Source organism: Geotrypetes seraphini, chromosome 10 (assembly GCF_902459505.1).
Source record: "Geotrypetes seraphini chromosome 10, aGeoSer1.1, whole genome shotgun sequence".
NCBI classification, from domain to species: domain Eukaryota; kingdom Metazoa; phylum Chordata; class Amphibia; order Gymnophiona; family Dermophiidae; genus Geotrypetes; species Geotrypetes seraphini.
In genome coordinates, this window is record NC_047093.1 from 101,383,808 (window position 1) to 101,871,394 (window position 487,587).

At 44.3% G+C, this 487,587-nt stretch overlaps 1 protein-coding gene across 2 annotated transcripts; it reads right to left on the reverse strand.

Moving 5' to 3' along the window:
• Positions 1-73,859: 73,859 nt before the first annotated feature.
• EXD3 (exonuclease 3'-5' domain containing 3) lies at positions 73,860-485,514 on the reverse strand. Of its 2 annotated transcripts, XR_004540939.1 has the most exons (19): positions 485,322-485,514; positions 460,338-460,437; positions 426,823-426,887; positions 403,381-403,551; positions 391,398-391,538; positions 362,509-362,673; positions 316,756-316,809; positions 312,210-312,349; positions 282,296-282,396; positions 272,409-272,482; positions 233,255-233,293; positions 200,270-200,436; positions 170,092-170,224; positions 146,729-146,942; positions 123,388-123,497; positions 98,086-98,287; positions 96,826-96,968; positions 82,032-82,160; positions 73,860-74,219 (listed from the first exon to the last, which is right to left on the reverse strand). XR_004540939.1 is itself a non-coding variant. In XM_033961769.1 (18 exons), the coding sequence occupies exons 2-18, from the start codon at positions 460,405-460,407 to the stop codon at positions 74,193-74,195; spliced, it is 2,016 nt and encodes a 671-aa protein (XP_033817660.1). In that variant the 5' UTR covers positions 460,408-460,437; positions 485,322-485,513; the 3' UTR covers positions 73,860-74,192. The 2 variants fall into 2 exon arrangements, 1 of the variants encoding a protein (XP_033817660.1); XM_033961769.1 differs by lacking the exon at positions 82,032-82,160 and having other exon boundaries at positions 485,322-485,513.
• Positions 485,515-487,587: the final 2,073 nt, after the last annotated feature.

Sequence of the window (487,587 nt, forward strand, 5' to 3'; positions counted from 1 at the left end):
ATTTCTAATCCCCAAATGCATTACTCTGCACTTCTTTGCATTGAATTTTAGTTGCCAGATAATAGACCATTTCTCTAACTTTTTCAGATCCTTTTTCATGTTTTCCACTCCCTCCTCAGTGTCTACTCTGTTACAAATCTTGGTATCATCTACAAAAAAGCAAACTTTTCCTTCTAACCCTTCAGCAATGTCGCTTACAAACATATTGAACAGGATTGGCCCCTGCACCAATCCCTGAGGGACTCCACTACTCACCTTTCCCTCCTCTGAGCGAATTTCATTCATCACCGCTCTCTGGCATCTGTCCGTCAACCAGTTTCTAATCTAGTTCACCACTTTGGGTCCAAGCTTCATCCCGTCAAGTTTGTTCAAGAGCCTTCTATGAGGAACTGTGTCATAGGCTTTGCTGAAATCCAAGTAAATTACATCTAGCATATGCCCTTGATCCAATTCTCCAGTCACCCAATCAAAAAATTCAATCAGATTCGTTTGGCACAATTTACCTTTAGTAAAACCATGTTGCCTCAGATCCTGTAACCCATTGGATTCTAGGAATTTCACTATCCTTTCTTTCAGCAACGCTTCCATTATTTTTCCAATAACCAAAATGAGGCTTACCAGCCTGTAGTGTCCCACTTCATCTCTGTGATCACTTTTTGTGAATAGGGACCACATCCGCTCTTCTCCAGTCCCCAGGAACCACTCCCATCTCCAAAGATTTGTTGAACAAGTCTTTAATAGGACTCTCCAGAACCTCTCTGAGCTCCCTCAATATCCTGAGATGGATCCCATCCGGTCCCATCGCTTTGTCCACCTTCAATTTTTCAAGTTGTTCATAAACACTTTCTTCCTTGTATAGCACATTATCTACTCCATTCTCATGTGTAACTTTGCCAGACAATCTCAGTCCTTCTCCAGGATCTTCTTCTTTGAGCACAGAACAGAAGTATTTGTTTAACATGTTTGCTTTTTCTTCATCACTCTCCACATATTGATACATATCATCTTTTAGTCTCACAATTCTATTTTTCATCTTCTTCCTGGAAAAAAAATTTGTCTCCCTTTTTTACATTCCTAGCCATTTGATCTTCCGCTTGCACTTTCACCAGACGTATCTCTCTCTTGGCTTCTTTCAGTTTCACCCAGTAGTCCCTTTCTCTACTCCTCTTCTTGGGTATTTTTATATTTCACGAACACCAGCTCTTTTGCCTTTATTTTCTCTGCATTAAGTTTAGAGAACCATTTTGGTTTCATTTATCTCTTGTTTATATTTATTTTCCTCACATAAAGGTCAGTAGCCATTTTTATTGCTTCTTTCAGCTTAGACCACTGTTTTTCCACTTCCCTTATGTCATGGGTGTCAAACTCAATCACATAAGGGGCCAAAATCTTAAAAAAAGGCTAAGTCACGGACTGAATTTTTAATTAAGATACTTAGGGGTCCTTTTATTAAGGTACACTAACCGATTTAGCACGTGCTAAATGCGCACCTTAATAAAAGGACCCCTAAGTGACTAAGGCTTAGTCTTAGCAGAAATATAGGGTTACAACGTCTCCAACCCCACACTGGCTCTGTGGTGTAAACAAAATAAATATTGTAATCACAAAACAGAAAATAAAATTATTTTTTCTACCTTTTGTTGGTCCCAGGCTCTGGTTGACTTCTGATAACTTGCTTGCCAGAGTCTCCTGCCCATTTGTCGTTTACTTCTTCCTCCGTGCTAACCATCCATCTTCCATCTCTGTCATCCCCTTCTGTTTCCCTTCCCTCCTCTGGAGGTCTGGCATCTTTCCTTTTTTTCGTGTCCACATTTGCAGCTGCAGCAAGGACCCCACAATCGCCAGATCTACCATCTGTCCGTTTCTCAACTACTCTTTCATCTAGTATCTCTCCCTCCTTACCCACCACCCCAAGGTCCACCATCTCTCTATTTCTCTTCCCCATTACCCTCCTATCCAGTATCTCTATTCCCCCTCCACACCATCCCTTGTATCTAACTTCTCTCTCTTTCTGTTCCTTCCCTCCCTCCCATTGCCCACCATCTCTTTCCCTCTCCTCTGTTTTATTTCTTCCCCACTCCATCCCAATCTCCCTCCAAGCAAACATATTTCCTTTCTTTTTAGCCTCTCTTTTTATCTCTCCCTTCCTTTGTTCAGCATTTCTGATCTTGCCCTTCTCCATTCCCCTTTCCTCCCTGCTTTCCCCTCCCACATGTCCAGTATCCACTCTGTGTCCTTACTCCCTCTCTCCATGCTTATGATCTCCCTTTGTCATTCTTCACCCACTCCTGATCTAGCATTTTCTTGGTCCAGTATCCAGTAACCCCATTTGTGTCCCTAAATGTTTGTATCCTTATTCTCCCTTCACTTCTCCTCAGTCCGGCACATGCACGTCTGGACCTCTCCTTCTCTCCCTCTCGGTACTTCTACACCAGGGCCCGCCCCCCCTCCCAAAGGTCTGCATGTTTTCCCTCCTCTTCCCAGTCTCACCTTCATATTTGGCCTACTGTTCCCTCCCTCCATCCCGGCTTCCTGGTCTCCTCTGGCCAGCTGGCAGTGGCTGCTCTTCACCTGGTCTCCCCTTCAGAGCAGCTTGCTAAGGATCGCTGGCATGCTTTAACGAACCTCACAGGCCTCTGTTGACCTCGGTAGCACGTTCCCTCTGATGCGATCCCGCCCCTTCTCTGACATACGGGATCACGTCAGAGGGAACGTGCTACCGAGGTTCGCTACAGCCAGCCAGCGATCCTCAGCAGGCTGCTTTGAATAGGAGATCAGACGAAGGCAGACGCGAGTGAAGAGCAGCAGTGGCAGCAGTTCCTGCCAGCAGGCCAGATTGAGTATAAAGTTGAAAATGTCTGGTGGGCCAATTTTTAACTTACTGCGGGCCAGATTTGGCCTATGGGCCAGAGTTTGACATGTCTGCCTTATGTTATCCCATCCTAACAGGTACGCTCCCATTTTACTGAAGTCCGTACGTTTGAAATCTAGGACTTTGAGTTTTGTGCAGTCACCCTCCACTTTAGCTGTTATATCAAACCAAACCATTTGATGATCACTATTTACCAGGCGGGCACCCACTTGAACATTAGAGATACTCTCCCCATTTCTGAGGACCAGATCTAGTATTGCTTTTTCCCTCGTGAGTTTCGTCACCATTTGTCTGAGCAGAGACTCTTGAAAAGCATCCACAATCTCACTACTTCTTTCTGATTCCGCATACGGAACATTCCAGTCCTCATCTGACAGACTGAAGTCACCCAACAGCAGCACCTCCTCTTTCTTTCCAAACTTTTGGATATCCGCAATCAGATCTTTATCAATTTGATGCAATTGAGTCAGAGGTCTGTAGATTACACCCACATAGATAGAAGTTTCATTTTCTCTTTTCAAATCGAACCATATTGCTTTTTCCTCTCCCCAGGTCCCCTACATTTCAGTCGTTTGGATATCAATCTTTACATAGAGAGCTACTCCTCCACCTCTTTGACCATCTCTGTCCTTCCTAAAAAGATTATATCTTGGTATGTTTGCATCCCATTCATGGGAGTCACTGAACCATATCTCTGTGATAGCAACAATAATCCAGGTCTGCCTCTAATATCAGGGCTTGCAGATCATGAACTTTGTTGAGGTAACCTCAATGTTTTCTCATGAGGAGAAAACCTTAGTGTTTTCCCGCATTATCTTGTGAGGAAAACCTCAATGTTTTCTCGTATTTTTTCATGAGGAGAAAACCTTAACGTTGCACAGATAAGAATGCAATGGAGAAAACCAAAATGAGGAGAAATAAAATTGCTGTACAAAAGGGAGAAAGAAAATCCAATGTAGTCTGCAGTAAACAACAGCAAGCAGAAAACAACGAACAGTCTGCAGATAATGTACAAGATGCAGGCGTTGTTTATTAATAAATGCAGTAACATATACAATCTTATAGCCAACCAAGGGACCCGACACGGTCCATGTTTCGAATAACACGCTTTCCTCAGGGGTCCATGGTGGTTAAGGTATAAAGCAAACTGCATAAAAGATAACAAACACATGCTTTATACCTTAACCACCATGGACCCCTGAGAAAGGCGTGTTATCTGAAACACGGACCGTGTCGGGTCCCTTGGTTGGCTATAAGCTTGTATATGTTACTGCATTTATTAATAAACAACGCTTGCATCTTGTACATTATCTGCAGCCTGTTCGTTGTTTTCTGTAAAATAAAATTGCTGGACAGAAGCATAATACCAACATAAACTCAGAATAAAATCTGTGTGGAAGAAAAGCATACCACAATATTTCCTACAGAAATATAGAAACATAATGGCAGAAAAAGTCAAACAGACCAACTACTCTGCTCCTCTGCAGAACCCCTTAACTCTTCTTCTCTTAGTAAAAACAAGAAGTAAAATAACTCTGTAAGACCATTAAGAAATGGTTATAGCATAAGATCATATGAGGTCATCAATTTAGTAAAGATTTAAAATGATTTCAATAGTGAATCAAAATTACAGGCTTTCAGGAGCACCATGGAGGAGTTCCGAGTCTTACGTGACTGTATTATGGTAGCAGGAATGAATATATTATCGGTAAAAGAGTAAGAGAGGTAAAAAGGCAGTGACCTAAAAATAGTCTAGAGGTCACAAAATGTTAGACAAAATCCCAGCATACTACAGAGAAATATAACAAGTAGAACCGTAATGCACTGAATGAAGATCAATATAAAACCAAAGGACCTGTGATAAAGGTACGGCTTGATTTCAGTATTGGAACAATACCCAATAGTACTATGAGATGCTATTAAAACTTGCATATGCTAAATTGCACCCAAGCATAACCTGTTTTTCTGGCTAGAAATTGAAAAGGAAACTGAAAGATATAAATGTGACCTGTATAGAATGCAGAGCAGAAACAGGTATAGAATTATAATCTTATCTATTAGAACTTTGGTAGTGCGCACTAATGTTTGAACATATAATCCTGTAACTTTAGACCATGTACTAAAACCTTTAGCCCAGAGACTCTGTTTAAGATAAACTAGAGTAAAATAAAATAAAAATCTTAAAAAGGATGTAGTGGAAAGATACTTTAAAGTAATTATATGAGCCTTCTGGAAAATACTGTATGAACATTGATGGTACAGTGGAAGGCGTGTTTCAGTAAAAAACCTGGTTGATTCTGTTTATAAGATAAAGCAGAGAACCATTCTGCTTCAATGGATAAAATAGAGAAAGAGAATGTTCATTGATAGTGCATAAGCACAAAAGTAAACAATGCCTGACTTTTTTGTATTTTCACATGGTAAGGAAACTAACTTAACAGGCTCTACACCCATGTTAGATTCCACTTGTCGTTGCATGTTTATATCCAGAGAACAGGAAAAAGATCACCTTACAGGCTCTACACCCATGGTGGATTCCAGAAGTAGTATGGAAAGGCAGTTGCAATGTGAATCGATGCAGATTAATCCTGGTATCTAACTTAACAGTTAGATTCCTCTACTAGGTCTGTGTGTGATTGAGACCACAAAACAGGAAAAAGACCACCTTACAGGCACTACTTCCATGGTGGATTCATGTCACAGTAACCCAATGAAAATCATCGATGTCGATGCAGGTTGTTTTGGACCCATACTGATGCTCCTAGATAAGCAGCTATGCCATCTATGACAAAACATCAATTTATTTTCTTATTCACTGCTTCATGACGACGTTTAGATGAAGAACATTGATGATTCGAGAACAAACTTCGATGCATCGATGTAGGGTTTTTGGAGACATAGATTGATCTTTCAATGATGCTCCGATGTTCTGAAGATGAACATCGATGATGATGAAGAACTGAGGCTGAGATGGAACCAATGTCTTCGGTACCCCTCCGATGAAATACTCCCTCAAACAGCAATTAATGCTCTGTCAAAAGTAAGTAGGTCATAGTCGATGAAAATGATGCGGAGGAATGCACATAAAGTCATTGATCCTGGAACCAATATCCTACAGAGGTTGTCGAGGGGTAGAAGACTTCAAAGAGGATGCACGTCCAAAATTTGCACTGAAGGAGATACTGGTGTTGAAGTGGAGTTATTGCTCGATGATGTATTCCAGGTACAATTGATGTAGATGGTGCAGCACTGAAGAAAAACTGCTAAACTGTTAAATGCAAGGTGTTTAGGCCATAAAATGCCAGTTATTGATTAATCAGTTATTTATCCAGCTTGGATAACATATAAAAGGGAGCAAGTAAAAGTTAAACTTTGGAGATCTTTTCTGTGTGGACGTCCAAGGGTGATTGGCCTGTTGAAGCTCTCTATCTTTGACTGCAACTTGGATCTCTCCAGTCACTGGCAGAGATGATGTGTACCTCTGCTTCAATAGTATGTATATTTGCTTTATGTTTAACTTGTGTATATGCACATAAACTGGAAATTGGTACGACGAGTGAGGTGATAAAATTTTCAGACGATACGAAGTTATTCAGAGCAGTGAAGACACAGAAGGATTGCGAGGACCTGTAACGTGACATAAACAAGCTCGAGAAATGGGCCATGACATGGCAAATGAGGTTTAACGTGGATAAGTGTATGGTGATGCATGTCGGTAACAAAATCTTATACACGAATACAGGATGTCCGGTGCAGTACTCGGAAAGACCCACCAGGAAAGATTGGAGAACTTGGAAGTACTGGTCGACAAGTTGATGAAGCCATCCGTGCAATGTGCGGTGGCAGCGAAAAGGGCGAACAGAATGCTAGGAATGATTAAGAAGGGGATCATGAATAGATCGGAGAAGGTTATCATGCCGCTATACTGGGCCATGGTACGCCCCCACCTGGAATACTGCATCCAGCACTGGCCGCCGTACATGAAGAAGGACACAGTACTACTCGGAAGGGTCCAGAGAAGAGCGACTAAAATGGTTAAGGGGCTGGAGGAGTTGCCACACAGTGAGAGATTAGAGAAACTGGGCCTCTTTTCCCTTGAAAAGGAGAGACTGAGAGACAGTGGCGTACCAAGGGGGGGTGATCTGTCCCTGGTGCACGCCCCAAGGGGGTGCAAAGCTGGCCACCCACCAGGGAATAGGCTGCCGCCAGGGAAAGGCTTCCACTGCCGTCATCGGGAACAAGCCGGCCAAATTCTCCCTTCTTTTCTTCCCTGCAGGGCCGACCAACTCTCACCGCCCGACGTCAATTCTGACGTCGGAGAGGATGTTCTGGGCCAGCCAATCGCTGCCTGGCTGGCCCGGAACATAAGAACATAAGAAGTTGCCTCCACTGGGTCAGACCGAGGTCCATCTCGCCCAGCGGTCCGCTCCCGCGGCGGCCCATCAGGTCTGCGACCTGTGAAGTGGTTTCTGACCACTTTTATAACCTACCTCAAGTTCTATCTGTACCCCTCTCCATCCTCTCCAACTTTAGAATTGACGTCGGGCAGCAAAGAGTTGGTCGGCCCTGCGGGGAAGAGAAGCAGGGTGAACTCGGAGGCGGCCTGTTCCCGATGGCGGCAGTGGCAGCCTATTCCCCAGCGGCGGTGGCAGCATTTTACCATTGGCGGTGGCATAGGGGAGGGGAAGGAGAAAGAAAGAAACGGGGGGGGGAGGGGACAGGGAGCCAGAAAGAAAGGGGGCAGGGTGAAACAAAGAAAAAGAAAAAATGGGGCACAGAGAGAGAGAGAGAGAGAGAAAGACACAGAGAGAAAGAAAGAGGGCATGGAGAGAGAAAGAAATAAGGGAGCAGGGTGAAACAAAGAAAGAAATGTGGCATGAAGAGAGAGAGAGAAAGACAGACATACAGAAAGAAAAATGGGGCATGGAGAGAGAAAGAAAGAAGGGGGCAGGATGAAAGAAAGAAAAAAGTTGGGGGAGGGAATGAGGTCTGGAGGAGAGGAAGCATACAGGGGGCTGAAAGAAGAGAAGAAATATTGGATGCACAGTCAGAAGAATAAAGTGCAACCAGAGACTGATGAAATTACCAAACAAAGGTAGGAAAAATGATTTTATTTTCACTGAAGGCGTCGGCACAATGCGCGACGGCCTCAAGGAAAGCAAACCAAATGCTGGGTATCATTAAGAAGGGTATCACTGCCAGGACGAAGGAAGTCATCATGCCACTGTATCGTGCAATGGTGCGCCCGCATCTGGAGTACTGTGTCCAGTACTGGTCGCCGTACCTCAAGAAGGACATGGCAGTACTTGAGGGAGTCCAGAGAAGAGCGACTAAACTGATAAAGGGTATGGAAAACTTCTCATATGCGGACAGGCTGAAAAAGCTGGGGCTATTCTCCCTGGAAAAGCGGAGACATGATAGAAACCTTCAAAATCCTGAAGGGCATAGAAAAGGTAGACAGGGACAGATTCTTCACACTGTGGGGAACCACAAGTACAAGGGGGCACTCGGAGAAATTAAAAGGGGGCAGGTTTAAAACAAACGCTAGGAAGTTCTTTTTTACCCAGAGGGTGGTGGACACGTGGAACGCGCTTCCGGAGACCGTGATAGGACAAAGCACTTTACAGGGCTTCAAAGAAGGTTTGGATAGGTTCCTAGACAATAAGGGGATCGAGGGGTACAGATAGGAGTTGAGGTAGGTTATAGGAATAGTCAGGGACCACAGCACAGGTGATAGACCTGGAGGGCTGCTGCGGGAGCGGACCGCTGGGCAGGATGGACCTCTGGTCTGACCTGGCGGAGGCAAATTCTTATGTTCTTATGTTCTTAGTGATCAAAATGTGTCCGTTTTGAGAATTTATATATGCTGTCTATATTTTGCACTATGGCCCCCTTTTACTAAACCGCAATAGCGTTTTTTAGCGCAGGGAGCCTATGAGCGTTGAGAGCAGCGTGGGGCATTCAGCGCAGCTCCCTGCGCTAAAAACTGCTATCGCGGTTTAGTAAAAAGGGAGGGGGTATATTTGTCTATTTTTGTATAGTTGTTACTGAGGTGACATTGCATAAAGTCATCTGCCTTGACCTCTTTGAAAATCCACGGAATATAAATGATAATTAACATTTTCTCTGCATACAGTGTGCTTTGTTTTCTTAAAATTTTATTGTTTGTAGATCATTTTGACTTGGCCACGAAGGTAAGGGGGAGGGAGGGAGGGAGGGAGAGGAGCTGCTGAAAGACATCTAGTAATCCTTGCAGGCTTGACTGTGCAGGGAATTATTTTTGTAAAATCATGTTTTGTTATGTGACTGGCATTATTTAGACTTTAATTTCTATGAATGAATAGAATGAAAATGATATAAAATTACTTGCTTGTTTTTATGTGCGTGCGCTGAAGGAAAGTGGAGAGAGAGTGGGCTGAAGACGCTGAAGGGAAATGGGGAAGAGAGAGTGGGGAGAAGACGCTGATTTATAAATTGACAATTTTACAGAATATTGTTTCTTTTTATACTTTAATATAATAAGTTCAATATAAAACAATTCAAGGCTTGTGTGGATGGAATCAGGTGGTTTGCGGCGATGGGGACCGAACTATCGGGGATTAGTCCAATAAAATGGTATTTTCTTATTACTGCATTTTTATGCATATAATGCGCGCGCTATACATGATTTTACAAACCGCGCAATAACCATCCGTGAGCGCGTTATACAATTTTTTTTACATTGCTGATACCATATTCGGCGACACCTATACGGCAGAGATGGCATTTGTCGCCCCAATAATGCCGCCCCTGCTGTATGGGTAATGTTAAATGCCGCCCTACTTTTAGTGAAGAAAATTGTTCTCGTTCGGTTTCGAATAAAGTTTAGAACATTCAACAACAACTTGCAAACAAGGTTACAGCTAGTTAAATATAGAAACATATAGACAATAATTTTACCATTCAATCCTCGTTCACATAATGGTGAACAGCGGGCCAAATTCACAAAGAATCCTACGAATTTTCCTCAGAAATTTTTTAAAATGTCCAAAGTTAAAAATTTAAGAAATTCTATTAGAATTATATGAAAAATCTTAAGTTTTGACTAAAGTCTATCCTGGGGAGAGTCAATTTGAGTTCTACCAGGTGAATAGGGGTCTTACATTCATGGAGTCGGACGACCGACCAAACCAATAGAGGAATTAAAGACCCAGGATGAATAGAAAGACCCGTCAACTATAGCCCACGGAGGTAAAAGGTATAGGGAATAATTGTAATAGGGAGTCTTAGCTGCAAACTGGCGCATCTAGGTTTACTGCACCCCAGTGTCGCCGACGCACGGATCGCAACAGCATCGACTGTATCATCTACGAGGACCGCTTGTTATTAGAATACGTTTGGTGATTTTTTTGTACAGGTTACAAAGTCACTTTTAAAGGATATTTTCACAGCAATGACTGTTTTCACCTTTACCCCAGTGACATTAGTAGAAATAAAACATTGCTGTACGCCAAAAGTATTCTGATAACAAGCGGTCATCATAAACGATGTTATAATATACAGTTCTGGGGTGCAGTAAACCTACATATGCCAGTTTGCAGAAAAGACACCCTATTACATTTATTCCTTTAGCCCTTAGTTCTGTAGGCTGAAGTCGACCGGTCTTTCCATTCATCCCAGGTCTTTGTTAATCCTTCTACTGGTTTGGTCAGTGGGCCGACTTTATGAATATAAGCGCCCCTATTCACCCGGTCAAACTCAAATTGTCCCGCTATGATAGAGTTGAGACTAAGCTTTTCAATTCAGAAGTTTTTATTTGGCAGATTTTAATATTTAATCAGTGGTCCAGCGGGTTACTTATAGAACATTCTAATCCCCTTCACACAAATGGGGTGGCGGGAGGAGTTTCTAGTTCAATGAGGAGCATGTGCGGTATACGTGTGGGCACACTATAAGGAAATTTTTTTACATAAATGCTTTGTTCCCGCGCGCTATACACATGGGCGCATTATACACGTATCTGCGTTATATGCGTAAAAATATGGTATTTGTTTTATTTTTCATTATTTGTTTTATTTATTTTTCATTATTTGTTTTATTTCTCATTATTTGTTTTATTTTTATTTGTTAATTTGTAAAGTGGTGATTGTTATGGATCAGTTTTTTTCAAATTTACATCTACTGTCTTTATATTTTGCACAGTATTAGAGGACATGTATTACTGTTTTTATGGTGTTGTAGTGTTGCATTGTATGCAGAGTCTGGTTTCTTGGCGGTTCAGTTTAACTTTTGTCTACATATTTCTATTTTTAGTTTATGATTATTCCATATTGGGCGAGGGTGTATCTGTCTGTGTGTATGAAAGGGACATGGCTTTCTGATAACATCGACTGTACATGATCAATTGACTGTACAGGATCTGGCTTATTTAGTTTTACAATGTATGTATTGGTGTTCTAGTGCTCACTGCAGTGTTTAAGATGCTGCCTTTTCGTAGGTACACTCTTGTTGTGCGATATGTGAATTGTTACTAAAAATCATATTTTTCATATAGATGGGGGGGGTGTCAAAAAATGATGGGCCCCGGGTGTCACATATGCTAGGTACGCCACTGCTGAGAGGACATGATCAAGATAATGAAGGGAATAGACTTAGTAGACAAAGACAGATTGTTCACCCTCTCCAAGGTAGGAAGAACGAGAGGGCACTCTCTAAAGTTAAAAGGGGATAGATTCCATACAAACGTAAGGAAGTTCTTCTTCACCTAGAGAGTGGTGGAAAACTGGAACGCTCTTCCGGAGGGGAAAACACCCTCCAGGGATTCAAGACAAAGTTAGACAAGTTCCTGCTGAACCAGAACGTACACAGGTAAGGCTAAACTCAGTTAGGGCACTGGTCTTTGACCTAAGGGCCGCTTGCTCTCTCTATAATACTGTGTGTTGTATTATTTGGAAGACAGATATCCAAAAGAACACCATAAAGCAAAACATTTGGTACCAGGAGTGGGGTATCTTTTGTCCAGTTGCAAACATAATGTTTTATAGATGCAGGAGTGTAACATCAGGAATTCCTTTAGTTTCTCAGAGCATACCGGGGTGGATCAACCATACCAGATGCTAGCGCATGAATGGTCTTGTTGTCCAAGATTGTGTGAATCCGGGGATGGAAATTTAGGGGATACCGAGCCACAGTCTTACTGGACTGTTTGCAGAAAGTCCCAGTAGAAACAACAGAAACAAATTGTAAATTTACAAGCAAGCCTTGGTACAGCTCAAGTGTAAGTAAAATTCTTAAATGGTAAATTAGAACATTAACAACAGCATACAAAAAAGGCAGTGATAACAACTGCTAGATATAAAAATAAAAAGAGAAAGGGAAAAATAAATTGGAAAAAGGTACAAGCTGCAGTTACTAGTGAAAATTGGGATCCCGAATATTAGGATACTTCTGGGACCGATTAGTCAGATGATAGTCCCCCAACTAAGACATACTTGAAAATTGATCCAATTGCTAGATGAAAAATGAACCATAAACAGGATGAGGGCGGGACGACCACAATTGTATGTAGAAGAAACAATAGAAGATTTTACTCAAAAGGAGGCGACAGATATTTTATATAAAGTGGGTAGTTCGGTTATATGATCAAGGGGCAGGAGGAATTAATTTAGACCCAATAGATGCTCATAAATTTGTTACATTGAGCAGGGAGTTACAGGTGCAGGATGCATTCAGGAATTTGGTACTACCTAACGGTATGGAAATGGTTACTCTCTTAGCCTTAGGGGATGCCCTACGACAAAAATATGCTTCACCATGAAAGTGGCCAGATGATGATAAACCTTGAAGGATTGTGTGCAGAACCTTAAGGAGGAAGGGAAGAAATATGCTATAACTATGAGAATGGCTGGGCAATTAGTGGAAATGATAATCCCTGTCCCTATGAGAAGTAAGATCATAGTAACATAGTAGATGATGGCAGATACAGAACCAAATGGTCCATACAGTCTGCCCTGATTCAATTTAAAAAAATGTTTCTTCTTCTATTTCTGGGCAAGAATCCAAAGCTCTGCCCGGTACTGTGCTTAGGTTCCAACTACTGAAGTCCGACAAAGCTCACTCCAGCCCATCTAGACCATCCCAGCCATTAAAGCCCTCCCCAGCCTATCCTCAACCAAATGACCATATACAGACACAGATCGTGCAAGTCTGCCCGTGTCAATGGCTTTGTTGAAATCTAAGTAAATGACATTTAGCATATATCCTTGATCCAGTTCTCTGGTCACCCAATCAAAAAATTCAATCAGGTTTGTTTAGCATGATTTACCTTTAGTAAAGCCATGTTGCCTCGTATCCTGTAGCCCATTAGATTCATATCTCTCCTCCATCAAGCAGACTGGCTACCCATTACACATCGTCTTACTTACAAAATAATCCTTCTTATTTTTAAAACAAAAAACACCAGCCAGCTTTCATTGATAAATTTCTAATTCCATATGCCTCTAACAGAACCTTACGATCTAGCAACCAAAATCTACTCACAATTCATTCAATATGGGAACTTTTTAATGATACTACTCATAAATCCATCTTTTCAGTTACTGATCCCTCTCTGGTGAATGCACTTCCTACTAGTGCTGCCCGATTCAGGAAAAAAAATTTAGATTCAATTCAGCCTATTGAATCGATTTTTTGATTCGATTTTCCTGCCCAATTGGATGTTTTTTCAAACATCCTGGTGGGTTTACTATATAGACTCTTCACTCCCCTTTGTCCTCTCCTACCCACACTGGTGCTGTGGTATAAACAAAAAAGACTTTTCCTCTCTATGTTAAATTCTAGCTCACGTTCGCGGTCTAACACCAACTCTGGCATTTCAAATCTGACATATTGTAATCACAAAATAGAAAATAAAATTATTTTTTCTATCTTTTGTTTGGTCATTATTCAAATCATGTTGGTCCCAGGTTCTGGTTGTCTTCTGATAGATCGCTTGCCAGGGTCTCCTTCTTTCTTCTTTCTCTGTGCTAACCATCCATCTTCCATCTCTTTCCTCCCCTTCCCATCCCTCTCCCGGAGGTCTGGCATCTTTCCTTTTTTTCATCTCCATCACCGCAGCTGCAGCGATGAACCCCACCATCCCCAGATCCACCATCTCTCCTTTTTTCAACTACCCTTTCATCTAGCATCTCTCCCTCCTTCCCTACCACCCCAGGGTCTATGAGTTCTCCCATTCTCTTCCCATCTACCCTCCTTACCAGTATCTCTATCCCCTCTCCACACCATCCCTTGTGTCAAACTTCTCTCCCTTTCAGTTCCTTCCCTCCCTAAATCCCATCTCTCTCCCTCTCCTGTTTTTAGACCCATTATTTCTTCCTCCCCAGTCCTACATATGCACATCTCTTTAACCCCCCCCGTGTACTTCTACACCAGGGCCCCCTCCCCTGAAGGTCTGTCTCCCCTGAAGGCCTGCACCCCCTTTTAAGGCTTGTACCCCCTGAAGGCCTGTCCCTCTTGAAGGCCTGCACCCTCCCAAAGGCCTGCCTGTTTCCCCCTGGTCTTACTTTTACTTAAATAGTGCAGCGGAGCAGCCTGCAGAGAGGAACGCTGATAATAGCGACAGAAAGAAAGAAAGGGGGACAGGGAGAGAGAGAGAGAGAAAAAGAAAGACAAAGAAAGAAAGGGGGCAGGGAGAGAGAGAGAGAAAAAGAAAGACAAAGAAAGAAAGGGGGCAGGGAGGGAGAGAGAGAGAGATAAAGACAGAAAAGGGGCAGGGAGAGAGAAAGACAGACAGAAAGAAAGGGGAGGGGCAAGGAGAGAGGAAGAAAAAGTTGGACTTATAGAGGAACAGAGAGAGATGTTGGTTGGGGAATGGAATGAGGTCGAGGAGAGGAAGCAGGCAGGAGGCAGAAAGAAGGGAAGAAATATTGGATATACAGTCAGAAGGAAGTGCAACAAAGGTAGTAAAAATGATTTTATTTTCAATTTAGTGATCAAAATGCTGTCTATATTTTGTACTATGGCCCCCCTTTTACTAAACTGTGATAGCAGTTTTTAGCACAGGGAGCCTATGAGAGTCAGGAGCAGTGCGGGGCATTCAGCGTAGCTCCCTGCGCTAAAAATTGCTATCGCAGTTTAGTAAAAGGGGGGGGGGGGGGTATATTTGACTTTTTGTATAGTTGCTACTGAGGTGACATTGCATATTTTAAAGTCATCTGCCTTGACCTCTGAAAAAAACTCCAAATATAAATGATAATTAACATTTTCTCTATGTACAGTGTGCTTTGTGTTTTTTAAAATTTTATTGTTGGTAGATCATTTTGACTTGGTCATTTTAAAAATAGGTCGCAAGCCAAAAAAATGTGGGCACTCCTGACTTAGGCAATCAAACGCTTCTCTCGAAGCGAGTCCCACCCTAACGTAATCCCCTTTCCCTTACATCTCCCATTATTTTTATGTCTATCTCGATGCATTTACTAACTCCTCCCCCCCCCATTTACCCTCTCGTCTCATGTACATTAATGTGTAATTGATCCCCTTTTTCTTTTGTTTTTTTAAATCATAGCAATGATATTATTTTATCTCATTTGTGACTCTTTATTTTTTAAAAAATTTAAATTTATATTTCATTATTAACCGTTTAGATATCTGTTTGATAAACGGTATATAAAAAATAAAGAAAACTTGAAACTATCCTTTCTTTCAGCAACACTTCAATTATTTTTCCAGCTGAAGTGAGGCTTACCGGCCTGTAGTTTCCCGCTTCATCTCTGTGACCACTTTTGTGAATAGGACCCACATCTGCTCTTCTCCAATCCCCAGGAACCACTCCTGTCTCCAGAGATTTGTTGTACAAGTCTTTAATAGGACCCGTCAGAACCTCTCTGAGCTCCCTCATTATCCTGGGATGGATCCCGAACGTCCCATCGCTTTGTCCACCTTCAGTTTTTCAAGTTGTTCATAAACACATTCCTCCGTGAACGGCACAGAATATACTTCATTTTCTTGTGTAACTTTGCCAGACAATCAGGGCCGCCATCAGAAATTTCTGGGCCCCTTACTGAGCAATTCTATTGGGCCCCCCATGCACCCCTTCCCCCCCTCCGATCCCCCCTTCTTCCATGGGCCGAATACACAAATACTTTTCTCTGTCGCCGCACTCTTTGACCAAAAGATTTGTAAGCCTGCAACCACGTCAAGGTAGACTCTTTCAGCAGGGCCCTAACCTAAACTAAACTAATCTATACCTATCTATTCTAAACTAACATATGTCTAATACTGAACTAATAACAAACTAACAAACATCTGCATAATAAATAACTAATAAATAATAGTGCTAGTAGCTATAATTCACTTTTGAATGTAAAATCTCAGTTAAGGATTTCTTTTGACCTTTGTAGGCCAGAAGTAGATCACAATTGCACAATATTTTTTGTAACAAGTATTAAATGTGTTTTTATAAATACTGTAAGCTTAATAAATATATCAGAAAAAACTACACATCTGAGCACATATCTGAACATACACATCTGTATGATCCCATCCTCCTCTGCTTGCCTATAGCTGCATCATGCATGTTAAAAATGTACGATATGTGCACCTTCCTTCCTTCCCATCCATCCTCCTCAGCCTGTCCTTACACATCCACAGCTGCATGTTAATGATGATGTATATGTTATGATGATAAATAAGTGCATATGAGCCCATCATTAACATGCAGCTATGGATGAATATAAAAAAGAAACAATATTCTGTACAACTGTCAATTTATAAATCAGCGTCTTCTCCCCATTCTCTCTTCCCCATTTCCCTTCAGCGTCCTCAGCCCACTCTCTCTCCACTTTCCTTCAGCACACGCACATAAAAACAAGCAGGTAATTTATATCATTTTCATTCTATTCATTCATAGAAATTAAAGTCTAAATAATGCCAGTCACGTAACAAAACATGATTTTACAAAAATAATTCCTTGCACAGTCAAGCCTTCAAGGATTACTAGATGTCTTTCAGCAGTTCCCCTCCCTCCCTCCCCCTTACCTTTGTGGCCAAGTCAAAATGATCTACCAACAATAAAATTTTAAAAACACAAAGCACGCTGTATGCAGAGAAAATGTTAATTATCATTTATATTCCGCGGGTTTTCAAAGAGGTCAAGGCAGATGACTTTATGCAATGTCACCTCAGTAACAACTATATAAAAATAGACAAATATTCCCCTCCCTTTTTACTAAAACGCGATAGCGGTTTTTAGCGCAGGGAGCTGCGCTGAATGCCCCACGCTGCTCTCAACGCTCATAGGCTCCCTGCGCTAAAAAACGCTATTGCGGTTTAGTAAAAGGGAGCCATAGTGCAAAATATAGACAGCATATATAAATTCTCAAAGCAGACACATTTTGATCACTAAATTGAAAATAAAACCATTTTTCCTACCTTTGGTAATTTCATCAGTCTCTGGTTGCACTTTATTCTTCTGACTGTGCATCCAGTATTTCTTCCCTTCTTTCAGCCTCCTGTATGCTTCCTCTCCTCCAGACCTCATTCCCTCCCCAAACTTTTTCTTTGTTTCACCCTGCCCCTTCTTTCTTTTTCTCTCTCTCCATACCCCCTTTCTTTCTGTATGTCTGTTTTTCTCTCTCTCACCCTGCCTTCTTTCTCTCTCAACACCCTCTTTCGTTCTGTATGTCTGTCTTTCTCTCTCTCTCTTTCCATGCCCCATTTTTCTTTGTTTCACCCTGCCCCCTTTCTTTCTTTCTGGCTTCCTGTCCCCCCCTTTCTTTCTTTCTTTCTCCCTGCCCTCCCCTATGCCACCACCATTGGGAAAATGCTGCCACCGCCACTGGGGAATAGGCTGCCACTGCCGCCATTGGGAACAGGCCAGCGCCGAGTTTGCCCTGCTTCTCTTCCCCGCGGGGCCGACCAACTCTCGCCACCCGACGTCAATTCTAACGTCGGAGAGGACGTTCTAGGCCAGCCAGGCAGCGATTGGCTGGCCCAGAACGTCCTCTCCGACGTCAGAATTGACTCGAGTGGCGAGAGTTGGCCAGCCCCACAGGGAAAAGCAGGGAGAACTTGGCGCCGGCCTGTTCCCGATGGCGGCGGTGGCACTCAAGTGGCTAAAGAGCCGCAGTTTGCCGGCCTAGGGAGAACACTGGAGGGTGGCCAGATGTGCACCCCCTTGGGACGTAAACCAGGGGGGGCGGACCCCCCCACCCTAGTATGCCACTATCTGTACCTCACTCCCTCCCTATGACCAAAAATTCTTTCTTCTATTCTTCTATGTACACAACCATCTCTTTCCCTCCCTTCCTCTCTCCCAAGTTCATGCCTTCTGTGTCCAAAAATGCATTCCCTCCCCCACCTCAGCATCTCTTTCCCTCCCTTCTTCTCTCCCAAGTCCATGCCTTCTGTGTCCAAAAACCCATTCCCTCCCCCACCTCAGCATCTCTTTCCCTCCCTTCCTCTCTCCCAAGTCCATGCCTTCTGTGTCCAAAAACCCATTCCCTCCCCACCTCAGCATCTCTTTCCCTCCCTTCCTCTCTCCCAAGTCCATGCCTTCTGTGTCCAAAAACCCATTCCCTCCCCCACCTCAGCATCTCTTTCCCTCCCTTCTTCTCTCCCAAGTCCATGCCTTCTGTGTCCAAAAACTCATTCCCTCCCCCACCTCAGCATCTCTTTCCCTCCCTTCCTCTCTCCCAAGTCCATGCCTTCTGTGTCCAAAAACCCATTCCCTCCCCCACCTCAGCATCTCTTTCACTCCCTTCCTCTCTCCCAAGTCCATGCCTTCTGTGTCCAAAAATCCATTCCCTCCACCACCTCAGCATCTCTTTCCCTCCCTTCCTCTCTCCCAAGTCCATGCCTTCTGTGTCCAAAAACCCATTCCCTCTCCCACCTCAGCATCTCTTTCCCTCCCTTCCTCTCTCCCAAGTTCATGCCTTCTGTGTCCAAAAATGCCTTCCCTCCCCCACCTCAGCATCTCTTTCCCTCCCTTCTTCTCTCCCAAGTCCATGCCTTCTGTGTCCAAAAATGCATTCCCTCCCCCACCTCAGCAACTCTTTCCCTCCCTTCCTCTCTCCCAAGTCCATGCCTTCTGTGTCCAAAAACCCATTCCCTCCCCACCTCAGCATCTCTTTCACTCCCTTCCTCTCTCCCAAGTCCATGCCTTCTGTGTCCAAAAACCCATTCCCTCCCCCACCTCAGCATCTCTTTCCCTCCCTTCCTCTCTCCCAAGTCCATGCCTTCTGTGTCCAAAAACCCATTCCCTCCCCACCTCAGCATCTTTTTCCCTCCCTTCCTCTCTCCCAAGTCCATGCCTTCTGTGTCCAAAAAACCATTCTCTCCCCCACCTCAGCATCTCTTTCCCTCCCTTCCTCTCTCCCAAGTTCATGCCTTGTGTCCAAAAAGCACTCCCTCCCCCCTTTTGTGTTCAGCGTTTGCCTCCCAGCCCATCTTTGCAACTTTCTCAGCAAAACGAAGCTCAAGCCGCGAGGCTTGTCTTCAGTTTCCTGCCTGCCCTGCCGCGCACAAATAGCCGACCGGAAGTATTCTACGACGTCAGCGCTGACGTCGGAGGGCAGGCTTTGCTTAAGCCCTCCCTCCGACGTCAGCGCTGACATCGGGGAACACTTGCGATCGGCTATATGTGAGCGGCAGGGCAGGCAGGAACAGAAGACGAGCCTCGCCGCTCAAGATGTATTGAATTCCGCGGGTCCCCCGTCCAGCTCTCTCCTGTCCACGTGGGGCGGACCGCCCCTCCCCCTAGACTGTGGCCTAGGATCCTGGGGGAGCCCGGGCCCCCTGTCAGCTCCGGGCCCCTGAATGCAGGACTGGTGGTACTGCCCTGATGGCGGCCCTGCAGACAATCTCAGTCCTTCTCCGGGATTTTCTTCCATGAACACAGAACAGAAGTATTTGTTTAGCACGTTTGCTTTTTCCTCATCATTCTCCACATATCGGTTCCCAGCATCTTTTAGTTTAGCAATTCCATTTTTCATCTTTCACCAATATATATTGTCATAGGCACCTTCAAAGCAATGGGCTCTGAGCTATCTGTGACAGGAATTTGGCTTCTGTGGGCCTACTGTGAGCTGCACAGGGATTTTTTGGAGACCAGAGACACAACACTGCACAACCAGAGATTTTTCAAAACTTTATTCATAAGAAACAAAAACCAAAATGTTCAGCTTGGCTACAACAAAAGCAGTTTGTGCAACAAGAAAAAAAACAAGCAAAAACAAGATTCAGAAGTGTCAGAATGTTCCACACCGTGTGAGTGCCTCAGCAGGCACAGAAAAGGAAAAAAACCTTCAAACAGTCTTTCAGGATTGTTAATACTTGTGCTGTCCTGCACAACTTCAGTTTCCAGCACTTAGGGCTAGATTCACTATGCAAACTGATCGTGTACCACTCAGTTTGCGCTCACTTTCCTACTACGGCTCAATTCACTAACCTTCCTCCAGACTCCATCCGCACCCGATCCGATCTGCACATGCAAATGAGTAAAAAGGCATGTAAATTTCTTAAGACATCGATTCTTGAAACCATTTCGTCCAATCTGACTGGCCTTTTTTGTTCCAAAAAGTTTCAACTGCTGAGGACCAGTTGCTTTACATCCTCGCCGACTATTCCTGTCTAGCAACTGCTGCGTGCATGTTAAGAACCCCATTAAAAATAATTATCTATCCTGCAAAAATTCCAAAATATATCTAAACTTTAAATATATGTAAACGTTCATGTACATAAACGTTAGAAATATTTTTTTTATTTTTTTGGAATGCGCATAGCGAGCGCGGGAGTGAATCTCATATTTGTAATGCACAAGGTGAGAAAATTGTGGATTTTTTTTTGTAAATCTTTATTGACATTTCAAACTTTATAATGTATACAATTGAAGAATCAGAAAAAACTGTATCACATTATTACATTAACCTCTTGCTCTCCTTGCAGATTGGACACTTCATATATCAATGCCAAATTAAAAAAAAAAATCAAAAATAACTTTTACGGGGCAGCTATCCCTCCCCCCTTCCTTCCAGCTAGATTGTCCTCCCTCTTTCTTATTTTCAGATTTTTTTTTGCCACCTCTTGTACCTTCCGCCCCTTTGTTGTCAGTCTTATGTCTTGTTACTTCCCCCCCTCACTGAATTATGTGATAGGTTTTTTAAAATTCCCTTTTTAATATCTGTTTTTAAATGTATTTTATTGACTGTAAACCATCTAGATATGTTTTGATGAACGGCATATCAAGAAATTAATAAACTTGAAACTTGGAAATATTGGTAAATTGGTATATTTGTATGGAGTAATTAGTATATTGGTATATTTGTATGGGGTAATTGTAGCTGCCATTGTTTTGACCCTTATGGTCAATTTACATGATAGAGATCTAAATACAGTTTGCACCCAAGTAATTCAGCTGGGAGAGTGGGATGCCCATATTATGCATAGGACAGTAGAAAGGGAGTCTAGACCTGAAAGGAAAATAGATAATAACTGCATATCCTGATGAGATATGTTTTTAGCATTATTTAAAGATGAGGTGCTTCAAAATGAAATTGAAGGAATCACTACACAGGAAATGTGGAAATTGTAAAAAAAAACAGGATTTGGCTAGGAAAGAAGGGGTCAGGACTCCCTGCAAAAATATTTCAGAGATTCGTGAAAGGCAGGTCCGCCATCTTTCCTCCCTGCCCTGCCGACCTGACCACCGGAAACAACTTCGGGGCCTTTGGCTCCACACCCAAGGACTGCTCAGCTGTTCTTCAGCCCTTTAAAAAGGGCCATCGAGGGAGTTATAGCCCTTTCTTCAGCCGGCAGGGCAAAGAGGAAGGGAACTGCCATCTTCCTTCCCTACCCCACCGACCCAACTGCCAGAAACAACTTGGGACCTTTGGCTCTACCAAAACAAAGGTTCTTGAAGATAGAAAGTGAGGTAAGTAGAACAACTCCAAACGATACAGGATCCTCACTCAGCAGGATAGACAATCCAAAAAAGTAAAAATCAATAAAAGACAAACCAACTTGTGTCAATCTTCATATTTCTTTATTCAAACATTCTTGCTCCAATGCTATAATGCCCATGAAGATTGACACAAGTTGGTTTGTCTTTTATTGATTTTTACCTTTTTGGATTGTCTATCCTGCTGAGTGAGGATCCTGTATTGTTTGGACCTTTGGCTCTACCCCCAAGGACTGCTTAGCTGTTCTTCAGCCCTTTAAAATGGGCCATCGAGGGAGCTACAGCCCTTTCTTCAGCCGGCAGGGCAAAGAAGAAGGGAACCACCATCTTCCCAATTAGAACTGGACAGATACTGGACGACTGGAATATAGTGAATGTCACGCCGATTTTCAAAAAAGGATGAAGAGGAGAACCGGGCAACTACAGACCTGTGAGTCTTACGTCTGTCCCTGGAAAGATGGTTGAAGCACTGATTAAAGATAACATAGTCCGGCACTTGGATATACACGACCTGATGAGAGTCAGTCAACATGGTTTCAGGAAAGGGAAATCATGTTTGACGAATTTACTTCAAGTTTTTGAGACCGTGAACAAATTGATAGTGGAGAACCGGTGGATTTCCAGAAAGCGTTCGACAAGGTTCCACATGAAAGACTTCTCAGGAAACTACAAAGCCATGGAATAGAGGAGGATATACAAAGATGGATAGGCAAATGGCTGGAGAACAGAAAGCAGAGAGTGGGCATAAATGGGAATTTCTCAGACTGGGAGAAAGTGACTAGTGGTGTACCCCAGGGCTCGGTACTTGGGCCAATCTTATTTAATATTTTCATCAATGACCTGCAGGAAGGAACATCCAGTGAGATCATCAAGTTTGCAGACGACACAAAGCTATGCTGGGCAATCAGATCGCAGAAGGATAGCGAGGAACTCCAGAGCGATTTGTGTCAGAGAAATGGGCGGAGAAATGGCATTTAGGCAGAAAGTAATGCATTTAGACAGAAAAAACAAAGAACATGAGTATAGAATGTCAGGAGCAACTCTGGGTAAAAGCGAACAAGAAAAGGACCTGGGTGTACTGATAGATAGGACCCTGAAACCGTTGGCACAATGTACGGCGGCAGCAAAGAAAGCAAATAGAATGTTAGGCATGATAAAGAAGGGAATCACGAGTAGATCGGAGAGGGTTATAATGCCACTTTATAGATCAATGGTCAGACCACACTTGGAATACTGTGTCCAACATTGGTCTCCCAACTTAAAGAAGGATATAAAACTGCTGGAGAGAGTGCAGAGACGAGCAACGAAGCTAGTAAAAGGTATGGAGAAACTGGAATATGAGGAACGACTTAAGAGACTGGGATTGTTCTCCCTTGAGAAAAGGAGACTGTGAGGGGATATGATCGAGACCTTCAAAATACTGAAAGGAATCGCCAAAATAGAGCAGGGAAAAAAATTATTTAAAATGTCCAATTTGACACAAACAAGAGGACACGGAATGAAGCTAAAGGGGGACAAGTCCAGGACAAATATCAGGAAGTTCTGCTTCACACAAAGAGTGGTTGACACCTGGAATGCTCTCCCGGAGGAGGTTATAGCGGAATTGATCATCCTAGGATTTAAAAGCAAACTAGATGCACATCTCCTTACGAGAGGCATAGAGGGATAAGGGTGACTAAAAATTACGCCAGATGTACACCTGGCTGGGCCTCCGCGTGTGCGAATCGCCGGACTTGATAGACCGAAGGTCTGATCCGGAGATGGCGCTTCTTATGTTCCCTTCCTGCCCCGCTGACCCGATTGCTGAAAACAACTTTTTACGGTGATAAAATTATCAGACCCAATAATAAAAGCAGTACTTAGTTTAACATCTTCTAATAATGATTCATCTATACATCCTTCCTCTCCAGTAGCAGATGATTTAGCTAATTTTTTTTAATGAAAAGGTTTCTGCAGTAAGAAACTCTTTTCCATCATTAGTTTCTTACAATTCTCTAGTGACCAGTGACACTAATCTTAACCCAGTAGACAGAACCTGGACAGTCTTTGAGTATGTTTCTGAGGCTCAGGTTTCAAAATTGTGTCACAAATTAAGATCTTGTAAATGTGTCTTGGATCCATTTCCTTCATACCTATATGAGAAAATTCCTAGTCAGAATATTTCATCTCTTACCAGACTTATAAATTCTGCCTTACTATCAGATCTATTTTCTGTAGAGATGGGTCACATTGCTCTGACCCCATTACTGAAAAAAAGCTGATTTAGACCCATCTTCACCGTCTAGTTATCGACCTATAGCGACCTGACCAAAATGTTAGAGTCTATCATATCTGCTCAGCTTTCATCATACTTAGAAAGATTTTTCATTCTTTTACCTTGCCAATATGGTTTCAGACTCAATTTCAGTACCGAATCTCTATTGGTCTCATTAATTTCAAAGGCTCAGCAACTACATTAACATAATAAGTTTGCAATTCTATTACAATTTGATCTGTCTGCGGCCTTTGACATCGTTCACCACGATTACAATTTGAGATCTATCTGCGGCCTTTGACATCGTTCACCATCGATTCTACAGTCTTAGACTAGTTCTTGAAATTCTTACGATCTTGCTCATATATAGTTAATATGAATGGCACCATGTCATCTTCTTGGAAACCGTCATGCGGAGTCCCACAGGGATCATCTCTGTCTCCTAATCTTTTCAACATCTATATGTCTACTTTGAAACTTTTCCATTTGTCTCCCTTTGACACATTATATACATATGCAGATGACATCTTTGTCCTTCTTGAGATATATTTGAATCTCACTAACCTCGTTGAGAATATAATAGCATGTATAATAAAACTCCAATCTTGGACCCTTATTGTACAAATGAAGCTGAATGAGTCCAAAACAAAACTACTTTGGCTTGGCCCAAAATTAGATCAGCTACCTTCGTTCATTTCATTGCCTTCTGGATCTTCACTGCAGATTGAATTCTCAAGTAATGTTTTGGGTGTCATTATAGACTCAACACTTTTTAATATTTTATGTATGTAACTTTTTGTAAACCGTTTTGGAAGAAAACAGTATAGAAATTTAAAAAATAAATAAATAAATTTAATGACCATCTTAATTTTCTGGTAAAAAAAAATAATGTATTTTTAGTCTCCATATGCTGAGGGAAATGAGATCCTTTTTCCACCACCCACATTTTGCTGTCCTTGTACAATCAATCATTCTTTCGAGGTTGGACTATTGTAACTTGGTCTATCTAAGTCTAACCAAGAAAAGTCTTCAAAGACTTCAGCAGATCCAAAATACTGTGACTAGGTTAATCTTTGCAAAAAGCAAATTTGATCATTTTTCCCCGCTTTTGTTAAAACTTCACTGGCTCCCAGTAATCTCTAGGGTTTACTTTAAATGTGCCTGCCTAACATTTAAGATCTTGCTTGGCATTCTTCCTCCTTTAATTCCTCTATCTTGGAATTCTGCGAGACCTGATATTCCCAGATCTATCCAAAAGCTTAAATTATCTTTCCCCTCGTTAAAAGGCATTATCTATATTGGAAAATTAGGGAAATCTCTTTACTTTAAAATTACTGAGCTTTGGAATAATTTTCCTGTCCAGTTGTGTAATTTGGGCTCTTTCCAATTATTTTGAAAACATCTGAAAACTTGGCTATTTTCAAAAATGTAAATTTCGCTGCTCTCTTTATAATCACTAATTCTTATACAGTGAAACCTTGGTTTGCAAGCATAATTCATTCCAGAAGCATGCTTGTAAACCAAAGTGCTTGTATATCAAAGCACATTTCCCCATAGAAGACAATGGAAACGTGGGTGATTCGTTCCACATCCTAAAAAAGACCCCCCTCTCCCGAGGTCATTGGCATGCTTCCACACCACCACACATCCCAAAAAGACTCCCCCTACCCCCGAGCTCACTGGCGTGCTTCTACCCCGCCCCCGGAAACTGGCTTTGCCCACCCCACCCCCGAGATCCAGCAACGCCCCCCTGCGAACCGGCATCGGCCACCCACCTGCCCAAACCCTTACCATGATCAGGCACCGGCACGCAGCACCAACCCACAGTACGTGCTAGTGCCCAAAGAGCTTGCTGCCTGCTGCTGATTCTGCTGGGCCTTGAGTATCTGCGCATGCTCAAGGCCTTCTGACTCCCGCTCTCTCCAAGATTCTAATGAGATTCTCGGTGTCTCCGAGAATCTCATTAGAATCTCGGAGAGAGTGGGATCCAGAAGGCCTTGAGCATAGGCAGATGCTCAAAGCCCAGCAGAATCAGTGGCAGGCTCTTTGGGCACTGGCATGTCCTGTGGGTTGGTGCCCGATTGTGGTAAGGGTTTGGGTGGGGGGGGGTGGGGCGATGCCGGTTCTGGGGGGCGATGCCTCACATATCAAGTCTGTTTCATGTATGTTAATCTGAATTTGTCCAGTATTTTAAATATTTGACAAATTATTGTTTTTATTTACTTATTTTAATTGCTTCCCTATAATCTTTTATAATGTACACCGTCTAGACATGTATTTTGATAGACGGTATATCAAAAATAAAGAAACTTGAAACTTAAACTTGAAACACTCGGTTTGCGAGGCAAGATTTGCGAGAGTGTTTTGCTCGTCTTGCAAAACACTCGCAAACCGAGATTTGACCTTATTTTCCTTTGTTTAAAATTTTTGTAAACTGTGCCCAGCTCTATCTTCATAGAGAAGATGCAGAATATAAGCTTAAGATTTGGTTTAATTTAGTTAGAGGACCTCAGTAGACACTTCTCGCTTGCACCCTGATCTCAGTGATTTATTAGAGACTCGTGAAAAGCAGGTCCAGCAAGAGAGGACCTCAGTAGACTCCTCTCACTTGTACCCTGATCTCAGTGATTTGTTACAAGAGCATTCTAAAATACAATAGGAAATTAGCCAAGTCCCGGTATCTACATATAGAAAAGATGAATGCCCGCATGTTAATATGGAAATTTATTGGAAAAAAATGTTCAAAAGGTAAAGGCACTTATAGATACAGGGGCGGAGGCCTCATTAATTTATGGCAACCCAAATGTATTCAAAGGGAAAAGGTTCATCATTACAGGGATAGGGGAAAAGGAGATACCTGCAATACAAACCAAAATACCTCTTATAATTGGGAATTTACCTGTACAGAAATATCACATTTTGGTAGTCCCAGTTAAGGAATACATAATTGGAGTAGATATATTGAAGGGGCGTACATTCAATCTGCCCGAGGGAAGGTATTCCTTTGCAGTCCAAGCTATCAGTTGTAATAAAGTAACAGTAGGCAAATTGAACCAACCTCCTATTAAATTACCTCCTTGCACTAAGGTTGTGCACTTAAAGCAATATCGCATTCCAGGAGGATAGAAAGAAATACAGGACACCATACAAGACTATGTAGATACTGGAGTACTGAGGACCATTTCCACACAGTGGAACAGTCCAGTATGGCCAGTATAAAAGACCAATGAGTCTTGGAGAATGACTATAGATTACAGGGAGATTACTAAGTTTACACTACCTGACTGTTGCCATACCAGATACTATTACATTGATAGAACACATACAGAAGCATAGTGGGACTTGGTATGCTGTAATTGACTTAGCTAATGCGTTTTTTACTATTCGAATTGCGGAAGAGAATCAGGAGCAATTTGCATTTACATGGATGGGGAGATAATATACATTCACTCATCTCCCTCAGGAATATGTGCATAGCCCCACCTTGTGTCACAAACTTGTAGCTGAACATGTAGATGCTTTTACAACCTCTCCAGATGTCAAAATCTTACATTATATTGATGATATCATGATTCAGGGGCAGACACGAGAATAGGTAGACCAATACCTGCAAAAATTGATTTGCCATATAAAACAATATGGATGGGAAATCAATCCAGAGAAAATACAGACTCCAGGCCAAACAGTTAAATTTTTAGGAATTCAGTGGCAATGAAGGACATCGAGAGATCCTTCCAAAAGCTAAAGATAAAATTATGGCACCTGTATCCAATATATAAATAACAATACTAGTTCTTCAAACGCTCATTCCTCAAATATGCTTCTACATGTGTTCACCGAAGTTCCTCAGATTACTATACTTGCACTGTATATTCGGCAAATTTTGTGTGGTGATTCTCCTCACCGGAACTTCGGTGAACACATGCAGAAGCATATTTGAGGAATGAGCGTTTGAAGAACTAGTATTATTCCCTATACCAACCACTAAAACTGAGGCTCAAAAATTAATTGGACTGTTTGTTTTTTGGCGCAATCATATTCCCCATATGAGCCAAATCCTAGCTCCTTTGTATAAAGTGACTAGGAAAAAGTACTAGTTTGAATGGTTAGATGAGCAGCAGAAAGCATTACCATACAAACTGCTTTGGATTTATGGTCCCTGCAGAAAGGGCCTATTGAATTACATGTCACAGTGAATGACAGGTATGCCAACTGGAGTTTATGGCAGAAGCAACAAAGTAAGCGGGTATCCCTTGAGTTTTGGTGTCGTGTGCTGCCATATTCTTGCACGCGATACACCCCCTTTGAGAAACAACAGTTAGCATGTTATTGGGCTTTAGTGGGTACTGAATAAATGACTTTGAGGCATGAAGTGTTACGCCCTCAGATTCCAATTATGCAATGGATTCATAGTGCACCTAAAACACATAAGATAAGTCACACCCAAGAATCTAGCATTATCAAATGGAAATGGTATATTCAAAACCGAGCTAAACCTGGCCTGGGTGGAACTGCTATGCTACATGAAAAGGTGGTTGAGGTTCTTCCCGAACTCCTCCTTTCACAACATCATAATCCAATCCAGTGAAGCGGGGAAAACCGTTTTCAGAATTGTCATCAGATTTGCGTGCTTGGTTTACAAATGGTACAGCTGAATATGTAGGGTCTACCCGCATGTGGAAAGCTATAGTTTATAATCCCATCACAAAGCAAATTCTACAAACCAGTGGTAAAGGGAAAAGTAGTCAATATGCTGTCTACCAAGCCCTAAAAGCTCAGTTTCCAGGCTCCTGTCACCTGTATACGGACTCATGGTCTGTGGCGAATGGATTAACCACATAGATGACTACATGGCAGCACAAGGCAAATTCACTCCAAAGATGTATGGGGTAAGGAGTTGTGGCAAGAAATATATAATTTGGTTCAAAACAACTGCTACTGAAAACATGTCAAACCTTACACAGATTACTAATAATATTTCTGAAGGAGATGTTTGTTATAATCCCCCCTCTTACACTAAGGTGCCTTAGCCGTTTTAGTGTGCGCTAAACGCTAACGTGTCCATAGAATATAATGGACGCATTAGCGTTGAGCGTGCACTAAAACAGCTAGCATGCCTTAGTAAAAGGACCCCAATATGACATGTAACTCAAGCTTAATAGGAAAATGCAATGAATTAAAGTTGAGAAAACAAGTTGCTGGAAACAATACTGCAATGCTATGTAACCATAAGTCAAATGTTTGTAAAGACGTTTCAAATGTTATGAAATGTAATGTCACTGTTATCTCACTGTAATCATGCTAAACTCCCCAAAGGGTGGTGGTTCTCTCGTGGGAATATTGCATACACATATATTCCTGCAAATATTACTGGTGGGCCATGTGCTCTGACACGATTGAATTTAATGATGCTTCCATTGCTTCTCACGAAAAGAGCACGTGGGAAGAGGGAGGCAAGTTTACTCCTTCCTGCAGATTGTAATTATGATGTAAATTTGTTATCACAATCAGAGATAGTGGCCCTAGGGGTTAGCCTTGTGGGTGTTATTGCATTGTCTGTACATTCAGCCTGGCAGTTAAGCTAGTTTTAAACATCCAAAAAACAAAATCCCTGCTTATTCCATGGAAAAAAGATATACATTTGAACACTCCATTTTCTCTTGATAATATCAACTTAGAGTGTGTGACTTCCATAAAAATCTTAGGCGTTAACATTGATAACAAACTTTCTTTCCACGATCAGATAAGCAATATAGTCAAACTGTGCTTTTATAAACTACGCCTGATTTGTTCAATTTCAAAATTTCTTGAGCACAAATCGATCAATATACTAATTCACTCTTTGGTTATGGCCAAACTTGACTATTGCAACTCCTTACTAATCAATATTACACAAAAAGAGAAAAGATGCCTTCAAATCATACAAAACACAGCGGTCAAACTCATTCACAATGGTAAAAAATACGATCATGTCACTCCCCTACTGATTAAATCCCATTGGCTCCCAATTAGCCATTGTATTACTTTTAAAATATTACTTTTAACTTTCAAAACCTTAATTTTCAAAGAACCACAATTTATCAACCGATTGCTTATTCCTCATAACACTTGTTGTTCTCTTCATTCAACGACCCAAAAATTCCTTACAGTCCCTTCACTAAAAATCATTGGCACTAGAAGGCACGATATGTTCTCTGTAATGGCTCCCCAATTGTGGAATGCCCTACCCCATTACATCAGAGAAGAAAAAGACCTCAGTCAATTTAAGAAACTTTTAAAAAGCCGTCTTTTTAAAGACGCGTTTAATCTTTAACCTCCTTCTTTAGATACAAATATTAGGGCTTGGATTTTTTTACCCCTTCCCATTGTCTCATCCCTTATTTTCTCTCTCTCCTTAAGCCATGAAAATAACTTTACCCCTTTATCCTCACGTTCCATGTACGTCTAAAAATTGTTAGTCCCAAGACTTGTGTTTGTTGTTTATTTATTGTAACCCGCTTTTATTAAGTTGTTAATCGTTTAGTAAATCAAATAAGCGATCCATCAAATATAAATAAAAACCTGACACCTTAAATAAATTAGTTTTTTTGATGGCCAAGAGTATTAATAGTACACTAGTGAAGCATTAACTGAGTTATTGTTAGATGTACGAGGAACAGAAAAGGCAGTTTTACAAGATAAGAGCAGCTATTGATTATCTACTTCTATTACATAATCTTGGATGGCACAAATTTGAAGGGGTGTGCTTTAATCTAAGTGATCATTCTCAAAGTATTAACAAAAATATTAATCATTTGAATGATTTGGTGAATCATATTACATAGGATAAAAATCAAGGGTAATGGCATTGGATTTTCAATTGGCTTACAAATTGGCAAACTATTAGATATGTGCTTGGAATTATTCTAATCATAATAAGTTGCCTGATTGCTCTCTGTTGTATACAGTGTGTCTCTTCACCCTTAGCTATCTTCCGTAATTTATGTCTACCTGAACTGGAGCTTATGCCGATAGGTTGCGATTGTTACAGATGATGATAAAACTCTGTATTACAGGGTAAAATGTATTGCAAGAAGCAAGAAGCCATTTTTTTGTGCAGCCTGAGTTAGGAAATCAAAACTTTTGTGCTGGATTACATCATTAATACACTTCCCCCTCCGTATTTGCGGTTTTAGCAATCACGGTTTTGATTATTTGCAGTTTTTAACTTGCTGACTCCTCCCCCCAAATTTATGTCAGCTAGAGAAATAGCTGATTCAAAGCTTTTACAAAGAAAATCGCAGATTCCCAGCACTTTCTTCACCAGGTTTTACCTTTCCTTCAGGAATAGGCCAGGTTTCCCACCATGTTATTCCCGGTTTCACCATATTCATGATGGTTTTTAGTAGAAAACAGCGAATAACATGAAAAAGTTATTCACGGTTTTTCTGTATTCATGGGCCTGTTAATCCCCTATCACAGTGAATGGGCCATTTAGAACATTAAAAGATCGTAAAAGTAGGAAAAAGCCTGTTTCCAAACAAATTACAGGAACTGTAATTATATTTCAAGAAATATAATTGCAATCAGACAGGTGGACAGTGACAGTCCACCTTTGTATGTAACCAAGAGTGAAGTAATTATGTAAGCTGTTTTTATTAGCAAAAGTTTTAAGTGTTGTTTTGTGGTGATAAAAGTACCTCATTATGAATTATAAGCTGCTCCTAAAAGCAGAGTTTGAATGATAATGTATATTTATGAGTTTTGAACTTAATTATAAGCCATTCTGAAGAGCAAAGTTTTGAGTTAATTCAGAACACACATACAATATTTATTCTATATGTGCAATTATCTCACTTAATGACCTAGGGGACAGGGATGACATTACCTATCCTGAAGAGCAAAGTTTTTGTAACTAATTCACTGAATTACTTGACATTTGTAGGAATAATGCTGTCTTTGGTTCACCCTGGAAGCTGGCCAGTTCTTGAGTGTTCAAACACGAGTGTTTAGGCCATAAAATGCCAGTTATTAATCATAATTATCCGGCTTGGGTAAAGTATAAAAGGGAGCAAGTGACAGTCAAACTTGGGAGGTCTTTTCTGTGCGGATGTCAAAGGGGTGATTGGCCCGTTGAAGCTATCTTCAACTGCAACTTGGATCTTTCCTGTCACTGGCATAAATGATGCGTACCTCTGCTTCAACAGTGATGTATATTTACTTTATGTTTAACTTGTGTATATGCGCATGAACTGCTTGTTAGAATGATGCATAATATTGTGTGTTGTATTACCTGGAATACAGATATCCAAAAGAACACCACAAAACATAACAGATAGGCAGTAATATCCTATTATATATTAAGAACTGGTTGAAAGACAGAAAACAGAGAGTAGGTTTAAATGATACATATTCTCAATGGAGAAGGGTAAATAGTGGGGTTCCCTGGGGGTCTGGGCTGGGATTGCTGCTTTTTAACATACTTATCAGTGATCTAGAGATGGAAATAACTAGTGAGATAATTAAATTTGCTGATGACACAAAGTTGTTCAAAGTTGTTAAATTGCAAGAGGAACTTGTGAAACTGGAACACTGGGTGTCAAAATGGCAGATGACATTTAATGTAAGCAAGTGCAAAGTGATGCATGCGGGAAAGAGGAGCCTGAACTATAACTACGTGATGCTGGGTTCTATGTTAGGAGTCACTGCCCAAGAAAAGGATCTAGGTGTCATTGTTGAGGATACGTTGAAAGCCTCAGCTCAATGTGCGGAGGCGGCAGCACCTAAGTAAGCAAATAAAATGTTAGGAATTATCAGGAAAGGAATAGAAAACAAAGATGAAAATGTTATAATGCCATAAGGTATAAAAAAGAACCACACTAGTTACCGCATATAATATATTCTTTATTTATAAATTTTAACATTTGACACTCAATACAAGTCAAAATGAAGAAAAAATACAATGTAAGGTAAAGATAATATTCCAAATTATTACAATGTATCTCCTTAATACAAAGTATGGTTAGTCCACTATAAGTCTGGGATGGGAGCTGCGTATATCTGAAATTAGATTAAAGAAAATAGATATAAGAAACTAAAGAAGAGGCTTGATTGCCATTGAACATTACCTTTCTGAGCTACCTTAAGGACAGTAAAACTCAAGTACTAGATTTCGATTGCTCTTTAGCCAAAATAAACTTAGACAACTGTTGTGGTTCATAAAAAACATATCTATTTAACATTTATATCAATGACCTTGAAGACGGAATATCCAGTGAGATCATTAAGTTTGCAGACGACACAAAGCTATGCCGGACAATCAGAACGCAGAAAGATAGCGAAGAACTCCAGAGCGACTTGTATCAGTTAGAGAAATGGGCAGAGCAATGGCAGATGAAGTTCAACGTGGAGAAATGCAAAGTAATGCATTTAGGCAGTAACTAAAGAAACAAAGTAAGAATAAGGAACACGAGTATAGAATGTCAGGAGCAACTCTGGGTAAGAGCGAACAAGAAAGGGACCTGGGTGTACTGATAGATAGGACCCTGAAGCCGTCGGCACAATGCGCGGCAGCGGCAAAGAAAGCAAACAGAATGTTAGGAATGATAAAGAAAGGAATCATGAGCAGATCGGAGAAAGTCATAATGCCGCTTTATAGAGCAATGGTCAGACCACACTTGGAATACTGTGTCCAACATTGGTCTCCCAAACTAAAGAGGGATATAAAACTGCTGGAGAGGGTGCAGAGACGAGCAACGAAGCTAATAAGAGGTATGGAGAACTTGGAATATGAGGAACGACTCAAGAAACTAGGACTGTTCTCCCTTGAGAAGAGGAGGCTGCGAGGGGACATGATAGAGACGTTCAAAATACTGAAAGACATCGATAAAATAGAGCAGAAAAACAAATTATTTACACTGTCCAACGTGACACGGACAAGAGGACATGGTTTAAAGCTAAGGGGGGACAAGTCCAGGACAAATGTCAGGAGGTTCTGCTTTACGCAGCGAGTGGTGAACGCCTGGAATGCTCTTCCACAGGAGGTTATTAAGGAATCCACTGTGCTAGGATTCAAAGGCAAATTAGATGCACATCTCCTTATGAGAGGCATAGAGGGATATGGGTGGTAAAACTACATCAGGTGTATACCTGACTGGGCCTCCGCGTGTGCGGATCGCCGGACTCGATGGACCATGGGTCTGATCCGGAGATGGCAGTTCTTATGTTCTTATGTTCTTAAAACACACTTGCAGGGATATCTTAAAACAAAGGTTGCCCCTATCTGTACAGCCTGAGGTCTCAAAATAAGAAACTGTTTCCTTCTCCTCTGAGTAGGACGAGAGACATCTGGATACATTCTTATAATATTAGTCAAAAAAGGAACATCTTTAAATTTGAAAAACGTCTTCAGCATCCATTCCCTATCAGAATCAATAGTGAACTGTACCATTAATGTCGCAGGAACCTGGGCTTCAGTTTCCGACCTCTCGAGGAAATTAGTTATATCTAAACTGTCAGCAGACAAATTCTGCTGTTCAGGATTTTGAGGCTTAGCTCTCATAGGAAGGTAATATATTTTAGACAGAGGTGGATACGAAGCCTCAGGAACTTTCAAAATTTCACTTAAGTATCTTTTAAACATTGTTAAGGCATCTACAGAGTAAACTGTAAGGTAATGAACCTGGGTAAGAGAAACCCGCGCAGAACTTACGTACTAAATGGTGAGACCTTGGTCAGGACCACGACGGAACGTAATCTAGGGGTGATCATTAGTGATGACATGAAAGCTGCCAATCAGGTGGAGAAGGCTTACTCCAGGGCAAGTCAAATGATGGGTTGTATCCGTAGAGGTTTTGTCAGCAAGAGACCTGAAGTCATGATGCCGCTATACAGGTCCATGGTGAGGCCTCATTTGGAGTATTGTGTTCAATTCTGGAGACCACACTACCGGAAGGATGTGCTGAGAATTGAGTCGGTTCAGCGAATGGCCACTAGAATGGTCTTGGGGCTCAAGGAACTCACGTATGAAGAAAGACTGAATAAATTGCAGCTGTACTCACTTGAGGAACGAAGAGAGAGGGGAGACATGATTGAAACGTTTAAGTACATCACGGGCCGTATCGAGTCGGAAGATGATATCTTCTGCCTCATGGGACCCTCAACCACCAGAGGGCATCCGCTGAAAATCAGGAGAGGGAAGTTTCATAGCGATTCCAGAAAGTACTTCTTCATCGAAAGAGTGGTGGATCATTGGAACAAACTCCCACTGCAGGTGATTGAGGCCAGCAGCGTGTCAGATTTTAAGAGAAAATGGGATATTCACATGGGATCTCTAAAGGAGTGAAATCAGGGGGTGAGTATTTGGAATGGGCAGACTTGGTGGGCTATAGCCCTTTTCTGATGTCATTTTCTATGTTTCTATCCAGAGATTACATCTCCTGATAGAATTTTCCATCACTTCTTGTTTAAAGTGCAAATTGGCATTGTCCTTAGTCCAAGTTAGAGCTTATGCTTCCAAAGTCTTTATCTTGGTCTCAAAATCACTTGATTTATTCTTCAAACATGTTACTTTATTTTTTAGTTCCAAGCTTTCTGAAAGCACATTAGTGCATTGAGTGGAAAGTTGCTGGATTTGATTTCCCAGTGAAATTTGCATACTTGAAATAGCATCCCATATTGATTCCATAGTGAAAACCTCAGAGCTCACTGTAGCCCTTAAGGTACCTGGAACTGCCTCAGTGAGCAGTGAAAGTTCCTGAGCTTGTTGTGTTCTCTCCACCAACTGCTGCGATGGTAGAAGCACCTCCTGCCCCCTTTTGGAGTCGGTCCTCCCACTCCGTGGAACCAGCAGGCACATCCACAAATGATTCCCCCATTGCACCAGGACAAGTGGGCGGGATTCGCTCATCTGGAGAAAGAGTAGCGCCCTCGAAGGAGTAGTCACGCACCTCAGCTTGCATGACCTCTCCAGACGTGGTTACCTCCTGTCCTTGAGTTCGTAGGCTGCGATCCACGAAGGCGTCCATTGGGCCCATCTGTAACACTGCTGCATCCGGGAAAACCCGGACCTTTGATTTTCTCTTTACCATCCGGTAAACAGGAAAAATCTTCAACAAAGTCTCGGCGGTGTCTCCGCAGAAGTATCAAGCCGCCATCTTGAATAAACTCTGCCCTGCTCTCCCAATCCGCATGTGTTTTAACAACTTTGAACAGTTTACTGTCATCTGCAAATTTAATCACCTCACTCATCGTTCGAATTTCCAGATCATTTATAAATAAGTTAAATAGCAGCAGTCTCAGTGCAGACCCCTGCGGCACACCACTGTTTACTCTCCTCCACTGAGAAAAATGACCATTTAACCCTACCCTGTTTTCTAACTGATAACTAATTCCTAATCCACAACTGAACTTTGCCACCTATCCCATGACTTTTTACCGTATTTTTCGCTCCATAAGATGCACTTTTTCCACCAAAAAGTGGGTGAAAATGTTGGTGCGTCTTATGCAGTGAAGATAACTTTTTTAAACACTTCCACCTACCCCATTATACCCCGCTGATCCCTGCTGCTGCTCCCTGCTTGCCTCTACTGTTCCCTGCTTGCCGCTGCTGTGCTGCAACTCCAGGAAGGTAAGGTAAGGGCCAGCATGCAGTGATTGCATGCACTGGCCCACAAGCCTTCCCCCGACGCCAGGACATTGGAGAGGTCCAAGTCAGCCGATTGGCTGGCCCGGACCTTCTCTCCAATGTCCTGACATCGGGGGAAGGCTTGTGGGCCGGCAGTGTGCAATCGCTGCATGCTGGCCCTTCCCTTACCTTCCTGGAGTTTCAGTGAACGGCAGCAGACCAGGGACAGAGGAAAAGGAATCGGCGGCGGGTAGGCAGGTTTCTGAGCGGCAGAGAGGGAGGGAGGCAGGCAGGCTTCAGTGCGGGCAGGCAGTTCTCATCTGCTGTGCATTGATTTGAAAATTCTAGGTTCTATATCTTCCTATATATACTTTGCCTAAAATGGAAAAACCAAGCATTGTGAATGGAGTTGGGAAATTCTTTTGCAGAGGCTCATATGGCTGCTATTCAAAGTCAGAAGTGACAATCGGAGGTTTCAGGGAGATAATGGGCTTTGTAGCTTACAACACAAAGTCCTGAATAATGTTTTTTAAACATTCTAGAGATTTGCATGACATGAGGTCATAAGAACATAAGAATAGCTGTACTGAGTCAGACCAATGGTCCATCAAGCCCAGTAGCCAATTCTCATGGTGGCCAGTCCATGTCTCAGTACCTGGTCAAAACCCAAGCTAGTGATGGGATTCAACTTCTATCATTAGGACCAATAGGAGCATGTATTGAGAATAGTTGAATGAATATAGTGGGAATGGTGTTGAATCAATGATCCATGATCCAATACAAACTCTCACTGAGCTTGTGAATATTGGTGACTGTTGTGAAAAGCAGCACTTGCTCTGAGTTAACATCTGAATTCTTAACAAGGAAAGTCTCCCCAGTGAGAGCTTTATGTATTCTGGAGGAATAACCAATTCAGTCAAGGTTGATGTTCTGGTCTTTTTGCACTTGTTTGACAGTTTGCTTTAAAGATACTGTCTTTGGCAGGTACAGTTTTGTGACTGGGCCCATCATTGTAAATGTGAATTGAATAATTTGGGCAGACTTGTCATTATTGTTTACTGCAGCTTGTTTTGTGGTGGCCTTCACACAGGCAATGTCAGTTTGGTGTGCAGCAGCAGTGTGCATCTGCTGATTGGCTGGCCCAGACCTTCTCTGATTGGCCACCATGAGAACGGGCTACTGAACTTAATGGACCATTGGTCTGACCCAGTAAGGCTATTCTTATGTTCTTAATACAAAAGGGACAATTGTTGGGCCTGAGTGAAGAAAGAAATATTGGATGCACAGTCAGAAGGACGTGCAACCAGAGACTCATGAAATCACCAGACAAAGGTAGGAAAAATGATTTTATTTTCAATTTAGTGATCAAAATTTGTCTGCTGTCTATATTTTGCAGTATATTTGTCTATTTTTCTATAGTTGTTACTGAGGTGACATTGCAGATTTTAAAGTCATCTGCCTTGACATCTTTGAAACCCCCCGAATATAAATGATAATTAACATTTTCTGTGCGTGTCAGGGAAGGGGGCTGGGTTCAGAGGCACAATTTTGTTCAGAATATTTTTTCTTGGTTTTTTCTCCTCTAAATCTAGAGTGCATCTTATGGTCAGGTGCGTCTTATAGAGCAAAAAATATGGTAATTTTCTCATGAGGAACTTTATCAAAAGCTTTCTGAAAATCTAGATATACTATTTTTTAAATTCAGTTTTCTATACAGTTCTCCCAGGGGAGCCCAGAACGGTTTACATTAATTTATTCAGGTACTTAAGCATTTTTTCCCTACATTTTTTCCCTACATCAACCGGCTCACCTTTATCCACATGTTTATTCACACCTTCAAAGAAGTCAAGCAAATTGGTGAGACAAGATCTCCTTCAGCTAAACCCATGCTGACTCTGGCTCATTAAATCATGTTTGTCTATGTTCCACAATTTTATTTTTTATAATTGTTTCCCAAAAGAACTGAGAATCTAATGTTACACAAAAAAATAAATAACGAATACAAATAACTTAAAGAGTAAACTTATACAAATTAACCTAATGAAGGACCTCATACACCTGGGACATTACTCCAATTTTTTCATGTCCTTTCTGGGGTGGTGTATTTATCATTGGTCCTATTCACACTATTCAGTTTACTTGTTGGGCTGAATTTTTTGGTATGATGTGAAAAATTAAAAGAAATAGAAGCACGTCTTGGTTTCATCACAGGCCGTGCTAGTTCTTCACTATATCCAATCCACATCACTTCATAAGATTAAAAAATAAATTGTTACTCCTTATATACACCTATTTTGTATGAACATGTGGGATATTATACAAAATAGGCGTATATAAGGAGTAGGAATTTATTTTTTAATTTTATGACAGTCAACACTTACTCCCTCTTCTACCAAGGCGCGCTAGCCGATTTAGGGTGTACTAAATGCTAACGCGTCCATAGAATATAATGGATGTGTTAGCATTTAGAACGCACTAAATCAGCTAGCACGCCTTAGTAAAAACGCCCCTTAGAGTATAATAATCTATGGAGCAATAAGCTCTATGGAAAGTTAAGAATTGGTTTGTATGAAGCAGAGATATGTTCACACCTTATGGAAATTGTTACAAATAAATAAATAGAAGTAATGTGGATTGGATATAGTGAAGAAGTAGCATGGCCCATGATGAAACCAAAGCGTGAAATGGTTGAGTAACCATTGGGCTAAAGTTAAGTGCTTCTATTTCTTTGAATTTTTCACATCATACCAAAAAATTCGGCCCAAGTAAATTGGATAATGTGAATAGGTCCAATGATGAATACACCATCCTAGGAAGGGCATGAAAAAATCAGAGTAATGTCCCGGGAATAAAAGGTCCTTAATTAGGTTAATTTGTATAAGTTTATAATTGTTTCCACCATTTTGTCTGGCACTGAAATCAAGCTTACCAGTCTGTAATTTCCTGGTAACATTGGCCACCCTCTAATTTTCAGTTACTACAGACGATTTTAGCAACAGGTTACAGATCACTAACAGCAGGTCAGCAATTTCATCTTTATGTTCTTTTAGTACCCTGGGTTGTAAACCATCCGGTCCAGGTGATTTATCACTTTTTAACTTGCCAATTTAGCTTAGTACATCTTCCAAATTCACCAATATTTCTTTCAATTCCTCCGCATCATCACCCTTGAATACCATTTTCGGTTCAGGTAACATAGAAACATAGAAATAGACGGCAGATAAGGGCCACGACCCATCTAGTCTGCCCACCCTAATGACCCTCCTCTACCTTTGCCTAGTGAATAGAGCCCACTGTCGATCCCATTTGGCCTTAAAATCAGACACGCTGCTGGCCTCAATCACCTGCAGTGGAAGACTATTCCAACGATCAACCACCCTTTCAGTGAAAAAGAATTTCCTGGTGTCACCTCGTAGTTTCCCGCCTCTGATTTTCCACGGATGCCCTCTTGTTGCTGTGGGTCCCTTGAAAAAGAAGATATCTTCTTCCGCTTCGATGCGGCCCGTGAGATACTTGAACGTCTAAATCATGTCCCCCCTCTCTCTGCGCTCCTCGAGCGAGTATAGCTGCAGTTTGTCTAACCATTCTTCATACGGGAGATCGTCCCGAGACCATCCGGGTGGCCATTCTCTGAACCGACTCCAATCTCAGCACATCTTTGCGATAATGTGGCCTCCAGAATTGCACACAGTATTCCAGGTGGGGCCTCACCATGGATCTATACAATGGCATGACGACTTCTGGCTTCCGGCTGACGAAACCCCTGCGTATGCAACCTAGGATCTGTCTTGCCTTGGATGAGGCCTGCTCTACCTGACTGGCAGCCTTCATGTCCTCACTGACGATCACCCCCAAGTCCCGTTCTGCTACCGTTCTTGTTAGGATCTCACCATTAAGGGTATAAGTCTTGTATGGATTATGGTTGCCTAGGTGCATGACTTTGCATTTTTTGGCATTGAAGCTAAGTTGCCAGGTCCTAGACCAGAGTTCCAGTAGGAGTAGGTCGTGCATCATGTTGTCAGGCATTGAATTTTCATCCGTTGTGCATTTGCCCACTACATTATTTAGTTTGGCGTCATCGGCGAATAATGCTATTTTACCTCGAAGCCCTTCTGCCAAGTCTCTTATAAAGATGTTGAATAGGGTCGTTCCCAAGACCGAGCCCTGTGGCACTCCACTGATCACCTCCGTCATTTCTGAGGGGGTGCCGTTCACCACTACCCTTTGAAGCCTACCACCAAGCCAGTTCCTAACCCATTTCGTCAATGTGTCACCTAATCCTATAGAACTCATCTTGCTCAGCAACCTGCGGTGTGGTACGCTATCGAATGCTTTGCTAAAGTCCAGGTACACGATGTCCAGGGACTCCCCAACATCCAGCTTCCCCGTCACCCAGTCAAAGAAGCTGATCAGGTTGGATTGGCATGATCTCCCCTTAGTAAATCCATGTTGACGGGGGTCCCGTAGATTTTTCTCATCCAGGATCTTATCCAATTGGCGTTTGATCAGAGTTTCCATAAGTTTGCTCACTATTGATGTTAGACTCACTGGACTGTAGTTTGCTGTCTCCATCTTTGAGCCTTTCTTGTGGAGTGGAATGATGTTAGCCGTCCTCCAGTCCAACGGGACGCTTCCTGTACTAAGGGAGAGGTTGAAGAGTGCCGACAGGTAGATCTCTTACATCTTCTTCCGTAAAGACCAAAGCGAAGAATTCAATCTCCCCGCTATGGTGGGGAGGGATGGGAAAGGGGAGGGGATAAGAATTTATGTAATGTACCAATTGATTGTTTATAAGTGATGTATTTATTGTTACTGTGAATGAAAATGTTTAACACTTAATGTAATTTTGAAAATGAATAAAGATTAAAAAATAAAAACAAAAAACAATCTCCCCGCTATGGCCTTATCCTCCCTGAGCATCCCTTTTGCTCCATGATCATACAACGGTTCCACAGATTCCCTCACAGATTTTCTGTTTCTGATGTACCTAAAAAATTTTTTATGAGTTCTTGCCTCTTTTGCAAGATTCTCTTCATATTCTTTCTTGGCTGTCTTTATCAATGCTTTGCATCTAACTTGCCTGTGCTTGTGTCTCTTCTTATTTTCTTCATTCGAATCCTTTTTCCATTCTGTAAATGATTTATTTATTTTTTTTGCCTTTAATAGCCTCTTTCATTTCACCTTTTAAAAACGTCGGCTCTCGCTTCTTCTTCTTTCCACCTTTTCTGATACGTGGAATATATCTGGTCTGGACTTCCATGATGGTATTTTTAAATAACATCCATGCCTGGTTTACAGTCCTAACCTTTACAACTGATCCTTTTAGCTTCTTTTTGACCATTTCCTCATTTTATCATAGTCACCCTTTCGAAAATTAAATGCCACTACAGTAGATTTCTTTTGCGATATCACTCCCGGCATCAGCTCATATTTGATCATGTTATGATCAGTGTTTCCCAGTGGACCCAACACAGTTAACTCCTGTACTATGCCTTGCATTTCACTAAGGACCAAATCTAAAATAGCTTCCCCTCTTGTTGGTTCCTAGACCAGTGGATCTATGAAGCAGTCATTTTTGACATCTTGGAATTTTATCTCCCTAGCACTTCCTGATGTAATATTTAAACATGGCGCTAGAAAAGGTTCAAAGAAGAGCAACCAAGATGATAAAGGGGATGGAACTCCTCTCATATCAGGAAAGACTAAAATGGTTAAGGCTCTTCAGCTTGGAAAAGAGACAGCTGAGGGGAGATATGATTGACATCTACAAAATCCTGAGTGGAGTAGAATGGGTACAATTGGATCGATTTTTCACTCCGTCAAAAATTATAAAGACTAGGGGACACTTGATGAAGTTACAGGGAAATACTTTTAAAACCAATAACAGGAATTTTTTTCACTCAGAGAATAGTTAAGCTCTGGAATGCATTGCCAGAGGTTGTGGTAAGAGTGGATAGTGTAGCTGGTTTTAAGAAAGGTTTGGTCAAGTCCCTGGATGAAAAGTCCATAGTCTATTATTGACAAAGACAGGGGGAAGCCACTGCTTGCCCTTTATTGGTAGTATGGAAATTGCTACTCCTTGGGTTTTGGCCAGGTATTAGTGACCTAGATTGGCCACCTTGAGAACAGGCTACTGAGCTTGATGGACCATTGGTCTGACCCAGTAAGGCTATTATTATGTTCTTATACTGTTGCTCAATTCTCCATCTTTCCTAATCTCTGAAAACATTTCTTCATCTACATAAGAACATAAGCAGTGCCTCCGCCGGGTCAGACCATAGGTCCATCCTGCCCGGCAGTCCGCTCCCGCGGCGGCCCAAACAGGTCACGACCTGTCTGAATCACCAGAAGGGGCTCCCTTGCCACCTTGGTTTCTCCTTTGAAGTCCTATCTTCCCATCGAAGTCCTAACCCTCTGGTCTTGCGCATGCACTACCTGGTTGGGTTTCTATACTTATTACCTGGTTAGCTTTCTATACTTGTGTTACATCCCAGCTCCTCCCTCAGTATCCCACGATCCCTTTATCCCTCAGGAATTCGTCCAATCCCTGTTTGAATCCCTGTACCGTACTCTGCCTGATCACTTCCTCCGGTAGCGCATTCCAAGTGTCCACGACCCTTTGCGTGAAAAAAAACTTCCTTGCATTTGTTTTGAACCTATCTCCCTTCAGTTTCTCCGAATGCCCCCTCGTACCTGTTGTCCCCTTCAGCCTGAAGAATCTGTCCCTATCCACCCTCTCTATGCCCCTCATGATCTTGAAGGTCTCTATCATATCTCCCCTGAGCCTCCTTTTTTCCAGAGAGAAGAGCCCCAGCCTATCCAACCTCTCAGCGTATGGGCAGTGTTCCAGCCCTCTTACCAGTTTCGTTGCTCTCCTTTGGACTCTCTCAAGTACTGCCATGTCCTTCTTCCTGTCTGCTCATTTTGTCCCGTGAATAGTAGTATAACTCTACCTTTATATTCTTTTCCTTCACACATGGAATTTCTATCCAGAATGTTTATTTTATTTGATTCAATTCCCTCTTTAACATATAGCACAACCCCGCCCCCTGCCTTCTAATTTGATCTACTCTATCCTTGTAATATAATTTGTACCCAGGTAACCCATTGATTTTTCTCCTTCCACCAGGTCTCTGAGATGCCTATTATATCTATCTCATCATTCAGTGCTATATACTCTAACTGTCCTATTTTAGTTTTTAGTCTTCTAGCATTTGTATAGAGTTTCAAATGGTATTTTTTCCTTGCAACTACAGGCTGCTGGCTTTCTTTCACCATTATTGGAACCTCTCTACTGGGACTCCCTAATTATCTTGTTTCAGTAGTATCCTCCAAGGATACCTCACACCGAAACATCTGCTCCTGAGCAACTGTATGCTTTCCCTCCACCTCTCAGTTTAATAGCTGCTCTCTCTCCTTTTTAAATATTATCACTACAACTTGAATAGTGTGTGTAGTTCTGGGCCGCCATATCTCAAAAAAGATATAGCGGAATTAGAAAAGGGCAACGAAAATTATAAAAGGTTTGGGATGACTTCCCTATAAGGAGAGTTTAAAGCGACTAGGGCTTTTCAGCTTAGAGACGAGATGGCTTAGGGGTGATGTGATAGAGATCTATAAAATACTGAGTGGAGTGGCAAGGGTAGATGTGAATTGCTTGCTCTCTCTTTCCAAAAATACTAGGACTAGGGGACATGTGATGAAGCTACTAAGTAGTAGATTTAAAACAAACTGGAGAAAATATTTCTTCACACAATGTGTAATTAAACTCTGGAATTCATTGACGGAGAATGTAGTGAAATCAGATAGCTTAGCGGGATTTTTAAAAAGGCTTGGATAATTTCCTAAAAGAGAAGTCCATAGGCCATTAATGAGATAACTTGGAGAAATCCACTTCTTATTCTATGAAGAAGTAGTATAAAATTTGTTTTACTACTTGGGATCTAGGTTGGCTACTGTTAGAAATAGTATACTGGGCTTGATGGACCTTTGGTCTGACCCAGTATAGCAATTCTTATATTCTTACTGTGGCTGAGCACTGATTACCGATCATGCTGATAGCATAGCTGGCATAGGAACTTACATAGTAACATAGTAAATGATGACAGATAAAAACTTGATGGTCCATCCAGTCTGCCCTGTAATCACAATTTCATGATTAAATTAAAATGTCTTTTTTGTTTATTTCTGGGCTACAGAACTTAGAATTGTACCCATTACTGACCTTAGTTTCCAACTACTGGAGCTCACTCCGGCCTATCCAAACCATGGGCTAGTTTCACTAAAGTCAGTGATCATCGCTAAACCTGTTTTCATAGCTTTAGCAACAATCGCTATTACTGATCTGATGCACAAAACGGCTCACCGTGTGTTTTTCCCCTTGATTACCCATTTTCCGATCTGGCCATGCAAATTAGCTAAAACTCTATGCAAAGTAGCCAAGCGATTGATGCACTAAAATCACTTAGCTATGCAAAAACAAACAAACAAACCAGGTGTTTTAGCTATTGGAAAAAATGACTGGTCTAGACCTGTTCCAATACAGGCTGCACTATTATTTTGGGCTTTATTGTAGGCTTTATTGGCTTTATTGAGAGAAATGAACTTTGAACCAAAATGCAGCATAATGGAAAGGATTGCTTAACCCATGTGACAGTGAGGACTGAACAGTATCAGAATTCTCATTGGGTTTAAACCTGATATTCTTTTGGGGTTTTTTCTTATTATTGGAGGAGAGTGACAAATAAAGTCTAACCACTATTTTGAACTGAATCCCAAAAATTCCATGGTTTTTTTTTCACCAATCAAATCAAATGCGCCCAAAATCTTGCCTGTGGTCCGAGCCGGGTCTTTCGCTAGCCGAGGGCCTGGCCCGGCCACAATATCTACCTTCAAACTATGCATCATCACATTTAAGCACCATTTTGTAGAATAGCACATAACTGGACTACTAACATATACATGTATATGTGCCAGAATTCAGGTCATTTACACATGCTCTTGGTGCCCAAATGTTGGTACACTCTTTATGGGATTATCCTTTTAATGGCTTGAGAGCAGTATTCTGCCAGACTTGTTTGTCGAGGTCAATTGCTTTGAAAAATTTTTCTTCTTGTGATTAGATGCTGTTTCAGGTAGCATATTAGCCCTTTACATCAATGATAAATGTTTTCTTTTATGACACATGAACGCGATGCACCTTGAATCTGAGTGATGGTACCTGATCTCATAGGCAGCGGAACGCTTTTTTGTTTGGAGGGGCCCAAAAGCTCCACCCTAGGCCCCACCCCAGACCTGCCCAAGCTTCTCCCCAGACCTCACCCCCATAATAATAGTTCTAATTGTAAACACCATTTCTTCCATTCATTTTTCATATACACACACAATATAATCTTATTAATAATACAAAATGGTAACCACAAAATTAAAATACACAAAATGCACTTTTTCCCCTCTCCTCCATCTCCATGTGCAACGTCTTCCTCTCTCTCACTGTCCACCATCTCTCTCATTCCCTCCCTTGCTGCAAAGGATGTAGGGAAAGAGAGAGAGGGATCCAGGGTGCCTCTCTCCCACCCCTTCTACTACCACATCCAAGATTTCTCCTTCTCTTATCCCCCGGACTGGGTGCAGCATCTTTTGCCCCTGCACCAGCCCCATGTCCAACATTTCTGCTTCTATCACCCTTCTTCAGCTCCATGCCACATCTCTTCCTCCATTCCCTCCACCACCATGTCCAACATTCCGCCCTCTTGCATCCATTTCTATCTGTTCCACTGTTTCCTCTCCACCACCACATCCAACATTTCTTCCTCTTATCTCTACCTCACTCCTCTCTCATCACCATGTCCAATAATTCTCCTCTTTCTTCCTTTCCCCATGTACACCATCTCTTTCCCTCTCACTCACACCCATGCTTAACAATTCTCCCTTTCTATTCCCTCCCCCACCTCAGCATCTTTCTCCCATTCTTCCATCCTATGTCCCAAGTTCATGCCCCCTCCCTCCCTTCCTTCTGTGTCCCAAGTTAGTGCTCCCTCCCTCCTTTCCAGCCTTTGTCCCAAGTTTGTGCCCCTTCTCTCGCTTCTGTGTCCTAACACATCCCCTCTCTCCATTCTGTGTCCTAAATTCATGCCCCCTCCCTCATGTCCCAAGTTCACGCTCCCACTCCCTCCCCCCCAGCCATGTCATCTCTTCCTTCTCTGCTTTCCCTGAGTTGTCCATCTCTCCCTCCCCCTTCTGTCCCCTCCCCTGAATCTTTCCTTTTCCCCAACTTGCCCCTCCACCAAATCTCTCTCTCCCTCTCCCCATTTTGCCCCCTCCACATCCATTTCTCCCTTTCCCCTTCTGCCTTCCCTCATGTCCATCTCACTCTCATACTCTGTCCTTCTCCGAATCCATCTTATTGTCCCTCTTCTGCCCCCTCTCCCTGTCCTCCTCCTACCCCCTCTGCCATCCCCAAATCCATCTCTCCCTGTCCCTCACACATGACATCATTCCATCCCTCCCTCCCTTACTCCATTCCTCACATCTCTCCCTCCTTCCCTCATCTGAGTCCAATATCTCTCCCTTCCCCGTCTTCTACACCTAGCTACTGGCTAGCATGCAGGCTGGTCACACTCTGCCGCACCCCTGCCGGCATCTACTTCTCTTCCCTCTTCCCTCCCGCCATCGTGTCTACATTTAACTTCTTAGAAAAGCGCTGTGCCGCTGGCACCGATGTCTTCTCTCCACTGCGGCCTGCCTGTCTGATAACTTCCTATTTCCACTAGGGTTGGCTGCAGTGGAGAGAAGATGCCGGTCCAGCAGCAGGGCGGTGCAGCACTTTTCTAAGAAGTTAAATGTAGACACATGGTGGGCGGGCGAGCAGGCGGGAGGGGGGGGGGAAGGAGTAGATGCAGGTGAAGGGGCGCGACATAGCATGCCAACCAGCACGCAAGCTGGCCAGTAGCAAGATGCCGCTTCTAGCCTCACAAGAAGGAGGGTTTTCCCCCACACAGGATCTCTGATTTTACATGGGCTGGGTAAGGTCTCATTATTATCATCATCATAATTTGTATATTTAGCTTGCACCAGATATAGGAAATACTCAGAGATACATAAGGTCGTGCCTACCTTTTGATGCTTACAGTCTAGTGATGACAGACAGCAAGGATACAAAATGAAAAACAAACAGGAGACCGAGTTCAAAGCTCAGTGTGAGCCCATATTAGGAAAAAGCATAATAAGGTCAATTATATACAATTCATAAAGGAAGAAGGGACACTTTAACTGAATAATACCGTAAAGAATCACCAGTATACTTAATTGGTGAATCAGAACAAAAGTAAATCTTTGCTCTTATAAAACTAATGGAGGGAAAGAAATGAGTATGTAAAGAATGGGTAGAGGGAGGGAGGGCCTCCTTCATGTAGACGTACGATCAGCACAGAAGTCTGAAAAGTTGCTGGTCATGAGAGCACAAGCTCGAAAGAGAGGTTTATTAAGATCCTTTCCCAATAAAAGTGGCAGGGCTCTGTGAAAAGGCATTCCAGACAGGAAGCAAAAGGAAAACCCTCTCTACCCACCCCACTCCCCTCTTTCTGTCCAGTTTCTCATGCTCCCTGTGGTCTGAGGAACTCCGGACTCAATACTAATGAACTAACCTCAGAGACAGCTGAAGCCTGTCCCCAGGATCACCTACTGTTAAGCACTGGTATAGTCCCATTAATACTGTCCTCTCTCACCCGGCCCTAACTCATTTTGTACTTCCACTACCATTCTTTTCATCCTCATATTATCACTGAATAGCTGACCCCCTCTTCCCATCCCCTCCCTTCCTACAACAGCCTTTCAGTGCTGGTCTGCTGGAATGTGGCCTCCCTCTGATCTCTGGGGAATACAGGCCTCTCTGGTCTCTTCTGGGCTTCCAGGGAAACATGCAGAAGTAATGCTCTCCCACTGAGGTCATGGGTTGACTCTGTGGCTTGGTGGGAAAATTATACCATGTTACAAAAAAGAAAAGAAAAGCATCAAAATGTATTACCCTGGCAGCTTTGAGGATGTGTTTCTGTGGCGAAAGGGCAGGGCACTGCTCTCCTGACATCAATCAGTGTTAAAAAAGAGGAGGTGGAGAGAAGTGTATAAAGGGAAATACACTGTCATGAATAGGTAGAACAAAGCATATATCTTCATTAAGACCAAGGACCTTTCTCCATCTACTTCAGTTCCAAAAGCATAACTTTCTCTTGCCTGTCTGCTTCCAAAAACAAATTAAAAAAAAAACAAAACATTTCTCAGGCACTCACTGAAAAAAGAAGGGAAATGTGAACAGATTCAATCACTTCTTCCTTTTTCTCCTTCCTTTGTAGTCAAGAAGGTTTAACCGTTAAATTCTACATGTACATTGCCTCATCTCTGATTAAATTAAGTCTCTCTCATTAAGGATCTCTCAGTGGAAGGAGGTCAAGGAAAAAACTGTGCAAGTTGACTATATTTATATGTTCAAGAGGTATGTTATCTATCTGATGTGCAAAACTCTAATATACCGTAGTTCCCAACACTCCTTGTATCAGGCTCAGATTAAGGTGCTAGAGGAGGTCACAAGCAGTGGCATAGTAAGAGGTTTACCCTGGGCACCAGAATATGTCCTCCTCTCTGCCCCCCCCCCCCAGCTCCTTCCCATTCCTACCCCTGCCGAGCACATATCTTAACTCCCCCCTCCCCCACCCACTGTACCTCTAGCTCTTCGCCAGCGTGAACAGCAAATCACACCAGCATCAGCTCTCCTTCTGATGTCACTTCTGAGTCCAGCGCATAGGAAGTGACATCAGAAGGAGAGCCGACACAGACGTGGGCAGCAAGTTGGCAATGCTGTTCACATTGGGAAAGTTAAAAAGGTACAGTGGAAAGGAAGGGGCAGGGGGACGGGGTAGGAGTGGGGGAGGGTGAAGAAGGGTGGGAGCAGGGTGCCACCGTCCCTGGTGCCTCTTACCCTTGCTATGCCACTGGTCATAAGGGCTGAAGGCGGAGTGAGCCAGCTGAGTCCTATCATAACGAAGGAACCTGCTCAGTGCACAGCAACCTGTGTAAAGGCCCAGGCCTTAGCACGCGAGAGCAATCACAATCTGACTCAGAAGAGTCACAAGATGCAGGGAAAGCACGTTCCTCTGCAGCAGAGTTCAGCTCACCTGAGAGAAGCAAGTCTAAGGTGAAGCACATCATTACAGTGATCCACATGCATGTACTGTTACTGGCTCTCGCTCCAGAAAAGTGCACTGAGGGAAAAGCTTCATTTCAAGCACAGACTCTGGCGCCATACAGGAAATGGGCTCAAGTAAAGACTGAGCAGCCATGCCCAACCAATACACTGGGCCTGATTCTGCAAATGGGCATCCCAATTGTAGGCAGCAGTAGGTATCCTACTGCTATCTGGCAGCCAATCAGGACACACTTTTTTTTTTTTTTTTAAACCTCCCCGAAGCAGGGGATGCATTTGTCATGGGTCTAGGGAGATGCATAGGGACACTTAAGCTCGCCCAAGGCCTTGGGTGAGTTTAAGCGTCCCTATGCATCTCCCTAGAGCCATAACAGATGCCTGAAATGTAGGCCTGCAAAATACTGGCCTACATTTCATCTGAAAAGTAGACATGGCCGGCTGAGCTGATTGTGGAAAGGGAATCCCCGACAAGCTGCGGCTTAGGGGAGTCCTGCTGGCTCAGCTGATTGGGGGGAATACCCCTGCTGCAATCAGCTGAGGTGATAGAGGACCCCATGACACCTACATCCACGTGGCAGGTGGGATGCCACTCCCTCCTGCCTGATACCCCCCAACACAGATGCCCCACCCCCAAGAACAGGAGGGATGCTCACTTCCTTCTGTCGCTGGCTCAAAACAGATGCGCCCTCCCCCCCCCCCCCAAGATCAGCAGGTTGTATGCCAACTCCCTCCTGCCACTGGACCCCCAATACAGATGCCCCCCCCTGAGTTTGACTGGAGAGATGCCCACTCCCTCCTGCTAGTCTTGCAACACAGACCCTCCCAAGATCGGCAGGAGGGATGCCCACTTCTTCCTGCCACCATCCCAACATCCCACCCTGAACCCCCAAACACCCCATCCCAACATCCCCCTGAAACCCCAACACCCCACCCTTATACCCCCAATACCCCATACTCCCCGTACCTCTAGAAGTAAGGCTGGCCAGAGGGATGTCTACTCCCTCTGGCTGGCAGGCCCCCTCTTCAAAGTGACAGACTTTTCCCTTCCAGGTGCATCCTGGGATGGACTGGGGAGGGCCTAAGGCTCTGATTATCCAAGATCCCTAAGGTACCTCCCATAGGCAACTGGGCCAATCAGGGTCTTAGACCTCGTTCCAGGTGCATCCTGGGATACCTTGGGAGTGGCCTGACTTTAATTGGCCCAGATATGAAAGGCCGCTCCCATGGGGTTTCAGGGAGGATATCTGGGTAGAGTGTAGGGTGTTTGGGGGACCAGTGGCAGGAGAGTTTGGGCATCCCTCCTGCCGATCTTGGGAGGGAGCATCTGTATTGAGGGGCCAGCAATAGGAGGGAGTGTGTAGCGGGGATCCTCTGCCACTGCAGCTGATCGTGGCAAGAATCATATACATATACAATATCCTGCCGGTTCAGCTGATCGGGAATTTCCTTGCTGATGGCAAGGGTCCCTTCGACAAAGATTAGGCAGGCACAATTCTGTAACCGGCGCTGGTGACAAGGGCGCTGGTTAGAGAATCGAGGGGTAAGGCATCTGTTCTTTAAGACAGACACAATTCTGTATAGGATATTGGTATGCAGTTCTCAGCTGCTTCAACAATGTGCTGTTTTCTGGGCCTGATATAATCAATAGCTTACTAGGAGTCCTGGTTCACTTCAGGAAAGAACTGGTCACCTTAACAGCAGACATCCAGCAAATGTTCTATTGCTTTCTGCTGTATCTAGACTACAGAAACTATTTGAGATTCCTATGATATTGGAACCATGACCTTAATCAAGAGATTGTGAAATATAGAATGTAAGTTCATGTCTTTGGCAATAGTGCATCACCTGAAGTGGCAACATATGGTCTTAGAAGAACAGCCCAAAGAAAGAAAGAATATGGCATAGATGCCAGATACTTCACTGAAAAAGACTTTTAAATAGAAGATGGCTTGAAATCCTGGCTTGAAATTCTTGCCTACAGTCGGAGAGGCAATTGATCTGCCAATAAGAGCACAGTGTTCGCAATGGCTAATCTCAGACTTCACAAAATTGCTTCTAACAGTCCAGAAGTAATGGCAGCATTTCCTGTGGAGGGTCATGTCATGGATTTAAAAGATCTAGATCTCTGAGTAGACACCCGGCTGCTTCAGAGAAGCCTTGGTCTGCATTGGGACCTAAAGAGAGACATTTTTACATTTCAAGTGTCCACCCAAGAAAAAAGCATACACATTCAGAGGTGTCTTATTGACAGTCAACAGATTGTATGATCCATTGGGGTTCGTGGCTCCAATAAACCTTTAAGGGAGATCCCTACTAAGAAAGTTTTCTCAAAGTACTAATGAGTGGGATGTTCTATTGTCATGAGAAATGCAACAAGAATGGGAAAAATAGAACGATTACCTGAAGACTCTTGAACAATTGAATATCCCATGCACTTATGTTCCTCAAAGCACTCAGTATTACCTGCCACAGAGAAATCTGCATCTTCTCAGATGCTTCAGAAAATGCCAAAGCAGAAATAGTCTACTTGAAAGCTGCAGATGTAGATGGATTAACCCAAGTGGGATTCATTTTGACAAAGCCAAGTTATCGCCTCAACCTAATCATATCATTCCATGCTTGGAACTGTGTGGAGCAGTACTAGCTGTAGAAACAGCAGAAATGATACTGAAAGAACTTGACATTCAAATAAATGTAGTCTACTTCTACACTGACAGTAAAGTCATCCTGGGATACATCTACAACCAAACCAATGGAAACTACTTGGTTAACAGAACCAGAATTTCTCCTGAAACCTGGTCATATATCTTCATCTTTGGAGAACTCTTTTGAGCTCATAATCCCTAACTCTGATACAGAGAACAGTCCAGATGTGATCAGTCTTGCCACCAACATTGTGCCTTCAACAATGAAGGATCAGACACTCATCAACAAAGTACCACCAAAGAGGCAGAGCTTCAGATCACTAAGAGCAACTTGGCACCACCTGGGAACCTGAACATCAGACTTCTACAGAAAACATAGTTCTTCAGCAGAGCCATCACTAATCCAATGATCTACACACATCAAAGAGAAATGAGACAAGGATGTTGTGAACCATTGTCCACTCCAAAGACTCAGAGACTTTCTCTTTTCTCTCTTTTATGTTGTTTGTCTGTCTTTTCAGTCTCTCGTTTCAGCTCCTGTGAGACTGCAAGAGAGAGTTTGTCTGTAAATTAGAGACATCAAGACATGCCAGAAGGCATCAAGTTTCAAGTTCCAACCACTTATGGACTTTGAATGGACTATGTGGTATTATTGTGTAGAAATAGTAGTATCTACAGATACCAGGCAGGAAGTGTTCTGACCCCATGAGAGTAGATTGCTTAAGAAATGTAAACAATGTGCACTGCTGTGGGCACAATAAGCTGGAGACTCCCTGCTTCCAGTCTGGACTACTGTTGCCAGTGGGTTATAATCCCCCCTGCTCCCTGTGTGCACCGCTGTTGCCAGTGGGCTGAATCCCCCTGTTCCCAGTGTGAATTGATGCAGCTCAGAGGTCTGAAGCCCCCTTCTCCTGCTTCTTCTTATGTGTGTAGAGAAAAGCAGGCTCCATTGTTAGCTAGCACATGGCTTAGAGAACATTGTTGTCACATCAGGTTTATACCTTTGTATCTACCAGTATAATTATAGCTTAGTTGAATAAGTTGGAGTACAGTATTAACCAGCAAAGAGAGTCTGTGCTAAACACTCCCAACTTGCCCTGATTACAGGAGGTGCTGGTTAAAGTGTGGATTCTATGATAGAGGAAATCCTTAAGATCATCTGAACTGTAAGTTTATTTATTTTTATTTTTTTTAAGTTTTACTAAAGAAATTTACTTTAGGAATAACAGAGTCCAGCCTGGTAATATTATAGATTACAGGTCCAATGAGTTTATCTATCTGAGATTCTCTGGAATAAGCCTCAGCACACTCATGCTTAGTTGTTGGTAGCTCAAAGTTGTTGTAGCCAACTGTCGAGCTTGGTAGAATGGAGTTCTGGACCTCTTTGGAGGAGGCCTTCAATTGGGGATGCTTGGAGATCCCCACTAGCTATACTAGCTATACAGGAAGGGTCAGGACTGGTGTTCAATATGCTAGGGCCCAGGTCAGAAAATAAAGGAGGGTTCCCCTCCCCAATCCCCTTTCCTCCCTGCCTTCCTTCCAATTTCCCTACTTGCTGTTACTATCATACCAACAGACCCTCACCAAATGCAGAAAAAGGGATCTTATTACAAAGCCAATTAGTGATTCTCCAGCTGCAAATGAATTGCATGGGCTTCAGTTCATTGCTGTTAGAAAATCGCTATCATGGCTTTGTAAAAGGGGCCTAAAAATATTTGTACAAAACTTGAAATAGGATCCCTAGAAGTTAAACTTAGCAAGTACTGCAACATTGGAGACATAAAACAGAAATCTTTCTTTGTTGTCTGGACAAGGGTGGGGCTTCAGGACCACCAGACACATCTACAAGAAAGAAGATTACCAAGGTAAAAACCTAATCTTTTTTTTTTTAATTTATCAATTTTAAACATTATCATTTTATACAAATAATAAGAAAAGAGACAAAGAAAAACCAAAATTTTACAGAAATTGAAGGATATTCCTTACAACATTATCCTTTTTACCTCTCCTAGTCCACATAATGGGAGAATATTCCTGAAATTAACTTAAAAATACAATAAAATATAATCATGATCTAATCTAATCTAAGATCTAATTTTATGGTGCAAAATACTACTAAACTCTATTTATAATTAATTCAAATGGGAACTAATTATTAGTTTCACGAAGCTGTAAAAACTGTTCCAACTGCATAGAGTCCCAGAATACATATTCACATTCCTTAAATTTCACTAAGCATTTACATGGAAATTTTTAAAGTAAAATGTGGTTCCCAGAGCCAACACGCTTGATTTCAAGTTTAGAAATGTTTTCCTTCTCTATTGTGTTGCCTGGGCCACATCAGGAAATATTAATACATTATCACATTTACACCCTAAATGGTGAGATCCTAGCAAGGACTGTAGCAGAACGTGACTTGGGGATGATAATTAGCGAAGACATGAAGACTGCCAATCAAGTGGAGATAGCTTCATCCGGGGCTAGACTAATCATGGGCTGTATCTGTAGAAGTTTTGTCAGCCGTAAGACCGAGGTCATAATGCCGTTGTACAGATCCATGGTGAGACCCCATCTGGAATACTGTGTACAATTCTGGAGACCGCATTATCAAAAAGATGTGCGGAGAGTTCAGCGAATGGCCACCAGGATGGTCTCGGGACTCAGGGATCTCCCGTATGAGGAACGACTGGGTAAGTTGCAGCTGTACTCACTCGAGGAACGCAGATAGAGGGGAGACATGATCAAGACGTTCAAATATGTCACAGGTCGTATCAAGGTGGAAGAGGATCTCTTTTTCCTTAAAGGACCTACGACAACAAGAGGGCATCTGTTGAAAATCAGGGGAGGGAAATTTCATGGCGACACCAGAAAATATTTCTTCACCGAAAGGGTGGTTGATCGCTGGAATAATCTTCTACAACAGGTAATTGAGGCCAGAAGCGTGCCAGATTTTAAGAAAAGATGGGATTGGCATGTGGGATCTCTTCGTGGAGGTAGTTAGGGGGTGGGCCATTAGTGTGGGCAGACTAGATGGGCCATGGCCCTTTTCTGCCGTCATGTTCTATGTTTCTATGTATCTCCACAAAACTTTGCTAGCTTATTTTGAAAATAAGCTTTCATAATTAAGGATTTGTCTAACTCTCTTGCACAAGTCACTAACAGGGTAGACCTAGTTTGGATTATATCCTGTGAATCTTCAAGGAAACCAGTTAAATCAAATTCTATCTGTTCCAAATGGTCTACACCTAATTCTGCAGGAACTTTCTTTTTCTGTGGAATATAATATAGGTTCGTTAAGGGCAAAGTATCTGCTTCTGTCAGCCCCAAAACTTCTTTAAAATATTTCCGAATCAAAATTTCTGGGGTCAACAAATGAGTTTTTGGAAAGTTGACTAGACGTAGATTTTTTGCCCGTAAAATATTTTCCATTTTCTCAAATCTAGTATAAGTAATATGTGAATATTTAAGGACTGAAGACGATAAGGCTTGTAATGTTGATATCTGGGACTCTGTTGTCAGAGTTCTTTTCTCAATAATTTTCAAGTTTGAATCAATATTTTCCAGCTTATTAACTACTTCCTTTGAAAATTTTACATTTTGTGCTACCACTGACGTTAATAACCCCTCTACTCTAGTATTAATTAACCACAAGTAAGTCTTTAAGGGAAACTTCCTGTTGCTTATTCTGGATTCCCAAAGCAACTAAAGCCTCCTCCTGAAAGGTGATGGCCTTAGGTAACTCCTCATAAATTAATGAGGAAGATACCAATTGCTCCAAAGAAACTACGGGATGAGAATTGGAACCATTCTTGGGATCCAAACCAACAGTTATGTTAGGTGGTGGAGGAGGAGTTCTTTCTAGGGGGCTGAGCGATGCCCCCGATAGTGAGTCAGCGCCCCGAATACTTCCAGTAGCATTGGTAGACACGAGGTGTCTGTCTATGGGGCCGGCCATTACTGGTGTTGATACTTTTGCCTTCCCTTTTCTTTTCCCCATTAGATTTTAAATAATTATTTCCATACATACAGTTCTGACAGTCCCTTGTGTCTCCCAGTGTCTCCAAGGGGCTTGGCGTGCCGATAACATACAATTTATGCCGATGACATACAATACTGATACCAGTTATTTCTTTTACGACTGAAATAAAAAACCAGATCACTTTTATCCTAAATCAGATTGAACAATGGACTATTGAAATTAGGTTGAAATTAAACACTGAAAAAACCAGATTTTTCTTGGCTAGTCCCAATGATAAAATTATGGATAAAACACTTTATTTAAGAGGACAAGAATATCCAATAGTCTTGTCTCTTAAAATTTAAGGAGTTATATTTGACCGCCATTTAACCCTGGGGGAACATACTGATATGCTTGTTAAGAAATGTTTATTTGCACTATGTAAATTGCGTTCCATTAAAAAATACTTTGACCTGATATTTGACTTTTTTTCCTCATAGCCATGCCAAACAGAATAGCATCATAGGATAATGCAACATGGTTTATAATAGACAATTTACTTGAGTCCAAATTGAATTCCAAAATAATCTTATACAGGGACAATGGTAAATTAAATGATCAAGTGTCCCCGCTTCCAGATTACAATGCCAGCATTTATTAGACTTAGAGCTATCTAACTTTTGTAAACGAACAGGGGTCCAAAACGCTCTATGCAACAAAAAGAACCAAGTTTGCCTCATAGATGCTGATACTGTACATATCATTCTCCAAGACCAAATTCATGGCCATTGTCAAGTCAAATATCAGCACATAACAAACTATTATTAATCTTGACTGGGGTTGCTATTCAGCATATCACCAATAACTGGAAAAATTATACTAATCTTAATTATACATTTTGGTGGAATTCGGTATGCCATATTTTTAAGATGGAAAGAGCAATTGCAATACAGAAAGGGAACTATAATTTTATAAAGATCTGGGGGCCATTGGAACGATATTGTAAGGAGTAAACATCATTTTCCTTGGATGAATATATGTACACATTGGGGAGTGGGAGGGAGATTTTCTGGAAATTTCACTATATTATGTGTTTATATTATATTTATGATATAATTGATTATAATATTTGAAAGAAGGTGGGTGGGACGGGATATAATTTTTATGTTTGTAGAATTATATGAGAATTACACGTGTTATTGTTGTTACTAATGATATATTCCTGTACGCTTGCTGTAAGTTTTCAAAATGAATAAAGAATATTAAAAAAAAATACTTTGACCCTACTTCTTTTAGATTATTAGTTCAAGCATTAATTTTATCTATTCTTGACTACTGCAATATAATCTATTTGGGAGCTTATAAAACTGTCTTAAGAAGATTAAGGCTAATCTAAAATACAGCGGTCCATTTAATTTTCAGATTTAAAAAAACAAGAACATGTCAGTCCTTATTACCATCAGCTGCACTGGTTGCCAATGGATGCAAGAGTACTTTTCAAATTTGCTTGTATTTGCTATAAGATGTTATTTGGATTAGCTCCATTATATCTCTTCTCTCATTTTGAATTGTACTGTTCGACTAGGTCTACTTGGCGAACTGGTCTATTCACTTTTCCTAATCCCAAAAACTGCTGCTATAAAAAGTATTTTGATCGATCCTTGGCTTATCAAGCAGGTAAAGTTCAAGTATGGTTGGACAATTTGATTCAACAATCTGCATTTTATTGCACCTTTAGAAAACTGGTTAAGACCTATTTGTTTAAAAAAAATTTGTTACTTGATTGATGACTATCATAGTTTCATACTGTATTTTCCATTATTGAAATATTATACTGCTATTCTGTGTGCTTTGTATCATCACTGGAATGTCCAGTCCTTTTTATTCTGTGAACCACCTAGAACTTTTTGGATGTTGGCGGTATAGAAAAATAAAGTTGTTATTATTATTAAAGGGATTCGTTCCTCGCATTTTAATATTTCTCAAGGAACTCACCAAGGTTGTCCTTTATCCCCATTACTTTTTACTGTGTGACGTTCACATCACAGGTCTATCCATTATGGGTAGAGAATTGAAAGTTCTGGCTTTTGCAGATGATCTCATGGTCATATTAACTAACCCGGAGCGCTCTTTATCACGTCTGCTTGATGCTTTAGCCGAATTCGGTTTTCATTTGGGTTTTCAGTTAAATTTTCAGAATTAGATGGTTCTTCCTTTTCATTCAGCATTACCATCTCAAAGGAATGGTACTTTTCCTTTAACCTAGGCACCTGGTAAGGTAGTATATCTTGGAATAATTATCCCGCAAGATCTTGCTCAGCTTCATGATGTAAATATACAACCTTTGCTGGATAAGACTAAGTCACGTTTTTTATTGTGGCGTCATTTTCCAATTTCATTGATGGGTCGTATTGCTCTTTGTAATATGATTATATTGCCTCAATGGTTGTATATTTACCAGATGCTCCCTCTTGTTTTTTATTGAAGAATTGAGATACAATTGAATAAATTTATTCAAGGATTTCTTTGGCAAGGGAGTCGTCTCATCTCCCCTCGAGTACGGTAGCTCTATCAATAAATAAGGGTGGTCTTGGTTTGCTATCTATACGTCAATTTGTGGAGTCTTGTCATATAAGACATATACATGGTTGGTTTCTTTCTACATCTCATTTTTCTTGGACTCCGGAGAACTTTGTTTTTGGAAGCCTTATCACTTTAGTTATCTTTTGCATTCCTCTAGATTAGAATCTGCTATCCTGAGGAACCCTTGTTACTTTTTGCTGGCCCCTTTAAGAATTACTTGGCATCAAATTTGTGACAGATTGTCAATTAATTTTCAAATTACTCCCTTGCTACCTATAAGTGATAATGGATCATTTCAGCCTGGTATGTCATCAGCTGGTTTTAGAGCAGAAAAGAGGGAGACTCTTACTTGTATCAGATTCTTAGAGATGATGGTACTCTGCCAACTTGTTCTCAGCTGCGTACTATCTCATATGGATATTTTTTCATATCTTTAATTACGATTTTATGTATCCTCACTGAATTCTAAATTTTTATGTTCCACAATTTTTGATACTCTATCAGAGGTACTTTGGTTAGAAGCTCATTTGATAGATAGTAACTTTAAAATATTTTATACATTTAGGACTCCTTTTACAAAGGTGCATTAAGGCCCTAATGCACGGAATAGCGCGTGCTAAAATGCCACGCGAGCTAGCTGCTACCGCCTCCTTTTAAGCAGGCATAGTTTCTTGGCTAGCGCGTGCTATTCCGGTGCGTGTGCTAAAAACACTAGCGCACCTTTGTAAAAGGAGCCCTTAATGTTGGAATGTTCTTCTTTCATGGATTATGATAAAGTGGCCTCTGCTTGGAATATTGAATTACAAATAAATTTGCAAGGTACTCATATTAAACGTTTTTTGCAATTATTACATGGTTTATTACCTTTAATTTCATTTTGTGAGATGGGGTACAAATTTGTCGCTTATATATAGCACTTTGAAGAGTCTATAGAGCAACTATATCTGTGGGCTCTTGTTCGAAGTGTAATCATCCAAAAGCAACATTATCCCATATGTTTTGGGAGTGTCCTTTGGTTCACAGTTTTTGGTCAGAGTTTTTTTCCAAAGTCAGCAATATGTGGCAGGTACCATGGCATTTTAATAGTTATAACCTATTTGGGATTTTTGATATTCAACGCCCAATACCTTTACAAAAAGAATTATTCTTATAGGTTTAAAAACTATTCTTTCCCAAATACATCCCGGCCTAGATGTTTACTACCTATTCCTTGTACCTCTTTCTCTTTCTTCCCCTCTACAGATTTCTACCTCTCCTTCCACTCCCAAACTTGGACTTCTAAATGTGTGCTCCATTAAAAACAAACATCTAGTACATGATCTTATTCTGCAACACCAATTCCATATTCTTTGCCTCACTGAAATTTGGTTATCTGAAGCTTGTCCAAATAACTTTATTTTCAAATCTTTTTATCGTAAATATAAAACTGGCAGAGGTGTTGCTGTAATTTACCATTCTTCCCTCTCACTCAACTTTGAAACATCCACCTCTGCCTACTCATTCGCTGAGATCCTTCAATTCACTCTCTCTAATCTCTACCCTCTCCATTTTCAACTATGGTACTTACCACCCCCTATTACCAGAGACCTACTGTAAGCCTTCCAATCTATTATCTTTGATTTTTGTATCTCTCATAAAAATCCTGTTATGTTAGGCGACTTCAATCTTCACTTTGATGCCCCAAATAATCCTCTTACCTCTGATTTTCTCTCGCTCACTTCCAACATCCTACTAACACCTCTAATTCACACTCCCACACACTCTGCCGGTCATAATATTGACATGATCTTTGCCCAAAAATCGCTCTCTTCTAAATTTCTACACCTAAAAACACTCCCTCTTTCTTGGACTGATCATTTTCTAATTAGCATTTATTTACCACATTGCACCCATGACTTTCAATCAACTCCTCAAACCTATAATACTCGCGACTACAGTAAAATCACCTCTAGTGGCATTACTTCTACATTAGATCTTCAAATAGATGAATTCTCTCAGCTTACTTTAGAAGAAAAATCCAAAATCTGGTCCTCCAAAACCCAACTAATGTTAGACTCGCTAGCCCCTAGCTATTCTTGGACAACATCCTCATCTTCCTCCAAAAAAAGAAAAAAAAAAATGGTACACTCATGACTTACCTTTAATTCGTCTTCAATTACACTCAACAGAATGTTTATGGAGAAAGAAATAGTCATCCTCCAAACTAAGAAAATACATAGAACTAGCTACTTTCTATAAAAAAAAATTTACAAACAGCAAAGAAAGAATTTCATACCAAACGTATTGTACTTACCAAGAACTCATCTGCCTTATACTCCAATGTTCGATCTCTTTCTCCTTATGCCAGAAGACACTCCATCAAGCAAAATTGCCCCTCGGCTCAAGCTCTTGCTGAACACTTTGAAGACATACTTAAATCTGTTCATACAAAACTCAATTGCCCCCCTCATCCCCGACCATAATTTCACACACCCCTGACTTTTCTCTCCTGTTTAGCTCTTTAACAGACTTCCAACTGCCCACAATTGACAAACTTAAAAAAATAACACACAGTCTTAATATGCCAAACAATTCTCTTGAAAACTTACCTCCCACTGTCCTTAAAAAACACTTCTCAATCTAGTAGACATGATCAAGAACAGCCTATCTTCAGGCCTAATACCTTCTTCATGGAAATACGCCCTTGTCTATCTAAAACTCAAACAACTAAATATCCCAGAAAATCAAATTACTAATTATCGTCCTATTGCCAACCTGCCTCTTGGTGAAAATAACCGAGAAACTGGTTTTTAACCAGCTATCCAACTTTGCTGAAAAAAATAGCGCTTTTCATCCTTACCAAATAGGGTTTCATAAAAACCATACTACTGAACTTTCTCTCATCGGCCTAACTACCTCAATTCTCTATTTCAAAGATCACCGTAAATCCTCAATTCTAATTTCTCTAGATCTTACATCCACTTTTGATACCATTGATCATCCCCTTCTTCTCAATCGACTAGAAACCCTCATGATATCAGGCATTTCCCTACAATGGTTCCGCTCTTATCTGAATGATCGACACTACAGTTTTAGTTTCAACAACTCCATTTCCTCCTCAATCGTCCAAACCTATGGGGTCCCCAGGGCTCGATTCTTGCGCCCCTACTCTTTAATGTTTTCATGACCCCTCTACTTACTCGTAATCAATCTATAGGCTTTACAGTCTTCACTTATGCCGATGACATTCAACTACTTCATCCACTAAACTCCACATCCCCCAAAGAAATTTGTGATATTAACTTCAAACTCGATCAAATTAACTCTTGGTTCCAACAAAATTAATTTGCACTTAACATTTCCAAAACTACAAGCGTCCTCTTTCCAACCTCCACAGATGAACATCTTTGTACCCCCATTAGCATTGCTTCCTCTCCCATGCAAATGGACAGTAAATTTAAACTTCTTAGCATTATCATGGATAAAGATCTTACATTCTACAAATCAGTGCTGTTAACACAAAAATGCTTTCATAAGTTATGACTAATCTGTTCTATCTCCTCTCTTCTTGACCCCCCTTCAATCAACTTACTGATTCACTCACTCATCATCTCGACCCTAGACTATTGTAATGTCCTCAACTAAAGAATAATCCAGAAGGAAACCCGTCGCCTCCTACTAATATAAAACACTGCTGTTAAACTTCTCTACCACGCAAAAAAATACGATCATGTTACTCCCCTTCTCCGCAAAGCTCATTGGCTGCCCATCACTCACTTTTCTACTTATATTACTTCTTGCTTTCAAAATAAAAAAAAACGCATCAACCAGCCTTCACTGATACACTTTTAATTCCATATGCATCTTGCAGAACCCTTCTATCTAGCAATCAAAACCTGCTCACTATTCCTCCAATAAGAGAACTCTTTTATGATACCACAAGCAAATCTATCTTCTCTGTCACAGCTCCCACACTGTGGAATGCTATTCCCACTGATCTTTGTCTAGAAAACTCTTTAGATAAATTCAAATCCAAACTTAAAACATTCCTCTTTACCTTATAAATACTATTTCCTTTGAAATTCGATTATCCTTTACAGAAATCCTAAGACAACCAAAACGCTTTTTTTTTAGAAGCGACCTCCCCAGCCTAATTGTATCTCCTCCCATTTCCCTCTTTTATTTTTATTTTCATCTCGATGTATTTATTACTTTGTCCTTCCCATCCTTTCCTAATGTATCATGAACGTTCATGCGTAAATGTTTCCCCTTTTTTAAGCTTAGACAAGTTTTTATTCTTTTTTTTAACTTTTACTACATATTATTGTAAACTGTTTAGATACCTGTATGTTAAACGGGATATCAAAAATAAAGAAATTTGATACAATCTGCAGGCCCGACTTATGGTCAATGGAGAGCTCATATGTTACATCTTGTATGTATGGAGGCTATGTCTGTTTCTGATTGGGAAATGAAGAGGGAAAACTATTTCTCATAATTTGGCAACCTTTTTTTAAATACATTGATACCTGCTGCTAAAAGTCGTGTTTTATTGAGTAGATTTAAATTTTATTTATTTAGTTTACATTTATTTTATTATTTTTTATGCAGTCTTGGGAAGGGGAATGGGGGGGTTTGGGAGAGGGAAATTAGTTGAATAGTTTTTCATCTAATATAATAAAACGCTAGGCCGCGCATGCGCCGGTTTTCCGTGAGCTGTAGCGACACATAGGAAGTGCGCATGCGTGCCTTACGCTCTGTCCTGCTCCCTGTTGAAAAACGCGTCTCCCTTACAATAACTTTGCCGTCGCCGCCTCTCCGCACTCTCTCTCTTCCTCGCGCACCACTGCCTCTCCGCTCTCTCTCTTCCTCCCCCCCCCAGAGACGGATGTCGACCACGGCGGCCCGAGTTGGATGTCGGCTGCGGCAGCCCGAGTCAGATGTCGGCCGCGGCGGCTGCTGGTGGCTGTAGGCCGCGGCAGCCAAACCCGAAAAAAAATAACATAAGTAGGGCATGCAGTTCAGAAGAAAAATACTGCACAGGGAAGTGGGGTGGGAGGGAAATGCTGCAACACACGGAAATGGAGGACAGAAAAGGGGTTGATGGACAGGGGAAGAGGTGCTGATGAACAGGGAGGGGGGGGCAGAAAAATAAAGACAGGCCTACTGCTGGACAGGGGGAGCAGGAAGGAGGTGATGATGGACAGGGGGAGGTAAAACAAAGGGAGAAGGGCTTCTGCTGGATAAGGTGAGCTGTGACACAGGGCAGGTAAAAGGAAGGGAGAATGGACAGGGGGAGCAGACAAGGGGTGGTAGTGGACAGCCAAGGGGGAAAAAAAAAAGACAGAAACCCGGAAAGCATTTTAACATAAGTAGGGCATGGAGTTCAGGAGGAAGGTATGGGGGGGAGGAAAATACTGCACAGGGACACACACATATATATATTCTAGCGCCCGTTAATGTAAAGGACTATAAGACTAGTTTATTATAATTGTATTTGAAATATAGGGCTTCTTAAGGTGCGTTAGGGCCTTAATGCGCGCTAAATTGCCGCACATGCTAGCCGCTACTGCCTCCTTTTAAGCGGGCGGTAATTTTTCAGCTAGTGCGAGCTAATCTTGTACGTGCGCTAAAACACTAGTGCTCCTTAGTAAAAGGAGCCCATAGTTTATTTCATTACTCTATGAATTGTTTACTTTTGTATTTATATTTGTTATACATGATTGTACTCACTCATTATATATTGTACACTGTATTATTTTATTTATTTAATAAAAATGATTTATACTAACATACAATAGACGGTCCCTGCTAAGAAGAGCTTACAATCTAATTTAGACAGGACATTTTGGGGTTGGGGAGATTATGGTAGAGGAAATGATACAGTAGGTATAGGTATCTGATAGCAGTGAGTTGAAGTTCTGGATTTTAGGGGTTCCGAGGCCTTGGAGGGCTGAATAGGGGCTGAGCCCAAAGATCCCACCCCTTCCTATTGTGCTCCAAGGCACATGGTATATGGAAGCTCTTTAACTGGGAAATCTGCATAAAAATGTAGGATTTGGAGCTAGATTGGTCTGAGAAATGAGGTGATCTCTGGGCAAAATGAATGGTTTTGAGGCAGAAAAAAGGAAGTTTAAAAAAGATTGCTAAAAATCCAAGATGGCCACCACCAGAAAATTCACACCAAAAATGAGCTGTTAAAGCCAAATCAAAAAATAGCAATTTTAGAGAAGGGGGAACCTAATCCTAATCTCAGAAACCCTTAAAAATGACCTCATAAGGGTCCCTTACATCCATTCTCAACACGGATGCAATCACAACCTTGATTCACTCTTTAGTTATCTCCCATCTTGACTATTGCAATTCCCTTTACAATGGAATTCTCCAAAAAGAACTCGGACGTTTACAATTAATCCAAAACATGGCAATAAAACTTATATATGTTAGGGAAATATGATGTCACCCCTCTTCTGAAAGAAGCGCACTGGCTGCCCATCACACACCGTGTTACTTACAAAACCATCATGTTGACATTAAAAATCAAACTCTGCCATCAACCTTCCTTCCTCGATAAGCTCCTCATTCCATTGCGCCCTACAAAGACGCTTAGATCAGCAGATCAGAATTTACTCTCCATTCCTTCTATAAAGGATTTTTTCTATACAAGGAAATCGAATTTTGCAGTAGTAGCCCCAACTCAATGGAACGCCCTACCATCTCATCTCTGCCATTAAAAACTAATCGATAAATTTAAGATTAACTTAAAAACTTTCCTATTTCAAGATGTTTTCAACTGCTCTTGAATTACCTCTTTCTCATTCAACCAACCACTTTTAAGAAGCGATCCCATCCTCGTGTTTTACTCCTTTCCCTCCGTTTCCTTTCAACTCTTTTTTTTCTTCTCCTCTCTTCTTCCTAATAATGTAACTTTACCCCTCCCCTTCCTCCTTATCCTCACTCTCAAGTTTGTCCTGTCTATGTCCTTAATGTACACCCCCCTTTCTTCCTCAAAAAAATTTTTTTTACTTTTATAAGCTTAATCTTTTATCTTAATTTTAACATTTTATTGTAAACAAGCTAGATACCTGTTGATGGGGGGGGGGGGGAGCGGGAGAGAAACTACTCAGCCAGCTCCCTGATATCCAGGGGGTTTTTACTCATGGGTCTCATAGCCTGCGTTCAAGCCTCTGAAGAATCAGCAGGCAAGCAGCTCCAAGGGGAACAAATTCAGTCGAGAACTTGTGGCACGCAAGCAGGCTGGCTCCATAGTTACTCCAAAAAGATTGGCCTGGAAGCAACAGTCCACCCATGTGGGACTGTGTCCATTCTTTGGCGGAGTAATCTAAAGGGGACCTCCGAGCACCGAAGCCACAAAGATACTACCCCCAAAAAAGGAAAAATACCAGAAAATAACTAAAAGCAGAGCAGATCAGAACACACCTTCTGAGTTCACTGGCAGAAGGAAAAACTGAAGAGGGAGCTGTTCTCCACTGCAGAAGGGGAGGAGTTCAAGATCTTAAAGTGATATCCTTCTGCAGATTCACAGCTAATGGGAATCAACAGCTAATGGATGGACTCCTGTGTATATGTAACAGAAGGCTCATTTTATACATGTGTTTGAGAATGGAAATGAGATATCCAGGTCAGGATGTGCTCAGCTCCCCCTGTAGTTTGCAAAAGGCTTTGCTCAATACTGGTATGTGCCAATTTTGCAACATACACATGTATTTGCCTACACCTATATGTTAAATGATGGATTTTAGGGGAACCAATTAAAGAAACTTTCTGATGTGATGGTAGACACCATAGACATTTGCACAATTGTCCCCTTAATCAGTGGTGAGACCCCTGGTCCTAACAAACATGTAGCTGGCACATGTGCATTACTCTGAACTGGTGTAAATGCAGACACATTTTGAAATAAGAAGTATGTGAATAATTTATCAGCCCACCCAAACCATCTCTGAAACAGATCTTCCTGAAATCTCTGCATCCCAACCATCCACATGCAAAAAGAGCAGCTTTTTATAATTGTCATATATGCATGTAGCTGCTATTTCCACATGTAGATGCTTCTGTAGCCCAATGGTTAGAGCCACTTTTTGTGATCTTGGGCAATCATTTATCATCATTCAGCTCAGATATAAATGTAAGCTGTAAGACCTCTGGGGACAGAGAAATGTCTACTTTACCTGAGTACAACTCACTAGTAGCAAGAGCCAAAAGAGGAATGAGTGAAATTCCTAAAATTTCTTTCTAAATTTGAACAAAATGATGTGGTAGCCATGTTAGCCTACTTTTAAAAGTAATATATAGAAATAAAACAAAATATTCCTGGTGGAATTCAGCACAATGCATAATTTGAGCAGAATTACCTATTTCTGCGCAGAATTGGCACTCACTCAGTCTCTGCAGCCTGAATTGCTGCCAGCAACATCTTCAGGCAGCCTGAACAGGCTCTGCAGGCTTCCTTCTGCCACGTTTCCAACCTCAATGATGTAACTTCCTCTTTCTTCAGACAGGACATTGGTAGAGAGAAACCTGAAGAGCTGGTGGCAGGATGCCAGTGGAATTGGTGTTGCTGATCATGGTGGAGAGAGGATAGGAAATACTGTCTGGGGAGGGATGGAATGATAAATGCTGGATCAGGGGAAATAGGGGAGAGAGAGCCCTGTTCACTGAGATAGTGAAAGAACAGATGTTAGATGCTGTCCCTAAAAGTTTAAGATCTTGGATCAAGAGACAGAATTGCAGAACTCTATGACAGGTCCTAGAAGTAGTGGATGCTTACCCAGCCAGCCAGGAACCCTCAGGGGAAGGCTCAGGCCCGGTGCAAGGACCCTTACCTAGGCAGAACCCAGGGAATCCGAGCAAGGGGTGATCTAGGAAACCTGCACTAAAGGTTCCTCATTACCTCTCTCCCCGACCTAATACCCAAGGAGGTGAAAGGAAATGTTATAAATGTGGGAAGGCAGGACAAACCCAGAGGTTTTGCAGGACCATAAACTTGTCCAGTAAGGAAACCGGGGATGGGGCTAGTATGACAGGTATAAGCGTCCCAGTGGGAGGTCTAAAGGCAGCGTTCACCACTCCAGTCTCGGTGAGAGGACAAGAGACAGTGGCATTGATCGACACAGGGGCCGATCAGTCTATGATGGCTGTTCAGTTCTGAGAAAAGTGTTCCAAGGAGAGAAAGAGCCCTTCAATGTCGGGAGGGTGGTAATTAAATGCATCAATGGTGGTAGTGTGCACTATTCCCTCAGGCCGATCACTATCCTACACCAAGACAGAGTGTACTGGGTGTCTGTTGCCCTGGACCCAGGGGCCCCTTATGACCTGATTCTGGGGCAAGATTGGCCGGGGTTGGAGGAGTATCTGGATGCCAAACAAGGATTTGATAACACCTGGTCTCAGGGATTATCCATGTTGGAACCTGAGGCAGAGTTGGGTAGGGTGTTTCCCTTTAAGAAAGGGGTAGGGCAAAAGCCTACACAGAGTTAGGCGAGAGCCTCAAGGGCTCAGAAAAGAAGGCAACAGCAACAAAAGTCTCAATCCCTTAGGGGGGCTGTTCAGAGGAAAGAGTTTCCAGGGCTACCTCAGGAGATAGTGAGTACTTTTCCCACATTCCTAAGTGAACATCGAGCTGACCCTTCTTTGCAGGAGCTATGGCGCCAGACTACTGGACTTCAGTCCGGGCAAATAGGTCTTAGAATTAAGAGGGCTCCTTTATAGGGAGAGTGAGGCCCCAGAGGACACAGGGGAAAAAGGGGAACAACTAATGGTTCTGAAGGGGTTTTGGAAGACCATATTACAAACGGCCCATGTCTCTCTGCTAGCTGGGCATAAGGGGGCTCAAGCCACACAAATCCAGGTGCTGCGCAGGTTTTTTGGCCCGGCCTAAGACAAAAGGTGGAGGAGTTCTGTAAGTCCTGAACCACTTGCCAGCGGTTAACCTTAACCAAACCGGCACGTGCACCTCTCATTCCCATCCCGATAGTAGAGGAACCGCTTAAAAGGCTGGCTATGAATATTATAGGCCCTTTAGAGAGAACTCCAAGGGGATAAATTTCATTTTTGTAGTAATGGATATGGACACCATATTCCCATGGGCTTTTCCCTTACAGAAGGCATCCTCCAAGGCTCTCATGAAGGAGATGTGATTATTTTGTAGCATAGGCTTTCCCAGAGAGGTACTGTCCGATCAGGGAAGCAATTTCCTATCCAGAGATAATAATAATAATAATAATAACTTTATTCTTATATACCGCCAACAATCTTGCGACTTCTAGGCGGTTTACAATAAAAGAAACTGTGAATACAATCAAGTGAAGCTTTACGAACAGCTGATTAAAGAGTATAGCAGTGTATATTTCGTACAACGAATTAGAGAATATAGCAGTGTATATCTGATGACATTAATGATGTTAACGTCAGTTTGTGTGTTGCAAGGCCAGGAAGTGCCAAGTTGTTTACACAGAAGTAGAAATATTCCGTAAGTTCATAGAGTGTTCATATTTAGCGAATAGGGGTTGGGGTTAACAGTTTGCACGTTCAGGTATGTGGTGATGTTACGAGGGGGGTTGATGTTCCGGTTTGTTACCTAGGTATTTCAGGAATAGGTAAGTTTTTAGGTGTTTCCTGGAAGGGTTCTGGAAGGATCTGGGGGTGAGGCATATTAGAACTTCCGCCTACCATCTCCAGGCAAATGGGATGGTGGAACGCTTTAATCAAACCTTAAAACATATGCTGAAAAAAGGGTTAGAAGGAAATATGAAGGACTGGGACCTTTTTATCTCCTTTGTCGTATTTGTGGCTTGAGAAAGGGTGCAAGATTCCTTGGTGGTCAGTCCTTTTGAGATGTTGTATGGGCGGGCTCCCAGGGGTCTCTTGGATGTGGTTAAGGAGGGTTGGGACCCACTTGAAGAGACAGACACAGACGTGATATCCTATCTGGCCCGCCTGAGACAAAATTTAGTTCAGGTTTCCAAAGTAGGTAAAGAAAACCTTGAATGAGCCCAGAAGAAACAAAAAGTTTATTACGATGGAAAGGCGAAGGAACGCCAGTTCATGATTGAGGATAGGGTCCTGATTCTCGTACCCTCAGACCCCAAGTTTTTGGCACATTGGAAGGGCCCAGCCACAGTAGTAGAAAGAATAGGCCCTGTTGACTATAGAGTTCAAGATGAGAAAGGGCGTATACAAACCTATCATGTGAATCTACTGAAACCCTGGAAAGATAGAGAAGCCTTGGCTCTCGTGGCCCAGAGGTGCCAGGAGGATGATTTCGGGCCCCAGGTGGCTGACTGGGGTCAAGCAGAAAGGGTAAATATAGGGGTGGAGCTGTCAGCATCACAGACTCAACAGGTACAGGCCCTTATAAAGAAATTTTCGGATGTGTTCTCACCTATCCCGAGGCGCACTAGAGGGGTAACACATGACATTATAACCTCCCAGGCAAGATAGTCAGGGTTTGTCCTTATTGCCTGTCTGAGAAAAAGAGGCTGGTCAATGAATTGGTATAAGAGATGTTAGCACTAGGTGTCATTGAGCTCTCATAGAGTCCCTGGCGTAGCCCAATTGTTATTGTTCCGAAGGCTGATGGGTCCCCGCGCTTTTGCATTGACTTCAGGCAGGTGAACGAGGTCTCCCAGTTTGATGCGTTCCCAATGGCTCGGATGGATGAATTGCTGGATCAGCTGGGTCAGGCCCAGTACCTTACCACCATTGATCTCACCAAGGGGTATTGGCAGATTCCCCTGAGAGCCAATGCAAAGCCTAAGACCGCCTTTAGTACTCCCTATGGTTTGTATCAGTTTACCCGCATGCCGTTCGGACTGCATGAGGCAGCTGTTACATGTCAAAGAGCAGTAAATGAGGTCCTAAGGGGGCATCATGCCTACGCAGAAGTGTACCTTGACGATATTGTCATATATTCTCCATCCTGGGTGCAACACTTGTAGCAGGTTACAGCAGTGCTAGAGTCAATTAGGAAGACTGGGTTTACTGTAAACCCGAAGAAGTGTTTCCTGGGCCAGCGGGAAGTGAAATGCCTGGGGTATACCGTGGGTAGGGGCCAAATTAGACCCCTAGTGGACAAGGTCCAGTGTATCCAGGACTATCCATAACCGACCTCTAAGAAACAGTTGCAGGGGTTTCTGGGCCTTATGGGATATTATAGGAGGTTCATCCCAAATTTTGCCACTAGGGCTACCCCACTGACTAATATGTTGAAAAAGGATGTCCCAGACAGTTTGCAATGGGAGTCGGGGAGTGTGGATGCCTTCCGGGATCTGAAGGAGAGTCTTTATAGGCAGCTGGTCCTGTCAGCCATTGATTTCAACAAACCTTTAATCCTTCAGAAAGACGCTTCCGGGTGCCATTATCAGTCAAGAGAAGCAGGGCATGGAACACCCAATTCTATATTTAAGCAGGAAGTTATACCCTAATGAAAGAAATTATGCAGTAGTGGAGTTGGAATGTTTAGCTGCTAAATGGGCTATGCAAACAGAGCACTATCTGTTTACTGATCATGCCATCCTAAAATGGTTGGGTACCATGAGGAATAATAATGCACATCTTACCTGCTGGTACTTAGCATTACAAACTTTCAGATTTACAGTAGTTCACCACCCGGGTAGGTTGAAAACCAATGTGGACATACTCTCCCGTATTCCAGAAAATACTGTAGAGTTTCATGCTTATCAGGATAAGCGTTCTTTTAGTGAGGGGGTATGTGACCAGTCAGGCTCCGTGCCTGCCAAGGTCCCTGTGGGTGCTGGAAGGAAAGGGGACAGGAAACCCCAAAAAAAGGGGTGCCCCGGGCCCGGCCCCACCACTATTTAGACCTTCCTGAGCAGGCTAGCAACACAGAGCCGGAGATTAGGAAAACTTTACTCAGGCCTTCACATGAACATAGCAGAGCTAGTACCCTGGAGGGGGAAGCCAGACCTGAGAGTAGGCAGAGTGACTATTATCCAGGTCACCACTGGGGGAGCCAAAGAGAGGATCAGCTAGGTACTGACTCAGATAGAACAGGGCGTGTCTTCCCTCTTGAAAAGCCAGCAGTCCTGAACAAGCTGTTAGGAAGGTTAGGGAGAAGGCTGAGCTCTCCCTAGAGGAACCTCCTGGCTCAAGTGAGGGTAATGCCTGTGCTCCCATGGAAGTGGATGGAGTAGAAGCCACTTCAGAGGTACTTTCAACTGACCAGGAAATGTCAATGGAATTGCAAGCTGAACTAGCTTCTGAGAATTTTTGCAACACTCCTGAAGCAATGGAAGTAGGAGTGGCAAACAGCTCCCAGTCTCATTAATGGATTTCCTGGACCGTTTTGGTTTATTCTCATTTTGGTATCTATGCACTATTCTGTAAAGCTGTGAGTGTTCCATTATTGGGGATAAGTTTGCATTCATCTGGGTAGGAATTTTGAAAAGCTGTTAGTGTATTTTGGCAAGCAAACTTGAGACACTCCTCTTTGCTCAGCCCTTCTCCATTTTAGACTGGAGGCTTTTTGTGTTTTGTGCTATGAATGTTTGAATGATCAAATATATTCTCCAGAAACTGAATCTTGTTCTCTGAATTATACTTACCTGAATTCTGCTAGGAGCAGACTTTGGAATAGCCTTTGATGGAGAGCAGCTCTGTGAAGAAGCAAAACACAGGGAGAACAGTTCACATCAGGAGGGGAAATCCTGAATGCTTCCAGAGTTTCTTTCAGGCCATTTTTGTTGTATGCATTTTCTGGTATGTTGGAAATTTGAGCCATTCTGAACTTTAACTTGACTAGTAAATTTTCTTTTGTTACCATCATTGAACTTTGTTGATGGTTTTTGTCTAGTTCCTGTAAGCCCTGGAGGGTGACTTCATTCAGTCACACACCAGTGCAATTTTGGTCTATGGCCACTGGAGGCACTGCAGAGTCCCATCCTAAGGCTTGAGGCAAGAGCAGAAGACTTGGAGGAACTGAGGGAGACAGAGAAGTACATAGAGGAGACCTACAGATATGGGATGTTGTAGAGAAGTCCTACCTCCAGTCTGGTAGCCCCTGTGCTATCTTGGAAGAGAGAGGTCTCCTAGAAGGAGAGCATCACCTTGGTGAAGTAGGAAAAAATCCTGTAGCTAGGACAGGCCCACATCCTCGCACTGAGGATGAGTCTCCAGAGGCTTCTGCTCAGGATGGAAGGGTTAGGTTAGCTGTTGTAGTTGGAGATTTGATCATTAGGCATGTAGATTTCTGGATGGTGGGCATGAGGATCGCCTGGTCACTTGCCTGCCGGTGCAAATGTGGCGGACCTCATGCGTCACTTAGATAGGATTTTAGATGCTGGGGAGAAGCCAGCTGGCTTGGTACATGTAGGTATCAATGGCATAGGAAAATGTGGGAGGGAAGTTCTGGAAGCCAAATTTAGGCTGTTAGGTAGAAAGCTGAAATCCAGATCCTCCAGAGTAGCATTTTCAGAAATGCTCTCAGTTCCACGCGCAGGATCCAAAAGGCAGGTAGAGCTCTGAAGTCTCAATGAATGGTTGAGACGATGGTATAGGAATGAGAGATTTAGATTTGTTAGGAACTAGGCAACCTTCTGGGAAAGGGGGAGGTTGTTCTGAAAGGATGAACTCCACCATAACCAGAATGGAACCAGGCTGCTGGTGCTAGAGATAGAGCAGCTTTTAAACTGAGATGCGGGGGAAAGCTGACCAGTTGCCCAGGAGTAGATGGTTTGATGTGATTTATTTATTTATTTTGATTTCTATTCTATCCTCCCTTGAGCTCAGAACGGGTTACAAAAGCATGTACACAGTAAATTATAATAGACACAAAACAGTCAGTTATATTAGACATTCAAGGTACATTATAGTTTATGGACATTCATGTGCATTACAGTCAGTTATATTAGACATTAAAACTATAAGGACATTCAGTTATATGAACATATCAGTCAGTTATGTTAAACATTCAAGGTATATTACAGTTATATGGACATTCATGTGCATTACATAGGACAGCCATGGTAGTGCAGGACAAGACAGGAGTAGAGAGGTGTTCATAGCAGTCACAGGGGGTGTCCTTGAAGGATACTATTAAAACAGGATATTTAGGGAGTCCCAGTAGAGATGTTTCAATAATGGTGAAAGAAAGCCAAGAGGGTTTACGAGGAAGGCGGAGTAAAAGACTCAGATTTTCCCTGTCTTCTCAGCAGCCTGTAGTTACAAGAAAAAAACAACACAATTTGAAGTGTCTGTACACAAATGCTAGAAGCCTAAAAAATAAATAGGAGAATTAAGAGTATATTGCACTGAATGATGAGATAGATATAAATAAGCATCTCAGAGACCTGGTGGAAGGAGGACAATCAATGGGACACTATTTCTAGGATACAAATTATATCGCAAGGATAGAGTAGATCAAATTGGAGGGGGGGGTTGTGTATATGCTAAAGAGGGAATTGAATTAAATGAAATAAACATTCTGCATGACAAATAGTAGTGTGGAATCCATATGGATAGAAATTTCATGTGTGAAGGGAAGGAATATAAAGGTAGGGTTATACTACTGTCCCCAGGACAAAATGAGCAGTCAGATGAAGAAATGTTTTCAGAGATTAGGAAAACTAGAGAATTGGGCAATCCTCTATAATAAAATCCTAAGCGCGCATGCGCACTTAGGATGGCGTGTTCCCTGACAGAGGTACCAGTTCTATGGCACTAAGTTGGAGAAAGGCTCTTAGTGAAGGAGAGTCTTCTGATGGGAGTTGAAATAGGACTCTCTTGGAGGATGGTTTGGGAGTCTTTTCTGTAAATGAAGGGCATAGCCCTGACTCACCACCTGAAGGACTCAGTGATAAGAATATAAGAATTGCCGCTGCTGGGTCAGACTAGTAGTCCATCTTGCCCAGCAGTTCGCTCACGCGGCGGCTCTTAGGTCAAAGAACAGTGCTCTAAATGAGTCCAGCCTCACCTGTGTATGTTCCAGTTTAGCAGGAACTTGTCCAACTTTGTCTTGAATCCCTGGAGGGTGTTTTTCCCCTATAACAACCTCTGGAAGAGTGTTCCAGTTGTCTACCACTCTCTGGGTGAAGAAGAACTTACTTACGTTTGTACGGAATCTATCCCCTTTCAGCTTTAGGCAGTGCCCTCTTGTTCTCCCTACCTTGGAGAGGGTGAACAATCTGTCTTTATCTACTAAGTCTATTCCCTTCAGTATCGTAAATGTTTCGATCATGTCCCCTCTCAGTTTCCTCTTTTCAAGGGAGAAGAGGCCCAGTTTCTCTAGTCTTTCACTATACGGCAACTCCTCCAGCCTTTTAACCATTTTAGTCGTTCTTCTCTGGACCCTTTCGAGTAGTACCGTGTCCTTCTTCGGTAAATACAGATGCAAAAAAATGTGTTCAGTTTGTTGGCGATTACTTTGTCCTCCTTTAGCACTCCCTTTATTCCATGGTCATTCAATGGTCCCACCGCTTCCTTCGCGGGTCGTTTCCCCTTCGGGACGAATTCCACTTTCGAACACAGAGTGTACTAAGACAAATTGACAAGTTGAAAAGTGATAAATCACCTAGACTGGATGGTATACATCCCGGGATACTAAAAGAACTCAAACCTAAAATTGCTGTCCTGCTGTTAGAGATCTGTAACCTGCCGCTAAAATAGTCTGTAGTACCTGAAAATTGGAGGGTGGCCAATGTTACGCCAATTTTTAAAAAGGATTCCAGGGAAGATCTGGGAAATTACAGATCAGTAAGCCTGACTTCGGTGCCAGGCAAAATGGTGGAAACCAATTCTAAAAGAATAAAATTGTGGAATACTTAGACATTGAATTGGAAGCCAAGGACAGGCCTCAGCGACAAGATGAAAGTATACGAGGGATACATGAGGGCAGGATGTCAAGAGATCAGCCAAGGGTATATTGTTCGAGAAAGTCACTTTATTGATGGATATGCCACAAAGGCTCAATAGACTCGACACTGACAGTGTTTCGGCGTCTGTGACTTTATCAAGAGTCAGGCTTGAATAAAGCACAGTGATACGTGCACTTGAGGAGACGCGCTGTGGAGATGTCAATGAAAGAAAAACTGAAAACTAGTGTCCTGAGCTTTGTATCAGACACTAGTTTTCTCATGAATATTCCAGCTGCCTTGAGTATGGAAGCCATCCAAGGTGGGCTCCACAACCGAGCATGGAAGTATCCATTGCTAATATTTTTTAATATGGAGGAGTATGGAATAAAGATTGGTCAGTGATAACCACTATTGAGGGGACTGAAAACGATCTGAGGTCACTCGTATCTTTAGAAAAGTGCTCTGGTGGTTTGAGACCATTGGGTTGAGAGTGTTCACTAAGGTTCCCTGATACGAAGATGGGCAAATGGAGTCACTGTGGATGCCATGTTGCCCAGAAGACGCAGCACTTGATGTGCAGTTATGCATTGGACACTGGAGACTTTCTTGCAGATCTGTATTAAGAGTGTGGAGCCTCTGTTGTGGTAGAAATGCATGAGCTTGAGTTGTGTCCACAAGTGTTCCAATGAACTCCAGAATTTGTGTGAATTGTAAATGAGATTTCTCATCTGAGAAGTTCCAGGAGATGTATTGTTAAATTCATGACCAGATGAGTTACTTGAGGTGCTCAGGCCTTGATCAACCAGTCTAGATAAAGAAATATGTGAGAGCTGCATGAGCGGACGGTTGTAATTTGTGATTACTCTGAGTGCTGATGCCAGACTTAATAACTTTCCTCGCCCCTTATTTCCCTTCCGTATCATGTATGTATATGTGTATGTGCTTCCCTCCTTTTAGCTTAGCCAAGCTTTTATTTTAAATTTTTATATTCTATTTTATTGCTAACCATTTAGATACTTGTATGATAAACGGTATATCAAAAATAAAGAAAACTTGGAAACCTGTTTCCATTTGAAACCAAAGATATTTACTGTGGGCTGGGTGGATGGAAATGCATATATAAGCTTCTTTGAGATCTAAAAAGCAAAGCCATCCATTATTTTCCAACAATGGTAATAGTAGATAAACCATTCAAAATTTCTCTTTCACCAAGTATTTGTTTGGAGCATGGAAGTCTAGAATTGGATGGTGTCCTCCAGTCTTTTTAGGTATGAGGAAATACTTTGAGTAGAACCCTCAGCCCCTCTCCTGCAGAGGTACCAGTTCTATGGCACTAAGTTGGAGAAAGGCTCTTAGTGAAAGAGAGTCTTCTGATGGGAGTTGAAATAGGACTCTCTTGGAGGATGGATTGGGAGTCTTTTCTGTAAATGAAGGGCATAGCCCTGACTCACCACCTGAAGGACTCAGTGATAAGAATATAAGAATTGCCGCTGATGGGTCAGACCAGTAGTCCATCTTGCCCAGCAGTCCGCTCACGCGGCGGCCCTTAGGTCAAAGAACAGTGCTCTAAATGAGTCCAGCCTCATCTGTGTATGTTCCAGTTTAGCAGGAACTTGTCCAATTTTGTCTTGAATCCCTGGAGGGTGTTTTTCCCCTATAACAACCTCTGGAAGAGTGTTCCAGTTGTCTACCACTCTCTGGGTGAAGAAGAACTTACTTACGTTTGTACGGAATCTATCCCCTTTCAGCTTTAGGCAGTGCCCTCTTGTTCTCCCTACCTTGGAGAGGGTGAACAATCTGTCTTTATCTACTAAGTCTATTCCCTTCAGTATCGTAAATGTTTCGATCATGTCCCCTCTCAGTCTCCTCTTTTCAAGGGAGAAGAGGCCCAGTTTCTCTAGTCTCTCACTGTACGGCAACTCCTCCAGCCTTTTAACCATTTTAGTCGTTCTTCTCTGGACCCTTTCGAGCAGTACCGTGTCCTTCTTCGGTAAATACAGATGCAAAAAAATGTGTTCAATTTGTTGGCGATTGCTTTGTCCTCCTTTAGCACTCCCTTTATTCCATGGTCATTCAATGGTCCCACCGCTTCCTTCGCGGGTCATTTCCCCTTAATATATCGAAAGAACAGCTTGAAGTTATTTGCCTCCTTGGCTATTTTTTCCTCATAGTCTCTTTTGGTCCCTTTTACCGCCTTATGACACCTGTGTTGATGTTATTTGTGTTTATTCCAGTTCTCATTCGTCTTTGACCTTTTCCATTCCTTAAACGAAGTTTTCCCGTCTCTGATCGCTTCCTTCACCTCTACAGTGAGCCATGCTGGTTCTTTGTTCTTTTTCCTCTTGGATCCCTTGTTGATAAACGGTATATATAGATTTTGTGCCTCGGTGACTGTGTCCTTAAAAAGAGACCAAGCTTGCTCTAGTATTTTTACAGTGCTTATCCTCTTCTTAATCTTCTTCCCCACAAAGAGTCTCATCCCTTCGTAATTCCCTTTTCAGAAGTTCAGCGCCGTGGCTGTTGTTCTGGATCGATGTTTCGACCCTGCGTCCAGATCCAAGCGGATCATATTGTGATCGCTGTTTCCCAGCGTCCCTTCTACATCTACATCTTGTGCCAGTCCTCACAGTCCATTTAGAATTAAGTCCAGAATTGCCTTTCCTCTTGTATTTTCCTTGTTAGGTTGTTCCAGGAAGCAATCGCCTACAGCATCCAGGAACTTGGTCTCCCTAGCGTAGCCAGATGTGCCTAGGTTCCAGTCTATCCCCGGATAGTTGAAGTCACCCATGATAACTGCATTGTCTCCCTTGCAGTTGCATTTAATCTCATCCGTCATTTCTCCATCAATTTCTTCGGACTTCCCTGGGAGTCGGTAGTAGATGCCGATCTTCGTTTCCAGACCATTTGTTCCCAAAATTTTGATCCATAGAGACTCTAACTTATCCGTCAGTTGTGGTGTGTTCTCTCTAGTAGATTCATTCCGTCTTTACGTATATGGCTATGCCTCCACCTTTTCGAGCCACTCTGTCTGTGCGGTATAATTTGTATCCTGGTAGCACAGTGTCCCAGACGTTTTCCTCAGTCCACCATGTTTCCATGATGCTGTTAATGTCAACGTTATCTTTTTGTGCCATAGCTTCTAATTCACCTACCTTATTCCTTTGGCTCCTTGTGTTCGTGTACATACACTTGAGTTTGCGGCCTGTTCCTTTCTTGCATTTCCTTCCCCCTTGTGTTCCTTTCGATCTGTCTTGCCTGTGATCCGGTGAGTCTTTCCCTCTATTTTCCTGCATGGTATCCACCCGGTATACCGGTTCCCGAACCATCAACTCTCTCTCTCGGTCAACTGTCGGCTTTCCCCTTCTTCCTAGTTTAAAAACTTCTCAACTTCTCTCTTGATGTTGCTTGCAAGTAGCCTCATTCCGTCTCTGCTGAGGTGGAGTCCGTCCTTTCTGAATAGCTTGCTCTTCCCCTAGAACATCGTCCAGTTGCGCACAAAGTGGAATCCTTCTTCCTCACACCACCGCCGCATCCACATGCTGACTGGTTGCAGCTCCATCTGCCGCTTCTCGTCGGCCCTGGGTACCGGCAGGATCTCCGAGAATGCTATCCTCTGCGTTCGGGTCTTCAGCTTCCTTCCTAGCATCCAGAACTGGTCCTTTACTACTTCCCTGTTGTGGTTCCTGTTGCTCACGTTGTTCATCCCCACATGGATCACCACTGTCGTATCTTCTTCTTCCACACTGTCGATGATCCTGTTGATGCGACTCACTATGTCTTCTACCTTGGCTTCCAGTTGGCAGGTCACCAGCCGATCCAGTCTTCCTCCCGCTATGTGGCTGTCAACTTGTCTGATGATGGAGTCTCCCACGACGATTGCTTTCCTCTCTATCTTCTCCTGATTCTCCAGCCACAGGTCCATGTCCCTGGTATATGTCCATCTCTCCAGCCGTAGGTCCGTTCTCGCTGATGTGCCACCCATTTCTTCATAGTGGTTGTCCGTCGGGTGGGCCACACTCTCTGTATGTGTATCTCAGCAGTTCCACTGTTGCTGGTGATTTTCCACGGCCTCCCTGTATGCCTTCTCTATGAACCTCTCCAGCTCTTGGACTTCTTCCTCGATGGTGTCCTCTGTCTTGATGCTCTCTGCATCTCTGTCTTCCTCCTCCACTGCTTGAAGTGCCTTCAGTTCCAGTACTCTGCCCTCCAGGAGTCTGACTTGTTTCTTCAGGCTCTCCAGCTCTCCGCATTGAGCGCATACGTAAGACCGCCTCCCAGAGGGGAGGTAGTCATACATATGGAAGTTAGTGCCGAAAACTGGGTAGCTCAACATCCTGCTTCTGTCTGCTGCTTCCATTGCTACTTGTTTGCCGGACTACTGTGGATGTCTTATGTGTCTACTGTGGCTGTCCTCTGCGCCTGCTGCGTACTCTGCGTCTGCCTGGCTGTGTGTCCTCTATACCTGCTGTGTCTGCCTGGCTGTGTGTCCTCTGCACCTACTGTGTCCTCTGTGTCTGCCTGGTTGTGTCTCCTCTGCGCCTGATGTGTCCTGTGTCAGCCTGGTTGTGTGTCCTCTGTATCTGCTGTGTCTGCCTGGTTGTGTGTCCTCTGTAGTTGCTATGTCTGCCTGGTTGTGTGTCCTCTGTAGTTGCTATGTCTGCCTGGTTGTGTGTCCTCTGTAGCTGCTGTGTCTGCCTGGTTGTGTGTCCTCTGTAGCTGCTGTGTCTGCCTGGTTGTGTGTCCTCTGTAGCTGCTGTGTCCGCCTGGTTATGTGTCTTCTGTAGCTGCTGTGTCCGCCTGGTTGTGTGTCTTCTTTGTAGCTGCTGTGTCCGCCTGGTTGTGAGTCGTCTTTGTAGCTGCTGTGTCCGCCTGGTTGTGTGTCCTCTGCGCCTGCTGTGGTCTCCTCCTGCTCTCCTTTAGTGGTGGCTCATCCCTTCTCAAGGCCCTTTGTAAAGGCGGTCTCGCTAAAGTGAGTGCCTTAAACACTCACCTTTGCACGCCGAACGGCTGAGCGCTGTTGGCCCCTCCCCTTTTAAGGGGTAGCTTTGGTGGTCGACGTCGGGGGTGGGCAGAGCTAACTTTCATCAATTTCCCTCTTAGTCTCCTGCCTCTACTTATCTCTCCTGTGCTTTTCTCCCGTTTAGCTTCTCACTCCCTCTCCCTCTACATCTGTTGTTTATTAAGGACCATTGATGAGAATAGTGGATGAGTTGACCCCCTATGGAGAGAGTCTATGGTGAAGGTTGGAAAATTCTGACAATGTTCTCTAGGCTGTGACTGTGATTTTTGTTGCCTTTGCTGTCTGGGTTGCACCTCTGATTTGAAAAGCGAGTGAATGTGGAAGTCTGGTTATACTTTTGTTTGGTAAAATAAGTAGAACATTTGGAAGTAGTAGAATATCTCCTTGGAGCTTGAGACTGTGCTGTGCTGGAAGAAGACAAGGTAGTCATGCAATCAGTATATCTCTTAAATTCTGTCTCCAAAAAGATCATCTCCTACATAGGGTATGTTGGACAGATGTTCTTGTATGTTGGTGTCAAGGACTGATATTCTTAGCCATGTCTGTCTACTCATGGCAATAGAGATTGCCGAGGTACAATATCAAAGACACTGAAGGTGGAAACTACCATGCACTTTCTGGTCTCTTTGAGATCCTTGGTCAGGTATTGGTAATCATTGAGATGTTCAGATGGAATGTATTGATCAAAGGATGACATTTTCTGGATGAGTGATTTTAAATAAAATGTCATGTAAAAATTGTAATTAAGAATTCCATTAGTCAGCACTGAGCCTTGAAAGACTGTTTGGTGTCATCTGCGAATTTTATGACTTTGCACTTCGTCCCTGTTTCTAGATAATTTATAAATACATTGAACAGCAGTGGTCCGAGTACTGACCCCTGTGGAACACCACTCGTGACCCTCCTCCAGTCAGAGTAGTGGCCCTTTACTCCTACCCTTTGCTTATATAGAGAGATCACACTGAGGGTTGTGCTATCTATATCCATTACTGTATATGGGAGTTTTTTGTACCTGTGATGTGTTTGCCCCTTCTGATTTGAATATCAGTAGTCGGTAGCCAGTGGTGGTTGGCTATTATTGCCTTTCACTTATTCTGTGCAACACTGATGTTCTTCTTCTCCCTTAGTGATTTGAAGTCTTTTTGTTCGCTTTACCTTTGAATGGTTTTTTGTGTGCCACCATCACAACCACCTTCAGCTGGTCGAATAGCTGCTGGAACTCCAGTACTATGGGATAAAGTCTGGACATGACCTTCAGGGACCCCTCCGGCATCTTCCATTGTTCTGTAACCAGTTCAGTAATATCCGGATGAGCAGGAAAAAAGGAGATCTGAATGTTAGAGCTACTCATGACCATGCACTGGGAAGTGGAGGTTGGAGCCTCCAGCTTCGGTTCTTTAATAGCATCAGCAATAATATGGTGGACAGAGACCAACTTAAAAAGGTGGCGGATCTGAGGCCTCTTGACTTGCGGATCCAAACAGTGAGCCAGAGTCATCCAGGACTGAATAAGAGTCCTGAGACAAAACCAGCATGGAGTCTGACCTCCATTCCGGCCAGCCTGGCTCTGAAAAGTCATTGGAGCCAAGGCCCTGCCTTCTGAAATGAGAAGCATACACCAGAGAGAACACTCCACGGGTCAATGGAAGCGCACCTGCAGGTTGCATTGACCTTATCAGAAGGCTCTCCACATCAGATTTACAAATTCTGTGGAGAAGACTTATGCAGGGGAAGCAAATGAAGCCTGCAGAACATCCATCTGGACTTGCGTGTGTTCCATGGACTCCACATGTCTCCATTACGCGTCACCGCAAGATATGGTATCTGGACAAGACTTTTTACCCATTTATCGGACCCACAGTAGTAGTAGAGAATGACACAGGAATACATTTTTCCCTGTCCCCGCAAGAACTCAATTTCCCCATCCCGTCACTGCGAGGTTTGTCGCTGTCCTTGTTCCTGCTCCATTTCTGTAAGCTCTGCCTTAACCGCACAAGCCTCAAACATTTATGATTTTAAAGAGTTTGAGGCTTGTGCAGATGAGGATGAAGCTTGTAGGAACAGGGCAGGGACAGTAATAGAACTTACAGGGACGGGATGGGAAAATGAGTTCCTGCAGGGACAGGGAAAAAATTTATCCCTGTGTCATTCTCTACACAGTAGTTCACCAGCCCTGGAGGACATGAATGGGGCTACAAACGAAGCTCCCACCCTTCCCTTGCGCGGCAGCATGTGGTACATAGATGCTCCTCTGCCAAACTGGAACAAATTTTACAAGTAACGGTGTCCTCACATGATGATGAATCCATCCCAATCAATTAAAATAAAAATTAAGGGGGTTTGAGGCAGCTAGGGGCTTTTGAAAAAAGGTTTGATTGAAATCCAAGATGGTTGCTGCCAGAAAAACCGCACCAAAAATGGCTCATGGAGACTTAACTGAAAGTTCAAAAACTGAAAAAGGGGTTTTGGAGATGGAAGACCTAAATCCTAACCTCAAAAATCCTTAAATTTAAGATTTTCAGACCCACCCTGATTTTCCCCATAGGAAATAATGGGGCTGTATTCACAGTTCTGTAGAGGTGTCTGCCTGTCAGCTATTTCAGTGCAGCTGGAGAGAAGGAAAGAACTTTATGCATCAGATGCTTCCAAATCCAATTCCAAAGCAATAAATCTTCAGGCTGCCAGTCGGACTGATCCTAACTGAGACTTCCACCCTCAAGGAACCTTGCAGTGTGATGGGGGTGAGCAAACTTGCAGACAGTGCCCTGATACCCCGAGGGTTCTTACATAGGGTGCCTACAGCCTGCACTCAAGCCTCTGAGAAACTCAGAAGGCGAGCTGGCTCCCAAGGGAACGGACTCTGAACCCTGAAGATTCACAGCAGACTGGCTCCACAGGTCCACCCAAAGGCTTTCCTTAGAGAGCTGCAGTCCAGCTTAGCGGAATCCGTGTTCTTTCCCAAGCAGAGGATCCCAAAATGAGGTCTCAAAGCTCCAAAGCCTCAGAAAAACGAACTTAAGGTCGACCCCCCCCCCAAAAAAAAAAGGTTGACCCCCAACTCCCCCCAAATAAAAAACACCTAAGCAGAGCAGATCAGAACACATCTGCACAGTTTGCTTGCAGAAGAAAAACTGGAAGGGGATACTGTGCTTCACCTCTTTGTGGGAAGTGCTCAAAGCTGTTAAGTATTCACACTTTTGCAAGTCCAGTTCGCAGGAACAGATTGATCACCATACGTACAGACCCTTGAGTGGATGCAACAGAAAAAGAGATTATGTCTTATCTTGATACAACCAATGAACAACTGACAACCAATAGAAGCATCAAAGGAGCTCAAGTAGTACCCCTGTAGATGCTAAAACATACTATACAGCATTCTTTAGGGCCCAAAGGGCTGACTGACAAGATACAAGAATAAATAGAATGAAACAGTAGGCACACCTACTGAAAAGGATATTATCAGATAAGACAATCTCTTTTTCTAGTGCAATAGGTGTCTCATTCTGGACAAGCAGGACATACAAAAGCAGTCCCTGAAATCTAAGGTGGGCTGACTGCGCCAGCCCATAATACTGAGGAGACAAAGACAGAATTCTCTCTTGCTGCAATGTCCTTCCTGTAAAAACTTTGCAAATGTGGGTAGAGTGTACCAGGTCTCAGCTTTACAAATCTCTGCTGGAGAGTCTGCCCTAGCTCTGATCACAATGAAGCTACACTTATGGTCAAATGCACTTTAACAGAAAGAGAGGACTGTTTCCCAAAGAATATGTAAGCTGATGAAAAGATTGTACGGATTCATCTTGAAATCATGGCCTTGGAAGTGAGCCCTGAAACAAGAGAACCCTGCTACTTGGACAAAAAGTATAGTAAGGAACGATCCTGACGAGGTGAGTCGAAACTCCGATTCTAAGTCCAAAGTAAGTGCCCCCATTGCAAACAATTCTCTAGGAGTCGCACTACCCCAGGTGGGAAACTCCCCACAGAGACTTAGAAATCACAGGGTATGGAGGGCTATGTATGTTAATGCACACAGTTTAGGCAATAAGATTCTAGAATTAGAGACCGAAATAATGAATGCCTAAAGCTGACTAAAATGAAAGGGAGTTGTGAAGAGCAATTGGCATTTCAATTAAATATTGAAAGCATCTTTAAAAAGAAAACTCTTGAGTTGGCTTTTGAATTTATCAAGATTTTTCTCCTCCCTCAAATAAAGTGGGAGAGAATTCCATGTTTGTGGTGCTGTGACAGAGAAGATATATTGTCTTCGGGTATTTATGATTTTAAGAGTGGGAATGACCAATAAAAGTTGTTGATTGGATCGTAAAGTTTTTTGAGAGGAGTATGGAATTAAGACTTTATAAATAAAAGATGGAGTTTTGGATAATAACGATTTAAAGGTGAGTAAAGATAACTTATATAATATTCGGTGTGCAACTGGGAGCCAATGTGCTTTTTGTAGTAAAGGGGTTACATGATCAAACTTTTTGGCCCCCATAATTAATTTGATAGATCATACAAAATACATCTATCAAATTAATTATGGGGGCCAAAAAGTTTGATCATGTAACCCCTTTACTACAAAAAGCACATTGGCTCCCAGTTGCACACCGAATATTATATAAGTTATCTTTACTCACCTTTAAATCGTTATTATCCAAAACTCCATCTTTTATTTATAAAGTCTTAATTCCATACTCCTCTCAAAAAACTTTACGATCCAATCAACAACTTTTATTGGTCATTCCCACTCTTAAAATCATAAATACCCGAAGACAATATATCTTCTCTGTCACAGCACCACAAACATGGAATTCTCTCCCACTTTATTTGAGGGAGGAGAAAAATCTTGATAAATTCAAAAGCCAACTCAAGAGTTTTCTTTTTAAAGATGCTTTCAATATTTAATTGAAATGCCAATTGCTCTTCACAACTCCCTTTCATTTTAGTCAGCTATATATACATATATACTATTTCATAAAATTATATTGTTTTCCCTATCCTTTTGTGTTTTTACCCTTATCGGTCCCTCCTTTCCTATTATAAATTGTATTTCTTCCCCCTCTATCCCAATGTTTCCTGTTCAAATTTGTATAGTTTTTTTAATATGATTTTTATATTTTTATTATATTATTGTTAATATTTTATCATGTATTTTCTGTAAATGTAAATTGATTAGTAATTATGATAGGCGATTAATCAAATAATGAATAAACTTGAAACTTGAATGCCGACCTTGACGTGGTGGCAATATCCGAAACATGGTTCACAGACTCTCATGGGTGGGATATGGCTATACTGGGATACAACTTATTTCGTCAGGACAGAGAGGGAAAGTCAGGGGGAGGGGTGGCACTATACATTAAAGAAGACATCAAAACTACCAGAATCACAGATGTCAAGTACACCGGGGAATCCCTCTGGGTGAACCTGGCCAGAGGCAGGGAAAAATGCCTGTATCTTGGTGTAGTATATAGACCTCCAAGACAACTGGAAGACAAAGACTCCGAATTAATTGAAGACATAGAGAATATCACTCTACAGGGAGACGCTGTTCTGCTAGGGGACTTCAACATGCCTGATGCAGATTGGAACTCATACTCAGCAACAACCAGCAGCAGCAGGAGACTGTTAACATCCATAAAGGGAGCACGACTCAAACAAATGGTATTGGAACCCACTAGGGCCCAGGCGATCCTGGAACTGGTACTCACCAAAGGGGATAGCATCTCGAAGGTCTCGGTAGGAGATATGCTAGTCTCCAGCGAACACAACATGGTGTGGTTCTACCTCAGGAAAGGTTTCCCTAGATCAAACACGAAAACAAAAGTACTCAACTTCCGAGGCACTGACTTCGAACGCATGGAAGAGATTGTCCACCGGACACTGCAGAACCAAGCTACGACCGATGATGTGGAAGCTATGTGGTCATCCCTGAAATCTACCATACATGAAGCGACAAGCCTCTACATTAAATCAGTACACAAACGATGGAGAAACAACAAACCCCAATGGTACTCCGCAGAAATCTCGCACCTCGTCAAGGAGAAGAAAAAAACATTTATTTCCTACAAACGAACGGAGACTAGGGAAGCTAAACTAGAACATAGGGCGAGGTCTGCAGCGGTCAAAACGGCAGTCAGGGAGGCCAAACTTCGAGTGGAAGAGACTCTGGCAAAGATCATGAAGAAAGGGGACAAATCCTTCTTCAGGTATATTAATAATAGGAAAAAGAACACAGACGGGATAGTACGCCTTAGAAAACCAGATGGGAACTGCGCAGAATCAGATTCCGATAAAGCAGAACTACTGAATGAATACTTCTGCTCGGTCTTCACCTGCGAGGCACCGGGGCACGGTCCGCAGTTGCAGGCAAGCCCAGCGTGGAAGACCCGTTTCAGAATTTCGAGTTCACACCTGGCGACGTCTACTACGAACTGGCAAGACTCAAGGTGAACAAAGCCATGGGACCGGACAATCTACACCCCAGGGTGCTCAGTGAGCTGCGTGATGTCCTGGCAGAACCGCTATCAGGACTCTTCAATCTCTCCCTAAGTTCGGGGAGTCCCCATAGACTGGAAAACAGCTATATCTTGGCATCCCAAGTCCTCTAAATTTTCTTCACACTTCTACCTCTAACCCTCTGTTGTAGTTCCTTCCTATTTCTCCTACTGTAAACCGCGTCGAGCTCTACGAACATGGAGATGATGCGGTATACAAACCTAAGGATTAGATTAGATTAGCTAACGTCGTTCCACTGCACAGAAAGGGTTGCAGGGCAGAGGCTGCAAACTACAGATCAGTGAGTCTCACATAAATAGTATGCAAACTCATGGAAACACTAATCAAAAGTAAATTAGACGCAATCTTGGATGAGGAGAATCTACGGGATCCCAGTCAACACGGATTTACCAAGGGTAGGTCCTGCCAATCCAATCTCATCAGCTTCTTTGACTGGGTAACAAAACAGCTAGACTTGGGAGAATCCGTGGACGTCATATACCTAGACTTCAGCAAAGCTTTCGATAGTGTCCCGCATCACAGGCTATTGAGCAAGATGAAATCAATTGGGCTGGGAGAAACACTAACTACATGGGTCAATGACTGGCTGAGTGGCAGACTTCAGAGGGTGGTAGTTAACGGTACCCTCTCTAAAACATCGGAGGTGACCAGTGGAGTACCGCAGGGCTCAGTCTTGGGCCCGCTCCTTTTCAACATATTCATAGGGGACCTAACTCAGGGGCTTCAAGGTAAGATAACGTTATTCGCTGACGCCGCCAAACTATGCAATATAGTGAGAGACGGCAATTCACCCGATAGTATGACACAGGACCTACATTTGTTGGAGCTTTGGTCCTCGACCTGGCAGCTAGGTTTCAACGCTAAGAAATGCAAGATCATGCACCTCGGCAGCAGAAATCCGTGTAGAACTTACACCTTCAATGGTGAGACCTTAGCTAGAACTTCAACAGAACGAGACTTGATCATCAGCGCAGACATGAAAACTGCTGATCATGTGGAGAAGGCTTCATCTAAGGCAAGACAGTTGTTAGGTTGCATCTGCAGGAGTTTCGTCAGCCGGAAGCCTGAAGTCATAATGCCATTATACAGAACCATGGTGAGACCTCATTTGGAATAATGTGTGCAATTCTGGAGGCCACACTACTGAAAAGATGTGCTGAGAGTAGAGTCGGTGCAACGGATGGCCACCAGGATGGTCTCAGGGCTCAAGGATCTATTGTACGAGGAAAGGCTGAAAAATTTGCGGCTGTACTCACTCGAGGAACGTAGGGAGAGAGGAGACATGATCGAGACGTTTAAGTATATTACCGGCCGTATTGAGATGGAAGAAGAGATTCTCTTTCTCAAAGGAGCCTCAGCCACAAGAGGGCATCCGCTCAAACTCAGGGGCGGGAAATTTCATGGCGACACCAGGAAATATTTCTTCACCGAGAGAGTGGTTGATCCTTGGAACAAGCTCCTGGTGCAGGTGATCGAGGCAAACAGCGTGCAAGAATTTAAGAGCAAATGGGATGCCCATGTGGGATCCCTTAGAGGGTTAAGCCAAGGGAACCTGTCACCAGGAGTGGGATCCCGAGGATAGTAGACTTGGAGGTGGGTCAGTAGAATGGGCAGACTTGATGGGCTATGGCCCTTATCTGCCGTCATCTTCTATGTTTCTATGTTTCTAAAGGGAAGCCAGGATGAGGTCGTTAAGGGCAGCTTACAGAAAAGCCAACACCACTGAACTCGGAGCTGAAAACGGCTGCACTCACTTAGGCACACCAAAGCTGAAAAGTTTTCCACACTTTAGTGTAGGCAGTAACTGTAGTCGACTTCATTTATCTGAGAAATGTGTCAATTACCACTTCTGAATATCCTTTGCGCTCTAGCACTTCGCGTTAAATAGCCATGCCATAAGAGCAAAGCAATCCGGATCCTCTATGCATACTGGACCTTGTGAAATGCGGTCTGGGAGCACCTGCAACCAGAGGCTTGTTTGAGGACACATCACATCTGCGTACTATATTATATTGTATTGAGATTTACATATGTATGATTTTTTCTTTAAATATCAATTATTAAAATCATAAACGATAAAGGAGCTGCAAAATTATCCTCATCATCGGTATCCTCTGCGAACAGGTCTCCCATTTCCCGAACAGCGGCAGACTAAGAAGCATTGTGGCCTGAGAGGCTATGCCTTGATGAGGCAAGCCTGATGCTCAGTGGGACTGCACAGGAGGAGCACAGCTATTCTGAAAGGCTTTCCACATAAAATTCATAAATTCTAAGAAAGCCATACCAGGGAGCAAGGAGTCACCCTGTGATGATACTACTTTGCATTTCTTGAGCTACAGGGCATCCATGTCCTTTCGCATGGAATGGTTACTATTTTCAGGCCCTGAAAACAGAAAAGACTACCCTTTTGTAAGCTGAGCATGCAGAGGAGAGGTTAAGCTGGCCACTCCCACCTCTCTGATTCATGTGGTGTGGCATGTGGCGCAAGGACACTCCTGAGGCGTTGAATGTGTGCAATCCTGGCATGAATTTGGAGTATAAGAGCCCAAGGACGCCATCCCAACCAGTTTTGAGGCTAAAAATTGAGTTTTGGAAGTAAAGGGAACTTGAGAAAAAAGATTGCTAAAAATTCAAGATGGCCACCATCAAGATTTTCACACCTAAAAATGCTAAAATAACTGACTTACTAAAGTCAAAAATCAGCGAATTTAAGATTTTTGAGGAGGGGGAACATAAGGGAACATGCAGAAACCCTCAAAAACCTGATTTTCAGACCTCCCCTGATTCACCTCAGAGGCTGTAACAGCCTTAAGTCACTGTGACCTGTGCTGGTAATGTGCTGCAGCCTGCCTCAGCTCTTTACAAAAGCTGGAAAGGAGAAGAATCACTGCCTCATGCTAAAAAAAAACTCCTCTTCAATGCTGATCTTTGGGTTGCCAGCCAGACAAGGTGTCTGACCGCACCCTCATCTCCGCAGACTAATGAATGCGTTACCAGAAGGGAGAGGTGAAAAATGCTGCTGGCCCCCTATGAGACAGTGCTGTCTGTGAGAAGGAAAGCGGGGACAGCCCTGAGTTCTAAAATACTTGTGCAGGTTAGCTAACAGGTCCCGCCAGGGATTGACCTGTCTGCTTCTTCCCTACTACTACTATTTAACACTTCTATAGCACTGAAGGGCGTACACAACACTGTACATCTGATATTAAATAGACCCTACTCAGAAGAGCTCACAATCTAACTTGGACAGACAAGAGTTGGGGATGCAAAACCCAAGGAGGAGAGTTAGGGGTTGAAAGCAGTCTCAAAGAGGTGAGCTTGTAACTTGGACTTGAACACTGCCAGAGATGGGGCCCACCGTAGGGATTCAGGCAGTTTGTTCCAAGCTTACGCTGCAAGACAGAAAGGACGGAGTATGGAGTTGGCAGAGGAAGATAAGGACACAAATAGGAGGAACTTCCCAGTTGAGTGGAGTTCATGGGATGGAACATAGGGGGGATAGAAGTGAAGAGAGATGAGGGGCAGCTAAGTGAATGTATTTGTAGGACAGTAAGTGGAGCATGAATTGTATTTGGAAAGGAATGGGAAGCCAATTAAGTGATTTTAGGAGAGGGTTAATACGAATATAGCAGGTCTCACGGAATATGAGTCATGCAAGTGAATTCTGGATAGATTAAAAGGGAGAAAGGGCAGAGCAGAAGACCTGAGTTGCAGTAATCTAAGAATGAGATAATGTAATGTAATGTAATTTATTTCTTATATACCGCTACATCCGTTAGGTTCTAAGCGGTTTACAGAAAATATACATTAAGATTAGAAATAAGAAAGGTACTTGGAAAATTGGAAAAAGATAATGAGGGTGTGGACAAAGGCTTTAGTAGTGTGCTCAGAGAGGAAAGGTCAGATTTGGGTAATATTATAGAGGAAAAAGCAGCAAGTTTTAGTGATCTGTTGTATCAGATGGAGAATAAGAGAGAGGAGTCAAAGACGACCCCAAGATTGCGAGCAGACAAGTCAGGTAGGATGAAAGTGCTGACCACAGAGACAGAAAAAGGGGGAAGCGGGGAGGTGGGTTTAGGTGAGAAGATGAGCAGATTCATATTAGCCATATTCAGTATTAGATGGTGGAGAGACATCCAGGCAGCAATGTAGGAGAGAGAATGGGAGTGAGATTGGGTAGATTGAGAATGAGAAGCAGAAAGTGAATTGGAGCCATAAGGAGAGGAATAGATAAAGGAAACAGAAATATACAAGAAAATTAGATTAAGTGCATCAACTGAAACTTAGTTCTTAATATCCTTGAAGCTTACTGCTTTCCCCTTGCCTATTGTTTTTCCCCTTACTCGTCTTATTTATTATCATTAACTTGTATTTCTTTCCCCATTTTTTCCTTTTGTATCATATGTTTTGTCAAGTCAGTTGTATTTATTTGGTTTGTTTCCCCTTGATACCTGTAATTTACTATTTTACTGCTTTATACATCGCTTAGAATTTTGAATAAGCGATTAATAAAATCCATAATAAACTTTAAGTGAGATAGTGAGAATAGGGAGGTGCACGAAGGAGTACATATTCCTTGTTCACACTGCTTCATTGTGCGAAGTGCCGCCCAAAGAGAGCTTAAATAGGTAGAAAAGTTAGTGAGGTCACCTGAATGCTTGCTTTGGGGGGGCTACAGTCAGTCAGCCAGAGGCAGTGCAGGAGGGGCTACCAGCAGGCAACAAGAGAGATAGGGGTTGGAAAGGTAAGTTTCAGTCACCCCTAAGCGCTTGCTTGAATGAACATGTGGATAAAAGTAAACCGGCTGATATTGTATATTTGGATTTTCAAAAGACATTTGATAAAGTACATCATGAAAGACTTCTGAGGAAATTAGAAAGTTATGGGATAGGAGATAATCTCCTATTGTGGATTAAGAATTGGTTCAAAGACAGAAAAGAGAAAGTAGGTTTAAATGGTCAATATTCTTATTAGAGAGTTGTTTTAACATATTTATCAATGATCTAGAGATGGGAATAACTAGTGAGATCATGGAAGATTAGGTTTCAACCTACGATAATCTTCTTTCTGTTAGTTCGTGGAAGACTCCATATGCTAGGTGTTCAATCCCAAACCGAAGTCCAGGTATTGCAGGAATTCACATCTTTTCAGAACACATGGTGCACACCCCCTAGTGGTAAAATCAGTTCAGTCCCAAAGCCAAACAAATACCTGTAAAATCCAGGACAAAGGGGATATAGGGGAGAGTCCCCATCAATACAAGTAAGTCACGAGCTGGTATGCTCTGCAAAATATCAACAAGTAATAAATAGGCACAAAGGCAACTCAGAAAAAAAACATTGATGAACAATGTAGAAGTAACCTGCTGTGTGCAAAGAGTACCCCAAGAAAGAGCCTTCGGCAATGTACACACTCACAGAAAACTCCCCACAGGATTCAGCAACTGGCCAGACAACCTTCAATCCTGTAAGGAGAATAACCGAGGCAGAAAGAAGCAGGCTATTCCAAACCACTGAGTATATACAGATAAGGCGGGTCGTATGAAATCCTCCAGGATCTAACAGAAAGAAGATCATCATTGGTAGAAACCTAATCTTCCATTCTGTTATGTCCCTTCTGGATTTCATACGCTAGGTAACATACCAAAACCATGGAAGCTAAGGAGTGACAGAAGAGCCAGCCCATAAAACCGAGGTCCTGAAAAATGGCAGCACAATGTGCCGCCACATCCATTCGGTAAAACTGGGTAAAAGTATGAAGAGAGGACCAAGAGCTGCCCTGCAAATTTCAGCAGGATGAATTGCACAAGATACCTCCCACGATGCCGCCACCCTTCCTGTCAAGAGTGCTGGAAGTGAAATCGGTGATATAAGTCGCAGAAATGGCCATTCGAAACCATCAAGCGATCGAGGACTTGGATGCTAACTCACCGTGGTGAGGCACAGCAGTGAGAACAAAAAAGTGATCAGACAGCCCAGAACTCAGTTATCTTTTCCAAATAAAGGAACAAGATCTTCCAGACATCTAATTTGCGGAAGATCTGATTTTCATGCTCCGAACCTGTCAAATGAAATGCAGGCAATCTAACCTCCTGATGAACTCAGAAAGCCAAGCCCATCGTCAACAAGAAGGAATGTACAGTATGGAAAACACCCATGTCTATCACATATACTGAGACAACAGTGACCAGAAAAAAATGTTGTGAATGTCAGATCATAGTGGTTCAAAGGAAGCCTCATTAAGGCCTTATAAAACAATGTTAAGAGACCATGAAGAGAAAAGGAGACACAAGGGAGGACGCAGATGAAGCGTCCCTCTCATACACCTGGTCAGATCTGAAAGAGTAGTAAGCAAACTAGCTCCTCTGTGCACCCGAAAACACGCAAAGTCTGCAACCTGAACTTTCAGGGAGGCCACTGCCAGACTTCTGTCTAAATCCTCCTAAAGGAAAATCAGGACTACTTAACTGGGAGCCTGCTCAGGCTCCACCTAATTCCTAGCACCCCCTTGTCAGAAAAGCCTACCAGGCTTTGGCAGAAGAAGCCAAAGTAAAGGATACTTTGAGCGCAAAAGAGTGCAAATAACTGTTCACCATCAAGGCTGAGCGCTCAACAGCCATGTTGTAAGACTAAAATGCCACAGGTTCTCCAAGGACACTGGTCCCTGACTGAGAAGATATAAATAAAAAGGGAACGGAGCCTCTCATCCCACTAAAGACATACGAGAATCGCATACCGCAGATGGCAAGGCCCAACCAGAGCCACTAAAGACACCAGGCTGGAATGTGTCACTTGTCTAGAAGATGACTTGACCTATCAGAGGCCATGGGGGGAACATCATACAGGAACACGTGAGCTATCCAGGGCCAAACCAATACATCCAACCCTAGCTTCCATGCTGTTCATTAACTGAAAAGGGGCCCAGCCTTTAATATCTCTGCCGAAGCCAACAAGATCCTCCGGGGCAACCCCCGGCTCTTGTAAGAGCAGACAAAGGTGAGGAACCAGGCTCCTGAAATCAGGAAATGTCGGCCGAGTAAGACTGCTGGAACAGTGGCAGCTCCAGCCCCATGGATTTGCATGGCAATTTCATCTTCCTACATTGCCTGCAGTAAACAGCCCCCTATCTCAATTGCAGCACATTCAACTAGAAGTGTAGCAGCTATATGAGCAGTCAGGGCTGTTTCATCTGATGAAATTTGTAGAGCAGCTACTTAGTACATTCTCCATACCTTTACGAGGTTCTAGAGTGGATGTGGCAGTATGAGAAGATGCCGCTCTTAGGTCCTCAGTACTACGGGCATCTGTCCCTCCCTCATCTGTCCCTCCCTAAATGTCTGGCACTGCTTTGGTACATCAATTATAGTACAGAATCCTACGTCTTTGCTACAGAATGAAAGATTATGTTCTTACCTTGCTAATCTTTTTTCTGATAGAAGACATAGGATTCTGTATGGCCCACCCTGTGCAGGTTTTTGATTCGCCCGATTCCTGCCTTAGATGTTGCCGGTGTCCGTCTAGGGACCTCTTCTCCTGTATCTAAGATTTAACAGAGACAGAAACAGGAGGGCTCCTTTGGGGTTCTTATGGCTCCTACTAATTGTACTTAGCAGGTTTGTTCCTAGCTATTCATGTGCGTACTTTATTATTCTATGTTAAATTGTTAATTGTTATTAATCATTGTTATCATATCATACGTTACAAAGTAGAAAAGAATATGGTTTGTTGCCGGGAAAGTTCCCCGTGCTCCTCCTCTTTTCTTCTGTTTCAGTGGAGTTCGATTATTTTGGTATTAACTGAAGAGAGAGCTGTTCTCCAGTGCTAAAGGGGAGTTGGAAGTTTTGAGTGACACCCTTCTGCAAAGTTTGTGACTAAGGAGAAGAAACAGTTATAGTATAGAATCCTATGTCTTCTATAAGAAAGAAGATTAACAAGCAAGGAACCTAATCTTTCACTTGTGTGCCTGCTGTTTTATCTCTATACTAGCTTTATAGCCCGTTACATTAACGGGTGCTAGAATATATGTGTGTCTGTCTTTATTTCTTTCTCTCTCTGTCTCCTTAGCCGCTTTTTCCTGTCCATTCTCCCTTATTTTTACCTCCCCTGTGTCCACCACCACCCCTTCACTGCTCCCCTTATCCAGCAGCAGCCCTTCTCCCTTTGTTTTACCTCCCCCCTGTCCATCAGCACCTCTTCTTGCTCCCCCTGTCCAGCAGTAAGCCTCCCTTCATTTTCCCCCCGTGTCTATCATCACCTCTTCCTGCTCCCTCTGTCCAGCAGTAGGCCTCCATTCATTTCCCCCCCCTGTCCATCAGCACCTCTTCCTGCTCCCCATGTCCAGCAGTAGGCTTCCCTTCATTCCCCCCCGTGTCCATCAGCACCTCTTCCTGCTCCCCCTGTCCAACAATAGGCCTCCATTCCTTTCCCCTCCGTCCATCTTCACCTCTTCCTGCTCCCTCTGTCTAGCAGTAGGCCTCCCTTCATTTACCCCCCCTGTCCATCAGCACCTCTTCCTGCTCCCCCTGTCCAGCAGTAGGCCTCCCTTCATTTCCCCCCCTGTCCATCAGCACCTTTTCCTGCTCCCCCTGTCCAGCAGTAGGCCTCCCTTCATTTTTCCCCCCCTGTCCATCAGCACCTCTTCCTGTTCCCCCTGTCAAGCAATAAGCCTCCCTTCCTTTCCCCCCCTGTCCATCATCACCTCTTCCTGCTCCCTCTGTCCAGCAATAGGCCTCCCTTCATTCCCCCCCTATCCATCAGCACCCCTTCCTGCTCCCCCTGTCCACGGGTGTTAGTACAGGGCCGGTGTCTACCATTCTCCCCAGAGTCCTTGCACCCCACCCTTCCCTTCCCACAGACCTGACTACCTACCCAGCGATTCAAACAGCGTGTGCACCAGTCTTCACACACTGCTTCGGGTCCTTCTACTGCCCTGATTTACTCTGGCACGTCCCTGATGACATCATCAGAGACGCGGCAGAGCAAATCAGGGAAGTAGAAGGGCCCGAAGCAGCGTGTGAAGACTGGTGCACTCGCTGCTTGAATCGCCAAGGTAGTCGGGTCCGCGGGAAGGGGGGTGAGCAGAAAAGGACTCGGACTCCTGTGGTCTGTCACGGAGGGTGGCCAGGCTCCATTTCAGCCGCAGGGAAGGCTCACTGCCCCAGCTCCTTACCCGTCCGCAGCCCGGGCCAGGTCTCCCGTGCTTTCTCAGCGGCCCGGCTCACTCAGTTTTTTTTTTGTTTACCTGGCCACTCCGCTTCCTGCATTCGCTGCTCTCCGTCAGTAACGTAATAAGCGCGCATGCGCACTTGTCTTGCCACATCCCGACAGAAAAGGGATCAGGGAACACACGAGGCAAGTGCGCATGCGCGGCTAGCATTTTATTATTTAAAATAGTTTGATATGTAATACTGCAATATTCGGAAATTTGCACAGACCTTTTTTGCAGCTGAAGGCTTCTCTTGTTTAGTCTGGAGCTGTTTTCCTGCCCAGCAATCTTTTAGGTTTAGTGTTAGACCAAACCATGTAGGATCTTCACACAGTGCTTCAAATACCTCCAGCAAGCAGTAGGCATCACAAGCTATGAAAAGAAAAGGACATATAGTGCTAATAATGGTGGCTCCAAGATTAGCTGCCTCTTTTACAAAGCTGCACGGCAACGGCCCCAAAGCCCTTTAAATCTCAGGTGATTGAGGCCAACAGCGTGTCAGATTTTAAGAGAAAATGGGATATTCATGTGGGATCTATAGGGGAGTAAGAATCAGGGAGTGGGTCATTGGTATGGGCAGACTTGATGGGCTATGGCCCTTTTCTGCCGTCAATTTCTATGTTTCTATAGCCGCTAGCGCAGCTTTGTAAAAGAGGCCATAAGTTTACATTAACAATTCTGATTCTAAAGGAAAGAAGGCTGAATACCAAATCAGGCTTTTCATATGCAATATTTATCGTGTTTGTTTAGCAATAATCACTTAGGGGTCAATGAACTTACTATTCATTCCAGACTAAACTCCCCTCAGGAATTTTAGTTATTTCATTTTTAAAGAGAAAATCACTGCAAAAAGTGAACATCATCTTATTTTAGAGAGGTTTCTTTCAGTTCTGGCCTCATTAGCCCCAAAACAACTCTGCTTTCTGAATTTGCTATTCACTTTGAGGGTAATTTTATAAGTGACTTGAGCATGTAAAATATGGATTTATAAAAGCACACATATTATATAATTGACTAGGGGTATGTGAGCACATAGATAAGTACTCTGAATTTATATAAGCGATTTCTGGTACAGACCCTTATAACAAATATAGGGTAACAGAGTATTAGAATGTAAGGGAGAGAGTAAAGGAAGTAGAGATAAAGCAAGATTATGGATATCATAACCTTGTGCTCAGTCTCTACCTTCATACAGATAATGAGAAATGACAGGGGATTCCAATAGATCGGATATAAAGGGTGAAGTCTACAAATAATAATCTCATCAGGAAAATCATTAAGTACTTTACACATGTAATTCTTCTACTAAGAGTCAGATCCAACAAGTAAAAAAAAATCTATTGCACTATCCCAGCTCAGGACACCAGTTCTTTTTGTCCTCCTGTGATTCCATCCTTTTATTCTGGAAAACCTACAGAATCCAGACAAAAATCATAGTCTGTCTGATGCCTCTGTTCAGAATATAGGCTACACTGACATATTCTCTGACCTGCATACACCAGTTGTTCCTCCTTCAGTGGTCGCTTCTCCCAGTTTGACAGTTGTTGTGTCTTATCCAAAGGTTTTCCAAGCACATGATATACCAGTAGACTGAGTCCTTTTTCAGGCTGCCTCACAACTCTCTCCTCTTCCTCTGGCAGGGCATCAACTTTCCTGCTGCCTTTAGTCCAGCTAACCTTACACTTCTGGAGCTAAAAAGGTTAAAACCAATGGAGAAAATAGGTGTTATGTTTCATGCTGGGTTTCTTTTTCTTTTAAAGTATGCATATTTGAAATTTTATATTGTTGAACTGCAACCACTTTAACAAATATTTGAAACATACAATAACATGAAACTAAACACTACTTATTCCACTTTCTGACCTCAATAGAAAGCATCTATTTTGACTTACCTCTTTGACTTACCTTACCTTACCAACCAAACTTCTCTGTTTTATGTTTTTCACCAAAATAACAATGTAAATGCAGTAAAAAAAAAAAATAAAAAAAAGCAGCATAGAAAATAACAACAAATATAGACAATACTTATATTTAATAATGCTATCATACAAATATTAGTAATGATAACAAAAACTGGCCTTTTTTTAGTTCAATCTTTATTAAGTTTTAACATCTTACAAAGAAATGCAACACTAATATATTATAAACATATGTAAACATGTACCAAGAAATTTTAACAGTCATGTCATGTCATAGCCATCCCTCCCTCCCTAACCCAAACCCTCACCCTACCCCCACCCTTCCCATCTTCCCATTTGTCTGGCAGGTCAATCATATGATCACACATACTGCTTAACAAAACCTAAGGGGCCCCAAACATCTTTAAATGAGGCCATATTCCCAAAATTGTGAAGTCTTTCCAGTTCTTAACTATTGATTGTATTGCCACTCCAGACAGTATCAAGAACAGCTTATTTTTATTAGCTGTCAGTATGGTCCCTGAAGTAGCACGTGTTCCACCTATTGCTACGCTATATGAAAAAGGTATTTCCAATATATTCTGTATTTTATTCCACAGAATGAAGTCCAGAAAGAGGTTTCTTAAATAGAAGTGAGAATTGGAGCGTATACCAGCTTGAAGCCTCATGACTTTGAATCCCCACAACATAGCACATATTAAGCAAACTTGGTTATTCCTTCAAAGTGTGAAGCAATGGAAAGCCAGCCTTAATATCATGTTGAAACTGTAGCCATTCAAAACATTGAGAATGGCAAGGCAAAGTTCTATTGTAATGTCTGAAAAGACACCAAATTTCCTTGAGTCATCACATCTTGCAAGGTTCTAACTCCTGCTTGCATCCAGATTTTCCAAAGGATCATAGAATCATTGATGGTAATTGCAGGGTATTTGTATAGAGTTTTTAAATAGAGTAATAAGCAAATCATCCAAAAACAACAAAGCTTCCCATGTAGACTTAAAAATTCCATTGTTTATATAGAACTCATATACTTATCAAAAGATTAAGATGGAGCGGTGACATTAAAGCAGATTCTAAATGTAACCAATCAGGTATCTGTTCATATAATTCCGGTAATATCCAATTCATTCCTTGTCTTAAAATATAGGTGTGTTGATATAATTTAAAATTAGGCAAATTGATTCCCCCCAGCTCTTTGACCTGTAACTTTGCCAGCGCAATTCTAGGTGTTTTCCCCAGCCATATAAATTTAGTGAGTAATCTATTAATCTGTTTATAATATTTTTCAGAAAAGAAGATTGGTAACATACTCATATAATATTGTATGACTGGAGCTATCATCATTTTCATCATTTGGATTTTGCCCACCAGGAAAGATACAAGGGGCTCCACTTTTCACACAATTCTTTAATTTTGGAAAGAAGACTTTCCTCATTAGTTGACATATGATCACCTACCGTATTTTCACGTAGATAACGCGCACCCATGTAAAACGCGCACACGGGTATAGCGCGCGGGAAACTGAAATATATGTAAAAAAAAATTTTGGTATACCGCGCATGCTGCCCGACTCTCCCGTCACCGCCCGACTCTCCTTTCGCCCGCCCCGACTCTCCTCTGGCCACCCCGACTCTCCTTTTGCCTGCCCCGACTCTCCTCTCCCCCTTGAAGTCCTGTCCCCACCCTGAAAGCCTGATGCGCCCCTCCGACGTCCGATTCACCCCCCCCCGCAGGACCGCTCGCACCCCCACCCCGAAGGACCGCTCGCACGCACTCCCACCCGCACCCGCACCCCCACCCCCACCCTGAAGGACCGCTCGCACCCCCACAGCCTCCCGACCCCCCCCCATCATGTAGAAGCTCCTACCGGTGTCCTGCTGCTTCCTCTTGGCGGTCCCAGCCCTTCTGTGAGCCCTGCGCCTGCGCTGCTTCTTCCGGCGGTCCCGCCCTTTCTCTGACGTCAAGCCCTCTTGCCCCGCCGACTCCCCGACACGATCGGGGCAAGAGGGAGCTCAAGCCCTCTTGCCCCCCCGACACGATCTGGGCAAAAGGGAGAACCAAGCCCTCTTGCCCCGCCGACTCCCCAACTCCCCGACAATATCGGGCCAGGAGGGAGCCCAAGCCCTCCTGGCTCTGGTGACCTCCCCCCGCTAGTTGTTCGGGCCAGGAGGGAGTCCAAACCCTCCTGGCCACGGCAACCCCCTACCCCCACCCCGCACTACATTACGAGCAGGAGGGATCCCAGGCCCTCCTGCCCTTGACGCAAACCCCCCTCCCCCCCAATGACCGCCCCCCCCAAGAACCTCCGACTGCCTCCCCAGCCGACCCACGCCCCCCTGGCAGACCCCCACAACACCCCCACCCCCCTTCCCCGTACCTTTGTGTAGTTGGCCGGACAGACGGGAGCCAAACCCGCCTGTCTGGCAGGCAGCCAACGACGGAATGAGGCCGGATTGGCCCATCCATCCTAAAGCTCCGCCTACTGGTGGGGCCTAAGATGCCTGGGCCAATCAGAATAGGCCTGGGAGCCTTAGGTCCCTCCTGGGGGCGGTGCCTTGGGCACATGGTCGGGTTGGGCCATATATTGTGCATATTCTGGTATTAGCCACCCTAATACCAGAATATGCACATTATTGATGTATATTCTGGTATTAGGGTGGCTATATGTTTTGATCATATATATAAATCCTGCACCCATACAAAACCACTGCATTACTTTATACATAAATGACCATTCCACCCTGTCAAACGCCTTCTCTGCATCCAAGGACACAGAGAAGGCCGGTTCATCCATTGTCTCAGTCAAGGACATAAGTTATAACACCAGGCGGGTGTTATTAGAAGAGTGCCTTCTGGACACAAAGCCCTTTTGATGCATTCCTATTATTTTTGGTAATACTTTAGCTAAATGAAGTATCAACACTTTGGTCAATAGTTTACCATCTATGTTTAATAATGAGATGCCTTAGGCCTATAATTGGCCACTAACATTGGGTCCTTCCCTGGTTTAGGGAGAACCACCATGAGTACGTCGGCCATTGTACCTGAAATGTACCCTGTTGAAAACACAGATTTATAAAGATGTAATAATTTTGGCAACAAATTGTCTTGAATGGCTTTAAGAAATTCCACCGTATATCCATCATTTCCGGGTGATTTCCCATTTTGCAAAGACCCCAGTGCTGCCTTAAGTTCTGTTAGCGTTATGGGAGCTTCCAAAAATTGTGCTGCTTGTTCAGATAACTTTGGCCTTTCTAACTTATCCAAAAATCCTTCCTCTTGTGAAGAATCATATTCTGAGAAATATAAATTTTGATAAAATTGTGAAAACTGGTCCATAATATCCTTCTGATTAACCATTATTGTATCATTATTATTATCTTTAATAATTGATATCCTTTCCCTGTTTCTTTTAGTTTTAAGATGATTAGCCAGTATCTTCCCAGCTTTATTGGTTCCTGCATACTATATAGGGTTACTTACAAAGAGATCTTTGCGCGCTCTATGGCTTAAAGCAGTGTTACATTTAAATTTTAGCCTTATAAGTCTATTTACCACCCTCACATCCCATTTTGCAACCAATTGTGCTTCTAAATTTGCTATCTCCTTTTCCAAAGTTCCCAATTCAGCTAAAGATATTCTATTTTTATATGTCAAGTAAGCTATAATACGACCCCTAATAGTTGCTTTAAATGCATCCCATATTATTTCACGTTCATAGTGCTTGAATGAATGCTTAAAAACTCCTGCAGCGCTGTGGGATCTGTTTCATTGCTCTGTTTTGAAAGTCCATATTGAGCTCCTGTTTGTTTAAGCTAAGGACACATAGATAAAAATTGCTTCCTTACCCAAGCTGTTTGCTTAGCAAAGTCTGAGACCACTGAGATCTTGGCCCCTTGCCATTTAAGATTCCTTTGATTTTTTGCTGCCATTATGATCTCAAGGCCTTTCCGGAAACTTAATTCTTTGAAAATTAATGGATGAGGTCCGGACTCCTGAGTCATAACCCTGTTAGGTATTCTATGTGCCCTTTCAATCTCAAAGGGAAATTTAAATTGCAGGTTTAATAAGCAGGGTATAAGTTCCTCAGAGCCTTCAGCTCTCTCTGGGAGGCCCAAGATCCGCACATTGTTATGACAGTTCCTATTATTAGTGTGAGAAATGAAAATACTATTTTCTAATGGTGTTAATTATTGCAGAATAATACAGAGGGGTATGTGTGTGAATACTTAAATTATATAACACTTGCATATAATCAGGTATAGTCAAATAACTACAGAGAAACTATAAAGATATTACTTATATATATATATATATATTTCTAATAAGGCAGGGGTCATTAAAGAGGTAATATTACAAAGAAAATATTAATAAAGTGGTAATGGAAAACTAAATGAAATACTGGTACACTCCCAGAAAGAGTTTATCAAACACCATGTGCACATACAAATAACAAGTATTACTGACTCAAAGGATGGAGAGGGGGGCAATCCTGAGACATTGAATACAATGCCTACAGTCAAATGAACATTGTATCGAGGTATCAGCATTTACCAAAACGACTATTGTTTAAAAAGATGATTTAAGCATGTCATGTAAGGGGTGAGTATGTGAAAGGAGAGAACAGTGCCCAAATATGGGCAGTTCTAAATATGGCCAGGGTCTGAAGAATAAGGGGTGGAAAAACAGGAAATAGGTGGGAAGGATTTGTGAACTGTACTGCTCTACCCAATGAGCAGACAGGCAGGAGGGGCTAACTAAAGATTGTACAGACTATATATTCAATGAATGTACTATACCAGGTGTGTCCATCTTGCCAATTTCTGTGCAGAGGGTACCCATTTTGGGCCCAAAAGGTAAATAAATTATATTGCTTACTTTACTCAAAGTCTCTCAGTCTTACTCATCATGTGGGCAGTGCCTTTTCTCACATTAGCGTTCTCTAAATCTTTTTTAATCTGCACAAGTGTTTTGTGATCAGCTTGGCAGCATTGTAATCCATTTTCCACAGCTAAAACACGCTGCTCAAGATATTCTGTCTTGTTGTTACAAATTAACGTATTTTTCACTCCATAAGACGCACCTGACCATAAGACAAACCACAGATTTAGAGGAGGAAAACAAGAAAAAAAATATTCTGAACCAAATTGTGCCTCCCTCACTGCTTGCCAGGCTCTGCACCCAACCCCACACTCAGGCTCTATACCCTGTCCCCCTTTCCCTGCCAGGCTCTGCACCCTGCCCCCCATTCTCTGCTCCCAGCCAGGCTCTACCCTGTCCCACTGCCCTGAAATGTAACTTGCCCTCACCTCTGGTGGGCTAGTGGTAGGCTGGGATAGGAGGGATCTGTCCCAGCCGACTAACAAATTTTTCCTCCCCCCCCCTCTCGGTACCTTTTTAAAACATACACACACACATCCCGTACCCGCCCTTCCTTTAAAAACATGCCCCTGCCCCGCAGTATCCTTTTTTTTTTTGAAATGCAAGATATCAGAGATGTTTATTTCCAAAAGCTAACATTTAAATTAATAAATGCAAAATAAAATACTTTTTTCTACCTTTGTTATTTGAACACGTTTTGTTATTTTTGGTAATTTACTTTGACTCCATATGTCTCTTTTCTGGTTTTATCTGTTTCTTCTGTTTGTGCAGGGTCTCCTTTCCCTCTGACATTTCTTCTATTCCCAGGTCCACCATCCTTGTTCCTTCTGCACCCCTATTTGCCCTACCCAGCATTTTCCTTCTCTGTCCCTATCTTACCACCTTGTCTCTGACTGCCCTTTTTCCAGCATTGTCCCTCAGTGTCCTAATCTCTTCCTTTTTCCAGCATTGCCTCTATGTTCCACTGTTTCTATTCTCTCCCTGTCTCCCCATTGACAGACTCCATCCCTGACCCTGCGATCCCTCCTCGCCCAGCATCTCTGTTCTTATCTCTCCCCATGTTCAGCTTCTCCCATCTCTTCCCTTCTTCTAAAGATCCCCTCCCCATCTTATCTCACCCTCAAGGCCACATATCTTCTCGGCCTGCCACCCCCCCCCCCCCCCCCCGATGCTGGCATCTTTTCCTCTTTCCCTCCTCCAATGCAGTCCCTTTCTTTCCTCTCCACCTGCTCTTCCCCATCCCCATGTTCCTCCTTACTACTCTGGCAGCAGCGATTGCATGCAATCTTCCCCGCAGTACCTTTTAAAATGCTCCTTAAGCCCCGCTTTCTGAATGGCTGCAGTCAGTTCTCACGAGTCCCGCGAGAACTGATGCAGCCATTCAGAAAGTGGAGTGGGCCCAGGCAGCAGCGCAGAAAGCACGCTCCTGCCAGCCCATACACTGCTGGACTACCAGGCTTAAGGGGCATTTTGGGTACTGCGGGGAAAATTGCATGCAATCACTGCTGCCAGAGTAGTAAGGAGGAACATGGTGATGGGGAAGAGCAGGCGGAGAGGAAAGAAAGGGACTGCATTGGAGAAGGGAAAGAGGGGAAAAGATGACAGTATCGGGGGGAGGGGGCAGGCCGAGAAGATATGTGGCCTTGAGGTGAGGTGAGATGGGGGGAGGGGATCTTTAGAAGAAGAGACAGAGAAGCTGAACATAGGGAGAGATAAGAACATAGAAGAGAGATACTGGACGAGGAGAGATCGCAGGGTCATGGATGGCGACTGTCAATGGTAGACAGGGAGAGAGTAGGAACAAATGGAACATAGATGAAATGCTGATATTACCAATCTCAATAAGCTGAATTGTTTCTATCAAGTCCAGGCTGATAAATAAAGCAAAGTGAGGAAATTATAATCCTCTGTTGTGTGTTGACAAGGTTCTCCAGTTGATGTATGGATTTCATATTTGGGAATCGATGATACTTGATCATACTTTAGTGCTGTCAACTGAAGACATTAAGCAAATAAAGTTGATTTTAAAAAGAACCATCTCCATGAGACCTCTGCAACTATTCTTTAATTTTATGGCACTGGGAACCAGAAAATGCTCCCAATTCTTTGTGCTGTAAAGTTTTCCTATTGGCGCAGTATAATATTTTGTATTGCTGGAGGCAGAAAGAGCCCCACAGAATCATAGCCTGAGGAACGAGATATATCCTTTGATAAAACTGGAACATTTGGATGCTAAATGTGGTTCTACTTGCACCATAGGACAAGTCCACCAAATGTGATAGAAAGTTTCCCTTTCCCATAATTTTTTCAGCATAAATCACTACCTGCTTTATAGATCCGAATGAGGTGCACTGAGGTATACTGTAGCACCATCTATAAAAATTTATTTTCATTTAATCAGACTGCTAGCTACTGATAGTTTAAAAAGGTATTGAAATTTTACATTATTTGGTAGTCTCATAGTTGTGTGCAGCATTGGCTAGAAAAGCAAACAGAATGTTAGGAATAATTAGGAAAGGAATGGAAAACAAAAATGAGAATATAATACCTATGTATCACACCACGGTGTGATTGCACCTTGAATACTGTGTGCAATTCTGATCACCACATCTCAAAAAAGATATAGCGGAATTAGAAAAGGTACAGAGAAGGGTGACAAAAATAAAAAAGGGGATAGGACGAGGAAAGGGCAAAGTGGCTAGTGCTCTTCAGCTTGAAAAAGAGATGGTTCATAGGAGATATGATAGAGGTCTATAAAATACTGAGTAAAGTGGAACAGATATATGTAAATCACTTATTTACTCTTTTCAAAAATACTAGGACTAGGGACCATGCAATTAAGTTACTAGGTAATAAATTTAAAACAAGTTGTAGAAAATATTTCTTCACTAAATTTGTAATTAAACTATGTAATTTGTTGCCAGAAAATGTGGTAAAAGCAGTTAGCATAGTAGAGTTTAACAAAAGGTTTGGCTTATTTCCTAATACAAAAGTCCATAAGCAATTAAGATGGATTTGGGAAAATCTACTGCTTATTTCTAAAGATAAGCAGCATGAAATCTATTCTGCTCTTTTGGGATCTTGCCAGATAAGATCATATGAATTGCCATACTGGGACAGATTGAAGGTCCATCAAACTCAGCATTCTGTTTCCAACAGTGACCAACCCAGGTCCCATGTACCTAGCAAGATTCCCAACAAGTAAAACAAATTCTAAGCTGCTTATCCTATGAATAAGCAGTAGATTTCTCCAAGACATTTCAATAATGGCCTCTTTTAGGAAATTATCCAAAACCTTTTTTAAACCCTGCTAAGCTAATTTCACCATATTCTCCAACAATGAATTCCAGAGTTTAATTACACATTGTGTGAAGAAATATTTTCTCCAGTCTGTTTTAAATCTACTACTTCATCGCATGCCCCCAGTCCCAGTATTTTTGGAAAGTGTAAACAAGCGAATCACATCTACCTTTTCCACTCCACTTTATAGACCTCTATCATATCACCCCTGAGCCATATCCTCAGCTTTTCCTCAAAGGGAAGTCATCCTATCTTTTATAATTTTTATTGCCCTTCTCTGTAGTTTTTCTAATTCTGCTACATCTTTTTTGAGATACAGCGACCAGAATTGTACATAGTATTCGAGGTGCAGCTGTACCATAGAGCAATACAAAGGCATTATAACATTTTCATCTTTGTTTTGCATTCCTTTCCTGATAATTCCTAACATTCTATTTGCTTTCTTAGCCGACGCCGCACATTGAGCTGAAGGTTTCAACGTATCCTCGACGATGACACTTAGGGCTCCTTTTACAAAGGTGCGTTAGGGGTTTAACGTGTGGAATAGCGCGCACTAAATTGCTGCATGTACTAGCCGCTACTGCCTCCACCTCCTTTTGAGCAGGCGGTAGATTTTTGGCTAGTGCGCACTAATCCGGTGCACACGATAAAACCACTAGCGCACCTTTGTAAAAGGAGCCCTTAGATTCTTTTACTGCGCAGTGACGCCTAACGTGAAACCCTGCATCTCGTAGCTGTAGTTTGGCTTCCTCTTTCCCACAAGCATCGCTTTGTACTTGCTCACATTAAACGTCATCTGCCATTCTGATGCCCAGTCTCCCAAGATCCTCTTGCAATTTTTCACAATCTTGCAATTTAACAACTTTGTGTCATCAGAAAATGTAATTATCTCACTAGTTATCTCTAGATCAGTGATTCCCAACCCTGTCCTGGAGGAACACCAGGCCAATCGGGTTTTCAGGCTAGCCCTAATGAATATGCATGAGAGAGATTTGCATATGATGGAAGTGATAGGCATGCAAATTTGCTTCATGCATATTCATTAGGGCTAGCCTGAAAACCCAATTGGCCTGGTGTTCCTCCAGGACAGGGTTGGGAACCACTGCTCTAGATCATTGATAAATATGTTAAAAAGCAGCAGTCCCAGCACAGACCCCTGGGGAACCCCACTATTTACCCTTTTTCATTGAGAATATTGACCATTTAAACCTACTCTGTTTTCTTTCAACCAGTTTTTAATCCATAATAAGACTTTACCTCCTTTCCTATGACTTCCTAATTTCCTCAGAGATAGTTTGTTTTTCCTTTTTAAAAAAATATTATTGAACTTAATATGGGGAAAATGAATTGAGCCATTCTATTTGGTTTAAAAATTTATAGGTTAGTTTATTAATAATCAAAATTTAGATTATATATTCTTAATTGGTAATCTAATTTTATGAATTTTATTGAGATAATTGATATAATTTACTTGATTATAGGGCCTTGGTGTTAGAAGAATTCTATGTCAATTTCATTATTAGGTAATCTTTGTAACTTCATTAGATCTTAGGGGGAAAAAATTTGTGTGTTGCCTGTTTTATGCAATATATTTCATTCAGGAAATTTGCTTAGCAGGCTTAATTTGGAAGCTTGATAGGTTATATTAATACTAGATGTTTTAACCGTTATATTAACGGGTGCTAGAGATTCCTCTTCTTCCTGCCCTTGTTCCCTCTGTTAGGCGGTGATTTTTTTTTCCCACTCAATTTGAATTCAAGATGGAGGATTGTACCGGAAGCCGTTGCCGAGATCACCGCTAAAGCTATGGAAGAGCCTCCGCTCGCCTCTGTATAAAGTCCTTTTTTTTTTCATTGTAAGCTTCTTCCTCACCCTCCCTTTCCCCTTTCCTGTCCCATCTTTCGCTTTTTCAACCTCTTTGCATTTCCCTTTGCATGGTCTCCCTCGTGCTGTGATCATGATTCATCCGCTCCTTCTCCTGTGTGGGCCACCGGAGCAGAGAGGACGGGGCGGAGGGGGCTGCTTCCTGGGGCCGGCGGAGAAAAGCTAGGTGGCTGGAGGAGCAGCAGCAGCCGCTGCCAATTGCAGCCTCCTTGTAAGCTGGTTGCAAGCTCGGGCGCTAGAGAGACATGCAGGGATTTGTGAGGTTGCAACTGGAGAGGAGCGAGATGTAATGCTTCCTCACGCTGTCCCGCCTTCACCTACCAGGATTTGCTTTTTTTTTCTTTTAGTTTTCTTCGCCAATCCTTTTGTTCGTGCATTGTGGATGGCATGGTTTGGAGACGGTGTCTTCAGTGAGTGAGGGGGAGCCACGTCGGGCGTGAAGTGTAAGGGAGCCGGCAAGACTGCAGGGACTGTTGTATGCACGTATGTGCGCATGCGCACTCCTGCCGGCCATGGACCTACAGATCACAGATCACGCAGGTAATAGTGCGCATGTGCGCATACAACGGTCCCTGTGGTTTTATTATAGTAGATTGTGATTTAGTTATGAAATACAGTGTTCATCTGACTTCTTATATTGTAGTCTTCATGAATTAAAATTAACCATTTGTTTATTTTATGCTTTTTATACTTATTAATTGTAGCCATCTTGATTTAAGCGTTCATTAATTTTTATTATTATATTAAGTATCTTTATTTACAGTTAATTCAGGATATAGAATATTGTTTCTTTTCTGCTTTTAAGAGGAAACATTATTATTATTATTATTATTAGGTTCTTATATCCCGCCATACCCAAAGAGTTCTAGGCGGTTTACATTCGTTACATTAGGATCCGGTCTGAACCCGGATTTACAAAATTTTTATCGGAATTGCAGGTAGCGCGGAAGGAGGCACAGGTTTATCGTAGTTGGGTTAGAGGATAAAATGGAGGGAGTGGGAAACCAGAAGAGGGGGGGGGAGAGGGAGGTGGGGGTGGGGGGGGGTTGGAGTGTATGCGGGGAGTAAGGACTAAGGGTCTTGTTCGCGGAAGAGGTGTGTTTTGAGAAGTTTTCTGAAGTCTAGGTAGGTCGGGGCCTCTAGCATCATTTGGGCTAGCCAAGGGTTCAGCTTGGCCGCCTGGAAGGCGAAGGTTTTGTCGATGAATCTTTTGAGCTGGCATGATTTTATGGAGGGGAAGGTAAACAACTGGATTCTGCGGGATTTCTTGTTGGTGCAATACATATTGAAATGTGGGGAGAGGTATTTTGGTGAGAGACCAAATACTGTCTTGTAACAGATGCAGGCGAACTTGAAGAGGACTCGGGATTCGAAGGGTAGCCAGTGCAGTTGGTGGTAGAAGGGGGTGATGTGTTCCCATTTGTTCAGGCCGAAAATGAGGCGGACAGCTGTGTTTTGAATCAGTTTTAGTCTTCTGGTGATTTTCTTTGTGGAGCTTAGGTAAATGATATTGCAATAATCCAGTATGCTGAGGATAGAGGATTGAACTAATAGTCGAAATGCAGTGTCATCGAAATATTTCTTTATGGTACGGAGTTTCCAGAGTGCTGAAAGGCCTTTCTTGACGATGAGGTCGGTGTGGTTTTCTAGGGATAGATGTTTGTCAAGCGTGACTCCTAGTATTTTTAATGTTTGTTCGAGTGGGAAAACCAATCCTTTCACCTGGATTGTGGTGTCTTTGATTTTGTCTTTGGGGGTGGCTAGAAAGAATTTTGTTTTGTCTGGGTTGAGCTTTAGTTTGAAGGAGAGCATCCAGAGTTCTATCTGGCTGAGTATGCTAGTTATGTAGTTGAGAAGATCCTGGGATAGACTGGTTAGAGGGATGACAATTGTGATGTCATCTGCATAGATGAAGAATTTGAGCTTAAGTTTGTGAAGGAGGTTACTGAGGGAGGCGAGGTAGATATTGAACAGGGTGGGGGATAAGGGGGAGCCTTGTGGTACACCGCAGGAGTTCACCCAGCTGTAGGAGAAGTTGTCATTTTTGTGTACCCTGTAGGATCTGTTTCATAGGAACCCTTGGAACCAGCTGAGTACCCGGTCTGAGATTCCAATGTGGGCCAGGCATTCCAGGAGAATAGTGTGGTCAACTAGGTCAAACGCACTGCTTAGATCAAATTGTAAGATCAGGGCGCTGGAGCCCCAACTGAAGAGTATGTGCAGGTGGTCTAGTAAGGAGGCGATGATGGTCTCTGTGCTGTGGTCCGTGCGGAAGCCCGATTGATTGTCGCTTAGGATATTGAATTTTTCCAGTTATGCGGAGAGTTCTGCTTTTACTGCCCCTTCCGCGATTTTGGTGAATAGTGGTATGTTAGCTATTGGTCTGTAATTGGAAGGTGCGTTGGAAGAGTCCTTTATGCTTTTTATGATTGGGGTTATTAAGATATGTCCTTGTTCTGGAGGGAAGTTTCCTGCGGATAGTAGGGAGTTGACCCATAGTAGCATGTTTGCTTTGAAGTAGATCGGAGCCGTTTTCATCACATTTGGGGGGCAAGTATCTAGTTTGCAGAAGGATTTGGTGTATTTGTTATAATATTTGTTGAAGGTTTTCCAGTCGATTGTGGTAAATTGGTTCCAGTTTAGGTCGGATCTAGACCCTTGGTCTGGTTTAGCTATGTCGATGTCAGGGAGGATGGGAAAGAGCTCCAGTGGGTTGGTCTTGGTGGGTAGTGCTGATCTTAGTTTTAGGATCTTGGAGTTGAAGAAATCCGCTAGGGTGTTGGCGGTTAGTGTTGAGTCTTCCTGGTTGTTAGTGAGTGTTTCAATGTTGAAAAGGTTATTGACGAGTTTGAAGAGGTTGCTGCTGTTGGATGTGATGTTTCCAATTAAGTGGGAGCTTAAGATTACTAGTCTATATGGGCGCTCCCAAGCAATCATATTGTTTATTGGGTGGGGTGGAGGGAAGGATAAAGGGGGGATATTTTTTGGGGTACTGGATGTGTAAGGTTTTCGTGTCACAGTCATATATTAATGATTTTTTGGTTTATATTTTATGGGTCCTTTTTATTAAAATTATATAAAGGATTTAAAACTGTTTTCGCTAAATGTTAATGGGATTCAATAACCAATTAAGAGGAAAAATACCCTTAATTTCTTACAGCAGCAGGAGGTGGATATATATTTTATACAGGAAACACTTATCTGTGGGCAAATCAGCCAAGTTGGAAGGGGGAGGGGTGGGTCAAGCACAGTTTTTTCGCTGCTGCAGTGGGAAAGAAGGCTGGGGTGGCTATCCTAGTAAATAGAAAATATCAGCAGATAAGAAAAAAAAAATCAAGAGTAATATTCTAAACTCAATAATACAAAAAACAATATATTACTCGCTAGAGATGGGCTATACTCCCTTGATAAACATTTCATACAAAAAAATGGAGAAAAAGCCTCAAAACTTTTCATAAACATCAGCAGTCAACTATCAATAATGATTTAATGTTTGAATCTGCTTAATTTCATATCATTGGCAAAAAGCTCCACAGAAATGTATTTATCAAAAGGGTACAACACCCATCACTGTGCACAGGAAAACCAAAAAGTTTTACTTAGCTGGGAACCATTGTCTGAAATTGCCGTCACTGAAAATGTCTGGCCAGACTTTGATGGAAACAGCACGGTGACTGCAAAATGAAACATCCAGAAACCATGCCCAGATCCAACAAGTGCCTTGTTTTGCCTCTCAAAGGCTTCCTCAGGGAATGTAAATCTGCTGAAAACTCTGCTCCTCTTCCTCAACAGATCCCATGGGAAGGTGGATTCAGGTGCACATGAGCTTAGGAAAACATTCTGATGCTTTTTAATATTTATGCCCCTAATTTAAACCATTTTCCTTATGAGATGGCAGGGATGTCACTAGTGAAAACTAGAAGAAGTCAGAAATTGCTTTGATAAATAATATACGAACTGACTTCGCATTCAACACAAACCTGTCTATGAAGTGTAATCAATATGTTTTAAGTTGCTCAGAAATGTGAAACTCAACAAGGGGGGAACGCACCCCCCTAGAATGGGAACAGAGTTTACCTCCCAGTCATTGCAACTGTTTCTGTAAAGATCACACTTCAAGCCAGGATGTTAGTTAATAAAGATTGTTACAGTCCTTGAAATGATATAAAGTATAGGATTTTCTTCTTTCTTCTTATACTTGTTTTATACTTGTCAGAACATCACTTATGCATGATTAATAGAATCATAACTTAGCTCAATGAGGGGTTTGGGGTCCCGACGCGGCCCCATTTCGTGTCCTTCGTCAGGAGACCCACTCACGATTGCTGGAAAACTGGCTGCAGTCTTTTAAACTTCAGTTATGTTAAAGTTAGTGATATGACAACATTTCAAAACTGAAAAGCTCTCACACCACAAAGTGTATTCAAACTGGGCAGTTTGAATACACTTTGTGGTGTGAGAGCTTTTCAATTTTGAAATGTTGTCGTATCACTAACTTTAACATAACTGAAGTTTAAAAGACTACAGCCAGTTTTCCAGCAATCGTGAGTGGGTCTCCTGACGAAGGACACGAAACGGGGCCACGTCGGGACCCCAAACCCCTCATTGAGCTAAGTTATGATTCTATTAATCATGCATAAGTGATGCTCTGACAAGTATAAAACAAGTATAAGAAGAAAGGAGAAAATCCTATACTTTATATCATTTCAAAGACTGTAACAATCTTTATTAACTAACATCCTGGCTTGAAGTGTGATCTTTACAGAAACAGTTGCAATGACTGGGAGGTAAACTCTGTTCCCATTCTAGGGGGGTGCGTTCCCCCCTTGTTGAGTTTCACATTTCTGAGCAACTTAAAACATATTGATTACACTTCATAGACAGGTTTGTGTTGAATCCTAATTTAAACCAGGCTGAATTTTTCAAAACTCTTCAACAGTTGGTTTTGCCACTGGCTTTTTCTAATCTAATAGTAGCTGGGGACTTTAATGCTGTTATGGACCCATTGTTGGACAAAAAACCCAGTAAGCTAAAAAAAAAAAATCAATGTGCTTAGATAATTTAGTACAGTCCTGTGGCTTGAAAGATATATGGCGGATTCTCCATTTTAATGCTCGGGAATTTTCTTTCTGCTCTCATGTACATAAATCATTTTTAAGGATAGATTACATTTTTGTTTCAGATCAATTAACTCAGCAGGTTACAAAAGCCAACATAGACCCAATTATTTTATCAGATCATGCTGGAGTTTGGATTGAATTTAAATTTGCTGAACAAGATGGTGATAGACCTGTTTGGAGATTTAATAATACATTGCTTACAGATTCAAACTTTCTTGAGGAATTTCAGTTAAAAATGAATGAATATTTTCAATTCAAAGCCTCAGAGGAAATCTCTTTAGATACATTATGGAATGCTTTCAAAGCTACAATGAGAGGGCAAATCATTTCTTATTCTGCACATATAAGGAAACAACTTAAAATGGAATTTTCTGATTTGGAACAAAATATTAAGGATTTAGTCACAATTGGCTTTAAAATGGGATCAAATTACTTTACAGACCCTCTTAAAAGCTAAATATAAATACAATGAGATTTCCTCTCAAATGGTCAAGAAAGATTTATTTCTCAACAGGCTCTGTATTATGGAAACTCAAATAAAGTGGGAAGATTATTGGCTAATTACCTCAAAGCAAAAAAAAAAGTAAACATTGTGGCTATCACAGATGAGAAGGGTGAAACTCATTCTCAAATTGGAAATATTTTAAAACAATTTTTGAACTTCTATAAAGCTTTATATTCTTTTGATCTTTATTCAAATAAAGAACTTGAATGTTTAGAATTTTTAAAGTTAATTAAGGGGCCAAAAATTCCCAAGCATATAAAAGGAAATCTTGAAGTACTTTATCGTTGAAAGAACTTCAGGCAGCGTTGAAGTCCCTTAGAGTTGGATCCGCTCCAGTGATGGGTTCACTGTGGAGTTTTACAAATCATTCCAAATTACATTATTACCTCATCTTTTAAATTTATATCAGGAACTAACTAAAGGTTGCATTTCAGGTACTATGGCAGAATCTTTAATTATTGTTTTGCCAAAGCCAAATAAAGATCCCATCTTGGTTTCAAATTACAGGCCTAGTTCTTTGATTAATGTAGATGGAAATCTTCTGGCTAAGTTATTGGCTTTACGCTTGGCCAAGGCTCTCTCTTATATTATCGGTATGCATCAAATGGGAGATACAGGGTAATCTTTATGCAGGTCGGGAATATAAAGTCTCTGCTTATGCGGATGATATTTTGCTTCATTTGAGGAATCCTGAATCTACCATCCCGCATTTACTAGATTTGATTGACAGATTTGGAAAATTTTTTGGATATAAAATAAAATGGAGTAATTCAGAAGTTCTTCCGCTAAATGTACACTGTCCAAAAGAATTATTTGACTCATTCCCTTTTCTTTGGAAGGAAGAGGGTATAAAATATTTAGGTATTTGGATTCAAAAAACGTTGGAAGACACGATGAGAGTAAATGAAAAATCCTTATTGCTAAAGGTCTCAGAAATGTGTGAGCAATGGAACCCATTATGTCTGTCTTGGTGGGAGAGAGTCCAAATGGTCAAGATGATGATTTTGCCTTTGGTTTGCTACCAAATGGGTATGTTGCCAGTTTATTTTCAGGGGTCCTTTTATAAGAAATTTAATAGTATTCTCACCAAATTTATTTGGCTGGGTAAAATTGTTCATATTGCTTTAGTATCTTTACAAAAAACAATTGTGGCGGGTGGGGTAAATTTCCCAAACTTTTATAAGTACCATCAGGCCTATATACTGTGTCAGGGTATGTATTGGATCCTTCCTGAGCTCATGGAATATCTTCATGATTGGCTTTACTTAGAATGGCAGCTTATGTCCCCATTATGGTTGTTTCATGTGTTGAGTATGAAGTTGCCCAGATATGGTAAGGACAATAGTATTTTATTTGACACCTGGAAAACATTGAAATTTATTAACAACTTAACAGATATCCCAGTAAAAAAATCCACGTGTCAATCTTTAAGGCTAAACTCCAAGATTCAAATTGGCAAGTCTAAGATCTGGAAGCATTGGATGCAGGCAGGTATACGTACACTAGATGATGTTTTATCAAATGGAAAAATGCTTGATTTTTCACGACTGCAACCATCATTCGGAATTTCAAAGTCTCATGGTTGCAGTTCAAGCAGGCCATTCAGAAGGGGTTCCCCGATTGGTGTAATTAAAAAAATCAATATAGCTTGCTGGTCCTATGCTTCCAGACAGATTTCCTAGGGCATCAGGCTGCCCAGTGGTATAAATTAATATCTGGCTACATGAATAAGAAACTAAAAACAAGCATAAGAACATAAGAAATGCCTCCGCTGGGTCAGACCCGAGGTCCATCGCGCCCAGCAGTCCGCTCACGCGGCGGCCCAACAGGTCCAGGACCTGTGCAGTAAATTTCTATCTATACCCCTCTATCCCCTTTCCCAGCAGGAATTTGTCCAAACCTTTCTTAAACCCCAGTACTGTACTCTGCCCTATAACTTCCTCTGGAATTGTATTCCAGGTGTCCACCACACGTTGTGTAAAGAAGAACTTCCTAGCATTAGTTTTGAATTTGCCTCCTTTCAACTTTTCCGAATGCCCTCTTGTTTTTTTATTTTCTGAAAGTTTGAAAAATCTGTCCCTCTCTACTCTCTCTATGCCCTTCATGATCTTGTAAGTCTCTATCATATCCCCTCTTAATCTTCTCTTTTCTAGGGAAAAGAGTCCCAGTTTTTCCAATTTCTCAGCATATGAAAGGCTTTCCATCCTCTTAATCAGTCGTGTTGCTCTCCTCTGAACTCTCTCGAGCAATGCCATATCCTTTTTAAGGTACGGTGACCAATACTGGACGCAGTACTCAAGATGTGGACGCACCATTGCCCGATACAGCGGCAGGATAACTTCTTTCGTTCTGGTTGTAATACCTTTCTTGATTATACCTAGCATTCTATTCGCTCTCTTAGCGGCAGCTGCGCACTGTGCTGTCGGCTTCATTGTCATGTCCACCATCACCCCCAAGTCCCTTTCTTGTGCACTCTCATTCAAAAACTTCCCTCCCATCACATAATTATACCTCGAGTTTTTGCTTCCCACATGCAATACTTTACACTTCCCAACATTGAATTTCATCTGCCATCTCTCTGCCCATTCCCCTAGTTTGTCCAAGTCTCTTTGCAATTCTTCGCAGTCCTCCTTTGTCCGAGCTCTACTAAATAGTTTGGTGTCGTCCGCAAATTTTATTATCTCACACTTCGTCCTTGTTTCTAGATCATTTATGAATATGTTAAAAAGCAGTGGCCTTCGGGATATTTGGCGCATTGAGATTAAACAGCAGATTTCTGCACCTCAATGGCCACGAATTTGGACTTGGAGGATGAGACGTACAGCGTCAGCGTCTATGAGACAAACATGGTTTTTTTTTGTTACATAGAAATTTTTGGACCCCTGTTCATTTACAAAAGTTGGACTGTTCTAAGTCTAATAGATTCTGGCACTGTCATCTTGATATAGGGACACTGGATCATTTACTATTCTATTGTCCTTTGATACTCAACTTATGGAGATCTATTTGGGGACATATTAATCTGATTATGGAGACTGTGGTTCCGTTATCTTAGGATACGGTAATTTGTGGAACTTTATTATCCTCTAAGCCTGCAATTGATAGGTATAAAAATAGACTTGGGTATTATGACTGGGATAGCCATTCAAATTATCACAAAAAATTGGAAAAATTTTGATTGTTTGAACTTTACTTTTTGGTGACATTCATTATGTATGTGTTATAGAATGGAGAAAATGATTTCTGACCAAAAGGGTTAACACTAAGACATTTCAGCTAACTTTGGATCCGTTAACTAATTTTAATAATGATAATTGAATGGTTTATTAATATATTACTAGGTATAACTTACACATCCAGGGTGGGGGATGGGAGGGAGGGGGGATATATCAGGTATTTAAGATACTATATTGAGGTGGTTTTAAGAAAGGAATGTATGTATTATATGTTTTTCTTGAGTTTGTGGAACTGAGTGGGAAGGTGGGAGAAAATGTTTTTTCAAGTATTAATGGAAAGATGCAAGTGTTATTTACTGAATTATTTCTGTATTAATTTCATGCACTGTTGTTAGATTGGAAAATTAATAAAGATTTTTTTAAAAAAAGAAGTCTTTCATGAGGTACTTTATCAAATGCCTTTTGAAAATCGAAGTAAACAATATCAATATGATCATGATCATTCAACCCTTCAAAGAAATGCAGTAGGGCCTGACAGACATCTTAGCTTCACATTTCAGCCCAGCGAGGTAATGGGGAAGGGAATCCCAATTGTTTCTCCTCACTACAACGGACCATACTGCCACTGAAGTTTCACCCTCCCAGCAGCCTGCACTGCTTTCTTCGGCCCATTAAAGGGTGCGGTGGACATCCTGGCTCCACAATTCAGCCCAACAAGGTGACAAGGAAGGAGGCCTGATTGTTCCCATCACAGCACTGGGTTATGCTGCTGCCGAAGCTCCACCCTCCCAGCAGCCTACACTGTGTTCTTTGGCCCGTTAATGGGCTGCCCAGTCGGCGGGCCACACCAAAGTCCATGGGGAACTCCCCGCCACTGGTGGAAGAAACCCCCCTGGTAGAATGACCCTCTGGTCAAAGACCAGAACCCTAACCGAGACTAGCCCTAACAGTGCACGTTCTTGTTCAGCAAGAACTTGTCTAACTTTGTCTTGAATCCCTGGAAGGTGTTTTACCCTATAACAACCTCTGGAAGAGCGTTCCAGCTTTCTACCACTCTCTGGGTGAAGAAGAACTTCCTTATGTTTGTACGGAATCTATCCCCTTTCAACTTTAGAGAGTGCCCTCTTGTTCTCCCTACCTTGGAAAGGGTGAACAACCTGTCCTTATCTACTAAGTCTATCCCCTTCAGTACCTTGAATGTTTCGATCATGTCCCCTCCCAATCTCTGTTTGAGGGAGAAGAGGCCCAGTTTTTCTAATCTTTCACTGTACAGCAGCTCCTCCAACCCCTTAACCATCGTAGTCCCTCTTCTCTGGACCCTTTCGAGTTGTACCATGTCTTTCTTCATGTACGGCGACCAGTGCTGGACACAGTACTCCAGGTGAGGGCGCACCATGGCCCGGTACAGCGGCATGATAACCTTCTCTGATCTGTTCATGATCCCCTTCTTTATCATTCCTAGCATTCTGTTTGCCCTTTTTGCTGCCGCCGCACATTGCATGGACGGCTTTATCGACTTGTCGATCAGAACTCCCAAGTCCCTTTCCTGGGAGGTCTCTCCAAGTATCACCCCGGACATCCTGTATTCGTGCATGAGTTCTTTGTTACCGATATGCATCACTTTACACTTATTCACGTTGAACCTCATCTGCCACGTCGATGTCCATTCCTCGAGCCTGATTATGTCACGTTGCAGATCTTCGCAATCCCCCTGCGTCTTCACTACTCTGAATAACTTCGTATCGTCCGCAAATTTAATCACCTCGCTCGTCGTACCTATGTCCAGATCGTTTATAAAGATGTTAAAGAGCACGGGTCCAAGCACCGGGCCCTGCGGCACCCCACTGGTGACACTCTTCCAGTCCGTGTATTGTCCCCACTCTCTGTTTTCTATGCTCCAGCCAGTTTTTAATCCACGTGAGTATTTCACCCTTGATTCCATGGCTCGCAATTTTCCGAAGTAGTCGTTCATGCGGAACCTTGTCGGACGCAGCTGCGCATCCGACAGCCATCCACCGCAAACAAAGCATGAAATCAATTCATCCTAACCTGGGAAGGCCATCTATGAAGTTTGGAACAGAAACAAAGCTCCTAACTATAAAAAATATAGATTTATTCAAATTGGGAAATTCCAAGATGGCCACTGGCCACTGGGTGCCAATTTTGCAGTAAAATCACCCGGGAAAGGAACAGGAATCCATAGAAAACAGCAATTTTAGGATTTTTTTTTTGGGAGGGGGGAGGGGAGTAGGGCATGCAGGGAAACCACCTCAAAGCCCCTTTTTAAGATCCCTCAAAATCACCAAAACAGGCTGCACACTGCTACTCACTGTTCCATTGCGCTGCATGGAATAAAATTCAGGCAATGCTGTAGAAGCATGTAAGGAGATCAAATGCCTCAGGAAGCTATAAAGCTGGATTTCAAGTCTTCTGACTGCCCATCGGCCCGTGACCTCCACCACCCTCAGATATGTCACACAACCCCATTGCGAAGGCATGCGGAATTGTTCAGCCTGTGCTACACCCACTAGCAGATGAACCTGGGTGAGCTGGCTCCTGATCCCGGAGCCCGATCTGTCCTGCAGGCTGTCCAGGGGGCTTACTGCTATGCAGGGAACCCCCCCAGAAGCAGGTATTCTCCAACCTTCTGCGATCTCCCGCTGCAAGGATGTCCCTGCAGGGAACCTCCATAGTACGATGGCCGACCCGCGAGGGAAATACCAAAAACATTACTGAAACTATCTAAAGAAAACATGAGCAGAAGAAATAAGCTCCTACAGGCTTGACATGTAGAAAACAAGATTGGATTCTACTGGGCATGCTCCAGGATATGCTAGCAGAGGGGAGGGTTATGGCTTTAATCATCTGAAGCTTTCTACAGTGCCTGGCAGTCAGAGATGCATAAATGCATAAAACCCACTGGTCCCAGAATAAAGTGGGATTATACAAGAAAATGGTATTAGGCATTATAAGGTGCCTTTGTAGGCAGGATAACAGTGGCCTGTTTAGAGGCACCCTTAGGCACCTCTGTTTTTTTTTATTTTTTAATCGGCACGGCCAATTAGTGCACTGATTAAACCAATTAAGTTAGGTGGTGGTAGGGCGCTACCGCCCTCTAATTTAGGGCGCCATTTTTAGAAGGTTACGGAAATGTGTGAGCAATGGAATCCTTTACATCTTTCTTGGTGGGGGAGAGTCCAAACTATTAAGATGATGATCTTGCCTGTGGTTTGTTACCAGATGGGTATGTTACCGGTATATTTTCAAGGGTCCTTTTATAAAAAATTAAATAGCATTCTGTTAAAATTTATTTGGCTGGGTAAAACTCCTAGAGTGGCTTTGGTATCTTTACAAAGATCAATTTCAGAGGGAGGGGTAAATTTTTCAAATTTTTATAGGTACCATCAAGCCTATATTTTGCGCCATGGTATGTACTGAATCCTCCCAGAACTCTTAGGAAAACTCCCAGACTGATTATGGATAGAATGGCAACTCATGTCTCCATTGCGTCTGTGCCATGTGCTCAGTATCAAAATGCCTAGTTACAGTAAGGACAACAGAATACTAGCCGATACATGGAAAACTTTACGGTATGTAAGCAATTTAACAACTATTCCAATTTACAAATCTATAAGTCAATCTATATGGATAAACTCCAAGATTCAAATTGGCGGAGAAAGGCTAGTCTGGAAGCATTGGATGATAGCAGGAATACGTATATTGGATGATGTTATTTCTAATGGTGCTATGCTTGAATTTTCACAGTTGCAGCATAAGTTTGGACTTAATAAATCAGAAAATTTTAGATGGTTGCAACTGAAGCATGCCATTCAGGCGGGGTTCCCTGATTGGAAAAACCTTAATAATCATTATAGTATGGAGTTTCTTTGTTTTCAGACAGACTTCTTGGGTTACCAATCCGCCCAGTGGTATAAAATATTAAGTGGATTTACTAAAAAGAAATTAAAAACTGGTTTAAGAGATATTTGGAGCATTGAGATTAAGCATGAAATTACTGCATCTCAATGGCCACGAATTTGGTCTTGGAGGATGAAATGTACGGTGTCTGCATCTATGAGACAAACTTGGTTTTTTCTGTTACATAGAGCGTTATGGACCCCTGTTAGGTTGCAAAAATTAGATAGTTCTTTGTCTAATAGATGCTGGCATTGTCATCTAGAAGTAGGAACTTTAGATCATTTATTGTTTCATTGCCCATATATTATGAATTTTTGGAAATCAATTTGGGACCAAATTAATAATTTATTAGATAACCCAGTAGCATTATCTTATGATACTGTGATATTTGGTATGGAAATGAGAGCAAAAAGTCAGATTTCTGCTAACAACAATAAATTATTACTAATAATGACTGGGGTTGCCATTCAGCAAATTACATATAATTGGAAGGATTGGAGGAGATTAAATTATAACTTTTGGTGGAATTCTTTATGCCATATCTATAAAATGGAAAGATTTATTGCTTTACAAAGAGGATACTTTAAGAAATTTCAGGATGTGTGGAAACCATTAACAAAATATTGTAAGGATTAAGTAAAATTATTTCCCTTTTAATTATCAGTTCAGGATATAGGGAGGGGGGTATTTTTATTATTACATATATTATATAATAATGGAAGATATGGATGGGAGGGATGGGAAAGGGGAAGGGATAAAAATTTATATAATGTACCAATGATTGTTTATAAGTGATATATTTATTGTTACTGTGAATGAATATATTTTACACTTAATGTAATTTTGAAAATGAATAAAGAATATTAAAAAAAAAGAATTGGGCCCTTAATGCTGACATTTCAAATTTGCATAGCACATCATTAATACTGCCAACGGAGTACCATAACGCTCCTCATGATCACACATGTTCATTTTGCAAGATTTACATTTCTCAGGTATCTGACAGTGTGGATAATTTATTTACTTGTATGTCTCAGCTGCACTCTTGCTATACTTATACTTCTATCCTGACTCTAAAATGGTCACTCTGCATTCTGTTTTGAATGGATATCAAATGCATTAACCATGTGATTAAATGCAAAAAAAAATAAATAATAATTCTCTACCTTAAAACACCTCCAAACTAGTGCTGCCTGATTCAGGAAAAAAAATTTTTTGATTCGATTCAGCCTATTGAATCGATTTTTCAATTCGATTTTCCTGTATCAGAAGTAATTTCAGCACTTATATCTTCAACCTCCATGATGATGGACTCAACTGAAACTCAGTTGGAGTTGTAGGCTTATGCTGATTGAACAATATAAGTAACTAAAACTGGAAAACAATAAGGATTAAGAAGAGAGAACTTCAGAACTGATTAAGCATTTCTTATTGGATCATGAATATAAGGAACAACTGGCTTGGTCAAGTCTACGGATTACAACTAAAGGAGATATTGGGACTTTAAATGACTCATCAAGTTAAGTGAACTTTATTGGGTCTGAATGGCTTCAATACTTATCATTAAGAGCCTTGAAGATTGATTGAAGAAACTCTATTTAAAAGCTTTACACAGTACCTGTAGCTTTTCCCAGCCTATGATTTTGTCATTAGTAGCACTCTGAACTTTGTATTACTTGTTATTATAGATTTTAAATGTAGATGAAATAAATTTTGTTAGTTTTTAGGATATGAATTGAATTAAAGAAATTAATAAATTAAACATTTAATTAATTTTATGTTTTGGTATTCTTGGTATAGCAACCAATTGTTCCACACCAATGCAAGAAGCAAACAAAAGATTTGTGTATGTGAGACACCGTTGCACATCTGATAGATTCTTTTAAACCATTTTATCCCAAGAGTATATTTTATGGGTAGCTTACAAAAGGACTCCCGAGGAAGGTATTAGTTGCCAAAACATGGACAGAGTTGGGGTCCTTTCTGCCCATACAATACTACTTTTGGGTTTGTTTACATTGACTGCTGAAAAAAACTTATAGTCATCCAGTAATCTTTTATTTGAACCTTTATACACAATATTCTCACCTGTTTATGAACATTAAGGAGGTCCACCAGCCCTTGCACCTTCTTGTCAAGATCTTGTAGTGCAGGATGGGTAAAAGCTAAGCTGTACAGGTCTCCTGCCATCCCATAACCTACATGGAAAGAAATAAAATCATAACTTCAAAACCAGGCAACATGACATCAAGGATCTCTGAGTATAGAAGAACAAAAATTAGTCATACCTAACGTGACCATACGTCCCGTTTTGAACGGGACTATCCTGTCTTTAGGCAGCCTGTCCCATTGTCCCCAAGCACAGTTTCAGGATGCCGAAATGTCCCGTTTTTGAACAACCCACTGCAATGTTCTCCCTAGCACAGGGGTGCCTAAAATGTCGGAGGCAACACAAATTGATCGCCTGGGAACAACGCCGACGCAGGAACAGATCAGGTGTGTGCAACTGCACAAGCCCCCCCTCCTCTTGACGTCGGAGAAGAAGTTCCTGGGCCCAGAAGTTCCTGGGTCCAGAACTTCCTCTCCGACGTCAGAATTTACGTCTGGGGAGGGGGAGGCTTGTGCAGACATTGTACGCACCTGGCCTATTGTTGCGGCACCTTGGAGAGATCAGTGGCGACTTGGGGGGGGCAGGGAAAGAGAAAGAAAGAGGGGGGGCAGGGAGAGAAAAAGAAAGACAGAAAGGGGGGGGGGCAGGGAGAGAAAAAGAAAGAAAGAAAGAAAAGATGCACAGTCAGAAGGAACTGCAACCAGAGACTCACCAGACAACAAAGGTAGGAAAACTGATTTTATTTTCAATTTAGTGATCAAAATGTGTTTGTTTTGAGAATTATATCTGCTGTCTATATTTTGCACTATATTTGTCTATTTTTCTATAGTTGTTACGGAGGTGACATTGCATATTTTAAATATATAGTGTCAGAGGGGGTACAGTCAGACCTCCCCTAAATAACTTCTATATAAAGATAAGTTCTGTATGAACCTTTCCGGCCCTCAGAAGCGCCACCAAGTGTTCAATAACTTTCATAATACTTGGCTTTATGCACCCAATCGTCACCGGGTCGTTTCTACACCAATGCTTTTTAGTAAATTTGTTATAAAGATAGTACTTAGCTTGGGTGGTGGACCAAGAGGGATGAAATCGCCAACATGTTTCACCCTTGGGGGGTTTCCTCAGGGCAGTGATCCCTCAATTACATCATAATTTCATGATGCGGCCACCCAAAATGTGACACTATATATTATTGATGCTTCTATTTAGATTAACTATATCAAGCCACGTGCCAATTCATTGCATATTTTAAAGCCATCTGTCTTGACTTCTTTGAAAAAAACCCGAATATAAATGATAATTAACATTTTCTCTGCATACAGAGTGCTTTGTGTTTTTTAAAAAAAATTATGGTTACCATATGAATTAATAAGATATTGCGTGTACATGAAAAATGAAGGGAAGAAATTGGAGGCAGAGATGGGGCGGAGCTAAGGCAGGATTGAGGGCGGGACTGAAAATTAGTAGATGTCCCGTTTTGAGGAAAAAAATAAATGGTCACGTTACTCATACCCTAATGTGTATGAGGTGGCCATAGAAAGTCCTCTTACCACCATGGATTCACTAGAGGCAGGTCTTATCAGACAAATCTGATCAATTTCTTTGACTGGGTGACCAGAGAATTGGATAGAGGGAAAGCACAGTTACTTACCGTAACAGGTGTTATCCAGGGACAGCAGGCAGATAGTCTCACTAATGGGTGACGTCACCGATGGAGCTCTGGTACGGACCACTTCAAAAGTGCATCACCACTTTAAGGTCTTAGAAAGTTCACAATAGCCCGCACCGCGCATGTACGAGTGCCTTCCTGCCTGACGGAGGTGTGTGATTCCTTCAGTTAAGATAAGCCAGCTAAGAAGCTAACCTGGGGAAGTTGGTGGGTTGTGAGAATATCTTCCTGCTGTCGCTAGATAACACCTGTTACGGTAAGTAACTGTGCTTTATCCCAGGACAAGCAGGCAGTATATTCTCACTAATGGGTGACCTGCAAGCTGACAATACTGGGAAGGTGGGATAGTTGGCCTTAAGAAAATAAATTTTGTAAAACAGATTGGCCGAAGTGCCCATCCCATCTGGAGAAGGACTCCAGACAATAGTGAGAAGTAAATGTATGAACTGAGGACCAGGTGGTAGCTTTACAGATTTACTCAATGGGAATAGATCTTAGGAAAGCCACAGAAGCTTCCATAGCTCTAATTTTGGGCTGTGACACGAGTCTCCAGTGCCAGTCCAGTCTGAGCAAAACAAAATGAGATACAGGCAGCCAGCCAGTTGGAAATCGTTCTCTTGGAAATAGGATGCCCCAACTTGTTTGGATCAAATTAGATGAAGAGTTGGGGAGAAGTATGATGAGTCTTTGTCCTGTCGATGTAGTAGGCTAAAGCATGTTTACAGTCTAGAGCAGTGGTCTCAAACTCAAACCCTTAGTGGGGCCACATTTTGGATTTGTAGGTACTTGGAGGGCCGCAGAAAAAATAGTTAATGTCTTAATAAAGAAATGACAACTTTGCATGAGGTAATATTCTTTATAGTTTGTAAATCTTTCCTTTAACAGTTAAAGGAAAGATTTATCAACTATAAAGAGTTTTACCTTATGCAAAATTGTCATTAACTATTTTTTCTGCGGCCCTCCAAGTACCCTATTTTTTCTGCAGCCCTCACATTTAAAGTTTAATATCTTTCCTTTCTCAAAACTGACACATTTCAATCACTATATTGAAAATAAAATCATTTTCCCTACCTTTGTTGGCTGGCGACTTTATTTTTCTGTGCTTTTAACTATGTTTCCAGAGCCTTCTTGTCCTTTGACTGTTTTTCTCTCCGTCTTCACTTGCATCCATCTTTGGCATTAACTTAATATTCAATTTTTCTGCTTTCTTTTCAAAATCTACGTTTCCATGTCTTACCTTCTCTTCTATCTCTCTCTTCTTCCGTCCCTATTTTCATGGTCTGACATCTCTTTCTTTCCTTTCTCTCCTTCCCTCCTTCCTTCCTTTCCCCTGGTCTGGCATCTGTCTCCTTCCCTTCACCAACTTTTTATTTCTTTCACCCTGCCCCCCTTCTTTTTCTCTCTCTCCGTGCCCCCTTTCTTTCTTTTTTTCTTTCTCTATGCCTGCCCTTTCTTTCTGTCTTTCTCTCCCCATGCCCCTTTCTGTCTGTGTCCCGTCTCCCTTCTTTCTTTCTGTCTCCCTGTCCCCCCCTTTCTTTATTTCTCCCTGCCCTCCCCCAAGCCACCACCATTGGGGAACAGGCCGCCACCGCTGTAATAGGGGAACAGGCCAGCGCCGAGGTCTTAGCTCTCCCTGCTTATCTTCCCCAGCGCGAGGCCGACCAATTCTCACCACCTGACGTAAATTCTGTCATCTGAGAGGAAGTTCCGGGCCAGCCAGGCAGCAATTGGCTGGGCCGGAACTTCCTCTCTGACGTTAGAATTGACGTCGGGTGGCGAGAATTGGTCGGCCCCGCGCTGGGGAAGATAAGCAGGGAGAGCTAAGACCTCAGCGCTGGCCTGTTCCCCAATTGCGGTGGCTTAGGGGAGGGCAGTGAGAAGGGAAGGGAAGCATATTGAGGACCCCTGCTTTAGGCGAGCCATGAGCCATTTGCCAACATTCCCTCCAGAGAGATGCAAGTCCAATTACAGCAGTTGCGGTCTGTACGCGATTGTCCTCTCCACAATCGGAAAACTTGTGAAGTGGAAAGGACAGACCGTGGGCTGCAAAATAGTCCCTGGAGGGCCGCATGCAGCCCACAGGCCGCGAGTTTCAGACCGCTGGTCTAGAATATGCAAAGCAGTTTCGCCAGTGTGAGAATGAGGCTTGGGAAAAAAACTGGTAGAACAATTGACTGATTGAGATGAAAGTCAGTAACTACTTTAGGAAGAAACTTTGGGTGAGGGCACAGGACCACTTTATCATGGTGAAAAACTGTAAACGGTGGATCTGCGACCAAGGCTGGTAACTCTCTAACCCTTCTGGCAGAAGTTAGTGAGATGAGAAAGACCACTTTCCAGGTAAAGAACTTAAGATGAGCTGTAGCCAATGGTTCAAATGGAGGCTTCATCAATCTGGAAAGAACTACATTAAGGTCCCACTACATTAAGGTGGCTTAACATTAAGGTGGCTTAACATTGAAAAGACCCTTCATGAATATGGAAACCAAAGGATGAGCTGTAAGAGATTTTCCCTCAACTGGCATGTGAAAAGCTGTGATATTGCTAAGATGAACTCTGATGGATGTAGATTTGAGGCCAGAGTCAGACAGATGCAACAAATAATCCAACACCAAGTCCACTGACAAGGAAGTGGGATCATGATGATGTAGCAGATACCAGGAAGAAAACCTAGTCTACTTTTGTTGATAACATTGCTGAGTGGCTGGTTTTCTGGAGGCATCGATTATGTTGCGGACAGGCTGAGAAAGATGCAATGCAATTGGGTTCAGCCCGAGAAAAACCAAGCTGTCAAGTGTAAGGATTGCAGATTGGGATGTAGAAGCAATCCCTGATTCTGAGTAAGCAAAGTAGAAAAGAATGGTAAAGGAATTGGCTCCCTGGTGCTGAATTGAAGTAGAAGGGAGAACCAATATGTCTGGGCTACCGAGCAGCTATGAGTATCATGGTGGCTGATTCTTGTTTGAGTTTGTAAAGAGTTTTCAACATGAGAGGAGTTAGAGAGAATGCATACAGGAAGAGGCCCGACCAATCCAGGAGAAAGGCATCGGCTTCCAGACGGTGAGGTGAGTAAAGTCTGGAGCAAAACTGGGGCAACTTGTGATTGTGGGGAGCCGCACACAAGTCCACTTGAGGAGTGCCCCATTGAGCAAAGATTGGATGAAGAGCTGAAGAGTTGAGAGTCCATTTGTGAGGTCGGAGAATTCTGCTGAGGTTGTCTGCTAGGGAATTCTTCTCCCCTTGAATGTAAACAGCCTTCAAGAAAAGGTTGTGAGCAGTTGCCCAAGTCCAAATCTTTAGGGCTTCCTGAAATAACAAGAGAGAGCCCGTGCCTCCTTGCTTGTTGATGTAGTACATCGCTACTTCATTGTCCATGCGAAGGAGGACCTCAGGGCATAGACGATATTGAAAAGCCTTGAGGGCATAATACATCACCCTGAGTTAGAGGAGACCAGAGACCCTGGGTCTGAAGATCGTCCAGGTTTGCCCCCCAAGCACACGGAGACACATCCGTCTTTAGTACCTGATGATGGGGAGGGGGGGGGGGGGCTAAAGGAAAGAGGAGACCTCTGAAGAGATTGGAAGATGTCAACCACCACTGAAGCGACTGCAGAAGAGATGAGGTTACAGAAATATGCTGTGATAGTCAAGACCATTGGGAAGCAAGAGCCTGAGACCATTGGGAAGCAAGAGCCCATTGAGGTGTACATAGATGTAGTCTTGCCAAGGGTGTCACATGGACCGTGGAAGCCATGTGACCTAGAAGTACCATCATTTGCCTCACCAAGATAGTCTGGATTTGGAACATATGTTGACAAAGATGATTAAGAGTGTCCATCCGATCTGGAGGAAGAAAAGCCCTCATTAGAGTTGTATTTAGGATCGATCCTATGAATTGCAGATGAGTCGGAAGTAGATGGGATTTTGGAAAGTTGATTTCGAATCCCAAAACTTAAAGGAAGGAACGGTCTGCGTTGTGTGGAGTGTCACTTCCTGAGACGAGACGGCTTTGATCAACCAGTCGTCCAGGTAAGAAAAGACTTGCAGACCGTGTGATCGAAGATATGCAGCCATTACAATCAGACACTTGGTGAAGACCCTGGGGGACGATGCGAGGCTGAAAGGAAGGACTTTGTACTGGTAATGGCGCTGATTGATTTGAAAGCGTAGATATTTCCAGGAAGCCAGATGAATTGATATTTGAGTGTAGGCTTCCTTGAGATCTAGAGAGCATAGCCAGTTGTTTGATCTAGAAAAGGATAAAGAAGAGAAAGGGAGAGAATACGGAATTTTTCCTTGACAAGAAATTTGTTGAGAGCTCTGAGTTTCAGAATGGGTCATAGTCCTCCCATCTTCTTGGGAACTAAGAAGTAACGGGAGTAGAATCCCTGCCCCTGCTGAGAGAGCGGGAAGGCAGCGAAAGACAAAAAAACTTCAACAACCATTAAAGACACGACTTCTTAGCTCTGCGAAGACTAAGAAACTGAAGGGACTGTGCACCTCCGTCGGGCGGGAAGGCACTCAAGCATGCGCGGTGCGGGCTATCGCAAACTTTCTAAGACCTTAAAGTGGCAATGCACTTTTGAAGTGGTTCGTACTGGGGCTCCGTCAGTGACGTCACCCATTTGTAAGAATACGCTGCCTGCTTGTCCTGGGATAATGTGCTAGATGCGGTGTATTTAGATTTTAGTAAAGCCTTTGACAATGTTCCACACAGATGTCTAATAAATAAACTGAGTGCCCTCAGGATAGGCCCCAAAGTGACAGGTTGGATAAGGAACTGGTTGAGTGGGAAGTGACAGAGGGTAGTGGTCAATGAAGATCGCTCTGAGGAAAGAGATGCTGCCAATGGTGTGCCTCAGGGTTTTAAGGCCCATATAGATTCTCAGGTTAAGAGATATTTTATTGTCTTCTGGAAACTGCGTACTATTAGGAAATATTTTGATTTTATATCATTTAAAATCCTGGTTTAATCTTCAATCCTTTCAATATTGGATTATTGTAATGTTATTTATCTGGGATCATATAAAATAACTACTAACTGACTAAAAATCATACAAAATACAGCTATTCGTTTGATTTTTAATCTGAAAAAACACGATCATATCAGTATATATTATTAAATGCTTCATTTGCTACCGTTTGAGGCTAGAGGGTTATTTAAATTTGGATGCATTTGTTTTAAAGTTTTATTTGGCTTAGCACCGGCTTACCTTGTTTCTCATTTTAGTTGTTTTATTTTTAAGAAAAATATTCATAGATCTGGTTGGTTTTATTTTCCTTCAGCAAATGCATGCCGTTACAAATCATTTTTTGATAGGACCTTAGCATTCCAAGCAGGATTAATGAATTCATGTTTGAATCGTCTCATTTCTCCATTTCTTACTATCAGTTTCGAAAAGATCTTAAAACCCACTTATTTAAACAATATAATATACATTACCGATTTTCATATTATCATGTAGTTATAATGTACTTTTAATCTTTTTATTTATTCTTATTTTAGTTTATATTGTGGGTTTTTTTTTTTGTTTTTTTATTCATTAGTTTTAATGCTTGTATTAGTTACTTAGAATTTTATTGTCAAATATATTTTATTGAGCTCAACAAAAAGAAGTACAAAGGCACAGGGAAATACAGAAAGCAAGCTTGCTTTTTGTTAGTATGAACACCACAATATTCAACTTCCACCACTCGCACAACCCCATAGTCCCCCTGGAAGCCCCAACGGGGATACAGGGAAAAAAAACTGATCAAAGAAACCACCAAACAACATAGTGAGCACAAGATAAACACAAACTACAACTCCCCCAACCCACCCATATCCCCAGTCCTCCTTCAAGCCCAGCCCAAAATATCCAATCAGGAAAATAAACCCAATATATGGAAAGCAAACAACAGGTGTAGTGATTAGTCCAAAGCAACAGATCAACAGTTCAGGAGGCGGCTACATGCCACCGGAGTCATAGTGTTCCAAAAGGGCTCCCAGGTACGTTGGAAAGTACATTCAAGTAGTGAAGAAAAATCCTGTACATCTCGACGTTCCCACATCAGAAGGGTAATCAGGCGACAGCGCCAGAGTGAATAGTCAGGACCCTCCACCTCCAGCCATTTGAGCAAAATACATTTGAGGGCTATCACTACAGTCCACTGGAGCAATGCAGCAGTCCCCGGATTTCGAGGGGAAAAATGAAGGTAAACACCAAAAAGAAACAAGGGGGAATGTTGAATAATAACATTCCAAATACTTTCAACAAAAAGAAAAATAGCCTTCAAAAGGACTGGAAGACTGGACAGGTCCAGAAAATGTGTCCCAAACCAGCTTCAGGAGCATCACAGCGGGGACAGGCAGCAGATGCTCTGAACCCCAAAAGATGAGCCCTTTTAGGAGAGATATACAAGCATAAAACCAATTTATACTGTTGTTCCTATAAGGTAGTATATTTCCGAAATGCAGGCAATTTGTGTACAGCACAGAGAACATCATCAGGCAATACTACAGAAAGATCACGAGCCCAAGTGTCTCTCAATCGGACATGGTCAAGCAGGGAGGACTCATCCTTCAAGTGTCTATGATGAAATTTAAGAGGAACAGAAAGCTGTGATCCAATGGTGAAAGAAGCTGTCAAATGACAGGGTGACAAAGAGGCAATATAATGATGAAGTTGCATATAAGCAAAGCCATCAGTTCTAGGGAGATCAAATTCTTAACGTAATGTATCAAAAGATTTAAACTTCCCATCATCTTCTACCAATTGAAACAGATAATGAATCTCCCCTGCTTCCCAATGAACAAAACTGCCCCAACCCATTAAAGCGTAAGGGCAAGAAGGGAGAAATAGTAGAACTGAGAGAGTGAAATTTACAAACCCATTACCAAGCCTTCCGCAAAGGGTGATGTAAAACCGTAAGAGGAAGGAGCTCAGGCTCAGCCGAAGGCACTGAATGAAAATAGGCACTAAAGTGTGTCTTGGCAAAGCAAGAGAGCTCCAAAGAAGTATTAGTGAAATGGTCAGTACCCCGAAAAAAATCATTAATGTGGCGCATACCACAACCAACCGTCAAATGGCGAAGATTCAGCAAGCCTAAATCCCCTTATACCAAGGGGAAGCCGCCAAGCGATAAGGCAAATGAGCATGCTTACCCGCCCAAAGAAATCTCTGAATGAGATGCTCCAATCACTTCTCATCTTTAGAAGTCAAATAAAGTGGGAGGACCTGAAAAACATACAACAACACGGAACAATAAGCATATTGTATAAACTCACTCTGCCCAGAAGCGATAACGGAAGTCCCTTCCATAACAGCAAGCGAGTGACAAGAGCCTGAAACAACGGCGAGACGAGAGAGGTCGAGCAGAATAAGGACCCCCAAGTATTTCACCTCAGACTCCGCCCAACAGAGGGGAAACGGAGCTCTCCACATCATGCGAACCTCAGGGCAAGAGGGAAGAGTGACCAACTTGTCTAAATTAAGTGAAAGGCCAGAGTAAAAAACATATTCGGAGAGTAGATCCAACGCATTGGGCAAAGAAACCTCCCGGCGAGTAAGAATTAGAAACATATCATCAGCGAAAGCCAGAGTCTTCAAGTCCACCCCCGCTATACGGAGGCCCCGGACATCCTCGAAAAGGCGTAAAGTACAAAGCAAAGGTTCCAAATAAAGGAGAAAAAGTAAAGGAGAAAGAGGGCAGCCTTGTCTAGTGCCCCTGAAAATAGGAAAAGAATCGGTGTGGGTGCCATTAACCAACAAGGATGCCCGAGGATTAATATATAAGGAACGAATGGCTCGAAGAACCCCTGGAGCCCAACAAACTCAAAGGTACGAAACAAAAAAGACCAATGCACACTATCAAAGGCTTTGGAAGCATCTAAACTAAAAAATAAGGCAGGGATCTGGTGATGCTGACAATGGGCAAGCGCAAGAAGAACCTTCTGCACATTGTAAACTGATTGGCGGCCATGAACAAAACTGACTTGGTCTTCATGGATTACAGTAGAGAGATGAGGGGCCAAACGGTCTACTAGCATACGAGAAAGAAGCTTAAGATCAACGTTAATCAGGGAGATCGGGCAATATGATCCCGGATCATCTGCCCCCTTACCCAGTTTTAACAGCAGTGTGATAAGCGCCTCATTAGCATAATGGGGAAAGAATCCACGGTCAACAGCAGTATTAAAATAAGCCAACAAAGGACCACACAGCTGATGGGAGAGAAGTTTATAGAACTCGCCAGAAAAGCCATCCGGTCCCGTGGCTTTCCCAGTGCGTAAGGTCTTAATGGCAGACTGTAATTCACTCACCTGGAACGGGTGATTAAGAGCCGTCACCACATCCTCAGAGAGGCACGGCATCCCAGACGAGTGAAGATAATCATCCAAAAGCTCCTGGGAGGCATCATCCGGAGCAGCATAAAAGTGCTCAAAAAAGTCAAAAAGTACCGCCAACACCTCAGTGGTGCGAGATACCCTCCCCCCCCGGAATCTTAAGTGTCAAAATCGGCTGCCTACAAGTCTTAGCATCGACCAGGTGCGCCAGCAAGCGCCCTAGCTTGCTGCCAAACCTCTGGAAGCGATGTTTATAAGCTGCCCACCGCTGATAGCGAGAGTGAAGTAGAGAGTTGACATAAATAGCGCTCTCTAGTTGATTCCGAAGGAGCAGTGGAGAAAGCCTTCTTAGCAGCTCGTAAAGCCCGCTCCAAGGTGAGAATACCATGGTGAATATGTTTATTTCGAGCACACAGAAAGGAAATCAGGTGACCCCGAAGCACCGACTTGGCTGCTTCCCAGAACAAGACCGGATCATCCCGATGTTGTGCATTATTAGTCACATAATCATCCCACTGAGCCTGGAGAAAACATTGAAACTTAACATCATGCTCAAGATAAAAGGGGATGCAACAAGAAGGAGAGCAAAGGTACGCCGCATCCAAGTGAATATCGAGCCAGATCGGGGTATGGTCAGAAATACTAAGTGGACCAATCTCCGCCAGTACAACTGAGGAAAACAAAACCGGAGACACAAAAATATAGTCGATCCTAGACCAGGTATTAAGGGCATGAGAGAGATGAGTAAAGTCCCGGACCTCCAGGTGTAAGAGACACCAAGGATCCACCACGGACATAGTATCACAAAAATTAGCAAGAAGGCGTCCTTTAGCTCTTAATGGTGTAACAACTGGGCTTGACTTATCGCAGTCCGGGTCATAAACCAAATTGAAATCTCCTACCAAGAGGAGAGGATCACCAGAATAGTGGGAATGTAAGCGAACCAACTGTTGCAAAAAAGAAGATTCAGACGAATTCGGACCATAAACAACCAACAACAAATAGCACCGGTCCCCCAAAGTAAGAAGACGAAGGTAACACCCATCTAAGGACCTTTCTAAAACCTGTACGCCAAGCGGCGAAGACTTACAGACCAGCACCGCAATACCTTCATGTCGCTCTGACGAGGATGCAAAATAAACTTCCCCCACCCAAGACCTACGCAACTTGAGATGTTCAGCATCCGTCAGACGGGTTTCCTGCAGACAAGCAATGCCTGAATGATTCCGTTGTAAAGCAGTCAAAATTTCGGAGCGCTTAATCGGCGAAGTGATGCCCCCTACGTTCCAAGAAGTAAGTCTAAAAGGGGTACTTATCTACAAGGAAAGGAAGGAAAAAGCAGAGAACAAAGAAAAGAGAACCCCAGGAGCCCAACCTCCCTCAGGGCTACAAGTAGCTAAACATACACACTGTTGTGACTTACAATGAAGGAATACAAGAATCCAGCAAACCACACCCAAAAATGACTGAAGGAGGACTGTCCCACCCCCCCAACCCAAACCCATCCCAACTTCCCTCCCCCCAAAACTACTCCCCCACCAACCATTCCTGCGAAACTCATTCCACCCCACCGTAACAGACTGGAACGACAAAGTCATGTTGAGATGTAACAGGGCCCCCAGACCCCCCCTCCAACCCCACACAGAAACCCAAACAAAATCCCAGACTAGACACCACCAACAGACCCCCACACCCTCACACTAAAGTACCAGGCCCACAGCATGCACACACACCCCACTCCAACCTCAAAGAACCAGGGTAAAAAGATGACCCCCAAGAGAATCTTAAAAAAATTAGCAATCAGGGGGGCATACAAAAGGAACCCCAGGATCTATAACTCCCAGTGCAGAACCAAAACCCATGAAGCATAGTAGAAGCTAAGCTCCCAAGAGCTCCCCAAAAACAGACTGACTCTCATCATCAAAAACTCAATCAAGCTAGACACCCACCCCCACAAACAAGCAACCATCAAGAACAGCACCCCATTCATACAAGCACAAACACACAAAATCCCATACACACAATGGTCCCCTCCAGAACATTTAGCCAAAAAAGGCCGTAGGATACCAAAAGGAAAAATGTATATGTCCAAAAGGGGGAACAGAGGCTCCCCCAAGGCCACAATAGGCTCGGGCCTCCGATCAAAGCAACCTTAAGAAGTCTCCAAAAATCCAGGAACAAATCGCCACTCCACCAGCAAACTCACGATGGTGATGAGGGTCCAGGCTCAAAAGGCAAGGCATCCAAGTAAGCCTGGGCTGCTTCCACGGTGTCGTACATCTTCCACCTGGTGCCCGTCCAGATCTTCAAGGTCGCTGGGTAAAGCAGCATAAAATGTCACTTGCGATCATAGAGTGACTAACACACTCCGGAAAAGTGCCGCTGACGTTCCTGTAGGGCTGGAGAATAATCCTGAAAGAGGCGGATTGGGTCCCCATGGTAGCAGGTAGTGTTCTTTTTTAATTTATATTGCCGCATCAATTTGGCCTTATGGGCATAGTTATGGACCTTAAAGATGACCACTCGAGCACGGGTGCGGTCCTCAGTTCTCCTATCTATGCAATGTGCGCGCTCGCCCCATGCCCGTCAGCAGCGGAAACTCTGCTTTTAGCCAAGACTCAAGGGCGGACAGGAGCTGTGAATCAGGGTCAGTTTGAGGTAGGCCTACAAGCCTAAGGTTATCCCTCTGGGAGCGGTTCTCAAGATCTTCAATTTTATCAGCTTGTCGTTGCACTTGCTCCCGGAGGGAAAGCAGATCCGCCGCAGAAGAGGTGTGCGTGTCTTCGACCATGGTCACCCGCGCGTCTGGTCATCTCTGTTAGAAGGGTCTCCAAGGCCAACAGCTGCCCAGACAGGTGATCAAAACGGGATTCAAGGGCCTGAACCACCGATGCCGAAAGCGCTTCAATATGTGCCTCAGAGAAGGGAAGCACTGGGCCGGATTCAACCGCCGCCATCTTTGGGTCCGGTTCTGCAACTTCGGGTCCTTTTCTTTCTCTTTCCACGTCGCTCTCCCACTCATAGTCGGGCTTAGGTGGTGCGCAAACCTGTCCATACACTGGTCCCCCCCTTGATGGTCAAATACCAGATACTTTAAGAGGCTAGAAGAGGAGGGAAGGGACTCGGGGCCCCGAAGCTCGAAACAGACACGTCTCGCTCCGCTCAGCACATCACGTGACCTCAAAGTTAAAAAAAAGTTAGAATTTTATTATGTATGATGTTATTATTATATTGTATGCTGAGTACCTATTGTGTAAACCGCTATGAACTGCTGGTTAGGTGGTATATAAAAATAAATTATTATTAGGTTCTTGGCCCTGTTTTTTAAAAACATTTTTATAAGCAATATTGCTGAAGGGCTGTTGGGTAATATTTGCCTCTTTGTAGATGATACTAAAATCTGCAAGAGAGGAGGCACCACAGATGGTGTGAATAACATGAAGAAAGACCTTGCAAAAACCTGAGGGAATGGTACACTTTAGGGGGTGAAGAACTTATGTACACGAAAGAAGAATTGGACTTGGGTGTGATTTTATATGATGATCTTGAGGTGGCTAAACAGGTTGAAAAGATGACGGCAAAAACTAGAATGATGTTAGGGTGCATAGGGAGAAGTATGGCCAGTAGGAAAAAGGAGGTATTTATACCCCTGTATAAGACTCTGGTGAGACCTCATTTAGAATATTGTGTGCAATTCTGGAGACCGCACCTTCAAAAAGATACAAAAACGATAGAGTTGACACAGAAATGGTGCATTGTCTTTGTCATAAGACGTATGAGGACAGACTTAAAGATTTCAATATGTATACTTTGGAGGAAAGGCGGGAGAGGGGAAATATGATAGACATGTTTAAATACCTATGTGGCGTAAATGCGCATGAGTCGAGTCTCTTTCATTTGAAAGGAAGCTTTGAAATGAGAGGACATAGGATGAAGCTAAGAGGTGATAGGCTCAGGAGTAATCTAAGGAAATAAAAAAGGGTGGTAGATGCGTGGAACAATTTCCAGAAAGAGGTGGTGGAGACAAGACTATGTCTGAATTCAAGAAAGCATGGGATAGGCAAGTGGGATCTCTTAGAGGGAGGAAGAGATAATGGTTACTGAAGATGGGCAGACTGGATAGGCCATTTAGCATTTATCTGCCATCATGTTTCTATGTTCTATGTTCACCACTGCATTAATGATTCAGTCTTCTCTAAGCGTCAGTATCTCTGTCAGTCCTACGAATAACTGAAGGAGCAGCTAGCCCTAGAGGACTGAGTGAGACATAGCTCTCTCATCCCTTCTTCTGTGTTTTGATTGAGCAGCTAACCACTGGAGGGCTTAAGGCATGATAACTCCTTAATCCCCTAGTGGTTGCTGTCCCCCTTTACTATCCCCTGAAAGTGAAACCAGAAGGGAGCATGTGAAGCCAGTTCTATAACAGCTTGCTATAATTTAGGTGCCAAATTTCTGCAGGCTCCAAGCCTATACTATAAAACAGATATATGCTTAGGACAGCACAGTTACTTACCGTAACTGGTATTATCCAGGAACAGCAGGCAGATATTCTCACATGTGGGTGACGTAATCCACAGAGCCCCGGTACGGACAGCTTTAAAAGTGCATCACCACTTTAAGAACTTAAGAAAGTTTGCGAACTGCCCATACCACGCATGCGCGAGTGCTTTCCCACCTGACACAGGCTCGTGGCTCCTCAGTTCCGTAAGCAAGCTAAGAAGCCAACCAGGAGAGCTGGGTGGGTTGTGAGAATATCTGGCTGCTGTCATTGGATAGTACCTGTTACAATTAGTAACTGTACTTTATCCCAAGACAAGCAGGCAGCATATTCTCACATGCGAGACTCCTTAGCTTACTAGAATGGGATGGAGGGAGTGTTGGCCATTAAGAAAATAAATTTTGCAATACTGCTTGGCCGAAGTGACCATCCCATCTGGAAAAAGATTCCAGACAGTAGTGAGATGTGAATGTATGAACTGAGGACTAAGAAGCAGCTTTACAGATCTCATCAATAGGAGTGGAAAGTAAAAAAACTGAAGCTGCCATAGCTCAGACTTTGTGAGCTGTGCCGCTATTTCACAGTTGCAGCCCAGCCTGAGCATAATTAAAGGCTATACAAGTCTATACAAGTAGGTAGAAATAGTTCTCTTATATACAGGATGTCTCAACTTGTTAGAATCAAAGGAGATGAAAAGTTGAGGAGATGTTCTATGTGGTTGAGTATGCTGTAAGTAATAAGTTAAAGCTCGTTTACAATCCAAAGTATGAAGAGCTGTTTCTACAGGATGAGAATGAAACTTAGAAAAAAAAACACTGGAAGCACAATGGATTGATTGAGATGGAATTCAGTGACCACTGCTGGAAGGAACTTCGGATGGATGTGAAGCACTACCTTGTCATGGTGGAACACTGGAAAAGGCGTTTGAAGTTCACTTACTCTGCAAGCAGAGGTAAGGGATATGAGAAAAACTACTTTCGAGAGAGGTATTTAAGATGAACTGAAGACAATGGTTCACAGGGAGGCTTCATAAGTCTAGAGGACACAAATTTGAAAACCCAAACCACGGGAGGTGGTTTGACGTTGAAAAGTCCTTTCATGAATCTGGACATAAGAGGATGAGAAGTTTACTATCGACTGGGTTGAAAAAAAGCATTGATAGCACTGAGATGAGCCCTAATCGAAATGGTCTTGAGTTCTTAATTGGATAAATGTAGAAGATAATTCAATACCGAAGAGATAGAAGTGTAGTTAGCATCATGATGATGAAGAGAACACAAGATGGAAAACCGTGTCCATTTCCGCTAGTAACCCTGCTGCGTGGACGGTTTTCTTGACGCTTCTAAGATAAGGCTGACAAGATGAGAAAGATGAACTTTATTCCATGTCAGCCCGAGAGGGACCAAGCTGTCAGGTGTAAAGACTGAAGATTGGGATGCAGAAAAGATCCGTAATCCTGTGGTAGAAGAGATGGAAAAACCAGGTTCCTTGATACTAAACTGAAGTAGAAGGGAGAACCATGGTTGCCTGGGCCACAAAGGAGCTATCAGAATCAAGGTGGCTGATTTCCAATTGAGCTTGACAAGTGTGTTGAGGGATTAGAGGGAACGCATAAAGAAATTTGTGTGTCCAAACCAGAAGAAAAACATCCACTTCCAGACGTGGGGAGAGTACTGCCTGGATTAAAATTGGGGCAACTTGTGATTTGGGGGGGGGAAGGACAGAAACAGGTGTATCTGAGGAGTCTTTGAAAAAGATAATATGTGATGCAGAACTGCAGAGTTGAGCATCCACTTGTGTGGCTGAAGAAACCTGCTGAGTCTTTCTGCAAGAGAATTCTGTGCCTCTTGAATGTATACCGTGAGCAACCACCCAGTTCCAAGTTTTCTGGACCTCTTGATAAAGAAGGAGAGAACCTGTGACTCCATGCTTGTTTATGTAATATATGGCAACCTGATTGTCTGTGCGGATTAGGAGGACACGGTTGGTCACCATGTGCTGAAATGCTTTGAGTGTATTGAAGATCAATCTGAGTTCCAAGAGATTGATATGGTAAGCTGGTCCTGGGTGGACTAGTGACCTTGAGTGCAAAGACTGTTCCGATGAGCCCCAAAGCATAGATGGTCGAGTCTATGCTCAGAAGCTTCTGATGGAACATAAAAAGATGGGACTGTAATGTGTTGAGACAGGCGGTCGAGAGGTTGAGATCACTGAGATGCGAGAGACTATTCAGGCGTCCTGAGATGAAGTCTCGCAAATGGAATAACATGTATTGTGGAAGCCATGCGACCCAGGAGAACCATCAGTTCGCTGGCCGAGATTGATGAAAAATGAAAAGTCTGATTCCAAAGCTGAATCAAATTTTTTTGCCTTAGCCGAGAGAGAAATGCTCTGAAATAAATGGTGGCTAGCAGAGCTCCTATAAAGTTGAAGTTGGGATTTGGGAAAAATGATTTTGAACCCAAACTGATGAAAGAGAATTAGAACATAAGATTTGCTGCTGCTGGGTCAGACCAGTGATCCATCGTGCCCAGCAGTCCGCTCATGCGGCGGCTCTTAGGTCAAAAACCAGTGCCCTATTTGAGTCTAGCCTTACTTGCTTATGTTCTGTTCCAGTAGAAACTTATCCAACCTTGTTTTGAATCCCTGAAGGGTGCTTTCCCCTATAACAGCCTCTGGAAGAGTGTTCCAGGTTTCTACCACTGAGTGAAGAACTTCCTTACGCTTGTACAGAATCGTTTCCCTTCTAACTTTAGCGAGTGCCCTCTCGTTCTCTTCATCTTGGAGAGGGTGAACAATCTCTCTTTCTCTACTAAGTCAATTCCCTTCAATATCTTGAATGTTTCGATCATGTCCCTTCTCAGTCTTCTCTTTTCAAGAGAGAAGAGGCCCAGTTTCTCTAGCCTCTCGTTGTATGGCAACTCCCCCAGTCCCTTAACCATTTATGTCGCTCTTCTCTGGACCCATTATGAGTAGTACTATGTCCTTTTTCATGTACGGCGACCAGTGTTGAATGCAGTATTCTAGGTGGGGGCGTACCATGGCCTGGTATAACGGCATGATAACCTTTTCAAATCTGTTTGTGATCCCCTTCTTAATCATTCCTAGCAATCTATTCACCCTTTTCGCTGCCGCCATCACACATTGCGTGGATGGTTTCAGTGACTTGTCTACAAGTACTCCCAAGTCTCTTTCCTGGGGGCTCTCTCCGAGTCACTGCCATAACCTATTGCGAGGCTGCCATAACCTATTGTGAGGTTGCCATAACCTATTGCGAGGCTGGATCCGTGATCAGCCAATTGTCCAGACAGGGAAATACCTGAGCCTACAACAGTGCTTCTACTACAAGCAGGTACTTAATGAATACTCTGGAAGAGGATGCAAGGCCAAAGAGCAGGTCTCTGTATTGATAATGGTGCTGCGCTATCTGAAATCAGGAATTTCCTGAAGGTGGAATGCACTGGAATACGAGTATAACCTTCTTTCAGATTTAGACAGCACAGACAGTCATTGCGATCTAAGAGGGAATATAAAGTTGCAAGGAACAACATATGAAACTTCCTCCACCAGAAACTTATTCAGGCCTGTGAGATCTAAAATTGGACACAGACTTCCCGTCTCCTTTGAGATTAGAAAACAAAATGGGAGTAAAATATCCGATTCCCCTACAGAGGTGTAACCTTCTCTAATGCTTTGAGAAGAAAAGATGGCTGCTGAGAGTTGAAAAAAGACTCCCTTGGAGGCATAGTGATGAAGTGAAAAGAGCATCCTAATTGAATTTTTTTTTAAAGGATGTAGTGGCCTCCTCCCCCTCAGGTACTCCCAAACATCTATGTGTGTGGCGCGGTGGTTGGAGCTACAGCCTCAGTACCCTGGGGTTGTGGGTTTAAACCCTGCGCTGCTCCTTGTGACCCTGGGCAAGTCACTCAGTCCTCCATAGCCCCAGGTACGTTAAATAGATTGTGAGCCTACCAGGACAGATAGGGAAAATGCTGGAGTACCTGATTGCAAAACCGCTTAGATAACCTTCATAGGCGGTATATAAACACCTAATAAACTTGAAACGTGAAAAAGGAGATGGAGTAAAAAGTGTTGCGGCGAATGCTCATTAAGGAACAGGGGTAGGGAAAAAAATTAGAAAGTAATTGGATGCCTTCTAGAAGGTACTGGATAAATGATTGAACAGTAGAAAACATCATTCAAAAAAAAAAAAACAACAACTTGATAGTCCCATCATCTCTTTTTATAATTGAATTGAAGCAACAGGAAAAGAGCCACCTTACAGGCTCTATACCCCATGGTGGAATCCTGAAGTAGCCTCAACTTGATTGATGCATGCCATATGGAGGAATCTAACTTTACAGACTCTACACCCATGTTAGATTCCTCCGTAGAGCATGGATAAGCAGATTCAGCCTAAAACATTCTAGGTAGGGCAAAAGATTGAACAATATGATTAAATTCCATAAGAATTGCCGCTGCTGGGTCAGACCAGTGGTCCATCCTGCCCAGCAGTCCACTGACGCAGTGGCCCCCATAGTAACATAGTAGATGACGGCAGATAAAGACCCGAATGGTCCATCCAGTCTGCCCAACCTGATTCAATTTAAAAATTTTTTTTTTTTTTTTTTTTTCTTCTTAGCTATTTCTGGGCGAGAATCCAAAGCTTTACCCGGTACTGTGCTTGGGTTCCAACTGCCGAAATCTCTGTTAAGACTTACTCCCAGGTCAAAGACCCAGGTCAAAGACCAGTGCTCTAAATGAGTCCAGCCTTCCCTGTGTACGTCCCAGTTTAGCAGGAACTTGCCCAACTTAGTCTTGAAACCGTGGAGGGTGTTTTTCCCTACAACAGACTCCGGAAAAGCTTTCCAGCTCTCCACCACTCTCTGGGAGAAGAAGAACTTCCTTAAGTTTGTACGGAATCTATCCCCTTTCAACTTTAGAGAGTGCCCTCTCGTTCTCCCTACCTTGGAGAGTGTAAACAGTTTGTCTTTTTCTACTAAGTCTATTCCCTTCAGTATTTTGAATGTTTCGATCATGTCTCCTCTCAGTCTCCTCTTTTCAAGGGTGAAGAGGCCCAGTTTCTCCATTCTCTCACTGTACGGCAACTCCTCCAGCCCCTTAACCATTTTAGTCGCTCTTCTCTGGACCCTTTCGAGTATTACCATGTCTTTCTTCATGTACGGTGACCAGTGCTGGATGCAGTACTCCAGGTGAGGGCGCACCATGGCCCGGTACAGCGGCATGATAACCTTCTCCGATCTGTTCATAATCTCCTTCTTTATCATTCCTAGCATTCTGTTTGCCCTTTTTGTCGCTGCAGCTCATTGTGCAGACGGCTTCATCGACTTATCGATCAGAACTCCCAAGTCTCTTTCTTGGGAGGTCTCTCCAAGTACCGCCCCGGACATCCTGTATTCATGCATGAGATTTTTGTTACCGACATGCATCACTTTGCACTTATACACGTTGAACCTCATTTTCCATGTCGATGCCCATTTCTCGAGCTTGATTATGTCACTTTGTAGATCTTAGCAATCCCCATGTGTCTTCACTATTCTGAATAACTTTGTATTGTCTGCAAATTTAATCACCTCACTCATCGTTCCAATGTCCAGATCGTTTATAAAGATGTTGAAGAGCACAGGTCCAAGCACCGAACCCTGTGGCACCCCGCTGGTGACACTCTTCCAGTCCGAGTATTGTCCATTTACCCCCACTCTCTGTTTCCTATGCTCCAGCCAGTTTTTAATCCACATGAGTATTTCACCCTCTATTCATCCAACAAAAGAAGACAATTTCAGAACGATGCTCCACATAGCAGGAGAAATAGAAATTTCAATTTTGTACTCTGTTCACCAAACATGGAACTTTGGTACAAGTGAAATCCAAATGTACCTATAGTGCATTGTTTACGCCCTGGTGGCATTGAAGCATAGGGAAATTTTTTTTATTTAGTCAACTCTACCCCCAGTGACTGATGTTTTATATACAGAGTTAAATTTTCTGGAAGTCCCTGTAATTGTGAGGGGTGTTTCCAAGTTCTTATGAAGAGTCTCTTTGAGAAGTTCTTTAGGAGGATGATCATAATCTAAGGCCTCAAAGTATTCAGCCCTTTAAGCAGAATTAACTTCTAGCTTGACTAGTAGCTTCCTGCCCAACTACCTAATAAAAGTAGCTAGTAAAAGAAAGCCTTTTTGTAGTGGATGTAGCTGTTGATGGAGACTTGTCCAAAGGAGTATCATAAGCCTCCATTGTAGACTCAGACAAGTGCTCAGCTAAATCAGACTAAGTCAGAGTCATATGAAGGCCTTGGGGAAGAAATGCATCGAGAAGATCGATGCTTACTCTGAGACCGGTACCGATCCGATGAAGAGGAAGAGGTATGATGCAAAGCTGTTTTTCTCTTCAAAGAACATGAGGAAGCGATGATTCCTTTTCTTAGCATGTGAAGAGGAATGATGCTTATTGGATTGGGAACGTCGAGATGAAGAGGAGGAAGACAATGTCTTGATGAACTGTATTGCTGCCTCGATGAAGAAACTGGACTGACAGTGAAATGATCGATACCTGGGTGTGGAAGGTCGATGTCGCTCCGGAGAATCAGTTGCACTACCATAGGACCTAATAGCCGTGTGCTTAGGCTGGGTCAATACTGAGTCGATGCTGGGGTAAGCAATTTAATGCATCACCCAAATCCCTTCAGAATAGCGCATCAAGTTGTTTTCAGAAGAAAAGCACTGGTACCCTTGACATGTCTGCCAGTACCATCGGTGCCCTGGTTTACCCTGAAGAGGGTAACCTCAATGAGGATGCACACCTCGAGGCAGAAGCAAGCTAGAAAAGTGGTCATCATTGCTTGGTCGGCATCAAGAGACTTGATGCAAGAGTGACCTGTGACACCGGTTGGGAAGCTGGCGGCTTCTGAGTTGGCTTACCAGATGGAGCGATGTATTCCGACGCCGGTGTCGATGTCTTTGACGACGAAGGTTGCAAGGTCTGATCGGCATCCATGCCGGAACTAAACAATTTTTCCTGTTGAAAATTCTGGCTGTTTATCAAATGTTTCAGCAGGATAGAACACTGGGCACAGGATTCCACCCAGTACCAACATAAGTACCAACATAAGAACATAAGAATAGCCAAACTGGGTCAGATCAATGGCCCATCAAGCCCAGTAGCCCGTTCTCACGGTGGCCAATCCAGGTCACTAGTACCTGGCTAAAACCCAAGGTGTAGCAATATTCCATGCTACTGATACAGAGCAAGCAGTGGCTTCCCCCGTGTCTTTCTCAATAACAGACTATGCACTTTTCCTCCATGAACTTGTCCAAACCTTTCTTAAAACCAGCTACACTATCTTCTCTTACCACATCCTCTGGCAATATATTCCAGAGCTTAACTATTCTCTGAGTGAAAAAATTTTTCCTCCAATTGGTTTTAAAAAGTATTTTCCTGTAACTTCATCAAGTGTCCCCTAGTCTTTGTAATTTTTGACGGAGTGAAAAATCGATCCACTTGTACCCATTCTACTCCACTCAGGATTTTGTAGACTTCAATCATATCTCCTCTCAGCCATCTCTTTTCCAAGCTGAAGTGCCCTAACCATTTTAGTCTTTCCTCATATGAGAGGAGTTCCATCCCCTTTACCATCTTGGTCGCTCTTCTTTGAAGGTCGGTGAGAGAAATTAGCCTTTGGCACCTGCAGCACTTTTTTGAAGCCCATTAATGGTTTGGAATGGATGGAAAGACCACGTCAGCTAAATCGAACTCAATGGCAGAGGGAAAAATGAAAGCTTCGGAGAACAAAGCCCCTGAGGAAAAAAGAGAAGAAAAAAGTCCCTCCCTTTCTTTTTTTTTAATAAACAAACATAAGTTGAAATTTGGAAAAAGAGAAAAAAAACACATGAGCGGGAAGGCAAATTGGCAAAAAACTGAACAACGTTCAGAAACAACTTCTTAGCTCAGTGGAAAACTAAGAACTGAGGAAACGAGAAGCCTGCGTCTGGTGGGAAAGCACTTGTGCATGATCGGTGCGTGGCTCCGTGGATGACATATGTGAAAATATGCTGCCTGCTTGTCCTGGGATAACTACATTTATGCCAGTTCTTTTGTTGGCATAAATAAATGCATCTAAATATGTCATTCATGCTTATACGAACTTACAATATTGTGTAAGCCCATATAAATGTAAGTTGCTTGAACACGCTCAAGTCTCCTGCTCACGACATTCCCAATTCCAAATCTGCTGTGGGAAGAGTGGTCTGCGATTTGAACTTGGTGCCACTGGGGCAAGAGCAATATGGGATGCTCCTGCCCTGAAGAAGCCACCAGACCAGCAGGGTCTTTAAAAGTTAGGCCTGGGGAGGAGGGTGAGAGGCTGGCTTGGAGGGGTGGAAGTCTTGTAGCAGTGATTGTGGTGGTGGGAGTGAGTCATGTCTTCAATTCTGATCAAAAATGCTTAGGCATTTTCAGTCAGAACACAAACTGAAATTCAGGTTAGGTTCAATGTCAAATCTAAAAACCAACAAATTCGGTTAGCCTCTTCACTGGATTATGTAGATCCATATTTCCCATTCTCCTTTCTTATGTCAGACTACTTCATCTCAGGCTTTACTCAAGCTGCTGCACCATTAAGGACCAACACAATCAATAGACAAGATGGATAGATGCATAATAATGACATTAAATATTATGGTCAAAGCTGAAAACAAACAAATTAAAATTGATGGTCCAACATGATGGCTGATCACAGAAAATCCCTCAGTGCTACTTTTATTATAACACACAGGAAAGTAAGTGACTCCATCATGGTCTTTTTACCTAATTTAGTGATGCCTGGATCACAAAAGACTGTCTGAATGAAGTTGGTCACAAGGACTTCTTCCTCATCCATTGTTACTTCCTTTAGACATTTCAGCAGGTCCAGAAGAAAGACATGCTCCTTCACGGCTATTTGCAATAAGGACACCCGTGGCCTCCCCACTGTGCCAAAGGAAGGTCGCCATTCCATGTCCAGACCCACCACCTGGCCAGGCTGAGATAAAAAAAGCAAGAATAAGTCAGGTACCTAACTCCAAAGCAAACGGTCCCTGTGTAACAATGAGATTTTCCACTTATTAAGCTAGGCTGCTCTGTTTGAGAAGTCACATTAAATCAGATTAGTGACAAAAAATTAACTTTTATTAAGTGATTATTAAATGATGCTTCCTTGCAAAACACATCAACCAAATATAGGCTTTAACAAAGAAAGTAGCAATAGAGGTCAATGTTTAACAGTAAGATAACTGCATAAATTAAATTGATATTTTGTTGCATGATAGGGGGAGAAAAGTACCTCCTGGGGTGAAGAATAGTATCCTTCTGAAACCTTTATGGCACTTCTGGCATGAATTTTTTTGTTTATGAAGGTGTAATCTAGGTTGTAGTGTTTTCTTCCTGTAGTAGGCAATCCCAATTTCTGCGTGGGCTAGATAATGATGTATTTGACAGATGGGAGTCACAAGGGATAACACTACTTCAAGTTTCAAGTTTAATAGTTTCTTTGATTTGTTCGCATAATCCAATTTCAATGCGATTTACATCAGTTAAAAATAAAATAAAATAATAAAATCCAAATACATGACATACCCTGCTAATTGACAATAAAACATTAGGAGGGGAGGTAGCTTAATTACAATAATAAAAAAAATAAAGTCAGAAATAAAATTGGGTATAGGTTTAGGACACATGGGTTGGGAAACAAATACCCACATATTTCTATGACCTTCTCATCCTAACCTACAGTATAATAAGACTGGTCTATTAAAAAGCGTCTTTAAATAGCCAACTCTTTAGGAGACTTTTAAATTTGTTCAATAGTTTTTCTTCTCTTAGGTTAAGTGGGAGTAAGTTCCAGATTTGGGGAGCTGAAACAGAAAAAATCATGTCTCTCCTAGAGTATATAACTTTTAAAGAAGGAACTGTTAGTAGGGCTTTGTCTTCTGATCTTAAAGATTTTAAGGGGGTGTATGGTAATAAATATCTTTCTAAGAATGCCGGAGCTTTATTTGTGAGTATTTTATGAGTAAGTAGTGCTTCTACATGTACTCCAGGAAGATGGTATAATTATATCATTTGAGAAGTTGCAGCAGATTACATGTAGACATTGGGATTTTTTTGTCTACCGACAGCATCTCCTTCTTAGATCCAGAGGGGTTATCTGATTGTGTTTGTGATAGGATGGACAAGATACTGGAAGGAGATGCTACAGGCTTAGTCTCGATCTTGTAGTTTCACAAGGCTCTTAGCAATTGTTTGCCTGATGGCCCCATACTTGGGTCCTGGTGTGGTGAATTAGGTGATCCTCTGAGGGAATTTATGATGATTAATCTTAACAGATTCCAGGTATAGTGTCTTGTGCAGAGTTATAAGAGTGTCAATATCGTGTACTACATAGGGCATATTTTTTCCCAAATACAAGCTCATAGGACAGGCTGTGCTTCCACCCCAGAATGTTTAAGCGTCATCTATGATACTCATGCTTTCTAGCACTGTACTATGATTCAAAGGTTTTGGATCAAATTTAATAAGTATCTATGGAATTTATTAAGTAGAAAGCTTGTCTCTTTTAAACCCCAGCAAGATTACTTTATTCCCTTATTGCCAACTGGCTAGTCCTTCCACACCCCTCCCCCCCACTTCTAGAGCCTACTAGGAGCCCACCAGCACCCAGCCTTCTTTTTCATGGTCCTTAAACTGTGGAATGCCCTACCCCAACCCATCTGGAGCCTCTTAACTTACTCTGGATTTAAGAAGATCCTAGAAACTTAATTTTTCGAGCAAATTTTCAACCAACTCTCTATATGAGTGATTCTTCAGGTACCTGTGCCTGGAGCAGAGCACTACTCTCTGAATGAATTTATTTATTTAAAATTATTAATAACCCGCTTATCTACAAATCTAGATGGGGAATACACACATACAAAATCATTCTACACAACAAACAAATGAAATACAACAAAAAACAAAATTAAAAGTACCTGCACATCCATTAAACTATGACATAACTTATTACCCCCCCCCCCCCCCAGTATTAACCCTCAGCCTGAAATGCATAAAAGAACTACATATCCTCAAACTATTGCATGACTTGTGCCAGTTTAACCCATTTTCTGAATTGCCAAAACATAATCAAGTGACGCAACGACAGGGGTAGGGAATGCCACCTTGAACAGACAACATAGCTTTGCGGTTCCCTGTGAGCTTCACAGCTGCCAATGATGGAATTTCCAATGTCAAACTATCTGATGACCGTAACTCATGTGAGGACAATGCCATTGAAAAAGAGAACGAACAACTGATGGACAATTGTATTGAAGCACCGTAAACACCGTAAACACACAGAACTTTAAATTCCACCTGCATACCAATAGGCAGCCGGTGAAGTGCACGAAGTATCGGCGTAATGTGATCAAATTTTGAGGCATGAATGATAAGGCATGCAGCAGCATTTTGTGCCATCTGCAATGCATGCTAAACACATTTAGGTAAACCTAGATAAATGGAGTTACAATAATCAAGCAGCAGTGTCATCATTGACGTGATAACTGTACGAAAGTTATCATCTGACAGATAATCACGCAACCTCCGCAATAAACGTAGCTTGAAAAACACGCTGAAAGTCACTGCCTTAATTTGGACCTTAAAAGACAGTGGAATCAATCACAACTCCCAAATACCTGCATTGCCTTTGCATTGGAATGACCTCGCCAGCAAGGGAGATCTCGGAAGGCCAATGTATAGCACTTCGGTTTTTACAACATTTAACTTTAAATGGTGTTGCATCATCCAATCCTGAATAACAGGAAAACAGTCATTCAGGAATGATAAAGCTCCATCCTGAGATTTTCCAACAGGAATAACAGGTTTCATCTTTACGCTGATGATATTCAATTTAACACCCAACATCCGCAATACCTTACATCAGGGGTGCCCACACTTTCTTGGCTTACGAGCTACTTTTAAAATGACCAAGTCAAAATGATCTACCAACAATAAAATTAAAAAAATACAAAGCACACTGTACGCAGAGAAAATGTTAATTATCATTTATATTCGGGGGGGGGGGGATTCAAAGAGGTCAAGGCAGAAGACTTTAAAATATGCAATGTCACCTCAGTAACAACTATACAAAAATAGATAAATATATCCTGTCCCCTTTCATTAAACCACAATAGTGGTTTATCACACAGGGAGCTGAATGCCCCGCGCAGTTCCCGATGGTCATAGGCTCCCTGTGCTAAAAACTGCTATCATGGTTTAGTAAAAGGGGGCCATAGTACAAAATATAGACAGCAGATATAAATTTGGACACATTTTGATCACTAAATTTAAAATAAAATCATTTTTCCTACCTTTGCTGTCTGGTGATTTCATGAATCTCTGATTGCACTTCCTTCTTCTGACTGTAAATCCAATATTTATTTATTTCTGCCTCCTGCATGCTTCCTCTCTTCCAGACTTCATTCCATTCCCCAATCAACATCTCTCTCTGTCCCTCCATAAGTCCAACTTTTTCTTCCTCTCTCCCTGCCCCCTTCCCTTTCTTTCTTTTTCTCCTTGCTCCCCCCCTTTCTTTCTATCTTTCTTTCGCTCTCCCTGCCCCCTCCCCTTCTTTTTTTATTTTATTTTAACAAGTTTTATTGAATTTTCACAATGGCAAATACAGCACAAAACAATACAACCAATATACCAGATAGCCAAATCCCCACCCCAAAACATAAACAGTTATACTGGTACTCTTCAGTATAAGGCAATACTATCCAACCCAAAATTTCCCCCCTCCCTCGCTTTCTTTTTCTCTCTCCCTGCCCCCCTTTCTTTCTTTCTTTTTGTTGATCTTTCTCTCTCCCTGCCCCCCCTTCACCTCTGCCAATTTCTCCCTGCTTCTCTGATGCCAGGCCAGACACGTACAAGCACCGGGCCCAATTCTGATGTCAGAGAGGAAGTTCCAGGACAGCCTTAGCTGGCTTGAGACCAAGGGTCGAGTGCTAATCAACACCTTGTAACAGAAAAGGGAGTGGAAGAGCGTCACCAGTGGGGTGCCGCAGGGCTCGGTGCTTGGACCCGTCCTCTTTAACATTTTTATAAATGATCTGGACATAGGTACGACGAGCGAGGTGATTAAATTTTCGGATGATACAAAGTTATTCAGAGAAGTAAAGACGTAGGGGGATTGCGAAGATCTGCAACGTGACATAATCAAGCTCGAGGAATGGGCATCGACATGGCAGATGAGGTTCAACGTGGATAAGTGTAAAGTGATGCATGTCGGTAACAAAAATCTCATGCACGAATACAGGATGTCCAGGGCAGTACTTGGAGAGACCTCCCAGGAAAGGGACTTGGGAGTTCTGATCGACAAGTCGATGAAGCCTTCCACACAATGTCCGGCGGCAGCAAAAAGGGCAAACAGAATGCTAGGAATAATAAAGAAGGGGATCGCGAACAGATCAGAGAAGGTTATCATGCCGCTGTACCGGGCCATGGAACGCCCTCACCTGGAGTACTGCGTCCAGCATTGGTCGCCGTACATGAAGGACACGGTACTACTCGAAAGGGTCCAGAGAAGAGCGACTAAGATGGTTAAGGGGCTGGAAGAGCTGCCATACAGCGTAAGATTAGAGAAACTGGGCCTCTTCTCCCTTGAACAGAGGAGATTGAGAGGGGACATGATTGAAAAATTCAAGGTACTGAAGGGGATAGACTTAGTAGATAAGGACAGGTTGTTCACCCTCTCCAAGGTAGGGAGAACAAGACAGCACTCTCTAAAGTTGAAAAGGGATAAATTCCGTACAAACGTAAGGAAGTTCTTCTTCACCCAGAGAGTGGTAGAAAGCTGGAACGCTCTTCCAGAGGCTGTTATAGGCAAAAACACCCTCCAAGGATTCAAGACAAAGTTAGACAAGTTTCTGCTGAACAAGAACGTGCGCTGGTAGGGCTAGTCTCAGTTAGGGTGCTGGTCTTAGACCAGAGGGCCGCCGCGTGAGTGGACTGCTGGGCATGATGGACCACTGTCCGACTCAGCAGTGGCAATTCTTATGTTCTTATGCTTGGTTGGAAGGAGAGAGGAAAAAACAAAAGGAATTGACCCCAAAATATCCACAAAGAAGAAAATCCAGAGAAAACCAAAAAAACTCTGTGGAGTGACGATGTTCCCAAATGGACTTTATTTGAAAGTATCAAAGTTCCAAAGGTACACTAAAATCATCCACATAAAATAATTCCATCCACATAAAAGTAAAACATCCACATAAGAGCCTTAAAGGACCTAGTCCGCTAGGGATATAAGACCCAACACGGTCCGCATTTTGACAAAAAGTCTTCTTCAGGGGTCCCTGGGGGTCCTATAAAGGTGAGTACGTGGGAAACAATTGTGTGGTGAAAATTAAAAATTTTATTGCTAGTATTTAAAACTCTATCCACAAATGAACCTTCATTTATAAATCGGATGCTTATCCCACATAATTTATCTCGTTCTCTTCGTTCTTTAGCACAAGGGTTACTGGCAGTCCCTTCTCTAAAAGTGGTAGGTACCAGATGTAATGACATGTTTTCAATTGTGGCCCCCCAGACTTGGAACTCTTTGCCACAATACATAAAAAATGAAAAGGATCTGTCTTTTTAAAAATAAATTAAAAACTTTCCTTTTTAAAGATGCTTTTAATCTTTAATAGAAATACTTTTTTACTGTAGTTAAGTTATCCCTCCCTATGTCTTTTCCTTGAATGTTCCCTTTTTTCTTCTCAAAACATCTATTATGTAACTTTTTCCCTTTTATCATTATGTGTCTTTGTGTTGTCTGTGTATGAGCCTGTTTTTACTTAGTACTTGATATTATTAATATGTTTTTTAAAATTATTATGTTTGTCTTAAAATGTTTATGTGTTTGTCAGCTCATGAGTCTGTTTTTAACTCGTACATGATATTAGTAATTTGTTTTATAATACTTATGTATCTTATTGTAAATCGCTTAGTAAATTATGGATAAGCGATTCATCAAATGAATAAATAAACATAAACATGAGATCTATGTGCATGCACTGCTTTCAAATATCTAATTAAGCTGAAAGAACTTATCAAACAGCCTTAATTTACTTCATTCAATAAGTTTTTCATCAATATTCACTGGTCCTCAGCGGGCCACCACACACTCAAAAACTTTCATAGTGAATGGCTTTATGCTCCCACTCGTCATGGAACCAGCCCGATTTTATATTAAATTTGGCTTACATTAATAACGGTGATATATAAATATTTAAAGTACTTAGCTAAGTACTTTAAATATTTATATATCACCGTTATTAATGTAAGCCAAATTTAATATAAAATCGGGCTGGTTCCATGACGAGTGGGAGCATAAAGCCATTCACTATGAAAGTTTTTGAGTGTGTGGTGGCCCGCTGAGGACCAGTGAATATTGATGAAAAACTTATTGAATGAAGTAAATTAAGGCTGTTTGATAAGTTCTTTCAGCTTAATTAGATATTTGTCTACATCTTCATTTGGAAAGTGGATTATTTGAGTGCTGGAGTACACATGCACTGCTTTCAATGCATATTCAATGCAAGGAGGGACTTTGGGGACCCCTACTTTAGAAGAAACAGATACCTGGAGCATGGAAACTGCAGAGTGTGGGGGTGGGGCTGATACAGAGGTTAAGGAGCTGAACTAGAAGCTACCATACTTTCATTAAGGCTTGTTGATAAAGAAGAATAGTTTTGTGATTGTTTCATCTTCTGCTGGAATTGACTGTTAAGACTGATTAAGTCCCAGATATTGTTTTGATCTGTGTTTTCTTTTGCCTGTATGAAACCTGTAAGGTAGCCAGTTTATTTTTACTGGTGACTTCAGTGGTTGGAGACCCTAGAGTTCAGGTTCCTTTATGGGAGGTGAAATCCCAAGCTTGGGGAAGTTCAGGTTCCTTTATGGGAGGTGAAATCCTAAGCTTGGGGAAGAGTTTTATTCCTTGTTTTCCCCCAAGCACTGGCAGTTAAACACTGGGCACAGAAGCTGAGCTTCAAGCAATTTATGTTTTTTTGTTTTGGGAATGTTTATGACTTACCTGGTTTACATTATATAGCAAAGCCAGAAGCAGCAGAAGGAAAACATGGACAATTACATTTATATTTTTATGATTTTATTGTGAAGAGAGATAAAAAATAATTTTTCAGAACATCTATATCCACAGTCTTTTTTGTTTTTCTCATTGGATTGATTTTACTGTGGCTTGTTGGGGCTTCTTTTTTCTTTTGTTGTGTTCTTGTTTTTGCACCATTATTGAAATCTTGTGCTGAACTGTTTATACAAATAAAGCACATTTTTCTTTTCACTTTAAACCTGTGTGGTTTACTGCGTTTTCCTCCACACCACACTCCAAGCCTTGCCTTACCGCTCGGCCAAGGCCTGTGTGCTCCAGGCAAGGTCCTGGGCCACACCCGGTCACAATGTACAACAAGACCGCTGACAGGGCGGATCCCTGAGGAACCCCCATAGGGCGAAAAGGCTCAATCTGACCTTTTCTCATTTGCCTCAACACAGAAAGAATGGTTTTCCAAAAACGACTTAAACCACTGTATCACCTTCCCTAAAATTCCATCGCCCGTAATCTTGCTAATAAGATTTGGTGATTAATGGTGTCAAAAGCCACAGACATGTTTAAGAACACCATGAAATATGACATCCCATAATACAGCCCACGCCGAATGGTGTTGAGCATAGAAAGAAAAGCTCAGTGGAGTGTATCAGTCGAAATCCAAACTGATGATCATCCAAAATATCATACTTGTCCAGAAAAACTTGCAACCACTACAACACAACTTTTTCGAGAACCTTAGCCAAAAAAATCTAAAGATGAAATAGGCCGAAAATTTTCCAGCTCTGTCCCAGACATATGAGACTTCGGTAGAGGACAAACTATAGCCTTCTTTAATATAGGGGGAACACACCCCTCATCTAACAATTTCAAGACAACAGAAGAAATCGAAGGGGAGATTGCATCTAGCATCGAAACTAAAACACCAGGAGGACACGGATCCAAAGAGCATGCAGTCCTGCTTAACCCCTGTACAATCACTTTTATCTCTGGCTCAGGCATGACATCGAATTCCATCCACCTCTCAACACAATGTGCCTCAATCGCCGGTAAAAAATTCCCCAAAAATGACAAAAAATCATGACTGTTAAATGCACGTTCAAAGTTCCCAGACGGAGCAGCTGTAAGTCGGTTGACTACCTGAAACAATTCCTTAGAGGAATTCCTAGCCCTCTCTAGTTTACAAATGTAATGTTTTTTTGGCATTCAACCACAAGAGAAGCACCATCCTTACTTTCAGTTCTAGTCTACGTAACTCCTGCTTTGAATTTCGTAAGGTGTCATTGAATCATGGCATAGACTGATTATATCATGTCTTAATCTCCTTCATAGGGGCAATCTCATCGAGACTGGCTGACAAAGAGCTATACTACCCTTCAACAAAGTTAGTAACATCGAATTGTAACATCAAATGTGACTTATCTGCATTCTATCCTATTCAGATATTGTAGCTCCTTTCTGTTTTCCCTAGATTGTACACCACTTTGACTCTTGGAATTGTTGTATATAGCGAGCAGTGAAATAAATCCACAAGGATATTGTTTAATTATTCCCAGCATTATGGGGTCTTAGGGAAAGAGGCTAAGTTGTTCATCAGTAAAAAATATATTGTAGGGAAAAATGTATTTTAATTCACTGGATGCAAGATAATCCCCCCTCCTTTTGACATTGGTGGAATAAATTACACATATCAATGTTATAGGAATCAAGAGATGCTTGACACTCCTCTAACAAAAAGCATTTTCACTTATTTGGGATAGTTATCTTTACTCTTTATCATTCAGGGCATGTAGTTGAGTTCTGAATAGATTTCAAAATATAAAGGGGTTTTTGAGTACAATAGAGGTGAGTGGTGAATATGATTTGTTGGGTTTGATATGGAACAATGAAGGGGGTCATAAGAACAGATTCTTGATCATCCAGTATTTATTAGTAATTGCCTTTATGTGGTACATATGATGTTTGAAGGCAGGGGTTTGGGGAGGAGGATGGAGGGAGATGATATGGGGAACAGATTTGCTGATGTAGCAACATAATTCTTTATTTGTGTGATGCCACAAACAGATAAACCATCCATTTGGTTCCTGAGTATCACACATAATCTTCCGTCTTCTATAAGATTAAGTTCAGGTGACTTTTTGAGTAATATATTTTATTGATTTTCAAAAAGAACCAAACAATTACAGAACACCACAGTGTACAAAGCAATGAAATGGGTACCAACTTTCTTGTCACAGATCTCTCTACCATTAAGGATATGCTCTGTCAAACTACTGCAGGTGCTAACTTGTGAAGGATTGCCCAATTCCAAAGCTTCAGAGCTTCCTGATAAAGAGGGAGAGATCCTGTTCCTCCCTGCTTGTTGACATAGTACATGGCAACTTGGTTGTCTGTTCGAATGAGAACTACCTGGTCGTGAAGGTTTTGAAAAGCTTTGAGGGGATTGAAAATCGCTCTGAGTTCCAACAGATTGATGCGACACTGACAATCTGTGCTGGACCAATGGCCTTGAGTATGAAGACCATTGAGATGAGTCCCCCAAGCGTAGGTTGACGAATCTGTGGTGAGAATCTTCTGATGGGGGGACGTGTGAAAAAGCAAACCTCTGGAAAGATTGGAAGTAAGCATCCACCAGCGGAGAGACTGTCTCAACGAAGGAGTCACTGTAATGTGTTGACAGAGTGGGTCTAAAGCTTGCTACCACTGAGATGCTAGGGTCCACTGAGGAATTCTGAGGTGAAGTCTGGCAAAAGGAGTCACGTGAACCGTAGAGGCCATGTGACCGAGAAGAACCATCATTTTGTCTTGCAGAGATTGACGTGAGGGAAGACACTCGCTGACAAAGGTGAATGAGAGCATAGTGATGTGGTTGAGGCAGGAATGCTCTGAGTTTAACAGTGTCTAGTATGGCTCCAATATACTGTAGAGTTTGGGAGGGACGTAACTGGGACTTTGGGAAAATTGATTTTGAACCCGACTTTGGAGAAACACTATAGTCCGTTGGGTCACTACAATAGCCTCCTGTTGAAACGATGCTTTGATGAGCCAGTTATCCAGATATGGAAAGACTTGACCCTGCATCCACAAAGCTGCAGCCACCACCACCAAGCATTTTGTGAAAACCCTTGGAGATGAGGGGAGGCTGAAAGGAAGGACTCGGTACTGAAGATGAAGATACCCCACCCAAAATCTTAGGAACCTGCGAGAGGCTGGATGGATTGGAATATGAGTATAAGCCTCTTTGAGATCTAGGGAGCATAACCAATCCCCTTGATCCATCAGGGGGTAGAGTATTGGAAGAGAGAGAATGCGAAAACTTTTCTTTGACAAGAAATTTGTTGAGAGCTCTAAGGTCCAGGATAGGTCGGAAATCCCCCGTCTTCTTTGTAAAAAGAGAAAGCCACGGTGCGAGAAGGCATCTCAAAAATCAGCAGAGCTGAGAAACAGGTGCTTCTGGCTCCGAAGAAAACTGAGAACTGAGGTACCTCACAGGAGACGCACGACCTATGTTCGGCAGGAAGGCACTCACGCATGCACGGTGCAGCACTCACAAACTCTTTGAAAGTTCTACAAGCAAGTCTGCTTGCGAGGCTGTTCGCTACAAGGCTCCGTGGATGATGTCACCCACATGTTGAGAATATGCTGCCTGCTTGTCCTGGGATAATTCCTTTTACAAATCCTCTGCTAGCTCTCAGGCTAAACCTCAGGTCAGGCAATCTGACACAGCAAGAGGTGGAGCTGAAAGGCAGAATGTGTTCAGAGCACAACTGAAGGGTTCACAGCAGGATAAATAAAACCCAGCTGAGAACTCAGGAAAACAATCAGGAACCTTGAGGGAAGTACGAACCTCACAGAGCAGGGAGGGAGAGGCTAGAAGCTCAGCCTCACTGCCTTTAACTGGCAAACCTTCTGTCTCGAAGCACAGCCATGCTAACAGAACTTTTCTTCCCAGGCAGAAGCTAGCTGGGAGTGAGGAGAGGGCTCTCTTAGCAGAGCTGGCCAAACGCTGCTCAAGAGGATAGTATGCACACTGCTTCACAGATTGAGAAGTCTCTTATGGAGGTAGAGGGAGATGTCTCTGAGAGGAATGGAATGGAGTGCAGCCCAGAAGCCATGGATTATATGTCTGAATGTAGTATGAGTCAGTAAGGTACCGTGTGTGTGAGGGAGGGGGGGAAGGAAATGTATGCTTGTTGTTTATCATTTATTGAACTTGATAAACCTCCTTAGTTGCAGAATTCAAAGCGGTTTACAATAAAATATAATCAAAACAAAAAAATGAAAAGGAACGCCATTAAAGAAGGAAAGTACATAAAGCCATTCACGGCCTATCACTGCAAAGATGTGTTCTTTACTAATTACAGAGTTAACAGAAAGCAAAATTCAAACAGAATTCAAAGAGATAAGTTTTCAAAAGAATTTTGAACCAAGGATATTACATTACATTACGGACTTCTATTCCGCCTATACCTTGCAGTTCAAGGCGGATTACAAAAGAGCTAACTGGACATTTCCAGTGAAGTTACAACAGTTTTGGGGGTTTTTTTTGGGGTTACAAGGGAGGAGAGGTAGCTGGATTAATTCCGGAAGAACTTGCAAATTGGATATGAAATTGACTGTACATTACTGTGTGATATAACAAATAGATTACAGTTAGAGTACAAATAAGATTACGTTACATTTCAGGGATCTGAATACTTGGCTGGTGTTTTGGGGAGGAAGAGATTATTTAAGTGGAGGTTTTGGGGGAGAATTTATCTAGGAGGAGGGAGAAGGGTTATGATGGTTCCAAATGTAAACTAGGTGGTAAAGAGTTCCATAGAGCTGGTGCTATTGCAAAGAATGCTGAATTTCTAGTTCTTTCCCATTTTGTTTTTGAGGGGTGTGGAATTACTAATCTATTATCCCATAAAGATCAGAGAACCCTTGATGGGGAATATGGGATGATTAGAGATGCTAAATAATTGGGGATACCTGAGTGTAAGATTTTATACGTCAAAGTTAATATTTTAAACTGTATCTGCAAATAGACCGGTAGCCATTGTAACTGTTTTAGCAAGGGAGTTATATGATCATATTTCTGCACATTATTGAAAACTTTCACTGCTGTATTTTGTAATGTCTGCTGATGGTCTAAAGTACTGTGAAGAAACAGTTTTGTCCTTATGAAGGCGTGTTAAATAGATGAATGGATGATGTGTGAATATGAGGTTTGGTTAGTAGTAGAAATAAAGCCAGAACATTTGGGAGGGAATTTTAGACCATTAAATCAAAGGGTGGATTTTGTTCACTCTCCAGAGTGTAGGACAGGTCAGTGGGGAATCTGTTATTCAAGGAGTCAAGTGAGAAAAGCTTCCTGAATAAACACATTGCTAAACACAGTAGTAGTGCCAAGCCTAGAAGGAGGGGGCTAGAGCAGACGTGTCAAACTCTGGCCTGTGGAGTCATATAATTTGGTCTGCAAGACAATTACCAACTTACGATAAAGCTGGTCAGCCAGAAGTCATCAGATAAAGATTTGCGCATCAGATAAAGATTTGTGGCCGCCACTGCCATACTGTGCGATGCTGTTCTCCCTGCATTTAATCCTCGTGGCAATCACAATCTCTATCATCCTGTGCATTGCCTTCTCATTGGCTGCCTCCCACTGCTCCACCTCCAGATCATGGGTACATAGAGTACAGCTGCCTTTTAGGAGTCCTTCCTATTGGCTTAGAAGTCTTAGATCCCACCCACAAGCAGGGCATGCTTGCCTCGCTACTCAGGGACGTTGGCTATGGCGGATTACAGCGTTGGCAACAAGAAAAGAGGTTAAGGTGCTCCAAAACTATGATGAATACTATAATAATGGTCCCCATTCCTGCTATGGTATTCAAAAATGTTTTATTCACGTTGATGTTCGTAGCTGCCTGGTCCTCCCTGCTGCTGGTTCTCCCGCCTGCTTGCACTCACCCAGCTGCCTAAACTTAATCTTCCTAGCAGGCGTTTGATTAATTTCATTTTTTAAATCCCCATTGCAATGCTGTATATTTGGGAAAGGACTTCGAAATGAGGTTTTTGTTTGATTGGGTTCCATTTATATGCTGTATGGTGGGGTAGGGACTTGCAAATAAGTTTTTTTTAACCCCCATTATTATTTATAATTTCTGTAGCACTGAAATGCGTACACAGCGCTCTACTGCTGCTGCCTGGATTTCACATATATTTATGGTAATTTTTTAAAATATAAATGTTGGCCCACGACTTTGTCCATGTTTTTAATTTTGGCAAGGGGTAACCCTAAACTTCTCTTCATAGAAGTCTTAGTAAGACAAAGGGGTGCTTTTATTATGGGGCGCATTTAGCGCATGCAAAATCGGTTAGCATACCCTAATTAAAGGACCCCTAAGTATCTTAATTAAAAATTTGTCCCTCAACTTGGCCTATGTTTTAGATTTCAGCCCCTTATGCGATTGAGTTTGACACCCCTGGGCTAGAGCAAGGAGGTCACCAGGGCCAGCCAAGGTCCTGAGAAGCTCCTGGTTATAGGTTCTTAAAACCAGAAAGCTGTAGAGATTGAACAAAGAAGGGCAGCTGGACTGTGGAAAAGAAAGCTTATTTAAAAAGGGAAACATTTTTGGTTTTATTTTTCCTTTTTGGACTAATGAAAGAATTTGCTATAAAAGTGAACTGTGTTTGAATTCAGTACATTTTCAAATCGGTGTGAGCCGGTCTGGCTGCAACCAGAACCAGTGCAATTTGAACTGGACAATAAAGTCTGGAACTGGGAACTGTTGGTGGATAATTTTGTTTTTTTCTCCTCTGTTGTCATTTCAGAGTGGTCCTCCAGGGAGTGCTGGTCCATTTGCCTGGCGGAAACCAGGTTGCAGGCACTAGGCATACCCCAGCCCCGTTACAGGAGGCTTTCGATACAGTTGCTTTGGGCATAAATGCTGCTTCAGCAGCATCCTTTGTCACATGCGCCTGTCTGTCTCAGCTGCACACCCTGGAGAGTGAGGCTGTTGATCCTCCTCCTCAACTCCTTTTGGCTGGGGGTGATTATGCTGCAGACGCTTTATATGATCTTATGCAGGTTCTGGCTAAAGTGTTGACATACTCCATTTCTTCTCACAGGATGCTCTGGGCTGGTGATTCCCACTTCTAAGGCTACTTTGGCTTGACTTCCCATAAAGGGGCAATTATTGTTTGGCAAAGATCTGGACTAATGCTGCCCGATTCAGGAAAAAAGTTTCAATTCAATTCAGCCTAATGAATCAATTTTTCGATTCAATTGGGTTTTCCTGCCAATTGGGTGGGGTTTTTTTGTTGTTTTTTCAAACATCCTGGTGGATTTATTTTATAGCCTCTTTACCCTCTCCTACCCACACTGGCGCTGTGGTGTAAACAAAATAAACAAAACAGACTTTTCCTCTCTGTTAAATCCTAGCTCATGTTCGTGGTCTAACACCAGCTCTGGCAAAATACACATTTCAAATCTGACATATTGTAATCACAAAACAGAAAACAAAGTTATTTTTTCTACCTTTTGTTGTCTAGTCATTATTGAAATCATGTTGGTCCCAGGCTCTGGCTGTCTTCTGATAACTCGCTTGCCAGGGTCTCCTTTCTTCTTTCTCTGTGCTAACTTGGCAGTGTTACACCCAGAAATGGACTAGATTTTCTACTTAGTGTACTACTCATCACAAGGAGCCACAATCTACCTCCTTTTCTTCAGTTTTGTATTACCTGCTGCACTTACCTCACTCTTGCCTCAAATCCACATCTATTAGAGTCCACCTAAGTGCCATTGTTGCTTTTCATTAGCCTATTGAAGGGAAACCCCTTTCTGCTCATCCTGTGGTTTCCAGATTTATGAAAGATTTATGTCAACCCACCTCTCAAGCCGCCTCCGGTGGTTTAGGATCTCAATCTTGTTCTTACTCACTTGATGAAGCTTCCATTCGAACCAACAGATTCAGCTCATCTTAAATATCTCACTTGGAAAGTGCTGTTTCTCATTGCACTCACCTCTGCTAGGTGAGTCAGTGAGCTCCAACCTCTAGTGGCAGACCCACCTTTCACAGTTTTCCATCATGACAAGGTGGTCCTTCGTACTCATCCAAAATTCTTACCTAAAGTGGTTTCAGAATTTCATCTCAATCAATCCATTGTCCTTCCAGTGTTTTTTCCAAAGCTTCATTCTCATCCTGGAGAAATAGCGCTTCATACTCTGGACTGTAAGTGTGCTTTAGCTTTCTACTTGCAACACACTCAACCTCACAGAACGGCTCCTCAACTTTTCATCTCCTTCAATCCAAACAAGTTGGGGCATCCTGTTTCCAAGCAAACCATCTCCAACTGGATGGCTGCTTGCATCTCTTTCTGCTATGCTCAGGCTGGTCTCCCTCTGCAAGGTCGAGTCACGGGCCATAAAGTTAGAGCTTTCCTCAGATCAACTCCTAGTGAGGAAATCTGCAAGGCTGCCACTTGGTCCTTGGTTCATACATTTACCTCTCATTATTGTCTGGATACTTTCTCCAGATGGGACAGCCATTTTGGCCAGTCAGTTTTACATTTATTCTCCTAAAATTGCCAACTCTCCCACCATCCCATTCTGGTTAGTTTGGAGGTCACTCACATGTTGAGAATATGTTGCCTGCTTGTCCTGGGATAAAGCACAGTTACTTACCGTAACAGTTGTTATCCAGGGACAGCAGGCAGATATTCTCACAACCCACCCACCTCCCCTGGTTGGCTTCTTAGCTAGCTAACTGAACTGAGGTACCTCACAGGAGATGCACGACCTACGTTTGGCGGGAAGGCACTCGCGCATGTGCAGTACAGCACTCGCAAATTCTTTTTTTTTTTTAAAATTCTTTATTCATTTTTAAACTTTCAACAAGCAAGTTATAATACAATCATATCCACTTTAATATCACTTTTTAATCATACATTTATTAAATCATAATTTATCCCTCCCTCCCTCCAATATATCAGTATAGTTTCAGATAATTTGAAATTGAACCCTTCCATCCCCCACCCTATACTTCAATTAATAAAAGGAGAAGCTATAAATATATTAACTATAATCAATCTTTACAATAATTTGTTAATGGCTCCCATTTTTTATACCGTCCCTGCTGAATAGCTAATATTTTTTCCATTTAAAAAAATATGGCACAATGAATTCCACCAGAAATTATAACTTAATCTATCATAATTTTTCCAGTTTTTAGTAATTTGTTGAATGGCAACTCCTGTCATAATAAGTAATAATTTATTGCTTTTAGAGGATATTTGACTCTTTTTCCTCATTGATGTACCAAATAATATCGTGTCATATGAAAGCGCTAGTGGATTTTCAAGTAAATTATTAATTTGACTCCAAATAGATTTCCAAAAATTATGTATTAGAGGACAAAAAAAACAATAAATGATCCAATGTACCAGCTTCAAGATGACAGTGCCAACATCTATTAGACTTAGAGCAATCTAATTTTTGTAAACACACCGGGGTCCAGAATGCTCTATGTAACAGAAAATACCAAGTTTGTCTCATAGATGCTGACACTGTACACCTCATCCTCCAAGACCAAATTCGTGGCCATTGAGATGCAGTAATTTGATGCTTAATCTCAATGCTCCAAATATCTCGAAGACCATTGTTTGTTTTTTGTATTTATAAATCCAGATATTAATTTGTACCACTGGGCAGCCTGGTGTCCCAAGAAGTCCACCTGAAAACATAAGAAAGGCAAGCTGTACTTATCACTAAGATTTTTCCATTCAGGGAACCTTGCCTGAATGGCTTGCTTCATTTGCAACCATTTATAATTTTGTGATTTATTAAGATCATATTTCCGTTGCAATTGTGAAAAGTCAAGCAACTTACCATTAGAAATAACATCATCTAAAGTACGTATACCTGCCTTCATCCAATATTTCCAGATGACCTTATATCCGCCAATTTTAATCTTGGAGTTTAGCCATATGGTCTGATATGTTGATTTGAGTAATGAAATAGGTATTAAATCATTAACATATCTTATTGTTTTCCAAGTATCAACTAATATACTATGATCCTTATATAGTCTAGGCATTCTGATACTGATGACATGACTTAGTCTCATTGGAAACATGAGTTGCCATTCTAACGTCAACCAGTCTGGAAATTCTTTCATGAGCTCAGGGAGGATCCAGTACATACCTTAGCGCATAATATAGGCTTGATGGTACCTATAAAAGTTTGGAAAATTTACCCCACCCTCCACAATTGGCTTTTGTAAAGTTACCATAGCAATTCTTGCAGATTTTCCAAGCCAAATACATTTTGTTAGAATACTATTTAATTTCTTATAAAAGGACCCCTGAAAATATATAGGTAACATACTCATTTGATAGCAAACTACAGGCAAAATCATCATTTTAACAGTCTAAACTCTCCCCCACCAAGATAGATGCGTTGGGTTCCATTGTTCACACATCTCAGTGACCTTTTTCAATAAAATTTTTTAATTTACCTTCATCGTTTCTTCTATTGTATTTCGAATCCAAATTCCTAAATATTTAATGCCTTCATATTTCCATATAAAGAAAAACAAATCAAATAATCCTTTTTGACAATTAATATTTAATGGAAGAATCTCAGATTTATCCCAAATTATTTTATACCCTGATATTTTCCCAAATTTATTTATCAACTCCAATAAGTGTGGAATGGTAGATTCTGGATTTATCAAATGAAGCAAAATATCATCCGCATAAGCAGAAACTTTATATTCCCGAACTGAATATGGAATATCCTGAATCTCCCTTGATTGTTGTATTGCTAACAATAGGGGTTCCAATACAATATCAAACAATAAAGGAGACAATGGACACCCTTGTCTAACTCCCCTTCTTAGAACAACACTCTCCAAAAAATTGTTCTTAATATACAATTTAGCAGAGGGGGAACTATACAAGGTTTGAATCATTCGTATAAATCCTGAACCAATTCCAAACCATTTCATGGATTGATACATAAAGGTCCATTCCACACGATCAAAAGCCTCACAAATTCTTTGAAAGTTCTACAAGCAAGTCTGCTTGCGAGGCTGTCTGCTACGGGGCTCCGTGGATGATGTCACTCACATGTTGAGAATATCTGCCTGCTGCCCCTGGATAACAACTGTTATGATAAGTAACTGTGCTTTATAGGGAACTAGAACAGTCATTCTGTTCTTCTCTGCCATCCCCTCCCTGTTTTGCCCTGCCTGTCTGATCTTAGCACTGGGAACAGAGTTAATGGGCAAGTTACTTGGCTTAGAAATAGGCACATTTTCTTTAGTGGCAGGATTTAAAGCAGGCTTTGAAGCAGTGACAGAGGCTTTACCATCACACTCTGGAGAACCACATCCATTCAGCAGTCCTGCATATCTTTATGCATCATACCACCTTCACTGGGAAGAGAGGTGCATTTAGTCATCAGTGCAACCAAAGAATCCACCCAAGGCTGACCCAGAAGCTTCTGGCACTCCTGTGCCAGAGGGTACAATCGAGACATGGCCCTCGCTTTCTGGAGAGTCATATTGCTCTAAAATTAAAATGCTTATATCAGGGTGCCGGGGAAAGGTGGAAGACTACAAGCACACACCACAAAGCCGGGGAGAAGTGGACGGAGCCAGCTGAGTGACCAAATTAAACTCCTGCAAAGACCAGTAATAAGATTTGGCAAAGCTGCAAACTTAAACAAGTGCAGATCCAAGGCATCATCCCCAGGTTCTAAAGCTCCAGAGGGCTCTGAAGAACCAGAATACAGACCTTGGTCCTCTGTCCCAGGGAGCACTGTGCCAGAGAATAAAGGGTCAGCGAGTTGGTCATCATCATAAGGATCACCCAGATCAGGATCAGGCAGCATGGGAACAGCAGCCAACTGAGAAGATGCGCCCATAGAAGCAACGTTGCCGACAGAAGTATCTGAGGCAGAGCGGGACTGTGCAGGGGGAGAACACCTGCTGTGAAATTCATTCCACAAATATTTATTAAAGTCTGAGAAGACCTCTGGCTCCTGGGGAACAGAGTCACCCTTAGATAACTTAATATTGTGTTTCTTAGGCTGTTGAAAGTCTTCCACCTTGTGCACGGAACTATCAGCCATGCCGAGCCCCAAAAACAAAGAGGGCTGCCCCACTGGGTTAGCCGAGTGTTTAGTCACCTGCTTAATAAGGGGAGAGGGTAAATTTTATGCAGCTGCCACTTCCGGCTGCGCTGCACAGCAAGTGGTGCTAGGACACTCCTGAGGCACAAGAAGAGCACAATCCTAGCAAGAATTCATACTAGGAGAGCCCAAGGATTCCATCCCAACAAAGTTAAAGGCACAAAATGTAGTTTTGAAGAAGCAGGGAGCCTGTGAAAAAAAAGATCACTAAAAATCCAAGATGGCCACTGCTAAGAAATTCACTCCAAAATTGTGATATTTTTCATAGTCGGCAAGCTTTAAAAACAGTGATTTTAGGATTTTTCAGATGGGGGACCACAGAGGGATATGCAGAAATCTTCAAAACTTGAAAATTCAGACCCCCCCCCCCCCAAAAAAAAAAAAAAAAAAAATCCACCTCACAGACTTGCCTTTACTCACTGTGACCTGTGCTGGGAATGTGCTGCAGGCTGCTTCAGCTCTCTTACAGTAGCTGGAATCAAAGAATCACTGCCTCATGCTGGGAATGCATCAATGCTGTCTTTGGGCAGTCAGTCAAACTCCGCACCTGACTGTACTTCTACCCTCACAGACCAACAGATATGCTCAATAACGGGCAGAGGCAAGAAATGCAGCTGGCACCCTGTGAGACACCGTCGAGCCTCCTAGGTATACCTAACAGCCTGTGCTCAAACCTTAATTCGGCAGGAGAGAAAGCAGAGATGGCCCCAAGCTCCTTAGAAATGGAAATGGTAGGTAGTTTTAGATATTTGGGAATAATAATTGATGGTTGTTTGAATTTTGAGAAACAGGTTTCATCAGTGGTGGCAAGAGGATTTGGAGCTTTGAGGCAACTTAGATCCATTAGAAATTTCTTAGATGAAGATTCTTTACATACTCTGATACATGCTTTTGTGCTGTCAAAATTGGATTATGGCAACCTAGTACAGTAAAACCTTGGATTGCAAGTAACTTGGTTTGCAAGTGTTTTGCAAGACAAGCAAAACATCTGATTAAATTTTAACCAGACATACAAGCAATGTCTTGCAATACAATTACATACAGTATTCATATCATCAGAACTGAGCTGATGGTTCTTCTCTCTCTGACACTGCAGAGTGTAATGACTGTTCTAAATGAGCAAGGTCTTGCAATTCAAGTATGTATAGTATTTTGTATTAGTTTTTGGGTTGTAGAACGAATCATCTGAGTTTCCATTATTTCCTATGGGGAAATTCGCTTTGATATATGAGTGTTTTGGATTACAAGCATGCTTCTGGAACGAATTATGCTTGCAAACTAATGTTTTATTGTATATGCAGGGTTAGTGTTGGCACAATTAAAGAGGTTGCAGACATTACAGAATACAGCAATTTGTTTAGGTAAAGCTAGGATAAGGGATCATGTAACACCATTATATATAAGATTTATTGGTTACCTATAAAATTTAGAATTAAATTTAAGATTCTGATGTTAGCGCATAAAGCTTTGTTTGAACTACAACCTCTATATCTTTCTTCTTTGGTGATGTTCTATGCCCTATGGCGATTACTAAGATTAAATAGAGTAGCTTTACCTCATATCTAAAGCACATTTGGCATCTACTAGAAGTTGTGCTTTTTTCTATCTAATATCGGTTTTGTGGAATAGCTTGCCATTAGAATTAAGTAAAGAAGAATTTTTGGTAAGGTTTAAGAGGAGTTTAAAATCACATTATTTTAGGTTAGCCTTCTCTTTAGACTCGACGGTCTGAATTTGTAGGTATTGTCTGCATGTGAACTTTCATTATGTCTGAATAATCTTTTCTATTTTAATGGAATTCTTTTATTACTATATATATATATATATAGTAATAAATAGTAATATATATATATTTTTTTCACTCACTTTGTTCTTATTTGTAGTTTAAGCAGTATAGTAAGAATTTTAATAAACAAACAGATGCAGGCAGGCTGACAGGTACCCACTGGGATTGGCCTGTCAGCTGCAGATCGAAGTCTTTGTGTTCTCCACACAGGATGAGCGGATGATAAAACAATAAAAAGGAGCGAGTAGAACAAGTACTTCCCTGCTGGCACGCGTGCAAAATGAAAAACTGAAGGTGCAGCCAGAGCACAGTGAAGTAGAGCAGTCACAGAAAAAAATCTGGAGTGGATTCCTTCTGCATATGGCACTCGGCCATTGGGACACAGTCCACTTGTCTAGAATGTCACATCTATTGCACTGGAAGAAGCATTTCTTCTATCTCTCTTCCCTTCCACACCCATCACTGCTCCCTATATCTCTCTTTCCTGTGGTCTGGCATCTCTGTCTTCCCCCTTCCCCCCCTCTCTCCTAAGATATGACATCTTACTCCTCTCCTTCTCACAGCCTGGCATCTCTTTCCTCTCCCATGGTCTGACATCTCTCTCCTTCCCTTCCCATGGTCTAACATCTATCTCCATCCCTTCCCCCTGTCTGATATCTCTCTCCTTTCTTTCCCACAGTCTGGTATATCTCTTTACCTGCCTTCCCTGCCCTGGTATCATCTCTCTCCTTCCCCTTCCAGTGGTCTGACATCTCTCTCTCTCCCTCCTTCCATCATAATTTTCTGAAATCTCCCTTCCATGCAGCATCTGCCCTTTTCATTGAACCTCTGCCCTCTTTCTCAATCCCTTTAATCCACTGTCCTCCCTCTGCCCCTTCCATCCATGCTCTGGAATCTCTTTCTTCTCCTTTCCTTCCTTCCCACCCTACCCCATGGTCTGACATCTGTCTCCTTCCCTTCTCTCCCCCATGCCCTAACATCTCTCCCTCCCCCTCCATGCTTTGGTATCTTCTCTCTTTCCTTTCATCTTGGTCAGGCATCTATTTCCTTCCCTACAACCATGCCCTGGCATCTCTCTCATCTCTTTCTCTTCCATCTCTCCCTCCCCCTCCTTGCTCTGGCATCTTCTCTCCTTCCTTTCCCTCCCTCCTTTTTTTCCCTTTGATATGGCACCATCCCTTCATGCCCTGGCATATCTCCCTCTCTCTCCATGGTTTGGCTTCTCCTTTCTGTCCTTCCTTTCCCTTCCTCTACTCTCCCTTTCCTGGTCTTCCTTCTCCCTCCCTCTCCCGTCAGATGCAGAAATTCTCACCCCCTCTGCTCCCCTCCCTGGTTGGCAGTGCACTGTTCACAACTTGCTGCTCGTCAGTTTCAGGCCTTCCTCTATGCCAGGTCGTGCCTTAACAGAAAATGGAATTAGGTGGGACCCAGCAGAGAAGAAGGCCCAAAGCCAAGAGCAGCAAATTGTGAATGATGCTGCTGCCAGAAGTTCATGACACTGGCCCTCTCTCTTATGGGCTGTACCTGGGTTGGACTGCCTCCTACCCCCTTGGTACATCACTGTGGAAAGGTGAGGGAAAGGGAGGGCGGTGGACAGAAGAAGAGATGCCCGGTAGAGAATGACACGGTGACAAAATTCATCACCGTCCCCGTCCCCGCGGATAACTGCGGGAAATAATCCCATGTCATTTTCTAGTGTCTATTTCAACCTCATTCCTTCTACACCAGCATTCTTCAAAGCAAAGCTTGTGGGTCAGTGGTTGTGGCCATTCATACTCTGATTCTTCCCTCCTCCTTAAAGAATGACATGAAGATGGTTTCCCGTGGTTATCCGTGGGGACGGGAACGGTGATGAATTTTATCACCGTGTCATTATCTAATGCCCGGTACCCACACCAGACCTGGTCACGTGAGGTCCCAAAAATATTAGGGGTGCTTGGGCACACACAGAGCTGGCGAAAGGCCATGCATGCTCAGAACCTTATACTTCATGTAGTTCTGAGCTCTGAGATAGCTGCTTTATCCCAGTCATTAATGCACAGATGATCAGGTCAGATATCTTTCTGCATGTACATCATTGACCTTACCTTCAGGACCTCTTCTTTGCATAATCCCATCTCCTCCCAACTTTGTAGGAAATGAACTTTCTCTCGAGGAAGAGGGAACTGGTAATAACTCTTCTTTTCCTCTTGGAAATCAGAATGATCATAACCTTCCAGCCTGAAATATTAAACATTAACAGATTCCAGCAATCTTTACACCCACAACCTTGATTTCCTTCAATAATCCATAACCAACACATTTGTTTTATTGCTTGGAGAATTTTTTCAGGACAAGTTAGGGACAATGGTAGAACTGTGTATGGGAGTCTCAGTACTGGACTAGTAGGGGGTGATGCTAGATGTCACCGAGATGCACTGGCAGAGCTTTATGTGGTTATCTCAGTACTAGACTAGCAGTAGATGCTGCAGGTTATCACTAAATTGCACTAGTAGAGCTGTGTGAGGGAGTCTCAGTATTGGACTAGCAGGGGATGCCACTGAGCTATGCTGGCAGAGCACTTTTTGAGGTGTCAGTACTAAAATAGCATGAGTGCTGCAGGATGTCACTGTGCTGCACTGATAGAGAGTTTTGTTTGAGAGTGTCAGTATTGGAATAGCACAGGAATGCTTCAGGTCTCTTATTTTAGAAAAACAAATTCTCTGCATCTAAAGTACAATAATTCAAATCTAATTTGCTACTACAAAATCTGGCTAGTATTAAGAACCTGCACATCATCTTTTTTCAGATACAAAAATTATTTGCATTTGTTTATATTAGGGCTGCAGATTTAATGCATTCAAATTTTAATGCCAGCTATAATATTTAATAGTGATTAACATGGCAGGTTGGCTCTTTCAGACCCAGAAAAGGGAAGTTAAATCAAGCTGATATAATTGCCTGCTTCCACCTTCCCCATTAAGTGTTTGGTCTGTCTGCAGCTTTTCACCACCCCTGAGCCACCCAGCACGGAGGACTCACCACAACAGCCTCGTGGCAGGAGTGGGTCCCTGCTGTCCAATGACAGAAGGCAGTGGCTAGCAGGCATGTAATCGCTTCTCTGCTTACCAATTAGCAGCTGCAATACTGGTGAGGTGTTTGTGTGCTGCTGACAGGAACGCTCAAGGTGGACCAAGGAGAGTTGATAGTGAAGCAGCCATGCCCCTGCTCACAGAGCATCCTCACCCTTTTCTTCCGCTGAGATGCCAGTATGCACTATCGGGCAGCTCCTTCGCAGGCTCTTTGCACATCCTGCTATCCCCTATCAACACTCAGCAGCCCTGTGTTGCCACGTGGAGGTCATGTTGTAGGTGAGGCTTGGACGGGGAAGGGGAAAGTGGGTTGAGGAAGGAACAGCAGGAGAGAGGAGATTAATTAATCAAGGGGGGGGAAATGAAAAAAATTATGGAGCGTATGGAGGGAGCTGAGGAAAGGTTTTTTGGGTTTTTTTTTTAAACTATGGGGAAGAGAGAGCGCAGATGTAGATAGAAGAGGGGGGAACGAGAGTGTAGAGAAAGAGAAGGTAGATATTTTTAGACGATAGAGAAAGGGAGGGCAGATGCCGTTGGATATTAGAGGTATAGGTAACTTTTTTTCCCCCAGGGAATGGAATAATGAAGGGAAATGGTGCCTACAGAAGGGAAGTGGGTAGAAGATAGGGAGAGATTTTGGATTGGGGTGGGACATAGGGAGGGGGCAGATATAAGCTGCTAGCAGGCATCTTTTAATCATGTGATTAATTGTAATAAATAAATAAATAAATCTTCCTGCAACCCTAATTTATACATTATATTACAGTTTTAATCTACAATGTAGAGATTTGGCAGAGTGGAAGAGTAGTCGAATGGATAGTGCAGTGGACTGAGAACCAGGGGAATGGAGCTTGATTCTCCTTAGGGAAGTTAGTTAATCCTCTCACTGCCCCAGGTATACAACAAATTAGATTGCAAGCTCACTAAGGACAGAGAAAGTACTGTATAAAATATGTAAACTACTTTGATTGTACATCAAATATATGACTCAGAGAATATAAAACACCTGTGAAATAAATTAAGAAACTGAGCAATGAAACTACACATTTTGTTCCAAGGAGAAAAAAGTGATTTTCTGTCTATCATGACAGAGTTTAAGTTGACCATACATGGGTTAAAAAGTTATACCCTTAAAACATTGAAACTGAGGCAAATGGTCTTTTATACCTAGTACTTTGTTGCCTATATGGCTAATCCAAGTCACAAGAACCTCTTCTCATTAATTTCTTCACATTTATTTTCTCTTTTATTGCTGCTTTTGTTTTTCTTTTACCAGATAGTTTCATCCAACTTCTTTTGAACTCCAGCTTAATTGGAACCAGAGTCAAGTTCTGGCACTAAAACCTTTGGGGTATATATTCAGAGCTATTTAAACAACTAGAATAGGTTCCTGGCTGTTTAAATAGCTTGGGCAAAGTTAATTGGTAATATTCAATGACACTTAACTGGATAGTTCCTCTCAACATCCCCTCTAACTGCCCATGCCCTGAAACCAGCTAGTTTGTGGACGGTCCAGGGGCAGAGGATAGAGCCAATTAGTACAGATTTTCAGTCTACTAATTGGCTGAGCAACTATATAAAGTTAGGATAGAAAAAAGCCTGCCCTAACTTTATGTGGAGAGTTAACCAGGCTTTTCTTTCACTTTTGATAGCAGTCCTCACCCTGTGTGTCAGCCCAGAAGAAGAATTTCTTGCCTCCAATTCAAAAATTTTGATTATTTTATATTACAACGTTGTTCTCCACATGACTCTCTATATGTGATACATCAGACCCCTGAGGAATGAGTGTTTCTCCGAAACACAGACCATGTTGGGTCTGTACTCCATGTATATGAGAGCCATTTTTATGGATTACAATTTTGTATAGACTTTCAAAAAAGATTCCTGCGCCTTGTACATTCCGCTCTGCAGTTTTTTCCTTGCTTTTGGGTGTTAACCAGGCACTAGTCTGAATATCGGTCAGGGCCCAATTACCACTACTACTATTATTTCTATAGCGCTACCAGACATATGTGAAACTATACAGAGTCACAAAGAATACAGTTCCTGCTAGAAAAAGTTTACAATCTAAACCAGGGGTGTCCAATCTGTGGCCCGAGGGCTGCATGCGTCCCCATGAAGTATTTTATGTGGCTCCGGTCGAGGGCGATGCAGTATTTTCCTCTGCTGCCCCCGGGTGTTTATCGTCTTGCCGGCTCCCTCTGTCTTGCTGCAGCGTTTGCACGGCCCCAGAAAATTTTTTTCAGCCAATGCGATCCATGGAAGCCAAAAGGTTGGACACCCCTGATCTAAACAGATAAGACAGACAAATAGGATGTCATGGATACAGTTATATATCAAAAAGGTGGTTTTCAATCTGCTTTTAAAGCACAGTTACTTACCGTAACAGTTGTTATCCGGGGACAGCAGGCAGATATTCCCACACATGGGTGACGTCACCGACGGAGCCCCGCAGCGGACAGCCTCGAAAGCAAACTTGCTTGAAGATCTCGAACTTTCGAGTGCTGCACCGCGCCTGCGCGCGTGCCTTCCCGCCCGAACTAGGGGGCGCATCTCCTGAGAGGATCCTCAGTTCAGATACCTAGCCAAGAAGCCAACCAGGGGAGGTGGGAGGGTTGTGGGAATATCTGCCTGCTGTCCCCGGATAACAACTGTTACGGTAAGTAACTGTGCTTTATCCCAGGACAAGCAGGCAGCATATTCCCACACATGGGTGACCTCCAAGCTAAGTAAAAGGGGATGGAGGGAGTTGGCAATTTACGAAAAAAGATTTTGCAAAACAGATTGGCCAAATTGGCCATCCCTCCTGGATAAAGTATCCAGACAATAATGAGAGGTGAAAGTATGAACCGAGGACCAAGTGGCAGCCTTGCAGATTTCCTCAATAGGAGTTGATCGGAGGAAAGCTACAGATGCCGCCATGGCTCTAACTTTATGGCCCGTCACTCGACCTTGAAGAGGAAGACCAGCCTGAACATAACAAAAAGAAATACACGCAGCCATCCAGTTGGAGATGGTACGCTTCGATATAGGACGACCCAACCTGTTTGGATCAAAGGATATGAAAAGTTGAGGAGATGTTCTGTGAAGTTGAGTGCGTTGCAGGTAGAAAGCCAAAGCACGTTTACAGTCCAAGGTATGAAGAGCCGCCTCTCCTGGGTGAGAATGAGGCTTTGGAAAAAATACAGGTAGAACAATAGACTGATTGATGTGAAATTCTGAAACGACTTTAGGCAAGAATTTAGGATGAGTACGTAGAACAACCTTGTCATGGTGAAAAACTGTGAAAGGTGGATCAGCTACTAGCGCTTGTAACTCACTGACACGACGAGCAGAAGTGAGAGCGATGAGGAACACAGCTTTCCAAGTGAGATACTTAAGATGAGCTTTGTCAAGTGGTTCAAAAGGAGGTTTCATAAGTTGAGCTAAAACAACGTTGAGATCCCAAACCACAGGAGGTGGTTTACGAGGAGGATGGATATTGAGAAGGCCTTTCATAAAACGAGAAATCATAGGATGTGCAGAAAGGGATATTCCATCCAAAGGCTGATGAAAAGCAGCAATAGCACTAAGGTGGACTCGGATAGATGTAGTCTGAAGTCCAGATTGTGATAAATGAAGTAAATAGTCCAGAACTGATGTCAATGAAGCAGCTCTGGGTGGTAGATTATGTGTAGAACACCAAGCAGAGAATCTTGTCCACTTTTGACCATAACATTGTCTAGTGGATGGTTTTCTGGAAGCAAGTAAAATCTCTTGAACAGACGGAGAGAATTGAGAAAAGTCTGTTAAAGAGAAAGGTACCAAGCTGTCAAATGTAGAGACTGTAGATTGGGATGAAGCAAAGCTCCTTGATTCTGCGTGAGAAGAGAAGGAAAAATTGGTAGAAGTAGAGGCTCCCTGGTGCTGAGTTGAAGTAGAAGGGAGAACCAAGGTTGCCTGGGCCACCGAGGAGCTATCAGAATCATGGTGGCATGGTCTGATTTCAACTTGACCAGAGTCTTGAGAATTAGAGGAAACGGAGGAAAAGCATAAAGGAACTGATTCCTCCAGTCCAGGAGAAACGCATCCGCTTCGAGACGTTGAGGAGTGTAGATGCGGGAGCAAAATTGAGGCAGTTTGAAGTTGAGAGGTGACGCAAACAGGTCTATCTGCGGAGTACCCCAACGGGCAAAGATTTGGCGAAGAGTAGGAGAATTGAGTGTCCATTCGTGAGGTTGTAGAAGACGACTCAATTTGTCCGCCAAATAGTTGTGTTGACCTTGAATGTAAACTGCTCTGAGGAAGATGTTGCGGGGAATCGCCCACTGCCACAATTTCAGAGCCTCTTGACAAAGGGAATGAGATCCTGTCCCTCCCTGTTTGTTTACATAATACATGGCTACTTGATTGTCCGTACGTACTAGAATCACCATGTCGTGAAGTAGATGTTGAAAAGCTTTGAGAGCATAGAATATCGCTCTGAGTTCCAACAGATTTATAGAACACCTCCGGTCTGCTTGGGTCCAGAGCCCCTGAGTGCAAAGACCGTCCACATGGGCTCCCCATGCGTACATTGACGAGTCGGTTGTGAGGACCTTTTGATGAGGAAAAGGGTAAAACAGTAAACCTTTTGAAAGATTCAAAGAGAGCATCCACCAACGGAGAGACTTCTTTAAAGAAGGAGTGATGGAAATCAGTCGAGTTGGTGGATCCACTGATTGTTGCCATTGCGATGCCAGTGTCCATTGAGGAATGCGAAGATGAAGCCTGGCAAAAGGAACTACATGAACTGTAGAGGCCATGTGACCGAGTAGAATCATCATTTTTCTTGCTGGAACAGTGGGAAGTTGGAAAAATTGTTGAGAAATTTGAATGAGTGCATCCTGACGTGGTTGTGGAAGGTATGCTCTCAGATTGATAGTGTCCAGAGTTGCTCCTATGAACTGGAGAGACTGAGAAGGAGTCAGCTGAGATTTGGGAAAATTGATGTGAAATCCCAGACTTTGTAGAAAAAGAATAGTCTGTTGGGTCGCTACAATAACCCCTGTAAGAGAGGGAGCTTTGATGAGCCAGTCGTCTAGGTATGGAAATACTTGGAGACCCTGGTTGCGAAGAGCTGCAGCTACCACCACAAGGCATTTTGTGAAAACCCTGGGGGAAGAAGCCAGTCCGAAGGGGAGAACTCTGTATTGAAGATGAAGATTTCCCACTTGGAATCTGAGGTACTTGCGAAATGTTGGATGAATAGGGATATGAGTATAGGCCTCTTTGAGATCGAGGGAGCACATCCAATCCCCTTGATCCATCAAAGAATACAGAGTTGGCAGAGTGAGCATTCGAAATTTCTCTTTGACTAGAAATTTGTTGAGAGCTCTGAGATCCAAAATCGGTCGCAAATCCCCCGTCTTTTTGGGAACTAGAAAATAACGGGAGTAGAATCCCGAGTTCCTTTGAGATAGAGGGACTTCCTCTACTGCTCGAAGAGAAAGAAGAGCTCGAGCTTCTTGGAGAAGAAGAGGAAGATGCGACTGGTTTGAAAGACACTCTCTTGGATGGCGATCTGGAGGCACCTGAAGGAGTCGAAGAGAGTATCCCTCTCGTATGATGGTAAGGACCCAGAGATCTGATGTTATGAGCTCCCATTGGTGATAAAATGTGGACAGGCGACCCCCTATGGGGAGGGGAGAATTTGGAAATAGAGAAATTTGAATGCTCAAGTTGAGATTGTCAAAAAGACTGAGCAGGCTTAGTGTTAGCAGGAGTCTGAGATTTTTGTTGTCGTTGTTGAGGAGGAGGACGACGAGCAGGAGGTCTAGAAAAAGCAGGAGTTGTTTTCAGTGGATAGCGACGTGGAGTTTGTTTGAAACCTCTAGTTGGTGTAGGTTTAGGTTTTGGACGGATGAGGGAAGCAAAAGAGCGCTCATGTTCTGAAAGACGCTTTGTAGCTGCCTCAATAGAGTCATCGAATAATTCATTCCCTTGACAAGGAAGATTAGCCAATCTATCCTGAAGGTTAGGATCCATGTCCACTATCCTCAACCATGCTAATCTACGCATGGCTACTGCAAATGCTGAGACTCTAGACGAGAGTTCAAAGGCATCATAGGAGGCTTGTAGCATGAAAAGTCTCAATTGAGAAAGAGTCTTAAGGATATTTTTAAATTCTGAAAGACGATTGGTAGAGATGTCCGGGTAAAAGGAAGACAAAATCTTTAAAAAGTGATTAAAATAGGACGTAAAAATGTAATTATAATTCAAAACTCTGTTTGCCATCATAGAATTTTGGTATAAACGTCGCCCAAATTTATCCATGGTGCGGCCTTCCCTACCAGGAGGGACTGAAGCATAAATTTTGGAGGGATGTGCTTTCTTCAATGATGACTCTACTACCAGAGATTGATGAGAGAGTTGAGACTTTTCATAACCTTTAGATGGAACCGTCCTGTAACGAGATTCCAATTTAGATGGGATGGCAGTGATAGAATAAGGAGTCTCCATATTGCGAGTGAAGGTCTGCTGGAGAACAGGAGTCATAGGCAATCTGAGTGACTCTTTAGGAGGATGGGGAAGCTCCATGTCCGCCAAGTACTCAGGAGTATATTTAGAGTCTGAATGAAGGTCCAGCTTGAGGGCCTGGCCCATATCAAAGATAAATTTGGCAAAAGAAACTGATTTTGGGTCAGATGATTCTTCAGGAGAGCCACTGCGAGATTTGTGTTGTACTGAGTAGGATGGAGAATCCTCTCTAGAGTATGTGGAAATGTCTGATTCCATACGCACAGTGGGAGAAGAAGCTGTACTGTGAAGTGGAGTAATAGAATGTTTCCTCTTCAGACCCCTGGATGGAGAAGTACCCGGTGTACGAGGCACAGACTGAGTCGAGGTATGTGGAGAACTGTCCCGACGGACTGGCTTCGATGGGGTTCTGGATCGAGAAGGGCTTCGAGTGGAGGCTCGATGTCGAGAACCCTGCTTCGTCTTCGAAGAACGAGACAAAGAAGCCTCGGTATCCAACGTCGAAGATTCCCTCCGAAGCTTGGAGGCCCCATGTCTCGAATGTTTCGACCGATGCTTCGGAGGAGGTGAGCCCGGAGACGACTCCGATGAAGAAATGTTTTTCGGTGTCCGGGATCGGCTTCGAGAGACTGGAAGCTCCGGTTGAGTCACAGGCTGGTCAACTCGAGGCAAGGTCGAGGACGGGACCAGTTGAGCCACTAAAGAAGTAATTTGAGTGGTGAGGATAGATTTTAACATGTCCTCCAGCATCGGCACCGAGACAGAAGGTTCTGACCTCGTATGTGCAGCAGTACGCTCCGAAGAGGGCGACCTCGAAGGTGAGTATTCCCTTATCTTGGAGGTACGCTTTGAAAGTGGTCGCGCCGAGGACTCTGGTGGCTTCTTGGATACGGCACCTGAAAGAGAACTCGGAGACTTACCCCCCGTAGAAGGCTTCGTGGAAGACGTCGTCTTCAAAGTCAACGAAGGAGAAGAGGTCGAGGCCTTCGAGACCGAAACTCCAGCCGGAGTCTGGGTCGAGGCCTTCGAGACCACAGGCGTCGAAGTCGTCGGAGTCGAGGCCTTCGAGACCGGTGCAGCCGCCACGGTCGAGGCCGGCTCCGAAGATTGCTCCATACCAAAAAGTTGGAAAAATTGAGCACAACGCCGCCGAAAAGCTCGTGGAGTGAGGGTAAAGCAGCGATGACAATCTTCTGGGGAATGAGAGGAACCCAGGCACTGTAAACAACGGCAGTGGGGATCGGTGACCGAAATCACCCGATTACACTGTCGACAGCGTTTAAACCCGGTAAGAGGCCGGGACATGGAAAAAATAAAGTCCGTGTCGAACGAAGGAGCCTAGGCCTAGGCCCAAAGCTCGACGGCCGAACTGAAAGGAAAAAAGAATAACTTTTTTTTTTTTTTTTTTTATAAGTAAAAAGAAAATAAGAAGAATAAATGAACACAGCGACCGACTTAAAATTAAAGAAACAGCCGCGGTGATGAGAAGGCAATGCTGCAGAGAAAGAAAACGTGTCTTCTTGTCTCCGCGGAAATAAACGAACTGAGGATCCTCTCAGGAGATGCGCCCCCTAGTTCGGGCGGGAAGGCACGCGCGCAGGCGCGGTGCAGCACTCGAAAGTTCGAGATCTTCAAGCAAGTTTGCTTTCGAGGCTGTCCGCTGCGGGGCTCCGTCGGTGACGTCACCCATGTGTGGGAATATGCTGCCTGCTTGTCCTGGGATAAACAACGTTAAAGGAAGGGGCTTGGTGGACAAACTCAGGTAATTTATTCCAGGCATAGGGGGCAGTTAGATGAAAGGAACAAAGTCTGAAAGGAACACAGTACCGGGTAAAGCTTTGGATTCTCGCCCAGAAATAGCTAAGAAGAAAAAAAAAAATTTAAATTGAATCAGGTTGGGCAGACTGGATGGACCATTCGGGTCTTTATCTGCCGTCATCTACTATGTTACTATGGAATTGGCAGTGGAGGAGAAGGGTACAGCTAAGAGTAGCTTATCTGAGGAATGGAGTTCTCTGGTTTGGTATAGAGAACAGAGGCGAGATATTGAGGGGCAGCAGAATGAACACACTTATAGGTCAACAAAAGGAGCTTGAACTGTATGCGAAGGCGGATAGTGAGCCAGTGAAGTGATTTAAGGAGAGGGGTGACATGACTATAATGAGGCTGGTAGAAGATGAATCGTACAGCAGAGTTTTGCACAGATTGCAAGGGGGAGAGGCGGCACTGCAAGAGACCAGTTAGAAGTAGATTGAAGTAATCCGGCCTGAAGTACTGCCCATCTCCTCCCTCCCTCAAAACCGCCTACTCCCAGATTATCCAAACTCCTCCTTCTGTTCTCCCTTCCTAATCTCATTGCATCCTCCTTTGAAGTACAACGTACTTGTATAATGATGGAGTTTTCCATCAGTGGTATTTGCCCAAGATCATAAGGAAAATTAGTGGGATCTGAATCCTGGTTTCCTTGGTTCTCAAACTGTTAATTTAACCTTAGATTCAAGGACACATCTTCAAGTAAATCCTTGAAATCTGCAAAACAGATCTAAATAGTTGGGAGGATATGACATTGGATAGGGTAAGATGGAGACAACTTGGCCACCCAAAATTTGGAAATTAAGCACAAAAGAAAATGAATCTGAAAAGCAAGGCCAACTCCTAAAATTCATCAACTAAAAGCTTCACCTGCTTCATCTGTACAGTAGTATCAATTGTAGGTCAAGTACCGATTGTATATCACATAACTGACATAAATAAACTCAGCCCAAGGAAGTTACTGTAAATTAATATAATCACTACTGATGGGAAACATTATCATTACACTTTCCCATCACATGTTTCTATGTATTCCATCCACATAAGAATATGACATCCAGTTTATAGTTTATTATACTGTACTTGATATACTGCCTTTAAGAACAAACTCATTCAGCAGTTTACATAATAAAAACAATGGAAAGGAACTATATAAAAACCAAATTCCACCTATAAAAGTTTCAGTATGTTTATTCAATGTGTGTATTCTTTGCTTTCACAGTTTTCATCATTCATCTCTATCTATTCCATTTCATCCTCTAAAGCAAGCCAAAAGTGAAAAGAGACTTCTTACCTTGCTAATATCTTTTCTAGTAGATAGGTGTATCATTCTGGATGGACAGGTTATATCCCAGTGCCCACAAGCCGTGTAGAAGAAATCCACTCTGTTTTTTTTAATCCCTCCTATTTCATAGTAACATAGTAGATGAAGGCATATAAAAGACCTGAATGGTCCAGCTAGTCTGCCCAACCTGATTCAATTTAAAAATTTGTTATTTTTTTCTTCTCCTTAGCTATTTCTGGGAAAGGATCTAAAGCTCTGCCCAGTACTGTTCTTAGGTTCCAACTACTGAAGTCTCCATCAAAGCTCACTCCAGTCCATTTACACCCTCCCAGCCATTGAAGCCCTCCTCAGCCCATCCTCCCCCAAACGGCCATATACAGACACAGACCATGCAAGTCTGCCCAGTACTGGCCTTAGTTCTTCAATATTTACTATTATTTTCTGATTCTAGATCCTCTGTGTTCATCCCACACTTTTTTGAACTCCGTCACTGTTTTCCTCTCTACCACCTCGCTCGGGAGCGCATTCCAGGCATCCACCACCCTCTCCGTAAAGAAGAATTTCCTTACATTGCTCTTGAGTTTCCCATCCCTCAACCTCAAATTATGGCCTCTGGTTTTACCATTTTCCTTTCTCTGGAAAATATTTTGTTCTTTGTTAATACCTCTGCTGTCCCCTACAGTTAATTCTAAAGCAGGCCACATCCTCTTCTAGAAACAGATGTAAAGTAGAAGTACGGGGAAACTCCCCGAAGAACAAGTCTGTTCTGCTCTGAAATTATAACAAACCTTGTTGATTAATGAACAATCAAAACAGTGCAACAAGCATGTCAAACAGAAACATTGATGGGGCTCAAATACGCCAAAGTGACCTAGTACTAGTTTAAGTTCTATACCCTTAAGGTCTGACTGACATCCAACTGTCAGGTTTGCATACGAACACTCTGAAAGGCAGATTCTCAAAACTAAAAATCTGCCTTTAACATGCTCGCTAAACCTGTTCCAATTAGTTTAGGGTGCATGTTTTTTAGCGGCAGATTATTAAAACAGCTTACCGAGGTCTCTTCCAAGTTTTCTAACAGTCTTCAATACTGTCATAAAATGTAGTACAATGAGGTCATTAATATTAAAGTGATCACTCCAAATGATTCTCTATAATCGCTGAGTGATTCTCTAACCTCGTTGTGCCACATTTGCAGCCAAAATTTATTGACAGGTCTGAACTGTCATTGCCTTACTTTCTGATCAGTGCCTGAGCGCTGAATGGCTCGTGCACTAACAGGAAAGTAAGGTTTGACAGCTCAGACCCCCCCCCAATCCAAATTTAAAAAAAAAAAATAACTGAAGATCGGCAGTAATGAGCCCACACTCTCCTGCTATGTCACAAAATCGTTTGACACTGCTACCCCCCCCCCCCCCAAATTAAAATAATAATTTTAAAGCCCAAAAAACAAATTGAAGTTCGGCAGGAGAAATGCCCACTCCCTCCCACTACCATGCAACGCCCCCTGACAACCCCCCAGCATTGGGAGTGATGCCTACTCCCAATGCTGACACCCCCAGCAGCGGGAGAGATGCCCACTCCCTCCTGTCACTGTCAAGCGACCCCCCCCCCTCCTCCCCAGCAGCAGGCGAGATGCCTACTTCCTCCCACTGCCAAGTAATGCACCCCCGACACCCCCCACCCTGTGCCTCTGACGACCCCAGCCCCCTCCCTCTTACCTTACTTATGATGGCTGGCCTGCCTCTTCAAAATTGCGGGCCTTCCCCTCTCTGGTGCATCCTGGGATGCACCAGGGAGGGGCCTGAGGCTCTGATTGGCCCAGGTTGTTTAAGGCCCCTCAAAAGCCATGTTGTAAGAGCAAAGTGATCCAGATCCTCCATGCAGACTGGACCCTGAGAGAGGTGGTCTGGAAGAGCCCAAAAATGAAGGGCGCAACCCAGGTGAGGATGTATCAGATCTACATACCACGGTCTACGAGGCCAGTCTGGAGCCACCAGAATGACTCTTCACTGATGAGCCGCAATCTGTCAGCCCAGCCTTAGCTGTCAGCATTTTCTGGTGGCTTTACCAATGTCAGCAAAGGTCTATGGGAGATCATATTATTCATATCTACTCTTGGGGGATGTCAGTGCAGATGGGCTAGCAGCCTCAGAATAAAGTAACAAAAGACTTTGATACAATCCTGAGGTGCGAAGAGGTGTTAATGTCTGTGCTTAAGATAATCTAACTACTGACTCTATTAGTTTTTTTAGATCTTCATTAAAGTCAACCAACATACATAGCAATAGGAAGATCTCATACAGACTTATCTTAATGCTTTATAACTCACAGACCTCAGTGATACCGTCTGTATGCCGCTAAAACTTTTAGATCACACAGAAAATTGGTATCCCTAATCGTCATTGGTCTCATAGTTATTTTGCTATAAATTTTTTGATATTTCAATAGATATATTAGAGTAGTATACTCATCTTATACTACGCGGCTGGGGGTAAGCACTCCGACGTAGTCCTACGTTTCGCCCATAAGGGCTGTATCAAGGAAATCCCCCTTAGTTCAAACAGTTCATGCTTCCCGCGCTATAGATTTGATCCTGATTCAAATCTATAGCGCGGGGAGCATGAGCTGTTTGAACTAAGAGGGATTTCCTTGATACAGCCCTTATGGGCGAAACGTAGGACTACGTCGGAGTGCTTACCCCCAGCCGCGTAGTATAAGATGAGTATACTACTCTAATATATCTATTGAAATATCGAAAAATTTATAGCAAAATAACTATGAGACCAATGACGATTAGGGATACCAATTTTCTGTATGATCTAAAAGTTTAGCGGCATACAGACGGTATCACTGAGGTCTGTGAGTTATAAAGCATTAAGATAAGTCTGTATGAGATCTTCCTATTGCTATGTATGTTGGTGTGCTTAAGATATACAGTAAGCCCAGGTGCATGGTCTAACACAGATAGTTAGGGTTAATCAGAAACCATTGTCAGAGTGATACTGGAAATTACATTTAACTCCAGTCTGTGAGGGACAGCTTCTCCCTCTTTTCTTCTCCAGTCTCTCACACCCCACTCACCTTATTCACCATTGTTTCAAATAGTTTACAAAATATAGGGGTACTGAACTTAAATAGATTCTATTTTTAGAACAGGTCTCAAACTTATAAATATGAGATGAATTTCTCTCGTTCTGGAACCTGAAGCCTGGACCATCACCCTCCCCCCCCCACCTCTCTCTCTTTCTTTGTCCTCACAGCACCTATTCAGGAAGCTGTCTTTTCTCTCTCTTCACAAGAGCACAGAAGTAGTCTTTGTATTTGTAAAGCTTATTTCTATTTCTTTCTATACAATTGTAATGCTTGATGTATCTTTATAAATCTTGCTTTTCTATAATATAAAGCCTATTTCTGCACATTTTATTCTTTATGTAATCACTTCTGGCTGTGCTTCTGCCTGTGTTATTTGATTTTACTTCCTACTGAATCTTCAACGAGGGTATTGAACCCAGGGCCTGGGGGATTGTAATGCCGCCAGAATATATCATTGGAGCTTATTTGCTTCAACATTACCTCTCCAAAACCTTACATTTTGGGGGCTAAACCTTACACCAGGAGTGCCCACACTTTATGGGCTTGAAAGCTACTTTTGTAATGACTAAGTCAAAATGATCTACCAACAATAAAATTTTTTAAAAACACAAAGCACACTGAAAGGCAGAGAAAATGTTAATTATTCATATTCCGGGTTTTTTGAAAGAGGTCACGGCAGATAACTCTATGCAATGTCACCTCAGTAACAAAATACAAAAATAGACAAATACACCCCTCCCTTTTTACTAAACCACAATAGTAGGTTTTAGCACAGGGAATTACGCTGAATGCCTTGCGCTGCTCTCAATGCTCATAGGCTCCCTGCGCTAAAAAACAATATTGCGGTTTAGTAAAAGGGAGCCATAGTGCAAAATATAGACAGCAGATATAAATTCTCAAAACAGACACATTTTGATCACTAAATTGAAAATAAAATCATTTTTCCTACCTTTGCTGTTTGGTGATTTCATGAGTCTCTGGTTGCACTTTCTTCTTCTGACTGTGCATCCAATCTTTCTTCCTTTCTTTCAGCCTCCTGTATATTTCCTCTCCTCCAGACCCCATTCTCTCCCCAACTTTTTCTTTCTGTCTCCCTGTTCCCCCTTCTTTCTGTCTCCCTGTCTGCCCCCTTTCTTTCTTTCTCCGTGTCCTCCCCCAAGCCACTCGGTTTGCTGCCACCGCCATCGGGGAACAGCCCCCAAGCCACCGCCGTCCCAAGCTTTCCCTGCAGAAGCGTCACGCAGACCAGCACTCCGCTCCCTGACGTCAATTCTGACGTAGGAGAGGAAGTTCCGGGCCAACAAGGCATTTCTCCTCATTCCATCCAGCCTGAGCCCCATCTCTCCTTGATCCAGCATTTCCCTTCTGTGTCTGTCAGAATTACCATTCCACCTATTTTCCAGCATCACCCTTCTTTGTGTCCATCTCACCTATATCCCTATCTCACCACTTTTTCAGAATCTTCATTTGTCTCTGTCCTTGTCTTTACCCCATGTTCACCATTTGCCCTTTCAATGTCTTTATCTCCCCCCCCCCCACACTTTTTCAGCATTACTTCTATGTCTCTATTTCACCTCCTCTTCATGTCCCCTCTGTATCTCTATCCTTATTCAGTAGGTCCTGCTTACCCTTTCTCTTCTTTATGTCACTATCTCCATTTTCAGCTTTCCCCCTTTTTCCTTTGTTACTGCACCCGGTAGCCAGAATCTTTCCACACTCCCTCCACTCCGGCCCAGCCCAGTATGAAATATTTCCTTTTGTTTCCCTCCCCTCTCTCTTTCTCTCTCTCTTCTCCTCCTTCACCCACGAGTCCTGTATCTGGCCCTGTCCCTTCTACCTGCACCTGGCAACACCCCCCTGCTCCGTGGCTCTCTTCAGCAACTCGTCCGCAGCGGTGATCAAGACAAGCTGCCGACATCGAGGCCTTCCCTCTACGAGTCCCGCCTTTGTGGAAAAAGGAAGTTGAAACAAGCGGGCTCGCAGAGGGTAGGCCCCAACGTCAGAAGCTTGTGTCAATCGCTGCTGCTGAGTTGCCAAAGAGAGCCGCGGAGCAGGGGATGTGGCCGGAAGCAGGTAGAAGGGAGAGGGAGATAGGAAGGCTGTAGAAGCTTCGGAGCATGACACCAAACCCGGCCAGGATGATTTCTTTTTCAGGCTGCTGCTGCTGCCACCCCCCCTCCCCCCCCGAAATGACAAAAACAGCCTAATGCCCGGCGTCAGCGTTTTTAACGTCGGGGAGAGGAAGGCTGATAGGCCCGGTAGATCGGGACGGCAACATGAATCTATCACGGAGCCCGGTATGGGCTCTGCGATCAACTCACATTGCCTTTCTGAGCTACCGGTCGATCGCGATCGACGTGTTGGGCACCCCTGCCTTACATAATGCATTGAAGGACCTAACTTGTCCTAGGCCAGGGAGGGAAAACAGAGCAGAACTCCCTGCAGCCATGGTTGTACTAGAATATCTTGGCCCTCGCATCTGGGCTTGGATCTTCGACTGAAGAATCAACCTGTTTCTGAGTTCTTCACCATTGCCATTAGGTCAAAGTGATACAATATTTGTCAGCTGAGGAAGTCTGCTTGTACAGTGTTGACTCCGAGAGTGCCTGGAGATGACGCTTCGCCCAAGGAAAGAGCAGGCAGGCTTCCTGAGCCAGAGATGCATTCTGGGCTCCTCCCTGGTGATTGACATGTGCCACCTCTGATGCATTGTTGAAGAAGACTCTGACCGCCTGGCCCTTCAGAGACCTCTGCAATTTCACCAGAGACAAATGAGTGGCCCACAGTACCAACCAGGTGATTGACCATTGCTAATGGAAGGGCGACCAATGCCCTTGAATGGAACGATTGTTACAATGGGCCTTCTAAGCCCAGGAATTTTCATCTGTTGTCATAACCACCCAGGAAACAATCCACAGCGACATGCCCTGGAGAGGGACTGTGGAAGGAGTCACCAAGCTATACTGGCCCAGGCTTCCAAAGTCCAGGGAAACTTGTTTGGAATATGTTCATCCAAGGAGCCCAGCATGAGAGCAAATTGTGCTGGAGAGGGCACATGTGCACCCTTGCTTAAGGCACCACTTCTTTTGTGGCTGCCATGGACCCCAAGACATGAAGATAGCTCCATTGGAGCTGTCTTGTCCAGGAGACAAGAAATCTGAGAGCACAACTTCTGTCTATGTGCCTCTGGAAGATAGACACATCCCACTGCCATATCTATCAACACACTCAGGTATTCCAGGGACTGTATTGGCGTCACATAGCTCTTCCTATAATTCATAATCCAACCCAGCTCCTCCGGGATCTGGATTACCTGATCTACCCTGGACTAACCCTCAGAGAATGAGGGGGCTATAATCAGACAGTCATCCAAGTAGGGATGCAACTTCATCCCCATCTTCCTTAAGTTGGCTGCCACGACTACCATCACCTTGGTGAAAGTACAAGGAGCTGTTGTCAGACCAAAAGGCATTCTGGAAATCTGGTAATAATTTTTCAGAACATGAAACCAAAGAAATTTACAATGTGCTGGCTTACACCAGATCATCACCTCAGTCACCCATATGGCAGGCCATACTCTGGACCTAATCATCACACAAAAAGACCAACCCATTGACCCACACATTCAGTACTACGTCCGAACCGGTACCGTGCTGTGACCACTACCTCATCACATTCCATCTCACAAACGCAGCTTCAGATCCTCCAACCAAGAACATTGCCCATCTCAATAACACATTCAATCCTAATTTGGTCAACCTAGAAAAGCTATCATTCGGCATCTCTAAAACAGCTGAAATGACTGGACTTGAATTGACGCCTATCGAAAAAGCTGTGTCAAACTGGCACATGCAAGTGAAGACCCTATATGAAAACCTAGCAGAAACTAAGACAATAAAACCCAACACGCACAACTTCTACTTCCCCTGGTTTACAGACAACTTCAGGAACAAGAAGAAAGAACTAAGAACAGCTGAAAGTAATTCGTACAAATCCAGACACAAAAAGGACAAAAGCTTACTGGGAACAACTACTAGATGAGTACAAACTATCCATACATGATGCATAAAAGACCTTCTATACCAATCTACTACAAAAAGCTCCAAACAGATAAAGGAACCTCTTCACGCTGACAACCCTGCTCACTGCCTCACAAGGAAATTTAAAAAACCCTTGAAATATATGATATTGCGTAAAAATCAAAATCTATTAAACTTGAACTTGAACAAACCAACCTGGAGAGCAAAACCCTCTCTATCTACTTCCAAGAAAAAAAAAAAAAATCAATCACATACGTGCAAGTCTTGATTCAACTTCTCAAAACCCAGCAGATGCCCAGAACAACTCCCCACCCTCACCCCTCTGTAAGAACCCGGAACCATAATCTTCAATTGCTTTGAACCAGCCTCCCATGATCTAGCAAAAACAATCACCGCGCTATGACCTTCTTGATCTATCCTTGACCTGTGCCCTCCTAACAGCCACAAAAGACACCTTTGTCAAATTGATTCTACCACTAATAAATTCTTCCCTGAAAAGATGAGACAGAGGGGACATGATCGAAACATTCAAAATAATGAAGGGAATAGACTTAGTAGATTAAAGACAGGTTGTTCACCCTCTCCAAGGTAGAGAGAACAAGAGGGCACTCTCTAAAGTTAAAAGGGGATAGATTCCGTACAAAAGTAAGGAAGTTCTTCTTCACCCAGAGAGTGGTAGAAATCTGGAAAGCTCTTCTGGAGGCTGTTATAGGGGAAAACACCCTTCAGGGTTTCAAGACAATGTTAGACAAGTTCCTGCTGAACCAGAATGTACGCAGGTAAGGCTAGTCTAAATTAAGGCTCTGGTCTTTTACCTAAGGACCACCGTGGGAGCGGACTGCTGGGCACAATGGACCACTGGTTTGACCCAGCTGTGGCAATTCTTATATTCTTAATAAGGTTGATCTTAAAAAAACAAACAAAAACAACCCTGAATCCGAACGAACCCAGAAACTACAGACCGGTCTCCAACCATCCCTTCACATTCAAGATTATTGAAAAACTATCGACAAACGGAACACCCTCTACCCCTACCAAGTTGGGTTTAGAAAATTCTACAGTACGGAAAGGGTCCTGCTAGAGCATACTAGACAAAGGAAATGATGGACCACTGGACCTCAGTGCCACCTTCAATACAATCAATCATCCCCACACCCCCCCCCGGCCAGACTAGCAAATATTAGAATCAATGATCAAGCGCTCCAGTGGTTCTCATCATTCCTGAGCAATAGAACCCAAAGCATCCTATTAAAATCTATTCTATTGCAGCCTAAACCGATAAAATATGGAGTACCAAAGGAGGTCCTCCTGTCTCCTATGCTTTTCAACTTCTATATCAGACCAGTGATAGACATCACCTTAAAATAACTATCCACTCATTTGCTGAAGACATACAAACTGTACTTATAGCTAGGCTGAAACTGAGATGCCCAAATCTCCAAACTACACAACTGCCTCTCGGACAATCCCCCCCACCAAACCTGGATAACCCAAAACAAACTGCAACAAAACGCGGTGAACACCAAACTCCTCTGGATATGGAGTGGTGACCCCTGAACTCACCCGCCTGACAATCTCATGGGAATCGACCACCCTGACAGCCAAAGACAAAGTACACAGCCTAGGGGTGATCCTTGATGGCGACCTTTTACTCTTTGATCATATCTCCCAAGAAGTTTCTGCCTTGTTCTACTATCTCTAGTAACTACAGAGATTCAGACGATACTTTATTGTACCTGACTTCTCTCAACTATTATATGCCTTTGTCCTCTCCCATACGGACTATTGCAACACGCTCCTAAATGGGCTCGCTGCAAAAACCTCCATTGACTACACAGAATACAAAATGCCCCTATCCGACTCCTGAAGAATCCCTACATACGAGACCTAATCATTCCAGTGTTGCATGCTGCCCACTGGCTGCTGATTGACAAACGATGTATATTCAAAGAACTAGTACCGGCCTACAAACTCTTCTATGACATGGCACTAGCCTATATGGCCTACAAACTTCTGCCCTACACCTCGAACCAACCGCTTTGCTCATAAGAAGAAAAGCGATTACACATGCCCTTGGGACATACCCTCCGCCTTGAGAACACCTGAAAAAGATCTTACTTGCACTACTTACCGCACCTCTGGAACAAACTAACTACCTACCTACATAAAATCATTAGAAGGTCTAGTAAACTTCAGGAAGGCAATAAAAACTCACCTCTTCTCCTGACCCTCTATGAGAATGCACTGATCCTAATTTGCTGGACCTTCTAACAAAGGGTCCGACTCTCCACTGACTCGAGTCTCAAATACTGATATGCCTCAACCATGCCATGTTTTGTCACACAATGTTCTACCAACACTCTTGTCACACTATTTGCCATCCTCATTTTTCTTTCTTAAAAAAAAACCCAACTCTTTATTCCCCCTTCCCTATTGTCTTTACCGTTTATGTCTTCTTCTAAACCTAATAATAATAAATTGTAGTTCAGCCCTTATTTTCCTAATGTATCTGTAAGTTTGTATGTCAGTCTGTTTAACCCATGTTATTTATTGATTTAATTGATATAAATTTATATTTCATTTGTTTTAATCTGTACATCGCTTAGTAAAATTTAATAAGCGATTCATTAAGTTAAAAATAAACTTGAAACTTGATCCTTATCCTACTCTACCATATATTTACCATACTATGTTTGCCATATTATGTCGGCCATGCTTTGATCTCTCATGTCTTGTCTGCCATTCCACGTCTTCCATGCTATGCTTCATCATGTATGCTTGCCTAATCATTTTTTCTATTAAAAAAATGCGTATATATATTGGGGTGTGAGGCATATAACTAACTCAATAAACTACCCAAAAAACATCTTAGCTAATACAAATGTCTACTTTAGAAAGCTAAAGTCACTATATATATAAAAAAAACCAAGACATATAGCAGACACGCCAAAGATGTGCACTGGGCGAGCTTAGCATAAACAATGCGTGCGAGCGCCCAAGCATGTTTTAAATGTTACCACTATGAGAAATGCCTCCAATTGAAGTCATGACATAGTAAAGGTAAAAAGAAGACAGATGAAATCTTAAAGGAAAACTGTCAAGGGGTCCTTTTATGATCGTCATTTTATGTGCACTAGCTAAAAAACCATGGCAACTGAACTACACCACTATATAACATTAGAATCCCTTTCTCATTTTTGCTATATTTCTTTTTAAATTTTTTCTCTAGTTAGCACATTTCATCAAAATTTACAAATTATTAGAATGTTAAATTGGTGTGTTCCCCACACAGTAGATGTTCTTATTTGGTTGCTTTACTAAGTCTGCATTAAATCCCTAAGGGTTTTTTTTATTATTTTTGACTGTATGTCTCAGCATTCTCAGCATTTTTTCTTTATTTATTGATTCAGATATTTATACATTTGAGATATTTGCAGATAAAGCCACTAGAAAAGTGGGAAACTTTTACTGAAAGGCTATATAAGTGCTTTCTTTCTTTGATATTGTGGTTAATGTTTTTCATTATTTTTGTTGCTTTGATTTAGTTCCAGTTAGTCTTTAATTAATCCTTTGTTTGCCCATTTATTCTATATTTTCATTTTTTTGTGATGGGCAGGATTTTTGGAAAACCCATTTGATATTAACCATTTTTTCTACTCATGTCATACTATGTTAGCCATGCTTTATAATACTATGCTATGGTTGCTATGCTATATCTCACCATACCATGTTTGGTAATATTATATTTTTACCATGCTTTGTAAACTTTGGATTGCCATCCTGGTCAGATAATATTTACCATGCTATCTTTTACCATACTATGACAATGTGGTGCAGTGGTTAGAACTGTGGGTTGTAGATTCCAACCCACACTGCTCACTGTGACTCTGGGTGAGTTGCCAAATCCCCACTGCCTCAGGTACATTAGATATATTGTGAACCCACTAAGTCAGACAAGGAAAAATGGTTGAATACCTGAATAAATTCATGAAAAACCATTCTGAACTTCCCTGGGAGAACTGTTTAGAAAATTGAATGAATGAATAAATGCATTATAAAAGTATGCCTCTGTAAGATCCATAGAGGCCAGGAACTCTCATGAGGCCACCGCCGCTATGACAGATTGCACTGGTTCTATGTGAAAGTGTGGGATCTGGAACGCTGCAGTGATTTGCAGAGGCCCAGGATGGGCCTCCAACCTCCAGCGCCTTTCTTAGGCACAATAAAGGATATGGAGTATCTGCCTGAGTCCGAGTCTTTGAGTGGCACTTATTCTAAGGCCAGAATGTCCAACAAGCATTGTACAGTGGCCTGCACTTTTAACACCTTGTCTGGGCACCCTGCAGAAGAGTCTACAAACCAATCTGTCAGAGGCCAAGCAATTGCAGCTTGTAGCCGGACTGAATAATGTCAAGAATCCACTAGTTAGATGTATTTTGAACCCATGCCTGCAGGAATGCTGAAAGCCTGCCCCCTATATGCAAAGGGGGCTCCTTCAACCTGGCTGTCAGCCCTGCCTTAACTTGCTGGCCTTAACAATGTCAGCATAGGCCTACGGGAAATCATATCATTCATGTCTGACCTTAGGGAATGTCATTGAAAACAGCCTTAGCCAGCCTAAATTAAATCAGTGCTTAGACCTGGCAGTAAAGAGGTGCGAAGAGGTGTTAAGATGTGTTAATGTCTGATGCTTAGGATGGACAGCTTAGGATGTACAATGGGTCCAGGTGCACAGATAGTTAATGTAATCAGAAACCAGTGTCAGAGGCATACTGGAAACTACATTTGACTCCAGTCTGTAAAGGACAAATTCTCCCCTTTTCTTCTCCAGTCTCGCACACCTCACTCACCTTCCTTATCAATTAAACTAACCATTGTTTCAAACAGTTTACAAATTATAAACAGAAAGATACTGGGAAATACAATAGTTTCTATATCTAGAATAAGATTCCAAGCTATAAAAACCTCCTCTCTGCATCACCTCTCTCTCTCTCTCTCTCTCTGGAACCCAAAGCTTGGAACATCACTCTCCCCACCCCCCTTTTTCTCTCTACCTCTCTCTCTTTCACTGGGCTAGATTCACTAAGCAAACCAATCGTGCACTGCTCGGTTTGCGCTCATTTTCTGACTCCGGCTCAATTCACTAACCTTCCTCCAGACCCCATCCGCACCCGATCCAATCTGCGCATGCAAATGAGTAAAAAGGCATGTAAATGTCTTAATGCATCGATTCATGAAACCATTTCATCCAAACCGACTAGCCTTTCCTGTCCAAAAAGTTACGACTGCTGAGGACCAGTCGTTTACAGCCTCGCCGACTATTTCTGCCTAGCAACTGATGCATGAATGTTAAGAACCCAATTAAAAATATATATCTACCCCTCCAAAAATCCAAAATATATCAAAACTTTTATATATATGTAAATTTTCATGTACATAAGCGTTAGAAATATGTTTTAAATTTTTTTGGAATGCGCATAGCGAGCGCGGGAGTGAATCTCAGATTTGTAATGCGCATGGCGAGAAAATTGCAAATTAACTCCGTGCTCTCCTTGCGCAATGTACATTTCAAATATCAATGTCAAATAACTAAAAAAATCCAAAATCTAATAAAACTTTTATGGGCCAGCTATCCCTCCCCCCTTCCTTCCAGCCGGATTGTCGCATGCTTGTGACATCAGGGTGTCGCTAGTGGCTGCTACTTGCTTCACGGCTGGGATTCGTAGGTTGTATATAACAGCGCATGATCCCAGTGCATTCAACAGCTGTTAACTGTTGTGCCTTCTAGCAACTTAACAGTACTTTTCTAGGGAGAAATGGATGGCGCTCATCGGCTACACTATCTGCTTCTTTTGAAACACGAGTATGCCGAGGAAGATGAGGCTACAGCTAGAGAAACGAGAAGGCGAGCACTTCCCTGCCTACGGTCACAGCTTGTACAACTTGCAACAGTGCTTCAGAAAAATAACGGTTGGTAAGAAGACTTCCTTATATTGCCTTTTTTACAACAACAATGCTTTGCGGTAGGTGCATTCGGAGCCCGCTAATGACGTGTGCGATTAAACCACGCCCCACTTCTACACAGTGAAGTCCTAAAAAGCTAGCACATGCATTATGAGCTTCAAAACAAACAAGGATACAGTGCGCATGTGCGTCGATCGATGTTTCAAGCACTAGTAGCGGCGTGTTTACGATTGGATCATTTGCATGGACAAGCTTTACTGAATCGATCGCCTACAATGACTCCGAAACGGATAGGACACGAAGTGGATAGATTTTGGGACTTTAGTGAATCCTGTCCTATGTCCTCACAACACCTATTCAGGAAAACTGTCTTTTCTCTCTCATTCACAAGAGCACAGAAGCAGTCTCTGTATTTCTACAACTGTAATGCTTAATTGTAATCTTTATGAATCTTGCTTTTCTGTAATATTTAAGCTTATTTCTGCACAATATATATACAATGGTACCTTGGTTTACGAGTGCACCGGTTTGTGAGTGTTTTGCAAAACATTTTCAAAATTGGTGCCTCGTAAACCGAGCTTGCATCACTGTACGAGCGCACCCCCCCCCCACGATCCGGCATCCCCCCCAGCGATCCGGCATCTCCCCCCGCTCGTGTCTGCCCCCCCTCTCCCCGTGATCCTACATCCCCCCTCGAGCATGGCATTGACATCCCTTACCCCCACTGGGCACCAATGCCGGTGCCCGAAGATTCTCCATCTTCTGGCGCGGCCTGGGCTGGGCGGTGCGTTGGAGATCCTCCCTCTTCTGGTCTGGGCTGGGCTGGACTGGCTTTGAGCATTTGTGCATGCTCAAAGCCTTCTGGTCTCGCTCTCAATCTCAGAGAGAGCGAGACCAGAAGGCTTTGAGCATGCGCAAATACTCAAAGCCAGTCCAGCCCAGCCCAGACCAGAAGAGGGAGGATCTCCAACGCACCGCCCAGCCCAGGCCGCGCCAGAAGAGGGAGGATCTTCGGGCACCGGCACTAGTGCCAAGTCGGGGTAAAGGAAGTGTCACTGACGTGCTCGGGGGGGGAAGTAGGATCGCGATGGAGAGGGGGCAACACGAGTGGGGGGAGGATGCCGGTTCGCGGGGGGGGGAAGCCGGATCGTGGGGAGGAGTTTGGAGCAGCGTCAGATTCCTCAAAGGGGGGAATGGAGCAGCGCCGGTAGCCTCGGGGAGGGGGGGGGGAGGAGGTGAAACCAATCAAAGCGAGTTTCCCTTACTTCTTATGGGGAAACTTGCTTTGATATACGAGTAATTTGGTTTATGAGCATGCTTCTGGAACGAATTATGCTCGTAAACCAAGGTTCCACTGTACTTTATGCAAGCACTCTAAGTGGTCTTTGTCAGTAATTTTGCTTCCTAATGAATCTTCTGCGAGGGTATTGAACCCGGGATCTGGCGGATTCTAAGGCCGCTTCAACATTATCCCTCCAAACCTTACATTTGGGGGGGGGCTAAACTTTACACTGGCGTCATTATGACTTCTTGCAGAGGAAGCAGTATGGGAGGCGGAAGATTGATAACACCGGAGAACCTCTGCCTCTAACCCTGGGAAAATCTCTGAGTCGTGGAACTGGAATATAGGCAAGAATGCCTGGAGCCACGAAAATTAGAGCATCCTGAACCTCTTGAGGTTCTGGGTCTGCTGTCAATCAGGGTCTTAGGCCAAAGGTCCACCACAGAATTTGCCAAATAATAATTGTGACTGAAAGGAGAGCCTCGCAAGAGTAACTTTACAGGTGGAATCAATGGCCCATTTTCTGATCCAGAGCATTCTGAGCAGAAATCGAATATGCCAATGCCTTACCCAGGACCCGCCTAGGGCTATTTCCGAATGAGTTGGGTCATATTTTGGTTACTCCTATTATAAAGAATCTATATCTACTAAAACAAATTACAGATCCATTTCAAGTATACCTTTGTTCTGTAAAATAATGGAAGGTCTAGTCAATTTAGAATTAGTTAAACATCTAGAACAGGGGTGTCAAAGTCCCCCCTCGAGGCCTGCAATCCAGTCGGGTTTCCAGGATTTCCTCAATGAATATGCATGAGATCTATTTGCATGCACTGCTTTCATTGTATGCGAATAGATCTCATGCATATTCATTGGGAAAATCCTGAAAACTCGACTGGATTGCGGCCCTCGAGGAGGGACTTTCACACTCCTGATCTAGAATAATTTCACATTCTTCATGTTCACCAATCGGGTTTTAGACAAGGTTTCAGTACAGAAATGGTTGTAGCCTCTTTGATTATATTCATTCCTTATTCAGCCAAGGCACTAGCGCACTAATACTTCAATTTGATCTTAGTAGCACCTTTGAGTTGGTGGACCATGAGATTCTATTGGGTTGTTTGGATGCTATTGGAATTTCTGGAAAAGTTTGAGACTGGTTTCAAGTCTTTGGAGTAACCCTTGTGGGGTACCTCAATGTTCATCATTATCACCCACTTTGTTCAACATCTATGTTGCTTCCTCAGCCACTCTTTTACAAAGCTTGAATGTAATCTTTCACATTTATGCTTATCCACCTCCTCCCTAACATTCCCCTCCCTGCTTACCCACCATATAACCAACCCTAATCTCCTCCCTCCCTTCAAGTTTCCTCAAATGTCCGCCTTCCTTAAATTTACCCTCTTAGCCTCCACTTCCTTAAATTCACCCTCTTAGCCTCCACTATGTATCTAAACCTATCTCTTATTCTATGTATCTTTCCTTAAAATTTGTAACTTCCTGGAAATGTCCAGCCATCTTCAATTGTAATCCGCTTAGAACTGCAAGGTACAGGCGGAATAGAAGTCTCTAATGTAATGTAATGTAATGTAATTTATGCTGTTGACATAACAATACTGATACCAGTCATTTCTTTTACCACTGAAATAAAAAATCAGATTACTTTTATCCTAAATAAGATTGAACAATGGACCATTGAATTTAAATTGAAATTAAACACTGAAAAACCCAGATTCTTTTTGGCTAGTCTCAAGGATAAAATTACGGATAAAATTCTCTATTTAAGAGGACAAGAATATCCAATAGCCCCAGCTCTTAAAATTTTAGGAGTCATACTCAACCGCCATTTAACCCTGGGGGAGCATACTGATATGCTTGTAAAGAAATATTTCTTTGCATTAAGGAAATTGCGTTCCATCAAAAAATATTTTGACCCTACTGCTTTCAGATTACTAGTTCAAGCATTAATTATATCTATTCTTGACTATTGGAATATAATCTATTTGGGAGCTTATAAAACCATCTTGGGAAGATTAAGGCTAATCCAAAATACAGAGATCCGTTTAATTTTCGAATTAAAAAAATAGGAACATGTCAGCCCTTACTACCGTCAGCTGCACTGAGTGCCAATGGAAGCAAGAGTACTTTTCAAATTTGCTTGTATTTGCTATAAGATGTTATTTGGATTAGCTCTGCTATATCTCCTCTCTCCTTTTGAATGGTACTGTTCAACTAGGCCTACTCAGCATACTGGTTTATTTATTTTTCCTAATCCCAAAAATTGCTGTTATAAAAAATATTTTGATCGATCTTTGGCTCATCAAGCAGGTAAAGTTCAAGTAGGTTAGATAACCTGATTCAACAATCTGCATCTTATTGCACTCAAATCCCTGCTAAACCCCTGCTAAACAGAAGGTGAGGAAAAGCAGGCATGGCCCTGAGCTCCAAAGAAACTAATGCAGGTTGGCCAATAGGTACCACCAGGGATCGATCTGTCAGCTGCAGACAGAGCTGAAGACAATGCTCCTAGCACAAAAAAACCCCCAAAGAAAATAAGAAAAAAGGGGAGAGCAGAAGGGAAAAAGGGAGGGAAGGGAAAAACTACAAGTACCAGTAGAGCTTCCAGTAGAGGAGAGTCACAGAAAAATATCTGAAGTGAATTCCTTCTGGAGATGGATCGCAGCCATTGGGAGAAAACCACAAGTCTAGAATGACTCACCTATTGCACTAGAAAAGCTATTTGAGCACAAAGTCTATTCTGTGGTAGAGAGCTGAACGGGGACGACGGGAATCCCGCGGGACACGCGGGTTCCCCCTTCGGGTCATGGGGATCCCATGGGGACGCCCCCTAGGGTTGCGAAGATCCCTTGGGGACACCCCCTAGGGTCGTGGGGATCCCGTGGGGATGCTACCTAGGGTCCCGGGGATCCTGCGGGGTTCGATACAACTCGAGCTGAGAGGCTCGTCTTCTTTTTCCTACCTGCCCTGCCGCAGACACGTAGCCGACTGGAAGTCTTCCCCGATGTCAGCGCTGGTCCCTGTTTTGCACTTTTGTGGGATTTTGCCATTGAATTGCAACTGCAGTGCGCCAGGGATGCACTCAAGCTGCTCCCTGACTCAAATTTGGATTTTTTAGATGGCCCTCAGACAGACTGGGACTCAAAATCCCCCAAGGGGACAGAGGGGGGAGGGCAAAGTAGCGGCTCTCACCCTCTCATTTTGCACAGCCCGTGGAACACGGATGCTCTTTGAAACCATACTGAAAAAATTTTTTAAACTGTGATTTTAGGATTTTTCAAGGGGGGGGAGACCTAGGACTAACTCTGAAATCCCCCAAAATACAATTTTGAAAACCCCCAAAATCAATCTTTTAGGCTGTCAGCCTGTTACTCACTGTGCAATACTGTGTGTTGGGAGATGCAAGATGGAAGCTGAAACAGATTATAGGGAGATTCTCTGCTTCAACAAGTCTGGAAAATGAACTGCCTGTATCTTCTGACCGCCTCTCGGGCCCAACAGCCCAGCCGGAAACCTCAGTCTGCTCACACAAACAAGGGGAGGAACGCAATTGGCCCCAAGCCTGGATAAACCGTCATGGAGCCACGCAGCCTGTGCTCAAACCCACTAGCGGACGAACCTGGGGTGAGCTAAACTCCCAAGGTATAATCCCTGAGCTCCCGATCTGTAAATGCAGGCTGTCCAAGTGGAATACTGCAAAGCAGCCAATCCTCTGGAAGCAGACCCTGTCTCAGTCTGTGGTCTCCTGCAGCCAGAGCTGTCCCCTAAATTGATCCTCTATAGCATGAAATTAATCCACGCAAATCAGCAGAAAAGACTGAATTTATAAAAAATAAACAAGAAAATCAGACAAGCTCCTACTGTCTCACTTGTAGGAAGATAAATGAGGCACTGGATGGCAGTGCAGAGATAAGAGAGGAGGAGCAAAAGTTCTCATGAAAAGGGAATAGAGTGGGGTTGTACAAGAAGAGGACATTAGACCAGATCTACTGAAGTTTGCTCCTACACATGAACATACATTATTTGATCCCATTTTATGTACTGAGATCTATTTACTAATAACACACATTAGCTAGTACTTTATTTCAATAAATCTAACCCATTATGTTTTACTGTTGTTTATTTAAGGTTTTAATTTGTAAGTTTATATTTATCCGCTATAATAAAACCCTTAGCGCACTTCAATCTCCATGGTTCGTGCTTCCGTGCCACCTTATGCTCAGTCAAAGCCTGCGGCAGTTTCCCCAGCAACGTTCCTGCCCCGATTTCTGATGCCGGCTGATTTTCTGCCTTCTGACTATGCTGCCGCTGCTGAGATGCCTCTTCTTCTCACCCCCCGGACCAGCAGTGGCAGCAGCTGTGGTTTCATCAAGCAGCCGCGGGGCATTTGCTAGGCCAGCCCACTTCGATAAAGCCAGGCGGACCGGCCTAGCAAAAGCCCTGAGGTTGCCTGGCCTAGTGGATGCTGGACAGGGAGCAGGAAGGGAGAAGGGGTACTACTAGACAGGGGGGAGATAAATGTAAGGGAGAAGGGCTACTGTTGGACAGGGGGAGCAGGGAAGGGGTGCTGCAGGACAGAGGGGGAGATAAAAGGAAGGGAGAAGGGCTACTGCTGAAGAGGGGGGAGAGACAGAAAGAAAGATAGACACATAGTGGGCAGGGAGAGGGGCAAAAAGAAAGACAGAAAAAAAGAAATGGGGCAGGGAGAGAAAGAAAGAAATGCCGAAGTCTACACATCTATTCTAGCACCCGTTAATGTAATGGGCTAAAAAAACTAAGAACATAAGAATTGCCGCTGCTGGGTCAAACCTGTGGTCCATCGTGCCCAGCAGTCTGCTCCCACGGCGGCCCTTAGGTCAAAGACCAGTGCCCTGAGTCTAGCCTTACCTACGTACGTTCTAATTCAGCAGGAACTTGTCTAATTTTGTCTTGAATCCCTGGAGGGTGTTTTCCCCTATAACAGCCTCCAGAAGAGCATTCCAATTATACTTGGCCAAGAACATGCAATTTGAACTGGCAGAACTAATGGCAGGAAATAAATAAATTAAATAAGTTTAAATTTTGATTACTAGATGTCTCTTCCTAGTACCATTAAATACAAGCCCTACTGAACTTTTGCCCCTTCCACACAGACTATGAGCAGTATGGATGCTGCAAAAAAATAAAATAAAATACAGCAATTTATACTGATAAAGTGTTTACCTGTTTAGGATTTTGAGGTTCTGCATTTCTTCTGCCACTCTAAAAGGCAGGGATTCTTTGGGGAGGCTGTAATGGACAGCCCACCAAGCAACTGTCTCCATGTCACAGTATCTCAACAACAGATTCATCAGCTGCTCTTGGAGCCACCGGTTTTCCCCAACTGTGCTCTGAAAGACACAAAACACAGAGCTGCTCCTTTTAGAGACATGCACTGCCCTTGGCTGTACAATGTGAATATTTGTGTCCATGGGATAAGTATGTGAATATTGGAAGAGTTAAGATGAACTGATACCATATATATTCAAACATAAAACCATCCAAATATAAACCGAGGTAACCATTTTTCCCCTCCAAAAAAGAAGGAAAAAAGGTTGACTTGTATATAAACTGAGGGTTTATTTTCAAGTACCAGTAATCCTCTAACTCCTTTCTTTCCCCCTTCTCTGACATCTACATTCCTGTCTTTGCCAAAGTTCTGTCCTGTCCACCCACCTTGTCCTTCCTGTCAGGCTCTACACTCAGTTATTCCCCCCTCCCTGAGATCCATGGCAGGCCTCTCCCTGGGCCTACCTGAAACATAACATAACAACATGATGACAGATTTCTATACTGCATAACCCTTAGTTCAATGCGATTTACAAAAGATTATGCTATGAGTAAATACAGAGATAATGCAATATGCAAGAATTATCTAGCTACAAATTTAGAAAAAAGAAAAGTTTTCAGTAATGTTTATAAGATATTGATCTGGTCAGTAATGGGTGGAATTTTTTATCGAATTGAGCTGCTTAATAGGAAAGACAATGCCCATGATATTTCTTATTTTTACAGCCCTTAACAGAAGGGAACATAAATAGGGCATGGGATTGTCTACTGTTCCCGTGAATCATAGTAACAAATCTATCAACAAGGTAAACCCTGGTGGTTCAGTGGTGAGCCAGGACAGGAGCAATCCCTCCTTGTCCCAGCCAGTTCTGCACCAACCCACACTCCTTACAGACCCACTACAGGCCTTCCCCAGGCCTACCTTAAAGACCTGATGATCCAAAGGTGACCTGGGACATTCCATTCCATGACCACCACATGAGACTTTGACCACCACAAACATTTAGCACAAGTTGCTGAAATACGTGGTCTCTGAGGCATGGCATAAAGAACTCTGCAGGACTGCAGTACTAATGTGTATAAGGAAGTGAATTTGTATATTCAGCCAATAGTATACACTTCTGTAGATATTGAATTTTGGTTATTACCACATTCCATTCCATCCCATGTCCTGTCATGATTGGCTCTAGACCACTTCCACCACTCTCCCCCTCCCCCCACGCCTCCCAAACCCATTGCAGGTAGGAACTCACAGCAGCCATTTTCATTAGCAAGACTGCATAAGGATGGGGATCGCTCCTGCTCTGGTTCACCGCTGGACCACCAGGGCTTTAAAGGTAGAACATAAGAATTGCCATACTGGGCCAGACCGAAGGTCCATCAAATGCAGTATCCTGTTTCCAACAGTGGCCAACCCAGGTTCCAAGTACCTAACAAAACCCCAAGTAGTAAAGCAGCTTTTATGCTGCTTATCCTAGGAATAAGTAGTGGATTTCCCCAAGTCATCTCATTAATAGCCTATGGACTTCTCTTTTAGGAAATTATTCAAACCTTTTTATAACCCCATTAAGCTGATTTCACCACATTCTCCTGCAATGAATCCAGAGTTTAATTACAAGTTTATTTCAATTTGATATACCGCTTAATGTACAGCCTAAGCAGTTTACATAAAATTTCTGTGAAGAAATATTTTTTCCAGTTTATTTTAAATCTACTACTTAGTAGTTTCATTGCATGCCTCCTAGTCCTAGTATTTTTCAAAAGAGTAAACTAGCAATTCACATCTACCTATTCCTACGATGGGTCCCAGAGGTGGGCAGGGTGGTGAAGAGCTGGCTGGGACAGGACACAGGAGGAATTGCTCCTCTCCCGGCTCACAGCTGAACCAACAAGGCTTAAGGTAGGCCGAGGGGAAAACTGCAATGGGTCTGGAAGGGGGCGAGGTAGTGCAGGAGCTGGCCCAAAAATCTCAGTTTATATTTGAGTATATACGAATGAGACTAAGTTAGATTGATATATTTGTATGTAAAGCTCCAAGAACTGTAATAACAGGAAATGCAATAAATCTAGGTTTAGGTGCATAAGAAGAACTGCTTTAGGGTCACAGTTCTGAAATTTCAGGTGATACTACAGGGTAAAACTGTGTATATTGGAAGAGCTATTTGTGGATCTTACTACTAGAGTACCAGGAGTGTTGCTGGGCAGTATTTGGGAATAGTGGCAGAGCTGTGTGTGTCAGTGGTGTACCAAGAGGAGGGCAGTCCACCCTGGGTGCATGCTCTAAAGGGGTACAGAGCCAGCACACTAGGTCCAGGACATCCCACCCAAATCTGCCACTGCTGCTTTCCTGAACAAGAAATAGCAGCAGTAAACTTTAAATTCAGCCATCACGGGACCTTCTTGCAGCTCCCTGCAGCTGCTGGTCTACCCCATCTGATGTCACTTCCTTGTTCAGGTGCAGAGCCAGCAGCCACGAGGAAGTGCAGGAAGGTCCCACGATGGCTACATTTATGTTTACAGCTGCTGCTGCTGGTTTGAGAAGCAAATAGCAGCTGTGGGGAGGTGAGATAATAGGATACTGGATGACATTGGGGTGAAGAAAGAGAGATGAGAGAAAGATACTAGTATCGAAGGGTAGTGAAGGAAGAGGGAAGTGGGGTGAAGGGAGAGAGAAGGGGCTGATGGAAGTGGGATGGATGGAGAGAGAGAAGGGGCAGACATTAGATGTTAGTGGGGGGGGGAAGGGGAAGCAGATGCTGGACAGAAGTGGGATGGATGAAGAAAGAGAAGGGCAGACAATGGATGTTAGTGGGGGAGGGGGAAGCAGATGCTGGACTGAAGTGGGGAGGGGAGGGGGAAGCAGATGCTGGACGGAAGTGGGGATGGGAGAGAGAGGGGAGCAGATGCTGGATAAAAGTGGATAAGAGAGAAATAGTAGAGCAGACACTGAATGGAAGTGGAGAGGAAAGAGAGAGGAGATGATGTGGGCTGGGGTAAAGAAAGAGGGCAAATGATGGAAGGAGGGGACAAATAAAAGGGGCACATGATGGATGGGGTGAAGAGGATAGAGTTAGTGAAATACTGGAGGGTGAGTAAAAGAGGTGGCAAGCTATAGGTAGACACAGTAAAAAGAGGGAAATTGAGGACTGGATAGTAAGAAAGAATTTAATCTAGACAAACGCAGAAAATAATTTGAGAAGGAAGACAAGGAAAGGAAAAGGAAGGGAGAGAAGAGAGTGAAATGCCAGACCATGGGGGCAGAGGAGATGGAAACATAGAAACATGATGGCAGATAAAGGCCAAATGGTCCATCTAGTCTGCCCATCTGCAGTAACCATTATCTCTTTCTCTCTCCGAGAGATCCCATGTGCCTATCCCAGGCACTTTTGAATTCAGACACACTCTCTGTCTCCACCACCTCTTCTGGGAGACTGTTCCATGCATCTACCACCCTTTCTGTAAAAAAGTATTTCCTCAGATTACTCCAAAGCCTATCACCTCTTAACTTCATCCTATGCCCTCTCATTGCAGAGTTTCCTTTCACATTAAAGAGACTCATCTCATGCACATTTACATTATATAGGTATTTAAATGTCTCTCAAGAAAAATAATGTAATAACAAGAATTCAGTCTCAAAAATATACTCAATGCAGGAGTTTCGTCAGCCATAAACCTGAAGTCATTATGCCACTGTATAGATCCATGGTGAGACCGCACCTGGAGTACTGTGTGCAATTCTGGAGGCCGCATTACCGCAAGGATGTGCTGAGACTGGAATCGGTCCAGAGAATGGCCATCAGGATGGTCTCGGGACTCAAGGAGCTCCCGTACGAGGAGCGGTTAGGGAAATTGCAGCTCTACTCACTCGAGGAATGTAGAGAGAGGGGAGATATGATCGAGACATTCAAGTATCTCACGGGCCGCATCGAGGTGGAAGAAGACATCTTCTTCTTCAAGGGTCCCACGGCAACAAGGGGGCATTCGTGGAAAATCAGGGGCGGGAAACTGCACAGTGACACTAGGAAGTTCTTCTTCACTGAAAGGGTGGTTGATCGCTGGAATAGTCTTCCACTTCAGGTTATTGAGGCCAACAGTGTGCCAGATTTTAAGGCCAGATGGGATAGACATGTGGGATCTATCCGCAAAGATAGATAGGGAGGGTCACTGGAGTGGGCAGACTTGATGGGCCGTGGCCCTTATCTGCCGTCTATTTCTATGTTTTTATGTTTCTAATGTTATTAGCCTAGTGGTGAAGCTACCCACTGAAGCACATTTACTAATAGTGGAGAAAAAGCTTCAACTGCTTTTAAAAATGCTTTCAATATCAGATGGCAACCCAACGGGTTATACACCAGTCAACTTCTGTCTCATAGGCAAAAAACTCCACAAAGTGCAAAAAGCAATGTTACTTACCGTAACAGTTGTTATCCAGGGACAGCAGGCAGCTATTCTCACTAGTGGGTGATGTCATCCGACAGAGCCCCGATACGGACATCTTGCAAGCATGTCTTGCTTGAAGAAACTCAGAAGTTTCGAGATGCCCGCACCGCGCATGCGCCAGTGCCTTCCCGCCCGATGCTCCGGGCGTGTCTCCTCAGTTCAGGTAGCTAGCAGAGAAGCCAACCCAGGGGAGGTGGGTGGGACGTGAGAATAGCTGCTTTATCCCAGGACATTGCTTTATCCCAGGACAAGCAGGCAGGTATTCTCACTAGTGGGTGACCTCCAAGCTAACCTCAATGGGATGGAGGGAGAGTTGGCAACTTAGGAGAACAAATTTTGTAACACAGTTTGGCCAAACTGCCCATCCCGTCTGGAGAAAGTATCCAGACAATAATGAGAGGTGAACGTATGAACCGAGGACCAAGTGGCAGCCCTACAAATCTCCTCAATCGGTGTCGATCTGAGGAAGGCTACAGAGGCTGCCATTGCTCTGACCTTATGGGCTGTGACCTTACAGGGAAGGGGTAATCCAGCCTGAGCATAGCAGAAAGAGATACAAGCCGCCATCCAGTTGGAGATGGTGCGCTTCGATATAGGTCGTCCCAACTTGTTTGGATCAAAGGAGACGAAAAGTTGAGGAGCAGTTCTGTGTGGTTTGGTGCGATCCAAGTAAAAAGCCAAAGCACGTTTACAGTCCAGAGTGTGAAGAGCTGATTCTCCAGGATGAGAATGAGGCTTTGGAAAGAACACTGGAAGCACAATGGATTGGTTGAGGTGAAATTCAGAGACCCCTTTAGGCAGGAATTTCGGGTGAGTGCGGAGGACCACCTTGTCATGATGGAATACTGTGAAAGGTAGGTCCGCCACCAAGGCCTGAAGCTCACTGACCCGGCGAGCAGATGTGAGGGCCACCAGAAAAACCACTTTCCAAGTGAGAAACTTTAGTGGAGCCTTGCTCAGAGGCTCAAAAGGAGGTTTCATAAGCTGAGAAAGGACAACATTTAGATCCCAAACCACTGGAGGCGGTTTGAGAGGAGGATTGACATGAAAAAGTCATTTCATAAATCTGGAAACCACAGGATGAGAAGAGAGAGGTTTCCCTTGTAGAGGCTGATGGAAAGCCGCAATAGCACTCAGGTGGACTCGTATAGATGTCGACTTGAGACCAGACTGAGACAGATGTAAAAGATAGTCCAAAACAGAGGATAGGGAGGCTCGCTGAGGCTCTTTAGAATTGGAAATACACCATGAAGAAAATCTAGTCCATTTTTGGGAGTAGCATTGACGAGTAGCAGGCTTCCTGGAAGCCTCCAAGACATCCCTCACCGCCTGGGAAAACTGGTGTGGAGTTACGTTGAGAGGAACCAAGCTGTCAGGTGCAGAGACTGCAGGTTGGGATGAAGCAGAGACCCCTGATGCTGAGTAAGCAGTGAAGGAAACACTGGAAGTAGGTACGGTTCCCTGCTGCTGAGTTGAAGTGGAAGGGAGAACCAAGGTTGCCTGGGCCACCGAGGAGCTATCAGAATCATGGTGGCATGGTCGGACTTCAGCTTGACCAGTCTTTTGAATGAGAGGGAATGGCGGAAACGCATACAGAAAGCGATTCCCCCAATCCAGCAGAAAAGCATCTGCCTCGAGGCGATGAGGAGCGTAGATCCTGGAGCAAAACTGAGGCAGCTTGAAATTGTGGGGAGCCGCAAAGAGGTCTATCTGAGGCGTTCCCCACTGAGCAAAGATCTGATGAAGGGGCTTGGAGTGGAGTGTCCATTCGTGAGGCTGGAGAAGACGACTCAGTTTGTCCGCCAAGACATTGTCCTTCCCCTGAATGTAGACAGCTTTGAGGAAGGTGTTGTGGCGAACCGCCCAATCCCAGACTCTGAGAGCTTCCTGGCAGAGAGAGGCCGAGCCCGTGCCCCCTTGCTTGTTGACATAATACATGGCGACCTGATTGTCGGTGCGAATGAGGACCACCATGTCGTGAAGCAGATGTTGAAAAGCTTGAAGAGCATTGAAGATGGCTCTGAGCGCCAGAAGATTGATTTGATGGAGTCGGTCCGCACAGGTCCAGAATCCCAGAGTGCGAAGCCCATCCAGATGAGCCCCCCAGGCATAGGTCGAGGAATCGGTAGTGAGAACCTTCTGATGAGGAGGAGTGTGAAACAGCAAACCTCTGGATAGATTCGAAGAGGTCATCAACCAAAGTAGAGACTGCCGAAGAGCAGGAGTGACTATGACGTGTCGAGTCAACGGGTCTAACACTTGAGTCCATTGAGAAGCTAGGGTCCACTGAGGAATTCTGAGATGGAGCCTGGCAAAGGGCGTCACATGAACTGTAGAGGCCATGTGGCTCAGGAGGACCATCATGTGTCTCGCTGAGATGGACTGGCGAGAAGATACAGACTGGCAGAGACGAAGAAGAGCATCCATGCGCTGAGGAGGAAGGAATGCTCGAAGCTGGATGGTGTCCAGTACCGCCCCGATAAAGGGAAGGGACTGGGTAGGCTGCAGATGAGATTTGGGAAAATTGATCTCGAAGCCTAGGCTCTGCAGGAAGCAGATCGTGGTCAAGGTCGCCGAAATGACCTTTGGAGCTGACGGGGCCTTGATGAGCCAGTCGTCGAGGTATGGAAATACCTGAAGACCCCTGTTCCGGAGTGCAGCGGCCACCACCACCAGACACTTCGTGAAGACTCTGGGAGACGAGGACAGGCCGAATGGAAGCACTCGATACTGCAGATGTAGATGTCCCACCTGAAATCTGAGGAACTTGCGGGAGGCCGGATGAATGGGAATGTGAGTGTAGGCCTCCTTGAGATCCAGAGAGCATAACCAGTCGTTCTGCTCGAGGAAAGGGTAGAGAGAAGCAAGTGTCAGCATGCAAAACCTTTCCTTGACTAGGAATTTGTTGAGGGCCCTGAGGTCCAAAATGGGTCGCAGGTCACCCGTCTTCTTCGGAACAAGGAAGTACCGGGAGTAAAACCCATGGTTCAGTTGGTCCGTCGGGACCGGCTCCACGGCACAAAGCCGGAGCAAAGCCTGAGCTTCCTGGAGAAGAAGGGCGGTCTGAGTCAAGTTGGAAGGATACTCTCTTGGAGGGTGGTCCGGAGGGACCCGATGGAAATGAAGAGAGTATCCTTCCTTGATGATAGTAAGGACCCAGAGGTCGGTTGTTATGGCCTCCCAGCGATGATAAAAATGATGGAGGCGCCCTCCGATGGGAAAAACAGGGGGAGGCAGAACGAGGTTGGTTATGCCCTCGACGATACAGTCAAAAAGGCTGAGTGGTCTTAGGGACAGCAGGCGATTGAGACTTAGGCTGACCCTTTTGGGGAGGCTGACGCTTCGCCGGTTGCCTCGCAGGAGGAGTTTGCCTCGGCTGATAACGCCTCTGATAAATCAACGGCGGACGAGAAGGTCGAGACTGCTGAGGCTTAGGTTTCGGCCGAAGGATAGATTGGAAGGACTTTTCGTGGTCAGACAACTTCTTCATGACAGTCTCGATGGATTCGTCAAAAAGATCCGCCCCAGCACACGGGACGTTTGCCAGGCGGTCCTGAAGATTCGGGTCCATATCAATGGTCCGCAACCAGGCCAACCGGCGCATCGCCACCGAGCAGGCCGCCGCTCGGGCGGAGAGCTCGAACACATCATAGGCAGATTGCATTAACTGAAGCCGAAGTTGGGACAGCGAAGCAACCACTTCCTCAAACTCAAACCTAGCCTGGGATTCGATGTATGGTGTGAACTTCCGAAGCACAGGTAGAAAAAATTCCAAGTAGGCTGCAAAGTGGAAATTGTAATTCAGGACTCGAGACGCCATCATCGAATTCTGATAGATGCGTCGACCAAACTTATCCATGGTTCTGCCCTCGCGGCCTGGAGGCACTGAAGCATAGACCTGGCCAGGATGAGACCGCTTGAGCGAGGATTCGACCAGGAGGGACTGGTGAGAAAGCTGAGGACCCTCGAAGCCTTTATGATGCACCGTGCGGTACCGCGCATCCAATTTGCCAGGGACCGCAAGGATAGAGTAAGGAGACTCGAAGCATCGCATGAAGGTCTGGTCGAGGAGCTTGTGCAGGGGAAGCCGCAAGGACTCTGCCGGAGGACGAGGCAAGTGCATGGTATCGAGGTACTCTTTGGAATATCGAGACCCAGCATCGAGAGTAATGTCCATGTCATCCGCCATCTGCCTGAGGAATGATGAAAAGGACAGTTGGTCTGCCGTCGCCGGTCTGCGAGACGGACTAGAAGAAGAAGAGGCTTCAGGCTCCAGAGAGGCCTGCGAGCAACAGGACGAGTAGAAAATCTCGGTGTCCTCGAACTCCGGGCCCGGAGGAGGAGACCCAGTTGAAGCCGCATACCCCAACCGAGGCAATTTCTTCTGAGGCAAAACGGTCGAGTGTCGAGAGGAATGCTTCGAAGAATGTCTGGATCGATGCCCCTCCCGATGCCTGGAAGGGGATCGAGCCCGTCTGTGAGAAACTGGGTCAGACGCCTCCAAGGAGCAGATTGGACTCGATGCCATCGATCGCAGAGGCGGCAGAGTCGGCGCCCCCCCCCCCGACGCCGCCCAGGTTTGATAGGGGGTTCGGAAGAACTCGTCCTGCTTCCTGCTATGCCCAGGACTGGGTGGCCCCGAAGGTGGACGCCATACTGAGTCATGGGGCGGAGTAATCGGTTCCAAGGGAGGCAGGTCACTAAACGATGCTTTCCTCGAGGGGATGGGCTCCAAGGGAGGCATATCACTAAGGGAGGCCCTCCTCGAGGGAACCGGTTCCAAAGGAGGTACAGCGCTAACGGAGGACCTCCTCGAGGACCCGGACACCGCTCGCCGCTCCTCCTCGCCGAGCAACGAGGTCGTGCGGCGAGGAGGAGGAGGAGGGGGCGGTCCGCCCCTCGAAGCCGAAGCTGGAAGGTCACCCTGGATGGTGGCAATCAGCCAAGGCCCCATGGTCTGCATGAGCTCCACGAACTGAGCCTCCAGGATGGACCGCAACGAAGCCGATATGGAGGGATCCGCACCAAAAGGGGGCCCTTCCGCACGGTCTCCGCGCTCCTTGGGTGCTGCGTGCTTCTGCTTGCCAGTCTTTGGCACCTTTAGCACCACTGGTGGAACAGTCGGGGTCGATACCTGCTCCGAGGAGACGGATGAAGGCACCGGCACCGAAGTCGGGGCCGAAACCGGTGTGAACGATGCCGGCTTCAGGAGGCCCGAAGCAGCCGGGGAGGCAGAGGGCTTCGCCTAAGGAGTCGAAGCACCCGTCGATGTCGAAGCTGCAGGATCCGATGAAGCTTCCATCTTGAACATGGACTCCCACAGCAGACAGCGACGCTTAAACGCTCTCGCCGTCAGAGTGGAGCAAGGCCGGCACGATTTCGGGAAGTGATCCGGTCCCAGACACTGTAAGCAGCGTCGATGAGGGTCCGTGAGCGAAATCGCGCGCTGGCACTTGCTATACTTTTTAAAACCGGTAATCGGCCGGGACATAGGCCGGAAAAGCTCCGCCGCAAAATCGAAGGCGCGGGGCCCCAGCCACGCAGCCGACCCGGTATCGGAAGGAAAATATTTTTTTTTTTTAAAAAGAAATAAATGCACAGGAGAGCCAAAAGAACTCAACCCACGGCAAAAAAGAAGGCAAAAAAGAGATTCAATGGGCGCAAATTGAAGATAGACTTCTCAGCTCCGCGGAAGAAAAAGAACTGAGGAGACACGCCCGGAGCATCGGGCGGGAAGGCACTGGCGCATGCGCGGTGCGGGCATCTCGAAACTTCTGAGTTTCTTCAAGCAAGACATGCTTGCAAGATGTCCGTATCGGGGCTCTGTCGGATGACATCACCCACTAGTGAGAATACCTGCCTGCTTGTCCTGGGATAATGCTACTTTCAAAATGGGTTACCCAACACCACTGTGCACAGGAAAACAAAAGAACAACAAAAACAACAGGAAAAATACTCCACTTATCTTCACTAGCTAGTATCCTTGCTCACGGACCGTTGCAATCAGGCCCGCCCCACAGCTGTTCTTGTTAAAATCATGTCTCAGCTAATCCACAATGCTGTAGTGAAGAAAAGCAACAAGGTTCTTGCTTCGCCACCTAGTGGCTGCATCAGGGAAATTTCCGATGTTCTTACTCCACTACACAGAGCTGAGTGAGAACATTGGAAATTTCCCTGATGCAGCCACTAGGACCTCCCAGGAAAAAGACTTCAGAATTATGATCAACAAGTCGATGAAGCCGTCCACGCAATGTGCGGCAGCAGCAAAAAGGGAGAACAGAATGCTAGGAATGATAAAGAAGGGGATCTTAAACAGATCAGAGAAGGTTATCATGCCGCTGTACCAGACCATGGTGCGCCCTCACCTGTAGTACTGCGTCCAGCACTGGTCGCTGTACATGAAGGACACAGCACTACTCGAAAGGGTCCACAGAAGAGCTACTAAGATGCTTAAGGGGCTGGAGGAGTTGCCGTACAGTGACAGATTATAGAAACTGGGCCTTTTCTCCCTCGAACAGAGGAGATTGAGAGGGGACATGATCGAAACATTCAAGGTACTGAAGGGAATAGACTTAGTAGATAAGGACAGGTTGTTCATCCTCTCCAAGGTAGGGAGAACGAGAGGGCACTCTCTAAAATTGAAAGGGGATAGATTCTGTACGAACATAAGGAAGTTCTTCTTCACCCAGAGTGGTAGAAAACTGGAACGCTCTTCCGGAGTCTGTCAAAGGGGAAAACACCCATCAGGGATTCAATACAAAGTTAGACAAGTTCCTGCTGAACCAGAACGAGCTCAGGTAGGGCTAGTCTCAGTTAGGGTGCTGGTCTTTGACCAGAGGGCCGCTGCGTAACCAGACTGCTGGGCACGATGAACCACTGGTCTGACCCAGCAGCAGCAATTCTTATGTAGGTCTTAGCAGCTTGTTGGATATACGTAGAAAATGAGAGGTCAGTATCGAAGACGACTCCAAGGTTGCGAGCAGAGGAGGCTGGAACAATGACAGCATTATTTACAGAGATGGAGGAAGGAGGAGGAGAAACAGAGGGTTTAGGAGGAAAGAGGAGCTGCTCAGTCTTGGACATATTTAGTTTCAGATGATGGCATGACATCTAAGCAGCAATGTCAGCCAAACAAGACAGCAGATGCAAATTCTGAAAACAGACACATTTGAATCACTAAATTGAAAATAAAATCACTTTTCCTATCTTTGTTGTCCGGTGATTTTATTCTTCTATTCATCTTTTCCCAGTCTTTGGTTTCACTTCCTTCTGTTTGTGTTCTTAACTCTGTTTCCAGGGCCTTCTTATCCATTTGCTGTTTTTCTCTCCTTCACTTTTTGCCTTACATTCATCTTTTTTTTCCATCTTTTCTTCTTAACGATATTGCACTAACATACAGTCCAGATATCAGTAGTATGAGTTTGTGATTTAATTTCACTACTTAGCTTTTCAGCTGTTAGTATTAACAGGGTGAAAGGGATTAATACTAACAGCTGAAAAGCTAAGTAGTGAAACTAAATCACGAACTCATACTACTAAATGATCTAATGAATTAAGTTATATATTTATTGATGAAAATATTTATGAAATTTAATAAGAATATGAAAGGAATTATCTAATGAAGTGTGCCTTGAGGGAAGAATGAGGAATCAACCCTACTGAGCATGATAGCTCAGAGGGCAGTCTGACATCCCATCGGCACTTTAATAGAGAAGTCACTCTGTAGATATCTAGACTGTATGTTAGTGCAATATCGTTAAAAAGTAATAGAAGTGAGAAAAGATGGAAAAAAAAGATGAATGTAAGGCAGAAAGTGAAGGAGAGAAAAACAGCAAATGGCAGAAGGCCCTGGAAACAGAGTTAAGAACACAAATAGAAGGAAGTGAAACCAAAGACTGGGAAATTGAGCAAGAACAGCATTGAGATCCCACTGGAGGCGGTTTGAGAGGAGGCTTATTTGGAAACCACAGGATGAGCTCCAGGATATACTCTCCTCATTGCCTCGAGGCAGATGCTTTTCTCTTGGAATGGACAAATCTTCTCCTGTATAAGAAATAAATTACATTACATAAATTACATTACAAAGGTTTCCCTTCGATAGGCTGATGAAAAGCAGCAATTGCACTGAGATGGACTCAAATAGATGTAGACTTGAGGCCAGAGGTAGATAAGTGCCAAAGATAATCCAAGACAGAAGACAAGGAGGTATGACGAGGCTCCTTGTTCTGAGAGATGCACCACGTAGAAAATCTAGTCCATTTTTGGTGATAGCATTGTCTAGTGGCAAGCTTTCTGGAAGCCTCTAAAATGTGTCGAACAGGTTGAAAAAACTGAAGAGGAGTTATGCTGAGAGGAACCAAGCTGTCAGGTGTAGAGAAGAAGAGATCCTTGATTCGGTGTAAGCAGAGACAGAAAAACTGGTAGAAGGTATGGCTCCCTGCTGCTGAGTTGAAGTAGAAGGGAGTACCGAGGTTGCCTGGGCCACCGAGGATCTATCAGAATCATGGTGGCATGATCGGTCTTGAGCTTGACAAGAGTCTTGAGAATAAGAGGGAATGGAGGAAATGCATACAGGAGAAGATTTGTCCATTCCAGGAGAAAAGCATTTGCCTCGAGGCAATGAGGAGAGTATATCCTGGAGCAGATCTGAGGCAGTTTGTGGTTGTGGGGAGATGGAAAGAGGTCTATCTGAGGAGTTCCCTCCCGAAAAAAAAAATGTGATGAAGAGGCGAGGAATTGAGTGTCCATTCGCGAGATTGCAGAAGATAACTCAACTTATCCGCCAAACAGTTTTTCTCTCCTTTAATGTAGACAGCTTTGAGGAAGGTGTTGTGAAGAATTGCCCAATTCCAAACCTTCAGAGCTTCTTGGCAAAGAGGGAGCGATCCCGTTCCTCCCTGCTTGTTGACATAGTACATGGCGACTTGGTTGTCCGTACGAATGAGGACTACCTGGTCGTGAAGAAGATGTTGAAAAGCTTTGAGAGCATTGAAAATCGCTCTAAGTTCCAACAGATTGATATGACACTGACGATCTGTGCTGGACCAATGGCCTTGAGTACGGAGACTGTCGAGGCGAGCCTCCCAAGCGTAGGTCAAGGAATCTGTCGTGAGGATCTTCTGATGAGGGGGTGTCTGAAACAGTAATCCTCTGGAGAAATTAGAAGAGAGCATCCACCAGCGGAGAGACTGTCTCAATGAAGGAGTGACTGTAATGTGTCAAGAGAGTGGTTCGCAAGCCCCCCTGAGATGCCAGGGTCCACTGAGGAATTTTGAGGTGAAGTCTGGCCAAAGGAGTCATGTGAACTGTCAAGGCCATGTGACCCAGTAGTACCATCATGTGTCTTGCTGAGAGTGAAGAGCGGGAAGACACTTTGTGGCACAGCTGAAGAAGAGCATCCAGACATTGTTGAGGAAGGAATTCTCTGAGTTGGACAGTGTCCAGAACAGCTCTGATGAACTGTAGATTCTGTGAGGGCTGAAGGTGGGATTTGGGAAAGTTGATTTCAAATCCCAAGCTTTACAGGAACCATGTAGTCCGTTGGGTCACTACAATAACCCCGAGATGTTGAGCCAGTCGTCCAGGTATGGGAACACCTGAAGACCATGGTTCCACAGAGCTGCTGCCACCACCACTAGGCACTTGGTGAACACTCGTGGGGATGATGCCAGGCCGAAGGGTAGCACTCTGTATTGAAAATGCAGATTCCCTATCCGAAATCTGAGGTACTGACGGGAGGTCGGATGAATGGGGATGTGAGTGTAAGCCTCCTTGAGATCTAGAGAACATAATCAATCGTTCTGATCTAAAAGGGGATAGAGAGATGCCAGGGACAACATGCAAAAAATTAGTTGAGAGCCCTAAGATCCAGTATGGGTCGCAGATCGCCCGTCTTCTTCAGAACTAGGAAGTAACGTGAGTAAAAACCCCTGTTCTGCTGTTCCAAAGGAACTTCCTCGATGGCACAGAGATGAAGCAGAGCTTGAGCTTCCTGAAGAAGAAGGGCGGTCTGGGATGGATTGGAAGGACACTCTCTTGGAAGAAGTTCTGGTGGAATTTGAGTAAAATGAAGAGTATCCTTCCCTGATTATTGTCAGCTCCAGAGGACGGATGTAATGGTCCCCATCGATGGAAAAAATGTTGGCGACGACCTCCTATGGGGAGAGGGGAGGACAGAGGCAGAACAATGGAGGTTATGCTCTGTATGAGACAGTCAAAAAGGCTGAGAAGCCTTAGGTATAGCAGAAGGCTGAGGTTTCTGTTGCTTCTGCTGTTATTGTTTCTTGGGGGGTGCTCGAGTGTAAGGAGCTGCCCTCGGAGGATAATGCCTATGATAGAGCATGGAAGAGGTCGAGTAGGTTTTGCAGGAGCTGACTTAGGCTTTGGTCTGACGATAGAAGCAAAGGATTTTTCATGTTCAGACAACTTCTTGGTGGCAACCTCAATAGATTCATCAAAGAGGTCATTGCCCTCACAAGGAATATTAGCCAAACGATCCTGAAGATTGGGATCCATATCAATGGTGCGAAGCCAGGCCAGACAGCGCATCGCTACCGAAAAAGCAGTGACTCTGGAAGAGAGTTCAAAGGCATCATAAGATGACTAGAGAAGATGTAACCTGAGTTGCGCCAAGGTAGCAGTGACTTTTTGGAATTCTAAATGTCTATAAAGATCAAGGTTTTTTGTAAAATCTGGAAGAATATCAATCAGGTACTTAAAGTAAGTAGTAAAAATAAAATTATAGTTGAAGACTCTGGAAGCCATCATCGAAATCTGATAAAGGCAATGGCTAAACTTGTCCATGGTCTTACCCTCTCTTCCAGGAGGTACTGTGGCATAGACCCTGGAAGGATAGGTCCTCTTCAATGAAGATTCCACAAGAAGGGATTGATGAGAGAGTTGTGAATTCTCAAAGCCCTTACAATGCAGAGTTCTATACCTCGATTCCAACTTGCCTGGAACAACAGGAATAGCGTAAGGAGTCTCAAGTTTTGATTGAAAGTTTGAGACAAAAGTCTATTAAGAGGCAGCTTAAGAGAGAGTCTGCAGGAGATCGAGGCATACTCATCTCTTCTTAATACTCCTTAGAGTATTTTGATCCAGCGTCTAATTTAAGATCCAGGTCTTCAGCCATCTGATGGAGGAATGAGGAAAAAGACAATGGATCCGCTAGAGCCTGTCCTCGAGAAGGGCTGGATGCCCTTGAGGCGCCTTGAGTGGAAAATAAAGGTGTAGCTTCTCTAGAGTATTGGTATCCTAATGAATAGACTGACTGGAACGAAGCATTGCAAAATCTGGTAACCCTAGCTATTACATAATTGTGAACTACTTTGATAGCTCTGTGTAATAGTGGCATAATAAAAAAATAAACTAAATTAATCTAAATCCTAAGAGATCTGTGGAGAATGAAGATGTTATAATGACCAAGGACACTCCTATTACAACTGATAAAAAAGTTGCAAGACGAGGGAGGAAGCCAAGATGGCGTCAGGGACAGACGTGCTGCGAGAGGCTCCCCTTCTATCGGCGTTTATGCTCCTCTTCTTCGAGATTTTCTTACCAGTTTTTGCACCGCAGGAATGCTGAAACGTAGGGGGAAACAGAGGAGCGATCTCCCGGCTTCCTCTGCCTCTTCAGTAACACGCCAGACAGCAACAACAGCTTTTGCTGTTCCTTTTGGTCTGGGCGAATCCGTTCTGCGAGGGGGGCAGACCTCGGAGCTGGACAGTGATTTTTCGCTGAGCCCGCTTGGCCCTGTGATCCCTCCCCGTCCCGGGACAATGTCAGGCAGTCCCGTGAGGCAACGGGAGACATCGGGGAATGAATCTCCGCCGGACCCGATGGTGCTGCCTTTGACCCCGGAGGTAGTTCGAGCTATGCCGGGTTACCAGCAAACGGCAGAGGGAGGAGGAGGCATTCAGGGAGCAATGAGTGTGGGAAATGGAGTATTTTCTCCACTTCAACCTCTGAAACCCCTGATCAAGCCAAAAGTGGTGGCTATGGAGGCGTTGTGGGGAGCCATGGAGAGCCTTCATCAGGTATGCTCTCAATTTATTTCTTCAACTCAACAAATTGCTGTTCAAATTAAAAATTGTGAAGGGAAAATTCAACAACAATCAACTAGAATGGATCACATTGAGAAAACAGTCTCTGAAATAAAACTTGCATCAAATTCTCAAATGAAAGATAAAAACTTATTGATCAGGAAAATTGAAAATTTAGAAAATGCCAATAGAAATTTGAACCTGAGATTTCTTAATTTTCCTGTATCCAGAATATTATCTCCTAGAGAACTTTTTCATTCTTTTCTGACTTCAGTTCTAAAATTTTCAGAGACTAATATGCCACCATTGCAAAAATTATACTATCTTAATATAGTCGAAGAGGATAAGGATAAGTCAACTACTCATCCCGGAGAACTAGACCTCACTGGGATGTTGGAATCCTCATGGATTGAAATTTCAGCGAGAGCTACCTTGTTAGTGACTTTTGTTTTCTTACAAGATAAAGAAGCTCTTCTTCGTCTTTTTTATAGAACTGAAAGTGTTGAATTCTACAATCACAAAATTGCAATTTTTCCTGATGTTTCAAAGTGGACGCAGCTTAGACGCAAAAAATTTCTGACATTTCGTAAGTCAGTTTTGGCCTTGGGAGCAACCTTTCAACTTAGGTTTCCTTGTAAATGCTGTATTACTTATCAAGCAAATAAGTATATCTTTTATGACCCAGAACAATTGCAATTTTTCTTGGAAGGAAAGGCTGCCATTAAGGCTCCCGACCCCTCTATAATTACAACTACTTAGGCCTTAATGTAATTAACCAAAAGAACCCTGTATTTTTGAGGCATATGTTAATATGACCGAGTATAGTTTTCCTTTAATTCAACTCCCCTTGATTGTGTATGGCTTTACTCTCTCCCAATGTGGACTATGATCATTGTACTGGGAATTTGTGATTTGATAATAATTTCTTGAGTATATTTAGTTTCCTGTATCAGTGTTTTTGATCTTTGATGTGAAAATGAATAAAACAAATTTAAACACAAAAGTTGCAAGAAAACTAGACATTATGATAGAAAACTAGACATTATGATGAAAAACATCAGAATGGCTTTGATTAGAGAGGTGTCAATCCCAAATGATTACTCTATGAATCATGTGGAGCAAGAGAGAACCTCAAGTACCAAAAAATGCAATCAGTCACCAAGAAAAATATAAAAGAATGATACAAAAATATCTCCCATTGTTTTGGGTACAACCCTTAACTGTATCCATGACATCCTGTTTGTCTGTCTTGCCTGTTTAGATTGTAAGCTCTTTTGAACAGGGACTGTTTTCTTACTCTTTGTGACTCTGGGCAGCACTGCATGCATCTGGTAGTGCTATAGAAATAATTAATAGTAGTAGATTAAACAGAATTTCTAAGCATACATATATAAGTGGGGAGAGTGTTTCTGATGTTATAGAGGGTGATCATCTGGTAACCAATGATCAACGGATGATGTAGTTCAATATTAAGATACACATGGAGAGGGTTTATTAAAAAATGAAGACTACACTTCAAAGAATAACTTTGTCAAGATAAGGAGATTATGAACTTACCCTGGTAAACTCTTTCCAGTAGATAGGTGAGACATTCTAGACAGTAGGGTTATTTCCCATTAGTCACATGCTGCAGAAGGAATCCACTTTGGATTTTTCACTCTGCTTCTGTTACACTTCACTGGGCTCTATAGCTCCACCTTCAGTCAGTACCTAAGCAGGTAGAGCCACCCAATACACATGAAATAGAGACACCTGTAGCAACAGGCTCAAACAAACTGTTCTGCTCAATTAGGAATTAAACCAATAACCGCAAACATAGGCTTCAAAGGAGTTCAGAAATTACTCCCCAATAAATGGAAACATATATACAAATTATTCCCAGCCCCCAAGGGCAGACAGGCATCCAAGAAATAGCTTGGAGAAGCATAAACAGACTGAAAACTATAATCAGGCGCAGTTAAGACAGGGCAGGAGTCTAGAAGGTCTCACCTATCTACTGGAAAAGTGTAAGTGCATAATCTCCTTTCTAGTGCAATATTCTGGACAGTAGAGATGTACAAAAGCAGTCCTCCAAAAAGCTAGGGCGGGCTTGCTGTGCCGGCTCTTAAGACTGAGGCCACAAAGGCGGAGTTCTGTCTTGCCGCCATGTTCACTCTGTAGAACTTGGCAAACATGAGAAGAGAAGACCATGCTGCCACTCTGCAAATCTTCTCAGGGGAGACAGCTTTAGCTGCGGCCAACGAAAAAGCCACGTTTCTGGTAGAATGCACCGTGATGGAAGCAGGAGACTGTTTCCCAGCAAGAATGTAAGCTGATGAAATGGCTCTATGGATCTATCTGGAAATTGTGGCCTTGGAAGCGGGAGCACCATGCTTAAATTAAGCACCATGCTTAATTAGCACAAACAAATGGTCAGATAGACGAAATTCGTTGGTGACCTCCAAATAATACAAAAGAACTCTGCGCACATCCAGTTTCTTCAACAGGTGGTCCTGTGACTTGGAACCCATCAGTTCAAAGGCAGGCAAACACACTTCCTGATTAACATGGAAAGCCAAAACAACCATTGGCAAGAAGGAAGGAACTGTCCAAAGGGAAAACCCCATCTCTGAAATATGTAGGAAAGGGCCCCTGCAAGACAAAGCCTGCAGTTTCAACACATGATGCGTTGATGTAATGGCAACCAGAAAAACAGTCTTGAGCGTCAAGTCCAAGAGGGTAGAATCCTGAAGGAGATCAAAAGGAGCCTTGGTAAGGCTAGACAATGCCAAGTGAAAGTCCCAGGAAGGGAAAAGGTGCGTAACTGGTGGTTGGACATGAAGAGCCCCCTTCAAGAATCTAACAACATCAAGATGAGATGTCAAGGAAGACCAACGCTCCTGGGATCTAAAACAGGAGAACCCGGCCACTTGGACCCAAAGAGAAGCCACAGAGAGGCCTTTCTAACAAACCAGCCTGAAGAACGGCAAGAAATTATTGAGACTGGAGCTGAATAAGAGTCCACCTGGTTCTGGGCACCAATGTTGGAAGGCCTTCCATGTCTTAGTGTAAATCAACACTGTGATAACTTCTTAGACTTCAGAAGAGTATCAACAACCAGGGTAGAATATCGCAGAGCAAAGTGACCCTGCGTGAGAAGGGTTGGATAGGCGCTCAGCCAAATGCTGCGACCTTTGCAAAGCCTCATCAGATCTGTGTACCATGGTCTGTGAAGCCAATCTGGAGCCACCAGAATAACGTGGCCTGGATGAGTCGCGATCCTCTGAATGACCCGGCCGATAATCGGCAAAGGAGGAAACACATACAGGAGAATCTCCGGAGACCACGGCTGTACCATAGTGTCGAGCACCTCACTTCTGGGCTTGGATCTTCAACTGAAGAAGCGATCCATTTTCTTGTTTCTTACTGTGGCCATGAGGTCGAAGCAGAGTCTCATCCAGAACCCCACTATCACTTGTAACGTCTCTGTGGACATGACCCACTTGCCTGGATCTGGAGTCTGACTGCTTAGGAAGTCTGCTTGAACATTGTCCACTCCTGCCACATGCGCTGCTGTCAGTGCTAACATAGAAACATAGAAACATAGAAATAGACGGCAGATAAGGGCCCATGGCCCATCTAGTCTGCCCAACTTAATGTCCCTCCCCTACCTTTGCCCTGTGAATAGATCCCATGTGCCGATCCCATTTGGCCTTAAAATCAGGCACGCTGCTGGCCTCAATCACCTGTAGTGGAAGACTATTCCAGCGATCAACCACTCTTTCAGTGAAAAAGAATTTCCTGGTGTCACCTCGTAGTTTCCCGCCCCTGATTTTCAACGGATGCCCTCTTGTTGTCGTGGGACCCTTGAAAAAGAAGATATCTTCCTCCGCCTCGATGCGGCCCGTAAGATACTTGAACGTCTCGATCATGTCCCCCCTCTCTCTGCGCTCCTCGAGCGAGTATAGCTGTAATTTGTCAAGCCGTTTTTCGTATGGTAGATCCTTAAGTCCCGAGACCATCCGGGTGGCCATTCTTTGCACCGACTCCAGTCTCAGCACATCCTTGCGATAATGCGGCCTCCAGAATTGCACACAGTATTCCAGGTGGGGCCTCACCATGGATCTATACAATGGCATAATGACTTCCGCCTTACGACTGACGAAACCCCTTCGTATGCAGCCCATGATTTGTCTTGCCTTGGACGAAGCCTGCTCCACTTGATTGGCAGACTTCATGTCCTCACTGACGATTACCCCCAAGTCTCGTTCTGCTACCGTTTTTGCTAGGATCTCGCCATTAAGGGTATAAGACTTGCATGGATTCTGGCTGCCCAGGTGCATAACTTTGCATTTTTTGGCATTGAAGTTGAGTTGCCATGTCCTAGACCATCGCTCCAGTAGGAGTAGGTCGTGCATCATGTTGTCGAGCACTGAATCTTCGTCTGTTGTGCATTTGCCCACTACATTACTCAGTTTGGCGTCATCGGCGAATAATGTTATTTTATCTCGAAGCCCTTCTGCCAAGTCTCTTATAAAGATGTTGAATAGGATTGGGCCCAAGACTGAGCCCTGTGGTACTCCACTAATCACCTCCGTCATTTCGGAGGGGGTGCCGTTCACCACCACCCTTTGGAGCCTACCTCCAAGCCAGCTCCCAACCCATTTCGTCAATGTGTTACCTAATCCTATAGAACTCATCTTGCTCAGTAACCTGCGGTGTGGTACTCTATCGAATGCTTTGCTAAAGTCCAGGTACACGATGTCCAGGGACTCCCCAATATCCAGCTTCCCCGTTACCCAGTCAAAGAAGCTGATCAGGTTGGATTGGCAGGATCTCCCCTTAGTAAATCCATGTTGTCGGGGATCCCGTAGATTCTCCTCATCCAGGATCTTATCTAATTGGTGTTTGATTAGAGTTTCCATTAGTTTGCTCACTATCAATGTTAGACTCACTGGTCTGTAGTTTGCTGTCTCCATCTTTGAGCCTTTCTTGTGGAGTGGAATGACGTTAGCCGTCCTCCAGTCCAACGGGACACTGCCTGTACTAAGGGAGAGGTTGAAGAGCGCGGACAGTGGCTCCGCAAAGACATCACTCAGCTCCCTAAGCACCCTGGGGTGCAGGTTGTCCGGCCCCATTGCTTTGTTAACCTTGAGCTTTGACAGCTCACCGTAGACATTGCTGGGCGTAAACTCAAAGTTACTAAACGGGTCAACTGAGCCAACCCTTGTCTGTAGCTGAGGGTCGAGCCCTGGCGCTTCTTGGGTGAAGACTGAGCAGAAGTATTCATTTAATAGTTGGGCTTTTTCCGAATCCTTTTCCACATAGTCTCCGTCTGGTTTCCTAAGACGTACAATCCCGCCTGAGTTTTTTCTTCTATCACTGATATACCTGAAGAAGGATTTATCTCCCTTCTGGATGTTCTTTGCTAGAGACTCCTCCATGAGGAATTTAGCCTCCCTGACTGCTGTTTTGACGGCTTTTGATTTGGCCAGGTAGTCTGCTCTAGAGTCCTGCTTCCCTGATTGTTTGTAAGAGATGAATGCTTTTTTTCGTCTCCTTGATCAGGTCTGAGATCTCCGCAGTAAACCACTGTGGCTTATTGTTCCTTCGCCGTTTACTTACTGATTTTACATAGCGGTTTGTTGCTTCTTGTATGGTTGCTTTCAAAGTCGACCACATGTCTTCCACGTTATCGGTTTCTTCTTGGCTTTGTAGCGCCTGGTGAACGAAGTCTCCCATTTCTTTGAAATTTGTGTCCTTGAATTTGAGGACATTGGTTAGTGTAGTAGATTTAGTGAAACCTTTCCTGATATTGAACCATACCATGTTGTGGTCACTGGAGGCCAATGTGTCGCCCACCGAGACCTCTGTGACACTTTCTCCATTGGTAAGTATCAGGTCCAGTATTGCCTGATCCCTTGTCGGTTCCAACACCAGTTGCCTGAGGCTTGCTCCTTTCATAGAGTTTAATAGCCTCCTGCTGCTGCCGGAAGCAGAGGTAAGTGTAACCCAATCCACATCAGGCATGTTGAAGTCACCTAGCAATACTGTGTCCCCACGCAAGGTGATATTTTCTATATCTTCGATTATTTCCATATCCAGGTCATCCTGTTGTCTTGGGGGTCTGTAAATTACGCCAAGATACAAGCATTTGTCCTTCCCTCTGGCCAAATTAACCCAAAGGGATTCCCCAGTATACTGGACATCTGAGATTCTCGTGACCTTAATGTCATCTTTAGTATATAATGCTACACCCCCTCCCTTCCTACCCTTTCTGTCCCGGCGAAGCAAGTTGTAACCCGGTATGACCATGTCCCACCCGTGGGGGTCTGTGAGCCAGGTTTCGGATATCGCCACCACATCCAGGTCGGCATTCCTTATTTCTGTTTCCAATTCCAGGATCTTGTTTCCTAAACTGTGTGCGTTGACGTACATAGCCCTCCATGTTATATTTTTGTTATGTCTCAGTGGGGATATTCCTGTTTGAGCTATTTGAACACCTTTAGCATTGTTTGTGTTATTTGTGCTTTCCTGAGGCTCAGAACCACAATGTGTACTCCCCATATACCCAGAACTACAGTGTGTACTCCCCCTAGACCCGGAATTACAATGTGACCCATAAATATGATGTGACCCTACTCCCGACTCAAAAGTGTGTGCACTCACCCCTGACCCAGAATTTCGGTGTCTACTTTCCTCAGCCTCATAAATGTATTGGCATTTTAGTTCGCCTGGTATGTTGTTTGTGCCTGTACCCTCCCCCGACTTACCTAGTTTAAAGCCCTGTGGAGTAGGCGGGCTAGGCGGTGTCCAAGGACATTCTTCCCTCTTCTGGTTAGGTGTAGCCCGTCGTGTCCCTGTAGCCCTTGCAATGCTTCTCCATGGTGCAGAAACCCGAAGTTCATCTCCTTGCACCATCTTCGCAGCCAGTCGTTCGCCCTTTGTATTCGATCCTCTCTGGCTAGAAGATGATGCTCCATCCAAAGAAAAAGAAGGCGGGTTTCCTGAGCCAGAGGGGCGCTCTTAGTTCCTCCCTGGCGATTGACATAGGCTACTGCCATCGTATTGTCGGAGAAAACCCAGACCGCTTGGCCATCCAATGTCTTCTAGAATCTCGTCAGAGCTAGTCAAAAGACTCTGAGCTCCAACTGGTTAATTGACCACTTTTGCTGAGAGGTTATCCAACACCCCTGAACAAGGCAACAATTGCAATGTGCTCCCCAGCCCCGAAGACTAGCAACTGTCATCACCACATCCAAGAGGCAATGTGTAGTGGAATAACCTGTGGAACGATTGCAGGATAAGTCACCAGGCATGCTTGCTCGGGCTTCCAGAGTCCAAGTGTCTTCTGTCCAAGGCATCTCTGTGCAGAGCCCAGCAAGAGAGCAAAGCATGCTGAAGAGGACTCAAGTGTGCCCTTGCCAAGGAACCACATCCAGCATGCAACCATTGATCTTAGAATCCGAGGATAATCCCAGGGATGAAATCTGGGCACACAGCTTCTGCCTGCGGACTTCTGCCATGTCAAAAAGAATTCTCAGGTATTCGATTGTGTGCGCGTCACATAGCTTTTCCGTGGGTGTCAGATAGCTTTTCCTAAAGTTTAAAATCCAGCCCAGGTCTCCAGAACCTGGAGCACCCACTCCACCGTGCGGCATCCCTCAGCCAACGAGGGAGCTCTGATTAGCCAGTCGTCCAAGTAAGGGTTCACCTGGAGACTCAACTGCTGCAGGTAAGCCACCACCACCACCACCATCACCGTTGTGAAGGTTCAGAGCGCTATTGGTAGCCCAAAGGGCAGTGCTGAGAACTACTAATGGTTTTCCAGAACATAAAAATGCAATAACTTGCGGTGGGCTGAAAAAATAGGAATGTGCCATTATGCCTCTGTGAGATCCAGAAAGGCATGAAATTCTCCTGGGGCCACTACTGCAATAACCAAATGCACAGTCTCCATTTGGAAGCGAGGAATCTTGAAAGCTGCATCCACATGCTGAAGATCCAGAATAGGCTCCAATCTTCTGATCTTTTCATTGGAACGATAAATTAAATAGAAGATCTGTCTGAGCCCAAAAGGTACTGATTCTACAGCTTGAATATTCAGCAAGCACTGAATGGTGGCATCCGTTGGCCTGATGCCATTGTGCCTTTTCAGCAGGGTGGCGCAGAAGTTGAGTTAGGAATGCTAAGAACGCCTGTAGCCAGTATACCGCCAATGGTAGCCTGTGAAGATCTCTGCGACTTGGCACTTGCATACGATTGGAATTGCTGTGAGCCACAAAATTAAAATAATCAGAACCCCAGGAAGGTCTGGGTCTGATATCAGGCAGAATTTTAGGGCGACAGTTCATCTCAGAATCCATAAAGTTGTCCAGACCTTTGCCAAACAATAACTGCCCCTGAAAAGGCTGTTTAGCCAAAGAATCCTTGAAAGCAAACAGAATGTTGGGTATCATTAAGAAGGGTATTACGACCAGGACGAAGGAAGTCATCATGCCGCTGTATCGTGCAATGGTGCGGCCACATCTGGAGTACTGTGTCCAGTACTGGTCGCCATACCTCAAGAAGGACATGGCGGTACTTGAGGGAGTACAAAGAAGAGCAACTAAACTGATAAAGGGAATGGAAAATCTCCCATATACCGACAGATTGAAGAAGTTGGGACTTTTCTCCCTGGAAAAGCGGAGACTTAGAGGAGACATGATAGAAACTTTCAAGATCCTGAAGGGCATAGAAAAAGTAGACAGGGACAGATTTTTCAAATTATGGGGCACCACAAGTACAAGGGGGCACTCGGAGAAATTGAAAGGGGACAGGTTTAGAACAAACGCTAGGAAGTTCTTCTTCACTCAGAGGGTGGTGGATACATGGAACGCACTTCCAGAGGCTGTTGTAGACAAGAAAACATTAAGTGGCTTCAAAGAAGGCTTGGATAGATTCCTAGAAGAAAAAGGGATTGAGGGGTATAGATAGGTATGGACCATTAATCAGGCAATGGGCCTGATGGGCCGCCGCGGGAGCGGACCGCTGGGCAGGATGGACCTATGGTCTGTCTCAGCGGAGGCAACCTCTTATGTTCTTAAGTGGAATCACCAGCCCACTGTCTGAACCAAAGTACACTGACACCTTTGCCAAACTCATACAATGCATCCACCATATAATCTGTCCCCCACCCAAAAAAAGTTGAGAAGGGGGAACCACCACCTCACTATCCAGAATAGGCTTTTGAGCATGACAGGTACGTGCGACAAAAGATGTTGCTGAAGCAGATGTATCAAAGAGTTTCCTGAGGACCACCTCAGTGGTCCTGCATAGCTTTTAACACTCAACCACCCACATTGGGGAGAAAGGTACATTATGTCACCTGAACCATCAAAAATTCACCCTGGACCGATCAAAAACTTGCTGACACTTCTGTGCCAGAAAATACCAACGTGACATAGCTCTAGCAATTGACTCTGAAGAGTCAAACTGCTCCGACACCAGAATGCACATATTAGGATGCCAGCACACACCACAAAGCCAGGAGGAAGAAGTGGACGGAACTGGCTGAGTGACCAAAGGACCTACTGTAAAGATTCAGGAATAAGATCTGGTAAAGCCATAGACTCAAATAGGCGCAGGATCGTGAGAGCATATTCAGACTCCCAAAATCTCAGAGAGATACATAGACTCAGCACACAGTGCCTGATCTCCCGACTTGGGAAGTGCTATACCTGTAAATAAGGGGTCAGCACTCAAATTTTCCACATCCAGAACCCCCAGATCAGGGTTAGGCAGCGCAAGCATAGTGACAGGAAGTGTCCAAAGGAGAAACGCCACTGAGAGACACTGTGGAGATGGATTGGCACTGCGCAAGGGGAGAACATGTGTACAAAATCCTGAGCGCAAAAATTTTAAAATTCTGAAAAGGTGTCTGGCTCCTGGGGCACAGGGCACACTAAGATGGCTAAACTCAGTGTTTCTGAGGCCAAGCAAGGTATGCAGCCTGGCAGATGGAATTACCAGCCATGCCAAGCCCCGAAAACCCCGCCGGTCTAGCTGAGAATTTTGTCACCTGCTTCAGCAGGAGAAGAGGCTATGCTGGATGCTGCAGCCCCTCCCCGGCTGTGCCAAGCGGCACATGACACAAAACGCTCCCAAAAGTGCTAAATTAGCGCAATCCTAGCAAGAATCCACATGAAGAGAGCCCAAGTACTCCATCCTAGCAAGTCTCCAGGTAAAATTTGCAGTTTTGAAGAACAGGGAGCTTTAGAAAATAAAATTGCTAAAAATCTAAGATGGTCAACGTCATATAATTCATGCCAAAATTGCAATATTTTTCACACTTCCCAAACTCTAAAATGGCGATTTTAAGATTTTTCAGGAAAGGGAACATTCAGAAACACTCAAAACCCCACTTTTCCAACCTCCTTCAAAATCTCTCACAGGGTGTCAGCCTGTGTACTCACTGTGACTAGACAGAATCAGTGCTGCAGCTGCTTTTAGCTCTCTCACAGAAGCTGGAATAGAAAATTCACTGCTACAATGCTGGGAATAGTTCAGGAAAGCTGATCTTTGGGCTGCCAGTCACACTCTCATGTCTGACTACACCTCCACCCTGTGGACCAACGGATGCACACCTCCGAGCTTCCTAAGGACGCCTAACAGCCTGTGTTTGACCCCTGATTAACAGTAGATGAGACCACATCAGGGACATGTTAAGCTCATGTGAAGAGCTTGCTCTCTGAGGCTGCGGGGATGGTATTCTGATATTGGGACTCAAGGTGGCGTCAAGCCCAGGGAGATCAACAACGGTGCCACTCCCCACCGGTGTCTCCAGCGGGCAAATTCCCAACAACACAGGTTCCCGCTGCAGGTGCCGCAAAAGTTCGGCTATGGAGCCGATTGGAGGTGCTGCTGAGCGTCGGGAGGCACTACTGACACTCCTACCCCTCCGTTTCAGCATGATTGTAGGAAATTCTCTCTAAGAGAAAAGAAGATTGGCAGCGTCTTCTCAGCAGCAGTCTGTCATGGCCATCTTGAATCTCTCACTATATGGACACTGATAGAACTGCAGTAAACATTGCTGTGGAGGTTTTTTTGAGCCCATGAAGCATTAACTGAGGCTTTTTTCTCTACATATTTATATGCTGTGTTTAGCTTAGTGAAAAATACTGCATTTCTCTCTCACCCTATATTGTACTACATAGTGGTCAGCGGAGTGATCATTACTGTGTCAAGCATAATTTTTGCTTTTTCTTTTATTTCAATTACCCCAACATTGACTGGTTAAATGTTACTTCGGGGAGTGCTAGGGAGGTAAAATTCCTATATGTCATAAATGACTGCTTCTTGGAGCAACTGGTTCGGGAACCGACAAGAGGGAGTGCTATTTTAGATTTGGTCCTTAGTGGAATGCTAGACATAGTACGGGAGTTAACTGTGTTGAGTCAGCTGGGAAACAGTGATTATAATGTGATCGAATTTGAGCTGATACCGGGAGTAACGTCGCAAAAAAAAATCTACTGTAGGGGTGTTTAATTTTCGAAAGGGCGACTATGATAAAATGAGGAAAATGGTTAAAAGAAGCTAAAAGGATCAGTTGCAAAGGTTAGGACTGTAAACCAGGAGTGGATGTTATTTAAAAATACCGTCATGGAAGCCCAGACCAGATGTATTTCACATATCAGCAAAGGTGGAAAGAAGAAGAAACGAGAGCCAGCGTGGTTGAAAGGTGAAGTGAAAGAGGCAATTAAAACCAAAAAACATCCTTTAAAGAATGGAACAAGGATCTGAATGAAGAAATAAGAAGAAACACAAGCACTGGCAACTTAGATGGAAAGCATTGATAAAGACAGCTACATAAGAACATAAGAAACGCCTTCACCGGATCAGACCGAGGTCCATCTAGTCCGGTGCTCCGCACACGCGGCGGCCCATTTAGGTACTCCTTTTTGGAGACCCGACTTTACCGTATCCCTCAATATGATATGCAAGAAGGTGTGCGTCCAACTTGCATTTGAATCCCAGTACAGTAGTCTCCGCCACAACCTCCTCCGGGAGTGCATTCCAAGCACCCACCACCCGCTGTGTGAAACAGAACTTCCTGACATTTGTCCTGAACCTGCTGCCACTCAGTTTCAGGCTATGACCTCTTGTCCGTGTCACATCCGAAAATGTTAGCAATGCTGCTTCTTGGTCTATTTTATCAAATCCTTTTAATATTTTAAAAGTCTCTATCAAATCCCCTCTCAGTCTTCTCTTCTCGAGGGTAAACAGTCCCAGTTTCCACAGTCGTTCTTTGTAGCTTAAATGCTCCATTCCTTTGACAAGTTTCGTGGCTCGCCTCTGCACTTTCTCCAACAGAGTTATATCTCTCTTGAGGTATGGAGACCAGTGTTGGACACAATATTCTAAGTGCGGTCTAACCATTGTTCTATAAAGTGGCATTATGACTTCTTCCGATCTACTCGTGATCCCCTTCTTAATTATGCCTAGCATCCTGTTTGCTTTTTTCGCCGCTGCCGCACATTGTGCCGATGGCTTTAGGGTACTATCAATCAGTACCCCTAAATCCCTTTCTTGTTCGCATTTTGCTAATGCCACCCCCAACATCTTATACTCGTGTTTTGTGTTTTTCTTTCCTAGATGCATCACCTTGCATTTGTTTATGTTAAAGTTCATCTGCCACTTTGTTGCCCATGTTTCCAGCTGGATCAGATCTTTCTGGAGGTCCTCGCAGTCCCTTTGAGAGGCAACCGCCCGACATAGTTTTGTGTCATCTGCAAACTTTATTATATTGCATGTTGTTTCCTCTTCTAGGTCGTTTATAAAAATATTGAACAAGATAGGCCCAAGAACCGAGCCCTGGGGCACGCCGCTAGTCACTTCCTCCCAGTCCGAGAATTTCCCATTTATGCTAACCCTCTGCCTTCTGTTTTCTAGCCATTTGCCGATCCATCTGTGCACTTCTCCTCCTATCCCATGGCTTAGTAGTTTCTTCATAAGCCTTGCATGTGGGACCTTGTCAAACGCTTTCTGGAAGTCCAAGTAAATTATATCCACTGGATCTCCACTGTCCATTTGTTTGTTCACTTTCTCAAAGAATTGTAGTAAATTTGTCAAACATGACTTCCCTTTTCTGAAGCCGTGTTGGCTAGCCCTTATTAAATTGTGATCCTCCAAGTGTTGAACAATGTTATCTTTTATCAGTGTTTCAATTATCTTCCCTGGAACCGATGTGAGGCTCACAGGTCAGTAGTTTCCTGGATCTCCTCTTGATCCTTTTTTGAAAATTGGGATGACATTTGCTATCCTCCAGTCTTCTGGTATTTGCCCAGTTCTAATAGACATGTTAGCTACGGATTGTAATAATTCGCCAATTTCCACCTTAAGTTCCTTTAATACTCTTGGGTGAATTCCATCCAGTCCGGGGGATTTATCGCTTTTTAGTTTGTCAATCTGAAAGTACGGTATATCATGTCCAACGTCACATTTACTGTTGTGAGGCTTTCCTCTATGCCCCCGGTGAATATCTTTCCTGTGGTTGGCACTGATGAAATGTCCTCATTTGTGAAGACTGAGCTAAGAAAGAATATGAAGAGAAACTTGCAAAAGAGGCAAAAACTCGTAGCAATTTTTTTAGGAACATCAGAAGCAGAAAACCTGTGAGGGAATCTGTGGGACCGTTGGATGACCAAGAAGCGAAGGGGTGCTCAAGGAGGATAAGGCCATAGCGGAAAGACTGAATGAATTCTTTGCTTCGGTCTTTATGGAAGATGTAAGAGATCTACCTGGACCGGAAATGGTTTTCAAGGGTGATGATATGGAGGAACTGAAAGAAATCTTGGTGAAGATGGACTGAGCCAAAATCGACAAGTTAAAAGGTGATAAATCGCCAGAACCGGGTGGTATACATCCCAAGATATTAAAAGAACTCAAACATGAAATTGCTGACCTGCTGTTAGTAATCTGTAACCTGTCGCTAAAATCCTCTGTAGTACCTGAAGCTTGGATTCTTCACATAAAAAAAGCTTAATTTCTGCCAATGTTAAGTACATAAGATTTTTCAGTGATGGCTTTGCTGCACAATACAAAAATTTTCAAAACTTTGTTAATCCCTGCTGTCACTATTCTGACTTTGGTATTAATGCTGAGTGGAATTTCTTTGGCACAAGCCATGTTAAGTCACCTTGCGATGGAATTGGTGGAACTGCTAAAAGGTGAGCAGCACGTGCAAGCTTACAAGGCCAAAAGAAAACCAAATTCTTGCACCAAGTGACCTGTTTAAGTTTTGTAACCAAAATTTGACAAAAAAATCAAGTTTTTGTTCCCCCCCCCAAAAAAAAATTGAGTCTGCTAGACTCAAACAAGAAAGAAGATTTGGGACTGTCTCTACAATTGCTGGAACTCGTGAAAATAATCAGTTTATCCCTGATGGAAAAAAATAAGATGATACATGTGAGTCGAGTATCAACTGATTTTTCATCATTCATTGCAACTATTGGTCCACCGGATGTGTGTGTGTGGGGGGAACCTCCCACACATACTTTATTTAGAACTGTTAGCGCTCCCGTTGGGAGGGGTGTTGGGGGAACCCCCCATTATAGAGGAAACAGCCTTTTTCCCTCTTTTTTAGGGAAAAATTAGTTTCCTCTGTAATGGGGGTGTTTCCCCCACTCCCCCAAAGGGAATGCCAACAGTTCTAAGTAAAGTGTGTGTGTGTGTGGGGGGGGGGTTTCCCCCCACACACACACCCTCGGAGAGCTTTAAAATAGTGTGATAGCGTGTGATTGTCTGCTCGGCATTGTCCATGAGTGATTTTGACTTGTCACTGCTTAACACAATTCCTTTACTACTAACCAACATTCTTAGTGCCTGGCAATTTTTAGCCCTGTGCCACAATTAAGTTTTAAAACAAACAATAAACAGTAAATTATATGTGGTGTAAAGTTATTTCATAGTTCAACTTGAATATTTGACAAACCCTCCAATGACAAATACAATTAATACTTTTAAATAGTTAGTTACGCTGCTGAGACTGTCTGAATTTAATTGCAAATTTCTTCCCTATATTAAAAAAAACAAACAAAAAAACCTCCTGAAAATTTGACATCTGGTAGAGAAAAAGTTGCTCTATCCAATGCTTTTTGAACCAAAGTGATTGCTGTGTCAAAACTGAAATACAAGACATCAAAATGGGTAAAATTTGTTATTAATATTTTTACTGCTCTGTTTGACTTGCAATATCTTTACAAATAAACGAAAGCAAGCCTTGAAATTTTCATAGATAGATAACAATCAGTAGTTGAGCAGGTGTAGCAAGTGAGAAGAAACCATTTAAATTTGTTACAAATCTATGGCACACCAAAGATGAAGCCAAAAATTAGCGAGTTGTATTTTTGGCCAAAAGTCTGCAAAATAAACACAAAACGCTTTTTAGAAGTGATCCTCATTCCTGGTGTTTTATCCTCTCCCCCGCTTCCCTTTAATTAATTTGTTTTTAATGATGTAATTATTTCCCCTCAAGCTCACGTTCGTATCTGTAATTTGTCTATTTAATGTTCACATTTCACCCCCCTACAAAAATTTATTTTAACCTTTCATTTTTAGCATTGTAAACCAGCCAGGTGCACGTCAATGGTCGGTAATTAAACTTGAAACTTTGGCATTGAGGCATTCGAAGAGCACTTAGCCTAAACTTTTGAAACTCTAAAAGCTTATTAAGTACAAAAAGTTGTACATGTAGATTAAATTTTAGCAATACTCTGTGTACAGGAGGTCTTTGAAGTTGCCAATTTGTTTTGTACGACAAGCACAAAAATTTTAGGGCCTCTAATTAGGCACATCTTACCACATGAATTTCTTGTTTAGAGGTTGAAACTTTGCAAGGCTTAGTTTCTCAAGCCAGAGCATCTGTGTGCCAAGTTTTATTGAAATTGGAGATGTTAAGGTGGGGATCATTCTAAAAATTTGTACAGTTTGTGTGGATTGACCCAGAACTGAGTTTTTTAAAATTAGGCACCTAACTTTCAATTAAGTCCAATTAAAGCCGATGAGGCGTTGAGTGTCAATATTGGCACTGATTAAGCCTATTTGATCAATTAAGTTAGGTGCCAATATTGGTGCCTAACTTTAGGTGAACTTTATAGAATCAGGGCCTTTTTTAAAAAAATTTCCATAATTTCCTCTCCCACCTACTTAGCCCATGTACTGGAGCCAAGAACGAGAGCTACTTCCTGAACCATACAACCCTAGTACTGTCACTTATGTCCTCTATCAGGCACTGTAGTCACAACCTCCCAGTGCCTGGATGATCCATGTGGCAGTGCCCTAGCCTAGGAACCCATCCAGGTCTTCTGTATGGCAGTGTGCAAATATTAACACTGAAAAATAAGAAGACCTCATTACACAGAATGTATGTCAAACTCACCTGAATATGGTCAGTCCAGTTCTCTTGAGTCATACTTTTCTAAACAAACACAAATAAAAAACAATGACTATAAATTCTGAAAGTTAATCCACACAACATTTTCATAAGACTCCCGAGCATAATTAACAGATCTAAAGGATGTGGTCTTACCAGAGCTATATATTTGAGTGTGGAATAATTTCCATAATTCAATTTGCATCCTAAAGGCACCTGCTCTTCCTCTTAATGTTAACTAAACTAATGTTATTTACTTGTAGCAGGTGTTCTCTGAGGATAGCAGGTATATATTCTCACATGTGGGTGACATCATCTACAAAAACCAGTATGGATAGTCAAAAGTGGCTGTCACTTTAAATTTTAATGACAACCCACACCATGCGCATGTCAGGGCCTTCCTGCCTGATGTCAGCTTACAGGATTGGAGGATTAGTTTTATACTTTCGATAATTTTCTTTCTGTTAATCCCTGTAGGATTCCATATGCTAGGTGTTCAATCCCAATCCGCATTCTGGGAATTGCAGAAATCCAAACACTTTTCTGAGCACATGTTCCACCCCCTTAGCCTGAGAGCTAGAAAACATATGTAGTTAAGTCCCAAAGCAAAGTAACATACCTGAACAAATCCACGACAAGGTGGTAAGGGGGAAAATCCCCAGCAACATGAACAAGTCTTGAACTGGCCTGCTTTACATAATATGAACAAATAATAAACAGGCACAAAATTCAACTCAGAAAACATTGAGGAACAATGTAGAACTAACCTGCTGTGTGTAACGAGCACCCCAAGAAAAAGCCTTCAGTAATGCGCATACTCACAGAAAACTCCCCACAGGATCTGCCTGGCTAGAAAATCTTCAAACCTGTAAGGAGAATAACCAAGACAGAAAGAAGCAGGCTATTCCAAACAAAAGGTCGGATGGAATCCTACAGGGACTAACAGAAAGAAGATTATCGAAGGTATAAACCTAATCTTCCATTCTGTTATGTCCCTTCCAGATTCCATATGCTAGGTGACATACCAAAGCAATGGTAGCAAATAGCCAGGGACAGAAGAGCCAGCCCTCAACACCAAGGTCCCAAAAGCAGCATCAGAATGAGTTGCCATGTCTACCCAGTAAAACTGGGTAAAGTATGACGAGAGGACCAAGTAGCCACCCTGCAAATTTCATCAGGATGAATCGTGCAAGACTCCATCCATGACGCAGCCACACTTCTAGTCGAGTGGGCTATAAACAAAATCAGTAACTGCTTGTTGTGGGCGATGTAAATCATGGAAATGGCCATCGGGGACTCCATGTTGAGGGGCACCGAGGGACCAATATGCAGACCAGATAGGCAATCGAGGGAGGTCTGCTGTCTGCCTGGAGCCAGAATAAGAGATGTGACAGCCTGTCTTGATAGGCTACTCAGGCCCAAGGACCACTTCCCAATGCTGCTCATCCACGTCGGAATGAATGACACTGCCAAGAACACTCTGGAGGGCATAGCTAGAGACTTCGGAGCTCTGGGGGAGAGGCTGAAGCAGACAGGAGCACAGGTAGTATTCTCTTCAATTCTTCCTGTTAGGGGCAAGGGAAGAGACAGGGACGGACGTATTCTGAAGACAAATGAGTGGCTACAACGATGGTGCTGGGAAATGAACTTCGGGTTCCTGAATCACGGAGAGGCACTACAGGGACTCCAGGGATCAGACGGACTCCACCTGACCAACAGAGGTAAGAACGTCTTCGGACACCGAGTAGCCCGCCTGCTTCGAAGGGCTTTAAACTAGGTAAGTTGGGGGAGGGTACCCATTTATATACCGGAGCAGTAAGTAACAATCCTGATGAGGTAAACCAAAACTCCACTTCTAAGTCAGAGGTAAGCACCCTTGCTGAAAAAGATTCGCTAGGAGAAACTCTAACTCAGATGGGTAACTCTCTAAAGGAGTTTAGTAGACACAAAGAGTGGAGAGCTATGTATGTAAATGCACACAGCCTGGGGAATAAATTTCTAGAACTAGAAACAGAAATAGTAAATGCAGACCTAGACGTGGTAGCAATATCCGAAACATGGTTCACAGACTCTCATGGGTGGGATATAACTATACCAGGATACAACCTGCTTCGCCAAGATAGAGAGGGTAAGTTGGGAGGTGGGGTAGCACTTTACATCAAAGAGAACATCAAGACAACTAGGATCACAGATGTCAAGTACACTGGGGAATCCATCTGGGTAAACCTGGCCAGAGGCGGAGAGAAATGCCTATATCTTGGTGTGGTATACAGACCTCCAAGACAATCAGAGGACAAGGACACAGAATTAATTGAAGACATTGAGAATATCACCTTACGGGGGGACGTTGTCCTGCTAGGGGACTTCAACATGCCTGATGTAGACTGGAACACATTCTCAGCAACAACTTGTAGTAGCAGGAGGATATTAACATCCATGAAGGGAGTACAGCTCAAACAAATGGTGCTAGAGCCCACTAGGGCCCAGGCCATCCTGGACCTGGTACTTACGAACGGGGAAAGCGTCATGGAAGTCTCGGTGGGAGAAACGCTGGCAACCAGTGACCATAACATGGTATGGTTCAACCTTAGAAAGGGCTTCCCTAGATCACAAACAAAAACAAAGGTACTCAATTTCCGGGGCACTGACTTCGCAAGCATGGGTGATTTCGTCCATCAGACGCTACAGGCTCAAGAAATAACGGATGATGTGGAAGCTATGTGGTCAACACTGAAAAAGACACTACACGAAGCAACTAACCGCTACATAAAATTGGTAAACAAACAACAAAGAAAGAGGAAACCCAGTTGGTTCACTGATGAGGTCTCACACCTAGTCAAGGACAAGAAAAGAGCATTTCTTTCATACAAATGCACCGGGGAGAAAGAAGCTAACATTGAATACAAGACAAGGTCTGCAGCGGTCAAAAAAGCAGTCAGGGAGGCCAAACTTCGAGTGGAAGAAACTCTAGCAAAGAACATTAAGAAAGGGGACAAATCCTTCTTCAGGTATATTAGTGACAGGCAGAAGAACACAAACGGGATAGTACGCCTCAGAACAGCAGACGGGAATTATGTGGAAACAGATTCCGAAAAAGCCAAACTACTGAACGATTACTTCTGCTCAGTCTTTACCTGCGAGGCACCTGGACACGGGCCACAGCTGGAAGCAAAGCCAAGCAAGGAAGACCCATTTCAGAATTTTGGGTTCTCACCAGCTGATGTTTACAACGAACTGTCAAGACTCAAGGTGAGCAAAGCCATGGGACCAGACGAATTGCACCCACGAGTGCTCAGGGAGCTGTGCGATGTCCTGGCGGAACCGTTAACCATGCTCTTCAATCTCTCCCTAAGTATGGGAAGAGTCCCCCTGGACTGGAAGACAGCTAACGTCGTTCCTCTGCACAAAAAGGGTTGCAGAGCGGAGGCTGCGAATTACAGACCAGTGAGTCTCACATCAATAGTGTGTAAACTCATGGAAACATTACTTAAATGCAAATTAGATACAATTTTGGATGAGGGGAATCTAAGGGATCCTAGTCAACATGGATTCACTAAGGGTAGGTCATGCCAATCCAATCTTATCAGCTTCTTTGATTGGGTAACAGGAAAGCTAGACTCGGGAGAGTCTCTAGACATAGTGTACTTGGATTTCAGCAAGGCTTTCGACAGCGTCCCACACCGTAGACTATTAAACAAGATGAAATCGATGGGGTTAGGTGAGACACTAATTGCATGGGTCAATGATTGGCTAAGTGGAAGACGTCAGAGGGTGGTGGTCAACGGCACCCTCTCTGAGACATCGGAGGTGACCAGCGGAGTGCCACAGGGCTCGGTCCTGGGTCCATTCCTTTTTAACATATTCATAAGGGACTTGACCCAAGGGCTTCAGGGTAAAGTAACTCTATTCGCTGATGACGCCAAACTATGTAATATAGTAAGTGAAAGCAATCTGCAGGATAGTATGACGCAGGATCTGCTTACGTTGGAAAACTGGTCCTCGACATGGCAGCTGGGCTTCAACGCTAAGAAATGTAAGGTTATGCATCTCGGTAGCAGAAATCCATGCAAACCTTACACCTTAAATGGAGAAACACTAGCTAGGACTTCAGAAGAAAGGGACTTGGGAGTAATCATCAGTGCAGACATGAAGGCCGCCAAACAAGTAGAGAAGGCCTCATCCAAAGCAAGGCAACTTATGGGATGTATCAACAGAAGCTTCGTTAGCCGCAAATCTGAAGTCATAATGCCACTGTACAGAACCATGGTGAGACCTCATCTGGAGTACTGTGTACAATTCTGGAGGCCACATTACCGTAAAGACGTGCTTAGAGTTGAGTCGGTTCAGTGAATGGCCACTAGGATGATCTCGGGGCTCAAGGGTCTCTCGTACGAAGAAAGACTAAACAAATTGCAGCTCTACACTCTAGAGGAGCGCAGGGAGAGGGGGGACATGATTGAGACATTTAAATACATCATGGGACGTGTCGAAGTGGAAGAAGACATCTTCTTTCTCAAGGGACCCTCGGTCACAAGGGGGCATCCGTTCAAACTCAGAGGAGGGAAATTCAATAGTGACATAAGGAAGTATTTCTTCACAGAAAGGGTTGTAGATCACTGGAACAAGCTTCCAGAGCAGGTGATCAAGGCCACCAGCGTTATTGACTTTAAGAATAAATGGGATGCCCTAGTAGGATCCTTACGAGAGTCGAGTTAAGGAACTAGGTCATTAGTACTCAGACTTAATGGGGTGGGTCAGTAGAGTGGGCAGACTTGATGGGCTATAGCCCTTTTCTGCCGTCATGTTTCTATGTTTCTATGTTTCTATTCGAATCCATTGATCAAAAATTTGAGCGCCATCCAACCACGGTGAGGTGCAGCAGTCAGGACAAAAAGGTGATCAGACAGCCTGAAATCATTAGTCCTCTCCATATCGTGGAGCAAGACTCTCCGGACATCCAACTTGCATAAGATCCGATATTTGCACTCCGAACTAGCATAAGATCCGATATTTGCACTTTGAACTAGTTGGAGAAACGTGAGCAACCGAACCTCCTGGTTAACATGGAAGGCTGAAACCACCTTCAACAGAAAGGAAGGTATAATACAGAGAACACCACCGGCGTTCATACTACGGAAGAAAGGTTCCCAGCACAAAAGAGCCTTAAGCTTTGAAATACGCTGTGCTGAGACAATGGCGACCAGAAAGACAGACAGTCTTCATTGTTAGATCCAGAAGAAAAACATCCTTCAGTAGTTTGAATGGGGCCTCTCCAAGGCCCTGCAAAACAAAGGGAAAGGAAGACGCAAGAGAAGATACAAACAAAGCGCCTCCCTCATAAACCTGGTCACATCTGAATGAACAGTAAGCGAACTAGCTCCTCTGTGTGCTTGAAAAGAAAGGCCTGCAATCTGAACTTTAAGGGAGGCCACTGCCAGACCTCTGTCTAGGCCCTCCTGAAGAAAACCCAGGATCCAGAACCACCTGATCCTTAGCATACCACTATTGGAAAGCCTTCTAGGCTTTAGCATAAGAAGCCATAGTAGTGGGTTTCTTCGCACGCAAGAGAGTCGAGATTACCTCCGAATAACTGTACTTCATCAAGGCTGAGCACTCAAGAGTCATGCCGCAAGACCAAAGTGCCATGGGTTCTCCATGGGCAACAGACTCTGAATGATAAGGTATTGATGAAGAGGTAGCAAGAGCTTCAAGTCCTGCTGAAAACCGATGAGACCTTCATACCATGGGTGACAAGGCCAATCCAGAGCTACTAGAATTACCAGATCGGGATGTGTTACTTTCTGGCGGATGACCCAACCAACCAGAGGCCATGGAGAGAACACATACAGGAGATCATGAACTAGCCAGGACTGAACCAAGGTGTCCAGTCCTAGGCTTCTGTGCTGTGTTCGTTGACTGAAAAAGCGCCTGGCTTTTGAATTTTCTGCCGAAGCCATCAAGTCCATCTGGGGCTGACCCCAGCACTGCACAATCAGATGGAACGCCTTCTGCGAGAGGGACCATTCTCCTGGGTCCAGTATCTATTGGCTGAGAAAGTCTGCCTGAACATAGTCGACTTCGGCCACATGGGCCGCAGGGAGTGACAGAAGATGAGCTTCCACCCAGCAAAACAGCATGTGAGCCTCCTGGCCCATGGGAGCACTTCTTGTGCTTCTATGCCACTATCAGAGAAGATTCGCACTGGTTTTCTTTAAAGAAGGTGCTTGAGAGCAAGTGACGCCAGCTGAATTGCCCTGAGCTCCAGATGATTGATTAACCTATGTTCTGAGCACCCCAACCCGACAGGCTGGCATCTGTCATAAGAGTCATTTATTCTGATATCCAAAGAAGTCTGCCCTGGTGGAGATCCTCCCCTTCAAGCCACCAGCTCAAGCTGCTGTGAGCTGGCTCCTGTGACAAACCCATGGCCAGCTTTGTGCCTGAGATTGATAAAAGCAGAACACGGTCCCTGATCAGGAGAGCTAACCAAGTTAAAAGCAATGACATAGAAATGGCTGACAACCCCTCAGACAGTAAGGTAGAGCAGGATGGGTATGAGCCTATAGTTATTCAGCAGAAAGTGCCATACCAGTTTAAAGATCCCAGAAAGCCTACTAGGCCTTTTACTGAGAAGTGGAGACCTGGTCCTGTAGGGTATTCACACTATCGTCAGCCTAGGACAAACCAGCTTTATTTCCCTAGGGATTTTCAGCCCAACTCCACTCCTAGGAGAGAGGGGTGGAACTATGACACACTTAAAAGTAGAGCCCTGAATCACAGTAAGGGGAGAGACAGGAGAGGCACAAGCAACAAGGGAAGCAATGCATACGCCCCAGGAGGAGTGCAGCCAGAAAGGGGAGGGGAGGAGGCTCTCCCTTCCACCTCACAGCAGTGAAGATGTGGTAATGGCTGAGGACTCACCTAGTCTGGGTCCAGCTGAGGGCCTGTTGTGAGGTGAAGCTATGGATACATTTGAATGGCCTCAAGGAACATGCTGTATTCATAAAGGGATGGAGGTTAGTCACTAAGCCAAAGTAAAGAAAAGGGTCTGTGTTTGTTCACTGGAAGTACGGAGGTTTGAAGCTTGCTGACTCTCTGCAAGCAGAGACCAGCTGACCCTAATTAGGCAAGGCAAGAGAAAAGCTTCTCAGTTCAGGACTTATCTTTTGTTGTTTTGTTTGCTAAGAATCTGGGCAGTTAGACTTATTAAGTATCTGTGATAAGAACCTCTACAGCAAGTACACTGTGCCTAAAACACCCTGCTGTGCCACGCCACTGTTAAAGCTCAGCTGCTGCTGATAAGCTCCTTAAGCAAATGGAGCTTGGAGCGGAGAAGGGCTGAAAGCAGCAGCAGTAAAATCAAGTCAGCAACAGGAACCCCAGAGCTGAGGTTTGATTTTACTCTCTCATTTTGGATACTTTGTTGTTCATGTTTTATGTTTTCCTTATGGATTTATTTCATGGCATGAAGTTTTTGGTAAAAAGGGGTGATGTGCTCCCATTTTTTAATCAAAAAATGAGGCAAACTGCAATGTTCTGAATCAGTCTGTTTTTTTTAGTATTTTTTTGTAAGCCCCCAAATAGATAATATTACAATAATCCAAAATACTCAAAATGGATGTCTGCACTAGCAGACGGAAAGAAGATTCATCAAAAAAAATTTTAATGGTGCGGAGCTTCCATAAGACTGAGATACATTTCTTAAACAGTAGATCTACGTGTTTTCCAGAGTCAGATGTTTATCGAGTGGAAAAACACGTAGATCTACTGTTTAAGAAATATATCTCGGTCTTATGGAAGCTCCGCACCATTAAAAACTTTTTTGATGAACCTTCTTTCCATCTGCTGGTGCAGACATCCATCTTGAATATTTTGGATTATTGTAATATTATCTATTTGAGGGCTTACAAAAAAATACTCAAAAAACAGACTGATTCAGAACATTGTGGTTCGCCTCATTTTTGGATTAAAAAAATGGAAGCACATCACCCCTTTTTATCAAAAACTTAATTGGCTGCCAGTAGAGTCCAGAGTTTCGTTCAAGTTTTCTTGTATCTGTTACAAGGCAGTCTTTGGGATGCTACCAAATTATCTTGCTTCTCAGCTTCCTTTGAACAATTCCAGTAAGAGAACACGTAGAATAAATTTATTTAATTATCCTGTCTTAAAATCATGTCAATATAAGAAGTTTTTCGATAGAATTCTATCATTCCAGGCCGCTAGACTGAATACATAGCTTGGAAAACCTATATTAGAGGCTACTTCTTACTTTGATTTTAGAAAATCACTAAAGACACGTCTGTTCGACATGCTTACATTTTAATTGTGGCCACTGTTTTAACTTTCCATGCTTTTATCTGATGTTTTCTTTTATTGATTGTTATTATGTATTTTATATTCATTGATTGTATGTATATTTTCCCTTGTTGTGAACCGCTTTGAACTTTTGGTATAGCGGTATACAAAAAATAAATAATTATTATTAAAGACAATAAAAGAAGAAGTTCAAAATCTTGGCCAGAAGTTACAGATATGTGATGATAAAACTGTACAGTTGGAACATAGGGTTTCTGTTATGGAAGACAGTTTAAATAAGTTTCAAACTGACCATAAAACAGGCGATTGTCTGACTAAAGAATTGGAGGAACAACATTAGAATACTAGGGCTCCCAGAGGGGAGTATAGGGATCAGATGCTGAATCTTTTCTTGAAGATTTATTGCCAAAGTTGCTCTCCCTCAACCTGAAATATCCTCTGGAAATAGAAAGAGTACATCGAGTCTCCAACCTGAATCATCTCTCTTATAGCTTTCAGCTCAGATATAACTTGTTCCAACAATTCTGATGTATCCTTAGGTAATGGCACCTTTGAAGTGGGTCTTGCTTAGCCCTTTTAGCTGAGGCTCCTGCAGCAAATGCTGACTCCAATTTAGACTGTCTTCCTGATGCCATATCAGCTGCAGATTTCACAAACCAAATTATTCCCTTTTGGAGTGTGAATTTGACCTCTTATGCTGTCAAATTAGCTGAATTGTACTGATGAGGGAGGAGCAGTAAAATCACCCAGCCATCTTGTGTTGCAGCTAAGTTCCAGAATGCTTATATAAGTTCTAAGCAGTTTACATTTTTAAAAAGTGATACATAAAGAGGACATATAGGCAATACTGATGTTAATATTAACTTACAAGAGACACAAGGAAAAATGGAGAAAACTACAATTTTTAAAAGCAAAGAAACATTCAAGGCAAACACACTAAGGGAGTGAAATGAGAAAAACAACTTTCCAGGTAAGGTACTTGAGATGAGCCGTAGACATTGGTTCAAATGGAGGCCTCATCGATCTGGTAAGTACCACATTGAGGTCCCAGACTACTGGAGGTGGCTTGAGAGGTGGTTTAACATTGAAAAGCCCTTTCATGAACCTGGAGACAAAAGGATGAGCAGTGAGATGTTTACCCTCAACTGGTTGATGAAAAGCTGTGATAGAACTGACATGGACTCTGATAGAAGTAGACTTGAGTCCTGAATCAGACAAATTAAGAAGATAATCCAAGACTAATGAAACTGAGATGGATTTGGATCATAATGATGGAGAAGACACAAGGTAGAAAAATGAGTCCACTTCTGATGATAGCATTATCGAGTGGCAGGTTTCCTGGAGGCTTCCAGAATAAGTCGAACAGGCTGAAAAAGGTGAAGATCAGTTGGATTCAGCCCGAGAGATACCAAGCTGTCAGGTGTAACGACCTTCAGTCGTTCTGGGGTGTAGAAGTGTATATTGACTCTGTATAAGAAGAGATGGAAATATCGACAGAGGTATTGTATTGGCTCCCTGCACTGAGCTGAAGTAGAAGGGAGAACCTAGACTGCCCGGGCCACCAAGGAGCTATGAGAATCATGGTGGCGGCCTCCTGCTTGACTCAAGAGTCTTTAGAATGAGAGGTTTAGGTTTAAATGCGTAGAAAAACTTGCATGTCCAATCCAGCAGAAATGCATCCGTCTCCAGGCGGTGGTGAGTAAAGTCTGAAACAGAACTGGGGCAACTTGTTGTTGTGGGGAGATGCAAACAAGTCCACTTGAGGAGTGCCCCATTGAGCAAAGATGGGATGGAGAGCTGCAGAGTTGAGCATCCATTCGTGAGGCTGAAGAATTCTGCTGAGCTTGTCTGCTAAGTAATTCTGTTCCCCTTGAATGTAAACTGCTCTGAGGCAGATATTCCTAGCCAAATCTTTTGAGCTTCCCAGCAAAGAAGGAGAGATCCTGTGCCTATTTGCTTGTTTACATAGTACATCGCATCTTGATTGTCTATGCAAAGCAGGAGGATTTGATTGCTTATGGGATGTTGGAAAGCCTTCAGAGAGCATAATAAATCACTCTAAGTTCCAGAAGACTGATATGGAACTTCTGCTCTCTGGTGGACCAATGATTTTTAGTTTGCAGACCATCCAGATGTGCCCCCCAGGCATAAGTAGTCGCAACCATGGTCAAAACTTTTTGATGAGGAAGCATGTGAAACAGAAGACCTCTGGAGAGGTTGGATGAGATCATTCACCACTGAAGCGCCATTGCAGAGACGATGTCACAGAAATGTGCTGCAAGAGTGGATCAGTCACCTAAGACCACTGCGAGGCCAAAGTCCATTGAGGTGTTCTGAGATGCAGCCTCGCGAGAGGAATCACGTGACCCATGGAAGCCATGTGGCTCAGAAGAATCATCATTCGTCAGGCTGAAATGGAGTTGAGCTGTTCCATCTGATAAAAGGTTTGAAGTAAAGTATTCTGAGTAAAGTCGAGAAGAGCTCCAATTAAATGAAGCCTTTGAGACGGACGAAGCTGTGACTTGGGAAAGTTGATCTCGAAATCCAAGTTCTGAAGAAACAAGATGGGTCGATTGGTCACAAGAACTACCTCTTGACATGAAGAGTCTTTTATGAGCCAACAGTCCAGATAGGGGAAAACTTGAAGACCGTGAAAACCTCAAGGCCGCTGCCACCACAACCAGGCACTTGTTGAAGACTCTGGGTGAAGATGCCAGGCCGAACGGTAGGACTTTGTATTGGTGATGTGCCACTCAAAATCTGAGGAATTTTCTGGAAGCTGGGTGAATTGGAATATCAGTGTAGGCTTCCTTGAGATCCAGAAAGCATAGCTAATCGTTTCGAGCCAGGAGAGGATATAGAGTGGCTAGAGAGAGCATGCAAAACTTTTCTCTGACCAAAAACTTGTTGAGGGCTTGAGATCTAAAATCGGATGGAGAAAATAACTTGTAAAGGACGGCATCATTGATCACCTAGACGGACACAATCTGATGAGGACCAGCCAGCACGGCTTCAGCAAAGGAATATCTTGCTTGACGAACTTACTGCACTTTTAAGAGGGTGTAAACAGGCAGAAACACAAGGGTGACCCGGTCGACATTGTATATCTGGATTTTCAGAAGGCGTTCAACAAGGTCCCGCATGAACGACTACTTTGAAAAATTGAGAGCCATGGAATCAAGAATGAAATACTCACATGGATTAAAAACTTGTTGGCGGATAGGAAACAGAGAGTGGGGGTAAATGGACAATAATCGGACTGGAAAAGCGTCACAAGTGGAGTGCCGCAGGGTTCGGTTCTTTGAGCCGTGCTCTTCAACATATTTATAAATGACCTGGAAATTAGTACGACGAGTGAGGTGATTAAATTTGCAGACGATACAAAGTTATTCAGAGTAGTGAGGATGCAGGATTGTGAAGACCTGCAGTGTAACATAAACACGCTCGAGAAATGGGCCGTGACATGGCAAATGAAGTTTAACGTGGATATTTATAGGGTGATGCACGTCGGTAAGAAAAATCTTATACATGAATACAGGATGTCCGGTGCAGTACTTGGAGAGACTCCCGAGAAAAGAGACTTGGGAGTACTGGTCAACAATGAAGCCGTCTGCACAATGTGGTGGCGAAAAGGGCGAACAGAATGCTAGGAATGATAAAGAAAGGGATCATGAACAGATCGGAGAAGGTTATCATGCCGCTGTACCGGGCCATGGTACGCCCCCACCTGGAATACTGCGTCCAGCACTGGTCGCCATACATGAAGGACACGGTACTACTCGAGAGGGTCCAGAGAAGAGTGACTAAAATTGTTAAGGGCCTGGAGGAGTTGCCGTACACTGAGAGATTAGAGAAACTGGGCCTCTTCTCCCTTGAAAAGAGGAGTCAGAGGAGACATGATCGAAACATTCAAGATAATGAAGGGAATAGACTTAGATAAAGACAGGTTGTTCACCCTCTCCAAGGTAGAAAGAATGAGAGGTCACTCTCTAAAGTTAAAAGGGGATAAATTCCGTACAAACGTAAGGAAGTTCTTCTTCACCCAGAGAGTGGTAGAAAATTGGAACGCTCTTCCGGAGGCTGTTATAGGAGAAAACACCCTCCAGGGATTCAAAATAAAGTTAGACAAGTTCCTGCTGATCCAGAACATACGCAGGTAAGGCTAGACTCAGGGCACTGGTCTTTGAGCTAAGGGCTGCCACGTAAGCAGACAGCTGGGCATGATGGACCACTGGTCTAACCAGCAGCGGCAATTCTTATGTTCTTATGTACAGTGCTGTGTACGTTTAGCAGTGCTATAGAAATGATAGCAGTAGTTGAAAAATTAGCCATGCTCTCTAGAAGAGAATCAAAAAGACTTCTGCTGCTTGGATTGTGGTTGAAACGGAGGCTTTTGTTGTCTCTTATCTAGATCATCTTTGAGTAAATGAACAAGATGATGAGGATGGTTAATTATACAGGTGAATAGTAAGACGAGCATCTAGAGGTATTAGAGCATTTTTGTGATGATTGAGATTGTGAAGTTTGTACCTTAGACAAGGATCTCATACAGCTATTGTGCTTTTTAAAAATCTTTTCTGCAGTCTCCTCAATGTGATCACCAAAAGAACTTCCCCTGTACACAAGGCATTGGCAATGTGATCTTGGATACTGATGTTTAAATCTGAATTATGGAGCCAAGCCTACCTGTACATAGTAATGGAGACTCCTGAAGTGTGTGAAGTGACATGAAAAGCATCAAACATAGAAACATAGAAGATGATGGCAGATAAGGGCCATAGTCCATCAGGTCTGCTCACTCTACTGACCCACCCCCAAGTCTACTATCCTAGGGATCCCACTCCTGGTGGCAGGTTCTCTTGGCTTAACACTCTAAGGGATCCCACATGGGCATCCCATTTGTTCTTAAATTCTTGCACGCTGTTTGCCTCGATCACCTGCACTGGGAGCTCGTTCCAAGGATCAACCACTCTCTCGGTGAAGAAATATTTCCTGGTGTCGCCATGAAATTTCCCGCCCCTGAGTTTGAGCGGATGCCCTCTTGTGGCTGAGGGTCCTTTGAGGAAGAGAATCTCTTCTTCCATCTCGATACGGCCGGTAATATACTTAAACATCTAGATCATGTCTCCTCTCTCCCTACGTTCCTCGAGTGAGTACAGCCGCAAATTTTTCAGCCTTTCCTTGTACGATAGATCCTTGAGCCCCGAGACCATCCTGGTGGCCATCCGTTGCACCGACTCTACTCTCAGCACATCTTTTCGGTAATGTGGCCTCCAGAATTGCACACAGTATTCCAAATGAGGTCTCACCATGGTTCTGTATAATGGCATTATGACTTCAGGCTTCCGGCTGACGAAACTCCTGCGGATGTGGAACTGACTATATACTTCCTGGTCTCAAAAAAATTGAGGACCAAATGTTGGAAGGATCTAAGATGATGCTCATAGTTTGGTAATTGTTTAATCAAAGACTTTAAATAAAAAGTCATGTAAAATTATAAATTAATGCTAGCATCCATCTGCCAAACTTGTCCAAAGTCCTGCCTTCTCTACCTGGTGGTATACTAGCATATGTTCGAGAGATGTTCACTTGCTTGAAGGTTTACTCAACTATTAAAGATCGGTATTATAGTTGGGGTTGTCTAAGCAAGGACAAATCTGAAGCCATTGGGACAGATAGTGGGGATTCCCAGTTTTTAAAGAGGGCTTTCTTTGTGAGTTTGTGTAATGACATCTTGATATAATTCTTAGGTCTGTGGCTCCTCACAAGGTTCCATGTTAATAGGAGTGCTTGTGGCTCCTCACAAGGTTCCATGTTAATAGGAGTGCTTATTCCATCTGTCTAATAAAGTTGATAAAGGACAGACTTTCATGTGGGGAATTTTATTAAAGAGGAGTTTGTGAAGGATAGTCAACAGAACAGCGTAGTGGCAAATCTGAGTCAGAATCCTTGATGTTATAAGTAGAACATTGAGAAGAGCATCGAAAATGTGATGATGTAGTTTGGTGTGCTCTGCTCCCTCAATGTCTTTTAGAGGTGGAAGCTTGAAATTGAGAAGTCCGAGATCAGTGACCAGAAGAACCACATGGCTGATGTTCAGACTTGACTGGAGCTGGAAATGTTGATACCGGTGGTTGCACAGTATGTGTCTGTAGTAAACCATCTAGTTCCTGCTGCAATAGCACTCGATGCTGGTCTTGGAGCAATGGTGTTGGTACCTATATGGACAAGAGTACATTAGGCATTTGTTGAGTTGGGTGTTGAGATGGTGGGGACCTTGATATTGAGGTATGTCCCTGAGGAGACACCAACTATAATGACGGTGGTCATTGGTGTATTGATGCTTGGACAGCGCTGATGGAGATACTGCTTGCGACGATGACTATGCATGTCTGGAGGAAGAGGCATATTTGTACTTCTTAGCTTTTTTACGAGGTTCTCCTGATGCAGGAAGCGCCAAGGATGAAGACGTGCTGGTGCTAAGTCGAGAGTTGGGATCGGAGTCTCCAGCCAAGCTAGATGTCCCTTTAGTTGAAAACTGTAATTTTCTGGCTCTAAGCAACCTCTTCAGTATATAAAAGCAGAGTGTGCATGAAATATCCCAATGGTCAGAACCCTAGGCACTGTACACATCAATTGTACAGGTCAGTGCCTCAAATGGTCCTATTGCATCGAATACACCGTTTGAAGCTGTTGGGTGCCTTGGACATAGATGTAAAACCACTGATGTGAATTCAAAGGGCTAAATGGCCCAGGGAGATCAAGTGAAATTCAAACCAAACAAAAGGGTCAACACTTCTGATAAAGGAATGGGCTGAAAAATGCCAGAAGGCTCTAAAACCTGAATTTCACATACAAAAAATAAATTTTTAGAACAAATGCTGGTCAATAGTTTGGGGCACAGCAATGGTTCAGGAAGCAAATGGGAAGATTAGGTACTTGCCTTGGTAATCTTCTTTCTAGTAGATAGGATTAGTCTTGACCAACATATTTTAGCCCTCCTTGACCGTGAAGTGTGGAGAGAGCCTCATTTACATATTCTTCTGCTCTGCCTCCCCTCACTCTGGACTGTACTAGATATCCTCAGTCTGTATCAAAGCCACTAGTCAGCCCTCGAGTGTATACAAAAGAGGGAGGGGACACAGGGATTCTCCCCGGCACAAGTCTGTTCTCCTCAATAGAGACACTATGCAATATAAACACACGTAACTCATTGTAACGCATGACGAGGTGGAAACAAACATGCCACCTACTTGTGTGTAATCTGCATCAACAGTTCTAGAATTTAATTGCTATTCTATAGGCATTAAATCACTTTTCTTCTCTGACTGTGCTAGACAGTCAAGGTAAACAACACATCTGACCATTTAGGCATGAATGAGACAGAAAGCAGGCTTACCGGCTAACAGGGCAGGTGTCAAGACTGATGTTCCTATCTACTAGAAAGAAGATTATCAAGGTAGGAGAGTGTGGTATAGTGGTTAGAGCTACAGCCTCAGCACTCTGAAGTTGTGGGTTCAAACCCCATGCTGCTCCTTGTGACCCTGACCCTTGTGACCTCCACTGCATTAGACTGTGAGCCTGCCAGGACAGATACAGAGAATGCTTGAGTACTGAGCTCCTTTGGGAGGACGGGCTAAAAAATTCAAGTACAATAGGAACATCATTCTTGACCAACAGGATGTACTAGAGCAGTACCTGGATCTTAGGGTGAGATTGGAAAGCTTACTGCCAGAATAATGGAACCAAACTTGGGATTCATTCTGACTTCAAAATCCACCTTATAAAATTTGGTGAAAGTATGAAGGTTGGGCCATGTGGCCACCCCACAAATTTCTTCAGGTGCGACTGATCTTGCCTCTGCCCAGGACAACGCAACACCCCTTGTGGAGTGTGCTTTCAAGGCCACAGAAATTCATCTGGAAATGATTGCCTTTGACGCCGGCCTACCTTTTCATGCAGCCCACAGGAGCATGAAGAGATGATCAGAAAGTCAAAACTCATTTGTTACTTCCAAGTATCAAAGAAGAACTTTCCAAAATTCCAGGGATTTCAGAACCTTGTCCTCCTTCCTTGCTCCAGCGCATTTCCTGGTTTATGTGAAAACTCAAAACTACCTTCAATAAAAAGGAAAGAACTGTTCTTAGCGAAACACCAGTATCCAAGATTCTGAGAAAAGGTTCCCTGCAGGACAGAGCATATAACTTTGACACCCTTCTGGCTGAGGCCACTGCTACAGAAAAATATGGTTTTGACCATCAAGTCCATCAGAAATGCCTCTTCCAGGGGTTCATACAGAGTTCTAGCGAGCGCTTTTAGGCCCAAATAAAGGTTCCATGTTGGAAAAGGCTGGTGCACCGGTGGGCAAAGCCATAAGGCTCCCTTTAAAAATCTGGACACATCTGGATGAGAAGCCAACGTTCGTTTACTTGAGAGTTCCCTTAAGTAGGAGAGACCTGCAATCTGTACTTTGAGTGAGCCCACTGCAAAGCCTTTTTTGTGACATTACGGAAGAAAAGCTAACACTAATGGAATTGGGGGCCTTGTTCAAGTCCACATGTCTCTTGACTACACCAGGTCTGGAAATGCTCCCAGGTCTTCCCATAAGCTGTTACAGTAGATTGTTTCTTTACTCTCTGCAGAGTGGCTATGACCATGTCAGAATAGCCTTTGCATAGCAGTCTGGATCCTCTAAAGCCACCGGGCCATGAGAGAGAAGGCATGGATGACAAAGGAGTCTGAGACCCTCTGAAGGAGCACCAGATCTGCATATCACGGCCGGCTTGGCCAGTCTGGGGCAACCAGAATCACCTGACCTGGGTGGGACCTTATTATTCTATCATTGGCCATGGAGGGAACACATACAGAAGTTCTGTCTGAGGCCAAGACTGAACCAGAGTGTCCAGACCTTCGCTTCGGGCTCATATCCCACTGAAGAACCAAGCCTTCCTGTTACTGGCTGATGCCATAAGATCAAATGTGGGACATACCCCAACAGTGTCTGTCGACTCAGAAAGCATGCTTGTACACTGTCCATGCCCACTACATGGGCTGCTGTAAGAGCTAATAGGTCTCCACCCACCAAAACTACAGTTGAGCTTCTAATCTCAATGGCACACTCTTGGTTCCTGTCGATTGGGTTACCGCTGTGGTGTTGTCTGATAAAACCCAGACCACCTTGCCTTTCAGGACGCTCTCCAGGGCTCAAAGGGCTAAGTGAATCACTCTCAACTCTAAGCGATTTATGGCCCAACTCCTCTGTGAGGGTGACCATTAGCCCTGCAGTGGGCGCCCTTCATAGTGGGCTCCCCAGCCATAAAGGCTGGCATTTGTCATCAAAATCACACAAGTGAGAAAGCGCAGAGGTATACCCCAGGACAGGGACTGTAGCTTCAACCACCAACTCAAGCTGTGAAGAGCTATGCATGACCAAGGCAGAGGGAGATCCAGGGCATCCGTCTGCAGGGACCACTGGGACAGCAATGCCTCCTGGAGAGGACGCAAATGTGCTCTCATCCAGAGCACTACCTCTATCGTTACCACCATGAACCCCAGTATCTCAAGATAAAGCCATGTAGTCAGAGCCGGCATGACCTGCATCTCCAAAATCTGCTGCCGGAGCTTCACTCTGCATACTTCTGGGAGGAACACCTTGTGTCAAACAGGACTCCCAAGTATTCCAGGGACTGCATTGGATCCATATGACTCTTCCTGAAGTTTATTACATAGCCTAGCTCCTGTAGGAGCTGAACCACCTAGTTCACCACATGGGATTGTGCCCTTAACATCAGTCTCCCCGCTTTGTGGAGGTACACTGCCAACACAACCATTATTTTGGTAAAGGTGTATGATGCTGACACCAGCCCAAATGGGAGAGAAAAATTAGAAATGCAACTTTAGAACATGGAATTTCAAGAACTTCCTGTGGGCTGGAAAAATGGGAATATGAAGATAAGCCTCCATTAGATCTAATGAGGCAAGAAATTCTCCCAAGCACCACTAAGACAAAGACCGACCAGACCGTTTCTATGTGGAAACAGGGAATCTTCAGAACTGCATTGACAGATTTGAAGTCCAGGATTGGTCTCCAGTCTTGAGAGTCTTTTTTGGGCCCAATAAATTATATTGAGTATCTGCCTAAGCCCAATTCTTTGTCTTGTATGGCTTCTATAGCACTGAGATCTATGAGTCTTGCTACTGTTACTCATACTGTAGCCACTTTTTCCATCTTTCCCGCTGGCAAATTCACTAAGAGGTCTGGAAGGGGCCAAAAACTCTAGCTTGTACCTCTCCCAAATGATTTCTAGTACCCAACGGTCTGAGGAAACCAACGCCCAAATCCTCCCAATACTCTGCCAGCCTCTACCCCACACGTGGAGAGGAGGATACTGGTATGACATCACTTCTTTTTGGGCTGGGATCTGGACACTTGGGGGCACCTGGAGCTTCTCATTCTTTGTATCGGGTCTTGAAAAGCTCACTGACTGGCAGGCGCCCCTGAAAACCACAAAAACTTTGCTGTCCAATTCTCCTTAGGGCCTGAAGCCTGCTGTCTGCGAGTGACTTTGGCTTACGATCTGCCACGCTGGCCATTAGAATGTCAAGGCCATTTAAATGCCCTTTAAATAGGAGCTTACTCAATGGAGGCTGAATCTCCCGACAGCCTGATCAATGCTGGGGAAGGAGATGGCGCATGTCAAGACCTTGCTAAAGACCCAAAAGAGGTCATAAAGAACATCAGCTACATAATTCATTCCTGCTGTGGTCTGACTCTGTATCCCGGCTCAATTTAGAGTGGCAATTTAGGGTGACATATGAGGCTGCTGCTGCAGTTTTCAGGCTGAGTGCCACAGCATCTAACCGACTTTTAAGGACAAAATCCAGCCTGCAGGCCTGGGTATCATTCAATACCACTCCGCCTTCACTAGGAAGGGAAATATGCTTGGTAACTTGCTGTACCAAGGAATCCACCTGCTGGAATTTGTTGTCCACTGGATAAAGCTTTGCCATAGCTCTGGCTACCCTTAAGGGTCCCTTAGGAACCTTCCAATGATCCATGAGCATCTTAGTGATATATGGATGCAAAGAGAAGCATGTTACTTGCACATTAGTGCTGCTCATGAGGAAGCACCAAGCAGCCATCTGAGGTGGCTCTAAATTCAACTCCTGAAGGGGCCTCTGAAATGATTTCCTGCAATACTGATGGTCTGAACAGTCTGCATACAGTTGGGTCCTCTCCCAGATCCAGGGCAGACAACTGATCGTGGTCTAGCTCCCCTAAGATGCTGAATCTCCTACAACATAAGAACTTGACTGGGAAATCAAAAGCATGAACTCGGATTCCTTTTCATCTGAATCCTGCCCTAACTTGGTCCCCAAACTTGCACATGGCTCTGTTAAGGAGACCTGCGCACTTACAGTATCAGCTCTGGCACCACTCCGGCCTCTGTACCTTAAAAAGGCTTCATACATCATATGGACATATTCGGGAGTGAAACCCTGGCCTTGCTAGATTGCCCAAAGCTGGTAGAGGCTCCTATGATGTCCTCTGAGCTTTGTCCGCTGGCATACAACTGCACTTTGGCAGGAACGCCAACTCTACCTCTTCTGGTTCCAACCTTAGAGAATTTAGGGGATGTAGAAACATAGAAACATGATGGCAGATAAAGGCCAAATGGACCATCCACAGATAAAGGCCTAATGGACCATTTAGTCTGTCCATCCATGATAACCATTATCTCTTTCTCTCTTTGAGAGATCCCACATGCCTATCCAAGGCCCTCTTGAATTCAGACACAGTTTCTGTTTCCACCACCTCTTCCGAGAGACACATCCATGCATCTACCACCCTTTCCGTAAAAAAGTATTTCCTCAGATTACTCCGGAGCCTATCACCTCTTAACTTCATCCTATGCCCTCTCATTGCAGAGTTTCCTTTCAAATGAAAGAGACTTGACTCATTCACATTTATATTATGTAGGTATTTAAATGACTATCATATCTCCCCTCTCCTGCCTTTCCTCCAAAGTATACAGATTGAGATCTTTAAGTCTTTCCCCATACACCTTATCACAAAGACCACACACCATTTTAGTAGCCTTCCTCTGGACCGACGCCATCCTTTCTATATCTTTTTGAAGGTGCAGCCTCCAGAATTGTACACAATATTCTAAATGAGGATTCACTAGAGTCTTAAACACAGGCATCAACACCTCCTTTTTCCTACTGGCCATACCTCTCCCTATGCAACCTAGCATCCTTCTAGCTTTCACCGTCACCTTTTCAACCTGTTAGGCCACCTTAAGATCATCGTATACAATCACACTCAAGTCCCGCTCTTCCGTCATGCACATAGGTTCTTCACCCCCTAAACTGTACCATTCCCTCGAGTTTTTGCAGCCAAATTTCAGACCATTATTCAAGCTTCACCAGGTCGGTCTTCATGTTATTCACACCATCCTGAGTGTCTACTGTACTGCTGATTTTGGTATCATCCACAAAGAGACAAATCTTACCCGACAGCCCTGCAGCAAATATCGTTTATAACTATGTTAAAAAGAACAGGCCCAAGAACAGAACCTTGAGGCACACCACTGGTAATATACCTTCCACTCAACCAGTTCCTGACCCAGCCCGTCACTTTGGGACCCTTCCCAAGGGCACTCAGTTTATTTATCAGATGTCTGTGTGGAACACTTTCAAAGGCTTTACTAAAATCTAGAACTTTCTTAAGTTCCTTCAACTGCCTCGGATGTACACCATCCGGACCCATTGCTTTGTCTACCTTTATTTTAGCTAGCTCCTCACGAACACAACCATCTGAAAATCGATCATGTTTTGTCTTCTGCGGTCCCACTCCCAGCGCTTCAGCCATGAACACAGAAAAGAAATATTTAAGCAATTTGGCCTTTTCTTTATCGGATTCTACATATCCTCCCTTTCACCGTTGAGTCTCAAAATGCAACTTTTGCACTTCTTCCTATCACTAATATATCTAAAAAAGTCTTGTCTCCCCATTTTACTGTGTCAGCTATTTTTTCTTCCATTTGCATCTTTGCTTTACTGACTACAAGACCAGCCTATCTTAACTTTTCCAGATTTTTTTTGCCTTAAGCCAAGTTCCTGCAGCAAAAAAGTCTATAACAAAACCCAACTCTGAAAAACACACACCCAGCCAGTTCAGCTTACTTCCATTGGTTCCAGACATTCCAGCTCTGGAAGGGAACTGCAATCCATGTCCTCTGGTACCTGGGTCTCCTGTGCTTGCTGGTCTGCCTCTAGGTCAAACATTTCCACGTCTGTGGGCTCGGGAGAAGGAAGAGGTTCCTTCCACCTGGGAACTTCCTTTCCTTCCTTCCTCCTCCTGGACAGCCAGCTCTCCAAGTGTTCTAAGACTGCTGTGCCCCGCCCAGTCCTACTCAGGGGCCGGGCTTCCTTCAGCTGAGGCTGCTTCCTGCCCTGTTTAGCCAGCCTCTTACAAAATGGAGGATTTAAAGGGGCCCTGCCAGTTTTCACCAGGCTATGTTCTAAAGCAGGTCTGAACACAGCCTGTGCTTCCTGGTCCTGTTTCTGCCTAACAGGGACAAAGTTTTACAGGATGTTTTTTAAGGGTCTTTACTGGCACAAGGCCGGCATTGGGATCGGGCTTGTGACAATGTCTACTATTAAATCTCTATCTACTTCTTCTGTCCGTGAAGGAGGCCTATATATCACACCAATGTAAATATATTCACCATTCCCTCTTTCCAAATTGATCCACAGTGCCTCTTCCTTGCCCTGCAGATCCTGCAATTGTGTGACTTTAATATGATCTCTAACATATAATGCTACTCCCCTCTCACCATCCTTTAATATATAACGCTACTCCCCCTCCTTTTCTTCCTACCCTGTCCATACCTCCGTCCCCTCCCCCCCATATGCTGCGCCGCACATGGAACACTGACTACCGCCACAATTTTGACATGAATCTGAAGCATCTCCTCCAGAGGAGCCCATCCACACCACAGTTTTAATAATAATAATAATAATAAAAGTTTATATACCGCAGGACCTTGAAGTTCTATGCGGTTTACAATGATTAAAAGATATTACAGATTGAGTGGAATAAACAAAGTTCAGAGTTAGTGATTAACAGTTCTAATGATCATTTGTTGAGGACTAAGATTGTAACCATGAAGCAAACATGAGGTGTTTGAGGCAGATGGAGGCTTTTAAAAGAAAATCGGGAAATCCAAGATAGCCACTGCAATAGCAATTCTGGTGCCTAAAACGGCCTATGGAGGCTCAATACAAAATAAAAACACTCTAGGAAAGGTTTTTAGAGGTAAGGGGACCTGTTCTGAACATCAGAAACTTAGAACATGCACATTTAGAGACCCTTTGACCCATAGGCTGTACCATGCTTGTGCTGGGAGCTGCTATTCACTGCATCTCTAGCGAGAGGTATGATAAGACTTTTGTCTCAGACGAGCCTAAAGACCATCCAAAACTGCTTGTTTCTTCGGACTGCTATCCAGACCCCTTGTAGGAGTGGACCCTCAGAACTCTACCAAAGCCTGCACAACACCTTGGGAGAGAGGAACGCAGTCAACTCTGATGCAGGAACAAAACCATCACAGAAGACAAACAACCTACACTCAAACCTACTGCGGAGACGTGGGGTGAGCTTGCTCTCAAGGGAACGGCCCAAGCCTCTGAACTATTGAAGAAGGCTGCCACACAGGAATCAAGCAAAGCAGGTGTGTAAGGATTGCAGACCTCTAACCTGAGAGTCTGTGTCTTTTCACAGCCAGAGATGTCTCAAGGGAACAGAGTTTCTATAGCACAAAAAGCCACACAATCAGTTAAAAACCCGAATAATCAGAAAATAAACTCGAGCAGAACAGACAAGCTCCTACAACTTTGCATGTAGAGAGAAAGATTGAGGAGATCCAAAACAGCCCAGAGTGAGGGGAGACAGAGCAGATGAATATGTAACTGAGACTCTCTACACAGCCAAGGAGGGCTAAAACCCGTTAGTCAAGATTGATGTTCCTATTGCACTAGAAACCCTCTTAACATGCTCAATGGTGACTCAGTATTTGCCTTAAATGTGTCAGAAGCCATCAGAAATAAATGTCTACCCCCAAAACAAAAAAACATTTTAAACCCTCACATTTGAATATATTAAGTCCCCAACTGCCATATTCCAAATAGCACCTCAATTTGTTCTGAGGCTTATCTGACAAGATGAAAAGGAATGGGACTTGATATACCACCTTTCTGTGGTTACAATCAAGGCGATTTACATATTATATACAGGTACTTACTTTGTACCTGGGGCAATGGAGGGTTATAGGACTTGCCTAGTATCACAAGGAGGTGTAGGGGGAATGGAACCCAGTTTCCAAGGTTCTCAAGCCACTGCACTAGGCTACTCCTCCAATCTAATTCAATCCAAATGAACATAATCAAAAGATTAGATTCTTACCTTCATCAATTTTCTTTCTTGTAAATCGACACTCTATTCCTGGATAAGTGGGTTATGTATTCTATCTCGCAAGGTCTCTTGTAGGAAGCTTCATTTATATATTTTTGAAACACCCCTCTTACCTTAGGACTGCCCTCTAGCTTCCAGTTAATATAAAAGCAGGCCGTCATACCTGTACAGAACACAGAAAAGAGGGAGGGGTAAAGGGATCTCTAATCTGTTCAAATTAGAAACTGCATATCATGAACAATCCATAAGAGTGTAAACATCTTAAAATTCATATAAACCAAAACAAGAGAACAATAAGGAGACACAGCCTGTACTAACAGGGTGGGGCACAGCACCACAAACCCCCAGGGCAAAGTGCACAATATGTTCAGATGATAATCTTAGAAAGGCTGGTTAAAGAAACAGAAGTTCAACATACCAGCACCATGTCTTGTAAATTGAATTTTTGTATCTATATGTCCTTTCTCCTGTTTTTAACTAGTTCTTTTTTGTTTTCTTAAATTTTGTACGATGTAAACCACTTTGGTATTTAAAGTGGTATATCAAGTTATAATAAAGTTGAAACTTGAAACTTATTGAGGCAGACAATTGGTGAATCAGCAATTCCCAGGGAGGGTGCTAGGAACAGAGTGGATTTACAAGAAACAAGATTATCTTTCGTTCTTGTACAATTCCATTCTATTCCTGGATAAATGGGACATAACAAAGCAGTCCTTCAAATTCAGGGTGGGACTGATGAGCTAGCTGCCAGAACTGAAGACCTAAAAGCAGAATTCTGCTTTGCTAACATGTCTATCCTGTAAAACTTCATAAAGTATGCAAGGAGGACCAATTGGCAGCTCTAAAAATCTCTTCAGGGGAAACCACCGAAGATTCTGCTTTTGAAGAAGCAACGTCTTATCTGGAGTGAATCTTTATCGAAAGAGGAAACCGCTTTCCGGCTCCAACATAGGTGGATGAAATAGCTATGCAGATCCATCTGGAAATGGTGGCTTTTGAAACCAATCTGCTCTTGCGGGTAGCACCCACATGCATTAACAGATGATTGGTCAAATGACGAAATTTGTTCGAAACCTCTAAGTGCTTCAGTAAAAATCTGCGCACATCCAGCAATTTCATCACCCTGTCATTCTTGCCCACACCCAAGGGTTCAAAATCCAGCAACTGTACCTCCTGGTTGATGTGGAAACTGGAAACCACCTTTGGAAGAAATGAGGAAACAGTACACAGGATCACGCAGGAATTAGTAATCTGAAAAACTAGATCTCTGCAGGACAAAAGTCTGAAATTCGGAAACTGTGGGTCAATATAATGGCAACCAAGAAGACCATTTTGAAGGTGAGATCAATCAAAGAAGTGTGGTCCAACAGCTTATAGAGTGGACTAGCAAGCGACTGGAAAACTAGATTGAGATTCCAAATTGGGATCAGCTGACACAATGGAGGGTGAAGCCGTATCATACCTCTCAGAAACCTGACAACATTCAGATGGGTGGCCAGAGAGACACTCAGGGTGTTAGGACCGAAACAGGAAAGTCCGGTTATCTGTACTCTAAGGAAGCTGACTACAAGGCCTTTTCCAAGGCCTTCTTGAAGGAAGGCGAGCAGAAGAGGAATTATTTATTTATTTAAAAACTTAATATACTATCTACATAACATAACATAACTTTATTCTTCTATACTGCCATAATTAGACAATTTCTAGGCAGTTTACAAAGAAGAAGGCTGGACAATCAGCAAAATACTGTTAATTGAAATGCAACAAATTTCCTAAAATTTTCAATATAAGAGTTTTGGTTAACAGTAGTATCTTCACTTAGGAAATAAATTTGTCAAACAGTGTTGACTTAATTACTTTTCAAAATACACCATAAGATAACTCTATCAATACAATTACCCCACCAGATCTGTTGCTTACTTGCTTGAAATGCTAGTTTTCTATCCAAAAAAATCTTGTATCTACAACCAATTATTTTTGGATATGCAAATAAATTGGAATGCCTAGTTATCCTCGTTTGACTATATAACACAAAATGAGATAAAACGTAATTTGGGGCCAATCCCCGAACCAGCTTAAAACAGATGCATGAAAATTTGAATAGCACTCGTGCCAATGCAACAGTCGATAGTAAGAACTAATATGGTCATTCTTCAACCCAAATATCAGTCGAATAGCCATATTCTGTACTATTCTCAATTTTCTCAAGATTTTCTTTGGGGCTCCCAGATAGACAATATTACAATAATCCAATATGGATAGCACTAGCGCCTGCACTAATAATCTAAAAGATAAAGGGTCAAAAGTATTTTTTGATGGTCTTTAATTTCCATAGCGCAAAAAAGCACTTTTTTACTACTAAATTTGTATGTTTTACCATAGCTAGTTGGGAATCTAGTATGACTCCCAATATTTTTATAGATTTTGAAATTGGGTAGTCATAGCCATTTAAACAAAGCGATGGTCTAGTTAGTTTGCCTTTTGGGCTGGCCAGAAAGATTTTAGTCTTTTCTGTATTGAGTTTCAATTTAAAATTGATTGTCCATTTTTCTATCTCAGTCATGATACGGGAAATTTGTTTTAAAATATCATTGGTTAGATCATTTAAAGGAATAGAGATAGAGATATCATCAGCATATATATAGAAGTTTAGATTTAAATTTTGCAATAGATGTCCTAAAGATGATACATAAATATTACATAGCATGGGAAATAATGAGGAGCCCTGAGGTACCCCAGATGGATTACTCCAGGAGTGAGAGTATTTACCACCACAGACCACTCTATATGATCTTTTCGTTAAAAAAAACTGAAACCTGTGCCACACTTTTCCTGAGAATCCCATTGCGTCTAAACAGTTCAATATTATTTCATTGTCTACTAAATCAAAAGCACTGCTAAAATCCAATTGCAAGATTAAAGCACAAGTACCTTTGCTAAAGATAGTCAAGAATTGAGGCTAAAACTCTCTGTATTAAAAACTTTTCCAAATCCTGACTAATGTTCATTAAGGATATTGAATTTATCCAGATATTTCACCAGTTCTAAATTAACCAATCTTTCTAATAGTTTGGTAAACAGGGGAATGCTCGCTATTGGCCTATAACTGGATTTCAGAGCAATTGATGGCTTCTGATCTTTCGGGATAGGTGTTATCAAAATATGTCCCATTTCATCGTAGAATAATCCCTTAGTAAGTATGTCAGATATCCAATTGAATAAAGTTACTTTGAAATCGAGTGTAGCAGCTTTCATGATCTTCGAGGGACATTTGTCCAGCAAACAATTTGATTTAGTATATTAAATACATTTAAAAACTGATGCCAAGTTAGATTCTCAAAACAGTCCTAAATCATATCCACTCTGGAGTCATTTTCCTGGTGTTTAGGATGAAATTCAAAATCACCTATAGGGAAAGGTATAGTTGCTTTTAATTCAATAATTTTATTATTGAAAAATGTGGCAAGGATTTCCGACGATGAAATGCATTCATTATCTTTTTTTAAAGCCCCAGTTGTGTCTGTTAGTCCACAGTTCTTCAACCGCCGGTCCGCAAGAAATTAATTGCCGGTCTGCGCAGGGCCGGCAAGATTGACTTACTTCAACTTCCTGCCGGTCCGCGCAGGGCCGGCAAGATCAACATCTGAAGTCTGCGCTAGAGAGCTGCACGGGGACAAAGGGAATCCCGTGGGGATGCCCCCTAGGGTCGCGGGGATCCCGTGGGGACGCCTCCGAGAGTCGCGGGGTTCCTGCGGGGCTGGATGTACTCAGTCATGCGGCTCTTCTCCCTACCTGTTCTGCTTGCAGCACAGAGTCGAACGGAAGTCTTCCCACGTCAGCGCTAACGTCGGAGGGGAGGGAGGGCTTAAACAAAGCGCTGACGTCGGGAAGACTTCCGTTCGGCTCTGTGCTGCAGACAGGGAAGGAAAGGAGAAGAAGAGTAGCCTCGCGGCTCGAGTGGCGTACCAAGGGAGGGGGGGCGGTCCGCCCCAGGTGCAGCACAGGTCCCCTTACTTTTGTGGCGCTTCCCCGACCGACAACAGCCCCAGTCGGACAAACCTCCCTGCCCTGTAGCTGCGAATCTAAATTACCTTCTTACAGCAGCTGTAAGAAGGTAATTTAGATCCGCGGCTACAGGGCAGGTTTGTCCGACCGGGCCTGTTCTGTTGTCGGTTGGGTGGGGAAGCGCCACAAAGGTAAGGGGTAGGGAGGGAGAAAGGGAGGAAAGGTGGAGTGGAGAAGAAAAGACGCTTAAGGGAAATGGGTAAAACTGAGGGGGGAGAAGGACGCTGAAAGCACTGGGGAAGACAAAGGGGTGGAGAAGGACGCTGAAAGGCCATGGGGAAAGCGGGGTGGGAGAAGGATGCTGAAAGGCCATTGGGAAGGGGGGGGAGAAGGACGCTGAAAGGACATGGGGAAGACAGGTGGGGGGAGAAGGACACTGAAAGCACATGGGGAAGACAGAGGGGGGAGAAGGACACTGACAGGACATGGGGAAGATGGGGGGAGAAGGACGCTGAAAGGAAATGGGGAAGAGAGAGTGGGGAGAAGACGCTGGCAGGGAAGAAGACAAAGATGCCAGTCTATGGGGGGAGTGGAGGGAAGAAGATGGGTGCCAGACCAATTTGGAAGGGGGGAGAAAGGGAGAGGCACAGTAACAGAGCAAATGGAAGACGCAGAGGGAAGAGAGACAGTGGACGGAAGGAATTGAATGAGAACATGAGGAAAGCAGAAACCAGGCAACAAAGGTAGGAAAAGAATTCTATTTCTTTTTTTTTTTTTTGCTTCAGGATAAAGTAGTATATTAGTTGTGCTGATAAAAATTTATAAACATTAGAGGCTCTGGTAGAATCCCGTTTACAAAGTATGTATTCTTCCCAATTAATATTTCCAAATTAATAAAGTATTTTTGCTTATTTGTAAATGGGTTTCTACCAGAGCCTTTAATTCAGTAGCATAATTAAATGAAATAACTATTTCTGAAGTTTATAGGGACGGGCGGGGACGGAGGGGATTCCTCACGGGGACGGGCGGGGACGGAGGGGATTCCTCACAGGGACGGAGGGATTCCTCACGGGGACGGGTGAGGATGGGTGGGATTCCTCTTGGGGACGGGTGGGACTTTGGCGGGGACGGGTGGGATTTCTGTCCCCGTGCAACTCTCTAGTCTGCGCTGGGCCGGAGAGATCTTGGGGAGCCTCTGACAGTGGCTTTCTCCCCTCTCTGCAGCTCTCCTTTACTTCCCAGCGCAGCGGTTCACGAAGGCAGCCTCGGGGCTTTTGCTGAGTCGTGGCTGCCTCTGATGATGCAACTTTCTCTTTCCTCAGAGGCGGCGCGACCCAACAAAGGACCTGAGGCTGCCTTCCTGAATTGCTGCGCTGGGAAGTAAGAAGAGCTACTGGGAGGGGAGAAAGCCACTATCAGAAGCTGCTGGGCAAGGGAAAAAAAGGGCTGCTACTGGAGAGGGAGAAGGAGAGATGCTGCTGGGAGGAGAAGAGGGAAAGGAATCTGGGAAGCTGCTGGGCAAGGAAAAAAAAGGGACAGCTGCTACTGGAGAGGGAGAAGGAGAGATGCTGCTGGGAGGGGAGGAGGGAAAGGAATCTGGGAAGCTGCTGGGCAAGGGAAAAAAGGGACAGCTGCTACTGGAGAGGGAGAAAGAGAGATGCTTCTGGGAGGGGAGGAGGGAAAGGAATCTGGGAAGCTGCTGGGCAAGGGAAAAAAAGGGACAGCTGCTACTGGACCTGGAGGGAAGGAGAAGGAGAGATGCTGCTGGGAGGGGAGGAAGGGAAGAGAGTTACTGCTGGACAGGAGGAGGAGGGAAGGGAGAATGAAATAAGGAAGGAAACAGCTGGCAGAGAGATTAGAGGAGGGGAAGGGGAGACACAGGCATGAGAAAGTAGAGAGATTGATGATAGGAAGGGGTCAGCAGAAAAATAAGCAGAGAGGGACAACGATGATAGATCTGGTGTAGGAGAGATAAAAATGAAGAGAGCAATGAAGCTGGAATGAATCATGTAAAAAGGAGAGAGGGGTACAAGCTGGATGGAAAGGGGAGAGGGGCATAGAAAGAAGACAGATACCATATGGAAGGGGGAGAGGACAGACAGTGGATGGAAGGGGCAGATGCTGGATTGAAGAGACAGAGAGGGCAGACGCTGGAAGGAAGAGAGTGAAAAGAAGATTGAAAGCAGAAACCAGAGACGACAAAAGGTAGAAAAAAATAATTTTATTTCTATTTTGTGATTAGAATATATCAGATTTGAAATATATATCCTGCTAGAGCTGGTGTTAAGACATAACTGGGGACTGCAAAACCCAGGAAGTGCTTCTTTAGCTTCCAGCTGGCTTAGGGCGCTCTCTGACCAGGGGGCAGTTGCCCTAGTTGCACTCCCCTAAAACTATTCCTGTCATGTGTGACTGCAGTATTCTGTTAGCATGATATTTCTGTGTAGCATTCTGTAATAATTTGGCTTGTTCAGTTTTCTTGATAGTAGAGGGGATATGTGAAGGGGAGGGGAGACAGGGATTTTGTTGATCCTTGCTCTGAATTATTTGTATTTATAAAATGACAATTGTACAGAATATTGTTTCTTTTTATACTTTAATAAAATACATTCAATATAAAATCATAACTGAGGCTTGTGTGGATGGGATCAGATGATTTGTGGGGACCGAGCTCGTGGAGATGGGGCGGAAACGGGGTTTTTAAATTTTAATCCTAGTAGTTTGCCGGTCCACAAAATAATTCTTTTTTTTCTGCCGGTCCACGGGTGTAAAAAGGTTGAAGAACACTGTGTTAGTCTATTTACCAGCTTAAACAATTCTCTACTATTTATTTTGGATGAACCTATTTTCTGTAAATAGTATTTTGAACGTTTTTCTTTAATCAAGGTTTTATAGATTCTCACTTTTTATAGATTCTCACTTTATGTCTCCAATTTGTTTTATCTTCTTCTTTATTTGATTTATGCCAAATTCTTTCCAATTTTCTGGCGTCAGCAGCAATTGACCTTGAGCTTGGATCTTCACACTGCCAAGCGTACCAGTTTTGAAAACACCTCTGAGCTTTCGAATATGCTGCCACCATTGACTTCTTACTGAGCAAGACTGTCGCAATCACTCCTGTGGAGTAACCTCTGCACACTAAGTCTTCGCGTTCAAGAGCTAGAGCTTAAGACCAAATTGGTCCAGATCTTGCAGGACTATGGGACCCTACAAGAGAAGGCAAAAGTGACAGGGAAGTTTGAGATCACGAGCCAGCTGCAGATGACCCAGATCGGCATACCAAATTTGCCTCGGCCAATCGAGTGCTACTAGAATCACTCAGCTTTGGTGAATCAGATCAGAAGACAGCCTAATATGGTCCACAGAGGAAAGACAAAGCCCTCCTGTGGCTATGGCTGCACCAGGGCATCCAGTCCTTCACTTCATAGTTCGTGATGGCAGCTGAAGAAATAAGATGCTCTCTTGTTGGACACTCAGGCCATAAAGTCAAACATTGGCCATCCCCATCTGACCACTATACTCTGGAAGGCTCTCTGGGACAGAGACTATTCTCCCAGATCTAAAGTTTGCTGGCTGAGATAATCCGCCTGCATGTTGTCCACATTTGTGGCGTACACCGCTGAAATTGCAGGAGTGTGTGGCGCAGTGGTTGGATCTACAGCCTCAGCACCCTGGGGTTGTGGGTTCAAACCCCGCGCTGCTCCTTGTGACCCTGGGCAAGTCACTCAGTCCTCCATAGCCCCAGGTACGTTAGATAGATTGTGAGCCCACCAGGACAGATAGGGAAAATGCTTGAGTACCTGATTGTAAAAACCGCTTAGATAACCTTGATAGGCGGTATATAAAATCCTAATAAACTTGAAACTTGAAGATGCTTTTCTGCTCAGCAAAAGAGCAGTTTAGCCTCCTGCCGCAGAGGTGCACTCCTGATGTCCATTGATTGATATAGGCTACTGCTGTGGCTTTATCTGAGAAAACCCGGACTGCCTGGTTCTGCAGCGCACCCTCAAAGTGTAGAAGAGTCAGCTGGATCACTCACAGCTCCAGGCAATTGACTGACCACTTTCTCTCGGAAAGTGACCAATGTCCCTGAACTTGACTGTCCGCTTAAGATTTTCAAGATCACTCAGGTGGAGATTCTGGGGAACTCCCCCAGACAGAAAGGGAGGATTTAACCACCATGCCAGATTGTGCCAAGCTACTCCTTGGGTTTTGGCCAGGTACTAGTGACCTGGATAGGCTGCCGTGAGAATGGGCTACTGGGCTTGATGGACCATTGGTCTGACCCAGTAAGGCTATTCTTATGTTATGTTCTTATGTTCTCCCGTGTCCAAGTAGGCCGCACATAAAGCAGATCCTTCTGCAGAATCCAACAGGAGATTAGTGCATCCTGGCGTGGGCACAAATGAGCTCTCGCCCAGGGAACTACATCAATAGTTGCAACCATTGACTCTAGATCCTGCAAATATCACTAGGCTGTTGGAGCTTGAGTGTCCAGAAAGGTATCAACCACCAGAGCTTCTCCTGATGGGACTTGGGGAGAAACACTTTGTTCATCTCCTTGGAGAAACGAACTCTAAGTACTCCAGGTCCCATGTCGGAATGAGTTGACTCTTCTGAAAGTTGACCACCAAACCAAGATCCTGAAGTAACTGAACAACCTGGCACACATCCTGGTGTCCTTTGGACTTCGAATGGGCTCCGATGAGACAATCGTCCAGATACGGAAATGCTTGGATCCCAAGTTTGCATAGGTGGCCTGCCACCACCACCACCATCACCTTGGTAAAGGTCTGAAGCGCTGTTGTAAGTCGTGGATCAAGTATCTCCTGTGCTCCAGAAAAATGGGGATATGCAGATAGGCCGCTGTCAAATCTAGAGAGGCCAGGAATTCCCCTGGCGCCACTGAAGCAATCACCGACCTCACTGTTTCCATTCTGAAGTGAGGAACATCAAGGGTCGCATTGACTGCTTTGAGATCCAGTCTCCAGAGCCTCTCTTTGGTATGATAAAGTATCTGCGGGAGCCCGAGTCAGACTCTGGAATGGGCTCTATGGCCACTATATCCAGCGATCTGGACAGTAGCTCGTACTTAAGTCTCTTTGTCTGGCCTCTCTGCAGGAGACACCAGGAAAATCTGGAAGAGGTCGAAAAACCTCAAGTTTATATCCATCATGGAGAATATTCAGCAACCAGCAATCTGTGGTGATTTTCGTCCACTCCTCCAGGAATGCAAAGAGCCTCCCTCTGATCCATGGAGGGTTTGCTGAAGGCCTGGCATTCTAACTGCTTCTTAGGAGCAGAAACAGAGCGGACTCCCAACAATTGTAGGAGGAGGAGGGAGGAGAGTATGGTGCAGTGGTTAAAGCTATAGCCTCGGCACCCTGAGGTTGTGGGTTCAAACCCACGCTGCTTCTTGTGACCCTGGGCAAGTCACACAATCTCCCCATTGCCCCAGGTACATTAGATAGATTGTGAGCCCACCGGGAAAGACAGGGAAAAATGCTTGAGTACCTGAATAAATTCATGTAAACCGTTCTGAGCTCCTCTGGGAGGATGGTATAGAAAATTGAATAAATAAATAATTAAAAATTGTGGTCGCCGAGCTGCACCAAAACATGGTTTGGTGTTCTGATAAGGTCTTTGACTCGAGTAACCTCCCCAGGACTGGCAATAGCACCTGGAGGAATAAAAACTAGAATGCCCCGGTCCCCAAGAAGACCAAGGCCTGCTGTCAAGCAAAGACTTAGGTTTACGGTCCTGAACTCTCACTATAAGATCATCCAGACCCTTACTGAACAGAAATTGCCCTTTAAAGGACAGCTTATTGAGGGTCACCTTAGATGAGGAATCACCAGACCACTGTCTGATCGACAACATCTGAAGTGTGGATAAATAGTAAGCTCACCACTCTGAATAGGTCATACAGGGCATAAGCAGCATAGACCACGCCAGAAATCAGAAAAGTAAGATCATGAAGCACTATAGGGTAAGGATCATGATGCAGCTTGGAGTGACAGGCTCTAGCTACAAAGGCTACTGCTGCAGCTGCTTTCAACCCTGAGGCCACTGAATCAAAAAGCTTTTTCAGCACAAAATCAAACCTGTGGTCCTGGGCATACATCAACACCACACCGCCCTCACTAGGGAGAGAAGTATGCTTGGTGACCTGTGCCACCAAGGAATCCACCTTCGGATAAAGCTTGGACATGGCCTTGGTCACTCTTAGAGAACCCTATGGTGCCTCCCAGTGATCTGGGAGCATCTTTGCAATGTCCAGATGGTCAGGAAAGAAGAAAGACAGTGGCTTAGTTTACTTATAAGAGAGTACTGTGCTGACAAGGGAGACAGGTTAACTCACTGGGACTAAGATTTTTTAAAAATGCACTTTGGCTTTATGACTCTTTGTTACGAATGTTGTACTATGCACTGAACACACTAAGCTTATAAATATATACATGATTCATGAATTGTGTGCTTCCCAATTATTCTGAGAGCACTGATCTATTCATAGTTTCAAATCCAAGGTCATACAGTTCAAATGTTAGGACCCCTTTGACGTTAAGCATTTTCTTAGTTTGGGTCTATATTTTATTTTGAAAATGTTCTGAATTCTTTCGTGTAAAGGTAAATATTCAACTTATCTTTGATGCATAGTACCCATCTTTTATGTGTGGATTGAGCATCTAGTAAGGTGTTTATTCAGTAGTACTTCAGATATGCACTAAAAAACCAATTCTGCAAATGCTAATTAATTCCCATCTCTTACTAGGAAAGTCTTCTAACACCACAAAACAAGACTGGGGAAGGCATTATGTTATCAAATAGAGAAACAGTGAAAAATTAAGGCCGATAAAGACCTCTTATTATATATCTCCCTATTGTTAGTGATGTCTTCTCTTGTATGCTTAATTAGATTATGAGCCTGTTCGGAACAGAGTAGCTCAATGTAAACTGCTTAATACATATCATGCGGTTTATTAAATACAATAAATCCAATCCAATCCAATTTCAACTCCTGAAGGGAATCTAAAATAATCCCCACCAAAGCAGAAGGTTTAAACAGTCTCTGCACCGTGGGGTCCTCCTAAGATCTGGAGCATCTCCCAGATCCAAATCCTGGAGTTCCCTAACTGCAGCCAAATCTCCCACTGTGGAGGTTCAAGCCCGAGTAATCAAAGGCATGATCACATCATCAGGATCATCCAAATTGTCCGTCGGTGGCTTGTCCCTCAGCTGTGCATGGCCCCTCTCCTGGGAACCCAAATCCTGGGAAGGTGGATCCCTGACGTTAACAGCGACATCATTTGAAGCATATTTGGTGAATCTATCTTTGCTAAATAAGCCTGAAAGAGTATATTAATAAATTCCAAGGAAAAACCTGGATCCTAAGGAACAGCTTTTGAGAATCTTTCTTGGAGCTCTTGGAGGATTTGCAGGATTTAAGTGTGGCTGTGTTTTGCTGGGGATGCACTTGTGCTGCCCCGGGCCCATTTTTGCCTTTTTGGACTGCCCACAGATGGCCTGAGTGGTAGAACCCCCCAAAGGGGCAGGGGGAGCTTAAGCAGATGCCTCTTCCCCTCCTTACGTGCCTCACGGCACATGGAACACAGATCCTTGCCCATCAGCCATCTGCCGCAAATGGGGCATTAATCCAAAATATCCTGCCCTGAGGAGTCCATCTGATGTGTTTTCTTGTAAAAACTAAGCTTATAGAGGCAAAAAATATCTTTAAAATCAAATCTGGAAAATCCAAGATGTCTATCACAGGAGCTATTTTACTAATAAAACAGCCTGGGAAACCACAATGACCCCCTAAACATAGTGATTTTAGGATTTTTGGAGTGGGAGGACCTAGAGTTTACTCCTAAAACTCTTAACATTTAAAAGCAGAGACCCCTACCAAAATTGTCTCACAGGCTTTGTGCTGGGGAGCTGCAAGTTGGAAGCTGAAGCAGCTTACAGGGAGATCATCTGCCTCAACAAGCCTCGAAACCTGGACTGATGGTCTTCTGACTGCCTCTTAGGCTCAGTGCCTCAGCCGGAGACCTCCATCACACCCAGAAACACCGTGCACATAAACGGGTGGAGGAACGCAGTTAGCCCCGATCCTGGATACTCTTCCATGGAATCACTAGTGGACGGACCTGGATGAGCAATGCTCCCAAGGGAACAGTCCCTGAGTCCTGATCTGTGAATGCAGACTGTCAAGATGACTGCACTGCAAAACAGCCAACAGACTTTGTCAGTAAAGTATGTGATCTCCCACAAACAGAGTTATCCCTGCAAGGGAACCTCTGCAGCATGAGAACACGAAGCTACAAAAATACTGAAGTTAGAGAAAAAATTAACACGAGCAGAAAAAGACTAGCTCCTGTTGTCTCACTTGTAAATGAAGCTTCCTACAAGAGATCTTGCGAGATGGGATACATAATCCACTTGTCCAGGAATAGAGTGGGATTGTACAAGAACTATTAAGATGTGTATTTTTACTCTGAAAACAAATGTCTAAAAATAAAATAAATCCCACACCCATTTTTAACATTTATTCTTTTGGGCTCATTCAGAGCAAATCTCTCACTATGGTGCTATGAGCCTGGCCTTGTATTTTTTCAAAGCTAAATATGAAAAATAATTTGCTACATTAACATATGATCCACTCAAGGAAAATTAGTGAAGATGTCTTATCATTAAATGAAGGAAATAGTCTCAGAATACCACAGAAGGGGATCACCCCTAATTTTAGTGGTGATGGTTCTCTTTCATTGACCACTCCTTCATTTTCCTAACTACCCTTACGGAGTGTATTAAATAATTTATTTTCTCAAATTTTTCAAACTTTTCAAAATCAAACTTATATATGAATAACTTTGAGACAGAATGGATTTTGAATTCTCCCTTTTCACATCATATTTTTAGTTGGCACAGATACATTGATGATGTATTTGTGCTATGGAAAGGCACTATGGATAATTTGAAACTTTTGACAGAGTGGTTAAATTCATGCGATTCCCAGTTAAAGTTCACTATGATTGCTTCAGAAACATCGATTCAATTTCTAGATGTAAACATAACACAGTGAAGGTTTTATAACTAAAGTTAATTTTAAAGAAACTGTTCGAAACACTCTGTTACGTTACGACAGCAGTCATCCCAAAATTTAAAAACAAGTTTGCCTCTCACAATTTCTAAGAGTCAGACGAAACTGTACACGAATGGAAAATTTCAAGTTGCAATCGACTGCTTTACAGAATAAACTTACCAACAGGGGTTACCCTCAACCTGTATTGCATAAAGCATCACGAAGAGCAAAGTTTCTCAATAGGAGCCATCTGTTATATGATTATAAAGAAAATAAAATAGAAGATTTGTTATGAGATACTGTTCAAAAAGGAATGATGTGGTGAAAGAAAACTGGGAAATTATTAACTTACATCCTGTCTTCAATGATAAAAAATTGCGGATAGCCTTCTCATGTAACAAAAACTTAAAAGAAATGCTTTGTCCTTCTAATTTAAAGATAAAGAAGTCCTCTCAGGATAACTACAAGATCATTAAGGGCCATTATAAATGCGAGTCCTGTAACATCTGCAATGTCACCATGCAATGTAAATTATTCACAAACCCGATGGATGGGATCCAGTATGAACTGAATAATTTTACAAATTGTAAAACAACGTTCATCATTTACCTTATTTTATGCCCATGTAAAAAAATCTATGTTGGCATGTCTTCAAGAAATTTGTGTGTAAGAATGAAGGTACATAAATCAAATCTGAAATCTGATAGGTATAGACCATTGCTCAGTCAATGGGACTGATGGGCCGCCGCGGGAGCGGACCGCTGAGCAGGATGGACCTATGGTCTGCCTCAGCGGAGGCAACTTCTTATGTTCTTATGTTCTTATGTTCTTATGAACGTAGTTCTGAAGTGATTGTAGAACACTGCCATCTGCTAAAACATAAGTTTAATGACCTCTGTTGTTTTGTGATAGATCAGGAGTCAAAACAACAAAGAGGAGGTGATAGGATCAAAAGACTTAAAAAACGGGAGATGAGTTGAATTTACAAATTAAAAACTTTGCAACCTCTTGATTTAAAAAGCACTAAAGATTGGTCAGGGTTTGTTTAATGTACTTTAATATGTATGAGCACATTTTGTACCAATCAGGAGGATTTACGTCAGTAATCGCCAGTGCGCATGCGCTGGCGTCTTTTGTACTTTAAGCGCCATTTTGACTAAAGCATTTCACGCTTGAATGTTAAGAGCCCGTACACTTAGAAGTACTTTCATAGAGTTTAATGAAAGAATGTACAATTTTTGTGTCCTGAACTGCTTTTTTTTACTTTTTCATTTATAGAAATCTGACAAAAAACCCTGAGGACGCCTCGATTCACAGCGAAACGGGATCCGTTGATATTGATATTATGCAGTCTGGGCCAGTATAAGCTAACAAGCGAATGGCAAGATAAGTAACATCATGCTTGAAAAATCATTAACTTGATTAACTTAATCATCAACAAAAGTCCAGCAATATGACTATAGCATTACAAAAGTTTAGTAATATGACTTAGCACTTTTCGACACTTAAATAAGTGTTGTTTTTCTGACAGATTAAATGTTGGCTCCAAACAAAGGAAAGTAAAAAAGTTTTTTAGAATATAATATTTAAAGATTAAAAAATTAACTTGATATTTAAAAACTATTTATATACGATGTTTGATTTTGAAAAGTTTGAAAAAATAAATTATTTAATACACTACGTAAGGGTAGTTAGGAAAATGAAGGAGTGGTCAATGAAAGAGAACCATCACCACTAAAATTAGGGGTGAAGCCTATATGATCCCCTTCTGTGGTATTCTGAGACTATTTCCTTCATTTAGTGATAGACATCTTGTATTTTTTCACCCATTTATAAATATCCTTCTCTCTCCTTCACATCTAGCCCAATCATAGTACAATCCTTGAACTGAGACCACAGGTTGTGGCTCACTATACTCTAAGTCTGTATAGGAGTAATCTGAATAGAGAAAAATCTCCCCACTTTAGAAAAAGAGACAATCTAAATGAAAGTTAAGTGCTTGCTTATTTGTATACATTTACATACTCAGCTTGCAAAGTGAATATTAATGACCTATATAACTGGTTTTGTATTACCAGGAGGTTTTTTGCCGATCCCTGAGAATTAGTCTCTAAGAAGTGTATGAGATATATAATGAGGGTTATGCAATGGGACTCTTGAGATTTTTTCCTCCTGTATAAGAATGTGTAGATTCTCACCACTATTTATCATTTAGATTTACTCTACGTTTGGCCAGTAGTGCTGATGATGATTCAAGAGTAACTTAAAAAGATAATTCATACCTCCATAAATCTCTTATAAAAAAGATATTTCAGAGTCCCAAGATGACGCTGGTTGATGACATTTGGGCAGAGAGCTGAGAAAGGAAGAACATGCTGTATTTCACAGATCAACGGTAGTTTATCACATGAACCAACAATATTCTTTTTTAATATTCTATCCACTCAGACCCCTAAGTTTTGAGATTACCGCAGGCCTCCTTTTCTTGTCCTCTATAGGCAGCAATTAGTAATTCCAATCCCCCAGTTCTAATTTTTTGTACCTTTACATCAAACTAACTTATTTTTCTGTACCCTCTCCCCTTATCACAGAACAGTGAATCATTGTGCAACAGGATTCACAGATTTGTAGAAAGCACAAAACTGGACAACCATAAGTTTGTTTCACACTGACCACCATTCATCTAATATCTAAATTTTAAAAGAAGTAACATTTATAATCTTAACAGCAGTGGAATAATTATACTGGACTTCCAGAATAGTAGCTGGACCTAAATGGAGGGAACACAATTACACTCAAACTTCAAGGAACACAGAGAGACTGGATTTAACCAGAGAAGTGACACTGATCTTGTAAGAAATAAAGGGCTCAAAATTCAGGCATCAGGCACTTACTTCCCATGGTTTTATTCCCAGATATTCAAAGCTGGAACCTGTATGGGCTTCAGCTTTGAATATCCGGTTATTTTTGAGCCAGCTAAAACATAGCTATTTAAGTAAATATTCATCATTTAAGCAGCCAAAGGTTATCGCATCGGAGGAGCCATCTTGCAGCCGTTGCTGCCTTTACCCCGCGGCTCTGAGCCTGCCTGCCTGCATACCTGCCGGGAGAACTTTTCTTCGGCAGCTGCCTGCCTCGGTTCCAGCCCCAGCCGCCTCACCCGACGCCTTTCTTACTGCTGGGCCGGGCGTGTGAGCTTGCTCCGCCCCCCAGCCCCTGCCGGGAAAACTTAACTTCGGCTGCTCAATGGCGCGCAGCCGTTTGGCGCGCCAGCTAAGGCGCACGGCAAAGGCGCGTGCCTTTGCGAAGCGGCTGAGCGGAGTATAAAATCGCTTCCCATCCAGCTTCCAGAACCGATCATTCAAGACTTCCCAGCAAACGAGAGAACCTCCTGCAAACAACAAACTTCTGCAACAAACTCCTGCAAACAACAAACTTCAACTACTTCAACCTAGACCAGGATATCCCACCAGCAACCCGGATCGACTCAACAGCTAAGTATTTGCATGACTCTATCCTCTTGCATGTCTTACCAACAGCTCCGACCGACTCAACTACTAAGTACCTGCATGACTCTATCCTCCTGCATGGCCTTACCAACTGCATGCTAAAGCCAACCTGGACACAACATACTCTGTCTCATCTGACCAATCCAACACTCGCCAGTATTATCCTCTACCAAGTCAATCCTAGCTCCTGTATACCTGATTTTCTATCTCCTGGTTATTACATAACCTAGCCAGTCCCTTCCTCCCCCAATTCTCTCAACCAGCCTCCCTCAACTCCCTAAACATCCCCACCTCACGCCCCGCTTTCTCACCAATTCAATAAGGAGCACCATGTCCAACTTCACAAGAAAACTTCTAGCCCTCCTCCTCCTCTATCTTCTTAGCTCAAGGAAATGGATCCCCAGAGCCTTAGCATTCGAACCCATCCCTACCTACCCCACCTGGAACAGATTCACCAAACCAGGCAAACCTCTTCTACCCTCCCGTACCCTACATGACTACAAGGAATCAGGCCCCTTCCCAATCTCCATGGTCAATACCTCCCGACACTTCCCTAGACCATCACACAAAAGAAACCGACTTCTAAAAAGCCTACCAATCAGACAGTCCATAACCCCCCCCCCCCCCAGAGCACCACACAATCACTGGTGCCTATATGAACATTCGTTCGGCTAGAAACAAAGCCCAACTGATTAAAGATTGGCTAGAAGAAACCCACCTCGACATACTTCTTTTAACCGAAACGTGGCTAATTTCCGATCAAGACACCATCATTGAAGATCTACTTCCTATAAACTACAAAATCATCCCGCTACTAAGACATACCAGGAGAGGAGGCGGCCTAGCTATAATCCTCCGAGACCACTTCCAATTCCAAACTCTAGACTCCAAAATGACCAATGACCTGGAAATCCTCTCCTGCAAACTATCCAAAGCAGACTGTAAAGATAACCTGACCATTACAGTATTCTACTCCCCCCCTAACAAATGGAACCAAGCTAAAGAAGATCTTTACGAATTCCTCCTCGCAAACTCAACTGCTGGCACCCACACCCTTCTCAGCGGCGATATAAATCTACACCTGGAGCAGGTTTCTAATCTCTTCTCCTTCCTAACATCCCTAGGATTCTCTAAACCACCCCCAACCAAAACACATACTAAAGGACATCACTTAGACCTGATCTCATTCCTTCCCAATACCCCCGCTTACCCCAGCATAAGCTTTAAAGACGAAACCTTGACCACCACCCCTTGGTCAGATCACCTCCGATGCAATTTCAACTTACTCTGGCTCAAAAAACAAAACCAAAGTCCACCAAGAACCACCCATAAAGAAAAAATAATATGGACTAGAGGTCAACTAAATCCTGAAGAATTCTGGTCCCATTACAACCCAACACCCATCACAGACCCAAACCCCAACTTCATCCCAAGTTGGAATAACTTCAGCATCCAGGTTCTAAATGACCTGGCTCCACTGAAACCCTGCAAGAAAAAACACCGCTCATCTGCCAACTGGTTTGACGCCAACCTCCTAGCGCTGAAACGAGAAGTGCGCAAATTAGAAAGAATTTGGTGCAAATCCGGCACAGACACTGACAGATACTCCTGGAGCATAAAAGTTATTGAATACAAAAGAATGATCAAAGAGAAACGCTCCAAATATTACGCCCAATCAATCAATACCCCATCCCTGAACAGCAATAAACTCTTCAGACTAGTCAATTCCTTATTTGACATCAACTCATATAAAAGCTCCCCCACAGATCTTCCACCTTCCCCAACAAACCTAGCCAACTACTTTGCCCCCAAAATTCATATCTTTAAAACTACTTTTACAACAACAAACACCAGCCCACCAACCAACCTACATACCCCAAACAATGAAGGTTCAACCGCTGACATGACTTGGAAACGCTTTGAAAACCCAGACTGGAACCTATTTCTCGAGCTATACTCTAAGTATTCCAAATCCAACTGCCTACTAGATAACTGCCCACCCTCCATCATGAAAATAGCTCTCCCCACCTTCAAAGTGGAGCTCTTCAACTGGGTCACCCTCTGCCTGTCCACCGGTTACTTCCCGCTGGAGCTCGGCCACATCCTCATATCTCCAACTATCAAAAACCCCAAAGAACCACTCTCCACAGCCACTAACTACAGACCCATTGCCAACATTCCCTTCTTCCTCAAAATCATGGAAGGCCTTGTCAACCGGGACCTCATGTCATACCTCGAGAAGTTCGACATCCTTCATGACTCCCAGTCTGGATTCCGCTCTAACTACATCACGGAAACCGTCCTAGCGTCACTAACCGACTACCTCCTCCAACTATTCTCCAAGGGAAACAGCGCTCTGCTACTCCAGTTTGATCTCAGTAGTGCCTTTGACCTGGTAGACCATGACATTCTGCTTAGTTGCCTCGATTCCATAGGCATTTCGGGACAGGTACTAACTTGGATCACAGGCTTCCTAAAAAACCGCACCTACCAAGTCCACAATGAGGGAACCTACTCCCATATCTGGTCAAACCCCTGTGGAGTTAGAACATAAGAACATAAGAAGTTGCCTCTGCTGGGGCAGACCAGAGGTCCATCCTGCCCAGCGGTCCGCTCCCGCGGCGGCCCATCAGGCCACTGCCTGAACAGTGGTCTCTGACTAATTTTGTAATTTACCTCTAATCCTGTCCCTATAACCTTACCTCTACTCCTATCTGTTCCACAAGGCTCCCCCCTATCACCTTCCCTATTCAATATCTACATGGCTTCAATGGGACACATGTTATCTGCCCGAAAGCTGAAATCCTACATTTATGCAGATGACATTACAATTGTCATCCCCATCTCCTCACTGTCACAAGAAACAGAACAGCACATCTCTTCAGTACTCAACATGGTCGAACACTGGACCACCCGGTTCAAATTAAAACTAAATCCAGAAAAGACGAAACTCTTCCTTGCAAGTCCCAACCACAAATTAACAACCACCACCCTACAACTCAACGGTCTAACTTATCCTATCAATCCCACCATCAAAATCCTTGGAGTCATCCTGGACCGCTGCCTGACCTTCGAAGACCACACCAATGCTCAGGTCAAAAAATGCTTTTACACCCTCTGGAAACTCTGGCGGTGCAATAGCATCAGGCAAGAGGAGCAGCAGAAGCAAAGAGGAAAGCAAGAGAGTCAGCAAGAGAAAGGGAGAAAAGCAGTTTTAAAGCTGTTTTAAAGCAGAGGAGGGAGACAGAGAAGAGCAGGAGGCTAGGGGCAGGGCGAGAGTTAGCTCCGCCCACCCCCACCGCGTCGGAGAGTCAGAAACCGAACTCCCTTTGTGAAGGGCCTCAAGAAGGGCCAAGTCACTACACCCAAGAGCACAGGGAAGGACTGAAAGGTAAAGAAGCGGCAAGCACAGAAGGTAAGAATAAGCAGGAGCAGAAGGGACAAACACATTCAAGCAGCAGTAAGGTAAGGAAGAGAAAGGACAGCACACACAAGAAGGCATCAAGGCAAAAAGCAGATATAGAAGGAACAACCACACACAAGCAAAAGTTAGGCAAGGTTGTGCAAAGGCAGCAGGCACAGAAGGAACACGTAAACTTAACTGTTTTCTTAAAGTAGTAACCCCGATGGAAGCAGAAGGTAACCAGAAGATGAGCTTTCCAGTGTTCTGCACGGACTGTCATATGTATGACTACCTCCCCTCGGGGAGACAATCATACGTATGCAGTCAGTGTCAGGAGCTGAAAAGCTTGAGGAAAGAAGTCAAGCGACTTGAGGACAAGATAAAGGAGCTAGAAGGAATGTACACCACAGAGGACCCTACCAGGGTATTTGAAGACTTCAAGAGTGAGAGACACATCGAGAAGGAAGTCAGGGAACTCGAGGAATTCATTGAGGAAGCATACAGGAGGAGGGTGGAAGAGAACGAACTCCAGAGGAGAGATGAAGTTACACCAACACCAACTTGGAAGGGGGAGCAAGAAGCAGGTGACCTCATAGAAGACACCCACAGAAGAATACCGCACAAGGGGGAAGAATTGGCTAGTCGATGCCCAGAAGAAGAGAGAGTGAAGCACGCTGAGGACATTGACCTGAGACCGAAACGAAAATTGAAGAAGGGAAAGTCAACGATCCTGGTGGGAGACTCGATACTGAGGCATGTGGACAGCCACATAGCAGGAAGGAGAGAGGATCGACTGGTGACCTGCCTCCCAGGAGCGAGAACCAAGGACATCGTGGACAAAATTGGGATGATCCTGGATGGAGCGGAGACGGAAGAGACCGCAGTAATGATCCACATTGGGACGAATGATGTCAGCAGGAGAGACTACAGAAGAGGCACGCTGATAGAACAGTTCAAGATTCTGGGAAGGAAGCTGAAGATGAGGGCCCAGAAGATAGTATTCTCAGAGATCCTACCGGTACCGAGGGCAGATGTGAAAAGGCAGGAAGAACTACAATCAATAAATGCGTGGATGAGGAGATGGTGTGAGGAAGAAGGATTCCTCTTCGTGAGAAACTGGACAACGTTCTGGGGCAAGAGCAAGCTGTCTTTTTTTGCTGACTGTCTCCTTGGCCACTGTCTGTCTGTCTTTTTTTGCTGACTGTCTCCTTGGCCGCTGTATGCCTTTTTTGCTGACTGTCTCCTTAGCCGCTGCTTGTCTTTCTTTTTCTGTGTGTCTCTTTCTCCTTATCCGCTGTCTGTTGTTTTGTTTTTTTCTTTCAATCTCTCTCCCTGGCTCCCTGTCCTTCTGTGTGTGTCTTTCACTGCCACCTTTTCTGTCAGTCCCGTCTGTTTGGCCCCTGTCCATGTGTGTGGAGATGTTAGGGGGATGTCGGTGGAGGTCTTGGATGTCGGGGGAATATTGGAGATCTTAGGCGGGATGTAAATTATTGCGCCCCTTCTCCCACCTACCTTTTTTTTCAAGCAGCAAACGGCAACCGGCACAGAATAACGCTGCTGGGAGAAGTAAACCGCCACTCACAGCAAATCGAATGCGTGCGCGCGCACGCCTCACGCATCGCAAGCGCGCACGCTTTACCAACTTCTCTGCCGATTTGTCTGTCGACCACGGTGCTACAGACGCACGGAGCCACGAAAATTGAAGTGCGCATGCGCACTAAAGTAATTATTATTATTGATATTACTAGTTTTTATAAACACAAAGATGAGTTGGCAGGTCTGTATGTTACATGGCTGCCAGTGACAAATATAAACAGTATCTTATGGAAAAGAAGAAAGGGAGCCAAAGCCAGAGCAAAAAATGAGTTTTCAGAAGGGAAGGCAGTGTGTAAAAGTAGTTAGAGCAGAGAGAAAATACCATATATACTCAAATATAAACAGAGTGCCCTAAGTAATGCCATAAACAATCACTAATTTTTCAGTTTTGAGTCCAAAAAAGCTGAAGGAGAGTTGAAAAATATATTCCTACTAGAGGCCACGACACCCACCAGAATACCTGGCCTCAGTCATACATTCAGAAAACAGAAAAATCCTTTTAAAATACAAACCCATACATTAAAAGTACTATTGTACACAAACGAAACCTTAATATGCCAAACTCCGCACACAGTACACCACAAAAGAAATAGAAAGAAATGGATTTCTTCCCAAACAGTTATAATTATAAAAACAGACTCAAATGTTCAAAATTGACTATTTAAATTACTAAATTGAAAATAACATTTTTCCTATCTTTGTTATCTGGCAATTTTATTTTTCTGATCATCTTGCTCATTCTTTGCTCGTAACTCTGTTTCCAAGGCCTCCTTATGCATTTTCTGGTTCTTTCACCTCTTGCATTATATTCATCTTTTGCACTAATTTTAATATTCAGTTTTCTTCCATTTTTCTGCCTCCATCTCAAATCTGTCTTCCCTCCTCTTCCCCTTCCCTCCGTCTACGTGCATCATCTCTTCTCTCCTCTTCCCCTTCTCTCCGTCCACATGCACCATCTCTTCCCTCCTCTACCCCTTCTCTCCGTCCACATGCACCTCTTCTCCTTCTCTCCATCCACGTGCGCCATCCATCCATGTGCCATCTATGTGCCACCATCCATGTGCCACCATCTCAAATCTGTCTTCCTTCCTCTTTCCCTTCCCTCCATCCACGTGCACCATCTCTTCCCTCCTCTTCCCCTTCTCTCCGTCCACACGCACCTCCTCTTCTCCTTCTCTCCATCCACGTGCACTATCCATCGATGTGCCACCATCTCAAATCTGTGTCTTCCCTCCTCTTCCCCTTCCATCCGTCCACATGCACCATCTCTTCCCTCCTCCTTCCCTTCCCTCCGTCTACATGCACCATCTCTTTCCCTTCTCTCCGTCCATGTGCACCATCCACCATGTGCCACCATCCCCTTCCTCTCCTCTGCCCCTCCCATTCAGCATCTCTCCCTTCTTTTTCACTCCCTCCCCACCCCCTGGTTCCACTAAATGTTCTCCCCAACCAATTCCAAAGCATCCCTCACTACGAAAACTACAAGGAGGTTGCCGGCATAGCAGCAATTCTCTTGTGCTGCCCCTGACCTCCTCTGCACCGTTGCTTTACTGTGATCTGCCCAAGCAGAACAGGAAATTGCTTCAAAGGGGGGTGGACCGTAGCAAAAGAACAGTACAGAGGAGGCCACAGCAGCACTGGAGAATTGAATAACAGTGGCTTAGACACTTTTGTCCTTCAGTATCTGCTCCTCCCTGCCCCAGACCGACATTGCACTTACAGTTCCGGGACTCAGGAAGCAGACGCTCTGTGCTGGTGAAGGGCCTTGAGTGTCTGCGTGTGCGCTCAAGGCTTGATGGACTCCCTTCAAGAATCCCGGACAGGGAGGGAGCCAGCAGGCCTTGAGCACGTGCAGATGCTCAAGACCCTTCACCATCACCAACACAGAGCATCAGCATCGGTTTCCCGAGTTCCGGAACAAGTATAATGTTGGTCTGGGGCGGGGGTAGTGGAGTATAGAAGTGCCGGTCATAGGGGAGGGGGGTAGACAGCAGTGATAGTTATCGGAGTGGGGAGAAAACAGTGCCGGTCATTGGAGGGGGATGGAGGATAGCAGTGCTGGACATTGGGGGAGGGGTGCAAAATAGCAGCATTGCTCAGTGGGTGGGGTGAAGAGGGGAGGAAAAAGCACCAACGTCAAAAAAGGAGGTTCAAATATAAACCAAGGCTCCCATTTTTGGGTCATTTTTGGTCCAAAAATCTCAGTTTATAATAATAATAATAACTTTATTTTTATATACCGCAATATCACAAGCAGTTCAGAGCGGTTTGCAGAGGAAGAGACTGTATACAGACTTTCAAATTACATTAGCATGCCAAGAGTAGTCAAGATTTATCCGCAAGCATTTCAAAGATACAACAAGGCAGGAAAGGAGTCAGAGAAATTTATCAAAGAGATAGGTTTTAATTGATTTCCTGAAGGTTTGGAAGGAGGGTGCATTTGAAATGAAGGTGGTTAGACATTTAGTCCATTTGTCTGCTTGGAATGATAATGATCTATCAAGGAATCTCTTATAGATACAGCTCTTCAAGGATAGAAAAGCAAAGAGATAGGCACTACGGCCCTGATTCTCCAAAAGTGCGTCGTCCCGATTTTAGGCAGCTGTAGGCGTCCTACAGTTGTCTAATCAGCTAATCGGGATGCACATTTTTTTTAAAAAATGCTCCCCAGGCAGGCCGCCTATATTGAAGGCGAGGCCCGCAAGACACCTAGGCCATGATTCTGTATAGGACGCCCGGGAGAGGCGTCCTATTCAGAATCGGCCTACTCTAAACCCCGATTCTGTAACCGGCGTCCATGTTACAGACGCTGGTTAGAGAATCGGGTTAGATTAGACACGGCCCGCTACACTTATCGCGGCAAGGGATCTCTCTTCAGAGGAAATCTTTGTTCTACAATCCAGAAACAGGGAGGTCATATCCAAGTAATATTTTTCCCACTAACCAAGGATTCTCTCTCTTACGTGTAACTCTTGTCAGTGTTTTGCAATTAAGAGTGTTTTATATTCTACATCTGTGTGTAGGAAAGCTCTTGGTCCATTTCTACTTGTGTTCTTTGGCCTTGATATGAAGGAGTTTTCTCCTTCCTTTGGTTACTCTTGAGGTCTAGGAAAGTGTTTCTCAACTTGGTCCTGGAGTACCCCCTTGCCAGTCAGGTTTTCAGGATATCCACAATGAATATGCATAAACTTGATTTGCATACATTGCCTCCATTATATGCAAATTTCTTGCATGCATATTCATTGTGGCTATCCTGAAAACCTGACTGGCAAGGGGGTACTCTGAGAAACACTGATCTAGGACACCCACAGGAGTAATCTGTGGTGCTTCATTATCATCAGTTGATTCCATAATTCACAGTAAATCCTTCATACTCTATTTATTTAAAGTCATTTGGAAGTCAAGATTTATTTCTAGTCATTGGGAGGAAAAGCCAATTAGTTAGCTCCCTCCAGCACTTTGTCAACATAATATATTATGTGCAATCTTTATTCAGCTGAATCCTCACAAATCTGAGTTCTAAGCGGGTTATGAGCATATTTTAAGAAGTTCAAAGAGAACAGGCAATAAACACTGTGCTTTAGCTTAGCAGGGTGGGGCACAAAATTACTTCATCTGATTTACATTATAAAGTAAAATATGCTAATCATAGGTCATGTACCTGGATCAAGGTTATACTGTTCCAGTAGCCGGAAGACCAGTTTGCTAAGTCCTTTGTGACTGAATTTATCCATTCTCATATGAGGTAAGGCCTGGTATTGCCTAAAACCAAAAAAAAATCAACACATCTCTTTCATTTATTTAATAAAGACCCACACAGTAAGTAAGTTCCACTGTATGTTTTCCTGTCAGAATTGTGAGCAGTTTTACAGTGGTTCTGATACAGCAATGTTTCTCAACTTCAAGTACCCCAAAGTTCCAATCAGCGGAGATTTTGAAATGGACTTCCCCCAAAACATACAAATTGTAATCATGATATAGAAAATAAAATTATTTTTTCTAATTTTGTTACCGAGTTATTTTATTTTTCTAATTGTGCAGGTCTGAGTTTGTGAGTTTTTTTCCCATCTTCTCAACTTTTTTGTCATTTTTCTCTCTCCTTTTCATTACAGCTTTTTTCTGTATCTCTCTTCAGATTTAATTCATTCTTACTATCCAGTCTTCAAGTTACCTCTTTTTACTGAACCTGCCTATAGATTTCCCTCTATTTCCCTCATCCTAGCTCTCCTATTCTTCTTCCTCTTATTCTCCAGTCTGCCCCCATTTTTCTCCTCATCCTTCAGTACAGTGTCTCCCATCTTTCCCTCTCCATCCTTCCCTTTAGGGGCAGATTCTGTAAAGGACATCTAACTTTAGGCGTCCAAAATATTGACGCCATTGACTTATGCGTCCAAATAAGGGCTAGATTCACTAAGCAAACCAATCCTGTACTGATCGGTTTGCGACCCAATTCACTAACCTGTGTACCGATCATCCTCCGATCTGATCCATGCATGCAAATGAGGGGAAATGGCATGCAAAGCAGGAAGGATGTGATTCACTAAACTTTCTTCTGGCACACCGACTGGCTGGCCGATCAAAAAACAAGCGACTGGTGAGGACCAGTCACTTGTGCTAAAACCCTGCTCTCTGCCCCGATCTCCTGCTCTGACCGCCATGCTCTCTCCTGATCTCTGCCATCCTTTCCCACAGTGCGAGCCCATGGTTTTAACCCGCAGGTTAAAAGCAGGGCTGCACTGCGGGGAAGGGCAGCAGAGAGCAGGAGAGTCGGGGCAACAAACCCCAGCATCCCTGCAAGTTTCCCAAGTGCCCATGCAAGGCCTGTTGTGAGCTCCTTTCTCCTTTTCTGCCATTTAAAGCATCTGAAGCACTTTTATGGGCCGTGAATGAGTGCTGGCAACCCCTTTGCCGGGGCTCAACGCTAACCTGGCTAAATTCTGTCCTAGCTTTCATATTCATTGCACTTGCCCCTCGCCCCTCTCCCCCCCACCCCCCCAGCCTCTCCAGATAGCATGCGCAGACCATCTACAGGAAAAGCAGATGGTCTGTGCATGCATTAGGATCGCTCACTAGCGATCCGTGTGGTCGGTGGGGGGGAGGGCATTCCTCCGATCGCCCCCATTTGCATGCTGAACCTTGGTGAATTGGTCGGCCTGCCGTGGATCAGCCATGGATTAGGCACAGAGAGGCAGGTTAGTGAATCTAGCCCAAAGTGGGTATTAAGCCCAATTAACAACTAACAATTCATGGATGCCCATCAGAAAAAGCTGCGCCTGAGATAGGCTTGGGGGTGGCTTTGATTTAGACGTCCATTTACAGAATCGCATGCCGCTCAGCATCCTAATGCATCTACCCAACGCCTAAAATGTAGGCGTTACAAAAGCAGGTCTACTTTTTTTGTTGTTGTTCTTTAAATATGCTTTATTAAGAATAATTTTCAAGGTACAACAAAAGAACAAAAAAAAAACCCCAATGATACAAGCATATAAGATCAGTATTCAGATAATGAAATAACAAAGGCACAAAGCAGGAAATCTTCCTCCTCTAACCAGTAGGTACCCATTAAAAAAAATATACAAAATAAGTACCAATAGATATGTCTGAATGTGATACATAATGCATAAAACAGGACCAAGTGTGCAACACTTTACAGTGACAAGAAATGAAGAACTTTCTAATTCAAATTTGTGTGTCAAACATACTAAATTTCACCATATAGAAACCTGAAGGTCACCATGTTGTTTCCAATTTTTAAGGATCACCTTAAGAGCTAAAGCAAGTAAAATATCCAAAAGTCTAGTATGATCCTTAGATATCGGATTTGACAAAGCTGTGCTCCTCCATATCACAATAGGTAGGGAGAGTTCAGCCGTGAGATATAATATGTGTGAAATAATGGGCTACACCGAAACCCAGAAAGATTGTAGGCATTTACATTCATATAACATATGTATCAGTGTTCCACAGTCTGCATGATGATGCCAACATTTATCCGTAGACAATTGACCTATATGAAACATTTTGTGTGGTGTCCACAGAGCTTGGTGAGAGATAAACAGCAGAGATTGAGTCAGGGATGCTGAAAAAGTAAGTTTGAAAGTATTGGACCAAAAGTCCAACCATTGATATCACGTCAACTGCATAGCCAAATCACATTCCCAGACCATCTGCAGGGCTTGTAAGGGTGAATCCGAAAAGGACTGGAGAGGTTTATAAATCCTTGAGGACAAAGTGGGATGGTCCAACCAGTGCAGAGAAAGCACAGTTACTTACCGTAACAGGTGTTATCCAGGGACAGCAGGCAGATATTCTTTACGCATGGGTGACGTCACCGACGGAGCCCTCGGTACGGACCTTTTTAACTAGAAAGTTCTAGTTGGCCGCACCGCGCGTGCGCGAGTGCCTTCCCGCCCGACGGAGGAGTGCGTGGTCCCCAGTTAAGATAAGCCAGCTAAGAAGCCAACCCGGGGAGGAGGGTGGGACGTAAGAATATCTGCCTGCTGTCCCTGGATAACACCTGTTACGGTAAGTAACTGTGCTTTATCCCAGGACAAGCAGGCAGCATATTCTTTACGCATGGGTGACCTCCAAGCTAACAGAGAGGGATGGTTGGCCATTAGGAAAATAAATTCTGAAGTACAGATTGGCCGAAGTGCCCATCCCGTCTGGAGAAAGTATCCAGGCAGTAGTGAGTAGTGAATGTGTGAACTGAGGACCAGGTGGCAGCTTTGCAGATTTCCTCAATGGGTGTGGAACGGAGGAAAGCAACAGAAGCGGCCATAGCTCTCACCCTGTGGGCAGTGACAGCACCGTCCAGTGACAGACCGGCCCGAGCATAACAGAACGTGATGCAGGCCGCAAGCCAGTTGGATAGCGTCCGTTTAGAGACCGGGTGACCTAGACGATTAGGGTCGAAGGTCAGGAAGAGCTGAGGGGACAAGCGGTGAGCCCTTGTACGATCAAGATAGTAGGCCAGGGCACGCTTGCAATCAAGACTGTGTAATGCCTGTTCCCCAGGATGTGAATGAGGTTTCGGGAAAAAGACAGGCAACACAATGGACTGGTTGAGGTGAAAAGCCGAGACAACCTTGGGAAGGAATTTAGGATGGGTACGCAGAACCACCTTGTCATGGTGAAAAACAGTGAACGGTGGATCGGCGACCAGTGCATGCATCTCACTAACCCTCCTGGCAGAGGTGATGGCAATGAGGAAAAGCACCTTCCATGTTAGAAGTTTGAGCGAAGTTGTGGCAAGAGGCTCAAAAGGAGGTTTCATGAGGGCTGATAAAACCACATTCAGGTCCCAGACGACCGGAGGAGGCTTTAGAGGTGGTTTGACATTGAAGAGGCCTCTCATGAATCGGGAAACCAGTGGATGAGCCGTGAGAGGTTTTCCGAGGATAGGCTCATGAAACGCAGTGATGGCACTGAGGTGGACTCTGATTGAGGTAGACTTGAGGCCCGCATTGGACAGAGAGAGCAAATAGTCCAGTACAGTTTCCACCGCTAAAGAGGTGGGATCGTGATGATGACGGAGGCACCAAGAGGAGAACCTGGTCCACTTCTGATGGTAACATTGGAGGGTGGCCGGTTTCCTGGAGGCATCCAAAATGAGACGGACAGGCTGAGATAGATTTCCTGGAGAGGTCAGCCCGAGAGAAACCAAGCTGTCAGGTGGAGCGAAGACAGATTGGGATGCAGCAGAGACTGATGCTGTTGCGTAAGTAGAGTAGGAAACACAGGAAGAGGAATGGGCTCCCTGACGCTGAGCTGAAGCAGGAGAGAAAACCAGTGTTGGCGAGGCCACCGAGGAGCGATGAGAATCATGGTGGCCCCGTCCCTGCGGAGTTTGGATAACGTCCGCAACATCAGAGGTAGAGGAGGAAAAGCATAGAGGAACCGATCCGTCCAATCGAGCAGGAATGCGTCCGGGGTCAGGCGATGGGGGGAGAAGAGTCTGGAACAGAACTGGGGCAGCTGATGGTTGTGAGGAGCTGCAAAGAGATCCACCTGCGGAGTGCCCCAGCGAGCGAAGATGGAGTGGAGCGTGGGAGGATCTAGAGTCCATTCGTGAGGTTGAAGGATGCGGCTGAGATTGTCGGCCAGGGAGTTTTGTTCGCCCTGGATATAGACAGCCTTGAGGAAGAGATTGCGGGCCGTGGCCCAGGTCCAAATGCGGAGAGTCTCCCGACATAGGAGGCGAGACCCGGTGCCGCCTTGCTTGTTTATGTAGTACATGGCGACTTGATTGTCTGTGCACAGGAGAAGAACCTGAGGGCAGAGAAGGTGCTGGAAGGCCTTGAGAGCGTAGAACATGGCTCCGAGTTCTAGGAAATTGATGTGATGTAGACGCTCCTGCGGGGTCCAAAGTCCCTGGGTGCGTAGATCTCCCAGGTGAGCTCCCCATGCATAAGGGGAGGCATCCGTGGTGATAATCATGGAATGAGGGGGCAGATGAAAGAGAAGGCCCCTGGAAAGATTTGAGGAGTTCAACCACCATTGTAGAGATCGCTGAAGAGATGATGTCACAGAGATGGGATGAGAAAGAAGATTCGAGGTCTGTGACCATTGGTTGGCTAGAGTCCATTGAGGTGTTCTGAGGTGGAGTCGCGCTAGGGGAAGCACATGTACCGTCGAGGCCATGTGGCCCAGGAGGACCATCATCTGTCTGGCAGGAATGGAGTGATGAAGGAGCACCTGACGACAAAGGTGGAGCAGAGTCCGTTGACGGTCGGAGGGGAGAAACGCCCTCATTAGTGTGGTGTCGAGAACTGCTCCAATGAACTGAAGGCGCTGTGTGGGAAGCAGATGCGACTTGGGGTAGTTGATCTCGAACCCCAGGAGATGGAGGAGAGAGATGGTATGATGAGTGGCTTGTAGCACAAGTGGAGACGTAGGTGCTTTCACTAACCAATCGTCCAAGTAGGGGAACACCTGGAGGTTGTGAGACCTGAGGAAGGCCGCCACCACAATGAGGCATTTGGTGAACACCCTGGGTGATGAAGCGAGGCCAAAAGGTAGCACTTTGTACTGATAGTGGCGGTGGTGCACCTGGAATCGCAGGTAGCGACGTGAAGTCGGATTGATTGGGATGTGAGTGTAGGCCTCTTTGAGGTCCAGGGAACATAGCCAGTCGTGCTGAGAGAGAAGAGGGTAAAGCGTGGCAAGGGAGAGCATTCTGAATTTCTCCTTGACTAGACACTTGTTGAGATCCCTGAGATCGAGAATGGGACGGAGGTCTCCTGTCTTCTTGGGAACCAGGAAGTAGCGGGAGTAGAATCCCCGACCTCTTTGTTCCGGAGGCACTTCTTCGATGGCATTGAGAAGAAGGAGGGATTGGACCTCCCTCAGAAGGAGGGGGGTTTGGGTTGAATGAGAAGCAGACTCTACGGGAGGATTGTCTGGTGGAAGAGTCTGGAAGTTGAGAGAGTAGCCGTGGCGGATGATGTTGAGGACCCACTGGTCCGATGTGATGACCTCCCAACGGCTGAGGAAGATGTGGAGCCGGCCTCCGATTGGTTGAGGAAGAGGCAATGAAGGCGGGAGACTGGCTATGCCCTGGAGAGAAGAGTCAAAAGGGCTGAGATGGCTTGGCAGGAGGAAGAGGCTTGGCAGGTTGATTGGACTGGGCACGAGCCTGGGTGTGCTGGTGCGGACGGGGCCGCCTAGGTTGTTGTGAAGGTGGATTGAGCGGCCTAGCGGAGAACCTGCGCTGATATGAGGACTGTGGTCTGTAAGGACGAGCAGGTGGAGCCTTTTTCTTAGGTTTTATGAGAGTGTCCCATCTGGTCTCATGGGCTGAGAGTTTCTGTGTGGTTGTATCCAGGGACTCCCCAAATAATTCATCCCCAAGACAGGGAGCGTTGGCTAGTCGGTCTTGATGGTTGATGTCCAAATCAGAGACCCTTAGCCAGGCCAGGCGGCGCATAGCCACAGCAATGGCAGATGCACGGGAGGTGAGCTCAAAGGAATCATATATAGAGCGCACCATAAATTTTCTCAGTTGGAGCAGGCTGGAGATTTGCTGCTGGAACAGTGGGACCTTGTGTTCCGGAAGGTACTTCTGCATGGCGGAGAGTTGGAGGACCAGATGTTTCAAGTAGAATGAAAAATGAAATGAATAGTTGTTTGCCCTGTTGGCAAGCATTGCATTCTGATAGAGTCGCTTGCCAAATTTGTCCATTGTTTTGCCCTCTCTGCCAGGAGGGGTGGAGGCATAAACACTAGAGCCCTGAGTCTTTTTTAAGGTGGACTCCACCAGGAGAGATTCATGGGGCAGCTGGGGTTTATCAAATCCAGGGATTGGTATGACCCTGTAAAGGCTATCCAGTTTACGGGGGGCCCCAGGAACAGTAAGTGGATTCTCCCAGTTTTTATAAAAAGTTTCCCGTAGGATGTCATGTACGGGCAACTTTAGGAACTCTTTGGGAGGTTGATCAAAATCTAATGCCTCCAGAAAAGCTTGTGATTTCTTAGAGTCAGACTCTAGAGGGAGAGATAGAGCCGCCGACAACTCTCTGAGGAATCTAGAAAAAGAAGATTGCTCAGGCTTAGATGTGGTATCGGGGGCCGAAGGCTCCTCATCCAACGACGATGCGTCCTCCTCGGTACCGGGAGGGGATTCTTCCCATAAGTCCGGGTCTCTGACATCAGTGTGCGCGTGCCGAGATACCGGAGTGGAAGGCTTGGTATGGTGAGTCTTAGACAGAGACTTGCCCGAGCGTACCGAGACGGTACCGGGGAATGAAGACCTGTGTCTGTCTCGGTCCCGGGAAGAACGGTGCCGGTCAGGGTCACGGGGATACCGGTGCCCTGTCCGGTCCCGAGGAGGATCGACCGTCGCCAAGGCGTGACTCTCGGAATGAGTATGGAGATGTGACGCCGAAAGAATAGGCATGGACGAGTCCAAAGGTATCGATGGAGTGGATACCGGTTGGACGGTGCGGGGCTCGGGCCGGTCTGGTACCGAAAGCAGCGGTGCCAAGATGGAGGGCAAGAGCTGCTGAAGTTGCTGTTGCAGTTGTTCATGCAACTTGTCTTGGAGGATGGCCGCGATGCGGTCATCCAGGGGTGGCACCGGAACCACTTTTTTCTGTTTTGGTTCCATGGGTGCCTCTCTACGCCCCGGCGATGAGGAGGCCGATGACGAGGCACTCACCGATATCGGGGCGGAGCGTTTTTTGGGTCGGCGTGGAGCCGAAAGGACCGGTGTCGCCACCGAGGTGGGAGGGCGCTCAAGGGTGGAAGGCTTCTTAGCCGGCTTACCTGGCGCCGGTGGCGCCGATGACGGATCAGGTGGTGTCGAAGTGGCCGGTGCCGATTTTGACGGTGCCGCAGATGAAGAAGTCGAGTCCATTGCAGGGCCGGTGCCGAAAAGTATATTCTGCTGGATTTGACGATTCTTCAAAGTGCGTTTTTTAAGAGTGGCACAGCGGGTGCAGGAGTCCGCCCGATGCTCAGGCCCCAAAAACTGCAAGCACCAATTGTGTGGGTCAGTGAGGGAGATCGGGCGTGCACACCGCTGGCACTTCTTAAAACCCGGCTGCGGGGGCATGAATGGGAACACGGCCTCCGCAAAATCAAACCCGGAGGCCTGGATAGTGACAACATGCCCCGCCGGGGCAGGAACGAAAAATAAAGAAGAAATAAAGTTTTGGTTTTTTTTTTTTTAAACTGAAAAGAAAAAAGCACCCGAAGGTGAATAAAACGAAAAATATATGCGAGCGGGAAGGCAAAAAGAGAATTTCAACGACCGTTGAAAAACACACGTCTTCTTCGCTCCGCGGAAACGAAGAAACTGGGGACCACGCACTCCTCCGTCGGGCGGGAAGGCACTCGCGCACGCGCGGTGCGGCCAACTAGAACTTTCTAGTTAAAAAGGTCCGTACCGAGGGCTCCGTCGGTGACGTCACCCATGCGTAAAGAATATGCTGCCTGCTTGTCCCGGGATAAATAACGAAACAAATGTGGTAGTTCAGGAGAGAGATGAAGTTTTCTCTTCGTAAGACATTGTTGCAATTAAAGCCAATGAAAAAATTCTCAGTCTGAGAGCTGAAAATTATCTTGCAACACTGTAAATGGTAAAAGCTGAGTCTCTCAAATGTGATCAATTGTAAGAATGCCCCTCCTACACCAAGAAGGTCAGTAAATCATACCATGAGCAATATGAAAAACAGGATTAAACCATCCAAGAGTTTGAATAGTATCTCTAAGAATAGGATGATGTTTTATATGAGAAGATAATTTACAACTAAGCACAGAAGTGAAAGAAAGGTGAAATTATAGAGCACTCTATTTCAATCCAACTGGGTTGTACAGAAGTAGATAGAATCTGGTACCAAAACCAAGCCTGACATAACAAAAAAGCATGATGATAATTATATAAATTTGGATATCCCACCCCTCCATGTAATTTACTACGTTGCAAAAGATGTTTAGCAATTTTTGGCGGCTTATTACACCACAAAAAATGGGAAAGTTTAGACTCCCATCCTATGTAATAAAAGGCTAACTCGCGCATGCGCAGTCCTATTTTCGTGTTCCGTGCGCTGTAGGTCTGTGGCCGAAGGAGTGCGCATGCGCGCGAATACGTCACCACCCGATCGCCTCCACAAGCCGGACCGCAGCCAGACGACGTTCTCCGTTTCTCCTGTCGCCGCCGCCGATCTCCGTTTCTCCTTTGCCGCCCACCCCCTTCTCTTCCCGCGGGTCCGAATGGCGATTCAAGCAGCGTGTACATCAGTCTCCACACGCTGCTTCGGGCCCTTCTACTGCCCTGATTTGCTCTGCCGCGTCTCTGATGATGTCATCAGGGACGTGCCAGAGTAAATCAGGGCAGAAGGGCCCGAAGCAGCGTGTGGAGACTGATAAAAGCGCTGCTGGAATCACCACCTTTGTAGTCCGGCCCGCGGGAAGGGGAAGGGACAGGGGCGGGTAGAGGAAATGCTAATGCTGCTGCACAGGGAACTGGTGGGGGGGGGGGGAGGGAAATGGAGGGGAAGGGAATGCTGCTTTGGACGGACAGACAGACAGAGAGAGGAAGGGAAACACAAAGAAAATAAGAAATACACAGGGGCAGGTGCTCAGGGAACTGGTGTGGGGGGAGGGAAATGGAGGGGGATGGAATGCTGCTTTGGATAGGCAGAGAGAGGAAGGGAAACACAAAGAAAATAAGAAAGGCACAGGGAACTGGTGTGGGGGGAGGGGGATAGAATGCTGGACAGACAGAGAGAGGAAGGGAAACACAAAGAAAATAAGAAAGACACAGGGGCAGGTGCACAGGGAACTGGTGTGGGGGGAGGGGGATGGAATGCTGCTTTGGACAGACAGACAGATGGAGGAAGGGAGACAGAAAGGAAAGAAGAAAGACACAGGGTCAGGGAGATACACAGAAAGACAGACAGGCAAAGGGGGCCAGGGACAGAGACAGACAGAAAGGACAGCGGGAGCCGCGTCAGGAGGGGTGCGGGATGCGGCAGTGGGAACTTTTCCAATGGGTGCAACTGGGCAGCTGTCGGGAACCTCTGATCAGGGGCAGAGCAAGTTAAGAGTATAATAGGGATAAGAAGGAGGAGGGAGGATAAAAAAGGAAGGGATGCCTACTGCTGGACAGGGGGAGAAGGAAAGAGATGCTGATGGACAGGGGAGGTGAAGAAAAAACAACGGAGGACTAATGTTGGACAGGGGGAGAAGGAAAGAGGTGCTGCTGGACAGGGGGGAGGTAAAACAAAGGGAGAAGGGCTGCTGCTGCATAAGGAGAGCAGTGAAGGGGTGGTGGTGGACACAGTGGAGGTAAAAGGAAGGGAAAATGGACAGGGGGAGCAGTCAAGGGGTGGTGATGGACAGCCAAGGAAAAAGAAAGGCAGAAAGAAAGAAAGCGGCTAAGGAGAGAGAGAGAAAAAAAGACAGACACACACACATATGTTCTAGCACCCGTTAATCTAACGGGCTTAAAGACTAGTATTTTATAATAAGCATGATCAAATAGACAGGGGATCATCATGGAAGTGTAATTAATGATTGGAAGCAACATCATTTTAATAGTCTCTAGATATCCCCACCAGGTAAGGAAGAGTGGAGACCATTTCTGCACCTGATTATCCACCAAAGTCAAAACTCGAGCTTGGTGAAGAGCCAAAGTGGACCTGAAATCTGAAGGGAACAAGATACCCAAATATTTCACTTTGGAAGAGGCCCAATGAAAAAAAAACTGTACACAGTTATGCTGCAAACAGTAAACATTGAGAGGTAAAAGATAATATTTCTCCCAATTAATTTTGTAGCCAGAAATGGATGAGAATTTACCAAGCAAAAACGAGGAATATTTGATAGATACACCACCAAATCATCCGCATATAAAGACAACTTCACCTCCTGGGTACCAAAAGAAATACCTCGGACGTCTACCGCATGGCGGATAGCAATGGCTAGAGGTTCCAAAGCCAGATTGAAAAGCAGCGCCGATAACAGGCGCCCCTTATGGGTAAACATAGAAACATAGAAATAGACGGCAGATAAGGGCCACGGCCCATCTAGTCTGCCCACCCAATGACCCTCCCCTACCTTTATCTGTGAATAGATCCCATGTGTCTATCCCATTTGGCCTTAAAATCAGGCACGCTGCTGGCCTCAATAACCTGAAGTGGAAGACTATTCCAGCGATCAACACCCTTTCAGTGAAAAAGAATTTCCTGGTGTCCCTGTGCAGTTTCCCGCCCCTGATTTTCCACGGATGCCCCCTTGTTGCCGCGGGACCCTATATAATCTAAAAGAAGAGGTTAATTGAGAGTTAAGCCACAATTTAGCAGATGGAGATGTGTAAAGAACACGCACAAAAGCAAAGAATTGATCAGGGAAGCAAACCAGCAAAGTACCCGAAACGTATATGGCTATTCGACCCTGTCATAAGAACATAAGAAGTTGCCTCCGCTGAGGCAGACCCTAGGTCCATCCTGCTCAGCGGTCCGCTCCCGCGGTGGCCCATCAGGCCCATTGCCTGAGCAATGGTCTATACCTATCTATATCCCTCAATCCCTTTTTCTTCTAGGAATCTATCCAAACCTTCTTTGAAACCATTTAATGTTTTCTTGTCTACAACAGCCTCTGGAAGCGCGTTCCATGTATCCACCACCCTCTGAGTGAAAAAGAACTTCCTAGCGTTTGTTCTAAACCTGTCCCCTTTCAATTTTTCTGAGTGCCCCCTTGTACTTGTGGCGCCCCTTAATTTGAAAAATCTGCCCCTGTCTACTTTTTCTATGCCTTTCAGGATCTTGAAGGTTTATATCATGTCTCCTCTAAGTCTTCCCTTCTCCAGGGAGAAAAGTCCCAACTGCTTCAATCTTTCGGTATATGGGAGATTTTCCATTCCCTTTATCAGTCTAGTTGCTCTTCTTTGTACTCCCTCAAGTACCGCCATGTCTTTCTTGAGGTACGGTGACCAGTACTGGACGCAGTACTCCAGATGCGGCTGCACCATTGCACGATACAGCGGCATGATGACTTCTTTCGTCCTGGTCGTAATACCCTTCTTAATGATACCCAACATTCTGTTTGCTTTCCTTGAGGCCGTGGCGCATTGCGCCGATGCCTTCAGTGTTGCATCTACCATCACTCCCAGGTCTCTCTCCAGGTTGCTGACCCCTAGTGGTGTTCCCCCCATTTTGTATGTGAACATCGGGTTCTTTTTCCCCACGTGCATGACCTTGCATTTCCCCACATTGAAGCTCATCTGCCATTTTTCGGCCCACTTTTCCAGCTGTGTTAGATCCTTTTGAAGATCTTCGCAGTCTTCCCTGGTTTGAGCCCTGCTGTATAGTTTGGTGTCATCTGCAAATTTAATGACTTCACACTTAGTTCCCGCCTCTAGATCATTTATGTAGATATTGAACAGGAGCGGTCCCAGCACCGACCCCTGCGGAACTCCGCTCGTGACCCCTTTCCAGTCTGAGTAGTGGCCCTTTACGCCAACCCTCTGTTTCCTGTTTGCCAACCAGTTTTTGATCCATCGGTGGACCTCCCCTTGTACCCCGTGGTTCCATATCTTTTTAAGTAGTCTCACGTGTGGCACCTTGTCGAAGGCTTTTTGGAAGTCAAGGTAAATGATGTCTATAGATTCCCCTTTATCCATCTGGCTGCTCACCCCCTCAAAGAAGTACAATAAGTTAGTGAGACATGACCTACCCTTGCAGAAGCCGTGTTGACTCGGTTTTAGCTGCCCATTTTTTTCGATGTGCTCACAGATGCTGTCTTTAATCAGTGCCTCCATCATCTTTCCCGGGACTGATGTCAGGCTCACCGGCCTGTAGTTTCCCGGGTCTCCTCTTGCGCCCTTCTTGAAGAGGGCGTGACATTTGCTATTTTCCAATCCTCCGGGATCTCTCCGGTTTTTAAGGATAGGTTGCATATCTTTCGAAATGGCTCCGCTATTTCGTTTTTTAGCTCCTTGAGTACCCTTGGATGAATGCCGTCCGGACCTGGCGATTTGTCGCTCTTTAGTCTGTCAATCTGCTTGAGTACATCCTCTTGGCTTACTTCTAAATCGACCAGCTTATCGTCTTGGTCTCCTATAATGATCTCCTCGGGTTCCGGAATGTTGGTTATATTTTCCATCGTGAAGACTGATGTGAAGAACTCATTTAACCTGTCAGCTATCTCTTTCTCTCCTTTTACTACTCCCTTTCTGTCGAAGGCCTTTTCAGCGTCCAAAAACAATGCCACCATGGATACAGAATTACTCTTAGCTGTAAATAAAGCAAGAGAAAGTAAATGAGTATTAGAAGCAAAGAATCTAGATGGTATAAAGCCTGTCTGGTCTGGATGTATAAGCTTGTCAAGGACCATATCTAATCTAGAGGCCAGGATCTTAGCATATAACTTGGCTTCAACATTGATCAAATAAATAGGATGATAATTTTTAACATCAGCAGGATCTCAATCTGGCTTTGGAACCACCACCAATAACACCTCCGTAAAGGTAGCAGGAGCAGAGGGATGTTATAGTAACGCTTGAAATAACGATACAAGTTTAAATGTTAGTAAAGCAGAAAATTTACGATAGAACTCTACCATAAATCCATCCCCACCAGGAGATTTACGGAGCTGCATATGAGTAAGTGCATCTTCAATTTCCTCCTGAGAAATCGGCTGTACTAAAAGAGCACGATTCTCCAATGTCAAAGTCAGATGAAGCAAAGTTTGAAGAAAAACATCTATCTCCTCAGAAGAGACATCAGAGTCCCTAGAATACAACTGCTCATAAAATTTTACAAATAGATCACAGATGTGATAAATATCGGAAAGCATCTCCCCTGAGGCAGATAAGTCCTGCAATACCCTCCGCATAATATGTCACAGAGGTTTTAAAAACACAGGCAGCAGACTCCTCAAAGCATTTAGTATTATAAGAATATCTGAGTTTCAAAGTATCTGTATAGATCTCAGGGGATTGTTTACTCGCATGCTGTAATTCTAATATCTTGATACGAGCTTCTAATTGAGACTTCACTTTCAAGTCAATTTTGTGGTTTTTTAGCAACATAATGTATAATGAAACTTTGCAAAGCCGCTTTCATAGCATTCTTTTGGGTCTGCACAGAAGTATCAACAGAAGTATTCAGCCGATAATATTCATTAAGGAATTGTTCTACTTCAGAAACAAAAACCTCATCTGACAATAAGGAAGAATTAAATCTCCATCGAGAAGCTTGATTAATTGAGAGATCACTATGTAAGTCAATACTGATAGCAGCGTGATCAGAAACTAAAATAGCATTAATCTTAGTGGTAGTGAGCTTGGAAACCTGTGACTTAGAGAGTTAAAAAAAAAAAAATCATTTTGAGAATAGGAAGAGTGAGCCACTGAGAAGCAAATATAATCATGCCCAGTTGGATTGAGAAAGTGCCAGGGATCTATCAGACCCCAATCATCCATAAGTGACAATAAAGTGTTACGAGAGGCAGAAAAGCAACATTTACCAGAAGCTGATTGATCCAAATAAGGATCTAGGCAAAAATTAAAATCTCCACCTATCAACAATGGAATTGAACCCATCAACTCTGGTAAATTAAATAAATCTTTTAAAAAAATTGAAATCTTCCTTATTGGGAGCATAAAGGGATAGCAGATTCAACCTACTACCATTGTAAAGAATCTGAGCAATTACCCAACGACCCTAAGAATCAGATTTGTGATGAAGTACAGTAACTACAGCATTTTTATGAACAAGGATGCCCACACCACCATCCTTCCCCACAGTAGGAGCATACATACAGTCTCAACCCAATCTCATTGTAATTTCAAAGATTCTTTACAATTTAAATGCGTTTCTTGAAGCATACAACTGTAGGTTTCAGAGATTTTAAGTAGGAGAGCATTTTCTTACGCTTGATAATAATAATAATTTTATTTTGTATACCACCATACCCAGGGATCATAGTATTCAGCCCATTAACGTTCAGAGAAACACAGTGAAAATCATTAGCCATAACTAAACCATAAATAGAGATAAGTCATACATGAGATGAATAGGAAAAACCACTGGCAAGGAAATAAAGAACCAGAACCAAAAGAAGTTCAGGCACTAAAAGAAATCTGGTTTGCAAAAAGGCAAACCATAAGCAAGAGAACTTGCGTGGGGAGTAGAACAGACATGACAAGGGTTCCTGTGAACCCCCACAGGGCATATCACATTATCTATATCAGCATAAACAACAGGGCCATTATCGTGATATATAAAATGCAAGGTGAAAGAATCCAGAAAACATACAAACAAATGTATACACAAAATTCACAAGCCAAATAAAGGCAATACATAGCAGAAGAAAATACAGAACTGTGATGTTATAACCTCACTTAGCAGAGGACACTGGTACATCCATTTCAGTCAGCCCTTGTTGTTAAGATAGGACTGAAGAAATTCCGGAGAATCAAAATTCTTGGTGACATTATTTAGTGTAACTCTCATACGAACCGGATTTAAGAACCCATATTGGGCCTTGAGGCGTTTAAGTTCCGGCCTCATGGCCAAGAATTGCTTGCGATGAAAGGCAGTAGACTTCGCTAAATCCAGTAAGATGAGAATAGTGTGATCCTGCCATTTCAGTGGAGCTTTAGCCTTAGCAGCAGTAAGAATAGCCAAAACTTGTTGGTATCAAAGCAATTTTACTTGGAATTACGCAGTCAATTTGAAGAAACCCTATGGGCCTTCTCAATTCCATTGGAGGATCTAAATGAAGATTAAGCAATTCAGGAATAAATTTGATACAGAATCGATCAGGTCATCAGCTTCAGCCGCTTCCGGAATTCCTAAAGTGCGCAGGTTATTCCTCCTTTTGCAATTAGTTAGATCTTCCACCTCTGTTTGCAACCGATGAATTATTTTTGTGTGTGCATCGATGAGCAGCCTTTCCTTCAAGTGTCAAAGTTCTGGAATCTAAACTTTCCAACTTCTGACACAAAGAGTTTATCTGATCCGTTTGAGATTGATTGCCTGTTTGCAGATCTTGAAGTGCTTGATGATTAATCAGGAGCATTTCTTTGATTTTGGCAAATTTGTCCATCATCGCTGATGCCAACGCAGAGTTAGATAATTCTTTTGATGAATGCTGCTTTGCAGGCGATGGTAGGTCCAGTTTAGACCATTTAGCATAATGCAGAGTGGCAAAAGCCGCATCTATACGCTGGGTTTTCAATTGTGCCATAGTGCAACTTAATACCAAGGTAAATAGGATGCCAAAGATCTGTAAAAGATTCAGTTAATAGTAAATCTTTAATAGGCCCTGCGGGAGCACTACTGAACACGTCCTTTCACATGCCTTGCTAAACCATGTCCCAGGCAGGACTATTTTTGAGCATGAGTTGGGCGCTAGGTAGACGTGAGTTAGGAGGACACGACTTAGGTGTCACTTAGGCATGCCGAAAGTGTCCTCATATAGGCAAATGGGGCTAGCGGTGTGCCCCAGGGCTCGGTATTTGGGCCCATCTTATTTAATATTTTCATCAATGACCTAGAAGAAGGAACATCCAGTGATATCAAGTTTGCAGACGACACAAAGCTATGCCGAACAATCAGATCGCAGAAGGATAGCGAGGAACTCCAGAGTGACTTGTGTCAGTTAGAGAAATGGGCGGAGAAATGGCAGATGAAGTTTAATGTGGAAAAGTGCAAAGTAATGCATTTAGGCAGAAAACAAGGAACACGAGTATAGAATGTCAGGTGCAACTCTGGGTAAGAGCGAACAAGAAAAGTACCTGGGTGTACTGATAGATAGGACACTGAAACCGTCGGCACAATGTGCGGCAGCAGCAAAGAAAGCAAATAGAATGTTAGGCATGATAAAGAAAGGAATCACAAGTAGATCGGAGAAAGTTATAATGCCGCTTTATAGGGCAATGGTCAGACCACACTTGGAATACTGTGTCCAACATTGGTCTCCCAACCTAAAGAAGGATATAAAACTGCTGGAGAGGGTGCAGAGACGAGCAACGAAGCTAATAAAAGGTATGGAAAACTTGGAATACGAGGAACGACTTAAGAGACTGGGATTGTTCTCCCTTGAGAAAAGCAGACTGCAAGGGGATATGATTGAGACTTTCAAAATACTGAAAGAAATCGACAAAATAGAGCAGGAAAAACAATTATTTACAAAGTCCAATGTGACACAGACAAGAGGACATGGACTGAAGCTAAGGGGGGACAAGTCCAGGACAAATATCAGGAAGTTCTGCTTCACGCAACGAGTGGTGGACACCTGGAATGCTTTCCCAGAGGAGGTTATTGCGGATTCCACCGTTCTAGCATTTAAAAGCAAACTAGATGCACATCTTATGAGAGGCATAGAGGGATATATGGGTGACTAAAATTACGCATGTGCGGATCACCGGACTTGATGGACCGAAGGTCTGATCCGGAGATGGCAGTTCTTAAACATAGAAACATAGAAAATGACGGCAGAAAAAGGCCACGGCCCATCCAGTCTGCCCACACTTGTAACCCACCCTCTAACTTCTCTATGAAGAGATCCCACATGCCAGTCCCATCTTTTCTTAAAATCTGGCACGCTGCTGGCCTCGATTACCTGTAGTGGAAGATTATTCCAGTGGTCAACCACCCTTTCGGTGAAGAAATATTTTCTTGTGTCGCCATGAAATTTCCTACCCCTGATTTTCAGTGGATGCCCTCTTGTTGCCGTAGGTCCTATAAGAAAGAAGATGTCTTCTTCCACCTCGATACGGCCCGTGATATATTTGAACGTCTCGATCATGTCTCCTCTTTCTCTGCGTTCCTTGAGTGAGTAAAGCTGTAACTTACCCAGCCGTTCCAGATACGGGAGATCCTTGAGTCCCGAGACCATCCTGGTGGCCATTCGCTGAACTGACTCAATTCTCTGCACATCATTTTGGTAATGTGGTCTCCAGAATTGTACACAGTATTCCAGATGGGGTCTCACCATGGATCTGTACAATGGCATTATGACTTTTGGCTTATGGCTGACGAAACTTCTACGGATACAGTCCATGATTTGTCTAGCCTTGGATGAAGCTTTCTCCACTTGATTGGCAGTCTTCATGTCTTCGCTAATGATCACTCCCAAGTCTCGTTCTGCTACTGTCCTTGCTAGGATCTCACCATTTAGGGTGCAAGTCCTGCATGGATTTTTGCTGCCTAGGTGCATGACCTTTCATTTTTTGGCATTGAAACTTAGTTGCCAAGTCTTTGACCAATGCTCCAATAAGAGTAGGTCTTGCTTCATACTGTCGGGCATTGAGCTTTTGTCGGGTGCTGTGCTTTTGCCTACTATGTAGCATAGTTTGGCGTCATCGGCGAATAATGTAATTTTACCTTGAAGCCTCTTAGCCAAGTCTCTTACGAAGATGTTAAATAGGATCGGGTCTAAGACCAAGCCCTGCGGCACTCCGCTTATCACCACCTCCGTTTACCACTACCCTCTGAAGTCTACCTCTAAGCCAGTCCCTAACCCATGCACTTAATGTTTCAACTAATCCCATCAAACTCATCTTGCTCAATAACCTGTGGTGTGGGACGCTATCAAACACTTTGCTGAAGTCCAAGTACACGACGTCCAGGGACTCCCCTACATCCAGCTTTCTTGTTATCCAGTCAAAGAAGCTGATCAGATTGGATTGGCAGGACCTTCCCTTTGTAAATCCATGTTGATGGGGGTCTCGTAGATTCTCCTAGTTCAGGATCATGTCTAATTGGCGTTTTGATTCTTGTGGGAGTTTTCTGGGGGAGGTCCTCTAAGAGACTGTTGATTGACCTCACTTGTGTTTGTTGCTTTGTGCTTTATTTTTTGCACTTTTTGAACTTCTATTGATTTATATTACACACTTTGGAAGTACCCCATGATGGTGTGGGGGCAGGGACTGGTTGTCCTTGTCTCATGATGTGAAGCGTAGGAGTACTGCTCCCTTCGCTGCTTTATCACACTGAGGGCACTCCTTTATTAAATTATATTAATTACTTTCTGGAGTTCCACCACTTGTGTGTTCACAATTGTTTGGTCAGTGAGCAGTCTCTTTGAGGACCGATTGATCTTTACTGCCTCTTCTTTTGGTATCTTGATTCGAATTAGGGGCATAGATACAAAACAGTGTTAGAACATGTTTCCCCAAGATCATCTTTACTTGAACCCACCTTCCTGAAGGATCTGCAGAAATAAAATTAAATACAGATGAGCATTTCTTATAGACTAAAACAGCCACTCCCGCTTTCTTACCCACAGCCGCGCAAAAAAACACTGCTTGACCCATCCTCCCTCTAGTTTCTTAGATTCCCCTGCAATCAAATGAGTTTCCTGTATCATACATATATCCACACCTTGCTGCTTTAAAAAATTGAGCGTTTTCTTCCTTTTAACAGGATGATTGAAGCCAATAACATTTAAAGAAATAATTTTAAAATTCATTCCAAAATTTCAAAGAATACCCACAATAGAATACCAAAAATCCTTTTATTCCCCACAAAGACCCTTTGCTCAAAACACGTCCTAAACCCCCTATTAAAACCCCCCTGTTCACCCCCCAATTCCCTAACCCCCATATCATACGAATGCTTTACATTTAGACTAGCAGCCAGAATCCCTCCACAGGCACCATTATTAATTACTTCCCCTTATCCACTTAAAATTAATCAACTCATATAGACTAAAATATTTCACAAATATCAAAATAAATAGATGCTCATAAAAAGTAAACAAATAAATAATAGAATATATTATCGGGAGCCCCTCTCCAGCAGGGCACCTGATCACAGTTACACCCCTCCCCTGATCCAGCAGGGGAGAACACTTCAAAAAAAGCGGTGCCAACGGCTCACCGAGACCAGCAGCAGTATCGGGAGTCCCTCTCTCGCAGGGCACCTGATCAGTTACACCCCTCTCCCAATCCAGTAGGGGAGAACACTTCAAAAGAAGCGGTGCCAATGGCTCACCGAGACCAGCAGCAGTATCGGGAGCCCCTCTCCAGCAGGGCACCTGATCACAGTTACAGCCCTCCCCCGATCCAGCATGGGAAAACACTTTAAAAGAAGCGTTGCCAACGGCTCACCGAGACTAGCAGCAGTATCGGGAGCCCTCTCCAGCAGGGCACCTAATCACAGTTACACCACTCCCCCGATCCAGCAGGGGAGAATACTTTAAATATATATTTTTTATTTCTCTTGATACTTATTTTTTATCTCTATTTTTTATTTATTTTACTTATTTATTTTTAATTCTATCTTTAAATTTATTTATTCATTACTTGGTGGAATATTTATTTCTATCTCTATCTCTGTCTTTATATTTTATCTTTATTTTTCATAAATTGTCTCTTCAGGTACTTTAGTTAGATTGTGAGCCTTTGGGACAGTTAGGGAATTTCCAAGTACCTATCTTATTTATTTTTATTTATTGTATCTTTTAATGCATTCATTTTTGTAAACCGCTTAGAAACCTCACGGTTATTAGCGGTATATAAGAATTAAATTAAAATAAAATATAATAATAAAGTACATTCCCTATACATATGAACATTCATTAAATTATTGAAATGACTAAACAAATGCAATTAGTGAATATTATCATTGAATACCCTTTATATTGCCCCAAATCAATCTAACCCTCCTCCAGGCAAGATAATTAATTACTTCCCCTTATAAATTAAAATTAATCACCTCCTATAATATTGATCTATCCATGATACCCAAAAATGTTTAATAGATGTCTGAACAAATAAATAAATACTAATGATGAAGAACTAAAAAATGGATTATATCAATAAGATAAATTACGTTCCTTATACTCATGGAAATACCTTAAATCAATGAAATTGCTTAATAAATCTAATTGATCCATACAAACATTGAATACACTATATATTTCTCAGATCTATCCAAACCCGGGGGGGTTACATCAGTAAAATTAAATTAGCCCTTGAAATATTCAACTAAAAGCTCCCCTTATACAAGGTTATTAAAAACCAATAGAATTACATCAAAGAGATCTAAATCATAAGATTTAAAAACAGTAGACACAATTACATCAGTAAAATTAAATTAGCCCTTGAAACATTCAACTAAAAGCTCCCCTTATACAAGGTTATTAAAAACCAATAGAATTACATCAAAGAGATCTAAATCATAAGATTTAAAAACAGTAGACACAATTTCTGCTCCAACCCAATAGCCTGCATTGCCAACTTATCCGTACATATCAAGAACAATTTCAAGCAATCTGTAGGTATCCGTGAAACCCTGCTGGCCACCCCTGTTTGCCCATAGGTTCTGGATTGATGATATTTGTACTGAAGAAGCCATTGCATTCTAATTCCCCCTATAAGCCCAGCCACACCTCATTGGAGCAGCTATCAGCGCACTCATAACCTTGCAGATGTAATCTCTGAGAATGTGCTGGTACTGAGAACTTCTGATTTGCCTCTGAAACCAGGACTGAGGTTCCCAATTGTAGAAAATTTCAAGGGCAGAAGCTCCATTCCTAATCTCTGGCAGGACCGACATGGTACCACACGTTGTGATGTTTCGGAATAAACTGAAGTTTAGTCTCACAATATTGCTTCTTGTCATCCACTACCATGCTGAGCTGACAAGCCCACAGCGCAGATACATGCAATAATGCAGAGAACATGGGCATCTTCTCCCCCAGAGCTGCTGCCAGAATGATGGATCTTTTCCGCGTCTGAGCTACTCCATACTGCCCAACCTGCAATACCCCAATGTAAAACTTTTCTCCTTTGTAAGGCGGTTCTGGGATCCCGATCTTCACCGTCACCTCACCGTCACAGATTACGGTCCTGACCCCGACCGTTGACAGTATGAAGTACTGGTACCGCTGGCAACAATAGTTCTTAAGGAAAACTTTCCCTTAAACGGCCATTGACCTGAAATCTGCAGCGGCCTCGCTGGTTACTGATCAGGATTCTGTTCTTTACAAATGGTCTGTATAACTTGGCTTCCTCTTTTCTTCAAACTTCTCCAGAACTCTTCTCTCCCTTTCACCCTCAGCATCTTATTTACAGCTCCCCAAGCTGCTTCCGGTCGTGCCTTTTTCTGGATATCGGTCCTAATGCCAAAACGCCACTCTCCACCCCAAACAAGATGGTGCACCAGAAAATCAGACTTTATGACTCACAGCACTCACCCGAGCCACATGGAACAAAGGAGATGGTGAGTAAGAGGGCGGTGGACACTTGCACAGCTTAATGCTTGATCCTTAATTGTTCTTAAATCTTTGATCCATTCTTCAAATATTCAAAAGGTACTCACTGCTTACCGTAGGCCACAGCTCCTCCCACCTATTCCATCACCACCAACTTCTATTTGACGTAAAGTAGTCACCTGTCTTTCTAATGACATAGTGGGTTGGAACTTCTTCAGTAGAAATAGAATATTCTCCCATGAGAAGGCTTTTTTTCAAAAAAACAAACAAACCCAAACTGTCATCATGGTTCTAGGACAGTTTAAAAAAAAATACAAACCCCGAAGTGAAATTAAATGACCAAATCCAAATTAAATAAATACTTTAAAAACTCTCCAATATCCAGAGAAGACAGAACATAAAGACACAATGCATTTGTCAGAATTAGTCCATCGGTGTTTCTTGTTTGGACAAAAACTCCTTTAACTTTTCAGGGTTATCAAATTGGTAAAATTTCTCCTTGTATGTAACCCTCATAAGAGCAGGATAGTATAGCCCATAAGTTGCTCCAATCTCCTTTAGTTGTTGTCTCATTTGTAGGAATTGCTTACGCAGATGTACTATTTCACTTGCAAAGTCTGGGACAAACATAATATTTGAGTCTTTATAGGATAGATTTTTTTTCTCCTTTGCCACCCTTAAAATTTCTAATACATGATGGAAATGCAGCAGGCGAAAAATTATCGGTCTAGGTCTCACCTGACCTTGAGGTCTCCTCCCTGAGATTCTTTGTGCCCTTTCTATTTCTAGTGGCACTTTGAGATTGAGGGGAAATATTTTTGGAATAACTTCCTCTAGAAAAGATAATATATTTTTCCCATCTGCCCCCTCTTTTAGACCCAGGATCTTCACATTATTTCTCCTTGCCCGGTTCTCATATTCAGTCATCCACTTTCCCATCTCTTGAATGATCTTATGATCCTTTTTGCAGCACTGCTGTTCCTGCTCCACTTTCTCCACCCGGATCTCCATTTGATCCATTATGATACTGAACATATCCATTTTGTTTCCCAGATTTGCTATCTGTTCTGTGACTTCTTTCAAAGCCACTCTAATATTCCTTAGTTCCTCCAACTCTATCATATCTAAGGCGTCCATAGGCAGAGGAGTCTTAACAGGGGTAGGAGGATCTTCTTTTGGCCTTTTAGTCTTCCCTCCTGTTTTTGGAGCAGTCTCAAGCTTTGATTGTTTGTTAGAAGCCATTGATTGAAAACTTTCCAAACTTTCTGCCTTAAAAGAGAAACATTATACAGCTGAAAACCATCAAATGGGTTCCTAGGGACAGGCTCAACAGCTACACAGCCATCTTCTACGTCTCCAAGTTCCGGAATCGTTTAAAACGACTCCTAAAACATAGTACTTGAAAATAAATTTGACTCTCAAAAGAAATCTTAATCATTGTACTGCTGATCTTTGGCTCTTTTGACTGAGTTTGCCTCCCACTGTCCTAAGGTATCGTCTCACATGGCAGAAACCACTGCCTAAAAGAAACCTCCTGTGGCTCAGTGCTTAAAGATACTTCCTGTCATCTTCCCAGGGTTCCTTAGTATGGTCAGGAACCACAGCACATATTCCTTTTTTTGTGACAATCTGCCATCTAGGTGCATTGATGATGCCACAATAATGTCAGATTCTGCATCAGACATGTCCTCTTGCTCTGAACCACAGCCGTTGTGAGTAGGGATTATCTTATTTTCTTAGCCTTTTGGGAATGAGGTTTAATATGCTAGATATATTTCATGTGCTTTGCGTAAGTAATGCACTATTAAACATCTTTTTCCATAATTATCAAAGAGAAGTCCTCTTTACTCCCAAAAATAGGTTTAGTATACAGTGTATATATATATATATATATATATATTATTTTTTTTCCCCATGTGCTTTGCTTAAGTAAAGCATTATTAAACATCTTTTGACTTTAATATCAAATTGAAATCCTGTATACCCCAAAAAATAGAAGCCCCATTTGCCTATTGAGCAGCCAGGTTTGCTCATGGGTGGGTAAAGTGTATATGAATGATGGCACATGACGCAAAAGGTTAAAAAAATGTATTAAGTTTATTTATTTCCATAACAATTTATCAAAAGATTATTTGCGTCACCGGAAGATCTTTACAGATGCCAAACGCTGGAATTTCTTGCAACGATCTCAATCCCTTAATTGTCGTTCACCAATATATACTAGTGCTGCCCGATTCACGATTCGAATCGATTCACCGATTCGAATCAGGTGAATCGATTTGAATCGATTCAATTAAAAAAAAAACCGGCCTCCCGATTCAATGGCCGACCCTTCCCCCATGCCTTCCTAAAGCAGGAGCTGCAATGCTGCCTCTTGCTGGCCATCCGCTGCTGCTCCTGCTTGAGGGGGGAGGGTCAGTCAGAAAGGCCTCCCCCAGCTTGCCCGCTATTGCTTCCTTACCGCTAATAGGGCAGCTTGCAGGCTCGCTGGTGTTATAGCGATCCCTGCAGCTGCCCGTGGTCCTCAGCGGCACATTCTCTCTGAAACATAGAAACATAGAAATAGACGGCAGATAAGGGCCCATGGCCCATCTAGTCTGCCCACCTTAATGTCCTTCCCCTACCTTTGCCCTGTGAATAGATCCCATGTGCCGATCCCATTTGGCCTTAAAATCAGGCACGCTGCTGGCCTCAATCACCTGTAGTGGAAGACTATTCCAGCGATCAACCATTCTTTCAGTGAAAAAGAATTTCCTGGTGTCACCTCGTAGTTTCCCGCCCCTGATTTTCAACGGATGCCCTCTTGTTGTCGTGGGACCCTTGAAAAAGAAGATATCTTCCTCCGCCTCGATGCGGCCCGTAAGATACTTGAACGTCTCGATCATGTCCCCCCTCTCTCTGCGCTCCTCGAGCGAGTATAGCTGTAATTTGTCAAGCCGTTTTTCGTATGGTAGATCCTTGAGTCCCGAGACCATCCGGGTGGCCATTCTTTGCACCGACTCCAGTCTCAGCACATCCTTGCGATAATGCGGCCTCCAGAATTGCACACAGTATTCCAGGTGGGGCCTCACCATGGATCTATACAATGGCATAATGACTTCCGCCTTACGACTGACGAAACCCCTTCATATGCAGTCCATGATTTGTCTTGCCTTGGACGAAGCCTGCTCCACTTGATTGGATCCTGCCCCTGACATCAGAGCAGGGGCAGGACGTAGCAGGAAGAACGTGCCGCTGAGGACCACGGGCAGCTGCAGGGATCGCTATAATACCAATGAGCCTGTAAGCTGCCCTATTAGCGGTAAGGAGGTAAGAGAGGGGAAGGTGCAGGCTGCGGAGGGAGCAGGCATTCATTCACGGCGGGGGGAGGAGAAAATGTGCCTTCGCGGTGGGAGGGAGCAGGCGTTCGTTTGCGGCAGTGGGGAGCAGGCTTTTGCAGCGGGAGCAGGCCTTCGCGGTAGGGAGGAGGAGAAAATGTGCCTTCGTGGGGGGGAGCAGACCTCGTGGAGGGAGCAGGCCTTCACGTGGGAAGGAAGAAAGTGCCTTCCTGGGGGGAGCAGGCCTTCGTGGGGGGAACAGGTCTTCATGGTGGGGAGCAGGCCTTCAGGGCAGGGAGGCAGGCCTGTGCAGAGGGAGGAGGAAGGAGTAAGAGGGGGAGGGGAGATGCCAGACCTGGGCTGAAGGGAAGAGAGAGACCAAAAAGAGGGGGAGGAAAGCAGAGGAGAGTTGCTGGACTAATGGAGAGAGAGGGAGATAGAAATGTAAGACCACAAGGGGAAGGGTACAAGAGGGACAGATACTGTTCTAAAGTAGGTGGGCAAGGTGCAGGAGCAGGAGCGATAGTAGGAGAAAGCCTGTACCTGGGGAAGGGGATACAGGAGGTAAGGAAGAGAGAAAGAAGAAGCTGGATATGGGAAGAGATAAAATACTGGGCATGGAGGGAGCATAGGAACAGAGACACAGAAGAGAGATGCTGGATGAAAGGGTAGATGAGAAAAGGAGAGATGGTGGATCTGTGAATGGTGTGGTCCATCGCTGCAGCTACGGGGGGATGGAAATGAAAAAAAGGAAAGATGCCAGACCTCCGGGGGAGGAAAGGGAAACAGAAGGGGAGGACAGAGATGGAAGATGGATGGTTAGCACGGAGAAAGAAGAAGGAGAGCCTGATCAGAAGACAACCAGACCAACATGGGACTAACACGATTGGAAAAATGACCAGACAACAAAAGGTAGGAAAAATAATTTTATTTTTTGTTTTGTGATTATAATATGTCAGATTTGAAATGTGTATCCTTCCAGAGCTGGTGTTGGATCTTAAACATGAGCTAGGATTTAATAGAGAAAGGAAAATTATTTTTTGTTTGTTTATCTTGTTTACACCACAGGGCCAGTGTGGGTAGGAGAGGGCAAAGGGGGTGAAGACGCTATAAAATAAACCCATCAGGATGTTTGGAAAAAACCACCCAATTGGGCAGGAAAATCGAATCGAATTAAAAAAAAAAAAAAAATCGATTCAATAGGCTGAATCGAATCGCATTTTTTTTTCCTGAATCAGGCTGCACTAATATATACCTTACATGACCAGCATGACATCATTACTTGCCAATCAACTGACAGAGGCTGTCCTTAAGTTTGAACAAAGAACTTCCTTTTGACATCGAAATAAAAGTTTCAGAAATCATATTTTTGTTTACATTCATTTCTGAATATGCATAAACATATTATAACATACCCAATACCCTTTTTGTCATTCTCAAAAAGGTGCAATCAAACAGCTTCTCTGTGTCAGATGAAAATCTTGCTTTGGAAAACTGAGTTTCAAGTTTCACTGACACACATTCCCAAATAGGCTACAAGTACCCTCCCTTCCTATGCTGGAGGTCAAACTAGCTGACCTTTCCCTGCTGTGAGTCTCTCAAGGACTGGTACAGTGTTTCTGATTCTAACTATTTCCAGATGTTGCCTCTTAGGATTTCTTCTTAAAGTTTCTTCAGGTTTAAAATATATAATATATGTTTTTCAAAACCAATTCTTATGTTCAATATACATTCATACACTTAATCACTCACATTCGTTCGGGGCCCCTTCCATCCATAGATCCACACAACATATTTCATTCATATTTAATATATATAACTATCTGTATTCAAAAATATGAAACCTTATATCTTCCACAAGCCAGACTGAGAGGTCTGATATTAATTAGAACCACGAGGCTCAAGGCGGGAAACTGAACAAGACACAGAGAGGACAAAGACCGAACACAAGATGGAGTAAAGCCAAGAAGAAGATACTTATAGAAACACAGAAAACCAAAATGGAGTCATTAATATCTCTATGTGTGTATTATGTATATTTATTCCTGATTTCCTCTATGATCTGGCTTAACAGCAAAATACATAACAAGATTATTATTTTGCTTTTCCTTAATATTAATCTCTAACGTGTTTTTCTGGCCTTGGCTACGTTCATATTCAGATTTTTATTTACCAACTTTTTGTACACTTCTATTGGGCGTGACCTTAACTGTCATATGTACTTCTAACTAGTTTACCCAGAACCATACGAAAAGCAGACGTTTTTGTAGAAAAAACTCCACATAATACTGCACCATGTCATGCACATAATCCATTCCATTAGCTAGCGAACCCCTACAGCCCACGAGCCACTGTTCACTAAATGAGGACACCTTCAGGAAGCCTAAGTGACACCTAAGTTGCATCCACCTAACTCACGCCTACCTAATGCCCAAAAGTAGACCTGGTTTTTCAAAGGAATCCTCTTTACACCAAAAAATAGAAGATTTAGTATGCAATATACAGATATATTTTTTCATGTGCTTTGATTGGGGAACATAAAGGCCAAAAGAGGAACTGGACAAGTGCTGAAGGTACATGTTTGATATTTATCCTAGAGAAATGACTACTTGTGAAACAAGAGGATATAAGCTTGGCTTTGGAAGTGACATGCAGTTTATTATCTGAGTGTGTGTGGAGCAGTGGTTAGAGCTACAGCCTTAGCACCCTGACGTTGTTGGGCAATCGGAACAGAAGAGAAATATGATAAAGGAGTCACATAGGATATAATTGGTATATAAATAATTAAAAGATAAATAAATAAAATATAATAGTGGTGCCAGCATTTTACTGCCTACAATTTTAATGTAAAAAAAAGCATAAAATTGCCATTCTAATGATGTCATAATGCTAACACACAATAACATTATAGATGTTATTAGGACATCTATGCAACGCCTAAAAGGTGATTCTGCAAAGTATGTCTAACAATATAGATGCGCTTAGATTCACTCAGCACCGCTGAGAGCAATTCTCCATACATTGAGTGTAACCAATGAAAACAGTAGAGCATTGGTGTCAATGCAGCACAGTTCACATGAACGCGCTTGTGTTCACGACATAAGTAAAGAATGAGCCAATTAATAGTGTTAAGTGGTACATTTTGTCCAACTAAAGTGTAACATTCATTTAAGAAGTTTCAGCTTATGTTTAAAGAAGAGAGAGAATAAGGTCATTTTATTGTGTTTCGCACAATGTTCTCTTATAAGTTTTTATGCTTAATATATATACATCAAGTGTAGTCAATGGAACATTAGAAGACAGACACCAATGCAGCGTGATATGCATGCACTTGTGACGATGGTATAAAAAATTTAAAGAATGAGTTAAGGAAAACAAATTAAATTATCATTCTGACACAGAAGCAATGTTTTTAACAATGATTTTTTTCTTTATGTAAAATAAATACACATTAGGGGTTGTAAAAGCAAATATTGTACTAGTGATGTCAACGCAACTTATGTGTATGCGCTGGCATCTTGTATTTAAGAAGGCACAATTTTAAGTTGGCGTTGGTAATCTAGAAGACATCGCTAAAATGAGCTAAGTTGCTTAAAAAACTTTTTCAATTTATTAGCTAAATAGCAGATTGTAAAGATAATTTAACCACTCTATTATTTTTAGAAACCAGCCCTTACCTTATAGAAGCCCAAAGGATGAAACAGGACCCATCAGTACTTTGAGATTTACAACTACCACACTGGCTGTGATAACACAGCGGAGAGTGCACCCATCTATCATTACAACAAAGATAAGTGTTTCTCTTTGTGGAATACATATGAAAAATACTGAAAGCAGCTAAAGTTGGTTGTAAAGGGGTTTTTTGGACTCCCACATCAATGATGGTAGGATTCATCATATCAAGTGCTGTTTTGATAAATGTTTGATTAATATTGATGAAAATTTATTTTAGAAATTTGGTACAAACGACAAGAAAAAAGAGAGTAAAAATTATTTTTTTAAAAAGTGAAGGTTTTTGACCAGTGAAAGAGAACTTGATCCAGTTATAACCAATAGACTTCACTATAGTCTAAAGGTTTGGATCTCTGAGGTCTTTTCCTTCATTTATATTTAAAATTACATTTAAAATCATATTTAATATTAGGTCATAACAATATGCATTTTCAATTTGATAACCTCCAGCTGTGTAACATTTTGAAATTTCCTTTTGAATATTTAGGCTGGAGAAAAGCAAGTAGATTACATTTGTTTAGAGGCAGGTGAAAAACACATGTAAATAAGTATGGGGATTTTAAAAAAAATTCCGCATGTGTACATCCCCTTCCCTCCCCCAACCTAATCCTAAAATACTTCTCCCCCTCCCCAAACACACCTTTAAAATGTCTTAAAATTGCTTCTTTCCTAACTGGTGGGAAAGAGGAAATTTTAAGACAAATTATGTGGGTAAAATGTTTGAACATTACCCTCAATAATGATAAACCACTCCATCTTTAGACTTATTGCTAAGTAAAGCATTGTTACAAACAAAAGCTTGCTAAGTTACTATAGCTAAGTCTATATTTATTATTGTTATTGTTGATTTACCTTGCAATATCACTGGGATTAAAGCTGGGATCACTCCAGCTGTCTAAAATCTGCAGCAGTTTGCACTGTAGCTCTGGATTGTCTGCTACATAGGCCTCTACAAGATTCGTCTTGTCTTGAAGAAGCAAGGGAGTGCACATCTAGAAATATTGATGAAATTCAATTAGGTCTGTTTTACTATTTTCCATGCACAAAGAGTAATAAAAATGAACTTAAATTTCGGGCAAACTCCATTCAGTTTTTGTATTTTTTTCTTTGTACATTACCAGTAAACCCTCCTGGACGTATTCATTGCTGGGACATGGTCTCTCAGAAGAACCTGTTCCCCATTCTTGTAATATAGACATCTTACTCTGATGTCTTCAACTCCTATTCTCAGGTACATTATCTCACTAACTGTTCATTGCATTGCTCTCACCTCCTACAAAACTGTATCATTCAGTTTGGACCATTCAATCTGTTCTAAATCCACACATATTCATTATGTTATTTACTTCCCTTACATACATTTTTTGGTCTTACTGAGACCTGGTTGCATCTGGTCTTAGTAAACGCTACCCCTGGCTATCAATCATTTTGTGCATTGAAATGGGGTGGAGGGACAGCTGTTATTATCCCTGCCTCATTTTTAGCGCTTGAGCTTCCTGCTTCTGCCTTTTCCAATCCAAAAGTACTGGGCATTTATGTTCTCTCCTTTATCCAACTGAATTTTCTGAAATTCTACAATCCCCAATCAAGTTCCCTGTATGCTTGGGAAAACCTGCTACAGACCCTTGTGGATGCTTCAATTAGATACCCAAACCTCTTAATTGTTGCAGATTTCAACTGCCATGTAGTCATTAACACAAACCACAAGCTCTCTTCCTTTTTATCATTCCTTCAGGATTTATTCAGCTTGTATTGTTTCCTACCCAAGTGGTGGACCATAAGCTTGTGTTGGTGCTCTCCTTGCCTTCAGCAGCTTTTGCTGTAGATGATTTTTCTAGCCTTCTGCTTTCATAGACTATTCACTATCTCATTCATGTCCCAGTTTCAGAACCCAAGTGTTACTACCCATTTTCCCCCTCCTTCACACCGGTTTTTACCATAAACTTCATCATCTTGAACCTTAAAATTGTCCTCCATTGCTCTAAACTTTCCCTGAATCACTTCCTTCTCTACCCTTGGAAGAACAAGTTCTCTGTTGGGACTTATCTATAGCTGTTCTGGACAAATTTACACCTCTCAAACTGCTCTCAGCTCGTTCCAGAACCCCATGGTAAAATCCTACACTCTGCCTTCTCAAATAAAGAGTTCAAAGAGCAGAATTGTTTATTGTTTATTGAATGCTTCTATATTGCTATTAATGACTGGGGAGTCAATTCAAAGCGGTTTATATGAGCTTCTGTAAAGATGTTACAATACAGAATAAGCATTTTCTGAGATGTAAATATGAAAAAGGATTTGCAAAAGTTAGAGGAATGGTCTAATGTCTGGCAACTAAGATGCAATGCAAAGAAATGCAGAGTAATACATTTGGAGATTAATAATCGAAAGGAGCAATATATGCTGGGAGGTGAAAAGCTGATATGCACGAATGGGGAGAAGAACCTTGGGGTGATAGTGTCCAAAGATCTAAAGGCGAAAAAACATGTGACAAGGCAGTGGCTGCTGCCAGAAGGATGCTGGGCTGTATAAAGAGAGGCGTAGCAGTAGAAGGAAGAAGGTGTTCATGCCCCTGTACAGGTCATTGGTAAGGCCCCACTTGGAGTATTGTGTTCAGTTTTGGAGACCATATCTGGCGAAGGACGTAAGAAGACTTGAAGCGGTCCAGAGGAGGGCAACAAAAATGATAGGAGGCTTGTGCCAGAAGACGTATGAGGAGAGACTGGAAGCCCTGAATATGTATACCCTAGAGCAGTGGTCTCAAACTCAAACCCTTAGTGGGGCCACATTTTGGATTTGTAGGTACTTGGAGGGCCGCAGAAAAAATAGTTAATGTCTTATTAAAGAAATGACAACTTTGCATGAGGTAAAACTCTTTATAGTTTATAAATCTTTCCTTTAACAGTTAAAGGAAAGATTTATAAACTATAAAGAGTTTTACCTTATGGTAGGGCAGACAGGGCAGGCCAGGCTGGGACAGGGCAGACAGGCCTAGTGGCTAGCAGGCAGGTAGGGACAGAGCAGGCAGACCTCCTCCTCCCTGGCATCCCCCCCCTCCAGGGCAGGCAAGCAGGCCTAGTGGCTGGCAGGCAGGTAGGGACAGGGCAGGCAGGAAGGCCTCCCCCATCCCAGGCAGGCCCCCCCAGGCAGGCAGGCAGGTCTCCCCCCTCCCAGGCAGCCCAGGCAGGCCTCCCCCCTCCCAGGCAGCCCCCCTAGGCAGGCTTCCCCCTCCCAGGCAACCAGGTCTCCCCCCTCCCAGGCAGCCCCCCCAGGCAAGCAAGCAAGCAGGCCTCTCCCTCCTAAGCAGGCAGGCCGGCCTCCCCCCTCCAGGCCTCCCCATAGGCAGGCAGGCCCAGCCTCTCCCTGCCCCCTCCATGTTTTTAATTCGGCAGGGCAGGCACCGGCCCCCCTTACCATTTTTTCCCATTTTAGCACCCTCCCTCGCTGGACGCAGCTGCCTGCCTATTCTCTGTCGGTTCCAGCAAGCAGTGACAGCTGATGCGGCTCGAGTCCTCTTCTTTTCCCTTGCAGCAGAGAGGCTGCCCTGTGTGCCGCTCTGCTGCAAGGGAAAAGAAGAGGACTCGAGCTGTGTCAGCCGTCACTGCTTGCAGGGACCAAGCAGGCAGCCGCGACTAGCGAAGGAGGGTGACATAATGAAAAAAGGTAATGGGGGGGGTTGGGTATTCGCTCCATAAGATGCACCCTTAATTCCACGGTGGAAAAAGTGTGTCTTATGGAGCGAAAAATACAGTAATCGCACTAATCTACTTGTATCTAACTCAGCTGTATTGTACTTCAATCTGCTGCACTGTAACTCTAAAGACAACTCAATGTTCCCTTCTATTGAATGATTACTACATCTCCTATCTCTGGTAACTACCTCATAGTATACTGCTTACGTTATATTTCATTGTTTTTACTCCTAAACATAATGTAAACTTCTTGATTTGTAAGTCGCCTTGAACCTAGATAGGCACAGAGCCACCTAGAAATTGAAGAATAACTTAACATCTTTCTGAGCCCCCTCATCACTCTGGTCCAGAGCTTTATATCAGTTTTTACTTTTATGCAAAAGTGTTCTACTTCTCTTTCCTACCTCATCTTTACACATCTACTGAGCCCCTTACAGTCATGCTTACATGCTGTTGCTAATTGGTTATCAATCAATAATTTAGTTCTCAACACAGACAAGATGACAGTTTGTTGGATTTCTGGTGCTTACTGACACCACCACCACCACCCCTCCCTAATCATATATTTTTGCTATCTCGGGGTTATTATCAATTCCCCAACTGTCATTCCACTAGCAAATCTTTCAAGTTAATAAAATTAATCATGTTTTTAAACAAGGATTCTATATTCTATGTACAGAATCCTTATTTGGATTTGTCTCAGATGCATACTCATGCCAATGCTCTTAAGTTCTAAATTCAACTACTGTTACTCCATTTATGCCCAGACCAAACTTCTCCAAACCCTCCATAATTCTGTGGCCAGATCCCTCTGTTGAGCCAATCAATATAACCATGTTACACCTTTATGCCTCCATCTCCAATGTCTTCCATTTCCATTCTATGTAATTCAAGATCCTTAACCTAGTCCATAAGGCCTATTTCTTGGGTTACCCATCATATTTGGTCTAATCTACTGTCCCTTACACTCCCTTCCATATTCTTAAGATCCCTAGATCCTAACTGCATGGCTTTGCCATCCCCTATGGAAGCCCACCTAGAATCCACAAGACACACAACATTTATTTCTTAGCCCCAAAGTTAAAGAATGATCTTCCATCTGCGCTGCAAGCTGAGATTTCTTTCAAAGCAGTTCAGAACTCTTCTGAAAACACATTATTTTATGAAGATGTTTAGTGAGGTGGGCTTGAGTAGATTGGCTCATTGCCTCCAAGATCCCTTCTGCCTACATGATTTGTCCTTCCCCCTTCATTAATGATGGTTTGAATTAGAGAATGACACGGTGACAAAATTCATCACCGTCCCCGTCCCCGCGGGATAACCGCGGGAAACCATCTTCATGTCATTCTTTAAGGAGAGAGGAAAGAATCAGAGTATAATTGGGCACAACCACTGACCCGCAAGCTTTGCTTGAAGAATGCTGGTGTAGAAGGACCGAGGTTGAAATAGACACTAGAAAATGACATGGGATTATTTCCCGCGGTTATCCGCGGGGACGGGAACGGTGATGAATTTTGTCACCGTGTCATTCTCTAGTTTGAATGCCCTGTATGCCTGCTTCTACCTACTGGAATATACAGTTCCTATCTGCTTTTTTGATTACTATTTAAACCGCCTAGTCCTATCCTACAGAATAGGCAGTATAGCAAATATGTAATAAACAATAATTACAACTTAGACATCATGATTAACTTAAAAGATAACCTCACCTTCTCCAGGTCTTGATCTAGCTGCAAATTCAGTTTCAAGCTTATCATTAGTGCCTATAAAATGTGAAAGAAAAATCATAGAATTAAGAAAAGGGACAGAAGGGAAGGTGATGCAAAAGACAAGGAAGAAAATATTAGTGAAAATAAAAAAGCGCACAACATAGAAGTGGAGAAATATAAAAAGTACAGAAAGAGGGGAAAAGTAGTAAAAAAAAAAAAAAAATATGAAAGGTTCAATTTAAAAATTAGCTGAACCTCAGAGTTATTATAGCAAAACTTGCTCTAGTCTAACTTCTGCATTCCTCCAAAATATAAAAACAAAGGAGATACCAGTAGAAATCAGTAGGAAATGCCACTCCAAAAATGCATATAAGTAATTATACCAAAATCGGAATATATTTTAAATTAGACAAAGGTTAAGACAGAAGAAACCTTATTGATACTTTATTAATACATATAAAACAACAAAAACCTGTACATATACAACCACACCAATAAGAAGCAGAAGTCCCAACATGACTATGACCAGTGGAAAATTTTTAAAATAGCAATGCAATCAGTTTCCCAACCAAGAGGAAGATTCTAAAAAACCCGTGTTAAAAAGCGACGGTCTGCTAACGCAGCCGTTCCGATACCAAATCTAAACACCTGAGACATTCTTAAAAAATTTCGCATGCAAATAAGATCGGCAGACAGCAGTAAAGATTTCCTAAATTTGCATGTGACCAGCGTAGAAAAACCGCACTGTCAACGCCATTAAAAACAAACAAACCCCAAAACACAACAGCAGGAGAGAAGCCCACTCTCTCCTGCTTGCATCCGGGGAGAGGCCTGAGGCTCTGATTGGCCCAGATGCCTAAGGCACCACCTATAGGGTGTCCAGGCCAATCAGAGCCTTAGAACTCTTCCCGATGCATTCAGGGAGGAGCCTGAGGCTCTGATTGGCCCAGGGTGTTTAAAGCCCCTTCTATAGAAAGGCCATAGGTGGGGCCTTAAACACACTGGGCCAATCAGTGCCTCAGGCTCCTCCCTGATATATCCCATGATGCACCGGGGTAGGAAATTACCATTTTAGACAACACAGCAGCAGCAACAGCAGCTGCTGAGAAGATGATGTCCACATCCCTCCGGTTCAGCTCTTGAGGTAAGGGGGAGGGGTGCCTGGGGTCCAGTCATGGCAGGTAGTTTACTGCAATTGGAGAGAGTGGGCATCTCTCCTGCTGCCGGAGGGGGGGGAGTGTAGTCAGATTTTAAAAAAAAAAACTTTTAGTGCTGCAGGCAGGAGAAAGTGGGCATCTCTCTTGATGCGGATGGGGAGGTCCTGGCAGGATTTTTTTTTACTTGTGCTACAGGCAGGAGAAAATGGGCATATCTCCTGCTGCAGGGGGGGGGGTCGTGGCCAGGATTTTAGGCAATTTAGCAGTATCTGACACTGACCGGCACCCCTGGGTCACTCACTTTTTTTTGTAGCAAAAAGCGGATGCCGCTTTTAGAAAATGGCTCGGCAATTTTTTAAAAATCCACCAGAGGGCTCATTTCAATGTTGAAGAGCGAATTTGCATGTTAGTGTAGGAGACTGCTAGAATCCTTGCTAAAGAGGAAGATAATCCCCTTTGATAATCCGTTGCTAAACTGCGTACAGGCTAAACTGCAGGAAAACAGTTTAGCGACGGCGTTAAAGCTTTGAGAATCTAGCCCCAAGTGTGCTGTAATCCAATAACAACAATTTAAAAAAATGTGTGAATTCTCACCTTTAGGTATGTATTTTTTCTATCATTTTCTCATTCTGTGCACATCTTTCAGCAACTGGTGCAAAAATACCACTTTGATTCACATAAGGATAATCCTCACAAGGTTTCTCAGGTCTTCTTTTCCTTCTGAGAGTCACGATTGGGTCACAATAGTCCACATATACGGTTGCACTGGATACTTATTCACAGATTATTAGCACCATTTCTCACATTTCATCACACTCATATCCTCGCATCTTTGTCACATTCATTTAAGAACATAAGAATCGCCTCTGCTGAGTCAGACCACAGCTCCATCATGTCCAGCAATCCGCTCCCGTGGCGGCCCCCTAGGTCAATGACCTGTAAGTGATCTATTACTCTAAAGCATTTGTACTGTATAGTACCCCTCTAATTATACCCTTCAATCCCCTTTTCCTTCAGGAATTTGTCCAGTCCCATTTTGAAACCCAAAATCGTACTCTGCTTTACTACCTCCTCCGGAAGTGCATTCCAGGTGTCCACCACCCTCTGAGTGAAGAAGAACTTCCTAGCATTTGTTCTGAATCTGTCTCCCTTCAATTTTTTTGAGTGCCCTCTAGTTTTTGTTGCTCCCACCAGTCTGAAGAATCTGTCCCTCTCTACCTTCTCTATACCCATCATAATCTTGTAAGTTTCTATCATATCCCCTCTAAGTTTCCGCTTTTCCAGGGAAAAGAGTCCCAGCTTCTCCAGCCTCTCAGCATAAGGAAGGTTCTCCATGCCCTTTATCATTTTTGTTGCTCTTCTCTGGACCCTCTCCAGTATCGCCATATCCTTCTTAAGGTACGGCGACCAGTATTGAACGCAGTACTCCAGATGCGGTCACACCATTGCCCTATACAGTGGGAAGATAACCTCTTCGCTTCAGGTAGCGACACCTTTCTTGATAATGCCCAACATTCTGTTAACCTTTTTCGAGGCTGCGGCGCATTGCGCCGCCGGTTTCATTGTTTTATCTACCATTACCCCCCTTTCTAGGTTGCCCTCCCCCAATGATATCCCCCCCATCGTGTAATTGTACATCAGGTTTCCTTTCCCCATGTGCATGACTTTACATTTCTCCACATTGAAGCTCATCTGCCATTTATTAGCCCACTCACTCAGTTTGTTCAGGTCCCTTTAGAGTTCTCTACATTCCTCAACTGTGCTAACCTTACTGGAGAGTTTTGTGTCGTCTGCAAATTTTATAATTTCGCACTTCGTCCCTGCTTCCAGGTCATTAATAAATATATTGAACAAGAGCGGTCCCAGCACTGACCCCTGTGGGACGCCACTCGTGACCCCTTTCCAGTCAGAATAGTGACCTTTCACTCCTACTCTCTGTTTCCTGTTCGCCAGCCAGTTTCTGATCCATCTGTGTATGTCCCCTTCCACTCCGTGGTTCCACAGTTTCCTTGGTAGGCGCTCGTGAGGCTCCTTGTCGAAGGCTTTCTGGAAGTCTAGGTACACTACGTCTATGGGGTCACCATGTCCAATTGTTCGCTTATCCCCTCAAAGAAGTGAAGTAGGTTCGTCTGGCATGATCTACCATTACAGAAACCATGCTGGCTTGTTCTCATCAGCTTATTTTTTTCTATATGCTCATTGATACTGTCCTTGATTAATGATTCGGCCATCTTCCCCGGAACTAAGGTTAAGCTGACTGGTCTATAATTCCCTGGGTCGCCTCTGGATCCTTTCTTGAAGATGGGTGTAACATTCGCTATCCTCCAGTCCTCCGGGATCACCCCTGTTTTCAAGGATAGGTCGCAAATCCGCTGTAGTAACTCAGCTATTTCGTCTCTAAGCTCTTTTAGTATTCTCAGGTGGATTCCATCTGGGCCCGGAGATTTGTCCGTTTTTAGTCTATCTATCTGCTTGAGTACGTCCTCGAGGCTTACCTCCATGCACAATAATTTTTCCTCTTGGTCCCTCTTGAAGAATTTTTCAGGTTCTGATACATTTGATGTGTCCTCTGTTGTGAATACCGACGAGAAGAACGTGTTAATCTGTCCGCCACCACCTTTTCTTCCTTTACCACTCCCTTCCTGTCTCCCTCATCCAGGGGTCCCACCTCCTCCCTCGCCGGTTGTTTTCCTTTCACATAATGAAAGAATGGTTTAAAATTCCGTGCCTCCTTGGCAAGTCTCTCTTCATACTCTTTTTTCACTGTTCTGACCACGCGGTGACATTCTTATTTAGGACCCCTGAAGACGGTTTGTTGAAACACGGACCATGTTGGGCCTACAACTTCCAACGCATATGTGGATTCTTTGATTGTGAAACACTTTGATTGACTTAATAAAATCCTGCATCACAGACATTGTTTCCGCAGTGTCTTCTTTGGTTGTAATCCTTTACTGCAGAAACTGTTGGGTTCTTTGTTTATTTCTTTGTTGACTTCGTCTCCATTAACCCAACATGGCCTTTTCCACCTAGGATCATGTATTGAGTTTTCCAGAAGAACGTTTGAGGAATCTCTTGCAAGCCATTGAGATTGATGATCCAACACCACTGACTCTTAGAGACATGGAAATAAATCATATTCCATAACCGAGAGATTATAAGAACTGACCTCCTCTATGCTTTCTTGTTGAAATATTACAGAAAACAAATGATTCTCAGAGGCTTAAAATCACAAAAGGCCCTACAATGTTCACTGATGACCAGGATATTTTTAAGATAAATGGAGTAGCATTCTTAATAAATGGTCACTAGATTTGATGATCCTGCTGATAGAAACATCTAAGCACAAATCTGAGAAAATTAGATCAAAATTTGAGAAAGAATTAGAATATGTGAAAAATAAAGACGATCATTTTGAAACAGTCATACATGATGTGAACTTGAAAATGACAGAATACAAAAGAGAAATTAAGCTAAGAAAATCAGAAAAGTTCAAACATGATATCATGGACTACCAAAAGGGCAATATATATTCGTGAACAATGGCTAAAATTAATTCTAGGCAGAAACAACCATACAGATCCTCCTCCAAAAACAAAAATCTACAGAGTACCATAGCTCCATTTCAATCACAAAATAACATAAGTACACAAGATCATGGCCGCAAGTGGATCAGAAGTTGCTCAGATGAGTATTATGCCTCTTCTTCTACCAGTTCCACCACATCTAGAACACCAGCAGCATCCAGTCCTTTTTGCAAGAATCAAGCTGTAAAAGATAATGATTTCTTAAACCTCTTATGGACATCCAAAGAGCTCAGACTGAAACAACAAAATACAGAATCAAACATCAATCAGGATTCAAAAACAGGGAGAGGCATATCTTCCACAATCAGAGGCACTGGTAGAAGAAATTCCAATTTTTAATTTTTCATCCATTATACCGACTCCTTAACATACTGCTGTATTGCAAAAAGGCCTCTCTTTTGTACCTACCACCAAATACGATTCGTTTCAGACCAGAATTGATCTTTTCAAATTTAAGCGAAAATTAGATTCATCATTTTTTCAATAATAATGAAAACATTAACACACATACAAAGATCAGTCCATTCTCAAGAGGAAATAAAAATGGGTCCCCCTCCAGGCAATTGTGATCCATTAATTAATACTTTTTACGAATGTGTCCTTAGAGATATAGATAACCTTGAGCAATCTAAATACAGCTATAGACCTAGACATAACCTGAGTAAATTAGAAACAAAGGTCATTAAGAAGCTAAGATCAAATCACAACATTGTGTAATCAAGCCCACAGACAAGGGAGGAGGCACTGTCATTTTAGATGGGATAAAATAGATCAATAAAGTGAAGAGATAAATGGCAGGGAATATTGTTTACCAATTGAAACATCCCACAAATGGACTTCTATTAGAAATTAAAGAGTTAGTAGAAACAATGCACAAAACAGGGGTGCTTACACTTAAAGAGATGCTCTTCTTGATTAACGAAAACCCATTCATTCCTACGATATACATTCTTCCAAAGATTTACAAATCATTAACTGATGTACCAGGAAGACTCATAATCTCTGCCAATGGTTCCATTTTGGAACCTTTATCTGATTTTGTTGACTACTTCCAAAGGCCATTCATTCCAATCATTAGATCATATGTATGGGACTCATCTCATATGATCTCAAGTCTTGATGATTTTGAAGGGGATCTTGATGATATATATCTGGTCCCCTTGACATCAAGTCCTTGTACACTAACATTCCACAATTTGCAGTGATTCAGGTTATCAAACAAACTTTTGAAAAACAGGACCACATAAAACAGAATACCTAATTGCCCTGACTCAGAACTTTTTTTGTTTTGAAGACAAATTTTATTTACAGATAAAAGGAACAGCAATGGGGGCATCTATGGCCCCAGATGTAGCCAATTTGTAACATCCATTTACTACCATCTGAGCCAGGAATAGAGGAGCAGTGACAGAGGAACTGTTTTTATTTTACTTATTATTTGCCCTTTATTGCTTTTACTTCTTTATTTATGACTTGATTTTGTACTTTGTAGTTTCTTTTTATCAGTCTCTTTATTATCTCTTTAGTATGTTAATAAATGTTTTTTCAGGTGCTTTAGCTAGATTGTGAGCCTTATGGACAAATAGGGAAGTTTCAAGCACTTAAACTGCTTATTGTAAGCCACATAGAATTGTAGGATATGTGACCAATAAATATTTGACTAAATTCATATTATATTAAAAAATTGGACTATCCTTGAATTACACAAATGCTTTAAGAATGCCAAACCCATCATTGCATTGATACATAACAAGAATCTTAGAGACAAGCTTGTGCTATCAACTTTGCCAGAGGTCTATTCTGAACAGAGCAATCATAAGGGATACCACTCTTGTGGCTCATGCTCAGTATAAAATAGTAACATAGTAGATGACGTCTGATAAAGACCCGAATAGTCCATCCAATTTGCCCAACCTGATTCAATTTAAATTTTTTAAAATGTTTTTCTTCTTAGTTATTTCTGGGCAAGAATCCAAAGCTCTACCCATATTGTGCTTGGGTTCCAACTGCTGAAGTCTCCGTCAAAGCTCACTCCAACCCATCTACACCCTCCCAGCCATTGAAGCCCTCCCTAGCCCATCCTCAAACAAATGGCCATATACAGACACACACCGGGCAAGTCTGCCCAGAACTGGCCTTAGTTCTTCCATATTTATTATTATTTTCTGATTTTAGATCCTCTGTGTTTATCCCACGCTTCTTTGAACTCCGTCACCATTTTCCTCTCCATCACCTCTCTTGGGAGCACATTCCAGGCATCCACCACCCTCTCTGTAAAGTAGAATTTCCTAACATTGCTCTTGAATCTACCACCCCTCAACCTCAAATTATGTCCTCTGCTTTTACCATTTTCCTTTCTCTGTTCCTTGTTCTACGTTAATACCTTTCAAGTATTTGAACGTTTGAATCATATCTCCCCTGTCCCTCCTTTCTTCTAGGGTATACATATTCAGAGCTTCCAGTCTTTCCTCATACGTCTTCTGGCACAAGCCTCCTATCATTTTTGTCGCCCTCCTCTGGACCGCTTCAAGTCTTCTTACATCCTTCGCCAGATACGGTCTCCAAAACTGAACACAATACTCCAAGTGGGGCCTTACCAATGACCTGTACAGGGGCATGAACACCTTCTTCCTTCTACTGGATACGCCTCCCTTTATACAGCCCAGCATCCTTCTGGCAGCAGCCACCACCTTGTCACATGTTTTTTCGCCTTTAGATCTTTGGACACTATCACCCCAAGGTTCTTCTCCCCATTCGTGCATATCAGCTTTTCACCTCCCAGCATATATTGCTCCTTTCGATTATTAATCTCCAAATGTATTACTCTACATTTCTTTGCATTGAATCTTAGTTGCCAAGCATTAGACCATTCCTCTAACTTTTGCAAATTCTTTTTCATATTTTCCACTCCCTCTTGGTGTCTACTGTTACAAATCTTGGTATCATCTGCAAAAAGGCATACTTTTCCTTCTAACCCTTCAGCAATGTCACTCACAAACATATTGAACAGGATCTGCCCCAGCACTGAACCCTGAGGGACTCCTCTACTCACCTTTCCTTCCTCTGAGCGACTTCCATTAACCACCACTCTCTGGCATTTGTCCATCAACCAGTTTCTAATCCAGTTCACCATTTTGGGTCCTAACTTCAGTCCTTCAAGCTTGTTCAAGAGCCTTCTATGAGGAACCATGTCAAAGGCTTTGCTGAAATCTAAGTAAATTACATCTAGCGTATGTCCTTGATCCAGTTCTCAGGTCACCCAATCAAAAAATTAAATCAAGTTCGTTTGGCACGATTTACCTTTTGTAAAGCCATGTTGCCTCAGATCCTGTAACCCATTAGATTCTAGGAAGTTCACTATCCTTTCTTTCAGCAACACTTCCATTATTTTTCCAACAACCAAAGTGAGGCTTACCGACCTGTAGTTTCCCACTTCATTTCTGTGACCACTTTTGTGAATAGGGACCACATCCGCTCTCCTCCAATCCCCCGGAACCATTCCCGTCTCCAGAGATTTGTTAAATAAGTCTTTAATAGGACCCGCCAGAACCTCTCTGAGCTCCCTCAGTATCCTGGGATGGATCCCATCTGGTCCCATCGCATGGTCCACCTTCAGTTTTTCAAGTTGTTCATAAACACTTTCCTTTGTGAACAGCACAGAATCTACTCCATTTTCTTGTGTTACTTTGCCAGACAATCTTGGTCCTTCTTCAGGATTTTCTTCTATGAACACAGAACAGAGACTGAGAAGAGACATGATTGAAACATTCAAGATACTGAAGGGAATAGACTTAGTAAATAAAGACAGGTTGTTCACCCTCTTTCCAAGGTAGGGAGATGAGAGGGCACTCTCTAAAGTTAAAAGGGGATAGATTTCATACAAACGTAAAGAAGTTCTTCTTCACCCAGAGAGTGGTGGAAAACTGGAATACTCTTCCGGAGGCTGTTATAGGGAAAAACACCCTCCAAGGATTCAAGACAAAATTAGACAAGTTCCTGCTGAACCGGAACGAACACAAGTAGGGCTGGTCTCAGTTAGGGCACTGGTCTTTGACCTAGGGGCCGCCGCGGGAGCGGACTGCTGGGCATGATGGACCACTGGTCTGACCCAGCAGCGGCAATTTTTATGTTCTTATTTGTTTAGCACATTTGCTTTTACCTCATCACTCTCAACATATCAGTTCCCAGCATCTTTTAGTATAGCAATTCCATTTTTCATCTTCTTCTTTTCACTGATATATCTGAAAAAAATTTTGTCTCCCTTTTTTTACATTTTTAGCCATTTGTTCTTCTGCTTATGCTTTCACCAGACATATCTCTCCCTTGGCTTCTTTCAGTTTCACCCGGTAGTCCTTTCTGCACTCCTCTTCTTGGGTTTTTTTATATTTCAAGAACACCAACTTTTTTGCCTTTATTTTCTCCACCACTAGTGTGAAGAACCATGTCGGCTTCCTTTTTCTCTTCTTTTTATTTATTTTCTTCACATAAAGGTCTGTAGCCATTATTATCGCTCCTTTCAGCTTAGACCACTGTTTTTCCACTTCTCTTATGTCGTCCCATCCTAACAGCTCTTTCTTCAGGTACTCTCCCATTTTATTAAAGTCCATACGTTTGAAATATAGGACTTTAAGTATCCTGCGGCCACTCTCCACTTTAGCCGTTATATCAAACCAAACCATTTGATGATCACTACTTCCCAGGTGAGCACCCACTCAAATATTAGAGATAATCTCTCCATTTGTGAGGACCAGATCCAATATTACTTTTTCCCTCGTGGATTCCGTCACCATTTGTCTGAGCAGAGCCTCTTGAAAGGCATCCACAATCTTCCTATTTCTTTCCGATTCCACAGATGGAACATTCAAGTCCGCATCCAGCAGGTTGAAATCTCCCAACAGTAGCATCTCCTCTTTCCTTCCAAACTTTTGGATATCCACAATCAGATCCTTATCAATTTGCTACGATTGAGTCGGAGGTCTGTAGACTACACCCATGTAGATAGAAGTTCCATCTTTTCTTTTCAGAGCGATCCATATCGCTTCTTCCTCTCCCCAGGTCCCTTGCATTTCAGTCACTTGGATATTGATCTTTACATAGAGAGCTACTCCTCCACCTTTTTGACCATCTCTGTCCTTCCTAAAAAGATTACATCCCGGTATGCTTGCATCCCATCCATGGGATTTACTGAACCATGCCTCTGTGATAGCGACAATATCCAAATAATAATAATAATAATAACAGTTTATATACCGCAATACCGTTAAGTTCTATGCGGTTTACAAAAGATTAGTGGAGTACAAGTTGAGTTGACGTACAAGTTGAATTAACATAAGGGATGTGGGGAACAATGGGGAGAAAGGGCAAGGGAGGGGAAAGAGGGAAGTGGGTCAACCATCTAGGTATTTCAGGAATAGGTGGGTTTTGAGGCGTTTCCTGAATACCTCATAAGTGGTGGGCAATAGGAGTTGTTCTAGGTCTTTACCCCATAGAGCAGCCTGATGTGAGAGAAGATGCTCATGGTGTTTTTTTAGTTTGCATCCTCTAACCGGGGGAGAAACGAAGTGCGAGTGGGAACTTCTCTTGTGTTTGTTGGCTGAGAAGGAGAATAGGTCAGTGATGTATTTAGGGGTTAGACCGTAGAAAACTTTAAAACAGAGGCAGGCGAATTTAAACTTTACACGAGCTTCCATCGGCAACCAGTGTAGCTGTTTGAAGTATGGGGTCACGTGATCGAACTTCTTTAGACCGAAGATTAGTCTGACCGCAGTGTTTTGCATTAGTTGTAATCGTCGCATATTATTTTGGGGGATTGCTAAGTAGACGATGTTACAGTAGTCGAGTTGACTTAATACGAGGGATTGTACCAAGATTCTGAAGGCAGAGTTATAAAAGTATGCTTTAATGGATTTAAGTTTCCAGAGGGTGAAAAAACTCTTTTTGATTAGGGAGTCCACCTGATCTTTCATGGTGAGGCATTGGTCCAGAGTTACACCCAGTATTTTAATGGTGGGCTGTATGGGGTAGTTATGATTGTTGATGTCTAGTGGGGTTTTGGTGTCAAGAGGGCGCGGTGAAGCGATAAAGAATTTTGTCTTCTCAGTATTGAGCTTGAGTTTGAAGTCTGTCATCCAATGTTCCATCAAGTTTATGGCTTCTGATGCTTTTGGAATTGTTTCCGAGATGGAGTTGGCAAATGGGATAATAATTGTGAAGTCATCAGCGTAACTGAATAATTTTATCCCCAGCTGGGTTAATTGAATGCTCAGTGAGGTCATGTAGATATTGAAAAGCAGAGGGGATAGTGGGGACCCTTGCGGAACGCCGGATGGGTTGCTCCAGGTGTTGGAGAGATCATTGTTGAAGCGAACCTGATAGGTTCGGGACGAAAGGAAACCATGAAACCAGTTTAGCACTTCGCCTCTAATGCCAATAGCATCTAGACACTGTAGCAAATTCGCATGGTCTACAAGGTCAAAGGCAGAGCTCATGTCGAATTGCATGATCAGGGCACTGAGGCCTTTGCTTAAAAGTAGGTGCAAGTAATCTAAGATGGCCGCAATTACCGTTTCTGTGCTGAAAAGCCAGATTGAGTCTCATGAAGGAGTGAGAACTGGTCTAGATATTCCATTAATTGGGAGTGTACCAGCCCCTCCATGATCTTTACAAAGAGTGGTATGGAAGCAATTGGTCTGTAGTTGGAAACTAGGGTTGACGATTCTTTGCTATTTTTTAGGATAGGGGTTATTATTATGTGGCCTTTGTTGGTGAGGAATTTTCTGTTTTTCAGGTTATGGGCTAAGTAGTGCAGTAGAGATAGTTTAAATTCAAGTGGTGCCGCTTTCATGATTTCCGGGAGACATGAGTCCAGGAAGCAGTATGATTTGGAATATTTGTTGTATAATTTGGTATAGTTATTCCAATCTATGTCTTGAAATGAATCCCAGAACATGTCTGCGGGGGTTTCATTTCCTTGTGTGTTAGCTATATGGTGTTCATTAGGTTCTTCTGTTGGGCAACTGTTTCTTAGTTTTTTAATTTTTGAGTCAAAGTGCAGGGCTAGGTCGTTCGCCGAGGGTAATTTAAAGTTGTGTGTGAGGTAGAGTGTAGCGGGTGGTGTCAAATAGGTTAGTAACCAGATTGAACAGCTCTTTTGTATTAACTCCTCGTGAGTTGTTGCAGGATGAATTGATTTTGTTTGAGTAAAATGCTTTGCGTTTATCTTTTATTAGTTGTTTGTAGGTTTTTATATTGGCTCTCCAATTATTACGGTCTGATAATTCTCCTGTTTTTTTCCATTTTCTTTCTAGACGTCTGGCTAACTGTTTCATTTTTAAGAGATCGATGTCGAACCATTTGTTATATTTATTTGCATTACTTTTACTGGTATGTTTAGGTGCAATGTTGTCTAAAATGCAGGTGCTGGTAGTGGTCCAGTGATCCCAAAAATCAGCTACTTCCTTTACCTCTGCTTGTAGTTTATATTGCGCCCAGTAGTTATCTGGGTTGATGTGGCCTCTCGTGAGATGTTCTTTTTTTATTTTTGGTTGGGTAATTTGTTTTCGTTGGAACCAGATTAGCTTGAAGTAGAAAGTGAAGTGATCGGACCAGATGTCGTGGCACTAGGTGCCTCCTGGTAATGAGATGGTGGGGTCTGGGAGTTCCTTTGTGGACATGGCTACTACGTCTAGATGGTGGCCTTTTTCGTGAGTTTGTGCGGAGGGAGGGAGGTTGTAATTAAGTAGGGATAGGAAGTTTTTGAATTCTTTTGTGTCTGTGTTGTCCTCTTCATCGAGATGTATGTTTATGTCTCCTGCAATAATATTGTAGGAGGAACTAAGAGAATTGTGTATGACGAATTCGCAAAAGTCCTCTTTGGCTTTTGACCAACTTTTCGGTGGGACGTAGAATAGTATGCATGAGAGGGAATCTTCTAAGTGGATGCTACTGATTTTACAGGCTAGGATTTCTAGTTGGTTGGATGTTTTGGAGTCCATATGTTCGAACTCGAATCCTTCTTTGAGAAGAATTGCTAATCCTCCTCCATTTTTTCCCTCGCGGTTTAGTGTAAGGATTTTGAAATTGTCAGGAAGGAGATCGGTAATTATTGGCTCATCTTCAGACAGTAGCCAAGTTTCAGTTAGAAAGAGGCAGGCTATTTGCTTGCTGATGATCCAGTCTTAGATTAGAAAGGCCTTGTTCCTGACTGATCTAGTGTTAAGATAAGCACATGGGATAGTAATGGATGTAATGGGATTGGTTTGGGTTATGGTTCTTATGGGTTTTACTACCCTTGTTCTTTTTTTGCAGGTGCGTTGATGTGTTCTTGTGTTTGAGATAATGCTAATGTTATATGTATTGTCTTCTTATGGAATGGAGATGTGCGTGGTCGATAAAGCGGGGAAATGGGTAAATTGTAGTTGAGGGTAGAGAGTGTGAATCTCTTTGATGCTAATACTTAGCATGTAGAGTATTAGTAAGAGGTTCATGGTTGGATTGTAGATGGGTTAGGGTGGAAAAGAAGATAAGTTAAGTGGAGGTTGGTTTTGAGACGTCTCTGACCGTATAGCGTCTAACAGTGCATGCGTCTAACAGTGCATTCGTCTAACAGTGCATTCGTCTAACAGTACATACCATTAAGTTCTTCATGCATCTAATAGTGCATGCCATTAACATTAACAGTACTTGTCATTAACAGTTTTCATGCGACTATCAGTAACTGTTCCTAGCGACACATGCGTCTAACAGTACATGTCGTTAATATTAACTATGCATGAGCCTAACGGTTTTTCATGCGACTATCAATACCTGCTCCCAACAATGCATGCGTCTAACAGTATATGCTATTAAGTTCTTCATGCGTCTAGCAGTGCATGCAATTAACATTAACAGTACATGCCACTAACAGATTAGCATGCAGTTTAACATGCCACTAGCAGTTTAACATGCGACTTTCTGTATAAATTTTTTATTTATACTCGCACGCCAAATCTGCCTCTAACATCAGGGCTTGCAGATGATGAACTTTGACGCTTAGACTGCAAGCATTTGTGGTCATTGCTTTCCAGCTATTTTTCAGAGGTAATCTCCTTTTTGTATAGTTTTTTGTTTTGTTTCACTTTCCGTTGCTGATATTGTTTACGTTGCAATTTTTACTATCAACACATCTTGTCTTTTGCTGGGGGTGGTCTCTATAATTGTCCTTCATACATACACCACCCCCACCTTCTAGTTTAAATGCCTAGAAACATATTGTTTAAACTTCTCCACAAGGATTCTTTTTCCTGCTGTAGTAATATGTAGCCTATCAGTACAATATAGTTTCTTGTCCTTCCATGTATTACCCTATCCTCCTATGTACCTGAAAGCCTTCTTGATGACACCAGGCTTTGAGCCATCTATTAAAGTCCTCTGTGTTTTTTTACTCTTTACTCTCCCTTTCCATATGCAGGCAGTACTTCAGAAAAAGCTATAGTCTTTTAAAAAAAGGTTTCAAGCTCCCAAAAAGCTTTCTGCGGTGCAAGTGTGGAGTTGTTGGCCAGGTCATTTGTTCTCAGATGGATAACAACATCGGTGTTAAAATCCTTAGTTTCTTCCTTAATTATAGTCAGTATTTGCCTGGAACTCCTGATAACTGAGGTTCCTGGAAGAAGACATTTCACTATTTTGGTCTCCTCGCTTTGTGTTCCAAGGTTAATGCCTCTGATGATGGAATCCCCCCAACAGCAACAGTTTCTGTTTTTGGCTTTTTTATTTGTGCTTAGGGTGCACTCGTTCTCTCAAGTTACCTTCATTGGTTCCAGTCCCACATCCCTTCTGTTTTCTTGGTATCGCAGTGCATTAGTGGAGCAAAGGAATTCTGTAGAGGTAATATTTGTGAAGGTGGATGTTTTTGTGTTACATGTCACATTCTTCCTGAGCCTATTTTGATTCATTTATTCCTGGGCAGTTTTATTCTTTGAGGTAAAGGTAGAGGTGGTATGTAAACACTCTATACAAATTTTAACATTCATTCATCCAAGGACTGACAAACAATATAAATTAAACTTCAACAGCACATGTAGCACCAAAAATGTCATTTACTTAATTATTTGTCCATGTAGACTTATTTATATTGGCAAGACAAAAAGTAAAATACTTGCATCATAGAACACAGAAGCTGCATTCTGAGGAATGTTTTGTCCGTGCTGCTTGTCAGATATTGGCAAGAGTTGGATCACACTATAGATGACCTAAAATTTTTCATTTTCAAGGCTTTCAAAAAAAAAAAAAATAAAAAGATGGAGAGGAGGATATCTCAACACCTTACTTCTCCAGGCAGAACAGAGAGCTGTCTTTGAAGTTAACACCATGCACCCGGCTGGTCTCAACTCTGAAACTGATTTTATCACCTTTATGTAAAATACTTTATGCAATTTATTCAAAACACTAAACAATAGTCCCCTATCAAAGATATACATATTACATCACCACAAGCCAAAGAGGGACCACCAACTCCTTTGGTATTATTGTTTCATCCTTCCCCTCTCTACACGGTATTCGCTATGCAGGCAAACTGGGAAATTCCCTTCTCTTCAGAATCACAGGTCTTTGGAACGACCTTACTACCCCGCTGCAGAACCTGGGCTCCCTCCAATTATTCCGCAAGCAACTGAAAACCTGGCTTTTCACTAAAATGTAATTCTATCCCCCCTTACTCTTCTCTTCTTTATAAGTTCATGTAAACCTTTTTTTTTCCTTCTCTTCCTATATTTTAAGTTCTTGTAAACCGTGCCGAGCTCCACATCCGTGGAGATGATGCGGTATATAAACTTAAGGTTTAATTTAGTTTACTTCCCTTTTTTTTCTTCTTCTTCTTCTGACCACATGTTCTAATTTTACTGCTTATTATTGTATTTGTTTATGTTTTTATGAATAATTGGCATTTACATTTCATTGTATCCCATCCTTTTTAATTGTACCTAAGGGCTCCTTTTACAAAGGTGCGCTAGCATTTTTAGCGCAGGCACCGATTTAGCGTGCGCTACCCGAAAAACTATCGCCTGCTCAAGAGGAGGCGGTAGCGGCTACCACGTGGCATTTTAGCATGCGCTATTCCGCTCATTAAGGCCCTAATGCACCTTTGTAAAAGAGCCCTAAGTCTTTATTCTACTAGGTGTTCAAAATCATGGTATTTACTTTTATAGGCATCACAATTATTTTTCTGTCTTTATGAATAATTGGCATATATATACATTTTATTGTACCGAAGTTATTATGTTTTTATGCATCATAAATTATTTTACTCTATTTCACAATCATTCTCAGGGTTTAAATGAGATTATTATTAAGATGATCATATTTTATATGCCCAGTATAGAGCCATTATGCCATAATTCTTCTTTACCCTCATTTCATTTTATCGTCATTCATTAAATGTTTGCAATGCAATGTTTGTAATGCCTACACGTTTGCATAATTTGTACATAATTCCATTGTTACATTTATTTATCATCTCATAAGTATTACATTCATTTCATTTCATCTCATCATCACATAACTACATTTTACTTGTTCTATTTTACTTTCTGTCTGTCAGCAAAAGTTGTCCATCAGCCACATTTCACCTACTAAACTTCTTTCTTCTTTTTCTCTTTGCTTATCATCAATATTCCCAGAACATAGTAGGTTTCTCATCAAGGCCATTATACGCCACACTTTCAACACACACTTCACTCTAAAAATTCTTCTGCTTTTTGGTGGCCGGCAAAGGATAGTCCTTCACACACTGTACTTTATCTGTCAGGGGTTTGACCTGGCCTCTCCCAACCACATAACCAAGGTATTTTACTTCCTTCTGCCCCAAATAATATTTCTTTGGGTTAATTGTAAAACCTGCTTTCCTCAGGGCTTCTAGGACAGCCGTCACATGCTCCAGGTGCTGCATCCAACTTGGGGAGTATATCACTATATCGTCTAAATAGGCCTCCGCATAGTGGTGATGCCCCCTTAGGACCTCGGTGATTCCTCTTTGACATGTAGCTGCAGCGCCGTGAAGTCCAAATGGCATCCGCTTAAACTGGTACAAGCCATGAGGGGTACTGAAGGCTGTCTTGGGTTTGGCGCTGGGAGACAGGGGAATCTGCCAATATCCCTTTGTTAGGTCCAGGGTGAAGAGATATTGAGCTTGCCCCAGACGATCCAATAGGTCATCCACCCTGGGCATAGGGAAGGCATCAAACTGCAACGCACAGCCTCTGGTCTGGTCCCTGTAGTCCACTTTCTGGATCAGATTTCTCTGAGCTCTCCGGTCTCCAGTAGTCAAGATAAAGTCTCTCTGGCTCCGGTTTCCGGTTCCTCGCTATGACTGCTTCCGGCTGCTTGTCTGGTTGCACTCCAAGCTGTACTTGTCCTTCTTGGAAATCCACAGACAAAAGAGTCCCAAAGCAGTCACTTGAACCAAACAAAAAAAAATATTTTTTGTAAATTTCTCAAAACCACTAGCAGGGGGCACAAGATCCCACTTTTGACATCACTTGTCGCGCAGCCGGTACCGGGTCCTGAGGCGAATACCGGGCTGAGCGCAATCGCTGATTCTGGCGTGCCCTCAAAAGGTGAAAGCCCTGCTGGGAAAATAATGTTCTGGGAAAATAATAGTCAGAAAAGCAAAAGTTCCTCAAACACAATAAGGCTACAGTCCAGCCACTGTTCAAATAAAGAAGGCTTTATTTGGTAATTAAGCCAATGTTCAAACATGTATCCAAAATAAGGGGAAAAAAAACCCCAAACAGTTCACCTGTTCTGGCTAGTAGCCCTGCAGCCCTTCAGGCTGCCGGGTCAACACATGGCTGGCCACACCCTTGCCTCAGGGTAAGTACAGGAATTCCCGTACTGGCTTCTTTAAAAAAAAAAACCCATCCAAAATTGGTAAGTATTCCACAGTCCATGCAATCACAAACTTGTCCCTGCAAAGCTCACTGTGCCTGCCTAAATATAGTCAGGCTTCCCCTACCAACCCTAGTAAGTTGGTGGGGGTGGGGAATTGCTGAATCCACTATCAAAACAGCCTTATAGGCCCCGCAATCCCAACCCTTTGGATCTTGTGTAGATTCTGCCCCACAATCCCCACTGTAGCAATCAGTGGCTTGAAATTTCAACAACAGAAAAAAAACACCACAATACAAAGTCCTTTTCAGGCAGGGCAGCCTTTCCCTTAAATGGTCTCTTAAATTCCCCAAACAGCCAGCAAACACACAGTTCCTTCTTTCAAAACTCTGTACAGTTGAAAGCTTTTCCAAGCAAAAGAAATAAAAGGAAAATCTTAACTCTCATCCATCTGGTCATCAACTGGTTCCAGTGCAATGTCCAAAGCTTCCTCCGGCCTCAGGCAGTCTGGCTGGTTTACAGGTAAGATTCCTCTGAATCCTGCATTTTAAGTTCATTATCTTGCCTGGCTTCTGGAGCACCTAGCCATGGGTCGGTTTCCTCTGCTGGCTCAGCCCTGTCTCTACCTGGCTTGCACTGCTCCACCTGCCTTGCTCTTTGAGAGCCACGCCCAAGCATGTGTGGGGGATAGGCAGGCTTCAGTTTTCCCTGGGTTTTCTCCTGCTCTGCAATTAGTCTCAGCAGGTGTGTGCCTAAAGGGGCTGTTTCTTAGGCTGTGTCCTAACAGTGACTGGCCTAGGTTTAAAGGAGTTTTTGTCCTCATAATGTCCCAACTCTTCCCAAGGCTCCTGGTCTTGGGAAACCTCCCCACAATCTGAGTCCTGCTCCAAGCAAGTTGGAGAGCTGCTGCACTGATCAGCTCTCTTCAGCTTCAGGACTAAGTTCCTATGCTTTCTAGCTGGAACAAGGCTAGCTGTAGTGCTGGGCTTGTGACAAAGTAGATGATTCTTAAAAAATATATATATATATACAGTGGTGCCTCACACAACGAACTTAATTGGTTCCAGGAGCAAGTTTGTTATGCGAAAAGTTCGTTATGTGAAACACGTTTTCCCATAACAATACATGTTAAAAAAAATAATTCGTTCTGTAGCATAAAATATGCTAAGATGACATAAAAAAAGATAAATTTTTTATTATTTTTATTTAGATACATCTAAAAACATAATTGTTTTTTAAAACAACACACATTTTTTAAATTTAAAGACAGACTAAGTAGAGTCTAATTTTACAGTGAGAGAGGGCAGAGTCTCAGCGGCAAAAACTGGGACTTAACTGTTCATTTTTTTTTTTTTTCTAGCATCGGGGAAGCGGCGAGAGTAGCTCCGCCCCCCCCAACGCATCAGCAGTAGGCGCCGGGCCCCTGCGAGCCGACGGTCCGCCACTGCACAGGGAGCCAGGCGGAGAGAGGGCAGTTAAGCGCAGTGCCTGCGCGGAAGGATGCAGCTCGGGCGACTTCGTTGTGTGAAACGAAGTTCGTTGTAGGAAGCAAGACATGAAGTTCGTTGTGCGCAGCGTTCGCTGTGCGAGGCGTTCGTTATGCGAGGCACCACTGTATATATATATAAATATATATATATATATATATATATATATACAGTGGTACCTCGGTATACGAGTGCACCAGTTTGCGAGTGTTTTGCAAGACGAGCAAAACATTCGCAAACTTGGTGCCTCGTAAACCGAGCTTGCCTCGCTGTACGAGCACCCCCCCCCCCCGGCGATCCGGCCTCCCCCCCCCCGCTTGCATTGCCCCCCCTCCACCGCGATCCTACTTCACCCCCCCCCATCCCGAGCAGTCAATGACACCCTTTACCCGACTTGGCACCAGTGCCGGTGCCCGAAGATCCTCCCTCTTCTGGTGCGGCATGGGCTGGGCGGTGCGTTGGAGATCCTCCTTCTTCTGGTCTGGGCTGGGCTGGCTTTGAGCATTTGCACATGCTCAAAGCCTTCTGGTCTCGCTCTCAATCTCGGAGAGAGCAAGACCAGAAGGCTTTGAGCATGCGCAAATACTCAAAGCCAGTCCAGCCCAGCCCAGCCCAGAAGAAGGAGGATCTCCGACGCACCGCCCAGCCGCGCCAGAAGAGGGAGGATCTTCGGTGCCAAGTCGGGTAAAGGGTGTCATTGACTGCTCGAGAGGGGGGAAAGTAGGATCGCGATGGAGGGGGGGCAACGCGAGCGGGGAGGGAATGCCGATTCGCAGGGGGGGAAGCTGGATCGCGGGGAGGGGTTTGGAACAGCGTCGGATTCCTCAAGGGGGGGGAGAATGGAGCAGCGCCGGTAGCCTTGTGGAGGGGGGGAAGGAGGTGGAACCAATCAAAGCAGTTTCCCTTACTTCCTATGGGGAAACTTGCTTTGATATACGAGCAATTTGGTTTACGAGCATGCTTCTGGAACAAATTATGCTCGTAAATCAAGGTTCCACTGTATATATATATATATATATTGGACGTATTTTTCGAGAATGAACTTTGGACATTTCTGACTTTGAGCAACTAGCACCTTAGGCCCAAAACGGACTTAAGAGTAGCAGCTTTTCAAGATTTCACCACATTGTCCTTCTAAGGACAGGTGTTTTAATTAGGTTCTGTGCGTTGATGACCCTCTACATCTTGGACCCCTGACGAATGAGTGTCTTCTGAAACACGGACCGTGTTGGATCCCGTGTACTCACACAAGAGGACCATTTGTTTGAAAAGCTACATTGCATCTTTTTTAATAAAGATAAGACTTTTATACCTTGTACATCGGTTCTGCAGTATTTTTCTTTTGTTTTGTTATGACTTCTTTACTGCAGATTATTTTATTTTGCCATGTTGAAAGTCTGCAAAGAGTTTGGACATTGGCAGAAACAGTTCAGCCGGTGGCAGTAGTGGGTGTGGAACAGGTTTCTGCAGCCCAGGCGAAAATCTCCTGTATCTTCTGCTGCACCAGTAGTTACTGCTACTACACCATTAACAACCTTTTCACCACAAAACATTGTGGGGACAGAGTATGTTCTGTGCGGGGTTAACATTTTAGCAAAAGGGGTTCCTTTAAAAATCAAGCAGAAGATATGGAATCTCGAGTTTGACATATTTACACTTCTGATTAGGATGACACTAGCACAAGAGGAGACAATAAGGTTCATAGCTGTCAGGTCAGGGAGAGAAAGCCAAAAATATACAAGTACATTGCAAATTGGACTTCTGCTTTTTACATATACATGCATTCTGCTTCATTTTTTCAATCAAGTTCCTTATATTCAACTTGATGTACTTTATCTGTTCTATGTATTACTTCTTTCCCTGCCATGCCAGTGTTTTCTGCATTATATTGTAAATGCTTTCTGTCTTTATCTGTTTTTTAAGTCCATTATATTGTAAATGCTGTCTTTATCTGTTTTTAAGTCCATTTAAGTTCATTATTCATAACACATCTCCATGTCTATCCCCACTCTTGTAAATTTCCCTTCAAAGTCTCAACCATGTAAACAGCACCCTAATTTGTAATTTTCCTGGAAATGTCCAGTTATCTTCTTTTGTAATCCGCCTAGACTGCAAGGTACTGGCGGAATAGAAGTCACTAATGTAATGTAATGTATTTTATCTGTATCCCATGTATTAGCTCACCTTGTTGTGAACCGCCTAGAACTTTTTCGGTATGGCGGTATATAAGAATAAAATTATTATTATTATTATTATTATTAGTGGTAGAGAGGGAGCCCAAAGATAGCCATTACCTAATACGATACCAAGACACTATTACCAGGGCACATAAACAATATAGTGGGTGGGCAGGCTTGGCTAAACTATGATATTAAATTTAGGAAGAGCATGACCGAGGACCCATCAATATTGTGGTGATACAGGGTTGTCGACATATGGCTCAATGAAATGACCCTCTTTCAACCATTCAATACAGATTGTGGCGTGAACTTAATCCCAGAAGAGTGGTCCCTTTTCCAGTAGGAAGTTGTGCAGGCAATTTAACAATGCGCAGTGCACATGGGATATTTACAGATTACAGCATGCCTGCTCACAGTGCGAAGATCTGCACCCAGCATCTCAATGCAGAAATAGAAGGAATCACAGAGCACAGCCTGCAACTCAACACGGTCGCTTTACCCTCCAGGCCCATATACCAATTAGTCTAAAAGCCATGTTGTCATGGCTGGTACAATACTCTCTGTGTGAGCAGGCTGAACAACTGTGAGAGGGTTTCAAATATGATTTCAAAATACCATTATCAGAAGCAGTTCCATGTGCTGCCCAGATACCTCGCAACACGGGGTCTATCAAGCTACACAAGGAATTAGCAAAAGAAAAGGTCAACAAAGAAATCAAGTTGGGGAGGGTGGCCGTTCCATTTGCAACCCTCTCCCCTAAAAGACATGGTTTTGTCATTCCTGGGCATGGACCCCAAGAAGGAGCCAGGAAAATATTGCTTGATCGATAACCTGTCCTACCTAGATGGCTCCTTGGTGAACTATTTCACAGATCCTCGGTCTATGTGTGGTGAATTACTCATCCATTGACCAGGCCATTAGAATGATTATGCAGGTAAGGCCAGGTGCCCATCTACCGAAAGCCGATATTGAATCAGAGTGCAGGCTGCTAGCGGCCCACCCAGAATTGTTTCAGTTACTTGGATTCTTGCTGGATGGGGCCTTCTACTATGATAAATGCTTACTCATGGGCTGCTCGATATCCTGCAGATATTTTGAGCTGTTCAGCACATTTACTCATTGGGTAGTGGAGCAGGTGCTGGGATACCAGTGTGTGTGCATTAACCTGGACAATTTCCTATTCATTAATAAAACCCAGAACAAATGTGCTGAGGCCCTGGGAGCTATTAAACGTGTAGCTGACTGCTTCAGCATACCACTGGCACCAGACAAAATGTTAGTCCCTTCTGACCCATCTGTCCTTCCTTGGCATGAAGTTGGATGCCACAAACAGAGTTTCACGCCTCCCGCAGGAGAAACTCTGCAGTCTGAAGTCAGAAATACAGTTCTTCTCTCAGGCCAAGAAGGCAACTCTGAGGCAATTTCAAGCTCTCCTCAGGTGCTTGGCTTTTGTTTCCAGAATCATTCCAATAGGTAAAATCTTTCATGCAGGATGGCCCTCGCATCAGTGGGTGTGCGTAGGAGTCACCACTATATTAGGATCACTCACCCTTTAAAAGCTAATTTGGAGGTGTGGGATGAGTTCCTCATGACTTTCAATGGGCTGGCATTCTGGAAGAGGCCACTCATGAATGATGAACTGCAGCTATTCCTGGATGCCTCTGGCAGCACGGGATTTGGCTTATATTTCCAAGGTGCATGGGGGCGCAGAATGCTGGCCTGCTGCATGGCAGAGCTTGGGGATATCCAGGGACATCACTTTTCTGGAGCTTTTCCCAATCATGGTCACCCTTCAATGTGGGCCCCTAGGCTAGCACACCATCACATACTCTTTAGAATGAACAACACAGTTGTTGTGGAAGTGATCAACCAGCTGTATGCCAGGACACAGGGCGTTGTTTCCCTGTTAAGACAGACTTAACATGTATGAGTTTCATGACCACTTTCAGGGCTTTACATATACCCAGGGAGCATAACAATATAGCCAATGCTCTTTCTTATTTTAAGAAGGAGTTCCGGCTACTTTCCCTAGCCATGCACGGATGTGGAACTCCAGTCCCTGCGGATCTTTGTCCCCTTAACATTTGACAGCTGATCTCATCATCCATATTCGAGGCTAGAGAATGACATGGGGAAAAAATTTGTCCCCGTCCCCACGACCACCGTCCCTGTCACCGCCCCGTCCCCATCCCTGCAACCACTGTCCCCACCCCGTCCCCGCGACCACTGTCCCTGCCCCATTCCTGTGACTACTATCCCCACAGCATCCTTACAAGCCTCAGTACTGCAATATTTAGCTTATTCCTTCCTTATAAATCAAAGTTCTGGTTGCTGAACTAGAGAAAGAGATGTTCAGCTGGCAGGGCTTGGTTTATAAATTTTTGTCAACACAACTAATATACTACTTTATCGTAAAGCAAAAAAAAAAAAAAAAAGGAAATAAATAAATAGAAATTTTTTTTTCTACCTTTCTTGTCTGGTTTCTGCTTTCCTCATATTCTCATTCAATTCCTTCCATCCACTGTTTGTCTTCTCTCAGCGTCTTCCATTTGCTCTGTTACTGTGCCTCTCCCTTCACTCCCCCCCCCCCCAATTGATCTGGCATCCATCTTCTTCCCTCCGCTCCCCCATAGTCTGGCAGCTCTGTCTTCTTCTCTTCCAGCATCTTCTCCCTACTATGTTTTCCCCAATCCCCATTTCCTTTCAGCGTCTACTCCCCACTCTGTCTTCCCCAATCTCCATTTCCCTTAGAAACATAGAACATGACGGCATAAAAGGGGATGAACGCCAGAAAACGAACTTCCTGATTCACTTGGAAGACAGAACTGTCTAAAGAAGGAAGGAAGGTATCATCCGCAAGAGCACTGCTGAATCCGTGATCCACAGGAAAGGATCCCCAGCGCGAGAGAGGCCAGAAGCTCTGAGACCTGACGGGCAGACGTGATCACAACCAGGAAAACAGTCTTGATTGCTAGACTCTTCAATGAGCTAACGAGTGTAGAACCAGATTCAGATTCCACATCGAGCAAGATAGACAAAAAGGAAGCCTCAGCCAAACCACTCCTATCGAGAAACGGACAATGTCCGGGTGAGACGCTAGGGAGCTAGAGGAGTGAGACAGGACCCAAACAAGAAAGATCCGCGTTCTGCGCCCTGAGAGAAGCCACAGCAAGGCACTTTCAGGCCATCCTGCAGAAATCCAGAACCTGCGCCACTGAGGGGACCGAGGGGTCCACCTAGAAGCTTCAACACCAAGCCTCAAGAGCCAAGCCAAAAGACCAAAGCAGTCCAGATCCTACAGAGCAATTAGTCCCCGAGTAAGAAGACGAGGGTGGCAGGGAAGCCGAAGTCTCTGACCATACCGGAACCAAATCAGATTGGCATACCACAGTCTCCATGTCCAATCTGGGGCCACCAAAATCACTGGACCCCTGTGTTCCGCAATGCGACACAAGATGTGGCCTATTGTGGGCCACGGGGGAAAGACAGAGGAGGCATGCTTTCCTGTTCTCAGCGTTCATCATGAGGTCGAACATTGCAAGATCCCACTGATGCGCAATGCATTCAAACGCTCCCCGGGAGAGAGACCACTCTCCGGCATCCAGTGTCAGATGACTGAGAAAATCCGCTTGAACATTTTCTATGTCTGCCACATGGGCTGCAGATATATCTACTAGGTGCGTTTCCGCCCAGGAAAGAGCAGCTGAACTTCCATACTCAGATGAGGACCCCCTAGAGCCTCCCTGTTGCTTAACATTGGCCACTTCCGATGAAGTGTCTGAGAACACCAGGACAGCTTCTTGATGGAGATACTTCTGGAAATGTAGAAGAAGAGGCGGATCACCTTCAACTCCAGGCAATTGATCAACCACTTGCTCTCTGAGGGCGACCACCTCCCCTGAATCAGAGCAAACCTACAGACTGCTCTTCAACCGGAGAGACTTGCGTCTATGGCGTGAGTCACCCAGTCTGAGACCCGCAGCTGCAGGCCCTCGGACAAAATCAGAGGACTCAGCCACCACTGCATGCTGCTTCACGCCGTTGCCGTCCAGAGCAGTAGTGCAGATAACAAGTCTCATTGCAGGCTCCACTAGGACAACGGCAACTACTGAAGGAGATGCAGTTGAGCCCTGGCCCAAGGGGCCACATTGATCGATGCCCCTATGTACCCCAGAGCCTGGAGATATTGCCAGGCTGTCAGAGCCAGAACGGCTAACATGACTCGAATTATATGTTAATCTTCTCTCTTTGAGCCAATAGAAGAGACACTTTGCTCTGGGACGTGTGGAACCAAACCCACAGGTACTCCAGCTCCTTTGTAGGTTTGAGATGGCTCTTTCTCAGCTTGATCATCCAACCCATGTATTGCAGTAGATGGACCACCTGCTGTATTGCCTGGTTCCCCTCTGCCATGGAGGGAGCTCTGATCAGCCAGTGGTCCCGATATAGTTGGACCACGATACCCTGAGAGCATAGGTGAGCTGCAACCACCACCATTATCTTGGTGAATGTCGCCAGGTTGAATGGAAGAGCTGCAAACTGGAAGAGGAGATCCAGAACAAGGAACGGAAGGAATTTCCTGTGACCCAGAAAGATGGGGATATGAAGATACATCTCTGTGAGACCCAGGGAGGCCAGAAATTTCCCTGGTGCCACTGCAGCAAAAACAGATTGTACAGTTTGTGACAAATCTATGGCCAGATTTGTCCCTGTGGTTAATAAAAACAGAACACGGTCCCTGATCAGGAGAGCTGACCAGGTGAGGAGCAGGGGGATATAGAAATGGCTGACTACCTCTCAAACAGTGAGGTACAGAAAGAAAGGTATGAACCTAAGAATAGTCTGCAGAAAACACCATACCAGTTTAAATATGATAAAAAGCCTGCTAGGACTTTTACTAAGAAGTGGAAACCTGATCCTGCAGGGTATTCACAGTATCGTCAGCCTAGGATGTCCCTAAGGATTTTCAGCCCAACCCCCCTCCTAGGAGAGAGGGGTGGGACTATGACATGCTTAAAAACAGAGCCCTGAATCACAGTAGGGGAGAAACAGGGGAAGCAAAGCAGAGGCGCCAAGAGAAGCATGCCCAAGAAGTAGAGGGAGGGCTTTAGGTTGTACAGACCTACAGGTCTCTTGTCCCCCTGGTTCATATTTGAGGATTGCTTCCCTTTCTGGCCTGACTTTAACAAAGGCTTTAGATGTAGCAGCGGGAGTCACTGACCCGGTCAACCATGCGGGGACCCCATATGTAGTAAAGTCCGGGGCTGCATAGCACAGATGTTATGTGAACAGATCTGGTAGGCCCGGTTAATACACTGGGTACAGCTCCCCATCACAAGTAGAGGGGGGAAAAGGATTTGGGTCATCTGAAGGGACAAACTCCAGGAATTAGCAGATAGTTGATAAACATATAAGGGATCAAGGATCAAACCCAATTGTGGCTACCCCAGTGATGCCCCTTCATAAGGAAGAGGTGGTCACTTTGAAGGGTAGTGAGAGTTCCACTTTAAGAGAGGAAATGGAGGTGGTAAAACAAGAATTAAGAACTATTACAGACACTCACGAAACAACAGCTAAAGAAGCCTCTCATGAAATACTGCATCAGTGTCAGCAGGACACTGCCACCTTGAGAGAGGCTATGATACAGGTAACTGACCAACTAGCACAGATAGGGAAACAGGTCACTGAGCAACAAACTCAGCATGAAAAAGTAAGACATCAATTGGAGAAAATTGAAAATCTTTAGGGGAAGAGTAAAGACAGTGAGGTGGTAACTGAAAAGTGGCTTAAACAAAATCAAGCTATTAACACCCAGTTAGAACAGCATAGGACTCTGTTAGGGAAATCTGAAAGCTCTCTGACAGAAGTAGGGAGCAATGTAGGCAACCTACAGGTCCAAATGGGGAAAATATAAAATGGAGAACTTTGTGAACTTGCGGAGGCCGTAACAGCCACAGTCCAGAAGATGCAGGCACTTGGAGGGTTGGAAAGTGTAATAATAATAATAACTTTATTCTTATATACCGCCAACAATCTTGCGACTTCTAGGCGGTTTACAATAAAGAGAAACTGTGCAGGCAGCAACTTACAGAGTATAGCAGTGTACATCTGATAGTAACAGCATTAATAATAGTAACAACAGTTTATATACTGCAGGACCGTGAAGTTCCATGCGGTTTGCAATGAATTAGAAAAATTCCATAAATTGATTGGAGCATTCATAGTTAGTGATTAGGGGTTGACAGTTTACAAGATCAGATTTGGGGGGATTACGAAGGGGGCTATTGTCATGATTCGTTACCTAGGTATTTCGAGAACAGGTATGTTTTTAGGTGTTTCCTAAATTCTCCATAGTTGTTTGTGTGTGTAATTAGTTTTTCTAAGTCTTTGCCCCATAAGGCTGCTTCATACGATAGAAGTTGTTGATGGTATCTCTTATATTTGCATCCTTTAGCCGGTGGGGAGACGAATTTCAGGTGTGCTCTTCTCTCATGTCTGCTGGTTGGGAATGAGAAGAGGTCTGTTATGTATTTAGGGGCTAGACCAGATAATACCTTGAAGCAGAGACATCCCAGCTTGAACTTCGTACGTGCCTCCATTGGCAGCCAGTGCAGGAGTCGGTAGGAAGGGGTTATGTGATCGGACTTCTTCAGCCCGAAGATCAGCCTGACTGCTGCATTTTGTATCAGTTGTAGTCTCTGCATTTGCTTTCGGGAGATTGCCAGATGGGTAATGTTGCAATAATCAAGGTGGCTTAGTATTAGGGATTGTACCAGAATTCTGAATGCTGATGCGTCGAAGTATGCTCTAATGGACCTGAGTTTCCATAGAGTAAAAAACCCTTTTTTGGCCAGGGAGTCCACGTGGTCTTTCATGGTTAGACCTTGGTCCAGTGTTACCCCCAGAACCTTCAATTGTTGGTTGAATGGGGTAGTTAAGATTGTTAATGTATAGTGATTTTTGTCGTGATATGTGGGTGTGGCGAGGCTATAAAGAATTTAGTTTTGTCTGAATTGAGCTTCAGTCTGAATTCTGAGGTCCATTGTTCCATCAGGTTTAGAGCCTCTGTTGCTGTGGGGGTGATTTTGGAGGGAGATGTATTAAACGGGATAATGATTGTGAAGTCATCTGCATAGCTGAATACTTTTATACCCCTCTGGGCCAGCTGCGTGCCTAGTGAAGATATATAGACGTTGAAGAGTAGCGGGGATAGTGGAGACCCCTGTGGAACGCCTGATGGGTTTCTCCATGTTTTAGAGAGGTTGCTGTTGAAGCATACTTGATAGATGCGGGTCGTAAGGAATTCTCGGAACCAGTCAAGTACCTCACCTCCGATGCCGATTGCGTCTAAACATTGTAGCAATTTTTTGTGATCTACCAAGTCGAAGGCCGAGCTCATGTCAAATTGCATTATTAAGGCATTATGGCCCTTGCTGAGTAAGTTGCGTAAGTATTCTAGGGTCGCTGCAATCACCGTCTCAGTGCTAAACAGAGGTCTGAAGCCAGACTGGGTTTCATGTAGTAGCGAGAACTGATCAAGGTAGTCCATCAATTGGGTGTGTACTGTCCAGAAGATGCAGGCACTTGGAGGGTTGGAAAGTGTAGAGGGGCCAAGGGTAGAAACAACTACAGAGTACCCTGTATTAATGTGGCCTGACGACTTCCGAACTCCTAGTCCAACTAGAACCCCCTCTATAAATAGAGGAAGGAATCGAAGGCGTCACTAAGACATTCTTTCCAGAGTACCCGAGAATGAGGCTTTGGAAAAAACACTGGAAGAACAATGGATTGATTGAGATGAAATTCTGAAACCACTTTAGGTAGGAATTTAGGAAGAGTACGGAGGACCACCTTGTCATGATGGAATACTGTGAAAGGTGAATCTGCCACTAGAGCTTGGAGCTCACTGACTTGTCTAGCAGAAGTGAGCGCAATGAGAAAAACCACTTTCCAAGTGAGATATTTAAGATGAGCCGAATCTATTGGTTCAAAAGGAGGCTTTATCAATTGTGCTAGGACAACATTGAGATCCCAAACCACTGGAGGCGGTTTGAGCAGTGGTTTGACATTGAAAAGTCCTTTCATAAATCTGGAAACCACAGGATGAGCAGAAAGGGGTTTCCCTTCAATAGGCTGATGGAAAGCAGCAATAGCACTTAGATGGAGTTCTAATTGATGAGGATTGGAGGCCTGATTGAGATAAGTGCAGCAGGTAATCCAAAACAGAAGACAAGGAGGTAGATTGCAGCTCCTTGTGATGAATAATACACCAAGCAGAGAATCTAGTCCATTTCTGTGTGTAACACTTCCTAGTGGACGGCTTCCTGGAAGCCTCTAGAATGTCCTGTACAGATTGAGAGAACTGTAGAGTGGCAGTTAGGTTGAGAGGTACCAAGCTGTTAAGTGTGGAGACTGCAGATTGGGATGAAGCAGAGACCCCTGACTCTGTGTGAACAGAGAGGGAAATACTGATAGAAGTAGAGGCTCCCTGGTGCTGAGTTGAAGTAGAAGGGAGTACCATGGTTGTCTGGGCCAACGAGGGGCTATCAGAATCATGGTGGCATTCTCCATCTTGAGTTTGACAAGAGTCTTGAGCAGGGGTGTCAAAGTCCCTCCTCGAGGGCCGCAATCCAGTCGGGTTTTCAGGATTTCCCCAATGAATATGCATGAGATCTATGTGCATGCATTGCTTTCAATACATATTCATTGGGGAAATCCTGAAAACCCAAATGGATTGCGGCCCTCGAGGAGGGACTTTGACACCTGTGGTCTTGAGAATTAGAGGGAATGGAGAGAACGCATAGAGAAACTGATTCGCCCATCATAGAAGGAAAGCATCTGCCTCGAGGCGATGAGGAGATTATATCCTGGAACAAAAATGAGGCAGTTTGTTGTTGGGAGGGGACACAAAGAGGTCTATCTGAGGAGTTCCCCATTGAGCACAAATGTGATGTAGAGGCGAGGAATTGAGTGTCCATTCGTGAAGCTGTAGAAGATGACTCAATTTGTCCACCAGACAGTTTTGATGCCCTTGGAAGCTGGAGTTTTAGCCTTAGGTCGAACCAAAGAGGCAAATAGAAACATAGAAACATAGAAATAGACGGCAGATAAGGGCCCACGGTCCATCTAGTCTGCCCACCTTAATGTCCCTCCCCTACCTTTGCCCTGTGAATAGATCCCATGTGCCGATCCCATTTGGCCTTAAAATCAGGCACGCTGCTGGCCTCAATCACCTGTAGTGGAAGACTATTCCAGCGATCAACCACTCTTTCAGTGAAAAAGAATTTCCTGGTGTCACCTCGTAGTTTCCCGCCCCTGATTTTCAACGGATGCCCTCTTGTTGTCGTGGGACCCTTGAAAAAGAAGATATCTTCCTCCGCCTCGATGCGGCCCGTAAGATACTTGAACGTCTCGATCATGTCCCCCCTCTCTCTGCGCTCCTCGAGCGAGTATAGCTGTAATTTGTCAAGCCGTTTTTCGTATGGTAGATCCTTGAGTCCCGAGACCATCCGGGTGGCCATTCTTTGCACCGACTCCAGTCTCAGCACATCCTTGCGATAATGCGGCCTCCAGAATTGCACACAGTATTCCAGGTGGGGCCTCACCATGGATCTATACAATGGCATAATGACTTCCGCCTTACGACTGACGAAACCCCTTCGTATGCAGCCCATGATTTGTCTTGCCTTGGACGAAGCCTGCTCCACTTGATTGGCAGACTTCATGTCCTCACTGACGATTACCCCCAAGTCTCGTTCTGCTACCGTTTTTGCTAGGATCTCGCCATTAAGGGTATAAGACTTGCATGGATTCTGGCTGCCCAGGTGCATAACTTTGCATTTTTTGGCATTGAAGTTGAGTTGCCATGTCCTAGACCATCGCTCCAGTAGGAGTAGGTCGTGCATCATGTTGTCGGGCACTGAATCTTCGTCTGTTGTGCATTTGCCCACTACATTACTCAGTTTGGCGTCATCGGCGAATAATGTTATTTTACCTCGAAGCCCAAATGACCGCTCATGTTCTGAGACGCTTGGTGGCAGCCTCAATAGAGTCATCAAAAAGCTCATTACGTTGGCATGGTAAATTAACTAGAGAATCTTGAGCCTCAACTTATGCCTCGTAGAAACAGGTGAAGGAGGATCCCTCATAGCTGGTCTCGAGAGAGGAGTCCTGGACCTGGACAAACCTCGAGGTGGAGAAGCACGAGGCACAGAAGGCTTCGGAGTTTGAGGCCTATGCCTGGGCTTGGAAGGGGTCTCGATGGACCTCGAAAAACAAGGTATAGATACTCTTTACCCCTTTCAGGGACTCTTTACTTTTACGTGGAGATTCTTTACTCTTCTTCGAAGCCAGGTGCTTCTAGGATGAGGTTTGCTTTGACTGAGGTCTCGATCGAGGCTTGTCAACCTCGTCCCGAAAAGGTTGAGCAGCTGGAGACCAGGGTCTGGAAGGATAAGGCAAAGAGTCACTGGAGGACAAAGGTCGAGACAGAAGAGGCTTTGCTCGTGGTGCCTCGATAGCATGCTCAGACTGGCTCGCAGAAAGCAGGGTCGAGGCAGGAGCAAGCTGGGCCAAGATCGAGGTAATCTGTGTGGTCAATATGGCTTTCAGCATGTCCTTGAAGACAGGCACCAAGACCAATGACTCTGGTCTAGAAGGTGCAGCAGTGCGCTCCATAGAGGGTGATCTCGAAGAGGAGTATTCCCTATGTTTGGAGGCATGCTAGGAAGGAGGTCTCGTAGAGGCTGGCATGACTGCACTCATTGTCTGGATTGCCTGAAACTCAGCTGGAGGCTTCTTAGGTAGCATACCTGCGGAGGAAAGAGGAGACTTGCTGAGGATGAGACCTTAAGAGGAAGAGGGCGACTTGCTCAAGGTCGAGGACTTGGACAACAAGGCCGCCACAGGAGTTGAGGCCGAGGTCTTTTCTGCAGACTGCTCCATAGGACCAAAGAGCACCAGAATTTTGGTACGATGTCTGCGAAGGGCTCATTTTTGAAGGATAGCATAGTGCGGGCAGGACTCAGTACAATGTTTGGGTCCTAAGCACTTTATACACCAAGAAATAGCCCGGCTACACTGGCTACACTTTTTAAACCCGGTAAGAGGCTGGGACATAGAAGAAAAATAAAGCCGCAGCCGAACGAGGGCCGGCGGCAGGGCCTAAGCCCAAACTCCGCCGGATGAAAACCGATGGGAAAAAAATAAAAGAAGTTGTTTTTTTTAAAAAGAGACGCGCTGCACAGTGACTAAGTAAGAAATAAATAAAAGAAAAAGAAAGCCGTGGTGCGAGAAAGCAAAGTTGAAGAACGGCAGAGCTCAGTAAAACAGGGTTTTTTGGCTCCGCGGAAAACTAAGAACTGAGGTACCGCAGAGAAGACGCACAACCTACATTCGGCGGGAAGGCACTCGTGAACTCTTTGAAAGTTGTACAAGCAAGTCTGCTTGCAAGGCTGTCTGCTATGAGGCTCCGTGGATGACGTCACCTACATGTTGAGAATATGCTACCTGCTTGTCCTGGGATAAGCTATAAATTTAAACCTATGAAGTTTCTGTGATAAAGTCTCTACAACAATAGTATCTTGTCTGAAGCACCCTGCTGTGGTATGTCCATAGAAAAGCTCAGCTGTTGCTGATAAGCCATGTTAACAACCAGAGCTCTGAAAGGGCTGAAAGCTGGACACTATACCTCAGTTAAACTGGGGGCTTTGGCTTTATTTCCTATGGGCTAGATTCACGAACCTGCCCAATCGGGCCCGGATCCGGGCAGGTCCGAGAATTCACAAAGCCCCAATATGCAGATGGGGGTGATCAGAGGAACGCCCCCATCTGTCTTCCCGGATTGCTCGATAGCAATCCCCGTGAATGCGCTGGACCTCAGGGCCGGCATAGATTAAAAAACAAAAAATAGGCGATCGTTTTTTTTGAGCCCATGGTTTTAACCCGCTTAAGCCCCCGGGTTAAAACCACAGGCTTACAGTGCGAGGAAGGGAGGCAGGAAGGCAGGCGCATTCAGGGCAGGAAGGCAGGCGCGTTCAGGGCTGCAGGATAGGAGCTGACAGGGCAGAGAGCTGGGCAGCAGAAGGCAGGGCAGCCGGACAGGGCTTCAGCAACTGGTCCTCTGCAGTCACTTTTTTTATTGCCCAGCCCAGTCAGTGTTGCAGGGTTTAGTTTAGTGAATCGCGTCCCTGCCTACTTTGCATGCCGTTGCCCTCATTTGCATGCGCGGATCGGAGGATGGTCGGCAGAGAGGTAAATGAATCAGGCCGGAGTTCGCTAAGGGGTCACAAAACGATCAGTACACGATGGGTTTGCTTTGTGAATCTAGCCCTATGTTTTGCTACTGTGCTTGCCTTCCATGTTTTTGCAGTTTTCTTTTCTTGTATGGATATATTTTTATGGCATTTCTACTTACCTGAACCCTGGTGAAGAAGACTGTCTTTAACCAGAGAAAGTCCAGGGGAATTATTTTGCAAGCCGTACTTGAACTTTGGGCATTACTGATAACTGTGTGAACCATTTTTATTTTGCCTGATTTATGAATTTCATGACTGTGGCTGATGGTGTTCAGCCCACTTACCAAATAAAGCCTAGAATTGTGAGTTTAACAATACCTGGACTGTGTCTCCCATTCTTGGTAAATTTATCTCAGTGTGGCCTGGGCAGACTAGGCAAGGGGCCTAGGTCTGTTTTACCTGAAAGGCCTTCCTCTTTCCTGACAGGTTAGAGGAAAACACTGCTAAGTCCTCCTGCAGGTCTAGGCAGGGGCTAGCTGTGTGACAAGTTTCCATTCTGAAGCGTGAAACATTCAGTGCCGCATTGACCGCCCTTAGATGCAGAATTGGTTTCTATTCTTCGGAGCCTTTCTTTGGAACGATGAAGTATATTGAGTATTTCCCCAAGCCCAAATCGTCCTCTGACACGGGTTTGATAGCCACAATACCCAGCAGTCTGTGAACTGTGGCCTGCACCCTGAGCGCCTTTTCGGAACGCCCCGTAGGCGAATCCAGAAAGAAATCCAACAGAGGTCAGTAAAATTCGAATTTGATACCGTTGCGTAGGATCTCTAGGACCCAACAGTCCGAGGTCACTGACTCCCACTCTTCCAGAAAAGTCGAGTCGCCCTCTGATGCAGGGGAGAGGGGCCAGAGGCCTGGTGTCAGAGCTGCTTCTTCGTGGGAGTGGGAGGATGTCTGTTTGAGAACTGCTGATGGGCAAGGTCTTGAAGAAGAGTTGGAGGACCAGCATACTGCTGAGGGAGTCGGAAGGGACAAAAATGAGAACGCAACCTACTCAAAGTGGCCTTAGGGAGGAATCCCTGGACCACTGCTGTATCCACAGTATTCTTCTAGAGGGCACTGAATAAGTTCCCAGCTCGTCAAAGATACTCATCATGTCATAAAATCCAGATCACAGAGGACCACAATAACAAGATCGTAGCAAAGTTTAGAATGGCACCCCCGGCAAACAAATGATGTGGCCGCAGTTGGCCTGACCCCCGCCACCGCAGAATCAAGGAGAGGTTTGAGAATAAAATCTACTTGCCTAAGCTGAACATCTTTCACACCTATCCCTCCCATCAGAGGGAAGGGAGATATGCTTGGTGACCTGAGCCACAGCCAAATCCACCTTTGAAGAAGCAAAGCATTTGGAAAACTCTGGTGCCATGGGATAAGTTTCGCCTGGCTCATGAGCATTTCAGAGGACCCTCCGGGTTGTCCCAAACCTCTGAAAGAATCCATACCAGATCTGGATCATCAGGAAATGAGGCAGAAAGCAGTCTCTGATCACTCAAAGAACATTCCCGCTTAGACCGGCTGATCCGACTGCAGGCTTAATTCCCACAGGAATTCTGAAATGAGATCTTCAAGACACTAGGCTTGAAAATACCTGCAAACAGACAGACCATCCGCCAGATCTCAGGACCCACATGAATCTTGATCATGAAGGACAGCTAGGTTAGCCACATCAGTGGATGCCCCCAAGGGATGGAAGCATTGACCGCCTGTGTTCTGGGGTCCTCGTCTGTGAACACAGAGACAGACTGAAGTCCAATGGAAGGGAAGAACCAGCAGGCTGGATGAGCCACAGGCATGGACTTGGGCTTTTTTTTTAACAATTATGCCAGATACATCATACACTTCCCCCTCCCCATTCGCGGTTTCTACACTCGCGATTTCACATAATCGTGATTTTTTTTTGGGGGGGAGGAGGAAAAACCCCCATATTTTTGCCTTCCCCCCCAGCATCCCGGCCTTACCTGGTGGTCTAGCAGGCTCTCGGGACAGGAGCGATCTTCCTAAGCTCCTGCCCCGTGTAGGTCGCCAATAGGAAATGGCTGCCATGAGCTCCAGCCGTAGTCTCGAGAGACTATGGGAACTCACGGCAGTCATTTCCTATTGGCGGTATTTCTCTATTCACGGTCCGGCTCTGCCCCTATCCCCCGTGAATAACGAGGGAGATGTGTATTCACAAAGGATCCCCCCCTCCCCCCTTGGCAAGGTCTGCTCTATGCACCTCAGATCTAGAGAGCTTAGATGATGTATGAGGCTTTTCCCCGGAACTGTACTTGCGTTTCGTCAAAACACCACTAGCACCCTTCTGATGGTCTCCTGGTGCAATTTTTGTCCAAGAAGGACCTCTTCAGAGATGGAAGGCACCAAATTTGTGCACACCTTGCTCCCATCATGAGCCACAGCTCACATGGAACATGGCTGTGAATCCAATAGCCATCCACCACAAAGGAGGCATGAATCCATGACATCATGTCCTGAGGAGGCCATCTGAGAAGTTTGGAGCAAAAACGAAGCTTCTAAGTGCAAAAAATATACTTTTAAAAAGTTTGACAAAAATCCAAGATGGCCACCGCAGGTGCCAATTTTGCCCTAAAATACACTTCTCCCTCTGAATTCGCAGTGGATGCGTTCCGGCAATAGGCGTGAATATGAAAAAACAGCGAATAACTTTTTTTTATATGTTATTCACGGTTTTGGGAAAGTGACATCGTTTTCACTATTGAAACCACGAATAACGTATAAAAAAGTTATTCGCGGTTTTTGAGAAAGAAGAAGAGAAGGCATCGGATGCAGGAGCGGAGGGAGTCTCCAAGGCCGATGCTGGTGCTATGGTTGGAACCGGCACTACTTTGGGTTGCAGCCTGCTCACTTTCAAGTGACGGTCTCATTGAATGGCGAGCCGCAAGAAGAGCAGAAGTTAGAGGCTCTGGGCTGGCACTAGGACACAGCTTCTACCAGCTGCCTGGGGTGTCCTCGTGGGCCAGGAAGCACCTGAGAAAATTATCTTTCCCCTTTCTCCATCACAACGAACAGAGCAGTCTGCACCCGGGCTTTGGTCAAAAACTCTGCAAACTTGCTCCCAGGGAGCTCTGCTGCTTAGGGATTTGCCTTCTTGCCGCGGAACAGCATTTTGCTTTTATTTTATTTATTTTATTTGTGTTTTGAGGTTTTGGGGCTGGTTTTCCCAGTGATTTCATGCATGCTGGGAAGAAGCCTTTCTCTCTAGTGATGCTGGGAAGCAGCATTTTCCTCAGTGCACATTGGGAAACATGGAAGCAGCAAATTTGTGGAAGAAAGCATGGAAGCAGCGATTTTCAGAGTTACAGTACAGTAATGGTAAGTGATAAACTTTATCGGTACTGTACATTAAAAGTAAAAAACTTTAGTGATGATGTTTTTTGAGGAGCGGAGTCAGCAGCCGAAAAATCACAAATCGAAACCGTAGATACGGAAACCGCAAATACGGAGGGAGAAGTGTAGCCCAGGAAAACACAAGAATCCCTGGAAAACAGCAATTTTAGAGGTGTGGGAGGGGAGGTAGGGCATGCAGGGAAACTGCCCAGAAACTCTTTTTTAGGACCCCCCCAAATCATTAAACCAGACAGGCAAGCAGCTACTCGCTGTGTTCTGTGCTGTAAGGGAGAAATGGCAGGCAATGCTGAAACAGCATGCAGGGAGATCTCAAGCATCAGGAAGCTGGAAAACTGGATTTCAAGTCTTCTGACTGCCTCACCTGCCCGGCCACCTCGGTTAGTGACTTCCAGTACTTCCGGATTACTCAGGGAAGGTACACAATCCGGTCCCAATCCTGGGCACACCTCCACGGAACCATGCAGCCTGCACTCCACCCACTAGTGGATGAACCTGGGGCAAGCTAGCTCCCTATCCCAGAGCCCCAGTTTGACATGCAGGCTGTCCGAGGGACTTACTGCAGTGGCAGGTAACTCCCCCAAAGGCAGATTTTATTCCAAAGTCTGCGATCTCCTGCTGAAAGGATGCTCCCACAGGGTATTTCCACAGCACAAAGGTAACCTGCAAAAAAAGATTACAATAATACACTAAAATTCAGAAATGAAACACGAGCAGAAGAGATGAGCTACTAAAGCTTGGCTTGTAGGAATAGAAAACGGATATCCAGGGAGCATGCACCAGCAGATGAGGGAAAGGGGTGGAGCTAAAATTTTTATCAAGTGAAGTTCCTACAGACCTTACCATGCAGCCTGCATTCCACCCACTAGCAGATGAACCTGTGGCGAGCTAACTCCCGATCCCAGAGCCCCAATTTAACATGCAGGCTGTCCGAGGGGCTTACTGCCATGGCAGGTAACTCCCAGAGGCAGACTTTATTCCAAAATCTGCAATCTCCTGTTGAAAGGATGTTTCCACAGGATATTTCCACAGCACAAAGGTAAACCCGTGAAAAAAGATTACAATAATATACTAAAATTCAGAAATGAAACACAAGCAGAAGAGATGAGCTCCTAAAGCTTGGCTTGTAGGAATACAAAACTGATGTCCAGGGAGCATGCTCCAGCAGATGAGGGAAAGGGGTGAAGCTGAAACTTTTATCAAGTGAAGTTCCTACAGACCTTGGCTGGACAAGGTACATAACACCCAGCTCCAAGCTGTTCCCAGAATAAAGTGGGATTGTACAAGAACCCCTGAGTAAGGGATCTCAAGGCGCTGAAGCCACCGAAAAGAACAAACTTACATCGAAAACATGAATAAAATAAGCAGAACAGATCATAAACACTTCTGAATGGCTCACGTACAGAAAGAAAAAACTGTAAGGGGCTCTATATTCCTCTGCTAAGTAGGAGGAGCAGAAAACAATGTGTGGTTTTCTGCAAGACCCGGTTCGCAGGTACAGATTGAATACCTACTGTACAGAGTCCAGACTGGATGTAACAGAATCGGTGTTGGCAGTCCCAGTGTTAACAGCAAGTGTATCAGGGGAAAAAGCTTTCCTTAAGTGTTTCTTGATACTGAGGTGCAGTAGTCAAAAAGCACCCTAGTTGAAGTGTTGACTGCTAGCCAGACACAAACAAAATTAAGTAAAGGAGAAGTCCTTTGTTTGCTGTATCAGAGAAATACTCTTACGGAGAACTCTATCAGGAAAATGACTAAAACCATTCCACTTCTGTCAGAGAAAGAGAAGGAATCCAGAGCAGAATTTTTTGGGGATCCTTCAGCAACACTACTATTTAAATTAATTAGTAACATAATTGAACCAAAATATTATCTTCTGTTATAAAGTATTCAACTGAACTGTAACAAGCTACAGGACTTCTATCTTGCTGTACCATTTGCCCGGAACAGACTGCTTGAGTCAGTATGTCAAGCTCCATCTCAAGCAGTTTTCAAATCTACAGGACACCTCATGCTTCATATCCCTCTTCTGTTCTAACCCAGGTTAGAGAGAATTTAATAATCTTTTTAGAAACTAACTTTTTTTATTTGAATCCAGCTGCATTGGATTTTAACTGCCTCTATGGATTTACCACAAGGCTGCTGAGTAACACATAGCCCTGTACTCTTCATTCCTAGACAAACAGAGGTTGCATTGTCACTGATTCTCTCCCAGTAGGTCAACTGAAGAGCCAGATTTGGGAGGTCATTCTTGTTTCTTCTGGTGCTCTCTTTCCCCCCTCCCCAGACACTACTATTTTTTTCTACCTTGACAAACTGTTTAAATAATTGTGAATAAAATAGCTGAGTAGACAATAAAAAAAATTGTGTCCCCCCCCCCCCCCACACACATACACACACACTGTCTTCCCGGCACAGGCAGAGAAAAAAAGACAACCACCACCCCGAGACATGAAATATCGCAGCACATTAAGTCATGAGAACCTTGCTAATCAAAGCTGACAAGGCTGTGAATAGGATTTCTGCAGAAACAGGAGCGATATCATGGAGCAGTGAAGCATGCACAGTCTGCCAGACTGGCCTCCTGTTCATGTGACAATGGCTTTTATTCGCAAAAGAAGCCTGCAAATGACAAGAGGCCCCATTGTCCTTGGATTCCTGTCTTTGGAGTGCGAGAGAGTGTCATTCAACCAGGCCCAGACACTCTTTTCAAAAGGCTGAAGTGTAACATAAGATGACCATGAAACACTAGCTTGCCTTCTGCCTACCCCTCATTCTTCTCCAGCACAGCCCGGCCTATTCAGAGTCTCTTTAGAGAATAGCAGAACACTATATTAGCCTCTGGTATATGCTGAATTCCACCATTGTCAAAAACCAAGGCAGGGGAGGGGGGAGGAGGAGAACCAACAGCCATCTTGTTTTCTGAAAGTCATTCACACACTACAAGTAGTTTCTGAAGAATATATGGCAGTCCCAATTTTTCTAATCAAGAAAGAGATACACTGTTGTGCAATACAGACCAATTCTACTACTATTACTACTACTTACTATTTCTATAGTGCTGCTAGAAGTACGCAGCACTGTACATTAAAACATTCACGAGACACCAATAAGCTATAATAAACATGACTTGGAAAGATAAAGACCTATAGGATTCCTTAAACTCACCATAAAAGATTATTACTAGAGATATTAATTGACTTGTTTGAAAATACATATTCTTGGGTAGATCTCAGAAGAATGGCAAATAATACATCTTAATAAATAATTACTACAATACTGGGTCAAATTTTCAAGATTGTCTGTAATAAGAATATTCAGCTTTGAAAGTGATAGAATCAAAAATTTTGGTTATGGAAATAACCCCCATTATAAGATATTTCTTAAATTTACAAACACTTTTATTGGAGATTTATCAAGCACATTTTCTTGGAAGAATACAGATTTCCTTATATATATATATATATATATATATATATATACATTCAAAGCTATCTTATCCCACTTCAGGGATGTTCTTACAGGAAGACTCCTTTGCATGTTTAAAAATAGCCAAAATGGCACAATATAGTAGGCAATGCCTTGTTCAAAAAGGCTGCTCAAACGATAAACTATAGGAATGTGTTATGCTGAAAGCAGACACACTGAGATGTGTTCTTTTCTTTAAGTATCTTCTTTTTAACAGACACAGTGAAGCAGTGAAAAGTCAGTTTAGGTGCAATAAGAGAGCCACCTAGTGGTTTAATGTCCCTCTTTCACCTGGTGTGTGTCTTTTATACCCACTGTGTTTGGGTCTAATGCTATTAGTAATCTGTAACCTGTCATTAAAATCGTCCATAGTTCCAGAAAATTGGAGGGTGGCTAATGCAACTCCTATTTTTAAAAAGGACTCCAGATGTGATCTGAGAAATTGCAGTGCCAGGCAGAATGACAGAAACTACTATAAAGAATAAAATTACCACACACAAAGACAAACATGGTTTAGAAACACAAACATGATAAAAGGCCACATGCCTATCCAGTCTGCCAATTCGCAGCATCCACTATCTCCTCTCCTAAGAGATACCAAGTGCCTGTCCAAGGTTTTCTTGAATTCAGACACAGTATTTGTCTCTATTAGTGCTGCCCGATTCAGGAAAAAATATTTCAATTCGATTCAGCCTATTGAATTGATTTTTCGATTTGATTCAATTTTCCTGCCCAATTGGGTATTTTTCAGATATCCTGGTGGGTTTATTTTATAGCCTCTTCACCCCCTTTGCCCTCTCCTATCCACACTGAAGCTGTGGTGTAAACAAAATAAACAAACAAAAAATACTTTTCCTCTCTCTGTTAAATCCTAGCTCATGTTCGCGGTCTAATACCAGCTCTGGCAGGATACACATTGTAATCACAAAACAGAAATAAAAATAATTTTTTCTACCTTTTGTTGTCTGGTCATTATTCAAATCATGTTAGTCCCAGGCACTGCGACAAACGTCTTCTGATAACTCGCTTGCCAGGGTATCTTGCCCATTTGCTAACCATCCGTCTTCCATCTCTGTCTTCCCCTTCTATTTCCCTTCCCTCCCTCCCTTAATCTGGCATCTTTCTTTTTTTTGTCTCTATTCCCATAGCTGCAGCGATGGACCCCACCATCCCTCCTTTTCTTAACTACCCTTTCATCCAGAATCTCCCCCTCCTTCCCCACCAGCTCTCTCTTTCTAACTACCCTCCTAACAGTATATATAACCCCCCTTTACACCATCTCTTGTGTCCAACTTCTCTCCCTTTCTGTTCCTTCCCTCCCTAAATTTTATTGTCCATCATCTCTCTCCCTCTCCTGTTTTTAGATCCATTATTTCTTCTATCCCTCCCCCATCTCCATGATCTCCTCCAAGTTCATCACTCCCTCCCCCAAGTACATCTCCCCTCTCAATGATCTTCCCCCTCCACCATCCATCTTCCCTCTCCAAGTTCATCTCTTCCATCCATCTTCTCCCCATCTCTCCCTCTCCAGTCCACCAACTCCCCCCAAGCCCATCTCCCCTCTCCATGATCTCCCCCAAGTTCATCTCTCCCTCCTCCAAGTCCATATCCCCCCTCCACCATCCATCTTCCCCCTCCACCAAGTTCATGTCTCCCATCTTCTCCCCATCTCTCCCTCTCCAGTTCACCAATTCCCCCAAGTCCATCTCCCCTCTCCAGTCCACTAATTCTCCCAAGCTCATCTCCCCTCTCCATGATCTCCCCCAAGTTCATCTCTCTCCCCCTCCACCATCCATCTTCCCCCTCCACCATGTTCATCTCTCCCATCCATCTTCTCCCCATCTCTTCCTTTCCAGTCCACCAACTCCCCCAAGTCCATCTCCCCTGTCCATGATCTCCCCCAAGTCCATCTCCCCCCTCCACCAAGTTCATCTCTCCCATCCATCTTCTCCCTTTCTCTCCTTCTCCACTCTACCAACTTCCCAAAAGTCCTGATGAAAACTGCTTAATCAGATGTTTTAGGTAAAATGAAAAGTGGAAATTATGTTTCCAGCTCAGTTTGCCAGCATTGCATTTTGGTAAAGGCGTTTACCAAATTTGTCCATCACTTTACCTTCTCTGCTAGGTGGTATAGAAGCACAGACACTAGCGCCTGAAGACTTCTTCAAGATTCGACAACAAGAGACTCATGAAGAAGCTGAGGTTTATCAAACCCAGGTATAGGAACCACTCTATACAATGAATCAAGCTTTCTAGGAGCTCTAGGAATGGAAAGTGAAGTCTCCAGATTTTTATAAACAGTTTCACGCAGAATATCATAGAGGGGAAGCTTCAGCAGCTCCTTTGGTGACTGGTCATAGTCTCTAGAGCCTCCAAAAACTGCTTACTATATTTAGAGTCCGCCTCCAGTGGAATAGACAGGTCCTTAGACATCTTCCTAAGAAATCTGGAAAAAGAGGATCTTTCAGAAAAAACAGCAGGTTGAGAAGAATGTTGAACTGACCGAGTCCTCATCATCAGACGAGAGTGGTTCCTGCTCCGAGTCTCCAAACAAGTCTGAATCTTGAATGGAGCGAGGCCGGTGCCGAAGACACAGTATTGAAGGTTCAAGATGTTTCATCTTATGAGAGGCCTTCCGAGACTGCACCGGAGTCACTTCTCCAGATGTCTGTGCAGAAGACGACTGGTGCCATGGGATAGTCTCCGCACTGGTGGAGTATCAATGGGAGGTGCGGACGGTCCCATGCACTCAGACTGAACCGTCATTTGGAGAGCAGGTGTCGACACAGCTTGGACAACCGGTCTCGACATGGGCATGAGTTGGGTCGGTAACAGCTTTTGAAAATGCCCACCCAATTCCTCCTTAAGCAAATGTCAATTTTTTTCTTTAGTGAAAACACCGGTACCATTTGCTTTTTAGCCGGTACCACTGGTGCCGCACTCCGGCCCAATGATGAGAAGGCCGATGTCAAGGCACTCACTGAGATCGGGACCGGGCGCTTATGGGACTTTTTCGAGATCGGTATGATTTGGCTCAATGCCTTTTTGACCTGAGTCCCAGATGGGGTAGGGGAAGGCTTCTTAGCCAGCTTACCCACAGAAGGTTGCGACACCGGAGATGTTTCTGCTGCTGTTGAAGGATGCGGTGTCGCTTTGGTCAGTGCCGTCAAAGTCGGTAGTACAGTTGGCTCCTCTTCCATAGCGGCACCAAAAAGAAGTTTTTGCTGAAGAAGGCGGTTTTTCAGAGTCTTCTTCTGAAGAGAAGAACACCGGGTACAAGTCTTCGGGCGATGCTCAGGCCCCAAACACTGGAGGTACCAGCGGTGTGAGTCAGTTATGGGCCGAGCACAGCGACCACACTTCTTAAAACTCTTCTGCAGGCAGGACATCGACAGGAAGACCTCCCTGGCAAGATCAAAATCAGAGGCCAAGGTGGTAGAACAGGCCCCACCGGGTTGAACCCGCAAAAGAAAAAAAACAAAAATTGTTAAATCCTTTTTTTTTTTTTTTAAACAAAGAAAAAAATGACTGAAAAGTCACAAACCGCAAGAGCGGGAAGGCAGCAAAAAAAAAAAAAAAAATTTCAATGGCCATTGAAACACGACTTCTTATCGCCACAGAAACTAAGAAACTGAAGGGTGGGAAGGCACTAGCGCATGCACGGTGCAGGCTATCGCAAACTTTTTAAACACTTAAAGTGGTGATGCATTTTTTGGTCTGTACCGGGGCTCACAGACATCACCCATTAGGGAGAATATGCTGCCTGCTTGTCCTGGTCTTGGCATCTCTTTCCTCTCCCTTCTCCCTCCTTCCCTCTCTCCCCCCAATTGGGTACAGCAGCATTCTTCTTCCCCTCCCCTCTTCTCTGTCTCACACACCTGTCCACAGTGCAGCATTCACAAATCGCTACAGGATAAAGCAGTAGATAGGGCAGGGAGGGAGAGAAGCTTACAACTTGCTGCTCTTGCTTGCTTCGGGCCTTCCTCGCTGCCGGGTCCTGCCTTTGTAGAAACAGAAAGTAGGCAGGACCTGGCAGCGCGGAAGGCCTGAAGCAAGCAAAAGCAGCAAGTTGTAAGCTTGCTTCCCTCCCTGCCTCCAACTCGCTGCCCTATCTCCCGCCTTAGCCTGTAGCAAATTGAACCCATGCTCCAGGGCTCTAATGTAAACACTGTGCATGTCGGCTTCCCTTCTCTTCCTTCCTCCCCTCAGGACGTAACTTCCAGTTTTGGAGGAGAATAAGGAAAGCTGGCACGCACAGTGTTGCCGTTAAGAGTCCTGGAGCATGGGTTCAATTCACTTGCTGGTGCTTTAAAAAAAAAAAAAAAAAAGTCAGGCTGAGACGGGAGTTGAATACTGAGCTTCCAGCAGCTCTTCAGGCTGTGCCGAGTCAGCCCGGGGAATCCCTAAGCCAGTGAGCAGCAGCAGCAGGATTTGCGACTTATCGAGATGACAGCCGGGCACTTCGCCCGGCTAAAACGCGTTAGGGAGAACACTGATATTTATAACCTCACTTGGAATTTTTTGTTCACTATGTGTTTTTTCACATATTATAATATATAGCCTGATTTTTTTTACAAGAGATCTTTTCTCCTGTATATGTAGTAGGGAGATTTTTCTCTCTTGCCTGATTCCGGAGCGGACTGGTGAGCAGCGGCTGCAGGATTCACGACCTTCAGAGATGACAGCCGGGCGCTCACCTAAATTAGCCGGGCAGAGTGCCCGGCTAAAATGCACTAGGGAGAACACTGTAAATGGTTGGGCATGGTGGTGACTTCACAACCAGCATTTAGATGTGGATGACCTGGGCCAACATGAAGTGGTGGGTGAGGCTCTGGCCACCTTGCAGGACAGACTGGATGGACCATGAGGGTCTTTTTCTACCATCATATACAGTAAAGCCTTGGTTTACGAGCATAATTTGTTCCAGAAGCATGCTTGTAATCCAAAGCACTCGTATATCACAGCAAATTTCCCCATAGGAAATAATGATGATTTGTTCCACAACCCAAAAACTTTAATACAAAATACTATATGTACTCGTATTGCAAGACTTTGCTCGTTTAGAACAGTCACTACGCTCTTACAGTGTCAGAGAGAGAGAGAAGAAACATCGGCTCAGTTGTGATGTGTGTACACTGTATGTGCTTGTATTGCAAGACATTGCTTGTATATCAAGTTAAAATTTAATAAAATGTTTTGCTTGTCTTGCAAAACACTTGCAAACCAAGTTACTTACAATCTAAGGTTTTACTGTACTGTATTTAACTCAAATGCTAAAATAGAATGCAAAGACTGCTAAACCTTGAAATTTGAGCAAAACACAGGAATGAAAAAAAAAAAATTCTTACCTCTTTGTATAAGCCCATGTGATAAAGGTGACTCACATGTCCAAGTAAATAGTTCCGGTCAGCACTATGGAACTGATAAATGCTGATCAGTGAATCAAGAAAATGAATGTTTCCTGCCAGAATTCCGAAGACACGAGCTTGCAACTTCTTGAGCCTCAGGCCAGACTAGAACAGACAATCAAAAACATAAAATTAGATCAAAGGAATAAAAGGGAAATATTTCATTTTTATAATGAAATTTATAGTCATCAAAAAAAAAGAAAATGACAATTTTACTCCAATCTAAGCAAGAATTTTAAAGAAATAACAGGGTAGGATAACATAAGAATAGCCTAACTGAGTCAGATCAATGGTCCATCAAGCCCAGTAGCCCATTCTTACGGTGGCCAATCCAGGTCACTAGTACCTGGCCAAAACCCAAGGAGTACCAATATTCCATGCTACCAATCCAGGGCACGCAGTGGCTTCCCCCATTTCTTAATAACAGACTATGGACTTTTCTTCCAGGAACTTGTCCAAACCTTTCTTAAAACCAGCTATGCTATCCGCTCTTACCACAACCTCTGGCAATGCATTCCAGAGTAAATATTCTCTGCAATTTAGAGAGACAGAAGGTATTTTGCCACGTTATGGTTTATTTATGCAGGTTTCCCTCCATATCCGCGGGTTTGGCACTTATGACTTCAGTTACTCACGAGTGCTGTTTGTAACAAATGAACTGAAGACATGGAGGCATTAGCCAAGCATCCTTAGAAGGCATCCTGTCCCCTACATCTGCTCCCCAAGACCAGCAACCGGCCCTACTAGCCCCCACAGGGGACAACTGGCAGACTGCCAGCACCACTCCCTCCTCCAACATCCAAACCCAGCAGGCAGCGCAGGATCTCCCCAGCCGCATGCATGCTGATGAATCCACAGCACCTTGGCCTCAGGGAAAAGGAAGTTTTGTGTCCTAAGCGGTGGGCCATTGCATTTTTATCAGTACACATGCAGCCAGAAAAGTCCCATGCTGCCCTACAAGGATGAACACTGATCTGGGGAGCTGCCACAGGAGACAAGAACTTCTGGAGAAGAGTTAAAGTTAGTCACAAATTATGGTATTCGCGAGGGAGCTGTGCCCCTAAACCCTGTGAATATGGAGGGAGACCTGTATTTGATAAAATCATCTACTTTGTGAGGTAAATTGAAATAATTTACAAAACAAAGACAACAAAGCAGAAAAGAACACAATTAAAATACAGGACAGATACATCAACACATAAATAAGACAATGTCATAACATAATATAGCTGTAGTCTTCATGCCATCCAGTGACAGAGTTGACAACCTGATCCAGCAATGTTTTATCTTAGGTTTCAGATGCAGAAGCAAAATGTTGGTCTTTAACTTTTAACTGTGTAAAGGACAGTTCAGATCGAAGAAATGGACAAAAAAGTTTTCCAAAGGTTTTGCTTCCTTACAATAAATTGGCGATTATGATAGGCCTCTTCAAAATAAACACTAATATAATTTCCCACTGACATGTAGGAATTTTGAGAAACACAATGGTATTTTTAATTGACTATAATATGTTTTAATACACAAAGTTTCTGATATGCTATGATAGTCCGCTGTAGCTATAAATGTTTTCCTGCTGATTTTCATTTGAATTCAGTGTCTGGTGCATCTCATTGCAGTGTCCAAAAATAGTCAGCCACCATTGATGGATTCCAGTTACCCTGATATCTTTTTTCCATAGTGGCAATTTCCTGATGAAACCTTTCACCATGTTTGTTGCGTCTGCGGGCGAAAGCTTCTCCTCTGACACAACCGGAAGTTGCGTCGGAGGAGAAGCTTCCGCCCGCAGATGCACGCAACTTCAGGCAGGCTCCAGCGGCCTGCACAAATTATACTAACATGCCAGGAAGGTAAGGGGGAGGGAGGGAAGTGCTCGGACCCGCAAGGGGTGCTGAAGGGGAGTGGCGAGAGGGAAGGGTGGTGGTGGAAAGGAATGGAACAGACGCTGAAGGGGGGTAGGGAGGAACAGACACTGAAGAGAGAGTGGGGAGAAGACGCTGAAGGGAAATGGGGAAGAGAGAGTGGGGAGAAGACGCTGAAGGGAAATGGGGAAGAGAGAGTGGGGAGAAGACGCTGAAGGGAAATGGGGAAGAGAGAGTGGGGAAAAGAAGCCGAAGGGAAATGGGGAAGAGAGAGTGGGAGAAGACACTGGAAAGGAAGAAGATAGAGATGCCAGACTATAGGGGGAGTGGAGGGAAGAAAATGGGTGCCAGACCAATTGGAGGGGGGTGAATGGAGGGGCACAGTAACAGAGCAAATGGAAGACGCAGAGAGAAGACAGACAGTGGATGAGGAAAGCAGAAACTAGACAACAAAGGTAGAAAAAAATATTTCTATTTATTTCCTTTTTTTTATGCTTTAGGATAAAGTAGTATATTAGCTGTGTTGTTAAAAATTTATAAACAAAGCCCTGCCAGCTGAACATCTCTTTCTCTAGTTCAGCAGCCAGAACTTTGATTTATAAGGAAGGAATAAGCTAAATATTGCAGTACTGAGGCTTGTATGGATGCTGCGGGGACAGTGGTCACGGGAACAAGGCGGGGACAGTGGTTGTGGAGACGGGGCGGTGACAAATTTTTTCCCCCGTGTCATTCTTTATTGCTGACTGCACCAAGGTTTGCGGGGAACATAAGAATACCATTACTGGATCAGACCAATGGATCAGACCCAGGTTTGTCTCAACAGTAGTTCATGGACTTTTCCTCCTGGAATTAGTCCAAACCTTTTTTAAAACCAGCTATATTAACTGCTCTTACCACGTCCTCTGGCAACACATTCCAGAGCTTAACTATTCTCCGAGTGAAAAAATATTTACTCCTATTGGTTTTAAAAGTGTCCCCTAGTCATTTTAAATTTTGATAAAAAGTAAAGTAAAAAACTGATCCACTTGTACCCATTCTACATTACTCAGGATTTTGTAGATTGCGATCATATCTCCCTTCAACTGTCTCTTTTCTAAGTGCATCTTCAATGACGTTGCCCTTCATGGTTTTGTATGCTCTAAGAAGTTTGTCAACTAGTTGAATATAGTTTGATGCTCTGTAACTACCAAGAAAATTCTCAACATCATTTTTGAATACTTTCCAGGTTATTTTGTCTGGCCCAACTAACAGATCTCCAAATCTCTTGTCATTGATGACATGTCTGATATGTGGACTGACAAAAATGCCTTCCTTAATCTTGGCCTTAAAGTATAGTAAGAAATTGTAAAAATGCACTTTTCTGTTAAAACGATATGTGATACATAATTTTAAATGTGATTTTCATGATCAGCATCCAAGAATCTGTAAGATACATCTAAAAGTGTTGAAGAAACAAAAACTTTGTTGTCTGATGTGATCATTAACAGAACAGAGAAGTTGCAGTGAAGTTAGTCTTGCAAGGTAATCAGTTATACCAGTATGACGTGCCTTGTAAGTAAGCGTACAAATTTTGAACTACTGTATATCCTTTGTTCTATGGGTAACCAATGAGGCTTCCTAAGTAAAGGTCCAGCAAAGCTTGCTATGGTCCCAAGGAAACTGTATAAGAAAGGGGGAGGCAGGCTCAGAAAGTGGTCTCCAGTCTCCACAGGCTAAACCACGGAGCCAGATAAAGCAGACTGATGACTGGTCAGACCTAGAATGAGAGAATATGGAAACCCTCCCTGTCACTGCACTCCTTTAATCCCACCTAAAAAGGTGGAGGGGCATAATCGAAAGGGACGTCTAAGTCCGTTTACGTCCATCTCGCAAGTCGTCCAAAGTTAAAACATAAGAACATAAGCATCGCCTCTGCCGAGACAGACCACAGGTCCATCTTGCCCAGCAGTCCGCTCCCACGGCAGCCCCCCAGGTCAATGACCTGTAAGTGATCTAATGCTCCAAAGCATTTTGTACTGTATAGTAACCCTCTAATTGTACCCTTCAATCCCCTTTTCCTTCAGGAACTCGTCCAATCCCATTTTGAAACCCAAAATCTTACTCTGCTCTACCACCTCTTCTGGAAGCGAATTCCAGGTGTCCACCATCCTCTGAGTGAAGAACTTCCTAGCATTTGTTCTGAATCTGTCTCCCTTCAATTTTTTTGAGTACCCTCTAGTTTTTGTTGCTCCCACCAGTCTGAAGAATCTGTCTCTCTCTACCTTCTCTATACCCATCATAATCTTGTAAGTTTCTATCATATCCCCTCTAAGTTTCCGCTTTTCCAGGGAAAAGAGCCCCAGCTTCTCCAGCCTCTCAGCATAAGGAAGGTTCTCCATGCCCTTTATCATTTTTGTTGCTCTTCTCTGGACCCTCTCGCCATATCCTTTTTAAGGTACGGTGACCAGTATTGAACACAGTACTCCAGATGCGATCACACCATTGCCCTATACAGCAGGAGGATAACTTTCTTGGTTCTGGTAGTGATACCTTTTTTGATAATGCCCAACATTCTGTTCGCCTTTTTTGAGGCCGCTATGCATTGTGCCACTAGTTTCATTGTTTTATCCACCAAAACCCCCAAGTCCTTTTCTAGGTTTGCCTTCCCCCAATATCATCCCCCCCATTGTGTTGTACATCGGGTTTCCTTTCCCTATGTGCATGACTTTACATTTTTCTACATTGAAGCTCATCTGCCATTTATTTGCCCACTCACTCAGTTTGTTCAGGTCCCTTTGAAGTTCTTTACATTCCTCAACAGATCTAACCGTACTGGAGAGTTTTGTGTCATTCGCAAATTTTATAACTTCGCACTTCGTCCCTGTTTCCAGATTATTAATAAATATATTGAACAGCAGTGGTCCCAGCTGTCCGCCAGCCAGTTTCTGATCCATCTGTGTATGTCCCCTTCCACCCCGTGGTTCCACAGTTTCCTTAGTAGGCGCTCGTAAGGTACCTTGTCGAAGGCTTTCTGGAAGTCCAGGTACACTATGTCTATGGGGTCACATCTGTCCAAGACACATTTTCGAAGCAGAAACCTGAGGTACAACTATACGATGGGAGGGATGTTATTGAATGAGAGTACCCAGGAAAGGGACTTAGGGGTAATGGTGGACATGACAATGAAGCCGACGGCACAGTGCGCAGCGGCCGCTAAGAGAGCGAATAGAATGCTGGGTATAATCAAGAAGGGTATTACAACCAGGACGAGAGAAGTTATCCTGCCGTTGTATCGGGCGATGGTGCGCCCGCATCTGGAATACTGCGTCCAATATTGGTCGCCGTACCTTAAGAAGGATATGGCGATACTCGAGAGGGTTCAGAGGAGAGCGACACGTCTGATAAAAGGGATGGAAAACCTTCCATATGCTGAGAGATTGGAGAAACTGGGTCTCTTTTCCCTGGAGAAGAGGAGACTTAGAGGGGATATGATAGAGACTTATAAGATCATGAAGGGCATAGAGAGAGTAGAGAGGGACAGATTCTTCACACTTTCAAAAAATAAAAGAACAAGAGGGCATCTGGAAAAGTTGAAAGGGGACAGATTCAAAACAAATGCTAGGAAGTTCTTCTTTACCCAACGTGTGGTGGACACCTGGAATGCGCTTCCAGAGAATGTAATAGGGCAGAGTACGGTACTGGGATTTAAGAAAGGATTGGACGGTTTCCTGCTGGAAAAGAGGATAGAGGGGTATAAATAGAGGATTTCTGCACAGGTCCTGGACCTGTTGGGCCGCCGCGTGAGCGGACTGCTGGGCATGATGGACCTCAGGTCTGACCCAGCAGAGGCATTGCTTATGTTCTTATGTTCTTAAATCGTTTAATTATACGTCCTGCTGATCTGATCGTCCAAGCCACTAAATCATCCATCTTTATACCACATTTTCGTCCAAGTCCAAAATGCCTAGAACAAGCCCTGTTGGATGTGGGAAGGGTCTGCAAAGTGATGGACTGCACACCCAGACATGCCACCTAAATAGTGGGGTACCTTACAGGGCACTGCTGTGAACTTCACAAAAAGGATGCCATGGCTTCTCCTCACTACAGCTCCCTTATAGGTGACGGTGAGCCCCCAAACCACCTACAGAATCCCCTAGACCCACTTATCTACTACCCCAATAGCCCTTATGGCTGCAGGAGCCACTTATATGCTAGTCAAAAAGGGTATAGAGCAGTACACATGTTTAAGTATCAATGCAGTGATTACAGGGGCTTATGGGCATGTGTCCTCCTCTCTATGGGTTCCTAACCCACCCCCCAAGACGGCTTAAGCTGCGTCTGGGCTGGACAACTAGGCTTTTCCTATGCCAGGTGGCCAGGTGATGATGGTCTGGAGGCTGAAATTTAAAGTTGTAAATAAAATTTTTATGGGGGTGGGGGGGTTGGTGATCACTGGGGTAGTGTGTGGGGGTCTGTGTTATGTGTTTGCAGTGCTAATCTGGTGCGTTTAGGTGGGTTTTTGTGACTTAGACCATATTTTACATGGTCTAAGTCACAACGTCCAAGTTCCGTCGATCCTGGGCTGTATAACTTTCGGTTATACATGCTGTACGACTAAGTCTAAGCCGGCCCACGTCCCGCCCAACTCCCACTCTCGACTCGTCTCCTGAAACGCCCAGTTTAGCTTTGGACGTTGAGCGGTACTATGAAGGCCTAGGTCATTTAGAAATACGTCCAAAACCCTTTTTTATTTTCGGCGCTTGGACGTTTTTGAGCAATGTTCGTCCAAGTGCTGACTTAGGCCGGTTTCTGGACGTTTTTCTCTTTCGATTATGAGTCCCATAGGTTGTAAATCCAATCCTGTGTATAGGAAGCCATGCAGTGTCCCTAAGGTTCACCAGGGGAGCCCAAGAGAGCCACAAGCTAGAGCAAGCTTAGCCCAGTTAGGGCAGGGCTCTACTCCTGAAAAGGCTGTAGATTTGACTAGGCCAGTAGTAGGCAAACTCATTAGTCAAAAGAGCCAAAATCAGCAGTACAACGATTTAAGATTTTTTTTTTGAGAGCCATACCCTGTGCCCACTTGCGCTACGACAGCTACGTCAACCCGACTGCCACCCCGCTCGCACGCACATAGTCGAAATCGATTTGTGGCAGAGCTTAGAGAATGGCATGGGGAAAAAATTTGTCTCCGCCCCCACCCCATACCCACATGCATATACAATTGTCAATTTATAAATCAGCGTCTTCTCCCCACTCTCTCTTCCCCATTTCCCTTCAGCGTCCTCAGCCCATTCTCTCTCCACTTCCCTTCAGTGCACGCACATAAAAACAAGCAAGCAATTTTATATTATTTTCATTCTATTCATTCATAGAAATTAAAGTCTAAATAATGCCAGTCACATAACAAAATATGATTTTACAAAAATAATTCCCTGAACAGTCAAGCCTGCAAGGATTACTAGATGTCTTTCAGCAGCTCCCCTCCCTCCCCCTTACTTTCGTGACCAAGTCAAAATGATCTACCAACAATAAAATTCTAAAGAACACAAAGCACACTGTACGCAGAGAAAATGTTAATTAGCATTTATGTTCCGCAGGTTTTCAAAGAGGTCAAGGCAGATAACTTAATGCAATGTCACCTCAGGAACAACTATACAAAAATAGACAAATATACCCCCTCCCTTTTTACTAAACCACAATAACATTTTTTAGCGCAGGGAGCTTCGCTGAATGCCCTGCGCTGCTGTCTATGCTCATAGGCTCCCTGCGCTAAAAAACGCTATTGCGGTTTAGTAAAAGGGGGCCAAAGTGCAAAATATAGACAGCAGATATAAATTCTCAAAACGGACACATTTTGATCACTAAATTGAAAATAAAATCATTTTTCCTACCTTTGTTGTCTGGTAATTTCATCACTCTCTGGTTGCACTTTATTCTTCTAACTGTGCATCCAATATTTCTTCCCTTCTTTCAGCCTCTTGCATGCTTCCTCTCCTCCAGACCTCATTCCCTCCCCCAACTTTTTATTTCACCCTGCCCCTTCTTTCTGTCTCTCTCCATGCCCCCTTTCTGTCTGTCTCCCGTCTCCATTCTTTCTTTCTGTCTCCCTATCCCCCCTTTCTTTCTTTCTTTCTCCCTGCCCTCCCCCAAGCCACCACCATTGGGGAACAGGCCACCACCGCCGCTGGGGAATAGGCTGCCACTGCCGTCATCGGGGAACAGGCCGCTAACGAGTTCTGAGCTCTCCCTGCTTCCCTTCCCCGTAAAGAGGACGCTGAAGCGCCGGGCCGAACAACCTTCGCCTCCTAATGTCAATTCTAACTTCGGAGAAGAAGTTCCAGGCCAGCCAGGCAGCGATTGGCTGGCCCAGAACTTCCTCTCCGACATCAGAATTGACGTCGGGTGGCGAAAGTTGGTTGGCCTGGCACTTCAGCCTCCTATTTACGGGGAATGGAAGCAGGTTAGGCACCCCTGCTCTAACTAGCTGAGCCGCAAGCCGCACTCAAGTGTCTAAAGAGCTTCATGCAGCTCACGAGCCTCAGTTTGCCGACCACTGGACTAGGCTGTTAGAGAGGATAGGGAGGAAGAACAAGCCTCTCACCAAGGAGCAGCTTCCCAGCCTAAGCCAGGTAATGTGCCAGACACACGGAAATAGAGGCGGCAGGTTCCTCTATTGAATTTGCAGCACCAACCAAGAGGAGCAAATGGACTTCCAGGAAACACTGATTCCACAGGAGCTGTTCCAGGAGCCAGAATTGATGGACGTAGGCTTGGCTACCAGGCATTCCTGAATACAAGAGCTGTGAGTTTTGTTTTTGAAGCTTGCTGAGTTTGGGACATTATCTTTTTGAAATGACTGTTTCTTTTTTTGGTTGCAAATGTGTTTTCTTTTGAGGAATATTTTGTGCTTTACAGTTGCTGATTGAACTGTTTGAACTTTGGTACCTGAGTTAAGTATCCGGCATTTAAAATCCTAACTGGTTTTTTTTTTTTTTGGCTTTGTGTGGGGGTTGGGCACTAGTTGTGCCTGGAAGAGAAATTGTGTTTTGGGGGGGTGTTCTTTTCTGGCTTTTTCTCTTGTGAGCTCAAGCCAGTAGGAAACAGGTCTGCACATAATTTTGGGGAGAAGTTTGCTGTTATCCTGGGAGGGAATTTTGAAAGCAATTTGAGTAGCTTTGAAGGCAAACTTGTGGCAAACTCCTTGCTAGCAGCTGAAGGCTTCTATAATTTTGGCTTGAATAAATGTTTAAAGTTTGTACTGCCACAACTTAAGGAAGTTGGACTTACCTAAAACCTGCTTTAGGCAGGCTAGTGCAAAGGACTCTTGAGAATAAGAGGAACTCTTTAGGAAGAGAAAGTGAAGTTTTCTTTGGTGAAAATCCTGAAAGCTACACAGGATTTGCCCCTGAAGTTTTCTTTCCTGGAACTGAATTTGGGTTTGTTTGTTTTATTTTACCTTGGCACATTCTGACAATTAAAGTGGCATTGAGAATTTTTTCTGGCAACAAAGTTTTGCGTTTTCATTCTTTATTATTGAACCTGCAGGGCTAACTCCTTCTTGAGTAGCAAGCCCAGACCAGTAGTTTTGCCTGTGGCCACCTGGGGTGCTGTTGGCCATTCTAGGACAGTGTTCTTCAACCTTTTTACACCTATGGACTGGTAGAAATAAAATAATTATTTTGTGGAATGGCATCGGTTCGCAGACTGGCAGTTGAAGAACACTGGGCTAAGTCGTGGGCAAGACCCCGCCCATCTCTACCCAATCTCCACCCCAGACCTCGCCCCATAATAGTACTAATTGTAACACTATTTTTTCCATTCATTTTTCAGATACACACAATATAATCTTATTAACACCACATAATGGTTAACCACAAAATTAAACTACACAAAGCACACTGATAGATGTAAATTCTCAAAATTGACATAATTCAATCACTAAATTCAAAAATAAAATCATTCACCCCCCTACCTTTGTTGTCTCCCTTCCTCCATGCTATGCCTTACCTTCTGGTCTGCTCCCGCTTGGCCATTTTATGCCGCACCTGGTGTTATCTTCAGGCCAGCTCCCTCACTGATGCAGTGCACAAAGCTGCAGGCAGCGGCTCCTTGCGCGTCTCACGCCTCATTTGGACTCTTTCCCTCTGACGTTGCGACGTCAGAAAGAAGGTTTCTGGTTCAGGCGCAGGACGTGAGTAGGAGCCACTGCCCGTGGCTTTGTGCACTAAATCAGTGAGGAAGAGGGAGCTGGCTCGAAGATAATGCCGCATCGATCGCACCGTAGACCGGCAGTTGAAGAACACTGTTTTGGGCCTGATGCAAGTGCCAGCCCTGTGGACCGGCAGGAAATTTCTGTGGACCGGCATCGGTCCAAGGACCGGTGGTTGAAGAACACTGTTCTAGGAGAGCCCAGAGGTTACACACACTGATTTTTTTTCGAGTTTGAAGTCATTTTAGTTCAACTTTTGGAAGCCCTGCATAAATTACATTACATGTGGGAGTCTACTAATGCATGATATAATGTTTGCAAGCATGGATAGATCATAAATTCTGTAACACAATAAAGCTAGCTTTTAGAATGAAAGATTTGTTTGGAGAAGGATAGTTTTGAATCAAAAATAACCCTTAGATAATTAAAATTATCTACCATCATAAGAGATAGCCCAAAAAGTACTGGCATTACTGAAGGAACTGATGAAACAATATGCAGTAGTTTTTGAATTTAATTCTAAATAATTTGTTTTTAACCAAGCAGACACTGAATCTAAACAGTTTTGAAAAGGAGTTAAATCAAGATTCTTATTGATAGTGTAATGTGCTATCAAAATATTGTCTACATATAGGTAGGTTCTAAGTCCAAAAGATTGTACTAGGGACACTAATAGGCTTAAAAGTTTAAACAAAATTGGGAATAAAACAGAGCCCTGGAGTACTCCTGGTTGAAGAACCTGTATGTCTGACAACTTTCCAGAGAGAGAAACTTTAAAAAAGTATATCCCAAAATGAGGGAGCTAAACTACTCAAAAAACGTTCCAGCTATACCAAGAGATTTAAGTCTGTTAAGTAGAAGTTTATGGTTGATCACATCAAATACAGCCGAAAGATCTAAAGACACAGCTAATGCTATATGACCTTTATCAAAATTATTGTATAATTTGCTCAACGATGATGTAACAGTTTCAGTAATATAAACAGACCTCAAACTGGATTGCCGAGGATGTAATACTATGGCACTTTCAAAGTGTGATTATAATTAGCAAAAAAACCCATCCATTCAATAACTTTTGATACAAACTGAAGATTGGAAACAGGACAATAATTTGCTAGAACTTAAGTATCAGAGCCATGTTTTTAAAGAATTGGTCATATGATTGCTACTTTGAGGGAGTCAGGAATTACTCCCATAGTGAGGCTGAGCATAGTGATAGAATATAATAAATTAGGATATCTAATTTAAGGAGATAGAATCTGATCTAAACTGCAAGTAGTAAAATTCATACCAGTAAGGTTTCAAGTTTGCTACACTGCACCACGCATGTGCATGCCTTCTTGCCCACTAGAGGGCGCATCCCCACCTCATGGTCCTCAGTTCCATACCTAGCAAAGAAGCCATCCCCGGGGAGGTGGGCGGGTTGTGAGAATATATGCCTGCTGTCCCTGGATAACACCTGTTACGGTAAGTAACTGTGCTTTATCCCAGGACAAACAGGCATGATATTCTCACATGTGGGTGACCTCCAAGCCAACCAAAAAAGGGCAGGTGGGAGGATGGCAATTTAGGAAAACAGGTTACGTAACACCGACTGGCCAAACTGGCCGTCACTTCTGGACAAAGTGTCCAGACAGTAGTGTGAGGTGAACGTATGAACCGAAGACCAAGTGGCAGCTTTACATATGTCCTCCACAGGAGTAGATCAGAGGAAAGCAACAGAAGCTGCCATAGCCCGGACCTTATGCCCCGTGACTCGACCATGGAGCTTGAGACCAGCCTGAGCGTAACAAAAAGAAATACAAGCAGCCAGCCAGTTGGACAAGGTGCGCTTGGAAACAGGATGTCCCAGCCTATTAGGATCAAAGGACAAAAACAATTGAGGAACCTTCCGATGAGACTTGGTACGTTGGAGATAAAAAGCCAACGCCCTCTTACAGTCCAGCGTGTGAAGCGCCGCCTCACCAGGATGAGAGTGGGGCTTCGGGAAGAACACCGGAAGGACAATAGACTGATTGAGGTGGAAATCAGACACAACTTTAGGAAGAAATTTTGGATGGGTGCGAAGAACCACCTTGTCATGATGGAACACAGTAAAGGGCGGGTCCGCAACCAAAGCCTGAAGCTCACTGATACGACGAGCAGACGTGAGCGCAAGTAAAAAGACCACCTTCCAAGTGAGAAACTTAGGAAGAGACTTGTCAATTGGCTCAAATGGAGGTTTCATCAGCTGAGCCAAGACCACGTTCAGATCCCAAACTACAGGAGGAGGTTTCAGAGGAGGATTAACATTAACTAAACCCCTCATGAAACGAACCACCAGAGGATGAAGAGAGAGAGAACGTCCCTCTAGATGCCGATGGAAAGCAGCAATAGCACTGAGATGCACCCGGATGGAAGTTGTCTTCAGCCCAGACTTGGACAAATGCAGCAAATATTCCAGAACCGAGGATACCGGAACCAACCTTGGTTCCAAATGGCGCGAGGTACACCAGGATGAAAATCTGGTCCACTTCTGGGAATAACAAAGCCGAGTCGAGACCTTGCGCGAGACTTCCAACACCTCCCTGACCGCTGAAGTCAGGGGGAAAGGAACCAAGCCGTCAGATGTAATGACTGAAGATTGGGATGCAACAGCGAACCCCGACTGAGACAGCAGAGAGGGAAACACAGGCAGAAGTAGAGGCTCCCTGGCACTGAGTTGAAGGACCAGGGAAAACCAGTGCTGACGAGGCCAACGTGGCGCTATGAGAATCATAGTGGCTCTGGATGACTTGAGGTGAACCAACGTCCTCAAGATCAGAGGAAAAGGAGGAAATGCATAAAGGAATCTCCCTCCCCAGTCGAGAAGGAAGGCATCTGCCTCGAGACGGTCTCGGGAGTAAATTCTTGAACAATAGAGGGGCAGTTTGTGAGTCTCCGGGGAGGCAAACAGATCCACCTGAGGTGTCCCCCAGCGGTCGAAGACCTCGCGCAGAACTCGGGAGTTGAGCGACCACTCGTGCGGCTGGAGAAGACGACTGAGTTTGTCGGCTAGACAATTCTTCTCTCCCTGAATGTAAACCGCCCGCAGGAAGATGTTCTGGGAGGTCGCCCATTCCCAAAGGCGCAAGGCTTCCCGGCACAGGGACCAAGAGCCCGTTCCCCCTTGTTTGTTTACATAATACATCGCCACTTGGTTGTCCGTCCGTACCAGGACCACCTGATTGCACAGCAGGTGACCGAAGGCTCGGGCTGCCAGAAAAATGGCACGAAGCTCCAACACATTGATGTGACAACGACGGTCCTCCGCCGACCATAGCGCTTGAGTCCGCAGACCGTCGAGGTGAGCCCCCCACGCGTACTCCGAAGAGTCCGTGGTCAGGACCTTGCGATGCGGAGGGACGAGAAAGAGCAAACCCCCGGAAAGATTGGAAGAGTTGGTCCACCAACGGAGCGACCGTCTCAAGGAAGGAGTGACTGTTACAGGAAGGGAGAGCGGGTCTCGATCCTGGCGCCACTGGGAGGCCAAGGTCCACTGAGGGAGTCTCAGACGCAATCGGGCAAACGGCGTGACATGAACTGTCGAAGCCATATGGCCGAGTAGAATAATTAGCCGGTGTGCAGAGACGGAGCGCTGCAGCAGAATCTGACGGGCCAGGCGAAACAGAGCCTCCAGTCTCGATGAGGGCAGGAATGCACGAAGGCGAACCGTGTCCAGCACGGCCCCGATAAACTGAAGGGATTGAGCCGGGCACAACTGCGATTTGGGAAAATTTACCTCGAACCCCAGACGTTGAAGGAAGATGATAGTCTGTCGGGTCGCTGAGATAACCCTCTCCCGGGATGAAGCCTTGATCAGCCAATCGTCCAGGTAGGGGAAGACCTGCAGCCCCTGGGATCATAGGGCAGCCGCGGCCACCACCATACACTTTGTAAAGACCCGAGGAGACGAGGCCAGCCCGAAGGGGAGGACTCGATATTGGAGGTACAACTCCCCCACCTGGAACCGTAAGTATTGGCGAAAGGCGGGATGCACCGGAACATGCGTATATGCTTCCTTCAGGTCCAGGGAGCACATCCAGTCCCCCGAGTCTAGTAGAGGGTACAGGACTGGAAGGGACAACATACGGAACTTCTCCCGGACAAGGAACTTGTTGAGCCTCCGGAGGTCCAGAATGGGGCGCAAGTCCCCGGTCTTCTTCGGGACCAAAAAGTAACGGGAGTAAAAACCCCGTCCCCTTTGGTTCGGGGGCACATGTTCCACCGCCCGAAGGCCCAACAAGGACCTGCCCTCGGACAGGAGAAGAGGAAGCTGGTCTCGGCAGCAAAGAGAAGGCCCCGGCGGATGTTCCGGTGGCATGGACAAGAAATTCAGCGAGTAGCCCTCAGAGATGATCCAGAGCACCCAAGCGTCCGACGTGATCTCGGCCCATGCTGGGAGAAAGGCCTGCAAGCGGCCCCCGATAGGAAGGGGGTCCTTTGACAGTGCGGAGGGGGCCCGCCCCCAACCGCACATCACGTCAAAAAGACGGAGCGGGTTTAGACGCTCCTTGCGCCTGAGGCTTTGGTTGGGACGCCCTGCCCTGCTGCTGGGGACGTCGGGGCGGAGGCCTGGAGAAGGGCGGCGTCGACTTCTGCGGGTACCGCCGCGGAGGAGGTCTAAACGGCTTCTGCGGCGGAGCCCGGGGTTTGGGACGGACCAATGAGGCAATAGAGCGTTCGTGTTCAGACAAACGCTTGGTCGCCGCCTCCAAGGACTCATCAAACAGCTCTGAGCCAACACATGGAAGATTGGCCAGACGTTCTTGTAAGTTCGGGTCCATCTCCAGAGTACGGAGCCATGCTAGGCGGCGCATGGCCACCGCGAAGGCTGACACGCGAGAGGCGAGCTCAAACGCGTCATATACCACATGGAAGAGGTAGAGACGCAGTTGGGACAAATTGGACATAAAAACCCCAAAATCCTCTTTATGGGAATCTGGCATGACTCCATAATACCTCGGCAACGACTTCACCATCTGTCTCAAATAAGACGAGAAGGTGAATGCGTAATTCAGGACCCTGGTCGCCATCAAAGAGTTAGAATAGAGGCGACGACCAAACTTGTCCAAGGTCCGTCCCTCCCGTCCGGGGGGAACCGCCGCCGAGACCCTGGAAGACTGCGACTTCTTCAAAGCCGACTCCACCAGCAGGGACTGGTGGGACAGCTGTGCCTTATCAAAGCCCTTGCACGGAACCGTGCGATATTTGGACTCCATCTTAGAAGGCACCGCTGTGACTGTAAGAGGGGAGTCAAGGTTCCTCAAAAAGGTCTGGTTAGGAACCTTATTGAGAGGTAGCCGAGGCGTCTCTCGAGGAGGGGAGGGCAAATCCTGCTCCTCCAAAAACTCCTTCGTGTACTTTGATCCTGCTCCCAGATCAAGGTCCAAAGCCCTTCCCATATCAAGAATGAACCTCGAGAAAGAGGAGGGCTTCGAAGGCGGGGAGGGAGATCGAGACGAGCGCCTCGCCAAGAAGGAAGGAGAAGCCTCGCGCGAGTATCGAGGTTCCTTCCCCGTGCCAGACCCCGAGCCCCAAGAAGCCGCATCGAGCGATCTGGACGGGGTCGGGGACCGCCCATGCCCCGAGGAACCCCTTCGGGAAGTCCCCGGGGTATGGGGCACCGAGGCACGCCCCTTTCGTCTTGGCGAAGAGTCCCTCGAGCACTCAACCTCAGACGAACGCAAAAGCCTCGGATTATCGAGGCGCAGTTCGGAGACCCGCAGGGTCTCGGCCCCAGTCGGCGGGGAGCGACCGTGTCGTCGAGGAGAAGCCCGGTGGCGTTTGGGCTTCCTCGACCGACGCTTCGCCCGAGGCCGACCCGAGGGCGAGGAACCCCGGGAGGACCTCGACGAGGACGAAGAGGAAGAGATCCTCCGAACCCCCCGCACCTTGTCCCGAGGCCGCACACTCCGCTCAGGCTGGTCAACCGAGGTCGAGGGCAAGGTCGGGACCGAGGCCAAAACCCCCCCGGGCCCGAAGTCGAGGGCACCGAGACCAAGATCACCAACGCCGGGGCAGCCGAGGCCGAAGCCTGCTGAAGGTGCGTGAGGGCCCCGGACAGCTCCGAGGCAATGAGAGCCCAGAGCAAGTCCTGAAAGACGGGAACCCCCATCATAGTCGGCAGGTCCGGGGCCGTCGGGTGCTCCCTCGAGGGCGACCTCGGTACCAAGTATTCCCGCGGGGCACCCGACTTCGGTGCTCGGGGCGGGGCCGAGGACGACCCACCCACCCCTGCCGAGGAGCTCGAGGAGCTCGAGGAGCTCGAGGATAGCTTCTTCGAGGCTGAAACTGAAGCAGGAAGTGAGGACTTACCCTTCGCCGACTTCGGGGTCGAAGACACCGGCTTCGACGCTGGGGGCTCCCGGGGCAAGGACGACGGAGTCGAGGCCGAGGTCAAGGCCGGGGCCGAAGCCGAGGCCGACGTCGAAGCCTTCCCCGCCGCGGGGTCAACTGCAAAGAGCTCCGCCATGCGAGCCTGACGGCGGCGGAGAGCTCTCTGTTGAAAAGTGGAGCACCGGGAACAGGTGTCGGAGGGGTGCTCAGGGCCCAGGCAACGCAAGCACCACCGGTGAGGATCGGTAATCGACAGGAGCCGATCGCACCGGGTGCACTTTTTAAAGCCCGTCACAGGACGGGATATGGGCCCAAAAACCGGCCGGGAACAAGCGAGGTCCCGCGGCCGCGGCTACCGGGAGCCCCCGGAGCCAAACGAAAGAGACTTTTTTTTTTTTTTTTTCGACGAAAACTGAAAGAAATAAAAAGAACAAAATAGAAAAACACAGCGACCGAGTCAAAAAAGAGACACAGCCGCGGTGACAGAAGGCAAAACTAAGAGCACAATTTCCACAGGGCTTCTGGCTCCGCGGAAGAGAATTAACTGAGGACCACGAGGTGGGGATGCGCCCTCTAGTGGGCAAGAAGGCATGCACATGCGTGGTGCAGTGTAGCAAACTTGAAACTTCAATCAAGTTTGCTTGAAAAGCTGTCCGCGCTGGGGCTCCGTAGATGACGTCACCCACATGTGAGAATATCATGCCTGCTTGTCCTGGGATAAAGAAAAATATTCAGGTGTCCAAACCCAGTAATGTTCTAACATTGTGGAGGAATGTTCACAAAAAACGTAAGTTTTCTCTGCACTTTAAACTGTGCAGACAACAATTGAGTTGAATACACATTGATTACTGTTCTAAAAATTTGAGACCATCAATTTGACACATCAGATGATTTAGAACATTACTAGTTTTTCAGACAATTCTGTTCAGCCATAGTGCTCCTTAATTTTAAGCACACAGTTCAAGTACTAGTAAGAAATTGCAATGCTGAACCCACTAACTGGTGTAGAGGGAGAGAGAGAAGGGGGCAAGGTAGAGCAGGGCAGATGATGGATGTGGGAAGGGGCAGGGCAGGGCAGGACAGATGATGGAAGTGGAGAAGGGAGCAGGGCAGATGATGGATATGGGAAGAAAGGGGCAGGGCAGGACAGATGATGGAAGTGGAGAAGGGAGCAGGGCAGATGATGGATATGGGAAGAAAGAGGCAGGGCAGGACAGATAATGGAAGTGGGGAGAAGGGAGTCAGAAGGGAGCAGGGCAGATGATGGATGTGATAAGAAAGGTATAGGGCAGGACATGAAGGGACGCAGTTCTGATACAAGGCAAGATCAGTACACTGATCTTAAGCCCCTGTGAATGAATACTGAATCATTCCCTCTCTCCCCCTTACCTGTCACAAATTAACCCTTATCTTATTTAAGTAGTCCTTATATGGGCAACAGACAGACATTGCCTATGTGCAGAAGCAGGCCTCTGTCATGCGCTGAGCTTAAGGATGATCACAAGGTACATGCATTATAACCTTTAGAATGTCACATGCAATGGTAAGCTTTTAGAATCATTAGATGTGTAAACAAGGGAATCACTTTATTGTAACCTTTATAATGTATTCAGATGTCACGTGAGATGGTAGCCTTGAGAATCACATTAGCTATGTAACAAGGGAGTTACCTTGGTGTAATCCACACTGTAAATGCATGCTAAAACTGTAACCTTGCAAATCATTAGATAAGTAAATAAGGGAGTTAAGATACTCAGTAAAAGGGTTAGAGGCCTTCCATTTAGGGACGCCTCATCCCAATCTGAGTCCTGTGTGAAGCCTCATCCCTACAAGGACAGATGATGGAAGTGAGGAGAAGGGAGACAGAAGAGAGCAGGGCAGATGGAAGTGGGGAGAACTTGTGCCCAGCCCTCACCTCCTCACAACTGCTACTGCTTTCCCACATGCTGGATGGAGGGAAGAAGATAGTTAGTGAGATAGTGGAGGGGTGAAGGAAAGGGGTGGCAAGCTATGAGTAGACACAGTGAAAAGAGGGAATCTGAGGGCTGAATAGTAAGAAAGAATTTAATTTAGACAGAGGCAGAAAATAGAGAAGGAAGATCAGAGAAGAAAAGGAAAGGGAAGAGAGAGGAAAGAGATGCCAAAGAACAGGGAAGGACACAGAGATATCACATTTGAGTGAAGGAAATGAGAAGAGAGATGCTAAAAACCACTGGGGAGAAGGGAAGGAGAGATGGAAGGAGAGAGATGCCAGACTACGAGGGGAACAGAGGGAAGGTGATGGATGCCAGACCAAGGGGGGAGGGGGCAGGAGCAGAGATGGCAGAGGGAGACAAACATTTTCTGGAAGGGGCAGACAGTGAATGGAAGGAAGAGAATGATGAGAAGACGAGGAAAGCAGAAACCAGCAAACAAAGGTAGAAAAAATTTCTATTTATTTATTTTTGCTTTAGGATAAGGTATTCTTGTAGCTGTGTTGATAATCGTTTATTAATAGAAATTGGAAATAAGATGATACTGTTTATTGAACTAATTTTAATACATTTTTTACAAATTCAGAGACCACAACTCCTTTCCTCAGGTCAGAACAGAGATACTGTAACAGCAGTATAGTTTACTGATCTGAAGAAAGATGTTTTAACCTCTGAAAGCTAAGTAAGAAATGTATTAGTCCAATAAAATGATGGGCCCTAAATTTTCTTCCCACTATGCCCATGCCTCCTACCCAAATGCAAAATATAAATTGGTGGGCATCCCAAAGACCTGCCAGCTGAAGATCTCTTCCTCTAGGAAGGAAGGGGAGTTTTGTTTAGAATCCTTGGAGGTTGCATAGAAGAAAAACTGTACACTGGCACTGGTATGGTAATCTTTGTTTTGAATTTTAAAATAAAAGAAATAAAGTGGAAATGAAGTAAATACATGGGGGCGGGGCATGGTATGGTGGGGTAGGGCAGGGGGGGCCCAGTGTAATTGTGTGCCTTGGGGCCCTCGATGAATTAATCCTGCCCTGGATCCAAGATAGCGTCACTATAGGAGATAAGGCTTCACCAAATATAGAAAGTAAGAGCCTTTGCTAAACACTATCAGTCCCGTTTTGTCCTTGCAATATGGGCAAAAGATGTGGGAAAGTTAAAGAATTTCCCCCAGCCTCTTGTTCAACTCCAGCGACAAGACAACTTCACATGGAATTTGGACTTCTGCTGCTCCGGATAGTCCACCCTTCCTGTCCTAGTCTGCTGTGGAAACATCAGGCAGCAGCGTAGACTGGGCTTCTCTTGCCCTGTTGAACAAACGGCACTGCCTCAACCAGGAAGTAATGCAGGGGTAGAGTGAAGTGAAACTGGAGCTGCACAGATTTCAAAGCAGCTTCCCAAAGCTATTGGGTGGGGGGGGGGGGGCGTTTTGCCTTCTGAAAACTCTGTCAGGAGGAGCATAGCAGGAAACAAGCAGCAATAAGAGTCCTCTCAGAGAGAACAGTGAGTGATCTAGTTAAAGCTCAAAGACCTGCTTTTTTTGTTTCATTTGAGGCTGTTACTGAGAAACTAGTCATAGTGACTCTAGAAAAACTTGGAACACTGTGCAGGGCATTAACTCCTCTTTAAAGAAGGTACTTCAGTGTTCTCCCCAGAAATTTTTTCCAGCCGGGTGGCATGAGAAAGTAAACAGGTGGGGCGAGATGGGGAAATTTGGTGGTGGGGAAAATTAACCCCCTCTTTTACTAAGGTGTGCTAGCGTTTTTAGTGCACGCAAACCCCTGCGCTATGTGGGAAAACTAACACCAGCTCAATGCTGGCGTTAGCGTCTAGTGTGCGCGGCAATTATGCACATGCTAAGTGCACGCTAAAACCGCTAGCGCACCTTAGTAAAAGGAGCCCTAAATGTGTACTATTTTTATTAGTTAATTATTATTTTCCAATGCTCAATATGACTTCCTTTTTTAAGGTTTGACACTTGTGCCAGAATATTTTTACTAAATTTAAGAAGTGTCCAATTCTAGAAGGGAATAATTTGATATTTGCCCTCTTTCAAATGGAGGTTTAAAAAAGGGAAATGCGTTAATGAAGTCATTAGGTTCAATCTAGCCATTTATTTCTGCATGAATTTAAACAACTAAAAAAAAAAAGATAAATATAGCTCATCTAGTCATACAAGAAATGGCTCTACAGCACCTCTAATAATGTTTTGATCACTAGGTTCCTTCCTGAGGTCTCACTGAGGATATGAAATAGATGTGATTCCCTCTCCACTGCCAGACCTCTTCCACATAATTTATGGAGAGGTGTTACTGAGCCTTGAAGGAGACTGTGTGATTGATTTTTATCTGCTACTTTTTATTTTGCTGTAGTGCAAAGTAAGAGCTAGGGCAAAACAGTTTAGGTAAAGATGCAGTTAATAATTAGCAATGTATTAAAAATATTTTATTTTTATTTGTTTATAATGTCATTTGAAAGCTGCTTGATGTTAATATAACTTTTATTTAATTCTTTATAGTGTGTGGGGGTGGGGACAGGGTGGGGGGACAACACCTACATCAACAGTAAAGTTAGAATAGGGTCATTAAATCCAGTGGTATACCTAGTATATATGACAGCCAGTGCTGATCATTTTTAACAACCCCCTCCTCTATATAAAAAAAGATATTTTTAGTAATAATCCATAAGTCACACAACAAGGGTGCACCTAGGAAAAGGCAGCATCTTAAACACTGCAGTGAGCACTAGAACACCAACACATGCATTGTAAAACTAAACAAGCCAGATCCTGCACAGTCAATTGATCCTGTACAGTCGATGCTAACAGAAAGCCATGTCCTTTCCATACACACAGACAGATACACCCTCGCCCAATATGGAATAATCACAAACTAAAAATGGAACTATGTAGACCAGGGGTGTCCAATGTCGGTCCTCGAGGGCCGCAATCCAGTCGGGTTTTCAGGATTTCCCCAATGAATATGCATGAGATCTATTAGCATACAATGAAAGCAGTGCATGCAAATAGATCTCATGAATATTCATTGGGGAAATCTTGAAAACCCGACTGGACTGCGGCCCTCGAGGACCGACATTGGACACCCCTGATGTAGACCAAAGTTAAACTGAACCAAGAAACCAGACTCTGCATACAATGCAACACCACAGAAACAGTGACACATCCCCTAATACTTTGCAAAATATAAAGACAGTAGATGTAAATTTGAAAAAAAACTGCTACATAACAATCACCACTTTACAAATTAGCAAATAGAAATAAAACATATAATGAGAAATAAGAAAATACCATATTTTTGAACTAATCAATTTTTCAATTAGCTTTCAGAGGCGAAATCTTTCTTCAAGACATTATAGCAGTGGTGCCCATACTTTTTTGTCTTGCGAGCTACTTTTTAAAATGACCAAGTCAAAATGATCTACCAACAATAAAATTTTAAAAAACACAAAGCACACTGTATGCAGTGAAAATGTTAATTATCATTTGTATTAGGGTTTTTTTTCAGAGGTCAAGGCAGACTTTAAAATATGCAATGTCACCTCAGTAACAACTATACAAAAATAGACAATTATATCCTCTCCCCTTTGACTAAACCGTGATAGCAGTTTTTAGCGCAAGGAGCTACACTGAATGCCCCGTGCTGCTCTCGACCCTCATAGGCTCCATGCGCTTAAAACCACTATCGCGGTTTAGAATAAGGGGGCCATAGTGCAAAATATAGACAGCAGATATAAATTCTCAAAACGGACACATTTTGATCACTAAATTGAAAATAAAATTATTTTTCCTACCTTTTTGTCTGGTGATTTCATGAGTCTCTGGTTGCACTTCCTTCTTCTGACTGTAAATCAAATATATCTTTCTTTCTGCCCCTCCCCTTTTCTTTCTGTCTCTCCTTCTTTCTTTAACTTTCCCACTGCCCCCTCCTCTTTATTTCTGCCTTTCTTTCTCTCTCTCTCTCCCCCTACCTGCCTCTTTCTTTCTCTTTCCCCCTACCCCCCCAAGCCATCGCACTAATTTATCCACTTCCTTGATTCTTTCCCTACCCCCCCAAGCCACCATGCCCATTTCTCCCTGCTGCTTCCCCGAGTAAGGCCAGGCACGTACAAGCGCCAGACTCACAAGACTTCACCTCTGACGTCAATTTTAACGTCGGAGAGGAAGTTCCCAGCCAGCCAGGCAGCGATTGGCTGGCACAGAACTTCTTCTCCGACATCAAAATTGACGTCAGAGGTGAAGTCTTGTGAGTCCGGCACTTGTACGCGCCTGGCCTGGCTCTGGGAGGCAGGAAGAAAAAGATTGCAAAGGCAACGCGATCAACTCACATTGCCTTTGCAATCTACTGGTCGATCACGATCAACCATTTGGACACCCCTACAGTACAGTATCCTGCTGTTATGGTATCCTGTTTTGACCTGAGGAAAGAGGTTTAGTCCCATAAAATTGCCTTATTTCCATTTCCTATTTATAAACTTTAATCAATATAGTTACAATACTATTTGATTCTATGTAAAGCAACAAAAAAAAAATTTTTCTACCTTTTGTCGTTTCTGCTTTAATCATCTTCTCTTCGCTCTCTATTCAGCATTTGTCCTCGCTCCCTTCCATGCAACATCTGTCCTCTCTCTTTGCCCCTTCCACCCAGCCTCTGCCCTCTCTCTCTACCCCTTCAATCTACTGTCTACCTTCTCTCTGCCCCTTGCATCCACTGTCCACCCTCTCTGCCCTTTCCATCCAGTGTCCGCCCTCTCTCTGTTCCATATGGCATCTTCCCTCTTTCTATGTCCCTTCAATAAACTGCATATCCTGTGCCCTTTCTCTCCTTTGTACATGATTCATTTCAGCTTCACCCCCTCCCTTATGCTCTGGCATCTCTCTCTTCTCCTTTCCTTCCTTCCTACTCCACCCCATGGTATAGCATCTCTATCTCCTTCACTTCTCTCCCCCATGCCCTGGCATCTCCCTCCTATCTCTCCCTCCTTCTCTGGCACCTCCTATCCTTTCTTTCCCTCTAGTCTAGCATTTTGTCTTCTTTAGTTTCCCTTCCTTCCCCCCATGCCCTGGTATCTCTCTCCTCTCCTTCCATCTTCCCCTCCCACTCCATTATCTGGCTTCTCTTCTCCTTCCTTCCTTTCACCTGGTCTGGCATCTGCCTCCTCCCCATCCCCTCCATGGTCTGGTAGCTCCTTTCCTTCACTCCCATGGTCTTGGCATCTCTTTCCTCTCCCTTCCCTGGTTTTCCTTCTCCCCTCTCTCTCCCCAATTGGGTGCTGCTGCTGCAGCAGCACTTCTCTTCCCCTCCCTCCTCCCCAATTGGGTGCAGCAGCAGCATTTCTCTTCCCCCTCCCCCCTAAAATGGGTGCAGAACATTTCTCTTCCCCCTCCCCTCCCCCATTGGATGCAGCAGCATTTCTCTTCCCCCTTCCCCACCCTTGCGTGCAGCAGCAGCAGCATTTCTCTTCCCATCCCTCCCATTGGCAGAGTCGCAAGCTTCCCTCCATCGCTGACCTATCTTCCATAGGTCAGCGATGGAGGGAAGCTTACAACTTGCTGTTCTTCCTTGCTTCGGGCCTTCCTACTGCCGGGTCCTGCCTTTGCGGAAACAGATAGTAGGCAGGACCCGGCAGCGAGGAAGGCTCGAAGCAAATAAAAGCAGTAAGTTGTAAGCTTCCCAAAGTCGCTGACCTGTCTCCCTTAGCTTCCCTCCGTCGCTGACCTTAGCCCGTAGCGAACTCATGCTCCGGGGCTCGAATGTGTGCATGCCGGCTTCCCTTCTCCTCCCCCCCGGGATGTAATTTCCAATTTCGGAGGGAAGAGAAGGGAAGCAGGCACGCACACCTTAGAGCCCCGATGCATGAATTCGCTACGGGCTAAGGTGGGGAAATCTCCAAGCCAGTGAGAGGTGTTTTTTGGTTTTTTTTAATGTTGAGCTGCTGCGGCAGCGGCAGGATTCGCGATAGATGGCAGCCGTGCGATCATTTAAATTTGCCGGGCGGAGCGCCCGACTAAAAGGCCCTAGGGGAACACTGTACTTAATAATCATACTAAAAATATAACAGTTACATAGTAACATAGTTGATGACAGTAGATAAAGACCCGAATGGTCCATCCAGTCTGCCCAACCTGATTCAATTTAGATTTTTTTTCTTCTTAGCTATTTCTGGGCAAAAATCCAAAGCTCTACCCGGTACTGTGCTTAGGTTCCAACTGCCGAAATCTCGGTCAAAACCTACTCCAAGCCCATCTACACCCTCCTAGCCATTGAAGCCCTCTCCAGCCCATCCTCCCCCAAACGGCCATATACAGACCGTGCAAGTCTGCCCAGTACTGGCCTTAGTTCAATATTTAATATTTCTGATTCTAGATCCTCTGTGTTCATCCCACACTTCTTTGAATTCCGTCACCGTTTTCTTCTCCATCACCTCTCTCGGGAGTGCATTCCAAGCATCCACCACCCTCTCTGTAAAGTTGAATTTCCTAGCATTGCTCTTGAATCTACCACCCCTCAACCTCAAATTATGTCCTCTGGTTTTACCATTTTCCTTTCTCTGGAAAAGATTTTGTTCTACGTTAATACCCTTCAAGTATTTGAACGTCCCGACGCTCATTGAGTTCCTATGAGCGTCAGGAGCAGTGCGGGCCATTCAGCTCGGCTCCCCGCGCTAAAACCACGTTTAGTAGAAGAGGGGTAAGATTCAGATTATGGAAAGTTGTGAGACTGCCTCAGTTAAAGAGACGTAGACTGGAGTATTTGGGAAATCAAGTTGGAAGGCATAATCTAAGATTTCTGAACTTTCCAAAGTCTCCCTTATTCTTTCCTGGTAAAACAATATTTTATGGAAATTCTGAAGATCCCAAGTGGCTTGGTTTCTACCGATAATAAGAGCTCAGTATATAGTGAAATCTAAAAATGTTAAAATGAATTTAACATCTTTCTTGGAAATAGTTATAGAATGACTAAAGTAGTAACTTTTGCGTTGGAGCGTTGAAACTTTCCTTTAGATTTCTTGATGCCTTGTTTTTTGACTCAAAAATTAGAGTACTGTATTTCCTAATTTAGCTAGAGTTACACAAATGTGGCACAAGGCCTTTTTGGCCTTTTGTTCTTGACCTGGGTGCTAAATTTGTTATATGTTTTCCTTGTATTTGCTTTGTGACTTTTGAGGGTAATCAGTTTCAATTTTTTGATCCTAAACAATTGGATGATTTTCTTAAGGCTATAGAAGATGTTAATGTAATTGTACAAGAAAGAGCCTTATCATCGTTGTAAGGGATGGCTTGGGGGGGGGGGGTTGATCCTGGATAATCTTTAAGGTTTAAAATATTTCCTCTGTTTCTTAGGTAAGTCTTGGATTCATTTCTTCACTTGTGGACAATTTAATAATATATGTTTCCTGGGTTTCTTCTTTTTCTTGCTTAAGAGTGACATATAGAGAGTACTTCTATAACAGGCACCAACCATGCTTGCTGGTTATGGCACCTATTTTACATCTAATCTATAAATAAAAAATAGGCATCTACTTTTTCTTTATAGAATGCTAGTACAAATGGTCAAAAAAAATGCTCTCATTTAAAGCATAATCACTTATACCAGCCCCATAATTGGAGTTAATGTCTACACCTAGATGGTATATCTTGCAGTCAATTGTAAGATACTGTAGTTAACAACTCTTCAAATCCAAAACAGTATCATGTGTATATGAGCAGATGGTGCAGAGTAAATATAGAAGGGGGACTTTTCTTGAAACAGCCTCCGGGCCAAACATGTCGAACAAACAGCAAAACAAAGATAAGTTTTAGCTTTTATTAGCTTTGTATCATAATAATCATATGAAATTGATGCAATATAGAGCACTGAGCACTTAAAACATTTAATTTACTTAAATAAAAATTACGGAGCTAATGAGGAGGCCAATGCCACACAAATGTTCTTAGCCATTGAAAACACTTGGCTAACAACTGGCACTTCTGAATAAAAAAGATAAATGAATATACACATGATATTGTTCTGAAATTGAAGAGTACACCTAGATGGTAGCATGTACATGTGCAAATAATAGAATTCTATAATTTACATGTGTGACTGTGTGCTCTACCCAAACTTTGCCCATGAGTATGCTCATTAGCAAAGTAAATGCCATCAAATTATGGAAGAATAAAAGAGCAGATGAAAACAGCCATGTCAGTCAGATAATAAATCGAGCAAACAAGGAAAATGCAGATGTGCATTGTTCCTCAATAAATATATTTTCAAAAAAACAAAAAAAGAAAAGAAAAGAAACTAGAGAGGAAAGAACATGAAATGCAAATTGTATACAACAGGGATGTCTGAAGGGAGAGCAGTTGGACCTGGGGTGGTGTGGAGGAAGAGGGAAATAGATACTTGAAGGGAGAACTGTTGGGAAGAGAAAGGGAGAAATGGTGGACCTGGGGAAGGGAGGCAGGCAGGCTGGGGGAGAGTTGGGATGGGGGCAGTTGGGAAGAGAAAGGGAGATAAGTTGGATCTGGGGATGGAAGGGAGAAATGTTAGGCCTGTGGATGGAAGACAGAGAGATGCAGCATCTCTCTTTTTTTCTCCTCCATTTCATTGTTCAGCATCAAGGGGGGAAGGGAAAAACAAAAACAAAAAAGAGAGGGAGCAAATGTTGGACCATGGGTATAGAGGAGCAGAGATGGACCCAGGGGAGGGAAGAGAGCTGGGATAAGAAGATGCTAGGAGATGGAAAAAAAGAGACAGGGAGTTATAGCCTGACCAGAGGAGAGAGGGAGGGGATGAACCATGTGGATGAGGTCAAAATGGAGATAACAAGATGAGTGAAAGAGCAGTGAGTACAGTGATAGAAATGTGGTAATGGGGAGTAGATAGCAGGAAATAGGAGGCTGGGAAAGGAGTGAGATGGGAAATGGGAGAGCTAGGGACTGAGAGAAGATGGAGAATTGAGAGGTAGCTGAATATTAAAAAAAGAAGGGTGAGAAAGAAGGCAAGATTTGAGAGGACAGAGGCAAAAAAGAAAAGAAAAAGTTAATAAAGCTGGAAAGGAAAAATCAATACATTGGAGACAGGCATAAGAAGGAAATATAACGAGAGAAGAGGAGAAAAAAATGGACAGCAGACACTGGAAAGAGAATTAATTGAAGATAGACAAAAAGCAGAAAGAGAAACTGGGACCAAGATGATGGAAAAACAAATCATCCAGACAACAAGGTAGAAAAAATTATTTTGAATTTATTAACTGGAATATGTTAGCTTTGGGATATGTGCATCACAATTATTTTTGTATTCAGTGGCATAGTCATATACAGCTGATTTGGGGGAGGGACTGGAGCCCAAAATTAGTGAATGGGCACCAAAGTTTCTCCCTGCCTGAGTGCAATTTATAAATATTTGAGATTCCCAAGCCCTGCCAACTGAAGACATTTTCCTCCAGTCTGGCAACTCAAAATCTCCAAGCTTTGCAGCCAATGGCAATATCCTGAAGCTCCCACTGCTTTCAAGCATGCATGAAAGCCGAGGGGGATAGGGAGGAGGGAAGGCAGCAGCTCTGCAATATTGCTGCCAGCTGCAGAACTTGGGAGGTTGAAGGGGGAGGAAGTGGCCGTTGGTGAGGCTTGGGGATCCCTACTAGCTACTGCAGGAGAGATGTTCATTTTGAGGGAGCCTAAGCTCAAAGTGGGAAGCCCAAAAAAGCAGTAATATTTACCCTGACTGAACGATCCTCCATGTGCGCTGCTGACAGCTGATTCAACATCCCCGCTCTGATGAGGATCACCTCTGAAAAGACTCACCATAGCTGTAATAGAAGTGAATGAGAGAACTAGAAGCGCGCATCCCTGCTCATCAAAGTGGGGATGCGGAAGCCTGTGGCTACTCCCACTGTCAGCGGTGCATGTGGAGGATCACTCAGTCAGGCTAAGTATTACTGCTTTTTTGTGTTCCTGTCCATAGTGTCCCTTTAATGAAGGTTTATTATTAGATATGTACATCTTCTATATTAGTGATTGCAAATTTGGGACCTGCTCAACCTTTTTTTTGCTCATCAGTTAGTGTTTGTGCGGCCTTAGAAATTTTTTTCTGTCCAATGCAGCCCAGGGAAGCCAAAAGGTTGGACATCCCTGTTCTAGACAGATGGGTAGTTTCCCCCATGGCTGCGTACCACCTGCAGAACGAATCCATTCTGGATTATTTTTTCTTTGTTTTTCTGCAGTACTTCACTGTACTCCACCTACAGTTTCTCCCTTCTGCAAGTGTGCCTGCAGGAGTGTTTGTTCTACTCTCCACAATTTATTTTATTCGGTGTATTTTTCATCTCTTTTTCAGGGTTTCTGCTGCTCGGAGCAATTATTCAGCTCTGCCTGCATTAAGATCACACAGACTTCGGTCTGCAGCTGACAGGCTAATCCCTGGTGGTACCTGTCAGCCAGCCTGCACTTACTTCATAGGAGCTCAGGACTGTTCCCATCTTTCTTCTCCCGAACGAGAGTTCGAGCACAGGCTCGTTTGAGACTTGGCTGAATCTCGCAGGTTGCTGGCTATGTCTTCTCACCTCCGCCAGTCCCTGAGCACATCCATTGATCTACAGGGGTGGAAGTACAGTTATGCATCAGGTCGATTTTGATTCCAGCTACTGAAAGACAACTGAGGCAGGCTGCAGCACATTTCCAGCACAGGTCATAGTGAGGTGAGGTAAATTGGGGGAGGTTTGAAATTCAAAGTTTTGAGGGTTTCTGCATGTCTCCCCCCCCCCCCCCCATGTTCCCCCTCCTGAAAAATCCTAAAATCACCATTTTAAAGTTTAATTACTGTGAAAAATATTGCATTTTTTGTATGATTTTCTTAATGGCAGCCATCTTGGATTTTAGCAATCTTTTTTTCAAAAGCTCCCTCCAAAACTGCAACTTTTGCCTCAAAACATATTGGGATGGAGGGCTCTCCTGATGTGAATTCTTGCCAGGAATGCACACATTTTGTGCCTCCAGAGCGTTTTTGCACCACATGCTGTGTAGTGCGCCTGGAATAGATGGCAGCGTCCAGCTTAGCCTCTCCCCTGAAGCAGGTGACCAAATGCTCGGCTAGCCCAGTGGGGCAGCCCTTCTTTATTTTCAGGACTTGGCATGACTACCAATTCCATGTGACTGGCTGCAGACCCTCCGCAGCCTAAGAAACACAAAATTCAGTCATCAAAGGGTGACTATGCCCCAGGAGCCGGAGGTTTTCTCAGAATTTATGAAACATTTGTGGAATAAGTTTCAAAGTAGTGTTCTTCCCCTGCGCAGTCTTGCTCCACCTCAGATGCGTTTATTAGTGGCGTAGCTTCTATGGACACATCCTCCTCTGTCAGATGATTTCCTCCATTGTCTGATCTGGGAGATCCTGATGATGATGACCAGCTTGCTGACTACTTAATTACAGGCACAGCACTTTCCAGGGCAGGAGATCATGGACTGTGTGCAGGGTCTGCGGACCCCTCTGCGATTTTGAAACCTGGAGATGATCCAACTGTTCTGCATTTAATTAAGTCTGTGAGTCTGTCACATCGTATTTCAGAGTCTTTGCAGGAGTTGAATTTATTCACCCAGCCGGTTCTGTCCACTTCTTCCTGGCTTTGTGGTATGCGCTCATAGTCTTCCACCTTTCTCTGGCACCCTGATATGAGCATTCTGATTTCAGAGCAATTTGATTCTCTGGAAGGTGCTCTAAAGATAGTGAGGACCATGTCTCACTTGTATTCTCTGGCACAAAAGTGCCAACAGCTTCGGGGATAGCCTAGGGTGGATTCTATGGTTGCGCAGGTGACTAAGCGACCACTCTACACAGTGAAGGTGGTGTGGTGTTTAAAGATATGCAGGATCGCTGTGGGGATGTGTCCTCCGGAGACTTTTTGATGCAGCTACTTTAGGAATAAAGGCTACTTCGGTGGTGTCCTTTGTCACACACATTTGTCTCTCTCGACTGTGAACGCTGGAGAGTAAGGCTGTGGATCCTCCTCCTCAACTTCTTTTGGCTGGGTTTAATTATGTTGCTGATGCATTGTATGCCCTTATGTGGGTTTTGGCAAAGGTGTTGGCGCACTCCATTTCCGCCCGCAGGATGCTCTAGATCAGGCAATGGGCTGGTGATTCCACTTCCAAGGCTCCTTTGGCTAGACTTCCCTTTAAGGGTGAGTTATTGTTTGGCAAGGGCCTGGACAACCTCATGAATTCTGTGGTGGACCATTGCCCTAACACCCTGCCTGACAGCAGAGCCAGGACCTCTAGAGGTTCTGGCCGCTCTAATTTTCGTGGCTTCTTGCAATCCCGACCGTATAAGAGTGTAACATCGCAGAGATTTTTCTAGGGTTCCTGGCCCAGGTATGCCGGCTATAGGCAGTCCCAGTCATTCACCTCCCATCCTGCACATTCTGCCAAGGGGCAATGACGCTAGGCCTAGGGATGCCTCTCTTCACACTCTCAACGTTCCTGTCCACATGGGTTCACATTTTGACCAACCAGTGGGTCTTGGACATTATTCGGTCAGGCTACAAACTGGAATTTGCCCGATCTCTAACAGACTGGTTTGTGGACTATCCAATGGGGCAGCTGGACAAGGCGCTCAAGGTTCAAGCCATTGTTCAATGCTTGTTGGATATTCACGCTATAGAGTCAGTACTGCCCAAACTCTAGGACTCAGGCAGATACTCTATACACTTTATCATGCCAAAGAAAGGCTCTGAAGATGGGAGACCTATTCTGGATCTTCAGCACATGAATATGGCTCTCACAGTTCCACGCTTTCATATGAAGACGATGCGATCGTCATTAAAGAGATGGCCCCGGAGAGTTCCTTGCTTCTCTGAATCTCACAGAAGCCTACTTGCATGTTCTGATTTTTCCAGCCTGCTGAAAATTCTTGCACTTTCATGTCCTGAAACGGCATTTCCAGTTTTTAGCTCTGCTCTTTGGACTGGCAACGACTTCCTGTACCTTCACCAAGGTGATGGTGGTCCTAGCAATTTACCTGCGTAAAATGGGTCTGCAGGTTCACCCTTACTTGAACAACTGGCTGATCAGGGTTCCCTCATTGACTGAGGGTCGCCACATGGTGGATCAGGTGATCCAGGTGCTGGTGGACCTAGGTTGGATTGTGAACTACAGAAAGAGCAATCTGACACCCATGCAGTCATTGGAACATCTGAGTTCGCTTTGACATGGCTGCCAGAGGCATGCAGACAAACCATGTGCCCAGATTGCTTCCCTTCTGGAGCTGCCGGATCCTTCGGCAAGGGACTATCTACAGGTTCTGGGGTTCGTGGCAGCCACTATAGATGTAGTGCCATGGACGAGGGCTCACATGCATCCTCGCCAGGATGCCTTACTCTCTTGCTGGGCTCTGCACAGAGATGCTTTACAGGTCTGTCTTCCCTGGAATCTAGAGGCTTGAGCCAGAATGGATTGGTGATTAGTCTGCAGGGGCAGTTCACTGTGGATTTCCTCCTGGATCTTCGTGATGACAGAAGCTACCTTTCGTGGCTGGGGAGCCTACTGCAATCGTTGTCCCATTCAAGGGTGTTTGGAGACCCTCTCAGAGGAAATGGTCAATTGATTGGTTGGAGCTGAGAGCCATTCAGCTGGCTCCGACGCGACTGCAAAAGACTCTGGAAGACCAAGCGGTTAGGGTCAATGTGACGGCAGTAGCCTATGTCAGTCCCCAAGAGCACCCCTCTGGCTCAGGAAGCCCATCTTCTGTTTCAATGGGCAGAATGTCACCTTCAGGCGCTATCAGCAGCGCATGTGGTAGGAATCAACAATGTTCAAGCCAACTTTCTAAGAAGCTATTATCTGACCAATCATTAAAAACTCAACAGAAACAACTGCAATTGAATCGAATTATCGTCCCATAGCCAATCTTCCATTTCTTGCCAAACTAATAGAAAAAGTTGTCTTTATTCAGATAACTAACTTTGTAGAAAAAACTCATGTCCTTCATCCCAATCAAACTGGTTTTAGATCAAATCACTCAACTGAACATTCTATGATAGGGCTCACAACTAATATACAGTATCACTTAGATCATCATAAATCTGTTCTTCTGATTTCACTTGATTTATCTGCGGGCATTTGATACTATAGACCATCATCTACTTATCAAAAGATTATCTTCAATTGGCATTTCCAACCAAGTTCTAAATTGGTTCAAAGCATACTTTCAAGATCGATCAGCCAAGGTCATTTTCAATAACTCAACATCTAAAAATTTCATCAATTCCTTTGGGATTCCGCAAGGTTCAATTCTTTCCCCGCTCTTATTTAATATCTTTTTATCACCACTTTTAACCCTCAGTCAATCTATCAGATTTTCCTCATTTGCATTCGCAGATGATATTCAACTTTTGTACCCTTTAAATTCAGAAGATCCAAATGAGATAATATCTATTAATAACAAGTTAAAACAAATAAGCCAATGGCTTAAGGACAATATGCTGGCCTTGAACGTAACAAAATCTTCTGTAATGTTTTTCCCATGGAAAAAGGATTTAACAAAATTTTCATCTCAGATACTCCTAAATAACATCCCTCTTCAAACAGTAACTACAACAAAAATATTGGGAGTAATTTTGGACCAGGAACTCTCCTATCATAATCAAATTAGTTCAGTAGTTAAAAATTGCTTTTATAAATTATGCCTCATCAGATCATTATCAAAAGTTCTAAAACCCGAAGCTCTCAATATTCTTATTCACTGATTAATCATTTCCAGGTTAGATTATTGTAATACTTTATACCATGGCATAACTAATAAAGAAATAAGAAGGTTACAGATAATACAAAATACAGCAATAAAAATTATTACAAGTTAAAAAAAATATGACGTTACACCACTCTTACAAGCTGCACATTTGCTACCAATTACACACAGAATAACTTATAAAATCATATTGCTAACTTTTAAAATTCAACAATCACACACGCCATTATTTTTGGATCGACTCTTGATACCGTACTCTCCATTTAGAGCACTGAGATCGATACAACAAAATCTACTAACAATTCCCTCTCTAAAAATAATAGGTACCAGGAGATCTACAATTTTTTCAGTCATAGCTCCTCAGTTGTGGAACAACTTACCACTGTACCTATGTAATGAATCATCCTTGGAAAAATTCAAGCGTTCTTTAAAAAGCTTTCTATATAAAGATGCATTCAATATATAGACAGCTTAACTTCCCAAACATAAAATCCCCAGATCTTAATGAATTTTATGTGATCCCATCCTTCATGTTCCTCCCTAAATGTTCCTTTTTTTTTTTTTATTAAAGATTGTAATCCACCCCATTTACCCTTTATGTATCAGTTTGTGTTAGAATAGATTTAATCTGTATATGTCGTCATATTTTGTCTACCCTTTTTTATTGTATGTATTGGAAAACTGTAATACGCATTGAAATACATGATTTTGCATAGATAACAAATCTTATTAAACTTGAAACTTGAAAACAGACTCTGGATCCAGGCAGGTAGGCCCTGTCCGCAGCGGCGTTTTGAGCCATAGTGTGGCGCAGGAGTCAATCCTGCTTCCACGACTACATCGGAAAATTGCAAGCCATTGAATCGAGGGTGAAATTCACCACCACCCTTTGGAGCCTACCTCCAAGTTAGCTCCCAACCCATTTCGTCAATGTGTCACCTAATCCTATAGAACTCATCTTGCTCAGTAACCTGCGGTGTGGTACGCTATCGAATGCTTTGCTAAAGTCCAGGTACACGATGTCCAGGGACTCCCCAATATCCAGCTTCCCCGTTACCCAGTCAAAGAAGCTGATCAGGTTGGAGATCCTGCCAATCCAACCTGATCAGCCTATTTGTTATAACCCTAACCTTACTATCTCCATTTTTCTCTCTACAATGTAACTTTACCCACCCTTTCCCCGTCTGCCCTCACCATCCAGTTTGTTACGTTAAAGTCATTAATGTTCACTACATATTTTAATTTAATTAATATTTTATAATTATTTGTACCTCTTTTTAAAAAAAAATTTTTCTTTTAAATTTTATGTAAACCGGCTAGATATTTGCTTGATAGTCGGTATATTAAAACTCTAATAAACTTGAAACTTGATCAGCTTCTTTGACTGGGTAACGGGGAAGCTGGATATTGGGGAGTCCCTGGACATCGTGTACCTGGACTTTAGCAAAGCATTCAATAGCGTACCACACCGCAGGTTACTGAGCAAGATGAGTTCTATAGGATTAGGTGACACATTGACGAAATGGGTTGGGAGTTGGCTTGGAGGTAGGCTCCAAAGGGTGGTGGTGAACGGCACCCCCTCCGAAATGACGGAGGTGATTAGTGGAGTACCACAGGGCTCAGTCTTGGGCCCAATCCTATTCAACATCTTTATAAGAGACTTGGCAGAAGGGCTTCGAGGTAAAATAACATTATTCGCCGATGACGCCAAACTGAGTAATGTAGTGGGCAAATGCACAACAGACGAAGATTCAGTGCCCGACAACATGATGCACGACCTACTCCTACTGGAGCGATGGTCTAGGACATGGCAACTCAACTTCAATGCCAAAAAATGCAAAGTTATGCACCTGGGCAGCCAGAATCCATGCAAGTCTTATACCCTTAATGGCGAGATCCTAGCAAAAACGGTAGCAGAACGAGACTTGGGGGTAATCGTCAGTGAGGACATGAAGTCTGCCAATCAAGTGGAGCAGGCTTCGTCCAAGGCAAGACAAATCATGGGCTGCATACGAAGGGGTTTCGTCAGTCGTAAGGCGGAAGTCATTATGCCATTGTATAGATCCATGGTGAGGCCCCACCTGGAATACTGTGTGCAATTCTGGAGGCTGCATTATCGCAAGGATGTGCTGAGACTGGAGTCGGTGCAAAGAATGGCCACCCGGATGGTCTCGGGACTCAAGGATCTACCATACGAAAAACGGCTTGACAAATTACAGCTATACTCGCTCGAGGAGCGCAGAGAGAGGGGGGACATGATCGAGACGTTCAAGTATCTTACGGGCCGCATCGAGGCGGAGGAAGATATCTTCTTTTTCAAGGGTCCCACGACAACAAGAGGGCATCCGTTGAAAATCAGGGGCGGGAAACTACGAGGTGACACCAGGAAATTCTTTTTCACTGAAAGAGTGGTTGATCGCTGGAATAGTCTTCCACTACAGGTGATTGAGGCCAGCAGCGTGCCTGATTTTAAGGCCAAATGGGATCGGCACATGGGATCTATTCACAGAGCAAAGGTAGGGGAGGGACATTAAGGTGGGCAGACTAGATGGACCGTGGGCCCTTATCTGCCGTCTATTTCTATGTTTCTAAATACTCACGTGGATTAAAAACTGGCTGGAGCATAGGAAACAGAGAGTGGGGGTAAATGGGCAATACTCAGACTGGAAGAGTGTCACCAGCAGGGCATTGGTACAACAAGTGAGGTGATTAAATTTGCGGATGATACAAAGTTATTCGGAGTTGTGAAGTCACAGGGGGATTGCGAAGATCTACAAAGTGACACAATCAAGCTTGAGAAATGGGCATTGACATGGCAAATGAGGTTCAACGTAGATAAGTGAAAAGTGATGCATCTCAGAAACAAAAACCTCATGCACGAATACAGGATATCCGGGGCGGTACTTGGAGAGACCTCCCAAGAAAGAGACTTGGGAGTTCTGATCAACAAGTCGATGAAGCCGTCTTCACAATGCGCTGCAGTGGCAAAAAGGACGAACAGAATGCTAGGAATGGTTAAGAAGGGGATCACGAACAGATCGGAGAAGGTTATCATGCCGCTGTACCGGGCCATGGTGCGCCCTCACCTGAAGTACTCCATCCAGCACTGGTCACTGTATATGAAAAAGGACACAGTACTACTCGAAAGGGTCCAGAGAAGAGCGACTAAAATGGTTAAGGGGCTGGAGGAATTGCTGTACAGTGAGGGATTGGAGAAACTGGGCCTCTTCTCCCTTGAAAAGGGGAGATAGAGGAGATATGATTGAAACATTAAAAATACTGAAGGGAATAGACTTAGTAGTTAAAGACAGACTGTTCACACTCTCCAAGGTAGGGAGAACAAGAGGGCACTCTTTAAAGTTGAAAGGGAATAGATTCCGTACAAACATAAGGAAGTTCTTCTTCACCCAGAGAGTGGTGGAGAGCTGAAACACTCTTCCGGAGTCTGTTGTAGGGGAAAACACCCTTCAGGGTTTCAAGACTAAGCTGGACAAGTTCCTGCTAAACTGGGATGTACCCAGGTAAGGCTGGACTCATTTAGAGCACTGGTCTTTGACCTGGGGGCCGCCGCATGAGCGGACTGCTGGGTAGGATGGACCACTGGTCTGACCCAGCAGCGGCAATTCTTATGTTCTTATGAACATTTTAGCTACCGGGGGAGGGGGGGCGGAGTAGCGGTCTGCCACGGGTGCTCCAAGGCCTGGCATCATGAATTTCTTTGGGCAGCAGCAGCATTTACAATTCGCTGCTGTTGCCGGCTTCAGGCCTTCCTCTCTGCCGGGTCCTGCTTACTTCCTGTTTCCACAAAGGCAGGATCCAACAGAGAAGAAGGCCCGAAGCCGGCAACAGCAGCAAATTGTGAATGCTGCTGCCCGAAGAAGTTCATGATGCCAGGCCTTGAAGCACTTGTTTAGGGGCTGCACTGCCGACCAGAGACGGGGTGATAGGAGGAAAGGGAGCACAGGGGGAGAGAATTGCTGCACCCAACTGGAGGGAGAGAGCGAGGGAGAAGGAAGATAAGGAAGGGAGGGAGAGAAAGGAAGGAATGAAAGGTAATGCCAGGGCATGGAGGGAAGAGATGGAGGGAGAAAGAGGTGCCAGGGCATGGAAGGAAGAGAGGCAGGGAGGAAGAGGTGCCAGGGCATGGAGGGAAGAGAGGGAGGGAGGAAGAGGTACCAGGGCATGGAGGGAAGAGAAGGAGGGAGGAAGAGATACCAGGGCATGAAGGGAAGGAGGAAGGTATGCCAGACCAAGGGAAAAGGAAGGGGGAAAGGAAGGAGATGTCAGAGCATGGAAGGGGAGGGAGAGATGGCAGAAAAAAAAAAGGAGAGAGGTGCCAGGGAATCAGGGAAGGGAAGGAGACAGAGATGCCAGACCGTGGGGTGGGAAGGAAAGAAAGGAGAAGAGAGATATGCCAGAGCATAGAGGAAGGGGTAGTGACAGAGAGAGAAAAATGAAGGTGGCAGAGCTGAAATGAATCATGTACAAAGGAGAGAAGGGGCACAGAATAAACAGTTTATGGAAGGAGCATAGAAAGAGGGACGATGCCATATGGAACTGGGAGAGGGTGGACTGTGGATGGAAGGGGCAGAGGCTGAATGAAAGGGCCAGATGCTGCGTGGAAGAGAGAGAGAGAGCGAGGGGACAGATGCTGGCTAGAAAGAAGAGAGTGATGACAAGATGATTAAAGCAGAAAAGACAAAAGGTAGAAAAAAAAATTTTTGTTGTTATTTTAGAATAAAATAGTATTGTAATTGTATTGATAAAACTTTTATAAACAGTAAATAAGGTAATCTTTTTATTGGACTAATTTTAATACTTTTTTACTAACTTACAGAGAAGAAAACCTCCTTTCTCATGTTGAGGATAGTATAATGCAACAGCAGTATACTATACTGATCTGAAGAAGGAGGCTATGGCCTCTGAAAGTTAATTGAAAAATGAATTAGTCCAATAAAATGGTATATTCTTATTTTCAATTTCTGTTTTATTTCTATTTGTTAATTTGTAAAGTGGCGATTGTCAGTTTTTTCAAATTTACAACTGCTATATTAGGGGGCTATGTATCACTGTTCTGTGGTGTTTCACTGTATGCAGTTTGGCTTCTTGGCGGTTCAGTTTAGCCTTTATCTGCATATTTCTATTTTTAGTTTGTGATTACTTATTCCACACTGGGTGAGGGTGTATCTCTGTGTGTATGAAAGACATGGTTTTCTGTTAGCGTTGACTAACCTTATTTGGCGAAAGGCATCGGGCATAGTTCTTGGGAGCACCTGCAAGATTATGGCGGTATAGAAAAATAAAGTTATTATTATTATTAAATAAACCTGATTTGAATCTCCTTATTGTCTGCCGATCTTCTTTTGTTCCACGTTGGATTCTTTGGTGGACTGCTTGCCTTGTTGTTTCGTTACAAGTTAACATACATGGAATGGAATGCACTAGAGGAGTTACAGATTTGATTGTTTATACATAAATATGGGTTACAGTTGGTCGACAGAGTGAGGCAAACTGAGAGGCATTGCAAACTTGGTTATTAATATAGAATTATATTTCAGATAGTATTACTGCTTTTCAATATATACATATGGAAAGGGTTCAGAGTTAAAGTCCTGGGTAAGTAGGTGAGAAGGGAAGGAAGGGAAATTTGTTCAGAGATGTTTGGGGGGTGCATAGAAGAAAACTATGCACTTGTATGCTAATCTGTTTGTTTTAAATAAATAAAAAAGACATACAAGTGGAAATAAAGAAGTAAATAAGAAAACAGATAAATGGGGATGGGGCATGGGCAGGGCAGGGCCAGGGGGCCCAGTGTACTTGTGTGCCTAGGGGCCCTTGAAAAATTAATCCTGCCCATCTGGTCTAGAATGTCTCACCTATTTACTGGAAAAGAGCTTACCAGAGTAAGTTCATACCGTATTTTTCGCTCCATAAGACACACCTAACCATAAGATGCACCCTATATTTAGAGGAGGAAAACAAGAAAAAAGCCATACTGAACCAAATTCTCCCTGCCAGGCTCTGCACCCAACTCCACACTCCTTGCAAGGGTCTGCACCCTGTCCCCCCTCTGGTGGTCTAGTGGTAGGCTGGGTCAGGGCACAGGGCGGGCAGGCCTAGTGGCATGCAAGCAGGACTAGTGAGAGGCAGGCAGGCCCCATACCCCCACTATGTAACCCCCCAGTACTTTTTTAAATCATCCCCCCTACCTTTAATCATCCCCCCTCTTGTACCTTTTTAATCATACCCCCTCCTGTACCTTTAATCATACCCCCTTGTAGCTTTTTAATCATATCCCCCCTTTGTACCTTTTAATCATAGCCCCCCTTGTACTTTTTTTAATCATAGCCCCCCTTGTACCTTTTTAATCATAGCCCCCCTTGTACCTTTTTAATCATAGCCCCCTTTGTACCTTTTTAATCATAGCCCCCTTGTACCTTTTTGATCATAGCCCCCTTGTACCTTTTTAATCATAGCCCCCCTTGTACCTTTTTAATCATAGCCCCCCTTGTACCTTTTTTATCATAGCCCCCCTTGTACCTTTTTTATCATAGCCCCCCTTGTACCTTTTTAAATCATACCCCCTCTTGTACCTTTACCATACCCCCTTGTAGCTTTTTAATGATATCCCCCCTTTGTACCTTTTTTATCATACCCCCTTTGTACCTTTTCTATCATACACCCCCTTGTACCTATTTAAAAAAAAAGCCCGTACTTTTTCTAATTCTTCCCTTCCTCCCTCCATGGCTCTGCATTATTTTACGGCAGCAGGTGCACAAGTCAGGAGCCCGGAGGTCAGGCGTGAGCTTTCCGCATTCCCGCCTGGCCCCGCACCGCTTTCTGAATGGCTGCCAGCAGTTCTTGCAAGTCCCGCAAGAACTGCCACCAGCCATTCAAGAAAGTGGTGCGGGCCCAAGCGCAAGCGTGTAAAGCTTGGGCCTGACTGCCGCACTCCTGACTCGTGCGCCTGCTACCGGAAAATAATGCAGAGCCATGGAGGGAGGGATATACACTGGACCACCAGGCTTGAAAAAGGTATGGCGGTGAAGACAGCGGTGACGGTGACAACAGCGGCGGCAGCGAAATGGTTTGTTTTAAAAAGGTGTGCGGCTGAAAGGTGGTGCGGCTGCAGCGAGAAGGGGTTGCAATTGTACGGGGGTGGCGAGGCAGTGTTTAAAAAGGTGGTGCGGCTGAAAAGTGGTGCGGCTGTGGGGGGTTGCAATTGTACAGGGGTGGGGAGCAGCGGGCAGTGTTTAAAAAGCTGGTGCGCGGGGGGGGGGGTGTTGCAGCCATATGGGGGATTCAAATTTTTCATCTTCGCTTCATAAGAGGTACTGAGATTTCCACCCACATTTGGGTGGAAAAAAAGTACGTCTTATGGAGCAAAAAATACGGTAATATCTTTTGGTAAAATTATTTCTTGCGAAGACATAGTCAGAAACATAAAGTGGCAATAATAAAAAATTGACAGATGTTTCCTAGAACTTGAGATTTAAGAATTCTGTTTTCTTTGCCAAGGAATCCTTGGCAAAGAAAACAGAAAGGATACAGATAACAAAAGCAAAAAAACAGAGTGAAATTAAAATAAAGAGAGAATAAATGAAACAACAACTCAAAAGATAAACAAAAGTGTCCTGGTGAGCTCAAAGAAACCTGGACAGCAGCCTATATTTGTCTGTCAGTCTCTCTCTGACCTGCTGCACAGAGGGATGATCCTTTATCCACTGTTTGAACTCACTGAGGATGAAATACCCCAGGGAGTGCCCTTTCCCCTTCCATTTGCTGCAACTCTCCAACATATCCAAAAGTCCTGTCAGCGGGTCCTCCAGGGTAGCAAATCCCCCTCCAGCTTGTTTCCTGAGCTGCTGAAACATAAAAACATACTGTCATGTCAAAGAATGGGGGTGAGGGGGAAGGAAGCAAAGGAGAGTCAGCAGGGCCCTACCTTCCTTTTAATCTTAAACATCTCTGAACACAAAGGAATCTGGAAAATATTTCAAGATAAATCTGTTGCTACCAGACACCCAAATTTCCTCAGACATGTCCTCCTTTTGAGGACATGTCCAGGGATCCGGACAGCTTTCAAGCTTCTGGCAATGAGCGACGTTGGGACAGCATTCGCGCATGCAACGCACTGCCGTCACACGCAAGCGTGAATGCCATCAGTCGCTCATTTCTTGTGCAGGTCGAGGGGGCAAGCCTGGGGCGGAACGTGGCATGGCCTGCCAGAACGATGCAGGCCTGGGGGCCAGAGCCATGGGTCCGGATTTTCCATTTGGAAAATCTGATAACCCTAACCATACCCGCCTCAGGTGATTTCCTTGCAATTGCAGGTTTCTTTATGGTTGACTGCTCCTAGGCTCCTTCCTACGAAACATAGAAGTAGGAATTGTTTGCCTCCTTTTTTAATACAGAATATGCTTCTATCAGACACTCCTTAGGTGACTTTATATAGTTGCACAGATACAAAATTACCCTCCAAAATACACACAAAAAAGTGCAATATCATCTGCTGCATAGGGCATAAAGCAGAATGTCTCAGTGGTAATTTTCTATAATCATAGAAACATAATGGCAGATAAAGTAGTCTGCCTATCCACAGTAATCATTACCTCTTCTTCTGTCTAAGAGATCCATCGTGCCTATCCCATGCTTTCTTGAATTCACACACAGTCTCTGTCTCCACCACCTCTTCCGGGAGACTGTCCCACGCACCCTTACATTACTCTTAACTTCATCCTATCATCTCTTAACTTCATCCTATGCCCTCTCATTCCAGAGCTTCCTTTCAAATGAAAGACTTGGCTCATGTGTATTTACACCATATGGGTATTTAAATGTCTCTTTCATATCTCCCCTCTTTCCTCCAAAGTATCCAGATTGAGATCTTTAAGTCTGTCCCCATACGCCTTATGACAAAGACCACGCACTATTTTAGTAGCCTTCCTCTGGACCGCCTCCATCCTTTTTATATCTTTTTGAAGGTGTGGTCTCCAGAATAATATATAATATTCTAAACTAGTATTTTAGCCTGTTACATTAACAAGTGCTAGAATATATGTCTGTGTGTCTTTCTTTATTTCTGTCTCTCTCTCCCTCCTGCTGTCTTTTTTTCTGTCTATCTCTCTCCCTGGCCCCCTTTGTCTGTCTGTCTTTCTGTGTCTCTCCCTGCCCCTGTGTCTTTCTTCTTTTCTTTCTGTCTCCCTTCCTCCCACTGTCTTTCTTTCTATCTGTCTGTCGCTCTCCCTGCCTCCTATGCAGCAGCATTTCTCTCCCCCCATTTCCCTGTGCAGCAGCCACAGCAGCATACCCTCCCCTCCATTTCCTTCCCCCCACACCACTTCCCTGTGTAGCAGCAGCGTTTCCCCTACCCCCCCCTTTCCCTTTTCGCGGTCTAGCCAGCTTCTTTAGTCCCTTACCGCCGCCCCCCTTCCCTTCCTGCGGTCCCGACAAACCTGCCGACTCCAGCAGCGTCTGCAGCACTGTACACACGCTGCTTCGGGGCCTTCTACTGCCATGATTTGCTCTGCCGCGTCTCTGATGATGTCATCAGGGACGTTCCAGAGTAAATCAGGGCAGTAGAAGGCCCCGAAGCAGCGTGTGTAGAGTGCTGCTGGAGTCAGCAGGTTTGGAGTCAGGACCGCGGGAAGGGAAGGGGGGGCAAGAAGGGACTAAGTGAGCCGGTCGGATCACGGGAAGGGAAGGGGGGCAGCAAGGGACTAAGTGAGCCGGTCAGACGTCGGGATAACTGACTTAACGATCCTGTGGAGAGCAGAGAGCAGGGAGTCCAGCACTGGCGGCCAATCCTGCGAGTGTAGGTAGGGGCTGGGGACTCTCGCATGCGCACTCTTGCGGCCACGGACCTACAGAACATGGAACAGGGAAAACGGAACACGCAAGTAGGAGTGCGCATGTGCGGCTAGGGTTTTATTATATAGGATAAGGTCTCACCAGAGTCTTATAAAGGGGCATCAATAACTGATTTTCCTACTTGCCATAACTCTTCCTATGCAGCCTAGCAGCCTTCTAGTTTTCGCCATCACCTTTTTAACCTGGTCACCTTAAGATCATCACATACAATCACATCCAAGTCCCGCTCATCTGTCCTGCACAAAAGTTAAGTTCTTCACCACCTAAACTGTACCATTCCTTCGGGTTTTTGCAGCCCAAATGCATGACCTTGCATTTCTTAGCATTAAATTTTAGCTGCCAAATTTCAGACCAAGTTTCGCTAGATCTTTCTTCATGTTATTCACACCATCCAGGGTATCTACTCTATTGCAGACTTTGGTATCATCAACAAACAGGCAAATCTTGAAAACCCTTCAGCAATATCGCTTATAAAAATGTTAAAAGAACAGGGCCAACAGAACCTTAATGAACATCACTGGTAACACCCCTTTCCTCATAGTGATCTCCATTGACCACTACCCTCTTGTCTTCCACTCAACCAGTTCCTGAGCCAGTCCATCACTTTGGGGCCCATCCTGTTGGCACTCACTTTAGTAGATGTCTGAGTAGAACACAGTAAAATGCTTTGCTAAAATCTAAATATACCACATCTAGTGCACTACCTCTATCCAATTCTCTGTCTCCCAATCAAAGAAATTGATCAGATCTGTCTGACAAGACCTACCTCTAGTGAATCCATGTTGCCTCTTCTCCTGTAATCCTCCAGATTCCAGAAACTTCACCATTCTCTGTTTTTAAAGCATTTCCATTAATTTGTTTATCACAGAAGTCAGACTTACCGGCCTGTAATTCCCTACTTCTTCCTTACTTCCACTTTTATGGAGAGAGACCACATCTGCCCTTCTCCAGTCCTCTGGTACAACTCCTGACTCCTAACTCCAGCCCCATTCCTTTGTCTACTTTTAATTTAGCTAGTTCCTCATTAACACAACCTTCTGAAAATTGATCAGGGTCTACCACTGGCGCTTCTGCTGTGAACACAGAACAGAAATATTTGTTAAGCAATTCAGCCTTTTCTTTATCAACTTCTACATATTTCTCCCCTTCACTTTTGAGTTTCACAATGCCACTTTTGCACTTCTTTCCATCACTGATATATCTTTTAAAAATGTCTTGTCTCTTCATTTTACCGTGTCAGCTATTTTTTTCTTCCATTTGCATCTTTGCTTTCCTGACTGCTCAACCAGCCTCTCTTAACTTTTGCAGCTTTTTTTGCCTGTCTTCTTCTTTCTGTGATCTTTTATAATTTATGAAAGCTAACCTCTTTTTCCTTACCTTCTGAGCTACTACTTTTGAGAACCAAAGTGGCCTTCTTTTACTCTTACTATTACTTACTTGCTTCACAAAAAGATTTGTCCCCATACAATAACTCTTTTCAGTTTTGCCCATTGCATTTCTGCTCCTTCCAGGCATTTCCATCCAGACAACAATTCCTTGACGTAATCCCCCATCCACATAAAGTTAGTTTTTTAAAAGTCTAGAGCTTTTACTTTTGAATGAGCCCATCTTAATATTAAACTGTACGATACAGTGATCACTGGATGCCAGATGATCACCCACTAATATCAGAAATACTTTCCCCATTTGTAAGCACTAAGTCCAGTATGACCCCATCCCGCAATGTTCTCCCCAGAAATTTTTTCCAGCCAGGTGGCTTGAAAACGTAGCTAGGTGGGGCGGGATGGAGAAATTTTGTAGTGGGAAAAATTAAATGTGCACTATTTTTATTAGTTAATTATTATTAATTATTTTCCAATGCTCAATATGACTTCCTTTTTTAAGGTTTAACACTTGTGCCAGAATATTTTTGTATTAAATTTAAGAAGTATCCAATTCAGGATCCTGCAACCCTAACAAAAATTTAAAATAATTGTTATGGCATAAATCAAGAGGCACAAGTATTTTCGCAGTCAGGAAGAAAAGTGAAAACAATAGAAAAAAAAGTATGGGAAACCTAAGAAAAATTAAAAAAATATTCTTCAAAGCCAACTTGCATATGCAGAAGGTGTCATCAGTTAAATATTTATTCTTCTTTTCTTCCTAGAGGTCCAGTTGTCTGCAGCTTTCCCATAATCAAAGTCCCTAGGATCTGGGCCCTCCAAAGAGATTAGCATGAGATTATTTAGCGTGCTTTGATTCATGCGATTTCTCAAACATGTCTTGATCCTTTTAAGGGCAGAAAATCCTCTTTCACATTTAGCTGTACTCACTGGGATCACTAGCCCAATATGAGCTAGTTTGGCTAAATTTGGAAATGACTGAGCTCTGATGTTGCCATTTTTAGTAAAATCAATTTTGGACTGAAATCTTTGTATGATTGACTTCTGATAATTTTTGACGCAACTGTTCATTCTTACCTGCTACTTTTTAAACTGGAGGGCTACCATTTTTGGAGTAATGATAGAAAAGAATTTCAGCAGACTCATTTGAATCGTGAGTTTCTGCATTGAAAACTTTTGAAAAGCTGGAAATAATTGGTATGTCAGGGAATTTTGCATTTAGGTGTTTAGGTATTTGTCAAATATTGCAGTTTTGAATGACATTACATCACTCTGTATATAAACAATGCTGAGATCTGACCATTCTTCTGCCAGACAATGATGAAGGCTTTGAAAATATCTCCCAGGAGTGTCTTGCAACTCCATGATGGACAATTCTGTGGAGAGCAAAATTGGCTCAATTTCGGTAAGACTGACATCTTGTCTTTGCCAAGCCTTAGATAAGTTGGACAACAAAGGTAATACGTCTGAAAGCATCATCAGAGAGGAAACAAAATTGTACATTTTAATACATCTGCTTAATCCTTAAGCTGTGATGTAATTTTGTTCAGTGGCCTCTCTTTCCAGGACAGCTATGACACTCATCGTACACTGTCGTAGTGACTGTACTGCAGTCATGACACAGCCATCTAGTGTCACTGGCCATTTTCAGCTTAATCTGGGGAATGTTCAGAATATTTTGGATTTTCATTAAACCAGCCATCCTAACTGAAGAATTTTGGAAGAAATAGAATAGCTGCCTTAAGATGTCATTCAGTTTTGTTAAATAAGGTACAACAGCTGCTGCTTGGGCACTCGCAAAAACCAATCAATGGCTGCTGACCAAGAGTCCATATCGATGGTAGTTGACCAAGTCCAGATGTTTTATCTTTAAGCAGTTTTGCCACACCTTTCTGTTTCCTGATCATAACAGCCGCTCCATCTGACCCTAGTCCAACCAGATTAGCAGTTTTCAAGCCTATAGTGTTCTTAATCTCACCCAGTGTGTTGGTTACCATATATACTCGAATATAAGTCGATCCGACTATAAGTTGAGACCTCCTTTTCCCCCCCAAAAGGAGGAAAAATGGTTGACTCAAATATAAGTTGGGCGGCTTAATATTCAAGTACCCTGCCCTGTCAGGCTCTGCACCCAGCTCCCTTTCTGCCAGGCATTGCACCCAGCACCCTTCCCTCCTTCCCCTGTCGGGCATTGCACCTAGCACCCTTCCTGTCAGGCATTTCACCCAGCTCCCTTCCTGTCAGGCACTGCACCCAGGCTTCCCAGGCATTACTCCCAGACCTCCCTTCCTGTCAGGCATTGCACCCATTGCACCCTTCCTGTCAGGCATTGCACCCAGCCTCCTTCCTTCCTTCCCTCCCTCCCCTGTCAGACTCTGCACCCAGCATCCTTCCTTCCTTCCCCCGTCAGACTCTGCACCCTCCCTCCCTCCCAGGCTCTGCACCCTGCCCCAATCTCATACCTCTACCGCCGATCCCCGGTAGAGGTGCAGCGGGCAGAAGTAAACTTTCCAAGTTCCTGCTCCGCTGTTAACAGACTTCCGCGAGTGTCTTCGGCCGCGCTGAAAAGCACGAGCAGGCGAGTGATTTGACGCTGCTGCTCAGTGCTGAGCGGTTTCCTTAATAGCTCCCGCAGCTTGTCAAACACCGTTATATGTGGCAACTCATTGCCAACCAATACATGGATCTTAAAGTTCCCACAAAGGCATCTCTCTGTATGTTATTTAGCACAGATACAGATCTTTCAATTTGACCGATTCCAGTTTGCTCTAGTACATGCTTTCCTAAAAGGTCAGCAAAAGACTCAATATGTTTTACTTTTTTTTTTTTTTTTTTAAGATTGAACCAATTTTTTATTGATGAGAATAAAAAGAAAAATATAAAGCAGCCATTCACACCATGGTATCCACTACATAAACAAAAATGTAACAGGCCACAGAATAAATGTGTGTGTTACTTTTTTCATGGTCCAGCAAGCTTTCTTTTTGAATTCTTATGCATGGCACATTTACCTAAGGTAACTCCCTCCTTGGGGAAGGGGGGTTGAATATTTCATGCACAATGAGCACCACATACCATTTTCTTTGACATTTAGCCAATCAAAATCTTTAAACCATTGTTTGTTTATGCAGGATAAGCAGTGCTTAGATTTATCAATTGGCAGAGTGTGTGCTGAAGAGATTTCCCCTGATGTCTGAAATTATATCAGCAGTTGACACTGTATCTTCATTCATTTTTTGGCGTCTCTTTTCTGAAATAACTGAGCAGTGTTGTTTTCTGAACACTTTTTTTACTCATGTTGGTAAAACGGTTGGAAAAAATTTAAAGTACCTATGAATAAGACTTTTGAGTGGGAAAGTGGGAACCTGTTGGATACTCAATGCACATTTGCACTATGGCAGGGCAAGATATGAACAAAAAAAGGGAATGGCAGATGGGTCACTTTACAAAACCTTCAGCAATTCAGTGACAAAACTTTTGCTCAGGACACAGTGTGTGCTGCAAGAGTTTCTGCATACTTGCAATATGGACGCAGGTCCAAATAAGAGCAAATATAAGAACAGCAGATGGGGGTCACTTTAACAAAACCCTCAGTATCTGCAAATATAAAAACGGCAGAGGGAGTCACTTTAACAGGAACCACAGTGGATTTTTGCGCACACAACACACCTAATGCTTAAACAACTATATATATATTAGCTTGCTATGTACTGAACAAGAAGAGAGCAGCTGTATACCTAGCACCACTACACAGACTGAACTGACACTGAGAACAGAGACGTCACTTCCTGGTACCCTTTTTCTTTATTCTCTCCTTCCATCCAGTATGTGTTCTCTTTCTCCACTTCCATTCAGCACCTGCTCTCCCCTCTCAACTAACATCCAATGTCTGCCCTCTTCTCCCTCTCCCTTCTCCCCATTTCCATCATCTGCCCTCATCTCCTTCTCTCTCCCCCCCTTCTCCCCACTTCCATCATCTGCCCACTTAACTTTTCCCCCTAGTTGGCCCATCTCCCTCCCTTCCCCTCACCTTCTCGGGTCACTTTTCCGATGTTTTCTTTGTCAAACGAGCCCTGGCATCAACAGCAAATGTTATCTTGCAAGCGGTGCTTGGCCCAAGGCTTCCCCTCTGACACAAGCCTCTAAGGCAGAAACAGGAAGCTGCATCAGAGTGGAAGCTTTGGGCCAAGCACCGCTTGCAAGATAACATTTGCCGTTGATGCCAGAGCCCATTTGATAAAGAAAACATCAGAAAGGTAACCACGAAGGTGAGGGAGATGGGTCAGTTAGAGAGAAAAATGCCTGGAACGCGAGGACCCAAACTGCCCTAAATCACCGCACCGAGATGACTGCCGGGTGCTCAGGAGGAGCACCCAGTTATAAGATGCTAAGGAGAACACTGAGGTGGGTATATCATAAGGAAATTGAGGGTCAAATCATAAGACCTTCTATAACATCCTGTGACCATTGCTTTAATCATGTATACTCACACCTCCTTCCTGTTCCTTACATTAATCAACTGATACTAATATTATACATTCACAACTATGGCCAGTGTGTTTTACTACTCAACAACTGTTAATACTTTGTTGGTACTTCATCTCTATCAACTAGGTTGGAAAATAAGAGAATGGCAACATTTATCTTCTGTGGTAATCACCACTGATCCTCAATTGCCTTATGATATACCCACCTTCAAGAGCTGAATTGATTTGGTGAGAGTGTTTTCAACAGTGAATAAGAGTTACATAAAATATGCTTTGAGTAGGTTTATAAGGTACAGCAAGTAGTTCCAATTAAGTGAAATAACATCTTTTGAAGGAATATTGGTTCTATGTTAATCATTCATTTGCCTACTGACTTTATATTGATTTCATATATGGACAGAATGTTTTGAGACCCAGAATGTTTTGAGACCCAGTTACTGGTGTTCTTAAAAACCCAAATAATAGCAACATTCCATGCTACCGTCCCATGTCTGTCTTAATAGCAAACTACGGACTTTTCCTCCAGGAAGTTGTCCAAAGTCATAGTGGAGAGCCTAAATTCTTTGCTTTGGTCTTTACAAAAGAAGATGTAAGAGATCTAGCAGAACAGGAAATGGTATGCTAGGGTGATGATGAGGAGGAACTGAAAGAAAAAGTTAAAAGGGATAAATTATCTGGACCGGATGGTATACATCCCACCAGGGCCGCCATCAGGGCAGTACTACCAGTCCTGCATCCAGGGGCCCGGAGCTGACAGGGGGCCCGGGCTCACCCAGGGTCCTAGGCCACAGTTCTTCAACCGCCGGTCCGCAGGAAATTTTTGCCGGTCTGCGCAGGGCCGGCAAGATTGACTCCCTTCAATTTCCCTCCGGTCCGCACAGGGCCAGCAAGATCAACAGCTGAAGTCTGCGCTGGGCCGGAGAGATCTTGGGGAGCCTCCGACAGTGGCTTTCTCCCCTCTCTGCAGCTCTCCTTTACTTCCCAGCGCAGCGATTCATGAAGGCTGCCTCGGGGCTTTTGCTGAGTCGCGGCTGCCTCTGATGATGCAACTTCCTCTTTCCTCAGAGGCAGCGCGACCCAACAAAGGACCCGAGACTGCCTTCCTGAATCGCTGCGCTGGGAAGTAAGGAGAGCTGCTGGGAGGGGAGAAAGACACTATTGGAGTCTGGGAAGCTGCTGGGCAAGGGGAAACAGGGACAGCTGCTACTGGAGAGGGAGAAGGATAGATGTTGCTGGGAGGGGAGGAGGGAAAGGAATCTGGGAAGCTGCTGGGCAAGGGAAAAAAAGGGACAGCTGCTACTGGACCTGGAGGGAAGGAGAAGGAGAGATGCTGCTGGGAGGGGAGGAGGGAAAGGAGTCTGGGAAGCTGCTGGGCAAGGGAAAAAAAGGGACAGCTGCTACTGAACCTGGAGGGAAACTTGTGGGCAAGGGAAAAAAAAAGGGACAGCTGCTACTGGAGAGGGAGAAGGAGAGATGCTGCTGGGAGGGGAGGAAGGGAAGAGAGTTACTGCTGGACAGGAGGAGGAGGGAAGGGAGAATGAAAAAAGGAAGGAAACAGCTGGCAGAGAGATTAGAGGAGGGGAAGGGGAGACACAGGCATGAGAAAGTAGAGAGATTGATGATAGGAAGGGGTCAGCAGAAAAATAAGCAGAGAGGGACAACGATGATAGATCTGGTGTAGGAGAGATAAAAATGAAGAGAGCAGTGAAGCTGGAATGAATCATGTAAAAAGGAGAGAGGGGGCACAAGCTGGATGGAAAGGGGAGAGGGGCATAGAAAGAAGACAGATACCATATGGAAGGGGGAGAGGACAGACAGTGGATGGAAGGGGCAGATGCTGGATTGAAGAGACAGAGAGGGCAGGCGCAGGAAGGAAGAGAGTGAAAAGAAGATTGAAAGCAGAAACCAGAGATGACAAAAGGTAGAAAAAAATAATTTTATTTCTATTTTATGATTAGAATATATCAGATTTGAAATATATATCCTGCTAGAGCTGGTGTTAGACATAACTGGGGACTGCAAAACCCAGGCAGTGCTTCTTTAGCTTCTAGCTGGCTTAGGGCGCTCTCTGACCAGGGGGCAGTTGCCCTAGTTGCATTCCCCTAAAACTATTCCTGTCATGTGTGACTGCAGTATTCTGTTAGCATGATATTTCTGTGTAGCATTCTGTAATAATTTGGCTTGTTCAGTTTTCTTGATAGTAGAGGGGATATATGTGAAGGGGAGGGGAGACAGGGGTTTTGTTGATCCTTGCTCTGAATTATTTGTATTTATAAATGACAATTGTACAGAATATTGTTTCTTTTTATACTTTAATAAAATACATTCAATATAAAATCATAACTGAGACTTGTGTGGATGGGATCAGATGATTTGTGGGGACCGAGCTCACAGAGATGGGGTAGAAACGGGGTTTTTAAATTTTAGTCCTAGTAATTTGTCGGTCCACAAAATAATTCTGTTTTTTCTGCCGGTCCACGGGTGTAAAAAGGTTGAAGAACACTGTCCTAGGCCACCATAGCATAAATTCCTGTATTATGCTTCTGCTGTGCACAACAATAAACAATAAACACTGCTGTCATACTTTTTTTGTCCCCTGCCGATTTCCTGATAGCACCCCCCCGGACAAAAGTGGATCCGTCTACCTCGCCCGCGGCCACAGCCAGCAATATACTAGGTGCGTGCCTCTCGTCTCCTGACTCCTTCACCAAGGCCCGCCCTCTCTCCACTCCGATTGGCTTGGGCTTAGGGTGCCTAGCCAATCAGGAGACACATCACTTGCCTGCTACTGAATCTGCGAGAGCGGGTCGGCCGGATGATGTCACCACGTCTCTAGGAGGACAGGACGAGAGGAGCAGCACGAGGAGCTGCAGAACTAGTAAGGCAGTGATCAATTTAAACATGCACCTTTCTTCCTCCATCCCATAACACACACAGCCTGGTGGTGATGATTATCAGATTGATTCATGAATATATAATGATGTTATGAGTGTGCACCTCTTCCTTCCCATCCTCCTTAGCATGTCACATACAGCATGTTACATTACACAAAGTCTGTGTAATGTAACATGCTGTATGTGACATGCTGAGGAGGATGGGAAGGAAGAGGTGCACACTCATAACATCATTATATATTCATTAATAGCTGCATGTTAATGATGTGCTCATATGCACTTATTTATCATCATAACATATACATCATCATTAACATGCAGCTGTGGATGTTTAAGGACAGGCTGAGGAGGATGGATGGGAAGGAAGGAAGGTGCACATATCAACATATCGTACATTTTTAACATGCATGATGCAGCTATAGGCAAGCTGAGGAGGATGGGATCATACAGATGTGTATGTTTAGATATGCGCTCAGATGTGTAGTTTTTTCTGATATATTTATTAAGCTTACAGTATTTATAAAAACACATTTAATACTTGTTACAAAAAATATTGTGCAATTGTGATCTACTTCTGGCCTACAAAGGTCAAAAGAAATCCTTAACTGAGATTTTACATTCAAAAGTGAATTATAGCTACTAGCACTATGATTTATTAGTTATTTATTATGCAGATGTTTGTTAGTTTGTTATTAGTTCAGTATTAGACATATGTTAGTTTAGAATAGATAGGTATAGATTTTGTTTAGTTTAGGTTAGGTTAGGGCCCTGCTGAAAGAGTCTACCTTGACGTGGTTGCAGGCTTACAAATCTTTTGGTCAAAGAGTGCGGCGACAGAGAAAAGTATGTGTGTATTCGGCCCATGGAAGAAGGGGGGGGTCGGGGGGGAAGGGGTGCGTGGAGGGCCCAATAGGATTGCTCAGTAAGGAGCCCAGAAATTTCTGATGGCGGCCCTGCATCCCACATTACTAAAGGAACTCAAACATGAAATTGCTGACCTGCTATTAGTGATCTGTAACCTTTCCGCCTCCTCCCCCCCACCCTTCTGATTGTTGCTCCCCCCTTTCATCTAATATGCTTTGTTCTCCCTTCTCATAAATTCAATTGTATCCTCTTACAGTACACACTGTATGTGCTCTGTATTTAGCCCTTCCCTCACCTAAATTGTTAATGTAAACTAGTTTGACCCTACGATTGCCTTGTTATGTTCTTCTTTTTTCAATCACACTGTATGTAATTCATCTATCTGTTGTGAACCGCCTAGAACTCCTTGGGTATGGCGGTATACAAAATAAATTATTATTACCTGAAGATTGTAGGGGGCCAATGTTACGCCGATTTTTAAAAAAGGTTCCACGGGAGATCCGGGAAATTACAGACCGGTAAGCCTGATTTCAGTACCGGGCAAAATGGTGGAAACAATTATAAAAAATAAAATTGTGGAACAGGTAGACAAACAAGATTTAATGAGATGGAGTCAGCATGGGTTCAGTCGAGGGAGATCTTGCCTTACCAATTTGCTTGACTTCTTTGAAGGTTTGTATACACATTTGGATAAAGGTATGCCGATTGATATAGTGTATCTAGATTTTCAGAAAGCTTTTGACAAAGTTACTCCTGAGAGGCTCATGAGAAAATTAAAGAGTCATGGGATAGGAGGCAAAGTCCAGTTGTGAATTAGGAATTGGTTATTGGATAGAAAACAGAGGGTAGGTTTAAATGGTCATTTCTCTCAATGGAGGAGAGTAAACAGTGGAGTGCCACAGGGACCTGTACTGGGACCGGTGCTATTTAACTTATTTATAAACGATCTGGAAATTGGAACGATGAGTGAGGTAATTAAATTTGCAGATGACACTAAACTGTTCAAAGTTGTTAAAATGCATGCGGACTGTGAAACATTGCAGGCAGACCTTAGGAAATTGGAAGACTTAGTATCCAAATGGCGAATGAAATTAAATGTGGACAAATGCAAAATCACGTATATTAGGAAGAATAACCACAGTTACCGGATGCTAGGATCCACCTTGGGGATTAGCGCCCAAGAAAGGGATCTGGGTGTCATTGTAGACAATACAATGAAACCTTCCACCAAATGTGTGGTGGCAGCCAAAAACGCAAACAAGATGCTAGGAATTATTTTAAAAGGGATAGTTAACAAGACTAAATATATTATAACTAGTGTTTAAGCCCGTTAGATTAACGGATGCTAGATGTCTCCTGCTTTTGAACCTGGGCAGGGGCAGAGGCAGAGCCGGGGCGGGAGGGAGTGACGGTGGGAGAGCAATTTCAAAGCTTCAGCAGCGGCGGCTCCTTGACCAATCTGCGCTTACAACGTCCCCACACTTGTGGTCTGGCTGGCTCCCCCACCAAAGCCCTTCGCAGCGGCAGCCCCTCCCACATCCGTCCCCGTGTCCCAAGCCTCTCCGAAGGCCGGCTCCCACGAAAATGGTACCCCTCTGTCCAAAGCCGCAGCGGAAGCCTCCCTCAAGACACATTTCAAATCTGACATATTGTAATCACAAAACAGAAAATAAAATTATTTTTCTTACCTTTTGTTGTCTGGTCATTATTCATATCATGTAGGGGTCCCAGGCTATGGTTGGCTTTTGATAACTCGCTTGCCAGGTCCCCTTCTTTCTTCTTCCCTCCCTCCATCCCTGCAGCTGAAGACAGGCACCTCCCCCCAGTGGTCTGAGACAGGAGGGAGCAGTTAGGAGAAGGTCTGAGGGCAAAGAGGGGCTCAACAGCACACAACCACCTTTCCTTCCCTCCCTCCATCAGGTGCTCCAGTGGTCTGAGACAGGAGGGAGCAGTTAGGAGAGGGTCTAAGGCTAAAGAGGGGCTCAACAGCGCCCAACCACCTTTCCTTCCCTCCCTCCATCAGGTGCAGTGAATCCACCAATGTTAAAAGGAGCCGCGTCGAAATCGGAGGCCTGCCACTGCTGTAGCACGTTCCCCTCTGCCTTGGTCCCGCCCCTTCTCTGACATATGGGACCGCGGCAGAGGGAATGTGTTACGGTGGCGGCAGGGCTCCAATTTCAAAGCGGCTCCTTTTAACATAGGCGGAGCTGAACTGTACCTGATAGAGGAAGGGAAGGAACGGTGGGCCAAATTTCGGCAACGGCAGGAATTGTTTTGCGGGCCAAGCACCGTGAAACTTTGTTTCTTTAGGCAGCCCCGGTTGTTTACTTGGATTCAATGTGAGCCGGGTGAGGAAGGCCGCCGCAGCCTCGCGGCTAGGTAGGGGGACAACAATGGCTCTTATGCTCAAGCCCCCGCCGCAGCTCCTCTCTCGATCCTGGTGCGGTTCGAGAGGGGAGTCGTGGCGGCGGCTTGAACATAAGCGCGATTGTTGTCCCCCTACCTAGCTGCGAGGCTGCGGCGGGGTTTCCATGGCAACCCGATCGCGGATCTCAGTGTAGGGCCGGGTCTGGCGGCGCCGTGTAGTGCGGAAGCGGGAGGCGGGACCTCAGCACAGCGCCGCCGGCCCCCAGGAGCTCGAGGCCGGCTGCGGACATGCCTGGCGTGGCATGGTGCAGGAGGAACAGTGATCGGTGGAGAGCAGGTGATGACAGTGATAGGTGGCGCGAGGTGGAGAGTAGGTGATGACGTAAAACGTGCGCATGCGCACTCGTGTTTTCGGGACGGATCAGGGAACACGTTTTTTTTAGTGCGCATGCGCGGCCTAGCATTTTATTATATTAGATGCCTCTATCACTCCATGATGCAACTTTACCTGGAGTATTGCGTTCAATTCTGGTCTCCTTATCTCAAGAAAGATATAGCAGCACTAGAAAAGGTTCAAAGAAGAATGACCAAAATGACAAAGGGGATGGAACTCCTCTCGTATGAGGAAATACTAAAAAGGTTAGGGTTCTTCAGCTTGAAAAAGAGAAGGCTAAGGGGAGATATGATTGAAATCTACAAAATCCTGAGTGGAGTAGAACAGATACAAGTGGATCAATTTTTCACTCCATCAAAAATTACAAAGACTAGGGACACTCGATGAAATTGCAGGGAAATACTTTTAAAACCAATAGGAGGAAATATTTTTTCACTCAGAGAATAGTTAAGCTCTGGAACTCGTTGCCAAAGTTGTGATAAAAGCAGAGAGCGTAGCTGGTTTTAAGAAAGGTTTGTACAAATTCCTGGAGGAAAACTCCATAGTCTGTTATTAAGACATGAGGTAAGCCTCTGCTTGCCCTGGATCAACAGCATGGAATGTTGCTACTCTTTGGGATTTGGTCAGGTACTAGTAACCTTTTACAGATTGCGGAAAATTCGTTCTATTTCTAAATTTCTCTGTCCTAAAGCACTAAATATACTTATTCATTCTCTGGTGATATCTAAAATCGATTATTGTAATTCCCTATTTAAAGGAATTGCTTTACAAGAAATAAAACGACTACAAATTATTCAGAATGCATCAATTAAATTAATAACTAAATCCAAAAAGTTTGATCATTTAACACCACTCCTTAAAAAGGCTCACTGGCTTTCTGTTATGCATAGAATTACTCATAAATTATGTACAATTATTTTTCAAACTTTATATAATAAGACCCCAGCATTTTTATTTAGATTACTTATCCCTTATTCTGCAAAGAGAACCTTGAGATCTAGCGAACAAAATCTTTTATCTATTCCCTCTCTAAAAATTATCAATACAAGGAGACAATTTATCTTCTCTTGTACGGCACCGCAGACATGGAACGCCCTCCCTATGTTTTTACGGGAGGAGAAAGAGTTTGTAAAATTTAAAAACGAGTTAAAAACTTTCCTTTTTAGAGATGCATTTGCAAGTTAATCTTTTATCTTATTGTATTGTTTATTTTATTCCCCTCAAATGTCTTATTACCCTTTTGTATTTTCCTTTGATGTCTCCTCTTTACTTTACAAATTGTATTTCATCCCTCCTTACCTTGTGTTTAACAATGTTAATTTTTAGCACAATAAGTTTATTTATTAATTGTATGGACTGTTTTGTTACCCAATCTATGTAACTTTTTAAATGTACACCGCTTAGAAACTTTGTTTAAGGCGGTTAATCAAGCCATCTAATAAACTTGAAACCTAGATTGGCCACCGTGAGAACAGGCTACTGGGCTTGATGAACCATTGGGCTGACTCAGTAAGGCTATTCTTATGTTCTTTTTTAAAACCAGCTACTTTAACTGTTCTTACCACATCCTCTGGTAATGCGCTCCAGGACTTAACTATTCTCAAAGTGAAAAAATGTTTCTTCCTATTGGTTTTAAAATTAAACAAAATTCCATGGCACAAGTATTAACGGGAGCAGCACGGTATGAACATATTACACCAATTTTAAAGAAATTACATTGGTTGCCAATCTATCATCAGGTACAGTATAAGATTTTGAAAATAATTCATCTAGGGATATATAACATCCTTCCAGACTATCTGACCAAATGCTTGAAAATAAGCAGATAAGTTCTTTAAATAAATAAATAAAAAGTATTACTCTGTAACTTCATCATGTGTCCCCTATCTCTGTAAATCTTGATGCAGTAAAAAAATCAATCCACTTGTACCCGTTCTACACCACTGAGGATTTTATAGACTTCAATCATATCTTCCCTCAGCCATCTCTTTTCCAAGCTGACGAGCTCTAACCTCTCTATTTCATTATCTGCTAAAAATCAAACACTAAGGGCTCCTTTTACTAAGGTGCATTAGCGTTTTTAGCGCACGCAGGAAATTACCGCACGCTACGCTTCTAGAACTAAAGCCAGCTCAATGCTGGTGTTAAGGTCTAGCGCGCGCAGCAATGTAACGCGTGCTATTCCGCGCGTTAAAGCCCTAGCACACCGCAGTAAAAGGAGCCCTAAATAAACATACAATATAATCCTAAGGTTCTCTAAGAAACAAACACTAAATAAAGCATATAATATAATCCTAAGGCTCTATATACTAGTCTAATATATTCCTAGTAGCTTAATAAAGTTTAATTAATTAACTAATCAGCTCAATAATAAGATGCAAATAGTAGTCCAGCAGCAAGAGGGGTGCTTTCTAGTCTTTTGCACTGAGTGAGTATGATTTTCTCACGGTTGATGAAAAGTTATATGTGTGTGCTCGCTGCAAAGAACTACTAGCTCTCAGAGAACGAGTATGTTCCCTTGAGGATAGAATACATCGTGTTCCATCCCTAGCAGTGTTCAAATCCAAGCTAAAGGCCCACTTTTTGGAAACTGCTTTCAACTCTTAACTCCCACTCACTGCTGTCAGATACCTATATTCACTCTATCATTTCCTCTACCATAATCTCCCCAACCCTGTAATGTCCTGTCTAAATTAGATTGTAAGCTCTTCTGAGCAGGAACTGTCTATTGTATGTTAAAATGTACAGTGCTGCATATGCCTTTTCAGCACTATAGAAATAATAAATAGTAGTAGTAGTAGTAGTAGTAGTAGTAGTAGTAGTAGTAGTAGAATAGCAGACTTGGAGGAGCTGAGGAAGAAAGAGAGGTACATAGAGGATACCTACAGGAATGTTGCAGTGAAGCCCCACCTCCAGTCTGGTAGCCCCTGTGCTGCCTTGGAGGAGAGAGGTCTCCTAGAAAGCAAGCATCACTCTGGTGAAGAAGGAAATAATGCTGTAGCCAGGACCTACTTACCTGGGGATGCAATATCCTCTCGCACCGAGGATGTCTCTCCAGGTGCTTCTACTCAAGAGGGAAAGGTTAGGACAGCTGTTATAGTTGGCGATTCAATCATTAGGCATGTAGATAGTAGGGTGGCTGGTGGGCATAAGGATCGCCTGGTCACTTGCCTGCCTGGTGCAAAGGTGGCAGACCTCATGCGTCATTTAGATAGGATTTTAGATAGCTTGGGAGGAGTCAGCTCATAGTAACATAGTAGATAAAGACCCGAATGGTTCATCCAGTCTGCCCAACCTGATTCAATTTAAATTTTTTAAATTTTTTCTTCTTAGCTATTTCTGGGCAAGAATCCAAAGCTCTACCTAGTACTGTACTTGGGTTCCTACTGCCAAAATCTCCATTAAAACCTACTCCAGCCCATCTACACCTTCCCAGCCATTGAAAACCTCCCCAGCCCATCCTCCACCAAATGGCCATATTCAGACACAGACCGTGCAAATCTGCCCAGTACTGGCCTTAGTTCAATTTTTAATATTATTTTCTGATTCTAGAGCCTCTGAGTTCATCCCACACTTCTTTGAACTCAGTCACAGTTTTATTCTCCACCACCTCTCTCGGGAGAGCATTCCAGGCATCCACCACCCTCTCCGTAAAGTAGAATTTCCTAACATTGCCCCTGAATCTACCACCCCCTCAACCTCAAATTATGTCCTCTGGTTTTACCATTTTCCTTTCTCTGTTTCTGCTTGGGCAGCCGAATGGAGAGAAGACGCCCGGAGTAGCAGCAGGGTAGTGAATTGCATTCGCTACCGCCGCTTTTGCCTGGCCAGGGAGGAGAGGAGAACTACTAACGCCCGGGAAGAAGATAGCCTTGCTGCCGCCAATCTGCATGCAGATACACATTTGGGATTTTCCTCTGCCACCGGAGTCCTTGCTTGGATGTAACTTCCGGTTTTGCAAAACTGGAAGTTGCATCAGAAGCAAGGACTCCGGTGGCAGATGGAAAGCCCGAACGGTCTCTAGAAGGGGGCCGACGAATCGTTAAGTCCGATTTTCTTCAAAATCAAATCGATTTGAATCGATTCACCAGAAATGAACCAGTGAATCGATTCGATTCACGAATCGGGCAGCACTAGTAGGTACCAATGACATAGGAAAATGTGGGAGGGAGGTTCTGGAAGCCAACTTTAGACTCTTAGGTAGAAAGCTGAAATTCAGATCCTCCAGGGTAGCATATTCAGAAATGCATCCAGCTCTACGCTCAGGGGAGGGCAGAGCTCCGAAGTCTCAATGTGTGGTTGAAACAATGGTTTAGGGATGAGGATTTAGATTTGTTAGGAACTAGACTACCTTCTGGGAAAGGGGGATCCTATTACAAAAGGATGGACGCAACCTTAACCAGGATGGAACCAGGCTGCTGGCGCTAACGTTTATAAAGGAGATAGAGCAGCTTTTAAACTAAGATTTTGGGGGGAAGAGGGGGATGTAGACAGTCACCCAGGAACAGATGGTTCGGTGTGGAATATCCTTATAGGATACTGTTAAATCAGAACATTTAGGGAGTCTCAGTAGAGACGTTTCAAAAATGGTGAAAGAAAGCAAAAGTGTTTAAGAGGGAAGCAGAGTAAAGATATCGTTATCCTTGTCATATTCTCAGCAGCCTGTAGATATGAGGAAAAAACACAATTTGAAATGTTTGTATACAAATGCTAGAAGTCTAAAAAATAAAATAGGAGGGTTATAGCACTGAATGATGAGGCATCTTAGAGACCTGGTGGAAGGAGGACAAAGCACAGTTACTTGTTGGGGGGCTGCTCCAGTTCCACATTATCTCTGGCTGTAGAGGGAACCCCAGATGGTGGGTCTCTAGAAATGAAGCTGGCTACTAGTTCTCTCCCTTGTTTTGAACAAGCTCGTCTCGCATTTCTTACAGCTAGAGAATATGGGCACTGGCTCATGGAATTGTCCCATTAGTTATCCTTCTTCCAATGCAAGGACAATTTTTTCTTTAAGTTGATAAGCTCATTAGTCCTCCTTGCTGTGGTCCAAAACCACTATATCCATGGGCAAGTGTCTTGAAACTAATTGAAAATCCTTAGTAGACACTACTGTTTCCTCGTCTCTGATATTTCTCTGCATCAAAGTTGATGAGAACAATGGCTCCTCCACTACACGTGGCGCACTGGCAGGTAACTTCTCACTTGATGTTTCCTTTGCAAGTTACTTGGGTTCAGTCTCACTCTCTCAACAATTCTCTGGGGCATGGCTTATATAGTCCACCCACCCCCCTTATCTCTAGCATTTGGTCACATACTGCATGTCTCCCCATTCGACTGACACTTGAGAACATAAGATTTGACGCTGCTGGGTCAGACCAGTGGTCCATCGTGCCCAGCAGTCCGCTCACGCAGCAGCCCCCAGGTCAAAGACCAGTGCCCTAGCCTTACCTATGTATGTTCCGGTTCAGCAGGAACTTGTCTAACTTTGTCTTGAATCCTTGGAGGGTGTTTCCCCTATAACAGCCTCTGGAAGAGCGTTCCAGTTTTCCACCAATCTTTGGGTGAAGAAGAACTTCCTTACGTTTGTATGGAATCTATCCCCTTTTAACTTTAGAGTGCGCTGTCTCGTTTTCCCTACCTTGGAGAGGGTGAACAACCTGTTTTTATCTACCAAGTCTATTCCCTTCATTATCTTGAATGTTTCAATCATGTCCCCTCTCAGTCTCCTCTTTTCAAGGGAGAAGAGGCCGTTTCTCTAATCTCTCACTGTACAACTCCTACAGCCCTAAAACATTTTAGTCGCTCTTTTCTGGACCCTTTCAAGTAGTATTGTGTCCTTCAAGTACGGCGACCAGTGCTGGATGCAGTATTCCAGGGGGGGGGTCTAACATGGCCCCGTACAGCGGCATTACAACCTTCTCCTATCTGTTCGTCATCCCCTTCTTAATCATTCCTAGCATCCTATTTGCCCTTTTCGCCACTGCCACACATTGCACGGATGGCTTCATCAACTTGTCGACTAGTACTCCCAAGTCTCTTTCCTGGGGGGGTTTCTCCAAGTACTGCACCAGACATCCTGTATTTGTGTATAAGATTTTTGTTACCAACATGCATCACCTTACATTTATCCACGTTAAACCTCATTTACCATGTTGCAGCCCATTTCTCGAGCGTGTTTATGTCACGTTGCAGGTCTTTGCAATCCTTCTGCGTCTTCACTACTCTGAATAACTTTGTATCTTCTGCAAATTTTATCACCTTACTCATCGTTCCAATTTCCAGGTTGTTTATAAATATGTTGAAGAGCATGGTTCCAAGAACCGAACCCTGCGGCACTCCACTCGTGACGCTTTTCCAGTCCAACTACTGTCCATTTATCCCCATTCTCTGCTTCCTATCCGCCAACCAGTTTTTAATCCACGCGAGTATTTCACCCTCAATTCCATGGCTCGCAATTTTTCAAAGTAGTCGTTCATGTGGGATCTTGTCGAACGCCTTCTGAAAATCCAGATATACAATGTCAGCCGGGACATCCTTGTCTATCTGCATCAAAGAAGTGCAGCAAGTTCGTCAAGCAAGATCTTCCTTTGCTGAAGCCGTGCTGGCTGGTCCTTATCAGATCGTGTCCATCAAGGTGGTCAATGATGCAGTCCTTTATCAGCGCCTCTACCATCTTTCCCGGTAAAGAGGTCAAACTCACCAGTCTGTAGTTTTGTCTGTAGCCTCGAACGTTTCTTGAAGATCAGTGTAACATGCGCCACTTTCCGGTCTCTTTCAGTTCCTTGATGATCCTTGGACGGATGCCATCCGGTCCAGGGGATTTATCATTTTTAAGCCTATCAATCTTCCTGTGTTCCTCTTCTAGACTGACCGTCAACCCAGTCAGTTTCCCGTCTTCATTTCCTGTGTATAGTCTGTCGGCTTCCAATATGTTGTGTATATCCTCTTCTGTAAATACAAACACAAAAAATATGTTCAGTTTGTCAGCAATGGCTTTGTCCTCTTTTAGCACTCCCTTTATTCCATAGTCATCCAATGGCCCCACCGCTTCCTTCTCGGGTCATTTCCCCTTAATATATCGAAAGAACAGCTTGAAGTTTTTTGCCTCCTTGGCTATTTTTTCCTCATAGTCTCTTTTGGCCCCTCTTACCGCCTTATGGCACCTGCTTTGATGTTATTTGCGCTTTTTCCAGTTTTCGTCCATTTTTGACCTTTTCCATTCCTTAAACGAAGTCTTCTTGTCTCTGATCGCTTCTTTCACCGCTACAGTGAGCCACGCCGGTTGTTTGTTCTTTTTCCTCTTGGATCCCTTGTTGATACGCGGTATATATAGATTTTGCACCTTGGTGACTGTGTCCTTAAAAAGGGACCATGCTTGCTCTAGTGTTTTTACAGCGTTTTTACAGCGCTTATACTCTTCTTAACTTTCTTCCCCACCATAAGTCTCATCCCTTTGTAATTCCCTTTTCGGAAGTTCAGTGCTGTGGCCTTTGTTTTGGATTGATGTTTCGCCCCCGTGTCCAGGTTGAAGTGGATCATATTGTGATCATTGCTTCCCAGTGTCCCTTCTACTTCTACACCTTGCGCTGGTCCTCATAGTCTTCCTTCTGCTATGTGGCTGTTGACCTGTCTGATGATGGAGTTCCCCACAATGATTGCTGTCCTCTCTATCTTTTCTTGTCTCTCTAGTCACAGGTCTGTGTCCTCTGTGCACTTCCAGTTTCCCTCATCCTGGCATTGGCTTTCACCTGACTCATCTTCCTGTGGGTTCCCTCCGCTGTTTCAGGTCTCGCTACTGTGTCATCCATTTCTTCCTTGTGGTTGTCCTCCAGGTGATCCTCCTTCACTGTAGGTGTATCTTTCCACTGATTCTGGTGATTTTCCATGGCCTCCCTGTATGCTTCCTCGATGAACTTCTCTAACTCCCGAACTTCTTCCTCAATGGTTTCCTCTGTCTTGAAGTCTTCTGCCCCTCTGCCCTCCTCCTCCACTGCTCGAAGTGCTTCTAGTTCCTGTATTCTACCTTCCAGGATTCTAACTTGTTTCTTCAGGCCCTCTAGTTCCCTGCATCAAGTGCATACATAAGATCACCTCCCAGAGGGGAGGTAGTCATACATATGGCAAACGGTGCAGAAAACTGGGTAATTCAACATCCTGCTTCTGTCTGTTCTTTCGGGATTGCTCCTGTCCCAAAGTAGTTACTAGACTACCACAGGATTGAAGGTAGGCTTGGAGAGGACCTAATGCTAAAGGGAGGGTGGAGTTTATGGTTGAGTGGGCAGCTTGAGGGATGGACTTTGTGGGGAAGGGATTTCAGTGGAGGGCTGTTTTTGGGGGTGCCAGTCTTGGCTGAAACTGAGAAGAAAATTTTGGCTACAGATTCAGTCCTAGTTTCTGTCACCATCTAGTTTTACATATTCAGAATGTCAAGATAGTCAGTACAGTTACCAAACACAGATAGGGTTGCCAGATTTTATATTTGTAAAATTCGGACCCCTAGACCCACCCCCATGCCCGCCCATCCCTGCCCCATTACACCCCAATCCTGCCCCTAATCTTTCCCTAGCCCCCGCTGCTTGCTCTGGTTAAATCCTCTTGCTCAACACAATTTCAAGGGAAGCTTTTCAAAACCCGGACAAAGTGCTGGGTTTTGAAAAGCCGCCCGGACCTCCGGACATGTCCTCTAAAGGAGGAAATTTCCATGGAAATCTGGATGTCTGGTAACCCTAGACATAAAACAATAATCTCCTTTATTCACAAAATGGAGCCTTAGGCAGCAGTTTACAGAAACTGCAGACAATATATGGAAGCTTTAGATGAAGGCTGTCAATTCACATCTCTCCTCTAGGTTTGAATCTGTTTCAAATCAAGAACTCACCTCCTCGATCTCTTCTTTTGCCCAGAAGGTCTTCAGGGTGCCTAGCAACTGCAGAGGGCTTTGTCCTGTGAAGAATGAACAAAACAAGAAACAGGAAATGAGACAGCAAAAGAGAGTAGAAATTATTACATAATCCTTATATTCATTAATGACAGAATCCTCTACCCCGTCACCACCTCTGACAAGAAAAAGTCAATTCAGTTTTTTGGAACATAAGAATAGGCTAAAATAAAAGTAGACAAAGCAATGAGACTAGATGGTGTACATCCGAGGGTGCTGAAGAAACTTAGGGAAGTTCTGGTGGCTCTGCTGTCTGACATTTTCAATGAGTCTCTAGTCAGGAGTGGTACTGGAGAACTGGAGAAGGGCGGATGTGGTCGCTCTCCACAAAAATGGAAGTTAAGAAAGAAGTAGGGAATTATAGACCGGTAAGTCTGAATTCTGTGGTAAGCAAATTAATGGAAATGCTTTTAAAACAGAGAATGGTGAAGTTTCTGAAATCCTGTGGATTATAGGACCGGAGGCAACATGGATTCACTAGAGATAGGTCTTGTCAGACAAAGCTGATCAATTTCTTTGACTGAATGACCAGAGAATAGGATGGAGGATGTGCGCTAGATACAGTGTATTTTGATTTTAGCAAAGCCTTTGAGAGTGTTCCACACAGACGTCTAATAAATAAACTGAGTGCTGGGTCAAAAACAGGTTGAGTGAAGGGTAGTAATCAATGGAGATTGGTCTGAGGAAAAAGATGTTACCAGTGGTGTGCCTCAAGGTTCTGTTCTTGGGCCTTGCTGCAGGGCTGTCCGGTAAGATTTGCCTCTTTGAAGATGATACCAAAATCTGCAATAGAACAGATATCCTGGATGGTGTGAATAACATGAAGAAAGACCTAGCGAAACTTGGTCTGAAATTTGGCAGCTAAAATTTAATGCTAAGAAAAACAAGGTCATGATTTCGGATGCAAAAACCCGAGAGAACAGTACAATTTAGGAGGTGAAGAACTTAAGTGCACAACAGAAGAGTGAGACTCGGGTGTGACTGTATGTAATGATCTTAAGGTGGTCAAACAGGTTGAAAAGGTGACAGTGAAAGCTAGAAGGATGCTAGGGTGCATAGGGAGAAATAAGGACTGTAGGAAAAAGGAGGAATTGAGGCCCTGTATAAGACTTTGGTGAGACCTCATTTACAATATTGTGTACAATTCTGGAGGCAGCACCTTAAAAAAGATATAAAAAGGATGGAGTTGGTCCAGAGGAAGTCTACTAAAATGGTGTGTGGTCTTTGTCATAAGGCGTAAGGGGATAGAAGTAAAGATCTCAATCTATATACTTTGGAGGAAGGGCAGGAGAGGGGAGATATGATAAGAGATGTTTAAATACCTAGGTGATGTACATGCACATGAGGCAAGTCTCTTTCATTTGAAAGGAAGCTCTGGAATGAGAGGGCATAGGATGAAGTTAAGAGGTGATGGGCTCAGGAGTAATTTAAGGAAATACTTTTTTATAGAAAGGGTGGTAGATGCGTGAAACAGTCTCCCAGTAGAGATGGTGGAGACAAAGACTATCTGATTTCAAGAAAACCTGGGATAGTCACGTGGGTTCTCTTAGAGAGAGGAAGAGATAATGGTTCCTGCGGATAGGAAGCCTGGATGGGCCATTTTCATCATCCTTCTCTGTATCTTTTCTAATTCCACTACCTCTTTTTTTTTTTTTTTTTAAGAGATACAGTGTCCAGAATTACACATAGTATTTGCAGTGTGGACGTATCATAGAGTGATACAAGGGCATTATAACATTTTCATCTTTGTTTTCCATTCCTTTCCTGATAATTCCTAACATTCTATTTAATTTCTTGGCCACCGCACCACATTGAGCTCTCAAAGTGAACAGAGTATTATCCTAACCTTGCTCTTAGATGCATTGGAATAATGATAATTGTACAAATATTTCCAATCAAATATTGTTTATTAAAAATTAACAGAAATCGGGAACAAACTAAGATGGCGACAGAGCAGGACACGCGTTTGTGAGCTCCTGTTCCGGCGAGTCTTACATTTCCTATTTAGCTATGGTTGCTTTACCTTTTTGATGCCAAAAAGAAGGGGAAGGCAGAGGATCACCCCTCTACCTCTGTTTGTTACATCCACACCCGCGACAGACTGTAATAACTTCTTTTACAGTCCCTTCAGCGTTGGGCTTATCTGCTGCAGAGCCACAGGAAAAGCTCAGCTTAGACAGCGAATTTTCACTGAGCCCAGCTGGACCTGACCCTCCCTCTGCGCCTGGAAACACAGCTGCGACAAACCTCTGACTAGAGGGCTCCCTGGGAATGGAAGGGAGAGAGAACCCATTGCAGCTGGCAGGTTTGGAGGAGGAAGCTTCAACGCTTTCAATCTTATTGAAGTAGAGTAAGGGAGGAACACCAAAGGAGAACGGTGGTGAGTCGGGAGGAGACATAAGCCACGATAGAGTTCAGCGGCTGACACAAGACCAGTCTCAGTTGACCCAACTCAAGCCGCTTCTCAAACCACTAGTGGAACTAAAGGAGGAGATAGCAGAACTACTGAAGCAAATATGCAATCTATCCCTGAAAACAGGCGTGATCCCGGAGGATTGGAAGACGGCCAACATCATGCCCATCTTTAAAAAGGGATCAAGAGGTGACCCGGGAAACTACAGACCAGTGAGTCTGACCTCGGTTCCCGGAAAAATGGCGGAAGCACTGATAAAAGAAAGCATCGATGATCACTTGGAAAGAAACAAACTTCTTATAACCAGCCAACATGGTTTCTGCAGGGGGAGATCGTGCCTAACCAACTTACTACACTTCTTCGAAGGAATTAACAAACAGATGGCCAGAGGTGACCCCCATAGACATCATATACCTTGATTTCCAAAAAGCCTTTGATAAGGTGCCCCATGAACGATTACTCCGGAAACTGAAGAACCATGGGGTGGACGGAGACGTACATAGATGGATCAGAAACTGGTTGGCGGGGGGGTCACGTGATGCTGCCTGCCTGAGCGGTCGCACGCCGGAGAGCTCCTGCCTCACCCCTGCTAAAACCGGCAAAACTACCGACTCCTTTGTGTCCCCACGGCAGAAACGAGCAGGTGGGACAGGGACTGACACCCCGCTTTTCTATTTTTTCTATCTTTGATCATCGGGAGTGACTGTAGCGGCGGGGGGGGTCACGTGGTGCTGCCTGCCTGGACGGCCGCGTGGCGGTGAACTCCGGCCTCATCCCCGCTAACCTCGGCACCCATACCGCTGATCTCGAGTCCCCACGGCAGAAACGAGCAGGCGGACCGGGGACTGATATCCCGCCTTTCTATCCCTGATCCTCGGGGGCGACTGCAGCGGCGGGAGGGTCACGTGGTGCTGCCTGCCTAGACGGCCGCGTGGCGGATAGCTCCGGCCTCACCCCCGCTACACCCGGCACACATATTGACTACTTTGAGACCCCACGGCAGAAACGAGCAGGGAGGAAGGGGACTACCTCCCAGTTTTTCCATTCATTATCAGGAGAGACTGCAGAGGCGGGGGGGGGGTCGCGTGGTGCGGCCTGCCCGGGCGGTCGAGCGCCGGAGAGCTCCTACCTTGCCCCCGCTAAAAGTGCCGGACGCTACAGGCCTTTCTGCGTCCCCAAGGCAGAAACGAGCAGGCGGGACGGGGATCAACAGCCCGCTTTTCTTTTCCTGGTCCTCGGGGGCGACTGCTGCGGCACGGGGCATGCCCATAAAATCGGCGAAAGGCGCCCGGGACAAACCCTCTCTTACCCCCTCCAAGATGGCGACGGAGCAGGCCACATTCACTATCCCCGCTGGCGACTGGATCACAGACATCACGCGGTCGGTCACGGCGGCGCTGGCAGACAAACTGAATAAAATTCAATCAGCGGTGGATGAAATGCACGAGAAGTTCGATTCCCACAGCCAGCGCCTAACAGAGGTAGAGCAGCGCGTGTCCGATCAGGAGGACACGTGTGTGACGCTGACGGCCCAAGTAGAAGAACTCACGCGAACGTCTCGGGAGTTGCAGGCGGCCCTGGAGGAGCAGGAGAACAGGAGCCGTCGAAACAACCTGCGGCTGGTCGGACTCCCGGAGACGGTGAGTGATCAGGACCTCTATATGATTTTCAGCAAGTGGCTTCCTGAGACCTTAAATCTGACGGGGGGAGCGGAGGCCTTCGCCTGCGAACGGGCGCACCGCATTGGAAACCGACCTCTGGAGGGGGGCAGGGCGAGGACCGCCATAGCCCGCTACTCTAACTGGAGGGAAAAAGAACTCATACTCCGGGCCTTCCGAAAGGCGGGCACCCTGGATTACAAAGGATCCCGAGTGCTTATATTCAATGATTACTCTGTGCGGGTGGCGGCCCAACGCAAACTTATGGCACCCTCCTGCACTGACCTCCACAACAGAGGAGTTAAATTCGCGCTGGTTTATCCGGCGAAGCTCCGAGTCTGGCATGAGGGCAAAACTCTCACCTTTAACAGCGGAGACGAGGCCAAGGCGTTTCTGGCAACTTTACCCGCCTAATGTTACCCTAAACCGGAGGTTGCTGCTTTGAGGCTCGCCTGCAGATGCGGCTCAGTACTCCTGGGAGCTGGTTGGAGTCCTTTTGAAACTATCTTCTGCGCGTTCAGCGGAACCGTGAGACCAAACCACTATTGCGGTGGTGGGGCTCCCTTCCTCGACTTGGATATGACTCCCGAACCCGAGCGGCTGGTGTGACCTGGGTGATGCGCGCTTGGCGTTGAGGGGCTGCGGTGCTTACGACTTTCCAGTGGACTCCTGTATCTCCGCCGGCTACACCAACCCTTGAATGACTCTCTTTGATCTTGGTGCGGGCCGCCCTGGCTGGAGGGGATCCCTTTCGATGCGGCATGCGGCAGCTCTGGAGCACTTTCTTGGACTTCTTGGTATCACCTATTCACTGTTCACTGTTTGTGTTTCACTTCCTGTTTTTGCATTAACTGCGGGGACTATATGTTAGGGGTACTGTTCAGTGGGTGGGGGGGAGGGCTCCGGGCAGGTTGGGGGAACTTTATGGGTTTGCATGCTGATGGGATGGGATCAGCCTGGGGGGCAAGAATGGGGGGGGGAGGGTGGAGGGAGAGTTTAGGGGGGGGAATGAATGGGAGCGTGTGGTTGTGTATGGGATGAGTAAGCAGGGGGGAAGGGTGGGGGTCTGGGGGGTGGAACTGGAGGGCACAGAGATATCAGGGCCAGCGAAGCTTAGCTGGGAGGCTTCGCCTGGGCCCACCTATTCTTTCTGTATTGGACGAATGCGTATTTGGCTGGTGGAGAATGGATGAGTTCACACACTTTGGGAGGGGTGTTTCCTTCTGGATTGCTGTGCTGCATAGAGCTACTCTCTCACTGTTATGGCTGATTTAAGAGTTGTAACCTTTAATGTCGATGGCATCAGGTCCCCGGTAAAGAGATCCCGTATTCTTACCAGCTTGCGACACCTGAAAGCGGAAGTAGCGTTCTTGCAAGAAACTCACCTCACTCAGATCGAACACTCTAAGTTGCGGAGAAATTGGGTTGGGGATGTTTATTCCTCCTCCTCCGGGGGCAGGAAACGCGGGGTGGCGATACTGTTGCACAAGAGACTACCTTTTACCTTGCATAAACAATTGACCGATCGGGAGGGGAGATATGTACTTGTGCTGGGGGAACTTTGGGGTTTAAAACTGTTACTCTGTAATTTGTACGCCCCCAACTCTTACTGTCATAAATTTTTCTCCTCTGTTCTCTCCCTAATTTCGGCTTACCCGGATTATCAGGTGGTCCTGGGGGGGGACATGAATATCACTGCAGACCCGGGGGTGGATTGCAGACCTCCCAGGAGCAGTCTGAAGGATCATGATAATAAGGGGGTGGGCTTCCTGATGCAACATTTAGGTCTGGTGGATGTATGGCGGACACTACACCCATATGACTCGGAGTTTACTTTTTACTCTCATGTACACAAGGTATATGCCCGCCTGGATTATATCCTACTAGACCAACGGCTGTTCTCTAGGGCTACTAGATCGGAGATAGTAGATTCCACGATCTCGGATCATGCTACTGTGGATCTCACACTGACCCTGGCAGCTGGCAGGAAGGCCTCCTCTTGGAAAATGGCATTACACCTGTACCAAGACCGGGAATTCCGGACGTTTCTCCGGGCACGATGGGCGGACTACCAGGCTACAAATGACACCCCGGATATTGGACCAATATCTTACTGGTATGCTTCCAAGGCAGTCCTGAGGGGGCATGTGATCGCATACACTGCGGCTAAACGCAGGGCCCGGGGCGCTGAGCTCCTCTCACTCACGAGACAGCTGCATGGTTTTCGCAGGGCCCACATCTCCTCTCTATCGGATAAGGAGAGACAGGAATACAAGACTATACGTGATCGTATTGAGACTCTACTTCATCAAAGAGCGGAGCAGACCCTTGCGTTTCAACGGTATAGCCTGCATAGATGGGGAGGGAAGACGGGGAGACTTCTGGCGAATCTAGTGAGACCTTATAAGAAACGTCAAATTATTACGGCAATACGCGATAGTGGGGGCACTCGACATGAAGGGGAGAGACGAATTGCGGAACAATTTGTTAAGTACTATGAAACTCTATACGGTAAGAGACCTCTGGATGAGATAGCCCTTCAGGATTTTTTCAGGGGGTTGTCACTACCTTGCCTGGAGGAGGATCAGGCTGCATCTTTGAGCCAGCCGATTACCGAGGCTGAACTCCGTGTCACCATTCGGTCCCTTAAATTGGCAAAGGCGCCCGGCCCGGATGGGTTTGGGCCCGAATACTACCGCATTCTAGAAGATCTGGTGGCGAAGCCCCTGAGTGCAATGTATAACGAAGTGGCGACATCAAGGGGCTCCTTTCCGGATAATATGGCTCATATAGTTCTACTCCCTAAGCCGGGCAAGGACCCGGACCTGGTGGGGTCGTTCCGCCCAATCTCCCTACTAGATCAGGATATTAAGCTTCTGGCTGCGACTTTGGCGAGACGTTTGAATGGCCTTCTTCCCGATCTCATTCACCCAGATCAGGTTGGGTTTGTGCCGGGTCGATACGCCTCCATGAATTTAATGAGGGTCTTGGGAGCGATCCATGACAGGGTAGGCAGGGGTGGACAAGAGGCGGTGGCGGGACTGGATATGGAGAAAGCATTCGATAGCATCTCTTGGGATTATCTCTTTTGGGTCTTACGTCGGGGCGGATTTCAGGGTGACTTTCTGGCCTGGGCTTCTGCCCTATATCACAACCCCAGGGCGCGCCTAATGATCAATGGGGGTTTGACGGAAGATTTCGGTCTGCAGAGAGGAACTAGACAGGGGTGCCCGCTCTCACCGCTCCTCTTCCTCCTGGCTATCGAACCCCTTGCAGCGAAAATCAGGCAGGATGTGACACTTCAGGGAGTTGCGGTACGGGGACAGGAATGCAAAATCAGCCTGTTTGCTGATGACATCTTACTCTACTTGGATCATGTTTCCGTACATCTGCCCAGAGCTCTGGAGGTGATCCGAGCCTTTGGAGCACTGTCGGGATTACAAGTTAATTGTAGTAAATCGGAACTTCTGCTACTGGCTGGGGGCCGGGCGGAGACCTGGCACGCGGGGTTGCCTATCGCACCCACGACTAAACCAATGAGATACCTCGGCATATACCTCAGCACTGATCTTCCCACGCTTTACAACGCGAATATCCGCCGGCCCCTTGAGGCCATCGCAAAACTGTGCCAAGCTTGGCAGGACCTGCCGCTGGGGATTCTGGGTCGGGTGGCCTTAGTGAAAATGAGTCTGGTACCGAAGCTCTTGTATCCCTTGCAGGCCATGCCACTTTGGCTCACCAGGAGGGATGAATTTGTCTTTAAATCTACTATCTCTCGATTTATTTGGAGGTCTCGCACTCCTCGGATAGCGATGTCCAAGCTTATCTTGGATAAATCACTGGGGGGGACTCAATGTCCCGGATATTCGGCTTTATAATGTTGCCTCTCTCCTCCGTTGGATTCACGAGGGCTATAGTGAGTGCCCCCGCTACTCCCCTCGGGGATGGTTGGCGAGCTGGAGTGCCCCCTTTCAATTTCTGAACCTCATACATCGACATGATGATCCTGGGAGGCGCTATACGGTTTGTTCTCGTTTTCTGCGCCCGTTCAGACTGGCATGGCGCTGGTGGAGGCGACGACAGCAACTACCACCAGATATATCCCCTTTTGTGCGCCTGGAGGGCAACTCCAGGTTCCCCCCAGGCAGGGGTAGATCTGTATTTCAGCATTGGTCGGCCCTGGGTTGTAGGTTGATGGAAAACGTTCTTGACCTGTCTCCGTCTGGATTTCCCTCCTTCCAGCAGGTCCGGGACGCGTGGGGCCTTCCCTCGAGCTATATGTTTTCTTATTTTCAGGTTCGTCACTACTGGGAGACGGAACGTAGGGGAGTGGCGGGGGCCTGGGTCAGGGGCCCACTGGATATCTTGTTCTCGGCCACCCGGCCCGCGCTAAATTCCCTGGCGCGCTGGTATCGTGTCCTTAAGTTGTCTCTTGTCACGTCGGTACTTACACCGGTGCGTACATCCTGGGAACGAGACCTGGGGCAGGATATTTCTGAATCACAGTTTACTGCCTGCTTTACGACACTATATTCCTACACTAAATCAGCTGACTTCCAGGAACTACAGTATAAGATCCTTCATAGGGCATACTTTACGGCACAGAGGGGAGCGCGACTGGGAATATGGGAGAGCGGTCTTTGTATTAAATGCAAGAGCAGTGCTGGTACATATATACATTCCTTTTTGGAGTGCCCACGGCTGGATGTGTGGAAGGAAGCCCTCCCCTTGTTGGAACGGGTGGTGCAGCGCACTGTGGAATGGGACTATGGGTTCATACTCCTGGGTCTGCAGTCATCCCTCCAGGACCAGGGATTCACCACACCCCAATGCAGGTTTCTCTATAATGCTATTTTAGTAGTAAAGAAACTGATCTTGACATACTGGATGTCTGAAGAGCCCCCTCCGCTGCCGCACTGGAGGTGCCGGCTTCGAGAGGTAGCTCTGTTTGAAATTCGATCCCAAGCGAGAACAACGAGCGTACTTAAGCAACATTACGCTGGCTTATGGGCGAGACTGCGGGACCTGGTGCCGTCGACCGCACGAGAGGGGGACCAGGGGCCTTCTTAGCAGGGGACTGATTTTCCGTTTCCTGGCCGGCCCTCGGGGGTTTGCCTTCTTTAACTGACTCTTGATAGCCTTCTTTTTCTCTCTCTTTTTTCTTTTTCTTTCCCTCTCTCTATACTTTAGTGCCCTGGGATGGGGGGGAGGGGAGGGGGGGAGGGAGCTTCCTGGGATATGAGTGAATGGTTTGTATGAATGGCTGATGATGAGTGCGCTTGATGATCTGAGTGTTGCGTGGGTTTTTTGGGGGTTCTTCTCATGGAAAAATGGCGGGAGATCACTGCTTCAGACGGGCGACCTACCTTTCCGAATGTTCCTCTCAGCTTATGCCCTCAATGCTCTTTTTTGTCTTGCTCTGTTTTTTGTCTATCACATGCATGGGGGGGTACCCTGGGGGACGTATTGCTATTGTTGATGCCTGTTCAGAGTGTTGGACTGTTATTTGTCTTTTCAATGGTTACTGTTGCGCCCTGCTGGGCGGTGTATTCTCTCTCGCTGTCAATAAAAATATGTTTAAAAAAAAAAAAAAGAAACTGGTTGGCAGGTAGGAAACAAAGGGAAGGGTTGAAGGGACACTACTCTGACTGGAGGAGGGTCACGAGTGGTGTTCCGCAGGGCTCGGTGCTCGGGCCGCTGTTATTTAATATATTCATAAATGATCTAGAAACAGGGACGAAGTGTGAGATAATAAAATTTGCAGATGACACCAAACTATTTAGGGAAGCTCGGACTAAAGAGGACTGTGAGGAATTGCAAAGGGACTTGAACAAACTAGGAGAATGGGCGACAAAATGGCAAATGAAGTTCAACGTTGAGAAATGTAAAGTATTGCATGTGGGAAGCAGAAACCCGAGGTACAACTATACGATGGGAGGGATGTCATTGAATGAGAGTACCAAGAGAGGGACTTGGGGGTAATGGTGGACAGGTCAATGAAGCCGACTGCACAGTGCGCAGCGGCCGCTAAGAGAGCGAATAGAATGCTAGGTATAATCAAGAAGGGTATTACAGCCAGGACGAAAGAAGTTATCCTGCCGCTGTATCGGGCGATGGTGCGCCCACACCTGGAATACTGTGTCCAGTTTTGGTCGCCATACCTTAAGAAGGATATGGCGTTACTCGAGAGAGTTCAGAGAAGAGCGACACGTCTGATAAAAGGGATGGAAAACCTTTCATACGCTGAGAGATTGGAGAAACTGGGTCTCTTTTCCCTGGAGAAGAGGAGACTTAGAGGGGATATGATAGAGACTTATAAGATCATGAGGGGCATAGAGAGAGTAGAGAGGGATAGATTCTTCAAACTTTCAAAAAATAAAAGAACAAGAGGCCATTCGGAAAAGTTGAAAGGGGACAGATTCAATACAAATGCCAGGAAGTTCTTCTTTACCCAACGTGTGGTGGACACTTGGAATGCGCTTCCAGAGGACGTTATAGGGCAGAATACAGTACTGGGATTTAAGAGAGGATTGGACATTTTTCTGCTGGAAAAGGGAATAGAAGGGTATAAATAGAGGATTACTGCTCAGGTCCTGGACCTGTTGGGCCACCGCGTGAGCGGACTGCTGGGCAAGATGAACCTCAGGTCTGACCCAGCAGAGGCATTGCTTATGTTCTTATGGTATCCTTGGACTCTCTACGGTCAACAACAGAAAACCTACATTTGGTATGTACCAACGTTATATCACTAACACTTGGGCTTCCATTAAAAATTAATCAACTTGAAACTCAGGTTCAACAGCAAAATCAGAAGATAGGGGGATTGAACAAACTATGTTGGAGGTCAAAATTTTAATAAACAACAAATTACAAATAAAACTTATTAACTATGGAAAATTGAAAATCTTGAAAATCAAACAAGGAGCCTGAATTTAAGGTTACTGAATTTTCCTATACCTAAATTTATGACTTCGAGAGATATCTTTAAAAACTTTTTGATCTCCACCTTGAAAATTTCAGTCAAATATTCCCCCGATTTAAAAACTATCAGCCTCTTTTACAAAAGCGCGCTAGCAGCTGCGCTGCGCTAACGGCCCCAAAGCCCATAGAGATTTAAAGGACTTCGGGGCTGTTGCTGTGCGGCTTTGTAAAAGAGGCCATATATTTCCTAAAACGAACCATTTTGGAAAAGAAATAAGAGGAAGAACAAGTACAGTTAGGAATTTCAGAGGTACTGGAATCTTCTGAAATTGAAATTCTGGGTCGAGCTACTTTGATAGTATCCTTCGTCTTTCTTCAAGATAAAGGCATGATTTTGAAACTACATTTTAATTTAAAGCAGATTTTCTATTTGGGTGAAAAAGATTATATTTTTCCGGATGTTTAAAGATGTTTAAAGATGGACTCAAATCCAAAGGAAGGAATTTCTACAATACAGAACAGTTGCACTTTTTCTTAGAAGGAAAAGGGATTTCTGATGCTACCTAGGAAAGTAAAGGATAACTCATGTCTGTTAATAATTAGCCGATGTTAACTGCTCTATTCTATTTCTATTTTCTTACTTTGTTTTCCCAATTGTGGACTATATATTAAGTTAGGAATTTTCTATGCCTCATTTCAATGGAAAATTGATTGTACTTGATTCTAATTTTCTTTTCAAAGTTAATTCTTTGTATGTAATTAATTGATAATAATTAAAAAATTAATATAAATCTTGTTCAATGGAGATACATTCAGTCAGATGTGTAATAAAATGCACCTTTTCTGAAAAAAACATGGTCTCAGAGAAACTGTTCTATTACGTATTCTCGCAATGACCAAAATTACATCACTCCAATCTACCAATAACCAGCCAGCAGAGGCTGTACTTAGATTTGAACAAAGAAATTCCTTTTAGCTTTTATAGATACCAGGCTTAAAGAAAAGTTTTACAAATTATATATTTGTTCATACCAATTTCTGAATATGCATAAAACATTATAACATACCCAAAGAAAACTCCCTCTCCCAGTATTCTTTAAAAGTTTGAATCAAAACAGTTCTGTGTCAGGAGAAAACTGACAGTTTCAAGTTAAAGCAGAGAAAGCCCATACGACCCTCCCTTAATGAGAATTCCTATACTGGGCTTTAAAAAGCCCTCCCTTCACATCTAGAAAGGCAAACAGGCTTCTTGGAATGTCACAGACTTAAGAGTTTCTATCGTAACCTAACTTAAAAATCAGATAGATCAAACTTCAGATGTTACCTCTCAGGATCTCTTAAAGTTTTTTTTGAATCTTATAAATATACAAGTTTTTAGATCCTACAGCTATTTCCTACCTCAGCTATGGAACCGACTACCCACACAGATCAGGTTGCTAGACTCACTAATGACCTTCCGCAGAGCAGTAAAGACCTTCCTCTTCCGCCAATCGAGCCATTAAAAAACTGCCTCCTCAATATACTTCTCCTAGTACTCTTACCTATGACCAGTCTGGTCTCTTGAATTAGCTCTGTTATTGTCTACTATAACCTATTTGTTGTCATGAGTCGAGTCTACTTTTAGAATAAGATTCTAACCTCCTCTTCTCTGCAACACCCCTTCCTCTCTCTTTCTTTTGGGACCCTTATTTACCCCCTCTCTCTGGAGCCTTGACCAGCCTTCTCTCTCTGCCCTCATAGCACCTATTAAGGAAGCTGTCTTTTCTCTCTCATTCACAAGAGCAGCTACATAATAGAATATCTTCTGTACATTAGTATCTTTATAAACATTGCCTTTATCTAATATTAAGCCTATTTCTTTATGCAACTATAAATATATAAATATATTCTTTATGCAACTATTCTTGTCTGTCATTGTCATTAATTTCACTTCTTACTGAAACTTCTAGGAGGATATTGAACCTGGGACCTAGCGGATTGTAAGGCTGCCACCTTACATATTAGGGGTTTGTCTGCTGCAACATCACCCCCTGCAAAACCTTACATCAAGCAGGTATGATATCCTCACATGTGAGTGACATCGTCCACAGAACCTGGTACAGACACTACCAAGTGCACTGTCACTTAAAATTTTTTTGACAATACAATACCCATACCGCGAACGTGCCAGTGCCTTCCCACCTGATGCAGGCTCAGGAGATCACCAGTTCATTGTTTTCCACAGAGCTGAGAAGATGTGACTTCTGTGTCCTCCTCAGTGTGTCAAACTTTTTCAGATTTTTAGGTGCCTTCCTATCATTAATTTTTGTCATAATTCTTTATTTTCTCTCTTTTCCTTTGTTTTGTGTCAGTTTTCCCCTCCATGTTAAAATTGATACCAATCGGCTTAAAAAAAATGCTCTCAATGCAGTAGGACTGCATTAACCTTGGAACACAACGCGAGGAGACCAAAATAGTGAATGTCTTCCAGGATCCTCAGCTACCAGGAGTTACAGGCAAATACTGACTATAATTAAGGAAGAAACTAAGGATTTTAACACTGATGTTGTTATCCATCTGGGAACAAATGACCTGGCCAACTCCTTCACACTTGCAGCACAGAAAGCTTTTCGGGAGCTTGGTGAGGGCTTGAAACCTTTAGTAAAGACTAGCTTTTTCTGAAATACTGCCTGCATATGGAAAGGGAGAGCAAAGAGTGAAAAACACAGAGGACTTTAATAGATGGCTCAAAGCCTGGTGTCATCAAGAAGGCTTCATGTACATAGGAGGATGGGGAAATACATGGAAGGACAAGAAGCTATATTGCACTGATGAGCTACATATTACTACAGCAGGAAAAAGAAACCTTGCAGAGAAATGTAGACAATATTTTTCTAGGCATTTAAACTAGAAGGTGGGGGTGGTGTATGTACGAAGGACAATTATAGAGACCATCCCCGGCAAAAGAAAAGATGTGATAGTAGCAAAGACTACAACATAAACAATATCAGCAACTCATTTCTTAGTATTGCAACAAAAGTGAAACGAAACAAAAATCCATACAAAAAGGAGATTATCGCTGAAAAATAGCTGGAAAGCGATGACCACAAATGCTCGCAGTCTAAGCAACAAAGTTCATGATCTGCAAGCCCTGATGTTAGAGGCAGATCTAGATATTGTCACTATCACAGAGATATGGTTCAGTGAATCACAAGGATGGGATGCAAACATACCGGGATATAATCTTTTTAAGAAGGACAGAGATGGTCAAAAAGGTGGAGGAGTACCGTATTTTCACGCATATAACGCGCGCGTTATACGCGTTTTTACCTACCGCGCATACCCCTCGCGCGTTATATGCGTGAGCGCGGTATACAAAAGTTTTAAAACATAGTTCCCACCCCCGCCCGACGCCCGATTCACCCCCCCAGCAGGACCGCTCGCACCCCCATCCCGAACGACCGCTCGCACGCGCTCCCACCCGCACCCGCATCCACGATCGGAGCAAGAGGGAGCCCAAGCCCTCTTGCCCGGCCGACTCCCCGACGTCCGATACATCCCCCCCCCCCGGCAGGACCACTCGCACCCCCACCCCGAAGGACCGCCGACTTCCCGACAATATCGGGCCAGAAGGGAGCCCAAACCCTCCTGGCCACGGCGACCCCCTAACCCCACCCCGCACTACATTACGGGCAGGAGGGATCCCAGGCCCTCCTGCCCTCGACGCAAACCCCCCTCCCCCCCCAACGACTGCCCCCCCCCAAGAACCTCCGACCGCCCCCCAGCCGACCCGCGATCCCCCTGGCGACCCCCACGACCCCCCCACCCCCCTTCCCCGTACCTTTGGTAGTTGGCCGGACAGACGGGAGCCAAACCCGCCTGTCCGGCAGGCAGCCAACGAAGGAATGAGGCCGGATTGGCCCATCCATCCTAAAGCTCCGCCTACTGGTGGGACCTAAGGCGCGTGGGCCAATCAGAATAGGCCCTGGAGCCTTAGGTCCCACCTGGGGGCGCGGCCTGAGGCACATGGTCGGGTTGGGCCCATGTGTCCGGCCAACTACCAAAGGTACGGGGAAGGGGGGTGGGGGGGTCGTGGGGGTCGCCAGGGGGGTCGCGGGTCGGCTGGGGGGGCGGTCGGAGGTTCTTGGGGGGGGGGCGGTCGTTGGGGGGGAGGGGGGTTTGCGTCGAGGGCAGGAGGGCCTGGGATCCCTCCTGCCCGTAATGTAGTGCGGGGTGGGGTTAGGGGGTCGCCGTGGCCAGGAGGGTTTGGGCTCCCTTCTGGCCCAACTACCAAAGGTACGGGGGAGGGGGGTGGGGGGGTCGTGGGGGTCGTCAGGGGGATCGCGGGTCGGCTGGGGGGCGGTCGGAGGTTCTTGGGGGGGGCGGTCGTTGGGGGGAGGGGGGTTTGCGTCGAGGGCAGGAGGGCCTGGGATCCCTCCTGCCCGTAATGTAGTGCGGGGTGGGGTTAGGGGGTCGCCGTGGCCAGGAGGATTTGGGCTCCCTCCTGGCCCGATATTGTTGGGGAGTCGGCGGTCCTTCGGGGGGAGGGATGTATCGGACGTCGGGGGGGGGCATCAGGCTTTCAGGATGGGGACAGACCTTCAAGGGGGGACAGTGCACGGAAAGTCAGGGCAGTGCACGGAAGTCAGGGGGGGTGAACGGAGAGTCGGGACAGCGCACGGAAAGTCAGGGCAGTGCACGGAAGTCAGGGGGGGTGAACGGAGAGTCGGGACAGCGCACGGAGAGGCGGGGCAGTGCACGGAAGTCAGGGGGGGTGAACGGAGAGTCGGGCAGCATGCGCGGTATAATCGTGAGCGCGTTATACCAAAGTTTTTGTGCTTATCATCGTGATTTCTGCGCGCTATACACGTGTGCGCGTTTTATACGGGTGCGTGTTATTTGCGTGAAAATACGGTAGTTCTCTATGTAAAGATCAATATCCAAGCGACCGAAATGCAAGGGACCTGGGGAGAGGAAGAAGCGATATGGATCGCTCTGAAAAGTGAAGATGGAACTTCTATCTACATGGGTGTAGTCTACAGACCTCCGACTCAATCGCAGCAAATTGATAAGGATCTGATTGTGGATATCCAAAAGTTTGGAAGGAAAGAGGAGGTTCTGCTGCTGTTGGGAGATTTCAACCTGCCGGATGCGGACTGGAATGTTCAGTCTGCGGAATCGGAAAGAAGTAGGGAGATTGTGGATGCCTTTCAAGAGGCTCTGCTCAGACAAATGGTGACGGAACCCACAAGGGAAAAGGCGATATTGGATCTGGTCCTCACAAATGGAGTGAGTATCTCTAATGTTCGAGTGGGTGCTCACCTGGGAAGTAGCGATCATCAAACGGTTTGGTTTGATATAACGGCTCAAGTGGAGAGCGGCTGCACGATACTTAAAGTCCTAGATTTCAAACGTACGGACTTTAATACAATGGGAGAGTACCTGAAGAAAGAGCTGTTAGGATGGGAGGACATAAGAGAAGTGGAAAGACAGTGGTCTAAGCTGAAAGGAATGATAAAAATGGCTACGGACCTTTATGTGAAGAAAATCAATAAAAACAAGAGAAAAAGGAAGCCTATATGGTTCTCCAACCTAGTGGCGGAGAAAATAAAGGCGAAAGAGTTGGTGTTCGTGAAATATAAAAAAAACCCAAGAAGAGGAGAGCAGAAGGACTACAGGGTGAAACTGAAAGAAGCCAAGAGAGAGATACGTCTGGCGAAAGCACAGGCGGAAGAACAAATGGCTAAAAATGTAAAAAAGGGAGACAAAAATTTTTTTAGATATATTAGTGAAAGGAGGAAGATGAAAAATGGAATTGCTAGGCTAAAAGATGCTGAGAACCAATATGTGGAAAGTGATGAGGAGAAAGCAAATGTGCTAAACAAATACTTCTGTCCTGTGTTCACAGAAGAAAATCCAGGAGAAGGACCGAGATTGTCTGGCAAAGTTACACGAGAAAATGGAGTAGATTCTGCGCCGTTCACGGAGGAGGGTGTTTGGACAAAGCGATGGGACCAGACGGGATCCATCCCAGGATACTAAGGGAGCTCAGAGAGGTTCTGGCGAGTCCTATTAAAGACTTGTTCAATAAATCTCTGGAGACGGGAGTGATTCCTGGCAATTGGAGGAGAGCGGATGTGGTCCCTATTCATAAAAGTGGTCACAGGGATGAAGCAGGAAACTACAGACCTCACTTCAGTTGGAAAAATAATGGAAGTGTTGCTGAAAGAAAGGATAGTGTACTTCCTTGAATCTAATGGATTACAGGATCCGAGGCAACATGGCTTTACAAAAGGTAAATCGTGCCAAACGAACCTGATTCAATTTTTTGAGAGAGCTGGATCGAGGACATATGCTAGATGTAATTTACTTGGATTTCAGCAAAGCCTTTGATACAGTTCCTCATAGGAGGCTGTTGAACAAACTTGAAGGGCTTAAGTTAGGACTCAAAGTGGTGAACTCTGTCAGAAACTGGCTGTCGGATAAACGCCAGAGGATGGTGGTTAATGGAAGTCGCTCAAAGGAAGGAAAGGTGAGTAGTGGAGTCCCTCAGGGTTCGGTGCTGGGGCCAATCCTGTTCAATATGTTTGTGAGTGACATTGCTGAAGGGTTAGAAGGAAAAGTGTGCCTTTTTGCAGATGATACCAAGATTTGTAACAGAGTAGACACCGAAGAGGGAGTGGAAAATATGAAAAAGGATCTGCAAAAGTTAGAGGAATGGTCTAATGCCTGGCAACTAAAATTCAATGCAAAGAAATGCAGAATAATGCATTTGGGGATTAATAATAGGAAGGAACCGTATATGCTGGGAGGAGAGAAGCTGATATGCACGGACGGGGAGAGGGACCTTGGGGTGATAGTGTCCGAAGATCTAAAGGCGAAAAAACAGTGTGACAAGGCAGTGGCTGCTGCCAGAAGGATGCTGGGATGTATAAAGAGAGGCGTAGTCAGTAGAAGGAAGAAGGTGTTGATGCCCCTGTACAGGTCATTGATAAGGCCCCACTTGGAGTACTGTGTTCAGTTTTGGAAACCGTATCTGGCGAAGGACATAAAAAGACTTGAGGCGGTCCAGAGGGCGGCGACGAAAATGATAGGAGGCTTGCGCCAGAAGAAGGATGAGGAAAGACTGGATGCCCTGAATATGTATACCCTAGAGGAAAGGAGAGACAGGGGAGATATGATTCAGACGTTCAAATACTTGAAGGGTATTAACGTAGAACAAAATCTTTTCCAGAGAAAGGAAAATGGTAAAACCAGAGGACATAATTTGAGGTTGAGGGGTGGTAGATTCAGGGGCAATGTTAGGAAATAGCACAGTTACTTACCGTAACAGGTGTTATCCAGGGACAGCAGGCAGATATTCTTGACTGATGGGTGACGGCACCGACGGAGCCCCGGTACGGACAATTTTAGAGTGATTGCACTCTAAGAACTTTAGAAAGTTCTAGCTAGGCCGCACCGCGCGTGCGCGAGTGCCTTCCCGCCCGACAGAGGCGCGCGGTCCCCAGTTAGGATAAGCCAGCTAAGAAGCCAACTCGGGGAGGTGGGAGGGACGCAAGAATATCTGCCTGCTGTCCCTGGATAACACCTGTTACGGTAAGTAACTGTGCTTTATCCCAGGACAAGCAGGCAGCATATTCTTGACTGATGGGTGACCTCCAAGCTAACAAAAAAGAGGGATGGAGGGAAGGTTGGCCATTATGAAAATAAATGTTGTAAAACAGATTGGCCGAAGTGTCCATCCCGTCTGGAGAATGCATCCAGACAATAATGAGATGTAAAAGTATGAACTGAGGACCAAGTAGCAGCCTTGCAGATTTCCTCAATAGGAGTGGAACGGAGGAAAGCTACAGACGCTGCCATAGCTCTAATTTTGTGGCCCGTGACAGAACCTTCCAGTGTCAGGCCGGACTGAGCATAACAAAAAGAAACGCAAGCAGCAAGCCAATTGGATAGAGTGCGTTTAGATACAGGATGACCCAACTTGTTAGGATCAAATGACAAAAACAGTTGAGGAGATGATCTGTGAGGTTTGGTGCGATCAAGATAGTAAGCCAGAGCACGTTTACAATCCAAGGTATGCAAAGCCTGTTCACCTGGATTAGAATGAGGCTTTGGGAAAAAAACAGGTAGAACGATGGATTGGTTAAGATGAAATTCAGACACAACCTTAGGAAGGAACTTGGGATGTGTGCGGAGGACGACCTTATCATGGTGAAAAACAGTGAAAGGTGGATCCGCCACCAGTGCATGGAGCTCACTGACCCTCCTGGCAGAAGTGAGAGCTATTAGAAAGACCACTTTCCAAGTTAGAAATTTAAAATGCGTTGAGGCCAACGGCTCGAAAGGAGGCTTCATCAACGCAGAAAGAACCACATTAAGATCCCATACAACAGGAGGGGCTTTAAGAGGTGGTTTCACATTGAAAAGGCCCTTCATGAACCTTGAAACTAAGGGATGAGCTGAAAGGGGTTTTCCATGAATCGGCTCATGAAAAGCTGCAATGGCACTAAGGTGGACCCTTATCGAAGAGGATTTAAGACCAGAGTCAGATAAGGACAATAAATAGTCCAACACCAGTCCCACTGCTGTAGATATGAGATTATGGTGATGTAACAGGTACCAGGAAGAAAACCGAGACCACTTTTGTTGGTAACATTGAAGAGTAGACGGTTTCCTGGAGGCATCAATAATAGAACGGACAGGCTGAGAAAGGAGAACATGAGCTGGAGTCAGCCCGAGAGATACCAAGCTGTCAGGTGCAGAGACTGTAAGTTGGGATGAAGCAGTGTTTGCTGATGCTGTGTAAGCAGTGAAGGAAACAGAGGAAGAGGTATGGGTTCCCTGGAACTGAGTTGAAGTAGAAGGGAAAACCAATGCTGTCTGGGCCACCGTGGAGCGATGAGAATCATGGTGGCTTGTTCCCTCTTGAGCTTGAATAAGGTGCGCAGCATGAGCGGAAGAGGAGGGAATGCATAAAGGAAGAGATTGGTCCAATCTAGGAGAAATGCATCGGGTTCCAGACGGTGAGGAGAGTAGAGTCTGGAGCAAAACAGGGGCAGTTGATGGTTGTGGGGAGCTGCAAAGAGATCCACTTGAGGAGTGCCCCATTGAGAGAAAATGAACTGGAGAGTCAAGGGGTCGAGAGTCCATTCGTGAGGTTGAAGGATTCTGCTGAGATTGTCTGCTAAGCAATTCTGTTCCCCCTGGATGTAGACTGCCTTCAGGAATAGGTGACGAGCAGTCGCCCAGGTCCAAATCCTTTGAGCTTCCTGACATAAGGGACGGGATCCCGTCCCTCCCTGTTTGTTGATGTAGTACATTGCAACTTGGTTGTCTGTGCAAATGAGAAGAACTTGAGGAAAAAGGAGATGTTGGAAAGCTTTGAGGGCGTAAAACATCGCTCTGAGTTCCAGGAAATTGATGTGGTGTTTCTTTTCCTGGGTGGTCCAAAATCCCTGAGTTTGGAACTCGTTCAAGTGAGCTCCCCATGCATAGGGGGAGGAATCCGTGGTGATGACCAGTTGATGAGGAGGTAGATGAAACAGTAGACCTCTGGACAGATTTGATGATTTCAACCACCAAAGAAGCGACTGTCGAAGAGACGAGGTCACAGATATGTGTCGTGAACAAGGATCCGTCGCTTGTGACCACTGAGTCGCTAGGGTCCATTGAGGAGTACGCAGGTGGAGACGTGCGAAGGGAGTGACATGTACTGTGGAGGCCATGTGTCCCAAGAGCACCATCATGTGATTCGCAGAGATGGAAGGTTGCTGGAACACCTGCTGACAGAGATGAAGGATAGTGAGAAGGCGGTTTGGAGGAAGAAAAGCCCTCATCTGAACAGTATCCAGAATGGCTCCAATGAATTGAAGTCGCTGAGTTGGAATGAGGTGCGACTTGGGTAGATTGATTTCGAACCCCAACAGTCGAAGGAAGTAAATGGTCTGATTGGTGGCTTTGTGAACGGACTGAGGAGAAGGAGCCTTGATGAGCCAGTCGTCCAGGTAAGGGAAGACTTGAAAGTTGTGGGAGCGGAGATAAGCTGCGACCACAATCAGACATTTGGTGAATACCCTGGGCGAGGAGGCTAGGCCGAAGGGTAGCACCTTGTATTGGTAATGATGTTGATTGACAAGAAAGCGAAGATATTGTCTGGACATCAGATGAATTGGAATGTGAGTATACGCCTCCTTGAGATCGAGGGAACATAGCCAGTCTTCCTGAGAAAGAAGAGGGTATAGGGTGGCAAGAGATAACATCTTGAACTTCTCCTTGACCAGACATTTGTTGAGATCCCTGAGATCTAATATTGGTCTGAGATCTCCGGTCTTTTTGGGTACAAGAAAGTACCGGGAATAAAATCCCAGGCCTTGCTGGTCCAGAGGAACTGGTTCGATGGCATTGAGAAGAAGGAGGGATTGAACCTCCTGAGCGAGGAGGAGGGACTGAGCCTTGTTGGAAGCAGACTCTTTTGGCAGACTTACAGGTGGAGGAGTCTGAAAATTTAGGGAGTAGCCGTGGGCGATGATAGCAAGTGCCCACTGGTCGGAGGTGATTGCTTCCCAGCGAGATAGAAAAATTTTTAGTCGACCTCCTATGGGTTGAGGTAGAGGACATGAGGGAGGAAGACTGGCAATGTCCTGGAGAAAGGAGTCAAAAGGGCTGCGTCGACTTAGGTTGAGTAGCCGGTTTGACAGTGGGCTGCTGTTGTTGACGAGCCTGTTGCTGCTGCTGACGCTGTCTGCGAGGTTGAGGAGGGTGAGGCTGAGCCGGTCGAGCAGAAAACCTCCTTTGATATGAAGATTGTTGCCTGAATGGACGAGGAGGAGGAGGTTTCTTCTTGTTTTTCAACAAGGTGTCCCACCTAGTTTCATGGGCGGAGAGCTTTTGTGTGGTGGTATCCATGGACTCCCCAAACAGCTCATCCCCTAGGCAAGGCGCATTGGCAAGCCGGTCCTGATGGTTTACGTCCAATTCTGAGGCCCGCAGCCATGCTAATCTTCTCATTGCTACAGAGATAGCAGTAGCACGAGACGTCAGTTCAAAAGTATCATAAATAGAACGGACCATAAACTTCCTGAGTTGCAAAAGACTAGAGGTACATTGCTGAAAAGCAGGAAGTTTACGGTCCGGAATATACTTTTGAAAAGAGGTTACCTGTTGAACGAGATGTTTCAGGTAAAATGAAAAGTGGAATGCGTAATTACCTGAGCGGTTGGCCAGCATGGCATTTTGGTAAAGACGCTTTCCAAATTTGTCCATGGCCTTTCCTTCCCTGCCAGGAGGGACAGAGGCATACATACTGGCGCCTGCAGATTTCTTTAGGGTTGACTCTACCAACAGAGATTCATGGGGAAGTTGGTGTTTGTCAAATCCAGGTATTGGAATCACTTTATACAGAGATTCCAGCTTTCTTGGGGCTCCTGGGATTGTCAAAGGAGTTTCAAGATTTTTATAAAAAGTTTCCCTCAAGATGTCATGGAGGGGTAACTTTAAAAACTCTTTAGGAGGTTGGTCAAAATCCAAGGCATCCAAAAATGCCTTGGATTTTTTAGAGTCAGACTCTAAAGGAATAGACAGAGTGTCTGACATCTCCTTTAAAAATTTAGTGAAGGAGGAGTGCTCTGGCTTAGCAGTAGTATCCTGCACCGATGGTTCCTCCTCATCAGATGTGTAATCCTCCTCGGTACCGAGGGGATCATCTGAATCGTCCCACAAGTCGGGGTCCCGTACCGATTGTAAATGGCCCTGGGAAAGTGGAGTCGATGTATCAGCATGTTTAGTCTTGCGTACCGATTTACCAGACCGAGTGGATACGGTACCTGGAGAATGTAGAACGGTACGAGGTTCAGAGAACAGTACCAGCTCCGACACCGTAGGGGTAGCTCGCCGTTTTGGTTCTGCTGACAGAACAGGCATGGACAAAGATTTTTGCGGTGCCGAAACAGTCGATGTCAATAAAAGAGGCTGTTCGACAGACGGCACCGACGGCTCAGTCGGTACCGACACTGGAAGGTTCGGAGACAATAGAGCCGGGAGCAACTGTTGGAGTTGCTGCTTAAGCTGGACCTGGAGGATAGAGGCAATGCGCTCATCCAACGTTGGTCCCGATGGCACCGGTACCGGTTTTTTCTTGCTCGGTACCTTCGGTGCCGCTCGACGCTCGGGAGAAGTCGATGACGATGACGAGGCAGAGACTTCAATGGGAGCGGAGCGTTTACGGGGCCGGTGCTCAGTCTGCAGGACTTGGCTCACTGCATGCTCGACTGGCGGGCCTAGAACAGTAGGGGAAGGCTTCTTAGCCGGCTTACCTACAGGAGTCGACACCGACGATGGATCTGGCGGTGCCGAGGTAGTCGGAGTCGATTTGGAGGAAGTCGTCGACGTCGATACCGGTGCAACTTCCATAGCGGTACCGAAAAGGATCCGCTGCTGAATTTGTCGATTTTTTAAAGTTCTTTTTTGTAAAGAACTACAGCGGGTGCAGGTTTCAGCCCTATGGTCCGGACCCAGACACTGGAGGCACCACTTGTGTGGGTCGGAGAGGGAGATAGGACGTGCACACCGCTGACACTTTTTGAAACCCGGTGACGGGGGCATGAAGAGAAATACTGCTGTAGCAAAATCGAAGCCCGAGGCTTCGATGGTGCCAACAGGCCCCGCCGGGTCAGATTCGACAAAAAAAATGAAAAATAAAAAGATTTTTTTTTTTTTTTTTTTACACAAAAGGTAAATAAGAAGGAAGAAATGAAATATGAAGAAAAAAATACGCGCGAGCGGGAAGGCAAGTGAAATAGAAAAAAACTTCCAACAGCCGTTGGAAACACGCGTCTTCTTAGCTCCGCGGAATTAAGAAAACTGGGGACCGCGCGCCTCTGTCGGGCGGGAAGGCACTCGCGCACGCGCGGTGCGGCCTAGCTAGAACTTTCTAAAGTTCTTAGAGTGCAATCACTCTAAAATTGTCCGTACCGGGGCTCCGTCGGTGCCGTCACCCATCAGTCAAGAATATGCTGCCTGCTTGTCCTGGGATAATCTATTTTACGGAGAGGGTAGTGGATGCCTGGAATGCGCTCCCGAGAGAGGTGGTGGACAGTAAAACTGTGACTGAGTTCAAAGAAGCGTGGGATGAACACAGAGGATTTAGAATCAGAAAATAATATTAAATATTGAACTAAGGCCAGTACTGGGCAGACTTGCGCGGTCTGTGTCTGTACATGGCCGTTTGGTGGAGGATGGGCTGGGGAGGGCTTCAATGGCTGGGAGGGTGTAGATGGGCTGGAGTAAGTCTTAACAGAGATTTCGGCAGTTGGAACCCAAGCACATTACCGGGTAAAGCTTTGGATTCTTGCCCAGAAATAGCTAAGAAGAAAAAATTAAAAAATTTAAATTGATTCAGGTTGGGCAGACTGGATGGACCATTCGGGTCTTTATCTGCTGTCATCTACTATGTTACTATATTACAGAATATACAAACAATTGGTACAATAGACAGCACGTATATCTATCAAATAATAATATAAGTACATATCACCCCCCCCCCCCCACCCTCCCTGGATGTGTGTGAAACTCATTCAGAAATGAAATGCTTATACTAGTAATTAGTTTTTACAAAATTTCACAAATGGACCCCAAGGGCTCCTTTTACAAAGGTGCGCTAGCGTTTTTAACGCACGCTAGCTGAAAAATTACCACCTGCTTAAAAGGAGGCGGTGGCGGCTAGCGCATGCGGCATTTTAGCACGCCCTAGAAACCACTAGAGCGCCTTTGTAAAAGGAGCCCCAAGTCTGTTTAAATTTTTTATAGTGTCCCAATTGTTCTGAGTTCATTCGCTCAAATCTATAAAATTGGCACAGGGTTTCCCACCAAAACTTATGATTTAGTCTTTCCCAATTTTTCCAATATTTTGTAATTAGCTGCATAACAACTCCTGTCATAAGAAGTAATCTATTCTTGCTTGCATTAATTGGATTCTTAGGTGTTAATAAAGTCCCAAATAACACTATTTCATAGGATAAGGAAATCAAAGCTCCCAATATCATGTTGATTTTACCCCATATAGACCTCCAAAAATTGAATATCAAGGGACAATAGAACAACAGATGATCCAGTGTCCCTATTTCAAGATGACAGTACCAGCATCTATTAGACTTTGAACTATCTAACTTTTGCAACAAACAAGGGTCCAGAAAATTCCATACAACAGAAAAAAACAAGTTTGTCTGGTGAGAACTGACGGCAGCCATTCAGGAAGCGGCGCTGGGCCAGGCTTGAGATTGAAAAGATTGCTCCTGCCCTGCACAGCGAGATTAGAGGAGGCAGCCGGCAGCCGTCCAGTGAGGGAGGTATTCAAGGAGGATTTAAAAAGGTACAGGTGGGATGATTTGTTTATTTCTCACCCTTATCCAGGGCGAGTTACATATTAACATACAAAATAGAGCATTTACATTTGTCGTACAAATCACTTCAAGGACACACTATAACAAATTACATACTTACATATCAAATCAAAATACATATAACATATACGTCGCATCAACAATGAATATCATTTAAGGCCAAAACTGGCCAAACCCAAACATACATCAAAATATAAAAAATTCCATAAGTCATATAAAATGCCTCAATGACAGACATTATTAAGCCAGATAAAACAAACCAGACCATCGAACACCTCCATGACCAGCACTCAAGAGTCATCACTCCTTCTCCCTCAGCCAAACTCAGACCCTATATAGCACAGTTACTTACCGTAACAGGTGTTATCCAGGGACAGCAGGCAGATATTCTTAACGCATGGGGTGATGTCACCGACGGAGCCCCGGTACGGACACTTTTAACTAGAAAGTTCTAGTTGGCCGCACCGCGCATGCGCGAGTGCCTTCCCGCCCGACGGAGGAGTGCGTGGTCCCCAGTTAAGATAAGCCAGCTAAGAAGCCAACCCGGGGAGGTGGGTGGGACGTAAGAATATCTGCCTGCTGTCCCTGGATAACACCTGTTACGGTAAGTAACTGTGCTTTATCCCAGGACAAGCAGGCTGCATATTCTTAACGCATGGGTGACCTCTAAGCGAACAGAGAGGGAGGAGGGATGGTTGGCCATTAGGAAAATAAATTATGTAACACAGATTGGCCGAAGTGTCCATCCCGTCTGGAGAAGGTATCCAGACAGTAGTGAGTAGTGAACGTGTGAACTGAGGACCAAGTGGCAGCCTTGCAGATTTCCTCGATGGGCGTGGAACGGAGGAAAGCCACAGAAGCAACCATAGCTCTGACCCTGTGGGCCGTGACAGCACCTTCCAGTGAGAGACCGGCCCAAGCATAACAGAACGCAATGTAGGCAGCAAACCAGTTGGAAAGCGTCCGTTTAGAGACAGGACGACCTAGACGGTTAGGGTCGAAGGACAAAAAGAGCTGAGGGGACGAGCGGTGAGCCCTGGTACGGTCAAGGTAGTATGCAAGGGTACGCTTACAGTCCAGCGTGTGCAACGCCTGTTCCCCAGGATGAGAATGGGGCTTAGGGAAAAAGACAGGCAACACAATGGACTGGTTGAGGTGAAATTCTGAGACCACCTTGGGAAGGAATTTAGGATGGGTACGCAGAACCACCTTGTCATGGTGAAAAACAGTGAAAGGTGGGTCGGCAACAGTGCATGCAGCACTCAGGGCATGTAGTGCATGCGTGGTCCCCAGTTTCTTCGTTTCCGCGGAGCGAAGAAGACGCATGTGTTTTCAACGGCCGTTGAAAAACTAGTTCACTAACCCTCCTGGCAGAGGTCCTGTGAACTAGTTCACAGCTCACTAACCCTCCTGGCAGAGGTGATGGCAATGAGGAAAAGCACCTTCCATGTAAGAGATTTGAGCGAAGTTGTGGCAAGAGGCTCAAAAGGAGGTTTCATGAGGGCTGATAAAACCACATTCAGGTCCCAGACAACTGGAGGAGGCTTCAGAGGTGGTTTGACATTGAAGAGGCCTCTCATGAATCGGGAAACCAAGGGATGAGCCATGAGAGGTTTTCCGAGGATAGGCTCATGAAACGCAGTGATGGCACTGAGGTGGACTCTGATTGAGGTAGACTTGAGGCCAGCATCGGACAGAGAGAGCAAATAGTCCAGTACAGTTTCCACCGCCAATGAGGTGGGATCGTGGTGATGTAGTAGACACCAAGAGGAGAACCGGGTCCACTTCTGATGGTAACATTGGAGGGTGGCCGGTTTCCTGGAGGCATTCAAAATACGACGTACAGGCCGAGAGAAACCAAGCTGTCAGGTGGAGCGAGGACAGATTGGGATGCAGTAGAGACTGATGCTGCTGTGTAAGTAGAGTAGGAAACACAGGGAGAGGAATGGGCTCTTTGGAGCTGAGCTGGAGAAGGAGGGAGAACCAGTGTTGGCGAGGCCACCGAGGGGCGATGAGAATCATGGTGGCTCTGTCCCTGCGGAGTTTGAATAACGTCCGCAACATCAGAGGCAGTGGAGGAAAGGCATAGAGGAACCGATCCGTCCAGTTGAGCAGGAATGCATCCGGGGCCAGACGATGAGGAGAGAAGAGTCTGGAACAGAAATGGGGCAGCTGATGGTTGTGAGGAGCTGCAAAGAGGTCCACCTGAGGAGTGCCCCACCGAGTGAAGATGGAGCGGAGTGTGGGAGGATCCAGAGTCCACTCGTGAGGTTGAAGGATGCGGCTGAGATTGTCGGCCAGGGAGTTCTGTTCGCCCTGGATATAGACAGCCTTGAGGAAGAGACTGTGGGCCGTGGCCCAGGTCCAGATGCAGATGGCCTCCTGAGAGAGGAGGGGAGATCCGGTGCCGCCTTGCTTGTTTATGTAGTACATGGCGACTTGGTTGTCTGTGCACAGGAGAAGAACCTGAGGGTAGAGAAGGTGCTGGAAGGTCTTGAGAGCATAGAACATGGCCCTGAGTTCCAGGAAATTGATGTGATGTTGACGCTCTTGATGGGTCCAGAGTCCCTGGGTGCGAAGATCTCCCAGGTGAGCTCCCCATGCATAGGGGGAGGCATCCGTGGTTATGATCATGGAGTGAGGGGGTAGATGGAAGAGTAGACCTCTGGAAAGATTGGAGGAGTTCAACCACCATTGAAGAGATTGCTGAAGAGACGATGTCACAGAGATGGGATGAGAAAGAGGATCCGTGGTCTGTGACCATTGGTTGGCTAGAGTCCATTGGGGTGTCCTGATGTGGAGTCATGCCAGAGGAAGCACATGGACCGTCGAGGCCATGTGGCCCAGGAGGACCATCATCTGCCGAGCTGGAATGGAGCGACGAAGGAGCACCTGACGGCAGAGATGGAGCAGGGTCCGTTGGCGGTCTGAGGGGAGAAACGCCCTCATCAGAGTGGTGTCGAGAATGGCTCCAATGAACTGAAGTCGCTGTGTGGGAAGCAGATGCGACTTGGGGTAGTTGATCTCAAACCCCAGGAGATGGAGGAAGGAGATGGTGTGCGGAGTGGCTTGTAGCACAAGTGGAGACGTAGGTGCTTTCACCAACCAATCGTCCAAGTAGGGGAACACCTGGAGGTTGTGAGACCTGAGAAAGGCCGCCACCACAATAAGGCACTTGGTGAACACCCTGGGCGATGATGCGAGGCCAAAGGGTAGCACTTTGTACTGATAGTGGCAGTGCTGTATCTGAAATCGGAGGTAGCGACATGAAGTCAGATTGATTGGAATGCGAGTGTAGGCCTCTTTGAGGTCTAGGGAACATAGCCAGTTGTGTTGAGAGAGAAGAGGGTAAAGCGTGGCAAGGGAGAGCATTCTGAACTTTTCCTTGACCAGATACTTGTTGAGGTCCCGGAGATCGAGGATGGGACAGAGGTCTCCTGTCTTCTTGGGAACCAGGAAGTAGCGGGAGTAGAATCCCTGACCCCTTTGGTCTGAGGGTACCTCTTCGATGGCATTGAGAAGAAGGAGGGAGTGGACCTCCCTCAGGAGGAGAGAGGATTGGGAGGAGTGGGAAGCAGACTCTATGGGAGGACTGTCTGGTGGAAGAGTCTGAAAGTTTAGAGAGTAGCTGTGGCGAATGATGTTGAGGACCCACTGGTCTGATGTGATGACCTCCCAACGGCTGAGGAAGAGTTGGAGGCGTCCTCCGATAGGCTGAGGAAGAGGCAATGATGGTGGGAGACTGGCTATGCCCTGGAGAAAAGAGTCAAAAGGGTTGAGATGGTTTTGACGGAGGGAGAGGCTTGGCAGGTTGATGAGACTGGGAGCGAGCCTGACGAGGACGGCGAGGCTGCTGTTGAGCGGGTTGAGAGGTCTGGCCGAGAACCTGCGCTGGTAGGAGGACTGCTGTCTGTAGGGGCGAGCAGGCGGAGTCTTCTTTTAGGTTTCACCAGAGTATCCCACCTGGTCTCGTGTGCCGAGAGTTTCTGGGTTGTTGAGTCCAGGGACTCCCCGAAGAGTTTGTCACCAAGACAAGGTGCGTTCGCCAGGCGGTCTTGGTGGTTAATGTCGAGGTCAGAAACCCTCAGCCAGGCCAGACGCCGCATGGCAACAGCCATGGCAGATGCTCGAGAGGTCAGCTCAAATGAGTAATAAATGGAGCGTACCATGAATTTCCGGAGTTGGAGCAGAATGTACGTTCAGGAATGTATTTTTGTAAGGAGGAGAGTTGTTGCACCAGATGCTTCATGTAGAAGGAGAAGTGAAAGGTGTAATTATTTGCCCTGTTGGCCAGCATCACATTCTGGAAAAGGCACTTGCCAAACTTATCCATGGTTTTCCCCTCTCTACCAGTAGGGGTGGAGGCATAGACACTGGAGCCCTGAGTTTTCTTTAAGGTGGACTCCACCAGGAGAGATTCATGGGGCAATTGAGGCTTGTCAAACCCTGGGATCGGAATGACCCGGTACAAGCTATCCAGTTTGCGAGGGGCCCCAGGGACAGTGAGGGGGTTCTCCCAGTTTTTATAAAAAGTTTCCCATTGGATGTCGTGGACGAGTAACTTAAGAAATTCCTTGGGAGGTTGCTCAAAGTCTAGGGCATCGAGAAAAGCCTGGGACTTTTTAGAGTCGGACTCTAAGGGAATGGAAAGATCCGTCGACATCTCCCTGAGGAATTTGGTGAAAGAGGACTGTTCAGGTTTTGAACCGGTATCAGCCACAGAGGGTTCCTCGTCCGTCGACGAAGCGTCTTCCTCGGTACCGTGCGGGGATTCCTCCCATAAGTCCGGGTCCCTGATGTCGGGGTGCGCACGGCGGGACATCGGTGTGGAGGCTCGGCATAGCGGGTCTTGGAGAGAGACTTGCCTGAGCGTACCGAGGCGGTACCGGGAGAGGAAGACCGGTGCCGTTCCTGGTACCAGGAAAGGTCGGTATCAGAACGGGCCTGCACCGTAGGTTGGGAACGGTGTGGTTCAGCCGAGAGCACCGGCATGGAAGTGTTAAGCGGTACTGAGGGGGTCGACATCGATGGGATCGTGCGAGGCTCGGACCGGTCCGGTACCGGAAGGTGTGGGGCCAACATCGCCGGCAACAGTTGCTGGAGTTGCTGCTGCAGCTGTTCTTGCAATTGGGCTTGGAGTATGGCCGCGATGCGGTCGTCCAGGGGAGGCACCGGTACCGCTTTTTTCTTCTTCGGTACCATAGGTGCCGCTCTACGCTCCGGTGATGAGGAGGCCGATGACGAGGCACTCACCGATATCGGAGCGGAGCGTTTGCGGGGTCGGTGCGGTGCCGGGAGGACCGGCGTCGCAGCGGTGGCAGGAGGGCGCTCAAGGGAAGTGGAAGGCTTCTTAGCCGGCTTACCTGGGGCCAGCGACCCCGAAGGATCCGGTGGCGTCGAAATAGTCGGTGCTGACTTTTGAGGTGCCGTCAACGTCGCGGCAGGTTCCATGGCAGATCCGGTGCCGAAAAGAATATTTTGCTGGATCTGCCTATTTTTCAATGTGCGCTTTTTAAGAGTAGCACAGCGGGTGCAGGTGTCAGCCCGATGCTCCGGACCCAAGCACTGCAGGCACCAATTGTGCGGGTCGGTGAGAGAGATCGGGCGTGCACACTGCTGGCACTTCTTAAAGCCCGGATGAGGGGGCATGAAGGGAAACACGGCCTCCGCAAAATCGAAGCCGGAGGCCTGTATGGTGGCAACAGGCCCCGCCGGGGCCGGCCTGAAAAATAAAGAAAACTCGACGAGTTTTTTTTTTTTTTTGAAAGTAAAAGTAAAGGAATCCGAAGGGAAAAAATAGAAGAAAAACGAAAAATTACGCGAGCGGGAAGGCAGAAACTAGTTTTTCAACGGCCGTTGAAAACACATGCGTCTTCTTCGCTCCGCGGAAACGAAGAAACTGGGGACCATGCACTCCTCCGTCGGGCGGGAAGGCACTCGCGCATGCGCGGTGCGGCCAACCAGAACTTTCTACTTAAAAGTGTCCGTACCGGGGCTCCGTCGGTGACGTCACCCCATGCGTTAAGAATATGCTGCCTGCTTGTCCTGGGATAATTCATCTTACAGAACAGGTGTTTTATCAGCAGTTTCCTAAAGTTCTGCAAATTTTGCTGCTGGCAAATGTATCCTGGAAGGTTATTTCACTCCCAGGGGCCGATGCAGTGAAAGACACTGTTTCTGGAAGAGGAAAGCCTTAACTCCTGCATAGATGGTATAGACATATCACAATGCTCAACTGAGTGGAGCAGTCGAGCCAGCTCATGCGGCAAGATGCTCTGGACCAGGTGTTTAGGGGTCAACTTTTGTAAGCACATAAAGACATTCACTAAGAGCTTGTACCGTTATCCTATCCTTTACTTTCAGCCAATATCACCTTATAAAATATTCTGTGTTATGCTCACATCTGTCCAATTTAAACAGAGAGCGAGCGCATCACTGAATTTTGGGCCAACTAAAGCACACCCAAAACTGATTCTGGTACTCTCAAGAACACCAGATTATAATAGATTTAAAAAGGTATGGGAGGGGGATGATTTACATGGGGGGATGATTTAAAAAGGTACAGGGGGGATGGTTTATATGGTGAATGTCTTTAGATAGGCCACCCCAGTTAAGCAAACCGCACCCAGTACTCATGTTTATAAAATCAATGTATGGCTTATACATGGGGAAATACTGTACTAATTTGAAATATTGTAAGTCGCTTAGATGAACCTACCCTTAAGGGGGATATTAAATAATAAAGAAACTTGAAAGTTAAAAATATATGGACAGTTATCGTAAAACATTCATCAGCTATAGTTGGAACATACTTATAACTATGTTTGAAAATTGGGCCAAATATCTTTAGTTTAATTTGCTAGGATTTATTAACACTTTTATAAAGAAATTTACCCCAGGCAATACAAAATGGTTATTATTGTTTTTTTAAGTTTGATTTCAAACTTCAGACTTGGATAGGCATATCTGATGTCACATCAGGCTTGTTTGCTGTCCTCAACAAATTTCATTCCACAGAATAGTTAAGCCATTTAATATTTAACAGAAATATTGTGAAAATAAGCCCTAGCATGATTTTCGGGGTAGATCTTAATATAAGTCCTATCCCAAAAATAAGCCCTAGTCGAAGGCAGCATCCCCTCCCTCCCATTAGAACGCCGCCGACCGCAAGACCAATATACCTTGTAAACGGCAACATCAGCAGCAATCTAATCAGGCTGCTTCGTGGCCTTCTCCCACCGGGGAGTTCCGTGTGCCGCATTGCTGATGACATCATTAGTGAAGCCGCAGAGAACGCCCCAGCGGGAGAAGGCCGTGAAGCAGCCTGATTAGATTACTGCTGATGCTGCCATTTGCAAGGTATTTCAGGCTTGCGGTCAGCGGGGTTCGGATGGGAAAGAGTGATGGGTCAGCGGGGGTTTGGCTGTGCGAGGAGGGGATAGAAGATACTGCACAGGGGGATGGGAGGAAGGAGGGGACTGAAGCTGTGCAAGGGTTCTGCTGCACAAGGGATGGAAGGGAGGAAGAAAGGGAGGGAAGGATAGAAAGATGCTGCATGGGAGATGGGAGGGATTGAAGCTGTGCAAGGGTTCTGATTTACAAGGGATGGGAGGGATAGAAAGATGCTGCAGAGGGAAGGCACAAGTGGATGGGTAAGAGGGAAGGAAAGATGCTGCACATGTGAGGGAGGGAAAGGAAAGAGGAAGAATTGGAGTGGAGGAGAGAAAGAGAGAGATGATAACTGTACATGAAAAAAATAAGACGTACCCAGACAAATAAGACCTAGTGCGTTTTTTGGGCCCAAAATTAATATAAGACAGTGTCTTATTTTCGGGGAAACATGGTATTAGTTATAGCCAGTTTATGCACTTAAAAAACATACAGTACTAATAAAACACAAACAGGTGCATAAGATAATGAGTTTACAGTAGGAATGCTCAATCATCTAACATGCTAATATTTGGAATAGTACAACTTTGAGAAGGAAATATGAAGAAAAATTATCATCTTAGCTTTTTTGATAAAACTAAAGCAGTATTTCTTCTAATGAGAGATTATAATATTTTTCAATGGCAGGAAACCTACCACCAGTTTCGCTACTTGAGTTACACCCCTGATTCATCACCTCCAAACTAATGCCAGCTTCACCAGCCATTTTAGGTTTCTGCAGCCAAAGCACCTACATCTAAAAGAGAAAATAGAAGCATTACCCAAGGTAAACATAAGATTGCTAAAGCTCTTGCTTCCAAGCTAGCAAATCAGATAAAAACATTAGCATAATGTTGTACAGCTTGAAATCTATTGGCCCTACTGCTGCTTCAGAACTATAGACAACAGTATTTCAGAATTTAAAGTTTATAATTTATGTACAGTTTCTTCCCATACTTTATTTTCTTTAACAGATCTACAGTACTTGATCAGTCTTTGAAGTTTTGCTTTCCCTTTGAATTGGATTGGACTGGTTCATTATCACAAAAAGAAGTGGAATTTGAACTTGGTTTCCCTGGTTTTCAGCCTGCTGCTCTAACCATCCAATCCCCAGAACTATTGAGGACTGTGTAGGCTTTGATATCTTTTAATAAGGTTACAATATGTTCGTGAAGACCTGGACATGTTCTCTTTTTAGAGGACTGTCCGGACAGGTTTTTAAGATTGGGAGTCTGTCCAAGTTTAGCTGGGTCTCCTGAACCCCCTACCTACTTCCTCTCCCTGGCTACTGCACTGAATCTTCAGGCAGCGGCAATGAGGTGAGCCTGCTGCTGTCGACATGCCCAAGAAGTCAATTCAGAGAATTGACTTCCGAGGCATTCCGACAGCAGCAGGTTCACCTTGCTGCTGCTGTTGGTCTGCCCGAAGATTCAATGCAGCAGTCAGGGAGGAGGTAAGTGGGGAGAGTAGGGAGGTGGAGAAAGAGGTCATGAGAATTCTGATAGGGGGTGGTGTTGGAAGGAGAGAGAGACAGAAAGAAAAGCACCCATGGAGGAGGGGTAGTGAGAGAGACAGAGAAGCAGCCGGAGGGGGATTGGAAGGATGGGAGAAGGAGAGAGAGGGAGAAGCACCCATGACTACGGGTAGAGGGTGAAGAGGGAGAGACAGATGCTGGGATGGGGGAGGAGATTGAGAAAGATAGTGGATTTGGGAAGGAGGGAGATGCAGTACCATGGGGAGGGGGCAAGGAAGTGAAGAGAGAGAGATAGGTCCTGGGGTGGGGTACAGGAAAAAGGGTAAATAAGGAAGAGAAGCTGGATTGGGGGTAGAATATGGGGACAGGGATATAAAAATGGCCTTGGAGGGATGGAGGTGGGCTGATACTACTAATAATAATTTCTATTGCACTACTAGACATACGCAGAGCTGTACACATTCTATGCAGATAAAAGGGTACAGAGGATGGGAAGGGGAAGTAAGAAAATGAGTGAAATGTGTGGGAGGAAGGCATGGTGGTGGTATAGTATGATATGAAACCAGGATAGATGTGAGAGAGGCCAGGCCAGGGCAGGGTTAGGAGTCCTCTTTTTTGTCTTCACAAATATGGTAACCCTATCTTTTAAGGAACCAAAGAATTATCCAAAGATTATGAAGTGCATGAGCTTTTGAAATCATAGAAGTCCCTTCTTCAGATGGCACAATTACAAGATTTCATTCCTCCACAGAACTACTATACTCCTTAAAATGGTAAGCTACTGAGTCTATCAGGCAAAACAATATACATTTTTTGGGCTCTGACCATAGAACCGTTTACCTGTTTTCTCAACCCTTCCACACAGAAACTCTCATTTGCTCTTTTCCTTTACTCCCCCCCCCCCCCAAACATCCCTACCAGAATCTTTGAACACTGTTTTCAGCTCCAAGTCTAATAAATGTTGGCATTGTCATCTTGAAGCAGGGACTTAAGATCATTTATTGTTCTACTGTCCATTTATTTTGGCTTTTTGTAAATCAATATGGGGCCAAATAAATTGCTTATTAGAAAATCCAGTGGCATTATCCTATGATACTGTGCTTTTTGGCATGACAATGAGAGCTAAAAGTCAAATATCATCTAAAAATAACAGGCTTTTATTTATAATGACAGGAGTTGCCATACAGCACAGTTACTTACCGTAACAGGTGTTATCCAGGGACAGCAGGCATATATTCTCACATGTGGGTGACGGCCATCTACGGAACCCCGACGCAGACAGCTTTTCAAGCAAACTTGATTGAAGATTCAAGTTTGCTGTGCTGTACCACGCATGTGTGCCTTCCTGCTCCACTAGAGGGCGCATCCCCTCCTCGTGGTCTCCAGTTCATATAACCAGCAAAGAAGCCAACCTCGGAGAGGAGGGTGGGTTGTGAGAATATATGCCTGCTGTCCCTGGATAACACCTGTTACGGTAAGTAACTGTGCTTTATCCCAGGACAAAAGGGACGGAGGGAAGTTGGCAATTCAAGGAAACAGATTACGCAAAACCGACTGGCCAAACCGGCCGTCGCTCCTGGACAGAGTATCCAGACAGTAGTGGGAGTTGAAAGTATGAACCGAAGACCAAGTGGCAGCCTTGCAAATTTCCTTGATAGGCGTCGACCTGAGGAAAGCTACAGAGGCCGCCATCGCTCGGACCTTATGCCCCGTGACTCAACCATGCAGCGCGAGACCAGCCTGAGCGTAGCAAAAAGAAATACAAGCAGCTAACTAGTTGGACAAGGTGCGCTTGAAAACTGGATGTCCCAACCGATTAGGGTCGAAGGACAAAAACAATTGAGGAACCGTCCGATGAGACTGAGTGTGTTGAAGATAAAAGGCCAACACCCTCTTACAGTCAAGTGTGTGAAGCGCCACCTCGCCAGGATGAGAGTGGGGCTTGGGAAAAAACACCGGAAGAACAATGGACTGATTGAGATTAAAATCAGACACCACCTTAGGCAAGAACTTAGGATGAGTGCGGAGAACCACCTTGTCATGATGAAACACAGTAAAAGGCGGGTCCGCCACCAAGGCCTGCAGCTCACTAACTCTTCGAGCAGAAGTGAGCGCAAGTAGGAAGATCACCTTCCAAGTGAGAAACTTGAGATGAGACTTATCCGAAGGCTCAAACGGAGGTTTCATAAGTTGAGCCAGAACCACATTAAGATCCCAAACCACAGGGGGAGGCTTGAGAGGAGGATGGACATGCAAGAGACCCCTCATGAAACGAGAAACCAAAGGATAAAGGGATAGGGACTTTCCCTCAAGGTGCCGATGGAGAGCAGCAATCGCACTAAGATGCACCCGAACAGACCGGTCTTCAGACCGGAATGAGACAAATGAAGCAAATACTCCAGAACCGAAGACACAGGAACCGACACAGGATCCAGATGATGAGAGGAACACCAGGACGAGAATCTGATCCACTTCTGAGAGTAGCAGAGTCTAGTCGAAACTTTACGAGAAGCCTCCAATACCTCCCGGACTGACTGAGATAAAGGAGAAGAAGTCAGGGGGAAAGGAACCAAGCTGTCAGATGTAAGGACTGAAGATTGGGATGCAAAAGAGAACCCCGACTCTGAGATAGCAGAGAGGGAAAAACAGGTAGAAGCAGAGGCTCCCTGACGCTGAGTTGAAGAAGCAGGGAGAACCACGGCTGGCGAGGCCATCGAGGAGCAACCAGAATCAGAGTGGCCCGCACAGACCTGAGATGTACAAGCGTCCGCAGAATCAGAGGAAAAGGCGGAAACGCGTAGAGGAACTTCCCCTCCCAATCGAGAAGGAAGGCGTCGGCCTCGAGACGATCCGGGGAGTACATCCGTGAACAAAAGAGAGGCAGTTTGTGATTGACGGGGGAGGCGAACAGATCTATCTGAGGAGTCCCCCACCGCTCGAACACCCGTCGCAAGACTCGGGAGTGCAGCGACCACTCGTGCGGCTGGAGAAGGCGGCTGAGCTTGTCCGCCAGACAATTCTGCTCCCCCTGAATGTAAACCACTCGAAGGAAGATGTTTTGGGAAATCGCCCACTCCCAGAGACGAAGAGCCTCCTGACACAGGGACCAAGACCCCGTCCCCCCTTGCTTGTTTACATAATACATCGCCGCCTGATTGTCCGTACGGACTAGAACCACACGGTCGTGAAGAAGGTGCCGAAGGCCACAGCGGCCAGATAAATGGCGTGAAGGTCCAACACGTTGATGTGACAGCGACGGTCCTCCGCTGACCACATCCCCTGAGTGCGCAGCCCGTCCAGATGAGCCCCCCCCCCAAGCGTACTCCGAAGAGTCCGTGGTCAGGACCTTGTGGTGCGGAGGGGCGAGAAAGAGCAAACCCCTGGAAAGATTGGAAGAGTTGGCCCACCAACGGAGCAATCGTCTCAAAGAAGGAGTCACCGTCACAGGACCGGATATCAGGTCCCGGACCTGACGCCACTGAGAGGCTAACGTCCACTGAGGTCTCCGCAGATGCAGTCGAGCGAATGGTGTGACATGGACCGTAGAAGCCATATGACCCAGCAGAGTCATCATGCGTTTCGCCAGGACTGAGGCACGCAGCGAAACCTGCTGACTCAGACTGACTAGCGCCTCTAATCGAGGAGGAGGAAGGAAGGAACGGAGGTGAACCGTGTCCAGCACGGCCCCGATGAACTGCAAGGACCGAGAGGGGCACAGCTGGGATTTTGGAAAGTTTATCTCGAACCCCAAACCCTGAAGGAAGATAATAGTCTGTCGGGTCGCTGAGATAACCCCCTCCCTGGACGACGCTTTGATCAACCAGTCGTCCAGGTAGGGAAATACCTGAAGACCCCGGGACCGCAAGGCCGCTGCGACCACCACGAGACACTTCGTGAAGACTCGAGGGGACGAGGCCAGACCAAAGGGGAGGACCCGATACTGAAGATGGTACTCTCCCACCTGAAAGCGCAGAAACCGGCGATAAGCAGGATGCACCGGAACATGCGTGTAGGCCTCCTTCAGATCGAGGGAGCAGAGCCAATCCCCCTCGTCCAGCAAGGGATAAAGAATCGGAAGGGAAAGCATCCGAAAATTTTTCCGCACAAGGAATTTGTTGAGGCGTCTCAAGTCCAGAATCGGACGCAGGTCCCCCATCTTTTTCAGTACCAAGAAGTAACGGGAGTAAAAACCCCGTCCCCGTTGACCAGGAGGGACCACTTCCACCGCCCGCAGGCGAAGAAGATCTCGAGCCTCCGAGAGAAGGAAGGACAACTGCGTCCAATTAGGAGGACACGCACCCAGGGGGCTGTCGGGAGGAAGCTCTCGAAAGTTGAGAGAGTAACCTGAGGATATCACGCCCAGGACCCATGCGTCCGACGTGATGGCGGCCCGAGGGTAAAAGGCTCTGAGACGGCCCCCGATGGGAAGAAGGCCTGGCATCTGTGCGGAGGGGGCCCGCCCCATCCGCTCATCCAGTCAAAAAGATGGGGACGGCTTGGTAGCAGCAGTCGGTTGGGACTTGGGCAAGGCCCTAGGGTGTGCCTGCTGACGCCGAGGCGGAGGCCGGGAAAATGCCGGTGTAGACTTCTGCGGGTAGCGGCGCGGCTTCTGTCTGACCAACGAAGCAAACGACTTTTCATGCTCCGAAAGGCGCTTCGTAGCCACTTCTATAGTATCATCGAACAACTCCTTGCCTACACAGGGAAAGTTCGCTAACCGATTCTGCAAGTTCGGGTCCATGTTGACCAGGCAGAGCCAAGCAAGCCGACGCATGGCCACAGCAAAGGCAGAGACCCTGGACGACAGCTCAAAGCCATCATATGCCGCATGAAAGAGATGGAGCCGCAAGTTCGAAAAATCCTCCAGGAGCAGGCCAAACGCCCCACAGCGGGAGGCCAGCAAGTCCGCCTGGAAAGCCGCCAACAGTCCAATCAGGTGTTTAAGATAGGACGTGAAGGTAAAGGCATAGTTCAGCACCCTAGAGGCCATCACAGAGTTCTGATAAAGCCTGCGTCCGAACTTGTCGAGGGTCCGTCCCTCACAACCCGGAGGGACCGCCGCAGAGACACGGGAGGAGTGAGACTTTTTCAAGGACGATTCCACTAGTAATGACTGGTGGGACAGTTGCGATTGCTCAAACCCCGGGCAAGGAACCGTGCGATACTTTGACTCCATCTTAGAGGGGACGGCCGTCACTATATAGGGAGTCTCCAGGTTTCTGATAAAGGTTTGCCGGAGCACAGGGTTCAACGGCAGCCTGAGGGACTCTCTAGGCGGAGACGGCATATCCAGCTCCGCCAGATACTCCTTGGAATACCTAGAGTCCGATTGGAGGTCCAGGTCAAGCGCCCGACCCATGTCCTGGACGAATCTGGTAAAGGACGGCCGGGACGTACCCCGAGCCTCGAGCGGCGACCCCGAGCGAGACCGCCTCGGCGCAGAAAAGGATGGGGAAGCCTCTCTAGAGTAATGAGGCTCCCGCTCCGTAACTCGCTCTGACCCCAGGAAGCACACAAGGAACGCTCCAGGGTCGAGGACCTCCGTCGCCTCGAGGAGCCCCTCGGAGACGATGCCGGGGTACGCAGCACCGACCGATGACGGGTCAGAGACCGATCCCTGCACTCCCTCAGCGAAAGCCTCCAGCCTCGGACCGGAGCCCCGGACCGAGGGGGAGTGAGCAAAAGCCGAGGGTTAGCCAGAGACAACTCTGTAACTCTCAGCGGTTCTTCAGCAGGCGAAGTAGGAGAATGACCTCGCTTCAGAGGGGAACTCCAGGCCTTCTTGGAACCCCAGCGGCCCGAGGGTTCGGCATGCTTCGAGCGACGCTTCGCCCCGCGGAGCCCCGCGGGGGAAGAGCGCCTCGAGGCCCAGGGCGAGGAGTCCAAGGACGAAGAAAGGCGCCAGGACCGGCGCACCTTGCCTCCAGGCACCTCGATGTGAGGCTCAGGCTGGTCCGGCGCACGCGAGGTCGAGGTCGGCTGCAGATGAGCCAGCGCAGCGGACAGCTCCGACGAGATCATCGCCCGGAGCATGTCCTGGAAGACCGGCACGGACAGCATCGGCGGCTTGTCCGAGGCCACAGTGCACTCCACCGAGGGCGACCTCGATGCAGAGTATTCCCTTTTGGTGGAGGCACGTCCCGAGGGCTTGGAGGGCTTCGCCGGGACCACAAGCAGGGAACTCCCACCATGCCCGGCCGTCGTCCCCGAGGCTGGCTTCTTGGCCGGCTTGGAACCTGCAGGAGGAAGAGGGGACTTACCCGGAGCCGAGGACTTCAGCGAACCCGAGGTCTTCGGGGTCGAGTCTCGAGGCGGGGTCGAGGCACTCGAGGCCGAGGTCAAGGCCGGGGCCGACCTCGAGGCCGAGGTCGAGGGCTGATCGACGGCAAAAAGATCCGCCATACAGGCCTTGCGCCGACGGAGGGTCCTGTGCTGAAAAGTAGTACACCGGGGACAGGATTCGGTGGGATGATCAGCCCCCAAGCACCGAATGCACCAACGATGAGGGTCTGTGAGTGAAAGAAGACGCTCGCACCAGGTGCACTTCTTAAACCCGGTCAAGGGCCGGGACATAAGCGAGAGAAACCGGCCGCGACAACCCGGGAGCCCCCGGGTGGTCAAAAAATTGCGAAGAGATGAAAAGACAATAAAACAATAAAACAAATCACACGCGCACAGCGACTCTCCGACTCAAAAAATAAGAAAGCCGCGGTGCTAGAAGACACTTTGAGCAGAGACAAAAGTACAGGACTTCGTGGCACCGCGGAAAGAAACAAACTGGAGACCATGAGGAGGGGATGCGCCCTCTAGTGGAGCAGGAAGGCACACATGCGTGGTACAGCACAAACTTGAATCTTCAATCAAGTTTGCTTGAAAAGCTATCTGCGTCGGGGCTCCGTAGATGACGTCACCCACATGTGAGAATATCATGCCTGCTTGTCCTGGGATAAAACAAATTACGAGCAATTGGAAGAATTGGACGAGGCTTAATTATAGTTTTTGGTGAAATTAATTGTGTCGTGTATAAAATGGAAAGAATATTAGCCATTCACAAAGGGAATTTTAAGAAATTTCAGGAGTTTTGAGAGCCATTAGCAAAATACTGTAATAAGACAATAAGCATCGCCTCTGCCGAGTCAGACCATAGGTCCATCATGCCCAGCAGTCCGCTCCTGCGGTGGCCCGACAGGTCAATGACCTGTAAGTGATCTATCACTCTAAAGCATTTGTACTGTATAATACCCCTCTAATTGTACCCTTCAATCCCCTTTTCCTTCAGGAACTTGTCCAGTCCCATTTTGAAACCCAAAATCGTACTCTGCTCTACCACATCTTCTGGAAGCGCGTTCCAGGTGTCCACCACCCTGCCATTTATTAGCCCACTCACTCAATTTGTTCAGGTCCCTTTGGAGTTCTCTCCATTCCTCAACAGTTCTAACCTTACTGGAGAGTTTTGTGTCGTCCGCAAATTTTATAATTTCGCACTTCGTCCCTGCTTCCAGGTCATTAATAAATATATTGAACAGCAGTGGTCCCAGCACTGACCCCTGCGGGATGCCACTCGTGACCCCTTTCCAGTCAGAATAGTGACCTTTCACTCCCACTCTCTGTTTTCTGTTCGCCAGCCAGTTACTGATCCATCAGTGTATGTCCCCTTCCACACCGTGGTTCCACAGTTTCCTTAGTAGGCGCTCGTGAGGCACCTTGTCGAAGGCTTTCTGGAAGTCCAGGTACACTACGTCTATGGGGTCACCTTTGTCCAATTGCTCACTTATCCCCTCAAAATAGTGCAGTAGGTTCGTTTGGCATGATCTACCATTACAGAAACCATGCTGGCTTGTTCTTATCAGCTTATTTTTTTCTATATGCTCATTGATACTGTCCTTGATTAATGATTCGGCCATCTTCCCCGGAACTTGAGGTTAAGCTGACCGATCTATAATTCCCTGGGTCTCCTCTGGATTCTTTCTTGAAGATGGGTGTAACATTCGCTATCCTCCAGTCCTCCGGGATTACCCCTGTTTTCAAGGATAGGTTGTAAATCTGCTGTAGTAACTCCACTATTTCATCTCTAAGCTCTTTTAGTATTCTCGGGTGGATTCCATCTGGGACCGGAGATTTGTCCATTTTTAGTCTATCTATCTGTTTGAGTACGTCCTCGAGGCTTACCTAATTAATTAATGTTTTTCCCTATGTCATGCACATCCGGGAGGGGGGAGGATAGGGGTATGTTAGATTAATAAATTTAGATATATTGGGGTTCATTATATAAATTTTATGCGATTGCATTGTGATTGTTCAGAAGGGAGGGGGGACTAATTCTGTAATGGATATTAATGGAATATTAAGTGTGTGTTATTGATGTATAAAATGTGGTATTTATGGTTACACTTACTGTAAGTTTTGAAAATAATAAAGATTTGGAATGAACACTGTTTAATCCCAATACTTTTCCTCTCCAGAAGCTAAATCAGGAAAACACAGGGCATAGTTGTGGAAATATTTCTTCACGCTATGAGTGGTGGATGTTTGGGATGTCCTCCCGATGGAGGTGGTGGTGGTGAGAAAACAATGACAGATTCTCTGTGTTTATCCTATGTCTTTTTGAATTCCATCTCCACTGAAAGCAAATGATTTTTAAAGAGCAAAGAGCAACAGCTAATAAAACAGATTAACAGAATTAAAGGAGGACACAGATATAAGGAAACTAACAACAGAATATAGAATATCTTAGTAAGGAACAGCAGCATAGGGAGGGAAGAAGGTGCTTGGGCATCAGCGCACCCTACCAATACTCTGCTATTACCCGCCCCACACACTCTTCCCTGCATACCTCTTCAAATCTTCACTGGCAGCAAGCAGCATCTCCTACCTGCTGCTCATGCCAGAACTTGGCTCTCCCTTGGCTCTCCCTCTGATGTCACTTCCTGGTCCCACAACCTGGAAGTGACATGAGGAGTGCTGAGGCCAGTGACAGTGAAGATTTGAAGAGGTGGGTGGGCAGAGCAGAACTGGAACCCCAAGACGGCACCCAGAGCAGACTACCCCCCTTCGCTACTCTAGTGGCTAAGATAATTAAGGATAATTAATATAAGGATAATTAACTAGCAAGCAGTATTATAAAAATGTAATGGATTATAAGTGAAGCAAATTGGGACACACACATACATTTTTTAGGCTTACATAAATCATGTTAACTGTAGCATAAAGCTTACATATAGCTTAGTTAATTGTAAAGCTAGTAAGGCAAGTAAATAAGTCAGGTGTCAGGGCAGGAAACCACAAAGCTAATCAGATAAGCCTATTAGAACTGGATATAATTGACAATGGAAAATAGGACCCCTCTAATTCTCAAAAACCCATGACTCGCAGACCTAAGATAAGGGAAGTTCAAGGTTTTACTTCTCTATATAATTAGCTGTAATTATATAATTTACTTCTTTATATAATTAGCTAGAACAGGGGTTCTCAACCCAGTCCTAGGAACAGTCCAAGCATGTCTGATTTTCAAGATATCCATAATCAATATGTATTAACCTAAAGCCTGCTTGGGGTTTTTTTCAGTTAATTAAATAGCTGCCTATTGGATAACTCAAATTCTTAAAGCCATCTATTAAATATTTAATACAAAGTATTATCTGAATCAATTCAATTTTAATCTTATCTCCCACAGTTCATTTCATTACAGTACTTTTTCAATTTACCAATACTTAATTTATTAATAAATATCAGAATACAGTGGAACCTTGGTTTACGAGCATAATTCGTTCCAGAAGCATGCTCGTAAACCAAAGTACTTTTCTATCAAAGCGAGTTTCCCAATAGGAACTAAGGGAAACTCGCTTGATACATTCCCACCCAATCCAACCCCCCGAGGCCAGCGGCGCTGCTCCACCCCCCTGAGAACGGTATCGTTCCCCCCCTGTTCACAAAGGCCCCCCCCACGTCCGAACTTCAATCTTACCCCCCACCTGGCACCAGCATGCAGCCCACAGGACGTGCTGGTGCCGCTGAAAGAAGTTCCTGCCTCTTGCTGGGCCTTGAGCATCTGCGCATGCTCAAGGCCTTCTAGTTCTCCCTCTCGCCAAGATTCTCGGAGATCTCCACAACTCACTCTGAGGAACAGATTTCAGATCTTACATGAAGGGACTGCCGATGAGGTACAGGAAGATGTCCTACACATGGCTCCTGTTCCAGGGACAACCGATCGGCTCCCCCCGAAGCAGCGCAGAGTGGTAGTCATTGGGGACTCCATGCTGAGGGGCACCGAGGGACCAATCTGCAGACCGGATATGCAGTCAAGAGAGGTTTGCTGTCTGCCTGGAGCCAGAATCCGAGATGTCACCACCTGTCTAGATAGACTTCTCAAGCCCCAGGACCACTTCCCCATGCTTCTCATCCACGTCGGAACGAACGACACTGCCAGGAACAACCCGGAGAGCATACCCAAAGACTTTGAAGCCCTGGGTGAGAAGCTGAGGCGGACGGGAGCGCAGGTGGTCTTCTCCTCGATCCTCCCAGTAAGAGGCAAGGGTAGAGCTAGGGAGGAGCGTATCCAGAGGACCAACGAGTGGCTGCATGGTTGGTGCAAGGAGATGAACTTTGGTTTCCTAAACCATGGAGAGGCACTGCAAGGACTTCAAGGACCAGACGGACTCCACCTGACCAGAAGAGGTAAGAACGTCTTCGGACTTCGACTAGCCAGCCTACTTCGAAAGACTTTAAACTAGGTAAGTTGGGGGAGGGTACCCACTCATATTCCAGAGCAGTAAGTAACTTACCTGAGGGGGTGAGTCGCAACTCTGAGTCCGAGGTAAGTACACTCATAGAAAACAATACTTTAGGAGTCACACAGACTCACGCGGGAGACTCTACACAGGGGCTTAGCAAACATAAGGTATGGAGGGCTATGTATGTTAATGCACACAGTCTGGGCAATAAAATTCTGGATTTAGAGACAGAGATAATGAACGCCAACCTGGACGTAGTGGCGATATCCGAGACTTGGTTCACGGACTCACACGGGTGGGATATGGTTATCCCGGGTTACAACCTACTTCGTCGAGACAGGGAAGGCAAGCTAAGAGGAGGGGTAGCACTATACACTAAAGGAGACATCAAAACTACCAAAATCACTGATGTCAAGTACACCGGGGAATCCCTCTGGGTAAACCTAGCAAGAGGAAACGAAAAATGCCTGTATCTCGGTGTGGTATACAGACCTCCAAGGCAACAGGAAGACAAGGATATGTAATTAATCGAAGACATAGAGAACATCACTTTGCGTGGGGACACAGTACTGTTAGGGGATTTCAATATGCCCGATGTAGATTGGAACACACTTTCCGCAACAACCAGCGACAGCAGAAGGCTCCATAAAGGGGGCACGACTCAAACAATTGGTTTTGGAGCCCACTAGGGACCAGGCGATACTGGACCTGGTATTAATCAATGGAGAAAGCGTATCGGAAGTCTCGGTAGGTGACACTATGGCCTGGATGGGACCTTTCTTACCTGGATTAGAGGCCTCCACATCACGCCACAGGCAAAACTTATCATTAATGACGGTCTCTCGACCTCTTTCCAGCTTTGCCGGGGGACGCAGCAGGGCTGTCCCATTTCTCCCTTGTTGTTCGTACTGGCCGTTGAACCACTTTAAGATCCACTCTAATCCTGAGCTGCGTGGTATCTGTATGGGGAAGGCGGAGTGCCGTATCACCTTGTTTGCAGACGATATCCTGCTTTTAATGGACCAGGCCCTCCCCCCCCCCCCCCCCGCCTTCATTTGCCAGTGGCATTGTGTTTGGTTGCAGAGTTTGGCGCCCTTTCGGGTCTTAAGGTGAACTGTGAGAAATCTGAATTGTTACCCCTGGCGGGCCTTAGGTGGGAGCCTTGGCATAATACTTTGCAGATTCTTCCGGTATGCAAGGCAATGAGATATCTTGGTATTTATTTACACTCAGATCCTCAGGTTATGTATCAATGTAACATTTTGGCTGCTATTGACAAAATTCAAGCTCTCTGTCAGGCTTGGCGGTATCTCCCGTTGTCCTTGTTGGGGAAGGCGGCCCTGGTTAAGATGATCTTATTGCCCAAACTCTTGTATCCTCTACAGACGGTATTGTGTGTTGCAATGAGATATCAGCAAACTTCGTTCTCTTTTTATCACCTTCCTTCGGCGTCACCGTTTGGTGCACATTGCTTATGTGAAGTTGACACTTTCTAAGAAGGAGGGAGGCCTGGGTCTCCCTGTTGTTCGCACATACAATGTGGTGGCCCTTATGCGCTTCATACATGAGGGGGTGGTGGGGACTGCTCGGTTTTCCCCTCCGAGCTGTATGAAGGGCTGGTGTGCTCCCTTCACCTTTTTTAATCTCTTACACCTGCCCCGCGGTACTGGGGGGCGCTCTGTCCGCCAAACTGCAGTTTTTACGACCCTTTTGTATGGCCTGGCGGTGGTGGCGTAGAGCACAGGCCAGGTCCCCTCTGGCTTCTCCCTTCTTGCAGCTGCAGGGTAACCCCAGTTTCCTCCCGGGTCTCGGCAATTCCCCCTTTGCTACTTGGGCTTCCAGCTCCACCACAGCCAGAAACCAGAAAAGAAGTTCAAATAAAACATATACTCGCAACTTTGTTGATAGTGCCGGCAGATGCCAGTTGCTCAGCACTATGAGGGCAGAAATGTTTAATAGTCACTGTGGTTTCTTTTTTTTTTTTTTTTACAGTGAAGGAAAAGAAGAAAAATCGAGACCCAGTCAGAACCTCTATCGAAGGACGTAAGAAGACTTGAGGCGGTCCAGAGGAGGGCGACGATAATGATAGAAGGCTTGCACCAGAAGACATATGAGGAGAGACTGGAAGCCCTGAATATGTATACCCTAGAGGAAAGGAGAGACAGGGGAGGTATGATTCAGATGTTCAAATACTTGAAGGGTATTAACGTAGAACAAAATCTTTTCCAGAGAAAGGAAAATGGTAAAACCAGAGGACATAATTTGAGGTTGAGGGGTGGTAGATTCAGAGGCAATAAGAAGTTCTACTTTACGGAGAGGGTGGTGGATGCCTGGAATGCGCTCCCGAGAGAGGTGGTGGACAGTAAAACTGTGACTGAGTTCAAAGAAGCGTGGGATGAACACAGAGGATTTAGAATCAGAAAATATTAAAAATTGAACTAAGGCCAGTACTGGGCAGACTTGCACAGTCTGTGTCTGTATATGGCCGTTTGGTAGAGGATGGGCTGGGGAGGGCTTCAATGGCTGGGAGGGTGGAGATGGGCTGGAGTAGGTTTTAACGGAGATTTTGGCAGTTGAAACCCAAGCACAATACTGGGTAAAGCTTTGGATTCTTGCCCAGAAATAGCTAAGAAGAAAAAATTTAAAAAAATTAAATTTAATCAGGTTGGGCAGACTGGATGGACCATTCGGGTCTTTATCTGTTGTCATCTACTATGTTACTATGGAGGGAGGGTGAGGCAGGGACCTAGGGGGAGCCAGGTGTAACCCCTAAAGCTGGCACTGTTCAGCTGGACACCTCTGTCTCACTGAAGAGAAACCTCAACAGGAGAAAATAATTGCCCAGTCACAGCCAGAATCCAGGAGCTAGGTGAATAGCAACCATCATCTGCTGAGAGATAGAGCATACTGAAGATGCAAGAGGCGTGCCAGCCAATAGGACCACCTTTTAATCAGTTTCTCTATCTCCACCTGCTGTTAGATGTGTGCTATCTCATTGGTCTCTGGATTCATCTGCTGCTGTTGCTAAGGAAATCCAGTTAACCAGTTACTAGGCAGGCGACCTGCAAATCGGACAGACAAGTCTGAGCGGGTGTGTAGATTCCAGAGGCTATTTACAAGAAAGAAGATTAGCAGAGGTAAATAACCTAATCTTTTGTTCTTGTACAATAACCTCTGGAATCTACACTAGTGGGATGTATCAAAGCAGTCCCAGCACATCAGGGAGGGCCCGATGAGCTAGCCTTCAAGTTTATTATTAAAGTTTATTATTAAAGTTTTGATTTGAACGCAATATCAAGTACATCTTGCTTTGCTGTCACATCAAGCCGATAGTACTTTGTGAGAGTATGCAGAAAGGCCCAAGTGGCCGCCCTACAAATCTCTTAAGGAAAAACAACCTTTGAGTCAGCCCAAGAGAAAGCCATTCCTCTGGTAGAATGAGAAGTCACCCCAAGGGGATTCTGTTTTCCTGCTGACACAAAGACAACCGAAAGGGTTGCACGGATCCATCGAGAGATAGTAGCCGTAGAAGCAGACCTGCCATACTGGGCAGGACCTACCATCACAGAACTGAAAATCAAAAATACCAAATACCCAATACAACCCAAACTAAAACTCCTAGGACTTACAATAGACAGATGTTGCACAATGCAGTCTCAAATCAACAAGACGACCCAGAAAGCTTTTCTAACCATGAGAAATCTACGTAAAATCAGAAAATTCTTCAATCCAGCACAATTCAGACTAATTGTCCAATCCCTAGTCTTAGGTCTGCTGGACTATTGCAACTCCCTCTATCTTCCTTGTCCAGCCACTATGATAAAACAACTCCAGACCATACAAAACACCGCCTTCAGACTGATCTACTCACTTAGAAAATATGATCACATAACAACTGCCTTCTTAGACTCTCACTGGCTACCCATACAAGCACGAATTCAATTCAAATTCCACAGCCTATTATTCAAAGCGTTACACGGCTCTTCCCCCTCCTACCTAAACAATCGCTTAAACCAGATCTCCACCTCAAGACACAGAAGAACCCCGAACCCTTTTGCCTTCCCCCCACTCAAAGGCACACAACGCAAGAAAATGTTTGACAACCTTCTGGCAACACAAGCAGCAAAACTCAACCATTCCATCTCCAATCTGCTGACAACAACGGACGACCTCAAAACATTCCGAAAAGAAATCAAAACCCTGCTTTTCAAAAAATTCATCCAAATATCTTAACCCCTCTTCACCTACCTCCAGATAATTCTCCCCCAAATAACCCCCCCCCCAAAACACCTTTCAAGTAAACAGACCCCTAAAATAGATTGTAATCTTACCTACTCTAACTGTATTCTATTTGTTTATATCACATAGTTCGGCACTGTCAGTTTACTATCCAACCCGTAAGTTCCCCTAGGATTCTATCCAGCTATCTCTCCTCTGTGTAAAAAAAAAAAAATTGTATCTTCACTGGAAAACGTCCAGTCAAATCTTTTGTAATCCGCCTTGAACTGCAAAGTATAGGCGGAATAGAAATCCGTAATGTAATGAAAGACAAAAGTCATTCTTGGCATCCAAGTATCTTAGAACCAGTATCTCACATTCAGAGACCGCAAACACTGTCCTAGGTCATAGAGCCCAAAGAAACAGAGGCAGGCAGGTGCACTTCCTGAATGACATGGAACATTGAGACCACTTTCGGAAAAAAGGAAAGAACCATCCTCAAGGGGACTGCAGAAGCGGTGATACGAAGAAAGGAAGCTCAACATGAAAGCGCTTGTAGCTCCGAAACTCTATATGCCGAAATGATTTCCACAGTAAGATCCTGCAGACAGATCTCGATCCAGTGACTCGTAGGACAAACGAGTCAGCCAGTGGTGAACCAGGTTCAAATTCCAAGTTGGACAAGGCAAGCGCAAAGGAGGCCGCAGCCTTCCCTCCCTCCACAAGAAGCGTGTCACAATCAGGTGAGACGCAAGAGAACCCCTGAGAGAAGTGGGACCCAAGCAAGTGAGGTCTGCAGTCAGAACACAGAGTGACGAGACCACAAGGCCCTTTGAAGGCCTGCTACAGAAGGAGCTGAGGGATCCACCTGAGACCTCTCATACCAAACCTGAAAGCACCTCCAGGCTTTCGTATAGGCTGACAGTAGATTTCCGCTTATTCTGCAGAAGCGCAGCAAAGACCGGAGATGAATAGCCCTAGCTATCAAAGCCACACGCTCAAGTGCCAAGATGTAAGACAAAAGCAATTCAGATCTTGGAGCGCTATAGGACCCTGCGTGAGGAGCCGCTAATGACAAGGAAGACACAGACCCTCTCTATGCTCAATCACACCAGGTCTGCGTACCACGGTCTACTGGCCCAGTCCGGGGCCACCAGCATACTCTGGCCCATTTGAGAAGCCACTCGGTGCAGAACTCGCCCTATCATGGGCCATGGAGGAAAGACAGAGAATCTCTCCCCGGGGCCAAAGCTACACCAAGGCATCCAATCCCTCGCTGCCGACCTCTCGGAAGCGATTGAAGAATCAGTCTGCCATCCAATTCCTAGCAGAGACCATCAGGTCGAGGGCAGGACGTCCTCACCACTATGGCTTCAAACACTATTCTGAACAGGAACCATCCCCCCAGGGCCAGAAGCTGCCAACATAGAAAGTCTGCCTGCACATAGTTGACGCCCACCAAATGGGAAGCGGACAAGGCCACCAGATGCCTTTCCACCCAGGAAAAGAGCAGCCAAGCCTTCAGGCTTAGGAAGGGACTCTTCAATTACATTTTGGATCTTTTGTGGACTTGAGCTGATTTAAGTTAATTGGTATTCCTGAATTTATAAATATTGTTGTGGTTTTATTTTCTTGACTTATAGCTTTCTGTACAAGTTTAATCTTGAATTGTATTTTGAAAATTGAATAAATAAATAAAAAAAAAAAAAAAAGGAAGGGACTCTTCATGCTTCCCTGGACCCAGGACCTGCAGAAACTGCCAGGCCGACGGAGCCGGGACTGCCAACAGGCTCTGAATGGAACTCATTAACTTGAGCTTCCGGGGCTCTGGAAGGAACACCTGGTTCCTGGCCATGAGAAACCTGACTCCCAGGCACTCCAAGTCCTGAGTCGGTTCGAAATGGTTCTTCTTCACATTAATCACCCAGCCAAGATGCTCCAGCAGGTGCACATGCTAAACTGCCCTGCGGTCCTCCGCTAGAGAAGGGGCTCTGATAAGCCAATCGTCCAGGTACATATGGACTAGAACACACTGCGAGCGCAGGTGAGCAGCCACTACCACCATCATCATGGTGAAGGTTCAAGGCCGAAGGGTAGAACTACAAATTGGAAATGTTGCCCAGTAGATGGAAGCGCAGGAACCTCCTGTGTTCCTGAAAGAGTGGTATATTGAGGTACGCTTCTATGAGATCTAAGGAGGCCAAGAACACTCCGGGTGCCACTGCCACTAGAACCGAACGCACCATTTCCATCCGGAAACATAGAACCTGCAGGAATGCATTCACCGCCTTCAGATCCAGAAGAGCTCTCCAATCTTCGGAGCCTTTCTTTGGCACGATGAAGTATATCAAGAATCTCCCTGAGCCCAAGACTTCTTTTGGAACCAACTATATTGTTGTGAAATCTAGCAGTCTGCAAACGCCGGGCTTAGTCGGGAAGTCCCGTGAGAGAAACCAGGAAGAAATCTGACAGGGGGTTGGTAATACTACAGCTGGAGACCCTCTCTGAGCACTTCGAGGACCCATTGGTCTGAAGTCACCCTTTGCCACTTTGGTAGGTAGACCGCAAGCCACCCCCCAACCCAATGGAGAGGCCCCAGAGCCTGGCATCAGAAATGCTTCTTAGCAGGGGCAGGAGGACGTTTGTTGGAGGACTGTTGACGGGCCGGGCCCCCAAAACGGGGTCTGGAAGGAGCTCCAAAGCATTGCCCAGACACCTGGGCCCAGTGTACGGATGAGGGTGCCGGTAGGCACGAAAATTCAGCCGTCCCAAACCCCATGCTGGGCAAGGCTTCAAACCGGGAAGCACCTTGGGCTTACGGTCCAGAACATTGGCCATAAGAGCAACCAGATTCTGGCCAACAAGAGCAAACCTTTAAAAGGCAACGTGCTCAGTGTAGTCTTGGAGGAAGAATCACCGGACCACTGGCGAATCCACAGCATTCACCGTGCTAACACAGAAGAAGCTCCAAGCTTAGCAAATACCTGCATCATGTCATATAGGCCATCTGCCTGAAAATTCACCCCAGAAACCAGGACATCTAGGTCCCAAAGGACAATCTCCTCGGGATCCTGGCGCAGTCTGGTGTAACATGCATGGCCAACAAGGGAGGAGGCCGCTGTAGCTCTCACTCCTGTCGCCGCAAAAATGAAAAGGCACTTGAGGACAAAATCCACTCGCCCGTCTCAAACATCCTTCAGGACAACCCCTCATTAAAGGGTAAGGAAGTGCGCTTCGCAATCTGCGCCACAGCCGAATCTACTTTTGGCGGAGCCAAACGTTTGGTGAATTCCGGGTCCATGGAAAACCAATGCGCCATGGCCCTAGCACATTTAAGGGAACCCTCCGGGGACTCTCCAGACCTTTTACAGGATCCTAGCCAAATCCAGATATCTGGAAGGTGGGAAGCGTACACTGAGCGCTCAGAATGGAGCATCTTGCATGCTCTGATGTCCTGAACACAGGTCAGCTCTCAGCGGACTCAGAAATGATGTTCATCAGGCTGCTAGTCTTAACTAGCCTGCACACTGCCGTATCGTGGGACTCACTCTCATTAGGATCACGAAGATCCGCAAGATTAGCCACAGTGGTTGCTGCTGCCGAGGAAAAACTGTGACAGCAGAGGGACAGAGTCGTAGCGGGAGCAATGGCAGGTACCGTCCGCCTGCCCTCTCGGGTCCCTGAGAGAAAACAGAGACATGCTGAAATCCAGAGGTGCTGAGCTGGATTCTGAAAGGGAGAAACAGGCATGTGTCTTTAAAACCAGAAAGCCTGATACATCATCCTCAAATTCCGGGGAAAAGAAGTCAGCAACAGCAATGGCCACTCTATGTGCTATAGCGTTAAAGTGTTTAGATGAGGCATGATACGCTCCTCCCCCGGAACTGTACTCGCATTATGCTGAAGCACCCTCCGCACCATTTTAGGAACACCGGACGCGTCAGTCATGTCACAGTAGAAGGGGGCCTCTCCAGAAGAGGTCAGTGCAGAAACCGCGCACTCCTCGCCCCCCTTACGGCCTGCAGGATACACGGCTATGAAACCATCAGCCATCTGCCGCATTTAAGGCATGTCCTGAGGAGGCCATATATCAAGTTTGGAGCGAAAATAAAGCTTCAAAGTGCAAAAAAATATACTTTTGAAAAGTTTAAATAAAATCCAAGTTGGCCGCTGTAGGTGCCGATTTTGCCCTAAAACGGCCCAGAAAAACACAGGAAACCCAGGAAAACAGCAATTTTGTGTTTTTATAGGGGGGTCAGGTCATGCAGGGAAACCACCCAAAATCCACTTTTGAAGACCCCCCCAAAATCGCCAATGCAAGCATGCATACAGTGACTCACAGTGTTTGCTGCTATAACAGAAAAGTCAGGCAAGCTGACAAGCAAACATGGAGATCTATTACCTCAGGAAACTGGGGAAAACTGGATTTCTCACATCTTCCGACTGCTTCACCCGCCCTGTCACCCCAGTCAGTGATTATTTGGACCTCTAGCACAATCAGGGCAGATATGCAGTCTGGTCCCGATTCTGGCTATACCTTCATGGAACCGCGCAGCCTGCACTCAACCCCATAGTGGACGAACCCAGGGTGGGTTAGCTTCCGATCCCGGAGCGCTGATCTGTCCTGTCCAAGGGGTTTTCAGAAGGTCTATGATCTCCTGCCGAAGGATATCCATGCAGGGTGAATCCGCAGCACCAGGGCAAAACCCGCGCCAATAATTAAACAATTAAGTAAAAGTTTTAGAAAATAAAACAAGAGCAGTAAAGAAAAGCCCCTACAGCCTAGGCGTGTAGGAAACGAACTGAATGTCCAGGGGGGGGGGCTAGAAATTGGTTTCAAGTTCCTTACAGTTTCCAGGCTGGAAAGTGTAAATGACCCACTAGTGTAGATTCCAGAGGTTATTGTACAAGAAACAACAGTTCTACTCAAGAAGAAAAATCAAACAGTAATGTTACTATCAAAAAGGGCTCAGAAACTATGCCTATCAAAAAAGGGTCATCATTGTTTGCCCAGGATCAACAGTTCAAGGAGAAATGGTGTGCGATTTTAAATAAATGTAGTATGGATCTTATGCTACTCATCATATAACAGATTACTCTGCTGGAACAAGAATTGAAGAAGAATATAGCAGATTTGAAGATGACTATTAAACAAACATGTTCAGCTGGAACAGATTTCGACTTACTGGAGAGTGATCATAATCAAAAGATGGAACTGTTTCAGGATACTATTAAACAGAATAAAATAAAGAAATATGGAAGGGACAAACGAGATTACATGAATAATCAGGTGTATCTGTGGTTGTTCAAAGGCAACTCTGTACAAATGAATAAACAAGCCTTTGATGATGATCAGCTATCTACAGACTCAAGTTTAGGTAGTGGAAAGAATAGAGGGCGATCGACCACTAGAGAACAATGCAGACAAGGGGGTTTTCAACAGCAATGGGGGCAGCGAGGATGGCAGAAAACACGAGGACCCAGACGAGTATGATTCCAAGCGCAGGGAGGAAATATTGAGCGCATGCTTAACTTGAGGGAACTTAGATGGATGTTTGAGCTACAAACTATGACCCCTAATGGTTTGAATGAAACTTTGGATTGGATGGCGCAGGTGGACTAGTGATAGTGGGCTTTAATATTCTATGGTGTAGTTATATGAATGGTTGCTAGGTGCGGGGTTGACGTCAGGGGAGGAGCATTTTTAAACACTCTGGGTGAACGCCGCGGCCATCTTTGGACTGCCAGCGGTAGATGTAGATGGGAAAGTTTAATCCTTAATAAAGGTATGTTTGAATGATTTTAAATGAAGAATGATATGGGATTTTTAGATAGTTGATAACTGTATGCTGTTTTGCTTGCTCCATAGTTCCCCCGACCTTGAGAAAAATTGGTGAAACACGTCGGGAAGGGGAACCTGCAATGATAAAAGCTAAGTTTAATTGAAAAATAAGTTATCTTGAATATAAATAAAATTGAATAAATTTGGATATAAATAAGAGTAACGCTACAAAGTAAAGTTATAAAGGGAATAATGAAGAATACCACTGCTACCAATTTCAAATGAAATGGTGGAATATGAACTCCGAGATAGCTGTTCTTAGAGTGTTTAAGGACTGGATGAATTTATATAAAAAGGAAACATACATACAATATTCTTCTCAGCCCATCCAAGAATCAGCTTGCCTAAGGCCCCTCCCTGTGCATAGCCAAGTGATGTTAGTGCATCAATCGCTTGGCTAGTTTGCATGACTAGATTGGAAAATGGGCGATTGAGGGCAAAAACACTTGGTGAGTCATTTTGTGCATCAGATCAGCAAATGTGATCGTCCCTAAAGAGGTAAAAAACTGGTTTAGCGATGATCGCTGACTTTACTGCATTTGGGCCTGGGATTGGCCTGTCAGCTACAGTCTTAAGTCTGTGTGTTCTCAAAGCAGGCAGAGCAGAAAAATGCTCTGAGCACCAGAAACCCCGAGAAAGGGACGAAATATACATTGAATAAAATAATAAAATGTGGAGATCCAAACAAACACTCTTACAGGCATGCGTGCAAAAGGGAAGAACTGCAGATGGAGCTAAAAGAGCCCAGTAGAGGCAAAATGAAAAATCCGGAGTGAATTCCTTCTGCAGATGGCATATGGCCATTGGGACACTACCTATCTATCTAGAACAGTGTTTCTCAACTTCTTCAAGCCAAGTACCCCCTTAGCCTAACAAATACTAACCGAGTACCCCCACCCAAGCTCCACCCCCAATAATAACAATACTAATCGTAATGCAATTTCTTCTATCCATTTTTCATATAAACACAATATAATCTTATTAATACATAATGGTAACCACAAAATAAAAAAAAAAAAAAACACAAAGCACACTGTACACAGAGAAAATGTTAATTATCATTTATATTCAGGGGGTTTTAAAGAGGTCAAAGTAGATGACTTTAAAATATGCACTCAGTAACAACTAAAGCAATATAGACAAATATGGAGCAAAATATAGACAGCAGATATAAAACTGACACATTTTGATCACTAAATTGAAAATAAAATTATTCTTCCTACCTTTGTTGTCTGGTGATTTCATGAGTCTCTGGTTGCATTTCTTTCTAACTGGGCATCCAATATATCTTTCTTTCTGCCTCCTACACACTTCCTCTCCTCCCTTCCCCAACCAACATCTCTCTCTCTCTCTCTCTCTCTGTCTGTCTGTCCCTCTATTAGTCCAACTTTTCTTCCTCTCTCCTCCACCGCTATTGGCAATATGTCTCTCTCACTGGCCATCTGTCTTGAGAGATCCAGGCATCTCTCCCACCCCCTCTACTGCTACATCCAACATTTCTCCCTCTCTCATCCCCCGGGACCATGTGCAGCATTTTACACCACTGCCCACCAGCCCCATGCCCATTCCTATCATCCCTCTCCAGCACTATGCCGCATCTCTCCCTCCATCATTATGTCCAATATTCCTCCCCCTTAATCTGCCCTCTCCACCACCATATCCAACATTTCTCCCTCATCCTTCTATTCCCCTTGCATGTCCCTCATTCCTCTCTCTCTGCCCAATTTTCCTTTCTTCCTTTCTTCATATGCACCATCTCTCACTCACACACTCATGCCCATCAATTCTCCCTTTCTATTCCCACCCTTCTGTGTCCTATGTCCATGCCCCTTCCGTTGCTCCCCTTCCCTGTCTTCCAGGTTGTCCTAAAATTAAAGTTGCACGACGGGGTCCCTGCCTGCCCCACCGAAGGCCAGGTCGCATACCCCCAACAAGCGAAACACTGCTCTAGAATGTCTCACCTATTGCGCTGGAAATTAAGTTATAGTTGTTGATCTGTTTTGTGTTGATACTATATCCCTCCTTCTATTTAAAGAGCCTTTTTATTTTTAAACTAAACCAAACCTTAAGTTTGTATACCACATCATCTCCAGAAAGATAGAGCTCGACACGGTTTGCAGGTAATTCAATAAATGAGGGAAGGACATAATAAGAAATAAGAGGTTATGAAGAGGATAACTAGCTTTTTTTCCCATGCATTTTTGAACTCCTGCACTTTTTTTTGCCTCTACCACCGCTATAGGGAGGGCGTTCCAAGTATCCACCACCATCTCCATGAAAAATATATTTCCTGGCATTACTCCTCATATTATGTCCTCTAGTTTAGGAGCTTCCTATGAGGAAGCTTATCAAAAGCTTTGCTGAAATCAGTGGTGCAGTTAGGGAGGTTGGGCAGTCGGCACCAACACCTCTTGAAACCCCCCCCCCCTTTCATATCTCTGGCTCTAGAGAGAGTTAAAGAGGATTAGGGTTAGGATTAGAGAAAAGGGAAAACATACATGGGGAGGGGGGAGCAGGGGCACCACTGCCCTGCACACCTCCTACCCTTGCTACGCCATTGGGTGAAATCCAGGTAGACAACATCTAGAACACATCCTCTATCAAATTCTCTGGTCACCCAAACATTATGCTGTGGTCTCTTCACAGTTCTCCCCACAAGCACACAGGATACTTTGCTTGTCACAAATCCCTCACCATCACAAGAGTATATGTTTCGCTTGGCTCCTCACAGTGCAGTGTTTTTCATAACCCTACACACACATGCACGCCTTCCAGTTCACCAAACGGGGGCGTCTTTAAAGCTCTTCCATGTGTGCTATATTTATTTAATTTGTTTTCTCTGTAGTCCCCAACGAGCCCAGAACAGATTTGGTGCTCCTCAAAGCTCGTAACACACAGAGTACAGTGAACCTCAAAATGCCCCCAGCCCTACAATATACCGTGTTTTTCAAACTTCCTTTCATCCACATACTATACAGTGCTCCTCGAAACTCTCTCACCCTAACACACACTAAAATATACAAAAAGCAAAAACTGGCTCTGCTGTTCAAGAGATTTTACAGGTTTTTTTAAAATTTTTAATCAAACAAGCCCTCTCTCCATAACTAGAGCGGTCTAAGATTTGACAAGAAATCCTGGATACTAGGACCATTATTTAGGGAGTACCTGAGACTGGGGAGATAAATGTAAAGCTCATAGCTAGCCACCCACCAAAAACAAAATCCCAGAAACCTTGAATTCAACAGTGCCACTTTCCCCCTGAAATAAACCACTCAGCGAGAGAAAGCACTCCATATGCGGATTTTTTACGTTTACTCTGGCAAAACACAAGTACAAATGTAATAAGTACTATGCCAAGTTGTTTGAGTATGCACTACCTGCGACAACACTCCCGATCACTGTGCTTCCGCACTCTATTCTGGCTCCCAATGCACCTTATGAGCTCAAACTACTCCGCCTTCTTGATTGGCTGTTTATCAGCCAATCAGCGTCACAATCTCACATTGCGTAAGATCATCAATACTGTACTATAATCTTAGCAACACATAAAAAAACAACCCCACTCCAGCAAAAGGAGGGCGGGTAAAAGGCCGTTTTCTTTCTAGGGGATGTGAACCTTGACTTACCACAGCGCTCTCTGCTGTACCGAAGGACTCACGGTAACCTACTCTGACCCGTACAGGAAGCAAACAGAATTTTATCGTTATTATCTTGTCCATCACCTCTACTGAACAAGTTGGTCAGATTCACTTCTGATGTTTTTTCACATAGAATTCCATGCATATGAAAAGGCATAATATCCAAGATCCAGGATGAATCACTTTGTTCTAATCTATCTGGGAGGTTCAGAGGGGGAAAATTATCTGCATAGGAAGCTGCCTTTTGAGGTGGAACATGAGAAATGCCATACTCAATTAAACATGGTCCATTTGAGTCTAGCATCCTGTCCCTGACAGTCGCCAGTCTGAGTTACAAGTACCTGTTGCTGTCATTAAAAAATGAGCATCCATTCTGCCCTACATCCTGGAGATCTGAGAATCCTGCAAGTCCTGGTTTTTACCATGTTCCAAAAAGTAGATCTATTCCCATGCATAGAACAAATGGCCTGCAAAGGAGTGAAGTCAGGGTTCATATCCCAATTCTGCCTTTGACACTCTTCTGGGAGGGGATCTGTTGAACACCATTCTGTAATTCTGTGTAACTCCTGAAGTATTATAAAATAATACACGGCTTGGAGGAATTCTGTGCAAACAACAAATTCTGCAACCCTCTCAAAATAACACAATACAATCTCTGTCTTGGAGTCACTGCCATCTTTCAAAAATGCAGGATTTCTTTTAAAATTTTAGAGCACATGTGTACTCTAATAAAAAATACCATAACCAAAGGTTGTTATTATAAGAACATAAAAATAGCCTTACAGGGTCAGGCCAATGGTCCTTCAAGCCAGTAGCTCGTTCTCACAGTGGCCAATCCAGGTCACTAGTACCAGGCCAAAACCCAAGGAGTAGCAATATTCCATGCTACCGATCCAGGGCAGTCAAATATGGGAAAGGGGACCAGTTTCAGTTCAACCGATCCAGGGCAAGCAGTGCCTTCCCCCATGTCTTTCTTAATAACAGACTATTTCCTCCAGGAAATTTTCCAAACCTTTCTTAAAACTAGCTACGCTATCCGCTCTTACCACAACCTCTGGCAATGCATTCCAGAGTTTAACTATTTCTCTGAGTGAAAAAAAATTTCTTCCTATTGGTTTTAAAAGTATTTCCCTGTAACTTTATTGAGTGTCCCCTAGTAATTTTTGACGTAGTGAAAAATCAATTAACTTGTACCCATTCAGGATTTTGTAGACTTCAATCATAACTCCCCCTCAGCTGCCTCTTATCCAAGCTGAAAAGCCCTAACCTTTTTAGTCTTTCCTCATATGAGAGGAGTTCCATCCCCTTTATCATCTTGGTCTCTCTTCTTTGAACCGTTTCTAGCGCCACTACCGGTATATCTTTCTTGAGCTAAAGGAGACCAGAATTTAAACGCGATACTCCAGATGAGGTCGCACCATGGAGCGATACAGGGGCATTATAACATTCTTAGTCTTAACCATCCCTTTTTTAAATAATTCCTAGCATCCTGTTTGCTTTTTTGGCCACTGCCACACATTAGTTGGAAGGTTTCATCGTTTTGTCTGCAATGACACCCAGATCCTTTTTTTTGGGTGCTAACCCCCCCAAGGTGGACCCTAGCATCCGGTAACTGTGATTCAGGTTATTCTTCCCAATGTGCATTACTTTGCATTTGTCCACATTAAATTTCATCTGCCACTTGGACGCCCAGTCTTCCAGTTTCCTAAGGTCTGCCTGCAATTTTTCGCATGCGTTTTAACAACTGTGAACAATTTAGTGTCATCTGCAAATTTAATCACCTCACTCTTCATTCCAATTTCCAGATCATTTATAAATAAGTTAATTAGCACCGGTCCCAGTACAGACCCCTGCGGCACTCTACTGTTTACTCTCCTCCATTGAGAAACATGACCATTTAACCCTAACCTCTGTTTTCTATCCAATAACCAATTCCTAATACTCAATTGTACTTTGCCACCTATCCCATGACTCTTTAATTCTCTCAGGAGCCTTTCATGAGGAA

Coding starts and splice junctions, on each gene's coding strand:
- EXD3 (XM_033961769.1), bottom strand. CDS start 460,407: ATGGCTGGTGAAGCTGGCATTAGTTTGGAGGTGATGAATCAGGGGTGT. Junction 362,674..391,397: donor CAGTCCTGAGCTCCTATGAA/GTAAGTGCAGGC, acceptor TGTCTGTTCTAG/TCTGGCCTGAGGCTCAAGAA. Junction 282,397..312,209: donor AATCCCAGTGATATTGCAAG/GTAAATCAACAA, acceptor TTTTGGTTTTAG/GCAATACCAGGCCTTACCTC.